The following is a 576,716-nucleotide window of genomic DNA, read 5'->3' as shown; positions in this document are numbered from 1 at the left end:
GATATGTTCTACAAGACCACACTGGAAGACTTCAAAAGACTCTGTATGGACTCCCATTCTCAGAGACATAAATCAAACCTCAGTAAACAAGCAAGAAAAGCTCTAACCAAATTGACTAAAGACACTACCATAATCATCAAAGAGGCAGATAAGGGAGGTGGCCTTGTAGTTCAAAATAGAACAGATTATATAGCTGAGGTGAAAAGACAGTAAGAAGATCCTAACACTTACATTAAACTACCAAGTGATCCCACTAAGGAATTTTTATCCGAATTGTTAGAACTGTTGGAAAACGCTGTAGCCTCGGAGATTATCTCCAAAGAAGAATTTTGGTTTCTTAACTTAGAACATCCAGTTACACCAATCTACTATCACCTCCCCAAAATACACAAATCCCTCACTTCACCCCCTGGGCGTCCTATCATTTCTGGTATTCACTCCCTCACTTCCAACCTTTCTTTTTATGTAGATTCACATTTACAGCTAGGGGTTCCCTCTCTTCGATCTCATGTTAAAGATACTACTCATTTTATGTCACTGATTTCAGGTATTAAATGGAAAGACACGTATGCATTTCTCACTATGGATGTACAGAGTCTGTATTCAAACATACCTCATCAAAGAGGATTATCAGTCATATCCAACCGTCTTAATCAAGACGGAGACCTTACTGCTAATCATCAAAAATTCATTATAGACTCCATTTCATTCATATTACGTCACAATTATTTTTTGTTTTTGGATTCACATTATCTACAAATTTTGGGTACCGCCATGGGGACCAGGTTCACGCCTAGCTACGCCAACCTATACATGGGTCAATTTGAGGACCAACATGTGTGGGGCGGCGGGCATGGCGCGTCCCTGGTCCTTTATGGTAGGTACATAGATGATTTATTTATTATTTGGGATGGGGATGCACTTTCTGCACAAGTATTTGTTGATTCTCTTAATTGTAATACGTATAATTTAAAATTCACTCACCAGTATCACTCTCACTATATTAATTTTTTGGATTTGAACGCGATGGACGAATACATACCACCAATCATATTAAGGAGGTAGGATCAAATGCCTATCTCCATTATTCCAGTGCACACTATCCACCATGGAAAAAAGTATACCCCAGAGTCAATTGATACGCCTCAGAAGAAATTGTTCTGACCTAGAGTCCTTTGAACTACAAGCCAAAGACATGATAGACTCCTTTGAACAACGAGGATACCCTATACCTCTATTACATAAGACATTGGAAGAGGTGAGAGGGATAGATAGAGATACATTATTGTCTAAAGAAAGGGGTTTGAATAAAAATCTTGAAACAGATAAGGAATACCACTTAGCATTTATCACAACCTATAATGATTACTGTCCCAAAATAAAATCTATCATCAAGAAAAATTATAGTATATTAAAACAAGATAATTTATTAAGAGATGTTCTCCCAATTAAACCAGCATTTATTTTTTGGAAGGGACGATCTTTAAAGAATTCCCTTGCACCTAGTTATTTAAGGTCCGAGAAGAAACTCAACATTATTAGAGAACCCTGGCTTCCACCAATAATGGGTTTCTATAAATGTGGAAGCACTAAGTGCATTACGTGTCAATATATAGACAAGAAAACACAATACGTTAAAACTGACAGGAGAAAAACAACATAAAATTAAAAGTCATTAATTGTAATTCGACATATGTTATCTATATTCTACAATGTGGGTGTGGTCTTTATTATGTAGGCCGCACCACTAGAAAACTTCGGACTAGGTTCCTTGAGCATCGTAGAAACATCCTAAACAGAGTGGCCACACACAGTATTTCTCAACATTTTAATGACCATCATAACGGTGACCCTAAAAGCCTTAAAATAATAGGGATAGAACATATTCCCCTGACAAACAGGGGAGGTGACCGTTTCAGAAAACTGTGTCAACAGGAGGTATACTGGATGTTTAGGATGGGATCTATACATCCAGATGGCCTTAATGAGGCAGTGGAATTGAATATGATTATTTAATTTAACAACTGATACCATTTAGAACTCACTATCTCTTTAATAGCAATTTATTATAGACCCATGCAAACTCTTTTTCTGTCTCCACTAATCCTTAATTATTAATTACCAAGTTTTGAACATTCAAACTCATTTGGTTTTTTTCTTCGTCCCACTTTTTGGCTTCTTCCCTAGTTCTTCTCCATTTCCATGTTTGTTATTAATATAAAGAATTTAATGATATCGACAGTTTGATTTAAATATATATATGAAGGTATCTGCATAGAACAACAAAATATACTTATAAGTAATACACATGACAAGGACCCGTTTTTCATATGTCAGAAATCTTAATAGACAAATACAAAGGGATTGGGTCTTTAGGAATGGTGTTATTGCTTGGCATATATTTTTCCAGTGTGTAATATGCACAACATTAAAGTGCATGGTTTGACAGGGTTGCCGTGGTTACTGGCCAGGGATGACGCGTAAACTTCTATACACGTGACCACGTTGCCCGGCCGGGGAGGACGCGTCCCTCTTGAGCCTCGTTGTCATGATGACGGACTGAGGGAGGCGCATCCCTTCCAGACAACGCACCGTGATGACGGGTCCCGGGAAGGCGATGGCTCGAGAATGAGCATTGGTTCCTTGGGGGGATGCGTCACTTCCGGTCCACGTTGCTATGACAACGGTCCGGGAGTGAACGCCAGATCTATGTGCAGTGTCACAACAGGGGGAAAAAAGGAGGAAGATGCGGCGGGATACTAACAGCCGCCACCTCTAGATTTAGATTAGAGGATTCTGTACACTAACACAGTCTGGAGGTATAATAAATGTTATCTTAACCGATCATGTGACACAAATCACATGATACAGACTGATCACATGACCTCTAATCTAACTATGAGATAGCTCTGGGAATGGTCTCCGTGACTACAATGTAATAAACAAATCCCCTGATTGGACCAATACACTCCATATTAATAAATTAATAAATAAAAAGTATTTATTAGGATCTGAAATAAAAATTTTACATTAACAATGGTTTCCATGTATAGGTGGGTCTGTCTCCTTTATACATTTTAACAGTTTTAATTATTAGAAAGAGTCATGTGTGTGATAAACAGGAAATGTGCATCCAGGTGCCAATTAAGCCACCATCTTGTCTAGGGTATATAAAGCCTAAACCCGGACAACACAGTATACCTTTGAAAAAGCTGCAAGGCTTATGCAGCGAAATCCGTCAGGCATTACCCGTTGGAGCAGGACAGTCTCTACTTGGATCCGAACCAGCCCTCATCATCTTCCAGCTATCCAGAGGAGTCCTAGAGAGGCACCATCCAATCACCGCACTGCATGAGGTTCTCACCACTCATGGGACACGCTATTAAATCCTCTAGCGGCATATGGAACTAATATCGGACTCTCTAATATCATACAAAAGAGACTCTTTATAGTGGACCATTACTGGACTTTTACATTATCCAAGGGCAACACCTGGAACGGATCCAACAGATTTACTATATTATATGTCCTGAACCAACATCTAGGGTAAACTCCATCTTTTTATGAATGCATATGGCATAATATTATTGCACAGAATATTGTTGTTTTTTAACGAGTCAGCTTTTATTAAATTGTCTTCAAATTAACACATTTAGTGAATGATATTGTTCTTTCCACTTGGAGCGCAGCCTCCCCCCTCTTACCTATTTCTTTTATTATATATTGGGAATGACTTCCCTCTACATATTGGCTGCTGCTTAGCGGAGCACCTCGCCTCATAGCGCCCGAATATCTCTGGGTATTAATTATTACCTTTTCTTTGCATCAGGACAAACAAAAACTCTGTTTTCCGTATTCGAGCTGTTCTAGCGACATAAATCTTCAAAGCTCTAACCACATCTAGATTTTGGTTCAGTAAACATGTCAGTACCTACTGGCACCACAATAGGTTGGTTTATGTGGAAAGATGAAACCACCTTTGGAAGAAAATGTTGACGAGTTCTCAACTCTGCCCTATCTTCATGTTAGATCAGGTTAGGGCTCTTGTGAGACAAGGCCCCCAACTCAGACACCCGCCGTGCGGATGCCAATGCCAAAAGCATTACCACTTTCCAAGTGAGAAACTTCAACTCTATCTCTTGTAGAGGCTCAAACCAATCCGATTGAAGAAACTGCAACACCACATTAAGGTCCTGTCAAAGTCAGAAAAATATCACGCTGCACATTGCCATATATGCACCTCATGCGTGTGCCCGCTGCACGAGCATGAGCTCTCCCGTGCGTGCGTATACTCGCGGTCGCGTGCACTCGCGGGCGCGCGGTATGCGCATTTACGGTACAGTTTGTGTGCGTCTAGCGGGCGACTCAATCGTAACATATTTTAGTCATATAATGTATTTTGTAGATTATGGTCCCTTTGATAGAATCTGAAAGTTTAGTTAATATAGCATGTTCGGGGACAAAGAGATTCCTCTTTGTTTGATACGAAGGGTCAGACAGGGGTTACACAGTGGTGTTTAGTATCCATCGGAAGAGAATATAATTAGCAATATTCCGGTGTTGGTTTGAAGCGGATTACTCGCTCGTGCGCATAGTTATGGACATAAGAAGTTTATGGACATTTACTATATTTGCACTTTATTACCCATGCGGCGGGAAACCCAGTTTCCCTCCCACCTGAGCAGTTTGAAATAGTCACAGCCCACCTGTATGAACCAACCTATGACCTTTTGTTATAATGCAGAGACGAATTCCTGTGTCCAATGAACAATAAGTATGTAGGGACCATTGTACTGTACTGTGTGTAAGTGTATATAAAGACAAGCCGATCTGGGCCAGCTCTCTACTCTTTTCAACGGTTCTCATCACTGATAATCGGGAGCTGGATATCCAGAAAGGCGCTTGCGATTGTTCCCCTTGTGCGTAAGTTCTCTGCAACCATATTTATCTCCTATTTTGTTGTATACCATTCTCTCTCTCCTTCCCCCTTTTAAATGTAATTGTGTCTTTGTTGTATTTTAACGTGTAGTAACTCGGTTAGGTATTTTATGTTAGTTTGGTAGTGTATAACTTGTATTGTGTATTCTTTTGCGATTGAACGTTCATTCATTTCCTTAAAAGGTGTTAGACCCTTAGACCGGTATTTGAGTGTTTATTATTGCTAAAGGGTTCTCAGAGCGTAAGAATCGCTCATACAGCTTTAAACTAACAAGGTTACACTGTGTTGCATTTACACCTTATCACTGCACAAAGGTTTAACTCTGTGAGCGTCAGCGCCGCTCGTGATCTCCTCGTGGTCTCGAGCGTCCGCCACGCTGCTAGCGTATCATTACATTAGTCGGCAGCCTATAGCGTGCTTGCCTTTACGCTTTAAGCCGTGAGCGAACGTGCCGCTCGTGCGTCTCGTCCACGGCCACGCGTTTGTACGCTACGTGCGTACTCTTACGGTATTCCATACGCCAATTGCGTACTGTGTTCATTAACCTTTTAGAGTGTTTAATGTAGGATATATATTAGGCTTTTACAATTGGTGACTCGCCCGCTCTTCACATATCTGCACTAGGTAATTTCAGCAGATATTATCGGTCAGCAAAAGGCGGGAAGTAATATTCCTCGTAGTGCTGACCAGATAAGCGTCTGCTTCGCTTAGTAAGGAGTGCTGAAGGAATCCGGAACCAAAAGGTAGGAACAGTACGTTATTGTCTTTTAAAACCTGTTTAGTTTCTGTTTTGCGAACGTACGCATAAGCACACACACCTGTATTCCTTGTTTAGTATTATTTGTCCGTACCTCATTCTCCTGATTGCCACACACTAGTGATAACGTGTTGAGACATTTGTTGTTATTAATAGTTAAAAGTAATATTTAAAGGAATAAGTGTAAAAGGCACGCACACAATCTCGCCTAGAATACAAGGGAGATTTGAGTGGTGGTCAGTGAAGGATTACTGTTAAAGATCATTCACATTGATAAACGTGTAGTGTGTAACTGTGGACGTACTTGGTCTGCGTAAACGTGTCCTTACAAGGGCAGGGCGTACGCAACGCAAGGGTCAACGCACGGAGCGTATATCACGCAACGGAGCGTACGGATACGCCCACATAATACAAACTGCACGATAGTATTGTTTTAATAAGCGATAAGGAAGTAACGCGAAAATAACACAAATCTATCTCAAATCCAAAAAGTTTAAAGTTAAAACATTAAGACTTTCTCTGTTGTAATTCTTCTGGGTTAGACTATTACTGAATGAAAGGAATTCTGTACAGAAATAAGAGTGTTTGAATGTAAGAGTGTATATATATATATAAGATTTCTCTTTTATTACGGAAGTGGGAACCATAGGCCAGTAGAAAGAGGTACACCAGCGAGAGTGATATCGTGGGGTGGCTTGGGAGGCGTCCCTTGTTAGTCTCGACACATTTATGAGCAGTTGAGTCTGCTGTACATAACAGACCAGGAGGTCACAGAACAGGAGGTTCAGGTACAGCAGACTAGAAGTAGAGAAGCACAACCGAAGAGGGTTGGTGCTAGACCCATATAGGCCAAAGAAGCTCATTGCTGAAGGAATTCGCAGCCGAAATTTTCGATTCCACTGATCGTTCCGCACATAAGATTAGTTGCTTGTGTGCAGATACGATTGTACCGCATGTGATTGTGTGCATTAGCGTGTCTTGAATTCAGAAGAACACTACTTGCACATTGTTAACGTGATTTGTGTAATTTTTTTTATTTTAAGGGAAGTAGCCTGATCACTCAGGGACATTCCAGCGACTGATACTTGCTGGGGAGGGTAAGACACTCCCACACGCCCGAGCAAGTAGACGTACTTAGGTGCCCTAGGTTGGGTACGAAACCTCTGGGAACTTTTGTCGCCGTATTGGCCAGCGTGGACGGGAGTTAAGTGGGCGGACTTCGGAGCAAAACCCCCACCGCAGCCTTACCCCGAGCATCTTGGTTTTTGTAAGGGTTGCCGAAGACCCTGATTTGAAGTCAGAGGTAGTGAAAGCAGCACCTGCAGAGATGGGGGCCAGTTGTTCAGGTAAGGGGCGATCAACCCAGGTTCAGGTTGATTTGGTAAACCGACCAATCGGGTCGGCAAGGTATACCACGTGTGAGAAATATGGTCATCACACAGAAATGTTGTGCAATGAATGGGAAAGGATGACTGTGCATGACGGGGAAAAGTTTCCCCGGGTAGGTAGTTTTAACCCAGAAGTGTTACAGAATTTAAGGAGAAGAGTTTGCCTGATTAAATCTTCAAAAAGGCGTATTAAACATTATGATTATTTAACATTGTGGCAACAGGAAGGTGAAATACAAAGGGGGTTGGCGCAAGCCACTGGATCTAACCCTATCAGGAAACTGATAGCCACTGCACCCCCACCACCGTACATACCTGGAGAGAAATTGGTTGCAGAGAATGGCACTCAGGGTTATGTTAAATGTGTAGAAGTTAAGGATAATGTAACCAAAGTAATTAATGCTAACACTAATCCGTGCAAGTTGTACCCTGTTTTGAACTTTCCCCAGGATTGTGACCAAGAGGATGAGCCCACAACAATATCAGCACTCTCCCTAGCAGCCACCATATCAGAAACAGCAGTAGGCACGACTCAACCCGTAAGATTAGTATCAAAGGCCCCTAGCGGAGGAACAGGTGAGGTCGTATCGACTGGTAAGTACGGCACCATACACTATGCTGAAACCATTTCACCACATGTTGTAGAATCTACTCAGAATGACGTTGTTGGACTTAATCCTGTTAGGGTAATAGCAGTGCCAAATGGGAAAACTGACACTTCAGGGGCAACTCCTGTCAGGAACATCACCATGCACTGTCCCATTTTCCGAGCAGAATTAAGATCAATGATGTCTGAATTCCCTGATCCTAGGAAAGACTTAGTTGCATGTCAAAAGTATATTAGGGAGCTAGGAAATTCTGCAGAGCCAAATAACAAAGATTGGAGGACAGTTTTGAGGGCATGTTTACCCCCCAGTGTTGATCCATTAAAGTTTATCGCTGATTGCAAGTTAGATGAGGAAGTACCACTAACAGACGAGTATAATCAGGATAATGTAAAGAGAATCAACTTACAGTTAGGGGTATATTTTCCTGCAGTAGTAAAGTGGAATAAAATCTTTACAATAAAACAAAAAGAAGGTGAATCCACACCAGAGTATTTTCACCGGGCTCTGCAGGATATGGCTAGGTACACTGGCATAGATGACATTAAAACTAATGTACACCACAGGGAAGTAGCTGTTTCAGTATTAATGGACGGTCTAAAAGAGGTTTTAAGGAATAGAATACAACCCACTAGGCCTGATTGGAGAGGTATGTCGGTGGATGCATTGGGAGAGGCTGCTGCTGGGCATGATCGAAATATCATCAGACACAGGGAGTCACAGAGTGATAAGTTAATGGCTGTAAGCATACAGGCCCTCACTACCCGGCCACCTCAGCCCAGAACTGTGACCCCTGTGGGTAAGTCAAGAGGTATAAAATGTTATAGTTGTCACAGAGAGGGACACATGTCACGTGATTGTAAAGCAAAACAAATACAAAATTCATATCAACCCTATAGACAACGACCTGATACGAGACATTGGGATCAAGGACCGAAGGGGCGGATCTATGAGCCACATGCAGGGGAAACAAAAAGGTATCCCCCAAGAAGGGACTGGCAAATCTCTGATAGTTCCCATCTACCCCCACCACAAGTAATTGCTGCCAGTGCGATTCAGGGAGGTCACCATACCCAATAGGGGTGTGGCCACACCTGTAATCTGCAGCCAGTGAAATTGATTGCAAGTCTTGGAAGTGAACCCGAGATCACAATTGATGTAGCTGGTAAATCATTAAATTTCCTTGTAGATACGGGAGCGGCCAAATCAGTGATAAATTCGACAGTGGGCATGAGAACCACTGGTAAAACAATTCCAGCAATGGGAGTAACGGGAGTAGTACAGCACTACCCTGTTAGCAAACCAGCAGAGATTACAATAGAGCCTTTGCATACCAAGCATTCCTTTTTGCTGGCTGCATCGGCACCGACTAATCTCCTGGGAAGAGATTTATTGTATAAAATGGGGTGTGTCATTTATTGTACTCCTGAAGGTGTATTCTTAGACATACCTGAGAATCACGCTCAGGAAGTACGAGACATGCTAGACTCCCCATCAAAATTAATGTCACATACCGTTATGATAAATAGGAGTTCATCCCAGGTAGAAGAAATGACATCCCAAATACCAGAGTCACTTTGGACTAAAGATGGACAAGACACTGGATTAATGGCAAACGTAGCTCCAGTCGTTGTGCAAGTAAAAGATGGTAGGATAGCTCCAAAAATCCCACAATACCCTCTGAAGCCAGAGATGGAGTTAGGAGTATACCCCGTAATAGAGCGCTTGCTACAACAGGGCATTCTGGTAAGAACATCCAGCACTGCCAATAGTCCCATCTTCCCTGTGAAAAAGAGTGGGGGGAGGGGTTACAGGCTAGTGCAGGATCTAAGGGGGATTAACAAAATAGTTGAGAGTCAGTTCCCCGTAGTGCCAAATCCAGCTGTCATCCTTATGCAAATCCCTCCCACTGCGAAATTTTTCACTGTTATTGACCTCTGCTCCGCCTTCTTCTCGGTACCTCTGCACCCTGACAGCCAATATTTGTTTGCATTCACATACAGAGGAGTCCAATACACATGGACTCGATTACCACAAGGTTTCATAGACAGTCCAAGTATATTTTCACAGGCTTTGCATGATTGTTTACAGTCTTTCCAACCAGAAAGTGGATCAGTATTGATCCAATATGTGGATGATTTACTACTATGTTCAGATTCACTGGAAGCGTCCCTGAAAGATACGAAACAGCTCCTGTTTCATCTTTCAGACACAGGACACAAGGTTTCCAAAGACAAGTTGCAATTATGCCAGACAAAAGTAAAATATCTGGGACACTGTCTGACACAAGGACTGAGACACCTGACCGCTGATAGAATTCAAGCAATTCGAGACATGACTCTGCCACAAACCCAGCAACAGATCAGAACGTTTCTAGGAATGTGTGGGTATTGCCGTAACTGGATCCCAGGTTTTTCCATTCTAGCATTACCTTTGCAGGAGATGGTCTCATCAAACAAACCTGATCGGATTTCGCATACAGACGAATCCGAGATGGCATTTGAGAGACTTAAACAGTGCCTAACGCAGGCACCAGCATTAGGTATGCCAGACTATGGGAAACCCTTTGAGCTGTACGGAACAGAAAGTGCTGGTTGCGCGGCAGGCGTCCTAACCCAAAAGCATGGTGATGCCAGCAGGCCGGTAGCATACTACAGCGCTCAGCTAGATACGGTAGCGCGATCCCTCCCCACATGCTTGCGAAGTGTCGCTGCAATAGCATTGCTAGTAACAAAAAGCGAAGATGTAGTGCTAGGACACAACCTCACAATCCATACACCTCATGCGGTGTCAGCCTTACTAAATTCTGCCCAAACCAGACATGTCTCATCCGCACGGTTTACAAGGTGGGAATTAGCACTAATGGCCCCTGTAAACATCACCATAAAGAGATGCAGTGCACTAAATCCAGCAACGTATCTCCCAGGTGTGCCTGGACAGGCACAAAGGGTGGGGGATGAGAGTGATGGAGGAGGATTTAGTACAGACACTGACTCACATGATTGTATGGAATATTTGACCCAAAATTTCACGGCAAGGCCTGACATCAGTGACAACCCATTAGAAGATGTAGATCTTACTTTCTACACTGATGGTAGTTGTCACAGACAGACGGACTCGGGAGACTTGTGTACTGGATACGCAGTCGTAGATGACCAAGGCACCATAGAAGCAGAACCGCTAGGCCCACCTCACTCAGCCCAGGTTGCTGAACTGGTTGCCCTAACCAGAGCATGTGAATTGGCTAAGGGCAAAACAGCCAATATCTATACCGACTCTAGATACGCCTTCGGGGTAGTCCATGATTTCGGAGCCCTATGGCGCCTCAGAAATTTCATGACGGCAGCTGGTACACCGGTAGCGCATGCAGCCCACATCAAAAGGCTTCTAACAGCGATACAGGAACCTGACAGAGTGGCTGTTATCAAGTGTAAAGCACATACATATAGCCAAGACCCGGTATCACTTGGTAACAGCCGAGCAGACGAAGCTGCTAAGTTAGCAGCTGGTACCCCTAGACAGACAGACACCACACAACTGATGGTATTTAATACCGTCAACACACAGAAATTGTGTGAAATGCAAAATTTGTGCTCCACACAGGAAAAGGCAGTTTGGAGGGCAAAAGGATATGGCCAGGAGTCCTCAGGACTCTGGACAGATGGGCAGGGTAAACCAGTGGCACCCAGAGCATACCTTCCAAGTTTAGCGGAAGCAGCACATGGGCTGACTCATCTAGGCAAGGAAGGGATGTGCAAGTTGGTAAGAGCATATTGGTGCGCCCCAGGATTTTCTTCCCATGCGGGAAAGAGGGCAATGACTTGCCTCACCTGCTTGAGGAAGAATATCGGAAAGGCAATACCAACAGAACCATCTCATATCCCACCTACAGGCGGCCCTTTTCAGGTAATACAGATTGATTTCATACAATTACCCCCTTGTCGAAATTTGAAGTATGTACTAGTTTGTATAGATGTGTTTTCAAATTGGGTCGAAGCATTTCCTGCGGCCACAAATACCGCAATGTTTACTGCTAAGAAAATTGTACAGGAATTTGTGTGTAGATACGGTATCCCTAGGATAATTGAAAGTGATAGGGGTACCCATTTTACAGGTGATGTCTTTCAAGGAATGTGTAAATTGATGGGAATTGATAGTAAGCTGCACACTCCGTACCGCCCCCAGGCGAGTGCGAAGGTAGAAAGAGTGAACAGCACTATTAAAAATAAATTGAGCAAAGTTATGGCGGAAAAAGGATTGACATGGCCAGAAGCTTTGCCCATTGTATTATACAGCATCAGAACCACTCCCAGGTCCCCTCTTAATCTGTCCCCTTTTGAAATTCTGTTTGGTCGACAACCGCATGTCATGATTAACCCTCAGGATGATTTGAAGTGTAACAATGAAGTGACTGTAAAGTATTTGGTTAAGATGAGTAAACAGCTAAGAAATCAGAATGACAATTTGAAGTTGGTGATTCCTGATCTGCCAGATAGTAATTGTCATGACATTGAACCTGGGGATTATGTAATGATACGGAATTTTCTACGCTCAGGTTGCCTTATTGACAGATGGGAAGGACCATACCAAGTCTTATTGATTAGCACGACAGCATTGAAGGTTGCCGAGAGAGAGACTTGGGTTCATTCGTCCCATTGTAAGAAGGTCGCTGATCCAGAGAGGTCCCGTGATAAAGAACAGACGGTAGAGGAAGTTGTATCACTGGAGTGTCTGTTTCAGGAGGACTGAGACGGCACCTGAGCATTGAGAATAATAAGATCGGAGGCAGTTGTCGATTCCCTGTTCCCTTTTATTGTTTTTCTCCACTTCCCATCCCATCCCCCTCAATTACTTCTTTCCCCATTCTCATTCTTCTCCATTTCCTCCTATAAGATGGACTTGCCCCAAGAGACTGTGATCCGGATTTTCCTGTTAACCATGATGTTGACCAGAGCAGTCTGTTCCGGCGAGAGTACCATGGAGGTCGAGAGAGGTTCTGGAATGGGTTCTGATGACAGAGATGGAGGCGTAGATTTCCAAGAACAACATAATCACCGAGTAAAGGCGAGTATCAGAAAACGATCTGGTAGCATTGACAATAGAAGGAATTGTGAAGGATTGTTAGCTGAAGAGAACTGTATTTGTAGACTCTGTGACAGTGTAGTTGAGGATGGGTGCATCAAGAAATGTCAGTCCAGTTTTAATATCCACATGGACCGGCATCCATTGAGTGACTATCACTCCTTAGTGGGTAAAGTGTTAAATCAGACAGATTGTTGGGTATGCTCTCAAGTACCTCAAGGCCATAGCAAATCAGGGTTAGTACCATTCCCTTTAACTATAGGGGAGGTACTTGAGCTAAGTGGTGGAAGGCCGGTGGACAGGAGGTTTAATATCTCCAGTCCTCCTAGTTTGAAGCTCCACCAATATCATGTGGATAGATCCCTAGTATGTTTTAACATTTCCAATCCCCGAAAGCCGGGAAATTGGGAAGTGTCATGGAATAACCAAACCATGACCTTTTCATACAGAGCCGATAGAATGCCTACAGATACAGAACTTATACGCCACATAGCCGGTAGTGGAAAATATTTCCGATATAGGTATACCCTAGGAAGTAGGATCATGAGAGTTGGAGAAGTATCACCAGGATACTGTGCACATATCGTACAAACTGATACGTGTACTAAACAGATGGGAGAATTAGGGTTAGGAGATTTCATATGGAAAATGTGTAATATGGTAATGTCCTACTCCGTCCCATATGTTCTCCCCGATGATGCATATTTCATATGCGGGAGGAAGGCGTATAAGTGGCTTGCCCCAAACTCAGAAGGGTTATGTTATATTGGAAAAGTACTGCCTGAAGTAATGACCGTATCCCACACTAAAATGAAGGATATTCACCGCAGTGCCCAAGCTCCTTATACTCACACTCATTACGAGCACATCGTTAAACGGCACCTAATAGAAAGAACAGAGCATCCAGCCTCTGACCTGATCCATGAATCCACCGGGATTCAATTCCTAATTGCGTTAGATATCACTCGTACCGCCAGAGGAGTGATAAATTATAAATATATATCTGCGCTTGCAAATTTATTAGACAATATCACTGAAATGTATGATGACACATTCAGGTATACCGGAAGGGAGCTCCAAGCTTATAAAACAGAACTGGTTCAGCATAGGATGATTCTCAATTATCTCACAGCTGTGACAGGCGGGTATTGTGTTACCCTAGCGACTCAGTACGGAATAAAGTGCTGCACGTATATTACAAACAGCACCGAGGACCCGGCCGAGGTCATAGACCAAAAGATGGATGACATTTTGCAATTAAAATGGGAGTTCCGAAGGAAACACAATCTCACCCTTGCCGCTGTGGGTAATGAGCTGACCGGTTGGGTGTCATGGTTGAACCCACGAAATTGGTTCTCTGGTTTAGGAGAATGGACCCAAGGTATTATCATGGATGTAGGGAAATTTCTTTTGTGTATTCTGGGTGTCATCATATTGGTCGGTCTGATATTTAGATGCGTTCGGATTTTAACAAAGTGTAAATGTAGCGCCCGAGTGATGAGTTTAAGAAGTGAAGATACTGTAATAACAACGACTGATTTGGTTTATGACCCAACGATAGAGACAATGTTGTGATGAAAATGTGATTCCACGGTCCGTTTCTTTCACCCGTTTCTCCTTTGTTTTCCTCCAAGGTACAAAGACATCCGCTTGGAAGAAGAATTTGACAACCTTTTACACAGACAAATGATGGACTATGCCATAGACCCCCCATATCCCTAGTACCTTTAATTTTACGCTAGCCCAACACTTTTTGTAAGTCTATGGACATTGAGAAAGCTTTTGCTCGCACTTTGGCAAAAGCCCAAGGAGACTACAGTCAACATGTACATCGAGACAAGACAAGACACAAGACAAGACCTCAATCGGCAAATGTATATTAAACTCACATAGTTTATGACTGCATTTACCATAATTGCTCCTTATCTTCATCTCTACAACCTTCAGGTAATAACACACATAGTCGATAGGGAATATAGGCACAGATATCAGCACTCACATATCCCCCTATTCATGTATCATCAACTAAAATGTGCTCCCCCATTTTGTTGCAACCAAAAGCCGAAAAGAGCTCGGTAAAGTTTGACAGCCCATCCACAGACCCGTACCATGGGATAAGAAGGAATTCAAATGTATACTTCGCAATACCTCGAAGCTTGATTTAAAACACGTACGGCACGATGATACATGACCCCCCAAACATGGATTCATACACACATGCTTCTGCTATCTCACTAGGTCATACCGTTTTCCCACCTTCTCCTCTTCTCCCCTACCCAATCATAGAAATGTATTATACATGACATATATTTTTCTCTTTTTGAACTGTTTTAGGAAGTGGCAGTTATTGGTGACTGCCAAAGGGTGGACTGTCAAAGTCAGAAAAATATCACGCTGCACATTGCCATATATGCACCTCATGCGTGTGCCCGCTGCACGAGCATGAGCTCTCCCGTGCGTGCGTATACTCGCGGTCGCGTGCACTCGCGGGCGCGCGGTATGCGCATTTACGGTAGAGTTTGTGTGCGTCTAGCGGGCGACTCAATCGTAACATATTTTAGTCATATAATGTATTTTGTAGATTATGGTCCCTTTGATAGAATCTGAAAGTTTAGTTAATATAGCATGTTCGGGGACAAAGAGATTCCTCTTTGTTTGATACGAAGGGTTAGACAGGGGTTACACAGTGGTGTTTAGTATCCATCGGAAGAGAATATAATTAGCAATATTCCGGTGTTGGTTTGAAGCGGATTACTCGCTCGTGCATATAGTTATGGACATAAGAAGTTTATGGACATTTACTATATTTGCACTTTATTACCCATGCGGCGGGAAACCCAGTTTCCCTCCCACCTGAGCAGTTTGAAATAGTCACAGCCCACCTGTATGAACCAACCTATGACCTTTTGTTATAATGCAGAGACGAATTCCTGTGTCCAATGAACAATAAGTATGTAGGGACCATTGTACTGTACTGTGTGTAAGTGTATATAAAGACAAGCCGATCTGGGCCAGCTCTCTACTCTTTTCAACGGTTCTCATCACTGATAATCGGGAGCTGGATATCCAGAAAGGCGCTTGCGATTGTTCCCCTTGTGCGTAAGTTCTCTGCAACCATATTTATCTCCTATTTTGTTGTATGCCATTCTCTCTCTCCTTCCCCCTTTTAAATGTAATTGTGTCTTTATTGTATTTTAACGTGTAGTAACTCGGTTAGGTATTTTATGTTAGTTTGGTAGTGTATAACTTGTATTGTGTATTCTTTTGCGATTGAACGTTCATTCATTTCCTTAAAAGGTGTTAGACCCTTAGACCGGTATTTGAGTGTTTATTATTGCTAAAGGGTTCTCAGAGCGTAAGAATCGCTCATACAGCTTTAAACTAACAAGGTTACACTGTGTTGCATTTACACCTTATCACTGCACAAAGGTTTAACTCTGTGAGCGTCAGCGCCGCTCGTGATCTCCTCGTGGTCTCGAGCGTCCGCCACGCTGCTAGCGTATCATTACGTTAGTCGGCAGCCTATAGCGTGCTTGCCTTTACACTTTAAGCCGTGAGCGAACGTGCCGCTCGTGCGTCTCGTCCACGGCCACGCGTTTGTACGCTACGTGCGTACTCTTACGGTATTCCATACGCCAATTGCGTACTGTGTTCATTAACCTTTTAGAGTGTTTAATGTAGGATATATATTAGGCTTTTACAGTCCCATGGTGCCACTGGAGGCACAAATGGAGGCTGGATGTGCAGAACCCCTTTCACGAAGGTCTGAACCTCTGGGAGAGAGGCCAATTCTTTTTTGGAAGACCACTGACAAGGCCAAAATCTGGACCTTGATTGACCCCAATCGGAAACCCGCCTCCACACCAGCCTGCAGAAAATGGAGAAAACGTCCCAACTGAAACTCTTCCGTAGGAGCCTTTTTGGATGCACACCAAGACACATATTTTCTCCAAATACGGTGGTAATGTTTCAACGTTACTCCTTACCTGGTCTGAATAAGGGTGGGGATGACTTCCTTGGGAATACCCTTACGAGCTAGGATCCGGCGCTCAACAGCTATGCCATCAAACGTAGCTGCGGTAAGTCTTGATACACGCATGGCCCCTGCTGCAGCAGGTCCTCGCGAAGAGGAAGAGGCCGAGGATCTTCTATGAGCAACTCCTGAAGATCTGGGTACCAAGCCCTCATTGGCCAGTCTGGGGCAATGAAGATATCTCAAACTCTTGTTCTCCTTATGATCCTGAGCACCTTTGGGATCAGCGGAAGTGGAGGGAAGACATACACCGACCGAAACACCCACTGGGCCACTAGCGCATGCACTGCTATTGCTTGAGGGTCTCTCAACCTGGAACAATATTTCTGAAGCTTCTTGTTGAGACAAGATGCCATCATGTCTACTTGAGGAACTCCCCAAAGACTTGTCACCTCTGCAAAGACTTCTTGGTGGAGGCCCCACTCTCCTGGATGGAGATCGTGTCTGCTGAGGAAGTCTGCTTCCCAGTTGTCTACTCCCGGAATGAAAATTGCCAACAGAGCCTTTACATGTCTTTCTGCCCAGAGGAGGATCTTCGTCACCTCTGCCATTGGTGCTCTGCTTTTCGTTCCGCCCTGCCTGTTTATGCACGCGACTGCTGTTACATTGTCCGGCTGGATCTGCACGGAATGATCTTGAAGATGTACCGCTTGTTGAAGGCCGTTGTAAATGGCTCTCAATTCCAGCACGTTTATGTGAAGGCAGGCTTCCTGACTTGACCATTTTCCTTGGAAGCTTTCCCCGAGTGACAGCTCCCCAGCCTCGGAGACTTGCATCCGTGGTTACCAGGACCCAGTCCTGAATCCTGAACCTGCGTCCCTCTAGTAGGTGAGAACTGTGTAGCCACCACAGGAGCGAAATCCTGGCTTTTGACGACAGGATTATCTTCCGGTGCATGTGTAGGTAGGATCCTGACCAGTTGTCCAACAGGTCCCACTGGAATACCCTGGCATAGAACCTGCCAAACTGTATGGCCTCGTAGGCCGCCACCATCTTCCCCAACAACCGAATGCACTGATGGATCAACACACTCGATGGATTCAATATCTGTTTTGCCATTTTCTGGATTTCCAGAGCCTTTTCCACCAGAAGAAATACTCTCTGAACTTCTGTGTCCAGAATCATCCCGAGAAAAGACAATCTTGTTGTCGGTTCCAACTGTGACTTTGGATAATTTATGATCCAACTGTGTTGTTGGAGTATTGACAGGGAGAGTGTGATGTTTTTTTAACAACTGCTCCCTGGATCTCGCCTTTATCGGGAGATCGTCTAGATAAGGAATTATATTGACTCCTTATCACCTTGGTGAATACCCTCGGCACCGTGGAGAGACCGAAAGGTAATGTCTGGAATTGGTAATGGCAATCCTGAACCGCGACTCTCAGATAAGCCTGGTGAGGAGGATTAATGGGAACATGCAGGTAAGCATCTTTTATGTCTACAGACACCATGTAGTCCCCCTCCTCCAGACTGGAAATCACTGCCCTCAGTGATTCCATTTTGAACTTGAATCGTTTCAAGTAGAGATTCAGATTTTTCAGGTTTAGGATCGGTCTGACCGAGCCATCCGGCTTTGGAACTACAAAAAGGCTTGAATAAAAACCCTCCCCTTGTTGTGACAAAAGGTACCAGGACTATGACCTGATCCTGACATAATTTTTGGATTGCCGCTGTTACTGCTTCCCTTTCTGGAAGAGAAGCTAGCAAGGTTGATTTGAAAAATCGGCATGGGGGAACGTCTTGAAACTCCAGCTTGTATCCCTGGAACACTATTTGCAACACCCAGGGATCCAGGCCAGACAGAATCCAACCTTGCCTGAACAGTTTGAGATGTGCCCCCACCCGAGCGGCCTCCCGCAAAGGAGCCCCAGCATCATGCTGAAGATTTGGCAGAAGTAGGGGTAGACTTCTGCTCCTGGGAACCTGAAGCTGCTGTGGACTTATTTCCCTTTCCCCTACCCGCAAAGAAGGGGGAACCTCTCGCTTTTTTGTATTTATTGGGCCAAAAGGACTGCATGTGTCTTTTTTGCCGGTGCAGGCGCAGAGGGCAAAAATGTTGACTTACCTGCGGTAGCCACCGAGACTAACGCATCCAGTCCATCGCCAAATAAGGCCTCACCTTTATATGGGAGAGCCTCCAGATTTCTTTTGGAATCTGCATCCGCATTCCACTGGCGAATCCACAACGCCCGCCGAGCCGATACTGCCATGGTAGCGGCTTGTGAACTCAAGAGTCCAATATCTTTCATCGCTTCTAGCATGTATGCGGCAGCGTCTTTGATATTCCCTAACTTAAGGAGTATCTCATCTTTATCAATCATGTCAATTTCTGATGACACGCTTTCTGACCATTTTTCAATAGCGCGACCCACGCACAAGCAATTGTGGGCCTGAGCAGCGTACCATTGGTAACATAAATGGATTTCAATGTCATTTCCATCTTTCGGTCTGCCGGCTCTTTTAGTGAAGCCGTGCCAGGTGCAGGGAGAATTACCTTCTTTGTCAACCTGGACAGTGCACTGTCTAACACAGGGGGTGACTCCCATTTTTTCCTGTCCTCCACCGGGAAAGGATAAGCTATCTGAATTCTTTGGGAATACGAAATTTATTTTCGGGATTCACCCACATCCCTTCAAAGAGTGTATTAAGCTCGTGGGAAGGAGGGAAAGTGACCTTAGATTTCTTTTCTTTATAGAAATAAGCCTTCTCCTGAGGTACAGGAGTGTATGCCGTGACTTCCAGAACTTCCCTTATAGCCACAATCCTATATTGTATATTTTTTGCCAATTTATGATCTATTTCTCTGGAGTCACTATCGTTGACACAAGAATCAGTGTCCGTGTAGGTATCAGTATTCACAATATTCGCAAATGGTCTCTTATGTGACCCAGAGGGGTCACCTGCGGATGGAAGAACAGAGCCCTGAAAAATCACATCCTCCAAGATTTTCTCCAGCACTCAGCATGAGATTCAGACTTATCTAATCTCCTATTGATATGATGCATACTATCACGTATTTCTTTCACCCATGCAGGCTCTTGGTGTGCTGGCAGCGCCACCACATTACACTTCTGTGTCCCTAAAATGGTTACCTCCGGGGAGGAACTCCCTGCCTCTGACATGTCTTACACACGTGTACAACACACACAGACACACTGGGACTTATAGAGGACAGACCCACAGTAAAATCTGTCAGAGGGACACAGTTTAGGAGCAGCCAGTTCACAACCCCAGCGCCAGTATCTAATGCCTGTGAACACAGAATGCCCACTGACATGCAGCACTGTTTACACAGTAAAACACACTTATAAAGCACCAAATTCGCTTGTGCCCCCCGTTTTGCACCCTGAAACTTGTAGTCAGAAGTGAAGGAGGACCAGCGATGTCTCTGCAGCCTGAGAGAGAAAATGGCACTGAGCATTGTGCTGGCTGCCTGAGGAAGAAGCTCCGCCCTTTTTACCTCAGAAACGTTTCATAAAATTTATACTGGCGGGGGTAGGGCTGTGCCTGGGCATCTTATGCCCCCTTTTTGCCAGTTTATAGAGGTGTTTTTGCTGCCCAGGGCGACCCCCCCGCGCCCTGCACCCAGCAGTGCCTGTGTGTGTGGGCAGCAATGGCGCGCTGCGCTCCCGCCAGCCGCACTGTACCTCAGCCGTCACTTTTCTTGACAGAAGATCTGTCTTCTTCTACTCACCTGTCTTCTGACTTCTGGCTCTGTGAGGGGGGTGACGGCGTGCTGTGGGAGTGAGCATCTAGACACGGCTAGCATTCAGTACCCTTCAGGAGCTAATGGTGTCCTGTCAGCCAGAAGCAGAGCCATGAAACTATTCAGGAAGTTGGTTCCTACTTCTGCCCCCTCAGTCCCACGAAGCAGGGAGACTGTTGCCAAACAAAACCTCACATAAGTCTTTTCAGAGCTCAGTAGAGCTCCCCTAGAGTGCATCCAGTCTGCCTGGGCACATTTCTAAAACTGAGGTCTGGAGGAGGGGCATAGAGGGAGGAGCCAGTTCACACCCATTGAAAAGTCTTAAGAGTGCCCATGGCTCCTGCGGTACCGTCTATACCCCATGGTCATGAAGTAGACCCCAGCATCCTCTAGGACGTATGAGAAAATGTTTTTTTAGAAAACCATCGACTCTCCTATCCATGACATAATTTAATGATGTTGAAGGCAGAGATAATGTAGATTTTTGCACCAATTGAATGACATGCGTATCTACTTTGGGAGCCACCTCTCTTTTTAAACGGTCCCCAGCCGGAAGAGGATAATTCGAATTCCATTTCCTTGGAATTCTAAACTTCTTAGAGGGCGTAAACTAAGCCTCTTGCATAATTTCCGTCAGCTGTTCTGACCCAGGAAACTCAGTCCTAACTGTTTTAGGATGTTTAAACACAGGTGCCTTAGATTTTAAGACAGGCTTTGCTGCCTCCTCTAAGGATAGAATGGCTTTCATCGCACTAATTAGCTCAGAAATGTCAACTGAGCTGAGGTCTTCCTCCTCGACTCCGTATGGAGAACCGGAGTGTGATGAGTCTTCATCCTCCGACGAATCATCATCTGAAACATGTGTAGACTGTGAAGATGTTGTTTCATGTCTATGTGATTAGTTACCACGGGCCTTTCAGCCTGTTTTGTTGAGAGGCTTCTGCTTCCCCTGCTGGATGTAATAAACCCCAGGTGGAATGTTGCATGTAAGGGTTAATAGTGTAACCTATCCCTGGTACAGAAGTTAGCATTATCCGCTCAGCTATACTGGATAATATCTGTGCAAAAGTAGCCCATGGGGGATTCACTTGCACCTGTGTCTGCCTTGGATTTTTCAAGAGACTTTGGTGAAAGCTAAAACAATTTGCTCACAAACCATTCTGAACCAGATCCTGAGAGGTTAACCCAGCTTTGCAAGACAAACATGACATGAGTGTTGGTGCTGCTGTGAGTGTATTTTCCTCACCCTTACCGCTCTTAGACATGATAAATAATCACACACCTGTACAGTGTTAACTACACAATTTGTGAATGTAATCACTTTAAATTTTGTTAAAGTGACATACAATCTGACCCTATCCTGCTTTGCATTGGCATTGAGGATCGGAATACACAGAAAACTGACAAGTCAGCAATCGCACTAGCAATCAGTCACAGGTTATACCTTAGTATAATAAGCAATATGAGCAAATAATAAACTACAAAATACATTTCAAGTATGTAGGAGAACATATTACTGCATTACCTTATACAGGAGTTTTAAACGTATCCAGTCGCACGGCAAAAGAAACAGCAGCAATATTTATCAGACTCATATGCATCAGGCACTTATCCAACTATTCATACTGAAAGGTAGATAAAGACTTAGGGGTCTATTTACTAAGCTTTGGATGGAGATAAAGTCACTGGAGATAAAGTACCAGCCAATTGGATCCTAACTGTAATTTTTCAAACCCAACCTGTGACATGGCAGTTAGGAGCCGATTGACTAGGTACTTTATCTCCAGCAGTTAGGAGCCGATTGGCTGGTACTTTATCTCCAGCTACTTTATCTCCTTAGTAAAAAGACCCCTTAGTGCTGTATCACCCGGCTCAGGAGAGTGGGATACAGGGAGACTTTAGCCCGCTTCTAGGATCGATCAATTACGTTAGCGAACGTTGAGTGGATCCAGATGCTAATAGTGTACGCATTCGCCCCATGAACCTACAGTGAACACAGACGTCCAAGTAAACACTGACGCACCAGTCACACCGCCACCTATGCTGCAACTGGGTCCTTTTATATACACAGCATCTCAGACGGAAGCGGGTACTCAGTTCATGGCGGGAAACTCAGAGGAAACTGGTCATGAACCGGGGGGAGGGACGATCAAGGGAGCATTTGACTCCCCACTGCTGACATCAACCATATGGATCACAGCATCACACTACCCCTGGAGCCTATGATCCCTAGGGCCTTGCACTGGTGCACCCTAGATGGCAGCCGCGACAGCGACTGTTTGGTAGTCTCCTCCCAAAACAGTGCGGCTGTGTCCACTTTCCCCCTCTAAGCGGAACAGATGCCTTACCTTCTCCCCGTGCTCCGGCCACAGCCTAGTAACGTCTGCTGGCCTTGCTAGTACATTCGACATAGACGCCCGTAACAGCACTGTACTCGTGGGAAAGCATTGTCGTGACCCGGCGGGGAGTTGTTGGGATGACTCTTTCCAAGGTACATAGACACTTTTTAGAAAGATCGCTCAAAAAAATAGTAAGACTATAAAAATAAACCTTTCCAAGGTACAAGACACTTTTTAGAAAGATCGCTCAAAAAAATTGTAAGACTATAAAAATAAAATAAAAAAGTTTATGGCTGCTAAAAACCAGCAGCCCTTTTAACCATGGTCCGGCTCCTGCCGTACCAAACTGATTTGCCTGAGCCAGGAGGCGGGGATATATGGACATTGCATGCTGGGAGGCTGAAAGCTTTGACCGTTTGGTGCAAATCCGCTGTCGCTTTATCATATCCCAATGTTATCCTGTGGATAACCTGTGGACCCTGCCAGAGAAAGGAATGATGTATCCATGAGCCATGTTCTTGTATTCATCATGCTTCCTCACCCACTTCCCTTATTCCAGCCTTATCACCAGCTACCCAGCTCATGCCATCCTTGCCTCCTCAATTCTCACTCACTCCCCTCAGCAATCACAACCAGGCTCCTCTTTCAAGGCTCTTCTCCCTCCTGCCCCCTCTTCCCACACACTGCACTGCTCAGCTCTTCACCTCAATCTCAAACTGCTTTTCTGAAGACAGGGAGTGGCAGTGGGTGATGCCCAGGAGAGGCAGTGGGTGACACCAGGATTGGGTGATAGGGTTTGTCATGATCCTAGGCACAGCGATTCTGTGAATCTGTGAATCTCTGCCACGTGACACCGTTACTGGATACCTGAGCACGTGCATTAATTTCAACACTAACACTGCCACCAGCCAAAGTACAAACAGTTAGGGTATGACCCAAGGCAAACTTATGGCTTTTGCCTGCACCCAGAATTATTGATAATTTGGTAACGCCTCTTTCAGAGAGTTGGGTTGGATACACAACAGAAAACCAGAGCTACAATTAGATTTTAATTTAAGTAAAACACTTCAAAGCTTATGTTACAGAAAAAAAAGTTACAGGATATAATGGTAAAAAGTAAAAGTCACATGAGTAAAAACAGTTTCAAGAAAAATAAAAATAGGGAGATAAAACCCACCGATCCCAACACATGCAGAGTGGAAAGATGGGATGAAGTGAAGCCTCTTCAGAGCTGGGCCCTCATTCCGAGTTGATCGCTCGCTAGCTACTTTTACCAGCCATGCAAATGCATAGTCGTCGCCCACGGGGGAGTGTATTTTTGCTTTGCAAGTGTGCGATCGCATGTGCAGCGGAGTGGTACAAAAATTTTTTTTGCAGTTTCTGAGTAGGTCTGAACTTACTCAGCCCTTGCGATCACTTCAGCCTGTCCGGTCCCGGAATTGACGTCAGACACCCACCCTGCAAACGCCTGGACATGCCTGCGTTTTCCCTACCACTCCCAGAAAATGGTCAGTTGACACCCATAAACGCCCTCTTCCTGTCAATATCCTTGCGATCGGTTGTGCAAATGGATTTGTTGCTTGAAGCATTGCACAGCAACGATGCTGTTTGTACCCGTACGACGCGAGTGCGCATTGTGGTGCATACGCATGCGCAGTAGTAACCTGATCGCTGCGCTGCGAAAATCGGCAGCGTGCGATCAACTCAGAATGACCCCCCTTATCGGGACATTACAGAGCCAGGATGCTTCTCCTGACTTGCTTCTTTGAAAATGCACACTTTGCAGTCTGTGTTTCTCCTATTTAAAACTCAGGCTGCACGTTCAGCCCCCCTCCCTCTGGAGAGTTTGTTTTTAGCCCTTCCAAAGCCAGAGAAGGTATTGGGTTTCAGCTCATACAGGGCTTCCCAGCCACGTGCTCAGGGGCGAATGGCCTTATCGTCTAGTAGCCTTGTAGCTCTGGCCATGGGTTTTGTGTAAATACTACTGTGACATGAGGTCTCTTGGTCATATACACAGGGGCTGGCTAATTACTTTTCCCAATCCTTTTGAAGCTGGGCAATCATCAATCATAATAAGACACTGTTATAGCTAGCTGAAGGAAGTTTTTATCACCTTCCCTAGCCAGCATGTCTTTCTGGTCTCTCTGGTGACCTCCTTTGGTCAGTAAATAACCTGTTGGGAGATACACAAGTCAGTTGAAAAAACATTTGACCTGCATTTACTTTAAGATCTGAGTTCTGATTCTGTGGTAATTAAACTAGCTCATGAGGAATTTCACACCTGAGTAGCCAGTGTGTCTCTGCGTTCTGTGGCTATAATGAAATGCCAGCAGATCAATCAAGCTTCAACTATTTGACATGCGAAGACAGTTATCACACACTGGTACATTGATACATCGATCAGAATATTGATATCACATACATTGATTTTAACAGGCCTATTACTACTTAAAATAGCCTGGATCATGACACCTCCCCCTTTAAGATCAGTATGGGAGCAGTGGCACGTCAGGCCAGTACTATTCTTCCATTTGTCCTAATAAGACATTTACAACACATACAATACAATAGATCACATACAGTACTTAATATAGTTTTTATGGATACAGAGAGGAAGAGGATACAATATGCTTCCCTGAAGCATATTGTATCCTTCTCTGTCTGACTTATCAAAGAGCTTGGCTACCTTGACACATAGCAGAGTTCCTGCTGTGAAGGGGCTGTTAGAATGACCTTTTCACACAGGATTTATACATAACCACACACAGGGCATTTGCAGAGATTGATCAATACAATATTGGTGGTCATTCCGAGTTGTTCGCTCGCAAGCTGTTTTTAGCAGCTTTGCACACGCTAAGCCGCCGCCTACTGGGAGTGAATCTTAGCATAGTAAAATTGCGAACGAAAGATTCGCAATATTGCGATTACACAAGTCTTAGCAGTTTCAGAGTAGCTCCAGACTTACTCGGCATCTGCGATCAGTTCAGTGCTTGTCGTTCCTGGTTTGACGTCACAAACACACCCAGCGTTCGCCCAGACACTCCTCCGTTTCTCCAGCCACTCCCGCGTTTTTCCCAGAAACGGTAGCGTTTTTTCACACACACCCATAAAACGGCCAGTTTCCGCCCAGAAACACCCACTTCCTGTCAATCACATTATGATCGCCTGAACGATGAAAAAGCCGTGAGTAAAATTCCTAACTTCATAGCAAATTTACTTGGCGCAGTCGCAGTGCGAACATTGCGCATGCGCACTAAGCGGAAAATCGCTGCGATGCGAAGAAATTTACAGAGCGAACAACTCGGAATGACCCCATTATTTGCAGTTATGCACATTCTGGCGTCAGAATGGCATCCAATCATATGACAGGGGGAGGCAGTGCGTGATGTAGAGGATGACAGTGAGAGGCAGTGGGTGACAGGGAGAGGGTGACAGGAGGGAGAGGTGACAGGAAGAGATAGTGGGAGATGGAGAGGTAGTGGATGACAAGAAAGGGTGAGGAGGAGAGGCAGTGTGTGACAGGCAGAAGTCGACGGGGAGAGGCAGTAAGTGACAGGAAGAGGGTGAGGGGGAGAGGCAGTAAGAGACGGGAAGAGGGTGAGGGGAAGAGGCAGTAAGTGACAGGGAGAGGGTGATGGGGAGAGGCAGTGGGTGACAGGAAGAAGCAGAGGGTGTAGGGGAGAGGGTGATGTCTTGGATAGGCTGAGGCGATGAGTAACAGGAGGTTATGAGATAGTGATGCAGAGGAGAGGCTGTGGGTAACAGGGCATATGGAGAGTGGGTGACAGGGAGAGGAAGAGGGTGTTAGGAAAAGGTGAAGAGGAGAAGTAGTTTATGATGCCAGGGTGAGGAAGAGGGTGACAAGGAGAAGTTGACGGGAGAAGCAGTAAGTGACAGGGAGAGGCAGTGGATGAGGAGAGGGTGACAAGGAGAATGCATTCTGCCCGATGACAAGAATGCATTCCGCCCGATATCCTGCCCGGTATCCTGTTTATTGCCATCACCAGAGACTGATCACATTCAGCAGTACGTCACTGACGGCTCCCGCTACGTAACCGCAAGTGAGCGGCTAATGGTGTGGATCTTTGCTTCTCAGCACCACTTCGAGAGTCTCGTCCTCGGTCATCCACTGCTCCTGACAGCCTCCTCTGTGCCGCTGCTAGCGGTGTGGGCAGCCGGCGCCCACTATCAGTAAAGGAGATACCGATCAATTTAATTACGATAAAGGCCAGGGTAAGCACTGCACTAGACTGTCTAAATAGCATCATAAGCTTAACTGTCATCGTGCTGCGCATGGAACTGTGCTTATTAAGCTGCCTGTTAAAAGCCTTTTAAATATCGGTGGACAACATTGGGAGCACCTAAGCTAATTATAAATCAGTGGACAATTTAAATGTGAAGTGTTTATCATATTCTCATTGTGGATGGACTCTCAAATTTAAAGAAACATCTAATGAGCTCATATGTCTAATTAGCCCATGCATTGAGCTTACTCTAAGGAGCATTCTTTAATCACAAGTGCTGTATTTCCATCTGGAGCACAGGTGGTTACATTGTTTCAAGGGAGCTTTTTTAATGTGTCTCTTATTTGTTGCTATTTTAAATCTAAGCCACTAATGTTTGGCATATGTTATAAGGTATATTTTTAAACGACAGGATACCTGGTTTATTCACTATACTGTGATAAAGATATCTAATTTCTTAATAAATTTTATTAATACTTTTCATCGACAGCGCTTGTTTGTGTTTTCTACTATTTCCATGATTTTTTTGAGGATCAGCACCTCAATTTGGGAAGCTGCAGTCAGCGAATAGTATTATTATTATTATTATTATAGTTGTCTCATAGCCATTATACTAGCGCCCACTTATTTTTATTTGTTTGTGTATTTGTCCTTTTCAATAAAGTCTGAACCTCAGGGAGGGAAGCCAATTGTTTCTGGAAGAAAATGGATAGGGCCAAAATCTGGACCTTCACGGATCCCAACCTCAGGCCCATATCAACACCTGCTTGCAGGAAGAGGAGAAACCGTCCCAGTTGAAACTCCACTGTAGGAAACTTCTTGGACTCAGACCAAGATACATACTTTTTCCAAATGCGATGGTAATGTTTAGACGTTACTCCTTTCCTAGCCTGTATCAGGGTAGGAATAACCTTGTTCGGAATGCCCCTCCGAGCTAAGATCTGGCATTCCACCTCCATGCCGTCAAACGTAGCCACGGTAAGTCTTGATAAGTGAACGGCCCCTGCTGCAGCAGGTCCTCCCGAAGAGGAAGAGGCCTCGGCTCTTCCAGCAGTAGATCCAGAAGATCCGCGTACCAAGCGCTTCTTGGCCAGTCCGGAACAATGAGGATTGCTTGAACTCTTGTTCTCCTTATGAGCTTTAGAACCCTTGGAATTAATGGAAGTGGAGGAAACACGTACACTGACTGGAACACCCACGGAGTTACCAGGGCGTCCATCACCACTGCTTGCAGGTCTCTTGACCTTGAGCAATACCTCCGAAGTTTTTTGTTGAGGCGGGAGGCCATCATGTCTATTTGAGGAACCCTCCAAAGATTTGTCACCTCCGTGAACACCTCTGGATGGAGGACCACTCTCCTGGATGGAGATCGTGTCTGCTGAGGAAGTCCGCTTCCCAGTTGTCCACTCCCGGAATGAAAATTGCTGACAGTGCTAACGCGTGCTTTTCCGCCCAGAGGATGATTCTTGTTACCTCTAATATTGCAGCCCTGCTCTTTGTTCCACCTTGTCGGTTTATGTAGGCCACTGTCGTTACATTGTCTGACTGCACTTGAATGGGTCGATCTCGCAGAAGGTGAGTCGCTTGGAGAAGACCGTTGTATACGGCTCTTAGTTCCAGAATGTTTATTAGAAGACTGGATTCCAGACTTGACCACCTTCCTTGGAAGGTATCCCCTTGAGGGACTGCACCTCAGCCTCGGAGACTTGCATCTGTGGTTAGAAAGATCCAGTCCTGAATCCCGAACCTGCAGCCCTCCAGAAGGAGAGGCATTTGTAGCCACCAGAGGAGTGAAATCCTTGCTTTCGGCAACAGACGTATCCTCAGGTGCATATGTAGGTGAGAACCTGACCACTTGTCTAGGAGATCCAATTGGAAGGATCGAGCATGAAACCTTCGGAACTGCAGAGCCTTGTAAGAGGCAACCATCTTCCCCAGAAGATGAATGTACAGATGAATCGATACCCGGGCTGGCTTCAGGACATCCCAAACCATTGATTGTATCACCAACGCTTTCTCCACCGGTAGAAACACCCTCTGCACTTCCGTGTCGAGGATCATCCCCAGGAAAGACAATCTCCTTGTAGGCTCCAAATGTGACTTTGGAAGGTTCAGGATCCAACCATGGACCATGAGCAGATGAGTCGTGAGAGCAATGGGACTGCAACATCTTCTCCCTGGATGACGCCTTTATCAGCAGATCATCCAGGTATGGAATTATGTTCACTCCCTGTCTGCGGAGGAGAACCATCATCTCTGCCATCACCTTAGTGAACACCCTTGGTGCCGTGGAGAGACCAAATGGCAGTGCCTGAAACAGATAGAGACTGTCTAACAGTGCAAATCTGAGATAAGCCTGGTGCGGAGGCCAAATCGGAATGTGGAGATACGCATCCTTGATATCCAGGGATACCAGAAACTCCCCCTCCTCCAGACCTGAGATCACTGCTCTCAGAGACTCCATCTTGAATTTGAACTCCCTTAGATAAGGGTTTAGCGATTTCAAGTTCAGCCCATCCTCCAGGCTATGTGGTCCACCGTCATGCTGTGGATTTTAAGGCACCAGAAGCAGGTTTCTGGTCCTGGGAGCCTGCAGATGCAGGCTTTTTGGATTTTGCCCACCCACCTCTAAAGAAGGTGGTAGGAGGCTTGGACTTTTTGTCTTTGCTGTCCGAAAGGACTGCGATGCAGGTGAAGAAAAGGGTTTCTTCGTAGAAGGCGCAGCTGAGGGAAGAAAAGGTGACTTACCCGCGGTTGCCGTGGATATCCATGCATCCAATACTTCCCCAAATAGAGTCTGACCTGTGTAGGGTAGGTTCTCCACACTTCTCCTGGATTCCGCGACTGCAGACCATTGGCGTAGCCAGAGTCCCCTGCGAGCTGAGACCGACATGGAAGATATCCTTGCAGTCAGCGTACCCAGGTCCTTCATGGATTCCACCATGAACCCCGCAGAATCCTGTATGTTACGTAAAAATAATTCAATGTCACTTCTATCCATTGAATCCAAATCCTCTAGTAACGTGCCTGACCACTTTACTATAGCTTTAGAGATCCATGTGCAGGCAATAGTAGGCCTCAGCGCCACCCCTGAAGCAGTGTATGTGGATTTGAGCGTAGTGTCAATCTTACGATCAGCTGGTTCTTTTAACGCGGTAGACCCAGCGACAGATAAAACCACCTTTTTCGACTGTCTGGGAACAGATGCGTCAACTATGGGTGGGTGTTCCCATTTTTCAGGGAAGGGAAAAGCAACCAGAATCCTTTTGGGAATATGGATTTTTTTTCTCCGGGTTTTCCCAGGATTTTTCAAATAAAGCGTTTAATTCTTTAGCGAGGCTTTCTTATTGTCTGTGAAGTAAGCCTCCTCAACCTGCTCAGGTGTTGTGTCAGTAATATTTAACACATCTCTAATGGCCTCAATCATGAGTTGCAACCCCTTTGCAAGGGATGCGCCCAACTCAGCACATCCCCATCACCGTCTGCAGTGTCAGAGTCGGTATCCGTGTCATCTTGCATAATCTATTTTGAAGAAATAGGAACAGAACCTGACCAAACTGCCATAGACTTCTTTAAAACCTGAGTTTCAGTCTCAGTATGAGCTACCCTAGTAGAGATCTGAGAGATCATTCCCTTAATAGAGGTTAACCACTCAGGCTCATTAACAGGGATCTGATACAAGACACTACATTCCTGTGTACATGGAATGGATTCCTCCTGAGAGGAAATGTCCTCTGCAGCATAAGGCACAGAGTCCCTAGACATGGCTATGTGAGACAACTGACACCCACACAGGAAAATGTCAGACACAGTTTCCCCCCAAGTATGCCACAGAGAAACACAGAGCTTGGAGCTAGCACACACACAGCGCTTCCCTAGGTAGTTATAATACAACTACCTGGCGCTGACTGTACCTTAATAGACTACACAGTAAATTCAGCACCCCCCCCCCCCCCCTGGTACCGCACAGGGTAGCTGGAGTTGCTGGTAGGGACAGCTCTCCCTGTCAGTGTCTCTGTACAGGATCTGCAGGCAGGAAAATGGCGCTGAACGCTGCTGGGTCCGCTCTGAGAAGCTCCGCCCCCCTAACATGGTGTTGCATCCCACTCTTCACATCTTTATACTGGCCTGAGGAATGGTGCTATCAGCGTTACCGAGGTCCCTGACAGCCTTGGTGACCAGTGTAGGGTATTGGCGCTGGCTCAGGGCGCCCCTCACAGCGCCGCACTATGTACCGCTCAGCCTCCAGAGCGCAGTTAATACTGCGCTCCCACCCTGTTGCCGCCATCTTCACTCACTCGCCACCAGAATCTTCTGGCTCTGTTAGGGGGTGGCGGAATGCTGCGGGAGTGAGCAGTCACCTGGGGCGGCTAACGATCATCACCCTCAGGTGCTCAGTGTCCTGTCAGGAGAGATAGTGGCTCGAACCCCGCAGGGGGGACACTACTCCCCCCCAAGTCCCACGAAGCAGGGAGGCTGTTGCCAGTAGCCTCCCCGTGCCTAACTAACTCTTAGAGAAAAAAAACAGGATTTTAATACCTACCGGTAAATCCTTTTCTCCTAGTCCGTAGAGGATGCTGGGGTCCACTTCAGTACCATGGGGCATAGACGGCTCCGCAGGAGCCATGGGCACTCCAAGACTTTTCTAGAGTGTGAACTGGCTCCTCTATGCCCCTCCTCCAGACCCCAGTATAGGAAACGATGCCCAGGGAGACGGACATTTTGAAGAAAGGATTTACTTTAAAGATAACGGTGAGATTCATACCAGCTCACACTTCAACCATGCCGCACACATGGCATTCAACATAACACATGCCAACGGGCATAACTTACATCAGCAACATGCTGAAAATAATTATAACACAACACCTGTGTAAAACTATAACAAAATAACTACTGCAAGTAAAGAAAGCACTGGGCCGGGTGCCCAGCATCCTCTACGGACTAGGAGAAAAGGATTTACCGGTAGGTATTAAAATCCTGTTTTCTCGTACGTCCTAGAGGATGCTGGGGTCCACTTCAGTACCATGGGGTTATACCAAAGCTCCAGTACGGGCGGGAAAGTGCGGATGACCCTGCAGCACCGATTGACCAAACTTGAGGTCCTCATCGGCCAAGGTGTCAAACTTGTAGAACTTAGCAAACGTGTTTGCCCCTGAACAAGTAGCTGCTCGGCAAAGTTGCAATGCCGAGACCCCCTGGGCAGCCGCCCAGGATGAGCCCACCTTCCTAGTGGAGTGGGCATTCACCGAATTCGGTACGGCAATCCTGCCGTGGAATGAGAGTGCTGAATCGTCCCTCTGATCCAGCGTGCGATAGTCTGCTTAGAAGCAGGACATCCAATCTTGTTGGGAGCATACAGGACAAAACAGAGCCTCTGTTTTCCTTATCCAAGTTGTTCTTGCAACATAAATCTTCAAAGCTCTGACAACATCCAGAGACGCCGCAAAGGTGTCAGTAGCCACTGGCACCACGGTAGGTTGGTTTATATGGAAAGAAGAAACCACCTTTGGAAGAAATTGCTGACGATTTCTTAGTTCAGCCCTATCTTCATGGAAGATCAGGTAAGGGCTCTTGTGAGACAAGGCCCCCAACTCAGACACCCTCCTTGCGGATGCCAAGGCCAATAGCATGACCACTTTCCAAGTGAGAAACTTCAACTCTATCTCCTGGAGATGTTCAAACCATTCCGATTGAAGGAACTGCAACACCACGTTAAGATCCCATGGTGCCACAGGAGGCACAAATGGAGGTTGGATGTGCAGAACCCCTTTCACGAGCGTATGAACTTCTGGAAGGGAGGCCAATTGTTTCTGAAAGAAAACAGAGAAGGCCTAAATCTGGACCTTGATTGAACCCAATCGTAGGCCCGCATCCACATCCGCCTGGAGAAAACGGAGAAAACGTCCCAACTGAAACTCTTCCATTGGAGCCTTCCTGGCTTCACACCAAGACACATATTTTCTCCAAATATGGTGGTAATGTCTAGACATTACTCCTTTCCTGGCCTGAATAAGAGTGGGAATGACTTCTTTGGGAATACCCTTTCGGGATAGGATCCGGCGCTCAACACCAATGCCGTCAAACGTAGCCGTGGTAAGTCTTGATACACGCACGGCCCCTTCTGCAGCAGGTCCTCGCGAAGAGGAAGAGGCCGAGGATCTTCTATGAGCAAATCCTGAAGATCTGGATACCAAGCCCTCCTTGGCCAGTCTGGGACAATGAGGATCGCTCGAACCCTTGTTCTTCTTATGATCTTGAGAACTTTCGGTATGAGTGGAAGTGGAGGGAAGACATACACTGACCGAAACACCCACTGGGTCACTAGTGCATCCACTGCTATTGCTTGAGGGTCTCTCGACCTGGAACAATATCTCTGAAGCTTCTTGTTGAGACAAGATGCCATCATGTCTACTTGAGGAACTCCCCAAAGACTTGTCACCTCTGCAAAGACTTCTTGGTGGAGGCCCCATTCTCTTGATGGAGATCGTGTCTGCTGAGGAAGTCTGCTTCCCAGTTGTCCACTCCCGGAATGAAAATTGCGGACAGAGCTCTTGCATGTCTTTCTGCCCGGAGGATCTTTGTCACCTCTGCCATTGGTGCTCTGCTTTTCGTTCCGCCCTGACGGTTTATGTACGCGACTGCTGTTACATTGTCCGACTGGATCTGTATGGGTTGATCTTGTAGAAGATGCACCGCTTGTAGAAGCCTGTTGTAAATGGCTCTCAACTCCAGAACATTTATGTGAAGAAAAGTTTCTTGACTTGACCATCTTCCTTGGAAGCTTTCCCCTCGGAGACTTGCATCCGTGGTTACTAGGACCCAGTCCTGAATCCCGAACCTGCGTCCCTCTAGTAGGTGAGAACTGTGTAGCCACCACAGGAGCGAAATTCTGGCTTTGGATGACAGGATTATCCTCTGATGCATGTATAGATGGGAACTTGACCACTTGTCCAACAGGTCCCACTGGAATGCTCTGGCATGGAAACGGCCAAATTGTATGGGCTCGAAGCAATAATCATGTATTGAATGTTTTTTTGCTAACTTTGCATCTATTCACTTGGAATCACTAGTGTCGACACAGGAGTCGGAGTCTGTGTCGGTATCAGTTTGTACTACATGTGCAAATGATCTTTAATGTGACCCAGAGGGGTCCCCTGTGGATGAAAAGGCAGAAGTACTAAAAATAGACAAGGAAAAAACAGGATTTTGATACCTACTGGTAAATCCTTTTCTTCTAGTCCGTAGAGGATGCTGGGGACCACATCAAGACCATGGGTATAGATGGGATCCGCAGGGTATAGATGGGCACTCTTAAGACTTTTCATTGGGTGCGAACTGGCTCCTCCCTCTATGCCCCTCCTCCAGACCTTAGTTATAGGAACTGTGCCCAGGGAGACGGACATTTTGAGGAAAGGACTTACTTTAATACTAGTGGTGAGATACATACCAACTCACACCCTCAACCATGCCGCACACATGGCATTCAACATAACACATGCCAACAGGCATGAAACAATTGCAGCAACATGCTGAAACTAAGATAACACAACTTGTGTAACCCGAATAACTAAACTGCAGGTAAAGTACGCACTGGGACGGGCGCCCAGCATCCTCTACGGACTAGGAGAAAAGGATTTACCGGTAGGTATCAAAATCCTATTTTCTCATACGTCCTAGAGGATGCTGGGGACCACATCAAGACCATGGGGTTTATACCAAAGCTCCAGTGCGGGCGGGAGAGTGCGGATGACCCTTCAGCACCAATTGACCAAACTTTAGGTCTTCATCGGCCAAGGTGTCAAACTTGTAGAACTTAGCAAATGTGTTTGACCCTGACCAAGTAGCTGCTCAGCACAGTTGTAATGCCGAGACCCCCCGGGCAGCCGCCCAGGATGAGCCCACCTTCCTAGTGGAAATGGCCTTCACCAACGTCGGTAACAGCAATCCAGCCGTAGTATGAGCTTGCTGAATCGTATTTCTGATTCACCGTGCAATAGTCTGCTTGGAAGCAGGACACCCAATTTTGTTGTGAGCATACAGGACAAACAGGGCCTCTGTTTTCCGTATACGAGCCGTTCTAGCAACATAGATTTTCAAAGCTCTAACCACATCTAGAGATTTTGAATCAGTGAATGTGTAGCTAACTACTGGCACTACAATAGGTTGGTTTATGTGAAAAGATGAAACCACCTTCGGAAGAAAATGTTGTAGAGTTCTCAACTCTGCCCTATCTTCATGGAAGATCAGGTAAGGGCTCTTGTGAGACAAGGCCCCCAATTCAGACACCCGTCTTGTAGATGCCAAAGCCAAAAGCATCACCACTTTCCAAGTGAGAAACTTCAACTCTATCTTTTGTAGAGGCTCAAACCAATCCGATTGAAGGAACTGCAATACCACGTTAAGATCCCATGGTGCCACTCATGGTGCCACTGGAGGCACAAATGGAGGCTGGATATGCAGAACCCCTTTCACGAAGGTCTGAACCTCTGGAAGAGAGGCCAATTGTTTTTGGAAGAACACTGACAAGGCCAAAATCTGGACCTTGATTGATCCCAATCGGAGGCGGAGGCCCGCCTCCACACCTTCCTGTAAAACATGGAGGAAACGCCCTAAGTGAAACTCTTCCGTAGGAGCTTTCTTGGATTCACACCAAGACACATATTTTCTCCAAATACGGGGGTAATGTTTCGACGTTACTCCCTTTCTGGCCTGAATAAGGGTGGGGATGACTTCCTTGGGAATACCCTTCCTGGCTAGGATCCGGCGCTCAACAGCCATGCCGTCAAACGTAGCCGCGGTAAGTCTTGGTACACGCACGGCCCCTGCTGCAGCAGGTCCTCGCGAGGAGGAAGAGGCCGAGGATCTTCTATGAGCAACTGCTGAAGATCTGGGTACCAAGCCCTCCTATCTCTGAAGCTTCTTGTTGAGACGAGATGCCATCATGTCTACTTGAGGAACTCCCCAGAGACTTGTCACCTCTGCGAAGACTTCTTGGTGGAGGCCCCACTCTCCTGGATGGAGATCGTGTCTGCTGAGGAAGTCTGCTTCCCAGTTGTCTACTCCCGGAATGAAAATTGCCGACAGAGCTTGTAGATGTTTTTCTGCCCAGCGGAGGATTTTTGTCGCCTCTGCCATTGCCGCTCTGCTTTTCGTTCCGCCCTGACTGTTTATGTACGCGACTGCTGTTACATTGTCTGCCTGTACCTGCACGGGACGGTCTTGAAGAAGATGTACCGCTTGTTGAAAGCCGTTGTAAATGGCTCTTAGCTCCAGCACGTTTATTTGAAGGCAGGCTTCCTTGGAAGTTTACTCCCTGAGAGACTGCTCTCCAGCCTCGGAGACTTGCATCCGTGGTTACCAGGACCCAGTCCTGAATCCCAAACCAGCGTCCCTCTAGTAGGTGAGAGCTGTGTAACCATCACAGGAGCGAAATCATGGTTTTTGATGACAGGATTATCTTTCGGTGCATGTGTAGGTGTGACCCCGACCACTTGTCCAACAGGTCCCACTGGAATACTCTGGCATGGAACCTGCCAAACTGTATGGCCTCGTAGGCCGCCACCATCTTCCCCAACAACCGAATGCACTGATGGATCGACACACTCGATGGTTTCAGTATCTGTTTTACCATTTTCTGTATTTCCACCGCCTTTTCCAACGGCAAAAAATACTCTCTGAACTTCTGTGTCCAGAATCATCCCGAGGAAAGACAACCTTGTCATCGGTTCCAACTGTGACTTTGGGTAATTTATGATCCACCCGTGTTGTTGGAGTATTGACAGAGAGAGTGATATGTTTTGTAACAACTGGTCCCTGGATCTCACCTTTATCAGGAGATCGTCCAGATAAGGAATTATATTGACTCCTTTCTGACGAAGGAGGACCATCATCTCCACCATCACCTTGGTGAATACCCTCGGCGCTGTGGAGAGGCCAAAAGGTAACGTCTGGAATTGGTAATGGCAATCCTGAACAGCGAATCTCAGATAAGCCTGGTGTGGAGGATAAATGGGAACATGCAGGTAAGCATCCTTTATGTCCACCGACACCAAGTAGTCCCCCTCCTCCAGACTGGCAATCACTGCCCGAAGTGATTCCATCTTGAACTTGAACCTTTTCAGGTAGTAATTCAGATCCTTTAGGTTTAGGATCGGTCTGACCGAGCCGTCCGGCTTCGGAACAACAAAGAGGCTTGAATAAAAACCCCACCCTTGTTGTGACAACCGTACCAGGACTATGACCTGGTCTTGACATAATTTTTGGATTGCCGCTGTTACTGCTTCTCTCTCTGGCAGAGAAACTGGCAAGGTTGATTTGAAAAATCGGCATGGGGGAACGTCTTGAAACTCCAGTTTGTATCCCTGGGATACTATCTGCAACACCCAGGGATCCAGGCCAGACAGAATCCAACCTTGGCTGAAGAGTTTGAGACGTGCCCCCACCCGAGCGGCCTCCCGCAAGGGAGCTCCAGCGTCATGCTGAGGATTTGGCAGAAGTAGGGGTAGACTTCTGCTCCTGGGAACCTGGAGCCGCTGTGGGCTTCTTTCCCCTTCCTCTTCCCCTACCTGCAAAGAAGGGGGAACCTCTCGTCTTTTTGTATTTATTGGGCCGAAAGGACTGCATTTGCAGGTGATAGGTCTTTTTTGGCGGTGCAGGCGCAGAGGGCAAAAATGTCAACGTACCTGCGGTAGCCGCCGAGACTAACGAATCTAGGCCATCGCCAAATAAGGCCTCACCTTTATATGGGAGCGCCTCCATGTTTCTTTTGGAATCTGCATCCGCATTCCACTGACGAATCCACAATGCCCGCCTAGCCAATACTGCCATGGTAGCGGCTTGTGAACTCAAGAGTCCAATATCCTTCATTGCTTCCAGCATGTAGGCGGCAGCATCCTTGATATTCCCTAACTTAAGGAGTATCTAATCTTTATCAATCGTGTCAATTTCTGATGACACGCTTTCTGACCATTTTTCAATAGCGCGACTCACCCACGCGCAGGCAAGAGTGCGCCTGAGCAGTGTACCATTGGTAACATAAATGGATTTCAATGTCGTTTCTATTTTGCTGTCTGCCGGCTCCTTAAGTGAAGCCGTGCCAGGTGCAGGGAGAATTACCTTCTTTGTCAACCTGGAAAGCGCACTGTCTAACACAGGGGGTGACTCCCATTTTTTCCTGTCCTCAGCCGGGAAAGGGTAAGCTATCTGAATCCTTTGGGGAATACGAAATTTCTTATCAGGATTCACCCACATCCCTTCAAAAAGAGCATTTAGTTCGTGTGAAGGAGGGAACGTGACTTTGGATTTCTTTTCCTTACATAAATAAGCCTTCTCCCTGAGGTACAGGAGTGGTTTCTGTAACCTCCAACGCGTCCCTTATAGCCACAATCATATTTTGTATACTCTTTGCCAATTTATGATCTATCTCTCTGGAGTCACTATCGCTGACACAAGAATCAGAGTTCGTGTCGGTATCAGTGTTTACAACATTTGCAAATGGTGTCTTATGTGACCCAGAGGGGCCGCCCGCATAAGGAATAACAGCATCCTGAAAAATCACATCTTCCACAGATTTTCTCCAGCATGCAGCCTTAGATTCAGACTTATCTAATCTTCGGTTAATCAGATGCATACTGTCACATATCTCTTTTACCCATGCAGGCTCTTGGAGTGCCGGCAGCGCCACTACATTACAAGTCTGTGTCCCTAAAATGGCTTCCTCCGGGGAGGAACTCCCTGCCTCAGACATGCCTCACACGTGTACAGCGCACTCACAGACACACTGGGACTTATTTGGGGACAGACCCGCAGTAAAATCTGTCAGAGGGACACAGTATAGGAGCAGCCAGTTCACAATCCCAGCGCCAGTATGCTATGCCTGTGAACACAGAATGCCCACAGCCAAATTGTGCTTTTAAACAGTAATTCACACTATTAAATGCACCACAATCGCTTTGTGCCCCCCCTTAATAGCACCCTGTACTTGTCAGAAGTGGAGGAGAGGACCAGCGTGTTCTCTGCAGCCTGAGGAGAGAGAGAAAATGGCGCTGAGTAGTGTGCTGGCTGCCTGAGGAAGAAGCTCCGCCCCCGCAATGGCGTGTCATTACACTCAGTACACATTATGATATTTATACTGGCGGGGGTAGGGCTGTGCCAGCGGCATCTTATGCCCCCTTTTAGCCAGTTTGAGGTATATTTTTGCTGCCCAGGGTGCCCCCCCCGCGCCCTGCACCCTGCAGTGCTTGTATGTGTGGGCAGCAATGGCGCGCTGCACTCCCGCCAGCCGCACCACACCTCAGCCGTCACTTACTTGATAGAAGTTCATTCTTCTCATACTCACCTGTCTTCTGACTTCTGGCTCTGCGAGGGGGGTGACGGCGTACTGTGGGAGTGAGCATCTAGACACGGCTAGCATTCAGTACCCTTCAGGAGCTAATGGTGTCCTGTCAGCCAGAAGCAGAGCCATGAAACTCTTTAGGAAGTTGGTTCTGCTTCTGCCCCCTCAGTCCCACGAAGCAGGGAGTCTGTTGCCAGCAGTTCTCCCTGAAAATAAAAAACCTAACATAAGTCTTTTCAGAGAAACTCAGTAGAGCTCCTCAGAGTTCATCCAGTCTGCCTGGGCACATTTCTAAAACTGAGGTCTGGAGGAGGGGCGTAGAGGGAGGAGCCAGTTCGCACCCAATGAAAAGTCTTAAGAGTGCCCATGTCTCCTGCGGATCCCGTCTATACCCATGGTCTTGATGTGGTCCCCAGCATCCTCTAGGACGTATGAGAAAATCACATCTTCGACTGATTTTCTCCAGCTTTCTGCATGAGACTCAGACTTATCCAATCTCTTACTGATATGATTCACACTATCACGTAATTCTTTCACCCATTCAGGCTCATGGTGTGCCGGCAGCGCCACCACATTACAACTCTGTGTCCCTAAAATGGCTCCCTCAGGGGAAGAGCTCCCTGCCTCAGACATGTCACACACGTGCACAAACACACCACAGACACTCCGGGGCTTATAGTGGACAGACCCACAGTAAAATCTGTCAGTAGGACACAGAAAGATTTGCCAGTTCACAACTCAGCGCAAATGACCAAAATCCCTGTGCATATAAAATGTGCACAGCGACCTGTAGCGCTTTTATACTGCCAATATTGACAAAACAGCACCCAATTACACTGTGCCCCCCCCCTTATTTACACTGATACTTGGTTCAGAAGTGGAGGAGGACCAGCGTTTCTTCCCCTGCAGCATGTACTGGAGAAAATGGCGCTGAGCAGTGTGCTGGCTGACTGAGGAGGAAGCCCCGCCCCCTGCGCGTTTCCCCTCAGAAATTATGATGTATTTTTTATACTGGTGGGGGTGTAGGATTGTGCCACGGCATAATATACTACTTTTTGCCAGTTCAGAGTAGGTTTTCATGCTGCCCAGGGCGCCCCTCGCCCTGCACCCTGGTGTGCGCTGTGTATGGATAGCATGTCCGCGCAGCGTTCCCGCTCGCTGTGCGGTACCTTTAGCCGCCACGATGACCAGAGGTCTCTCTGGCAGATCTCCGGTATTATACTCACGCGTCTTCTGACTTCTGGCTCTGTTAGGGGGGTGACGGTGTGCTGTGGGAGTGAGCGCATAGCCGCAGCTAGTGTTCAGTACCCTTCAGGAGCTAATGATATCCTGCCAGCAAGAAGCAGAGCCATGAATCTCTTTAGGAAGTTGGTTCCTACTTCTTCCCCCTAAGTCCCACGAAGCAGGGAGACTGTTGCCAGCAGTCTCCCTGAAAATAAAAAACCTAACATAAAGTCTTTCAGTGAAACTCAGTAGAGCTCCACTGGAGTGCAACTAGTCTGCCTGGGCACATTTTCTAAACTGGGGTCTGGAGGAGGGGCATAGAGGGAGGAGCCAGTTCACACTCTAGAAAAGTCTTGGAGTGCCCATGGCTCCTGTGGAGCCGTCTATGCCCCATGGTACTGAAGTGGACCCCAGCATCCTCTAGGACGTATGAGAAATAAAACTAAAGAAGCTCTAGGAACTCCCCTAGCTGTGACCGGCTCCACAGGGCACATTTTCTAAACTGAGTCTGGTAGGAGGGGCATAGAGGGAGGAGCCAGCCCACACTCTCAAACTCTTAAAAGTGCCAATGGCTCCTAGAGGACCCGTCTATACCCCATGGTAGTAATGTGGACCCCAGCATCCTCTAGGACGTAAGAGAAAATTGGTTGCAAAGCCAATATGCAGACTTGTTCTTTAATGAGAAAAATATTACACACTTTAACACTTGCATACACACTAACATTGGCAGATCTAGGGTGGAATGTAATAGGGTGTGAGAATCAGAAAGTGAGAGATTTTGTGAGAGTTGTTTTTTTTAAAAAAGTGGCAAACATTACATGCAAAATCAACCTGGTTTTGCCATGTAAATGATTGCGTCATTGTTGCTCCGCCCCCCCGCTATACAATGCAGAGAAAACAGGCATTTTATAGTGTGTGTGTGTGTGTGGGGGGGGGGGGGGGGGGCTACTTTGACACGATTCAAGGCAAATTGAGTCATCGGGTCCCATTAGGCCCGCCCACTTGTTCTCTGATGTGGGCGGTCGAGGAGGGGGGTGCGATCAACTGGCGGGGAACTTGCCCACCTTTCCGGATGGCCAGGAGCATCAACCTATTTTCGAGAGGGTAAGCAAGCATGCCCTGCACCGCTATAGATACGCCAATTGGCCCAAGGATATTGTTGCAGCTGGGCCCACCGCACGTTAGTTCTGTCACTGGGGGTAATTCTGAGTTGATCGCAGTAGGATTTTTGTTAGCAGTTGGGCAAAACCATGTGCACTGCAGGGGAGGCAGATATAACATGTGCAGAGAGAGTTAGATTTGGGTGGGTTATTTTGTTTCTGTGCAGGGTAAATACTGGCTGCTTTATTTTACACTGCAATTTAGATTGCAGATTGAACACACCACACCCAAATCTAACTCTCTCTGCACGTTGGGGGTCATTCCGAGTTGTTCGCTCGCAAGCTGCTTTTAGCAGCTTTGCACACGCTAAGCCGCCGCCTACTGGGAGTGAATCTTAGCTTATCAAAATTGCGAACGAAAGATTAGCAGAATTGCGAATAGACACTTCTTAGCAGTTTCTGAGTAGCTCCACACTTACTCGGCATCTGCGATCAGTTCAGTGCTTGTCGTTCCTGGTTTGACGTCACAAACACACCCAGCGTTCGCCCAGACACTTCCCAGAAACGGTAGCGTTTTTTCGCACACACCCATAAAATGGCCAGTTTCCGCCCAGAAACACCCACTTCCTGTCAATCACATTACGATCACCAGAACGAAGAAAAAACCTTGTAATGCCGTGAGTAAAATACCTAACTGCATAGCAAATTTACTTGGCGCAGTCGCACTGCGGGCATTGCGCATGCGCATTAGCGACTAATCGCTCAGTTGCGAGAAAAAAATACAGAGCGAACAACTCGGAATGACCCCCGTTATATCTGCCTCCCGTGCAGTGCACATGGTTTTGCCCAACTGCTAACAAAAATCCTGCTGCGATCAACTCAGAATTACCCCCACTGGGGGTAATTCCAAGTTGATCGCAGCAGGAATTTTGTTAGCAGTTGGGCAAAACCATGGGGGTAATTCCAAGTTGATCGCAGCAGAAATTCTGTTAGCAACTGGGCAAAACCATGTGCACTGCAGGTATAACATGTGCAGAGAGAGTTAGATTTGGGTGTGGTGTGTTCAATCTGCAATCTAATTTGCAGTGTAAAAATAAAGCAGCCAGTATTTACCCTGCACAGAAATAAAATAACCCACCCAAATCTAACTCTCTCTGCAAATGTTATATCTGCCACACCTGCAGTGCACATGGGCCCTCATTCCGAGTTGATCGGTCGCAAGGCGAATTTAGCAGAGTTACACACGCTAAGCCTACGCCTACTGGGAGTGTATCTTAGCTTCTTAAAATTGCGACCGATGTATTCGCAATATTGCGATTACAAACTACTTAGCAGTTTCAGAGTAGCTTCAGACTTACTCGGCATCTGCGATCAGTTCAGTGCTTGTCGTTCCTGGTTTGACGTCACAAACACACCCAGCGTTCGCTCAGACACTCCCCCCGTTTCTCCAGCCACTCCTGCGTTTTTTCCGGAAACGGTAGCGTTTTCATCCACACGCCCATAAAACGCCGTGTTTCCGCCCAGTAACACCCATTTCCTGTCAATCACATTACGATCGCCGGAGCGATGAAAAAGCCGTGAGTAAAAATACTATCTTCATTGTTAAATTACTTGGCGCAGTCGCAGTGCGAATATTGCGCATGCGTACTAAGCGGATTTTCATTGCGATGCGATGAAAAATACCGAGCGAACGACTCGGAATGAGGGCCATGGTTTTGCCCAACTGCTAAAAAATGTCCTGCTGCGATCAACTTGGAATTACCCCCCATGTGCACTGCAGGGGGGGCAGATATAACATGTGTAGAGAAAATAAGATTTTACTTACCGGTAAATCTATTTCTCGTAGTCCGTAGTGGATGCTGGGGACTCCATAAGGACCATGGGAATAGCGGGCTCCGCAGGAGACTGGGCACTCTAAAGAAAGATTCAGTACTATCTGGTGTGCACTGTCTCCTCCCTCTATGCCCTTCCTCCAGACCTCAGTTAAGGAAACTGTGCCCGGAAGAGCAGACATTATAAGGAAAGGATTTTGGAATCTCGGGTAAGACTCATACCAGCCACACCAATCACACCATGTAACTTGTGATACACTTATCCAGTCAACAGTATGAACAACAACAGGGCATCAACAATGGATGCCAACATAACATAACCCATTATTAAGCAATAACTATGTACACGTATTGCAGAAAGTCCGCACTTGGGACGGGCGCCCAGCATCCACTGCGGACTACGAGAAATAGATTTACCGGTAAGTAAAATCTTATTTTCTCTGACGTCCTAGTGGATGCTGGGGACTCCGTAAGGACCATGGGGATTATACCAAAGCTCCCAAACGGGCGGGAGAGTGCAGATGACTCTGCAGCACCGAATGGGCAAACTCAAGGTCCTCCTCAGCCAGGGTATCAAACTTGTAGAATTTTGCAAACGTGTTTGAACCCGAACAAGTAGCAGCTCGGCAAAGCTGTAATGCCGAGACCCCTCGGGCAGCCGCCCAAGAAGATTCCTTGTGGAATGGGCTTTCACTGATTTTGGATGCGGCAATCCAGCCGCAGAATGAGCCTCCTGAATCGTGTTTCAGATCCAGCGGGCAACGGTTTGCTTTAAAGCAGGAGCACCCAACTTGTTGGGGGCATATAGTATAAACAGCAAGTCAGTTTTCCTGACTCCAGCCGTTCGGGCTACATAAATCTTCAAAGCCCTGACTACATCTAGTAACCTGGAATCCTCCAAGTCACGAGTAGCCGCAGGCACCACAATAGGTTGGTTCAAATGAAAAGATGACACCACCTTTGGCAGAAATTGGGGACGAGTCCGCAATTCTGCCCTGTCCATATGAAAAACCAGATAGGGGCTTTTACATGACAAGGCCGCCAATTCTGACACACGCCTAGCCGAAGCCAATGCCAACAGCATGACCACCTTCCACGTGAGATACTTTAGCTCCACGGTCTTAAGTGGTTCAAACCAGTGGGATTTTAGGAAACCCAAGACCACGTTGAGATCCCAAGGTGCCACTGGTGGCACAAAAGGGGGCTGAATATGTAGCACTCCCTTAACAAACGTCTGAACTTCAGGAAGAGACGCCAGTTCCTTTTGAAAGAAAATGGACAGGGCCGAAATCTGGACCTTTATGGATCCCAACTTCAAGCCCATAGTCACTCCAGACTGTAGAAAGTGCAGAAATCTGCCCAGTTGGAATTCCTCTGTAGGGGCCTTCATGGCCTCACACCAAGCAACATATTTTCGCCATATGCGGTGATAATGCTTTGCTGTCACGTCCTTCTTAGCCTTTATCAGCGTAGGAATAACTTCCTCCGGAATGCCTTTTTCCGCTAGGATCCGGCGTTCAACCGCCATGCCGTCAAACGCAGCCGCTGTAAGTCTTGGAACAGGCAGGGCCCCTGTTGCAACAGGTCCTGTCTGAGAGGCAGAGGCCATGGGTCCTCTGTGAGCATTTCTTGCAATTCCGGGTACCAAGGTCTTCTTGGCCAATCCGGTACAATGAGTATTGTTCTCACTCCTCTTCTTCTTATGATTCTCAGTACCTTGGGTATGAGAGGAAGAGGAGGGAACACATAGACCGACTGGAACACCCACGGTGTTACCAGGGCGTCCACAGCTATCGCCTGAGGGTCTCTTGACCTGGCGCAATACAGTTGCAGCTTTTTGTTGAGACGGGACGCCGTCATGTCTACCTGTGGCAGTTCCCATCGATTTGTAATCTGAATGAAGACTTCGTGATGAAGTCCCCACTCTCCCGGGTGAAGGTCGTGCCTGCTGAGGAAGTCTGCTTCCCAGTTGTCCACCCCCGGAATGAACACTGCTGACAGTGCTTGTACGTGATTCTCCGCCCACCGAAGAATCCTGGTGGCCTCCCGCCATCGCGACTCTGCTTCTTGTGCCGCCCTGGCGGTTTACATGAGCCACCGCGGTGATGTTGTCTGACTGAATCAGCACCGGTTGGTCGCGAAGCAGGGGCTCCGCTTGACTCATGGCGTTGAATATGGCCCTTAGTTCCAGGATATTTATGTGCAGACAAGTTTCCTGACTTGACCACAACCCTTGGAAGTTTCTTCCCTGAGTGACTGCCCCCCACCCTCGGAGGCTCGCATCCGTGGTCACCAGAACCCAGTCCTGTATGCCGAATCTGCGGCCCTCGAGAAGGTGAGCACTCTGTAGCCACCACAGAAGAGACACCCTGGCCCTGGGGGACAGGGTGATCAGCCGATGCATCTGAAGATGCGATCCGAACCATTTGTCCAACAGACCCCATTGAAAGATCCTCGCATGGAACCTGCCGAAGGGAATGGCTTCATACTATGCCACCATCTTTCCCAGGACTCGCGTGCAGTGATGCACCGTCACCTGTTTCGGTTTTAAGAGGTCTCTGACTAGAGTCACAAGCTCTTGAGCCTTCTCCGTCGGGAGAAACACCTTCTTCTGGTCTGTGTCCAGAATCATGCCTAGAAAGGGCAGACGCGTCGTAGGAATCAGCTGCGACTTTGGGATATTCAGAATCCAGCCATGCTGTTGCAACACTTCCTGTGAGTGCGCTACGCTGATCTGCAACTGCTCCCTCGACCTCGCCTTTATGAGGAGATCGTCCAAGTATGGGATAACTGTGACTCCTTGCTTTCTCAGGATCACCATCATTTCTGCCATTACCTTGGTAAATATTCTCGGTGCCGTGGACAGACCAAACGGCAACGTCTGGAATTGGTAATGACAGTCCTGTACCACAAATCTGAGGTACTCCTGATGAGGCAGATAAATGGGGACATGCAAGTAAGCATCCTTGATGTCCAGAGACACCATAAAATCCCCCTCTTCCAGGCTTGCAATGACCGCTCTGAGCGATTCCATTTTGAACTTGAATCTTTTCAGATAAATGTTCAGGGACTTTAAATTTAATATAGGTCTGACCGAACCGTCCGGTTCCGGTACCACAAACATTGTGGAATAGTATCCCTTCCCCTGTTGAGGAAGGGGAACCTTTACCACCACCTGCTGGAGAAATAGCTTGTGAATTGCCGCTACCACTACTTCCCCTTCTATGGGGGAAGCTGGCAGGGCCGATTTTAGGTAACGTTGAGGGGGCATCACCTCGAATTCCAGCTTGTATCCCTGAGACACAATCTGTATAGCCCAGGGATCCACCTGTGAGCGAACCCACTGGTGGCTGAAATATCGGAGACGCGCCCCCACCGCTCCTGGCTCCACCCGTGGAGCCCCAGCGTCATGCGGTGGATTTAGTGGAAGCCGGGGAGGACTTCTGTTCCTGGGAACTAGCTGTAAGGTGCCACTTTTTTCCTCTGCCCCTGCCTCTAGCAAGAAAGGAAGCACCTCTGACCTTCTTGCTTCTTTGTGCGCGAAAGGACTGCATTTGGTAATACGCTTTCTTCGGTTGTGAGGGAATATATGGCAAAAAGTTTGACTTCCCAGCAGTAGCTGTGGAAACCAGGTCCGAGATACCGTCCCCAAACAATTCCTCACCCTTGTAAGGTAACACCTCCATGTGTTTTTTGGAGTCGGCATCAGCTGTCCACTGCCGAGTCCACAGGACCCTCCTGGCAGAAATTGACATTGCATTAATTCTAGAGCCCAGTAGGCAAATGTCCCTCTGGTGATAAAGCCTATAATTTATCCTATTTAAAACACTCTAAAAGGTTAATGAACACAGTACGCAATTGGCGTATGGAATACCGTAAGAGTACGCACGTAGCGTACAAACGCTTAGCCGTGGACGAGACGCACGAGCGGCACGTTCGCTCACGGCTTACAGCGTAAAGGCAAGCACGCTATAGGCTGCCGACTGACGTAATGATACGCTATCAGCGTAGCGGACGCTCGAGACCACGAGGAGATCACGAGCGGCGCTGACGCTCACAGAGTTAAACCTTTGTAACAGTGATAAGGTGTAAATGCAACACAGTGTAACCTTGTTAGTTTAAAAGCTGTATGAGCGACTCTTACGCTCTGAGAACCCTTTAGCAATATAATAAACACTCAAATACCGGTCTAAGGGTCTAACACCTTTTAAGGAAATGAATGAACGTTCAATCGCAAAAGAATACACAATACAAGTTATACACTACCAAACTAACATAAAAATACCTAACCGAGTTACTACACATTAAAATACAACAAAGACACAATTACATTTAAGTGGGAAGGAGAGAGAGAATGGCTTACAACAAAATAGGAGATAAATATGGTTGCAGAGAACTTACGCACAAGGGGAACAATCGCAAGCGCCTTTCTGGATATCCAGCTCCCGATTATCAGTGATGAGAACCGTTGAGAAGAGTAGAGAGCTGGCCCAGATCGGCTTGTCTTTATATACACTTACACACAGTACAGTACAATGGTCCCTACATTCTTATTGTTCATTGGACACAGGAATTCGTCTCTGCATTATAACAAAAGGTCATAGGTTGGTTCATACAGGTGGGCTGTGACTATTTCAAACTGCTCAGGTGGGAGGGAAACTGGGTTTCCCGCCGCATGGGTAATAAAGTGCAAATATAGTAAATGTCCATAGACTTCTTATGTCCATAACTATACGCACGAGCGAGTAATCCGCTTCGAACCAACACCGGAATATTGCTAATTATATTCTCTTCCGATGGATACTAAACACCACTGTGTAACCCCTGTCTGACCCTTCGTATCAAACAAAGAGGAATCTCTTTGTCCCCGAACATGCTATATTAACTAAACTTTCAGATTCTATCAAAGGGACCATAATCTACAAAATACATTATATGACTAAATTATGTTACGATTGAGTCGCCCGCTAGACGCACACAAACTCTACCGTAAATGCACATACCGCGCGCCTGCGAGTGCACGCGACCGCGAGTATACGCACGCACGGGAGAGCTCATGCTCGTGCAGCGGGCACACGCATGAGGTGCATATATGGCAATGTGCAGCGTGATATTTTTCTGACTTTGACAGTCCACCCTTTGGCAGTCACCAATAACTGCCACTTCCTAAAACAGTTCAAAAAGAGAAAAATATATGTCATGTATAATACATTTCTATGATTGGGTAGGGGAGAAGAGAAGAAGGTGGGAAAACGGTATGACCTAGTGAGATAGCAGAAGCATGTATGTATGAGTCCATGTTTGAGGGGTCATGTATCATCGTGCCGTACGTGTTTTAAATCAAGCTTCGAGGTATTGCGAAGTATACATTTGAATTCCTTCTTATCCCGTGGTACGGGTCTGTGGATGGGCTGTCAAACTTTACCGAGCTCTTTTCGGCTTTTGGTTGCAACAAAATGGGGGAGCACATTTTAGTTGATGATACATGAATGGGGGGATATGTGAGTGCTGATATCTGTGCCTGTATTCCCTATCGACTATGTGTGTCATTACCTGAAGGTTGTAGAGATGAAGATAAGAAGCAATTATGGTAAATGCAGTCGTAAACTATGTGAGTTTAATGTACATTTGCCGATTGAGGTCTTGTCTTGTGTCTTGTCTTGTCTCGATGTACATGTTGACTGTAGTCTCCCGATGCTTTTGCTATAAACGGTGTGCAAAAAGCTTTTTCAATGTCCATAGACTTACAAAAAGTGTTGGCTAGCGTAAAGTTAAAGTTACTAGGGATATGGGGGTCTATGGCATAGTCCATCAGTTGTCTGTGTAAAAGGTTGTCAAATTCTTCTTCCAAGCGGATGTCTTTGTACCTTGGAGGAAAACAAAGGAGAAACGGGTGAAAGAAACGGACCGTGGAATCACATTTTCATCACAACATTGTCTCAATGGTTGGGTCGTAAATCAAATCAGTCGTTGTTATTACAGTATCTTCACTTCTTAAACTCATCACTCGGGCGCTACGTTTACACTTTGTTAAAACCCGAATGCATCTAAATATCAGACCGACCAATATGATGACACCCAGGATACACAAAAGAAATTTCCCTACATCCATGATAATACCTTGGGTCCATTCTCCTAAACCAGAGAACCAATTTCGTGGGTTCAACCATGACACCCAACCGGTCAGCTCATTACCCACAGCGGCAAGGGTGAGATTGTGTTTCCTTCGGAACTCCCATTTTAATTGCAAAATGTCATCCATCTTTTGGTCTATGACCTCGGCCGGGTCCTCGGTGCTGTTTGTAATATACGTGCAGCACTTTATTCCGTACTGAGTCGCTAGGGTAACACAATACCTGCCTGTCACAGCTGTGAGATAATTGAGAATCATCCTATGCTGAACCAGTTCTGTTTTATAAGCTTGGAGCTCCCTTCCGGTATACCTGAATGTGTCATCATACATTTCAGTGATATTGTCTAATAAATTTGCAAGCGCAGATATATATTTATAATTTATCACTCCTCTGGCGGTACGAGTGATATCTAACGCGATTAGGAATTGAATCCCGGTGGATTCATGGATCAGGTCAGAGGCCGGATGCTCTGTTCTTTCTATCAGGTGCCGTTTAACGATGTGCTCGTAATGAGTGTGAGTATAAGGAGCTTGGGCACTGCGGTGAATATCCTTAATTTTAGTGTGAGATACGGTCATTACCTCAGGCAGTACTTTTCCAATATAACATAACCCTTCTGAGTTTGGGGCAAGCCACTTATACGCCTTCCTCCCGCATATGAAGTATGCATCATCGGGGAGGACATATGGGACGGAATAGGACATTACCATATTACAAATTTTCCATATGAAATCTCCTAACCCTAATTCTCCCATCTGTTTAGTACACGTATCTGTTTGTACGATATGTGCACAGTATCCTGGTGATACTTCTCCAACTCTCATGATCCTACTTCCTAGGGTATACCTATATCGGAAATATTTTCCACTACCGGCTATGTGGCGTATAAGTTCTGTATCTGTAGGCATTCTATCGGCTCTGTATGAAAAGGTCATGGTTTGGTTGTTCCATGACACTTCCCAATTTCCCGGCTTTCGGGGATTGGAAATGTTAAAACATACTAGGGATCTATCCACATGATATTGGTGGAGCTTCAAACTAGGAGGACTGGAGATATTAAACCTCCTGTCCACCGGCCTCCCACCACTTAGCTCAAGTACCTCCCCTATAGTTAGAGGGAATGGTACTAACCCTGATTTGCTATGGCCTTGAGGTACTTGAGAGCATACCCAACAATCTGTCTGATTTAACACTTTACCCACTAAGGAGTGATAGTCACTCAATGGATGCCGGTCCATGTGGATATTAAAACTGGATTGGCATTTCTTGATACACCCATCCTCAACTACACTGTCACAGAGTCTACAGATACAGTTCTCTTCAGCTAACAATCCTTCACAATTCCTTCTATTGTCAATGCTACCAGATCGTTTTCTGATACTCGCCTTTACTCTGTGATTATGTTGCTCTTGGAAATCTACGCCTCCATCTCTGTCATCAGAACCCATTCCAGAACCTCTCTCGACCTCCATGGTACTCTCGCCGGAACAGACTGCTCTGGTCAACATCATGGTCAACAGGAAAATCCGGATCACAGTCTCTTGGGGCAAGTCCATCTTATAGGAGGAAATGGAGAAGAATGAGAAGGGGGAAAGAAATAATTGAGGGAGATGGGATGGGAAGTGGAGAAAAAAAATAAAAGGGAACAGGGAATCGACAACTGCCTCCGATCTTATTATTCTCAATGCTCAGGTGCCGTCTCAGTCCTCCTGAAACAGACACTCCAGTGATACAACTTCCTCCTACCGTCTGTTCTTTATCACGGGACCTCTCTGGATCAGCAACCTTCTTACAATGGGACGAATGAACCCAAGTCTCTCTCTCGGCAACCTTCAATGCTGTCGTGCTAATCAATAAGACTTGGTATGGTCCTTCCCATCTGTCAATAAGGCAACCTGAGCGTAGAAAATTCCGTATCATTACATAATCCCCAGGTTCAATGTCATGACAATTACTATCTGGCAGATCAGGAATCACCAACTTCAAATTGTCATTCTGATTCCTTAGCTGTTTACTCATCTTAACCAAATACTTTACAGTCACTTCATTATTACACTTCAAATCATCCTGAGGGTTAATCATAACATGCGGTTGTCGACCAAACAGAATTTCAAAAGGGGACAGATTAAGAGGGGACCTGGGAGTGGTTCTGATGCTGTATAATACAAGGGGCAAAGCTTCTGGCCATGTTAATCCTGTTTCTGCATAACTTTGCTCAATTTATTTTTAATAGTGCTGTTCACTCTTTCTACCTTCGCACTCGCCTGGGGGCGGTACGGAGTGTGCAGCTTACTATCAATTCCCATCAACTTACACATTCCTTGAAAGACATCACCTGTAAAATGGGTACCCCTATCACTTTCAATTATCCTAGGGATACCGTATCTACACACAAATTCCTGCACAATTTTCTTAGCAGTAAACATAGCAGTGTTTGTGGCCGCAGGAAATGCTTCGACCCAATTTGAAAACACATCTATACAAACTAGTACATACTTCAAATTTCGACAAAGGGGTAATTGTATGAAATCAATTTGTATTACCTGAAAAGGGCCGCCTGTAGGTGGGATATGAGATGGTTCTGTTGGTATTGCCTTTCCGATATTCTTCCTCAAGCAGGTGAGGCATGTCATTGCCCTTTTTCCCGCATGGGAAGAAAATCCTGGGGCGCACCAATATGCTCTTACCAACTTGCACATCCCTTCCTTGCCTAGATGAGTCAGCCCATGTGCTGCTTCCGCTAAACTTGGAAGGTATGCTCTGGGTGCCACTGGTTTACCCTGCCCATCTGTCCAGAGTCCTGAGGACTCCTGGCCATATCCTTTTGCCCTCCAAACTGCCTTTTCCTGTGTGGAACACAAATTTTGCATTTCACACAATTTCTGTGTGTTGACGGTATTAAATACCATCAGTTGTGTGGTGTCTGTCTGTCTGGGGGTACCAGCTGCTAACTTAGCAGCTTCGTCTGCTCGGCTGTTACCAAGTGATACCGGGTCTTGGCTATATGTATGTGCTTTACACTTGATAACAGCCACTCTGTCAGGTTCCTGTATCGCTGTTAGAAGCCTTTTGATGTGAGCTGCATGCGCTACCGGTGTACCAGCTGCCGTCATGAAATTTCTGAGGCGCCATAGGGCTCCGAAATCATGGACTACCCCGAAGGCGTATCTAGAGTCGGTATAGATATTGGCTGTTTTGCCCTTAGCCAATTCACATGCTCTGGTTAGGGCAACCAGTTCAGCAACCTGGGCTGAGTGAGGTGGGCCTAGCGGTTCTGCTTCTATGGTGCCTTGGTCATCTACGACTGCGTATCCAGTACACAAGTCTCCCGAGTCCGTCTGTCTGTGACAACTACCGTCAGTGTAGAAAGTAAGATCTACATCTTCCAGTGGGTTGTCACTGATGTCAGGCCTTGCCGTGAAATTTTGGGTCAAATATTCCATACAATCATGTGAGTCAGTGTCTGTACCAAATTCTCCTTCACCATCACTCTCATCCCCCACCCTTTGTGCCTGTCCAGGCACACCTGGGAGATACGTTGCTGGATTTAGTGCACTGCATCTCTTTATGGTGATGTTTACAGGGGCCATTAGTGCTAATTCCCACCTTGTAAACCGTGCGGATGAGACATGTCTGGTTTGGGCAGAATTTAGTAAGGCTGACACTGCATGAGGTGTATGGATTGTGAGGTTGTGTCCTAGCACTACATCTTCGCTTTTCGTTACTAGCAATGCTATCGCAGCGACACTTCGCAAGCATGTGGGGAGGGATCGCGCTACCGTATCTAGCTGAGCGCTGTAGTATGCTACCGGCCTGCTGGCATCACCGTGCTTTTGGGTTAGGACGCCTGCCGCGCAACCAGCACTTTCTGTTCCGTACAGCTCAAAGGGTTTCCCATAGTCTGGCATACCTAATGCTGGTGCCTGTGTTAGGCACTGTTTAAGTCTCTCAAATGCCATCTCGGATTCGTCTCTATGCGAGATCCGATCAGGTTTGTTTGATGAGACCATCTCCTGCAAAGAAAGATGAAACAGGAGCTGTTTCGTATCTTTCAGGGACGCTTCCAGTGAATCTGAACATAGTAGTAAATCATCCACGTACTGGATCAATACTGATCCACTCTCTGGTTTGAAAGACTGTAAACAATCATGCAAAGCCTGTGAAAATATACTTGGACTGTCTATGAAACCTTGTGGTAATCGAGTCCATGTGTATTGGACTCCTCTGTATGTGAATGCAAACAAATATTGGCTGTCAGGGTGCAGAGGTACCGAGAAGAAGGCGGAGCAGAGGTCAATAACAGTGAAAAATTTCGCAGTGGGAGGGATTTGCATAAGGATGACAGCTGGATTTGGCACTACGGGGAACTGACTCTCAACTATTTTGTTAATCCCCCTTAGATCCTGCACTAGCCTGTAACCCCTCCCCACACTCTTTTTCACAGGGAAGATGGGACTATTGGCAGTGCTGGATGTTCTTACCAGAATGCCCTGTTGTAGCAAGCGCTCTATTACGGGGTATACTCCTAACTCCACCTCTGGCTTCAGAGGGTATTGTGGGATTTTTGGAGCTATCCTACCATCTTTTACTTGCACAACGACTGGAGCTACGTTTGCCATTAATCCAGTGTCTTGTCCATCTTTAGTCCAAAGTGACTCTGGTATTTGGGATGTCATTTCTTCTACCTGGGATGGACTCCTATTTATCATAAGGGTATGTGACATTAATTTTGATGGGGAGTCTAGCATGTCTCGTACTTCCTGAGCGTGATTCTCAGGTATGTCTAAGAATACACCTTCAGGAGTACAATAAATGACGCACCCCATTTTACACAATAAATCTCTTCCCAGGAGATTAGTCGGTGCCGATGCAGCCAGCAAAAAGGAATGCTTGGTATGCAAGGGCCCTATTGTAATCTCTGCTGGTTTGCTAACAGGGTAGTGCTGTACTACTCCCGTTACTCCCATGGCTGGAATTGTTTTACCAGTGGTTCTCATGCCCACTGTCGAATTTATCACTGATTTGGCCGCCCCCGTATCTACAAGGAAATTTAATGATTTACCAGCTACATCAATTGTGATCTCGGGTTCACTTCCAAGACTTGCAATCAATTTAACTGGCTGCAGATTACAGGTGTGGCCACACCCCTATTGGGTATGGTGACCTCCCTGAATCGCGCTGGCAGCAATTACTTGTGGTGGGGGTAGATGGGAACTATCAGAGATTTGCCAGTCTCTTCTTGGGGGATACCTTTTTGTTTCCCCTGCATGTGGCTCATAGCTCCGCCCTTTCGGTCCTTGATCCCAATGTCTCGTATCAGGTCGTTGTCTAGGGGATTGATATGAATTTTGTATTTGTCTTGCTTTACAATCACGTGACATGTGTCCCTCTCTGTGACAACTATAAAATTTTACACCTCTTGACTTACCCACAGGGGTCACAGTTCTGGGCTGAGGTGGCCGGGTAGTGAGGGCCAGTATGCTTACAGCCATTAATCTATCACTCTGTGACTCCCTGTGTCTGATGATATTCCGATCATGCCCATCAGCAGCCTCTCCCAATGCATCCACCGACATACCTCTCCAATCAGGCCTAGTGGTTTGTATTCTATTTCTTAAAACCTCCTTTAGACCGTCCATTAATACTGAAACAGCTACTTCCCTGTGGTGTACATTAGTTTTAATGTCATCTATACCAGTGTACCTAGCCATATCCTGCAGAGCCCGGTGAAAATACTCTGGTGTGGATTCACCTTCTTTTTGTTTTATTGTAAAGATTTTATTCCACTTTACTACTGCAGGAAAATATACCCCTAACTGTAAGCTGATTCTTTTTACATTATCCTGATTATACTCGTCTGTTAGTGGTACTTCCTCATCTAACTTGCAATCAGCGATAAACTTTAACGGATCAACACTGGGGGGTAAACATGCCCTCAAAACTGTCCTCCAATCTTTGTTATTTGGCTCTGCAGAATTTCCTAGCTCCCTAATATACTTTTGACATGCAACTAAGTCTTTCCTAGGATCAGGGAATTCAGACATCATTGATCTTAATTCTGCTCGGGAAAAGGGACAGTGCATGGCGATGTTCCTGACAGGAGTTGCTCCTGAAGCTTCAGTTTTCCCATTTGGCACTGCTATTACCCTAACGGGATTAAGTCCAATAACATCATTCTGAGTAGATTCTACAACATGTGGTGAAATGGTTTCAGCATAGTGCATGGTGCCGTACTTACCAGTCGATACGACCTCACCTGTCCCTCCGCTAGGGGCCTTTGATACTAATCTTACGGGTTGGGTCGTGCCCACTGCTGTTTCTGATATGGTGGCTGCTAGGGAGAGTGCTGATATTGTTGTGGGCTCATCCTCTTGGTCACAATCCTGGGGAAAGTTCAAAACAGGGTACAACTTGCACGGATTAGTGTTATCATTAATTACTTTGGTTACATTATCCTTAACTTCTACACATTTAACATAACCCTGAGTGCCATTCTCTGCAACCAATTTCTCTCCAGGTATGTACGGTGGTGGGGGTGCAGTGGCTATCAGTTTCCTGATAGGGTTAGATCCAGTGGCTTGCGCCAACCCCCTTTGTATTTCACCTTCCTGTTGCCACAATGTTAAATAATCATAATGTTTAATACGCCTTTTTGAAGATTTAATCAGGCACACTCTTCTCCTTAAATTCTGTAATACTTCTGGGTTAAAACTACCTACCCGGGGAAACTTTTCCCCGTCATGCACAGTCATCCTTTCCCATTCATTGCACAACATTTCTGTGTGATGACCATATTTCTCACACGTGATATACCTTGCCGACCCGATTGGTCGGTTTACCAAATCAACCTGAACCTGGGTTGATCGCCCCTTATCTGAACAACTGGCCCCCATCTCTGCAGGTGCTGCTTTCACTACCTCTGACTTCAAATCAGGGTCTTCGGCAACCCTTACAAAAACCAAGATGCTCGGGGTAAGGCTGCGGTGGGGGTTTTGCAACGAGGTCCGCCCACTTAACTCCGCCCACGCTGGCCAATACGGCGACCAAAGTTCCCAGAGGTTCCGTACCCAACCTAGGGCACCTAAGTACGTCTACTTGCTCGGGCGTGTGGGAGTGTCTTACCCTCCCCAGCAAGTATCAGTCGCTGGAATGTCCCTGAGTGATCAGGCTACTTCCCTTAAAATAAAAAAAATTACACAAATCACGTTAACAATGTGCAAGTAGCGTTCTTCTGAATTCAAGACACGCTAATGCACACAATCACATGCGGTACAATCGTATCTGCACACAAGCAACTAATCTTATGTGCGGAACGATCAGTGGAATCGAAAATTTCGGCTGCGAATTCCTTCAGCAATGAGCTTCTTTGGCCTATATGGGTCTCGCACCAACCCTCTTCGGTTGTGCTTCTCTACTTCTAGTCTGCTGTACCTGAACCTCCTGGTCTGTTATGTACAGCAGACTCTACTGCTCATAAATATGTCGAGATTAACAAGGGACGCCTCCCAAGCCACCCCACGCTATCACTCTCGCTGGTGTACCTCTTTCTACTGGCCTATGGTTCCCACTTCCGTAATAAAAGAGAAATCTTATATATACACACTCTTACATTCGAACACTCTTATTTCTGTACAGAATTCCTTTCATTCAGTAATAGTCTAACCCAGAAGAATTGCAACAGAGAAAGTCTTTTTCTTTTAACTTTAAACTTTTGGATTTGAGATAGATTTGTGTTATTTTCGCGTTACTTCCTTATCGCCTATTAAAAGAATACTATCGTGCGGTTTGTATTATGTGGGCGTATCCGTACGCTCCGTTGCGTGATATACGCTCCGTGCGTCGACCCTTGCGTTGCGTACGCCCTGCCCTTGTAAGGACACGTGTACGCAGACCAAGTACGTCCACAGTAACACACTACACGTTTATCAATGTGAATGATCTTTAACAGTAATCATTCACTGACACCACCCAAATCTCCCTTGTTTTCTAGGCGAGACTGTGTGCGTGCCTTTTACAATTATTCCCTTAAATATTTATCTTTTACCTATTAATAACAACAAATGTCTCAGCACGTTATCACTAGTGTGTGGCAATCAGGAGAATGAGGTGCGGACAAATAATGCTAAACACGAAATACAGGTGTGTGTGCTTATGCGTACGTTCGCAAAACAGAAACTAAACAGGTTTTAAAAGATAATAACGTACTGTTCCTACCTTCCGGTTCCGGATTCCTTCAGCACTCCTTACTAAGCGAAGCAGACGCTTATCTGGTCAGCACTACAAGGAATATTACCTCCCGCCTTTTGCTGACCGATAATGTCTGCTGAAATTACATAGTGCAGATATGTGAAGAGCGGGCGAGTCCCCAATTGATAAAGCCTATAATTTATCCTATTTAAAACACTCTAAAAGGTTAATGAACACAGTACGCAATTGGCGTATGGAATACCGTAAGAGTACGCACGTAGCGTACAAACGCTTAGCCGTGGACGAGACGCACGAGCGGCACGTTCGCTCACGGCTTACAGCGTAAAGGCAAGCACGCTATAGGCTGCCGACTGACGTAATGATACGCTATCAGCGTAGCGGACGCTCGAGACCACGAGGAGATCACGAGCGGCGCTGACGCTCACAGAGTTAAACCTTTGTAACAGTGATAAGGTGTAAATGCAACACAGTGTAACCTTGTTAGTTTAAAAGCTGTATGAGCGACTCTTACGCTCTGAGAACCCTTTAGCAATATAATAAACACTCAAATACCGGTCTAAGGGTCTAACACCTTTTAAGGAAATGAATGAACGTTCAATCGCAAAAGAATACACAATACAAGTTATACACTACCAAACTAACATAAAAATACCTAACCGAGTTACTACACATTAAAATACAACAAAGACACAATTACATTTAAGTGGGAAGGAGAGAGAGAATGGCTTACAACAAAATAGGAGATAAATATGGTTGCATAGAACTTACGCACAAGGGGAACAATCGCAAGCGCCTTTCTGGATATCCAGCTCCCGATTATCAGTGATGAGAACCGTTGAGAAGAGTAGAGAGCTGGCCCAGATCGGCTTGTCTTTATATACACTTACACACAGTACAGTACAATGGTCCCTACATTCTTATTGTTCATTGGACACAGGAATTCGTCTCTGCATTATAACAAAAGGTCTTAGGTTGGTTCATACAGGTGGGCTGTGACTATTTCAAACTGCTCAGGTGGGAGGGAAACTGGGTTTCCCGCCGCATGGGTAATAAAGTGCAAATATAGTAAATGTCCATAGACTTCTTATGTCCATAACTATACGCACGAGCGAGTAATCCGCTTCGAACCAACACCGGAATATTGCTAATTATATTCTCTTCCGATGGATACTAAACACCACTGTGTAACCCCTGTCTGACCCTTCGTATCAAACAAAGAGGAATCTCTTTGTCCCCGAACATGCTATATTAACTAAACTTTCAGATTCTATCAAAGGGACCATAATCTACAAAATACATTATATGACTAAATTATGTTACGATTGAGTCGCCCGCTAGACGCACACAAACTCTACCGTAAATGCACATACCGCGCGCCTGCGAGTGCACGCGACCGCGAGTATACGCACGCACGGGAGAGCTCATGCTCGTGCAGCGGGCACACGCATGAGGTGCATATATGGCAATGTGCAGCGTGATATTTTTCTGACTTTGACACTGGGCATCCCTCATATATAGGACGGTGTCTTTTATATGCCCCAGGGTCAGCATAATGGTATCCCTGTCTAAAGTATCCATTTCCTCAGATAGATTATCTGTCCACGCTGCTACAGCACTACACATCCACGCCGACGCAATTGCCGGCCTCAGTAGAGTCCCTGAATGTGTATAAACAGATTTCAGGATACTTTCCTGCTTTCTATCTGCAGGATCCTTTAGGGTGGCCGTATACTGCGACGGCAGGGCCACCTTCTTAGATAAGCGTGTCAGAGCTTTATCTACCCTAGGGGAGGATTCCAAGCGCCCCCTGTCCTCTGGCGGGAAAGGGTATGCCATAAGTAACCTTTTGGAAATCAGGACTTTCTTATCTGGGGAATCCCACGCTCTTTCACATAACTCATTTAACTCATGTGAAGGGGGAAAAGTCACCTCTTGCTTTTTCTCCCCATACATATAAACCCTCTTGTCAGGGACAGGGTTTACCTCTGATATGTGTAAAATATCCTTCATCGCTATAATCATGTAACGTATAGCTTTTGTCATTTTTGGTTGCAATTTTGCATCATCGTCGTCGACACTGGAGTCAGAATCCGTGTCGACGTCTGTGTCAACCATTTTGGATAGTGGGCGCTTTTGAGACCCTGAGGGCCTCTGCGCTGTAGGATCAGGCATGGGTTGAGACCCTGACTGGTCCGAGGTATCAGCTTTATCCAACCTTTTATGTAAGGAGTTTACATTATCATTTAACACCTTCCACATATCCATCCAATCAGGTGTCGGCACCGTCGGCGGCGACACGTCAGTCAACTGCACTTGCTCTGCCGCCACATAGCCCTCTTCGTCAAACATGTCGACACACGCGTACCGACACACCACACACACAGGGGAAGCTCTAAATGAGGACAGGACCCCCACAAGGCCTTTTTGGAGAGACAGAGAGTTTGCCAGCACACACCCCAGCGCTATATAACCCAGGGATTACACAGTAACTTAGTGTTTACCCAGTAGCTGCTGTATTATGATTTATGCGCCTAAATTTATGTGCCCCCCCCCCCTCTCTTTTTTACCCTTCTACCGTGATTCTGCAGGGGAGAGCCTGGGGAGCTTCCTCTCAGCGGAGCTGTGGAAGGAAAATGGCGCTGGTGAGTGCTGAGGAAGAAGGCCCCGCCCCCTCAGCGGCCGGCTTCTGTCCCGCGATTTCTTGTAAAATAAATGGCGGGGGCTCATACATATAACAGTGTGCCACTGTCTATATGCAGCATTTGCCAGGAGGTAACAATTGCTGCCCAGGGCGCCCCCCCCTGCGCCCTGCACCCTACAGTGACCGGAGTGTGTGGGTTAGTGTGGGCGCAATGGCGCACAGCTGCAGTGCTGTGCGCTACCTCATGTGAAGACAGGAGTCTTCTGCCGCCGATTTCGATGTCTTCTCCGCTTCTGCCGGCTTCTGTCTTCTAGCTCTGCGGGGGGGACGGCGGCGCGGCTCCGGGAACGGACGACAAGGTCAGGTCCTGTGTTCGATCCCTCTGGAGCTAATGGTGTCCAGTAGCCTAAGAAGCGCAACCTAGCCGCAGTTAGTAGGTTTGCTTCTCTCCCCTCAGTCCCTCGTAGCAGAGAGTCTGTTGCCAGCAGAAGCTCTCTGAAAGTAAAAAACCTAACTAAAATACTTTCTTATTAGCAAGCTCAGGAGAGCTCACTAAAAGCACCCAGCTCTGTCCGGGCACAGATTCTAACTGAGGTCTGGAGGAGGGGCATAGTGGGAGGAGCCAGTGCACACCAGATAGTACTGAATCTTTCTTTAGAGTGCCCAGTCTCCTGCGGAGCCCGCTATTCCCATGGTCCTTACGGAGTCCCCAGCATCCACTAGGACGTCAGAGAAAGTAACATTTGGGTGTGGTGTGTTCAATCTGCAATCTAAATTGCAGTGTAAAAATAAATCAGCCAGTATTTACCCTGCACAGAAACAAAATAACCCACCCAAATCTTACTCTCTCTGCACATGTTACATCTGCCTCCCCTGCAGTGCACATGGTTTTGCCCAACTGCTAACAAAAATCCTACTGCGATCAACTTGGAATTACCCTTACTGTTGGGAAGAATGCACAATGCATGCAGAGATGTAAGGTATAACAAACCCCTTCACCTTCATTAATAGGCCCCCAATATATTATATTATGTCAGGTTACATGTGCATGTAATACATACTTGCCTACCTGACCCTCTCCATGAGGGAGAAAATGCTCTGTTCCTGGACTTTCCTGGTAATGTATGATTGCCATCACCTGTGGTGAAACCCTTTCTTATCAATTAACTAGCTCACCACAGGTGATGGCAATCATACATTACCAGGAAAGTCCAGGAACAGAGCATTTTCTCCCTCATGGAGAGGGTCAGGTAGGCAAGTATGATGTAATATACACTGTAATATACACATCACTGGTTTATAAAGCTGATAAGAATGTGTTCTGATGTGAATACAGGTGACTAAGCTGAGCCCCGTCCTGTAGCGATACACATGACGTTGGCCAGTGGCAATGGTGGAGTCCTGCAGATAGCGAAATCCTTCAGCCTCTTCTCAGTTGCTATGGATACAGAGGCAGTTGCTCGGTGCTCGTTTACACATGCCTGACTCCTGGCTGGCTGGAGCGCTCCGGGTGTGACTAGTTCTGGCTGCGGAAGCGCTCGCCTGCAGTGCGTACTATCGGTTCTCGATGAGGAAGCGCTCGGTACTGGATTGCTCTGGGCTGGCTGATCCGGTGTTGGCGCCAGCTCCTGTCTAGGACGCTCTCTATTCCGGGTGACCGGTGGACGAGATGGCGGGGAGCAGCGACTTGTGCTGGTGCCTGAAGAGGCTCGGGGAGAGTCAGGACCGGCTACTGCTGCCGGAGGGAGAGGAGGTGAGGTGACCTGAACCACAGCACCCTGCCAGTGCCCTAATATTGCTGCCAGCACCGTTATACACACCCCAGTCTCCTAATACACCCCCAATATCTCCTCTCTGCCCCAGTACTACTGCCAGTGCCCTAATACTGCTGCCAGTACCCTTATACCCACCCCAGTACCCTGACACCCCCCTAATATCTCCTCGCTGCCCCCTTATTACTGCCAGTACCCTTATACTCATCGCAGTGCCCTAACACACCACCATTATCTCCTCACTGCCCCAGTATTCCTGTCAGTGCCCCAATACTGCTGCCAGCACCCTTATACCCACCCCAGTGCCCTAAGACACCAGCGTTATATCCTCACTACCCCAGTATTCCTGCCAGTGCCCCAATACTGCTGCCAGTGCCCTTATGCCCACCCCAGTGCCCTAACACACCACCACTATCTCCTCACTGCCCCATTATTACTGCCAGTACCCTTATACCCACCCCAGTGCCCTAACACACCACCACGATCTCCTCACTGCCCCATTATTACTGCCAGTACCCATATACCCACCCCAGTGCCCTAACACACCACCACTATCTCCTCACTGCCCCAGTATTCCTGCCAGTGCCCTAATACTGTACTTGACAAGTGGCATAGCCTCTACCACCTCTGATGGGAGGCTAAGACTGTAGAGCAATTTAAACATGCTTGGGATAGGCATATGAATATCCTTACAAAGAATTAAGGTTCAAAAAGGGTTGAGATTACCTAGAGGATATAAAAAGGGGCAGACTAGATGGGCCAAGTGGTTCTTATCTGCCGTCACATTCTATGTTTATATGTAATACTGCTACCGGTACCCTTATACACACTCCATTGCCCTGACAGCCCCCCATTATCTTCTCATTGCCTCAGTATTCCTGTCGGTACCTTATACACACCACCATTTTCTCTGACGTCCTAGTAGATGCTGGGTACTCCATAAGGACCATGGGGAATAGACGGGCTCCGCAGGAGACTGGGCACTCTTAAAAGAAAGATTAGGTACTATATCTGGTGTGCACTGGCTCCTCCCTCTATGCCCCTCGTCCAGACCTCAGTTAGAATCTGTGCCCGGCCAGAGCTGGATGCACCTAGTGGGCTCTCCTGAGCTTACTAGAAAAGAAAGTATTTGTTAGGTTTTTTATTTTCAGTGAGATCTGCTGGCAACAGACTCACTGCTACGAGGGACTGAGGGGAGAGAAGCAAACCTACCTGCTTGCAGCTAGCTTGTGCTTCTAAGGCTACTGGACACCATTAGCTCCAGAGGGATCGAACACAGGGCCCGACCTCGATCGTCCGTTCCCGGAGCCGCGCCGCCGTCCCCCTTGCAGAGCCAGAAGACGGACGAACCAGGAGAAAATCGGCGGCTGAAGACTCCGGTCTTCAATAAGGTAGCGCACAGCACTGCAGCTGTGCGCCATTGCTCCCACAGCACACCACACGCTCCGGTCACTGGTGGGTGCAGGGCGCTGGGGGGGGGGCGCCCTGGGCTGCAATAAGTATACCTTTTGGCAAATGTGCACATAATACAGTTATAAACTGTATATGTGCCTAATCTCCCGCCATTAACTTTATTAAAAAAGCGGGAGAAGCCCGCCACGGAGGGGGCGGGGCTATCTCCCTCAGCACACCGGCGCCATTTTCTCTTCACAGCTCCGCTGGAAGGACGCTCCCCAGGCTCTCCCCTGCAGTATACACTACAAGAAGGGTAAAAAAGAGAGGGGGGGCACATAAATTTAGGTGCAAAAGGTGATATAAGCAGCTATTGGGGGAAAATTCACTTTGTGTTAGTGTAAATCCCTCTGTTATATAGCGCTCTGGTGTGTGCTGGCATACTCTCTCTGTCTCCCCAAAGGACTTTGTGGGGTCCTGTCCTCAGTCTGAGCATTCCCTGTGTGTGTGCGGTGTGTCGGTACGGCTGTGTCGACATGTTTGATGAGGACACTTACGTGGAGGCGGAGCAGGAGGCGATAAGTGTGATGTTGCCCCCCTGCGGGGCCGACACCAGAGTGGATGGATATGTGGAAGGTATTAACCGACAGTGTCAACTCCTTGCATAAAAGGTTCGATGACGTAACAGCTTTGGGACAGCCGGCATCTCAGCCTGCGCCTGTCCAGGCGTCTCAGAGGCCATCGGGGGCTCAAAAACGCCCGCTACCTCAGATGGCAGACACAGATGTCGACACGGAGTCTGACTCCAGTGTAGACGAGGATGAGACAAATGTACAGTCCACAAGGGCCATCCGATGCATGATGACGGCAATGAAAAATGTGTTGCACATTTCTGACATTAATCCGGTTACCACTAAAAAGGGTATTAGGTTTGGGGAGAAAAAGCAGCCAGTGACTTTTCCCCCATCTGATGAGTTAAATGTATTGTGTGAAGAAGCGTGGTGTTCCCCAGATAAGAAATTAGTGATTTCTAAGAGGTTACTAATGGCGTACCCTTTCCCGCCAACGGACAGGTTACGTTGGGAAACATCCCCTAGGGTGGACAAGGCGCTCACACGCTTATCAAAAAAGGTGGCACTGCCGTCTCAGGATACGGCCGCCTTTAAGGAGCCTGCAGATAGAAAGCAGGAGGCTATCCTGAAGTCTGTATATACACACTCGGGTACTATACTGAGACCTGCTATTGCTTCAGCATGGATGTGTAGTGCTGCAGCTGCTTGGTCTGATACCCTGTCAGATAACATTGATTCCCTTGACTGGGATACTATTTTGCTAACCATAGAGCATATTAAAGACGTCGTCTTATATATGAGGGATGCACAGAGGGACATTTGCCGGCTGGCATCTAGAATTAATGCAATGTCCATTTCTGCCAGGAGAGTATTATGGACTCGGCAGTGGACAGGTGATGCTGATTCTAAAAGGCACATGGAGGTTTTGCCTTATAAGGGTGAGGAATTGTTTGGGGACGGTCTCTCGGACCTCGTATCCACAGCAACAGCTGGGAAGTCGACTTTTTTACCTCAGGTTCCCTCACAGCCTAAGCACCGTATTATCAAGTACAGTCCTTTCGGCCTCAGAAAGGCAAGCGGGTCAGAGGCGCGTCTTTTCTGCCCAGAGGCAGGGGTAGAGGGAAAAAGCTGCACCAGACAGCCAGTTCCCAGGAACAAAAATCCTCCCCTGCTTCCACTAAGTCCACCGCATGACGCTGGGGCTCCACAGGTGTAGCCAGGTGCGGTGGGGGCGCGTCTCCGGAACTTCAGCGACCAGTGGGTTCGCTCACAGGTGGATCTCTGGGTTCTACAAGTGGTATCTCAGGGATACAAGCTGGAGTTCGAGGCATCTCCCCCTCGCCGTTACCTCAAATCAGCCTTGCCAGCTGCTCCCAAGGAAAGGGAGGTAGTACTGGCAGCAATTCACAAGCTGTACCTTCAGCAGGTGATAATCAAAGTTCCCCTCCTTCAACAGGGACGGGGTTACTATTCCACAATGTTTGTGGTACAGAAACCAGATGGTTCGGTGAGACCCATTCTAAATTTGAAATCCTTGAACACTTATATAAGGAACTTCAAGTTCAAAATGGAATCGCTCAGGGCGGTTATTGCAAGCCTGGAAGAGGGGGATTTTATGGTGTCACTGGACATCAAGGATGCTTACCTACATGTCCCCATTTACCCACCTCACCAGGAGTACCTCAGGTTTGTGGTACAGGACTGTCATTACCAATTCCAGACGTTGCCGTTTGGTCTGTCCACGGCACCAAGGGTATTTACCAAGGTTATGGCCGAAATGATGATACTCCTTCGAAAGAAGGGAGTTATAATTATCCCGTACTTGGACGATCTCCTTATAAAGGCAAGGTCCAAGGAGCAGTTGTTAGTCGGAGTAGCACTATCTCGGGAAGTGCTACAACTGCACGGCTGGATTCTGAATATCCCAAAGTCGCAGCTGATTCCTACGACGCGTCTGCTGTTCTTGGGCATGATTCTGGACACAGAACAGAAGAAGGTGTTTCTCCCGGAGGAGAAGGCCCAGGAATTGTCATCTCTGGTCAGGGACCTCTTGAAACCAAAACAGGTGTCGGTGCATCACTGCACGCGAGTCCTGGGAAAGATGGTAGCTTCTTACGAAGCAATTCCCTTCGGCAGGTTCCATGCAAGGATCTTTCAGTGGGATCTGTTAGACAAGTGGTCCGGATCGCATCTTCAGATGCATCGGTTGATCACCCTGTCCCCGAGGGCCAGGGTGTCTCTGCTGTGGTGGCTGCAGAGTGCTCATCTTCTCGAGGGCCGCAGATTCGGCATTCAGGACTGGGTCCTGGTGACCACGGATGCAAGCCTCCGAGGTTGGGGGGCAGTCACTCGGGGAAGAAACTTCCAAGGACAGTGGTCGAGTCAGGAGACTTCCCTACACATAAATATTCTGGAACTAAGGGCCATTTACAATGCCCTGAGTCAAGCAGAACCCCTGCTTCAAAACCAACCGGTGCTGATTCAGTCAGACAACATCACGGCGGTCGCCCATGTAAACCGACAGGGCGGCACAAGAAGCAGGATGGCGATGGCAGAAGCCACAAGGATTCTTCGATGGGCGGAGAATCACGTGCTAGCACTGTCAGCGGTGTTCATTCCGGGAGTGGACAACTGGGAAGCAGACTTCCTCAGCAGGCACGACCTCCACCCGGGAGAGTGGGGACTTCATCCAGAAGTCTTCAAGCTGATAGTAAATCGTTGGGAAAGGCCACAGGTGGACATGATGGCGTCCCGCCTCAACAAAAAGCTAAAAAGATATTGCGCCAGGTCAAGGGACCCTCAGGCGATAGCTGTGGACGCTCTAGTGACACCGTGTGTGTACCAGTCTGTTTGTGTTCCCTCCTCTTCCTCTCATACCAAAGGTACTGGGGATAATAAGAAAGAGAGGAGTAAGAACTATACTCATCGTTCCGGATTGGCCAAGAAGAACTTGGTACCCGGAACTACAAGAAATTATCTCAGAGGACCCTTGGCCTCTGCCGCTCCGACAGGACCTGCTACAGCAGGGGCCCTGTCTGTTCCAAGACTTACCGCGGCTGCGTTTGACGGCATGGCGGTTGAACGCCGGATCCTAATGGAAAAGGGCATTCCAGATGAAGTAATTCCTACGCTGATAAAAGTTAGGAAGGATGTGACAGCAAAACATTATCACCGCATATGGCGAAAATATGTTGCTTGGTGTGAGGCCAGGAAGGCCCCAACTGAGGAATTTCAGCTGGGTCGATTTCTGCACTTCCTACAGTCAGGAGTGACTATGGGCCTAAAATTGGGATCCATTAAAGTCCAGATTTCGGCCCTGTCTATTTTCTTTTTTTTTTTTTCTTCCATAATTTTTTTATTGAAGCAATACATGTTATACATACATAAATGTTCGACATGTTTCAAATCTTTGATAGAAGGGTATTATAAGCAAACAGAACAAGAAAAGTACAGTTGAGTCCTTGATCAAGGGACATATCTTGTTATACGATCATTTGTTATACAGGTTTGAAATTCAACTCGGTCGACTGACCCATATTTGTACTTTTGAACATAAGAGAAAAGGGGAGGAAAAAAAAAAAATTAAAGTAAGATAAAAAATAAATAAAAATTATACACATACATGTATGTACACATATGTGTAATACCCGTGCCGTACCCGATTTCCCCCCCCAACCCGCCCACAGCGCCCTGTTCGTCAATTAACTTTTAAGGCACAATTGGCGGATCCCCAGCAGCCATTCTAGTTAGAAACCATTCTGTGTTGGACAACGAGTCGTGGAGCTGTTTCCTAACCGTCGTCGACAAGGTCATTATATAACTCTCCCAAACCTCAAAGAAATTGTGTATCTTAGTGTCTTTTTCCAGCAGGACACTTATCCATTCCATCCTAAAGAGATAGAATAGTTTGGCTTTAAACAGTGATAGAGTCGGTGGATCCTTCGCTATCCACACCTGCAGAATGGCTTTCCTAGCCGCCAAACTAATTGCCAGCAACTATTTTTTACTGCCCAAAGAGAGGCGTTGATTCGGTGGCATGATACCAAAAAGTGCCCACTCCGGGGACAACCTCCAATAATTTACCAGTTCGGTCGTCAAGTAGTTTCGTATCTGAATCCAAAACTGTCTGATTAAAGGACATGTCCACAGGCAGTGAAACATATCCGCCTGAGGAGTGCCACATTTCCAACATGCATGTGTGTCAGCAAGTCCTATCAAGTGTCGTCTATGGGGCGATAGATAAGTCCTATGCAAAATATTGAGAGACATTTCTTTATATCTAGAAGAGGGAAATAATTTGCAGGTTTTAACATGTGCCGCCAGTAGGTCTGTAATTTCAACGTTCGGGAGACAATCCCTCCAAGACATAACACCTCCCGGACCCCTCGAGTAGTCCAGGACGTTCCGGAAGTACCCATACGCAGTCGAGATTGCCTTCTTAACTCTAGGGGATTGTTTCAACATTTTATCCATCGGATTATCCCAATCCCCAGGTGAAAGACATCTGATAGTGGATGAAATATAGTGTTGAGCCAAAAGAAAGGCCACAGGAAAGGCCCTCAGAGTTGGGTATTTAGTAGTGGCCTCCTGGAACGTGAGCGGCCTCGAGCCCCGCATGTCCACTAAATCACCGATCCTGGACACCCCTCCCAGCCTCCATATATTAAACGGGTAGTGTGCCTGACCCTCTTGGAAGTCAGGATTAGCCACGAACGGAAGGTGTAATGATTTGTGGGCATTTAGATTTAGTTTATGTCGCATTTCTTTCCAAAGTTTTTTTATGTTCCACAGTAAGGGTTTTCCCCTCAGCTCCTCGGGCACCTCCCGATCATGCAGATGAAGAAATGTAATGAGATCCCCCTCCTGCATAAATTCTCTATCTAATTCTGTATTTGTGTATGTGTTATCATTATGCATCCAGTCATGTAAGTAACGTAGTTGGGCCGCCTGGGAGTACCAGAGGATATTAGGGAAGTTAATTCCCCCATTCCCTACAGTCTGCTGTAATTTGATTAACGCTATACGCGGTCTCTCTCCCTGCCAAATGAATCTCCTAAAGAGAAAATTGAGACGTTGAACGTCTTTAGGTAGAAGTGTGTGTGGCATGGCTTGAATGAAGTACATCAGACGGGGGAATGATATCATTTTGATCAAGCTAGCCCTCCCCAGGTATGATAAAGGCAAAGATTTCCAAGTCTCGAGTTCTGTTTCAATTGCTCGGATGGCCGAGGTAAAATTTAGGGCATATAATCGCTCCGGCTTTCTCGATATTTGAATCCCTAGATAAGTTATGTGATCCGAACTCCATTGTAATGGTAGATTCGTCGCCCCCTGCTTCATAAATGAACCATTTCCCAGTCTGAGTGCCACCGATTTTGCCCAGTTAACGTTAAAGCCTGAAACTTGTCCATAAGCCTGTAATAAATTAAATATATGGGTCAGAGAAGCCTCCGGATCAGAGATATATAGCAGAAGATCATCGGCAAAAGCAGTGAGTTTTAGGTTTCTGCGACCAACCTGGATTCCTTGAAACTGATTATCATTTAACAGCAAACGATGTAGGGGATCTATGGCCAGGTTGAACAGCAGGGGAGATAAGGGGCAACCCTGCCGCGTGCCACGATGCATCACCACTGGGTTGCTCATATAGCCATTGAGCAAAAGGGAAGTCGAGGTAGAATCGTATAGGTAGCGGATAATTTCAATAAAGTCTGGATGGAACAGTCTACGTTCTAGGACCTTAAATAGATGGGGCCAGAGTACTGTGTCGAAGGCTTTGGTGGTGTCTAAACTGAGGAGTATATTTCTGGATTGGGGCGATTGAGCGGAAGCTACAACTGCCGCGATCGCCGCTCTAATTCCCTTAACCGAATGAGTATTGCGAACAAAGCCAAGTTGGTGGTTAGTTAAAGTGTGGGGGAGAATAACTTGCAGCCGATCTGCTAGAATCTTAGTAAATAATTGAATGTCGGTATTTAGCAACATAATTGGCCTATAAGAGGTCACCAATTGTGGGTCCTGTGCAGGTTTAGGGATTAAAATAGTATGTGCTGTCGTGAAATGGTGGAAGGGGGAACGGTGTTGTAAAAGACTGTTGAACACTTCTAGCAGAGTCGGAACCACATGGGGCTGAAGGATTTTGTAAAATTCATTAGAGAGGCCGTCAGGGCCTGGAGACTTGTGTAACTTGAGTTTGGCCATTGCAGAGACCAATTCGTCCTCTGTAATAGTTCTCACCAGTAGGTCCGACTGTGCAGTCGTGATTGGCGGTAATAAAGTGTTTGGGAGGAGTGTGGTGTGGGTGGATTCGTTGAAGGGGAGATCGGAGTATAGGTCAGCGTAGTAAGATTCAAAATGAACTAATATGGCCGGGGAATTGGTAAGGAGTTGACCCGAGGCTCGGTGTCTCACAGCTGTTATGAATTTGCGTGTAGTTTTTTTCCTAGCCATGGTTGCCAGTAGTCTACCGGATTTATTACCCCATCTGTAGTATTTATGGGAAGAAAATACCATGTCACGTTTTGCTTGCGCTAGTAAGTGGTCGTTTAAGAGCTGTTTAGCCTGTAAATAAAGCCGCAAGGACTCCTCAGTCTGTAGGGTAAGGTGGCGTTGCATTGTGTCAGTTACTTCTGAGTGTAAGGTGGTATAAATCGTTAAATTTTTCTTTTTCAATCTGTGAACATACTCAATAATTGACCCCTTAGGACTGCTTTTGCCGCACCCCAAAAAATGTTTGGACGGTCCCAATGTTCTAAATTATCGTCTAAATAGTCGGCCCAGCTTGTTATTAAAAATTTTCTGAAATCATCGCAGTTATAGAGATAGCTTGGAAATCTCCAAATCCTTGAGCCCCCTGACTGAAGATTTCCCTGCAGCGTCAATGTCACAGGAGCATGGTCAGATATCAGAATGTTATGTATATCCGCTTTCTTGACTCGCGTCACTAGGGAATCTGCAACCAATATGGAGTCAATCCTGGACCAGGAGCTATGAACCCCGGAAAAGAAAGTAAATGATCTGTCAGAGGGATTGAGGAGACGCCAAATATCAGTAAGCTGAAGGGAGGTTTTCAGTGTCTGGAGATGTGTCCAAGAAGGGGAACCGGCAGTGCGTGGGACAGGGCGTTTATCAATAGTGGGATCATCAACTGTGTTCCAGTCCCCTCCCAGGATAAGCTGAGAATTATCGCGTTGAAGCAGTTGAGAGCTAATTTCTTGGAAAAAAGCAGCTGTCTCGCCATTTGGTGCGTAAACATTAACCAGTGTGTATTTGTTACCCCAAATGTCTACATCTAAGATTAAATAACGCCCCTCCGGGTCAGCTACAGAGTTTAAGACAGTATAGTGTAGGTGTTTGCTAAATAGGATCGCCACCCCCCTAGTCTTCCTCGTGTTATCCGCAGAAACACATCTATCCAACCACGGTGCCCGAAGAGCAGAGGAGGCGCCCACCATCCAGTGGGTTTCTTGGAGAAATATAATTTGAGGTCTAAACCGCTTCAGGTGTGTGACAACCCACTTACGTTTTATCGGGGAGTTAAGGCCGCCCACGTTCCAGGATAAAATTTTAAAACAGGAATCTGCAGTAGAGGTTTCTATCCTAGGATCCGTCATTGTCTATCAACCCACGCCCACCCTAGGGTGACACTCCAGCGGGAATATCATGTCACATCGCCGTCCCCCTCCTTCCCAGCGAGCGGGGAGGAACGACCTAGACCACATAGTGCCATTGAGCCCGGGAGCAGATCGGGCGAGGAAGGAACGGCACGGGTAGAACAAAAAAAGAAAATTAAATAAAAAAAACACACATTGCTTCACAAAACATTTTTCATTTTTTCCAAACCAAACTAAAGACCACGCAAGTGCTAAACCCTCCGGTAGCACTGGCGAGAAACCTATCAAAAGTATATGCAACATTAAAATTTAAGCTGAGTAGCAAGTGCAGAGACCCAATGTCTCTCTCGAGTGGAATGTAAACCGACTCTGACATTAAGTATCTAACAGCATAATATTTAGACTTGTTGTGGTGGATTCACCGGGTTCAACATATGTGTAACATGGGAGTGTGCAGTGGCTGGATCAGCAAAAATCAATGTGCGCCCGTTGTCATGGATGCGTAATTTGGCGGGATACATCAGTGCGAATCTGGTATTACTCTCATGTAGTATTTTGCATACATCCGAGAACTCTCTCCTCTTCTGTGCAACAGAGGCCGAGAAATCCTGGAAGATCAAAATACGTTTTCCCTGCACTACCGTTTGCGGGAGCCTGCTATAAGAGCGCAGCACATGCTCCTTCATTCGGAAGTCCATGAATTTCGCAATGACGGGCCTAGGCTTAATTTCAACATCCGGTCGGATAGGACCAATTCTATGCACCCTTTCTATGTGCGATAAAAATGGGGCATCTGTGATTCCCAAGGCCTGAAATAGATCAGTCGTTACAAAATCTGACAATTGCCTGTCCTTAACTGATTCGGGGATGCCCACAAATCGTAGGTTCGATCTTCTGTCCCTGTTCTCAAGCTCATCTATTTTTGCCTGTAAGGTTTTAAGAGAGGAATCCTGGGTGTCAGTGGAGCGCTGGAGTGTGTGTATCTGATCCTCTCCATCGCTAACCCGTTGTTCTAGTGAGGTGATCCGTGAGGTGTTATGGTCAATTTTTGCAAGTGACGAATCAAGCAGTGTCTGTATCTGTTCAAGCCTTTTGTCAATTAAAGGGATATTCTCAAGTTTCTTGTCAATTTGGGGCATGAGGAGCCGAGAGAGCTCCTGGGCCATATGCATCAACGTGGGTTGATCGGGAAGCGTTTCCACTTCCAGAGTTTGGTCACTGGAGTTCCCCGTCTCTGGGGGCGAGGGGGGGTTAGGTTTCACCGCCGTGTTTTTGGACTTACTCATTCTTGTAGTAACTGAGGACTGGGAGGATCTAACCGCTGGAGTTTTATGGACGAATTTGTCCATCCCCCAGTCCGTAGACCGTTAACTGTAACAAGCTAGGGACTCCTATACCAACACACTATGGTATATGATAATAAGACACCTCACGTAAAGGATCGAGTCAGAAGTTATGTCAGCGCTACTCAGCAGAAAAAAATAACTGCAAAATTTAAATAAACATCATGTTACATATGATACAGATGTAGGTAATAGGCATCAACTCGATACGTTATACAAGTAAAAGCCGTACCGCGGCGGTGCGCCCTGAAACCTTCAAAGTAAAGTGGATGGCAGGGCAAAACAATAATAAAACAACTAGTATGAGAAATATTTCAAATTTCCCCAAGTAGGGGACTATGCAAAAGGTAACAATGGATTAATATAACCAGTTAGGCGCACTAACATTGGGTAGCCACCAGGTGGCAATATAACCTCAAAAGTTCCTGCTCAGGAATAGCAGAGGCTGCAATAATCTGTTTTACCTGTATCGTTTGAGGCAGTTGCATACCATCTCACTATGTACAGTGTTAATGGTGGGTAGATAGGAATAGAGAAAAGGAGAGAAATAAAGGGGGGAAATTTTAGCAAGTAATAGAAGAAAGAATGAAAGAGAGGCCTGGATTCCCACACCCCCAGGCAGAGAAGTCAAAGCGGAAGGGAGAGATTATGTAATCTGTTGGAGGTAGGTATAGGGAAGTGCAGGAGAGGTTAGGAAAAGGTGTATTTTAAGCTAAAGTCACCCTTTGTAAAGGGGGGCTGCACAAGCCTCTCCCGTGAAAATGTAGTCGGGTAGTATGATCACGCAGCCAGTGTCCAGCAAGACCCCTAAGCAGCCACCCTCTCTCAGGATAGCGTCCCCCACTTTAGTGTGTGCTCAAGGGCACAGCTCAACCTCTTGCTCCAGCTACTGTCGACGGGTCAGTCAAGCAGACACAGGGCCCATCTCATCACTCACCACCAACGCACTGCAGAATTCAAAAGTCCAGACAGGTAACCAGGACCAGAGTGCAGGATAGGGAATTCAACACCCCGGACTTCAAGGGCATCACCTCTCAGAAGACGCCCAGCCACCGTGCAGCGGGCACTCTCTCTTTCCTCTCCGGCAGATGTCTCCAGGGATCCTCCGGCAGCGCCCGACAGCGACTCCGCTCTCCTCCGCTCACCCAGCCTCGTTCCCGGGCACCTCTGTGTAGACTCTACAGCAGGGGGGGATCCAGATCAGTGTCTTCCACTTCAAGGGCCGTCCTCGGGTCAGCGCCTCGTCTCCGCCAATCGACTCTTGACCCGCCGCTCGTTCCCGCTTCCCTGCACCGGAATCAGAAGCGGGGGGGGGGGGGGCAGCCGGGTCAGTGTCCCTCGCTCCAGGGGCCTCCTCCGGGTCAGCCCTGCACCGCCGTCAGCCGCAGCTCGCCCCGCCGTCCAGATCCGTCTCCGATCACTGCCGCCCAGCCTCTACTTGCGTCCAGAGGCAGCAGGGGCCTGCGGGCATTGGGGAGCAAAGGCCACAGCCCCGCCAGCAGAACACAGAGCCTCCGCACTGTCTCCCACCGGATGGAATATCCCCAGAGGGCTGTAAGTAAAATGTAAACCTCTCGTGAGCGGGTGGGGATGAGTGCCACCAGGCCTCCAGCTTTCGCGCCAGGCGTCACACCGGCGGTCATATAGGCCGTCTCTTTGAAGGCCAAACTTCGGGGGCATACAGTCACGCTCCTACCCCTGCAGGGTCTCTCCAGGCTCCCTCAATTATAGGGACTTTTGTAGAGGGTCTATCAGGAGGATAGATGCCGGATAGCAGGGGATGTTTGTGGATTTTCCACCTGCAGGCTGGAGCTCAGCTAAAAAGCAGCCATGCTGGATGGCCCGCCCACCGGAAGTCCCCCCTGTCTATTTTCTTTCAAAAAGATCTGGCTTCACTGCCTGAAGTTCAGACGTTTAAGGGAGTGCTGCATATTCAGCCCCCTTTTGTGCCTCCAGTGGCACCTTGGGATCTCAACGTTGTGTTGGATTTCCTAAAATCACATTGGTTTGAGCCACTTCAGACCGTGGAGTTGAAGTATCTCACGTGGAAGGTAGTCATGCTGTTGGCCTTGGCCTCAGCTAGGCGTGTGTCAGATTTGGCGGCTTTGTCCTGTAAAAGCCCATATCTGATTTTCCATATGGACAGGGCAGAATTGAGGACTCGTCCCCAATTTCTCCCAAAGGTGGTATCAGCGTTTCATTTGAACCAACCTATTGTGGTGCCTGTGGCTACTCGGGACTTGGAGGATTCTAAGTTGCTGGACGTAGTCCGGGCCCTGAAAATCTATGTTTCCAGGACGGCTAGAGTCAGAAAAACTGACTCGCTGTTTATCCTGCATGCACCCAACAAGCTGGGTGCTCCTGCTTCAAAGCAGACTATTGCTCGCTGGATCTGTAGCACGATTCAACTTGCACATTCTGCGGCTGGACTGCCGCATCCTAATTCAGTAAAAGCCCATTCCACGAGGAAGGTGGGCTCTTCTTGGGCGGCTGCCCGAGGGGTCTCTGCTTTACAACTTTGCCGAGCTGCTACTTGGTCGGGATCAAACACTTTTGCAAAATTCTACAAGTTTGATACCCTGGCTGAGGAGGACCTTGAGTTTGCTCATTCGGTGCTGCAGAGTCATCCGCACTCTCCCGCCCGTTTGGGAGCTTTGGTATAATCCCCATGGTCCTTACGGAGTACCCAGCATCCACTAGGACGTAAGAGAAAATAAGAATTTACTCACCGGTAATTCTATTTCTCGTAGTCCGTAGTGGATGCTGGGAGCCCGTCCCAAGTGCGGACTTTCTGCAATACATGTATATAGTTATTGCTTAACTATAGGGTTATTGTTATGAGCCATCTGTTGAATGAGGCTCAATTGTTGTTCATACTGTTAACTGGGTATAGTTATCACAAGTTGTACGGTGTGATTGGTGTGGCTGGTATGAGTCTTACCCTGGATTCCAAATCCTTTCCTAGTAATGTCAGCTCTTCCGGGCACAGTTTCCCTAACTGAGGTCTGGAGGAGGGGCATAGAGGGAGGAGCCAGTGCACACCAGATATAGTACCTAATCTTTCTTTTAGAGTGCCCAGTCTCCTGCGGAGCCCGTCTATTCCCCATGGTCCTTACGGAGTACCCAGCATCCACTACGGACTACGAGAAATAGAATTACCGATGGGTAAATTCTTATTATCTTCTCATTGCCTCAGTATTATAATACACCTTGGCTGGCAAATCATCACAATATATAGTCCCAGGGCTATATATGTGATAAATTGCCCCTGCCAGAATTCCTGAAAAAAGCGGGAGAAAAGTCTGCCGAAAAAGGGGCGGGGCTAACTCCCTCAGCACACTGGCTCCATTTTTCCTCACAGCTCCGCTGGAAGGATCGCTCCCTGGCTCTCCCCTGCAGTATCAAGCTACAAAGGGTAAAAAAAGAGAGGGGGGGCACTAAATTTAGGCGCAGTATAACTTATATAGCAGCTATAAGGGGAAATAATCAGTTAATCCCTGTATTATTATAGCGCTCTGGTGTGTGCTGGCATACTCTCTCTCTGTCTCCCCAAAGGGCTTTGTGGGGTCCTATCCTCTGTCAGAGCATTCCCGGTGTGTGTGCGGTGTGTCGGTACGGCTGTGTCGACATGTTTGATGAGGAGGCTTATGTGGAGGCGGAGCAGATGCCTATAAATGTTATGTCACCCCCTGCGGGCCGACACATGAGTGGATGGTTATGTGGAAGGAATTACGTGACAGTGTCGACTCCTTACATAAAAGGTTTGACGACATACCGAATATGGGACAGCCGGCTTCTCAGCCTGTGCCTGCCCAGGCGTCTCAAAAGCCATCAGGGGCTCTAAAACGCCCGCTACCTCAGATGGCAGACACAGATGTCGACACGGATACTGACTCCAGTGTCGACGACGATGAGACTAATGTAACTTCCAATAGGGCCACACGTTACATGATTGAGGCTATGAAAAATGTGTTGCACATTTCTGATGTTACCCCAGGTACCACAAAAAAGGGTATTATGTTTGGAGAGAAAAAACTACCAGTAGTTTTTCCTCCATCTGAGGAGTTAAATGAAGTGTGTGAAGAAGCGTGGGCTTCCCCCGATAAGAAACTAGTAATTTCTAAAAGGTTACTAATGACGTACCCTTTCCCGCCAGAGGATAGGTCACGTTGGGAAACATCCCCTAGGGTGGATAAGGTGCTCACACGCTTGTCAAAGAAGGTGGCACTACCGTCTCCGGATACGGCCGCCCTAAAGGAACCTGCTGATAGAAAGCAGGAGGCTATCTTGAAGTCTGTATATACACACACAGGTATTATACTGAGACCAGCTATTGCTTCAGCATGGATGTGCAGTGCTGCAGCTGCGTAGTCAGATTAACTGTCGGAAAATATTGATACCCTAGACAGGGACACTATATTGCTAACCGTAGAGCATATTAAAGATGCAGTCTTATACATGAGAGATGCTCAGAGGGATATTTGCCGGCTGGCATCTAAAATAAGTGCAATGTCCATTTCTGCCAGGAGAGGGTTATGGACTCGGCAGTGGACAGGTGATGCAGACTCTAAAAGGCACATGGAAGTTTTGCCTTATAAAGGTGAGGAGTTGTTTGGGGATGGTCTCTCGGACCTAGTTTCCACAGCAACAGCTGGGAAGTCTGCATTTTTACCCCATGATCCCTCACAGCCAAAGAAAGCACCGTATTATCAGGTACAGTCCTTTCGGCCCCATAAGGGCAAGCGGGTTAGAGGCGCGTCCTTTCTGCCCAGAGGCAGAGGTAGAGGGAAAAAGCTGCAGCATACAGCCAGTTCCCAGGAGCAAAAGTCCTCCCCCGCTTCCTCTAAGTCCACCGCATGACGCTGGGGCTCCACAGGCGGAGCCAGGTACGGTGGGGGCCCGTCTCAAAAATTTCAGCGATCAGTGGGCTCGCTCACGGGTGGATCCCTGGATCTTTCAAGTAGTATCTCAGGGGTACAAGCTGGAATTCGAGACATCTCCCCCCACCCCCCCCACCCCCGCCGTTTCCTCAAATCTGCCTTGCCAACAACTCCCTCAGGCAGGGAGGCAGTGATAGAGGCAATTCACAAGCTGTATTCCCAGCAGGTGATAGTAAAGGTGCCCCTACTTCAACAAGGACGGGGTTACTATTCCACAATGTTTGTGGTACCGAAACCGGACGGTTCGGTGAGACCCATTTTAATTTGAAATCCTTGAACACATATATAAAAAAATTCAAGTTCAAGATGGAATCGCTCAGGGCGGTTATTGCAAGCCTGGACGAGGGGGATTACATGGTATCACTGGACATCAAGAATGCTTACCTGCATGTCCCCATTTACCATCCTCACCAGGAGTACCTCAGATTTGTGGTACAGGATTGTCATTACCAATTCCAGACGTTGCCGTTCGGTCTCTCCACGGCTCCGAGGGTCTTTACCAAGGTAATGGCCGAAATGATGATACTCCTTCGAAAGAAGGGAGTTTTAATTATCCCGTACTTGGATGATCTCCTGATAAAGGCGAGGTCCAGGGAGCAGTTGTTGGTCGGGGTAGCACTATCTCGGGAGGTGCTACAACAGCACGGCTGGATTCTAAATATTCCAAAGTCACAGCTAGTCCCTACGACACGTCTACTGTTCCTGGGGATGGTTCTGGACACAGAACAGAAAAAAGTGTTTCTCCCGGAGGAGAAGGCCAAGGAGCTGTCAACTCTAGTCAGAGGCCTCCTAAAACCAAAACAGGTGTCGGTGCATCACTGCACGCGGATCCTGGGAAAGATGGTAGCTTCCTACGAAGCAATTCCATTCGGCAGGTTCCATGCAAGAACTTTTCAGTGGGACCTGTTGGACAAGTGGTCCGGATCGCATCTTCAGATGCATCGGCTGATAACCCTGTCTCCAAGGACCAGGGTGTCTCTGCTGTGGTGGCTGCAGAGTGCTCATCTTCAAGAGGGCCGCAGATTCGGCATACAGGATTGGGTCCTGGTGACCACGGATGCCAGTCTTCGAGGCTGGGGGGCAGTCACACAGGGAAGAAACTTCCGAGGACTATGGTCAAGTCAGGAGACTTCCCTACACATAAATATTCTGGAACTGAGGGCCATTTACAATGCCCTAAGTCAGGCAAAACCCCTGCTTCAAAACCAGCCGGTACTGATCCAGTCAGACAACATCACGGCGGTCGCCCATGTAAACCGACAGGGCGGCACGAGAAGCAGGACGGCGATGGCAGAAGCCACAAGGATTCTCCGATGGGCGGAAAAATCACGTGTTAGCACTGTCAGCAGTGTTCATTCCGGGAGTGGACAACTGGGAAGCAGACTTCCTCAGCAGGCACGACCTCCACCCGGGAGAGTGGGGACTTCATCCAGAAGTCTTCCAACTGATTGTAAACCGTTGGGAAAGGCCACAGGTGGACACAATGGCGTCGCGCCTAAACAAAAAGCTAGAAAGATATTGCGCCAGGTCAAGAGACCCGCAGGCGATAGCTGTGGACGCTCTAGTGACACCGTGGGTGTACCGGTCGGTTTATGTGTTCCCTCCTCTTCCTCTCATACCAAAGGTACTGAGGATAATAAGGAGAAGAGGAGTAAGAACTATACTCATTGTTCCGGATTGGCCAAGAAGAGCTTGGTACCCGGAACTTCAAAAAATGATCTCAGAGGACCCATGGCCTCTGCCGCTCAGACAGGACCTGCTGCAGCAGGGGCCCTGTCTGTTCCAAGACTTACCGCGGCTGCGTTTGACGGCATGGCGGTTGAACACCGGATCCTGAAGGAAAAGGGCATTCCGGAGGAAGTCATTCCTACGCTGATTAAAGCTAGGAAAGAAGTAACCGCAAACCATTATCACCGCATATGGCGAAAATATGTTGCGTGGTGTGAGGCCAGGAAGGCCCCAACGGAGGAATTTCAGCTGGGCCGTTTCCTGCACTTCCTACAGTCAGGGGTGACTATGGGCCTAAAATTGGGTTCCATTAAGGTCCAGATTTCGGCTCTATCGATTTTTTTTCCAGAGAGAACTGGCTTCACTACCTGAAGTTCAGACTTTTGTTAAGGGAGTGCTACATATTCAGCCCCCTTTTGTGCCTCCAGTGGCACCTTGGGATCTCAACGTGGTGTTGGATTTCCTAAAGTCACATTGGTTTGAGCCACTTAAAACCGTGGAATTGAAGTATCTCACGTGGAAAGTGGTCATGTTGTTGGCCTTGGCTTCAGCCAGGCGTGTATCAGAATTGGCGGCTTTGTCATGTAAAAGCCCTTATCTGATTTTCCATATGGATAGGGCAGAATTGAGGACTCGTCCCCAATTTCTCCCTAAGGTGGTATCAGCCTTTCTTCTGAACCAACCTATCGTGGTGCCTGCGGCTACTAAAGACTTGGAGGCTTCCAAGTTGTTGGACGTAGTCAGGGCCCTGAAAATTTATGTTTCCAGGACAGCTGCAGTCAGAAAGACTGACTCGCTATTTATCCTGTATGCGCCCAACAAGTTGGGTGCACCTGCTTCAAAGCAGACTATTGCTCGCTGGATCTGTAGTACGATTCAGCTTGCACATTCTGCGGCTGGACTGCCGCATCCTAAATCAGTGAAAGCCCATTCCACGAGGAAGGTGGGCTATTCTTGGGCGGCTGCCCGAGGGGTCTCGGCTCTACAACTTTGCCGAGCAGCTACTTGGTCGGGGTCAAACACATTTGCTAAATTCTACAAGTTTGACACCCTGGCTGAGGAGGACCTAGAGTTTGCCCATTCGGTGCTGCAGAGTCATCCGCACTCTCCCGCCCGTTTGGGAGCTTTGGTATAATCCCCATGGTCCTTACGGAGTCCCAGCATCCACTAGGACGTCAGAGAAAATAAGAATTTACTCACCGGTAATTCTATTTCTCGTAGTCCGTAGTGGATGCTGGGCGCCCATCCCAAGTGCGGATTGTCTGCAATACTTGTATATAGTTATTGTTTAACTAAAGGGTTATTGTTGAGCCATCTGTTGAGAGGCTCAGTTGTTATCATACTGTTAACTGGGTATTGTATCACGAGTTATACGGTGTGATTGGTGTGGCTGGTATGAGTCTTACCCGGGATTCAAAATCCTTCCTTATTGTGTCAGCTCTTCCGGGCACAGTATCCTAACTGAAGTCTGGAGGAGGGTCATAGTGGGAGGAGCCAGTGCACACCAGTTAGTCTAAAGCTTTCTTTTAGTTGTGCCCAGTCTCCTGCGGAGTCGCTATTCCCCATGGTCCTTACGGAGTCCCAGCATCCACTACGGACTACGAGAAATAGAATTACCGGTGAGTAAATTCTTATTATTCCTTCCAGTGCCCTTATACCCATCCCAGTGCCCTGACAGCCCCCTTTACCTTCCTCACTGCCCCAGTATTCCTGCCTGTGCCCCAGTACTGCTGCCACTACCCTTAGACACACCCCAGTGCCCCGAGAGCCCCCCCCCCCCATTATCTCCTCACTGCCCCAATATTACTGCCTGAGCCCTAATATTGCTGCCAGCACCCTTATACCCACCCGGTGCCCTAACACCCCACCATTATTATCTCACTGCCCCAGTATTCCTGCCAGTACTCCAATACTGCTGCCAGTGCCCATAGACATACCCTAGTACCCTGACAGCACCCACCCCCACACTCACACACACGTATTTGTTCTTTACTTTAATATCAAAATACACTGAGACATTAAACTGCATATTTCAATAAAAACTGGGAAAAAGATAAAGGTGTATATTGCTGAAAGCTTTCACCAAAACTGCGCTTCTGATGTAAGTTTACAGAGGTATCCGGACTGCAGGTCGACACTGACTAGGTCGACATTGAGTAGGTCAACGCGACCATTAGGTCGACATGAAAAAAGTCGACATGAGTTTTTCACTTCTTTTTTTTTTTACTTTTTCAAACTTTACGATCCACGTGGACTACAATTGGGAACGGTAACCTGTGCCGAGCGTCGTAGCGGGGCGAGGCACCTTGCATGCGGGGGGGACACAGTGCACTAATTGGGGTTCCCTGTCACTTTATGAAGAAAACGACAACAAACAAAATTTGAAACACATGTCAACCTTTTTACGTGTCGACTCATTTCATGCGTCGGCCTAGTCACTGTCGACCAATAGGTTTCGACCTAGACATAGGGGTATATGCAGTTGCGTTTTTAAATTCTACACAATTCGACAGTCACATACCCTCCCGCCGGGACCCAAATTCGACATATTCAATAAAAAACGGATTCGACAGTCCTGCTGTCGAAAAACGGACCAATTGACGATAGTGTGCGTCCTGTATTCGACTTCATGGACGGCACAAAAGTGTGTAAAAAATCCTTAAAAAAAATGCGTGGGGTCCCCCCTCCTAAGCATAACCAGCCTCGGGCTCTTTGAGCCGGTCCTGGTTGTAAAAATATGGGGGGGGGAAATGACAGGGGATCCCCCGTATTTTCACAACCAGCACCGGGCTCTGCGTCCGGTCCTGTTGCAAAAAATACGGGGGACAAAAGACGTAGGGGTCCCCCGTATTTTTCACACCAGCACCGGGCTCCACTAGCTGGAGAGATAATGCCACAGCCGGGGGACACTTTTATATCGGTCCCTGCCTCCGTGGCATTAAATCCCCAACTAGTCACCCCTGGAGGAGTGGGGTCCCCCCCCTCCAGCCACCCAAGGGCCAGGGGTGAAGCCCGAGGCTGTCGTCTCCCCCCCCCCCCCCCCCCCCATCCAAGTGCTGCGGATGGGAGGCTGATAGCCAAGTGACAAAATAAAGAATATTGTTTTTTGTAGCAGAACTACAAGTCCCAGCAAGCCTCCCCTGCAAGCTGGTACTTGGAGAACCACAAGTACCAGCGGGGGGGGCGCTGGTACCTGTAGTTCTACTGCAAACAAAATACCTAAATAAAAACAGTACACAGACACCGTGATAGTAAAACTTTTTCTCTATCGTCCTAGTGGATGCTGGGGTTCCTGAAAGGACCATGGGGAATAGCGGCTCCGCAGGAGACAGGGCACAAAAAGTAAAGCTTTAGGATCAGGTGGTGTGCACTGGCTCCTCCCCCTATGACCCTCCTCCAAGCCTCAGTTAGATTTTTGTGCCCGGCCGAGAAGGGTGCAATCTAGGTGGCTCTCCTGAGCTGCTTAGAATAAAAGTTTAGTTAGGTTTTTTTATTTTCAGTGAGTCCTGCTGGCAACAGGCTCACTGCATCGTGGGACTAAGGGGAGAAGAAACGGACTCACCTGAGTGCAGAGTGGATCGGGTTTCTTAGGCTACTGGACACTAGCTCCAGAGGGACGATCACAGGTTCAGCCTGGATGGGTCACCGGAGCCGCGCCGCCGTCCCCCTTACAGAGCCAGAAGAGACGAAGAGGTCCGGTGAAATCGGCGGCAGAAGACATCCTGTCTTCAGACTAAGGTAGCGCACAGCACCGCAGCTGTGCGCCATTGCTCTCAGCACACTTCACACTCCGGTCACTGAGGGTGCAGGGCGCTGGGGGGGGAGCGCCCTGAGACGCAATATAACGGAATACCTTAGGTGGCAAAACAGAATACATCACATATAGCTCCTGGGCTATATGGATGTATTTTAATCCCCTGCCATTTTACACAGAAAAGCGGGAGATAAGGACGTCGTGAAGGGGCGGAGCCTATCTCCTCAGCACACAAGCGCCATTTTCCCTCACAGCTCCGCTGGAAGGACGGCTCCCTGACTCTCCCCTGCAGTCCTGCTTCAGAATCAGGGTAAAAAAGAGAAGGGGGGGCATTTTTGGCAGCAAATAACGATAATAACAGCAGCTATAAGGGAATAACACTTATATAAGGTTATCCCTGTGTATATATATATATATAGCGCTGGGTGTGTGCTGGCAGACTCTCCCTCTGTCTCTCCAAAGGGCTAAGTGGGGTCCTGTCCTCTATCAGAGCATTCCCGGTGTGTGTGCTGTGTGTCGGTACGCGTGTGTCGACATGTATGAGGAGGAAAATTATGTGGAGGCGGAGCAGTTGCCTGTGTTGGTGATGTCACCCCCTAGGGAGTCGACACCTGACTGGATGATTGTATTTAAACAATTAAGTGATAATGTCAGCAATTTGCAGAAAACTGTTGACGACATGAGACAGCCGGCAAATCAATTAGTGCCTGTCCAGGCGTCTCAGACACCGTCAGGGGCGCTAAAACGCCCGTTACCTCAGTGGGTCGACACAGACCCTGACACAGATACTGAGTCTAGTGTCGACGGTGACGAGACAAACGTAATGTCCAGTAGGGCCACACGTTACATGATCATGGCAATGAAAGAGGCATTGAACCTTTCTGACACTACAAGTACCACAAAGAAGGGTATTATGTGGGGAGAGAAAAAACTACCAATATTTTTTCCTGAGTCAGAGGAAATAAATGAGGTGTGTGAAAAAGCGTGGGTTTCCCCCGATAAAAAACAGCTAATTTCTAAAAAATTATTAGCATTATATCCTTTCCCGCCAGAGGTTAGGGCGCGTTGGGAAACACCCCCTAGGGTAGATAAGGCGCTCACACGTTTATCAAAACAAGTAGCGTTACCGTCTCCTGATACGGCTACCCTCAAAGAACCAGCTGATAGAAGGCTGGAAAATATCCTAAAAAGTATATACACACATACTGGTGTTATACTGCGACCAGCAATCGCCTCAGCCTGGATGTGCAGTGCTGGAGTCGCATGGTCGGATTCCCTGACCGAGAATATTGATACCCTGGATAGGGACAATATTTTGTTAACTATAGAACATTTAAAGGATGCACTACTATATATGCGTGATGCACAGAGGGATATTTGCACCCTGGCATCAAGAATAAGTGCTATGTCCATCTCTGCCAGAAGAGCGTTATGGACGCGACAGTGGTCAGGGGATGCGGATTCCAAACGGCACATGGAAGTATTGCCGTATAAAGGGGAGGAGTTATTTGGGGCTGGTCTATCGGACCTGGTGGCCACGGCAACGGCTGGAAAATCCACCTTTTTACCCCAGGTCACTCCACATCAGCAGAAAAAGACACCGTCTTTTCAAACTCAGTCCTTTCGTTCCCATAAGTACAAGCGAGCAAAAGGCCACTCTTTTCTGCCCCGGGGCAGAGGAAGAGGAAAAAGACTGCACCATGCAGCCGCTTCACAGGAGCAGAAGCCCTCCCCTGCTTCTGCCAAGTCTTCAGCATGACGCTGGGGCTTTACAAGCAGACTCAGATATGGTGGGGGCCCGTCTCAAGAATTTCAACGCGCAGTGGGCTCACTCGCAAGTGGATCCCTGGATTCTACAGGTAGTATCGCAGGGGTACAAACTGGAATTCGAGGCGTTTCCCCCTCGTCGTTTCCTGAAGTCTGCTTTACCAAAGTCTCCCTCCGACAGGGAGGCAGTTTTGGCAGCCATTCACAAGCTGTATTCCCAGCAGGTGATAATCAAGGTACCCCTCCTGCAACAAGGAAAGGGGTATTATTCCACGCTGTTTGTGGTACCGAAGCCGGACGGCTCGGTGAGACCAATTTTAAATCTGAAATCCTTGAACACTTACATAAAAAGGTTCAAATTCAAGATGGAGTCACTCAGAGCAGTGATAGCAAACCTGGAAGAAGGGGACTATATGGTGTCTCTGGACATCAAGGATGCTTATCTCCACGTCCCGATATACCCTTCTCACCAAGGGTACCTCAGGTTTGTAGTACAAAACTGTCATTATCAGTTTCAGACGCTGCCGTTTGGATTGTCCACGGCACCTCGGGTCTTTACCAAGGTAATGGCCGAAATGATTCTTCTAAGAAGAAAAGACATTTTAATTATCCCTTACTTGGACGATCTCCTGATAAGGGCAAGATCCAGGGAACAGTTAGAAGTCGGAGTAGCACTATCTCAGGTAGTGTTACGTCAGCACGGGTGGATTCTAAATATTCCAAAATCGCAGCTGATTCCAACGACACGTCTACTGTTCCTAGGAATGATTCTGGACACAGTCCAGAAGAAGGTGTTTCTCCCGGAGGAGAAGGCCAGGGAGTTATCCGAGCTAGTCAGGAACCTCCTAAAACCAGGACAGGTCTCAGTGCATCAGTGCACGAGGGTCCTGGGGAAAATGGTGGCTTCTTACGAAGCGATTTCATTCGGAAGATTCCATGCAAGAACATTTCAGTGGGATCTACTGGACAAATGGTCCGGATCGCATCTGCAGATGCATCAGCGGATAACCCTGTCGCCAAGGACAAGGGTGTCTCTCCTGTGGTGGCTGCAGAGTGCTCATCTACTAGAGGGCCGCAGATTTGGCATTCAGGATTGGATCCTGGTAACCACGGATGCCAGCCTGAGAGGCTGGGGAGCAGTCACACAGGGAAGGAATTTCCAGGGCCTGTGGTCAAGCCTGGAAACGTCTCTTCATATAAACATTCTGGAACTAAGGGCCATTTACAATGCCCTAAGTCAAGCAAAACCTCTGCTTCAGGGTCAGGCGGTGTTGATCCAATCGGACAACATCACGTCAGTCGCCCACGTAAACAGACAGGGCGGCACGAGAAGCAGGAGGGCAATGGCAGAAGCTGCAAGGATTCTTCGCTGGGCGGAAAATCATGTGATAGCACTGTCAGCAGTATTCATTCCGGGAGTGGACAACTGGGAAGCAGACTTCCTCAGCAGACACGACCTTCACCCGGGAGAGTGGGGACTTCACCCAGAAGTCTTCCACCTGATTGTAAACCGTTGGGAAAAACCAAAGGTGGACATGATGGCGTCCCGCCTCAACAAAAAACTGGACAGATATTGCGCCAGGTCAAGGGACCCTCAGGCAATAGCAGTGGACGCTCTGGTAACGCCGTGGGTGTACCAGTCAGTGTATGTGTTCCCTCCTCTGCCTCTCATACCAAAAGTACTGAGAATCATAAGAAGGAGAGGAGTAAGAACTATACTCGTGGTTCCGGATTGACCAAGACGGACTTGGTACCCGGAACTTCAAGAGATGCTCACGGACGAACCGTGGCCTCTACCTCTAAGAAAGGACCTGCTACTGCAGGAGCCTTGTCTGTTCCAAGACTTACCGCGGCTGCGTTTGACGGCATGGCGGTTGAACGCCGGATCCTGAGGGAAAAAGGCATTCCAGAAGAAGTCATCCCTACTCTGGTCAAAGCCAGGAAGGACGTAACCGCAAAACATTATCACCGCATTTGGCGTAAATATGTTGCGTGGTGTGAGGCCAAGAAGGCCCCTACAGAGGAATTTCAACTGGGTCGTTTCCTTCATTTCCTGCAAACAGGACTGTCTATGGGCCTAAAATTAGGGTCCATTAAGGTTCAAATTTCGGCCCTGTCGATTTTCTTCCAGAAAGAACTGGCTTCAGTACCTGAAGTTCAGACATTTGTAAAAGGGGTCCTGCACATACAGCCTCCTTTTGTGCCTCCAGTGGCACCTTGGGATCTCAATGTGGTGTTGAGTTTTCTAAAGTCACATTGGTTTGAACCACTTTCCACTGTGGACTTAAAATATCTCACATGGAAGGTGTCGATGCTGTTAGCCTTGGCTTCAGCCAGGCGTGTGTCAGAATTGGCGGCTTTATCATGTAAAAGCCCTTACTTAATTTTTCATTCTGACAGGGCGGAATTGAGGACTCGTCCTCAATTTCTACCTAAGGTGGTTTCTGCATTTCACATGAACCAACCTATTGTGGTACCTGCGGCTACCAGGGACTTAGAGGACTCTAAGTTGCTTGACGTTGTCAGGGCCTTGAAAATATATGTTTCCAGGACGGCTGGAGTCAGAAAATCTGACTCGCTGTTTATCCTGTATGCACCCAACAAGCTGGGTGCTCCTGCTTCTAAGCAGACGATTGCTCGTTGGATTTGTAGTACAATTCAGCTTGCACATTCTGTGGCAGGATTGCCACAGCCAAAATCAGTAAAAGCCCATTCCACAAGGAAAGTGGGCTCATCTTGGGCGGCTGCCCGAGGGGTCTCGGCTTTACAACTTTGCCGAGCAGCTACTTGGTCAGGGGCAAACACGTTTGCTAAATTCTACAAATTTGATACCCTGGCTGAGGAGGACCTGGAGTTCTCTCATTCGGTGCTGCAGAGTCATCCGCACTCTCCCGCCCGTTTGGGAGCTTTGGTATAATCCCCATGGTCCTTTCAGGAACCCCAGCATCCACTAGGACGATAGAGAAAATAAGAATTTACTTACCGATAATTCTATTTCTCGGAGTCCGTAGTGGATGCTGGGCGCCCATCCCAAGTGCGGATTATCTGCAATACTTGTACATAGTTACAAAAATCGGGTTATTATTGTTGTGAGCCATCTTTTCAGAGGCTCCGCTGTTATCATACTGTTAACTGGGTTCAGATCACAGGTTGTACAGTGTGATTGGTGTGGCTGGTATGAGTCTTACCCGGGATTCAAAATCCTTCCTTATTGTGTACGCTCGTCCGGGCACAGTATCCTAACTGAGGCTTGGAGGAGGGTCATAGGGGGAGGAGCCAGTGCACACCACCTGATCCTAAAGCTTTACTTTTTGTGCCCTGTCTCCTGCGGAGCCGCTATTCCCCATGGTCCTTTCAGGAACCCCAGCATCCACTACGGACTCCGAGAAATAGAATTATCGGTAAGTAAATTCTTATTATTACATACATGCACGCCGACACACACATACTTACCTATGTTGACACGCCGACTCTGTCCCCTTCTCCAAGTAGAATCCACGGGGTACCTGAAAATAAAATTATACTCACCAAAATCCAGTGTAGATCTGTCCTCTTCTACTTGTAATCCTCGTACTTGGCAAAAAAACAAAACGAAAATCCCGGACCACGCACTGAAAGGGGTCCCATGTTTACACATGGGACCCCCCGTGACTCCTGTCACAGAGGGTCCCTTCAGCCAATTAGGGAGCGCCACGTCGTGGCACTCACCTGATTGGCTGTGCGCGTCTGAGCTGTCAGACGGCGCATAGCACTATGCCGCTCCATTATATTCAATGGTGGGAACTTTGCGGTCAGCGGTGAGGTTACTCGCGGTCAACCGCTGACCGCAAAGTTCCCACCATTGAATATAATGGAGCGGCATAGTGCTATGCGCCGTCTGACAGCTCAGACGCGCACAGCCAATCAGGAGAGTGCCACGACGTGGCGCTCCCTGATTGGCTGAAGGGACCCTCTGTGACAGGAGTCACGGGGGGGTCCCGGCATTCGGGGAAAGGGGTCCCCTGCAGTAGAACTACAGGTACCAGCGGGCCCGTTTCCCCCCCGCATGCTGGTACTTGTGGTTCTCCAAGTACCAGCTTGCAGGGGAGGCTTGCTGGGACTTGTAGTTCTGCTACAAAAAACAATATTCTTTATTTTGTCACTTGGCTATCAGCCTCCCATCCGCAGCCCTTGGATGGGCTTCACCCCTGGCCCTTGGGTGGCTGGAGGGGGGGACCCCTGGATTTAAGGGGTCCCTACTCCTCCAGGGTACCCCGGCCAGGGGTGACTAGTTGGGGATTTAATGCCACGGCCGCAGGGACCGATATAAATGTGTCCCCCGGCTGTGGCATTATCTCTCCAGCTAGTGGAGCCCGGTGCTGGTGTGAAAAACACGGGGGACCCCTACGTCTTTTGTCCCCCATATTTTTTGCACCAGGACCGGACGCAGAGCCCGGTGCTGGTTGTGAAAATACGGGGGATCCCCTGTCATTCCCCCCCCCGCATTTTTACAACCAGGACCGGCTCAAAGAGCCCGAGGCTGGTTATGCTTAGGAGGGTGGACCCCACGCATTTTTTTTCAGGATTTTTAACCCATTCCCACCCCTTCCCACTGAAAAACATGCTCTGATTATTTTAGTCAGTAAAAAAAATATATATATATTCTTTAAAAAAACATTAAATAATACTTGTGGCTCCCAATACACAAACCCAAGTAGATAATCCCTTCTAATATAAATAGATATGCTATTAGCAATAAAAAAAACACACAAAAAAAACATGTTTTTAACATATTTTATTAGATCCCGCCAGCAAAATGAGGCGGACTGAAATTGACAAAATTACTGTCGAAAAGCACTGTTGTCGAATCGACATTCTTCAATTGAATATACTTTTGTCGAAAAGCCGCATTTTTACCATTGCAGACATGTCGAATTTGACAACTGTCGAATTGCAAAAAGTCGAATTTGACTGCCGTTTTTTTGTCAAAGTACTGTATTGCATTGTCGAATCATTTCTCTGACGTCCTAGTGGATGCTGGGAACTCCGTAAGGACCATGGGGAATAGCGGCTCCGCAGGAGACTGGGCACAAAAGTAAAGCTTTAGGACTACCTGGTGTGCACTGGCTCCTCCCCCTATGACCCTCCTCCAAGCCTCAGTTAGATTTTTGTGCCCGGCCGAGAAGGGTGCACACTAGGGGCTCTCCTGAGCTTCTTAGTGAAAGTTTAGTTTTAGGTTTTTTATTTTCAGTGAGACCTGCTGGCAACAGGCTCACTGCATCGAGGGACTAAGGGGAGAAGAAGCGAACTCACCTGCGTGCAGAGTGGATTGGGCTTCTTAGGCTACTGGACACCATTAGCTCCAGAGGGACCGAACACAGGCCCAGCCTCGGAGCTCGGTCCCAGAGCCACGCCGCCGGCCCCCTTACAGAGCCAGAAGCAAGAAGAGGTCCGGAAAATCGGCGGCAGAAGACATCCTGTCTTCACCAAGGTAGCGCACAGCACTGCAGCTGTGCGCCATTGCTCCTCAGCACACTTCGGTCACTGAGGGTGCAGGGCGCTAGGGGGGGGCGCCCTGAGCAGCAATAAAAACACCTTGGCTGGCGAAAATACATCACATATAGCCCCCAGGGCTATATGGATGAATTTTAACCCCTGCCAGATTCCACAGAAAAACGGGAGAAAAGGCCGCCGAGAAGGGGGCGGAGCCTATCTCCTCAGCACACTGGCGCCATTTTCTCTCACAGCTCCGTTGGAGGGAAGCTCCCTGGCTCTCCCCTGCAGTTACTACACTACAGAAAGGGGTTAAAAAAGAGAGGGGGGCACTAATTAGGCGCAGTATAACAATACAGCAGCTATAAGGGGAAAAACACTTATATAAGGTTATCCCTGTGTGTATATATATATATATATATATATATATATATATATATATATATATATATATATATATATATAGCGCTCTGGTGTGTGCTGGCATACTCTCCCTCTGTCTCCCCAAAGGGCTAGTGGGGTCCTGTCCTCTATCAGAGCATTCCCTGTGTGTGTGCTGTGTGTCGGTACGTTGTGTCGACATGTATGAGGAGGAAAATGAGGTGGAGGCGGAGCAATTGCCTGTAACAGAGATGTCACCCCCTAGGGAGTCGACATCTCAGTGGATGAGCTTATGGAAGGAATTATGTGAGTCAGCTCTTTACAAAAGATTGATGACATGAGACAGCCGGCGACTCAGCCTGTGCCTGTCCAGGTGTCTCAAAAGCCATCAGGGGCTCTAAAACGCCCGTTACCGCAGATGGCAGATACAGACGCCGACACGGATACTGACTCCAGTGTCGACGATTAAGAGACGAATGTGACTTCCAGTAGGGCCACACGTTACATGATTGAGGCTATGGAAAATGTTTTTACACATTTCTGATAATACCAGTACCACTAAAAAGGGTATTATGTTGGGTGAGAAAAAACTGCCTGTAGTTTTTCCTGCATCTGAGGAATTAAATGAAGTGTGTGATGATGCGTGGGTTTCCCCCGATAAAAACTGTTAATTCCTAAAAAGTTATTAGCATCATACCCCTTCCCGCCAGAGGATAGGGCACGTTGGGAAACACCCCCTAGGGTGAATAAAGCGCTCACACGCTTGTCTAAACAGGTGGCACTACCGTCCCCGGATACGGCCGCCCTTAAGGAACCTGCTGACAGAAAGCAGTAAAATAACCTAAAATGTATATACACTCACACGGGTGTGATACTGCGACCAGCAATCGCCTCAGCCTGGATGTGCAGTGCTGGGGTGGCTTGGTCGGATTCCCTGACTGACAATATTGATACCCTAGATAGGGACAGTATATTAATGACTATAGAGCATTTAAAAGATGCATTTCTATATATGCGTGATGCACAGAGGGATATTTGCCGACTGGCATCAAGAGTAAGTGCGCTGTCCATTTCTGCCAGAAGAGGGTTATGGACAAGACAGTGGTCAGGTGATGCTGATTCCAAAAGGCATATGGAAGTATCGCCTTATAAAAGGGAGGAGTTATTTGGGGTAGGTCTAACAGACCTGGTGGCCACGGCAACGGCTGGAAAATCCACATTTTTACCCCAGGTAGCCTCTCAACATAAGAAGACGCCGTATTATCAGGCGCAGTCCTTTGGGCCCCATAAGGGCAAGCGGGCAAAAGGCTCCTCATTTCTGCCCCGTGGCAGAGGGAGAGGAAAAAGGCTGCAGCAAACAGCCAGTTCCCAGGAACAGAAGCCCTCTCCCGTTTTCTGCCAAGTCCTCAGCATGACGCTGGGGCTTTACAAGCGGACTCAGGCACGGTGGGGGCCCGTCTCAAAAATTTCAGCGTGCAGTGGGCCCACTCACAGGGGACCCCTGGATCCTTCAGGTGGTATCTCAGGGGTACAAATTGGAATTTGAGACGTCTCCCCTTCGCCGTTTTCCTAAAGTCTGCTTTACCGACGTCTCCCTCCGACAGGGAGGCGGTATGGGAAGCCATTCACAAGCTGTATTCCCAGCAGGTGATAATCAAGGTACCCCTCCTACAACAGGGAAAGGGGTATTATTCCACGCTGTTTGTGGTACCGAAGCCGGACGGCTCGGTGAGACCTAATTTAAATCTGAAATCCTTGAACACTTGCATACAAAGGTTCAAATTCAAGATGGAGTCACTCAGAGCGGTGATAGCAAACCTGGAAGAAGGGGATTATATGGTGTCTCTGGACATCAAGGATGCTCATCTCCATGTCCCAATTTACCCTTCTCACCAAGGGTACCTCAGGTTTGTGGTACAGAACTGTCACTATCCGTTTCAGACGCTGCCGTTTGGTTTGTCCACGGCACCCCGGGTCTTTACCAAAGTAATGGCCGAAATGATGATACTCCTTCGAAGGAAGGGAGTTTTAATTATCCCTTACATGGACGATCTCCGGATAAGGGCAAGATCCAGGGAACGGTTGGTAGTCGGGGTAGCACTATCTTAAGTAGTGTTGCGGCAGCACGGTTGGATTCTTAATATTCCAAAATTGCAGCTGATCCCGACGACACGTCTTCTATTCCTAAGGATGATCCTGGACACAGTCCAGAAAAAGGTGTTTCTCCAGGAGGAGAAAGCCAGGGAGTTATCCGAACTAGTCAGAAACCTCCTAAAACCAGGCCAAGTGTCAGTGCAGCAGTGCACAAGGGTCCTGGGAAAAATGGTGGCTTCCTACGAAGCAATTCCATTCGGCAGATTCCACGCACGAACTTTCCAGTGGGACCTGCTGGAAAAGTGGTCCGGATCGCATCTTCAGATGCATCAGCGGATAACCCTGTCACCAAAGACAAGGGTGTCTCTCCTGTGGTGGTTGCAGAGTGCTCATCTTCTAGAGGGCGCAGATTCGGCATTCAGGACTGGGTCCTGGTGACCACGGATGCCAGCCTGCGAGGCTGGGGAGCAGTCACACAGGGAAGAAATTTCCAGGGCTTGTGGTCAAGCCTGGAGACATCACTTCACATAAATATCTTGGAGCTAAGGGCCATTTACAATGCCCTAAGCCAAGCAAGACCTCTACTTCAAGGTCAGCCGGTGCTGATCCAGTCGGACAACATCACGGCAGTCGCCCACGTAGAGAAGCTGCAAGGATTTTTCGCTGGGCGGAAAATCATGTGATAGCATTGTCAGCAGTGTTCATTCCGGGAGTGGACAACTGGGAAACAGACTTCCTCAGCAGAAGTCTTCCACATGATTGTAAACCGTTGGGAAAAACCAAAGGTGGACAGGATGGCGTCCCGCCTAAACAAAAAATTGGACAGGTGTTGTGCCAGGTCAAGGGACCCTCAGGCAATAGCTGTGGACGCTCTGGTAACACCGTGGGTGTACCAGTCAGTGTATGGGTTCCCTCATCTTCCTCTCTTACCAAAAGTATTGAGAATTATAAGACGGAGGGGAGTAAGAACTATACTCGTGGCTCCGGATTGGCCAAGAAGGACTTGGTACCCGGAACTTCAAGAGATGCTCACGGAGGACCCGTGGCCTCTACCTCTAAGAAGGGACCTGCTCCATCAAGGACCCTATCTATTCCAAGACTTACCGCGGCTGCGTTTGACGGCAGGACGGTTGAACGCCGGATCCTGAAGGAAAAAGGCATTCCGGATGAAGTCATCCCTACCCTGATCAAAGCCAGGAAGGATGTAACCGCAAAGCATTATCACCGCATTAGGCGAAAATATGTTGCGTGGTGCGAGGCCAGTAAGGCCCCGATGGAGGAATTTCAACTAGGTCGATTCCTGCATTTCCTGCAAACAGGAGTGTCTATGGGCCTAAAATTGGGGTCCATTAAGGTTCAAATTTCGGCCCTGTCAATTTTCTTCAGAAAGAACTAGCTTCAGTTCCTGAAGTTCAGACGTTTGTAAAAGGGGTACTGCATATACAGCCTCCTTTTGTGCCTCCAGTGGCACCTTGGGATCTCAATGTAGTTTTGGGGTTCCTAAAGTCACAATGGTTTGAACCACTTGAATCTGTGGAGTTAAAATATCTCACATGGAAAGTGGTCATGCTGTTGGCCCTGGCCTAGGCCAGGCGCGTGTCAGAATTGGCGGCTTTATCCTGTAAAAGCCCTTATCTGATCTTCCATTCAGACAGGGCGGAATTGAGGACTCGTCCTCATTTTCTCCCTAAGGTAGTTTCAGCGTTTCATCTGGACCAACCTATTGTGGTACCTGCGGCTACTAGTGACTTGGAGGACTCCAAGTTGTTGGACATAGTCAGGGCCCTGAAAATATGTTTCCAGGACGGCTGGAGTCAGAAAATCTGACTCGCTGTTTATCCTGTATGCACCCAACAAGCTGGGTGCTCCTGCTTCTAAGCAGACTATTGCTCGTTGGATTTGTAATACAATTCAGCTTGCACATTCTGTGGCAGGCCTGCCACAGCCAAAATCTGTAAAAGCCCATTCCACAAGGAAGGTGGGCTCATCTTGGGCGGCTGCCCGAGGGGTCTCGGCTTTACAACTTTGCCGAGCAGCTATTTGGTCAGGGGCAAATACGTTTGCTAAATTCTACAAATTTGAGACCCTGGCTGAGGAGGACCTGGAGTTCTCTCATTCGGTGCTGCAGAGTCATCCGCACTCTCCCGCCCGTTTGGGAGCTTTGGTATAATCCCCATGGTCCTTACGGAGTTCCCAGCATCCACTAGGACGTCAGAGAAAATAAGAATTTACTTACCGATAATTCTATTTCTCGTAGTCCGTAGTGGATGCTGGGCACCCATCCCAAGTGCGGATTGTCTGCAATACTTGTACATAGTTATTGTTAACTAAATCGGGTTATTGTTGTTGTGAGCCATCTATCCAGAGGCTCCTCTGTTATCATGCTGTTAACTGGGTTCAGATCACAGGTTGTACGGTGTGATTGGTGTGGCTGGTATGAGTCTTACCCGGGATTCATAAATCCTTCCTTATTGTGTACGCTCGTCCGGGCACAGTATCCTAACTGAGGCTTGGAGGAGGGTCATAGGGGGAGGAGCCAGTGCACACCAGGTAGTCCTAAAGCTTTACTTTTGTGCCCAGTCTCCTGCGGAGCCGCTATTCCCCATGGTCCTTACGGAGTTCCCAGCATCCACTACGGACTACGAGAAATAGAATTATCGGTAAGTAAATTCTTTTTTTTTTTGTGTCGAAAATGCCCCGTTTTTCGGCAATTCGACCTGCAATTGCATATGGCCCAATGTCTACCCTGAGTCCCATACCTGTTACCAGATACTTTGGGGTTGAACAAGTACTGCACCAGTTTGCATAGCTAATATAAATTGCTCTGCATATACCTGTCTGAGTCCATGCATAACTCTTTAACATGATAAATGGGACAATTCACAGCCCTGGGGTGGGGACAGGCAGCTTATTATTTGCAGTTTTCTTGCTACAATTATTTGCCTCATCATAATTTATATAAGCAGCCATTACCATCTGGTAACCACTAGGTGGCAATAGGGGAACATGTTTTGTGAGTGTCCCCATTATTACTATTATTATATAATTCTTGTTATTGTCTGTTTTACCTATTATTATATTTATCTGCATAGGCGGATTATTTGGAGATGTATTTTTGGATGCAGTACTTTATGCATTGTCCTGTCCTGCTGGATATCTGAGAGGTTGATCATATTTCTTCTAATCCTTTACCTATGTGCAGGTAGCGGTTTGTGATTAGTTGTTCTGTCTCCGTCAGGTCACGGTGGGAAGAGGGCTTGGAGTTACCTACCAGCTGGTCTCTAAAGAATGTCCCCTTATGATTTCCCGCACACATTGCATATTCAGGCAGAACACCGCAGGCCAGTGGACGGTCACTGACAACAATGTAAGTCTCCCGAATACATTGGACATTTTGCCTTTTACCTTGTATGCAGTTATTACAGCTCTAATCTTCTCCCTTCTCTCTGCAACTCCATATTTATCAAATTACTGTAGACCCCATATTCCCATCTTTATTTCGGTATTGGACAGATGTGGTAATTACTGAAATAATTGTGGATGTGGGTACAAAGCAATGTGGAGCATTTTTTCCCACTTTCCTTTTTTTTTTTTTTTTTTTCTTCTAGAATGGTAAAGTGTTCCTTTGGGCTAAATTAATTATTTTGAAAAGAAAATATAAATATTGAAGGAAACTGAAAGACCCATTGGAGTCAATTCTATTCTCCGACAGTTGAATAGCGCCAGGAGTTTGCCCTCGGCGCTATTCAATGCAGCGACGAGTGACCCTCAATTGTCGGGAATTCTTCTCTCATCCCGGGGGGGTGAGAGAAGAAACCCGACAAAAGTGCTTCCTCGCGGCCGGCGCGAGGCTGATTCTGTCGGGAATCAGCCTCGCGCCGGGGAGTTAAGTCGGAGAATGCCCGTTCTCCCAACAATTTAACCCGTTTAGTCGGCGAGAACCGGCCATCGCCGACTTAACTGGAGCTGAATTGAATGGCGTCGGGAGCTAATTCCCGGCGCTATTCAACTGTCGGAGAATAGAATTGACCCCACTTTCTTGAAACGCAGAAAAATAATTTTATATAGCAATTAAGGGCACTTAACATTTCCATAAAATTCAGAAACCATTAACATAATGGGGGTCATTGCGACCCGTTGGCGTGGTGCGGACAGGTCGGAAATGCGCATGTGCGGCGGACGCATTGCACATGCGCGTCGTTGCCTGGCGACGATCGTCGCCAGGCAGTGACGCCGCCAGCGACAAATGTGATCGCAGCGGCGATCGCAAGAAGATGGACAGGCGGGAGGTGTTCCGGGGCGGATACTCACCGTTTCCAGCTGTTTTGGGGGAGTGGTAAGAAGAATGCAGGCATGTCCAGGCGAACGGAGGGCGGATGTCTGACGTCAGGACCGGGACCTTCATCGCTGGATCCGTCGCACTGGGTAAGTAGCTGCAGGGCTAGTCTTGTTTTAAGTGAAACTTTTTTAGTATAGCAGGGCTGCACAAGCGTTCGCAGCCCTGCTATGCTAAAATACACTCCCCATAGGCGGAGATTAGTTGATCGCACCAGCAGCAAAAAGTTGCTGGCTGCGATCAAATCGGAATGAGGGCCAATGTGTCATCTGTTCCAATCATTTTTTTATCATACCCACAAAGGTACCAGGCAAGGTAGCCATCTTGGGCACACTACATAGGTTACACTGGGTTGAATAGGTAACACCTGGGCAAGATACACTGACTTTACAAAATGTTTAGATCCATGCACACCACATAGGTTACAGTGTGCGAGGCGGGCAATGCATGGATATGTGAATTGGGAAAGATATGGAATAGAAAAGTGTGATACAGGATATGCATGGAATTATTACATAAATGAATTATTCATCCTATAACCAGGTGAGGCATTGGGGGAAAAAATGAGGAACAACAAACCAGATACCCAAAGGATCTAATTTCGACAGGTTCTTCTTAGTGCCCCTTGAAAGGCCTAGCCAAGGCAGCCATCTTGGTTGCACTACATAAGTTTCAGTGAAATGAGCAATTCGTAGAAATAATATGCAGTGGGGAACAGAAAGGAAATAAAAAAACAGGACAGCAACCATCGTGGGCGTATCGCAGTGGCTACTGAGCTGTGGGCCTGGATAAATGCACATTGGGGTGAATTCAATTGAGGGAGAATGGATTTGCCCGATTGAATATGCGCAGCAGCTACCATATTTTATGGCAGTGTGATCTTGCCCAAAAGTGTGCGCTACCCAATTGGGTAGCAAGCACTTTTTAGTGAATTGACTTGGGGAAGGATGCGAGAGAGGTTGCTGTTTCCGGCATTTAAGCGCAACAGCAATTCGTACCCTTCACTCTCACTTGAATTCCCCCCATTTTAAGGAGGCCAGACAAATTTGTAGGAGTATGGAATTGAAGAATACCATGGTCATGGTGCAGTGCTTGAGAACATCTGGATTTGTAACGGTTAGAGTATATCAAAGTCCAGTCCATGCCCGGTCACAACTCCAGTTAGAATTCTTCATGCTTTAATTGCCATTCTTTGTAGTGGCTAATTGTTTATCAATAAGTACAGGAGGCTCATTAAAATAATGGATGTTGCAGAAAGATAACATCACCGTAAAAAGCAAACTTCCTTCAGTTGCGAAAAGTAGAGCCAGGGAGAAACATCAGATATGTAAGATGAAGATGGCGTTACCTGTGGGGAGAGGAGAGACAGGGTTCAGTCTCCAGTTACACCTCTTTGTGCTTTTAGATGGCATGATGGAAATGACCAAAGCCTGTGTAGGAATCTTACTAAACGTAGGTCAGAAAGTTATCAAAATGAAGCTGCCCGTGTATTATGTTATTTAGCGGATCTATTTGTGTTGTCAGTGCCATTAATATGTGAATAGAAACGTCCCTTTTGTAATGTGGTTGTGTTTTATTTTTTGTTGCAGAGCTTGAATGGAGCTTGGCTGAACAAGGAGAAGATGGAGCCTCAGAAGACATACATCCTGACTAAGGGAAGCTGCATCCAGCTGGGCGTACCCCCGCCAAACATGGACATGGCAGAGTTTGAGTATCAGCTGGTTCAGGAGAGTCTGGAACAAATCAAGAGATTCCTGATTCGCCCGCTACCGGGAAAGTCCAAACCACCTAGAACCAAAAGGAAACACAACTGTGATGATTCTGAGGCCTCTGGAACAGAGGGTACCTCCAACAGTGGTAAAGCAAAGGTCCACCGCTCCTTAAGGGATGGAGATGAAGCAGCTAAATCGTACAAAACAGAGTTGTCCAAACAGCCCACTGTGAAAGTGGTTGTGGCGGAACCTGGACTAGAAGGCTCTATGGAGGAAGTGACAGCTACTCAGCTGCAGTGTCCCATCCCTTTACAGTTGTCCATTCTGCGGCAGTCAATAGCAGAGGTCAGAAGTCTTAATGCACAACTCCAGGAGATACAGGAGGCCATGGGAGATAAGCAAAAGAGTGGATTAAATGGCAGCAAATATCTGCAGGAACTTAATAGTCGTTTCAGTGAGCTTGATGTTAAGCGTGAAGATGTTCTCCAGAGTGTGAATGAACTGAAGAAGCTTCTCCAGGAGGAAGAACAGAAGAAGGAGGTAAGGAGCAGAGGAAGGACTCGCTTGAATTTTGTCCGGCAAAGTTTTTTTTTTTACTTAATTGTAATATCATAGCATTAGACAGTAGAGTAATTACAGTTCAGATTACCATTTCCTTTGTGTGGATGTTACTGTGGTTTTATAGCCTCTTCTGAGAGAAGTGCCCATTGTCTTCTGAGGTGTCGCCGGTCCGTACTGTACTCCTTGACAGAATAACTTCTTTTCTTCTAGACAGAGTTTATCTTTAGTCTTAAGATTTATTTAGTAATGCACCATAAACCCAGCGGAACAGGATTAGACATCTAGATTCCATTTAATACGATACGTATTGCCACAGACGTATTACATTCAGCATCACACAGGGCCCGTTCTAGACTTTTTGTAGCTCAGAGCAAAATTTTCCTTGTGTCCCCCCACCATATTCAAAATAGCGACAGTGTGCGTGCAGAAAATATAGGGGCATGGCCGCATAATAGTACCAATTCACATTACACTGCACAGGAGTGTCCATTAGTCACATCACACCACACGGTAATACCCCTTATACACAGTACACCACACAGTAGAGCCCCTTATACGCGTTACATCACAGTACAGCTGCTTATACATGTTACACCACAGTAGAGCCCCTTAAACACATTATGCCATGGTAGAGCCCCTTAAACACATGCCATGGTAGAGCCCCTTGTGCATGTTACGCCACAGTAGAGCTGTTCATAATCAACAGTAGACAGTACAGCCCCATATCAACTGATCAGCTGATATATAACCCCAGCAACATACTGCAGTCTCATAAGTGTTTGCAAAATAACCGCTATAGCGCGTTTTTACGCGCTGCAGACAGCAGGGGACTCACTTTGTAAAAATGAGCGGGTCCCACAGGATGCGCTAAGAGTCAGAGGGGTATATGCAATTGCGGTCGAATTCCCGAAAATGTCGAAAAACGGGACATTTTCGCCCCCCAAAAAAATTAAACTATGCAATACACTACTTTTCGCCAAAAAAACGGCCATTCCAAATTCAACTTTTTGAAATTCGACATTTGTCAAATTCGACATTTCTGCAATGGTACAAATGCGGCATTTCGACAAAAGTATATTCAATTGAAGATTGTAAATTCGACAGCAGTGCTTTTAGACATTAAATTTGTAATTTTCAATCCGCCACACTTTGCTGGCGGAATCTAATAAAATTTAAAAACATGTTTTCTCTGACGTCCTAGTGGATGCTGGGAACTCCGTAAGGACCATGGGGAATAGACGGGCTCCACAGGAGACTGGGCACTCTAAAGAAAAGATTAGGTACTATCTGGTGTGCACTGGCTCCTCCTTCTATGCCCCTCCTCCAGACCTCAGTTAGAATCTGTGCCCGGCCAGAGCTGGGTGCTCCTAGTGGGCTCTCCTGAGCTTACTAGTAAAGAAAGTATTTATTAGGTTTTTTATTTTCAGTGAGCTTCTGCTGGCAACAGACTCACTGCTACGTGGGACTAAGGGGAGAGAAGCAAACCTACCTGCTTGCAGCTAGCTTGTGCTTCTTAGGCTACTGGACACCATTAGCTCCAGAGGGTTCGAACACGGGCACCTGTCCTCGATCGTCCGTTCCCGAAGCCGCGCCGCCGTCCCCCTCGCAGAGCCAGAAGAACAGAAGCTTGAAGACGACGAAATCGGCGGCAGAAGACTCCTGTCTTCATTTAAGGTAGCGCACAGCACCGCAGCTGTGCGCCATCGCTCCCAGCACACTTACACACTCTGGTCACTGTAGGGTGCAGGGCGCCGGGGGGGGGGGGGGGGCGCCCTGGGCAGCAATTGAAGTACCTTTTGGCAATAAAAATACATATATATACAGTCTGGCACTGTATATATGTAAAAAACCCCGCTATTTTTTTACACAGAAAGTGGGACAGAAGCCCGCCACTGAGGGGGCGGGGCCTTCTTCCTCAGCACACCAGCGCCATTTTCTCTTCACAGCTCCGCTGAAAGCAGCTCCCCAGGCTCTCCCCTGCAGTATCCAGGTACAAGAAGGGTAAAAAAGAGAGGGGGGGCACATAAATTTAGGCGCAAATAAAACATATAAGGCAGCTATTGGGTAATCACTTTTCTCTATCGTCCTAGTGGATGCTGGGGTTCCTGAAAGGACCATGGGGAATAGCGGCTCCGCAGGAGACAGGGCACAAAAAGTAAAGCTTTACGATCAGGTGGTGTGTACTGGCTCCTCCCCCTATGACCCTCCTCCAAGCCTCAGTTAGATTTTTGTGCCCGGCCGAGAAGGGTGCAATCTAGGTGGCTCTCCTAAAGAGCTGCTTAGAAAAGTTTAGCTTAGGTATTTTATTTTACAGTGAGTCCTGCTGGCAACAGGATCACTGCAACGAGGGACTTAGGGGAGAAGAAGTGAACTCACCTGCGTGCAGGATGGATTGGCTTCTTGGCTACTGGACATCAGCTCCAGAGGGACGATCACAGGTACAGCCTGGATGGTCACCGGAGCCTTGCCGCCGGCCCCCTTGCAGATGCTGAAGTAAGAAGAGGTCCAGAATCGGCGGCAGAAGACTCCTCAGTCTTCTAAAGGTAGCGCACAGCACTGCAGCTGTGCGCCATTTTCCTCTCAGCACACTTCACACGGCAGTCACTGAGGGTGCAGGGCGCTGGGAGGGGGGCGCCCTGGGAGGCAAATGAAAACCTATTTTGGCTAAAAATACCTCACATATAGCCTCCGGAGGCTATATGGAGATATTTAACCCCTGCCAGAATCCGTTAAGAGCGGGAGACGAGGCCGCCGAAAAAGGGGCGGGGCCTATCTCCTCAGCACACAGCGCCATTTTCCCTCACAGAAAGGCTGGAGGGAAGGCTCCCAGGCTCTCCCCTGCACTGCACTACAGAAACAGGGTTAAAACAGAGAGGGGGGGCACTAATTTGGCGTTAGAAATATATAATAAAGATGCTATAAGGGAAAACACTTATATAAGGTTGTCCCTATATAATTATAGCGTTTTTGGTGTGTGCTGGCAAACTCTCCCTCTGTCTCTCCAAAGGGCTAGTGGGTCCTGTCCTCTATCAGAGCATTCCCTGTGTGTGTGCTGTGTGTCGGTACGTGTGTGTCGACATGTATGAGGACGATGTTGGTGAGGAGGCGGAGCAATTGCCTGTAATGGTGATGTCACTCTCTAGGGAGTCGACACCGGAATGGATGGCTTATTTAGGGAATTACGTGATAATGTCAACACGCTGCAAGGTCGGTTGACGACATGAGACGGCCGACAAACAATTAGTACCGGTCCAGACGTCTCAAAAACACCGTCAGGGGTTTTAAAACGCCCGTTTACTTTAGTCGGTCGACACAGACACAGACAGGGACACTGAATCCAGTGTCGACGGTGAATAAACAAACGTATTCCTTATTAGGGCCACACGTTAAAGGCAATGAAGGAGGTGTTACATATTTCTGATACTACAAGTACCACAAAAGAGGGTATTATGTGGGATGTGAAAAAACTACCGTAGTTTTTCCTGAATCCGATAAATTAAATAAAGTGTGTGATGATGCGTGGGTTCCCCCCGATAGAAAATTAGGGGCGGTATACCCTTTCCCGCCAGAAGTTAGGGCGCGTTGGGAAACACCCCTTAGGGTGGCTAAGGCGCTCACACGCTTATCAAAACAAGTGGCGGTACCGTCTATAGATAGGGCCGTCCTCAAGGACCAGCTGACAGGAGGCTGGAAAATATCATAAAAAGTATATACACACATACTGGTGTTATACTGCGACCAGCGATCGCCTCAGCCTGGATGTGCAGAGCTGGGGGGGCTTGGTCGGATTCCCTGACTAAAAATATTGATACCCTTGACAGGGACAGTATTTTATTGACTATAGAGCATTTAAAGGATGCATTTCTATATATGCGAGATGCACAGAGGGATATTTGCACTCTGGCATCAAGAGTAAATGCGATGTCCATATCTGCCAGAAGATGTTATGGACACGACAGTGGTCAGGTGATGCAGATTCCAAACGGCACAAAGGTGTATTGCCGTATAAAGGAAGAGGAGTTATTTGGGGTCGGTCCATCGGACCTGGTGGCCACGGCAACTGCTGGAAAATCCACCGTTTTTACCCTAAGTCACATCTCTGCAGAAAAAGACACCGTCTTTTCAGCCTCAGTCCTTTCGTCCCTATAAGATCATATCTGCCCAGGGATAGAGGAAAGGGAAGAAGACTGCAGCAGGCAGCCCATTCCCAGGAACAGAAGCGTTCCACCGCTTCTGACAAGTTCTCAGCATGGCGCTGAGACCGTACAGGACCCCTGGATCCTACAAGTAGTATCCCAGGGGTACAGATTGGAATGTCGAGACGTTTCCCCTTCGCAGGCTCCTGAAGTCTGCTTTACCAAGGTCTCCCTCCGACAAGGAGGCAGTATGGGAAAAAAATTCACAAGCTGTATTCCCAGCAGGTGATAATTAAATTACCTCTCCTACTACAAGAAAAGGGGTATTATTCCACACTATATTGTGGTACTGAAGCCAGAAGGCTAGGTGAGACTTATTCTAAAAAAATTTTGAACACTTACAAAGGTTCAAATCAAGATGGAGTCACTCAGAGCAGTGATAACGAACCAGGAAGAAGGGGACTATATAGTGTCCCGGGACATCAGGGATGCTTACCTCTATGTCCCAAATTTGCCCTTCTCACTAAGGGTACCTCAGGTTCGTGGTGCAGAACTGTCACTATCAGTTTCAGACGCTGCCGTTTGGACTGTCCACGGCACCCCGGGTCTTTACCAAGGTAATGGCCGAAATGATGATTCTTCTTCGAAGAAAAGGCGTCTTAATTATCCCTTACTTGGACGATCTCCTGATAAGGGCATAGTCCAGGGAACAGTTGGAGGTCGGAGTAGCACTATCTCGGATACTGCTACAACAGCACGGGTGGATTCTAAATATTCCAAAATCGCAGCTGACCCCGACGACACGTCTGCTGTGCCTAGGGATGATTCTGGACACAGTCCAGAAAAAGGTGTTTCTCCCGGAAGAGAAAGCCAGGGAGTTATCCGAGCTAGTCAGGAACCTCCTAAAAACAGTGCATCATTGCACAAGGGTCCTGGTAAAAATGGTGGCTTCCTACGAAGCAATTCCATTCGGCAGATTTCACGCAAGAACTTTTCAGTGGGATCTGCTGGACAAATGGTCCGGATCGCATCTTCAGATGCATCAGCGGATAACCCTATATCCAAGGACAAGGGTGTCTCTCCTGTGGTGGTTATAGAGTGCTCATCTTCTAGAGAGCCGCAGATTCGGCATTCAGGATTGGATGCTGGTGACCACGGAGCCCAGCCCGAGAGGCTGGGGAGCAGTCACACAAGGAAAAAATTTCCAGGGAGTGTGATCAAGTCTGGAGACTTTTCTCCACATAAATATACTGGAGCTAAGGGTAAATTTATAATGCTCTAAGCTTAGCAAGACCTCTGCTTCAAGGTCAGCCGGTATTGATCCAGTGGGAAAAACATCACGGCAGTCGCCCACGTAAACAGACAGGGCGACACAAGAAGCAGGAGGGCAATGGCAAAAACTGCAAGGACTTTTCGCTGGGCGGAAAATCATGTGATAGCACTGTCAGCAGTGTTTCATCCCGGGAATGGAAACTGGGAAGCAGACTTCCTCAGCAGGCACGACCTCCACCCGGGAGAGTGGAAACTTCATCGGGAAGTTTTTTCCACATGATTGTAAACCGTTGGGAAATACCAAAGGTGGACATGATGGCGTCCCGTCTGAACAAAAAACGGGACAGGTATTGCGCCAGGTCAAGAGACCCTCAGGCAATAGCTGTGGACGTTCTGGTAACACCGTGGGTGTACCAGTCGGTGTATGTGTCCTCTGTCCTCTGCTTCTCATACCTAAGGTGCTGAGAATTATAAGACGTAGAGGAGTAAGAACTATACTCATGGCTCCGGATTGGCCAAGAAGGACTTGGTACCCGGAACTTCAAGAGATGCTTACAGAGGTCTTATGGCCTCTGCTGCTAAGAAGGGATTTGCTTCAGCAAGTACCATGTCTGTTCCAAGACTTACCGCAGCTGCGTTTGTCGGCATGGCGGTGGAAAAAGGCATTCCGGAAGAGGTCATTCCTACCCTGGTCAAAGCCAGAAAGGAGGTGACCGCACAACATTATCACCACATGTGGCGAAAATATGTTGCGTGGTGTGAGGCCAGGATGGCCCCACAAAGAAATTTCAACTCGGTCGTTTCCTGCATTTCCTGCAAACAGGAGTGTCTATGGGCCGCAAATTGGGGTCCATTAAGGTTCAAATTTCGGCCCTGTCGATTTTCTTCCAGAAAGAATTGGCTTCAGTTCCTGAAGTCCAGAAGTTTGTCAAGGGAGTATTGCATATACAACCCCCTTTTGTGCCTCCAGTGGCACTGTGGGATCTCAACGTAGTTCTGGGATTCCTCAAATCACATTGGTTTAAAACCAGTCAAATCTGTGGATTTGAAGCATCTCACATGAAAAGTGACCATGCTCTTGGCCCTGGCCTGGACCAGGCGAGTGTCAAATTGGTGGTTTTTTCTCAAAAAAGCCCATATCTGTTTGTCCATTCGGACAGGGCAGAGCTGCGGACTCGTCCCCAGTTCTCTCCCTAAGGTGGTGTCAGTGTTTCACCTGAACCAGCTTATTGTGGTGCCTTGCACCTACTAGGGACTTGGAGGACTCCAAGTTGCTAGATGTTGTCAGGGCCCTGAAAATATGTTCCAGGACGGCTGGAGTCAGGAAAACTGACTTGCTGTTATCCTGTATGCACCCAACAAACTGGGTGCTCTTGCTTCTAAGCAGACTATTGCTAGTTGGATGTGTAATACAATTCAGCTTGCACATTCTGTGGCAGGCCTGCCACAGCCAAAATATGTAAATGCCCATTCCACAAGGAAGGTGGGCTCATCTTGGGCGGCTGCCCGAGGGGTCTCGGCTTTACAACTTTGCCGAGCGGTTATTTAGTCAGGGGCAAACACGTTTGTAAAATCCTACAAATTTGATACCCTGGCTAAGGAGGACCTGGAGTTCTCTCATTCGGTGCTGCAGAGTCATCCGCACTCTCCCGCCCGTTTGGGAGCTTTGGTATTATCCCCATGGTCCTTTCAGGAACCCCAGCATCCACTAGGACGATAGAGAAAATAAGAATTTACTTACCGATAATTCTATTTCTCGGAGTCCGTAGTGGATGCTGGGCGCCCATCCCAAGTGCGGATTGTCTGCAATACTTGTACATAGTTACAAAAATCGGGTTATTATTGTTGTGAGCCATCTTTTCAGAGGCTCCGCTGTTATCATACTGTTAACTGGGTTCAGATCACAGGTTGTACAGTGTGATTGGTGTGGCTGGTATGAGTCTTACCCGGGATTCAAAATCCTTCCTTATTGTGTACGCTCGTCCGGGCACAGTACCTAACTGAGGCTTGGAGGAGGGTCATAGGGGGAGGAGCCAGTACACACCACCTGATCGTAAAGCTTTACTTTTTGTGCCCTGTCTCCTGCGGAGCCGCTATTCCCCATGGTCCTTTCAGGAACCCCAGCATCCACTACGGACTCCGAGAAATAGAATTATCGGTAAGTTAATTCTTATTATTATAAGTAAAAATCCCTGTGTTATATAGCGCTGTGGTGTGTGCTGGCATACTCTCTCTCTGTCTCCCCAAAGGACTTTGTGGGGTCCTGTCCTCAGTCTGAGCATTCCCTGTGTGTGTGCGGTGTGTCGGTACGGCTGTGTCGACATGTTTGATGAGGAGGGTTACGTGGAGGCGGAGCAAGGGCAGATAAGTGTGGTGTCGCCCCCGTCGGGGCCGACACCTGATTGGATGGATATGTGGAAGGTCTTAAACGACAATGTAAGCTCCTTACATAAAAGGTTTGATGACGCTGCAGCCTTGGGACAGCCGGGGTCTCAGCCCGCGCCTGCCCAGGTGACTCAGAAACCGTCAGGGGCTCATAAACGCCCTCTATCTTAGATGGTTGACACAGATGTCGACACGAAGTCCGACTCAAGTGTCGACGATGATGAGGCACATTTACAGTCTAAAATGACCAAGGCCATCCGATACATGATTATTGCAATGAAAGATGTATTACACATTTCTGAGATTAACCCTGTTAATACCAAGAGGGTTTATATGTTTGGGGAGAAAAAGCAGCCAGTGACTTTTCCCCCATCTGATGAATTAACTGACACGCTTATCTAAAAAGGTGGCCCTGCCTTCTCAGGATACGGCCGCCCTAAAGGAGCCTGCGGATAGAAAGCAGGAAGCTATCCTGAAGTCAGTGTATACACACTCTGGTACTCTACTGAGACCTGCTATTGCTTCAGCCTGGATGTGTAGTGCTGTAGCAGCATGGACAGATACTCTGTCAGATGACATAGATTCCCTCGACAGGGATACTGTTTTGCTAACCCTGGGCCATATAAAAGACGTTGTCTTATATATGCGGGATGCTCAGAGGGACATTTGCCTGCTGGGCTCTAGAATTAATGCTATGTCCATTTCTGCCAGGAGGGTCTTATGGACTCGGCAATGGACAGGAGAGGCTGATTCTAAAAAACACATGGAGGTTTTGCCTTATAAGGGTGAGGAATTGTTTGGGGACGGTCTATCGGACCACAGCGACAGCTGGAAAGTCGACTTTCTTGCCTCAGGTTTCCTCACAGCCTAAGAAAGCACCGTATTATCAAATGCAGTCCTTTCGTTCTCAGAAAGGCAAGAGGGTCAGGGGCGCATCCTTTCTTGCCAGAGGCAGGGGTTGAGGTAAGAAGCTGCACCATGCAGCCAGTTCCCAGGAACAAAAGTCCTCCCCTGCTTCCACTAAGTCCACCGCATGACGTTGGGGCTCCACAGGCGGAGCCAGGTGCGGTGGGGGCGCGTCTCCGAAACTACAGCAACCAGTGGGTTCGCTCACAGGTGGATCTCTGGGCTGTACAAATTGTATCTCGGGGATACAAGCTGTAATTCGATGCGACACCCCCCCCCCCTCCCCCTCGCCTTTACCTCAAATCAGCCTTGCCAGCTTCCCCCATGGAAAGGGAGGTAGTACTGGCGGCAATTCACAAGCTGTACCTCCAGCAAGTGATTATCAGGGTCCCCCTCCTTCAACAGGGAAGGGGTTACTATTCCACAATGTTTGTGGTACCGAAACCGGACGGTTCGGTGAGACCCATTCTGAATTTAAAATCCTTGTACACTTTTATATAAAGAAATTCAAGTTCAAAATGGAATCGCTCAGCGGTTATTGCAAGCCTGGAAGAGGGGGATTTTATGGTGTCGCTGGACATCAAGGATGCTTACTTGCATGTCCCCATTTACCCACTTCACCAGGAGTACCTCAGGTTTGTGGTACAGGACTGTCATTACCAGTTCCAGACGTTGCCGTTTGGCCTGTCCACGGCACCGAGGATATTTACCAAGGTAATGGCCGAAATGATGATACTCCTTCGGAAGAAGGGAGTTATAGTTATCCCGTACTTGGACGATCTCCTTATAAAGGCGAGGTCCAGAGAGCAGTTGTTGATCAGCGTAGCACTCTCTCAGGAAGTGTTGCAACAGCACGGCTGGATTCTGAATGTTCCAAAGTCGCAGCTGATTCCTACGACGCGTCTGCTTTTCCTGGGCATGATTCTGGACACAGAACAGAAGAAGGTGTTTCTCCCGGTGGAGAAGGCCCAGGAATTAACATCTCTGGTCAGGGACCTCCTGAAACCAAAACGGGTTTTGGTGCATCACTGCACGCGAGTCCTGGGAAAGATGGTGGCTTCATATGAAGCCATTCCCTTCGGCAGGTTCCATGCAAGGATCTTTCAGTGGGATCTGTTGGACAAGTGGTCCGGATCGCATCTTCAGATGCATCGGCTGATCACACTGTCCCCAAGGGCCAGGGTGTCTCTTCTGTGGTGGCTGCAGAGCGACCTCCACCCGGGAGAGTGGGGGCTTCATCAAGAAGTCTTCACACAGATTGCAAAGCGATGGGAACTGCCACAGGTGGACATGATGGCGTCCGGCCTCAACAAAAAGCTAAAAAGATATTGCGCCAGGTCAAGGGACCCTCAGGCGATAGCTGTGGACGCCATAGTGACACCGTGGGTGTACCAGTCGGTATATGTGTTTCCTCCTCTTCCTCTCATACCCAAGGTACTGAGAATAGTAAGAAAGAGAGGAATAAGAATAATACTCATTGTTCCGGATTGGCCAAGAAGGACTTGGTACCCGGAACTGCAAGAAATGCGCACAGAGGACCCATGGCCTCTGCCTCTCAGACAGGACCTGCTGCAACAAGGGCCCTGTCTGTTCCAAGACTTACCGCGGCTGCGTTTGACGGCATGGCGGTTGAACGCCGGATCCTAGCGGAAAAAGGCATTCCTGATTAAGTTATTCCTACGCTGATAAAGGCTAGGAAGGACGTGACAGCAAAGCATTATCACCGTATATGGCGAAAATATGTTGCTTGGTGTGAGGCCAGGACGGCCCCTATAGAGGAATTCCAGCTGGGTCGATTCCTGCACTTCCTACAGTCAGGGGTGACTATGGGCCTAAAATTGGGGTCCATAAAGGTCCAGATTTCGGCCCTATCCATTTTCTTTCAAAAAGAACTGGCTTCACTGCCTGAGGTTCAGACGTTTGTTAAGGGAGTGCTGCATATTCAGCCCCCTTTTGTGCCACCAGTGGCACCCTTGGATCTTAACGTTGTGTTGGATTTCCTGAAATCCCACTGGTTCGAGCCACTTAAGACCGAGGAACTAAAGTATCTCACGTGGAAAGTGGTCATGCTGTTGGCCTTAGCATCGGCTAGGCGTGTGTCGGAATTGGCGGCTTTGTCATGTAAAAGCCCATATCTGATCTTCCATATGGACAGGGCAGAATTGAGGACTCGTCCCCAATTTCTCCCAAAGGTGGTATCATCGTTTCATTTGAACCAACCTATTGTGGTGCCTGCGGCTACTCGGGATTTGGAGGACTCCAAGTTGCTGGACGTAGTCAGGGCTTTGAAAATATATGTTTCCAGAACGGCTGGAGTCAGGAAGACTGACTCGCTGTTTATCTTGCATGCACCCAACAAGCTGGGTGCTCCTGCTTCAAAGCAAACTATTGCTCGCTGGATCTGTAGCACGATTCAGCTGGCTCATTCTGCGGCTGGATTGCCGCATCCAAAATCAGTAAAAGCCCATTCCACAAGGAAGGTGGGCTCTTCTTGGGCGGCTGCCCGAGGGGTCTCGGCTTTACAGCTTTGCCAAGCGTCTACTTGGTCGGGTTCAAACACCTTTGCAAAGTTCTACAAGTTTGATACCCTGGCTGAGGAGGACCTTGTGTTTGCTCATTCGGTGCTGCAGAGTCATCCGCACTCTCCCGCCCGTTTGGGAGCCCATGGTCCTTACGGAGTTCCCAGCATCCACTAGGACGTCAGAGAAAATAAGAATTTACTCACCGGTAATTCTATTTCTCGTAGTCCGTAGTGGATGCTGGGCGCCCGTCCCAAGTGCGGACTTTCTGCAATACATGTATATAGTTATTGCTTAAATAAGGGTTATTGTTATGAGCCATCCGTTGAGTGAGGCTTAGTTGTTGTTCATACTGTTAACTGGGTAAGGTTATCACAAGTTGTACGGTGTGATTGGTGTGGCTGGTATGAGTCTTACCCTAGATTCCAAAAATCCTTTCCTTGTAATGTCAGCTCTTCCGGGCACAGTTTCCCTAACTGAGGTCTGGAGGAGGGGCATAGAGGGAGGAGCCAGTGCACACCAGATAGTACCTAATCTTTTCTTTAGAGTGCCCAGTCTCCTGCAGAGCCCGTCTATTCCCCATGGTCCTTACGGAGTTCCCAGCATCCACTACGGACTACGAGAAATAGAATTACCGGTGAGTAAATTCTTATTTTTTTTTGGGTAATAGCATATTTATTTATATTAGAAGGGATTAGGTACTTGGTTTGTCTATTTAGGAGGCACAAGTATTATTTATATATTTTTAAAAATATATATATATTTTATTTTATTTTTTTTTATGGAATGGTGTAAAAATCAGGGGGGGGAAATGCGTGGGGTCCCCCCTCCTAAGCATAACCAGCCTCGGGCTCTTTGAGCCGGTCCTGTTTGCCAAAATACGGGGGTAAAAATTACAGGGGATCCCCCGTATTTTAACAACCAGCACCGGGCTCTGCGCCTGGTCCTGGTGCAAAAAATACGGGGGACGAAAAGAGTAGGGGTCCCCCGTATTTTTTGGACCAGCTCCGGGCTCCACTAGCTGGACAGATAATGCCACAGCTGGGGGTCACTTTTATACAGCGCCCTGCGGCCGTGGCATTAAATACCCAACTAGTCACCCCTGGCCGGGGTACCCTGGAGGAGTGGGGACCCCTTCAATCAAGGGGTCCCCCCCAGCCACCCAAGGGCCAGGGGTGAAGCCAGAGGCTGTCCCCCCATCCAAGGGCTGCGGATGGGGGGCTGATAGCCTTGTTGAAAATGGAAGAATATTGTTTTTTGCAGAAGAACTAAAAGTCCAAGCAAGCCTCTCCCTCAAGCCGGTACTTGGAGAACCACAAGTACCAGCATGTGGGGGGGAAACGGGCCCGCTGGTACCTGTAGTTCTACTGCAAAAAAAATACCCAAATAAAAACAGGACACAGACACCGTGAAAGTAAAACTTTATTACATACATGCCGACACACATACTTACCTATGTTGACATGAGGTTCGGTCCACTTCTCCAAGTAGAATCCACGGTGTACCTGAAAATAAAATTATACTCACCTGATCCAGTGTCCGGTTCTTTTATTGTAATCCACGTACTTGGCAAAACAAAAAAACGCATTAACCCGTACCAGACGGACTGAAAGGGGTCCCATGTTCACACATGGGACCCCTTTCCCCGAATGCAGAGACCCCCCGTGACTCCTGTCACAGAAAGGTCCCTTCAGCCAATCAGGAAGCGCCACGTCGTGGCACTCTCCTGATTGGCTGTATGCGCGTCGGAGCTGTCCGACGCGCATCGCACAGCTCCCTCCATTAGTTTCAACAAAAAACATGTGTAAACATGGGACCCCTTTCAGTCCGTCTGGTTCGGGTATGCGGTTAGTTTTTTTGCCAAGTACGTGGATTATAATAAAAGAACTGGACACTGGATCAGGTGAGTATAATTTTATTTTCAGGTACCCCGGACGTCGACATTGGAGACGAGGCCAGAGTCGGCGTGTCAACATAGGTAAGTATGTGTGTCAGCATGTATGTAATAAAGTTATACTTTCACGGTGTCTGTGTCCTGTTTTTATTTGGGTATTTTTTTTGCAGTAGAACTACAGGTACCAGCGGACCCGTTTTTCCCCCTGCATGCTGGTACTTGTGGTTCTCCAAGTACCTGCTTGCGGGGGAGGCTTGCTGGGACTTGTAGTTCTTCTGCAAAAACAATATTCTTCCATTTTCAACAAGGCTATCAGCCCCCCATCCGCAGCCCTTGGATGCGGGGGACAGCCTCGGGCTTCACCCCTGGCCCTTGGGTGGCTGGGGGGGGGGGGGGCCTTGATTGAAGGGGTCCCCACTTCTCCAGGGAACCCCGGCCAGCGGTGACTAGTTGGGTATTTAATGCCACGACCGCAGGGCGCTGTATAAAAGCAACCCCCGGCTGTGACATTATCTGTCCAGCTAGTGGAGCCCGGTGCTGGTCCAAAAAATACGGGGGACCCCTACTCTTTTTGTCCCCCATATTTTTTTGGACCAGGCGCAGAGCCCGGTGCTGGTTGTTAAAATACGGGGGATCCCCTGTCATTTTTCCCCCCGTATTTTGGCAACCAGGACCGGCTCAAAGAGCCCGAGGCTGGTTATGCTTAGGAGGGGGGACCCCACGCAATTTTTTTTCGGGTTTTTTTTTAATTTTTAAAAATCGAATCAAAATCCGTCAAATCGGCCGTTTTTCGACTGCGGGACTGTTGAATTCGTTTTTTATTGAATATGTCGAATTCCGGCACCCACCTGCCGGAATTCGACGGTCGAATTGTGTCGAATTTAAAAACGGGCGAAAAAGTGCCGCAATTTGCCCGGAATTGCATATACCCCATAGTCCTGTGTGCGCCTCAGCCAATACTTAAATGGTATTGGCTGAGGCACACACAGGACTCTGAGACTCAGCGCGTCCTGCAGAAAGCCACTCATTGCCCGTCTCCCTAGCTCACCGCCGGCGCCTCCCGAGAGTACTCCCTTTTACATGCCAACAGCGCCGCTCCAGCCTCCAAGAACTTAGAGACTGCTTGAAAAGCTGCAGGCACGCGGCACTGTGCTGTGTAATGGCAGCTAACTCCCTGCACCCAGCGCGTTTGTGCAGGAGAAGATCTTCACGGGGCTGGTGCTCTGGTTCCATGTCTGCACCATGCAGGGGCCGAGTGACTGGAGGAACTGACAGAGGACATGACTGTGGGTAGGCTGTAGGAGAGGTGCCTCAAGCATGTAAGATCAAACAGGGAGGTGGGAGCACCTCAGAGGCTGTGCTGTGTCGTACAGGGAAGGGGGGCCTACCTCAGAGGCTGTACTGTATTCCACTCTATGGGCAGGTATATATCCCATATATATTACACATACTCTGTGTAGTGTCACTACAAAGATCCTGGACAGGTGAATCACATGCATAATTATATATACACATACATTTATTTATTATGTGTATATTTATTATTATTATTTATTACCAGTTATTTATATAGTGCGCACACATTCCGCAGCACTGTACAGAGAATATTTGGCCATTCACATCAGTCCCTGCCCCAGTGGAGCTTACACTCTATATTCCCTACCACGGATACACGCACACACATTTTACGCTAGGGTTATTTTTTTAAAGGATCCAGTTAACCTACCAGTATATTTTTGGATTGCGGGAGGAAACCGGAGTACCTGGAGGAAACCCGCGCAAATACGGGGAGTATATACAAACTCCACACAGTTAGGGCCATGGTGGGAATCGATCCCATGACCTCAGTGCTGTGAGGCAGTAATGCTAACTATTACACCATCCGTACTGCCCCGTATATATAATTATGTGATTGACCTGTCCAGGATCTTTTGTCGTGATATTACACAGGGGATGTGTAGAATTTTTTTTTTTATATCTCCTATCCAACACAATGAGGAACTCCCGGCTATAGAAAAATGACGACACAGTGGTAATTGATATTAATATTTTAATCAATTGATATCACTTACCACTGTGTCCAGTGTCGTATGTCTGTAGCCGGAAGTGCCGCACGGTTTTGGGATATGCTATGAACATAGTGTGTGTGTGTGTGTATATAATATACACCCAGTATAATGTCACAGTAGAGATCCTATTGCCTGCCCCTAACCCCCTCCTGGTTGTGGATCATTGGGTCAACCCTGTCTAGGTCGACAGTCACTAGGTCGACACTGACTGAAGGTTGTCACATGACTAGGTCGACAGTTATGGAAGGTCAACATGATCGTTAGGTCGACATTGGCAAGGTCTACACACAAAAGGTCGACAATCTTTTTTTGGGGGGGCGGGGGAGGGGTTCTTGAACCTAATTTCCTTCTGGGACCACCGACAGTTGAAACGCTTTGCTCGCCACACTGCGGGCACGGTGGCTCGCTACGCTCGCCACAAGGTTTATGACCAACTCTTTGCCCACTTGGATAGAGGAGGTATGAAAAGGTCCCCAAACCCCCCCCAAAAAAAAACTGTCGACCTAGAGACCGTAGAGACCGAATACAACCCCCTCCTTGCCCACAGCACTGCCCCAACTGCTTATCCCCTCCATGCCCCCAGTATTGCCTGCCCCTACTTCTATATACCCTTACCACCTCCAAACCCCCAGTATTGTCTGCCCCCAACCTCCTCTGTGCCTGCCTTCACGTCCCATAATATGTGATGGAACCCAGAAATAGTGCCGTAGGACCCCAATTTTATTAAAGTGAGGGGACCCTGGGGCTCACAAATTTTTTTGCTCTGCACGATCACTCCATAATAATGTCCCTTATTCTGCATTACAGTGCATACACTCCTGTGGCACCCCTTACATCCACAGGTCTGTGTGACTATCATCTGTAGCCCACAGAGCTTACACTCGACACCAGTGCTGTCCCCCACTTCCGGGGTTGTGGTCACATGGGATCCGCCTGTACCTGTCAGAGTCTCCCTGCTGGGCTGGCTGGTGCTGGGTAGTGATGGAGGCGCGTAGAGTTGTGGCAGTTTCCTAGCAGCAGATGCTCCTGTGGTGCTGCTGCCTCCTCCTCCCCCCTACAGTAGCCGAATACATGTCCTCCCGGTGGTGCCATCAAGCCACGCCCCATGTGTGTGCAGCCTGGAAGTTGGGCGGGAGCTCTACAGGCTGTGTGCGCTCTCCTACCGCCACTTCCCCATGGCAGCCGCAGGCTGAGCTCTTTGCTAATGCGGCAGTAGGGGCAGGCAGTACTCGGCACAGCTCCCGCACCTTGCAGTTTGTAGCGGGCGGTGAGGGCGTTTCCAGAGCCTAATTGCTGAGCGATCAGATCTACATTCATTCTCTACTGTCCTCTGCATCTGAAATTGATCAGATGCTTGCATTGATTGTAGCCACCTGTGTGAGACGGGATCACAATAGGAGAACAGCCAGTGGTGATTTAGAATGAGTCGCAATACTGCTGTTTCCATGAAAGCAGTGACACATACAATTTAACAGGTTTTGGAAGTCGTTTTAACATCGGTAAAAAAAAAAATGGAATTTTGAGGTTTTGTCTGCAAGTGTCAGTATTTTGTGTTTTTATTTAACGTTTCCGTTGCATCTACTAGACGTTATTGAGGAGAGTGATACAGGCTGCCCTCTAATCTGTGCGGAACAGAGCATTCTGCAATCTGAGTTCAAATTCCCGGTATTGCCATAGCAGCACAGATAGGTTTAGTTGGGGCTAAGCTCCTCTGGTTTTACTTGAAAGAGCAGCATGCTTAATTACAGATAATGCAAATTATAATTGCTGCTGCCTAGCGGACATCATTTACAGAACTGCTAGGCAGCTGGAGCTTGGATACAGCTGTCTAGGGTTAAGTATGATATGCCAGCTGCCGGGATCCCGGCGGTCAGCGTAACAACAACTGGATCCCGGCAGCAGAATGCTGGCAGGAGGGGTGAGCGCAACAAAGCCCCTCGCTGCGCTTGCCACAGGTTCTATTCTCACTTCTATGGGTGTCGTGGACACCCACGAATGGGAATAAACCCCCTTTTTGCCTGCATTTTTAGCGTTCAGGATCCTGGCGTTGACATGCTGACCGCCGGGATCCCGAGCGCCGGTAACATAACCGCATCCCATCTAGAGATCTGCACAGTATATAAACGGTCAGTGACATGAGTATGCGGTCTGAGATAGCCTTGCCGCTTGATTGGTCAGAGGTAGCCAGTCAGCAGAGTCTCCTACTCTCTAAAGCAGTCTCTTCAGTGACCGCTGTTATCGGGTTTAGTATGGCTGGAGATTGCCATGTTACCCAAGTTAGATTTAGTAGAGCTGAACTCTGCAACGGGAGATTTGAGGTCGAGCGCTCTAACCACCTCTTCCAATCCCGAAACAGGGGTGAGCCCTCATTCAACCTTACTATCACTACATGCAGTCCCCAGGGGTTGGGTTTGATATACCGTCGGTCAAAATGCAGACCGTGGCATCCCGGTGGTAAGAATCCCAACAGGGGCAAGGTAAGTATACTTGCCTTTCTTCTATGACCCTTTAACCCTAACCTCCCCCCGCAGCCTAAACCTAACAACCCACCCCCAGCTTACCTCTCTGGCAGCCCAGAGATTCCGGAGGCCGGGATTGGGATTCTAGTCTGGATGCTGGCGCCAACATTCCGAGCAGTGTCTTGATCCCACCGGCGGTATTTCGGCTGCCGGGATCCTGAACGGATCCCGTCACCAGTGCTAAAATATTATTCCACCTGGCAACAGGTATTTATCGAGTCCTGCCATACACCATATGAAACTGTATCCGGATGGAAGATGGTAAATAATCAAAAGGTCAGCATAGTCAAAGGTTGACAGTTAAATGGTCGACAGGGTCAAAAAGTCAACATACAAATTATCGACCCAAAAAAGGTTGACACATTGTTTTTCATGATGGTGAGGCGCTTGGGAGAGGGTTAGGGTTAGACTGCCGGTGGGGATGGTCAGGATTAGGCACTTGGCGAACGGGTAGGGTTACGCACTAGGGGAATGGATAGGGTTAGGTACCACTGGGAGGGTCAGGGTTTAGGCATTAGGAGGAGGGTAAGGATTAAGGTTAAAATAACACAAGAAAACTTGTGTCAACCTTTTTTGTGTTGACCATTTGCATGTCTAGTGTTCATTCTAGCACCCTGCACCTTTCAAAACACGTGCAGTTCCTCTTTCCTGCCTGGGGTGTCGCTCTCTCCTCTGGTGCTTCTCAGCACACTCAGGTCTGTATTTCAGTGCCGAGATACAGACCAGAGCGTTCTGAGAAGCACCAGAGCAGAGAGCGACACCCCAGGTAGGAAAGGAGAACTGCATGGATTTTGAAAGGTGCAGGGTGCTAGAATGAACACTACATTTCGACTTTTTGACCCTACTGACCGTCTAGCTAGAGACTGGCAATCTTTTAACCCGCACCCCGTAGTAAACAGTATTTGTAGTAGAACTGCACACAGTTGGTTTACTGTGATCCCTTGCCGTCACTGGGGCCGCTTCATGAGTAATATATATGAGGAGCTGGTAAAGGCTGCAGGCTCGTACAGATGGCTGCCTCCTTCATGTGAGAGGCATTCCAAGCGATGGGTCATCATGTACAGTAGACACATGGAAATAATAACCTGGTTAGCATGACTTTTTAAAAAAAAAAAACTGGCATCATTTTTTTTTTAATTGGCATTTTAAGAAAAAAACAAAACAGATAACAAAATAAGCAGCGAAAAAGAGACGTAGCAAAGACAGGAACAAAATTTACAAATCCTGGAAAATATAATGAAGTCAATGTAAGGTATGCAAATATAGAATAAAAAGCCATATAAAGCATCAAGCCAGTATTGCATATGAGCAGATGAACCATTCCAGGGTGCACAGGGCGAGGCCAACAAAAAACAGACACCTCTATCCCCGTCCTCAGCAGAGACCATGACGAGACTGACAGCAGCGATCCCAAATCTTATGATGCTTAATGAGCAGCGTTCCTAGATGTATAAGAGTACCTTTCATGGTCTGTAGTGTCATTAACAGGAGCCTGCCATATATGAAGGGGAGGGGGGAACCAGTGCGAACCAAGTTCCGGTTATCCGGCCTTTAATTCAGAATACAGTATATTTATGGTCTTGTTTTTTCATCTTTTATATAATGCCCACAGCACATTACAGTGTTATGTCCTCATTCACATCAGTCCCTACACCACAGGAGCTTACAGTCCATATTCCCTACCGCATGGACACACAGACTAGGGTTAATGTTGTCAGTAGCCAGTTACCCTACTAATGTGTATTTGTACTATGGGAGGAAACACACACAAAGCTGAGCTGAGTATTTATTATGATGTCACAGACTTTTTTTTTGTGTGTGTTCACAGGATGAATCCTTACTGGCAGAAGATACAGGTCTTAAGGAACAGCTGGCACAAACTTTTCAGGAGGTAATGTTAGTGCAGTCTGGGAAAGGCAGATACGCTGAGGACATCGGATAACATTCGTTCATATGGGCAGAAACCATGTTCTCATGGCCCTGGATAGATATGTTCAGACCTAGAGCCAGTTACACGCCTACTGTAAATCTAGCTCGTATTAATGGAAGATTAAAGGTGGCCATACATTAAGCTGAGGTATTACATGCAGCCTCGCATGCGATACCTCTGCGACTCCCCGCCGGCGGCTATCTCGCATACGATACATTATATGCTGTAGTTTTGCATACAGTGTTTCATATGCGATCCCACTCACTGCTCCGGGATAAGATGTATTCTTGGTGCAGCAATGGCACTCTCCTGATCCGATGCGCACAGGACCACGCATTGGATCGGAATGGGAAGTAAATGACGCCTGATTTGACACTTTTCACACTGTTTATCGGCCCAATGGGTCGAACTCGACTAGAAATGGTCCATATCGTACTAGTGTATGGGGGCCTTTAGATATTAAGTGGAAAGAGGACTCTGTACATTAGAGGACACAGATATAGGGGGGAGAGAGGACTGTGCAGTCTCCATATATTGGAGGACACTGAGAGGGGAGAGAGGACTGTGCAGTCTCCATATATTGGAGGACACTGAGAGGGGAGAAAGGACTGTGCAGTCTCCGTCTATTGGAGGACACTGAGAGGGGAGAGAGGACTGTGCAGTCTCCGTCTATTGGAGGACACTGAGAGGGGAGAGAGGACTGTGCAGTCTCCATATATTGGAGGACACTGAGAGGGGAGAAAGGACTGTGCAGTCTCCGTCTATTGGAGGACACTGAGAGGGGAGAGAGGACTGTACATTAGAGGACATGGATATATTTAGGGGAGAGAGGACTGTACATTAGAGGACACTGAGAGGGGAGAGAGGACTGTACATTAGAGGACATGGATATATTTAGGGGAGAGAGGACTGTACATTAGAGGACACTGAGAGAGGACTGTGCAGTTTCCATACATTAGAGGACACTGAGAGGGGAGAGAGGACTGTGCAGTTTCCATACATTAGAGGACACTGAGAAGGGAGAGAGGACTGTGCAGTTTCCATACATTAGAGGACACTGATTTATAGGGGAGAGAGGACTGTGCAGTCTCTGTACATTAGAGGAAGCTGAGAGGGGAGAGAGGACTGTGCAGTCTCTGTACATTAGAGGAAGCTGAGAGGGGAGAGAGGACTGTGCAGTCTCTGTACATTAGAGGACACTGATTTATAGGGAAGAGAGGACTGTGCAGTCTCCGTACATTAGAGGACATGGATATATTTAGGGGAGAGAGGACTGTACATTAGAGGACACAGAGGGGAGAGAGGACTGTGCAGTCTCTACATTAGAGGACACTGATTTATAGGGGAGAGAGGACTGTGCAGTCTCTGTACATTAGAGGAAGCTGAGAGGGGAGAGAGGACTGTGCAGTCTCTGTACATTAGAGGAAGCTGAGAGGGGAGAGAGGACTGTGCAGTCTCTGTACATTAGAGGACACTGATTTATAGGGAAGAGAGGACTGTGCAGTCTCCGTACATTAGAGGACATGGATATATTTAGGGGATAGAGGACTGTACATTAGAGGAAGCTGAGAGGGGAGAGAGGACTGTGCAGTCTCTGTACATTAGAGGAAGCTGAGAGGGGAGAGAGAACTGTGCAGTCTCTGTACATTAGAGGAAGCTGAGAGGGGAGAGAGAACTGTGCAGTCTCTGTACATTAGAGGACACTGAGAGGGGAGAAAGGACTGTGCAGTCTCTGTACATTAGAGGAAGCTGAGAGGGGAGAGAGAACTGTGCAGTCTCTGTACATTAGAGGAAGTTGAGAGGGGAGAGACGACTGTGCAGTCTCTGTACATTAGAGGAAGCTGAGAGGGAAGAGAGAACTGTGCAGTCTGTACATTAGAGGAAGTTGAGAGGGGAGAGAGGACTGTGCAGTCTCTGTACATTAGAGGAAGCTGAGAGGGAAGAGAGAACTGTGCAGTCTGTACATTAGAGGAAGCTGAGAGGGAAGAGAGAACTGTGCAGTCTGTACATTAGAGGAAGCTGAGAGGGGAGAGAGGACTGTGCATTCTCTGTACATTAGAGGACATGGATATATTTAGGGGATAGAGGACTGTACATTAGAGGACACAGAGGGGAGAGAGGACTGTGCAGTCTCTGTATATTAGAGGACACTGAGAGGGGAGAGAGGACTGTGCATTCTCCATACATTAAAGGACATTGATTTATAGGGGAGAGAGGACTGTGCAGTCTCTGTACATTAGAGGACATGGATATATTTAGGGGATAGAGGACTGTACATTGGAGAAAATGGATATATTTAGGGAAGAGAGGACTGTACATTGGAGGACATGGAGATATTTAGGGGAAAGAGGACTGTGCAGTCTCTGTATATTAGAGGACATAGATATATTTAGGGGATAGAGGACTGTACATTGGAGGACATGGCGATATTTAGGGGATAGAGGACTGTACATTGGAGGAAATGGAGATATCTAGGGGAGAGAGGACTGTACATTGGTGAACATGGAGATATTTAGGGGAGAGAGGACTGTACATTAGTGAACATGGAGATATTTTGGGGAGAGAGGACTGTACATTGGAGGAAATGGAGATATTTAGGGGATAGAGGACTGTACATTGGAGGACATGGAGATTTTTAGGGGAAAGACGACGTGCAGTCTGTATATTAGATAACATAGATATATTTAGGGGATAGAGGACTGTACATTGGAGGACATGGAGATATTTAGGGGATAGAGGACTGTACATTGGAGGAAATGGAGATATTTAGGGGAGAGAGGACTGTACATTGGTGAACATGGAGATATTTAGGGGAGAGAGGACTGTACATTAGTGAACATGGAGATATTTTGGGGAGAGAGGACTGTACATTGGAGGACATGGAGATATTTAGGGGAGAGAGGACTGTACATTCTCTGTACATTGGAGGACATGGATATATTTAGGGGATAGAGGACTGTACATTGGAGGACAAGGAGATATTTAGGGGATAGTTGACTGTACATTGGAGGAAATGGATATATTTAGGGAAGAGAGGACTGTACATTGGAGGACATGGAGATATTTAGGGGAGAGAGGATTGTGCAGTCTCTGTATATTAGAGGGCATAGATATATTTAGGCGATAGAGGACTGTACATTGGAGGACATGGAGATATTTAGGGGATAGAGGACTGTACATTGGAGGAAATGGAGATATTTAGGGGAGAGAGGACTGTACATTGGTGAACATGGAGATATTTAGGGGAGAGAGGACTGTACATTGGTGAACATGGAGATATTTAGGGGAGAGAGGACTGTACATTGGAGGACATGGATATATTTAGGGGATAGAGGACTGTACATTGGAGGACAAGGAGATATTTAGGGGAGAGGACTGTACATTGGAGGACATGGAGATATTTAGGGGAGAGAGGACTGTACATTGGAGAACATGGAGATATTCAGGGGAGAGAGGACTGTACACTGGAGGACACTGATATATAGGAGAGAGAGGACTGTACACTGGAGGACACTGATATATAGGGGAGAGAGGACTGTACATTGGAGAACATGGAGATATTTAGGGGAGAGAGGACTGTACATTGGAGAACATGGAGATATTCAGGGGAGAGAGGACTGTGCCACTGCCTTAGTGCTGTATTGAGGTGTAAGATAAGTGACAGTGACTTTCTGCTTTCACAGTACTCTTTGCTCATGGATGAGATGATTCAAGCAAAGAATAAAGAACTACAGGAAACACAGGTAGTGTATATTATTTGTGTGTTTATAAATATAATGTTCATATATGCTTTCTGTATTTCTCTGACGTCCTAGTGGATGCTGGGAACTCCGTAAGGACCATGGGGAATAGCGGCTCCGCAGGAGACTGGGCACAAAAGTAAAGCTTTAGGACTACCTGGTGTGCACTGGCTCCTCCCCCTATGACCCTCCTCCAAGCCTCAGTTAGATTTTTGTGCCCGGCCGAGAAGGGTGCACACTAGGGGCTCTCCTGAGCTTCTTAGTGAAAGTTTAGTTTTAGGTTTTTTATTTTCAGTGAGACCTGCTGGCAACAGGCTCACTGCATCGAGGGACTAAGGGGAGAAGAAGCGAACCTGCCTGCTTGCAGCCAGCTTGGGCTTCTTAGGCTACTGGACACCATTAGCTTCAGAGGGACCGAACACAGGCCCAGCCTCGGAGCTCGGTCCCAGAGCCGCGCCGCCGGCCCCCTTACAGAGCCAGAAGCAAGAAGAGGTCTGGAAAAATCGGCGGCAGAAGACATCAGTCTTCAACAAGGTAGCGCACAGCACTGCAGCTGTGCGCCATTGTTACTCAGGCACACTTCACACTTCGGTCACTGAGGGTGCAGGGCGCTAGGGGGGGGGGCGCCCTGAGCAGCAATGTAAGCACCTTGGCTGGCATAAATACACCACATATAACCCCCAGGGCTATATGGATGTATTTTAACCCCTGCCAGAACTCACCAAAAAGCGGGAGAAAAGGCTGCGAGAAGGGGGCGGAGCCTATCTCCTCAGCACACGGGCGCCATTTTCCATCACAGCTCCGCTGGAAGGACGTCTCCCTGACTCTCCCCTGCAGTCCTGCACTACAGAAAAGGGTAAAAAAGAGAGGGGGGCACTAATTTGGCGCAGTTTTAATACTAACAGCAGCTATAAAGGGAAAAGCACATTTTATAGTGGTATTCCTGTCTATATATAGCGCTCTGGTGTGTGCTGGCATACTCTCCCTCTGTCTCCCCAAAGGGCTAGTAGGGTCCTGTCCTCTATCAGAGTATTCCCTGTGTGTGTGCGGTGTGTCGGTACGATTGTGTCGACATGTTTGAGGAGGAAAATGAGATGGAGGCGGAGCAATTGCCTATTATAGAGTTGTCACCCCCTAGGGAGTCGACACCTGAGTGGATGAGCTTATGGAAGGAATTGCGTGACAGTGTCAGCTCTTTACGACAGACAGTTGACGACATGAGACAGCCGGCTACTCAGCTTGTGCCTGTCCAGGGGTCTCAAACGCCATCAGGGGCTTTAAAACGCCCGTTACCTCAAATGGCAGACACAGACACGGATACTGACTCCAGTGTCGATGATGAGGAGACAAACGTGACTTCCACTAGGGCCACACGTTACATGATTGAAGCAATGAAAAATGTATTGCATATCTCTGATAATACAAGTACCACTAAAAAGGGTATTATGTTTGGTGAGAAAAAACTGCCTGTAGTTTTTCCTGTATCCGAGGAATTAAATGAAGTGTGTGATGAGGCGTGGGTTTCCCCCGATAAAAAACTGATAATTCCTAAAAGGTTATTGGCATCGTACCCTTTCCCGCCAGAGGATAGGGCACGTTGGGAAACACCCCCTAGGGTGGATAAAGCGCTCACACGCTTGTCTAAACAGGTAGCACTACCCTCTCCTGATACGGCCGCCCTAAAGGAACCTGCCGATAGAAAGCTGGAGAATATCCTAAAATGTATATACACTCACACGGGTGTTATACTGCGACCAGCAATTGCCTCAGCCTGGATGTGCAGTGCGGGCCTGGCGTGGTCGGATTCCCTGACTGAAAATATTGATACCCTAGATAGGGACAGTATATTACTGACTATAGAGCATTTGAAGGATGCATTTCTATATATGCGTGATGCACAGAGGGATATTTGCCGACTGGCATCAAGAGTTAGCGCGCTGTCCATTTCTGCAAGAAGAGGTTTATGGACGCGGCAGTGGTCAGGTGATGCGGATTCTAAAAGGCACATGGAAGTATTGCCTTATAAGGGGGAGGAGTTATTTGGGGTAGGTCTATCAGACCTGGTAGCCACGGCAACTGCTGGAAAATCCACATTTTTACCCCAGGTAGCTTCTCAACCTAAGAAGACGCCGTATTATCAGGCGCAGTCCTTTCGGCCCCATAAGGGCAAGCGGGCAAAAGGCGCCTCATTTCTGCCCCGTGGCAGAGGGAGAGGAAAAAGGCTGCAACAAACAGCCAGTTCCCAGGAACAAAAGCCCTCTCCCGCCTCCGCAAAGTTCTCAGCATGACGCTGGGGCTTTACAAGCGGACTCAGGCACGGTGGGGGCCCGTCTCAAGAAGTTCAGTGCGCAGTGGGCCCACTCGCAAGTGGACCCCTGGATCCTTCAGGTGGTATCTCAGGGGTACAAATTGGAATTCGAGACGTCTCCCCCTCGCCGTTTTCTAAAGTCTGCTTTACCGACGTCTCCCTCAGACAGGGAGGCAGTATTGGAAGCCATTCACAAGCTATATTCCCAGCAGGTGATAATCAAGGTACCCCTCCTACAACAGGGAAAGGGGTACTATTCCACACTATTTGTGGTACCGAAGCCGGACGGCTCGGTGAGACCAATTTTAAACCTAAAATCCTTGAACACTTACATACAAAGGTTCAAATTCAAGATGGAGTCACTCAGAGCAGTGATTGCAAACCTGGAAGAAGGGGACTATATGGTGTCTCTGGACATCAAAGATGCTTACCTACATGTCCCAATTTACCCTTCTCACCAAGGGTACCTCAGGTTTGTGGTACAGAACTGTCACTATCAGTTTCAGACGCTGCCGTTTGGATTGTCCACGGCACCCCGGGTCTTTACCAAGGTAATGGCCGAAATGATGATACTCCTTCGAAGGAAGGGAGTTTTAGTTATCCCTTACTTGGACGATCTCCTGATAAGGGCAAGATCCAGGGAACAGTTGGAAGTCGGAGTAGCACTGTTGGATTCTCAATATTCCAAAATCGCAGCTGATCCCGACGACACGACTTCTATTCCTAGGGATGATCCTGGACACAGTCCAGAAAAAGGTGTTTCTCCCGGAGGAGAAAGCCAGGGAGTTATCCGAACTAGTCAGAAATCTCCTAAAACCAGGCCAAGTCTCTGTGCATCAATGCACAAGGGTCCTGGGAAAGATGGTGGCTTCTTACGAAGCAATCCCATTCGGCAGATTCCACGCAAGAACCTTCCAGTGGGATCTGCTAGACAAATGGTCCGGGTCGCATCTTCAGATGCATCAGCGGATAATCTTGTCACCAAGGACAAGGGTGTCTCTCCTGTGGTGGTTGCAGAGTGCTCATCTTCTAGAGGGCCGCAGATTCGGCATTCAGGACTGGGTCCTGGTGACCACGGATGCCAGCCTGAGAGGCTGGGGAGCAGTCACACAGGGAAGAAATTTCCAGGGCTTGTGGTCAAGCATGGAAACGTCATTTCACATAAATATCCTGGAGCTAAGGGCCATCTACAATGCTCTAAGCCTAGCAAGACCTCTGCTTCAAGGTCAGCCGGTGCTGATCCAGTCAGACAACATCACGGCAGTCGCCCACGTAAACAGACAGGGCGGCACAAGAAGCAGGAGGGCAATGGCAGAAGTTGCAAGGATTCTTCGCTGGGCGGAAAATCATGTGATAGCACTGTCAGCAGTGTTCATTCCGGGAGTGGACAACTGGGAAGCAGACTTCCTCAGCAGACACGACCTCCACCCGGGAGAGTGGGGACTTCACCCAGAAGTCTTCCACATGATTGTGAACCGTTGGGAAAAACCAAAGGTGGACATGATGGCGTCCCGCCTCAACAAAAAACTAGACAGGTATTGCGCCAGGTCAAGGGACCCTCAGGCAATAGCTGTGGACGCTCTGGTAACACCGTGGGTGTACCAGTCAGTGTATGTGTTCCCTCCTCTGCCTCTCATTCCCAAGGTACTGAGAATCATAAGAAGGAGAGGAGTAAGGACTATACTCGTGGCTCCGGATTGGCCAAGAAGGACTTGGTACCCGGCTCTTCAAGAGATGCTCACAGAGGACCCGTGGCCTCTACCTCTAAGAAAGGACCTGCTCCAGCAGGGACCCTGTCTGTTCCAAGACTTACCGCGGCTGCGTTTGACGGCATGGCGGTTGAACGCCGGATCCTGAAGGAAAAAGGCATTCCGGATGAAGTCATCCCTACCCTGATCAAAGCCAGGAAGGATGTACCCGTACAGCATTATCACCGTATTTGGCGTAAATATGTTGCGTGGTGCGAGGCCAGGAAAGCCCCTACAGAGGAATTTCAACTGGGTCGTTTCCTGCATTTCCTGCAAACAGGACTGTCTATGGGCCTAAAATTAGGGTCCATTAAGGTTCAAATTTCGGCCCTGTCGATTTTCTTCCAGAAAGAACTGGCTTCAGTTCCTGAAGTTCAGACGTTTGTCAAGGGGGTACTGCATATACAGCCTCCTTTTGTGCCTCCAGGGGCACCTTGGGATCTCAATGTGGTTTTGGGGTTCCTAAAATCAAATTGGTTTGAACCACTCACCACTGTGGACTTAAAATATCTCACATGGAAAGTGGTAATGCTGTTGGCCCTGGCTTCAGCCAGGCGTGTCTCAGAATTGGCGGCTTTATCCTATAAAAGCCCTTACCTAATTTTTCATACTGACAGGGCAGAAATGAGGACTCATCCTCAATTTCTCCCTAAGGTGGTTTCAGCGTTTCACTTGAACCAGCCTATTGTGGTACCTGCGGCTACTAGGGACTTGGAGGACTCCAAGTTGCTGGACGTAGTCAGGGCCCTGAAAATATATGTTTCCAGGACGGCTGGAGTCAGAAAATCTGACTCGCTGTTTATCCTGTATGCACCCAACAAGCTGGGTGCTCCTGCTTCTAAGCAGACTATTGCTCGTTGGATTTGTAGTACAATTCAGCTTGCACATTCTGTGGCAGGCCTGCCACAGCCAAAATCTGTAAAAGCCCATTCCACAAGGAAGGTGGGCTCATCTTGGGCGGCTGCCCGAGGGGTCTCGGCTTTACAACTTTGCCGAGCAGCTACTTGGTCAGGGGCAAACACGTTTGCTAAATTCTACAAATTTGATACCCTGGCTGAGGAGTACCTGGAGTTCTCTCATTCGGTGCTGCAGAGTCATCCGCACTCTCCCGCCCGTTTGGGAGCTTTGGTATAATCCCCATGGTCCTTACGGAGTTACCAGCATCCACTAGGACGTCAGAGAAAATAAGAATTGACTTACCGATAATTCTATTTCTCGTAGTCCGTAGTGGATGCTGGGCGCCCATCCCAAGTGCGGATTGTCTGCAATACTTGTACATAGTTATTGTTACAAAAATCGGGTTATTATTGTTGTGAGCCATCTTTTCAGAGGCTCCTCTGTTATCATGCTGTTAACTGGGTTCAGATCACAGGTTGTACGGTGTGATTGGTGTGGCTGGTATGAGTCTTACCCGGGATTCAAAATCCTTCCTTATTGTGTACGCTCGTCCGGGCACAGTATCCTAACTGAGGCTTGGAGGAGGATCATAGGGGGAGGAGCCAGTGCACACCAGGTAGTCCTAAAGCTTTACTTTTGTGCCCAGTCTCCTGCGGAGCCGCTATTCCCCATGGTCCTTACGGAGTTCCCAGCATCCACTACGGACTACGAGAAATAGAATTATCGGTAAGTAAATTCTTATTATGTAGCGATAAAGAGAAATCGGACAGAACTCCTACAGACACCCTGTAAATTATCAGCCAATTTTAATTTGTGTCGCTGTTAGCCGCAGCAATGATAATAGGAAATTATATTCCGTCCTAGAAATCATGTGATGTATATGTGGTCATGTGATCTGCATGTTGTGTGTCTCATGGTCGCATCTTTACAGAAAGTGGAGGCCCAGAGACAGGAGGTCTTCAATCACATGAATGATGTCCTGGATAACGAGCTGCAGTGCATCATCTGCTCGGAACATTTTATAGAGGTGAGGAACCTGACTAGAGCGCGGGAGTCCGCTCAGGATAGGGGGGTGAGAACTGTGACCTGCAAGAAATCATTAATTGTTGGAGAAACAAATAGCTGGTGCTGGACTGGTCATGTCAGTGACAGAAATATTTAATGTGGTCGATCACTGTGATTATCTTAGTAAAGGTCCAGGATGATGCAGTGGTTTTATATTTTAGAACATTGTTTAAATAATGCTTTCATTGCTTTTCTCTGTCCCAATTAACCTTTCCCAGGCTGTCACCCTGAACTGCGCTCACAGCTTCTGCTCCTTCTGCATCCAGTCGTGGCGGAAGAGGAAGGACGAGTGTCCCATCTGCCGGCAGGAAATTAAGTCTCAGACGCGCTCCCTCGTCCTGGATAACTGCATCGACCGCATGGTGGACAAGCTGAGCCCAGAAATGAAGGACCGAAGGATGGCCCTGATACTAGAGCGTAAAGGTGAGAGGTGGGTGACCACTCCTGTAGACTCCTTTTCATTAGCACTCGGCGTAGGACCATTGTGTGCTCAGTAAGCCTCAGATCTGCCTGGACCCCGGGCCAAACTGCACTGTAGGGGCAGGCACTTCAGACACACCCTCCCCATCTCCTACCCGGAGTGCGCCAAACAGTAAGTGAGATGAAGGGGGAGAGGGTGGTCTTCTGCTTACCTCCTGGGGTAGAGGGGCATTTAGTTCATCCTGGCTGCCCTGTCTACAATGCACTGGTTCGGGGCTCAGACCATTCTTTATAAAAATGATTCCATCCATGAGACACAGAAATCAAACTTGAGAATTCAGTATAGATAATAATTGCTATGCTTGTTTATCAGAGACTCCCTGTTTTAGGGACATTGTACGTTAGACCATACCGCTGTAATTTGCCTAAACCTTTTCTGATGCAATGTCAGCAATTAATGCCAACTTACTGCATGTACTATAAATCAAAATACAACAGGTAGAATATCACTACTGCGCAAAAGGCTGCTGATGTGTTGATGGAAGGAGTATCGTCCACACTCCAAACAAACAAAATATTCAAGACACAATACTACCACACAAGAGCGCACACAATACTTATAGATGAATTGAGCGGGGGAGGGTTTAAGTCTTTCACAGAATATCTCAGGAACTTCTGTTGTAGCTCATCGGTGTTCCTTAATACCTCAAAAATAAAACATACACAGAAAATAGTGTGATACTGTAAAACGTACTGGGTTTTTGCCGTACATGATTATAATAAAATACGTATATCATATACGGCAAAAACCCAGGACGTTTTACAGTATCACACTTTCTCTTACGTCCTAGAGGATGCTGGGGACTCCAAAAGGACCATGGGGTTATAGACGGGATCCGCAGGAGCTTGGGCACACTAAAAAGACTTTGACTGGGTGTGAACTGGCTCCTCCCTCTATGCCCCTCCCCAGGACCTCAGTTAGACTCTGTGCCCAGGAGTGACTGGACACTCACTAGGGGAGCTCTACAGAGTTTCTCTAGAAAGGCTTTTGTTAGGTTTTTTTATTTTCAGGGAGACCTGCTGGCTACAGCCACCCTGCATCGTGGGACTGAGGGGAGAGAAGTCAGACCTACTTCTTCTTAGTTAAGGGCTCTGCTTCCTAGGCCACTGGACACCATTAGCTCCAGAGGGTTCGATCACTTGGTGCGCCTAGCTGCTTGTTCCCGGAGCCGCACCGTCGCCCCCCTCACAGAAGCCAGAAGAAAGAAGCCGGGTGAGTATGAGAAGAACAGAAGACTTCAGTGACGGCAGAAGACTTCAGTAACGGTACAGCGCAGCGGTAGCGCTGCGCTCCATGCTCCCACACACATCACCAACGGCACTCACAGGGTGCAGGGCGCTGGGGGGGAGCGCCCTGGGCAGCAAGTTACTGGGGTCAAAATAAGCTGGCAAAAAGGCAGAGTCGGTGCCCGGGCATCGTATTTAACCCCCCGCCAGCATAAAGATTTGAAATTTTTAGCGGGACTGAAGCGCGCCGGGAAGGGGTGGGGCTTAGCCGCACAGCTCACCAGCACCATTTTCTTCTCTCCACAGCCGCTGCAGAGACGCTGGCCCGGACCTCCAAGCTCCTCATAAGTAAAAGGGAGCAAAACGGGGGGGCGCAGACAAATTGGTGCTTTCTTATTGTTAACAGCGCTACTATCATATATTATAGTTGTGTGGTATATGGGCGCTGGGGTGTGAGCTGGCATACTCCCTCTGTGTTTCTCTCTCCAGGCTTCCCTGTAGGCTGTCCCCTTTATTTGGCCAGTGTGAGTGTGGGGGTGTCGGTACTACGTGTCTGCATGTCTGAGGCGGAGTGTTCCTCCCCGGAGGAGGTTACTGGAGACGCAGAAAAGGAGCTGGAAATGGCTCTGTCGGCACAGCCGACTGCTGATTGGGTTACTATGTTTAGTACACTTAATGCTAACGTGGCATTATGGTCTAAGGCTGGATAAATCTGATTCTCAGACACAAGCATGGAGAAAATCCATGGAGGATGCTTTGGCTCAGGTACAGACCCCTTCAGGGTCACAAAAGCATTCATTTATCCAGATGGTAGATACAGATACCGACACGGACTCTGATTCCGATGTCAATTTTAATGAGGCTACTTTGCACCCAAGGGTTGTTAAGAGTATTCAGTACATGATTCTGGCTATTAAAGATGTTTTACATATATCTGACGAACCTGCTGTTCAGGACACAAGGATTTGCCTTCTCTCATGAAATGAATGCTCTTTGTGAAAAAAGCTTGGGAGTCGCCGGACAAGAGGTGGCAGATTCCCAAGAGAATTTTTATGGCGTATCCTTTCCCCTCTGATGACAGGGAAAAATCGGAGTCGTCTCCAAATGTCGACAAGGCTCTATCCCGTTTCTCCAAGATGGTGGCGCTTCCGTCCCCTGACACGGCTGCTCTCAAGGATCCGGCGGATCGCAAGCTGGAGACGTCTCTGAAGTCCATTTTCGTTAATACTGGTGCATTGCTCAGACCTGCCGTGGCGTCGGCATGGGTGAGTAGTGCTATTGCTAAGTGGGCTGATAATTTGGCATCTGACATGGATACCCTGGATAGGGATAACATTCTTTTGACTCTTGGTTGTATCAAGGACGCTGCAGATTACCTAAAGGATGCGGCGAGGGATGTTGGCCTCTTGATCCATGGCGGTCTTGGCCAGGAGGGCGCTGTGGATCCATCAATGGAATGCTGATGCCGACTCCAAGAAAAATATGGAAGCTCTCCCCTTCAAAGGTAGTGTCTTGTTTGGTGACGGCCTTGCTGACCTGGTGTCTACCGCTACTGCGGGTAAGTCATCTTTTCTTCCTTATGTTCCCACTCAACAGAAAAAGGTGCCCCATCAGCAGATGCAGTCCTTTCGGCCTAATAAATATAAAAGAGGTAAGGGCTCGTCCTTCTCGCTTCAAAGGGTAGAGGAAGGGGAAAGAAGTCGCCTGCAGTGTCAGGCACCCTGGACCAAAAGTACTCCCCCTCCTCTACCAAGTCCACCGCATGACGCTGGGGCTCCCCTACGGGAGTCCGTGCCGGTGGGGGGCCGTCTCCGAATCTTCAGTCAGGTCTGGTTTCAAACAGCCCTGGATCCTTGGGTCTTAGACATAGTGTCCCAAGGGTACAAACTGGAGTTTCAGGAGATGCCCAACCCCCCCCCCCCCCCCCGATACAAAAAGTTGTGTCAATACAAAAGTTGTGTCAACAGAGGGTCATTGTACCCGTTCCCCCGTCCCAAGGGGGGGAAGGGTTCTATTCGAGCCTTTTTGTCGTACTGAAGCCGGACGGTTCGGTCAGACCGATTCTGAACCTAAAATCCCTAAATCCATACTTGAAAACTTTCAAGTTCAAGATGGAATCTCTTCGAGCTGTGATCTCCAGCCTAGAAGGGGGGGATTTTATGGCGTCAGTCGACATTAAGGATGCCTACTTACACGTCCCGATATATCCTCCGCATCAAGCCTTCCTGAGATTTGCGGTGCAGGATTGTCATTACCAATTTCAGACGTTGCCGTTTGGGCTTTCCACGGCCCAGAGGGTTTTCACCAAGATTATGGCAGAAATGATGGTACTCCTTCGCAAGTGAGGGGTCACAATTATCCTGTACTTGGACGATCTTCTGATAAAGGCGAGGTCAAAGGAACAATTGCTAAAGAATGTGGAACTCTACCTGTCTGTTCTGCGACATAACGGTTGGATTCTAAATTTGCCAAATTCTCAGTTGATCCCGTCCACTCGGCTGCCCTTCCTGGGCATCATCTTAGACACGGAGCTACAAAGAGTGTTTCTTCCGGAGGACAAAGCTATGGAAATCCAGACCATGGTCAGGGAGCTTCTGAGGCCGACAAGTGTGTCGATTCATTAATGCACTCGGGTGCTAGGGAAGATGGTTGCGGCTTACAAAGCCATTCCGTTTGGCAGGTTTCATGCCCGGGTGTTTCAGTGGGATCTGCTGAACAAATGGTTCGGGTCTCACCTGCATATGCACCGGAAAATAAGTCATTCTCCCAGGGCCAGGATTTCTCTCCTGTGGTGGCTGCAAGGTTCTCACCTTCTAGAGGGGCGCCGATTCGGAATCCAAAACTGGGTCCTGCTGAGCACAGATGCAAGTCTCCGAGGCTGGGGCGCAGTCACACAAGGAGGAAGTTTCCAGGGAAAGTGGTCAAGCCAGGAATCTTGTCTCCACATAAATGTTCTCGAGTTAAGAGCCATTTACAACGGCCTACTGCAAGCGAAGAACCTTCTTCAGGGTCTCCCTGTTCTGATCCAGTCAGACAACATAACAGCGGTGGCGTACGTAAACCGCCAAGGCGGAACAAGAAGCAGGGCAGCAATGGCGGAGGCCACAAGAATCCTTTGCTGAGCGGAACAGCACGTGAGCACTCTGTCAGCAGTCTTCCTCCCGGGCGTGGACAACTGGGAAGCAGACTTCCTCAGCAGACACGATCTCCATCCGGGAGAGTGGGCTCTTCATCAAGAGGTATTTGCAGAAGTGACAAGGCGTTGGGGAATTCCTCTGATAGACATGATGGCGTCTCGCCTCAACAAGAAGCTTCCGAGGTATTGTTCCAGGTCAAGGGACCCCCAAGCCAGTGCATTGGACGCCCTGGTAACTCCGTGGGTGTTTCAGTCGGTGTATGTGTTCCCTCCGCTTCCTCTCATTCCAAAGGTGCTGAGGATCGTAAGACGAACGAGGGTTCAGGCAATACTCGTCGTTCCAGATTGGCCACGGAGGGCCTGGTATCCGGATCTTCAGGAATTGCTTGTAAAAGATCCTTGGCCGCTTCCTCTAAGAGAGGACCTGTTACTGCAGGGGCCCTGCGTGTTTCTGGACTTACCGCGGCTGCGTTTGGCGGCGTGGAAGTTGAGCGCCAAATCCTAGCTTGGAAAGATATTCCCGGGGAGGTCATCCCCACTCTCCTTAAAGCTAGGAAGGAGGTTACGGCAAAACATCACCGTATTTGGAGAAAGTATGTGTCGTGGTGTGAAACCGAAGCAGCTCCTGCGGAGGAGTTTCACTTGGGTCGTTTCCTCCATTTTTTGCAGGCAGTCGTGGATGCGGGCCTGAAATTGGGTTCCATCAAAGTGCAGATTTCGGCTTTATCTATTTTCTTTCAAAAAGAATTGGCCGTCCTTCCTGAGGTTCAGACTTTCATGAAGGGAGTGCTGCATATCCATCCTCCATTTGTGCCACCCGTGGCGCCGTGGGATCTTGAAGTTGTGTTGCAGTTTCTTATGTCTCACTGGTTTGAACCTTTGCGTAAGGTTGAGTTAAAGTTGGAAAGTGGTCATGCTTTTGGCTCTGGCGTCTACCAGACGAGTGTCCGAGTTGGCGGCTTTGTCTCACAAGAGCCCGTATTTGATCTTTCATTCAGATAGAGCGGAATTGAGGACTCGTCAACAATTTCTGCCGAAGGTGGTTTCTTCGTTTCACATAAACCAACCTATTGTGGTACCTGTGGCTACGGATGCTGTGGCGGTCCCAAAATCTCTTGATGTTGTAAGAGCTTTGAAAATTTATGTCGCCAGAACGGCTCTTACTAGGAAGACAGAGGCTCTGTTTGTCCTGTATGTTCCAACAAGATTGGAAATCCTGCTTCTAAGCAGACTATTGCACTCTGGATTTGTAATACGTTTCAGCAAGCTCATTCTTCGGCTGGGTTACCGTTGCCGAAGTCAGTAAAGGCCCATTCTACCAGGAAGGTGGGCTCATCTTGGGCGGCTGCCCGAGGGGTCTCGGCACTTCATCTTTGCCGAGCAGCTACGTGGTCGGGTTCAAACACTTTTGCTAAGTTCTACAAGTTTGTTACCCTGGCTGATGAGGACCTCATGTTTGCTCAATCGGTGCTGCAGAGTCGTCCGCACTCTCACGCCCGCTCTGGAGCTTTGGTATAGACCCCATGGTTCTTTTGGAGTCCCCAGCATCCTCTAGGACGTAAGAGAAAATAGGATTTGAATACCTACCGGTAAATCCTTTTCTCCTAGTCCGTAGAGGATGCTGGGCGCCCGTCCCAAGTGCGGACTGTTCTTTGCAGTTGTATTGATACTGGTTGTTTTTGGTTACACATGGGTTGTGTATTAGTTGCTTCAGCTTGTTGCTGTTGTTAGTTCATACTGTTATCTGGTTTCCTGCTACTCCGGTTGTACGGTATGTTTGTGGTGTGGGCTGGTATGTTTCTCGCCTGTAGTTTAACAAAAATCCTTTCCTCGAAATGTCCGTCTCTCCTGGGCACAGTTCCTATAACTGAGGTCTGGAGGAGGGGCATAGAGGGAGGAGCCAGTTCACACCCAGTCAAAGGGGTATATGCAATTGCGGTCGAATTCCCGAAATTGTCGAAAAACTGGACTTTTTCGCCCCAAAAAAAAATTCGACAATGCAATTCAGTACTTTCCGTCAAAAAAACGGACTTTCAAAATTCGACTTTTTGAAATTCGACATTTGTCAAATTCGACTTTTCTGCATGGTACAAATGCGACAATTCGACAAAAGTATATTCAATTGAAGTTTGGAAATTCGACAACAGTGCTTTTAGACAGTAAATTCGTCATTTTCAATCCGCCACACTTTGGTGGGTGAATCTAATAAAAAAAATTAAAAACATGTTTTTTTTGGTGTTTTTTTTTTATTGGTAATAGCATATCTATTTATATTAGAAGGGATTAGGTACTTGGTTTGTCTTTTTGGGAGGCACAAGTATTATTTATATATTTTTAAAAATATATTTTTATTTTTTTTAGATGGAATGGTAAAATCCCGGTAAAAAATGGCGTGGGGTCCCCCCTCCAAAGCATAACCAGCCTCGGGCTCTTCGAGCCGGTCCTGGTTCTAAAAATCCGGGGGGGAAATGGACAGGGGATCCCCCGTATTTTTAAAACCAGCAGCGGGCTCTGCGCCTGGTGCAAAAAATACGGGGGACAAAAAGAGTAGGGGTCCCCCGTATTTTTTACCCCAGCATCGGGCTCCACTAGCTGGACAGATAATGCCACAGCCGGGGGGGTCACTTTTATACAGCGCCCTGCGGCCGTGGCATTAAATATCCAACTAGTCACTCCTGGCCGGGATACCCTGGGGGAGTGGGGACCCCTTCAATCAAGGGGTCCCCCCCCCAGCCACCCAAGGGCCAGGGGTGAAGCCCGAGGCTGTCCCCCCCATCCAAGGGCTGCGGATGGGGGGCTGATAGCCTTGAGAAAATGACAAGAATATTGTTTTTTCCTGTAGTACTACAAGTCCCCGCAAGCTGGTACTTGGAGAACCACAAGTACCAGCATGCGGGAGAAAAACGGGCCCGCTGTTACCTGTAGTACTACTGGAAAAAAATACCCAAATATAAACAGGAGACACACACCTTGAGAGTAAAACTTTATTTCACACCTGCCGACACACACATACTTACCTATGTTGACCCGCCGACTGCCACGTCTCCTGATCCGACGATCCGGGGTACCTGTGAATAAATTATACTCACCTCAATCCAGTGTCCAGGTATAAATCCTCGTACTTGGCAAAACAAATAAACGAACACCCGGACCAGCGGACTGAAAGGGGTCCCATGTTTTCACATGGGACCCCTTTCCCCGAATGCAGAGACCCCTCACGTGACTGCTGTCACAGAAAGGTCTCTTAAGCCAATCAGCGAGCGCAACGTCCTGGCACTCTGCTGATTGGCTGCACGTCTGAGCTGTCAGACAGCGCATCGCAAAGCCTCTCCATTATACTCAATGGTGGGAACTTTGCGTCAGCGGTGAGGTCACCCGCGGTCAGCGGCTGACCGCGGGTAACCCCACCGCTGACGGCAAAGTTCCCACCATTGAAAGTAATGGAGGGAGCTGTGCGATGCGCTGTCTGCGGTCACACGCGCATACAGCCAATCAGGTGAGTGCAACGAAGTAGCGCTTCCTGGTTGGCTGAAGGGACCTCTGTGACAGGAGTCACGTGGGGTCCCGGCATTCGGGGAAAGGGGTCCCATGTGAAAACATGGGACCCCTTTCAGTCCGCTGGTCCGGGTGTTCGTTTATTTGTTTTGCCAAGTACGAGGATTTATATCTGGACACTGGATTGAGGTGAGTATAATTTTATTCACAGGTACCCCGGATCGTCGGATCAGGAGACGTGGCAGTCGGCGGGTCAACATAGGTAAGTATGTGTGTGTCGGCAGATGTGAAATAAAGTTTTACTCTCAAGGTGTGTGTCTCCTGTTTTTATTTGGGTATTTTTTCCCCAGTAGTACTACAGGTACCAGTGGGCCCGTTTTTCTCCCGCATGCTGGTACTTGTGGTTCTCCAAGTACCAGCTTGCGGGGGAGGCTTGCTGGGACTTGTAGTACTACAGGAAAAAAACAATATTCTTGTCATTTTCTCAAGGCTATCAGCCCCCCTTCCGCATCCCTTGGATGGGGGGGGGGGCAGCCTCGGGCTTCACCCCTGGCCCTTGGGTGGCTGGGGGGGGACCCCTTGATTGAAGGGGTCCCCACTCCCCCAGGGTACCCCGGCCAGGGGTGACTAGTTGGATATTTAATGCCATGGCCGCAGGGCGCTGTATAAAAGTGACCCCCGGCTGTGGCATTATCTGTCCAGCTAGTGGAGCCCGATGCTGGTGTAAAAAATACGGGGGACCCCTACTCTTTTTGTCCCCCGTATTTTTTGCACCAGCACCAGGCGCAGAGCCCGGTGCTGGTTTTAAAAATACGGGGGATCCCCTGTCCATTTTCCCCCCGGATTTTTAGAACCAGGACCGGCTCGAAGAGCCCGAGGCTGGTTATGCTTTGGAGGGGGGACCCCACGCCATTTTTTTCGTGTTTTTGCCCGTTTTTTAAAAATCAGAACAAAATCCGTCAAATCGGCCGTTTTTCGTCAGCGGGACTGTCGAATCCGTTTTTTATTGAATATGGTCCATTTCGGCACCCACTTGCAGAAATTAGATGGTCGAATTGTGTCGAATTAAAAAACGGCCGAAAAATTGCCGCGATTCGCTGCTAATTGCATATACCCCAAAGTCTTTTTAGTGTGCCCAAGCTCCTGCGGATCCCGTCTATACCCCATGGTCCTTTTGGAGTCCCCAGCATCCTCTACGGACTAGGAGAAAAGGATTTACCGGTAGGTATTAAAATCCTATTATTTTCTGTATATGTTTTATTTTTGAGGTATCAAGGAACACCGATGAGCTACAACAGAAGTTCCTGAGATATTCTGTGAAGGATTTAAATCCTCCCCCCCTCGATTCATCTATAAGTATTGTGTGCGCTCTTGTGTGGTGGTATTGTGTCTTGAATATTACTGCATGTACTGCCCCCCACTCACCTCTCAGGCCACATTCCCTTTCACCACATTGTGCAGTTTGTTCATGTGAGTCATACTGTAACAAGAGCTGCAGAAATTTACTGTGACTACTAAACGGATATTTATAATAATCTCCGTATATACTGTAGTTGTCAGAAGTGTGTTAGTGCAGGGAAGGGAGTGGGTAAGGTCACTTGTAGACATTAAATCTCTGTTTTGATTGAATGTTTATCCATATTTCATGTTCTCCCCCCATCTTTCTCTCCAGACAGTTTCCGCCGTTCCGCCTCTGGAAATGCTCTCTAATCTCTGTGCCACCAGTCACTGTAACTCTCTTCCAGAGCAGTGTAATTACATTGCTTGATGCTGGCAGAAAAAAAATATGCTTCATTGCATCATTCAGTGATACCACGATTATAAAATTGCTAATTAGCTGCTGTAGTATCAGATATATATATATATATATATATTTTACTTTTATTTTATTTTTTTTATCACCACATTATTACTATATTAACGGTGCTCTGGCATCTAATCAGTATAACAAAGGCTTTCACACTATGGAACTCGAAGCCTGAGATTAAAGCAATTACTGCATCACCATTCCTAGGAGTTGATCCTGTGATAGTTGCTGGATCTGCGGCCACGGCGGCGGTAAATGATCTCTGAGCTCCACACTTTTAAATAGTCAACCCACCCCCATGCACACTTAGGGGGGTATCCAGTTAACTGTGAAGAGACATCAGGGTTGTTTTCATGGATTCGGTTTCGCCTGCCTAAGGCAGGTGAAACAAAATCCCAGATAAGACGAGGTTCCTGGCGGCTTATCAGGGCTAACTGGATAACCCTCGGCAAGACAACTACCCGTGGTAATGTACCACGAGTAATTGGATACCCCCTTAGTGTACTCTGTATTACCACCTTGTGCTCTACTATTGAGAAACTTCAATCTGATTATTTGTAGATAGAAATATCCAGCTTACATGAGAAGAGCACTTAATAATATCTGAATCTGCATATTCATTCTCATTCAACAAAGCTTTTTTATTATTACCAACACTTACAAATACAGAACAGGCAAAATAAACACCTTTCAGTAACACATACTTTTGGGGACAGATACAATTAGCCAGTGGTTCAGTCACACAGCCTTTCTCCCGTGTAAAGGGCCCGGAGCTGACCCACAAGGCAACCGCTGTCACGTACTTCTGTTCTAACCCTCCGGGGGTGCAAGCAGAAATGAGTATTATCTGCTGCTCATGGGCTGATTATATAATGGTTTATGTAATAGCCTGCCAGCTGCACGCTCTGCGAAAATTCCAGCGAGTCTTCCCTTATTTTTAAATCGCCAATCACGTAAAAGGCAAAACCATGTTGTTTTTATTCTTGAAAAAAGAGCGAGCAGGACGCAGGTGATTTCATAAGCCCCCCTAGCTCTGCCCACTTTACCTAATAGAACAGACGGTGCAACTAAATCGACGGCTAGTTGAATCTGCCCCTTGGGGGTGAAACTAATCCCAGCAAGGCTTACTTTTGAGCTTACTCTACCCCCTCGCATGAAAGCGCCACCTCTTTTGAATGCCAGTAAGCGGGACACTTGAAGATAAGTAAATAGGTGAAAGGGAGTTATCTAAAGCAGATTAAAGTTCATTCAGAATTATTGGCACCTAATATGTCTCTGCGATGCAGTCAATATACCGACAATCAAAATCCCGACAGCAATTGACCGACTGTCAAAATACCGACATTTAAAATACAGACAAGGTCAAAATACCGACGCGTAAAATGTCGACAGGTCAGAATGCCGACATGATTTTTTTTTCATTGAAACTGACTTGTTCATACTTCACCATCCATCCCAGTGGACCTGGAGGGGGAATATAATAGTGTGCCGAGCGCAGCGGTACACTTACATGGTGTCCATGTCGACCTATGTCGACATACACACCAAAAACCAATGAAAAACTCACGTCGGCATTTTGTCCATGTCGGGATTTTGACCGTCGGTCAATTGCTATCGGGATGTCGACCGTTGGGATTTTGATTGTAGGTATTTCATACCGATCCCATGTCTCCTGCACACCGAATATAGTTACAGACACGTGTGCACAGGGTATCGCCACCAATCTATCTACCTCTGTTTTTCATTTTCTAATTGTATAAAGGATGTGTAAGTATTGGCTCATGGGCCCTCATTCCGAGTTGTTCGCTCGCAAGCTGCTTTTAGCAGCTTTGCACACGCTAAGCCGCCGCCTACTGGGAGTGAATCTTAGCTTATCAAAATTGCGAACGAAAGATTAGCAATATAGCGAATAGACACTTCTTAGCAGTTTCTGAGTAGCTCCACACTTACTCTGCCACTGCGATCAGTTCAGTGCTTGTCGTTCCTGGTTTGACGTCACAAACACACCCAGCGTTCGCCCAGACACTCCTCCGTTTCTCCAGCCACTCCCGCGTTTTTCCCAGAAACGGTAGCGTTTTTTCGCACACACCCATAAAACGGCCTGTTTCCGCCCAGAAACACCCACTTCCTGTCAATCACATTACGATCACCAGAACGAAGAAAAAACCTTGTAATGCCGTGAGTAAAATACCTAACTGCATAGCAAATTTACTTGGCGCAGTCGCACTGCGGGCATTGCGCATGCGCATTAGCGACTAATCGCTCCGTTGCGAGAAAAAAATACCAAGCGAACAACTCGGAATGACCCCCATGGTCACTGAGTGATAGTAGCTTTTTCTTCTTCCACCACTAGAGGCTGCTGTCTCCCTGCATCACCACATTGCTAGTTCCTAGTACAGAACAACCTGTTTGGCTGCATTCTCATGGTTCTTGGCTCAGGTCCCCAATGTGTGTAGATGACAGCTGCTGTGTGTAGATCTTCGTGCTGTGAAGCAATAGGAAACTCTGCGGTTGAGCCCAGCACAAAGAGTGATTTGTTTCCTGTTAACATGGACCAGAAAACGTGCAGATAATAAATACACTTATCTGTACACCTATAAAACATCTTATTAGTAGAAAACATCCAGGGAATATCTCTGAGGTGTTTAATATTGGGCAACAGAAGATATGCAATGTAATTGCACATACAATGAGCAGAAAGCCTAAAAATAAACATTTCAGTTGTTCCAACACAATTTCATTTGAACCTCTTTCTGCATGAGAGTCACTGATAGATATTGGTATGAGAACCTGTCCACACGTTGGCTTCTATTTACAATGCTTAGCTGGCCTGCTGGTTGTCCGGGCAGCTTCTGCACCCAGTATTATACTCCCCGGACAGAGGATACATAACACAGAGCACGGTGACATGGTCTAGGTCTCCCCTGTATGGGGGCACTGCATAGTCACTTATTATTGGGATCCAATGCTAACCGGCATTGTCGGCTATTGTAGTGCAGGGAGGCGTCACACACTGAGGTCATCCACAGTTACATTCCGACGACATAACAGTATCCAGACAGGCTGCAGAACTCTTATCACCCTGTGTAACGTTCTAGCTCCCGTTCCTAAATGCCACCAAGCAGTTCACATATTCAGCACATCCTTTGGGGGGATTTCAGTTGAGGTTGGGAAATTTGAAAAACCCTGCGGCTCTGGGTGTTTTCCTGCAGCCGCAGGGTTTTTCCTATTCAATTGCAGTAGAGAAAATGATATGCACTTCCTGATGCAAGTCTGATTTTCCCTAAATTGGTTATTTTTAGGAAAAATCACCGGGACTTGCAGTGGCACCCCCTTTCCCCGGTAATATAAAATTGGGTGCAAGGTACGCAGGTTTTTTTTTTTTTTTTACCTCGCTAAACCTTGTGCCCAATTGAATTCCTCTCTTTATCTTGCACTGGCACAAATCCATTTTATTGGGTCAGTAGTTATTACCTGTCCCCTGATTGTCTCCAGGTTTGAATGTACATGTCTGACCCAGGTCCTGATGTTTTGATAGTTCTATGCATTGTGTGTTTACCTGGGATTCGCCTAATGCCCACTGACCTATATTGTCCCAATACGATGTAAGTGACACGGTCTCATTCTTCCCATTAGATCTGGCAGAGGAAGTAATCCCCATCCTGACCGACAGTGACAGCAGCTCTCTCCCCTCCGACACATCTCTGCTTTCCAGCAGCGGGGACAGCGACGGGCTGGGCAGTGACACGGAGCTTGATGAAATCTCTTACGGCGAAGATCAGCTGGACATGGATTCTGAGGATGACGAAGACGATGATTACGATCTTTTACTTATCATGTAGTTCATCTCTCCTTGCTAGCGTTACAGACTTGGTTCTTCCTCGGGAATGAAAGAGGTCAAAGTGCAGCTGAATAAAACCCTAGCGGCTGTTCGCAGAACCTAAATGAGTGACATTATTTGTACTGTTTGCAGAGCTGGTGACCAATGGGGATCATTGTTATGGTGGACGGTATTTATTTTCCATAACATCTGTACAGTAATGAACATAGACTTCAGTTAAGGGTTTGGGACTCAAACATATTATTATTTTGTTTCATTAGATTTTTTTTTTTTTTTTGTACTGTTAATATACACTGTTCATAAAAGCAGGCTTCTTGAATAATGTGTTTTTGTTCCTGAAGATGTCGTTATTTTGCGATTTGTGAACACGTTGTCTCTCATGCTGTTACTATGTGGCTGGCTTTATCTCTCTGCAGCCAGGATCTGTTTGTTGCACTACAACTCCCAACCTCGTGTTCACCATCTGTTCTATATATCGCAAGTTCTTTCTGTACAGCTCTAATGTTCTGGACAAACCACCATCTCTGGGATACCACGGTGGAACCACCAAGTGCTCTCCATACAAATGTTGTCTGATGACGATGGACCCCATGTTGTTGTGTTACGGTCATATAAAGCAGTGATGTTGGTGGGGAACCCTGTGATAAGGCAGACGGATAGAACAGAGCTTTCATTCATCATCCAAACGATTTTGTTTTTTTAATGACGGGAAAGTGTTTTGGTGGTGATTGCTGTGATGCTATAAATCAGGGGTGGCCAAACAGTCGATCGCGATCGACTGGTCGATCGCGGACATGCGACCAGTCGATCGCGATCCGCTGCCCAGCCACCCGTAGCCGCGCCTCTCCTGCCTGCCGTCCTGCCCCTCAGTCTGGTCTCCGGCAGTGACGGCGGAGTGTATACCTCAAATCAGGCGCCGGTTCGTTAGCCAATCAGAGCTCGCGAACCGGCGCCTGATTTGAGCTATACACGCTGCCGTCACTGCCGGAGATCAGACTGAGGGGCAGGACGGCAGGCAGGAGAAGCGCGTGCTGCGCTCTCCACACAGCACGGTGAGCACTGTGGGGGTGTATCTGGCACTGTGGGGTCATATCTGGCACTGCGGGGTCATATCTGGCACTGTGGGGTCATATCTGGCACTGTGGGGGCATATCTGGCACTGTGGGGCCATATCTGGCACTGTGGGGCCATATCTGGCACTGCGGGCACATGGCACAGTGGCGGCATATGTGGCAATGTGGGGGCATATCTGGCACTGTGGGGGCATATCTGGCACTGCGGGCACATGGCACTGTGGGGGCATATCTGTAATCTGGCACTGTGGGGCATATCTGGCACTGTGGGGCATATCTGGCACTGGGGCATATCTGGAACTGCGGCCACATGGCACTGTGGGGGTATATCTGTAATCTGGCACTGTGGGGGCATATCTGGCACTGCGGGCACATGGCACTGTGGGGGCATATCTGTAATCTGGCACTGTGGGGGCATATCTAGCAGTGTGGGCACATGGCACTGTGGGGGCATATCTGTATCTGGCACTGTGGGGGCATATCTGTATCTGGCACTGTGGGGGCATATCTGGCAGATGGCACTGTGGGGGCATATGTGTTTGAGGTTTTTACCTGTGGGGGCCAATGTGTTATTGTATATTGTTTTGGAGAGAGTGATGACTTTGGGGCAGATGTATTAAGCCTGGAGAAGTGATAAAGCAATGATCAAGCAGTGATAAATGCAAGGTGATAACACACCAGCCAATCAGCTCCAATATGTAAATGAACAGTTTGGAGCTGATTGGTTGATGCATGATCACCTTCCACTTATCACTGCTTTATCATTTCTCCATGCTTAATACATCTGCCCCCATTATGAGTTTGAGTTGGACTGGGTTCAGCTTGCTGAATTGAACACTGGTCAGTGCATGGAAAGGACCCATCTTAGTGAGGTCACTGGGGTTAGGCCGTGTCCTCTGAATTTTGGTTCGCACTGGAACACTTTTTTTTAAAAAACAGTTGTAATTTATAGTGTGGGTGATTTGTTGCCCTTCTACAGACCTGTCTTTGTGTTACGTTCTTTGTATTGCTTTTTTTGTGTGTGTGTCAGAGCTTCTCGTCTTCCGCTGTTTTACAGTAGTTTTCTCTAACGTCCTAAGTGGATGCTGGGGATTCCGTCAGGACCATGGGGAATAGCGGCTCCGCAGGAGACAGGGCACAAAAATAAAGCTTTAGGATTAGGTGGTGTGTACTGGCTCCTCCCCCTATGACCCTCCTCCAAGCCTCAGTTAGGTTTTTGTGCCCGTCCGAGCAGGGTGCAATCTAGGTGGCTCTCCTAAAGAGCTGCTTAGAAAAAGTTTTTAGGTTTTTTATTTTCAGTGAGTCCTGCTGGCAACAGGCTCACTGCATCGAGGGACTTAGGGGAGAGAATTTCAACTCACTTGCGTGCAGGATGGATTGGATTCTTAGGCTACTGGACACCATTAGCTCCAGAGGGAGTCGGAACACAGGTCTCACCCTGGGGTTCGTCCCGGAGCCGCGCCGCCGACCCCCCTTACAGATGCTGAAGATTGAAGGTCCGGAAACAGGCGGCAGAAGGCTCTTCAGCCTTCATGAAGGTAGCGCACAGCACTGCAGCTGTGCGCCATTGTTGTCACACACTTCACACCAAGCGGTCGCGGAGGGTGCAGGGCGCTGCTGGGGGCGCCCTGGGCAGCAATATTTAATACCTTTATGGCAAAAGAATACATCACATATAGCCATTGAGGCTATATATATATATGTATTTAACCCATGCCAGATATCTAAAACTCCGGGAGAAAAGCCCGCCGAAATAGGGGGCGGGGCTTATTCTCCTCAGCACACAGCGCCATTTTCCTGCTCAGCTCCGCTGTGAGGAAGGCTCCCAGGACTCTCCCCTGCACTGCACTACAGAAACAGGGTAAAACAGAGAGGGGGGGCATTTTTTGGCGATATTTTGATATATTTAAGCTGCTATAAGGAACAACACTTATATAAGGTTGTTCCCATATATATTATAGCGCTTGGGTGTGTGCTGGCAAACTCTCCCTCTGTCTCCCCAAAGGGCTAGTGGGGTCCTGTCTTCGATAAGAGCATTCCCTGTGTGTCTGCTGTGTGTCGGTACGTGTGTGTCGACATGTATGAGGACGATGTTGGTGTGGAGGCAGAGCAATTGCCGATAATGGTGATGTCACCCCCCAGGGAGTCGACACCGGAATGGATGGCTTTGTTTATGGAATTACGTGATAATGTCAGCACATTACAAAAATCAGTTGACGACATGAGACGGCCGGCAAACCAGTTAGTACCTGCCCAGGCGTCTCAGACACCGTCAGGGGCTGTAAAGCGCCCTTTACCTCAGTCGGTCGACACAGACCCAGACACAGAATCTAGTGTCGACGGTGATGAAACAAACGTATTTTCAAGTAGGGCCACACGTTATATGATCACGGCAATGAAGGAGGCTTTGCATATCTCTGATACTGCAAGTACCACAAAAAGGGGTATTATGTGGGGGGTGAAAAAACTACCTGTAGTTTCTCTATCGTCCTAGTGGATGCTGGGGTTCCTGAAAGGACCATGGGGGGATAGCGGCTCCGCAGGAGACAGGGCACAAAAAGTAAAGCTTTAGGATCAGGTGGTGTGCACTGGCTCCTCCCCCTATGACCCTCCTCCAAGCCTCAGTTAGGTTTTTGTGCCCGGCCGAGAAGGGTGCAATCTAGGTGGCTCTCCTAAAGAGCTGCTTAGAAAAGTTTAGCTTAGGTTTTTTATTTTACAGTGAGTCCTGCTGGCAACAGGATCACTGCATCGAGGGACTTAGGGGAGAAGAAGTGAACTCACCTGCGTGCAGGATGGATTGGCTTCTTTGGCTACTGGACATTAGCTCCAGAGGGACGATCACAGGTACAGCCAGGATGGTCACCGGAGCCTCGCCGCCGGCCCCCTTGCAGATGCTGAAAAGAGAAGAAGGTCCAGAATCGGCGGCAGAAGACTCCTCAGTCTTCTTAAGGTAGCGCACAGCACTGCAGCTGTGCGCCATTGCTCTCAGCACACTTCACACGGCAGTCACTGAGGGTGCAGGGCACTGGTGGGGGCGCCCTGGGCAGCAATGAAAATCCTTTTTTTGGCAAAAAATACCTCACATATAGCCTCCGGGGCTATATGGAGATATTTAACCCCTGCCAGAATCCATTTTTAAGCGGGAGACGAGCCCGCCGAAAAGGGGGCGGGGCCTATCTCCTCAGCACACAGCGCCATTTCCTCACACAGTTCCGCTGGTCAGGAAGGCTCCCAGGCTCTCCCCTGCACTGCACTACAGAAACAGGGTTAAATCAAGAGAGGGGGGGCAAAATTTGGCGAAATTGTGATTTTATAAAAGCAGCTATAAGGGAGCACTTATTATAAGGCTATCCCTGTAAAATATAGCGCTTTGGTGTGTGCTGGCAAACTCTCCCTCTGTCTCCCCAAGGGGCTAGTGGGGTCCTGTCCTCTATCAGAGCATTCCCTGTGTGTGTGTGCTATATGTCGGTACGTGTGTGTCGACATGTATGAGGACGATGTTGGTGAGGAGGCGGAGCAAATTGCCTGTAATGGTGATGTCACTCTCTAGGGAGTCGACACCGGAATGGATGGCTTATTTATGGAATTACGTGATAATGTCAACACGCTGCAAGGTCGGTTGGCGACATGAGACGGCTGGCAAACAAATTAGTACCTGTCCAGGCGTCTCAAACACCGTCAGGGGCGTTAAAACGTCCTTTTACCTCAGTCGGTCGACAGACACGGACACTGATTTCAGTGTCGACGGTGAAGAAACAAACGTATTTCCCTTTAGGGCCACACGTTACTTGTTAAGGGCAATGAAGGAGGTGTTACATATTTCTGATACTACAAGTACCACAAAAGAGGGTATTATGTGGGATGTGAAAAAACTACCTGTAGTTTTTCCTGAATCAGATAAATTAAATGAAGTGTGTGATGATGCGTGGGTTCCCCCCGATAGAAAATTATTGGCGGTATACCCTTTCCCGCCAGAAGTTAGGGCGCGGTGGGAAACACCCCTTAGGGTGGATAAGGCGCTCACACGCTTATCAAAACAAGTGGCGGTACCGTCTATAGATAGGGCCGTCCTCAAGGAGCCAGCTGACAGGAGGCTGGAAAATATCATAAAAAGTATATACACACATACTGGTGTTATACTGCGACCACCGATCGCCTCAGCCTGGATGTGCAGAGCTGGGGTGGCTTGGTCGGATTCCCTGACTAAAAATATTGATACCCTTGACAGGGACAGTATTTTATTGACTATAGAGCATTTAAAGGATGCATTTCTATATATACGAGATGCACAGAGGGATATTTGCACTCTGGCATCAAGAGTAAGTGCGATGTCCATATCTGCCAGAAGATGTTTATGGACACGACAGTGGTCAGGTGATGCAGATTCCAAACGGCACAAAGGTGTATTGCCGTATAAAGGAAGAGGAGTTATTTGGGGTCGGTCCATCGGACCTGGTGGCCACGGCAACTGCTGGAAAATCCACCGTTTTTACCCTAAGTCACATCTCTGCAGAAAAAGACACCGTCTTTTCAGCCTCAGTCCTTTCGTCCCTATAAGAGTCATATCTGCCCAGGGATAGAGGAAAGGGAAGAAGACTGCAGCAGGCAGCCCATTCCCAGGAACAGAAGCCTTCCACCGCTTCTGCCAAGCTCTCAGCATGACGCTGGGACCGTACAGGACCCCTGGATCCTACAAGTAGTATCCCAGGGGTACAGATTGGAATGTCGAGACGTTTCCCCCTCGCAGGCTCCTGAAGTCTGCTTTACCAAGGTCTCCCTCCGACAAGGAGGCAGTATGGGAAACAATTCACAAGCTGTATTCCCAGCAGGTGATAATCAAATTACCCTTCCTACAACAAGGAAAGGGGTATTATTCCACACTATATTGTGGTACTGAAGCCAGAAGGCTAGGTGAGACCTATTCTAAATCTAAAAAATTTGAACACTTACAAAGGTTCAAATCAAGATGGAGTCACTCAGAGCAGTGATAACGAACCAAGAAGAAGGGGACTATATAGTGTCCCGGGACATCAGGGATGCTTACCTCCATGTCCCAAATTTGCCCTTCTCACTATGGGTACTTCAGGTTCGTGGTACAGAACTGTCACTATCAGTTTCAGACGCTGCCGTTTGGATTGTCCACGGCACCCCGGGTCTTTACCAAGGTAATGGCCGAAATGATGATTCTTCTTCGAAGAAAAGGCGTCTTAATTATCCCTTACTTGGACGATCTCCTGATAAGGGCAAAGTCCAGGGAACAGTTGGAGGTCGGAGTAGCACTATCTCGGATACTGCTACAACAGCACGGGTGGATTCTAAATATTCCAAAATCGCAGCTGATCCCGACGACACGTCTGCTGTGCCTAGGGATGATTCTGGACACAGTCCAGAAAAAGGTGTTTCTCCCGGAAGAGAAAGCCAGGGAGTTATCCGAGCTAGTCAGGAACCTCCTAAAACCAGGAAAAGTGTCAGTGCATCATTGCACAAGGGTCCTGGTAAAAATGGTGGCTTCCTACGAAGCAATTCCATTCGGCAGATTTCACGCAAGAACTTTTCAGTGGGATCTGCTGGACAAATGGTCCGGATCGCATCTTCAGATGCATCAGCGGATAACCCTATATCCAAGGACAAGGGTGTCTCTCCTGTGGTGGTTACAGAGTGCTCATCTTCTAGAGCAGGCCTGGCCAACCTGTGGCTCTCCAGCTGTTGTAACACTACAAGTACCATCATGCTTTGCCACAGTTTTGCTATTAAGGAACGCTAGAACAGTACAAGGGCATGCTGGGATGTGTAGTTTCAAAACATCTGGAGAGCCACAGGTTGGCCAGGCCTGTTCTAGAGGGCCGCAGATTCGGCATTCAGGATTGGATGCTGGTGACCACGGAGGCCAGCCCGAGAGGCTGGGGAGCAGTCACACAAGGAAAAAATTTCCAGGGAGTGTGATCAAGTCTGGAGACTTTTCTCCACATAAATATACTGGAGTTAAGGGTAATTTTATAATGCTCTAAGCTTAGCAAGACCTCTGCTTCAAGGTCAGCCGGTATTGATCCAGTGGGAAAAACATCACGGCAGTCGCCCACGTAAACAGACAGGGCGGCACAAGAAGCAGGAGGGCAATGGCAAAAACTGCAAGGACTTTTCGCTGGGCGGAAAATCATGTGATAGCACTGTCAGCAGTGTTTCATTCCGGGAATGGAAACTGGGAAGCAGACTTCCTCAGCAGGCACGACCTCCACCCGGGAGAGTGGAAACTTCATCGGGAAGTTTTTCCACATGATTGTGAACCGTTGGGAAATACCAAAGGTGGACATGATGGCGTCCCGTCTGAACAAAAAACGGGACAGGTATTGCGCCAGGTCAAGAGACCCTCAGGCAATAGCTGTGGACGTTCTGGTAACACCGTGGGTGTACCAGTCGGTGTATGTGTTCCCTCCTCTGCTTCTCATACCTAAGGTACTGAGAATTATAAGACGTAGAGGAGTAAGAACTATACTCATGGCTCCGGATTGGCCAAGAAGGACTTGGTACCCGGAACTTCAAGAGATGCTCACAGAGGACTTATGGCCTCTGCCGCTAAGAAGGGACTTGCTTCAGCAAGTACCATGTCTGTTCCAAGACTTACCGCAGCTGCGTTTGACGGCATGGCGGTGGAACGCCGGATCCTAAGGGAAAAAGGCATTCCGGAAGAGGTCATTCCTACCCTGGTCAAAGCCAGGAAGGAGGTGACCGCACAACATTATCACCACATGTGGCGAAAATATGTTGCGTGGTGTGAGGCCAGGAAGGCCCCACGAAGAAATTTCAACTCGGTCGATTCCTGCATTTCCTGCAAACAAGAGTGTCTATGGGCCTCAAATTGGGGTCCATTAAGGTTCAAATTTCGGCCCTGTCGATTTTCTTCCAGAAAGAATTGGCTTCAGTTCCTGAAGTCCAGAAGTTTGTCAAGGGAGTATTGCATATACAACCCCCTTTTGTGCCTCCAGTGGCACTGTGGGATCTCAACGTAGTTCTGGGATTCCTCAAATCACATTGGTTTAAAACCAGTCAAATATGTGGATTTGAAGCATCTCACATGAAAAGTGACCATGCTCTTGGCCCTGGCCTGGGCCAGGCGAGTGTCAAATTGGTGGGTTTTTTCTCAAAAAAAGCCCATATCTGTTTGTCCATTCGGACAGGGCAGAGCTGCGGACTCGTCCCCAGTTCTCTCCCTAAGGTGGTGTCAGTGTTTCACCTGAACCAGCTTATTGTGGTGCCTTGCGCCTACTAGGGACTTGGAGGACTCCAAGTTGCTAGATGTTGTCAGGGCCCTGAAAATATAGGTTCCAGGACGGCTGGAGTCAGGAAAACTGACTTGCTGTTATCCTGTATGCACCCAACAAACTGGGTGCTCTTGCTTCTAAGCAGACTATTGCTAGTTGGATGTGTAATACAATTCAGCTTGCACATTCTGTGGCAGGCCTGCCACAGCCAAAATATGTAAATGCCCATTCCACAAGGAAGGTGGGCTCATCTTGGGCGGCTGCCCGAGGGGTCTCGGCTTTACAACTTTGCCGAGCGGCTACTTAGTCAGGGGCAAACACGTTTGTAAAATCCTACAAATTTGATACCCTGGCTAAGGAGGACCTGGAGTTCTCTCATTCGGTGCTGCAGAGTCATCCGCACTCTCCCGCCCGTTTGGGAGCTTTGGTATAATCCCCATGGTCCTTTCAGGAACCCCAGCATCCACTAGGACGATAGAGAAAATAAGAATTTACTTACCGATAATTCTATTTCTCGGAGTCCGTAGTGGATGCTGGGCGCCCATCCCAAGTGCGGATTATCTGCAATACTTGTACATAGTTACAAAAATCGGGTTATTATTGTTGTGAGCCATCTTTTCAGAGGCTCCGCTGTTATCATACTGTTAACTGGGTTCAGATCACAGGTTGTACAGTGTGATTGGTGTGGCTGGTATGAGTCTTACCTGGGATTCAAAATCCTTCCTTATTGTGTACGCTCGTCCGGGCACAGTATCCTAACTGAGGCTTGGAGGAGGGTCATAGGGGGAGGAGCCAGTGCACACCACCTGATCCTAAAGCTTTACTTTTTGTGCCCTGTCTCCTGCGGAGCCGCTATCCCCCCATGGTCCTTTCAGGAACCCCAGCATCCACTACGGACTCCGAGAAATAGAATTATCGGTAAGTAAATTCTTATTTTTTCCTGAATCAGAGGAATTAAATGATGTATGTGATGAAGCGTGGGTTAACCCAGATAGAAAAATGCTAATTTCAAAAAAGTTATTAGCATTATACCCTTTCCCGCCAGAGGTTAGGGCGCGCTGGGAAACACCCCCTAGGGTGGATAAGGCGCTCACACGCTTATCAAAACAAGTGGCGTTACCGTCTCCTGATACGGCCGCCCTCAGGGATCCAGCTGATAGGAGAATGGAAACTACCCTAAAAAGTATATACACACATACTGGTGTTATACTGCGACCAGCCATCGCCTCAGCCTGGATGTGCAGTGCTGGGGTCGTCTGGTTGGATTCCCTGACTGAAAATATTGATACCCTGGATAGGGACAGTATTTTATTGACTATAGAGCAATTAAAGGATGCTTTCCTTTATATGCGAGATGCTCAGAGAGATATTTGCACTCTGGCATCGAGAGTAAATGCGATGTCCATATCTGCCAGAAGGAGTTTATGGACGCGACAGTGGTCAGGTGATGCGGATTCCAAAAGACATATGCAAGTATTGCCGTATAAAGGGGAGGAATTATTTGGCGTCGGTCTATCGGATCTGGTGGCCACGGCAACTGCCGGAAAATCCACCTTTTTACCTCAGACCCCCTCCCAACAGAAAAAGACACCGTCTTTTCAGCCGCAGTCCTTTCGGTCCTATAAGAACAAGCGGACAAAAGGACAGTCATATCTGCCTCGGGGCAGAGGAAGGGGTAAGAGAGGGCAGCAAGCCCCTGCCCAGGAACAGAAGCCCTCCCAGGGTTCTGCAAAGCCCTCAGCATGACGCTGGGGCCTTACAAGCGGACTCAGGAGCGGTGGGGGGTCGACTCAAGAATTTCAGCGCACAGTGGGCTTGCTCACAGGTGGACCCCTGGATTCTGCAGGTAGTATCTCAGGGTTACAGGTTGGAATTCGAGAAGTCTCCCCCTCGCCGGTTCCTAAAGTCTGCTTTGCCAACGTCTCCCTCAGACAGGGCGACGGTATTGGAAGCCATTCACAAGCTGTTTTCTCAGCAGGTGATAGTCAAGGTACCCCTCCTACAACAGGGAAAGGGGTATTACTCCACGCTATTTGTGGTACCGAAGCCGGACGGCTCGGTAAGACCTATTCTAAATCTGAAATCTTTGAACCTGTACATACAAAAATTCAAGTTCAAGATGGAGTCACTCAGAGCAGTGATAGCGAATCTGGAAGAAGGGGACTTTATGGTGTCCCTGGACATAAAGGATGCTTACCTACATGTCCCAATTTGCCCTTCACATCAAGGGTACCTCAGGTTCGTGGTGCAAAACTGTCATTATCAGTTTCAGACGCTGCCGTTTGGATTGTCCACGGCACCTCGGGTCTTTACCAAGGTAATGGCCGAAATGATGATTCTTCTGCGAAGAAGAGGCGTATTAATTATCCCTTACTTGGACGATCTCCTGATAAGGGCAAGGTCCAGAGAACAGCTGGAGGACGGAGTAGCACTAACCCAACTAGTGCTGCAACAACACGGGTGGATTCTGAATTTTCCAAAATCTCAGTTGACCCCGACGACACGTCTGCTGTTCCTGGGAATGATTCTGGACACTGTTCAGAAAAAGGTGTTTCTTCCGGAGGAGAAAGCCAGGGAGTTATCCGAACTTGTCAGGAACCTCCTAAAACCAGGGAAAGTGTCTGTGCATCAATGCACAAGAGTCCTGGGAAAGATGGTGGCTTCTTACGAAGCGATTCCATTCGGCAGATTCCACGCACGAACTTTTCAGTGGGATCTGCTGGACAAATGGTCCGGATCGCATCTGCAGATGCATCAGCGGATAACCTTATCGCCACGGACAAGGGTGTCTCTTCTGTGGTGGTTGCAGAGTGCTCATCTGTTAGAGGGCCGCAGATTCGGCATACAGGACTGGGTCCTGGTGACCACGGATGCCAGTCTGAGAGGCTGGGGAGCGGTCACACAGGGAAGAAACTTCCAGGGAGTATGGTCAAGCCTGGAGATGTCTCTTCACATAAATATACTGGAGCTAAGAGCGATTTACAATGCTCTAAGTCTGGCAAAACCCCTGCTTCAGGGTCAGCCGGTGTTGATCCAGTCGGACAACATCACGGCAGTCGCCCACGTAAACAGACAGGGCGGCACAAGAAGCAGGACAGCAATGGCAGAAGCTGCAAGGATTCTTCGCTGGGCGGAAGATCATGTGATAGCACTGTCAGCAGTATTCATTCCGGGAGTGGACAACTGGGAAGCAGACTTCCTCAGCAGACACGATCTACACCCGGGAGAGTGGGGACTTCATCCAGAAGTCTTCCACATGATTGTGAACCGTTGGGAAAAACCAATGGTGGATATGATGGCGTCCCGCCTCAACAAAAAACTGGACAGGTATTGCGCCAGGTCAAGAGACCCTCAGGCAATAGCTGTGGACGCTCTGGTAACACCGTGGGTGTTCCAGTCAGTGTATGTGTTCCCTCCTCTGCCTCTCATACCAAAGGTACTGAGAATTATACGGCAAAAGGGAGTAAGAACGATACTAGTGGCTCCGGATTGGCCAAGAAGAACTTGGTACCCGGAACTTCAAGAGATGCTCACGGAGGATCCGTGGCCTCTACCTCTAAGACCGGACCTGCTTCAGCAGGGACCGTGTCTATTCCAAGACTTACCACGGCTGCGTTTGACGGCATGGCGGTTGAACGCCGAATTCTAAGGGAAAAAGGCATTCCGGAAGAGGTCATTCCTACACTGGTAAAAGCCAGGAAGGAGGTGACTGCACAACATTATCACCGCATTTGGAGAAAATATGTTGCGTGGTGTGAGGCCAGGAAGGCCCCCACGGAGGAATTTCAACTGGGTCGATTCCTACATTTCCTGCAAACAGGATTGTCTATGGGCCTCAAATTGGGGTCCATTAAGGTTCAAATTTCGGCCCTGTCGATTTTCTTCCAGAAAGAATTGGCTTCAGTTCCTGAAGTCCAGACTTTTGTAAAAGGAGTACTACATATACAGCCCCCGGTTGTGCCCCCAGTGGCACCGTGGGATCTTAATGTAGTCTTGGATTTTCTCAAATCCCATTGGTTTGAGCCGCTCAAATCGGTGGAGTTGAAGTATCTTACATGGAAAGTAACCATGCTACTGGCCCTGGCTTCAGCCAGGAGAGTATCAGAATTGGCGGCTTTATCATATAAGAGCCCATATCTGATTTTCCATACGGACAGGGCAGAACTGCGGACGCGTCCTCATTTTCTGCCTAAGGTGGTGTCAGCGTTTCACCTGAACCAGCCTATTGTGGTGCCTGCGGCTACTAACGATTTGGAGGATTCCAAGTTGTTGGACGTGGTCCGGGCATTGAAAATATATATTTCAAGAACGGCGGGAGTCAGAAAGTCTGACTCACTGTTTATATTGTATGCACCCAACAAGATGGGTGCTCCTGCTTCTAAGCAGACGATTGCTCGTTGGATTTGTAGCACAATTCAACTTGCACATTCTGTGGCAGGCTTGCCACAACCTAAATCTGTCAAGGCCCATTCCACAAGGAAAGTGGGCTCATCCTGGGCGGCTGCCCGGGGGGTCTCGGCATTACAACTCTGCCGAGCTGCTACTTGGTCAGGGGCAAACACGTTTGCAAAATTCTACAAATTTGATACCCTGGCTGAGGAGGACCTGGAGTTCTCTCATTCGGTGCTGCAGAGTCATCCGCACTCTCCCGCCCGTTTGGGAGCTTTGGTATAATCCCCATGGTCCTGACGGAGTCCCCAGCATCCACTTAGGACGTTAGAGAAAATAAGAATTTACTTACCGATAATTCTATTTCTCGTAGTCCGTAGTGGATGCTGGGCGCCCATCCCAAGTGCGGATTGTCTGCAATACTTGTACATAGTTATTGTTAAAAACAAATTCGGGTTGTTATTGTTGTGAGCCGTCTGTTCAGAGGCTCCTAAGTTTGTCATACTGTTAACTGGGTTCAGATCACAAGTTATACTGTGTGATTGGTGTGGCTGGTATGAGTCTTACCCGGGATTCAATATCCTTCCTTATTGTGTACGCTCGTCCGGGCACAGTATCCTAACTGAGGCTTGGAGGAGGGTCATAGGGGGAGGAGCCAGTACACACCACCTAATCCTAAAGCTTTATTTTTGTGCCCTGTCTCCTGCGGAGCCGCTATTCCCCATGGTCCTGACGGAGTCCCCAGCATCCACTACGGACTCCGAGAAATAGAATTATCGGTAAGTAAATTCTTATTTTAAGTACCAGGTCGGACAACATGACTGATGCTGCTGTGGTAGTGACTCGCTTTTGACAGCGGCACTATGCAATAGATTTATAGCACCGGGAGACAGCAACCAGCCTGGTGGACTTTCATCTGTGGCCCTCAGCCAGGTTTATATCCCAACTCGGATTGTCATTCAGGAAACCGGAGCCATGGGTGAGGCCATCGGTGGGATGTAATGCCGCCCGAGTCCGGCAGCCGTGCCGAATGCCGGCCGAACTCTGACATTTTTTTTTTTTAAAGGGGCAATCACTTACAAGACAAAATTGATTGCCCCTTTTAAAAAAAAAAAAAGGTCAGACTTCGGCCGGCATTATGCACAGCTGCCAAACTCTGGCAGCATTAATTCCCGCTGTATGTGTGAGGAAAAAGCTGATTGAACAAGGCACAATAGTGCTTTTATCCAATCTGTTCCCTACATATATGTACAATGGAATTCATTTTACATACAAACTCCACACAACATTCTAGTTACTATCAAACCTTTGTTGTGAGTTAAGCAACAAACACATATCCTCAATGATTTAGATGGACCAAAGGGGAAATGTTTAAATCCCCACTCTGTATAGATCTAAATCCACTGGAGGTTTCGCTTATTATGCCTGTCACCATCTTAAGGAGTGAGTGCGGAACACACCGGGTGGAATGCTGTTGGACTTTCTAGGTGGGCAGATTTGGTCCATTTTTTTTCCCCCTCTTCAAATTCTGCATGCTGCTACACAATATAGGACTACTTTACTTCTTAAGTGAACGGTCATAATTTGGAATAATGGGGCAGATGTATTAAGCCTGGAGAAGTGATAAAGCATTAATAACTGCAAGGTGATAATGCACCAGCCAGTGAGCTCCAATATGTAAATAGACAGTTAGGAGTTGATTGGTTGGTGCGTTATCACCTTGCACTTATCACTGCTTTATCACTCCAGGCTTGATACATCTGCCCCAATGTACGCAAGCACTTGGGCTGTACACACATTGGGGCAAATGTATTACCCTGGAGAAGGCATAAGGAAGTGATAAACCTGTGATACTAATTTCATGGATATCCTTTAAAATCTGGACTGGTAAGGTAGCTTGAGGTCTGAGTTAGAAAAGCAATACCATACCCACATAATACATTTTATCCTAAGCCTGAAGTGTACCGCTGACAGCCAGTCACTGCAATTTGTACTTTTCATCTAGTATGCTTCCATGGGCGATATAAAATATATAAATAAAATCTGATTTTATACTAGAAACAATGGGTCTCCACTCCAATCCTAAATAAATCCTGAAAACATGACCTGTTGGGGATACTTGAGATTGGAGTTGAGAACCCCTGCGCTAGGAAGTATCACCTCTCTCCCACTGCGCTGATTATCTTGCCCGTGAGGAACTAGATATACTTGAGCTACAGTCAAATACGGAGTTGTATACTCTAAATTAATGGTTCTCAAACTCAGTCCTTGGGGCCCCAAACAGGTCTTGTTTAACAGGTCACCCAGCAGGTGCAAAAGTGTATTCATTACTCACTGACCCGTTTTAAAAGATTCACATGTGGAGCTAATTATTTCAGTTGTGATTCTGTCAGGAGGAAATGGGTCTAGACTGCACACCCTAGTGGTTGTAATGAAAGGTGCTATCTGCTGAGATTTTATGGTAATACAGGGGAAGAAATGGGTGCAGATGCACTATACAATCATTACTATAAATTACAGTATATAATATACTAAGAGGTTGTTAGCATATAATTGGCCAATGATACGGGCTTGCTCACCGCGTCGAGGTCACCTCTATCGAGCAAGTCCCTAACACTTTTGGGGTTCACACTGGGACGCAGGAGACCTGGGACCATGTACTGAGAACCGGGTTTGAGAACCTATGCTTAGTCTAGATCACAGGTTCTCAAACTCTGTCCTCAGGACCCCACCCAGTTCATGTTTCCAGGACTCCTTGCAGCATAACATGTGAAATAATTAGCTCCCCCTCTGGATGTTTTAAAAAGTGTCAGAGTAATGAATACACCTGTGTTCCTGCTACGTGACCTGCAAAACGTGAACTGTGTGGGGTCCTGAGGACCGAGTTTGAGAACCACTGCTCTAGATGGATCTCGATCACTGTTCAAATAGGGGGGCAGATGCATTAACCTGGAGAAGGGATAAAGAAGTAATAAGTGCAAGGTGATAACGCACCAGCCAATCATTACGGATTTTAAAAATGACAGTTCGGAGCTGATTGGCTGGTGAGTTATCACTGCTATATCACTTCTTTATCCCTTCTCCAGGCTTAATACATCTGCCCTGGGATTTCCTCAAGGAACTGTGACTGAGTGCTCTGGTGGTGTATGTAGTTTGATCCTTATTGTATTTCATTATAGTCGATTTTATTCTTAGAAATTGTCACTTAATTGCTTTTATGATTTTAAAACCTTAAGTCACTGTGGAGTTCAATTTGTGTTTTGAAACTACGTTTATTGGATAAATTCACTTTTTGGCAATATTTAAAAGGTTAGGTCAAGTGTGCAAGGGATTTGATTGCACATTCCTGATTTATCATGAAAGAAATGCAATCAAATCTCCAATTATCCTGGCCATGTAGTAGAAATGACCTTCTCTACAATGTGAAAACAGAAAAGAAAATATGAGAAGGGTTTTTTTTGTAGCAAAAAAGCAGTAAGTGCCTAATGGGAAAGCTGATAATGTCAGGAGACATTCTGTGTACAATATTGCGGACACAAGTTTAATGTGTTATTGTGCATTAAGAGAGAGACTTAGTTTAGCCAAAAAAAACAAAGCATGCTCATTCATATTTGCGATGTCTGTCCATTCATTAGGAACCCGTGACACTACTGAGAGTGCAGCCTATCCTTTCACTAGGAACCATTGACACCATTGAGAGTGCAGCCTATCCATCCACTAGGAACCAGTGACACCACTGAGAGTGCAGCCTATCCATCCACTAGGAACCAGTGACACCACTGAGAGTGCAGCCTATCCATTCACTAGGAACCACTGACATCACTGAGAGTGCAGCCTATCCAGTCACCAGGAACCAGTGACACCACTGAGAGTGCAGCCTATCCATCCACTAGGAACCAGTGACACCACTGAGAGTGCAGTCTATCCAATCACTAGGAACCAGTGACATCACTGAGAGCGCAGCCTATCCATTCACCAGGAACCAGTGACACCACTGAGAGCGCAGCCTATCCATCCACTAGGAACCAGTGACACCACTGAGAGTGCAGCCTATCCAGTCACTAGGAACCAGTGACATCACTGAGAGTGCAGCCTATCCATTCACTAGGAATCAGTGACACCACTGAGAGTGCAGCCTATCCATTCACTAGGAACCACTAACACCACTGAGAGTGCAGCCTATCCATTCACTAGGTACCAGTGACACCACTGAGAGTGCAGCCTATCCAGTCACTAGGAACCAGTGACATCACTGAGAGTGCAGCCTATCCAATCACTAGGAACCAGTGACATCACTGAGAGTGCAGCCTATCCAATCACTAGGAACCAGTGACATCACTGAGAGTGCAGCCTATCCATTCACTAGGAATCAGTGACACCACTGAGAGTGCAGCCTATCCATTCACTAGGAATCAGTGACACCACTGAGAGTGCAGCCTATCCATTCACTAGGTACCAGTGACACCACTGAGAGTGAAGCCTATCCACTCACTAGCAATCAGTGACATCACTGAGCGTGTAGCCTATCCACTCACTAGCAACCAGTGACATCACTGGGGAATGCAGCCTATGCAGTCACCAGGAACCAGTGACATCACTGGGAGTGCAGCGCATCCATCCACCAGTGACATCACTGAGAATGCAGCCTATCGAGTCACTAGGAACCAGTGACATCATTGGGAGTGCAGCGCATCCATCCACCAGTGACATCACTGAGAATGCAGCCCACCGAGTCACTAGGAACCAGTGACATCACTGGGAATGCAGCCTATTCAGTCACCAGGAACCAATGACATCACTGAGAGTGCAGCCTATCCAGTCACCAGGAACCAGTGACATCACTTATAGTGCAGCCTATCCATTTACTAGGAACCAGTGACAGCACTGGGAATGCAGCATATCCACTCACTAGTTGCCAGTGACACCCCTGAGAGTGCATACTGGTTATGTCCACTCTGGTGGTGATGAGTGATAACCATCATTCAGAAATTCTGCATTAGCTGTGATGATCTATGTTTTTCCACCTCTAATATTTGCACAATGCTTGTAGGATTCCCCAGGCTAGAACAGCACGTACCTGTTATTCCACATTGTGACACACATTGCCAAAGATTGCCTCCCCTAACACCCTCCCCACTCACACACTGCAAATGTCACAGTTGCTCCCGCTGTAGGGTTTTAGATGCTATAAACTCTGTAAATTTTCAGATGGAAATGTCCATGCAGTCAGTGGGCTCCTCAGGTTTCCTGAAGTTTGGCAACACACTCACAATATTATATGACCAATACAAATATCACTGCACATCTTCCATCCTTTCCAAGTTAATAGCCATGGTAAGAGGTGAAACAGCAGAAAGTGCTAAATACATGCATGATCAGATGCAGAGGCGTCACAACGGGGATGCGGGCGACACCAAGATGCCGGCTCCTCCACTGTGACGGGAGCCGGGTGCTGCAGTGTGACCTCCTGCAGCACTCCGCTCCAGTCAATGAAAAGGAGCTGGCAGTGAAGACACTAGTCTCTGGGGACAGCCCGGCATCTCTGGGGATGCTGGATACACCCAGGAGTGATGTAACCGTGGGTAGCTTACTATGAGGCCACACCCCAGTGCCGCAAATGGGGGCTGCCACTGACCCCAGTGCCGCCACTGACCAGATTATGTTTCCCTCATCCCTGGACTATCAGGATTTTGCTCTAGTGTAGGCAGTAACTTCATACTTGCCCCTATGGGGATTTAGGGTAAAGTTATAAAGACTTATTTAAAAAAACAAAACAAAAAAAACCTTGATATTATCATCCATGTGCAGCGACGTCACTTCACTGGGACTTCCCATGATGCTTCTTGTGACTCCCCACAACCCCACCTGTGATCAGGACCAAGGGGTTAGTTTATGGTTTGTCTGTTTTTAAATGGGCACCTATGCTGGAGAATATGGGTGTGATTAGTCTAGTCTTGTGCTATATGCGGATACTGAAATAGGCAAAACTTTTCAGCCAATTGTATTTTAAGCGACACTTTAGAAACGGTAATTAGTCTCTAATTAGAAGCAACAGATACATACTGTATAATGCTATGGCTGCCTGTAAAATCAACATTTTGTAAACATTTTTTTTGTAATATTCCCCTTCCTGTATGGAGTTTATATGTTCTCCCTGTGTTTGCAATGCTTCCTTCCACATTTCGCAGACATGGTGGTAGGTTAATTTACTTCTGATAAAACAGTTGACAAGTTGCCCATGGCAACCAATCAGCTGCTCTGTATACTTTTATAGTATGCAAATTATAAATGTTACTTTAGTGTTGATTGGTTGTCATGGGCAACTTCTCCTCTGGCTCACTACTCCACCTTTTCACTTCTCCACTCTTTTCACTGCTTAGTACATCTCTCCCACTCATTGTAAAAGTCCACTGGGGCTGGGAATGTTTAAACACTGCAATATAAATGCTAAAATAGAAGATATGTCATTTAACAGTCTGGAGCTGAAGTCAGCCCCTGACCAATAGGAAGCAGCCCACCATTTAGTCCCATAAATAAAGGTTAAAAGTACATTTGCGTTAAAAGGACAATTATTAGCCAAGCAACTACTGATAAGGTAGAGGTCATGGTGTGATATAAAACTGCAGCCTATTAGTCTGGTTGTGACCGCTGCTTGTTTCAGTATATAGAAATTCATGGATTAAAAAGCTTCATTTGCTTTTATATTAGATTTTTTTTAAAATGACATTGTGTAGCGGACTCCAGACTTTACTTACAAAGTGTGCATAAATAAGGCATAAGTAGGCTTTATAATAACGCCAAAGTTCAGGAATACAATGAAGATTAAAAGTCAATAAAAAGACTGAAAATACTGTAAATCAGTAATGGAGATGTGGATAGAGCTGGACGGGAATAAGTGTCATTAGTGCAGACAGCCAGGGAGTGACTCGGGTAAGTGGCCAGACTATAAAGTGTTGTAGAAATGAGGTCACCACTAATGACTGTGTAATAACACAGAATAATAGGTAAAGTGCGCAGCGCTTCCCATTTACACTGATGGCTTCTGTGACCTGTCAGGAGGGGTCCTCTTTTATTGGGGAGGGTGTAGGGCCCGGCCCTTGTGAGGCATGGATCGGTTGTATGAATAGTTTTATGGTAGGAAGATTATCTGAGTTCTTACGTAAAATCTCTTTCCACCAATGAGAAATTAGAATAATATAGTGTAAAGGCCACAGAAGGGCAAACATAAAAGGGTCTATTCATGAAGCACTGAAAAGTGCAGAGAAGTGAGCCAGTGGAGAAGTTGCCCATGGTAACCAATCAGCATTGAAGTAACATTTATAATTTGCATACTAATACAACTGTACGGAGCAACTGATTGGTTGCCACGGGCAACTTCTCCACAGGCTCACTTCTCCACTGTTTTCACTGCTTCATGGATAGACCCCTAAATAACTTACATTTGGAGTTACACACATGGTGAATTACACACACAGCAGGAAAATGTCTATACACTCTCCATGCTTAAATGTGTTCTATAGGAATTATTCATTAACTTTGCATTCTGAGCTATTGCTCCCTGGGAGCTGCCTGATGTCTCCGCAGGTAGGACTGAGTACTGTACTGAGGGCCTGATTTAGGAATGAGCCGCATAGAAATATACAAATGCTAATCTCAGCCTACCCTTTGAGCTGCACCCTGCGATGGAGCGTACGAGCGCTCAGACTCCCACTTTCACGCTGCGAGGTCTGTGCAGTTTCGATGGAGATTGTAAACACTCCAACAATGCAACATTTGTTGCACCATTGACATTTGTGGTAGCCTATGGTCTACTCTCCTCAACTCCAACTACACATGGCCTCTGAGGCTGTGGAGTTCCGACTGGGAATGCAATAGCGTTCCAAGAGACGCCTCAGTAACACGCTGATGAAATGGCCCTTTTTGCGTTATTCACTTTAGGTCAACTCCCAGTCTCCACCCTGAAACTCCCAGGGATACAAACCCCTTCTCAAGCATTATCGATGAAATACGCAACTGTGCAGTAAGGGACATATTTACTAAGGCGTGCGTTTATAGAAGTGGAGTTGATGCCTGTAGCAACCAATCAGATTCTGGGATTTATTCATGAAGCAGTGAAAAGTGTGAAGTGAGTCAGTGGAGAAGTTGTCCATGGCAACCAATCAGCATTGACATAACATTTACAATTTGCATGCTATAAAATTATACAGAGCAGCTGATTGGTTGCCATGAGCAACTTCTCCACTGACTCACTTCTCCACTGCTTCATGAATAGACGCCTCTATTATCTTCTGGAAGGTGCTAGATAAATGAAAAGTACATTCTGATTGGTTGCTATGGGCAACACCTCCAATTCTATAAACCCACACTTTAGTAAATATACCCCTAAGGGTCTCCAGGACTTTTCCTTCATGAGCAGTAGCAAAAAAATTGCTCATATGCAAAAAAAACAAAAATTTTTTTAAAAATAAATATATATATATAGATATATATATATAAATATATATATCACATCCATCTCTGGATCAGGCCCGGAATCTAGGAACTACTTGGGGATATATTTAATTTTCCACATTTTTCATTACACATTTCAAAATAACAAGTGATAAAACTCGTTGCGTATGATGAATGGCGCTCCAGCCAATCAGTTTCTAATTCATTTTCAAACACATGACAATTAGGAGCTGAACACATGACAGTTGGAAGCTGATTGGCTGGAGCACCATTTATCATAAACAAGTTTTGTCACTCGATAAATCATAGGTCTGCAACCTCGGTCCTCAGGACCCCACACGGTGCATGTTTTGCAGGTCTCCTCACAGAATCACAAGTGAAATAATTAACTCCACCTGTGGACCTTTTAAAATGTGTCTGTGAGTAATTAATACACCTGTGCACCTGCTGGGTTACCTGCAAAACATGCACTGTGTGGGGTACCGAGTTTGCAGACCTATGTGATAAATGGTCCCCATAACATGCGAAAACAATATGATACTTGTCCCGGAGGGCCCTGCATAGGAAACTGTCCTGGTTAGTGCTTTCGCTTTGACACGAGGGGCAGAAAGCTTCTCCAGTAACATAGGTAAATCTCGGCAGGTCATTAAGTAAGATTTTCAGGACGTTCCTGCCAAAAGGAAGCCACAAACGTATCATTGTTCTTCCTGTTCTCGGCGGCAAGGGTGTGAAATTCAATAGTGCACAATGGCCACAGGGCACGTCACCCAGATGGAAGTGTAGGTGGGCAGAAGAGGTGCAGCCTGGAGCATCTCAGACTCCGTGAAAGGCACAAATACAGGGAGACTCTGCCAGAGCATGAGCCAGGGCTTAGGTGGTACTTACAGATAATGGGAACAAAGCAAAGAAAATAAAAGGAACAACATTTGCACCTGGACACATCATGCTGCATTGCAAGGGGTGCAAATACATGTATTAATTGCATGCAGGATAAATACTGGGTGAATTTGCATGTAGACCATATGATCCCCACCCCCCATCAGTGGTAAAAGTATTTAACACTGGCCATAGACCATCAATGATGGTTCGATGACCATCACTACTTCACGTTAGATTGCACTACAATATGACAAGTATTTGCCGTGTCTGGCTTATGGGGCCGATTCAGACCTGATCTCTAGGCTACGTTTTCTCAGATCTGAATTGCGCATAGGTATGCACAGCAGCAATGGGGATCGCCAGGCAGAGACGGGATGGTGCGAAATTTCCGAACGTACGGACGATCGCAAGGAGATTGACAGGAAGAGGGAGTTTGTGGGTGGCAACTGACCGTTTTCTGTGTTTGGAAAAACGCAGGCGTGTCCATGTGTTTGCAGGGCGGGTGTCTGACATCAATTTCGGTCCCAGACAGGCTGAAGTGATCGCAGCGGCTGAGTAAGTCCTGGGCTGTGCAGAGACTGCACAATATCAGTTTGTACAGCTCTGCTACACATGCGATCACACACTTGCACAGCAAAAATGCACTCCCCCTGTAGGCGGCGACTATCTGATCACAGCAGTACAAAAATCACTGCCCAGCGATCGGGTCTGAATTACCCCCTATGTCAGTAATCACCAATCCTTGTTCCCTGGTAGACATCAACAACATGTAACGCAACACTTCTCAGTCCCAGGAGGATGCTTCATCCCACCTGAAACCGAGCCTCTTCCGCATGCATTGTCCTATCTGTTCAGGGTTGTGACACCCTTATCTTGTTGCTATGCTGCGACATTCTTGGTACTTGAATCCTAACTGGAAATACAAGTGAAACATGAGACTATAAACCACATACCTATAGCAGTAATGTCTCATTACAAAGACAGGGCGTCAGGCAACTGTCATGTCAGCATCTGCTGACGGGCATACATAGTGTGGAGACAGCCACACAGGGATCTGCTGGGCTGGGACACAGGAAATAACACATTTGATTTATTTTATTATGAATGTTTATTGCCGGCGTATTGTGTAACACTTTACCGGTGTGGACAGACACAATAATAAAACAAGACAAGTGCTCTGGCAGAAAGATAAAGCGGTAAGGGTATCCGGACTCCAGGTCGACACCAATTGGGCTACACACCTTAGGTCGACACAGACAAAAGGTTGACATAAGCAAGGTCGACATGAGTTTTTCAAATTTTTTGAACTTTTTCATACTTTATGATCCACGTGGGCTACAATTGGGAACGGTAACCTGTGCCGAGCCAATTGGGGTTCCCCGTCACTTTACGAAGAAAATGACACCAAAAACAGTAAAAAAATGAATGTCGACCTTTTGTCCGTGTCAACCTATTTCTGGTGTCAATCAAATGTGTGTTGATCAATTAGTGTTGACCTAAGTGGTGTCGTCCTAATTAGTGTTGACCGTGAGTCCAAGACCCAGCGGTAAGAGGGTGCTGCCTACAAGTTTACAGTCTGTAGGAAAAATGGAGATTTATACATGAGGATACAGTAAGTCGGGATGTAGTCAATATATCGACAGTAACATTCAGAATGTATGCACCACAATGTTGACAGCTATGATGATGACATTGTTAAAGAGTCGTCAGGCAACATGTTGACAGTTGAAATGCTGACATAGTAAAAATGACGATATTAGAGATAGGCTGCCGGTGGGAGGGTTAGGGTCAAGCACTAGAGGAAGGGTTAGGGGGTAAAGATTAGGGATATCGGAGAAATACTTACCAAACGCCGGAGGATCAGAGGTCTGACCTGAAAGTTATGGTCACATGACTGCTGAGACCCGGAAGACGCTGCTGCAGCGTTAGGAGAAGGTAAGTTGCTGCTGGTCCACCAGGGACGATAAGTGGACATTCTAACATGTCAACATTTCATTACTGTCTACATGAGGCATATCAACTTGGTCAACGTCGACATTATGCCAATCAGTGCCAGATTAAAGGGGGGGGGGGGCAGGCGGCAGGAGCAGTCGCCTCCGGGCCACCACACATAGACAGTCCCCACAATAGGTACCCGGAACCTGGACCATAGTTACCAACACTATGGCTGCCGATTCCAGGAGAGGGCAGACAGGTCGGCATAACACGGAGCAGTGTGGGTGGCGTGATGAGATAAAGGAGGCACTGCAAGGCAATTGCGGATGATTTCAGTGATTGCATCATCATATCCACGCCCTCCGCTATACAATGGCAAGATTATGGCATTGCACAGAAGGAAGCGTAGCTATGATGACACGATTTAGCGTGAATTGTGTCATCTATGTGTATATCGAGCTATGTGCATACCCACAATTAACATGATGCTCAAATTTGCCAGCTTTCGGTTACCTACCTCAGGCATATTTAGTATTACCTCACCCCCCTCCCAAACAGTCTGGCACTGCTTTCTACTCTCGCTTTAGGGCCTAGCATTTTACAATAATTAAATAGACTTATGCCTGCGTGACAGGATAAATCTATGCCTACGTGGCAGGATATGATGTAGATGGTTACACGGTAACGTGTCCATTGTTTTACATCTCAGCACGGAAGCCAAAGGATAAAACAAAAATTAAAATTGTTCCTCAGCTTTAGAACTCTGACTGCGTCTTGGGCAAGATACGTATAATTCCTGTTTATATAACAGAGTAATTACCTGCCTGAACTGCTCGGATACAGCGTGCGCTGTTCTTAATAGTGTTGTACAGTATATGTGAATACTGCCTTATCTATAAATTGTATACAGGTGCGTAGTCAGAACTTTGTGGGTCCCATAGCATCATTTGGAAGAGGCCCCCGGCCAAATGCTTCTAGACCCCTCTGCACAGCACATACTTGCTGACTTGGCTGCCCCCTCCTTCGGGAGAGAGCAGCCAGTCGGCACATATGGGGCATGGCTGGCTCGAAGGTGGGCTGTAAGGGAACGTTGCTGGAACAAAGGGGTCATGACCGGTACATAGGGGATATGCCAGCACGGACGTGTCATTGTGGCTCTCTTGGGCCTCCTGTCACGCCGCCGCCCCCCCTTGCCCCTTACTTACCTCTCCGGGCGCGCTGGTCCTCTCTGCGGCCGTCCTCGCTGGCGGCTCCCGTCGCTCGGCCCGGAGTCTGGGCAGGTGACGTCATAAGGCACTTCCCACCAACCAGCTGGTGGTGGGAAGTATAAATTCAGGCACCAGGCACTGCATCAGTGCCTGAGTATCATCAGTACCCCAGGAGTGGTGATCGTCAGACTTCCGTGCCTCCAAGCACCTCCGTGCCTCCGAGCATCTCCGTGCCTCCAAGCACCTCCGTGCCTCCGAGCATCTCCTTGCCTCCCAGCACCTCCATGCCTCCGAGCATTTCCGTGCCTCCGAGCACCTCCGTGCCTCCAAGCACCTCCGTGCCTCCGAGCACTTCCGTGCCTCCCAGCACCTCCGTGCCTCTGAGCATCTCCGTGCCTCTGAGCATCTCCGTGCCTCCAAGCACCTCCGTGCCCCAAGCACCTCAGTGCCTCCAAGCGCCTTAGCGCCTCCAAGCACCTCAGTGTCTCCAAGCGCCTTAGCGCCTCCAAGCACCTCAGTGTCTCCACGCGCCTCAGCGCCTCCAAGTACCTCAGTGCCTCCAAGCGCCTTAGCGCCTCCAAGCACCTCAGTGCCTCCAAGCGCCTCCAAGCACCTCAGTGTCTCCAAGCGCCTCAGCGCCTCCAAGCACTTCAGCGCCTCCCTGCACCTCAGTGCCTCCAAGCACTTCAGCGCCTACGAACACTTCAGTGTCTCCAAGCCCCAGCGCACGTTAGCGCAGTTGTGCCTCCAGCACCTGGTATTCTTCTCTGATTCACCAGCACCTTTTAAGTTCTGTCTTTCAGGAGACCTTCAGCGTTCACACGTGCCTCCTCTCTGCCGACCTGATCCTGCATGAGGAAAACTTACATTCGGCCATCTCTGCTGCGGCCCAGTTGCGGTTCCTCTTCCCGGTCACCGGAAGAAACCCCGAGTCCACAACACTCCCAAACCAGGTCAGTGATAGTATACTCAGGCCTCATGGACCCGGGGGATCGGAACACGGACTCAAGTGCCATCCAGAATCTGGCTTCCCGAGTACAAAGTCAGGAAGCGGCACAAGGTCAGGTGATGCAGTACCTCCAGGAGTTGTCCGGGCGTCTGGATCAGATTCAGGCGTCTCTAGCCTCGGTAATTCCGGCACCAGTTCCAGTAGCCGCACCAGTTGCCGCTTCCAGCAATGTTCAACCATCGGCCGGTGCCACTCCGCGCCTTCAGCTGCCTACTCCGTCCCGTTATAATGGGAATCCTAAAAATTGTCATGGTTTTTTAAACCAATGCGAGGTACAATTCGAGCTACTTGCACATAACTTTCCTACAGACCGGTCCAAGGTGGCATATATTATTTCTCTGCTGGAAGGATCTGCCTTGGATTGGGTGTCTCCATTATGGGAACGTTCCGATTCACTGGTTTCCAATTACTCCGAATTCATCACGTCTTTTCAACTCATTTCTCTAACGTCCTAGTGGATGCTGGGAACTCCGTAAGGACCATGGGGAATAGCGGGCTCCGAAGGAGGCTGGGCACTCTAGAAAGATCTTAGACTACCTGGTGTGCACTGGCTCCTCCCACTATGACCCTCCTCCAAGCCTCAGTTAGATTTCGTGCCCGGCCGAGGTTGGATGCACACTAGGGGCTCTCCTGAGCTCTTAGAAAGTTATAGTCTTAGAATTTGTTCTTTTCAGTGAGACCTGCTGGCAACAGGCTCACTGCAGCGAGGGACTAAGGGGAGAAGAAGCGAACTCGCCTGCTTGCAGCCGGATTGGGCTTCTTAGGCTACTGGACACCATTAGCTCCAGAGGGATCGACCGCAGGCCCAGCCTTGATGTTCGGTCCCGGAGCCGCGCCGCCGTCCCCCTTACAGAGCCAGAAGCAAGAAGATGGTCCGGAAAATCGGCGGCATGAAGACTCAGTCTTCACCAAGGTAGCGCACAGCACTGCAGCTGTGCGCCATTGCTCCTCTCACACACTTCATACTCCGGTCACTGAGGGTGCAGGGCGCTGGGGGGGGGGGCGCCCTGAGGCAGCAATAAAAACACCTTGGCTGGCAAAAAATACCTCAATATATAGCCCCAGGGGCTATATATGAGGTAAATACCCCTGCCAGAAGTCCATAAAAAACGGGAGAATAGGCCGCGAAAAAGGGGCGGAGCCTATCTCCTCAGCACACTGGCGCCATTTTCCCTCACAGCTCCGTTGGAGGGAAGCTCCCTGGCTCTCCCCTGCAGTCTACAAGGGTTAAAAAAAGAGAGAGGGGGCACTAAATTTAGGCGCAGTATACATTATATATATAGATATAAAGCTATAGGGGACATAACTCAGTTAGTCCCTGCAGTATATAGCGCTCTGGTGTGTGCTGGCATACTCTCACTCTGTCCCCCCAAAGGGCTTTTGTGGGTCCTGTCCTCGTTTAGAGCATTCCCTGTGTGTCTGCGGTGTGTCGGTACGGCTGTGTCGACATGTTGAATGAGGAGGCTTATATGGTGACGGAACAGAGGCCGATATATGTGATGTCGCCCCCTGTGGGGCCGACACCAGAGTGGATAGAGAGGTAAAAGGTATTAACCGACAGTGTCAACTCCTTACATAAAAGGGTGGATGACGTAACAGCTGTGGGACAGCCGGCTTCGCAGCCCGCGCCTGCCCAGGCGTCTCAAAGGCCATCAGGGGCTCAAAAACGCCCGCTCTCTCAGATGGCAGACACAGATGTCGACACGGAGTCTGACTCCAGTGTCGACAAGGTGGAGACATATACACAATCCAATCCGTGACTTGATCCCGGCAATAAAAAATGTGTTATACATTTCTGACTTTAACCTCTATAAATGGGTTTTAGGTTTGGGGAGAAAAAACAGGCAGTGTTTTGTTCCCCCATCAGATGAATAAATGAAGTGTGTGAAAAGCGTGGGTTCCCCCGTTAAGAAACTGGTAATTTAGAAAAAGTTACTGATGGCGTACCCTTTCCCGCCAGGAGGATAAGTTAAGCTGGGAGATATCCCCTAGGGTGGATAAGGCGCTCACACGTTTGTCAAAAAAGGTGGCACTGCCGTCTTAGGATACGGCCACTTTAATAGGTACCTGTTGATAAAAAAAACAGGAGGCTATCCTGAAGTCTGTATTTACACACTCAGGTACTAGACTGAGACCTGCAGATAGTGCTGCTGCAGCGTGGTTGGTGACCCTGTCAAACAGGGATAATAGTTGGCAAACATAAAAACATATTAAAGACGTTGTCTTATATATGGGGGATGCACAGAGGGATATTTTGCCGGCTGGCATCCAAAATAAATGTAATGTCCATTCTGTCAGGAGGGTATTAGAGACCTGTCACTGGACAGGTGATGCTGACTTAAAAAGCGCATAGAGAGCCTTATAAGAGTGAGGAATTATTTGGGGATGGTCTCTGGGACCTCGTATCCACAGCAACTGCTGGGAAGAAATAATTTTACCTCAGGTTTCCTCACAGAAAAAGGTACAGTCCTTTCGGCTTCAGAAAAGCAAGCGGGTCAAATGGCGTTTCCTTTCTGTACAGAGACAAGGGTAGAGGGAAAAAGCTGCACCAGTCAGCCTGTTCCCAGAATCAAGATTCTTCCCCCGCCTCCTGTGAGTACACACCATGACGCGGGTGCTCCACAGGTCTAGCCAGGTACGGTGGGGGGCCGCCTCAAAAATTTCAGCAATTAGTGGGCTCGCTCACAGGTGGATCCCTGTTTCTTCCAAGTAGTATTTCAGGGGTACAAGCTGGAATTAGAGATGTCTCCCCCCAGCCGTTTCCTAAAATATGCCTTGCTGACAACTCCCTCAAGCAGGGAGGCTGTGCTAGAGGCAATTAATAAGCGGTATTCCCAGCAGGTAATACTCAAGGTGCCCCTACTTCAACAAGGACGGGGTTACTATTCCACACGGGTTGGGGTACCGAAACCGCATGGTTCGGTGTGACCCATTTTATATTTAAAATCCTTGAACATAAAAAAATTCAAGTTCAAGATGTTATGAGCCACGGCTGTGGCTCATTCCTGTTTTGCATTTTGGTTCTGTATTTTATGTTATACTTCTGTTTATGTTCCCCGTGGGTATCATGGGGTGCTCGGAGCTCACCCTTAAGGAGGGGATACTGTTATGAACCACAGGTAGTGGTTCATTTCTATTTTATGTTTATTAAGTTGTCTTGCATGCCAGGATTTCCTGTTGCTCTGTTTTAGTATGCTCTTGTCTGCTGCCGCTGGTTAGTCTGTGTAATTGCAGCTTGTTCCATGTGTTCAGCCTCACCTGGCTGCTAATTGCATCTTGTCAGCTGGAATCATGCAATAGGCCAGCTGCTCTGGATTATTAATTAGGCCTCTCTGTTATATGCTGGCTGATTGCAGTTCACAGACGCTGGTGATATTTCTGGGTTTTCAGTCTGCTTGAGTTCTGAGCTTGGTTCCTGCTAGTTCCTGAGCTTCCTGTTTGCCTGTGTCTGCTGCAGAGAGTTCCTAGTCCCGGTCTTTTCGGTTGTTCCTGTCCTCAGAGATCCTGTACTCGGAAGTTACCATCTGTTCCTGGAGTCTGACCGAGCACCTTTAACATCTGGTGGTGTTCGTGAGTCGCGGCGCAGCCGTGTGTTGCGGCTTGTCCGCTTCTGTTTATTATTTTGTTTAATTGTGTTCTGGAGCTTTGCGGAGGATTCCGCTTCCACAGATCCACTCTGGTGTCCGGCGGAGCCGGATAGGAGTGTCGGATCAGTGGATCCTTGGTTGTCCTTTTTCCTGGCGGCTAGTCCGCACATACCTTTTGATTTAGTTAGTTAGCTTGTAACCCCTGGCCTGGTTGCTTAGTCAGAGGGCCCCTTGTTATCACCCTGTCTCGGACTTCCCCTTGTCTCCCATTAAGACCTGCGGGGGCATCGGGGTTGGGCAGACATAATCCGCCCTTCGAACGCGGCTGCCATGGGCTCAAGCAACCATAGTCTCGCAGGGGATTTCTGATAACACGGGCGAGACAACGGAGTTAGGGCGCCAGGGGTTACTAGGCTATCCAGCTCCCACAACCAGCTTATTTTCCTGTACTCAGATCCCTGCCATAAGATCTCCTCCGGTCTGGAGTACAGGAATCATAACACAAGATGGAATCGCTCAGGGCGGTTATTGCAAGCCTGGACGAGGGGGATTACATGGTATCCCGGGACATCAAGGATGCTTACCTGCATGTCCCCATTTACCATCCTCGCCAGGAGTACCTCAGATTTGTGGTACAGGATTACCATTACCAAGTCCAGACACTGCCGTTTGGACTGTACATGGCACCGAGGGTGTTTTATCAAGGTAATGGCCGAAATGATGATACTCCTTCAAAAAAAAAAAAGGGAGTTGTAATTATCCCGTAATTGGACAATCTCGTTATAAGGGCGAGGTCCAAGGAGCAGTTGGTAGTCGGGGTAGCACTATTTTGGAAAGTGCTACAACAGCATAGGTGGATTCTAAACAGTCCAAAGTCACAGCTGGTTCCTATGACACGTCTACTGTTCCTGGGGATGGTTCTGGACATAAACCAGAAATAGTGTTTCTCCCGGAGGAGAAAGCCAAGGAGTTGTCATCTCTAGTCAGAGACCTCCTGAAACCAAAATAGGTAGCGGTGCATCATTGCACGCGAGTCCTGGGAAAAATGGTAGCTTCTTACGAAGCAATCCCATTAGGCAGGTTCCATACAAGAACTTTTCAGAGGGACCTGTTGGACAAGTGGTCCGGATCGCATCTTCCGATGCATAGGCTGATAACCCTGTCTCCAAGGACCAGGGTATCTCTACTGTGGTGGCTGCAGAGTGCCCATCTTCAAGAGGGCCGCAGGTTCGGCATACAGGACTAGGTCCTAGTGACCATGGATTCCAGCCTTTGAGGCTGGGGGGCAGTCGCATAGGGAAGAAACTTCCAGGGACTTTGGTCAAGTCAGGTTATTTCCCTACACATAAATATTCTGGATCTGAGGGCCATTTACAATGCCCTGAGGCCAGCAAGGCCTCTGCTTCAAAACCAGCCGGTACTGATCCAATCAGACAACATCACGGCAGTCGCCCATGTAATCAACAGGGCGGCACAAAAAGCAGGATGGCGATGGCAGAAGCCACAAGGATTCTCCGATAGGCGGAAAATCATGTGTTAGCACTGTCAGCAGTGTTCATTCCCGGAGTGGACAACTGGGAAGCAGATCTTCTCAACAGACACGACCTCCACCCGGGAGAATGGGGACTTCCTCCAGAAGTCTTCCAATAGGATTGTACACCATTGGGAAAGGCCACAGGTGGACATGATGGCGTCCCGCCTTAACAAAAAGCTATAAAAGATATTGCTCCAGGTCAAGGGACCCTCAGGCGATAGCTATGGACGCTCTGGTAACACCGTGGGTGTACCAGTTGGTTTAGGTGTTCTCCCCTCTGCCTCTCATACCAAAGGTACTGAGAATAATAAGAAGGCGAGGAGTAAGAACGATACTCGTGGATGGCCAAGAAGAGCTTGGTACCCAGAACTTCAAGAATTTATATCAGAGGACCAATGGCCTCTGCCACTCAGTCAGGACCTGCGGCAGCAGGGGCCCTGTCTGTTCCAAGACTTACCGCGGCTGCGTTTGACGGCATGGCGGTTGAACGCCGGATCCTGAAGGAAAAGGGTATTCCGGAGGAAGTAATTCCTACGCTTACTAAAGCCAGGAAAGAGGTTACAGCAACTCATTATCACCGCATATGGCGAAAATATGTTGCATGGTGTGAGGCCGAAAGGGCCCCAACAGAGGAATTTCAACTAGGTCGATTTCTGCATTTCCTGCAAGCAGGAGTGACTATGGGCCTTAAATTGGGTTCCATTAAGGTACAGATCTCGGCTCTGTCGATTTTCTTTCAAAAAAGAACTAGCTTCAGTACCTGAAGTTCAGACATTTATAAAAGGAGTGCTGCATAGTCAGCCCCCGTTTGTGCCTCCTGTGGCACCTTGGGATCTCAACGTGGTGTTGAGTTTTCTTAAAATCACTTTGGTTTGAACCACTAAAAACCGTGGATCTGAAATATCTCACATGGAAGGTGGTTATGTTATTGGCCTTGGCTTCTGCCAGGCGAGTATCAGAATTGGCGGCTTTGTCTTGTAAAAGCCCTTATTTGATTTTCCATATGGATAGGGCAGAATTGAGGACTCGTCCCCAGTTTCTCCCTAAGGTGGTGTCAGCGTTTCACCTGAACCAGCCTATTGTGGTGCCTGCGGCTACTAAGGATTTGGAGGACTCCAAGTTGCTAGACGTTGTCAGGGCCCTGAAAATATATGTTTCCAGGACGGCTGGAGTCAGAAAATCTGACTCGCTGTTTATCCTATATGCACCCAACAAGCTGGGTGCTCCTGCTTCTAAGCAGACTATTGCTCGTTGGATTTGTAGTACAATTCAACTTGCACATACTGTGGCAGGCCTGCCACAGCCAAAATCTGTCAATGCCCATTCCACAAGGAAGGTGGGCTCATCTTGGGCGGCTGCCCGAGGGGTCTCGGCTTTACAACTTTGCCGAGCAGCTACTTGGTCAGGGGCAAACACGTTTGCAAAATTCTAAAAATTTGATACCCTGGCTGAGGAGGACCTGGAGTTCTCTCATTCGGTGCTGCAGAGTCATCCGCACTCTCCCGCCCGTTTGGGAGCTTTGGTATAATCCCCATGGTCCTTACGGAGTTCCCAGCATCCACTAGGACGTTAGAGAAAATAAGAATTTACTCACCGGTAATTCTATTTCTCGTAGTCCGTAGTGGATGCTGGGCGCCCATCCCAAGTGCGGTTTATCTGCATTACTTGTACATAGTTATTGTTAACTAAATCGGGTTATTGTTGAGCCATCTGTTGAGAGGCTCTATTGTTTCATACTGTTAACTGTGTTTCATATCACGAGTTGTACGGTGTGATTGGTGTGGCTGGTATGAGTCTTACCCGGGATTCAAAATCCTTCCTTATTGTGTACGCTCGTCCGGGCACAGTACCTAACTGAGGCTTGGAGGAGGGTCATAGTGGGAGGAGCCAGTGCACACCAGGTAGTCTAAGATCTTTCTAGAGTGCCCAGCCTCCTTCGGAGCCCGCTATTCCCCATGGTCCTTACGGAGTTCCCAGCATCCACTACGGACTACGAGAAATAGAATTACCGGTGAGTAAATTCTTATTTTTTGACGAGCCCGGCAGGATGACCTCGGCCTCTTCTGACTTGCTCCGCATCCGTCAAGGCTCCCGATCCGTGGGTCAGTATGTGGTTAATTTTCAAACCATTGCCTCTGAACTTCGCTGGAATAATGAGGCTCTGAGAGCTGCTTTCTGGAACAGTCTCTCTGATCGCCTGAAGGATGAGTTGGTCACTCGGGAGCTTCCGGATTTTTTAGAGGAATTGATCTCTCTCTGTGTCAAGGTAGATCTCCGGATGCAGGAACGTGGAGGTGAACGTAGTCGATCGGATCGTTCTAGGTTCCGGCTTCCCCCTGCAAGGCAAGCGGTGGTCCCAAGTCCAGACGAACCCATGCAGATTAACCGATCCCGATTGTCCCCGGAGGAGCGACAGCGTCGTCATGAGGGTAAACTCTGTCTGTACTGCGGAGCTGCGGGTCACTTCATCAAGTCCTGCAAATCCCGTCCGGGAAACGGGCAGGCCTAGCTTGTTCCGGAGGAGTCAAGTTGGGGGTTACGACCAAATCTTCTCCGACTTCGGACTGTTTGCTTCCTGTAACGTTAACCACCAAGGTTACTTCCAAGTCTTTTGAAGCCCTGTTAGACTCCGGGGCTGTGGGGAATTTCGTTTCTTCTCTCTGTGTCCAAAGCCTGAATTTGGAAGTACGGTCCATCGAACGGCCTATTTCCTTGATAGCTATCAATGGTACTAGGATATCCAAGGGTATCATAACAGAACGCACGGTTCCAGTTAAATTACAGGTCGGGGCTCTACATCAAGAATATTTGGAGTTCCTGGTGATTCCGGAGATGCATCACGATCTGGTTCTCGGAATGCCTTGGCTCAGAATTCACAATCCCCATATCGATTGGAAGACCGCACAGATTCGGTCTTGGAGTTCTTTTTGTCACGCTAACTGTCTCACCCCTGTCTGTCCGCTTCGTGTTTCTACTAAGGCGGAGGAAGAACTTATTCCGGAGGCGTACCAAGAGTTCAAGGATGTTCTCGGAACAGGCGGCTGACCAGTTACCACCCCATAGGTCTTGGAACTGCCCCATTGACCTCATCCCAGGGAAAATGCCGCCCCGGGGTCGCATTTATCCTCTGTCCCTTCCAGAGACACAAGCTATGTCAGACTATATCAAGTCCAATCTTCACAAGGGATTCATTCGCCCCTCTATCTCCCCAGCTGGAGCGGGCTTCTTCTTCGTGAAAAAGAAGGACGGAGGGTTAAGACCATGTATCGACTACCGCGGCCTAAATGATATTACCATCAAAAATAAATACCCCTTGTCTCTAATCACAGAGCTATTTGATAGAGTTCGTGGTGCCCACCTTTTTTCCAAGCTCGATTTGAGGGGGGCCTATAACCTTATACGCATCAGAGAGGGAGATGAATGGAAGACCGCCTTCAATACCCGGGATGGGCATTATGAGTATCTGGTGATGCCGTTCGGTCTTAGCAATGCTCTTGCTGTCTTCCAGGGATTCGTCAACGAAATCTTCCGAGACATGTTATACCTAAGTGTCGTGGTGCATTTGGATGACATACTGATTTTTTCCAAAGATTTTGCTGAACACAGGATACAGGTCAAAGAAACCTTGATGAGCATGGCGTATCGACAACATCTGTGAGTACTGGTACGCACCCTTGTTTTTTAAAGAAACCTTGATGAGAGGATAACACACTATATATGTGTAAGTAAGGTACGCATCTACTGTAGAGAGTTATCCCGCTGATATATTTGAAAGAAACCTTGATGAGCATTGTGAATAAATTAATTAATGTAAGCAAGGTATATCTACCATTATACCTACTGTGTGTGGAAAAGAAATAGACAACACCTCCTAAGAATCTTTATTCAGAATATTCCCTCATATCAGTGGTTAACCCCTAGCCATTTTTTTCATGTTCTTTCCGTATTGAAAAACTCGTTGGAAGAATACTGAAGGAGGAAAATCAAAGAAGAATTAGAAAAACACCCATAGGTCCAAGTCATCACGTTATCTAAGATAAGTATTCTTCTCCACATACTCTCTCAGCGCCAATTCCCTTAACCATTCTTTTCACCCTCCAGGTCAAAGAGGTACTCCGCCGTCTACGTGAGAATCATCTCTATGCCAAGATATCCAAGTGTACCTTTGAAGTAACATCAATACCGTTCCTCGGTTATATCATCTCGGGGATGGAGCTTCGCATGGACCCGGAGAAACTTTCCGCCATTTGGGACTGGGCACAGCCACACTCCTTGAAAGCAATACAGAGATTCCTGGGTTTTGCTAACTATTATAGAAAGTTCATTAGAAGTTTCTCCACCATTGTTGCACCCATTACCGCCTTGACGAGAAAGGGTTCCACACCGGGTTTGTGGCCCCCCGAAGCCATAGAGGCCTTTTCCCACTTGAAATCGGCTTTTATGTCCGCTCCAGTACTCCAACAACCAAATTTCGAGGAACCTTTCTTCCTAGAAGTTGACGCATCCTCGGTCGGAGTTGGGGCCGTTCTCTCTCAGTACGCCTCAGATAAGAAATTACATCCGTGTGGCTTTCACTCTCGTAAATTCTCTCCGGCTGAACGAAATTACACTATTGGAGACCAGGAACTCTTGGCAATTAAATCTGCCTTGGAAGAGTGGAGATATCTCTTAGAAGGGGCCAAACATGTGATTACCATTTACACTGATCACAAAAATTTGTTGTATATCAAAACCGCACAGTGCTTGAATCCTCGCCAAGCTAGATGGGCACTCTTCTTCACTCGATTTTCTTTTGTTATCAAGTACCGAGCCGGGACTTTCAATACTAAAGCGGATGCACTGTCCCGTTCACAAACTCCCACAGATGAAGAGGATTCTTTTGAGCGGAGTTTAATTCTGAATCCAATTTCTGTCTCCGCTGCCTCAACTACTCCAGGTCCTCCCCCTGGAAGAATGTCCGTACCAGCTAAATTCCGGTCGAGGATACTACAGTGGGCCCATATCTCCAAGTTTTCCGGTCATCCCGGCGCCCAGAAGATGTACAAGTTTCTGCAAAGATCTTACTGGTGGGACTCCATGAGGAAGGATGTACAGGATTACGTATATTCTTGTCCACAGTGTACACAGCATAAATCTCCCCGCCTACCTCCTGCTGGGTTACTTCGTCCTCTGTCCATTCCTATGAAACCGTGGACTCACATTTCCGTGGACTTCGTCACCGACTTGCCCTATTCCAAAGGTTTCAACACTGTCTGGGTGATCGTCGACCGTTTTTCGAAGATGGCGCATTTCGTTCCATTGACTGGTCTGCCGACAGCTCCTAAATTAGCTCTAATATTTGTCCGAGAACATTTTCGGTTGCATGGGTTGCCTCAAGAAATAGTCTCTGATCGAGGGGTACAGTTCACCGCAAGGTTTTGGAAAGCTCTCTGCTCGGCCTTACAAATTAAACTTAAGTTTTCGTCCGCTTATCACTCCCAAACTAATGGGCAAACGGAACGAGTCAATCAAGACTTGGAGACTTTCCTCCGCCTGTATCTATCCCCTTCACAGGACAACTGGGTAGAGTTATTGCTTTGGGCAGAGTTTGCACATAACCATTCATTTCATTCCTCCACTGGCGAATATCCGTTCTTCATCAACTATGGCTTCCACCCACAAGTTCCGGAATTACCAATTCTTCCAACAGGAGAGGTTCCAGCTGTGACTTCCACTCTACTACACTTCAGACAAATTTGGAGTAAGGTTCATGCTAGTCTTAAAAAGGTTTCTGTCCGATACAAGTTCTTCGCGGACAAGAAACGGCGAGTCGCTCCTCAATACAAGGTTGGTGACAGGGTATGGCTCTCCACACGTAACCTCCGGCTAAAGGTACCCACCATGAAGTTCGCCCCAAGGTTCATCGGTCCATACCCTGTGCTACAAATCCTGAATCCTGTGGTCTGCAAGTTGGGATTACCTTCCCATCTACGCATACCAAATGCCTTTCATGTTTCTCTCCTTCGTCCTCTCATCCTTAATCGTTTTCATTCTAAGCCCTCAAGCCCCACTTCGGTAGAAACTGAAACTGGGACAGACTTCGAGATCAAAACTATTCTGGACTCTCGTTATCTTCATAAGAACCTGCAATATCTGGTAGAATGGAAAAGTTATGGTCCTGAGGAGAGAAGTTGGATAGGAGCTTCTGAGGTCTCAGCTCCTCGACTAATCCGGATCTTCCATGCCAAGCACCCTACGAAACCTGGGAAGTGTCCAGGGGCCACCCCTAGAGGAGGGGGTACTGTCACGCCGCCGCCCCGGGCCCCTTACTTACCTCTCCGGGCGCGCTGGTCCTCTCTGCGGCCGTCCTCGCTGGCGGCTCCCGGCCCCCGTCGCTCAGCCCGGCGTCTGGGCGGGTGACGTCATCAGGCACTTCCCACCAACCAGCTGGTGGTGGGAAGTATAAATTCAGGCACCAGGCACTGCATCAGTGCCTGAGTATCATCAGTTCCCCAGGAGTGGTGATCGCCAGACTTCCGTGCCTCCAAGCACCTCCGTGCCTCCGAGCATCTCCATGCCTCCGAGCATCTCCGTGCCTCCCAGCGCCTCCGAGCATCTCCATGCCTCCGAGCATCTCCGTGCCTCCGAGCATCTCCGTGCCTCCCAGCACCTCCGTGCCTCCGACCATCTCCGTGCCTCCCAGCACCTCCGTGCCTCAAGCACCTCCGTGCCTCCAAGCACCTCCGTGCCTCAAGCACCTCAGTGCCTCCAAGCGCCTTAGCGCCTCGAAGCACCTCAGTGTCTCCACGCGCCTCAGCGCCTCCAAGCACCTCGGTGCCTCCAAGCACCTCAGTGCCTCCAAGCACCTCAGTGTCTCCAAGCGCCTCAGCGCCTCCAAGCACTTCAGCGCCTCCCTGCACCTCAGTGCCTCCAAGCACTTCAGCGCCTACAAACACTTCAGTGTCTCCAAGCCCCAGTGCACGTTAGCGCAGTTGTGCCTCCAGCACCTGGTATTCTTCTGTGATTCACCAGCACCTTTCAAGTTCTGTCTTTCAGGAGACCTTCAGCGTCCAGCGTCCAGATCTGCCGACCTGATCCTGCATGAGGAAAACTTACATTCGGCCATCTCTGCTGCGGCCCAGTTGCGGTTCCTCTTCCCGGTCACCGGAAGAAACCCCGAGTCCACAACACTCCCAAAACCAGGTCAGTGATACCTCCCACTTGTGCTCTGTTGTGGGCGGCTGTGGGGATTTCAAACAGCCGTGAGGCGGCAGCCCAACAGGATTGGTGGGCATCGGTATAGGTGGGCAGTGTGGAGGGGGGACGGGGGGGAGGTGCAATTGATTAATCGCAGCCGCACCTCTGCTATACAATTCCCAGGTTATGACATTGTAAAGCAGGGGACAAGGCTGTGATGATGCAATTCAGGGCAGATTGTGTAATTGCCCCGCCCTCTGTCCCATAGTAATTGGGCGGATTAAGGACAGGGGGGGTTGGGTTTGAAAGTTCCAGAAGACTTGCCTTTATTTCTGGTTGGCAGGGAGCACCATACGATTTTTAGGAGCCTCCTGGCCGTTCCGGGAGAGTAGGCCAAGAGGCATAACTAGATATATTGTAGACCCCCAAGGCAAAAGTTTGCAAAGGCTCCTATGTACCTCACGTTACTGGTATCTACCAATGGCATAAGTGCCCGAATCCAGGGGAAGGGGGCTCCACCCACACACACATTTGAGAGAGGTGCCAGTAAATGTACTGGGTAGCGGGGCGACAGTCAATGCAGGGACGGACGTAGCACACAGGTCTTATTATTACGTAAAGAGAGATATACAAGATAGTGTAACTCAAATCAGGTGATTACCAGGGGCAGCTGTTAAAGGTCGGGATAGTCAGTCCCCTACTAACAGATTCTAAACGATGTGAAGCGCTAAATACTGGTATCACAGGGCCGATAATTAAAGATGTGCATATAACCCAGATAAATAAGATTTAAAAAATACACATTTTTGAACATTGCTCCGGTTTGATAATGTTAGGAAAGTAGCCGGCTTTGCATTGCATGATGGTTTCTGTAGTCCTAGATCGGGGCTTGCTGCATCACAGCAATAAGCTCCTAAGCCAGGGCTGGCCAAACCGGTCCTCGAGACCTACGAACAGTTCATGTTTTCCAGGCCTCCTGGAGATCTGTAGAATTGTCAGTTAGGAATGAATGCAGCACATCTTAATTAGCAATGACTACACCTGTGCACCCGCTAGGTGGTCTGGAAAATGTGAACTGTTGGTAGATCTCGAGGACTGATTTGGCCAGCCCTGTCCTAAAGCCAACACCAAACTACAACGCCTGGCAGTGGCAGCATGTGGGTGCCCATCCTGCTCCTCTACCGCCGCTAGTCAGATACCTTGTCTGTAAAGGGAAGCACTATTGGCTGCATGTGTTCCCGTAGCTGCGCCATAGCACTGTGTCAGCATTGTGTCGTTCGCATACAGCGGCCAAATCAGCAGAAGCAAAGACCCCTCAGGCTTACTCCAGCTGCCCCCGTGGGTGCGACATTAAGAATTTAGGGGCATCAAAATGAAATTATATCTTGGCTCCCCCCAACCTAAAAACCTTATGGCGCCCCTGGCGCTAACCAATGTCATAATGTATATAACACATGTAACTGTGACAGTACTGCGGCTAACAGGGGTGGTATATCAAGTAACTATTGCTAGAGGGGATGCAGTCACAATATTGACAGTGAAAATGTGGAGGGGTAAAATGTTGATACCCCTATGTCAGCGTTCAAAATGTCGACACAGGCGAAATGTCAATACTCATGTACAAAATGTCGACAATCAAAATGACAAGTACAAAGCTCTTGCTAGAATGAATGCCCTGCAAGACTGAGGCAAGGTATGCACCATCATGCACCTGTACTACTAGTACTGACTCACCCAGCACCATAGCAAGCATACACTACAGTAGACTGCAAACCAGTTCCTTTGCATGTGCCCTTGACAAAGATGGCCGCCGCAGCCTCGCGTCCCCATTGGTCAAAAGTTACTGGCGGATACTCCCCATTAGGCGGGGCGGCTTGCTGGTAGCGTCGTCAGCGTTCTCCTATTGGACGGTGGGCAGTGACGTAACGTGCACCATGGCCGGGTGAAGTCCGGTCAGATAGTTCAGGTGTGCGGGACCTGGCGGAGCCCGGAGCCTCTGCCGGTGTGTGAGAGCCTGTAGCCGCCGGGGGGTGACGCTAACTGACGGTATACACACTGGGATACTGAGGGGGGTGGTGGCTCATAGTGCGGATTTGCAAGGAGGCTGTCAGGGGGTATATAGGGGGCAGATACTGGGCTGTCAGGGGTATCTAGTGGTAGATACTGGGCTATAGGGGTATTCAGGTCTGTCAGGGGGTATATGGGGACAGATACTGGGCTGTCAGGTTATATAGGGGCAGATACTGACCGGTCCTGGGGTATATAGGGGCAGATACTGACCTGTCAGGGTATATAGGGGCAGATACTGACCTGTCAGGGGGTATATAGGGGCAGATACTGTGCTGTCAGGGGGTATATAGGGGTTGTCAGGGTATGTAGGGGCAGACACAGACCTGTTAGGTGGTATGTAGTTTATATTGGGGTCTATATCAGTAGTATATAGTGGTCCAGTACTGTGACAGAGGGTATATAGGGATCTATATCGTATTGTGTATAGAGTACTTATAAGCGTGTGAGGGTTGTATAGGGGTCTGTATAAGGGGCTGTAAGCTGCAGAGGTAAATAGGGGGAGTCAGTAGTGTGACAAAGGGGTGGGTGGCATTTCAGGTGAAACACACATTGGCAGAGGGCATCAAGCTCTATTACACCTCCGTGTAAATCCCACCACTCACCATGCGGCTAACATTGCACAAGAAGAAGATCGCCGTCCTGCTGCTGCTGCTTGGCATGGGGTTCTGCGCCTGGCTGCTGCTCACCTCCTCCAGTCCAGATGGATCGGGGTCCTTACATGTGACATCACTACCCGGTGAGATTAAATATCCCAGCGGCTTTGAGCTTCCCCGTGGCACTCCCCTGCAGAAGAGACTGTCCGCTTACCGCAACAACCTTCGCCAGCCGGTGTTCAATGCTGAGCGGTTTCAGGGTCGGCCAGAGCTGGTGGTGGTGGTCCAGGTGCGCGGAGGGCGGGGAAGTGGCTCCCGCCTGCGGCTGCTTGCGGAGTCTCTACAGGCCGCTGGACCAGGTGCTACGGGACGCCTTTTGCTGGTGTTGAGCATGGAGCGGCCTTGCCCAGAAGCCACGGAAGCCATGCAGTCTATAGACTTTTGCCGAGTCTTGCCAATCTACTTCCCGTACAGTCTGAACTTCTATCCGGATGAGTTTCCTGGGAGTGACCCTGCAGACTGTCCACGGGACATGCCGAAGGAATCTGCCATTCTGAAAGGCTGTACCAACGCGCAGTACCCTGACAGCCATGGGCATTACAGGGAGGCTGCTTTTACCCAAGACAAGCACCACTGGTGGTGGAAACTGCACTTCACCTGGGAGAAACTGCGAGAGGTGAGTGGGCACAGCGGCCATATTATCTTCCTGGAAGAGGGCAGCTACCTACTCCCAGACTGGCTACATGTCCTGAGGCTCATGGAAAAACAGTGCCAAGAAGAGGGTTGCCACCTGCTCAGCCTTGGTGGCCTTTCTGCGCCGGAGCCCTCATCAGACCCGCAGCACGTGGAAGTGAGCGGATTCGTGGCCCCCAGGCATCGGACTGCAATAGTGATGTCAAGACAGCAATATTACCAGCTGATGGGCTGCTTGGGAGAATTCTGCACCTATGACGACTACAATTGGGACTGGAGCCTGCAGCACGTGTCTGCCACTTGCCTGGCTCACCCCCTAAAGGTGCTGTCTGCCCGCCTGCCTCGGGTACTCAGCCTCCCAGCTAAAGCGGAGGAAGGAGGAATGTGCGGGCAGACTGGACCCTGCCCAAACATGGACGCCGCTTCACAAGCTCTGCGTGGGAAAGTGAGGGAGCTCAGCGGACGCCTCTTCCCAAAAACCCTCACCGTATCTGCCAGGCAACAAGAAGTGCGCAATCCGCCACCCACCAAGAACGGCGGCTGGGGGGATATCAGAGACCACACTCTTTGCCAGTCTTACGCCAGACTGTAAAGTGCCAATTTGTAACTTTTTTTTCCTCCTTTTCTGGGGACCAAAATCAAACTGTGACCAAAGTTGTTTACTCAGGAATTCGATCCCCGGCGTTGTCTGGAATTGCTGCTCATTATCACACCGTGCCTTCTGACACGCTGCAAGAAGATTGTGCCAACCTCCTGGTGCTTTTTGGATATAATCTCCATTCCCTCAACCAGAGGTGCAACACGTTGCTACCAGTTGTACGCTGCTTCTCCAATTGCCACTGGGAATTAAGTTGTAACAGTGTCTTACTATGTGATTGCAGGGTTAAGACTTCGACAGTATCTTACGTGTTCATCTCTGAGATTGCTGCAGGCTGACAGCCCAGCGTCGTAACCGGAAAGCCAAAGATTCCTTCAGCTTTATCTGCCGCTTTTTACTCTTTGGACTTGACATTGTGCACTGTCATGTGCTCTGCGGAAGAGACCAGCGTGTATGGTTGTGCGATCTAGCCACACCACCGAGCCATGTGTTGTGTTTATGCAATTAGGATGTCACAATTTGTGGGAATATACTGACAAAAAAAAAAATGAAGTTTATTTAAACCGTGACAAATCCTCATCTCTTGTACGCTGTGCGGGCATGAAAACCTCAAGCCATGGCTTTTTCATAGTGTGAATGTTGCTTTTATAAGAAGTTTTATTGTGATATATTGTCTGACCTGTAACCCCGTTGCACATTGGGGGTTAATGAGTTACTAGTCGGACTTCTCTGTGACCTCGTTTGTCAGCGTATTACATAATCTTAAAATCTCCTGGTCGGTGACCAAATATTTACAGAGGTCACAGAGCACCCGACTTGCAGCAAATCATAGCTTTACATGACAGTTCGCTGTCAGCTTCACATCCCAGTCCTCTCATTTCTTAAGGCATTTTTTAAATATCTTCAGCCTTCTGTTTAGTCAACCAGATGTATCACAGAGTTCTTTCCTTGTTGATAGGTACCTGCCACAATGTAGGTGTTACATACAGATTAAAATCTGCCTAAGGTTGCACACCGTAGAAGCTGCCTGTCTATTCACTAGGAATTTTTTCACTGGTGAGGCATGACGCACCGTTGAGGTTAGGTCATTCCTTGTACACCGAGACTTGGCACGCTGCAAAGCTCTGTAAAATGCAACGTCACTGTTTGTTGAGCCTAGCGTAATCGCAATAGCTATTAATGCTTTGGGGAATGCAATCAAAATAACTTAATTCCAGGGTGCACTAGTCACTCCTCACATTGGCCAGATCAGCGCTGTTATGTGTTATATGATGTTTGGCCAGCGCTACAGCTGTATTATTAAGCTGAAACCAGTTTCTTGGTGCATTGGGAAAATGTTCATTGCAAACCAGCAGAATGTATCTTTCCGGCCTGGGGACAGGATGTACTGTAGAATGGATGCTTGTTGGTGTGACCCTTGCAATATATGTTTCAGCTCCTGCACACACCACTAAGACACTCAGGGCCTAATTCAGACCTGATCGCAGCAGCAAATTTGTTAGCAGTTGGGCAAAACCATGGGGGTAATTCCAAGTTGATCGCAGCAGGAATTTTTTTAGCAGTTGGGCAAAACCATGTGCACTGCAGGGGAGGCAGATATAACATGTGCAGAGAGAGTTAGATTTGGGTGTGGTGTGTTCAATCTGCAATCTAATTTGCAGTGTAAAAATAAAGCAGCCAGTATTTACCCTGCACAGAAATAAAATAACCCACCCAAATCTAACTCTCCCTGCAGATGTTATATCTGTCGTCGTCCCCCTCCCCCTTGGGCAAAATCACATGGTTTTGCCCAACTGCTAAAAAATTTCCTGCTGCAATCAACTTGGAATTACCCCCCATGTGCACTGCAGGGTGGGCAGATATAACATGTGCAGAGAGAGTTAAGGCCCCCATCCACTAGTCCGATTTGGGCAGTTTTCTTCGATTTCGACACATCTGACCGACATATCTGAAGAAAAGTGTCACATCGGATGGCTCTTCCGATCCGATGCGCACTCCCATGTCAGATATATCTGAACTACAGATCTCTGAGGCTGCCCCAACTATTTATCTGAATCTGAAGAAAACAGGTGCACATCGGATTGTTTTTTTTACTTCAGATGTATCTGATCAGATTCATCTGAAGCGTCACTTGACTGGCATCTCCCTAGCCACTCCCACCCACCAAGAGGGGGAACAGCGGCAGCAGCAGCATCAGATCAATCGCATGTAGCATGTGTGCATCAGATATATCTGATGCGATCTGGCACATGATATATATCGCATCAGATATATCTGAAGTGAATGTAATTAAAATTAAAGCCAGGGTCTGATCCAATTCCCGTGAGAGTTCAAGAGAAATCTGATGCTATCTGCAGTTCAGACAAGTCTGAGTAGTGGATGGCCACCTTTAGATTTGGGTTAGATTCTGAAATCTAAATTGCAGTGTAAAAAAAAAAGCAGCCAGTATTTTCCCTGCACAGAAACAAAATAACCCACCCAAATCTAACTCTCTCTGCAAATGTTACATCTGCCCCACCTGCAGTGCACATGGTTTTGCCCAACTGCTAACAAATTTGCTGCTGCGATCAACTTGGAATTACCCGCACAGTGCACCTTTAGGAAATATAGTTGATGTTTGACATAGATAATATGCAGTTCTCCAGCCGTTGGGGGAACTACAAATGCTAGTACGGAATTGTCGGCATGAGAGCAATGGTGGAACTAAAAATCCCAGCACACAATGGTAGCTAGTGAGCTATAGGGAATGCTGGCACCTGTAGTTTCCAGACCAGCTGGAGAACTGGTTGAAGCCGTTGCGGTCAGGTAGCCGGTATAAAGTGTACACAAGTGTCCTGGCAAATGAAAATTGAAATATGTACCGTATTTGCCGGCGTATAAGACGACTGGGCGTATAAGACTACCCCCAACATTTCCACTCAAAATATAGAGTTTGTTATATACTCGCCGTATAAGACTACCCCCTTCCACACACCAATTAAAACGTGAAAGAGCATCAGATTTGTGACATACTGTATATTTTGACCTGATAAGAGATTTGGATAGGGAGTATTTATCAAGGTATGCATAAGAAGGGGGGAGGGGGCGAGGAGAAAGTTGTAAAATGTATAAAAGTGTATACCCCTGTGTGCATTTATTGTTACCGGTTTCACATGAGTGCCATTAGTATTAGTATTAGTGCCATTACAGTACCTGTCATTGTCACCATTGTACGGCCACAACGCGACTGCAGCGCCTCCGGCCAGTCCCTGCATCTCCCTGTAATTGGCACTAGTGACCCGCCGCGGCCGCACTGGGTACCGCGCAATACTGGATGGTATGTAGAATGAGGTGGGCGGGCATCGGGAGGCCACTATGGGCACCAGGCGAGTATCGGAAGGCCACTATGGCAGCTATGTCTATCCCAACTGAAGTGCACCCGGCGTATAAGACGACCCCCCCACTTGGAGGCATTTTTTTCAGGGCAAAAAAGTAGTCTTATACGCCAGCAAATACTGTACTTTTAAATATTTCTAAGCAAAACTGTAACCTGAGGAATACTGATTATTAGTACGTGGGCTGCAGTGACCGTAATTTTCATATTACATTTTTCTGTCCATAGAAACCTGCGTAGCTGCCGCTGTGACATTCAGAGTTTATTGGTGGTCTGCAGCCATATTCCACGTGCTGATAGCAGAACCGGATTATCTGGGGGCAGAAGCCGGCCACCCTGTTTAACAGCACTGCAACGTGATATCTGGTTCTGCGGCCGGTTTCCTCTTCCTGGTATTGTTCTCTGCTGCACTTTCAGCACTATTCTGTTATTTCCTATATTGCATGTGATAGAAAACAACGACTTTGGGGTGAACAGGAGCATTTTGGGGGGGTAGTCAGTGTCGCTGAGTGTAAATGAGGAACAGTTTTTACTTGGTTCCTTGTTTTTAGTAGCACCTGGCAGAAATTCTGCCCATCTTGGTTTCACTTCGCTGCTCAGGCGTGTGTGTACTTCTATCACCTTTCCGGCTGGTATCTGGGGCAATGTTCCATGGTACATAGATTGTTTTGGTTTCTTTGAGTCTCTTGTTTGTAGAAGCTGAACCAGTAAGCTGGTATATAACCGCAGCAATATACTGAAGCCCCCTGTGTTAGGATCATAGGAGGAAATTCTCACAAGACCTATTATATTAACCCTTATTGCCTTAAAAGTGCTGTAAGGTACATTTATAATAGTGTCTTTAGAGTATAAGTTTTCGATTTAGTTTTTTTGAGGAGCAATTCAATTGTTTATGTGCGCTCGATTCCCTGTTTAAAGTGACAGGAGATCAGGGGGCACTATTCTATTAATTTGTTTTAATAGCGATGATTGCGCCCTGCAGTGTTGGGTTTAGCTGCATAAAACGGCCAAACCCAACCAAAGTGCTGGGCGCAACACCAAAAGTATTGTTTGGGCGCCCAAACGGGTCACTTTCGAACCGCACATTTCTATTTGCCAACATGGGAGGCTGAGAGTAGAAATTCCAGCACCAGTAGATGTTCGCGCCCGAACAGGGCTACAATTGAATTCCTCCCATTATGTCTTTTTCCCCCATACCTATTATTTTAACTTGTTCAAGAAGATTAAAGTTGCATTTACCCTGCATGCAGATATGTTGCATAATTAGGAAAAATAAACATATTCTTCAGGTCATTGCTGTAGAAGCCCCCAAGGTGTTATCCCCCCCAAGAGACAGATTTGTGCACCCTAAATTAATTTTTGGATGATTTAAATGGTCAGTATGTCTTATTTTTCCCGCACAGTACTTGGTAAATGTATGTCCCTTTCTCAAGTTCAAACGCTTCTATTAGTTATAATTATCTGCTTTGTCGCTGTGATTTTATTACGGGTGTGATATCCTGTCTGCTTGTCTGGTGTGACCTGTTTTCAGAGCTGCCCAGTCTATAAATAGCACCCACATGAAGCGTGGCGGAGTACAAGTCACTGTGTGGTTCTGTCTAATAGTCCCTGAGCCCGCTGTCTGGTCTGTGTATTGCATGTTGCGCTTGGATGTGTTATTACAATCTGCTCTTGGTCAGTGTTTACATGGGATGAGCCCATCTACAAGCTAATTCACACAAAATGTGGAATATTGTGAACTGAGCTTCGACATAAACTGAGTTCTAGGACATTAATCCCGTTGACGGAAGGTCGGCCGGCCCAAAATACGTATATATCACTTTTTTTATATCTTGGCTGTATTGTCCAATATCTGATGATAAGATGATACCTTAATTCAGTGAATATTTTTGGGGGTGTCGGTGATTCTGCAGGAAAAGCAGTAAAATATTTTTATTATGATTTTATGATTAGTCCACCTCCTAGGGGGGCATGTTTCTTAAAATCTGGAGGTAAAGGGCCAAGTAACCCTTGATATTTGCCTTTGAGACTGTACATATATAATGCAAACTGCTGGCCGGTGCTGATCGTTGTCATGCAGCAATATAGCATGGATGGGAAGAAGCTTCTCCGCTAGTTCCCTTCCTGTTACTCTTTGTCCTTTGATCATGATAATGGCACTTGCTGTGACAGTAAGCCTGTTTGGGTGTGTATCGTAGGGTCGACTGTAACTAGGTCAACAGTCATTAGGTCAACCACTGTCGGTCGACAGTGACTAGGTCGACACTGTGATTAGGTCGACACGTACACGGTCAACATGGAAAAAGGTTGACGAGTTGTTGTTTTTTCTTCATTTTTTTTTTTTTGGTGTAATTTTCTTTGTAGAGTGACGGGGAACCCCAGTGAGTGCACCGTGCCCCCTCGTATGGCTCACGCTTTGGGCACGGTGCCTCACTCCGCTACCGCTGCGCTCGGCACAGGTTACTATTCCCAGTCATGGTCCACGTGGATCGTAAAAGTATGAAAAAGTTCCAAAAATAAAAAAAAAACTTAAAAAAAAACAACTTATGTCGACCTTGTACAAGTTGACCTAGTGACCATGTCGACCAGTAGTGGTCGCCCTAATGAGTGTCGACCTAAAGACCGGATCCCGCCTGTTTATCACGTAACAGATCTCAGCGATTTGACTGTTCTACGTTATGCGGTCTGAGATCAGCTATGAGAGAACCTCATTTACAAAGTGCAATTATTCGGGACCTTCGGTAAAACGTTACCTATCTAATGCTGACACAGGCAACCTCTGGCTCGCCAGCCGCTGTGGAACCAGAAGGCCCAGGTGAATGAATAGTTCTTTGTTTTACATGCATCATTATTTTTACACTATTCCGTAATCGGAATGCAAAATTATTATTTGTTACTATAGACGTGAATTGATTTTATAGCATTATGGAGGTTCGACTTCCTAGGCTTTTTACTCAAAATTGTCTTTTAAGTGGCCTTAACTATATTGTGCCGTCATTCCGTTCTCTATAGATTATACTGACATCACATCCCAATTACAGGAGTCCGCCATGCTCTGTAATAGCAAAATAGTGAATAATATGGAAGAAATGTTTTATATTATGCCGATAAAGCTGTTACTTGTGATGAGACCAAGCTATATATTTACCACTGTTTTTTAATTGCCATCATTATTGTATACCCAATGCAAAATTCTGTTTGTGAGATGTATTATTTTCTACACAAGTGCCTTGCAACCCAATCAAGATGTTCTCAAATGGTTTACAGAAATGATAGTTTATAATGCAAATGTGACCATTTTAAAAAAAAAGTTTCTTTAAATTAAATTGAAGTTCTGAGCAATGTTGTCAGTGTTGATTTTAGGGTCATCCGTTTTGCACGGGCAAAGATCCTCTGGGTTTTAAGGGTTGTAGTGTCGGATAAGTACGGCTGTGGGAAGGTGTCATTATATGTAATGGTTCTGCCCTTTAATCATGCAGCAAACATATGTGATGGGTTTGGTATGTGCTAATTAGTACATTTAATACAGGTGCTGCCTTCCTACAAAATACCACACACAACTTTGTCACTTTGCGAGAATCAAATTTCAGTATCTAACCTCCCAAGGGGATGAGCTGGTATAATTATATAGGCTTTTATAGTTCAAAACCACTGTAAAGGAAGTGCTTACAAACACTGAACGGGTGCATAATTATATAGAACAGCGTTCTACCAGTTTTCTTGACATACACTTTATTTTAAATATTACAGTATGAGCCTTATGTAACAGCGCGGTTCTGACGAGTCTGGCCGATTTTTTTTTTTAAAGCGACAATAATTTAAAGGGCAAAACCAACCTGCCTTTAAGTTATTGCCCTATAAAAGCTCTCTTTTTGGAGAATATATATATATATATATACATACACTAGCGTTTGCCCGCTGCTTCGCTCACGTGGATGTCTGTTATTGCACAGCAGAACCAATTTTACAAAGACAGTAGTGCCATCTAATATTGCGATGTATATTTTATATTGTACACATTGATCACAACACAACATTTCTTTGTAAACAATATTTGCCGTTTATCCTTCAGGGATTAATACAGACAGATGCTTGGGGCTACTAACTCGTGAGCAAGCCACGTAAAGCTGCCCTTGGGAGAAGCAGCTGGTCCTAAGATCTACGCTTTCAGCCCTGAGCGTTTCACCCCGAGTGTCAAGCGTCTGGCTTTTCCTTTATTGCTCCTCTCCCTGATGTCACATAATATGGAAGGCAATCAGTTTTCTTGGCTGTCGGGTTTCTAGCGGTCAGGATACTGGATACTGACGCCAAAATCCCGAGCTAACAATGCCGATAGCTGGAATCCTGCCTTACAGGGGCTATTCCCACTTGTGGGTTTCCTTGACACTTCTAGAGCGGGAATAGAACCTGTGTCGAGCGCAGGGAGCCACAGCGACCGCAGTGTGGCGAGCACAACGAGCCCGCAAGGGGACTCTGCGCTCACCCTGCTGCTGGCATTTTGGCGGGCAGGCTGCCGCTGTTGGGATACTGACAGCCGACATACCGCCTGCCGGTAATACATATGTATTCCCATAATACATACCTCAGTTTCTTTCTAGGTTTCTAAGCTATACAATAATGAAAGCATGATCCAAATTCATCCAGTAGTTTTTATGTGATGACGGAATGAGAGACCAATGAAAGTCAGATATTTCAAGAATTGCAGTGATAACGCTGGAACTAACCTGCCGAATAACATGTAACATGCCTTTTTTTGTTGACAATTAAACTCTGGTAAGTGTTTTTTTTTGTTTTTGCCTCGCCCTGTATAATATTATTATTTATTATTATTATTATTATTATTATTATTATTACATTTTATTTATAGGGAGCCACAAGTGTTTCACAGCGCCGTACAAAGGACAGTACAGGGAGACAAAACTTAGCATTACAGTAAATAAATAACAAAAATAGAGTACAGGTAACAAAGAGCACCACACATTCTCAAGACATAATACAGCTAAGATGTAAGTAGTGAGGGAGTGATCATCGTACTACTAGGGGCTGGTGGCCATAGATGGAGATGAGCCTTTACCAGCAGGAGAGAAAGCGGTAAAGATGGTCGCTGAGTAGGAGAGGGCTGTGAGTGAAATGTGTCGAGAAGAGGGCTTTGACAACAAGAGGAAAGAGGGCCCTGCTCTGAAGAGCTAACAATCTAGTGGGGAGGAGCGACAGACAGATGACATGAGGTGCAAGCAAGCGGGAAGAAGCTTGATGGCAGTATGCAAGCAAAGCAGAGATGTTCAAGGCATAGGGCAGGGGGATGGAGGAGTAGCCTAAGGACTAGGTTATGCATCGGAGGGGTGTGCTTTGATAAATAGGTGGGTTTTCAGTGCCCGTTTGAAGCTTTGCAAGGTCAGGGAGAGTCTAATGGAGCAGGGGAGCACGTTCCACTGATGGGGTGCAGCACGGGCAAAATCTTGAACTCGAGCATGGGAAGCAGTGACCAGGGTAGAGGAGAGGCGACGGTCATCGGCCGATCGTAGTGGGCGGGAGGGAGTATGAAGGGAAAGGAGGTTGGAGATGTAGGGAGCAGTGGAATTAGAGATGGCCTTGTATGTGAGGGTGAGGAGTTTGAAGAGGATTCTATAGGGTAATGGGAGCCAGTGTAGATTTTGTCGAAGGGGAGTGGCAGATGTGGAGCGGCGGAAGAGGAAGATGAGCCTAGCTGCGGAGTTGAGGACAGATTGGAGGGGAGTGAGATGGGAGCAAGCGAGGCCAGTGAGAACATTGCAGTAGTCAAGTCGTGAGATGACCAGTGAGTGGATGATAAGTTTAGTTGCACTCTGGGAGAGAAATGGCCTGATGCAAGCAATGTTGCATAGCTGGAACCGACAGGATTGCGCCAGAGCTTGGATGTGGGGTGCAAAGGAGAGGGAGGAGTCAAGAGTGACGCTCAGGCAGCGGAGTTGGGGAATGGGGGAGATGATTGTGTTGTCAACAGTGATAGAGATATTTGTAGGGGGTGTTGCTCTGGCTGGGGGAAAGATAATGAGTTCAGTTTTGTCCATGTTGAGCTTCAGAGAGCGCTCAGACATCCAGGAGGAGATGGCAGAGAGGCAGCTGGAAACCTGAGAGAGGACAGAGGGTGACAGATCAGGAGATGAGAGGTAGAGTTGTGTGTCATCAGCATAGAGGTGGTATTGAAGGCCAAAGGAGTTAATGATCGCACCCAGGGAAGAGGTGTACAGGAACAGAAGGGGACCTAGGACAGAACCCTGAGGGACACCGACAGGAAGGGTGTGAGGTGGTTCCGGAGGCAAACACAGAGAAGGAGTGGTTAGTGAGGTAAGAGGTAAACCAGTCAAGGACGGTGCTAGAGAGGCCAACGTTTTGGAGTGTGCGGAGAAGAGGGTGATCCACGGTGTCAAAGGCAGCAGAGAGGTCCAGGAGGATGAGCAAAGGGAAGTGGCCCTTGGATTTGGCCGAAAACAGGTCATTGGTGACTTTCACCAGGGCTGTCTCGGTGAAGTGGAGTGGGCGAAAGCCAGATTGTAGTAGATCAAGGATGGAATTGTCAGAGAGGAAGCTTGTGAGACAGCTGTAGACCAGTCGTTCAAGTAGTTTGGAGGCGAATGGGAGAAGAGAGATGGGACGGTAGCTAGTGAGTGATGAAGGGTCGAGGTTGGTTTTTTTGAAAATAGGGGAGACCAGAGAATGTTTGAATGGTGAGGAAAAGATACTGGTAGAGAGCGATAGGTTAAAGAGGTGAGCAAGGTGGGAGCAAGCAGTGGGGGGGAGGGAGTGGAGAAGACGGTAGGGGAGGGGGTCCAAGGGGCAGGTTGAGGGGGGGGGGGTGATAAGATGAGGGAGTGGACTTCCTTGTCTGAGGTGGGACGGAAGCAGGACAGGGTGGGATAGATGGAGGGGAGGGATGAGGGGGGCAGCATAGGGGTGACGGGAGGAGATGTAATTTTTTATATCCTCCATTTTGGAGATGAAGAAGGAGGCAAAGTCAGTGGCAGTGAGGGAGGAGGAGGGGGACGAAGGAGAGTTGAAAGTTTCAAAGAGACAGCGTGGACTGGAGAAGAGATGAGTGCTTGGAAAAAGGATTGCTTGGCAAGAGAGAGAGCAGAGCTGTAGGAGGAGAGAATAAACTTGAAATGGAGGAAGTCTGCCAGAGAGCGAGATCTCCTCCAGGAGCGTTCTGCGGAGCGTGAACATTTTTGTAGGAATCGTGTTAGTTTGGTGTGCCAGGGTTGGGGTTTGGAACGGCGGAGGGGGACAGAGGAGAGGCGGGCCACAAAGTCGAGAGCAGCGGTAAGGGAAGAGTTATAGAAGGAGGCTGCCTGGTTGGGACAAGTCATAGTGGAAAGAGGAGAGAGAAAGGTCTTGAGGGAGGACAGGATAGCGGGGTTGAGAGTCCTGAGATTGCATCTGGTGATGGTGGGTCTGGGTGTGGAGAGGAGAGGGTGAAAGAAAGTAGATGGTGGTCAGAGAGAGGGAAGTATATAATTTTTTATTTTTTCTACTTCTTCAGAACAAACTGTTGCTGGTTGTGGATTTGAATCAAAAACCAAGCAGCTACTAAATTACTTCAATTTTTTTTTATTCTATTTATCTGCTTGATATTGAGCACTATTTTATGATTTATTATCGCATTTAAACCTGCTGTTCTCACACCAGCCACTAAGTGTCACAAGTGGGCAGCTCTCAGCCTTTGGCGGCAGCAGCTATAACAGTCAGTAGAGAATCTGAAGCCTCTCAGTGGCTGGCTATACTGTACTCTCATACTCCTGTGAAACATCTTCGGATACATATGTGAAAGATTCTTCTAGATATGTTTGCTCTTGAACGAATGCACAAGTTACCACAGTCATGGCCCTGGGGAGTTTGTATGTCAGTAAGCAGAGGAATTGGTAAATGTTTCTATTTACGCTGTAAATATCGCTTACAATGGCATAAAGTAAGCCTTTGGGTAAGTAGCCGCAGTACGCAGACTGCATTGTATATTGCAGTCGTTTCCAAACTTTTTTGGATCACGGCACCCTAGAATATCAGATTTTTTTTTCACGGCACCCCTAGGCCAAAAATTTCTTATTGAGAAATTTAGAAAGAAATATTACATTAAGTAGATCGCGTTTATATGTCATCCTTAGGGTCAGTTGTGTGGTGAGGGACAAGATTTGCTTCTGTTTGGCCACATATTTTATGACTGGCAGCCACCAGCACTGGTTTTGCCTATTATATTGACCATGAATAATTTGAATTGGTCCTGGACCACCAACCCAGCGCACCGCTGCAAGTGTCCCGAGGCACCCCAGGGAGCCACGGCACACAGTTTGGGAACCTCTGGTATATTGAGTGGGTTTCAACTCCAATCCACAAGTACCTCCAACAGATCATGTTTCAGGATTGAAGTCTATGGAAGCAGGTGCGATAATTACAAAACAGATTAACTCACCTGTGTATGATTAAAGAAATCCTGAAAACATGATCTGTAGATGATTGCAGTAGAAAACCCCGGGTAAACCCGGAAGTTATACACGGCCACATACAGTACAGAAACTTTGGTCAGGGTCCAGCGTTTACAAACACCTGCACGTTTTAGTACCAAGCGCTGTGTACCAAGCATTGTAACTGATCCCATCACTTCCATAAGGACGTGAAATAACCCAGCGACGCGGGAGGGAAGTAATGGGAAATGAGAAGTGGTGAAACTAAATGTACAGCATGTTCTCTTATGCATGTTATACCGGGTGTGGGCAGGGGCCTGGGTAGACGGCACTGCCACTTATAGCAATATGTCTGCTTACTGTACCTCTTTCATTAATACAAAGTAACACAATATATCTGTTCTGTTTACTCTATTGGTATGTTTTGAAAATTATGTTTTATAGATCCAATATAATCACCGTATAATGATTATTACACCTGCCAATAACGTTATCATTACATGTTTACACAGATAAACAAGGACACCCTACTATTACTACTACTTGTTATACACGCACTCACTAAGGACAGTCACTCCTTATTATACACTCACTCACTGAGGACAGACGTTCACTCATTATACACACACACACTCACTGAGAACAGACCTGTCCTTTTTATACACACACTGAGGATAGACAGTCGCTATCTGTTGTACACTCACTTAGGACAGATATTTCCTCCTTGTTATGCACTTACTGAGGACAGACATTCCCTTTTCGTTGATCATCCATAAAACTACCTACCTAATATTGTGTAGGTCCCCCTCATGGCGCCGAAACAGCTCTGACCTCTCAAGGCATGGACGCTACAAGTCCTCTGAAGATGTCCTGTGGTACCCACCACCAAGACATTAGCCTCCATGTCTCGGACTTGTATTTCCAGCTTGATCGGATTGAGATCTGGGAAATATGGAGGCCAAGTCACCACTTCTGTCATCTTCCTAAAACCATTTCTGAACAATTTTTGCAGGGTGCATTATCCTGCTGTAAGAGGCCACTGCCATCAGGGAATACTGTTGCCATGAAGGGGTGTACTTGGCCTGCAACAATGTTTAGGAAGGTGGTACGTGTCAAAGCAAAATCCACACGAATGCCAGGACCAAAGTTTTTCCCAGCAGAACGTTGCCGAGAGCCTGTCTTCTTCCTATCGTGCATCCAGTTCCCCAAGTAAAGCTGGGTACACACTAGACGATATCTTGAACGTTTTGCCAATTTCCTACTGATTGGAATGCCAGATTGGAACAACGGATCATTGTGTTGCTCATTACATCGTTCAGTGTGTATGCAATGGTTGATGTGTCGTTACATTGGCCATCATGTCACTGTGTACACACATTGTGTAATGACAGACGCACAAGCGCCCTGTCGTTCACAAGATATAAAATAAGATGTGATTCATCAGACAAGGCTACGCTCACGTGCCCAGTTTGGTGGTGGACTGGGGTAAGCAACTACGAAGCAAGCTGCGATGCACAGTGGGCCTAATTCAGATGCGGACGGATGTTGCATTGCTACTGCTTACTCGGAAGTAGTGACACTCTTATATGGTAATGCGACAGGAGGACGCCTCCTGCATGCATTTGTGATCCAGTTCTGTGTCCTAGAACACAGCATCAGATTACCTGTTACACCATCGGCTGTAGGGTCAAGCTGGCCGCCACAGCTCTGGCCAAAAGGCCAGGAAATCTTCCCCAAAACAGCTGCCGTCGCCAGCACCCAAATGGCTGCAGACTCTCAACCTCACATCTGCAGCCGTAGTGTACATACACAGTACAGGTCCAACGCATGCGCAAAGTACCGAACATTGGTACTTTGTGGTATGAGCCTCAGATCTGACGGGATCTGAATTATGCCCAGTGTGTTCTCACACCGTTCTATCATAGTCAGCATTAACTTTTTTTTTTAACTATTTGTGTTACAGTACCTCTTCTGTGGGATTGGACCAAATGGCCAGCCTTCACTCCCCACACGCCCATGACCCTGCCCAATGTGCTGCTATGTAGTGGCCACTGGTAGTGGAGAAGTTTGATGTGGTGGTTATCAGTTTCGGATCTGCAACTGTTCCCATCCCACACTGTGCTCCACATCCCACACTGTGCTCTCCTTCCCACTCCACAGCCCACTCTGTGCTCCCTCAAGCACACCCCACACTGTGCTCCCCATCCACACCTCACACTGTGCTCCCCTTCTCCCATCAACACCCCACACTGTTCTCCCCTTCTCCCATCCACACCCCACACAGTGCTCTCCTTCCCACTCCACACCCCACACTGTGCTCTCCTTCCCCCTCCACACCTCACACTGTGCTCCCCTTCTTCCATCCACACCTCACACTGTTCTCTCCTTCTCCCATCCACATCCCACACTGTGCTCTCCTTCCCCCTCCACACCCCACACTGTGCTCTTTCCCCCTCCACACACCACACTGTGCTCTCCTTCCCCTCCTCACCCCACACTGTGCTCCCCTTTCCCCATCCACACCCCACACTGTGCTCCCCTTTCCCCCACCACATTCCACACTGTGCTCCCCTTTCCCCCACCACATCCCACACTGTGCTCCCCTTCTCCCATCCACACCCCACACTGTGCTCTCCTTCCCCCTCCACACCCCACACTGTGCTCCCCTTTCCCCCCACCACATCCCACACTGTGCTCCCCTTTCCCCCACCACATCCCACACTGTGCTCCCCTCTTCCCCATCACTTCCCACACTGTGCTCTCCTTCCCACACCACATCCCACACTGTGCCCTCCTTCCCCCTCCACATCCCACGCTGTGCTCTCCTTCTCCCTCCACACCCCACACTGTGCTCCCCTTTCCCCATCCCACACTGTCTTCCTTCCCCCTCCATATCCCACACTGTACTCTCCTTCCCCCTCCACATCCCACACTGTGCCCTCCTTCCCCCTCCACATCCCACACTGTGCTCTCCTTCCCACTTCACAGCCCACTCTGCGCTCCCTCAAGTACACCCCACACTGCTCCCCTTTCGCCTTCCACACCATACACCATGCTGGTCATCTCCCATCTTCATCCCACATTGTGCCCTCCTTCCCCCTCCACATCCCACATTGGGGGTCATTCCGAGTTGATCGCTAGCTGCCATTGTTCGCAGCAGAGCGATCAGGCTAAAAATCGTCTTTTCTGCGCATGCGTATGTGCCGCAGTGCGCGCGCGCGACGTAATTTCTCCACAAAACTATGCAGTTATACACAAGGTCTAGCGACGCTTTTCAGTCGCACTGCTGATCGTTGAGTGATTGACAGGAAGTGGGTGTTTCTGGGCGGAAACGGACCGTTTTCGGGGAGTGTGTGTAAAAACGCAGGCGTGTCAGATAAAAACGGGGGAGTGGCTGGCCGGACGCAGGGCGTGTTTGTGACGTCAAAACAGGAACTAAACTGTCTGCAGTGATCGCAAGGTAGGAGTAGGTTTGGAGCTACTCTGAAACTGCATGAAAATATTTAATAGCAGAACTGCTAACCTTTCGATCGCACTTCTGCTAAGCTAAGATACACTCCCAGAGGGCGGAGGCCTAGCGTGTGCACTGCTGCCAAAAGCAGCTAGCGAGCGATCAGCTCGGAATGAGGGCCATTGTGCTCTCTTTCCCCCATCCACATCTGTCATTGTGTTGCCCTTGCCAAAGTTTCCAATTACAGTTCTGCATATCCAGTGTGCTGGTTCCTGTTTACAGGGTATAGACCTGAGTTCCTGATTTCTGTTTTCATTTCTGCTTTTTTAGTTCTTGGCTCCCGTTTTAGCTTACTCCGTTTCTGAGTTTCCATTTCTCATATGCTTCTGAGTTCCCAGTAATAAGTTCCAGCTCCCGGTTCTTCAGGTATTAGGGTTGAGTTCTCTATGATTGGTTTCAGATGTTAAACTTTGGATTCCAGTTCCGTACACTGGTCAGGTTCCTGGTCTAAGTGACCTACCCTGTTGCCAGTGCTGCTTTGATCCTGGTGTTCCATAGATGAACAGAAATCTTATCAAGTCGTCCAGTTTTAACTGGATCCAAGGATCCCAACACGGAGCTCTGGAGACAAAATCGCCTAGATTGCCTATGTCCAGGGCTGGCCCTGCTTCTTGAATCCTAACAAGACCAAGCAGGAACATTCTCCTGCTGCCGAATGAAATACCTGAAGAGTCAGGATGAGGTACAACTTACAGTTCATCCCAGTTCTAAAGTGGTTGATTTGGGGTTTTTGGCCGTTTTGCTGCGGGTTTTCACTTAGTAAATATGCAGTATGCAAAACCGACAGAAAATCGCCCAAAAAACCCAAACCTACCTTTAGTAAATATACCACTTTAGACAGAGTTAAATCTTTTGGATCTGGGTTAAACTGTCAACATGGAGTGTGACAACAAAAGTGCAATAGATCTGTCCTACAGCACCAAGCACCACGGATGATCCAAGCACATTGCTATTAGATACCGTTCAATTTGTGAATTAGTAGAGAGTGGAGCTAATAGTGTTCCAAGTGCAGATAATCCTGCAGATATGATGGAGTGGTGAGAGTATGGCGCCACAAGTATAGGTGTATAGGCCGGCTATATAATTTAAAATATATAAAATATAATCGCCAGAGGTGTAGACACTCCTTTAAGGATAAAAGGTGTCGGCTGACCCCAAAAAATAGGCAGTGATAAGCTGTCTGTTAGTTAAAAATGTGCAAGGGAGGGTAGGGGTATTAGCGACTAACAGTGTCTACACTTTAAAGGATATATATATGAAAGAATGATAAAATACGTATTTCTAAAAAATGGGGGGGTATTTATTATAAAACAGACATTAGATAGCAATATAAAAAAGTTTTGGATGAAATAATAAAAAATCAAGAAGGAAGAAGGGGGTAGCTACCCCTAGATGAAGTCAGATGGACGAAACGCGTTGGGTATACCTCAATTGACCTTCCATTTTTAAGATAAGCACCTTTTTCTTATCTGAAATACTTTTATATATTTTTATTGTTCCAGTTATGTTTTTATGTCTTAATTAGTCTAAATTTATGTTTTAAATGATCAAATCCAACCCCCTTCTTCCTTCTTGATTTTTTATTATTTCATCCAAAACTTTTTTATATTGTTATCTAATGTCTGTTTTATAATAAATACCCCCCCATTTTTTAGAAATACGTATTTTATCATTCTTTCATATATATATCCTTTAAAGTGTAGACACTGTTAGTCGCTAATACCCCTACCCTCCCTTGCACAATCCTGCAGATATGTTCACAAAGGGACTAACGTCACATTTACTAGATATATTCATAGAAAAATATGGACTGAAAAGTATTTGACATTTGAAAAGTTTTTCACTGTTTTCTGTTTCATACATAACCCCTTTCGGTTATAGGAAATTTACCAAATGTCTACGTGATGAGGTAAAAAATGGTTATACAAGTAGTAGTGGGAGACAGTCTGTAGCGAGGGGGGGGTGTTGAAGAGTAGAGCACTCCAGCGCCATTGGCTTTTCTTTTATATAGAAGCCAGGCAGCCACCTTTACCAAGATGGCCACCAAACCGCAACCTCTATTGCGCATGCATGACCCATGCCCCTGCATCTTAAATGTGTGTGACTGTGATGTACTGCATGGGAAATATTACCAAAGGTAACACTACCAGTATTGCTGGTACCGCTGATTATCTCTTATATATATTAGCCCAGATCTGTGACTCATTTCCTAACGCTGGGCGTGGCTAGGAGCTCTCATTGGGTTAGCGGCGGGTCTATCACACCCTCCCACACAGGTAACATCCAATGGGAGGCTCTGCCCTTTGGCTGCTGTGTGTTCCCTGGACTCCACTCGGCTGCAGAGGGACTTGCCATTGGGGGGAAGCTGCGGGGCCTGTCCTGGGCACAGGAGTCTTCACCGCCTGTTGCAAGGAGCACCAACAAAGGTAATCAGCTTAGCTGCTTCCAGCAGAAGCAGGAGAAGCATTACCTGTCCCTCCCCCACTCGCAGCACCTCCGGCCCCCTCCCCCATCCGTGGCACCCCCACACCTGCCCCTCCCCCACCCGAGGTGGCACCTTACCCCTTCCCCCACACACGGCACCCTCGCACCTGCCCCTCCTCCACCCGCGGCACCCCTGCAAAAGCCCCTCCCCCACCAGCAGCAAACCTGCACCCGCCCCTCCCCCATCCACTGCACCCCCGCACTCGCCCCTCCCCCACCAGCTGCACCCGCACCTTCCCCACCCGCAGCACCCCCACATCCACCCTTCCCCCACCCCGGACTGGAGTAGGCTCAATATGCTGATTTAGGCAAATATAGACAAGTCTTTCAAGCAGATTAGAACAGTGGCGACTGCAGCGCCAACTACCTAGTGCAGAAGCATGTACAGATCAGTGAGATCCATGCATGCTTCTGTCTGTGGAAGTTCACAAATAGTTTAATAAAATGTAAAAAATGACGTGTGGTCCCCTCCCCAAAAACGTAACCAGCCCGGGCTCTTTAAGCCAGTCCTGGTTGAAAAAATACAGGGGGGGGGGGATTGTGTAGGGTCCCCCTGTATTTTAACAACCAGCACTAGGCTCTTGGACCGGTCCTGGTTCCAAAAATACAGGGGGGGGGAATACGTATTTTTTTAAATTAGCACCGGCTCCACTAGCTAAGTAGGTAATACCACAGCCTGGGAACATGTTTATATTGGTCCCAGCAGCCGTAGCATGAGGGTTGAGGGCCCTGCTTGTGAGAGCTTACCTTCTAAAGGGGAGGGGCATACAGACAGGGATGACACAGATGGGGTAGAAAGTAAGTGTGGAACAGTGGGTTAGGATGAGACACAGCTGGGTTTGGTGAAGAAGTGGGTCTTGAGAGCCCGTTTGAAGTTTTGTAGAGAGGTGGAGAGTCTGAGGGGGAGAGGTAGGGAATTCCAGAGAAGGGGAGCAGCACGTGAGAAATCTTGAAGGCAGGAGTGAGAGAAAGGCAGGAGAGGCGGCGTTCATTAGCAGAGTGAAGAGGACGGGTGGGAGAGTAAAGGGAGATAAAGTCAGAGATGTAAATGGGAGAGGAGTGGGTGAGGGCTTTGTAAGTGAGTGTGAGAAGTTTGAATTGGATTCTGAAAGGAAAGAGAGGCGAGTTTGCATGTTCCCGCTTCCTATTACATTGTGCAAGTTCTAAAAAAGTTCAAAACTCGGACCCTATTACACCTCGCCAATAATCTTATAGTGTGTATCCAGCTTTAGGATCAAGCATAAATTGCAATTTTGGGTAAAAAAGGATTTGATACATTTGCTCCTTAGTGTGGAAGGAGCATTGGAATCATGCGGCATAGTGCCTGATTCCGATTTTTTTTTTTTTTTTAAACACACACCTGGGTGTTAGTCTTACTAGTGGCAAACAATTAGTAGGGCTGCAGCTTCCAAAATAGAGGAATTGCTGAACCTCAAAGGCAAAGAAAAAAAAGAAAGCACAGGAAGCACTGTTCAACTAAATATCAATTTATTCACAATACTGTACACAACAATTAAGAACATACAGCTGTCATGGTTAGTATACCATATTAAATTGGATCCCATACATAAGCAATAAAACACAGCCTGGATTGATGACAATTTTATATGCTTTGATATGTAGTTATATACTGGAACAATTAACTAATGCAACTTGTCAATTCCATGTATTATTTATTTATTAACAGTTTCTTGTATAGCGCAGCGTATTTCATTGCGCTTTATAATTGAAATAACAGTGGGTTCAATTCAATTTGGCAACAGATGAATAGCGCCGGGAATTAGCTCCCGACGCTACTCAATTCAGCTAAAGTTAAGTCGGCGAATGCCCTTTCTCACCGACTTAACAGGTAGTTTTGTCGGGAGAACGAGCATTCTCCGACTTAACTAGCCACGGCGATGCTGATTCCCGACAGAATCGGCCTCGCACCGGCCGCGCAGCAGCACTTTTGTCGGTTTTCTTCTCTCACCCCCCAGGGGTGAGAGAAGAATTCCCGACAATTGCGGGTAACTAGTAGCTGAATTGAATAGCGTCGGGAGCTAATTCCCGGCGCTATTCATCTGTTGCTGAATTGAATCGACCCCAGTGATAGCACAAAACTGGGTAATTACAGACAGACATAGAGGTAGGAAGGCCCTGCTTACAAGCTTACAATCTATAAGGAAAGGCATTGATACACAAGGATAGGTGCTATCTATTGCAGAGTTTCTTGGTGGGCTGTATGATATAGTCACACAGCAATGTTGACCAGAGATCAGGAGGGTGTCAAACTGAAGAAAAAGAAAATACTGTATGTTGGGATGTGCGGACTGTACAGAGGGGATGTAATTAGATATGAATATTTATGAAGGTTATGTGAGCGGGTCTGGTATGTGATAAGCTAGCCTGAAGAGGGGAGTTTTCAGGGAACGCTTGAAGGTTTGAAGGCTAGAGGGGAGTCTTATTGTGCGCGGGAGGGCATTCCACAGAGTAGGTGCAGCCTGAAGGAAGTCCTACAATTCTGCATGGGAGTGAGTAATCCGTGTGCATGAGAGACGCAGATCTTATGCAGGGTTGAGAGGTCGGGTAGGGAGATATTTTTAGATCAGTGAAGAGATGTATGATGGTGTAGTTTGGTTAATAGCCTTATATGTAAGTAAAGGTATTTTATATTGAATATGGTAAAATACAGGTAACCAATGAAGGGACTGACAGAGCGGATCGGATCAGCAGATGATGAATGTCTAGCGAGGAAGATTAGCCTCACAGCTGTATTCAGAATGGATTGTAGTGGTGAGAGCCTATTTTTGTGAAGACCAGTAAAGAGACTATTGCAATAATCAATGCTGGAGATAATTGGAGAATGAATTAGAGTTTTTGCTGTTTCTTGTGTAAGATAAGGTCATATTTTGGATATGTTTTTTAAGGGATCCGGTCTGAAGATCGACACTGTCTAGGTCGACAATGTTTAGGTCAACCACTATAGGTCGACAGGGTTTCTAGGTCGACGTGTGCTCGGTCAACAGGTCAAAAGGTCAACATGAGGTTTTTTTTTTAAATCTTTTTTTTGAACTTTTTCATACTTAACGATCCACGTGGACTACGATTGGAATGGTAACCTGTGCCGAGTGAAGCGGTAGCGGAGCGAGGCACCTTGCCCGAAGCATGGCGAGCGAACACGGTGCACTAATTCAGCTTCCCGGTCACTGTACGCAAAAAACGACACCAAAAAACCCCTAAAAACTCATGTTGACCTTTTGACCTGTCGAACTAGCACATATCGACCTTTAGAATTTGCAGTGACCAGATCATTCACTACTTTAGTCAGTCATGTCCCTGTTGAGTGTTGGGAATGAAAGCCTGACTGAAGTCGGTCTAAAAAGTTGTGTGAGTTAAGAAAGTGTGTGAGGCGAGTGTAGGCGAGTTTCTCAAGTAGCTTGGAGAGACATGAGAGCTGAGAGATGGGACGCTAGTTTGAGAGAGAGCTTGGGTCAGAATTGTGGTTGTTTTTTTCAGAATGGGAGTAATCACTGCATGCTTAAACAGTGATGGAAAGATACCAGTAGTAGAGAGAGATTACAGATTGTAGTTAAGGTTGATATGAGCACAAGAGACAGAGCTTTACTGATTTGTGTATAGGATCAAGAGGAGAGGTAGTGTAGCAGACGGATTAGAAGAGTGTTGATACTTCATCTTCATGTGTGGGATCAAGCGAAAATAAGGTGTCAGAGGGTTCTGGTAAGAAATTGAGCAGGTCACTGGCTGAGGAAGAGCATACCATTTCATTTTGGATCCTATCAATCTTGTCCTTGAAGTAGGAAGCAAGTTCTTGTGCACTGATAGTGGCTGGTGGGTTGGGTGAGGGAGGGTTCAGAAGTGATTTAAATATATTAAAAAGTCGCTTGGGGTTATTGGCTTGAGCAGAGATGAATGATTGGAAATATGTTTGTTTGGTAGTGTCAAGGGCGTTACAATAAGAGTGGTAGATATTCTTATATGTAAGGAAGTCGCTAAGACTACGAGATTTACGCCACTGACGTTCTACTTTATGTGAGAGTTTTTGTAGGTGTCTTGTTAATTTAGAATGCCATGGTTGACATAAAAGCCTCCGTGGAGTGTAATAGGTAGCAGGAGCCACTTCATCAAGGGCTATTACTAGAGTCTGGTTCAGGTGTGATACAGCAGTGTCTTGAGAGAGTAAATGTGGAAATCGGTGAGAGCAGTTGGTGCAGAGAGGAGGATAGTTGTCGAAAAGTAATAGTGTTAATATTTCTGCAGGTTTGAGGAGATTTGGTAGACTTCAGTGACATTGAGTTTGAAGTAATGGAGAAGAGCATGCAGGTCAGTGGTTTCCAAACTATGTGCCGTGGCACCTGGGGTGCCGCGGGACACTTGCAGGGGTGCCTCGGGTTGGTGGTCCAGGACCAATTCTAAATATTTAGTATCCATGTAACAGGCAAAACTAGTACTTGTGCCTGCCAATCATAAAATATGTGTACAAACAGAAGCAAATCTTGTCCCTCACCACATAACTGAACCTAATGACATATAAACATAATTTACTTAATTTCATATTTTTTTTTATAAATATCCCAATAAGAAACTTTTGGCCTAGGGGTGCCATGATAAAAATTCTGATACTCTAGGGCGCCGTGATTCAAAGAAGTTTGGGAACCACTGATGCAGGTGATAAGGTTGTGATCAGAGAGAGGGAAAGGAGTGTTAGTGATTCAGAAACTGAGCATATTCTGGTGAATACAAGATCAAGGCAGTGGCCCTTCTGATGAGTAAAGGATTCAGACCGTTGGGAGAGGTCAAGAGAGGAGGGGTTAGAGCAGGGGTGGGCAATTATTTCAGCTGGGGGGCCGCTTAACACTTCCAGCGAATATTCGAGGGCCACATACAAAATATCTTGTATATACAATATCTATCACAAAAATGCTGTTAGATTTTGATTAAAAAATATTTTATTATACGAAGCAAACAGAATAAGAAAATGAACACTGATACAATATAGAACACAGTAAATGTCTAGGTAGGAGTAAAAGGAACAGAAATGGAGGAAGAGGAGGAGAAGACAGAAAGAAGACAGAAAACAAGAGAGAGAAAAAATAACAAACACTCAAGCCTTCGTACAATCAAGTGGAGTGTTCGTTTAAAAAAAAAAAAAACTAACAATCAAAGGTGGAATTAACAATTACATAAAAGAGTCAGTGAGATGATTGAAACCTCTGATGCGCATTAACCAGAGAAGCGAAGTCAGGCATCATCTCTGTTGTCGCAATCCGAAGCACAGCTGCAAGGTGCTCATCATTCATGGAAGATCTGTGTTTTGACTTGTTAAATTTCATCACAGAAAATGCCTGCTCGCATATGTAGGTTGAACCAAATAGCACAAGCATCTTCCGCGCATGAGCCTTGATCTTTGGAAAGTTTTGACCATTGAGAGAGGCGTAAAACCGTGGAAGAGGTTCTGATTTGAATTGCTCTTTAAGCAAAGCATCACACTGCAGGTCAATAAGCTCAAGTTGAAGATCACAAGGAGCATTGTCGACATCAAATGTGAAAGGTGAGGAGACCAAAGATAAATCTTTTTCTATTGTTTTGAAATCATTGAATCTCCGTGAAAACTCCCCATGTAAATCGAGTACTGATGATGCATATTTTTCCAGATTTTCATCTGAAACAGCAACTTGATGCAAAGTGCAGAAATTAGTGAACTGCTTGTTCCTTAAATGACGGGAGAAAAGCAGCAATTTGGTCATAAATGACTTCACGCTGAAATGCAGATCATGAGCAAAAAGCCCCTTCCCTTGCAATCTTAGATTTAATTCATTCATGTGGCCCATAACATCAACAGCAAATGCGAAATCAGATAGCCAATCCTTATTTTTCAGCTGGGGAAAATCGGGTTCTTTTCCTTTCATGTTTAGAAACACCCCAATCTGCTCTCTCAGCTCCCACACTCTTTTCAAAACATTCCCCAAGCTAAGCCATCTCACATTGGTATGATACAGGATATCTGTGTGCTCAGCATCAGTCTCCTCTAGCAGAGCTACAAATTGTCTGTGATTTAATCCTCTTGCGCGAATGTAGTTGACCACTTTTGTAACTGTGTCCACAACGTTGCTTAATTTTAAAACACTTTTACAAAGGACCTCTTGATGTATGATGCAATGTAGAAAGACAATTTTGAGTTCTGGATTCTTTTCACTGACTTGGTCTTGAATTCTTTTTAGCAATCCAATATTTTTTCCTGTTAGATTGGGGCTTCCGTCAGTTGTCACACCAGCCAATTTTTCCCACTCCACTCCAAGTTTGGATACACACTGATTTACAGCCTCCAATAAATCCTTTCCAGTTGTTGTATCTTTCATGGACTGCATTGATGCCAGTTCTTCTGTAATATCAAAATTTTCATTGATACCTCGAATGAAGATCATCAACTGGGCTGTGTCTTTGACATCTCAACTTTCATCCAGTGCTAACGCAAAATATGACATATTGTTGACTTTCTTTTTTAATTGCAGTTCCATATTCTCGGATATGTCCTCGATGCGCCTCACAACAGTTCGCCGTGACAAGCTAATATTTTCAAACATTTTTTTCTTGTCTGGGCACAATATTGCAGCAGAGTCAACCATACATTCCTTTATAAATTCTCCTTCGGTGAACGGCTTACTGTTCTTGGCGATTTTGTGTGCTATTAAATAGCTCACCTTTGTAATTCCATCCTGTGCAGATGACAATTTTGTGAAAAATGTTTGCTCTTTTTGGATTCGAGCAACCATCTTATTGGCTTTCTCCAATTTGTCTTCAGCAGATAAATTTTTATACTTCAAAGCATGCTTTGTCTCGAAATGGCGATTTAAATTATATTCTTTGAATACTGCCACGGATTCCTTACAAACTAAGCACACTGCTTTTTCACCAACAAGGAAAAAAAAATATTTAGGAGTCCATTCTTTGTTGAATTTTCTGCATTCACCGTCTATCTTTCTTTTCTTTGTGAAACTCATTTCTTAGTCTGTTGATTTTAAATCAAAATCAAAATGTAGGCAATAAATATAAACAAGACTCACACAGTGGTGCGCATTACTGACATCTGTATGATGTTTTTATGTTCTCCGATGTTTGTATGGCTTTCCTCCCACACCACAAAAATATACTGGGAGGTGTTGCGGAATTCATACTGTAAGCGTCAAAAGGGAGGGGACTGATATGAATGACAAATATTTGTAGGAGTAAGTCCTGGGCTGCGCAGAGACTGCACAAAGTAGATTTTTGCAGCTCTTCGTACACATACGATCGCACACTTGCATAGGCGAATTTACACTCCCCCTGGGGGCGGCGACTACCCGAACGCAGGACAGCAAAATTAGCAGCACAGTGATCAAGTCTGCATCAGCCCTTTAATGAGCAGTTGCAGCAAAATGCATATGCAACCAACTCAAAATAAGACCCGTTATAGGGCCCAAGTCAGACACGATCACTGCTGTGCATTTTTGCACAGCAGATGATTGGCTTTGAACTGTGCATACACTGCAATGTGCAGGCACGTCAGTCTGCAGCGCCGGGATGGTGCGAACAAAGCGATCGCACAGGCGATCGCAAGCCGATTGACAGGAAGAGGACGTTTGTGGATGGCAATTGACTGTTTTAGAGGAGTGTCCGGAAAAACGAAGGAGGCACCAGGCATTTCGAGGGAGGGTTTCTGACGTCAGCTCCGGCCTTGATCATCGCAGCGGTTGAGTAAGTCCTGGGCTGCGCAGAGACTGCACAAATTTCTGTTTGTGCAGCTCTCTTGCACATGCGATCGCAACCCCGGCACAGCGATTACCCCCTCCCCCTGATCGCAGCAGTGCAAAAATCGCCTGCTAGCGATCAGGTCTGAATAAGGCCCATAGTTATGTATATAACTATAAAAACATAGTACATATAACTATAAAAACACACACACCACAATACAATATACAATACATACATAGTACATACATACATACATAGTAGAATACATCGTTTTTTTTACAGGCACAATACATATGTCCAATAAACACAGTAATCCAGTAATAAAAAAAAAAAAAACACGGGGCTGAAAACAAACAGCACCCTGTGTAATGCTGCAGCCTCAAACACCCCCCCCTCCCCCCACCACCACCCCTGGACCCATATAGCAGTCTATCTTCCCCTCTCTCCTAAACCTATATGGCAGTCCCTACCCCCCTTTCCCCACCCTCCCCTAAACCTATATAGCAGTCCTTACCCTCCCCACCCCCACTCCCCTAAACCCATACAACCATTTTTAACTCCCCTCCCCATAACATATAGGGCAGCTTTATCCAGGGGGTTTACCTATTTTACCCCACTGTCAGTGGTGATCCGCGCTGCTGATCGTACTTCTCCCCGCTGGCCGCCGCCGTTTCTTCTCCCCGCTGGCCGCCGCCGTTTCTTCTCCCCACTGGCCGCTTCGTTCAGCTCTTCAGTGCCTGCCCAGCGTCGCCCCCCGTGACGCCCAGCGCATGAGATAGAGGAAATCCCGGTCAGCTGACCATGTGACGTGACCGGGATTTCCTCAGCGGCGCCGCGTCTGCGAGCATTGCAATGACAAGCGGCCTGTCGGGCCGCTTGTCATTGCACTCTGGTGGGGCACAGCGGGCCAGGCAGGTTCGGTCCGCGGGCCGCATCTTGCCCACCCCTAGGTTAGAGAGAGTAGTTTGGAGGCATAAGCAGCAGATGTTGGACTATAATAGGGATATTGAAATCACCCATGATGATAGCGGGCATGTCAGAGGATAAGAAGTGAGGGAGCCGGGCAGAAAAATCTTCCAGAAATTGTTTGGGTTGCCCAGGTGGGGCGATAGATAGCAGCCACACTCAGAGAGAAAGGGGTGAAAATCCATATAGAATGTACTTCAAATGATGTAAATGAGAGTGATGGAACCTGTGGTAGAACAGTGTATGTAAAAGTTTGCGATAGTAATATTCCAACCTCACTCACCACCTTTATTCTTGTCAGGACTGGAGGTGTCGGAAAGTGGAGACCACCGTGTGACAGTTCTACAGGGGAGGCTGTGTCTGATTGTGTGAGCCATGTTTATGTTAGAGCCAGCAGATTGAGGCTGTGAGACATGAAGAGGTCATGGATGTATTATCACATATGAATACATTAATTAAGCATATTGATCAATATTGAGTCAGGTTAATACTGTATGTCCTGTTTGTTAGTAACGGTGGTTTTGGTCCTTAATAACCACACATAAAAAAAACTCACATGCAGTTACTGTGGATCGGCTTCACATTCAGTCACTGTTTAAATGTGCAGACCCCTCTCAGCCAATCAGTGGCCTGTTCCCATGGTAGTAAGTGCTGATTGGCTTATAGAGATAGAAGTGACAGCTCACACATGGGTTCGGTCACTTTTGGGAGAAGAGCTATATCTCTATACATATAGCCCTTGTATGTCCACATGAAACAGGTGGTGGTGGTGGTGGTGGGGGGGATATGCAATTTCTTTGGTATTTTAAGGACCAGGGGTGGCTCTTTGGTCCAGGTGCTAGTTATACTTTTGGGGGGGACCCAACGCAATTTGTTTTTAGATTATAAACATTTTCTTTACATTGACACAAAGTAGCACTGCACAGATCACACTGATCTGTGCAGACCTCTGGAAAACTTGCTGCTGAGGAGGTCATCCGTTTGAATAGTCTGTTTTGGTCAAAGTTTGCTCCATATTTATAAACACATTACTTTTTAAATTTCCATACTGTTTCTTTCAATTGAAAGTACTGGCGAGTTGTTTCAATGGTGTATTGACTTTTCTTTGCATGTTTGGCCATGATTTGCAGTTCGGTTCATGGTTTTGCTCCGGTGTTTGACTTTAGTAAATCTCTGAGTTTGAAAAACAGGAAAAAAACTCGCCCGAGAATGCAAACTCAGACCACCATGATTCTTAGTAAATGTACCTCTTAGTTTCAACAAAAGAGGTAGGATGTAATGAAGTGCTGTTTCTTTTGTGGGACAAACCCACAGCTTTTTGCGATTACATTGTGCCAGAGCGTACAACTTTTCTAGAATTAAAACTAACACAATGTAATGCGAGTTTCATTACATTGTGCGAGTTTGACGGAAGCATACACAGATCAATGAGATCGGTGCATGCTTCTGTCTGTAAAAGTGCTGAAACAGTAAAAGTAAAAAAAGCATTGGCGTTAACCCCCCCCCCCCCCACACACACACACACACACACACACACACACACACACACACACACACACACACACACACACACACACACACACACTATAACTGGCCTCGGGCTCTTTGAGCCAGTCCTGTTTGATAAAATACAGGGGGGGAAATTGAATAGGGGTCCCCCTGTTTTTTTAAACCAGTACCGGGCTCCACTAGACAGAGAGGTAATGTCGCAGCCAGGGGGACACTATATATTGGTCCCTGCGGCCGCAGCATAACCCCCACAACTAGTCAGCCCCGAGGCTGTCCCGAGCACCTGTTGCCGATGGGTGCCTGACTGACAGCCATTGTGTAAAATGAAGAATAAATATTGTCTTTTACCTGTGGAACTACAGGTCCCAGCAAACCTCCTCCGCATGCTGGTACTTGGAGAACCACAGGTACCAACATGCGGGGCATTAAAGGGCCCGTTGGCACCTGTAGATCTACTTGTAAAAGAAATCATACAATAAAGACAAGGCACGCAGACTGTGAAAGTATAACTTTAATAAAGCATACTTACCTACATCCCACGTAGCCATTCACGTCCCCTTGTCCAATAGAAATCCATAGGTTACCTGAAAAAAAAAAATACTCATCGCTCCTACCTCTAGTTGCTGGTTTTTCCCACAATGCAGCTGATAGGAGAGAAACGTAGAAATTAAATTTACACCGCAGGACCAATGGTAGTCTCTCTAACTCCGGCAGCTTACAACCACAGGGCTTTTTAGGAAGTATAATGGGTAGTGTATGCAAAAGTCTACGCAGTTGCAATTTTTTTAGGCCACGGAACATGCAAGTGAAGCAACCGCTCAGAAATGAAGAGACGCCCACTGGTGCCATCGCAAAGTCCTCAGCAACTGCGTATATAGGGCCTAATTCAGCTATTTGGCGATTTCAGCACTTCTGCACATGCGTGCACGTCGCAGTGCACACGCACGAGGACTTAAACTGCGCTCGCAGTCTAACTCCCGGTGGGGGCTGGAAGAGGGCGTCAATGCAGCGTTTAGTAGGCATCGACACGCCGTTCAGGGGGCATGGTCCGGACAGTAGAGGCATGTCTGGACCGCTTGTGGGTCAGGCCGTGACGGCTGCGTGACATCACACTCAGTCGCTGCGACCTGACACATGACTGCCGGGTGACTGCCTTTGCAGGTAGACTGCATCGGCAGGAGGCAACCCTTAAGATGCGAGTGAAACACTATATAGCGATGCACTCGCATTTTAGCGGGGCGGGGGGACCCGGCATGCGGGGCAACCTTGCCCTGTCCTGGGCGGCCCCCCGCATGCTAGAGACATGAGTTGTAGTTCTGCGATTTCTCGCAAAGCTATAACTCATGCTGAATTAGGCCCTTATACGCAGCACCGACGTAGAAACAAGGAATATTGACTCCCTGATTGAGTCTATAGTCACATGTCCTGGCCACAGGAACGGAGAGGCCGGTGCCATGTTTTCTGCATTTGTGATCACAGATGTAGGCAGAGACATGCCCCAAAAATGGTCATGACGTGTCTGTGTTGTTGACTGCCACTCCCTGTTACCTCCCCAAAATGGTCCCTTCCTTAGATTGAATCCTCAATGGGGGCCGCTTTCCTGAGGTACTTTGGTGTGTGCGCAGTGTGGTCTTAGCACATGCTTAGTCTTCCAATAATCGCGTAGTTGAGTGAATACCAGGATTGTGTACAAAATGGAATCAGGCCCATAATATGGTACAACATAATTGCCCCGGCTTATCACCTCTCATGGCAGCAGCACCATGAAGCAAAAGGACATTGTCACACATCGGTGTCTTAGTCCCACTTGTCATGTCTAGCAGTGTCATCTTATGGTCATCCATGCCTCACCTGGCTGTTTGCGGCATTACTGAGCAATGCATCACCATTTGTAAACAAAACAGTCCAGCTGCATGTGCGGGGACATATTGGAGTCTTCCATGTGATTTTCCCAATCCAACCAGAATCCAGAAGCTGCGCTCACATGATCTGTTCAACCAATAGACACAGGGAGGGCCCTATTTAAACCAACTCCAGAGTCCAGATCATGGCCAGGGCAACTCACTTTCTTCTCCTGAGAATAGTTCCCTAACTCTGGGGTACAGTTGTGTAATTAATCAGCTTTAGTAAAAACGTTTCAGCTCATGCAGATTACTGTAGTACTTGTAGTCCACCAGTTTATTTTTAAGCAAAGGGTCTATGCAGAAAAGAAAACCACTCTGAAGACAGTTCAACACATGCAGGTCAATGTAGTACTTGTGCACTGGCTTAAGTTTAAGAAAACAGTCTATGCAATTAATTAGTGGAAGCAGTTCAGCAATAAGGGACCTTAAAAGCTCTTTCTCTAGACATTAGATATAACAGGTAAAGATGATATGTGCAAATCAGCAGTCAATGGGAACAGACCTACCCCGCTTGCCCATAATACTACGCTTTTGTGTCAGCAGACAAGACAGTACCCAGTCTGACCCCCTCAGATGTCTGGTAAACCCCTACAGCATCACACAAGAATTTGGTGTCCCTTATGCTAGAGGTAAAGGGCAACTGACCCTTAGGGGTCTATTTACTAAGCCTTGGATGGAGATAAAGTACCAGCCTATCGGCTCCTAACTGTCAAACACAGTCTGTGGCATGGCAGTTAGGAGCTGATTGGCTGGTACTTTATCTCCAGTGACTTTATCTCCATACAAGGCTTAGTAAATAGACCCCTTAGTATTTTTAAACTAGCCACCAGCAGAGCCTAAGGGGTGCCAGCTACTAACACCACCTCCCCCTTCCCCCTCCTCTTGAATAGCCACCAGCAGCTGGCAGAGTATGCAGTGGAAGGTACAGATATAGAACCTAAGTTTCTCACCCCTAGCTGTGGCTCTTCTGACCGACTGTGACTGGATATCCTGGGCTCCTCCTTGCTCAGCAAATGCTCCCTGGGTCCCTCAGTTCCATCTGGCAGCCTTGACACAGCCTGGGTCCTGACAGGGTTTTTTCTCTTCTTGCCTGCAGCCCCCAAGACTGCCAGCAGTGGTCCTCATAAGGATCCTACCAGGGTCCTCTCCACACAGGTCCTCTCTGGGTCTTTGCGCCAGCTAAATATACCCAGGATCCTCTACTGTGGTAGCTCTCTGGATCAATGCAACAGCCACTGACCCCAGACCTTTACTGCCATCTCCAACTTCCTAACTGCTGAGCATCCCCTCTCTCCCGCTGGACCACTCTGAACACCTGGCTGCTACATGGCAAAACTGCTCCACAGGTACATTCCCATCTGTCTGAGCTCCCTCTTGCTCCTCAGCTGCCTCTCATCCATTTCCTGCAGGGCTCCTTTACCCTGCAACCCAAGTCTTCAATCAGCTGGAGGGGATTTTCTTGGGATTGGTGTTGCTGGCTTGCTCAGGGACCTTTCCAGCCACTCCTGCACATACTCAGTGAAGGCTCTGGAGAAATGGTCACTTAAAGTTTACCTGGCAGCTTTGATATTGTTGAATGGAATGGCACTAAACTAAGAAAAAAAGACTACAGGTACTATAGGATTGGGATTCCTACATAAGGACAAAGTACCCTACTTTATGGAGTACCTCATACCCTGTAGTCCCCAAAGTCCCTATTTCTGAGCAAGAACTCTGTATTCTCCAAGTGCCTGCTTCTCAGCAAGTGCTCTGCTTATACCTAGTTCCTGTTTCTCCTGCAAATACCACTAGTATACTATCAGGCCCTAGCCATAGGATACCTTTCCCGTCAGTGCTACTCTGGGTCAGGAGTAGATCTAGACTTTTCTTTTAGGGGAGCAGTTTAAGAATGAATCCCAACTCCTCCTTTTTCTACTCATTACTCTGTAAGGACCAACTGATGTTGTGAATTCGTTAACCTTGTACCAACCGAAGGTGTTGGTGCCGGAGTATGGTGAAAACAGGGAGGATGAAGAAAGTTCCGTTTCATATATTTATTAAAAAGCTACAATTCCAGTAAGGAGTTAAATGACAATTATTAGAAACCATATATAGACTGACATACTGCATTGAATGGCATAACGATAAGCAGGATCTGTATTAAAGATGCATTGAAGAAATGTTCATATGAATAAGATAAAACGTGCCTGAAGATTAGTGAAGAATTGTCCAATATGAAGCAATGATTAGTGTCAAACAGTAAAGAAGGGTTAACTGGATATTGTAGACAAAGATGAATAACTGTGAAGACTTGTTACTGATGCTAAAAGGCTGAACAGGAGAACTGTAAAGAAGTGTTAACTGGATATTGTAGACAAAGATGAATAACTGTGTAGACTTGTTACTGACGCTTAAAGGCTGAACTGGAGAACTGTGAAGAATTGTCTTTGAATGATGCAAAAATGTAGATACAATACTGAGAGAAGTACTTGCAGGTTGTGAAGATTTTACTTGAAACACTGTAAAGAGCTGCAGCAGAAGACAATAGCGAAGAATGGGTTAAACTGAGAGATGAGTAAACGAAGACCAGGATTAAGTAGAAACTTCCACAGGCTGTGTGATTATAGCAGGCAGTCACTGAACGAACAGGGTAACCCCTCACAGGACTTCGGGAATCCACTTGTTGCCACTTGGAGAGTGATTGACTGACAGCACAGCAGGGAGCTGGAGGGTCAATTGCGGTGAAGGCTGCAGGCAGACTTCTGGGAGCGGAGGCAATATCTGGACCACTGGAATCATAAAGAAATCCACAGGGAGAGCACAGAGCTAGGGTACAGAGTAGCTACAATAAAGCACTGGCCAAGAGTGAAATAATCCCAGCCTACTTATAGGCAGCACAAGCACAGGATTGGCTAACACTTACCCACAGGTGCTCACAGGTGCTGCATTTGGTCTCCAACATGGCCACCTCCTATACTGCAGACACACAGAGGCACCTCCAGCCACTAGGTCCCCGCACTCCCGACTCCCAGAACCCACACCACCTCTGCCACAGATGCCGCGTCCCCACACGGCTGCACAGCACCGCGAGCAACTGCGCCGGCAACGGATGGACCCCAGGACCCACAGAAGTGAGTGACTGGTTCATGACATATTCCTCCCACTTCCAGTGCTGCCCCTCCCATTTTTGAGATTGTGATGTCATCCACTGGTGGAAAGAGCAGGACCTCCTCTCCCATAGAACCCAGTCCCTGTTGTCAAAGTCGAAAAATATCGTTATTCTCATGCCTTGTACTAACCCCATGCGCTTGCCCGCTGCACGTGCACATTCTCTCCCGTGCGTGCGCATATTCGCAGTTGCGTGACGGTGCCTCCACGGACATGCGCTCAAGCGCGTGGTATGTGCATTTACGGTAGAGTTTGTGTGCGTCTGGCGGGCGACTCAATTGTCACATAGTTAATCCAAATAGTGCATTTTGTAGGTTATGGTCTCCTTAATAATATCAGTAAGTTTGTTTAGTGTAACTGGTTTATGGACAGAGAAGTCCCTCTTTACATGATACGAAGGGTCAGACAGGTTTTGAGCAGTGGTGTTTGGTATGCAACGGTAGAGTATTTTATTAGAAACAATCCGGTGCTGGTTAGGTAGAGATTAATTGCTCCTGCGTATAGTTATGTCTATAAATAGTTTCTGGACATTTACTGTATTTTGCGGTTCATTGTCCATGTGGTAGGAATCCTGAGATTCCTTCCCACCTGAGCAGTCTGGAATAGTCACAGCCCACCTGTTCAAACAAACCTATGACCTTTTGTTGTAATGTGAAGACAGATTCCTGTGTCCAATGAACAATGAGATATAGGTCCCTTTGTAGTGTACTGTATGCAGTGTATATAAGGAACAGCCAGTTTGGGCCAGCTTAGTCTACTCTCCACAAAAGGTTTTCATCACTGACTAACTATGGAGCTGGTGACCAGGACTGCGCAGCGATCATTCCCCAGTGTGTAAGTGTTTCTCTGTAACCAACTTGCATACTCTCTCTCTCTCTCTCTCTCTCTGTTATTGTTACGCTGTTGTATATTGTATATGTGTAGTTATTATGTTTAGATATTGATGTTAGCCTGTAGTGTATAAAATGTTAACTGTATTTTCCTTTTTTACATAACTAAATCTTGTTAGTAAAGGTTTTGGAACCTTAGCAAGGTATTGTGTGTTTATTACATTGCTGAGAGTATTCAGAGCATCTCAATCGCTCAAGAGGCTTTTATATAATAGTGGTTAATTAGCATTGCATTGTGTTCACATTACAAAACCAAGGTTTACAGTATAGGCTCAGCCTTTCATTGTGTTACATACAAGGTTTACTGTGTCTCATCCTGTGAGCGTCTGCGCCGCTTGTGTTCCTCTTGTAGGGCACAGCGTCCGCTACGCTAGTAGCGTAGCATTACGGTACTCGGACCGCCTATAGCGTGCTCGATACCCAGCATAAGCCGTGAGCGAACGTGTCGCTCGTGCGTCTCGACCACGGCCTAGCGTCTGCTACGCCAAGTGCGTACCCTTACGGTACCCCGTACGCCCATTGCGTACTGAGTCTCTTACCAATATATAGTAAATGTTATAAGATAAATATTTAGATTTATCAATTGGTGGCTAGTCCTTCCTCCACATATCCGCTCTAGTGAACACAAGCAGACTTTATCTGTCAGCAAAGGGCGGGAAGGCGTATCCCTTTGTATCCGTGTTGGTGGTGAGGGATACGGTAGTGCTGACTAGATAAGCGTCTGCATCGCTACGCTGTAGGAGTGCTGGTGGAATCCGGAACCGGAAGGTAGGAACATTAAGCTATTGTCTTTTTAAATCTGGTTTTTATTTCTATTTGGTGCCAACTGCACACGCAGATTGGATTGCTTGTCTGTTTAAATAGGTTTAAAAGTATTTTTGGTCGCTCTGCATGGCTTGATAGTTTTATTTTTAGCTCAGGCCTAGAATAACTTAAGGGGCTGGAATGATGATTTTCTTTGTGACAAAAGAAGCCGCATGGTCTGTCCTCCATTTTGTGTAAACCTCATGGATGTGGAAGGGGGAGGAGCAGCGGCCATTTTGGGAAGGTCAAATTTTTTTTCTCTCTGAATGGCTGATTTTCAGTTGACTCGGGAAATAATCAGCCATCCATTGTCAAAAAGAAATCATAATTTAATGAGTTTTTAATGCATTTATTTAATCCATATCATAGTCAATCATAAGTGGTTCAGATAGAGTTTAATATAAGTTAATAGCAAAATGAATATTTGATTTAGGAAACACACAAATAAAACAAAGGCCCTCATTCCGAGTTGTTCGCTCGCTTAGCGTGTTTACACACGCTAAGCCGCCGCCTACTGGGAGTGAATCTTAGCATAGTAAAATTGCGAACGAAAGATTCTCAAAATTGCGATTACACACCTCTTAGCAGTTTCTGAGTAGCTTCAAACTTACTCGGCATCTGCGATCAGTTCAGTGCTTGTCGTTCCTGGTTTGACGTCACAAACACACCCAGCGTTCGCCCAGACACTCCTCCGTTTCTCCAGCCACTCCCGCGTTTTTCCCAGAAACGGTAGCGTTTTTTCGCACACACCCATAAAACGGCCAGTTTCCGCCCAGAAACACCCACTTCCTGTCAATCACATTACGATCACCAGAACGAAGAAAAAACCGTGAGTAAAATTCCTAACTGCATAGCAAATTTACTTGGCGCAGTCGCACTGCGGACATTGCGCATTCGCGACTAATCGCTCCGTTGCGAGAAAAAAATAACGAGCGAACAACTCGGAATGACCCCCAAAGTTGTGGTTTTTTCTTTTTTCTTTTTTTCCTCCCTTCAAGAGCCTGTTTAACTCTGCTACTTGTGAGATGGGCCATTGATATGCAAATGAACCTGTGTAACTGGGTTTTGTTTTGTTTTTTCTCTCCCAGCAGTGAAAGAAATCGCCTTTACAGATGGTTAAAAAGCACATTCATATGCAAATTAGAAGCACTGAATAGGGTCTCATAGATGTAATATCTATATGTGCGTGCTTACATTAATGTATGTCATTAGATTAATTTAGAATTGCATTTTCACCTGTGAATTTTCACATATCTCACTTTCCTGTTTGCCATTTATCATTGATAACGTGCTGAGAAAGATTTGTTGCTATTGGTAGTTAAAAGTAAAAATAATACGTAAAGGAGTAATTTGTAAAACACGCACACGGCTTGCCTAAGATACAAGGAAGTTCTGTGTGGTGTTCAGTAAATGATTACAGTTAAAGATCATTTACATTGATATAAACGTGTTACTTGTGTTACTGTGGACGTGTCTGGCCGGTGTACACGTGTCCCTAACAAAGGGCGGGACAAGCGTACGCGACGCAAGGGCTTACACACGTAGCGTATATTACGCAACGGAGCGTATGGGTACGCCCACATAATACAAATCACACGATAGTATTGTTTTAGTAGGCGATACGGAAGCAACGCGATAATAGCACAAATTGATTTCAGTTTCCAAAAATTTAGTTTAAATACCTTACTTTACTGTAATGCCTCTGGGGAGAGCTATCAGATTACGGGAAATTATTATTTTTTTCTGATCAGAAAACTATAGAATGATAGTGGGTTGAAAACGGTATGAGTGTATTGAACTCCTCTTTGTGAAGTCTTGGTGAATCACGGTCAAGGTGAATATGTGATGTGCACGGTCTAGGTGAAAACGTGCTTAGTGAAATCTTGGTGAAGTAAATTTTGGTGAAGTATTGGTGAATCACGGTCTAGGTGAAAACGTGCGTGCACGGTCTTGGTGAACACGTGCGACGAAGTGTGATAAAGTTTTCATGGTATTACACTCCGGCTGTTCTGGAGCACAGTAGGGAGACTCCAATGATCCTACCATTTATAGGCAACAAGTGTCTATAAGTGGTACGATTGGACCGCACGGTTGTATGTGTGACCAATAACGCAACGTGATATGAGGTCGTATATTCATGCGTAAATTGCACTCATGCGTGTTGTAGGGAGCACATGCAAGCGTGATTTGTGTAAAATATGAAGGTAAGGAATTTTCGCTGGTAGGGCCTGCAACGATTACGTGCGTCTGCTAAAAGGGGCGGATTCGTTGTACTCGGAGCAGAAGAAGCTGGTGGAAGAGCTTGGAAAACTTCCACCGTAGACTTCTGTGTTTGGTGCATTTTAGGAAGTTTTTTTCTGTGTTAAAAAGGTCCACAATGGAAGCCAAGTGCACAACACAGGGACGTTTAGCAGTCAGGGTTCAGACTGAAGAGGCTTGCAGACCCCGAGGGTCTGCTCGGTTAGTAATGTGGGGGAAGTATGGTCCCCACACTGAGACCTTTTGTGATGAATGGACACGAATGACTGTGGGGGATAAAGCACCATTTCCTGGGATAGGTAGTTTTGACTCAGAGGTATTGCATAATTTAAGGCAAAGGATCTGTCTCATAAAATCCGGGAAGCAACGAATTAAACATTATGATTGTTTAAAAATATGGCAACAGGAAGGTGAGATACAAAGGGAATTAGCTTACACAGCTGACTCTCACTTTGGTAAGAAAAATATGGCAACAAGAGAGAGAGTGGTTACAGAGAATGGCACACTGGGGTATGATAAACATGCACTTAGTAACTGTATAGATGATAAGAATAATTGTAACGAATGTAACAATGATAAAAGTAAAACTGTTAAATGTACAACTGTTAACCCGTGCAAGTTGCACTCCATGTTAAACTTCCCTCAGGATTACAAGCAAGAAAGTGAGCCCAGCACGAGGTCGGCACCATTTCCAGCAGCCATCATACAAGACATCCAGGTGGACGCGACCAAATCGGTAAAGGCAGTAGTCAAACCCCCTTACGGAGGGTCAGGTGAGGTCGTGTCCACAGGTACGTACAGTGTTATATATCACGCACAAACAAATGTATCTCATATTGTAGAACCAACACAAGATGATGTTATAATTGAATGGAACATCAAAAGACACCTGGAGTCACAGGGCAGTAAGCAAATGACAATCAGTAGACAAGCCCTGACAACGAAGCCACACCAGCTTTAGCCCCAAACCCCTGTTAGAAATTAAAATGTGATGGTTTGTTATCATTGTCACAAAGAGGGACATTTTGCAAGAGATTGTAGATCAAGAAATATACAAAAGTCATATCAACCCCCTAGACAACGACATGACCATGATATCCAAAGAAACAGGGAAGCACAGGGAGGTAAGAAACCTCAGATCCCTGTGGGTAAGTCAAAGGTGATAAGATGTTATAATTGCCAGAAGGAAGGTCATTTTGCACGAAGTTGTAGGTTTAAAGATCCACAAAAGGTATATCAACCCCCTAAAAAAAAAAACATGAGCAAAGTCATGATACACGAAATTGTAATCAGGGATCACATAAGAAGAATTTTGGGCCGCAGCTGTAATATGCAGTCAGGAAAGTTGAGCATTAGGCCTGGTAGTAAACCTGAGGTTACAGTTAATGATATTGGGAGGTCAGTTCCGTGTAGACACAGGAACGGCCGGGTAAACTTTGTAATTTATCTGTAAATGTTTCTTTTTCCCCATCTCTGACGTCCATCGGCAGAACTCAAACATCACATAGCTACTTGGTCTTTGCAGAAGTCTACCTAACCCCAGTGTGACCTACCGACATCGGTGTGTCCTGGCCAGGCAGAAAAAGGGTGGAGTGTGGAAATACTGGTGGGGGAGACTGTGCAAAGATACCAATGGATGTGTTGGCGTGACAGCCTGATGGTGAACGGAAGATCTGACAATGTTTTTTTTTGTTTGTTGTTTTATGTAATATATATATGAATTGTTCTCTCTCTCGTTTGTTTTTTTTCCTCTTCTCTCTCATGTTCTCATGCTTTAAAGATGGTATGTCACACATCAGTTAGACAAATGGTAATGCAAGATTTTTGCTCCTTACAGAAAGATCGCAGATTTGGAAGGAATATTGTATCACCAGAATGTTCGTTTGGAAGACTGAGAGACAGCACCTTTGAGATGACAACAGAGCAAGAAGAACAACAAGACTAGAGGACAAAAGACATCGTAACATTTTTTTCCCCCCTTCAATTATTTTCTGTCCCCCCATTACAAATTTCTCTTTCTGCTCATCTAAGATGGACTTGCCCCAAGAGACTGTGATCCGGATTTTCCTGTTGACCCTGTTGTTGACCAGAGCAGTCTGTTTCGGTGAGAGTACCATGGAGGTCGAGAAAGGATCTGGAATGGGTTCTGATGACCAGGATGGAGGCGTAGTTTTCCAAGAGCAACATAATCACCGAGTAAAGGCGAGTATCAGAAAACGATCTGGTAGCATTGACAATAGAAGGAATTGTGAAGGATTGTTAGCTGAAGAGAACTGCATCTGTAGGCACTGTGACAATATAGTTGAGGATGGGTGCATCAAGAAATGTCAGTCCAGTTTTAATATCCACATGGACCGACATCCATTGAGTGACTATCACTCCTTAGTGGGTAAAGTGTTAAACCAGACAGACTGTTGGGTATGCTCTCAAGTACCTCAAGGTCATAGCAAATCAGGACTAGTACCATTCCCTTTAACTGTAGGAGAGGTACTTGAGTTAAGTGGTGGGAGGCCGGTGGGCAAGAGGTTTAATATCTCTAGTCCTCCTAGTTTGAAGCTCCACCAATATCATGTGGATAGGTCCTTAGTATGCTTTAACATTTCCAATCCCCGAAAGCCGGGAAATTGGGAAGTGTCATGGAGTAATCAAACCATGACATTTTCATATAGAGCCGATAGAATGCCCATAGACACAGAACTTATACGCCAGATAGCCGACAATGGAAGGTTTTTCCGGTATAGGTATACTCTAGGAAGTAGGACCATGCGAGTTGGAGAAGTATCACCAGGATACTGTGCACATATCGTACAAACTGATACGTGTACTAGACAGATGGGAGAGTTAGGGTTAGGAGATTTCACATGGAAAATTTGTAACATGGTAATGTCACACTCCGTCCCATATGTTCTCCCCGATGATTCATATTTCATATGTGGGAGAAAGGCGTATAGGTTCCTTGCCCCAAACTCAGAGGGATTGTGTTACATTGGAAAAGTACTGCCTGAAGTAATGACTGTATCCCATAACAAAATGAAAGACATTCACTGCGGTGCCCAAGCTCCTTATACTCACACTCATTACGAGCACGTCGTTAAAAGGCACCTGATAGAGAGAACAGAGCATCCGGCCTCTGACCTGATCCATGAATCCACCGGGATTCAAGTCCTACTCGCGTTAGATATCACTCGTACCGCCAGAGGAGTGTTAAACTATAGATATATATCTGCGCTAGCATATTTGTTAGACAATATCACCGAAATGTATGACGACACATTCAGGTATACTGGGAGAGAGTTACAAGCCTACAAAACAGAACTGGTTCAGCATAGGATGATTCTCAATTATCTCACAGCAGTGACAGGCGGGTATTGTGTTACCCTAGCAACTCAGTATGGAGTAAAGTGCTGCACGTATATTACAAACAGCACAGAGGACCCGGCCGAGGTCATAGACCAAAAGATGGATGACATTTTGCAATTAAAGTGGGAGTTTCGAAGGAAACACAATCTCACACTCGCTGCTGTGGGTAATGAGCTGACCAGTTGGGTGTCATGGTTGAACCCACGAAATTGGTTCTCTGGTTTAGGAGAATGGACCCAAGGTATTATAATGGACGTAGGGAAATTTCTCTTGTGTATTCTGGGAGTCGTCATATTGGTTGGCCTGATATTTAGATGCGTTCGGATTTTAACGAAGTGTAAAGGTAGTACCAGAGTGATGAGTCTGAGGAGCGAGGACACTGTAATAACAACAACTAATTTGATTTATGACCCAACGATAGAGACAATGTTGTGATGAAAATGTGATTCCACGGTCCGTTTCTTTCACCCGTTTCTCCTTTGTTTTCCTCCAAGGTACAAAGACATCCGCTTGGAAGAAGAATTTGACAACCTCTTTTATACAGACCATTGATGAACTATGCTACAAGCCCCCAATATCCCTAGTGACTTTAACTTTTATGATAGCCCAATACTTTAGAGACTGTAACTTTATGGACAATGGAAAAGCTTTTGCTCGCTATTTATAGCAAAAGCACCGAGAGACATCAGACAACATGTACATCAAGACAAGACATCAGACAAGACCTCAATCGGCGACTGTTTATTTAAACTCACATAGTTTACGACTGCATTTATAATGATTGTTTCTTATCTTCATCTCTACAACCTCCAGGTAATGACACACATAGTCGACAGGGAATATAGACACATATATCAGCATTCACATGTCCCCCCCTTCATGTATCATCAACTAAATGTGCTCCCCATTTGTTGCAACCAACAAACTTGGTAGAGTTTGACAGCCCATCCACAGACCCTTGATACGGGATAAGAAGGATTCAAATGTATACTTCGCAATACCTCGAAGCTTGATTTAAAACACGTACAGCACGATGATACATGACCCCTCAAACATAGATTTCATACACACATGCTTTTACTATCTCACTAGGTCATACTTTTCCCACCTTCTCCTCTCCTCCCCTTACCCAATCATAAAAAGGTGTTTACATGATGACATATATTTTTCTGTTTTGTTTAGGAAGTGGCAGTTATTGGTGACTGCCAAAGGGTGGACTGTCAAAGTCGAAAAATATCGTTATTCTCATGCCTTGTACTAACCCCATGCGCTTGCCCGCTGCACGTGCACATTCTCTCCCGTGCGTGCGCATATTCGCAGTTGTGTGACAGCGCCTCCACGGACATGCGCTCAAGCGCGTGGTATGTGCATTTACGGTAGAGTTTGTGTGCGTCTGGCGGGCGACTCAATTGTCACATAGTTAATCCAAATAGTGCATTTTGTAGGTTATGGTCTCCTTAATAATATCAGTAAGTTTGTTTAGTGTAACTGGTTTATGGATAGAGAAGTCCCTCTTTACATGATACGAAGGGTCAGACAGGTTTTGAGCAGTGGTGTTTGGTATGCAACGGTAGAGTATTTTATTAGAAACAATCCGGTGCTGGTTAGGTAGAGATTAATTGCTCCTGCATATAGTTATGTCTATAAATAGTTTCTGGACATTTACTGTATTTTTCGGTTCATTGTCCATGTGGTAGGAATCCTGAGATTCTCTCCCACCTGAGCAGTCTGGAATAGTCACAGCCCACCTGTTCAAACAAACCTATGACCTTTTGTTGTAATGTGAAGACAGATTCCTGTGTCCAATGAACAATGAGATATAGGTCCCTTTGTAGTGTACTGTATGCAGTGTATATAAGGAACAGCCAGTTGGGGCTAGCTTAGTCTACTCTCCACAAAAGGTTTTCATCACTGACTAACTATGGAGCTGGTGACCAGGACTGCGCAGCGATCATTCCCCAGTGTGTAAGTGTTTCTCTGTAACCAACTTGTTCTCTGTTTGTATTTGCCATACTCTCTCTCTGTTATTGTTACGCTGTTGTATATTGTATATGTGTAGTTATTATGTTTAGATATTGATGTTAGCCTGTAGTGTATAAAATGTTAACTGTATTTTCCTTTTTTACATAACTAAATCTTGTTAGTAAAGGTTTTGGAACCTTAGCAAGGTATTGTGTGTTTATTACATTGCTGAGAGTATTCAGAGCGTCTCAATCGCTCAAGAGGCTTTTATATAATAGAGGTTAATTAGCATTGCATTGTGTTCACATTACAAAACCAAGGTTTACAGTATAGGCTCAGCCTTTCATTGTGTTGCATACAAGGTTTACTGTGTGTCATCCTGTGAGCGTCTGCGCCGCTTGTGTTCCTCTTGTAGGGCACAGCGTCCGCTACGCTAGTAGCGTAGCATTACGGTACTCGGACCGCCTATAGCGTGCTCGATACCCAGCGTAAGCCGTGAGCGAACGTGTCGCTCGTGCGTCTCGACCACGGCCTAGCGTCTGCTACGCTAAGTGCGTACCCTTACGGTACCCCGTACGCCCATTGCGTACTGAGTCTCTTACCAATATATAGTAAATGTTATAAGATAAATATTTAGATTTATCACTGTCACTTAGGAGGCAGATAGAAGGACCCAGAGAGGAGCAGGGCATCATGACACTTATAGTTCCACCACAATTTAAAAACTATTAGGTATATAGAATTGCAGTAGATACCTTACATAAAACCCGTAGACATGTTTGCATGTTTTATTAATAAAAATTTTGTATTCATAAGGCTTCCTGTATGCGATACCTGTCCACCTAAGATAAAGTAGTGTCATATCAGCTGCTTTACCCTCTTATTTTTTAATTTCTGTAACCTGGCTGCCAATTAATGTGTTGCGTTGCTACTGCCAATATGCCCAAAGCTTCCATGACAGTATTTATGAGTATGTAATAGATGCATGGAAGCACATACCTGATGCATAATGTTACAAAATAACAAAACAATAGAAAGTGAGTGCAGTTGCCTCTTCTAAGGCATCTTACTGTGTACACCCCTGCCCAATCATTACCTAAGTACCAACATGGAGTGCAGTATCACTGACAGGGCACTGCAACAACACTGCAATTCAGAATCATGTGGTCTCTCTGTCCCTACACCAGGGATACGACCCACTTTCTTCATCTTGTGGGTGGTGTGATGGGCTGCCAGGCTTATTGCTGATTTGCAATCTGGAGTCACTCTACAATAACATTCTCCATCAAGGAGGAGTGGAAGCCAGCCACCACTTGTTCGGGGTCTGACCAACCCCTTTCTGTATAATAGCAGCAGTAAATTTCTTTTCACAATCACTTGCCACTTCCTATGCTCTGATGTAGAGATAAAGAATAGATGCAGTGAGTTTGTTTTGGAATCTATTCAACTATATCACAACTATTTTTTGTTTAAGTGACAATTTTAGCTTCAAATACATGGCACTGCCATGGGCATTAAGTTCGCCTCTAGGTATGCCAACTTATATATGGGCCTTTTTCAAGGAGCAGTTCATTTGTGCAGGTTCTTTGGGGATGAACTTGGTGCTTTATAGAGATATATAGATGACCTGTTTATTATTTGGTATTGGGACTCTGATTCTATTTCTTGTTTTATGTCACATATTAATTCTAGCTTTTTCTCTTTCGGTCAGGGGTGACAAAATATGTACAAGAACCTGTAGAAATTATTCTAGTTGTCATTATTTAAAATGGAAAAACAATATCCCTAAATGGGCAATATTTATGTCTTAAATGGAATTGCTCAGATGAAGCATGGTTCTTGGAACAGGTAAATGATCTTACTATTGCTCTAAAAGAATAAGGTTATCCTGAAGAAGTCCTTAGTCAAGCGTGTAGGGAAGTAGCTACATAGAATAGGGAGGACATATTAGTTAAGAAGACTCAATTACTGCTGGAAAATAAAGAAACTGAGTCTGTGCTGTTAACATATTTACTAATAGTTGATTTGAAAATCAACCCAACCCTGACCCATTTTCCATTAGAGCCATCAGAAAACGTTCTATTTGATTTAAAATCATGTGGAATTGTCTGAAACCTGAATATGATGGGAAAAAAACATGGGAGAGAAGCATGTGGGGCACTGTAGCTGCATAAATCATGGCACTGAAAGGTACAACAATGATTGAAAAGAAATTGTGGATATGCAAATTAGCACAGGAATGAAGATGTTTGTGGGTAATACAGTGCATGTGACATGTTTTGGCTAAATAGGGATGCTTTTGTATAATTAAGTCAATTGTGAGTCGATTTGTGTATGAATTTACCAGATTTAGAACATCTCCCAGCGATTTTAATATGGAACTCAAAATCGGCTTTTAGTAAATGAGCTATTTGGAATAGAAACACTATAGTTGATTTTGTGGGGATGTTGGTTCCATTCTAAAAAGACCCCAAAATGTACTTTTAGTGAATATACCCCCTGGACAAATGAATGGGACATATGGGTAGGTTGGCTATAATATATAATACACCTTCAATCAGGCACCCATATGAATTACACAGGTTCTGTGCCAAACAGAATGAAGTCTGCATTTCACCTGGTTTTAATGAGCCACACAACCTGTGTAAGTCATATGTGTCACTGAATAAAGGGGTATCATAACAACCCTAACATATTGGGAATGGATAAAGCACAGGATAAGGACAAAATTGATGTACAGGGAACATGAAGCAGTGAGAGGGGAAGGATGGAGAAAAAAAATATTACTTAGATTAGTTGAATATATCCAGAAGAGAAAGGGGAAAGCACTATGAATAACAGGGATCCGGTCAAGACCCCGGCAGTCGAAATACAGATGCCGAAATCACGACACTGTTCGGAATGCCAACACCTGCATCCTGACTAGGATCACAATCCTTCGATCCCGAATAAGTGACTGCTGGACTACCGGAGTGGTAAGTTGCGGGGGGGGGGGGAGGGGGTTAGGGTTAGGCTGCGGGAAGGAAGGGGGGGGGGGGATTAGGTTTAGGCACCCCAGAGAAGGTTAGGCTGCAGGAGGGAGGGTTATGTTTAGACTGCGGAAAGTGTTAGGGGGGCATTGGGGGAAAGTATACTTACTTCTCAACATTGGGATGCCGCTATCTGTATTCTGACTACCAGCATACCTAACCCAACCCAAATAACCCATGCAGCACCAGAAGAGGAGATTATGCATATACTTTAGTATCACTTTGAGTCCTATTGGAGATATAGCGCTATAGAAATAAAATTATTATTATTATTATTATTAATAGTATATAAAGTAACAGAAACTGATCCTGCAGCAAATGGGTTAACCTTGTCATACAGTACTTCCAGCAGCTGCTGTGATGTCACAATAGAAGATTTAACAAGTTATTGTTTAATCAGCTCACGTGGCCAGGGGGAGTGGACTGCAGGATCTCACGTCTTCAAGTAAATGTGACAAAGGAGAAGCAAACAGAGGTTATTTCCCACAGCACTCAGGATACAGAAATCAGTGAGTATGGCTGCAGGATTCTGTGCATTGAGTCGCCATGTCTACTTGTAGATGGTCACTTTGGAAGCAGTTGGGGATGGCTCTGAATATTTAGTATAATAATAATAATATTGATGGATCTCCATCTGTCTCATGTCGGTCTCTTATCTGTCAATCTTGTATGACGGAGAAGTGGAGATGTTGCCCATAGCAACCAATCAACTTCTATATACCATTTGTCAAACACATTCTATAAAATTCCAGGGGGCAAGGGATGGTTGATATGGGGAACGTCTCCTCTCTTTGGAAGGCTTGGTACATTTCCCCAATTGTTCTATATATGCACCATTCTAGTTATGCTGTAGTGAGACAGAGGATCATTGTCACCTGTGAGATCTGAAGTCGCTGCTTCCCTGTAAATCAGTCACTTCGCTGTGTTAGCAGCAAACTGGAATTTTGAAAGATCACATTCCATGGAGGCTATACGGTGACAGATTCACAAGAGCGGAGGTGTGTAGATTGTGTATCGCACTGATGTCTGCTGTACAGTGTCTCCTACATGGGACTAGCACAGCTTGCACAATACAAAAAAGGCGCCGAGCGATTTGTTTGGTGTAGTCTAGTAACTGGGAATGGTGGGTGGGAGGAGCTGACTGGATGTCTCTGCTTTACACTGCTATGAATAGTACACGGCTGACACAAACCGCTGCTGGGGACTCCGTAACAGGACAAAAGGAGATGTACTAGTTTCTAAGAGTGAAAAGTAGTGGTATACATATGTCTATAATTTCTCTGTTGCATCCAAGAAAATGATAGGCAGAATCTAATGGATTGCTATGGGCAATCACCACTTTTAATTTTTAAAAGCTTTAGTAAATCTACCCCAAAGTATGAATATATAGGATCAAAGTCAGTCCCCTGATACAGTGTGATTCCAGACAAAGGGGGTAATTCTGAGTTGATCGCAGGAGGAATTTTGTTAGCAGTTGGGCAAAACCATGGCCCTCATTCCGAGTTGTTCGCTCGCAAGGCGATTTTAGCAGAGTTACACACACTAAGCCGCCGCCTACTGGGAGTGAATCTTAGCTTCTTAAAATTGCGAACGATGTATTCGCAATATTGCGATTACAAACTACTTAGCAGTTTCTGAGTAGCTTCAACCTTACTCGGCATCTGCGATCAGTTCAGTGCTTGTCGTTCCTGGTTTGACGTCACAAACACACCCAGCGTTCGGCCAGACACTCCTCCGTTTCTCCAGCCACTCCCGCGTTTTTTCCGGAAACGGTAGCGTTTTTATCCACACGCCCATAAAACGCCGTGTTTCCGCCCAGTAACACCCATTTCCTGTCAATCACACTACGATCGCCGGAGCGAAGAAAAAGCCGTGAGTAAAAATACTATCTTCATAGCAAAATTACTTGGCGCAGTCGCAGTGCGAACATTGCGCATGCGTACTAAGCAGAAAAACGCTGCGATGCGAAGAAAAATACCGAGCGAACGACTCGGAATGAGGGCCCATGTGCACTGCAGGGGAGGCAGATATAACATGTGCAGAGAGAGTTAGATCTGGGTGGGTTATTTTGTTTCTGTGCAGGGTAAATACTGGCTGCTTTATTTTTACATTGCAAATTAGATTGCAGATTGAACACACCACACCCAAATCTAACTCTCTCTGCACATGTTATATCTTCCTCCCCTGCAGTGTACATGGTTTTGCCCAACTGCTAACAAAAATCCTGCTGCGATCAACTCAGAATTACCCCCAAAGTGCTTCACATTTGTAAACTTATGTTTACAAATTAATTATCTCTCTCTCTTGCACACACACACTGATTGCATCATAAATCTTTTTGTCTCTTCGCCTTCTGTTGCATCATTGTGGACATGACTTCATGTGTATGTGTTTTTTTTATTTTATTTTCTCTTCTTATATAATACTGTACATCTAAAGGTGAACTTATCCTATATACAGAGCCGGATTAAGGGGGGGCCCTGGGGGTAAGTACCCCAGGCCCCCCTTTTTAAAAAGGCCCCCCCGCCGCCAGCACACAGATCAGAACTCTGATCTGCGGCGCTGCGCTCCTCCGGTGGCTCCCTATAGGTTGCCATGGCAACCAAACAGCAGTGGCGCCAGCGCTGCATAGAGGTACAGGACAGCTGAGCGATGGCTTAGCTGTCCAATGGTGTGTAAAGGTGCAGCCTGCGGCTCAGTTATTGGCTGGGCGCACAGGCTGCAGGGAAGAAGAGTGTGTGGCACCATGCCAGCGTGCGTGGAAGAGCAATCTCTCCTGTGTCACAAGCAGCGTGCCAGCTGCAGAGATAAAAAGTAAGCTGGCTGTAAAAAATGTTTTTGTTTATATCATCATGCTGTCATAATGTTGTTTTTTATCATGCTGCTGTTTATACAATTGGATTTTTTGTCTCTCTGTGTTGGCTTTACGTGTGTGTGTGTGTGTGTGTGTGTGTGTGTGTGTGTGTGTGTGTGTGTATATATATGCAGGGCCGGTTCTAGACCTTGTGGCACCCAGGGCGAAAGTTTCCTTTGGCACCCCCCCAATAGGCAAGACAGGTTTAGTGCGCGCCTAGGCACGCGTCAAAAAATAGAGGTGTGGCTTTATAGGGAAGGGGCATGGCCACCTTTATGCCCCCTGTAGCTGTGCCCCCTGTAGCTGTGCCTTTGTAGTTTGCCCCCAGTAGCTGTGCCCCCTGTAGCTTTGCCCCCTGTAGCTGTGCCCCAGTAGTTTTGCCCCTATAGCAGTGCCCTCAGTAGTTGTGCCCCCTGTAGTTTTGCCCCCAGTAGTTTTGCCTCCTGTAGCTGTGCCCCCAGTAGTTTTGCCCCCAGTAGCAGTGCCCTCAGTATTTGTGTCCCCAGTAGTTTTGCCCCCAGTAGCTGTACCCCTGTAGTTTTGCCTTCAGTAGTTTTGCCCTGAGTAGTTGTGCCCAAGTAGTTTTGCCCCCTGTAGCTGTGCCGTCAGTAGTTTTGCCGCCAGTAGCTGTGCCCTCAGTAGTTGTGCCCTAGTAGTTTTGCTCCCTGTAGCTGTATCCCTGTAGTTTTGCCCCCAGTAGCTGTGCCCTCAGTAGTTGTGGCCCCTGTAGCTGTGCCCTGTAGTTTTGACCCCAGTAGCTGTGCTGTCATTAGTTTTGCCCCCAATAGTTGTGCCCCTAGTAGCGGCACTTACAAAAAATAAAACATACTCACCAGCCCCACGCCTGCTTCCCGACAGCTACTGCTGTCCACCATCTCCGGCCGCTGCTCCTCGGATCTATGGGAGAGATTTCATGACGTCTCTCCCATAGCACCGCACACTGCACAGACACTAGAGCTCAATTATGACCTCTAGCGTCTGCAGCCGCTCCCACAATGCCGTGCGGTGCGCGATGACGTCAGGCACACCGCATGGCACCGGTGGGAGGGTCATGCAGTATATATAAAATTTGCCTGCCTCATTGTTAGGCGCCCCGCTGTTTGAAGTGCCCCGGGACAGGGCCGGATTAAGCCTTGGGGGTGCCCGGGGCACTTAAGACAGGGGGGCCCCGATGGAAGGTGGGTGGTGTATATTAAATTCTGCATACCTCCCAAAATGTCCTATTCCAGGAAAGACAAAATGCTCTCTACCTGGACTTCCCACTTATAGTATGATTGGCGTCACCTGTGTTGAACTATTTAATTGATAAGAAATGTGTTTCAACACAGGTGATTGCAATCATAAATTAAGAAGGAAGTCCCTCCTGGAATGGGTCATGTTGGGATGTTTGGATTGTGGATATTAAATTTAAACCAATGGTGTATATTAGATTAGAACTAATAGTTTAATAATGCCTGGGTACTGGTTAAAGCTCCACCTAATTGAAAGACAACTATTTTATAAACTTTTCTTGTAGTGGAACAAAGACAACTTAACTTTAAAATACAGAAAGAAAAATATTTTTTTTTATCTTGTCACATGCAAGAATAGAAGCAGCCTGTGTGCTACTTACACACTGGGACAGGACTCATGAGGACTCTCTGTGTGTGGCTCTATCTCTAGACCCAAATGGCTTATTTGCATAACAGTTTACACAGGACTCAGACACACAGGCAGGGAGGAGGAGAAGCTGGGATCCCTGGGTCACTTAGAGCTCTCACCACCCTTCTATCTCTCCTCTTGTCAGAAAGCTCTGTCGGTAGCTCATGAAACATGACACTCCTGTGTCTCTGCCTGCACTGCATACTGTCCTGCTCGCATTCTGACTGCTGGTTCTGCTGCTGCTTAAGAGGGAAATCTAGTGATGTCAGTGTGCTCTGGCCTGGGGGCCCCCTGACAAAGGGGGGCCCGGGGTACAGTATAAACTGCATCCCCCCCTTAATCTGGCTATGCCCCGGGACCCTCATAGCCTTAACCCGACTCTGCCTATATAGTAAAAGGCTAAGGGGCATACTCATTATCCTTACTTTGTCACAATTCCTACACTCCCCATACTATAGTATGCCGATGTAGAGATTGGGACAGTCATCAAACTCCAAAACAGCTTTTTTTCTGAGTTTGAAAGTGAAATCACCCTGTAATGGCATTCAGTTTCCCAATGCTGCAGAGGGGATCATTCCCAGATGGGTCCTCTTACCTGAAGCAGCCCCCCTGGCTCCCGAGCAGTCCTCCTGTAAGCCGTGGTCATGGAAGAAGTCACTGCAGCAGCGGCAGAAGACACTGGCATCTGTAGCAGGGCTACATGTGTAATATGGGGGTGGGGTGGGCGCACAGGGTCTGCCAGCGTCTGCAGCAGAGAGGCAGCGGGGGAGCAATCACTGTGGTGAGGCTGCAAGGAGGAAGTGCTGGAAAATGGGGGGAGGATGCGGGGACACTGAGGATAGGCTGCGGGAGGGGGGGAGAAACTGGCGAGAGAGAGCACTGGACAATAGGGGGAGGATGCGGAGAGATGAAGCAGACATGGGGGGTGAAAATATGGGAAGGAAGAGTAGGCTCGGATAATGGGGAAAAGTATCCTTTCCGAAAAACTGTCTTTTCAAAAAGAGCAGTTTTTCAAAAGTGATAATTTTATGATGGGGCAATGATGAATTAAGAATAAATTGTGACTGAATACAATGAGAATTGAAAACAAAAAATTCCATTGCACAATTTTTTCATGATGAATATGCATCTACGGCTGCTCCTCACCTCTGATACAGAAGTATACACTTGGCGCTGTCACCTACAAAGTGAGAGCAGCTGATCTCGGGGAACTGATCCCAGTTACCCCAAAGTATATAAGAACCAAACAGAAAGTAAGACAGCGCTTTTCACTTTGTATAAAATCTTTTTACTTTTATATCATAAAAAATACATACAATATAAATTCACCTATATGCACAAATATCACGCTAAGACACCGACCAGTATCAATTTACTACAATATACAGAAATAAATTAACATGTATATGCAGCACAACTCTATCCCCCTCTCAATGAGGCTCTAATACAGAAAATACCTAGATTTCCAATCTAATACATTTGGCATGCATATTTGATTGGCAAGTAATTAATGAATCCACATGCAAAAATAATTTTTCAGATGTTAGTCAAGCAAAAGATGTTAGAGCGGGGGGCGTGGCCTGGAGGCTGAGTGAGTAGGCAGCGTTTCTTGAGAGCTCTCAGAGATCTGGGAGCTAACTATAAAATAATAGCCTCCTAACATCCCTGATTCGACCCTACTTTATCCAGCTGCAGTGCTAGACCAGTGTGAAAGCGGGGAAGTGGTGCTGCGGAGTCGGGGTGCCGGTTTCCTGGCTCCCGCGGATTGCGGCCTACTCCCTGCTCCGAAGCCGGGACCTCAATTTTAAACTTTACCCGTCGGCTGGGCGGCTGCCACACCAGGACGTCTGGATGACTCGCCTGACCCCTGCTCCCTCGGAGTATCCCCTGCAAACCCTCCAGTGCCCCCCGCCGGGAGACGGGAACGATCGAGGCCCAGATCGGAGCTGTGCAGTGAGCTCCGTCACACGAGCGGCGGCCATCTTAGGTGCTGGGAGCAGGAGAGACGATCCGGCTGCAACACGGAGGAGACGGCTGACGGCCCCCGGGGTAAGTGAGATCTACAGACCCGGCTCGGACGAGCAGACGGCGGGCCTCTCCTCCTTCCCCATAGACGTCGGCCGAGAACCCGCCCGGCGCCGCTGCGATCTGCCCTCCCTCCCTCTGACCTCGGCCTGGCTGTGGCCCAGCCCGGCGGCGCTTATTGCAGGCGCACCCCCTGCAAATATTAAACCAGGCCTGCACCTCCTGTCCGTGCCCTGGAGTGTGAGCTGCCCCTGGTTGGTGGCGGAGACCCCCCCCCCCTGCAGTTACCCCTTTATAGGACTGGGAGCTCTGGGGCACCCCTGCTCTCCTAAATGGCCTCCCACGGCCGTGGGCGGCTGGCTGGACGGGCCTGGGGACCGACTCGGCCTTCCACAGCCTTCAACTATTTCGGGGCTAAAGTGTAGAAGCCGGACACACCACGACCGGAAAGGGGTGAAGAAAAAGGAAACGACTCCCGGCGCTACCGTTACCGTTAACGTTTCATACCTACTTGGGTCAGAAGCTCACCGGGTGAAGGAGATACACCCCCGGACCCCGCGCCTGGGTTGACCAGGAATTAATTGTCCAAGTGAGGACGACTAGCGCAATGGCTCTGTCTACTCTGCTCATACCAATGTAAAGCAAGAGATTTCTCCTACCTCTGCCATTATCCATGTGATGTCTTGTTAACTTCTGAAAAAGTGGAGCCTCCCGGTCTCTCCACCCTCCGTGTTTGGTTACATTAAGCTATCCTCGTCTGGGCTTTATCATGCCCACTAGGCGCAGCAAACCGCCAAAGCCTACACAGCAGCTCTCATTTTTCAAATCATCTCCGAAAATGCCTGGCCCTAAAGTTACCGGGCCCTCTACAGCAGGTGCAGCTCCCCAGACCCCACCGTCACAAGAGGCAAATCCGCCAGCCAAGACCTTGGATAAGGTCGGAGATGGGGAGGCCCTCACGGTGGGCACTATGAAGTTACTTTTGTCCCGCTTTAAGGAGGAGGTGGCAGCTGAGTTCCGTACCACCTTGACGGCATGCCAACAATCTATAGATGACCTGGGTGGCCATACGGACCATCTGGAAACTAAAATGGAAGAAGTCGTGGGGTCTCATAACAACCTATTGGACTCTCATGATGCATTAGAAGCAGAGGTGAAGCTCCTACGGGACAAGGTCACGGATCTGGAGGACAGGTCGCGTCGCAGCAATCTTAAACTACGCGGAGTCCCCGAGTCGGTGTCACATAGTAGTCTGCACGATTACGCGGTGACCATTTTTAAGGCTTTGCTGCCTCGATCTCCATCTACAGACCTCATTATCGACCGAATACACCGGCTACCGAAGGCCAGAGCGGCCCCAGGAGATGCACCGAGAGATGTCCTCATGAAGATGCACTACTTTCATGTTAAAGAGGCCTTACTGAAAGCAGCCAGACCGTCGTCTGACACATCTTCAGCCCTACAAGGACTTCAACTCTTTGGGGATTTGTCTGCAGCCACTCTCTACAAACGGCGATCATTTCATCAGATCACTGCGGCCCTCAGAAAGGCTGATATCCCTTACAGATGGGGTTTCCCCACCAAGCTGCTGATCCATCGGGATGGCTCTACTGTCTCTATCTCTACTGCAGATGAAGGAGAAAAGCTGCTTAAATCATGGAATATCACGGAACCCACGGCGGGCCCCTCCCCCCGACGTCTTCAGCAGGACTGGTCGTCGGTGAAGTGAGGAGACCTGCTCTGTGACTGATACCACACCGTTGTGGTCATGATGTTACTACTCCAGTGACTCTTCAGATAAAGGCTTTATCCCAGACATATAGGGCCATGGTCTGTCGTGATGGGGGGCGCTGGGTATAGAGAAAGAAATGTCTCTGTTTTAAAGCATTTCAATGATTCCCCGCTATGCTCAAATAGTTGCTCCTTTTTTTTCCTTCTTTTTTAGGGAGCTGTGCCCGACGTCCCCCCGGACATGACTGTTTACATTAATGTTGGCCGGTGGGATTAATTTTAAAGTTTGATAAGCTATATGAGCCGCTGGACTAGTTCTAGTTCTAATGTTAGAAGTAATAGCCCAGGTTTTCTTGTAGGTTGGAGCGCCTTTGCTCTGCCGTATTTGTTCTTAAGGTTCCGTGTGCACTGACGTGCATACATCTGCTGTTATGTTATCAAGACGTCCTTATATTCTTCAGTTTACAGCAATCAAGTATGGCAGTAGGTGGGAGTTATGCCGCTAACCCCTACCTTAGCCTACACAGTCGCCTTAACATGGCGACTGGATGTGATCTCACGAGAGATCAATTTAGTTTGGTTTTGTTTTATATTTTATGTCTGTTTTCCCACATGTATTCTTATATGTTTCCCCCCCCCTATCAGGTATACCGGTCTCAGCACAGATATTGGTCATCAGAGATATTGGTTCCTTCTGTAATTGAAAATGGTGAAGATAGTCTCTATTAATGCCAAAGGGCTTAACTCTCCTCAAAAACGTAGAGTAGCCTTGAACTATTTTCATAAGCTAAGAGCACAAGTAGTAGCGGTTCAGGAAACCCATTTCCAGAGTCAAAGTCCCCCCCTCTTCACTAATTCACGTTACCCCCTTTGCTATACAGCAAATGGACCTGCCAAGAAAGCCGGCGTGGCTCTTCTCATAGCCCAACACTGACCGTTTATCTTATCCTCTAAATATGAAGATCCTGACGGGAGATATTTAATTTTAGTAGGTAAGCTAGATAATGTGGAGACCACTCTGGTCTCATGCTACGCCCCCAATACCAAGCAAATAAAATTCCTTAGAACCTTTTGTAAAATTCTTCAAGAGCATACGAAAGGAGCCCTGTTGATCCTTGGAGATTTCAACATGGTGCTGGATCCCAATATAGATCGCTCTCGTCCAACCCGGACTCTTCGTAGCAGTCCGGCCCAGGATCCCTCAGGCAGATTCGGTCAATTGTTAGCTGAATATTCGCTGTATGATGTATGGAGAGCCAAACACCCTGCAGAGCGAGATTATACTTTCTTTTCCCACGTACATAGCTCGTACTCTAGAATAGATCTGGCGTTAGTTGATAAGTGGACATTAGCTGCCATTAGCAAAGTGGATATATTACCTATGTCTTGGTCAGATCACTCGCCACTTGTTGTGATTTGGGAAGCTGACAAGAGGGTGGTCCCCCATGGCCCCTGGAGATTAGGCCCGTACCTTCTATCCCGCCCTGAGGCCCGCCAGGCCATCCAGCAATCTCTAGACCTATATTTAGCTACTAACTGTCCCAAGGACACAAATGTTTTCACCCATTGGTGTTCACTGAAAGCCGTGGTTAGAGGCTCTGCAATCCAGATAGCTGCTAGACTTAAACGTGAGTATAAAAGTAGACAGGCCTTGGCCGAAAGGGAGGCTGCTCATCTGGAAACTGCACATAAAAGTAACCCTAATAATAAAGCCCTCTTTAAGGAACTCCTTGCTGCCCGTGACAAGGTGAATGCATTTGCCCTATCGGAAGTCCATCGTAATCTGCAGCGACTCAATCAACAATATTATAGGCTTGGTAATAGAGCGGGACGCTTGCTGGCGCGTAAACTAAGGGGACGTAGAGCTAAAGAACGCATACATGCGGTACATACTGCTTCGGGAGTTAAAGTAACCGACCCGGTAGAGATAGCTAACGCATTTGCCGAATACTATTCACAGCTGTACAACCTTAGAGATGATCCTGATACCCCTCAGCCTTCCTCGTAGACATTGCTGGGTTCTTGGAAGGGCTGTCCCTCCCCACTATTGACCCTCAGACCCGGGAATCCCTTTGTTCGCCCTGGGTGCCTGAGGAAGTCATAGCAGCTATCGATTCCTGTCCAGTAAACAAGGCCCCGGGCCCAGATGGATACCCCACTAACTTCTATAAAACCTTTAAGTCTACTCTAGCCCCGATTTTAGTGTCGGTTTTCAACGAAGCTTCAGACTCCACATGCTTCCCGAAGGAGATGTTGGAGGCCCGTATAGTCACTATTCCAAAGGCCGGTAAATCTCCTGCGGTGGTCCAGAACTACCGCCCAATAGCACTTCTAAACACGGATCTTAAATTGTTCGCTAAGATGGTTGCGAATAGGATATCCCCACTCCTGTCTGGTCTGATTAACCCCGACCAGGTAGGTTTCGTTTTAGGTCGGCAAGCATCTGATAACACACGGAGGGTTATCAATTTGATTGAACGCTGCCAGGCCCGAGACAAGCCTCTCCTGCTTCTCTCTTTAGATGCAGAGAAGGCATTTGATAGGCTTCACTGGGACTATCTACGGGCTACCTTGGGCTGCTTTGGATTTGCAGGTAGGATACTCGACTCCATTTTGGCCCTGTATTCCTCCCCATCGGCTTCGGTGTTCACCAATGGTTGCAATTCATATACATTCAATATCACGAATGGGACTCGTCAGGGTTGCCCCCTTTCACCCCTCATTTTCGTGCTGGCTATTGAGCCCCTGGCGGAGCGGATCAGGACATTAGACTCCATTGTTGGCCCAGTGGTGGAAGGGACGCACCATAAAATTTGTCTTTTTGCTGACGACATCTTAGTATGCCTTAGCGACCCTGAATCGTCATTACATCTACACTCTCTCTTAGACTCCTATACAGGGATCTCCTACTATAAGCTAAATACTACTAAGACCGAGGCCCTACCTCTGAATATTTCGGATGACACTCTTGGGCGTCTAAGGAGGGCTTACAAATACGCATGGCAACTCAGGTCACTTAAATATTTAGGTGTACATATATCTAGAGGGCGAGATTTAATGGGATGTAATTATGACCCCCTCTTCAGAATGTTTGAGCTATTTATTAAAGACTGGATGATGCAGGAGGTTTCCTGGGTCGGACGAGTAGCAGCTGCAAAGATGGTGCTCTTACCCAAACTGGTGTACCTTTTCCGTACCATTCCTAGGACCTTCCCTAAAGATATTTGCAATAGATTTAACCGTTTACTATCAAACTATGTATGGGGGGGCTCAAAACCGAGAATAGCGAAATCCACCCTAGTGGCACGGAAGTGTGACGGGGGAGTAGCCTACCCAGATTTGGAGAGATATCACAATGCCTGTTTACTGGCCCAGGCCAGAGATTGGTTCACTCAAGACACCCCTAAACCATGGGTGTCACTGGAACGGAGTGCTGTCTCCCCCTTCACACTACCCGACTTGTTCTGGTTGCCCACCGCTTCTATCCCTTCAGGGGGGGGCGGAAAACTCTGCGGTTCAAGCAACGTTGTAAGCATGGAAAAACGTACTTAAGTCCCTCCCCACCGGAGCTCTACCCTCTCCCCAGTTATCTCTCCACGCTATAGCCACATTGATCCCAGACCTTGACTTGCACCACTGGCGAGACAGGGGCCTCTCCACCTTGAGGGATGTCCTTCGGGACGGGGTGCTAGTCCCCTTTTCCCTACTTCAGGAACAATTCCAGGTACCTAAGCAAGATTTTCACAAATACCTGCAATTGAGGCATTGGCTTCAAAGTTGTTCCCCTAACCGAGTCCCCCATTTTGGCCCCCCTAAACTACTGATGTCACTCCTGTTGCCTGTCAGCAATAAAGGAGGCATCTCCAGATGGTACCAATATCTCGTGACTGAGTCCCGACATGGAGTATTCCCCTCACAGACCAAATGGGAAAAAGACCTCCCTGCGGCCTTTACCGAGGATATTTGGAAAATTATCTTTCAATCCTGCTTTAAAATTTCTAAATGTATAAATCATTGTGAAATGTATTACAAATTGGTCCATAGGGTGTACTTTACGCCGGAACGTTAGCACAAGATTTGGCCCGAGGTCTCTGCTAGTTGCTGGAGGAATTGTGGGATGGTGGGGGATTTGCTCCACATTTTTTGGCTATGCCCAACAATTGGGGCACTTTGGAGGGATGTGTTTCTTTTCATGTCACTGGTCCTAGGGGAAACCCTCACGCCTGACCCCCCACTGGCACTATTTCACTATTACCGGGGTGAGATGTCTAATTCCGACAGATACATTTTAGGCCACATTCTCATAGCAACTAAGGCCGCCATTGCCTCCAAATGGAAGTCGGCGGTTGTTCCCACGCTATTAATGATAGAACAAAAAGTTCACCAACATTATGTGTTTGAAACGTCGGAGGGTGGATTTCCCTCCGGGACACCCAATATGAGTAAGAAATGGGATAAGTGGTTCCTATATAGAGAGAAATCGGGCCAAAGAGGTTTATCCGGTACCATGAATGGCATTCCTGACCCTTCTGTGCTTAACTCCCCAAACCAAGATGGCCCCTAATTTGCAATTTGTAATTTGTAATTTGATAACTCAATATGGACCTCAGATCTCTTCACTTGCATTATGTTTATATTCCAATTCTATTGCTACTTAAAGATGTCCCTGATACCTAACCTTCCTTTCCCTTGTCTTTATTAGTTCTGTTATGTGCTTGTCTTTTCCCCCTATTTCTGTTTTATTTTTTATTTACCAATGCAAATGTTACTATAATTTGTACAAAACTTCAATAAAAATTTAATATTAAAAAAAAAAAAAAAGATGTTAGAGCAAGTAAATGTTCTCTTCTATATGGATAACGTCCATCAATTATAGCAAGCTGGTTATTAATGCGATACGCAGTAGTGGATCTTGCCACGGGCAAGCATGACTTTTGCCCGGGGCGCCGCCATCCGGAGGGCGCCGCACCGTGGCAAGATCCGCCACTGCTGCCCGCTGTGTCCCCCGTCCGCCTCCGCTGCCCGCTGTGTCCCCGCCTCCTGTGAAGGGAACTAGACGCTACGCGTCTAGTTTCCCTTCGTGGAGAGTACCTTTGCTGAGTGGTGCGCGATGACGTCATCGCGCACCGCACAGCAAAGGTCCTCTCCACGAAGGGAACTAGACGCTACGCGTCTAGTTTCCCTTCGTGGAGAGGACCTTTTGCTGTGCGGTGCGCAATGACGTCATCGCGCACCGCTCAGCATTCAAGCGGCGCTAGTAATGTACAGGGGGCGTAACTGACCACGCCCCCTGTATTAGACCACGCCCTGTTTCCTGCCCGGGGCGCAGGGCGGCCTTGAACCGGCCCTGGCGATACGCATGTGATTGATAGTGCAGCTGTTAGTTTGAAATCAGATGTTTAATCAGGCAAACATGGTTGAAGCTGATGAATATTCTCTTTAGTAATGGATACCGTCCTAGAGTTAGTAAGTGATGCAGCTGTTAGTTTAAAATCAGCTAATTAGCCAAGGAGCACATATAACTGGCAAATGTAACAGAGAAAAGTCCACAATCCACCTAGAGTACAATGCGCTGTGTACCCAATGACATACCTCCCAACATGACCCTCTCCAGGAGGGACACAATGCTCTGCTTCTGGACTTTTCTCTTAATGTATGAATGCTGGCAGCTGTGTTGAACAGGTTAATGGATAAGAAAGGTGTTTCAGCACAGGTGATGGCAATCATACATTAAGAGAAAAGTCCAGGAACAGAGTATTCTGTCCCTCCTGGAGAGGGTCATGTTGGGAGGTATGCAATGATGTACCTCTCCTCAGTGAGCTGTGGGCATGGCAGCCTCTCCAACAGACGGCACTGGTGGCTTGGAATCTGTGCAACACTCCCTGGTAAATATAGCATAAACCAGTTTTCCTGCACTTCAGTCAGCCGCAGCAAGCGTGGTTTTACCCAACAGGTGAGTCTCCACCTGTTATTTGCGCCGGTGGTTCATCAAATCGACAGTATCTAGGTCAACAATGTTTAGGTCGACCACTATAGGTCGACAGTCACTAGGTGGACATGGATGGAAGGTCGACAGGGTTTCTAGGTCGACATGTGCTAGGTCGAGAGGTCTAAAGGTCGACATGAGTTTTTTGTGTCGTTTTCTTCGTAGAGTGACCGGGATCCCAAATTAGTGCACCGCGTCCCCTCGCATGGCTCGCTTCGATCGCCATGCTTCAGGCATGGTGCCTTCGCTTCGCTCGGCACACTTTACCGTTCCAATCGTAGTCCACGTGGATCGTTAAGTATGAAAAAATTCAAAAAAAGAAAAAAAAATGTGAAAAACTCATGTCGACCTTTAGACCTGTCGACCTAGCACATGTCGACCTAGAAAACCTGTCGACCTTCCAGCCATGTCGACCTAGTGACTGTCGACCTATAGTGGTCGACCTAAACATTGTCGACCTAGATACTGTCGATCTTCAGACCGGATCCCCATGCCCAGACCCCACCGACTAGCTGGTGGTGGCTTCTGGTGTCCTTTACCTCCAGACTGGCAAGGAACTGTGCGGGGACTGGTTATCTTTACCTGTGCCAGTACTGGTGTATAGAGTGCAGCATCATTATAGCCTGCCCATTACAGATATAGAGCATCTATATATATAAAAGGCTAACACTACACGCACACACCTGCTCAGCATAACAGATCCCCGGCTCCCAGCAGTAGAACTTCTAGAAATCCAGCAGCTCCCGTGTGAGTAGCGACTACCCCCTGGGACCGGGTCCATCATTTGATAGGCTTTTAACTAGTACAATATATAGAAGTAGTATTAGGGACCTGCTGGTTCCAAAATACTGCACATTTTTTTCCTCTCTATAAACTCTATTTATCAGCCCTGCCTCTTCCTATTCTCTCTACCTGGCCATCCCTATTCTCTGTGTCTTCCTGTTCTCTCTACCTGATAAACCCTATTCTCTCTACCTGATAAACCCTATTCTCTCTACCTGGTCATCCCTATTCTCTGTGTTTTCCTATTCTCTCTACCTGGTCATCCCTATTCGCTCTACCTGATAAACCCTATTCTCTCTACCTGGTCATCCCTATTCTCTCTACCTGATAAACCCTATTTTCTCTACCTGATAAACCCTATTCTCTCTACCTGGTCATCCCTATTCTCTGTGTTTTCCTATTCTCTCTACCTGGTCAGCCCTATTCTCTGTGTGTTTTCCTATTCTCTCTACCTGGTCAGCCCTATTCTCTCTCTCTCTCTCTGAACATTTTTTATTCACTTTATTTTCATTTGGATGTCTCTCTCCTCAAAAGCTTTCATATTGACGTCTGTTCTCAGCCATTTCTCCCATGGAAGCCTGTATGCCAAACCAATTCTACAAGGTAAACCTGACCTCACCCCTACTTTTTGCATGGAAGTTGTCCCCTTTACTTCATCATGGAAGGCTGAACTGCAGATTCCCCCAACAAAGAATTCTCTCATACAGCAGTTTAATTTCCCCACCAGCTCCCACATAGAAGCCTGCTGCCCCCATCCCCCAGTTCTTCAATAGAAGCCTGTATTCACCACCTATTCAAACCCCTTCTCTCTTTCCTCTAATCGTTGTCTCCTCTCCCCCAAGCCAACCCTGGTTCTCTCTCAATATCCACTGGTTCTCTCTCATCATCCTCTGGTTCTCTCTCCTTCTCACCCTCTGTTTCTCTCCACCATCTCTGCTTCTCTCTCCCTATTCCTCTGTACTCCTCAGCTTTTCTAACAGCCATCCTCTTGTTCTCTCACCACCTCCCACTCTACTTCTTTCTACTCATCTCCTCCCTATTGCTCTCATCTCCTCCCTCTCCTTCCTGTTTCTCTCTTCTCTCTTAGCTGTTCTATCCTCATCCCTCTGTGCTTCTCTCTCCCCCTCACACTCTGATACTCTCTCCCCTTTGCTGTTTATCTCTTCTTGCTCTCAGCTTCTCTATCTCCCTCCCTCTCTGCTTCTCTCTCCTCCCTCATTACACAGCCTGTTTATCACAAGTGGTGTCAGAAGAGTGATACTAAGGGAAGCTAGTTTCCGCTTCCTAACCCACGCAGAAGCCAAAATGGAGGAGGAAGGAACAGCAGACATATCAAGCAAATTTATTTAAACCCGTGGCTTGATGAGGATTCTGTGCCAGGGTTGTTGAGTATGGTAGTGGAAAAGTCCTTGATTACCATAGAACCTACATTGTACGCAGAGCAAAAGGTGCAGGTAGAGGGGATGGTACAATGGAACAAGGATGTGTTCTCCTCCCTACCAGGGCACACAGCCTTGCTTGAACATGATATTGTCACGACTCCTACGGTAGTAGTGAAACAAAAGACCTACTGGATGGATAGGCGGAGTGCAGTTAGAAAGGAGATGGAGAGCATGGTACAACCCCCAGTAATTGAGGTGTCTACCATTGAGTGGTGTAGCCCAATTGTGCTTGTTACAAAACCCAATGGCAGCTTATGGTTCTGCAATGACTTTAGAAAGCTAAAGAGCATTTGAAGGATAAAATGTGTGTTTTACCTGCTTGTTGATTTCTTTGTGGCTCTCCCTGCTACCTGGCAGCCTGGCACACCTGTGAAGAGCACACTTTTAAAGGCAAGGTGGGAATGTGGTTTGCCTGTAAGTCTGGGAGGGGATGAGGACTCCGGGGTATATGGGCACAAAAAGGAAAAGAAGTCTGTAAGTAGCACACTAAAGAAAGGTATTAGTAAAATCTAGCTTTTATTTTATAGTCATTAAAATACTAGGTTCTGTAAATTATGTAAGGAGAGGCAGAGGCGCCTTAAGAGAGGAGAATGCCTGTGTTTAGCCTCCTCTGTTTGGGCCCCCTCCTCTCTGCCGGCAGCGGCGCAGCGCTGAGAGTCTGAGCACTAGAGGGCTCAGACTCTACTGCGCTTGTGCAGATCTCCGGGAAAATGGCGCGGCGGCCATTTTGCCAGTGATTTCTCTACTGTGCATGCGCAGAACTCAGTGAAAATGGCCACAGCGCCATTTTCACTGGGTTTTAATAGTGCCTGTGACATCGCCGTGGGACTCTGGAGGGATGAGTATTTGTAAAAAATGGGTGCAGCATGTGCAGTGTGCCCCCCCCCCCCCCCCCCCCCCCCTGGACTATACGCCAGAGAGGACAGCGAAATATAAGATCAAATATTGACAAGTGTGAAAAGAAAAAGAAAATATCAGCTGTGTGTCCATTTGTTGTGGGGTAATTCAGACCTGATTGCTCGATAGCGTTTTTTGCAGCGCTGCGATCAGGTCAGAACTGCGCATGCATATGCACCGCATACGTACAGCTCTGCTACACATGCGATCACACACTTGCACAGCTAAAATACACTTACCCTGTAGGCGGCGACTATCCAATCGCAGCAGTGCAAAAATCGCCAGCTAGCAATCAGGTCTGAATTAGGCCGAGAAATTAGGGGACTCGCAGGCTCGCTGCAGGGGATGTCTCACTATAGGTTGATTTTATTTATTAATATATACAGTAAAATAGACACTGGAGATGGTTCCCAATGTGATGTGTCGGGTAGGATATACAACTTATATAGATAACTCTCACTATAATGTGTTGGGTAGGATATACAATTTATATAGGTAACTCTTACTATAATGTGTCTGGTAATAAATATAACTGACACTAGAGATGGTTTTCACTATATCGTGCCAGCAAGATGTGGACCAGACACTGGAGGGTAACTAAAATAAGCTGTGTCTATTGTGACCACCCCGGAGATAAAGGTGGTCATTCTGAGTTGATCGCTAGCTGCATTAATTCGCTGTGCAGCGATGAGGCAAAAAAAAGGCACTTCTGCGCATGCGTATGCGGCGCAATGCGCACGTGCGACATACTATTACAACGAAAGATGTCGTTTCCACAGGGTCTAGCGAAGCTTTTTCAGTCGCACAGTCACACTGCTGGCTGCAGACTGATTGACATGAAGTGGGTGTTTCTGGGTGTGAACTGACCATTTTCAGGGAGTGTTCGGAAAAACGCAGGCGTGCCAGGAAAAATGCAGGCGTGGCTGGGCGAACACAGGGCGTGTTTGTGACGTCAAAACAGGAACTAAACAGTCTGAATCATCGCAAGCGCTGAGTAGGTATTGAGCTACTCTAAAACTGCACAAAAAAATATGCCGCCGTTCTGCGATCCTTTCGTTCGCACTTCTGCTAAGCTAAAATACACTCCCAGTGGGAGGCGGCATAGCGTTTGCACGGCTGCTAAAAACTGCTAGCGAGCGAACAACTCGGAATGACCACCAATACTCACTTGTGTGTGTCTAAGCTGTATTAGGTTCTACGTCTCCAGTAATTATGAATATTATTATAATTCTTTCACAACTTGAGGGTACCAAATGTTATGGGGGGGGGGGATGTAATAGGGTGTGAGAATCAGAAATTGAGAGATTTTGTTAGTGTTTTCCAGCTTTTTTAAACTGGCGATCATTTACATGGCAAACCCAGGTTGATTTTTCCATGTGGAAATAAAAAAGCAATACCCAAAGGTATTACTAAGCCCAGGCGCTAGATGGGTGGTTTCCCACAGCAGCTATACAGAAAAGGGTTGGTCAGACCCCCAAACAATATGTAAACAAGGAAATACAGCGCTTAAATGGTCACATAAGCAAAAACAGGTAGCATGTAAAATCTTTGTTTTATTAAAACATGGAGAAAAAATGTATTTAAAAAGTATATATATGATGGTTGAATCAAGTGCATATAGCTGGCAACTGCCACATAAATTCAAATATCAATCATGATAGGTGTTTTTCCTAGTGTCAAAAAGTCCTTGCAGAAGGTAGGTAATATATAGAACCTGTTCCTATGATAGTCCCCTTGAATAGAAGGACCCTATATCCTATCCGTGAGTTATAGTTACCACCAGCGTCCCTTGAGGTAATTAGGCGAATCTGCGTCCGCAAATGGCTGTTCCTCAGAGGGTGGTAGATGTGAATCCTCCACGGTGTAATATAGGTTCTTTTAAGGGTCCAAGTTGTTGAAAAGTCAATTGAGGGGGCTTGGTCCAGGTCCAATCCTTCCAAGGTCTAGGCAAACACACTATCAGGCAAGTCCCACCAACGCGTTTCGTTGCTTGCGTGCAACTTTTTCAAGGTGCTAAATGGCCTGCCAGAAAGGGTTTATATACTCTGCCAACATGGCTGCTCATTAGCAAGTATAGTTAATTGTGACCACCTGTTTGCATTATGTGACCAGAATAATGACAGACATAGGACTTGGAACCATTAATAATGTAAATATGTATATAGTTTGCTATAATAAAACACATTTTTATTCAAATATAAGAAATAAAAAGCTTGAATCTCAGTGGAATCCGATCACATGACCACTGACATAAACATGAAATGGAAAATCAAAAAGAAAAAGTGGATAAATAATCCGTATATACAAAGTTACTCACATGGTTAGTATATTAGTGATCCATTACATGTATTTTGGAAGATCGCACTCTAGTGAAAAATGAAACCCCACTGCTGAATCTAATAATGTTAATTGGGCTATGTCTAGTAGGAAGTCCGAGTATACTGGGGGAGCGGCATGGACGGGGCATTGTTCCGGCCACGTCATCCCTCCGCGTCACTGTGTACTGCCCATTGTCATGGTTACGCTCGCGCATCATCCCGGGCGTGACAAGATGACGTGGATCCCAGGGTCAGGGGCCGCGTCATCTCTCCGCACCTCAGCGATCGTTGGCGTAAGTGGGATGTTACTCCCACCACGTCATCAGTTTCTATCCAGCGTGTTCTAGCGTTGTCATGGTAACACAACAACGTCACCATAAACAACCATATATCCAAGTTAAGAAGTATATCAACATAACCATCTCCAGTGTTACTCTCACCGCGTCGTAAATTTCTATACAGCGTATTCTAACGTTGTCATAGTAACACAGCGATGTCACCATAAGCAACCATGGCCCTCATTCCGAGTTGATCGGTCGCAAGGCGAATTTAGCAGAGTTACACACGCTTAGTCTACGCCTACTGGGAGTGTATCTTAGCATCTTAAAAGTGCGAACGAAGTTTACGCAATATTGCGAACAAAAAAAACTTAGCAGTTTCTGAGTAGCTCCAGACTTACTCTGCCTGTGCGATCAGTTCAGTGCTTGTCGTTCCTGGTTTGACGTCACAAACACACCCAGCGTTCGCCCAGACACTCCCCCGTTTCTCCGGCCACTCCTGCGTTTTTTCCGGAAACGGTAGCGTTTTCAGCCACACGCCCATAAAACGCCGTGTTTCCGCCCAGTAACACCCATTTCCTGTCAATCACACTACGTTCGCCGGTGCGAACAAAAAGCCGTGAGTAAAAATCCTTTCTTCATAGCAGAATTACTTAGCGCAGTCGCAGTGCGAACATTGCGCATGCGCTCTAAGCTGATTTTCACTGCGATGCGAAAAAAAAGAACGAGCGAACGACTCGGAATGAGGGCCCATGTTTCCAAAATGAGGAGTATATCAATCTAACCACCTCCGATACTGGAGATAGTCAAGGCATAAAAATATATAAATATATATAGAGCATCTAACACCAAGGTTTCGGTGTTATATTAGTTCACTAGTTCTAGAGAGTCACCAAATAAATATATCAAATATAGGTTGCCATGGTGACGTCTAGTACCTGATGTCTCCCAAAAAGACCGTTTAGCAGCCCCAGAAGAAGGGGGGGGGGGGGCAGTTTGAGACATCCTGTATATACAGATAGGTTTCGCTTTTTTCTTCTCTATGTTATATTCTATATACTATATAATGTGTGATAGGCGGCCATGAGTTTATCGAATTAATCTACATGTAACCACCAATATTCTCAGATATAAATATATAATGAATCTTGATTTATGGTGAATACCACATATACTGTAATAGGCTCATATAATAGTCCAAAGGTAGGATTTCATGAGAGGGATATATACATTCAGTTAATTAACTAATCATCCATTTTCATAAGGACCATACATGTATCTCATATAGCTCATTACATGCTCGTCCTCATATATGTCATCCTCATCATTATCAGTAGAAATATGTAGTAGCCAGATAAATCTCATACAGTTAGGGTAATCCTGGTTATCTATAGTAACCCTGGTTAGCAAAACTAATATCCTTCTCAATGTATGTGGTCCATAGGGAAAGGAAATGGGAAAGGAAGGAGCGGAAGAGTAAGAAAAAGGAAGAAAAGAGGGGGAGTGGCATGAGGACAGGCAGCCACAAAAAAAAAAAAAAAAAGTGATTAAGAACTCATAATACAGGATTAAGTTCGACCATCTCATTCAATCCAGATGGATGGATAGTATCCAATTTGTACATCCAATAAAGTTCCTGTTTGCACAGATTTTTATAGCGATCCCCCCCTCTCTTAGTTGCTGGAACATGTTCAATTGCTATCAGACCCAGAGAGCTAGGGTCCCCATTATGCTTGTCTCTGAAGTGTCTAGAGACACTATGCATGGGAAATTTATTTATAATGTTTCGACGATGCTCCATGAAACAAACTTTAATACTCCTAGTAGTGCGTCCCACATATCTTTGATTGCAACCACATGTAAGTAAATAAATGATATAGCTTGTATCACAGTTCATAAAACTTGCTAATGTATAATTTTCTTCTCTATCAATTGGGATGGTTAATGTTCTTCTAGAAATATGTTTACAGGTGGTGCATCTTGTGGCTCCACAACGGAAAAAGCCTTTTGGTCTGGAGGGTAACCAAATATCCTGTACGGCACCCCCCTGTACAGTTGTAGGTATTTCTTTTAAAAAGCTGGGGGCAAGAATATTTTTAATTGAACGATTTTTCTTGAAAATAAACCTGGGTTTAGAAGGTATATTTCCCCTAAGTATTGGATCTTGATTTAGTATGCCAAAGTTTTTGCAAATGATTTTCTTAATTTGCATACTATCCTTATTATATGTCGATATAAAGGCTATATTTTCCTGTGGACCATTAGCCAAGTCCGTATCAGCAGTATTGGTCCCAAACGCTTCTCTTGGTCGAAGTAGAGTATCCCTATCTATATCAGCCACTTCTCCCATGGTTCTCCTCAGGGGGGGCTCAGGGTAGCCCCTCGAGACAAAGGCTTCTAACATAGATTCTGCCTGTTCTAAATACTTTCTCCTATCCGTACAGTTCCTTCTTAAGCGAAGGAACTGTCCTTTAGGGATATTTCTTTTCCACGGAGGATAATGAGCGCTCTGGTAGTGCAGGTAGGAGTTAGTAGCGACCTCCTTGTGATAATTTGAAGTATGGATTTTGCCTTCACTGGCTTCCAGAGTTACGTCAAGAAAATTAATAGTGCGGGGGTGATAGGAGTGAATAAACTTCAGATTAAAGTGATTGGAATTAAGGCTAGAAACAAACTGTTGTGCTGAAGTGAAATCCCCGTCCCAAATAATAAACAGATCGTCAATATAGCGGCCATAGAGGACAAGACTCGCGCCGAAGTCCCCGCCCCACACATGGGTATCCTCGAATAAACCCATGTAAAGGTTGGCGTAACTCGGCGCAAATCTGGTCCCCATGGCCGTACCCATCACCTGTAAATAAAACGTGTCCAAGAATAAAAAGTAATTGTGCTCTAAAATGAAAGAAATAGAGTCCAACAAGAAACGCCTGTGTCTCACCGTGAGATCGCCATCTTATTGTAGTCTCTTTGCTATTGCGTCACACCCCAAATCGTGTGGGATATTGGTGTACAAACTTTGTACATCCAACGTCATAAACGCATATGTCTCTTTCCACACAAAATTTTGTAATAACTGTAAAAAGTGAGTAGTATCTTTGATGTGTGATCTCAAGGTAGAGACACGGGGTTGGAGAAAGGAATCAACATAAAGGGACAAATTAGAAGTTAATGAACCAATACCAGAAATAATAGGATGCCCAGGTGGTGAGAGGAGTGATTTATGTATTTTGGGGAGGTGATAGTATATGGGGATTGTGGGGTGCTTAACCAACAAAAAATTAAATTCATCCTTAGATATAACTCCGTCTACCCAGGCATCATCCAATATATGTTGTAGATCTTTCAGAAAGTCAAGTGTAGGATCTCTTGTTAGTGGTTTATAAAACTCCTTGTTGCTCAGTTGTCTGTTCGCCTCAAGGATATAATCCCTCCTATCCTGCACTACCAGACCGCCCCCCTTGTCGGCCTCTCTGAAAACCAGAGTGGTATCTCTAGTGAGATTCCTTAGGGCCTTGCGCTCCCATTTATTGAGGTTTTGTTTATATTTCTTATTAGTTAGTTTCTTTTGCTGGCATAGTTTGGTCAAATCTCCAAGTGTGGTTTTATAGAAACATTCCACCATATTGCTTTTATACGTCAAAGGGTAGAATTCAGACTTTCGTCTGAACACACTTCTATTTACATCAAACACTTTTTTAGGGGATTCGCTCACTAGGTCGGGGTTTTCATCTAAAAGTTGTTGTAATATGCTGAGGGCTGGGTCATCTCCCGAATCCAAGGTGATGGCCAAACCCTCCTCATTATGTCTGTGCAGATTGCGCTGAACAAAATAGCGCTTCCTGCACAGAGTGCGAACAAATCGATTAAGTTCCACAAACAAATTAAACATATTGGGAGTGCTTGTAGGTGCATAGCTTAGGCCTTTAGCCAAAAGAGTCTTTTCAGTCTCAGTTAATTTTCTTGTGGATAGATTGAAAATATTGGTAGAATTTCTGTCCCTGGTGGCTAATCCCACCCTCTTGGCTGTCTCCTTTTTCCCCCCTCTGCACCCTCGGTACTTCTTGACCTTCTTATTTTTGGTGTCTGTATTCCCCAGTTTGTTCTTGGGGATAATCCTCGTCTTTTTTCCTGCCTCTGTTCTAAAAAACCCCCAGAGCTGTTGCTACTGGGGTCTGAGATTGGCTCCCGTGGTCTAGCTCCCAATCCTGAATCATATTTCGGTTGGTTTCCAGAACCAAACCTCTCTCTGGTTATCCCATATGGTCGACGGTCAAAGCTATTCTTCCTTTCTCCCTGGTTTTTATTAGTATAGTGTGGTCTATTTATCCCTCGGGATCTCCCATCCTTAACACTGGGGGCACGTTCCCTCTTTTTTCCCCGATTTAGAGTTCTATAGCTTCTGACCTGTCCCATACGGTAATCCTCCAAATCTCTCTGGAATTTTTTGCACTTATTGTCCACCACTAGTTGTTCAAATGTTGTCATTTTTTCCATAACTAGCTGGTCTCTCTCTTTATATTCTTTAGTGTTACTTTTAGGTTCTAATTTGGTTTTGAGGGCTTCTATCTCTTTCTCTACTTCCTTAGTCTTCTGGCCTCTATAGGAAATCACGAGTTCCATAAGGCTAAGGGAGCATTTGTCAAGGGCCTTCTCCCAGAGGTCCTCAAATTCTCTATTCCCATTAAAGATGGAGGGTTTAAAAAGCCTTAAACCTCTGGGTATCATGTTTCTGTCTAAATATTTCTGTAAGTTAATGCCATCTAGCCAGTGTTTAGTTTCAGATTTCATAAGGTCCTCCAATTTGTAAAACTCCTCTTTTAAATGGTCAGTGGTCGTACATACAGTTTCTAAAGGGTTATCCCATTTCTTTAAAAAATCCATCCTCCTAGTATGTCTGTCATTAAATGTAGAGAAACTCCCCATCCTTGCAGCCTGGGATCAGACTAAGTGAAAATGCAAGAGGAAATAAAAAAGCAATACCCAAAGGTATTACTAAGCCCAGGCGCTAGATGGGTGGTTCCCCACAGCAGCTATACAGAAAAGGGTTGGTCAGACCCCCAAACAATATGTAAACAAGGAAATACAGCGCTTAAATGGTCACATAAGCAAAAAACAGGTAGCATGTAAAATCTTTGTTTTATTAAAACATGGAGAAAAAATGTATTTAAAAAGTATATATATGATGGTTGAATCAAGTGCATATAGCTGGCAACTGCCACATAAATTCAAATATCAATCATGATAGGTGTTTTTCCTAGTGTCAAAAAGTCCTTGCAGAAGGTAGGTAATATATAGAACCTGTTCCTATGATAGTCCCCTTGAATAGAAGGACCCTATATCCTATCCATGAGTTATAGTTACCACCAGCGTCCCTTGAGGTAATTAGGCGAATCTGCGTCCGCAAATGGCTGTTCCTCAGAGGGTGGTAGATGTGAATCCTCCACGGTGTAATATAGGTTCTTTTAAGCGTCCAAGTTGTTGAAAAGTCAATTGAGGGGGCTTGGTCCAGGTCCAATCCTTCCAAGGTCTAGGCAAACACACTATCAGGCAAGTCCCACCAACGCGTTTCGTTGCTTGCGTGCAACTTTTTCAAGGTGCTAAAAGGCCTGCCAGAAAGGGTTTATATACTCTGCCAACATGGCTGCTCATTAGCAAGTATAGTTAATTGTGACCACCTGTTTGCATTATGTGACCAGAATAATGACAGACATAGGAGTTGGAACCATTAATAATGTAAATATGTATATAGTTTGCTATAATAAAACACATTTTTATTCAAATATAAGAAATAAAAAGCTTTAATCTCAGTGGAATCCGATCACATGACCACTGACATAAACATGAAATGGAAAATCAAAAAGGAAAAGTGGATAAATAATCCGTATATACAAAGTTACTCACATGGTTAGTATATTAGTGATCCATTACATGTATTTTGGAAGATCGCACTCTAGTGAAAAATGAAACCCCATTGCTGAATCTAATAATGTTAATTGGGCTATGTCTAGTAGGAAGTCCGAGTATACTGGGGGAGCGGCATGGACGGGGCATTGTTCCGGCCACGTCATCCCTCCGCGTCACTGTGTACTGCCCATTGTCATGGTTACGCTCGCGCATCATCCCGGGCGTGACAAGATGACGTGGATCCCAGGGTCAGGGGCCGCTTCATCTCTCCGCACCTCAGCGATCGTTGGCGTAAGTGGGATGTTACTCCCACCACGTCATCAGTTTCTATCCAGCGTGTTCTAGCGTTGTCATGGTAACACAACGACGTCACCATAAACAACCATATATCCAAGTTAAGAAGTATATCAACATAACCAATGTCCATGCCCCGTCCATCCCGCTCCCCCAGTATACTCGGACTTCCTACTAGACATAGCCCAATTAACATTATTAGATTCAGCAGTGGGGTTTCATTTTTCACTAGAGTGCGATCTTCCAAAATACATGTAATGGATCACTAATATACTAACCATGTGAGTAACTTTGTATATACGGATTATTTATCCACTTTTTCTTTTTGATTTTCCATTTCATGTTTATGTCAGTGGTCATGTGATCGGATTCCACTGAGATTAAAGCTTTTTATTTCTTATATTTGAATAAAAATGTGTTTTATTATAGCAAACTATATACATATTTACATTATTAATGGTTCCAACTCCTATGTCTGTCATTATTCTGGTCACATAATGCAAACAGGTGGTCACAATTAACTATACTTGCTAATGAGCAGCCATGTTGGCAGAGTATATAAACCCTTTCTGGCAGGCCTTTTAGCACCTTGAAAAAGTTGCACGCAAGCAACGAAACGCGTTGGTGGGACTTGCCTGATAGTGTGTTTGCCTAGACCTTGGAAGGATTGGACCTGGACCAAGTCCCCTCAATTGACTTTTCAACAACTTGGACCCTTAAAAGAACCTATATTACACCGTGGAGGATTCACATCTACCACCCTCTGAGGAACAGCCATTTGCGGACGCAGATTCGCCTAATTACCTCAAGGGACGCTGGTGGTAACTATAACTCACGGATAGGATATAGGGTCCTTCTATTCAAGGGGACTATCATAGGAACAGGTTCTATATATTACCTACCTTCTGCAAGGACTTTTTGACACTAGGAAAAACACCTATCATGATTGATATTTGAATTTATGTGGCAGTTGCCAGCTATATGCACTTGATTCAACCATCATATATATACTTTTTAAATACATTTTTTCTCCATGTGTTAATAAAACAAAGATTTTACATGCTACCTGTTTTTGCTTATGTGACCATTTAAGCGCTGTATTTCCTTGTTTACATATGATTTTTCCATGTAAATGTTTGCCATTTAAAAAAGGGGGGAAAAAAGGGAAAACTTTCACAAAATTTCTCACGTTCTGTTTCTCACATGCTATTACATTCCCCCTAGGTGTTTCAGTTCCACTTAACAGTTATATAATTATCTGAGGTCAAGAAGATCTAAATCTGTTCAGTTCTGTGTTGTCTGTGATATTAATTTCTAAATATGAAAGATATATTTGTATAGGATATATGTAAGTCATAACAAGTAAGCTGTATTTATATTGCTACAATATAATATGTTGCATAATACTTACCAGTAAGTGATACACTAACTTTGCTTCTCACAGCCACAAGACACTTTGAATTATACAATGTTGGATTATAACCGTACACACTAAATACATAACCGACACTGTAACAATTGTACTACAAATAATATAGTAGACACAATAAATGGACACAAGGCTGGTATTTTAATATCACTTTATATTTCTCTGACGTCCTAGTGGATGCTGGGAACTCCGTAAGGACCATGGGGAATAGACGGGCTCCGCAGGAGACTGGGCACTCTAAAGAAAAGATTAGGTACTATCTGGTGTGCACTGGCTCCTCCCTCTATGCCCCTCCTCCAGACCTCAGTTAGGGAAACTGTGCCCGGAAGAGCTGACATTACAAGGAAAGGATTTTTGGAATCCAGGGTAAGACTCATACCAGAAAAAAACCTTTATATCAGGCGCTAATAACAAGTACTATCAAAAAATCCTTTTGGATATTTAGACAATCAGCTGCAAAAAGTTAATGACCTGGGGTTAGCAGGTCAATCAAATTGCACTGGACCACCCAAGTGCAATTAACCACAAACCTCCAATTTTTAAACTCTTGCGCTATATAAAAATTTTTTTTTATATGATATGGCTGACAATAATAACAGACTCCTGTTAAATTAAAAATATTTAATAATATATGAATAATCACAAATTATAAAACAAGACCGGTCTCAGTAGTTTAAACATCTAAGATAGCAAGTATACATTCTTTCCAAAAAGGAGGTGGACTTGAGCATATTCTGTGCACAGAAGTGTGTAAACTAGCTCTATAGCTGAATTACTCAATTTAAAGAGTCAAAAGTAGATCAAATATAATTGCTGGTGGAGCCCGTACAATAAATATTTCCAATAGACAGTCACCTTGTATCAAAGTTCCTTTGAACGTAACAATCCAACATAGGACAGTGAACTGAGTGAGAGCCGTTCCAACCGGAATCTTACGTGAGGTATGAGCAAGTAGTATCAGCAGGAGTGCATCCCAACGTCCACCGCGCTGGCTTCTAGCTGCGGGGAAAAAGCGGTACCTGCACTGGCGCCTGCTGTAACCTGTCCTGCTAGGTCTGGATGCTCCACAGATCTCCACCTCTACGTGCCGTTTGCGGGCACCGATGAGCGGCTCCTCTCCACTCGAAAGTGAGTCAACCAGCAGATGGATGCTGCAGCTGGTGTATGATATGGGTCTAACTCCAGCAGGGGTCCAACCGTAGAACTTCTGACGCGTTTCGCTCCTCCCACAGGGGCTTTATCAAAGAATAATTTCATGTAGTCCAAGGACCCTTTTTATAAGAATGATGTCAAATCTCATTGGTGAATTTGATAATGAATATGCAACACCTGTTACCACACCTGCTCAGCCACCTCCTAGTCCAACCTCCTTAATTAAGACTACAGAGAATCCTATTAACCCAATATATAATGGGTATACACCTTACACAAAAAGTCATTTAAACTGATAAATACAATCAGATATTCACTGTGAATACACTCATATAATCTCAAACATACAAGTCTCAAAGCCCGCTTTGCACAAACTAACATGTACTAAGAAGTTTTACATAACAATTCAGAAGAAAAAAATAATAATGCACTTAATCTATCCACTATTTAAAAATGTAACAATTAAATCTACATAGTGAATCGAACCAGCAACCTCCTCCTTCATACACTGTTGCGTTACCACTCCTCTATCTCATCTCCTCATTTAAATTGAACTATGTCTTACCTATATTGAATATAATTCATCATCAGTTGTATAACCCCTAGCACATGCATTGATATATAAGAGAGTTTCTACACAAAGAGTTTTTTATATATAGAACTGTCAAATTGTTAGGTGCTAATATATATCTCAATAGAGCAATAGATGTTAAAAAATGCTGCATGAAGCCTATGTCGCTAATACAAATAAAAAGCTGAATCAAACTTCCCATTCCGTGAATAGAACCCCCGACCCAACTCTTCACATTCAGATTCCCTACCAATCCGCCACTATCTAACTCCAATAACCAATAATTATTCCATCCAACCTATGAATCCCTAGTTCATGTAATAAACAGTCATCCTCCAATTGAACACCCAACCCTAACCGTCATTTCTAATACATTTTTGCTAATGCACTGTGATCTGGTTGGTTCACTAATTATATTGCTAACATCAGGGTTGAAAATAGATAAATAAATATACAACCTAACCACACACTAATAAGAGTTCTATCGACCAATCTGACCCACTTATCAATGACTGATGACACTCTCCTAAATAATGGACCCCCCTCCATCCCTCTATATTTTACACAACTAAAATAATAATATGTGTGGGGTACACAACCCCCTAAACTCAACATTAAGTGTAATACGGTTCCTAACTCAAATGAGAAACTTGGAGTGCCTCTACTATCTAACCCCCCCCCCCAACTCCTCCCCCACCACCCCACGTTATCTTAACCAGCATATTCCACCTAAAAGTGACATTTCTCAATGTTTACTGAGGCTCCTACCCCCTAGGGAACCTTCTATGCAAATGACTCAAATTCTAGACTCTCATTCAATCCCTGAGGTGACAACGTATTCAGCCGAAAAATCCACAGCGCTTCTTTTTTGCATAGATTTCTGAATCGATCCCCCCCTCTCTCGGACCTCTTAACCTGATGGACCCCCACAACTTTAAGACCCAGAGGATTGCAATGATGCTCTTTAAAGAAATGGTACGAAACACTGTGTTTGACATATCCCTTAAGAATGTTCAACCGGTGCTCCCTAAACCTGGTTTTCAAAGTGCGTGTAGTTCTACCTACGTACTGCAGACCACAAGGGCACTGCGGCACGTAGATACAATATGTGGTGTCACAATTTATAAATTCTCTTATACTAAATTTTTCTTTAGTGGTGTAGGATTCTATTTCACTAGATTTCAACATATAACCACATGTGAGGCACCTGCTCTTTCCACATTTAAAGCACCCTGTCAACGGTTGCCCTAACCAACCTGTCACAGTGGATGGATTATTCACCCTAGGGGGTTTCTTCAACATGCTAGGGGCTAGCAAGTTTTTAAGATTGCAATTTTTCTTCAAAATAACTTGGGGGTCTGATGTTATCACCGATTGTAATAAGCTATCCTGCTGTAAGATCTTAAAATTATCTTTCACTATTCTTTTAATTTTTGAAGACTGAGTATTGTATTTAGTTATAAATCGCATCCGAACCGGGGTCCCTGTGTTAACGGGTCCACCCAATTTACCTTTCTTATTGTTTTTAGAGATAGTTAAAAATTGATTTCTATCCTTTTTAGCTACTTTATCACAGGCTGCTGATACTAAACCTTTAGGATACCCCCTATTTACGAAATCCTCTGTCATTCCATAAGCCTATTCTTTAAAATCATCCATCTTAGAACAATTCCTACGTAACCTGCCAAATTGACTGTATGGTACATTACGTAACCAAGGTTTATAATGGTTACTTGAAAAATGGAGGAAATTATTGGTGTCGACCTCTTTTTTGTAGTTCTTTGTAATAATATTCTCTTCATTCACGGAGATAGCCAGATCCAAATAATTAATTGTGATTCTACTAAAAGTGTGGGTGAATTTTAAATTATAATCATTAGTATTCAAAAAAGTGACAAACTTGAGTGCAGACTCCAAATCCCCATCCCAAATAAAAAATAAATCATCTATGTAACGGCCATAGAATACCAGGTTCGCACCAAAAGGACCATTCCAGATAAATTGTTCCTCAAATGTGCCCATATACAGATTTGCAAAACTTGGTGCGAACCTAGTACCCATGGCCGTTCCCAACACCTGTAAAAAGAATTCACCCTCAAAAATAAAATAATTGTGTTCCAAAATAAGCATGTTGAAGAAACCCCCTAGGGTGAATAATCCATCCACTGTGACAGGTTGGTTAGGGCAACCGTTGACAGGGTGCTTTAAATGTGGAAAGAGCAGGTGCCTCACATGTGGTTATATGTTGAAATCTAGTGAAATAGAATCCTACACCACTAAAGAAAAATTTAGTATAAGAGAATTTATAAATTGTGACACCACATATTGTATCTACGTGCTGCAGTGCCCTTGTGGTCTGCAGTACGTAGGTAGAACTACCCGCACTTTGAAAACCAGGTTTAGGGAGCACCGGTTGAACATTCTTAAGGGATATGTCAAAACAGTGTTTCGTACCATTTCTTTAAAGAGCATCATTGCAATCCTCTGGGTCTTAAAGTTGTGGGGGTCCATCAGGTTAAGAGGACCGAGAGAGGGGGGGGTCGATTCAGAAATCTATGCAAAAAAGAAGCGCTGTGGATTTTTCGGCTGAATACGTTGTCACCTCAGGGATTGAATGAGAGTCTAGAATTTGAGTCATTTGCATAGAAGGTTCCCTAGGGGGTAGGAGCCTCAGTAAACATTGAGAAATGGCACTTTTAGGTGGAATATGCTGGTTAAGATAACGTGGGGTGGTGGGGGAGGAGTTGGGGGGGGGGGGTTAGATAGTAGAGGCACTCCAAGTTTCTCATTTGAGTTAGGAACCGTATTACACTTAATGTTGAGTTTAGGGGGTTGTGTACCCCACACATATTATTATTTTAGTTGTGTAAAATATAGAGGGATGGAGGGGGGTCCATTATTTAGGAGAGGGTCATCAGTCATTGATAAGTGGGTCAGATTGGTCGATAGAACTCTTATTAGTGTGTGGTTAGGTTGTATATTTATTTATCTATTTTCAACCCTGATGTTAGCAATATAATTAGTGAACCAACCAGATCACAGTGCATTAGCAAAAATGTATTAGAAATGACGGTTAGGGTTGGGTGTTCAATTGGAGGATGACTGTTTATTACATGAACTAGGGATTCATAGGTTGGATGGAATAATTATTGGTTATTGGAGTTAGATAGTGGCGGATTGGTAGGGAATCTGAATGTGAAGAGTTGGGTCGGGGGTTCTATTCACGGAATGGGAAGTTTGATTCAGCTTTTTATTTGTATTAGCGACATAGGCTTCATGCAGCATTTTTTAACATCTATTGCTCTATTGAGATATATATTAGCACCTAACAATTTGACACTTCTATATATAAAAAACTCTGTGTAGAAACTCTCTTATATATATCAATGCATGTGCTAGGGGTTATACAACTGATGATGAATTATATTCAATATAGGTAAGACATAGTTCAATTTAAATGAGGAGATGAGACAGAGGAGTGGTAACGCAACAGTGTATGAAGGAGGAGGTTGCTGGTTCGATTCACTATGTAGATTTAATTGTTACATTTTTAAATAGTGGATAGATTAAGTGCATTATTATTTTTTTCTTCTGAATTGTTATGTAAAACTTCTTAGTACATGTTAGTTTGTGCAAAGCGGGCTTTGAGACTTGTATGTTTGAGATTATATGAGTGTATTCACAGTGAATATCTGATTGTATTTATCAGTTTAAATGACTTTTTGTGTAAGGTGTATACCCATTATATATTGGGTTAATAGGATTCTCTGTAGTCTTAATTAAGGAGGTTGGACTAGGAGGTGGCTGAGCAGGTGTGGTAACAGGTGTTGCATATTCATTATCAAATTCACCAATGAGATTTGACATCATTCTTATAAAAAGGGTCCTTTGACTACATGAAATTATTCTTTGATAAAGCCCCTGTGGGAGGAGCGAAATGCGTCAGTAGTTCTACGGTTGGACCCCTGCTGGAGTTAGACCCGTATCATACACCAGCTGCAGCATCCATCTGCTGGTTGACTCACTTTCGAGTGGAGAGGAGCCGCTCATCGGTGCCCGCAAACGGCACGTAGAGGTGGAGATCTGTGGAGCATCCAGACCTAGCAGGACAGGTTACAGCAGGCGCCAGTGCAGGTGCCGCTTTTTCCCCGCAGCTAGAAGCCAGCGCGGTGGACGTTGGGATGCACTCCTGCTGATACTACTTGCTCATACCTCACGTAAGATTCCGGTTGGAACGGCTCTCACTCAGTTCACTGTCCTATGTTGGATTGTTACGTTCAAAGGAACTTTGATACAAGGTGACTGTCTATTGGAAATATTTATTGTACGGGCTCCACCAGCAATTATATTTGATCTACTTTTGACTCTTTAAATTTAGTAATTCAGCTATAGAGCTAGTTTACACACTTCTGTGCACAGAATATGCTCAAGTCCACCTCCTTTTTGGAAAGTATGTATACTTGCTATCTTAGATGTTTAAACTACTGAGACCGGTCTTGTTTTATAATTTGTGATTATTCATATATTATTAAATATTTTTAATTTAACAGGAGTCTGTTATTATTGTCAGCCATATCATATAAAACATTTTTTTAATATAGCGCAAGAGTTTAAAAATTGGAGGTTTAAGACTCATGCCAGCCACACCAATCACACCATACAACTTGTGATAACCTTGCCCAGTTAACAGTATGAACAATAACTGAGCCTCACTCAACGGATGGCTCATAACAATAACCCTTATTAAGCAATAACTATATACGCGTATTGCAGAAAGTCCACTTTTATGCAGGAGCTGATTGGTCAGTACTTTATCTCAGTCCACTTTATCTCTCTCCAAGTCTATAGGGGTCATTCCGACCCGCACGCACGCTGCGGTTCATTGCAGCAGTGCGAATGGGTCGGAACTGCACATGTGCGGCAGCCGCATTGCGCAGGCGTGTCGTTGCCCGGCGACGCCGGGTACGAAGAAAGTGGTCGCAACGGCGGCCGCAAGAAGATTGACAGGAGGAAGGCGTTTCCGGGGTGTCAACTCACCATTTTCTGGGCGTGGAGATCTGTACGCAGGCGTGTCCAGGTATTTGGAGGGCGGATGTCTGACGTCAATTCCGAGACCTTCATTGCTGGATCCATCACACAGGGTAAGTAACTGCAGGGCTGGTCTTGTTTTACACACAACTTTTTTAGCATAGCAGGGCTGCACAAGCGATCGCAGCCCTAATATGCTAAAATACACTCCCCCATAGGCGGCGTCTAGTTGATCACGCGAGCAGCAAAAAGTTGCTACGTGCAATCAACTCGGAATTACCCCCTTAGTACATAGACCCCTTAGTTACTTTATTTACCCTGTTTTGTATCTGTAGTTTCTGTACATCACTGCAAAACTATGTTGCACCCTATACATTGATGATGATGATGATTGATGATGATGATGATGATAATAATAATATTCTATGAGGATGTCCAGATATACTAAATAATATATAAATGTATATTGGCTCCTGCTACAACACACCACATCATCCTTGTTATGTAAGCACACTCATAAAGACTTGTTACCTGCGTTCCTGTTGTTGATGTGATCACAGTAGTCCTGTGTGACTTCTCCTTATACTTTCACTATAGAATATAAGACATATTGGTTCATTGGCATATACCTGTAATTAGAATGTACCCACCAGTGCAGATAAGAGCACTGTTGGTATATACCCACCCGTACAGATAAGTGCGCTGTTGGAATGTACCCACCAGTACAGATAAGTGCGTTAATGGTATGTACCCACCAGTACAGATAAGTGCGCTAATGGTATATACCCACCAGTACAGATAAGTGCACTAATGGTATGTACATACCAGTACAGATAAGTGCACTAATGGTATGTACACACCAGTACAGATAAGTGCGCTAATGGTATGTACCCACCAGTACAGATAAGTGCGCTAATGGTATGTACACACCAGTACAGATAAGTGTGCTAATGCTATGTACCCACCAGTACAGATAAGTGCGCTAATGGTATGTACCCACCAGTACAGATAAGTGCGCTAATGCTATGTACCCAACAGTACAGATAAGTGCGCTAATAGTATGTACTCACCAGTACAGATAAGTGTGTTGTTGGTATGTACCCACCAGTACAGATAAGTGCACTAATAGTATATACCCACCAGTACAGATAAGTGCGCTAATGGTATGTACACACCAGTACAGATAAGTGCACTAATAGTATGTACCCACCAGTACAGATAAGTGTGCTAATGCTATGTACCCACCAGTACAGATAAGTGCGCTAATGCTATGTACCCAACAGTACAGATAAGTGTGCTAATGCTATGTACCCAACAGTACAGATAAGTGTGCTAATGCTATGTACCCACCAGTACAGATAAGTGCGCTAATGCTATGTACCCACCAGTACAGATAAGTGTGCTAATGCTATGTACCCACCAGTACAGATAAGTGTGCTAATGCTATGTACCCACCAGTACAGATAAGTGCGCTAATGCTATGTGCCCAACAGTACAGATAAGTGTGCTAATAGTATGTACTCACCAGTACAGATAAGTGTGTTGTTGGTATGTACTCACCAGTACAGATAAGTGTGTTGTTGGTATGTACCTACCAGTACAAATAAGTGTGCTAATAGTATGTACTCACCAGTACAGATAAGTGCGTTGTTGGTATGTACTCACCAGTACAGATTAGTGCGCTAATGGTATGTACCCACCAGTACAGAAAAGTGCGCTAATAGTATGTACTCACCAGTACAGATAAGTGCGCTGGTGGTATGTACCCACCAGTACAGGTTAAGTATGATATACCTACAATCAAAATCCTGACGGTCAAAATACCGACAACCACTGTCTGACGGTCAAAATACCAACAAAGTCAAAATCCCAACATGGTCAAAATACCAACATTTAAAATACAGACAAGGTCAAAATACAGACATTTAAAATGTCGACAGGTCAAAAAGTCAACACAGTTTTTTCATATCTTTTTTTGTGTGTGTATGTTGACATGGACACCGTATAAGTGTAACGTGTCCCCTCGCATGGCTTGCTGCATTCGCCATGCTTCGGGCGCTATTATATTCCCTCTCCGGGTCCACTGGGATGGTAAAGTCTGAACAAGTCGATCATGAAAAACACATGTCAACTTTCTGACTTGTTGACATTTTAAATGTCGGTATTTTGACCATGTTGGTATTTTGACCTTGTCAGTATTTTGACAGTCGGTCAATGGTTGTCGGTATTTTGACCGTCTGGATTTTGATTGTAGGTAAACTGACCGCATCCCCACCAGTACAGATAAGTGCACTGTCTCCAACCCTACTGACGCATGCCATTGTCCCATTTTTACCTAGAGACCTCCACAGAAGAAGCAGACAATTCCCTGGAGATGAGCAGCTCGTGTTCCAGTATGTGAAAACTTATAATACAATATCATTTTATCGAAGCAAAGAAATACATGCTGGGCCTGATACGGAGTTGCACGCAGGTCCGACAGCTGTCGCACTCAGAATGCGGCGGGATTTCAAATGCTAATGCAACTATAATTAATTCTCTATGTGGGGCCTATTTGTCAATTAATATTTGCAGGATATCTGCAAATATTAAGTACCCCCGGCATTTATGTACAGTAGACCGCAGTTTTCGCTCGCAAAAACGACCCCATGGTTGCTCAAAAATGGCAAGGATATGCTCCTTCCAGAGCCCCTGTCCCTGCAGGTGTGTCTTCATACATCCCAGCAATCTATCGTTTCTTATTGCTGCAAATCGCAATGAATAAATATGCCCCTTCATGTGCACACATTGCATGGCTACGCTATTTCTGTATGTGAGCAGCCATCATCATCACTGGCAATACACTAACGCCATGCTGTTGCAAGAGCGGCATCTCCTTGATATACGCACTACTCACAATATGGTGTAACGCTGGCAACGGCCTCGCTTGCAACTCAATATTGGACCCACAATATCTGAGTAGCATGGGTGCAAAGACGTGGGGCCTGATTCAGACGTGGATGCAGTTGCAGCCTTGAATGCGTCTTTTGCCGCAGCCATGACTGCGTCTTAATGCTAATGCTGTGGCCAATAGTTTTCCTGCTAAGACACACAGTGGCTGTGGCGCTAATCCACCGCCGTGCGTAGTAAGACGCACCATTGGTTGCACCATCAGAACGATAACACCTACCCTCTGGCATTTCACTGTCTGATCATGGCTGCCGGGGTCCATGGATGCAGTCGCTGACTGCGACATGCCATGCGTGGCTAGCCCCCCCCCCCCCCCCACCCTCTGTTATCTCACTCGAACACCCACCGAAATTGCATGTCTCTGCATGCAATTTTAATCTGCATAACTGTAACCATCGGGGCGCATGCACAATGCGACTTGGACGCATGCGCTGGCCGAAAACATTGGCCGCTTGCGTGTGTCACTGTCATTACGTGTACCTCTGAATCAGGAAAATGGTTTTGTTTGACTGAATGTCTAAGTTATAATCTCCTGTATTGCATAGGTCAGGAGATGGATTGCTCGGAACCATACAGTGAATGTACAGAAGCAGAAGGTACAAACTGTGAAATAAGCAATGGATTTGTGCTAAGATAATAATAACTAAATTGCAGCTGCAGGCTACCCTACTTTAAGTGCATCAGGGAAAGAAAAAATGCTGCCCTGTCTGCCATCGATGGCAGAGACCCAGTGGATCTTCATCATTAATGGCAACCTTTGGTGACAAAACATCGATTATTAGCAAGTGCAACTAGAGATGTGTGCCGAACTGTTTTTGCTGGATTTGAATTTTGCTCTGATTTGTCATCCGGCTTTGATTTGACAAACCACTGTGACTGGTTTTGGATTTGCATTTTCTTTTTTTATGAAAAAAAAAGCTAAAATCACAAAATTTGGGCCTTTTTTCCCCTAGAGTATTACTAACCTCAATAACATTAATTTCCAGTCATTTCCAGTCAATTTTGAGCACTTCGCAGCTCACAATATTGTTTTCACCAATATTGGCCAAAGGCTGCAGCAAGCTGGCTCATTACTAAGCAACAGAGCAGTAAACACACAGCAGTTTATAGCACATCTATGAAACATTGCCACAGCGTACTGGGGTACAGTACACAGAACAGTGCAAACAATAGATCTATCTATCTGTCTATATATATTTATTTATTTTCAATTGCAGCTCGGTTAAAACTGCGTGGAGTCACAGGGCTGATAGATGCACGTAAATAAAGTGCACCAAACAGTACAAACAATAGAAAAATATATATATTTTTTATTTTTCTGTTTTTTAACTTGCAGCTCAGTTCGAAATGCTTGGATCACAGGGCTTATAGATGCACGTGAATAAAGCGCACTAGGGTAAAGTGCACCAAACAGTACAATTTACAGCAGAGTATAGCACAGCACACAGCAACATGCAGCGTGCCCCCTATACACAGTCACTATACAGCACAGCCATTTCTGATACTCTGGACACAGCACAGCCAGTATAGCAGAGTATAGCGCAGCACACAGCAGCATGCAGTGTGCCTCCTATACACAGTCACTATACCTCACAGCCACTTGTGAGACTCTGGACACAGCACAGCCTGTAGAGCAGAATATAGCGCAGCACACTGCAGCATGCAGCATGCCCCCTATACACAGTCACTATACAGCACAACCACTGGTGAGACTCTGGTCACAGCACAGCCAGTATAGCACAGCACACAGCAGCGTGTAGCGTGCCCCCTATACACAGTCACTATGCGGCACAGCCAATGGTGAGACTCTGGACACAGCACAGCCAGTATAGCAGAGCATAGCACAGCACATAGCAGCATGCAGCGTGCCCCCTAGACACAGTCACTATACAGCACAGACACTTGTGAGACTATGGACACAGCACAGCCAGTGCAGCAGAGTACAACGCAGCACACCGCAGCGTGCAGTGTGCCCTCTATACACAGCCGCTATACAGCACAGCCACTTCTGATACTCTGGACACAGCATAGCCAGTATAGCAGAGTATAGCGCAGCACACAGCAGCATGCAGCATGCCACCTATACACAGTCACTATACAGCACAGCTACTGGATAGACTCTGGACACAGCACAGCCAGTGTAGCAGAGTACAACACAGCACACCGCAGCATGCCCCCTATACACAGTCACTATACCTCACAGCTACTGGATAGACTCTGGACACAGCACAGCCAGTGTAGCAGAGTATAGAGCAGCACACCGCAGCATGCCCCCTATACACAGTCACTATACCTCACAGCTACTGGAGAGACTCTGGACACAGCACAGCCAGTTTAGCAGAGTATAGCACAGCACACCGCAGCATGCCCCCTATACACAGTCACTATACCTCACAGCTACTGGAGAGACTCTGGACACAGCACAGCCAGTTTAGCAGAGTATAACGCAGTAAACAGCAGTTTGCATTACACTGAACTGGCACCGAGTCCTAGCCACGGCGCCTTATATAGAATCCAAATCCTGTGAGAATCCGATGCCAGGAGGATGACGTTCAGCCTCGATGTGGGACCCGAGTCTGATGGGAACACCCAAGCCTCGGCTCGAATGGACTCGGGTCCCCAGTGTTCTAAATGATCCGAATTCCATAGAATTCGGATCGCTCATCTCTATTAGCAACCAACGATAGATAAGGCACCTGTCACATTGATGCATGAATACTGTGGTGTCACACTCACCTCAACATGAAGCAAAGTTCATACATACGGGATGTACTTATACGGGATGTAGTCACAATGCTGGCACCCACTCACAATCCCGACAGTCGGCATGCTGACTAACAGGGACTATTCCCACTTGTGGGTGTCCACGACACCCATAGAGTGGGAATAGAACCTGTGGGAATAGAATCTCGCCACCGAGCCCGCAAGGGGCTTTGTAGCGTTTGCCCCCCAAATGATCTAGTAACTACTGTTACAATAGATAAATGGAACCCTAAAGAGGCTGCATGGAGTAAGGAAAAATATCAATCTCAATAATAAAAATACCTATTTAGAATAATAAGTCAGGTTCCATACTACAGCTCACCTATATAGCATATTCATCACAACATGATATCTTGCCAGTAAAACAAAAAGGTAGTGAAAATAAGGTCAGCAATTTCAAATCTGGCGGCATCTCATGTCATTATCACATGATGTACACTCTTTCCTTTCTGCAGGAGAGTCCAACTGTCAAGAAATGGCAAGTGCTGTCAGCAGTCTGGAGTCACGTATGTAAAGACTGTTACTTCTCTAGTGTCTTTAAAATATGGTAACATGGTGGAATAGTGGTAAGCACTGCTGCCTCAGGGCCAGATGTACTAAAACTTGAAACGTGATAAAGTGGAGAGTGGTAAACACATTTAAAGTAACTATCCAGCTTCTGTCATTTTTCAAACACAGCCTTTAACATGGCAGTTAGGAGCTGATTGGCTGGTACTTTGTCTGCCTCCACTTTATCACTTTTCAAGGCTTAGTACATCTGCCCCTCACAGAGAGAAGGCATTGGTTTGATTCTGACCATAGCACTATCTCTCCATGGTGTTAGTAAACTTTTACCCTGTGTATGTGTGGGATTCCTCTTGGTGCTCTGGTTTCTTCCCACACTCCAAAAAAATGAAAGGCATTCAAATTGCTGGCTGTCGGGATCTCAGCTGTCAGGATACCGACGCCGGAATTCCAACACCTAGTGAAATACCCCCAGCTGAAATTCCCACTCGGGTGGTGGTCCACGCTACCACCCGAGGGGGCATATAACCCTATGGTGACCGAAGGTCGCCACCGGGCCCAAAGCGTAGTGACCACAGCGAGACCCGCAAGTGGACATGCTGCATTCGCCGCCAGGATCCCGACAGCCGGGATATCATACTGATCCCCAAAAAACATGCTGGTAGGTTCAAACTGCGTGGATCACAGAGCTTATAGATGCACATGAACAAAGTACACCAAACAGTACAAACAATAGAAATATATATTTATTTTTCTTTCTTTTTTTTTTAATTTGCAACTCGGTTCGAACTGCATGGATCACAGGGCTTATAGATGCACATGAACAGAGTGCACCAGACAGTACAAACAAAAGAAATATATACAGGTTGAGTATCCCTTATCCAAATATTCAGAAATACGGAATATTCCGAAATACGGACTTTTTTGAGTGAGATAGTGAAACCTTTGTTTTCTGATGGCTCAATGTGCACAAACTTTGTTTAATACACAAAGTTATTAAAAATATTGTATTAGAAGACCTTCAGGCTGTGTGTATAAGGTGCATATGAAACATAAATGAATTGTGTGAATGTACACACACTTTGTTTAATGCACAAAGTTCTAAAAAATATTGGCTAAAATGACCTTCAGGCTGTGTGAATAAGGTGTATATGAAACATAAATGCATTCTGTGCTTAGACTTAGGTCCCATCACCATGATATCTCATTATGGTATGCAATTATTCCAAAATACGGAAAAATCCGATTTCCAAAATTCCTCTGGTCCCAAGCATTTTGGATAAGGGATACTCAACCTGTATTACATTTTCTTTTTTTTAATTTGCAGCTCGGTTCGAACTGCGTGGATCACGGGGCTTATAGATGCACATGAACAAAGCACATTAGGGTAAAATGCACCAAACAGTACAATTTACAGCATAGTGCAGCACACAGCTTCCCGCACTCCAAAAACATACTAAGAGGTTCATTGGTGTCTGACAAGCGAAAAAAATGCCGGCGCTGGAATCCTGACAACACTCAGAATGTCGACATCAGAATACAGCAAGCCGACATCCCTACCGTAAGCATGCAGGGGACTCCTAAGGTTAGGCCTGGGGGGGGGGGGGGGGGGGTGTTCGGTTTAGGTAACACCGGGGAGCTTAGGGTTAGGCTGCGGGGAGGGGGCTTAGGGTTAGGCTGCAAGGGGGGGGGGGTAGAATTAGGCACCATCTGGGAGGGTTTGGGTTAGACTGTGGGGGGGAGGTGTTAGGCTGTGGGAACGGAGGGTTAAGGTTAGAGGGTAGGGTAAGTTCTCAGGTAGGGTAATTCTCAGCATCGGGATGCCAGTGTCAGTCTTTTGATTGCTGGCATCCCAAACGCCAGTGTTGAGTGTATTTTTGTGGTTATTAAGTATATAAGGCCTGATTCAGACATAGAAACTTAGGGCCCGATTCAGACCTGATCGCTGCTGTTTTCGCACAGCGGGCGATCAGTAATTAACTGCGTATGCACCGCAATGCGCTTGCGCGTCAGCAAAAACAACAGGCATCACCGGTCAGCAACAGGATGTTGCGAAAAATTCTAATCGCACAGCCATTCGCATGCTGATTGACAGGAGGAGGCCGTTTGTGGGTGATAACTGACCGCTTTCTGGGAGTGTCAGGGAAAACGTAAGCGTTCCCAAGCGTTTTCAGGGAGGGTGTGTGATGTCAGCTCCGGATCCGATCAGCCCGTTCTCATCGCACTGTAGGAGTAAGTCCTGGGCTGCGCACAGACTGCACACACTGGTAAAAACCAGCCACTGGTGAGTGAGGTGCGAACGGATTTGCAGCTGTCCGCTGAGGGTGTTTTAGCAGCTTGGCGTACACAAGCGATCGCACACTTGCACGGCGAATATACACTCCCCATGGGCTGCAACCTATCTGATCGCAGGACAACAATTTTAGTAGCCTAGTGATCAGGTCTGAATTACCCCCTTAGTCTGGCCATGTATGCACACACCTACACATTAGGGTTCATTTTGTCGGGAGCCAATTTACCTACCATTATATATTTGGACTGTGGGAGGAAACCCATGCAAATATGGGATAATATACTAACTCCACACAGTCTCTCCTGCGCCTCACTTCACAGGTCCCTGTCTCCAGTAGCCATTTGAAATATAGCGCCGGCTTATAAGCCAATCAAAGTTCACGGGCCGGCAGCCAATCAAGAGCTGGTCCGCGAGCTCTGATTGGCTGACAGCCAGAGACATTTTAAATGACTGCCGGAGATGGGGAAACAGCGAGGGGCAAGAGAGACGCGCGTAGCGCTCTCCTCCCTTCAGCGTCAAGAGACGGGAATCGGCGGCAGCAGCAGGCATGTGTGCGGGGGGAGGGTGCCGGACATTAGGGGGTGCCTATGCACACCAGGCACCCTCTGTGCGCATGCCTATGATGGTAATGGCGTCGCGGCTGCATCTTTGTACGCAGCGGTGATTTGAAAATATGTAAAAGGAGTTATCTGTTGTAGATGGACAGAAACTGCAGACTATTATGATCGGCAGCCACTGAACTCGTCACACCCAGACAAAGAGGATGACATGCCCCCGTTTTCAGGGACACTCCCTGGTACCACCCTGCCTTTGCCCCCAAACAGTGCTGCGGCTTCGGGGCTCTGCGAGCGAGGTCACCGATCAGGATCTGCACAAGCACAGTGCAGCTTCTGTGTATGTGCAGATTGGAAAACATTGTAGTATTGCGAAAACATCACCATTCCGTGATGGTCTGAATCAGTCCCATAGAATCAAGTAGGACAGGCACTGATGTGAATAACTCAATACTCTGTACAGCACTGCACAATATGGTGGTGCTATATAAAATAGATACATAATACATACCCTACAACATTTTAAACATAAAAATCGGTACAAATTCGAAAAGTGGGCGTGGCCATGGATGAAGGGGGCGTAGTCACACCCCTTTTCCAATACTTTCAATGGAAGTTTGGAGAGCCAAAAATCAGTACAGACCATAAAAAAAAGGTACCGTACCTGCCAAAAAGGTGCAGCTGGAGGGTATGATAATAGTGATCATACATGTGAATAGGTTGTGGTAATGTGTATAATATGTATTACAGACATGGATTTTTCTGAGCTATTTGAAGAGAGCAACAAGGAAAAAGACAGCACAGGGGACACAGACAACAGTCACAGTGGTAAAATGAGCATACTTTCTATATACACGGTTAAGGTGTGTACACACGGTGAGATCCTGGCTATGTCCGATTTTGTTTATGCGATTTCCCTTGAACTCCCCCAGACCCAAGATAGCACAAATTTTGACTATCTGTGCTTGAGATTTTGTCTATGGGGGTCATTCCAAGTTGATCGCTAGCTGCCGATTTTCGCAGCGCAGCGATCGGCTAAAAATAGGCATTTCTGCGCATGCGTATGGGCCGCAATGCGCACACGCGCCGTACGGGTACAAAGCCCGTTGTGGTTGTGCACAGGTTGTAGCGAAGTTTTCAGTCGCACTGACAGCCGCAAGAAGATTGACAGGAAGGGGGCGTTTCTGGGTGCCAACTGACCGTTTTCTGGGAGTGTTTGCAAAAACGCAGGCGTGTCTGAAAAAACGCAGGCGTGGCTGGGCGCTCGCTGGGCGGGTGTATGACGTCAAATCCGGACAGGAATAGGCTGAAGTGATTGCAAGCGCTGAGTAAGTTCAGAGCTACTCAGAAACTGCACAAACTGTTTTTGCAGAGCTCGGCTGCACATGCGTTCACACTTCTGCTAAGCTAAAATACACTCCCCAGTGGGCGGCGGCATAGCGTTTGCATGGCTGCTAAAACTAGCTAGTGATCAACTCGGAATGACCCCCCCATGTGCGCTGCAGGTGGGGCAGATGTAACATGTGCAGAGAGAGTTAGATTTGGGTGGGGTCTGTTCAATCTGAAATCTAAATTGCAGTGTAAAAATAAAGCAGCCAGGATTTACCCTGCACAGAAACAAAATAACTCACCCAAATCTAACTCTCTCTGCACGTTATATCTGCCCTTCCTGCAGTGCACATGGGGGGGTCATTCCGAGTTGATCGTAGTTTAGCACAGCTACAATCATTCACACTAACATGAGGGGGGACGCCCAGCACAGGGCTAGTCCGCCCCGCATGTCAGTGCCGCCGCCCCCCCCTGCAGCGTGCTGGCCGGGAGCTACTCCGCCGTTTCGCCCCCTCCTGCCCATCGACCGCCTCTGCCTGTCAATCAGGCAGAGGCGATCGTAGTGCAGCGACGGGCATGCGCGGTTCTGACCTGATCGCGAAAAATGAAAAACTGCAGCATGCGATCGGGTCAGAATGACCCCCTCGGTTTTGCCCAACTGCTAACAAATTTGCTGCTGCGATCACCTCTGAATTACCCCCTAAGTGCCAATTTTGACTATAGTTTGTACTAGATAGTACACCAAATAGTCAAGATTGACTTGCCTGCACAGTCTATCTAGCCTTACGATACCGACCCCACGGGAGTGCACATCGGGATCGAATCGGTATCGCAAGGTGCCTTAAGGGCCCCATACACTAGTGCGATATTGCCTGTTTTCATGCAATTGAGACGAACTGCTGAGACGGATTGCATGAAAAGTGTCACATTACATGTCCTTTTCGTGTGATTGCGATGCAATGCGAGTTCCCGTGCGTCTCCCATCGCAATCGCAGATCACGCGTGCTACACGTTAGATTTATCTCATTTGCATGGAAATAGGTTTAATACAATTAGATTGCACGAGATAAAGCACATGTAAAAATACACTCAAGTAGCAAATCGCAATCGCAAGGCTCCCGGGAAGCTCCCAGCCAGATTGCAGGAAAATTGCATGCAAGTCATTGCTGAGATACATCTCCCTAGTGCAGGCTTTTTCAACCAGTGTGCGGTGGCACACTAGTGTGCTGCGGAGCCAGAGCAGCTTGTGGCACCTTCAGAGTGAACTGTTGGCCCGGGCTCTTCTTAGAGGATCAGTCGTGCTCCGGCCGTGACGTATGCCTTGAAGACGCGACGGTGTGATATCATAGTTCATGGCCGCCGCTTCTCATCACGCAGTCAGCCCACCCACCTGCACACACATCTTCCAGTTCCCGCCTGCATCCACAGCTTTCCTTGCCCACCCACATCCACACCTGCCCGACCGCACACTGCTCAGTATTCGCAGCAATCCACTATGAACAACCCCCGCCACTGAGGGACAGGGAGGAGGACAGCTGACCTGTAGGGGCTAATATTTGTTATGTTATTTCTCCTGTGGGGAACAATAGAATTTATGTGGGGAGAATAAGGATTTATGGATTTATGGGGGGAACAATGTGAATAATTCATGTGGGGAGCAATAGGATTTATGTGGGGAGAAATGTGATTGTTTTTTCTGTGTAGGCCAATGCATGTGTGAATTTTTTTTTACTATGAGGGCCAATGTGTGTTTTTTTTTTTTTTTTTTGTGGGGAACTGATGGTGTGCCGTGGCAATTTTAAAATATTGGGGGTCATTCTTACCCGTTCGCTCGCTGCTGTTTGTCGCAGCCGAGTGTACGGGTCTCTACTGCGCATGCGCCGTAGTGCGCCGGCGCATGCCAGATGGCCGAAGGCCGTGGCAGGGCTGCGATCGCCTCTGCCTGATTGACAGGCAGAGGCGGAGGCTGGGCGGGAGGGGGCGAAACGGCGGCGTTTGGCCGCCATTTCGTAGGCGCCGTCCAGCCAACGCAGGTGTGGCCGGACCGAACGGGGGGCGGGCCGCAGCGGCTGCGTGATGTCACACGCAGCCGCTGCGGGCCGGGGAGCGAGGAGTAGCTCCCGGCCAGCACGCTAAAGCTGCGCTGGTCGGGAGCTATTCTGGAAGTGCAAAGGCATCGCCGCTGTGCGATGCCTTTGCACTTCTGCGGGGGGGGGGGGCGACATTGACATGCGGGGTGGACAAGCCCCGTGCTGGGCGTCCCCCCGCATGTCAGTGTGAATGATCGTAGCTGTGCTAAATTTAGCACAGCTACGATCAACTCGGAATGACCCCCATTGTTCGGTGTGCTGCGAGTAAAAAAAGGTTGAAAATCACTGCCCTAGTGTATGGGGGCCCCGTGAGATATGCACTAACTTTTCAGAAGATTTTGACTATATAGTCAAGATCTTACAGATTTATCTGACCGTGTGTAAAAAACACACCATAACTCTGAGAAGCAGAGCCATCACATCAGAGAATAGCCAGCATGATTACTGGAGCCCAAGAATGTGTCACAACCAGGGGAGCCACAACCTTCTTGGTTGGGGGGTCTAAGACATAATTTTATTTTTGCGTCTCTATATCGCTGTACGGTGCCTCCTCAGGGCAGGTGGACTTACCCATCTCACCACCTACCTGATGGCAAAGATATCTATCGATCTATCTCTAGACACATACACACATAAGCACATATTTATGCAATAAACAGCAGAGTGGGCCTAATTCAAGGTTGATGTCAAAAATAGGATAATTACCTACCGGTAAATCCTTTTCTCGTAGTCCGTAGAGGATGCTGGGGTCCACATTAGTACCATGGGGTATAGACGGGTCCACTAGGAGCCATTGGCACTTTAAGAGTTTGAGAGTGTGGGCTGGCTCCTCCCTCTATGCCCCTCCTACCAGACTCAGTCTAGAAACTGTGCCTGAGGAGACGGACAACTTCGAGAGAAGGATTATACACAGATAGTGGCGAGATTCATACCAGCTCACACACAAGGCAAACCAAGCTAACTAGCTTGAAACATCAGCAACGGCTGAACAATGGCCCTCATTCCGAGTTGATCACTCGCTAGCTGCTTTTAGCAGCAGTGCACACGCTAGGCCGCCACCCCCTGGGAGTGTATCTTAGCTTAGCAGAAGTGCGAACGAAAGATTAGCAGAACTGCTCGTAAATCTTTTCCTGCAGTTTCTGAGTAGCTCCAGACCTACTCCTATCTTGCGATCACCTCAGTCAGTTTAGTTCCTGCTTTGATGTCACAAACACGCCCTGCGTTCGGCCAGCCACTCCCCCGTTTCTCCAGGCACGTCTGCGTTTTCAACTGACACGCCTGCATTTTTAGCACACTCCCAGAAAACGCTCAGTTACCTCCCAGAAACGCCCCTTTCCTATCAATCACTCCCCGATCAGCAGTGCGACTGAAAAGCGCCGCTCTGGCTTGTGTAAAACTGCATAGTTTTATGTGAAAGTACTTTGCGCGTGCGCACTGCGGCCAATGCGCATGCGCAGAAATGCCGATTTTAGCCTGATCGCTGTACTGCGAAAATCTGCAGCGAGCGATCAACTCGGAATGACCACCCATATTACTTACCAAGTAACAAAACAGTACTTCACCAAGAACTAAGCAGTACTGAACTAAGTAATCACTGCAGGATCACGAAGCGCTGGGCGGGCGGGCGCCCAGTATCCTCTACGGACTACGAGAAAAGGATTTACCGGTAGGCAATTAAAATCCTATTTTCTCTAACGTCCTAGAGGATGCTGGGGTCCACATTAGTACCATGGGGATGTACCAAAGCTCACAGAACGGGAGGGAGAGCGCGGAGGCTCCTGCAGAACTAATTGACCAAACTTCAGACCCTCAGCGGCCAAGGTATCGAACTTGTAGAACTTTGCAAACGTGTTCGACCCAGACCAAGTAGCCGCTCGGCAAAGCTGTAAAGCCGAGACACCCCGGGCAGCCGCCCAGGAAGAACCCACCTTACGAGTAGAGTGGGCCTTAACAGACGTAGGACACGGCAATCCTGCTGTAGAATACGCATGCTGGATAGTGAACCTGATCCAGCGAGAGATTATCTGCTTAGAACCGACACCCGGGCTGGCTTCAGAACATCCCGGACCATTGTTTGTATCACCAACGCTTTTTCCTCTGGAAGAAACACTCTCTGCACTTCCGTATCGAGGATCATTCTCAGAAATGACAACCTCCTGGTTGGTTCCAAATGTGATTTTGGAAGATTCAGGATCCAACCATGTTCCCTGAGAAGCTGGGTCGTGAGAGATATGGACTGTAACAGCTTCTCCTTGGACGATGCTTTTAACAGCAGATCGTCCAGATATGGAATTATGTTCACCCCCTGTCTGCGGAGGAGAACCATCATTTCCGCCATCACCTTGGTGAATACCCTCGGTGCTGTGGAGTGGCCGAATGGCAGGGCCTGGAATTGAAAATGACAGTCCACCAGTGGGAATCGGAGATAAGCTTGATGCGGCGGCCAAATCGGAATGTGGAGGTACGCATCCTTGATATCCAGGGATACCAGGAATTCCCCCTCCTCCAGACCTGATATCACCGCCCTTAGAGACTCCATTTTGAACTTGAACTCCCTCAGAAAGGGGTTTAATGATTTTAAGTTCAGAATGGGCCTGACCGAACCTTCCGGTTTCGGTACCACGAAAAGGTTCGAATAGTAACCCTTGTTTTGCATCTGGGGAGGAACTGGTACAATAACCTGTGCCTCCACCAACTTCTGGATGGCTCCCTGTAGGGTAGCCCTGTCTGCCGGCAAAGCTGGCAAGCCTGATTTGAAGAACCAGTAAGGAGGGAGATCTTCAAATTCCAGTTGGTACCCCGGGACACAATATCTTGTACCCAGGTATCCAGGCCGGACGACACCCAGACGTGACTGAAATGTCTGAGTCTCTCCCCCACCGGCCCTACCTCCAGGCCGCGCGGTCCACCGTCATGCGGAGGACTTTGGCATACCTGAAGCAGGCTTCTGTTCCTGGGAACCCGCAGCAGGAGGTTTCTTGGATTTTGGTCGACCTCCTCTAAAGAAGGTGTTGGACGGTTTGGCCTTTCTTGTTTTAGCAACCCGAAAGGACTGTGATGCAGCTGAAGAAAAAGGTTTCTTCGTAGCAGGTGCAGCTGAGGGAAGAAAAGGTGACTTACCCGCTGTAGCCGTGGAAGTCCACGCATCCAACGCTTCCCCAAATAGAGCCTGACCTGTGTAGGGTAGGGTCTCCACACCTCTCCTGGATTCCACGTCGGCAGACCACTGGCACAGCCAAAGTCCCCTACGAGCTGAGACAGACATGGAAGATATCCCTGCAGCCATTGAACCCAGGTCTTTCATGGATTCCACCATAAATCCTGCAGAATCCTGATTGTTACGAAAAACAATTCAACATCACTTTTATCCATTGTATCCAAATCCTCAAGTAACTTTACTGTACACTGTACCACTTTACTGTACTAACCACTTTACTGTAGCTTTGGAAATCCATGCACAGGCAATAGTGGGACGTAGACTCGCCCCTGAAGCCGTATATATGGATTTGAGCGTTGTATCAATTTTGCGTTCAGCGGCTCCTTTAAGGCGATAGATACTGGAACAGGTAAAACCACCTTTTTTGAGAGTCTGGATACAGACGCGTCCACTATGGGTGGGTTTTCCCATCTTTTCCTATCCTCCTCAGGGAAGGGGAAAGCAACCAGAACCTTTCTAGGGATCTGGAATTTTTTCTCCGGGTGTTCCCATGCTTTCTCAAAAAATAAGAATTTACTCACCGGTAATTCTATTTCTCATAGTCCGTAGTGGATGCTGGGGACTCCGTAAGGACCATGGGGATTAGCGGCTCCGCAGGAGACTGGGCACAACTATAAAGAAAGCTTTTAGACTACTGGTGTGCACTGGCTCCTCCCACTAAGACCCTCTTCCAGACCTCAGTTAGGATACTGTGCCCGGAAGAGCTGACACAATTAGGAAGGATTTTGAATCCCGGGTAAGACTCATACCAGCCACACCAATCACACCGTATAACTCGTGATACAATACCCAGTTAACAGCATGATAACAACTGAGCCTCTCAACAGATGGCTCAACAATAACCCTTTAGTTAAGCAATAACTATATATAAGTATTGCAGACAATCCGCACTTGGGATGGGCGCCCAGCATCCACTACGGACTATGAGAAATAGAATTACCGGTGAGTAAATTCTTATTTTCTCTTTCGTCCTAAGTGGATGCTGGGGACTCCGTAAGGACCATGGGGATTATACCAAAGCTCCCAAACGGGCGGGAGAGTGCGGATGACTCTGCAGCACCGAATGAGAGAACTCAAGGTCCTCCTCAGCCAGGGTATCAAATTTGTAGAATTTAGCAAACGTGTTTACCCCTGACCAAGTAGCAGCTCGGCAAAGTTGAAGAGCCGAGACCCCTCGGGCAGCCGCCCAAGAAGAGCCCACTTTCCTTGTGGAATGGGCTTTCACTGATTTAGGATGCGGCAGTCCAGCCGCAGAATGTGCAAGCTGAATCGTACTACAGATCCAGCGAGCAATAGTCTGCTTAGAAGCAGGTGCACCCAGCTTGTAGGGCGCATACAGGATAAAGAGCGAGTCAGTCTTCCTGACTCCAGCTGTCCTGGAAACATACATTTTTAGGGCCCTGACTACATCCAACAACTTGGAAGCCTCCAAGTCATTCGTAGCCGCAGGCACCACGATAGGTTGGTTAGGATGAAAAGCTGATACCACTTTGGGGAGAAACTGGGGACGAGTCCTCAATTCTGCCCTATCCATATGGAAGATCAGATAAGGGCTTTTAAATGACAAAGCCGCCAATTCTGAAACACGCCTGGCCGAAGCCAAGGCCAACAACATGACCACTTTCCACGTGAGATATTTTAAATCCACGGTTTTCAGTGGCTCAAACCAATGTGACTTTAGGAAATCCAACACCACGTTGAGATCCCAAGGTGCCACTGGAGGCACAAAAGGGGGCTGAATATGCAGCACTCCCTTAACAAAAGTCTGAACTTCAGGTAGTGAAGCCAATTCTCTCTGGAAGAAAATCGATAGAGCCGAAATCTGGACCTTAATGGAACCCAATTTAAGGCCCATAGTCACCCCTGACTGTAGGAAGTGCAGGAACCGGCCCAGCTGAAATTCCTTCGTTGGGGCCTTCCTGGCCTCACACCACGCAACATATTTTCGCCATATGCGGTGATAATGGTTCGCGGTTACTTCTTTCCTAGCTTTTATCAGCGTAGGAATGACTTCCTCCGGAATGCCCTTTTCCTTCAGGATCCGGTGTTCAACCGCCATGCCGTCAAACGCAGCCGCGGTAAGTCTTGGAACAGACAGGGCCCCTGCTGCAGCAGGTCCTGTCTGAGCGGTAGAGGCCATGGGTCCTCTGACATCATTTCCTGAAGTTCCGGATACCACGCTCTTCTTGGCCAATCCGGAACAATGAGTATAGTTCTTACTCCTCTTCTCCTTATTATCCTCGGTACCTTTGGTATGAGAGGAAGAGGAGGGAACACATAAACCGATCGGTACACCCACGGTGTTACCAGAGCGTCCCCACAGCTATCGCCTGCGGGTCTCTTGACCAGGTGCAATATTTTCCTAGCTTTTTGTTTAGGCGGGACGCCATCATGTCCACCTGTGGTTTTTCACACTGGTTTACAATCATTTGAAAGACTTCTGGATGAAGTCCCCACTCTCCCGGGTGGAGGTCGTGCCTGCTGAGGAAGTCTGCTTCCCAGTTGTCCACTCCCGGAATGAACACTGCTGACAGTGCCAACACGTGATTTTCCGCCCATCGGAGAATCCTTGTGGCTTCTGCCATCGCCGTCCTGCTTCTCGTGCCGCCCTGTCGATTTACATGGGCGACCGCCGTGATGTTGTCTGACTGGATCAGTACCGGCTGGTTTTGAAGCAGGGGTTTTGCCTGACTTAGGGCATTGTAAATGGCCCTTAGTTCCAGAATATTTATGTGCAGGGAAGTCTCCTGACTTGACCATAGTCCTTGGAAGTTTCTTCCCTGTGTGACTGCTCCCCAGCCTCGAAGGCTGGCATCCGTGGTCACCAGGACCCAGTCCTGTATGCCGAATCTGCGGCCCTCTTGAAGATGAGCACTCTGCAGCCACCACAGCAGAGACACCCTTGTCCTTGGAGACAGGGTTATCAGACGATGCATCTGAAGATGCGATCCGGACCACTTGTCCAACAGGTCCCACTGAAAGGTTCTTGCATGAAACCTGCCGAATGGAATCGCTTCATAGGAAGCTACCATTTTTCCCAGGATCCGCGTGCAGTGATGCACCGACACCTGTTTTGGTTTTAGGAGGCCTCTGACTAGAGATGACAGCTCCTTGGCCTTCTCCTCCGGGAGAAACACTTTTCTCTGTTCTGTGTCCAGAACCATCCCTAGGAACAGCAGGCGTGTCGTAGGGACCAGCTGTGACTTTGGAATGTTTAGAATCCAGCCGTGCTGTTGTAGCACTTCCCGAGATAGTGCTACCCCTACCAACAACTGCTCTCTGGACCTCGCCTTTATCAGGAGATCGTCCAAGTACGGGATAATTAAAACTAGAGATGAGCGGGTTCGGTTCCTCGGAATCCGAACCCGCCCGAACTTCATGTTTTTTTACACGGGTCCGAGCGACTCGGATCTTCCCGCCTTGCTCGGTTAACCCGAGCGCGCCCGAACGTCATCATCACGCTGTCGGATTCTCGCGAGGCTCGGATTCTATATAAGGAGCCGCGCGTCGCCGCCATTTTTCACACGTGCATTGAGATTCATAGGGAGAGGACGTGGCTGGCGTCCTCTCCGTTTATAGAGATTCGAGAAGAGAGTGAGACAGTCTCACTAGAGAGAGACACAGTAGTAATTTTGGGGAGCATTAGGAGGAGTACTACTACTACTAGTACTTGCTGAAGTGAAGTGATAGATAGTGTGACTGTATTGTATTATCTGACTTGTGGGGGAGACACTGACAGTGGGGAGCAGTTAGAGTCTGAGAGCAGGACTCAGGAGTACATACTACATATAACGTACAGTGCACACTTTTGCTGCCAGAGTGCCACACCAGTATAATATATATTGTGATTGTATGCTTAGGAGTACTACTTGCAAGTTGCTGATAGTGTGACCAGTGACCTGACCACCAGTTTAATAATCACCACCAGTTTAATTAATATATATATATATATATAATTGTATATAATTAATATATATATAATATTATAACTGTATACCACCTACCCGTGTTTTTTCTTTTTTTCTTTCTTCTTTATACATACTACTATAGTAGCTTACTGTAGCAGTCTGCGGTGCTGCTGAGCTGACAGTGTCCAGCAGGTCCGTCATCAGTCATTACATAATAAATATATATACCTGTCCGGCTGCAGTACTAGTGATATTATATATACATATATATATTGATTTCATATCATTATCATCCAGTCTATATTAGCAGCAGACACAGTACGTTAGTCCACGGCTGTAGCTACCTCTGTGTCGGCACTCGGCAGTCCATCCATAATTGTATACCACCTACCCGTGGTTTTTTTTTTTTCTTTCTTCTTGATACATACTACTATAGTAGCTTACTGTAGCAGTCTGCGGTGCTGCTGAGCTGACAGTGTCCAGCAGGTCCGTCATCAGTCATCATTACCTAATAAATATATATCTACCTGTCCGGCTGCAGTACTAGTGATATTATATATACATATATATATTGATTTCATATCATTATCATCCAGTCTATATTAGCAGCAGACACAGTACGTTAGTCCACGGCTGTAGCTACCTCTGTGTCGGCACTCGGCAGTCCATCCATAATTGTATACCACCTACCCGTGGTTTTTTTTTTTTCTTTCTTCTTGATACATACTACTATAGTAGCTTACTGTAGCAGTCTGCGGTGCTGCTGAGCTGACAGTGTCCAGCAGGTCCGTCATCAGTCATCATTACCTAATAAATATATATCTACCTGTCCGGCTGCAGTACTAGTGATATTATATATACATATATATATTAATTTCATATCATTATCATCCAGTCTATATTAGCAGCAGACACAGTACGTTAGTCCACGGCTGTAGCTACCTCTGTGTCGGCACTCGGCAGTCCATCCATAATTGTATACCACCTACCCGTGGTTTTTTTTTTTCTTTCTTCTTGATACATACTACTATAGTAGCTTACTGTAGCAGTCTGCGGTGCTGCTGAGCTGACAGTGTCCAGCAGGTCCGTCATCAGTCATCATTACCTAATAAATATATATCTACCTGTCCGGCTGCAGTACTAGTGATATTATATATACATATATATATTGATTTCATATCATTATCATCCAGTCTATATTAGCAGCAGACACAGTACGGTAGTCCACGGCTGTAGCTACCTCTGTGTCGGCACTCGGCAGTCCATCCATAATTGTATACCACCTACCCGTGGTTTTTTTTTTTTCTTTCTTCTTGATACATACTACTATAGTAGCTTACTGTAGCAGTCTGCGGTGCTGCTGAGCTGACAGTGTCCAGCAGGTCCGTCATCAGTCATCATTACCTAATAAATATATATCTACCTGTCCGGCTGCAGTACTAGTGATATTATATATACATATATATATTGATTTCATATCATTATCATCCAGTCTATATTAGCAGCAGACACAGTACGGTAGTCCACGGCTGTAGCTACCTCTGTGTCGGCACTCGGCAGTCCATCCATAAGTATACTAGTATCCATCCATCTCCATTGTTTACCTGAGGTGCCTTTTAGTTGTGCCTATTAAAATATGGAGAACAAAAATGTTGAGGTTCCAAAATTAGGGAAAGATCAAGATCCACTTCCACCTCGTGCTGAAGCTGCTGCCACTAGTCATGGCCGAGACGATGAAATGCCAGCAACGTCGTCTGCCAAGGCCGATGCCCAATGTCATAGTACAGAGCATGTCAAATCCAAAACACCAAATATCAGTAAAAAAAGGACTCCAAAACCTAAAATAAAATTGTCGGAGGAGAAGCGTAAACTTGCCAATATGCCATTTACCACACGGAGTGGCAAGGAACGGCTGAGGCCCTGGCCTATGTTCATGGCTAGTGGTTCAGCTTCACATGAGGATGGAAGCACTCAGCCTCTCGCTAGAAAAATGAAAAGACTCAAGCTGGCAAAAGCAGTAGCACCGCAAAGAACTGTGCGTTCTTCGAAATCCCAAATCCACAAGGAGAGTCCGACTCCAATTGTGTCGGTTGCGATGCCTGACCTTCCCAACACTGGACGTGAAGAGCATGCGCCTTCCACCATTTGCACGCCCCCTGCAAGTGCTGGAAGGAGCACCCGCAGTCCAGTTCCTGATAGTCAGATTGAAGATGTCAGTGTTGAAGTACACCAGGATGAGGAGGATATGGGTGTTGCTGGCGCTGGGGAGAAAATTGACCAGGAGGATTCTGATGGTGAGGTGGTTTGTTTAAGTCAGGCACCCGGGGAGACACCTGTTGTCCGTGGGAGGAATATGGCCACTGACATGCCTGGTGAAAATACCAAAAAAATCAGCTCTTCGGTGTGGAAGTATTTCAACAGAAATGCGGACAACAGGTGTCAAGCCGTGTGTTGCCTTTGTCAAGCTGTAATAAGTAGGGGTAAGGACGTTAACCACCTCGGAACATCCTCCCTTATACGTCACCTGCAGCGCATTCATAATAAGTCAGTGACAAGTTCAAAAACTTTGGGTGACAGCGGAAGCAGTCCACTGACCAGTAAATACCTTCCTCTTGTAACCAAGCTCACGCAAACCACCCCACCAACTCCCTCAGTGTCAATTTCCTCCTTCCCCAGGAATGCCAATAGTCCTGCAGGCCATGTCACTGGCAATTCTGACGATTCCTCTCCTGCCTGGGATTCCTCCGATGCATCCTTGCGTGTAACGCCTACTGCTGCTGGCGCTGCTGTTGTTGCTGCTGGGAGTCGATGGTCATCCCAGAGGGGAAGTCGTAAGACCACTTTTACTACTTCCACCAAGCAATTGACTGTCCAACAGTCCTTTGCGAGGAAGATGAAATATCACAGCAGTCATCCTACTGCAAAGCGGATAACTGAGGCCTTGGCATCCTGGGTGGTGAGAAACGTGGTTCCGGAATCCATCAATACTGCAGAGCCAACTAGAGACTTGTTGGAGGTACTGTGTCCCCGGTACCAAATACCATCTAGGTACCATTTCTCTAGGCAGGCGATACCGAAAATGTACACAGACCTCAGAAAAAGAGTCACCAGTGTCCTAAAAAATGCAGCTGTACCCAATGTCCACTTAACCACGGACATGTGGACAAGTGGAGCAGGGCAGGGTCAGGACTATATGACTGTGACAGCCCACTGGGTAGATGTATGGACTCCCGCCGCAAGAACAGCAGCGGCGGCACCAGTAGCAGCATCTCGCAAACGCCAACTCTTTCCTAGGCAGGCTACGCTTTGTATCACCGGTTTCCAGAATACGCACACAGCTGAAAACCTCTTACGGCAACTGAGGAAGATCATCGCGGAATGGCTTACCCCAATTGGACTCTCCTGTGGATTTGTGGCATCGGACAACGCCAGCAATATTGTGTGTGCATTAAATATGGGCAAATTCCAGCACGTCCCATGTTTTGCACATACCTTGAATTTGGTGGTGCAGAATTTTTTTAAAAACGTCAGGGGCGTGCAAGAGATGCTGTCGGTGGCCAGAAGAATTGCGGGACACTTTCGGCGTACAGGCACCACGTACAGAAGACTGGAGCACCACCAAAAACTACTGAACCTGCCCTGCCATCATCTGAAGCAAGAAGTGGTAACGAGGTGGAATTCAACCCTCTATATGCTTCAGAGGTTGGAGGAGCAGCAAAAGGCCATTCAAGCCTATACAATTGAGCACGATATAGGAGGTGGAATGCACCTGTCTCAAGCGCAGTGGAGAATGATTTCAACGTTGTGCAAGGTTCTGCTGCCCTTTGAACTTGCCACACGTGAAGTCAGTTCAGACACTGCCAGCCTGAGTCAGGTCATTCCCCTCATCAGGCTTTTGCAGAAGAAGCTGGAGACATTGAAGGAGGAGCTAACACGGAGCGATTCTGCTAGGCATGTGGGACTTGTGGATGGAGCCCTTAATTCGCTTAACAAGGATTCACGGGTGGTCAATCTGTTGAAATCAGAGCACTACATTTTGGCCACCGTGCTCGATCCTAGATTTAAAGCCTACCTTGGATCTCTCTTTCCGGCAGACACAAGTCTGCTGGGGTTGAAAGACCTGCTGGTGAGAAAATTGTCAAGTCAAGCGGAACGCGACCTGTCAACATCTCCTCCTTCACATTCTCCCGCAACTGGGGGTGCGAGGAAAAGGCTCAGAATTCCGAGCCCACCCGCTGGCGGTGATGCAGGGCAGTCTGAAGCGACTGCTGATGCTGACATCTGGTCCGGACTGAAGGACATGACAACGATTACGGACATGTCGTCTACTGTCACTGCATATGATTCTCTCACCATTGAAAGAATGGTGGAGGATTATATGAGTGACCGCATCCAAGTAGGCACGTCACACAGTCCGTACTTATACTGGCAGGAAAAAGAGGCAATTTGGAGGCCCTTGCACAAACTGGCTTTATTCTACCTAAGTTGCCCTCCCACAAGTGTGTACTCCGAAAGAGTGTTTAGTGCCGCCGCTCACCTTGTCAGCAATCGGCGTACGAGGTTACATCCAGAAAATGTGGAGAAGATGATGTTCATTAAAATGAATTATAATCAATTCCTCCGTGGAGACATTGACCAGCAGCAATTGCCTCCACAAAGTACACAGGGAGCTGAGATGGTGGATTCCAGTGGGGACGAATTGATAATCTGTGAGGAGGGGGATGTACACGGTGATATATCGGAGGATGATGATGAGGTGGACATCTTGCCTCTGTAGAGCCAGTTTGTGCAAGGAGAGATTAATTGCTTCTTTTTTGGTGGGGGTCCAAACCATCCCGTCATTTCAGTCACAGTCGTGTGGCAGACCCTGTCACTGAAATGATGGGTTGGTTAAAGTGTGCATGTCCTGTTTATACAACATAAGGGTGGGTGGGAGGGCCCAAGGACAATTCCATCTTGCACCTCTTTTTTCTTTAATTTTTCTTTGCGTCGTGTGCTGTTTGTGGAGTGTTTTTTGGAAGGGCCATCCTGCGTGACACTGCAGTGCCACTCCTAGATGGGCCCGGTGTTTGTGTCGGCCACTAGGGTCGCTTATCTTACTCACACAGCTACCTCATTGCGCCTCTTTTTTTCTTTGCGTCATGTGCTGTTTGGGGAGTGTTTTTTGGAAGGGCCATCCTGCGTGACACTGCAGTGCCACTCCTAGATGGGCCCGGTGTTTGTGTCGGCCACTAGGGTCGCTTATCTTACTCACACAGCTACCTCATTGCGCCTCTTTTTTTCTTTGCGTCATGTGCTGTTTGGGGAGTGTTTTTTGGAAGGGCCATCCTGCGTGACACTGCAGTGCCACTCCTAGATGGGCCCGGTGTTTGTGTCGGCCACTAGGGTCGCTTATCTTACTCACACAGCTACCTCATTGCGCCTCTTTTTTTCTTTGCGTCATGTGCTGTTTGGGGAGTGTTTTTTGGAAGGGCCATCCTGCGTGACACTGCAGTGCCACTCCTAGATGGGCCCGGTGTTTGTGTCGGCCACTAGGGTCGCTTATCTTACTCACACAGCTACCTCATTGCGCCTCTTTTTTTCTTTGCGTCATGTGCTGTTTGGGGAGTGTTTTTTGGAAGGGCCATCCTGCGTGACACTGCAGTGCCACTCCTAGATGGGCCCGGTGTTTGTGTCGGCCACTAGGGTCGCTTATCTTACTCACACAGCTACCTCATTGCGCCTCTTTTTTTCTTTGCGTCATGTGCTGTTTGGGGAGTGTTTTTTGGAAGGGCCATCCTGCGTGACACTGCAGTGCCACTCCTAGATGGGCCCGGTGTTTGTGTCGGCCACTAGGGTCGCTTATCTTACTCACACAGCTACCTCATTGCGCCTCTTTTTTTCTTTGCGTCATGTGCTGTTTGTGGAGTGTTTTTTGGAAGGGCCATCCTGCGTGACACTGCAGTGCCACTCCTAGATGGGCCCGGTGTTTGTGTCGGCCACTAGGGTCGCTTATCTTACTCACACAGCTACCTCATTGCGCCTCTTTTTTTCTTTGCGTCATGTGCTGTTTGGGGAGTGTTTTTTGGAAGGGCCATCCTGCGTGACACTGCAGTGCCACTCCTAGATGGGCCTGGTGTTTGTGTCGGCCACTAGGGTCGCTTATCTTACTCACACAGCTACCTCATTGCGCCTCTTTTTTTCTTTGCGTCATGTGCTGTTTGGGGAGTGTTTTTTGGAAGGGCCATCCTGCGTGACACTGCAGTGCCACTCCTAGATGGGCCAGGTGTTTGTGTCGGCCACTAGGGTCGCTTAGCTTAGTCATCCAGCGACCTTGGTGCAAATTTTAGGACTAAAAATAATATTGTGAGGTGTGAGGTATTCAGAATAGACTGAAAATGAGTGGAAATTATGGTTTTTGAGGTTAATAATACTTTGGGATCAAAATGACCCCCAAATTCTATGATTTAAGCTGTTTTTTAGGTTTTTTGGAAAAAAACACCCGAATCCAAAACACACCCGAATCCGACAAAAAAAATTCGGTGAGGTTTTGCCAAAACGCGGTCGAACCCAAAACACGGCCGCGGAACCGAACCCAAAACCAAAACCCGAAAAATTTCCGGCGCTCATCTCTAATTAAAACTCCCTTCCTTCGAAGGAGTATCATCATTTCCGCCATTACCTTGGTAAAGACCCTCGGAGCCGTGGAGAGACCGAACGGCAACGTCTGGAATTGGTAATGACAATCTTGTACCACAAACCTGAGGTACTCCTGGTGAGGATGGTAAATGGGGACATGTAGGTAAGCATCCTTGATGTCCAGCGATACCATGTAATCTCCCTCGTCCAGGCTTGCAATAACCGCCCTGAGCGATTCCATCTTGAACTTGAATTTTTTGATATGTGTTCAAGGATTTCAAATTTAAAATGGGTCTCACCGAACCGTCCGGTTTCGGTACCACAAACATTGTGGAATAGTAACCCCTTCCTTGTTGAAGTAGGGGCACCTTTACTATCACTTGTTGTGAATACAGCTTTTGAATTGCCTGTAACACTGCCTCCCTGCCTGAGGGAGTGGTTGGCAAGGCAGATTTGAGGAAACGGCGGGGGGGAGACGTCTCGAATTCCAGTTTGTACCCCTGAGATACTATTTGAAGGATCCAGGGATCCACCCGTGAGCGAGCCCACTGATTGCTGAAATGCTTGAGACGGGCCCCCACCGTACCTGGCTCCGCCTGTGGAGCCCCAGCGTCATGCTGTGGACTTAGAGGAAGCGGGGGAGGACTTTTGCTCCTGGGAACTGGCTGTATGCTGCAGCTTTTTCCCTCTACCTCTGCCTCTGGGCAGAAAGGACGCGCCTTTAACCCGCTTGCCCCTATTGGGCCGAAAGGACTGTACCTGATAATACGGTGCTTTCTTTGGTTGTGAGGGAACATGGGGCAAAAATGTAGACTTCCCAGCTGTTGCTGTGGAAACGAGGTCCGAGAGACCATCCCCGAACAATTCCTCACCCTTATAAGGCAGAACTTCCATGTGTCGTTTGGAATCTGCATCACCTGTCCACTGCCGAGTCCATAACCCTCTCCTGGCAGAAATGGACATTGCACTAATTTTGGATGCCAGCCGGCAAATATCCCTCTGTGCATCCCTCATGTATAAAAGTGCGTCTTTTATATGCTCTACGTTTAGCAAAATAGTGTCCCTGTCTAGGGTATCTATATTTTCTGACAGGGAATCTGACCACGCAGCAGCAGCGCTGCACATCCAGGCTGAAGCTATAGCCGGACTCAGTATCACACCTGTGTGTGTATATATAGATTTCAGGATAGCCTCCTGCTTTCTATCAGCAGATTCCTTCAGGGCGGCCGTATCCGGAGACGGTAGTGCCACCTTCTTTGACAAGCGTGTGAGCGCTTTATCCACCCTAGGGGATGTTTCCCAGCGTGACCTATCCTCTGGCGGGAAAGGGTACGCCATTAGTAACCTCTTAGAAATTACCATCTTTTTATCAGGGGAAGCCCACGCTTCTTCACACACTTCATTTAACTCTTCAGATGGAGGAAAAGCTACTGGTAGTTTTTTCTCTCCAAACATTATACCCTTTTTTGTGGTACCGGGGGTAACATCAGAAATGTGCAACACATTTTTCATTGCCTCAATCATGTAACGTGTGGCCCTACTGGAAGTTACATTAGTCTCTTCGTCGTCGACACTGGAGTCAGTATCCGTGTCGACATCTGTGTCAACCATCTGAGATAGCGGGCGTTTTAGAGCCCCTGATGGCTTTTGAGACGCCTGGGCAGGCACAGGCTGAGAAGCCGGCTGTCCCACATTAGGTATGTCGTCAAACCTTTTATGTAAGGAGTCGACACTATCACGTAACTCCTTCCACAGCACCATCCACTCAGGTGTCGACCCCGCAGGGGGTGACATCACATTTACAGGCATCTGCTCCGCCTCCACATAAGCCTCCTCATCAAACATGTCGACACAGCCGTACCGACACACCGCAAACACACAGGGAATGCTCTGACAGAGGACAGGACCCCACAAAGCCCTTTGGGGAGACAGAGAGAGAGTATGCCAGCACACACCAGAGCGCTATATAACACTGGGATCCCACTATCAATGAGTGTTTTCCCTATAGCTGCTTTTTTATATATATTACATATATATATCTATACAGCGCCTAAATTTAGTGGCCCCCCCCCCTCTCTTTTTTACCCTTCTGTAGTATTCTCAGACTGCAGGGGAGAGCCAGGGAGCTTCCTTCCAGCGGAACTGTGAGGGAAAAATGGCGCCAGTGTGCTGAGGGAGAAGCCCCACCCCCTTTTCGGCGGACTTTCTCCCGCTTTTTCTGTGATACTGGCAGGGGTAATTTTACATCTATATAGCCTCTGGGACTATATATGATGTATATTTTGCCAGCCAAGGTGTTATTTATTGCCCTCAGGGCGCCCCCCCCCAGCGCCCTGCACCCATCAGTGACCGAAGTATGAGGTGTACATGAGGAGCAATGGCGCACAGCTGCAGTGCTGTGCGCTACCTTGGTGAAGACTGAAGTCTTCTGCCGCCGATTTTCCGGACCTTCTTCGTGCTTCTGGCTCTGTAAGGGGGACGGCGGCGCGGCTCCGGGAACGAACACCAAGGTCGGGTCCTGCGGTCGATCCCTCTGGAGCTAATGGTGTCCAGTAGCCTAAGAAGCCCAAACTACCACCTGTTAGGTAGGTTCGCTTCTTCTCCCCTTAGTCCCTCGCTGCAGTGAGTCTGTTGCCAGCAGATCTCACTGAAAATAAAAAACCTAAATATACTTTCTTTCTAGGTGCTCAGGAGAGCCCCTAGTGTGCATCCAGCTCGGCCGGGCACAAGAATCTAACTGAGGTCTGGAGGAGGGTCTTAGTGGGAGGAGCCAGTGCACACCAGTAGTCTAAAAGCTTTCTTTATAGTTGTGCCCAGTCTCCTGCGGAGCCGCTAATCCCCATGGTCCTTACGGAGTCCCCAGCATCCACTTAGGACGTTGGAGAAATCGCATTTAATTCCTTGGACGCAGGGAAGGTTAGCGAGGCTTTCTTATTGTCAGTGAAGTAAGCCTCCTCAACCTGCTCAGGTGTTGTATCTGCAATATTCAACACATCCCTTATAGCCTCTATCATCAACTGCACCCCTTTAGCAAGAGATGCGCCCCCCCCCTGAGCACATCCCCATCACTGTCTGCAGTGTCAGAATCGGTATCCGTGTCATCTTGCATAATCTGGGCAAGAGCACATTTGTGGGAACCTACTGAGGGGGGCCCTGAGGTAATAGAACCAGACCAAACTGCCATAGTGTTCTGTTGAGTTGCAGATTCATTCTGTGCAACCATAGTAGAAATCTGAGAAATCATAGATTTGATAGAGGATAACCATTCAGGCTCCCTTGCTGGTATCTGCGCTAAACAGTGCAATCCTGATTACATGGAATGAGATCATCCTGAGAGGATATATCCTCTGCAGCATATGACACAGAGTCCCTGGACATAGCTAAATGGAGACCACAGACACCACACACACACACACACACAAGGATAGACAGAGTTTCACCCCCCAAGAGAGACACAGAGATTGGAGCCAACCCACACACAGAGCTTTCCAGGTATAGGCAGACCCCAACCAGTGCTGACTGTGTACCTTAATAGGTTACACAGTCTGTACACAGCCTCCCCCCCCCGTTCTACAACCCCCTGGTACCGTAAGAGATAGCTGGAGTTGATATGGAGGGACTGCTCTTCACTGACAGCATTTCTGCAGGCAGGAAAATGGCGCTGAACGCTGCTGGGCTCCGCTCTGAGGAGAAGCTCCGCCCCCTTAATGGCGCTGTCTTCCCGCTCTACTGGAGATTATACTGACCTGAGGAATCATGCTGGCAGCGATCCTGGGACCCTGACAGGCTTGGTGGTCAGTGTAGGGTGTAGGTGCTGGCTCAGGGCGCCCCTCACAGCGCCGCACTATGTACCGCTGAGCCCCGGAGCGCAGTTAGTACTGCACTCCATACCCTGTTGCCGCCATCTTCACACCGGCTCCCCGCTTCGATCCCCTCAGGAGCTCAGTGTCCTGTCAGCGGAGATAGTGGCTTAGACCCCGCAGGGCGGACACTACTCCCCCCCTTAGTCCCACGAAGCAGGGAGGCTGTTGCCAGATGCCTCCCTATAAAATAATAAACTCTAAAAAGAAACTTTTACCAGAGACGCTCTGTAGAGCTCCCCTAGCTGTGACCGGCTCCTCCGGGCACATTTTCTAAACTGAGTCTGGTAGGAGGGGCATAGAGGGAGGAGCCAGCCCACACTCTCAAACTCTTAAAGTGCCAATGGCTCCTAGTGGACCCGTCTATACCTCATGGTACTAATGTGGACCCCAGCATCCTCTAGGACGTAAAAGAAATAAAATTTTCCTCTAATGGGCAAATCCATGTGTACTGCAGGTGGGGCAGATGTAACATGTGCAGAGAGAGTTAGATTTGGGTGGGGTGTGTTCAAACTGGAATCTAAATTGCAGTGTAAAAATAAAGCAGCCAGTATTTACCCTGCACAGCAACAATATAACCCACCCAAATCTAACTCTCTCTGCACATGTTACATCTGCCCCCCCCCCCCTGCAGTGCACATGGGGGGTAATTCATAGTTGATCGCAGCAGCAAATTTGTTAGCAGTTGGGCAAAACCATGTGCACTGCAGGGGAGGCAGATATAACATGTGCAGAGAGAGTTAGATTTGGGTGGGTTATATTGTTTCTGTGCAGGGTAAAATAGGATTTTAGTACCTACCGGTAAATCCTTTTCTCCTAGTCCGTAGAGGATGCTGGGAACTCCAAAAGGACCATGGGGTATAGACGGATCTGCACGAGCTTGGGCACACTATAAAGACTTAAACTGGGTGTGAACTGGCTCCTCCCTCTATGCCCCCCCTCCAGACCCCAGCTAGAAAACTGTGCCCAGGAGAGACGGACATTTCGAGGAAAGAATTTATAATTTAAATACAGTGAGTGTTATACCAGCTCACACCACGAACATACCACAAGACATGGCCTTCAACAGAATACCAGCCCACGGTACGAAAACCATACAGCCATATGCTGAGAGAATATGTAACACAACCTGTGTGTCAGCCTACCAACAATAAAAAACCACATGCCATGGCATGAACAACGTCAGCGATAGCATGACAGAGAAGAAACACCACAAAGTGCAATCAAAATCTATAACTGCAGACACAGTCCGCACTGGGACGGGCGCCCAGCATCCTCTACGGACTAGGAGAAAAGGATTTACCGGTAGGTACTAAAATCCTATTTTCTCTTACGTCCTAGAGGATGCTGGGGACTCCAAAAGAACCATGGGGTCTATACCAAAGCTACAGAACGGGCGGGAGAGTGCGAACGACTCTGCAGCACCGATTGAGCAAACATGAGGTCCCCATCAACCAGGGTATCAAACTTGTAGAGCTGTGCCAAGATGTTTGAAACCCGACCAAGTAACCGCTCGGCAAAGTTAACCCGCCGAGACAACTTGGGCATCCGCCCAAAAATAACCCATCTTCCTGGTAGAATGGGTCTCCCCCGACTTCGGTAACGGCAACCCAGTCGTAGAACTAGCACACCGAATCGTATCACAGATCCAGCGTGTAACAGACCGCAGATACGCAGGCGCCCAAGCACGCTGGGAGCATACCGGACAAACAGAGGCTCTGTTTCCCCAAACTGAGCCCAATTGGCGACATAAATCTTCACAGCCCTGACTACATCAAGAGAGATTGAATCAGCCAATGCTGAAGCTACCACAGCCATCGAAAAAGGCAGGTTTTTGATAAACCCCGAAACCCTTTTTGGCAGAACTACTATCCGAGTTCTCAATTCTATCCACTTGGAAGATCAAACAGGGGCTCTTGTGAGACAAAGCCGCTACTTCCGACAACCGCCTTGCGGACGCCTAAAAGGCAAAAGTATGACCACTCTCCAAGAGAGAACGTTTAACACAACCTTTAATAAAGGTTCCAATCAGTGAGACACAAGCAACGCAACACCACGTCAAGAGCCCACTGTGCCAATGGGGCACAAATGGAGGTTGAATGAGCAGTACTCCTTTCACGAAAGTCTGAACTTCCGGAAAGGTGGCCAATTCTTTTTTTTTTTTTCTAAAAAAAAATACAAGGCCAAAACTGCCCTGAAACGGAGCCTAACTGTAGGCCTGCATCCACACCTGCTTGCAAAGAACGGAGAAGAACGACTCAGCTGAAAGTCTGCCGTAGGAAGCTGCTTAGATTTACACCAAGACACATATTCACGCCAAACACGGTGTTAAGGCTTCGCCGTAACTTCTTTTTTAGCCTGAAGAAGTGTGGAAATGACCTCACTGGGAATACCCGATCGGACTAGGATATGGCGTTCAACCGCTACGCCGTCAAACGCAGCCGCGATAAGTCCTGATACACGCTCTGATCTTGCTATAACAGTTCCTCCCATAGAGGAAGAGGCCAGGGATCTTCTATGAATAAATCTTGAAGAACTGGATACCAAGCCCTCCTTGGCTAGACCGGAACAATGAGTATCACCGGAACCTCTGTTCCTCTTACTTTTATCACCTTCAGTAGAGTGAAAGCGGAGGGGACACATAGACAGACTGAAAACCCCCAAGGTTTCACGAGGCCGTCCACTGCTATAGCTTGAGTGTCCCTTAACCTGGAACCATATTCCTGAAGTCCCTCGTTGAGGCGAGACGCCCACATGCCCAACTGAGGCACTCCTCGAAGACTAGTCACTTCTGTAAAAACGTCTCCATGACGACAGTATTTCTCCCGGATGGAGAGCGCGTCTGCAGAGGAAATCTATTTCTCCATCGTTTACGTCCGGAACTAAGACTGCTAATATAACGGTTACCAGTCTTACCACCCAGCAGAAAACTATTTCAGCTTCTGCCATTGCCGCTTTGCTCCTTGTTCCGCCCTAGCGGCTTACTTACGCCACTGCTGCCAAGTCATCCGACAGAATTAACACGGGCAGATCACGAAGAATATGTTTGTTGAAAATAGCTCTTACTTCAAGAAAGCTTATTGTAGACCAGCTTCGCAACTTGACCTTTTCCTCTGTAAATACTTCCCATGCAAGGACTGCTCCCCAGCCTCGGAGATCTGCACACATGTACACCAGAATCTAATCGTGAATCCCGAACCTTCATCCCTCTAGGAGGTGAGAACTGAGCAGACATCACAGGAGCGATATACTAGCCGTTAGAAGTATATTCCAGTGCATGTGCCGGTGAGACCCGGACCACATTCCCAACAGGTCCCGTGAAAACCACTCTGGCATCTGACCTGCTCACCGAAAAGGCCTCTTAGGCCGCACCCAACTTCTTCATCAATGGAACATACAGATGTATTGTCACTGCAAATCTGATCCGACTCAGGATCCTCAGACCTCTTTCCACAGGAAAGCACAGAACCTCAACCGTTCAGTATCTACTCTGATACCACCTCCGACATCTGCGTCGTTGGGAACAAAAGCCCTTCCCTGTGTTGAAGAACAGTCAGAGAGAAACAACAATTTGCACCACTTGTTACTAGACCTCGCCTCAAATCAGGCGAACATCTCATTACCGAATAACAATGGATCTTTCTATTTAAAGAAAAGCATCATACTACCATCACTCCAGTGAAATGGCAAAGACCATCCTGGCTATCCCTCCAGGTAATCTGAATGCGTAAAACAACGCACGCAAACTTTTTTTTTATAACCAGGACAGGAGGACAAGGCCTTGAACCTGACGCACCTCTGATATGGCATCGCGTATTACCTCCCCTTCCATAGGGGAAACGGTAAGATCTATTAGAAAAACAGTGAGGGGAGACATCTGTAACTCCAGAAAGTCCCCCTCTGGATTCTACAATTAACTCACGGGTCCTGGACTATTCCCGGACTAACTGAAAAGTAGTAGACAAGCAGGTAGGTAGACTCAGCACCATGTGGTGGATGTGTGAGAAACAGAAAACGACATCCGCTTCTGCGAAACTAACAAGGCAGCAGAACACTTACCTTTCCACCCTCCATCTGCACAGAAAGGAAAGAAAAAAGAATGGCATCGAACTAGTTAAAGCGACTGCATCCCACAAAAGAATGCGTCACCAACCATTGTGAGGGAATCTAACTCACCAAGTTAGATTTATCAGCAGTATCCGCCGAGATTGACTGAACTAAGGCATCCCCAAACAGCGGCACACCGACCCAGGGAAAAAGCTCCAGTATCTCTCTGAGTCAGCCTCAGCATTTCCTCGGTCACCTCATGTATACGCACTGCAGCCTGCTGCGATATATAGAGAAAACCCAACATAAGGAAAATCCCCTATCTATGCAGGATAATTTCATCGGATGTCCTTCCGAATATAACCACTTCCTCCTGTGGATGTAATGCAAATAAGTCCAAAGAATAGAAATAAAATATCACTTAGCTTCCTGTATCCGATCCTTCGTGACAGGACGCCGTGTCGACCAGGCGTTGACTTTCACAGTATTCTCTCCTCCGCGGGAAGAGAATAAACATTCGGACTCCTTGAGAGGACGGGAGACCCACTCGTCACGGCCGACCTAAAGCTTTATCAACATTGCGACCAGCACATGAGAAAGAATACTATTACTTCAGCATTCATTATAAATCATATTGTAATACACATATACACACACATATCCTACCTATATATACATATAACATACATATAAGCGGATTGTCCGGAACCTTCGGGCCCCAAGTGACATTAATGTGTTCTGAATGTGTATGACCATGTACTGAATCCGCAGTTGTGCCTCTACCGGCAAGCATTATAGTCGACAGAAAACCTAGTAATCGTCGACAGCAGAGAGTAGTAACCAGGCAAAATAACATACTTGCAACCCCGAGGGGTCCGAGGGAATTATACATAAATAATTTTAATAACATTCCCCCACAAATATAACCATGTCTGCGCTCGAGCTACAGACTCACAGAACCGAACCATATAAATACATATAAATATATATACAGGTATAAGTTAGTTACAGCATGTCAATTTACACCCGGTAATAACAGTTGGTGCCGACAGTGTCACCCACATATTACTGTGTCTCCCATACCGTGTTTACTATGAACAAGTATAACACAACCGATCTGTTGACTCAGTATCCACTGTATCAAGTACCAAACAGGCGTCGGCGATGCCGACAATGAACCCCAGAGGCGTTAGTGACAGAACATTCACACATGTTGACACAAGTGTATATCTGACAGGGAGCACACAGAGAGTATACACAACCATGAGTACATGCCCATTTCCAAATTAAATAGTGTTATACATTCCTACATAACACTAACAACATGTGCCCCCCCTTGTTTGTGCAGTATATATGTTTTGGTGGGGACACTGATTAAAAATGACGGTCTCTTGCTGTGAGGGCTAAGCCCCGCCCCTTATCGGCGCGCGGTAGCCCACTATATTAAAACAGTTATATGCAGGCAGGGGACCATATACAGTGGCTACCCACTGTATATGTGTTCTGGGAGTGTAAAACTAATGTAAAACATACTGCCTAGGGCGCCCCCCCCCCTGCGCCCTGCACCCGATACCAGCCGTTGGTGTGTGGGAGCAATGGCGCGCAGCGGGACCGCTGCGACATGCTGGCGGGGCGTAGCGGACACTGTGCCCAGGCACCGAATAACAACTCAAACCAGCCTTTTTTGTTTAAAAGAGCCTGAGAAACTTGCTGCCCAGGGCGCTCCCCCCCCAGCGCCCTGCACCCTGTGAGTGCCGTTGGTGTGTGGGAGCATGGAGCGCAGCGCGACCGCTGCATGTTACCTCCATTACTGAAGTCTTCTGCCGTCACTGAAGTCTTCGGATCTTCTCATACTCACCCGGCTTCTTTCTTCTGGCTTCTGTGAGGGGGTTGACGGCGCGGCTCCGGGAACAAGCAGCTAGACGAACCAAGTGATCGAACCCTCTGGAGCTAATGGTGTCCAGTAGCCTGAGAAGCAGAGCCCTTAAACCAGAGGTTCTCAAACTCGGTCCTCTGGGGCACACACAGTGCATGTTTTGCAGGTCTCCTCTCAGAATTGCAAGTGAAATAATTAGCTCCACCTGTGGACCTTTTAAAATGTGTCAGTGAGTAATTACTACACCTGTGCACCTGCTGGGTTACCTGCAAAACATGCACTGTGTGTGCCCCCGAGGACCGAGTTTGAGAAACTCTGCCTTAAACTAAGAAAAAGTAGGTCCTGCTTCTCTCCCCTCACTCCCACGCTGCAGGGATCCTGTAGCCAGCAGGTCTCCCTGAAAATAAAAAACCTAACATAAAGTCTTTTAGAGAAACTCAGTAGAGCTCCCCTAGTGTGTGTCCCTTCACTCCTGGGCACAAAGTCTAACTGGGGTCTGGAGGGGGGCATAGAGGGAGGAGCCAGTTCACACCCTGTTTAAGTCTTTATAGTGTGCCCAAGCTCCTGCGGATCCGTCTATACCCCATGGTCCTTTTGGAGTCCCCAGCATCCTCTAGGATGTAAGAGAAATACTGGATGCTTTATTTTTACACTGCAATTTAGATTTCACTTTGAACACACCCCACCCAAATCTAACTCTCTCTGCACATGTTATATCTCCCCCCTGCAGTGCACATGGTTTTGCCCAGCTGCTAACAAATTTGCTGCTACGATCAACTCTGAATTACCCCCATGGTTTTTGCCCATTAGGGGAAAATTTTATTTTGTAATCAACCTTGAATTAGGCCCAGAAGACGCTATGTGGAATGCAGATAATAGTGTATTAGAAGAAAAATACAACATTAAGGGGCCCCTTTACTGTTTACTGAGGTTTAGACTCGATAAATAGAATTGCCGCTATTTGGGCAATAAGAAATTAATTTGTGCAACAGATGTATTAAAAATCACATCCAAGGTTTAAACTAAAAGGGATTGCATCAGGAATCGCTTTACTTTATGCTGCGGACCTACTGTGCATGTGTAGTCATTAGACAGCGGATACGCCTGTGGCAGTTACCGGGGAGGGATCCGGACAATCCCTCTCCTGGTAAATTGTGTTATGTAGCCCACAGACTACAATGGCTAATGCCATTGCTATTGTGATGGGAAACAGGGAAAGCGTAGCAGGCGGGTGTGGTTCATCAAATCGACAGTATCTAGGTCGACAATGTTTAGGTCGACCACTATAGGTCGACAGTCACTAGGTCGACATGGATGGAAGGTCGACAGGGTTTCTAGGTCGACATGTGCTAGGTCGACAGGTCTAAAGGTCGACATGAGGATTTTTTTATTTTTGTGTCGTTTTCTTCGTAGAGTGACCGGGATCCCAAATTAGTGCACCGCTTCGCTCGCCATGCTTCGGGCATGGTGCCTTCGCTTCGCTCGACACAGATTACCGTTCCAATCGTAGTCCACGTGGATCGTTAAGTATGAAAAAATTAAAAAAAAGAAAAAAAAATTGAAAAACTCATGTCGACCTTTAGACCTGTCGACCTAGCACATGTCGACTTAGAAACCCTGTTGACCTTCCATCCATGTCGACCTAGTGACTGTCGACCTATAGTGGTCGACCTAAACATTGTCGACCTAGATACTGTCGATCTTCAGACCGGATCCCGTAGCAGGCATATGGGAAACAGGGAAAGTGAAAGATATCTGCTGAGGAACGCCTGTAATACTTTCAGGGGATAATTACATTTTAAGGGGAACCTGATTTTTCTGATGATTTCCCACAAAAATAAGAATTTACTTACCGATAATTCTATTTCTCATAGTCCGTAGTGGATGCTGGGGACTCCGTAAGGACCATGGGGAATAGCGGCTCCGCAGGAGACTGGGCACATCTAAAGAAAGCTTTAGGACTATCTGGTGTGCACTGGCTCCTCCCCCTATGACCCTCCTCCAAGCCTCAGTTAGGATACTGTGCCCGGACGAGCGTACACAATAAGGAAGGATTTTGAATCCCGGGTAAGACTCATACCAGCCACACCAATCACACCGTACAACCTGTGATCTGAACCCAGTTAACAGCATGATAACAGAGGAGCCTCTGAAAGATGGCTCACAACAATAATAACCCGATTTTTGTAACAATAACTATGCACAAGTATTGCAGACAATCCGCACTTGGGATGGGCGCCCAGCATCCACTACGGACTATGAGAAATAGAATTATCGGTAAGTAAATTCTTATTTTCTCTAACGTCCTAAGTGGATGCTGGGGACTCCGTAAGGACCATGGGGATTATACCAAAGCTCCCAAACGGGCGGGAGAGTGCGGATGACTCTGCAGCACCAAATGAGAGAACTCCAGGTCCTCCTCAGCCAGGATATCAATTTTGTATAATTTTACAAACGTATTTGCTCCTGACCAAGTAGCTGCTCGGCAAAGTTGTAAAGCCGAGACCCCTCGGGCAGCCGCCCAAGATGAGCCCACCTTCCTTGTGGAGTGGGCATTTACAGATTTTTGGCTGTGGCAGGCCTGCCACAGAATGTGCAAGCTGAATTGTACTACAAATCCAACGAGCAATAGTCTGCTTAGAAGCAGGAGCACCCAGCTTGTTAGGTGCATACAGGATAAACAGCGAGTCAGATTTCCTGACTCCAGCCCTCCTGGAAACATATATTTTTAGGGCCCTGACAACGTCTAGCAACTTGGAGTCCTCCAAGTCCCTAGTAGCCGCAGGCACCACAAATAGGTTGGTTCAGCTGAAACGCTGAAACCCCCTTAGGGAGAAACTGAGGACGAGTCCTCAATTCCGCCCTGTCCGAATGGAACATCAGATAAGGGCTTTTTCAGGATAAAGCCGCCAATTCTGACACGCGCCTGGCCCAGGCCAGGGCCAACAGCATGACCACTTTCCATGTGAGATATTTTTACTCCACAGATTTAAGTGGTTCAAACCAATGTGACTTTTGGAACCCAAAACTACATTGAGATCCCAAAGTGCCACTGGAGGCACAAAAGGAGGCTGTATATGCAGTACCCCTTTTACAAACGTCTGAACTTCAGGGACTGAAGCTAGTTCTTTTTGGAAGAAAATTGATAGGGCCGAAATTTGAACCTTAATGGACCCCAATTTCAGGCCCATAGACACTCCTGTTTGCAGGAAATGTAGGAATCGACCCAGTTGAATTTCCACCGTCGGGCCTTACTGGCCTCGCACCACGCAACATATTTTCGCCAATTGCGGTGATAATGTTTTTGCGGTTACATCCTTCCTGGCTTTGATCAGGATAGGGATGACTTCATCCGGAATGCCTTTTTTCCTTCAGGATCCGGCGTTCAACCGCCATGCCGTCAAACGCAGCCGCGGTAAGTCTTGGAACAGACAGGGTCCTTGCTGGAGCAGGTCCCTTCTTAGAGGTAGAGGCCACGGATCCTCCGTGAGCATCTCTTGAAGTTCCGGTTACCAAATCCTTCTTGGCCAATCCGGAGCCACGAATATAGTGCTTACTCCTCTCCATCTTATCAATCTCAGTACCTTGGGTATGAGAGGCAGAGGAGGGAACACATACCCTGACTGGTACACCCACGGTGTTACCAGAGCATCTACAGCTATTGCCTGAGGGTCCCTGGACCTGGCGCAATACCTGTCGAGTTTTTCCCAACGGTTTATAATCATGTGGAAGACTTCTGGGTGAAGTCCCCACTCTCCCGGGTGGAGGTCGTGCTGAGGAAGTCTGCTTCCCAGTTGCCCACTCCCGGAATGAATACTGCTGACAGTGCTATCACATGATTTTCCGCCCAGCGAAGAATCCTTGCAGCTTCTGCCATTGCCCTCCTGCTTCTTGTGCCAACCTGTCTGTTTACGTGGGTGACTGCCGTGATGTTGTCCGACTGGATCAACACCGGCTGACCTTGAAGCAGAGGTCTTGCTAAGCTTAGAGCATTGTAAATGTCCCTTAGCTTCAGGATATTTATATGAAGTGATGTCTCCAGGCTTGACCATAAGTCCTGGATATTCCTTCCCTGTGTGACTGCTCCCCAGCCTCGCAGGCTGGCATCCGTGGTTACCAGGACCCAGTCCTGAATGCCGAATCTGCGGCCCTCTAGAAGATGAGCACTCTGCAACCACCACAGGAGGGACACCCTTGTCCTTGGTGACAGGGTTATCCGCTGATGCATCTGAAGATGCGACCCGGACCATTTGTCCAGCAGGTCCCACTGGAAAGTTCTTGCGTGGAATCTGCCGAATGGGATTGCTTCGTAGGAAGCCACCATTTTACCCAGAACCCTTGTGCATTGATGCACTGAGACTTGGCTCGGTTTTAGGAGGTTCCTGACTAGCTCGGATAACTCCCTGGCTTTCTCCTCCGGGAGAAACACCTTTTTCTGGACTGTGTCCAGGATCATCCCTAGGAACAGAAGACAAGTCGTCGGAACCAGCTGCGATTTTGGAATATTGAGAATCCAACCGTGCTGCAGCAACACTACCTGAGATAGTGCTACACCGACCTCCAACTGTTCCCTGGATCTTACCCTTATCAGGGAATCGTCCAAGTAAGGGATAACTAAAATTCCCTTCCTTTGAAGGAATATCATCATTTCGGCCATTACCTTGGTAAAGACCCGGGGTGCCGTGGACCATCCATACGGCAGCGTCTGAACTGATAGTGACAGTTCTGTACCATAAACCTGAGGTACCCTTGGTGAGAAGTGACTCAATCTTGAATTTGAACCTCTGTATGTAAGTGTTCAAAGATTTTAGATTTAGAATCGGTCTCACTGAGCCGTCCGGCTTCGGTACCACAACAGTGTGGAATAATACCCCGTTCCCTGTTGCAGGAGGGGTATCTTGATTATCACCTGCTGGGAATACAGCTTGTGAATGGCTTCCAAAACTGTCTCCCTGTCAGAAGGAGACATCGGTAAAGCCGACTTTATGAAACGGCGAGGTGGAGACGTCTCGAATTCTAATTTGTACCCCTGAGATATCACCTGAAGGATCCAGGGGTCTACTTGCGAGTGAGCCCACTGCGCGCTGAAATTCATTGAGACGGGCCCCCCACCGTGCCTGATTCTGCTTGTAAAGCCCCAGCGTATACTGAGGGCTTGGCAGAGGCGGGAGAGGGTTTCTGTTCCTGGGAACTGGCTGATTTCTGCAGCCTTTTTCCTCTCCCTCTGTCACGGGGCAGAAATGAGAAACCTTTTGCCCGCTTATCCATGAAAAGACTGCGCCTGATAATACGGCGTCTTCTCATGTTGAGAGGCGACCTGGGGTACAAACGTGGATTTCCCAGCTGTTGCCGTGGCCACCAGGTCTGAAAGACCGACCCCAAATAACTCCTCCCCTTAATAAGGCAATACTTCCAAATGCCGTTTGGAATACGCATCACCTGACCACTGACGTGTCCATAACCCTCTACTGGTAGAAATGGACAACGCACTTAGACTTGATGCCAGTCGGCAAATATTCCGCTGTGCATCACGCATATATAGAAATGCATCTTTCAAATGCTCTATAGGCAAAAATATACTGTCCCTATCTAGGGTATCAATATTTTCAGTCAGGGAATCCGACCACGCCAACCCAGCACTGCACATCCAGGCTAAGGCGATTGCTGGTCGCAGTATAACACCAGTATGTGTGTAAATACATTTTAGGATACCCTCCTGCTTTCTATCAGCAGGATCCTTAAGGGCGGCCATCTCAGGAGAGGATAGAGCCCTTACAAGCGTGTGAGCGCTTTATCCACCCTAGGGGGTGTTTCCCAACGCACCCTAACCTCTGGCGGGAAAGGATATAATGCCAATAACATTTTAGAAATTATCAGTTGTTATCGGGGGAAACCCACGCATCATCACACACCTCATTTAATTTCTCAGATTCAGGAAAACTACAGGTAGTTTTTCCTCACCGAACATAATACCCCTTTTTGGTGGTATTCGTATTATCAGAAATGTGTAAAACATTTTTCATTGCCTCAATCATGTAACGTGTGGCCCTACTGGAAGTCACATTTGTCTCTTCACCGTCGACACTGGAGTCAGTATCCGTGTCGGCGTCTATATCTGCCATCTGAGGTAACGGGCGCTTTAGAGCCCCTGATGGCCTATGAGACGTCTGGACAGGCACAAGCTGAGTAGCCGGCTGTCTCATGTCAACCACTGTCTTTTATACAGAGCTGACACTGTCACGTAATTCCTTCCAACAGTTCATCCACTCAGGTGTCGACCCCCTAGGGGGTGACATCACTATTACAGGCAATCTGCTCCGTCTCCACATCATTTTTCTCCTCATACATGTCGACACAAAAGTACCGACATACAGCACACACACAGGGAATGCTCTGATAGAGGACAGGACCCCACTAGCCCTTTGGGGAGACAGAGGGAGAGTTTGCCAGCACACACCAGAGCGCTATATATATACAGGGATAACCTTATATAAAGTGTTTTTCCCCTTATAGCTGCTGTATAGTTAATACTGCGCCTAATTTGTGCCCCCCTCTCTTTTTTAACCCTTTCTGTAGTGTAGTGACTGCAGGGGAGAGCCAGGGAGCTTCCCTCCAACGGAGCTGTGAGGGAAAATGGCGCCAGTGTGCTGAGGAGATAGGCTCCGCCCCCTTATCGGCGGCCTTATCTCCCTTTTTTTATGTATTTTGGCAGGGGTTAAATGCATCCATATAGCCCAGGAGCTATATGTGATGCATTTTTTTGCCATCCAAGGTGTTTATTATTGCGTCTCAGGGCGCCCCCCCCCAGCGCCCTGCACCCTCAGTGACCGGAGTGTGAAGTGTGCTGAGAGCAATGGCGCACAGCTGCAGTGCTGTGCGCTACCTTGTTGAAGACAGGACGTCTTCTGCCGCCGATTTTCCGGACCTCTTCTGCCTTCTGGCTCTGTAAGGGGGCCGGCGGCGCGGCTCTGGGACCCATCCAAGCTGGGCCTGTGATCGTCCCTCTGGAGCTAATGTCCAGTAGCCTAAGAAGCCCAATCCACTCTGCACGCAGGTGAGTTCGCTTCTTCTCCCCTTAGTCCCTCGATGCAGTGAGCCTGTTGCCAGCAGGTCTCACTGAAAATAAAAAACCTAAACTAAAACTTTCACTAAGAAGCTCAGGAGAGCCCCTAGTGTGCACCCTTCTCGTTCGGGCACAGAGATCTAACTGAGGCTTGGAGGAGGGTCATAGGGGGAGGAGCCAGTGCACACCAGATAGTCCTAAAGCTTTCTTTAGATGTGCCCAGTCTCCTGCGGAGCCGCTATTCCCCATGGTCCTTACGGAGTCCCCAGCATCCACTTAGGACGTTAGAGAAATGTGTATAATAAGTATGCCCCAAAAACATAACTGTAACATGAGAGTGACTTTATGTAGAAGACAAAGAAACAGGATCCACTCATAGCTCATACCCTGGCTGAGGCTGTGCATGGAAGCTAATGAGACTTTACAGGGTACATTTTCATCTGAACCCAGTTAGAAATGGGGGCAGGCCAGGGGGTGCAGTGACGGAAGGGGGTGGGAGGACAAAGGGGAACTGAGCGGGAAGATTTGAGGAACATATGAAGTGGGGGGATAGAAGGGCGCAGGGCTGGTCCCAGAAGAGGGGCCAGCCCACAGTAAATAGTTGCACACAGTAGGAGGTAAATTTACTAAGATGGGAGTTCTATTTAAGATGGGATGTTGCCCATAGCAACCAATCAGATTCCAGGTATTATCTTCTAGAAGGTGCTAGATAAATGAGAAGTAGAATCTGATTGGTTGCTATGGATAACATCCCATCTTAAATAGAACTCCCATCTTAGTAAATATACCCCTAGGTGTTGGAACTTGGTGCAGGGGGAAGTAGGGCCCTGGACGCAGGCAGAGAAGGGCTGTGGGGAGGGTGGAGGTGGAGCAACCGGAAAGGTTATTATCTCCGCTCTGACACTGCCCATAATAACTGCAGACGGCAGTTGTACTGCGCCCCGTGACCAAGTGCTTCAACTGGCACCTCTAAAAAAAATATTATTATTATTTATTTTTTTTTTTTTGGGGGGGGGGCGCGACACTGGCCCCCTGTTCTAGTTCCTATGGTCACAACCTACAATACTAGATTACATAAAAGTTAGGCTGAAATGTATTTATGCAGTTGTGTGTTTCTGGTGGCCTAATGTGTCAGAGGTGCAGATGTATTAAGCCTGAAGACGTGATAAGTGGAAGGTGATAACACAGCAGCCAATCAGCTCATAACGGTCATTTTGCAAACCCATAATGATTGGCTGGTGCATTATCACCTTCCACTTATCACTTCTTTATCGCTTCTCCAGGCAATACATCTGACCCAGTATTAGAAAGGTACAGAATGAAAGGATGCACCAATCTGAATGGGATCGGTATGAAATACCTCTAATCAAAATCCCCACGGTCGAAATCCCGACAGCGGTTGACCGACGGTCAAAATCCCGACAAGGTCAAAATCCCGACATGGTCAAAATACGACATTTAAAATACCGACAAGGTCAAAATACTGACATGTACAATGCCGACAGGTCAAAATACCGACATGCAATTTTCATTGTTTTTTTGTGTATATGTCGACATAAGTCAACATGGACACCATATAAGTGTACCGCGTCTCCAAGCATGGCTCGCTGCGCTCGGCACACTATTATAGTACCCCTCCAGGTCCACTGGGATGGTAAAGTATGGACAAGTCGGTTTCAATGAAAAAAATCATGAAAAAGTCGGTATTTTGACCTGTCGGCATTTTACATGTCGGTATTTTGACCTTGTCGGTATTTTAAATGTCGGGATTTCGACCGGCCGGATCCCGGCACCTGCACAATGGAGCATCGCCATACAGCGATATCACTGCTGCTTCCAAGGAAGCAGTACCGATAGTTGCTCCATCCACATTTTAAATCAAACCCATTGTTCACCCTTCTGTCCAGTTCATCCCAAACAAGCTGGATGGGGTGTACTGTAGTACCAGACCATCACGCTTCCTCCTCCATGTTTGACAGTTGGCGTCACAGAGGATTATTTAATGGCGGCCTGTAAAAGCTGTGGCTTCTTGGCATACTTAAGCCCAAAATTTAAGAAGGCAATGATTTTAACAGCAAAACATGGGGTAGCCTACGGGTGGTGCTTCAAGGCCCAGGCAAGCCTCTATTTCAGAGCCTCTCAAACTTGGTCCTCAAGGCATGCCAACGGTCCAGGTTTTAAGTGTATCAATGCTTGGCTACAGCAAGCATGGATAACTTACTTAGCACCTCGTGAATTTGATTTAACCATCTGTGCTGAGCCACCTAAAATCTGGACTGTTGGGGTGCCTTGTGGACCATGTTTGAGAACCTCTACTCTGCAGTATTTCATTGCTGCAAAACAGATGTAATTTTTTAACCCATTACCTGTTCACTGAAAAGTACTTCTTTATAATACCTGTGAAATTTACATTCTCTTTCAGTTTTGGTAACCTGAACTTTTTTATCAACCTCTAGAAGTTTACTGCATCACCTTTGTACCATTTCAGGTTACTCAATGGACTTGAATTGCTTAAAATTTCAAAAGTGAAGGTGCTCTAAAACGTTTTCACCTGTAGGGTATGCGAAGTGCCCCCTTTATTCAAGTCATTAGAGGAGTAACCTGAAGCTTTTCAACTGCTATGTGAGTGGATAGCAACCAGCAGATGGATTACATTACATTAGATACATTAACAACATGGTTGTGGCAACATTTGAAGCCATTCTATTGTAACAGATTTATTAAATGCTTCTTCTTTTATCATCCCATTGACGCAGAAAGAATTGTGCAGAATTCTTGCTCTGTGACGGTGAATGCAGAGACCACAAACTTGAGCCAAAAGCAGACAGTAGACAATAACAATGGATCTCAAGGTAGAGTATAACTGCAATGTATAATATCAGTCACAGGGCAACTAACCCAAAAACAGAATCAATGATATTTGAAACATCAAGGTACAATACAGTGCTCAGTCTTACACTCACTGACTTCAAACATGTACATTTTAGGGGATGCAGTCAATATACCGGCTGTTGGGATCCAAGCATTCAGGAGACCGACGCTAAGATCCTAACAGCCGGTGAAATACCAGCACACAGAATCCCAACACACCCAATGTATTCCCACTCGGACGGTAGGTCCACGCCACCAACCGAGTGGGAACAGAACTTGTAGCCAGCGCAGCGAGCCCGTGAGGGGGCTCTCTGCCGGATTCCGGCAGACGGGATGCCACTGTCGGTATAGTGGCAGCCAGCATCCGTCTGCTGGAATATCATATATATCCCCATTTTATGGCACATGCACACTACACCTGTGCTCCAGTTCCTCTCTGCCTCAATGCAGCTCAGTCAAAACTGTTTTTGATGGATCTTACCATTGAGAATTGTTGACCTCTAGTGTGAGTACAGACTGACACATTTGTGAGTCCTAAGCCAAACTACAATACTGAACATTTCCAGTGCAATCCGCACTAACGCCATGTTTACTACAGGAATACAGGGGCGGAAGTACCGGAGACAATGGAGTCAGTTACCACCGGGCTCCAGCCCTGAAGGGGGCACCTCCTCCATTGTCCCGGCTTTCTCCATCCCCCAACAATCTCTGTATGACAGCGATGCTGCGGCGGGGGCAGAGTGGCCATACGGCAGCCTGATGGGTCTACGCGGAACGGAGGTATTTGAGCTGCCAATCGCCCGGGATTAGCACAATGGTGATCAGGGGCATTCTATGGGTGGAGCAGTAGCCGGGAGTACCCGTGTGGAGAGGAGGTGGCCGCTGACAGTGGTTTATTGCTCTGCCCGGCCCGCCTATCCCCTTTCTCCCCAACCCAGGACAGCTCATAGACAGACACGGAGCACCAACAGACACATCCTCATTCGGCACTAACAGGTGGGCAATTTCTGCAGGTAAAGGAGAGAGGACCCTGACTTCTTTCTCCATAGTGGGTGCAGCTCTTCATGTGACTAAGCTGCACCCTCTTGTGTCTGCGCTCTCCCTTTACCACATTCCTCAGTGTGTACTGTATATCTAGAAGACAAACTTCAACTGTAGTATATACAGTATATCTCTGCGCCCCCCCCCCCCCCCCCCAGTGTGTGTCACTATGCGCCCCCCCCCCCCCCCAAGTCCAAGAATAAATCACTATGGCCTCCCCGGCCCCAGTATTAATGACACCATGTCATTCCTCCCTCCCCAGGCCACAGTGTGTGTCACCCTGACAACCCAGGCCTCAGTGTGTAAGTCTCCATGTTTCCCCAGGCAACAGTGTGTGCATCGCTATGTCCCCACAGGTCCCAGTGTATGTGTCATCATGTCCTACTAGGCCCCGGTATGAATGTCCCCAGTGTGTTTCCATGTTCCCTCCACTTCCCAATATATATATATGTATCCATGTCTTCACAGACCCCGAGGTGTATGTCTCTATGCTATGTGAGTGGATAGCAACCAGCATATGGATTAAATACATTAACAATATGGTTGCGGCAACATTTGAAGCCATTCTATTGTAACAGATTTATTAAATGCTTCTTCTTTTATCATCCCATTGACGCAGAAAGCATTGTGCAGAATTCTTGCTCTGTGACGGTGAATGCAGAGACCACAAACTGGAGCCAAGAGCAGACCGTAGACAATAACAATGGACCTCAAGGTAGAATATAACTGCAATGTATAATATCAGTCACAGGGCAACTAACCCAAACACAGAAACAATGATAACATCAAAGTACAATATATATAGGCGGCCGCTGACAGTGGTTTATTGGTCTGCCCGGCCCGCCCATCCCCTTTCTCCCCAACCCAGGACAGCTCATGGACAGACAGGGAGCACCAACAGACACATCCTCATTCAGCACTAACAGGTGGGAGAGAGGACCCTGATCTCTTTCTCCATAGTGGGTGCAGCTCTTCGTGTGACTATGTTGCACCCTCTTGTGTCTGCGCTCTCCCTTTACCACATTCCTCAGTGTGTACTGTATATCTAGGTGACAAACTGCAACTTTAGTGTATACAGTATATCTCTGTGTGTCCCGCCCCCCCTCCCCAGTGTGTGTCACTATCCCCCCAGGGAGGGAGGAATGACACCATGTCATTCCTCCCTCCCCAGGCCACAGTGTGCGTCACCCTGACAACCCAGGCCTCAGTGTGTATGTCTCCATGTTTCCCCAGGCACCAGTGTGTGCATCACTATGTCCGCACAGGTCCCAGTGTATGTGTCATCATGTCCTACTAGGCCCCGGTATGAATGTCCCCCATGGCCCCAATGTATGTTTCCATGTCCCTCCCCCATGCCACAGTGTGTTTCCATGTTCCCTCCAGTTCCCAATATATATATATATATATATATATATATATGTATCCATGTCTTCACAGACCCCAAGGTGTATGTGCCCCCAAGCCCCAATATGAATATCACCTATCCCCCCAGGCCGCAGTGTATGCCACCAGGTCCCCTCCAGTCGCTGCCTCCCCCCTGGGCGCTACGGTGAAGTTACACCTTTGCAGGAATACATATGCAGAATATAGTGGTTACATTAGTCCGAGATGTGTACATCATGCATCATATGGAGAATGCAGCTGCACTTAAGTAATTGAGCAGCCCCCCCCCCCGCCCCCCCCCTCATCTAACCTCTTTAAGGAAGCAGCCTAATGTTATCCAATAGAAGTAAAAATAAGAATTTACTTACCGATAATTCTATTTCTCGTAGTCCGTAGTGGATGCTGGGGACTCCGTAAGGACCATGGGGAATAGCGGCTCCGCAGGAGACAGGGCACAAAAGTAAAAGCTTTAGGATCAGGTGGTGTGCACTGGCTCCTCCCCCTATGACCCTCCTCCAAGCCTCAGTTAGGATACTGTGCCCGGACGAGCGTACACAATAAGGAAGGATTTTGAATCCCGGGTAAGACTCATACCAGCCACACCAATCACACTGTACAACCTGTGATCTGAACCCAGTTAACAGCATGATAACAGCGGAGCCTCTAAAAAGATGGCTCACAACAATAATAACCCGATTTTTGTAACAATAACTATGTACAAGTATTGCAGACAATCCGCACTTGGGATGGGCGCCCAGCATCCACTACGGACTACGAGAAATAGAATTATCGGTAAGTAAATTCTTATTTTCTCTGACGTCCTAAGTGGATGCTGGGGACTCCGTAAGGACCATGGGGATTATACCAAAGCTCCCAAACGGGCGGGAGAGTGCGGATGACTCTGCAGCACCGAATGAGAGAACTCCAGGTCCTCCTCAGCCAGGGTATCAAATTTGTAGAATTTTGCAAACGTGTTTGCCCCTGACCAAGTAGCAGCTCGGCAAAGTTGTAAAGCCGAGACCCCTCGGGCAGCCGCCCAAGATGAGCCCACCTTCCTTGTGGAATGGGCATTTACATATTTTGGCTGTGGCAGGCCTGCCACAGAATGTGCAAGCTGAATTGTACTACACATCCAACTAGCAATCGTCTGCTTAGAAGCAAGAGCACCCAGTTTGTTGGGTGCATACAGGATAACAGCAAGTCAGTTTTCCTGACTCCAGCCGTCCTGGAAACATATATTTTCAGGGCCCTGACAACATCTAGCAACTTGGAGTCCTCCAAGTCCCTAGTAGCCGCAGGTACCACAATAAGCTGGTTCCGGTGAAACGCTGACACCACCTTAGGGAGAAACTGGGGACGAGTCCGCAGCTCTGCCCTGTCCGAATGGACAATCAGATATGGGCTTTTGTGAGACAAAGCCGCCAATTCTGACACTCGCCTGGCCGAGGCCAGGGCCAACAGCATGGTCACTTTCCATGTGAGATATTTCAAATCCACAGATTTGAGCGGTTTAAACCAATGTGATTTGAGGAATCCCAGAACTACGTTGAGATCCCACAGTGCCACTGGAGGCACAAAAGGGGGTTGTATATGCAGTACTCCCTTGACAAACTTCTGGACTTCAGGAACTGAAGCCAATTCTTTCTGGAAGAAAATCGACAGGGCCGAAATTTGAACCTTAATGGACCCCAATTTGAGGCCCATAGACACTCCTGTTTGCAGGAAATGCAGGAATCGACTGAGTTGAAATTCCTCCGTGGGGGCCTTCCTGGCCTCACACCATGCAACATATTTTCGCCAAATGTGGTGATAATGTTGTGCGGTCACCTCCTTCCTGGCTCTGACCAGGGTAGGGATGACCTCTTCCGGAATGCCTTTTTCCCTTAGGATCCGGCGTTCAACCGCCATGCCGTCATACGCAGCCGCGGTAAGACTTGGAACAGACATGATACTTGCTGAAGCAAGTCCCTTCTTAGTATCTCTTGAAGTTCCGGGTACCAAGTCCTTCTTGGCCAATCCGGAGCCACGAGTATAGTTCTTACTCCTCTCCGTCTTATAATTCTCAGTACCTTGGGTATGAGAGGCAGAGGAGGGAACACATACACCGACTGGTACACCCACGGTGTTACCAGAGCGTCCCTGCTATTGCCTGAGGGTCTCTTGACCTGGCGCAATACCTGTCCAGTTTTTTGTTCAGACGGGACGCCATCATGTCCACCTTTGGTCTTTCCCAACGGTTCACAATCATGTGGAAGACTTCCAGATGAAGTCCCCACTCTCCCGGGTGGAGGTCGTGCCTGCTGAGGAAGTCTGCTTCCCAGTTGTCCACTCCCGGAATGAACACCGCTGACAGTGTTATCACATGATTTTTCGCCCAGCGAAGAATCCTTGCTGCCATTGCCCTCTTGCTTCTTGTGCCGCCCTGTCTGTTTACGTGGGCGACTGCCGTGATGTTGTCCGACTGGATCAGCACCGGTTGACTTTGAAGCAGAGGTCTTCCTAGGCTCAGAGCATTGTAAATTGCCCTTAGCTCCAGTATATTTATGTGGAGAGAAGTCTCCAGACTTGACCACACTCCTTGGAAATTTCTTCCCTGTGTGACTGCTCCCCAGCCTCTCAGGCTGGCATCCGTGGTCACCAGGACCCAGTCCTGAATGCCGAATCTGCTGCCCTCTAGTAGATGAGCACTCTGCAGCCACCACAGAAGAGACACCCTTGTCCTTGGAGACAGGATTATCCGCTGATGCATCTGAAGATGCGATCCGGACCATTCGTCCAGCAGATCCCACTGAAAAATTCTTGCGTGAAATCTGCCGAATGGAATCGCTTCGTAAGAAGCCACCATTTTTCCCAGGACTCTTGTGCATTGATGCACTGACACTTGGCCTGGTTCTAGGAGGTTCCTAACTAGCTCGGATAACTCCCTGGCTTTCTCCTCCGGGAGAAACACCTTTTTCTGGACTGTGTCCAGAATCATCCCTAGGAACAGCAGACGTGTCGTCGGAATCAGCTGCGATTTTGGAATATTTAGAATCCACCCGTGCTGTCGTAGAACTACTTGAGATAGTGCTACTCCGACCTCCAACTGTTCTCTGGACCTTGCCCTTATCAGGAGATCGTCCAAGTAAGGGATAATTAAGACGCCTTTTCTTTGAAGAAGAATCATCATTTCGGCCATTACCTTGGTAAAGACCCGGGGTGCCGTGGACAATCCAAACGGCAGCGTCTGAAACCGATAGTGACAGTTCTGTACCACGAACCTGAGGTACCCTTGGTGAGAAGGGCAAATTGGGACATGGAGGCAAGCATCCTTGATGTCCAGGGACACCATATAGTCCCCTTCTTCCTGGTTCGCTATCACTGCTCTGAGTGACTCCATCTTGATTTGAACCTTTGTATGTAAGTGTTCAAAGATTTCAGATTTAGAATAGGTCTCACCGAGCCGTCTGGCTTCAGTACCACAAATAGTGTGGAATAATACCCCTTTCCTTGTTGTAGGAGGGGTACTTTGATTATCACCTGCTGGGAATACAGCTTGTGAATTGTTTCCAATACTGCCTCCCTGTCGGAGGGAGACGTTGGTAAAGCAGACTTCAGGAACCTGCGAGGGGGAGACGTCTCGAATTCCAATCTGTACCCCTGGGATACTACTTGTAGGATCCAGGGGTCCACTTGCGAGTGAGCCCGCTGCGCGCTGAAACTCTTGAGACGACCCCCCACCGCACCTGAGTCCGCTTGTACGGCCCCAGCGTCATGCTGAGGACTTGGCAGAAGCGGTGGAGGGCTTCTGTTCCTGGGAAGGAGCTGCCTGCTGCAGTCTTCTTCCCTTTCCTCTACCCCTGGGCAGATATGACTGGCCTTTTGCCCGCTTGCCCTTATGAGGACGAAAGGACTGAGGCTGAAAAGATGGTGTCTTTTTCTGCTGAGATGTGACTTGGGGTAAAAAAGGTGGATTTTCCAGCTGTTGCCGTGGCCACCAGGTCCGATGGACCGACCCCAAATAACTCCTCCCCTTTATACGGCAATACTTCCATGTGCCGTTTGGAATCTGCATCACCTGACCACTGTCGTGTCCATAAACATCTTCTGGCAGACATGGACATCGCACTTACTCTTGATGCCAGAGTGCAAATATCCCTCTGTGCATCTCGCATATATAGAAATGCATCTTTTAAATACTCTATAGTCAATAAAATACTGTCCCTGTCAAGGGTATCAATATTTTCAGTCAGGGAATCCGACCAAGCCACCCCAGCGCTGCACATCCAGGCTGAGGCGATCGCTGGTCGCAGTATAACACCAGTATGTGTGTATATACTTTTTAGGATATTTTCCAGCCTCCTATCAGCTGGCTCCTTGAGGGCGGCCGTATCTGGAGACGGTAACGCCACTTGTTTTGATAAGCGTGTGAGCGCCTTATCCACCCTAGGGGGTGTTTCCCAACGCGCCCTAACTGCTGGCGGGAAAGGGTATAACGCCAATAATTTTCTATCGGGGGAAACCCACGCATCATCACACACTTCATTTAATTTATCTGATTCAGGAAAAACTACAGGTAGTTTTTTCACACCCCACATAATACCCTTTTTTGTGGTACTTGTAGTATCAGAAATATGTAACACCTCCTTCATTGCCCTTAACATGTAACGTGTGGCCCTAATGGAAAATACGTTTGTTTCTTCACCGTCGACACTGGAGTCAGTGTCCGTGTCTGTGTCGACCGACTGAGGTAATGGGCGTTTTAAAGCCCCTGACGGTGTTTGAGACGCCTGGACAGGTACTAATTGGTTTGCCGGCCGTCTCATGTCGTCAACCGACCTTGCAGCGTGTTGACATTATCACGTAATTCCCTAAATAAGCCATCCATTCCGGTGTCGACTCCCTAGAGAGTGACATCACCATTACAGGCAATTGCTCCGCCTCCTCACCAACATCGTCCTCATACATGTCGACACACACGTACCGACACACAGCACACACACAGGGAATGCTCTGATAGAGGACAGGACCCCACTAGCCCTTTGGGGAGACAGAGGGAGAGTTTTCCAGCACACACCAAAACGGTATAATTATACAGGGACAACCTTATATAAGTGTTTTCCCTTATAGCATCTTAATATATTATAATATCGCCACACAAAATGCCCCCCCTCTCTGTTTTAACCCTGTTTCTGTAGTGCAGTGCAGGGGAGAGCCTGGGAGCCTTCCTAGCAGCGGAGCTGTGTAGGAAAATGGCGCTGTGTGCTGAGGAGAATAGGCCCCGCCCCCTTTTCGGCGGGCTTCTTCTCCCGTTTTTCTGACAACCTGGCAGGGGTTAAATACATCCATATAGCCCCAGAGGCTATATGTGATGTATTTTTAGCCAGCATAGGTACTTTCATTGCTGCCCAGGGCGCCCCCCCCAGCGCCCTGCACCCTCAGTGACCGTTGGTGTGAAGTGTGCTGAGAGCAATGGCGCACAGCTGCCGTGCTGTGCGCTACCTTAAGAAGACTGGGAAGTCTTCAGCCGCCGATTTCTGGACCTCTTCTCTCTTCAGCATCTGCAAGGGGGTCGGCGGCGCGGCTCCGGTGACCCATCCAGGCTGTACCTGTGATCGTCCCTCTGGAGCTAGTGTCCAGTAGCCTAAGAAGCCAATCCATCCTGCACGCAGGTGAGTTCACTTCTTCTCCCCTAAGTCCCTCGTTGCAGTGAGCCTGTTGCCAGCAGGACTCACTGAAAATAAAAAACCTAACAAAACTTTTACTCTAAGCAGCTCTTTAGGAGAGCCACCTAGATTGCACCCTTCTCGGCCGGGCACAAAAACCTAACTGAGGCTTGGAGGAGGGTCATAGGGGGAGGAGCCAGTGCACACCACCTGATCCTAAAGCTTTTACTTTTGTGCCCTGTCTCCTGCGGAGCCGCTATTCCCCATGGTCCTTACGGAGTCCCCAGCATCCACTTAGGACGTCAGAGAAAAATGACATTACATTAAGCTGCTGTGACATCACTGGGCCTGCCCCATCTATGAACCCATCAAGACACGCAGTGCTCTCTCTCACGGAGGGCGGGATGTACTAATGTACATCGCCGCCCTGCGCCACGATGCTGATCGCATATGTACTAACATATGCGATCAGCATTGCGGAGGACAGCTCTTCCGATAAGAGCTGTCCTCCGCGATGCGCAGCGGCAGCCTGACTTCCGGGATTCGGCCCCAGGAGTCAGTCTGCGCATGCGCGGGGTGACGGGGGGCGGCCGCAGGGCATGCTGGGAGGGATCCGATCGGATCCCTCACACAGCGCCGCGGAGAGAAGCCCATAGGCTTCTGTGGACGTACGCCAACTAAAGCTGGCGTACCCCGCCGCGGCGCTGTCCTGCCGGACGGGGGTTAGTACATCAGGAAAATGCGGTAAACAGGGAGTTTACCGCATTTTACGCTTAGTACATCCCGCCCTGAGTAACCGTAGCTGAGTGAATTCTGAAACTTGTGTTTAATTTACAAAAATTATTTCCATTTCCATTTCCAGAGCTGCATTTCAACATAAATGTTACTGTATCATCAAACAATGGCCTTAATTCAGAAAAAATACAGAAAAGAAGGAATGAGAACAGTGATGAGCCCAAACCATGCTATGGGAAAAAGATGAAAGTAGGACCCACCAAAAATCAATGAGAGACCTCAATTCTTAAGGAGAGTTATAACATCTCCCAGGTATGTGCTCTCCTCTCTAGGTCAGATACATAGCGTACCAGGTGTGGTCAGATGGTAGATGCTAGAATCAAGTGGGCTAAGGGACCTTTTCCGTAAGGGTGAGGAGTTACGATGCAAGGGGGAGGAGCTAGGCCAGCGGGATAGTTTCTCTACTATCCACGCCACCAACTATTACCTTTAGTAATTAGGTGGTGAGCGAAGCGGAGCGGAGCGAGCCACCGTGCCCGAAGCGTGGCGAGCGAACTTTTCGGGTACCCTGTTCGCCCGTAGCTCCTCCCCCTGGTGACGTAGCTCCTCCCCTCAATACGTCACAAGGTCCCTTCAGCCCCTCCGATATAGAACCAACCGTGGTCAGATGGGAGAGCTGGCAACTGGACCACCTGTAGCAGTGATTTATACAACATACAGCACATGAAATAAATTACATTTTAAAAGGATATAACTGCATGAATCAATTTCCTCCTTCCTGTCACACACAAAGTTTGGTGTCATTTAAACGGCTTCCTTTACCACCTGGCAGTTTACAATTCGATACATTTATCACATAGCTTCAAAATACGGTTTATATTTGATTTCTCAAACAAATGTTCCTCTTCCCTTTCCTGCATATACCATGTAGGATTTGTATATCAATCAAACCAGCTATATTAATAAATACAGGTTCCAAACCCAATCTGACACTTTACATATGGAATAAGGAAATCCCCCGTGATTAACACCTTTGTCTAAGGAACTTACACTCCAAGCACACTACCTGCTGTGCACTGACCAACACATCAAAAAGTCTTATCACACTTGTGAGAGTGGACCATTGCACAGAGCGCAGTGATATAACATAAAGACACATTTCGCTGACGTCCTAGTGGATGCTGGGAACTCCGTAAGGACCATGGGGAATAGACGGGCTCCGCAGGAGACTGGGCACTCTAAAAGAAAGATTAGGTACTATCTGGTGTGCACTGGCTCCTCCCTCTATGCCCCTCCTCCAGACCTCAGTTAGAATCTGTGCCCGGCCAGAGCTGGGTGCTCCTAGTGGGCTCTCCTGAGCTTGCTAGAAAAGAAAGTATTTGTTAGGTTTTTTATTTTTAGTGAGCTTCTGCTGGCAACAGACTCACTGCTACGTGGGACTGAGGGGAAAGAAGCAAACCTACCTGCTTGCAGCTAGCTTGTGCTTCTTAGGCTACTGGACACCATTAGCTCCAGAGGGTTCGAACACAGGGCCTGACCTCGATCGTTCGTTCCCGGAGCCGCGCCGCCGTCCCCCTTGCAGAGTCAGAAGACAGAAAAAACGACGAAATCGGCGGCAGAAGACTCCTGTCTTCATTAAGGTAGCGCACAGCACCGCAGCTGTGCGCCATTGCTCCCACAGCACACCACACACTCCGGTCACTGTAGGGTGCAGGGTGCTGGGGGGGGGCGCCTTGGGCAGCAATTATAATACCTTTTTGGCACTAAAAATACACATAATACAGTCTGGCACTGTTTATGTGTAAAAACCCCCGCCATTAAGTTACACAAAACGCGGGACAGAAGCCCGCCGCTGAGGGGGCGGGGCCTTCTTCCTCAGCACACCAGCGCCATTTTCCCTTCACAGCTCCGCTGGAAGCAGCTCCCCAGGCTCTCCCCTGCAGTATCCTGATACAAGAAGGGTAAAAAAGAGAGGGGGGCACATAAATTTAGGCGCAAATAAGATAATTAAGCAGCTATTGGGTAAATCACTTATTATAGTTAAAATCCCTGGGTTATATAGCGCTGTGGTGTGTGCTGGCATACTCTCTCTCTGTCTCCCCAAAGGACTTTGTGGGGTCCTGTCCTCAGTCTGAGCATTTCCTGTGTGTGTGCGGTGTGTCGGTACGGCTGTGTCGACATGTTTGATGAGGAGGGTTACGTGGAGGCGGAGCAAGGGCAGATGTGTGGTGTCGCCCCCGTCGGGGCCAACACCTGATTGCATGGATATGTGGAAGGTCTTAACCGACAGTGTCAACTCCTTACATAAAAGGTTCGATGATGCAGCAGCCTTGGGACAGCCGGGGTCTCAGCCCGCGCCTGCCCAGGCGACTCAGAAGCCATCAGGGGCTCATAAACGCCCTCTGGCTCAGATGGTAGACACAGATGTCGACACGGAGTCTGACTCCAGTGTAGACGATGATGAGACAAATGTACAGTCTAAAAAGGCCATCCGATGCATGATTACTGCAATGAAAGATGTACTACACATTTCTGATGTTAACCCGGTTACCACCAAAAGGGGTATTATGTTTGGGGAGAAAAAGCAGCCAGTGACTTTTCCCCGATCTGATGAATTAAATGAATTGTGTGAAGAAGCGTGGAGTTCCCCTAATAAGAAAATAAGATTTTACTTACCGATAAATCTATTTCTCGTAGTCCGTAGTGGATGCTGGGGACTCCGTCAGGACCATGGGGAATAGCGGCTCCGCAGGAGACAGGGCACAAAAGTAAAAGCTTTAGGATCAGGTGGTGTGCACTGGCTCCTCCCCCTATGACCCTCCTCCAAGCCTCAGTTAGGATACTGTGCCCGGACGAGCGTACACAATAAGGAAGGATTTTGAATCCCGGGTAAGACTCATACCAGCCACACCAATCACACTGTACAACCTGTGATCTGAACCCAGTTAACAGCATGATAACAGCGGAGCCTCTGAAAAGATGGCTCACAACAATAATAACCCGATTTTTGTAACAATAACTATGTACAAGTATTGCAGACAATCCGCACTTGGGATGGGCGCCCAGCATCCACTACGGACTACGAGAAATAGATTTATCGGTAAGTAAAATCTTATTTTCTCTGACATCCTAGTGGATGCTGGGGACTCCGTCAGGACCATGGGGATTATACCAAAGCTCCCAAACGGGCGGGAGAGTGCGGATGACTCTGCAGCACCGAATGAGAGAACTCCAGGTCCTCTTTAGCCAGGGTATCAAATTTGTAGAATTTTACAAACGTGTTCTCCCCCGACCACGTAGCTGCTCGGCAGAGTTGTAATGCCGAGACCCCTCGGGCAGCCGCCCAGGATGAGCCCACCTTCCTTGTGGAATGGGCCTTGACAGATTTAGGCTGTGGCAGGCCTGCCACAGAATGTGCAAGTTGAAATGTGCTACAAATCCAACGAGCAATCGTCTGCTTAGAAGCAAGAGCACCCAGTTTGTTGGGTGCATACAGGATAACAGCGAGTCAGTTTTCCTGACTCCAGCCATCCTGGAAACCTATATTTTCAGGGCCCTGACAACATCTAGCAACTTGGAGTCCTCCAAGTCCCTAGTAGCCGCAGGTACCCCAATAAGCTGGTTCAGGTGAAACGCTGACACCACCTTAGGAAGAAACTGGGGACGAGTCCGCAGCTCTGCCCTGTCCGAATGGACAATCAGATATGGCTTTTGTGAGACAAAGCCGCCAATTCTGACACTCGCCTGGCCTCGGCCAGGGCCAACAGCATGGTCACTTTTCATGTGAGATATTTCAAATCCACAGATTTGAGCGGTTTAAAATGTGATTTGAGGAATCCCAGAACTACGTTGAGATCCCACAGTGCCACTGGAGGCACAAAAAGAGGGTTGTATATGCAATACTCCCTTGACAAACTTCTGGACTTCAGGAACTGAAGCCAATTCTTTCTGGAAGAAAATTGACAGGGCCGAAATTTGAACCTTAATGGACCCCAATTTGAGGCCCATAGACACTCCTGTTTGCAGGAAATGCAGGAATCGACCGAGTTGAAATTTCTTCGTGGGGCCTTCCTGGCCTCACACCACGCAACATATTTTCGCCACATGTGGTGATAATGTTTTGCGGTCACCTCCTTCCTGGCTTTGACCAGGGTAGGAATGACCTCTTCCGGAATGCCTTTTTCCCTTAGGATCTGGCGTTCCACCGCCATGCCGTCAAACGCAGCCGCGGTAAGTCTTGGAACAGACCTGGTACTTGCTGAAGCAAGTCCCTTCTTAGCGGCAGAGGCCATGAGTCCTCTGTGAGCATTTCTTGAAGTTCCGGGTGCCACGTCCTTCTTGGCCAATCCGGAGCCACGAGTATAGTTCTTACTCCTCTACGTCTTATAATTCTCAGTACCTTGGTTATGAGAAGCAGAGGAGGGAACACATACACCGACTGGTACACCCACGGTGTTACCAGAACGTCCACAGATATTGCTTGAGGGTCTCTTGACCTGGCGCAATACCTGTCCAGTTTTTTGTTCAGGCGGGACGCCATCATGTCCACCTTTGGTCTTTCCCAACGGTTCACAATCATGTGGAATACTTCCCGATGAAGTCCCCACTCTCCCGGGTGGAGGTCGTGCCTGCTGAGGAAGTCTGCTTCCCAGTTGTCCACTCCCGGAATGAACACTGCTGACAGTGCTATCACATGATTTTTCGCCCAGCGAAGAATCCTTGCAGTTTCTGCCATTGCCCTCCTGCTTCTTGTGCCGCCCTGTCTGTTTACGTGGGCGACTGCCGTGATGTTGTCCCACTGGATCAATACCGGCTGACCTTGAAGCAGAGGTCTTGCTAAGCTTAGAACATTGTAAATTGCCCTTAGCTCCAGTATATTTATGTGGAGAGAAGTCTCCAGACTTGATCACACTCCCTGGAAATTTTTTCCCTGTGTGACTGCTTTCCAGCCTCTCAGGCTGGCATCCGTGGTCACCAGGACCCAGTCCTGAATGCCGAATCTGCGGCCCTTTAGTAGATGAGCACTCTGCAGCCACCGCAGAAGAAACACCCTTGTCCTTGGAGACAGGGTTATCCGCTGATGCATCTGAAGATGCGATCCGGACCATTTTTCCAGCAGATCCCACTGAAAAGTTCTTGCGTGAAATCTACCGAATGGAATCGCTTCGTAAGAAGCCACCATTTTTCCCAGGACCCTTGTGCAATGATGCACTGACACTTTTCCTGGTTTTAGGAGGTTCCTGACTAGCTCGGATAACTCCCTGGCTTTCTTCTCCGGGAGAAACACCTTTTTCTGGACTGTGTCCAGAATCATCCCTAGGAACAGCAGACGTGTCGTCGGAAACAGCTGCAGTTTTGGAATATTTAGAATCCACCCGTGCTGTCGTAGAACTACTTGAGATAGTGCTACTCCGACCTCCAACTGTTCTCTGGACCTTGCCCCTATCAGGAGATCGTCCATTTTCTTTGAAGAAGAATCATCATTTCGGCCATTACCTTGGTAAGGACCCGGGGTGCCGTGGACAATCCAACCGGCAGCGTCTGAAACTGATAGTGACAGTTCTGTACCACGAACCTGAGGTACCCTTGGTGAGAAGGGCAAATTGGGACATGGAGGTAAGCATCCCTGATGTCCCGGGACACCATATAGTCCCCTTCTTCCTGGTTCGCTATCACTGCTCTGAGTGACTCCATCTTGATTTGAACCTTTGTATGTAAGTGTTCAACTATTTCAGATTTAGAATAGGTCTCACCGAGCCGTCTGGCTTCAGTACCACAATATAGTGTGGAATAATACCCCTTTCCTTGTTGTAGGAGGGGTACTTTGATTATCACCTGCTGGGAATACAGCTTGTGAATTGTTTCCACTACTGCCTCCCTGTCGGAGGGAGACGTTGGTAAAGCAGACTTCAGGAACCTGCGAGGGGGAGACGTCTCGAATTTTCCAATCTGTACCCCTGGGATACTACTTGTAGGATCCAGGGGTCCACTTGCGAGTGAGCCCACTGCGTGCTGAAACTCTTGAGACGACCCCCCCCACCGCACCTGAGTCCGCTTGTACGGCCCCAGCGTCATGCTGAGGACTTGGCAGAAGCGGTGGAGGGCTTCTGTTTCTGGGAATGGGCTGCCTGCTGCAGTCTTCTTCCCTTTCCTCTATCCCATGGCAGATATGACTGGCCTTTTGCCCGCTTGCCCTTATGGGGACGAAAGGACTGAGGCTGAAAAGACATTGTCTTTTTCTCCTTTATACGGCAATACTTCCATGTGCCGTTTGGAATCTGCATCACCTGACCACTGTCGTGTCCATAAACAACTTCTGGCAGATATGGACATCGCACTTACTCTTGATGCCAGAGTGCAAATATCCCTCTGTGCATCTCGCATATATAGAAATGCATCCTTTAAATGCTCTATAGTCAATAAAATACTGTCCCTGTCAAGGGTATCAATATTTTCAGTCAGGGAATCCGACCAAGCCACCCCAGCGCTGCACATCCAGGCTGAGGCGATCGCTGGTCGCAGTATAACACCAGTATGTGTGTATATACTTTTTAGGATATTTTCCAGCCTCCTATCAGCTGGCTCCTTGAGGGCGGCCCTATCTGGAGACGGTACCGCCACTTGTTTTGATAAGCGTGTGAGCGCCTTATCCACCCTAAGGGGTGTTTCCCAACGCGCCCTAACTTCTGGCGGGAAAAGGTATACCGCCAATAATTTTCTATCGGGGGAAACCCACGCATCATCACACACTTCATTTAATTTATCTGATTCAGGAAAAACTACAGGTAGTTTTTTCACACTCCACATAATACCCTTTTTTGTGGTACTTGTAGTATCAGAAATATGTAACACCTCCTTCATTGCCCTTAACAAGTAACAGGTGGCCCTAAAGGAAAATACGTTTGTTTCTTCACCGTCGACACTGGAGTCAGTGTCCGTGTCTGTGTCGACCGACTGAGGTAAAAGGACGTTTTAACGCCCCTGACGGTGTTTGAGACGCCTGGACAGGTACGAATTGGTTTGCCGGCCGTCTCATGTCGTCAACCGACCTTGCAGCGTGTTGACATTATCACGTAATTCCTTAAATAAGCCATCCATTCCGGTGTCGACTCCCTAGAGAGTGACATCACCATTACAGGCAATTGCTCCGCCTCCTCACCAACATCGTCCTCATACATGTCGACACACACGTACCGACACACAGCACACACACAGGGAATGCTCTGATAGAGGACAGGACCCCACTAGCCCTTTGGGGAGACAGAGGGAGAGTTTGCCAGCACACACCAAAAACGCTATAATTATACAGGGACAACCTTTATATAAGTGTTTTTCCCTTATAGCATTTTAATATATATAGTCATATCGCCAAATAAGTGCCCCCCCTCTCTGTTTTAACCCTGTTTCTGTAGTGCAGTGCAGGGGAGAGCCTGGGAGCCTTCCCACCAGCATTTCTGTGAGGGAAAATGGCGCTGTGTGCTGAGGAGAATAGGCCCCGCCCCCTTTTCGGCGGGCTTCTTCTCCCGTTTTTCTGAGACCTGGCAGGGGTTAAATACATCCATATAGCCCCCAGGGGCTATATGTGATGTATTTTTAGCCAGAATAAGGTACTATCATTGCTGCCCAGGGCGCCCCCCCCAGCGCCCTGCACCCTCAGTGACCGCTGCTATGAAGTGTGCTGACAAGAATGGCGCACAGCTGCAGTGCTGTGCGCTACCTTATGAAGACTGAAAAGTCTTCTGCCGCCGGTTTCTGGACCTCTTCACTTTTCGGCATCTGCAAGGGGGTCGGCGGCGCGGCTCCGGGACGAACCCCAGGGTGAGACCTGTGTTCCGACTCCCTCTGGAGCTAATGGTGTCCAGTAGCCTAAGAAGCCAATCCATCCTGCACGCAGGTGAGTTCACTTCTCTGCCCTAAGTCCCTCGATGCAGTGAGCCTGTTGCCAGCAGGACTCACTGAAAATAAAAAACCTAACAAAACTTTTACTCTAAGCAGCTCTTTAGGAGAGCCACCTAGATTGCACCCTTCTCGGCCGGGCACAAAAATCTAACTGAGGCTTGGAGGAGGGTCATAGGGGGAGGAGCCAGTGCACACCACCTGATCCTAAAGCTTTTACTTTTGTGCCCTGTCTCCTGCGGAGCCGCTATTCCCCATGGTCCTGACGGAGTCCCCAGCATCCACTAGGACGTCAGAGAAACTAGGGATTTCTAGGAGGTTACTAATGGCGTACCCTTTCCCGCTAACGGACAGGTTACGTTGGGAAACATCCCCTAGGGTGGACAAGGCGCTCACACGCTTATCTAAAAGGGTGGCCCTACCGTCTCAGGATACGGCCGCCCTAAAGGAGCCTGCGGATAGAAAGCAGGAAGCTATCCTGAAGTCTGTGTATACACACTCTGGTACTCTACTGAGACCTGCTATTGCTTCAGCCTGGATGTGTAGTGCTGCAGCAGCATGGACTGATACCCTGTCAGACAACATTGATTCCCTCGACAGGGATAATATTTTGCTAACCCTAGAACATATAAAAGACGTCGTCTTATATATGCGGGATGCCCAGAGGGACATTTGCCTGCTGGCATCTAGAATTAATGCAATGTCCATTACTGCCAGGAGAGTATTATGGACTCGGCAGTGGACAGGTGATGCTGATTCTAAAAAACACATAGAGGTTTTGCCTTATAAGGGTGAGGAATTATTTGGGGACGGTCTCTCGGACCTAGTATCCGCAGCGACAGCTGGAAAGTCAACTTTTTTACCTCAGGCTTCCTCACAGCCTAAGAAAGCACCGTATTATCAAATGCAGTCCTTTCGGCCTCAGAAAGGCAAGCGGGTCAGAGGCGCATCCTTTCTGGCCAGAGGCAAGGGTAGAGGAAAGAAGCTGCACCAGGCAGCCAGTTCCCAGGAACAAAAATCCTCCCCTGCTTCCACTAAGTCCACCGCATGACGTTGGGGCTCCACAGGCGGAGCCAGGTGCGGTGGGGGCGCGTCTCCGAAACTTCAGCAACCAGTGGGTTCGCTCACAAGTGGATCTCTGGGCTGTACAAATTGTATCTCAGGGATACAAGCTGGAGTTCGAGGCGACTCCCCCTCGCCGTTACCTCAAATCAGCCTTGCCAGCTGCTCCCAGGGAAAGGGAGGTAGTACTGGCGGCAATTCACAAGCTGTACCTCCAGCAGGTGATAATCAAGGTCCCCCTCCTTCAACAGGGCAGGGGTTACTATTCCACAATGTTTGTGGTACCGAAACCGGACGGTTCGGTGAGACCCATTCTGAATTTAAAATCCTTGAACACTTATATAAAGAAATTCAAGTTCAAAATAGAATCGCTCAGAGCGGTTATTGCAAGCCTGGAGGAGGGGGATTTTATGGTGTCTCTGGACATCAAGGATGCTTACTTGCAAGTCCCCATTTACCCACCTCACCAGGAGTACCTCAGGTTTGTGGTACAGGACTGTCATTACCAGTTCCAGATGTTGCCGTTTGGCCTGTCCACGACACCGAGGATATTTACCAAGGTAATGGGCGAAATGATGATACTCCTTCGGAAGAAGGGAGTTATAATTATCCCGTACTTGGACGATCTCCTCATAAAGGCGAGGTCCAGAGAGCAGTTGTTGGTCAGCGTAGCACTCTCTCAGGAAGTGTTGCAACAGCACGGCTGGATTCTGAATATCCCAAAGTCGCAGCTGATTCCTACGACGCGTCTGCTTTTCCTGGGCATGATTCTGGACACAGAACAGAAGAAGGTGTTTTTCTCCCGGTGGAGAAGGCCCAGGAATTGTCATCTCTGGTCAGGGACCTCCTGAAACCAAAACAGGTGTAGGTGCATCACTGCACGCGAGTCCTGGGAAAGATGGTGGCTTCATACGAAGCAATCCCCTTCGGCAGGTTCCATGCAAGGATCTTTCAGTGGAATCTGTTGGACAAGTGGTCCGGATCGCATCTTCAGATGCATCGGCTGATCACCCTGTCCCCGAGGGCCAGGGTGTCTCTGCTGTGGTGGCTGCAGAGTGCTCATCTTCTCGAAGGTCGCAGGTTCGGCATACAGGACTGGGTCCTGGTGACCACGGATGCAAGCCTCCGAGGATGGGGGGCAGTCACTCAGAGAAGAAACTTCCAAGGGCAGCGGTCAAGTCTGGAGACTTCACTACACATAAATATACTGGAACTAAGGGCCATTTACAACGCCCTGAGTCAAGCAGAGCCCCTGCTTCAAAACCAACCAGTGCTGATTCAGTCAGACAACATCACGGCGGTCGCCCATGTAAACCGCCAGGGCGGCACAAGAAGCAGGATGGCAATGGCAGAAGCCACAAGGATTCTTCGATGGGCGGAGAATCACGTGCTAGCACTGTCAGCAGTGTTCATTCCGGAAGTGGACAACTGGGAAGCAGACTTCCTCAGCAGACACGACCTCCACCCGGGAAAGTGGAGACTTCATCAAGAAGTCTTCACACAGACTACAAATCGTTGGGAAATGCCACAGGTGGACATGATGGCATCCCGCCTCAACAAAAAGCTAAAAAGATATTGCGCCAGGTCAAGGGACCCTCAGGCGATAGCTGTGGACGCACTTGTGACACCGTGGGTGTACCAGTCGGTTTATGTGTTTCCTCCTCTTCCTCTCATACCCAAGGTACTGAGGATAGTAAGAAAGAGAGGCGTAAGAACTGTACTCATCGTTCCGGATTGGCCAAGAAGAACTTGGTACCCAGAACTGCAAGAAATTATTTCAGAGGACCCATGGCCTCTGCCTCTCAGACAGGACCTGTTGCAGCAGGGGCCCTGTCTGTTCCAAGACTTACCGCGGCTGCGTTTGACGGCATGGCGGTTGAACGCCGGATCCTGATGGAAAAGGGCATTCCGGATGAAGTGATTCCTACGCTGATAAAAGCTAGGAAGGATGTGACAGCGAAGCATTATCACCGTATATATGGCGAAAATATGTTGCTTGGTGTGAGGCCAGGAAGGCCCCAACAGAGGAATTCCAGCTGGGTCGTTTTCTGCACTTCCTACAGTCAGGGGTGACTATGGGCCTAAAATTGGGGTCCATAAAGGTTCAGATTTCGGCCCTATCTATTTTCTTTCAAAAAGAACTGGCTTCACTGCCTGAGGTTCAGACGTTTGTTAAGGGAGTGCTGCATATTCAGCCCCCTTTTGTGCCACCAGTGGCACCTTGGGATCTTAACGTTGTGTTGGATTTCCTGAAATCCCACTGGTTTGAGCCACTTAAGACCGTGGAGCTAAAGTATCTCACGTGGAAGGTGGTCATGCTGTTGGCTTTAGCTTCAGCAAGGCGTGTGTCAGAATTGGCGGCTTTGTCATGTAAAAGCCCCTATCTGATCTTCCATATGGACAGGGCAGAATTGAGGACTCGTCCCCAATTCCTCCCAAAGGTGGTATCAGCGTTTCATTTGAACCAACCTATTGTGGTGCCTGCGGCTACTCGGGACTTGGAGGACTCCAAGTTACTTGATGTAGTCAGAGCTTTGAAGATCTATGTAGCCAGGACGGCTGGAGTCAGGAAAACTGACTCGCTCTTTATCCTGCATGCACCCAACAAGCTGGGTGCTCCTGCTTCAAAGCAAACTATTGCTCGCTGGATCTGTAGCACGATTCAGCTGGCACATTCTGCGGCTGGACTGCCGCATCCTAAATCAGTAAAAGCCCATTCCACAAGGAAGGTGGGCTCTTCTTGGGCGGCTGCCTGAGGGGTCTCGGCTTTACAGCTTTGCCGAGCTGCTACTTGGTCGGGTTCAAACACATTTGCTAAGTTCTACAAGTTTGATACCATGGCTGAGGAGGACCTTGAGTTTGCTCATTCGGTGCTGCAGAGTCATCCGCACTCTCCCGCCCGTTTGGGAGCTTTGGTATAATCCCCATGGTCCTTACGGAGTTCCCAGCATCCACTAGGACGTCAGAGAAAATAAGAATTTACTCACCGGTAATTCTATTTCTCGTAGTCCGTAGTGGATGCTGGGCGCCCGTCCCAAGTGCGGACTCTCTGCAATACATGTATATAGTTATTGCTTAACTAAAGGGTTAGTGTTATGAGCCATCCGTTGAATGAGGCTCAGTTATTGTTCATACTGTTAACTGGGTATGGTTATCACAAGTTGTACAGTGTGATTGGTGTGGCTGGTATGAGTCTTACCCGGGATTCAAAATCCTTTCCTTGTTGTGTCAGCTCTTCCGGGCACAGTTTCCCTAACTGAGGTCTGGAGGAGGGGCATAGAGGGAGGAGCCAGTGCACACCAAATAGTACCTAATCTTTCTTTTAGAGTGCCCAGTCTCCTGCGGAGCCCGTCTATTCCCCATGGTCCTTACGGAGTTCCCAGCATCCACTACGGACTACGAGAAATAGAATTACCGGTGAGTAAATTCTTATTTTTTAAACACTACGCGCTGTTAGTACATTTGAATAGGACGCCTAGCGTCCATTGTCTCTGTAAAATTGCACCAGGCACGGAGAGTTAACCTCTTCAGCGCCGCGCTGCCATTGTCCCTGTGGTTGACTGGTTCTCTGGCCACACTCCCCCCCCCTCCCCCCATTCAAGAGGGAGACCCAGGGAAGCCATGTCCCAACGATTTGGCTCCTGATTCCACAGTCTCTTGGGGTGAAGGGTACACTACCTGGGGGGCTAATGCTTTAGCCTAGACAGTCATCCATATTGTGGTTGGCCGTGTCTTGTGGGTACACAATGTTCTTGGCTCTGCTAGGTATTGCTGGGAAACATAGCTGCTGTGAGAGAGGGCGGGGCTTGTGGGTCTCACCGGTTCCATACGAAGGTCCACTGATGGGCCATCCTCTTCAATGCTGACACCCTCAGCGCTCTCTACTTCCGCCCAGTGGGACTCCTCAAAGCTCACGAGTGCCGCCCTCATGACGCTTCTGGATGCGTTAAAAGGGATATCCACACCCTTCTGCTGACACACGATCTCCAGATCGTCCTTAGACATTCTGCTGAAGTCCGCTATCTTGTGCATTCTCCTGCGCTGCAGTTACTCCTCTCCTGAGTAACTCAGAGTCTCCAATCGGGTAACCGAAAAGCCACTTGGAATTACTCCACCACTATGCCACCAATTTATGTGACTGGACGGTTCCAAAAGCCCACGCCGCCTCGCGTCCCGCCCAGTCACAGAATGGAGTTTAGATCACACGGGACCTGGCCAATTAGGGGTTCCCCGCTTACCGCCAGTAACTGCCTGTTTCTGACTCCACCAACTGCGCAGTGGGCGGGTACTATGCTGCTATGTAACACAGAAGAATGTGATCGCAACAAGTGCGCTTTCAATCAGTGTGCAACCAGACAGTTATACCAAGTAGGAGGTTTCCCCTCGCCTCCACCAAAGCATATATACACACAGAAAGAAAAATGGTAAACTTATCCGGCGCTACTGGTCAGGTGACATATATTGGCAGGATTTCTTCCAATTATATTTCTTGATGGCCAGAGTTGAAATCCGCCCCAAAAAACAATCACATGGGGATATACATAGTGAAGTTCGATTTTTAATAACACAAATTCAGCAATAAAATCACATAAAAGCTCCACAAATTACAAACATAAAACAGTGGTAACCATGGTAACTGTGATTGAATGGAATTACCAGAGAAGTATGAACTGACAATTGCAGTTCAGAAACAGCGTTCACAGTGTGAGTTCCGTATTCCCACATTCTTAACAGCGCTAAATCAGCTTTCCTGGGTCCACCTGTCACCGTCTCTTTGGTAGCCAAATGTCAATGTCCACGCTTTCCAACAGGTTTTTACCCCGGCGCTGGGGTCTTTTTCAAGGAATCCCGGATGTACAAATGTGGAGCAATCTGTAGAGCTTAAGAATGGTGCTTAAACCTAGAATATTCTGCCCGCCACAGCTGATGTCCATATGGCAATTTCCTACAACTCCCACAATGCCAGTCTGCAAGGGTTTGTCTGTTGTCATAGTGATGCGACGTCACTTCCGGGCCATTATCTCACCTCTGATTCTGTTATTATAGCGTCGATATGATAATTTACTAGAACTTCCATGATTCTCAGTTGCATAGAGTGTTCGTCGCCATGGTGACTAACGTCGCTTGCAATCTGTTACCTGATTCTTAATTCTGTCATCATAGCGTTGGTTTGGTAGCATCCCGCCAGCCGCCTCTGATCCCTATACATTTTTACACTATAAGTCCAATGATCATTGGGCTAAGCCTGGCATCCGCTCCCCAACACTCGCGTTTTGATCCCTTGTCCACCAGAAGTTCCTAAGTTGTCCACCTGGAATTGATCCCAATCAGCTGGGATGGTGGCAACTTTCTGCTCTAGGGAAGGTCCCTGAATCTGTGGGTTTCGTAAAACACTTGGTATGTATCTGATTGTCTTCCACATAGACGGTTACATCTAAAAAGTCAATTGAAGTGGTGCGGTTTACAAAAGAGAACTCAATATTAAGATCATTATGATTAAGATAAGAATAAAATTCATTCAAGGTATCTAGACCTCCTCTCCAAATAAAAATCACGTCATCAATGTATCTGGACCAGGACACCAGGTTCGCTCCAAAAGGGTTCGGATTCCAAATCACTTCCCTTTCCCAATGATCCATAAAGATATTTACGTAACTTGGAGCGAACCTGGTGCCCATTGCCGTCCCCTCCTTTTGGAGGTAAAAATCATCATCAAATAAAAAAATAGTTATTGGTTAAAATGAAATGTACTCCCTCAATAATTAATTCCTGTAATTTCTTCTCCAGCTGCCAAAAAAGATCTTACTGCCTTTACTCCCTTATCATGATCAATTATGGAATATAATGATCGGACGTCAGCTGTTACTAAAATCGATCACTCTTCCCATGTAATAGTTCTATAAAATGTAAAAGATCTCGTGTCCTTTAGATGGGATTAATTCGTTAAAACTAAAGGTTGTAAATAAAAGTCTATAAATTCAGACAGGTTGGCTGTGGCTGAATTACTTCCCGACACTATGGGTCTCCCGGGAGGGAGTGTTGGGTTTTTATGGATTTTTGGGAGGATCTACATCACAGGTGTTGCTGGTTCAGGATTTAACAAAAATGTATACTCCTTTTCTCCCAATACTTCTAATTTTTTATATTTATCCAATAATATTTCAAGATTATTCAATACACCATTCGTAGGGTCTCCTAATTGTTTCAAAACCTCTTGATCATACCAAAGTTTAGACATAATGACAATTCCCTCCCTCCCCTTATCTGCCGGCTTAATGACCAACTCAGTATTTTCCCTCAAATTTTTGAGGGCCAGCCTCTCCTTTCTTGTTAAGTTTTGTTTGATGTCCTTATGATTTAAATTTTGTATCTCAATCACACACAAACTTAAAAAGGTCTCTAAAAAATTCCCTCTTGTGAATAGGGTTAAAAAACGATTTTGGCTTAAAATAACTTCCTCTGACTTCTATATCCACTATCTCTCCACTATTTTCCTGATTTTGGAAACATTTCTAAATAGATAACTTTCTGCTGAATTTATTCAAATCCACGAACATGGAAAACTTATTCAAAGGTAATGAAGGGGCATATTTAAGCCTTTTTTTCCAATACACTGATCTCCTCCTTTGCTAAAATATGGGAGGATAAATTCAATATTTTAGTTTTCCCATCTCATATTATCTTCTTCCCCTTTTCCTCTAGATTTACTTGTTTTTGTCTCCTTAGAATTTTTTTCCTTTTGTTTTTATATACCTTTTTGTTAACTTTACCACCCCTATACCCCCTTTTATTTTTTTATCTTGCACGGGGGCGACTCCTTTCCATGTACAAAAAAACAGTGATTCTCCTATTTCTGATAGTACCTGATATCTATTCTCTCTCAGTCGATAAGTCTCTCTCTCTCTGATTCCTATTATTATATTTATCTTGATACCCTGAGTCCCTCCAATGATCAGTCCCCTCCTGTCTAATTTTGGTTTGATATCGGTGGAGTTTACTGTTTCCTACCCAAATTCTCACCCTGATGTTGTCTTCACTCATTATAATCTCTGTACTGGGGTCTCTCCCTATAATCCTTTTTATCCTGCACCCTCCTTCGTTGGTACTGTAGTCTTTCAATGTCCTGCTGTTCTCGTTTTCTCGGTCTATATACATTATTATCCCTTTTTAGTGCTATTTTTCTTTGTGGTAGGGTTTTATTCCTGCTGTTAATTTCTTTCATTTCTTTATGGGTCAATGGGAAAGGGAAGTGATTTGGAATCAGAACCCTTTTGGAGCAAATCCTGGTGTCCTGGTCCAGATACATTGATGATGTGATTTTTATTTGGAGAGGAGGTCTAGATACCTTGGGGTAAATTTACTAAGATGGGAGTTCTATTTAAGATGGGATGTTGTCCATAGCAACCAATCAGATTCCAGGTATCATCTTCTAGAGGGTGCTAGATAAATGAGAAGTAGAATCTGATTGGTTGCTATGGGCAACATCCCATCTTAAATAGAACTCCCATCTTAGTAAATTTCCCCCCTTGAATTAATTTTATTCTTCTCTTAATCATAATGATGTTAATATTTTGTTCTCTTTTGTAAACAGCACCACTTCAATTGACTTTTTAGATGTAACCGTCTATGTGGAAGACAATCAGATACATACCAAGAGTTTTACGAAACCCACAGATTCAGGGACCTTCCTTAGAGCAGAAAGTTGCCACCATCTCAACTGGTTGGGGTCAATTCTAGGTGGGCAACTTAGGAGGGCAAAAACGTAACTGCTCAAAAAACGAGAATTATTCCGAACAAGCAGAATGGATGAAAAATAAATTAGTATATATGTAGTGGGAGCAATAGACAGAAAAGATTAATTAATAGAAAAAACAAAAACATCTACAAATGTATCTTCTTATGACTGTGCTTTTATAACAACTTTTAATAGTCAATAGAAGACTTTGGAAAAAATCATAACTAAACATTGGGGTATCTTAAGGAAAGATCCAATTATAGGAGACTTACTACCTATTAAACTGAAATGTATCTACAAAAAAGCACCAAATATCGGCTCTAAAGTAGTAAGAAGTATGTTTCCACCAAAAATAATGGGATCCCTAATAAAAACAAAAGGGTTCTTCAGGTGTGGGACATGTATAGGTTGTAAAGAAATAAAGGGTGATAGCAAGAAACTAACAGAAATAAAAATAATGGTAACATTGTTAGAATTAACGAATTCATAACTTGTAATGTAAAAAATGTTGTGTATGGAATAGAATGCTCGTGTGGACTATTTTATATTGGACGCACGTCAAGAGCATTGAAAGTGCGTATAGGTGAGCATATACGCAATATTAGAAAAGGTTTACAAACCCATGCACTGCCAGAGCACTTTAGACAAATGCATAACAGTTGCACATTAGAAATAAAGAGATTCTTCGGTCTCAGATGGGTATCAGCCATTGGAGACAAAGGGATTTGGCCAGTCAACTGGCAAAAACAGAAATGAGAACAATTTTTGAGCTAGGGACACTCAAACCTGGAGAACTCAACCTTGAATTTGAAATTAAATGGTTTTTACAGTTATATTTTGTACTATTTTATATAGAGTGTTTTACTATTGACTATACATTTTTTAGTATCCATCCCCTATGTAGCCTTATGGTATTATTAAATTTTTTTTAATTTATTTATATATATGCAGTGTACAAATGCATAAACTGGACTGCTTATTACTATGTAACTTCTGGTGGACATTATGTAGCGTTGCAAGGGATCAAAACGCAAGTGTTGGGGAGCGGACACCAGGCTTAGCCCAATGATCATTGGACTGAGAATTTGAAACATAGAAACATAGAATTTGACGGCAGATAAGAACCACTTGACCCATCTAGTTTGCCCCTTTTTTTTATCCTTTAGGCAATCTCAACCCTCTTTGAACCTTAATTCTTTGTAAGGATATTCATATGCCTATCCCAAGCATGTTTTAATTGCTCTACAGTCTTAGCATCTACCACCTCTGATGGGAGGCTATTCCACTTATCCACTACCTTTTCTGTGAAGTAATTTTTCCTTAAATTTCCCCTAAACCCCCCCCCCCTCCAGTCTCAGTGTATGTCCTTGAGTTCTAATACTCTTCCTTTGAAGAATGTTTCCCTCCTGAACTTTAAGACCCTTGATATATTTGAAAGTTTCTATCATGTCTCCCCTTTCCCTTTTCTCCTCCAAACTATACATGTTAAGATCTTTTAGCCTTTCCGGGTAAGTTTTGTGATGTAGGCGTGGACCATTTTAGTTGCCCTTCTTTGTACACTCTCTAATGTATTTATATCCTTCTAGAGATATGGTCTCCAGAACTGGACACAGTATTCCAGATGGTGCCGTACCAATGACCTATACAGTGGCACTTCTTTTTTCCTGCTACTGATTCCTCTCCCTATGCAACCAAGCATCTGACTTGCCTTTCTCATTGCTTTGTTGCATTGCTTTCCTGCCTTCAAGTCACTTGAAATAGTGACTCCTAAATCCCTTTCCTCCTCAGTAGTTTCCATTATAGTACCCTTGATACTATATTTAGCCTTTGGGTTTTTGAGACCCAAGTGCATGATTTTGCATGTAGTTGCCACGTTCTTGACCATTTCTCAAGCCTACCTAGGTCATCAATCATTTGTTTTACCCCACCCGGTGTGACTTATAGTGTAAAAATGTAGAGGGATCAGCAGCGGCTGGCGAGACGCTATCAGACCGTCGCTATGGTGACAGAATTAAGAATCAGGTAACGGATCGGAAGCGATGTTGTGTCGCCATGGTGACGAACACTCTATGCAACTGAGAATCATGGGAGTTCTAGTAAATTATCATATGGGCACTATAATAACAGAATCGGAAGTGAGATAATGGCCCGGAAGTGACATTGCGTCACTATGACAACGGACACCCCTTGCAGCCTGGCATTGTGGGAGTTGTAGGAAATTGCCATATGGACATCAGCTGTGGTAGGCGGAATATTATTGGTTTAAGCACCCTTCTTAAGCTCTACAGATTGCTCCACATTTGTACATCCGGGATTCCTTGTAAAAGACCCCAGCGCCGGGGTAGAAACGCGTTGGAAAGCGGGGACAGTGCCATTTGGCTACCAAGTACAGGTGGACCCAGGGAAGCTGATTCAGCACTGTTAAGAATGTGGGAATCTGGAACTCACACTGTGCACGCTGTTTCTGAACTGCAATTGTCAGTTCATACTTCTCTGGTAATTCCATTCAATCATGGTTACCATGGTTACCACTGTTTTATTTTTGTAATGTGTGGAGTTTTTATGTGATTTTATTGCTGAATTTGTGTTATTAAAAATTTAACTTCACTATGTATATCCCCATGTGATTGTTTTTTGGGGCGGATTTCAACTCTGGCCATCGAGAAATATCATTGGAAGAAATCCTGCCAATATATGTCACCTGACCAGTAGTGCCAGATAAGTTTACCATTTTTCTTTCTGTGGGTGCTGGGATCAGTACTAAATCCCGCTGGACGGGATCCCGGCAGTCGAAATACCAACTCCGGAATCCCGACCACACAATCCCGACAGGGGTGGCGAGCGTGGACACCCACGGAGGGAGAATATGTCAGGATTGTGCCAGTCGGTATTTCGACCGCCGGGATTCCGTCCGGCGGGATCTTGACCGCACCACCAGACTCCTCCTTGCTGTGGCTTCTGGAACCACGGTTCTGCTCTGTGTGTGTGTCGACACGCTGTCCTACCACACCTGTGTGGTGTTGACTGATCCCCAATGGTCACTTGACCAAGCCTCTGCCCACTTGACGCTGGGTGTTACCCAAAACAGCCAGAAAACGGAGCTATGTTTGGCATAGCCCTGCAGGTCACAAGATGAAGCGGTCATCTTGAGGCAGAAGATGTTTATTTGCCCAAGTAGTTCTAAAAAGAACTCAGCAGTACAGCAGATGTTTACAGCATAAAGTAGTTGGTATAGTACCCGAGGCTTGCAGGCCCCTTTTTATACAGTAGAAACACACTGTATCTCATGGGGTAGTCCCAAACTGAGTCTTTTCCATCTAATCAGGATATCTTACAAAATATAAATAAATAAATTAAATTTTAAAAGGATATAACTGCATGAATCAATTTCCTCCTTCCTGTCACACAAAGTTTGGTGTCATTTAAACTGCTTCCTTTACCACCTGGCAGTTTACAATTCGCCTTTGATACATTTATCACAGTTTCAAAATACGGTTTGTATTTGATTTCTCAAACAAATGTTTCTTTTCCCTTTCCTGCATATACCATGTAGGATTTGTATATCAATCAAACCAACTATATTAATAAATACAGGTTCCAAACCCAATCTGACACTTTACATATGGAATAAGGAATCCCCCGTGATTAACACCTTTGTCTAAGGAACTCACACTCCAAGCACACTACCTGCTGTGCACTGACACATCTAAAGGTCTTATCACATTGGGAGGTCTTATCACATTAGGAGCATATGACTTCCTATGTGAAAGTGTACCATGACTTCCAAAAGTCACTATACCCCTTTTACACCAAAATCCTGAGAAAAGGATTTACGGGTAGGTAATTAAAATCCTATTTTCTCTTACGTCCTAGGGGATGCTGGGGTCCATTCAGTAAGATGGGGATGTACCAAAGCTCCCAGTACGGGAGGGAGAGCGCGGAGGCTCCTGCAGAACGGATTGACCAAACAGGTCCTCAGAGGCCAAAGTATCGAACTTGTAGAATTTAGCAAACGTGTTCTACCCAGACCAAGTAGCTGCTCGGCAAAGCTGTAAAGCCGGGACACCCCGGGCAGCTGCCCAGGAAGAACCCACCTTACGAGTAGAGTGGGCCTTAACAGATTTTGGACACGGCAAGAAATTGCTGCTGCGTTCATGGAAAATCAAGTAGGGGCTTTTGCAAGACAATGCCCCCAATTTTGACACACGTCAAGCAGATGCCAATGCCAACAGCGTGACCGTCTTCCAAGTTAGAAACTTGACGTCCACCTCCTGCAAAGGTTCGAACCAATCTGATTGCAGGAACTGCAGCACCACATTAAGATCCCAAGGTGCCGTAGGAAGCACAAAGGGTGATTGGATGTGCAGAACCCCTTTCAAGAACGTCTGAACCTCAGGGAGTGCAGCCAATTGTTTCTGGAAGAAAATAGTCAAGGCCGAAATCTGGACTTTTATGGAGCCCAGGCGTAGGCCCACATCCACACCTGCTTGCAGAAAGAGGAGAAACCGTTCCAGTTGAAACTCCACCGTTGGAAACTTCTTGGAGTCACACCAAGACACATACGTTTTCCAAATCCGATGGTAATGCTTAGACGTAACTCCCTTCCTAGCTTGTATCAGGGTAGGAATTACCTTTTTCAGAATGCCCTTCTGAGCTAAGATCTGGCATTCAACCTCCATGCCGTCAAACGTAGCCGCGGTAAGTCTTGATAGGCGAACGGCCCCTGTTGCAGAAAGTCCTCGCGAACAGGAAGAGGCCACGGATCCTCCAGGAGTAATCCAGAAGATCGGCGTACCAAGCCCTCCTTGGTCAGTCCAGAGCAATGAGGATCGCCTGAACTCTTGTTCTTTTAATGAGTTTGAGAACCCTTGGGATGAGTGGAAATGGAGGGAACACATACACCGACTGGAACACCCACGGAGTTACCAGTGCGTCCACCGCCACTGCCTGTAGGTCTCTCGACCTGGAACAGTACCTCTGAAGCTTCTTTTTGAGATGAGAGGCCATCATGTCTACATGAGGAACACCCCATTGGCTGGGCGGTAGGGGGTGTACTATCTTCCGCTCAGCATGTAGGACCTGGAGCAGTAATTTCTGCTAATTACTCCTTTACAGCACAGATGGGGCGGGAGGGAGATCACTAATCTGTAGAAGGGGCGTTGGGCTGAATGAAAGGGCCCCGATACATGACTTCCAGGGTGGTATGGGATAATTAATACATAAGGGAGGGGTCGATAGTGGAGTGGGCTTAATTTTCATAATTTTCATAATCTGCGAACACCTCCGGGTGGAGGCCCCATTCTCCTGGATGGAGATTGTGTCTGCTGAGGAAGTCCGCTTCCCAGTTGTCCACTCCCCGAATGAAGATTGCTGATAGCGCCAGTGCGTGCTTTTCTGCCCAGAGAATAATTCTTGTCACCTCTGACATTGCCGCTCTGCTCTTCGTTCCGCCCTGACAGTTTATGTAAGACACTGCTGTGACATTGTCTGACTGGAACTGTATGGCCCGATCTTGCAGAAGATGTGCCGCTTGTAGAAGGCCATTGTATATGGCCCTTAGGTCCAGAATGTTTATGGAAGTATGGACTCCAGACTTGACCACTTTCCTTAGAACTTTTCCCCTTGGGAGACCGCTCCCCAACCTCTGAGACTTGCATCCGTGATTAGAAGGATCCAATTATGAATACCAAACCTGCGGCCTTCCAGTAGGTGAGAAGTTTGCAGCCACTAGAGGAGTGAAATTCTGGCTTTCGGCAACAGGCGTATCCGCTGGTGCATGTGAAGGTGTGATCCCGACCATTTGTCTAGAAGATCTAGCTGGAATGACCGCACATGGAACCTTCCGTACTGAAGAGCCTCGTAGGAGGCTACCATCTTCCCCAGAAGGCGAATGCACTAATGAACCTGGGCTGGCTTCAGGACATCCCGAATCATTGATTGAATCACCAGCGCTTTCCCCAATGGTAGAAACACCCCCTGCGCTTCCGTGTCGAGTATCATCCCCAGGAAGGGTAGTCTCCTTGTAGGTTCCAAATGTGACTTTGGAAGATTAAGTATCCACCCATGATCCTGGAGTAGACGAATTGAGAGAGCAATACTCTGCAACAACCTCTCCCTGGACGATGCTTTTATCAGCAGATCGTCCAGATATGGAATTATGTTCACTCCTTGTCTTCGGAGTAGTATCATCTCTGCCATGACCTTGGTGAACACCCTCGGTGCTGTGGAGAGACCAAAAGGCAGTGCCTGGAACTGATAGTGACAATTCAGCAGTGCAAATCTGAGATAAGCCTGGTGAGGCGGCCAGATCAGAATGTGAAGGTATGAATCCTTGATATCGAGGGATACTAGGAATTCCCCCTCCTCCAGACCTGAGATCACCGCTCTCAGAGACTCCATCTTGAATTTGAATTCCCTTAAGTAGGGGTAAAATGACTTCAGGTTTAAAATTGGCCTTACCGATCCATCCGGTTTGGGTACCACAAACAGGTTTGAGTAATAACGCTTGTGGTATAGATGAGGTGGAACTGGGACAATAACATCTGTTCGGACCAATTTTTGAATGGCTTCCAGTAGGATAGCACTTTCTGTCAGCAAAACTGGTAAGCCTGATTTGAAGAATCTGTGAGGTGGGAGTTCCTGAAACTCCAGTCTGTAGCCCTGGGTAACAATGTCTGTCACCCAGGGGTCTAGGCCTGATGACACCCAGATGTGACTGAAATTTTTTAGTCTCATTCCCACTTGCCCGATCTCCAGGTTGGGAGGTCCATCATCATGCTGACGATTTTGAGGAAACAGAACCTGGTTTCTGTTCCGGAGAACCTGTTGGTGCAGGTTTTTTGGATTTTCCCCGACCACCCCTAAAGAAGGTGGAAGGGGATTTGGATTTTTTACATTTTGCGGTCCGAAAGGACTGCAGTGTGGACGTAGGATAAGATTTCCTAGTCGGGGGAGCTGCTGAGGGGAGAAAGGTTGACTTACCCACAGCTGCCGTGGAAATCCATGCATCCCCAAACAGAGCCTGACCTGTGAAGGGTAGGTTCTCCACACTTTTCTTAAATTCTGCATCCGCAGTCCATTGGTGTAGCTAGAGTCCTCTGCGTGCTGAGACCGCCATGGAAGTAGCCCTTGCATTCAGCATTCCAAGGTCTTTCATGGTCTCCATCATGAACCCAGCAGAATCCTGTATGTGATGCAAAAACAAATCAATGTCACACCTATCCATATTATCTAAGTCCTCTAGTAATGTGCCTGACCACTTTACTATGGCTTTAGAAATCCACGCACAAGCAATGGTGGGCCTTAAAGCCACGCCTGTAGCAGTGTATAGAGATTTGAGCATAGTCTCAATCTTGTGGTCAGCCGACTCCTTTAGGGTGGTTGAACCAGGGACAGGTAAAACCACCTTTTTAGATAACCTAGATACAAATGCGTCTACTATAAGTGGTTTTTCCCATTTCTTTCTATCCTCTTCAGGGAAAGGAAAAGCAATGAGAATTCTTTTAGGGATCTGGAATTTTTTCTCTGGGTTTTCCCAGGTTTTTAAAGAGTTCAGCTCTTTAGAAGCAGGGAAGGTGAAGGAGGATTTCTTATTTTTTTGTAAAATAAGATTCCTTTTCCGGCTCAGGTACCTTCTCAGTAATATGCAAAACATCCCTAATGGCTTCCATCATCAACTGCGCCCCCTTAGCAAGGGATGCATCCCCCCCTGCATATCCCCATCACCGTCCCCTGTATCAGAGTCGGTATCAGTGTCAACTTGCATTATTTGGGCAAGTGTACGTTTTTTAGGGTATGTAGGTGGGGTATTTGAGGGAGTAGGAGCTGAATGCGGTAACCCCTCTACAGACTTTCTCAAAAATTGCGTCTCTTTCTCATTATGTGACATTCTTGATGAAATCTGTGATATCATTCCCCTTAAAGAATCCACCCATGGGGGTTCGGATTCGGCAGGTTGGGAAAGCACATCGCAGTCCTGAGTACATGGGATAAACTCTTCAGGAGAAGATACACACTCTGCAGCACAGGATACTGAGCCCTTAAACATGGTAATGTGGATCTATACACACACACACATACAGGAAAATGTCAGACACAATTTCCCCCAGAGTACCTTCAGAGAGTCACAGAGTATAAGGAGCCATCCACACAGCCCCAGTGAGCAGTTATTATGATAACAGCCCGGCGCAGACTAAATAACCTTAATAGGTTAAATAGTACAAACTACACTCTCCCCCTCCAGTCTATAACACCCTGGTACCACAGTAATTGGAATTATGTGGATGGTCAGCGCTCCCTGTCAACGTGTCTCAGCGTTCTGCAGGGAGAAAATGGCACTGGTGAGTGCTGGATCCACTCTGAGGAGAAACCCCGCCCCCTGAAATGGCGCGCGGTTTCCTGCACACCAAGATTATACTGGTCTGTGGTCTTCAGTGCTAACAGTTGGATTAGCCCCTGTTAGCTACATTACCAGTGTCAGGGTGATCGCGCTGGCCCAGGACGCCCCTCAGCCGCGTCTATATCAATATGTTGCTGAGCCTTCATGGAGCGCAGCCTGACAGAGCTGCGCTCCCACCCTTGTGCTGCCATTCCCGCCAGCGACCCGCTAACCGGGCCGCCGGCGTTGAACTCACCACTCTTCTTTCTTCTGGCTCTGTTAGGGGGTGGCGGCCGTGCTGCGGGAGTGAGCGGTCGCCTCGTGGGCTTGCGATCAGCACCCTCAGGAGCTCAGTGTCGTGTCACGATGATAGAGAACCATTAACTTCAAGAGTTGGTTCCTACTCCCCCCTAAGTCCCACGAAGCATGAAAGCTGTTGCCAGCAGTCTCCCTGTACCTAACAGCTCTTATGGTGGCCATACACTTGTGAGATAACGGAGGCCGCTCCCACTCGGCGGTGATGTGCCGATCACGTGATTACCATGCGACACGGGGCGGGGCATCGCACAAGTGTATGGGCACCATTAGAAAAAAAATAAAACTAGAAAAACTCCTAGGAGCTCCCCTAGCTGTGACCGGCTCCTCCGGGCACATTTTCTAAACTGAGTCTGGCAGGAGGGGCATAGAGGGAGGAGCCAGCCCACACTCTCAAACTCTTAAAGTGCCAGTGGCTCCCAAAGGACCCATCTATACCCCATAGTATTGAATGGACCCCAGCATCCTCTAGGGCAGTGATTTTCAACGTTTTTTTACTCGCGGCACACCGAACAATATTTTAAAATTGCCAAGGTACACCATCAGTTCCCCACAGTAAAAAAAACAAAAAAAACACACTTTGGCCCTCATAGTAAAAAAAAATCCACACATACATTGGCCACAGTTGCCGACTTCTGGGCTGCTCTCTCCGGGAGAGAGCAGCCCGTTGGCTCAGCAGGGGGGGCGGGCAGTGAGGTGACGTGACAGGGGGGCGGGCCAGAGGCGGAACGGGGGCGGGCCAGAGGTGGAACGGGGCATGGCTTCTGGACCGTATCATTTAAGCCACGCCCCCCACTGTGTAATGCCGCGATTACCGGCATTATACAGCAGGGGGCGTGGTTACGATGACGCGATTCAACAAGAATCACGTCATCGCCTGCCCGGACCGCCCACTTTACTCGTTAAGTGGGCGGCGGGCAGGGGGTGACCCGCGGATATCGGGAGACTTGCCTGCTCTTCCGGGGGGCCGGGAGGGTCACCCGTTTTTCGGGAGCTTCCCGGCCATTCCGGGAGGGTAGGCAAGTATGACATTGGCCTACACAGAAAAAACAATCACATTGCTCCCCACATAAATCATATTGCTCCCCATATGAATTCTTCACATTGTTCCCCCCATAAATCCTTATTTTCCCCACATAAATCCTATTGTTCCCCACATGAGAAAAAAACAACAACATATATTAGCCCCTACCGGTCATCTGTCCTCCTTCCTGTCCCTCAGTGGTGGGGATTGTTCATAGTGGAGTGCTGCGAATACTGAGCAGCAGGCAGGTGTGGATGTGGGTGGGCAAGGAAAGCTGTGTATGCAGGCAGGAACTGGAAGATGTGTATGCAGTCGGGTGGGCTGCCTGGGTCGTGAGACGCAGCGGCCGTGACCTATGATATCACACCGCCGCGTCTTCAAGACACACGTCACAGCCGGAGCATGACTGATCCTCTAAGAAGAAACTGAGCCAACAGTTCACTCTGAAGCTGCTCTGGCTCCGCGGCACACCTTGCAACTGGTCGCGGCACACTAGTGTGCCACGGCACACTGGTTGAAAAAACCTGCTCTAGGGCGTAAGAGAAATGATAAGTTCTCTAATATCAATAAGTTGCTGGTTAAATTCACAGATAGATTATATATATATATATATATATATATATATATATATATATATATACACACATGTAAGTGAATTAAACATTCCCCATGGCTGAGAAAAACTGCACGTCGGTGACTGTTCATGATGATGCAAACTGAACTTCTCATTTGAATACATTATTAAGCACACTTTCCAGCCTGCGGTGCGTGAGTGCCCTGGTACTGAAGGCACTGTGGATGGTTAGACTCAGGAGGGGAGAGCACATGCATTTTTGCAGTGCTGACCCCCTTGGGTAAACCAGCCATGATGCCCATTAGCCACACTTCTGATCTCCCCTCCACTTAGTTGTTTTCCGCTATCAGCCTAGGCTTTAAAGAACTTGTATTGGTCAAAATGTGTATGTGGGGGCCAGGGGGGGTGACCCACATGCATTTATTTTTTTATTTTCTTTTGCTTTTTTTTTCCTAATTAAAGAAGGTGATGCTTGCTTCTTGGCAAATTCTTGCTTTCCATCCTTATACTTAAATTCAGCTAGCACTGAAATTATATTCTGCTGAGTGTATGGGGAGATATCAGAGCCGGCCCTATACCACACCTCCATACCACCCCCACGTGTGATTCCAAAAAGGGGTGTGGCTTCATGGAGCAGCCCAGCATCTTCTTTCTTGTGTAAAAACATTTCTGATAAAAAATTTACATTGCTTCTTCTGTCTTCTCCGGGGCGCTCCTTTTCAGGATCTTGATGTGGCTCTCTCTGTGTCAGGCTCCTCTTCGGCCGTCCGCCATTGCAGGGACTCCTGCTATCTTCTCTCATTAGTGCAGCGCACCTGACATTCTATAGCGCACATTCTCCTCTCACAGTACAGCACCCCAGGCACTTCCCCTCACAGCACCCCTCTCTCTTCACTGCACAGCACCCATCTCCCAGCACAACACCCTTCATTCAGCACCCCTCTCCTAGCATAGCAGCTATCATCCCTATCTCAACACAGCACCCATCACTCCTCTTCCAGCACAGCACCTATCATCCCTATCACAGCACTCCTCTCCCAGCACAGCACCCATCACCCCTCTTCCAGCACAGCATCTATCATCCCTATCACAGCACCCCTCTCCCAGCACAGCACCCATCACCCCTCACCCAGCACAGCACCCATCTCCCAGCACAACACCCTTCATTCGGCACCCTTCTGCCAGCACAGCACCTATCATCCCTATCCCAGCACAGCACCCCTTTCTCTTCACTGCACAGTACCCATCTCCCAGGACAACACCATTCATTCAGCACCCCTCTCCCAGCACAGCACCCCTCTCTCTTCACTGCACAGCACCCATCTCCCAGCATAACACCATTCATTCAGCACCCCTCTCCAAGCACAGCACCCCTCTCCCAGCAGCACAAATCACAGCAGCAGCCAGCAACACCCATCACCTGGCCAGCACAGCATCCCTCACCCATCGCTCATGCACACTGAGCTGACTTCAGATGCGACCACACCAGCAAGTGCCTTATCTGATCTGGCCGCATGGGATGCGACTAGTCAGATACACAGCCTGTGCAGCTGCAGGGAAGAGAAACTTCCCGCAGCTGCCACTCTCAGAGGTCCCTCTGCCACCCTGCACCCTTCCTCCAGTGTTTGCTGTGCTGCTGATCACTGATCGGTCAGCACAGTAGGACCCCCCCACCTGGCGGTTGCAGACAATAGCAGCCGCTGGGGAGATGTATATTAAACTCCCCCCCCCCCCCCCCAAGCCCCCCTATGCGCCGACTGTTAAAATAAATGTAGCAATGTTTCCGATGTTCCGGCGGTTATTTAAATGAAATCGTTTTGGATAAGTTTAAATACATGTTCTTTACCTAATTCACTCATAAAAAAAATAAGAATTTACTTACCGATAATTCTATTTCTCATAGTCCGTAGTGGATGCTGGGGACTCCGTCAGGACCATGGGGAATAGCGGCTCCGCAGGAGACAGGGCACATCTAAAGAAAGCTTTTAGGATCACATGGTGTGTACTGGCTCCTCCCCCCATGACCCTCCTCCAAGCCTCAGTTAGGTACTGTGCCCGGACGAGCGTACACAATAAGGAAGGATCTTGAATCCCGGGTAAGACTCATACCAGCCACACCAATCACACTGTACAACTTGTGATCTGAACCCAGTTAACAGTATGATAACAAACGAAGTAGCCTCTGAAAAGATGGCTCACAACAATAATAATACCGGTAACCCGATTTTTGTAACAATAACTATGTACAAGTATTGCAGACAATCCGCACTTGGGATGGGCGCCCAGCATCCACTACGGACTATGAGAAATAGAATTATCGGTAAGTAAATTCTTATTTTCTCTAACGTCCTAGTGGATGCTGGGGACTCCGTCAGGACCATGGGGATTATACCAAAGCTCCCAAACGGGCGGGAGAGTGCGGATGACTCTGCAGCACCGAATGAGAGAACTCCAGGTCCTCCTTAGCCAGAGTATCAAATTTGTAAAATTTTACAAACGTGTTCTCCCCTGACCACGTAGCTGCTCAGCAAAGTTGTAATGCCGAGACCCCTCGGGCAGCCGCCCAAGATGAGCCCACCTTCCTTGTGGAGTGGGCCTTTACAGATTTAGGCTGTGGCAGGCCTGCCACAGAATGTGCAAGTTGGATTGTGCTACAGATCCAACGCGCAATCGTCTGCTTAGACGCAGGAGCACCCATCTTGTTGGGTGCATACAATATAAACAACGAGTCAGATTTTCTGACTCCAGCTGTCCTTGAAATATATATTTTTAATGCTCTGACAACGTCCAGTAACTTGGAGTCCTCCAAGTCGCTAGTAGCCGCAGGCACCACAATAGGCTGGTTCAAGTGAAAAGCCGAAACCACCTTAGGGAGAAAATGAGGACGTGTCCGCAGTTCTGCCCTGTCCGAATGGAAAATCAGATATGGGCTTTTGTACGATAAAGCCGCCAACTCTGAAACTCTCCTGGCTGAAGCCAGGGCCAGTAGCATGGTTACTTTCCATGTAAGATACTTCAAATCTACAGATTTGAGAGGCTCAAACCAATGAGATTTGAGAAAATCCAAAACTACGTTTAGATCCAACGGTGCCACTGGGGGCACAATCGGGGGCTGTATATGTAGTACACCCTTGACAAAAGTTTGTACTTCAGGCACTGAAGCCAATTCCTTCTGGAAGAAGATTGATAAGGCCGAAATTTGAACTTTAATAGACCCCAATTTGAGGCCCATAGACAATCCTGCCTGCAGGAAATGTAAGAATCGACCCAATTGAAATTCTTCCGTTGGGGCCTTCTTGGCTTCACACCACGCAACATATTTTCTCCAAATGCGGTGATAATGTTGTGCGGTCACTTCCTTCCTAGCCTTAATCAAGGTAGGAATAACTTCCCCTGGAATGCCCTTTTCTTTTAGAATCCGGCGTTCAACCGCCATGCCGTCAAACGCAGTCGCGGTAAGTCTTGGAACATACAAGGTCCCTGCTGAAGCAGATCCCTTCTTAGAGGTAGAGGCCACGGATCCTCCGTGAGCATCTCTTGAAGTTCCGGATACCAAGTTCTTCTTGGCCAATCCGGAGCCACTAGTATTGTTCTTACTCCCCTTTTCCGAATAATTCTCAGTACCTTTGGTATGAGAGGCAGAGGAGGAAACACATACACTGACTGGTACACCCATGGTGTTACCAGAGCGTCCACAGCTATTGCCTGAAGGTCTCTTGACCTGGCGCAATATCTGTCCAGTTTTTTGTTGAGGCGAGACGCCATCATATCCACCTTTGGTTTTTCCCAACGGTTCACAATCATGTGGAAAACTTCCGGATGAAGTCCCCACTCTCCCGGGTGAAGGTCGTGTCTGCTGAGGAAGTCTGCTTCCCAGTTGTCCACTCCCGGGATGAACACTGCTGACAGTGCTATGACATGATTTTCCGCCCAGCGAAGAATCCTTGCAGCTTCTGTCATTGCTCTTCTGCTTCTCGTGCCGCCTTGTCTGTTTACGTGGGCGACTGCCGTGATGTTGTCCGACTGGATCAACACCGGCTGACCCTGAAGCAGCGGTTTTGCCAAGCTTAGAGCATTGTATATCGCTCTTAGCTCCAGTATATTTATGTGAAGAGACGTCTCCAGGTCTGACCATACACCCTGGAAGTTTCTTCCCTGTGTGACTGCTCCCCAGCCCCGTAGGCTGGCATCCGTAGTCACCAGGACCCAGTCCTGTATGCCGAACCTGCGGCCCTCTAACAGATGGGCACTCTGCAACCACCACAGGAGAGACAACCTTGTTCTTGGTGACAGTGTTATCCGCTGATGCATGTGCAGATGCGATCCGGACCATTTGTCCAGCAGATCCCACTGAAATGTTCGTGCATGGAATCTGCCGAATGGAATTTCTTCGTAAGAAGCCACCATCTTTCCCAGGACTCTTGTGCATTGATGTACTGACACAGTTCCTGGTTTTAGGAGGTTCCTGACCAGTTCGGATAACTCCCTTGCTTTCTCCTCCGGGAGAAACACCTTTTTCTGAACCGTGTCCAGAATCATTCCCAGGAACAGCAGACGTGTTGTCGGGGTCAATTGAGATTTTGGAAGATTCAGAATCCACCCGTGTTGCTGAAGCACTACTTGGGTTAGTGCTACACCGACTTCCAGCTGTTCTCTGGACTTTGCCCTTATCAGGAGATCGTCCAAGTAAGGGATAATTAATACGCCTTTTCTTCGTAGAAGAACCATCATTTCGGTCATTACCTTGGTAAAGACCCGAGGGGCCGTGGACAAACCAAACGGCAGCGTTTGAAACTGATAATGACAGTCTTGTATCACGAACCTGAGATACCCTTGGTGTGAGGGGTAAATTGGGACATGCAGATAAGCATCTTTTATGTCCAGGGACACCATGAAGTCCCCTTCTTCCAGATTCGCTATCACTGCTCTGAGTGACTCCATCTTGAACTTGAATTTCTGTATGTACAGGTTCAAGGATTTCAGATTTAGAATAGGTCTTACCGAACCGTCCGGCTTCGGTACCACAAATAGTGTGGAATAATACCCCTTTCCCTGTTGTAGGAGGGGTACCTTGACTATCACCTGCTGAGAATACAGCTTGTGAATGGCTTCCAATACCGTCGTCCTTTCTGAGGGAGACGTTGGTAAAGCAGACTTTAGGAACCGGCGAGGGGGAGACCTTTCGAACTCCAACATGTAACCCTGAGATACTATCTGCAGGATCCACGGGTCCACCTGTGAGCGAGCCCACTGATTGCTGAAAATCTTTAGTCGACCCCCCACCGCTCCTGAGTCCGCTTGTAAAGCCCCAGCGTCATGCTGATGGCTTTGTAGAACCCGGGGCGGGCTTCTGGTCCTGGGCAGGGGCTGCTTGCTGCCCTCTCTTACCCTTTCCTCTGCCTCGCGGCAGATAAGACTGTCCTTTTGCTCGCTTGTTTTTATAGGAGCGAAAGGACTGCGGCTGAAAAGACGGTGTCTTTTTCTGTTGGGAGGGGGTCTGAGGTAAAAAAGTGGATTTGCCGGCAGTTGCCGTGGCCACCAGATCCGATAGACCGACCCCAAATAATTCCTCTCCTTTATATGGCAACACTTCCATATGCCTTTTGGAATCCGCATCACCTGACCACTGTCGCGTCCATAAACTTCTTCTGGCAGATATGGACATCGCACTTACTCTTGATGCTAGAGTACAAATATCCCTCTGAGCATCTTGCATATAAAGAAACGCATCCTTTAATTGCTCTAGAGTCAATAAAATACTGTCCCTATCCAGGGTATCAATATTTTCAGTCAGGGAATCCAACCACACTACCCCAGCACTGCACATCCAGGCTGAGGCTATTGCCGGTCGCAGTATAACACCAGTATGAGTGTATATACTTTTCAGGTTAGTTTCCAGCCTCCTATCCGCTGGATCCTTGAGGGCGGCCGTATCAGGAGACGGCAACGCCACTTGCTTTGATAAACGTGTGAGCGCCTTATCCACCCTAGGGGGTGTTTCCCAGCGCGTCCTAACCTCTGGTGGGAAAGGGTATAATGCCAATAACTTCTTAGAAATTAGCAGTTTTCTATCTGGGTTAACCCACGCTTCATCACACACGTCATTCAATTCCTCTGATTCTGGAAAAGCTACAGGTAGTTTTTTCACCCCCCACATAATACCCCTTTTTGGAGGTACCAGCAGTATCAGAGATCTGCAAAGCCTCCTTCATTGCCGTGATCATATAACGTGTGGCCCTGTTGGAAAATACGTTTGTTTCTTCACCGTCGACACTAGATTCATCTGTGTCGGTACCCGTGTCGACTGACTGAGGTAAGGGACGTTTTACAGCCCCTGATGGTGTCTGAGACGCCTGAGCCGGTACTGACTGGTTTTCCGGCCGTCTCATTTCGTCTACTGACTTTTGTAATGTACTAACATTATCACGTAATTCCATAACTAAAGCCATCCATTCCGGTGTCGACTCCCTAGGGGGTGACATCACCATTACCGGCAATTGCTCTGCCTCCACACCAACATCGTCCTCATACATGTCGACACACACGTACCGACACACAGCAGCCACACAGGGAATGCTCTAATCGAAGACAGGACCCCCTTAGCCCTTTGGGGAGACAGAGGGAGAGTTTGCCAGCACACACCAAAAGCGCTATAAATGTATATAAACAACCCTAAAAAGGTGTTGTTTTTGTTATAAGCGCTTTTAATATATAAATATCGCCAATTTATGCCCCCCTTCTCTTTGTTACCCTGTTTCTGTAGTGCAGTGCAGGGGAGAGTCCTGGGAGCCTTCCTCACAGCGGAGCTGAGCAGGAAAATGGCGCTGAGTGCTGAGGAGAATAAGCTCCGCCCCTTTTCCGGCGGGCTTTTCTCCCGGGTTTTGAGAAATCTGGCCTGGGTTAAATACATACATATAGCCTTAATGGCTATATGTGATGTATTCTTTGCCACTAAAGGTATTTAATATTGCTGCCCAGGGCGCCCCCAGCAGCGCCCTGCACCCTCCGTGACTGGTCAGTGAGAAGTGTGTAGCAACAATGGCGCACAGCTGCCGTGCTGTGCGCTACCTTCATGAAGACTGAAGAGTCTTCTGCCGCCTGTTTCCGGACCTCCGATCTTCAGCATCTGTAAGGGGGGTCGGCGGCGCGGCTCCGGGACGAACCCCAGGATGACCTGTGTTCCGACTCCCTCTGAAGCTATGTCCAGTAGCCTAAGACTCCAATCCATCCTGCACGCAGGTGAGTTGAAAATCTCTCCCCTAAGTCCCTCGATGCAGTGAGCCTGTTGCCAGCAGGACTCACTGAGATTTAAAACCTAAACAAACTTTTTCTAAGCAGCTCTTTAGGAGAGCCACCTAGATTGCACCCTGCTCGGACGGGCACAAAAACCTAACTGAGGCTTGGAGGAGGGTCATGGGGGGAGGAGCCAGTACACACCATGTGATCCTAAAAGCTTTCTTTAGATGTGCCCTGTCTCCTGCGGAGCCGCTATTCCCCATGGTCCTGACGGAGTCCCCAGCATCCACTAGGACGTTAGAGAAATTAGATTTTACTTACCGGTAAATCTATTTCTCGCAGTCCGTAGTGGATGCTGGGGACTCCGTAAGGACCATGGGGAATAGACGGGCTCCGCAGGAGACAGGGCGCTTTAAGAAAGAATTTGGATACTGGTGTGCTCTGGCTCCTCCCTCTATGTCCCTCCTCCAGACCTCAGTTAGAGAAACTGTGCCCGGAAGAGCTGACAGTACAAGGAAAGGATTTTGGAATCCAGGGCAAGACTCATACCAGTCACACCAATCACACCGTATAACTCGTGATAAACTTACCCAGTTAACAGTATAAACAACAACGGAGCACCAGATCAACCCTGATGCAACCAAACATAACCCTTATTTAAGCAATAACTATATACAAGTATTGCAGAAGAAGTCCGCACTTGGGACGGGCGCCCAGCATCCACTACGGACTACGAGAAATAGATTTACCGGTAAGTAAAATCTTATTTTCTCTAACGTCCTAGTAGATGCTGGAGACTCCGTAAGGACCATGGGGATTATACCAAAGCTCCCAAACGGGCGGGAGAGTGCGGATGACTCTGCAGCACCGAATGAGCAAACACAAGGTCCTCCTCAGCCAGGGTATCAAACTTGTAAAACTTTGCAAAAGTGTTCGAACCTGACCAAGTAGCTGCTCGGCAAAGCTGTAATGCCGAGACCCCTCGGGCAGCCGCCCAAGAAGAGCCCACCTTCCTTGTGGAGTGGGCTTTTACGGATTTTGGAAGCGGCAATCCAGGCGCAGAATGAGCCTGCTGAATCGTGTTACAGATCCAGCGAGCAATAGTTTGCTTTGAAGCAGGAGCACCCAGCTTGTTGGATGCATACAGGATAAACAGCGATTCAGTTTTCCTGACTCTAGCCGTTCTGGCTACATAAACCTTCAAAGCCCTGACCACATCTAGTAACTCGGAATCCTCCAAGTCACGAGTAGCCTCAGGCACCACAATAGGTTGGTTCATATGAAAGGATGACACCACTTTTGGCAGAAATTGTGGACGGGTCCGCAATTCTGCCCTGTCCATATGGAAAACCAGATAGGGGCTTTTATGTGACAAAGCCGCTAATTCTGACACACGCCTAGCTGAAGCCAAGGCCAATAGCATGACCACCTTCCACGTGAGAAATTTTAACTCCACGGTTTTGAGTGGTTCAAACCAGTGTGACTTCAGGAAACTCCACACCGCGTTAAGATCCCAAGGTGCCACTGGAGGCACAAAAGGGGGCTGAATATGCAGCACTCCCTTTACAAACATCTGGACTTCAGGAAGAGAAGCCAGTTCTTTTTGAAAGAAAATGGATAGAGCCGAAATCTGGACCTTAATGGAACCCAATTTCAGGCCCAAAGTCACTCCCGACTGTAGGAAGTGAAGGAAACGGCCCAGCTGAAATTCCTCCGTAGGGGCATTCCTGGCCTCACAGCAAGCAACATATTTTCGCCATATACGGTGATAATGTTTAGCCGTCACGTCCTTCCTAGCCTTAATCAGCGTAGGAATAACCTCATCCGGAATGCCTTTTTCTGCTAGGATCCGGCGTTCAACCGCCATGCCGTCAAAACGCAGCCGCGGTAAGTCTTGGAACAGACAGGGCCCCTGTTGCAACAAGTCCTGTCTTAGAGGCAGAGGCCATGGGTCCTCTGTGAGCATTTCTTGCAGATCCGGATACCAAGTCCTTCTTGGCCAATCCGGAACAATGAGTATTGTTCTCACTCCTCTTTTTCTTATGATTCTCAGCACCTTTGGTATGAGAGGAAGAGGGGGAAATGCATAAACCGACTGGAACACCCACGGTGTCACTAGTGCATCTACAGCTATCGCCTGAGGCTCTCTTGACCTGGCGCAATATCTCTGTAGCTTTTTGTTGAGGCGGGATGCCATCATGTCCACCTGTGGCAGTTCCCACCGCCTTGCAATCTGCGTGAAGACTTCTTGATGAAGTCCCCTCTCTCCCGGGTGGAGGTCGTGCCTGCTGAGGAAGTCTGCTTCCCAGTTGTCCACTCCCGGAATGAACACTGCTGACAGTGCTCTTACGTGATTCTCCGCCCAGCGAAGAATTCTGGTGGCTTCCGCCACCCTGCTCCTTGTGCCGCCTTGGCGGTTTACATGAGCCACTGCGGTGATGTTGTCTGACTGAATCAGCACCGATTGGTCGCGAAGCAGGGTCTCCGCTTGACTTAGGGCGTTGTATATGGCCCTTAGTTCCAGGATATTGATGTGAAGGCAAGTCTCCTGACTTGACCACAGACCTTGGAAATTTCTTCCCTGTCTGACTGCCCCCCACCCTCGGAGGCTTGCATCCGTGGTCACCAGGACCCAGTCCTGAATGCCGAATCTGCGGCCCTCTAGAAGGTGAGCACTCTGCAGCCACCACAGGAGAGACACCCTGGCCCTGGGGGATAGGGTGATCAGCCGATGCATCTGTAGATGTGATCCGGACCACTTGTCCAACAGATCCCATTGAAAGGTCCTCGCATGGAACCTGCCGAAGGGAATGGCCTCGTATGATGCCACCATCTTTCCCAGGACTCACATGCAGTGATGCACCGACACCTGTTTTGGTTTTAATAGGTCTCTGACCAGTGTCATGAGCTACTGAGCCTTCTCCATCGGGAGATAGACTCTCTTCTGGTCTGTGTCCAGAATCATGCCCAGGAAGGGCAGACGAGTCGTAGGAATCAACTGCGACTTTGGAATATTTAGAATCCAGCCGTGCTGTTGTAACACTTCCCGAGAGCGTGCTACGCTGATCAGCAACTGCTCCCTGGACCTCGCCTTTATGAGGAGTTCGTCCAAGTATGGGATAATTGTGACCCCTTGCTTTCGCAGGAGCACCATCATTTCCGCCATTACCTTGGTAAATATTCTCGGTGCCGTGGAGAGACCAAACGGCAACGTCTGGAATTGGTAATGACAATCCTGTACCACAAATCTGAGGTACGCCTGATGAGGTGGATAAATGGGGACATGAAGGTATGCATCCTTTATGTCCAGAGACACCATAAAATCCCCCCCTTCCAGGCTTGCGATGACCGCTCTGAGCGATTCCATCTTGAACTTGAACCTTTTCAGGTATATGTTCAGGGATTTTAAATTTAATATGGGTCTGACCGAACCGTCCGGTTTCGGTACCACAAACATGGTCGAATAATAACCCTTTACTTGTTGAAGGAGGGGAACCTTGACCACCACCTGCTGAAGATACAATTTGTGAATTGCAGCTAACACTATTTCCCTCTCTAAGGGGGAAGCTGGCAGGGCCGATTTGAGGTATCGGTGAGGGGGCATCTCTTCGAATTCCAGCTTGTATCCCTGAGACACAATCTCTATCGCCCAGGGATCCACTTGGGAGTGAACCCACTTGTGGCTGAAATTTCGGAGACGCGCCCCCACCGGGCCTAGCTCCGCCTGTGGAGCCCTAGCGTCATGCGGTGGATTTAGTGGAAGCCGGGGAGGACTTCTGTTCCTGGGAACTAGCTGTGTTGTGCAGCTTCTTTCCTCTGCCCCTGCCTCTGGCACTAAAGGACGCACCTCAGACTTTCTTGCCTTTTTGTGATCGAAAGGACTGCATTTGGTAATACGGTGCATTCTTAGGTTGTGAGGGAACATATGGCAAAAAATTTGACTTTCCAGCAGTAGCTGTGGAGACCAGGTCCGAGAGACCTTCCCCAAACAACTCCTCACCCTTGTAAGGTAAAACCTCCATGTGCCTTTTTGAGTCGGCATCGCCTGTCCATTGCCGAGTCCACAGGACCCTTCTGGCAGAAATCGACATTGCATTTATTCTAGAGCCCAGAAGGCTAATGTCTCTTTGAGCATCTCTCATATATAGGACAGCGTCTTTTATATGCCCCAGGGTCATTAATATAGTATCCTTGTCCAAGGTATCAAGTTCCTCAGATAAGGTATCCGTCCATGCTGCTACAGCACTACACACCCATGCCGACGCAATTGCCGGCCTTAGTAAGGTACCTGAATGTATATAAATGGACTTCAGGGTACCCTCTTGCTTTCTATCCGCAGCATCTTTTAGGGTGGCCGTATCCTGTGACGGCAGGGCTACCCTTTTGGATAAGCATGTGAGAGCTTTGTCCACCCTAGGGGAGGATTCCCAGCGTAACCTGTCCGTTGGCGGGAAAGGATACGCCATAAGCATCCGTTTGGAAATCTGCAGTTTTTTTCTGGAGATTCCCAAGCCTTTTCACATAACTCTTTTAGCTCATGTGAAGGGGGAAAGGTCACCACCTGCCTTTTTCCCCCATACATATGAACCCTCGTCAGGGACTGGGGTTTCCTCTGATGTGCAACACATCCTTTATTGCTATAATCATATAACGGATGGCTTTAGCCAATTTAGGCTGTAACTTTGCATCATCGCCATAGACACTGGAGTCAGAATCTGTGTCGATATCTGTGTCAACAATTTGGGATAGTGGGCGCTTCTGAGACCCTGACGGCCTCTGCGACATAGGATCAGGCATGGGCTGAGACCCCGACTGTCCTAAGGTTTCAGCTTTATCCAACCTTTTATGCAAGGAATTAACATTATCATTTAAAACCTTCCACATATCCATCCAATCAGGTGTCGGCGGCGACCCCACATTTATTTGCTCCCGCTCTGCTTCCACATAGCCTTCCTCGTCAAACATGTCGACACAAGCGTACCGACACACCACACACACACAGGGGATGCTCTTTTTGAAGACAGTTCCCCCACAAGGCCTTTTGGAGAGACAGAGAGAGAGTATGCCAGCACACACCGCAGCGCTATATGTCCCAGGAATCACACAGTAACTTAGTGTTAACCCAGTAGCTGCTGTACATAATGTTTTTGCGCCCAATTTATGTGCCCCACCTCTCTTTTTACCCTCTTCTACCGTGTTTCTGCAGGGGAGAGCCTGGGAGCTTCCTCTCAGCGGAGCTGTGGAGAGAAAATGGCGCTGGTGAGTGCTGAGGAAGAAGCCCCGCCCCCTCAGCGGTGGGCTTCTGTCCCGCGTTTCTGTGTAAAATTATGGCGGGGGCTCATGCATATATACAGTGCCCAACTGTATATATGCCCAACTTTTGCCAAGAGGTCTCTAATTGCTGCCCAGGGCGCCCCCCCCCCCTGCGCCCTGAACCCTACAGTGACCGGAGTATGTGGGTTTAATGTGGGAGCAATGGCGCACAGCTGCAGTGCTGTGCGCTACCTCAGTGAAGACTGGAGTCTTCTGCTGCCGATTTCGAAGTCTTCTTGCTTCATTCACCGGTTTCTGTCTTCCAGCTCTGCGAGGGGGACGGCGGTGCGGCTCCGGGATCGGACGACAAAGGGTGAGATCCTGTGTATGATCCCTCTGGAGCTAATGGTGTCCAGTAGCCTAAGAAGCAGGACCTATCTTCAGTGAGTAGGGCTGCTTCTCTCCCCTCAGTCCCACGCTGCAGAGAGTCTGTTGCCAGCAGATCTCTCTGAAAAAAAAAAAAAACCTAACAAAATACTTTCTTATAGCAAGCTCAGGAGCTCACTAAGTAGCACCCAGCTCGTCCGGGCACAGATTTAAACTGAGGTCTGGAGGAGGGACATAGAGGGAGGAGCCAGAGCACACCAGTATCCAAATTCTTTCTTAAAGTGCCCTGTCTCCTGCGGAGCCCGTCTATTCCCCATGGTCCTTACGAAGTCCCCAGCATCCACTAGGACGTTAGGAGAAATTACAATTTCTGAGCTGTAGTTATGCAGCACAATGTGCAGGTGCGTCCGTCATGCAGTTTCCCAGCTCTTTGCTGTGCTTGCTTGGTGGCTGGCAGGCTGCAGACAGACTTTTTGAGGCTGAATATCAGTCACCAAGTGACAATGGCTTAATTGGTCAGGTAATTGTTGGTAGCGTCTAGTTACCCTTCGTGGAAAGGTCAAACAAAAAGGATGTCAGTCCCCTTTAAAAGTGCTTCTTTCAGCTTGCAGCTGTGTTACTTTATATAATATAGCAGATCAGCCTCAGAACTGCTTAGACAAAACTTTTGAATAACAGAAATCAATAAAGTCTTCCACAGCGCTGCTCTTATAATCAGTCTCTAAGGGATACCACAGCTTAAAAATAACTGTAAATCGTCCATATGTCTTATCCACTATGAATGGACAAATGACTCTGATATACTTCACAGTATTGTTCTTATACTGCCACTCCAGTATATACCACGATATTTATGCAATAGACAGTCTATTATGTGTTCACTCCAGAAATGAATTTTTCAATGCAGATGTCAGAAAGGTTAAAAAACACACTTTATTTTAAAAAGATCCGCTGTTAAAACAGGATTCGCACTTTGCAAAATCCACTGCATAAAAAGTATCTTCCTTCTTATATAAAGCAGTATTCAGTGAACATTCGGTCTAGCAGTAGGGTTCTGGGATAGATGGATATTCCCAGGTGGGAGCTCACCAGGTCCGCTGGACGCCGCTCTCTTTAGCGGGGGCTCTCTACTCGGGAATTACGTTACCCATGAAACACTGCCGTTCCCTCCGCTGGCTGTCCTCCGGCTGTGAACCTCCCGGCGCTGCACGTGCTTCTGACCGCTCTGCTCTCCTCCCGTCCCTGAATGCTTTCTGCTGTTGTCGGATAGTGACCGCGTCCACCTGCTGCCGCCGACGCGTTTCTACCCTAATTGGGTCTTTGTCAAGGCACAGGTGGACATGGTCTGGTCACTCTCTTTATACTACCTATAGAGTATATATTATACTCCCTCCTGGGTATATCCATCCATAGACCAGGGTTCTCTTAAAGGTACATATGGTTTTAAGATATATACATTGTAAATGAATATCCACTCAGAAAACACTTTGAAAAGACATCTTTTCCATATGCATTTCCTTATGGAAAAGATGTCTTTTCAAAGTGTTTTCTGAGTGAATATTCATTTACAATGTATAGATCTTAAAACCATATGTACCTTTAAGAGAACCCTGGTCTATGGATGGATATACCCAGGAGGGAGTATAATATTTACTCTATAGGTAGTATAAAGAGAGTGACCAGACCATGTCCACCTGTGCCTTGACAAAGACCCAATTAGGGTAGAAACGCGTCGGCGGCAGCAGGTGGACGTGGTCACTATCCGACAACAGCAGAAAGCATTCAGGGACGGGAGGAGAGCAGAGCGGTCAGAAGCGCGTGCAGCGCCGGGAGGTTCACAGCCGGAGGACAGCCAGCGGAGGGAACGGCAGTGTTTCACGGGTAACGTAATTCCCGAGTAGAGAGCCCCCGCTAAAGAGATCGGCGTCCAGCGGACCTGGTGAGCTCCCACCTGGGAATATCCATCTATCCCAGAACCCTACTGCTAGACCGAATGTTCACTGAATACTGCTTTATATAAGAAGGAAGATACTTTTTATGCAGTGGATTTTGCAAAGTGCGAATCCTGTTTTAACAGCGGATCTTTTTAAAATAAAGTGTGTTTTTTAACCTTTCTGACATCTGCATTGAAAAATTCATTTCTGGAGTGAACACATAATAGACTGTCTATTGCATAAATATCGTGGTATATACTGGAGTGGCAGTATAAGAACAATACTGTGAAGTATATCAGAGTCATTTGTCCATTCATAGTGGATAAGACATATGGACGATTTACAGTTATTTTTAAGCTGTGGTATCCCTTAGAGACTGATTATAAGAGCAGCGCTGTGAAAGACTTTATTGATTTGTGTTATTCAAAACCTTCGTGGAAAGGACCTTTCCCATAAGTCTCTTGGTCCATGTCACAAACTATTGCGAATAGTAACCTGTGGCGAGCGAAGTGAGACACCGAGCCTGAAGAGTGGCGAGCGGACAATGGTGTAGAGATAAAACAAAATAACCTCAGACAAACGGAGAATGGATAAAACTTTTAGGTGCTGTAAGGGCGGAAGTTATATACTGCCCTCTGGTGTTGTCACTTCCTGGTCCTGATCACAAAGGGAACAAAAGACCAGATGTATTAAGCCTGGAGACGGCATAAGGAAGTGATAAACGCACCAGCCAATCAGCTCCTAACTGCTAATTTACATATTGGATCTGTTTGGCTGGTGCAGTTATCACCCTGCACTTATCACTGGTTTATCGCTTCCTTATGCCTTCTCCAGGTTAATACATCTGCCCCACAGACACAACCGGTAATTGTTCAGTGGGCCAGCAGGATGAAAAGTTGCTCAATGTGTAGCCAGCTGTATTCAAAAATAAAAAATGCAAATACATAATTAAATCTGCCTTCCTGGTTTATCAAGATGTTACTGATCATTAGTGGAGTCATGGGCACTTCATGCAAAAAAATAAGAATTTACTTACCGATAATTCTATTTCTCGGAGTCCGTAGTGGATGCTGGGGTTCCTGAAAGGACCATGGGGAATAGCGGCTCCGCAGGAGACAGGGCACAAAAGTAAAGCTTTTACAGGTCAGGTGGTGTGTACTGGCTCCTCCCCCCATGACCCTCCTCCAGACTCCAGTTAGGTACTGTGCCCGGACGAGCGTACACAATAAGGGAGGATTTTGAATCCCGGGTAAGACTCATACCAGCCACACCAATCACACCGTACAACTTGTGATCTAAACCCAGTTAACAGTATGATAACAGAGGAGCCTCTGAAAGATGGCTTCCTAAACAATAACCCGAATTAGTTAACAATAACTATGTACAAGTATTGCAGATAATCCGCACTTGGGATGGGCGCCCAGCATCCACTACGGACTCCGAGAAATAGAATTATCGGTAAGTAAATTCTTATTTTCTCTATCGTCCTAAGTGGATGCTGGGGTTCCTGAAAGGACCATGGGGATTATACCAAAGCTCCCAAACGGGCGGGAGAGTGCGGATGACTCTGCAGCACCGAATGAGAGAACTCCAGGTCCTCCTTTGCCAGGGTATCAAATTTGTAAAAATTTACAAACGTGTTCTCCCCTGACCACGTAGCTGCTCGGCAGAGTAGTAATGCCGAGACCCCTCGGGCAGCCGCCCAAGATGAGCCCACCTTCCTTGCGGAATGGGCCTTAACAGATTTAGGCTGTGGCAGGCCTGCCACAGAATGTACAAGTTGAATTTTGTTACAAATCCAACGAGCAATCGACTGCTTAGAAGCAGGTGCACCCAACTTGTTGGGTGCATACAGTATAAACAGCGAGTCAGATTTTCTGACTCCAGCCGTCCTTTAAATGTATACTTTTAAGGCTCTGACAACGTCCAACAACTTGGAGTCCTTCAAGTCGTCTGTAGCCGCAGGCACTACAATAGGCTGGTTCAGGTGAAACGCTGATACCACCTTAGGGAGAAAATGCGGACGCGTCCGCAGCTCTGCCCTATGTCGAATGGAAAATTAAATAAGGGCTTTTATAAAACAAAGCCGCCAGTTCAGATACTCTCCCGGCCGAAGCCAGGGCCAGTAACATAGTCACTTTCCATGTGAGATATTTCAAATCCACCTTCTTTAGTGGTTCAAACCAATTTGATTTGAGGAAATCTAAAACTACATTTAGATCCCACGGTGCCACCTTAGGCACCACAGGAGGCTGTATATGCAGTACTCCTTTGATAAAAATCTGGACCTCAGGGACTGAGGCCAATTCTTTTTGGAAGAATATTGATAGGGCCGAAATTTGAACCTTAATAGATCCCAATTTGAGACCCATAGACAATCCTGATTGCAGGAAATGTAGGAAAACGACCCAGTTGAAATTCCTCCATCGGAGCACTCCGCTGCTCGCACCACGCAACATATTTTCGCCAAATACGGCGATAATGCTTCGCGGTGACTTCCTTCCTTGCCTTTATCAAGGTAGGAATGACTTCTTCTGGAATGCCTTTTCCTTTTAGGATCTGGCATTCAAACGCCATGCCGTCAAACGCAGCCGCGGTAAGTCTTGAAAAAGACAAGTACCCTGCTGAAGCAGGTCCCTTCTCAGAAGTAGAGGCCACGGATCGTCCGTGACCATCTCTTGAAGTTCCGGGTACCAAGTCCTTCTTGGCCAATCCGGAGCCACTAGTCTTACTCCACTTTGCCGTATAATCCTCAATACCTTTGGTATGAGAGGCAGAGGAGGAAACACATATACCGACTGGTACACCCAAGGTGTTACCAGCGCGTCCACAGCTATTGCCTGCGGATCTCTTGACCTGGCGCAATACCTGTCCAGTGTTTTGTTGAGGCGAGACGCCATCATGTCCACCATTGGTTTTACCCAACGGTTTAATAGCATGTGGAAAACTTCAGGATGAAGTCTCCACTCTCCCGGGTGAAGGTCGTGTCTGCTGAGGAAGTCTGCTTCCCAGTTGTCCACGCCCGGGATGAATACTGCTGACAGTGCTATCACGTGATTCTCCGCCCAGCGAAGGATCCTGGCAGCTTCTGCCATTGCCCTCCTGCTTCTTGTGCCGCCCTGTCTGTTTACATGGGCGACTGCCGTGATGTTGTCCGACTGGATCAACACCGGTCTTCCTTGAAGCAGAGGTTCCGCCTGGCTTAGAGCATTGTAGATTGCTCTTAGTTCCAGAATGCTTATGTGAAGAGACTTTTTCAGGCTCGACCACACTCCCTGGAAATTTCTTCCCTGTGTGACTGCTCCCCAGCCTCTCTGGCTGGCACCCGTGGTCACCAGGATCCAATCCTGCATGCCGAATCTGCGGCCCTCCAATAGATGAGCCTCCTGCAACCACCACAGAAGGGATACCCTTGTCCTCGGCGACAGGGTTATCCGCAGGTGCATCTGAAGATGCGACCCTGACCATTTGTCCAACAGATCCCTTTGCATGGAATCTGCCGAAAGGGATTGCTTCGTAAGAAGCTACCATTTTTTCCCAGGACTCTTGTGCATTGATGTACAGACACCTTTCCTGGTTTTAGGAGGTTCCTGACCAGGTCAGATAACTCCTTGGCTTTTTCTTCGGGAAGAAAAACCTTTTCTGAACTGTGTCCAGAATCATCCCCAGGAACAGCAGACGAGTTGTCGGCATTAATTGGGATTTTGGAATATTCAGAATCCATCCGTGCTGCTTTAGCACCTCTTGAGATAGTGCTAAACCCATCTCTAGCTGTTCTCTGGACCTTGCCCTTATTAGGAGATCGTCCAAGTATGGGATAATTAATACGCCTTTTCTTCGAAGAAGAAATATTATCTCGGCCATTACCTTTGTAAAGACCCGAGGTGCCGTGGACAAACCAAACGGCAGCGTCTGAAACTGATAGTGACAGTTTTGTACAACGAACCTGAGGTACCCCTGGTGTGAGGGGTAATTGGAACGTGGAGATACGCATCCTTGATGTCCAAGGATACCATAAAGTCCCCTTCTTCCAGGTTCGCTATCACTGCTCTGAGTGACTCCATCTTGAACTTGAACTTCTTTATGTACAGGTTCAAGGACTTCAGATTTAGAATAGGCCTTACCGAGCCATCCGGCTTCGGTACCACAAAAAGAGTGGAATAATACCCCTTCCCTTGTTGTAGAAGAGGTACCTTGACTATCACCTGCTGAGAATACAGCTTGTGAATGGCTTCCAAAACCGTCTCCCTTTCTGAGGGGGACGTTGGTAAAGCAGACTTCAGGAAACGGCGAGGTGGCTCTGTCTCTAATTTCAACCTGTACCCCTGAGATATTATCTGCAGGATCCAGGGATTTACCTGCGAGTGAGCCCACTGCGCGCTGTAATTCTTGAGACGACCGCCTACCGCCCCCGAGTCCGCTTGCGAAGCCCCAGCGTCATGCTGAGGCTTTTGTAGAAGCCGGGGAGGGCTTCTGTTCCTGGGAAGGAGCTGCCTGTTGCTGTCTCTTCCCTCGTCCTCTGCCTCGTGGCAGATATGAATAGCCCTTTGCTCTCTTATTTTTAAAGGAACGAAAAGGCTGCGGTTGAAAGGTCGGTGCCTTTTTCTGTTGGGGAGTGACTTGAGGTAGAAAGGTGGATTTCCCGGCCGTAGCCGTGGCCACCAAATCCGATAGACCGACCCCAAATAACTCCTCTACGCATCGCCTGTCCACTGTCGTGTCCATAAAGCTCTTCTGGCCGAAATGGACATAGCACTTACCCGTGATGCCAGTGTGCAGATATCTCTCTGTGCATCACGCATATAAAGAAATGCATCCTTTATTTGTTCTAACGACAGTAAAATATTGTCCCTGTCCAGGGTATCAATATTTTCGATCAGGGACTCTGACCAAACTACCCCAGCACTGCACATCCAGGCAGTCGCAATAGCTGGTCGTAGTATAACACCTGCATGTGTGTATATACCTTTTTGGATATTTTCCATCCTCCTATCTGATGGATCTTTAAGTGCGGCCGTCTCAGGAGAGGGTAACGCCACTTGTTTTGATAAGCGTGTTAGCGCTTTGTCCACCCTAGGAGGTGTTTCCCAGCGCTCCCTAACCTCTGGCGGGAAAGGGTATAAAGCCAATAACTTCTTTGAAATTAGCAGTTTTTTATCGGGGCACCCCACGCTTCATCACACACGTCATTTAATTCTTCTGATTCGGTAAAAACTACTGGTAGTTTTTTCACACCCCACATAATACCCTGTTTAGTGGTACCTGTAGTATCAGCTAAATGTAACATCTCCTTTATTGCCAAAATCATATAACGTGTGGCCCTTTTGGAAAATACGGTTGATTCGTCACCTTCACTACCGGAATCAGTGCCTGTGTCTGGGTCTGTGTCGACCGACTGAGGCAAGGGGCGTTTTACAGCCCCTGACGGTGTTTGAGGCGCCTGGACAGGCACTAAGTGAATGTCCGGCCGCCTCATGTCGGCAAACGACTGCTTAAGCGAGTTGACGCTATCCCGTAATTCCACAAATAAAGGCATCCATTCTGGTGTCGACCCCCTAGAAGGTGACATCCTCATATTTGGCAATTGCTCCGCCTCCACACCAATAACGTCCTCATACATGTCGACACACACGTACCGACACACAGCAGACACACAGGGAATGCTCTATACGAAGACAGGACCCACTAGCCCTTTGGGGAGACAGAGGGAGAGTCTGCCAGCACACACCAAAAAGCGCTATATATGACAGGGATAGCCTTATGATTAAGTGCTCCCTTATAGCTGCTTTTATATTAATATATTGCCATTTATTTTGCCCCCCCTCTCTGTTATACCCTGTTTCTGTAGTGCAGTGCAGGGGAGAGACCTGGGAGCCTTCCTGACCAGCGGAGCTGTGACAGAAAATGGCGCCGTGTGCTGAGGAGATAGGCCCCGCCCCTTTTCCGGCGGGCTCGTCTCCCGCTATTTAGTACATTTAGGCAGGGGTAAATATCTCCATATAGCCTCTGGGGCTATATGTGAGGTATTTTTAGCCTTTTTAAAGGTTTACATTTGCCTCCCAGGGCGCCCCCCCCCCAGCGCCCTGCACCCTCAGTGACTGCCGTGTGAAGTGTGCTGAGAGGAAAATGGCGCACAGCTGCAGTGCTGTGCGCTACCTTAAGAAGACTGCAGGAGTCTTCAGCCGCCGATTCTGGACCTCTTCTTGCTTCAGCATCTGTGAGGAGGCCGGCGGCGTGGCTCCGGTGACCATCCAGGCTGTACCTGTGATCGTCCCTCTGGAGCTTCATGTCCAGTAGCCAAGAAGCCAATCCATCCTGCACGCAGGTGAGTTCACTTCTTCTCCCCTCTGTCCCTCGTTGCAGTGATCCTGTTGCCAGCAGGAATCACTGTAAAATAAAAAACCTAAGCTAAACTCTCTAAGCAGCTCTTTATGAGAGCCACCTAGAATTGCACCCTTCTCGGCCGGGCACAAAAATCTAACTGGAGTCTGGAGGAGGGTCATGGGGGGAGGAGCCAGTACACACCACCTGACCTGTAAAAGCTTTACTTTTGTGCCCTGTCTCCTGCGGAGCCGCTATTCCCCATGGTCCTTTCAGGAACCCCAGCATCCACTTAGGACGATAGAGAAATTTGGTGTGTGTTACCACACTGAACATTACGGCGGATCCAGCATGGGCTTCCTATTGGTCAGCCACTTGGTTCCATTGCCAGCTGCTGTATTAGAATGGTAATGAAACAGCTTATGCAACTACAGAAACAGAGAAGCCCTAGAGGCATATTTACTAAGGTGCAGGTTTTTAGAAGTGGAGATGTTGTCCATAGCAACCAATCAGATTCTACTTATCAATTACCTAGCACCTTCTAGAAGATAATAGCTAAAATCTGATTCTATTCTGAAAAACTCACACTTTAATAAATATACCCCTAGAGTGCAGTCACCGGGAATCAGCTAACGGGAAGAAGTAGCTCAGTCTCCTGCCTGTGTATTATAAGGTATAATGCACCTGCCACTGCCCAGTGCCACAGCTCCCCAGCCTAATACCTGTCATATGGGCACAGAACACCTTAGGGAATGCAGTCAATTTACCTCCAATCAAAATCCCGACGGTCGAAATCACGACAGCAATTGACAGACGATCAAAATCCCGACATGGACAAAATACAGACAAGGTCAAAATACCGACATGTAAAATGCAGACAGGTCAAAATGCCGACATGAGTTTTTCATGATTTTTTCAATGAAACAGACTTGTGCATACGTTACCAACCCAGTGGACCTGGAGGGGGAATATAATGGTGTGCCGAGCGCAGCGAGGCACCGTGCCCGAAGCATTGCGAACACAGCGAGCCATGCGAGGGGACGCGGTACACTTATATGGTGTCCATGTCAACCTATGTTGACATACACAAAAAAAAACAATGAAAAATGCATGTCGGTATTTTGACCTGTCGGGATTTTGACCTTGTCGGGATTTTGACCGTCGGTCATTTGCTGTCGGGATTTTGACAGTCGGGATTTTGATTGGAGGTATTTCATACTGATCCCCAGCTTAGCGTACTCAGACAAGACTAAGCAGAAAACTGGAATTTCATGCAGGGTTCAAACGTCTAAAGGTGCATACACACAGAGAGATTTTGACTATGAGAGATTTTGACCGAGAGATTTTCCTTGAACTGGCTGTAGGAGATTTTGACTAACTTTTCCAGCGATTTAGGCTATGGGCGATTTTGGCTAACTCATTCAAGCAAGGGGATGCTTTTTCTTTTCCAGCGACCTAGCCAAAATTGACTTGCCTGCACAGTCTATTTTTAGTAGAGATGAGCGGATTCGGTTTTACTCGGATTTACTCGGTTCTCAAAACGGCATCTTATTGGCTCACGGATGTCACGTGTTTTGGATAGCCAATCAGATGCCGTTTTGAGAACCGAGTAAATCCGAGTAAAACCGAATCCGCTCATCTTTAATTTTTAGCAGCGATAGCGACCTGGCGGGGACACGCATCGCTATCGCTGGCTGTGTACACATGGATAGATATGCACTAACTTTCTGAGCGATTTTGACTATATAGTCAAAATCGCTCAGTTATATCTCTCCGTGTGTATGCACCTTTTGGGGTATATATTCAATTAAGGTCGAAACTGCTGCCTTGTGGAAAAGACGTCAGTTTTCGACTTTTTCAGGTCGGAAGGGCTTCCGACCTATTCAGTCCCCAGCTTCTTTATTCGACAAGTCGGGGAATTCGACTTGTCAAATAGTACGTGAATTGGCAGTATAGCTGCCGATTCAGGTGCTTCTGAGGGAAACGGGGCCAAATTCGACAGGTTTTGGCCCCGTTTCCGACCATCTCAGTCCGACTTAAAAAAAAGTTGGACTGAGATGAGGGACCTGAGAGGAGGAGAGGAGGGAGAGCCGCGGGCAGACAGGGGAGAGCCGCGGGCAGACGGGGGAGAGCCGCGCTACAGCACAGCAGGAGGATGTGGCACAGCCGCCGCTCACTGCAGCGTCCACCCGGCTCCAGCAAGTGAGGCCCGCTTGCTGGAGCCAGGTGGATGCTGCCGTGAGGTCTGGTGGCTGTGCCACATCCTCCTGCAGCGCTGCTGTCCCCCGTCTGCCCGCGGCTCTCCCCCCTCTCCGGTCCCTCATCTCAATTCGACTTTTTTAAAGTTGAATTGAGATGGGCATTGAATAGCCCTTGTCGGTTCCATTCCGACAAATGCATGTCAGAATGGATCCGACCTCAATTGAATATACCCCTAAAGCTCTGAGAAAGGAAGGTTTCAGTTCCTCTTTAATTCACCTTTAAGGCTTCCACAGGGGTCAATGTCTAAATCACTGTGTTTGGGGGATTTTATTCTGTACTTCGCACAGATCATCTTAGCTGTTTATGAAGAGCTTTTACTTCATGCATTAACAATTAAGATCATGTTAGAGACATATATTTGATTAAAGATGCTTTACTGTTTCCGATGCAGTAACGTCTGTGTGATTCTCTCTCTAGCAGCGATGCAGAGTACGGAAACAGGAACCATCTCGATGACAGCTGTCTACTCAGCCACGTTCCCTGGGAGCTGCTTGAGGATGTTACGCCAAAGACCCCTGTCAGTTTTACAGATAAAAGTCATTAGAGCAGATGCAGTTCACATGAATATATATAATATATGGCCGGTAATAAAATGGTATTACAACAATATATATCTCTGTCTGTGTACCTTCTTATTGTATAGTTACAGACAGATACAGTGCATCGGGAAAGTATTCACAGCACTTCACTTTTCCACATTTTGTTATGTTACAGCCTTATTTCAAAATGAAATAAATTCATTTTTTCCCTCAAAATTCTACACATAACACCCCATAATCGCCCAGTGTGTATGCACCTTAAGTCTCAGTACCTGATATTGTGTATGGAAGGACAGCTGTGCTGGATATAATTCTCAGTATCTGTTCTTACTCTGTATGTAAGGGCATCTGCACAGAATCTCTTCTCAGAGGCGTAAGTTCATACTAGGATCCCGAAGGCAAGATAGCTGTTGGCTCCCAAACCCCTTCCTGCTCACATTCACTACTAAACACCCCAATCCCAGCAGCAGACACACGCTACCCCCAATTCACATTCACTGTCAAGTGTCAACACCCAAACAGCACCCAGTCATACATCCCCCCTCCTTCACTGCCAACACCCCAGCAGCACACAGACACACACAGTCCTCCCGCTGCAGTCACTGCCAACACCCCAGCAGCACACAGACACACACAGTCCTCCCCGTACAATCACTGCCAATACCCCAGCCGCACACAGACACACACAGTCCTCCCCCTGCAGTCACTGCCAACACCCCAGCAGCACACAGACACACACAGTCCTCCCCGTACAATCACTGCCAACACCCCAGCAGCACAGACACACACAGTCCTCCCCCTGCAGTCACTGCCGACACCCCAGCAGCACACAGACACACACAGTCCTCCCCCTACAATCACTGCCAACACCCCAGCAGCACAGACACACACAGTCCTTCCCCTGCAGTCACTGCCAACACCCCAGCAGCACACAGACACACACAGTCCTCCCCCTGTAGTCACTGCCGACACCCCAGCAGCACACAGACACACACAGTCCTCCCCCTGCAGTCACTGCCGACACCCCAGCAGCACCCAGACACACACAGTCCTCCCCCTGCAGTCACTGCCGACACCCCAGCAGCACCCAGACACACACAGTCCTCCCCCTGCAGTCACTGCCAACACCCCAGCAGCACCCAGACACACAGTCCTCCCCCTGCAGTCACTGCCGACAACCCAGCAGCACCCAGACACACACAGTCCTCCCCCTGCAGTCACTGCCTACACCCCAGCAGCACCCAGACACACACAGTCCTCCCCCTGCAGTCACTGCCAACACCCCAGCAGCACCCAGACACACACAGTCCTCCCCCTGCAGTCACTGCCGACACCCCAGCAGCACCCAGACACACACAGTCCTCCCCCTGCAGTCACTGCCGACACCCCAGCAGCACACAGACACACAGTCCTCCCCCCGCAGTCACTGCCAACATCCTAGCAGTACCCAGACACACACAGTCCTTTCCCCCCCCCCGCAGTCACTGCCAACACCCCAGCAGCACCCAGACACACAGTCCTCCCCTGCAGTCACTGCCAACACCCCAGCAGCACCCAGACACACAGTCCTTCCCCTGCAGCCCTGCAGTTACTGCCAACACCCGAGCAGCACCCAGACACACACAGTCCTCCCCCCCGCAGTCACTGCCAACATCCTAGCAGTACCCAGACACACACAGTCCTCCCCCCGCAGTCACTGCCAACACCCCAGCAGCACCCAGACACACACAGTCCTCCCCTGCAGTCACTGCCAACACCCCAGTAGCACCCAGACACACAGTCCTTCCCCTGCAGTCACTGCCAACACCCGAGCAGCACCCAGACACACACAGTCCTCCCCCTGCAGTCACTGCCAACATCCTAGCAGTACCCAGACACACACAGTCCTCCCCTGCAGTCACTGCCAACACCCCAGCAGCACCCACACACACACAGTCCTCCCCTGCAGTCACTGCCAACACCCCAGCAGCACCCAGACACACAAAGTCCTCCCCATGCAGTCACTGCCAACACCCAGCAGCACCCAGACACACAAAGTCCTCCCCATGCAGTCACTGCCAACACCCAGCAGCACCCAGACACACACAGTCATCCCCCTGCAGTCACTGCCAACACCCCAGCAGCACCCAGACACACACAGTCCTCCCCCTGCAGTCACTGCCAACACCCCAGCAGCACACAGACACACACAGTCCTCCCCCTACAATCACTGCCGACACCCCAGCAGCACACAGACACACACAGTCCTCCCCCTGCAATCACTGCCAACAACCCAGAAGCACCCAGACACACAACACCCTAGCAGCACCCAGATACACACAGTCCTCCCCCTGCAGTCACTGCCAACACCCCAGCAGCACACACACACAGTCCTCCCCCTGCAGTCACTGCCAACACCCCAGCAGTACCCAGACACACACAGTCCTCCCCCTGCAGTCACTGCCAACATCCTAGCAGTACCCAGACACACACAGTCCTCCCCTGCAGTCACTGCCAACACCCCAGCAGCACCCAGACACACACAGTCCTCCCCATGCAGTCACTGCCAACACCCAGCAGCACCCAGACACACACACAGTCCTCCCCCTGCAGTCACTGCCGACACCCCAGCAGCACACAGACACACACAGTCCTCCCCCTGCAATCACTGCCAACACCCCAGCAGCACCCAGACACACAGTCCTCCCCCTGCAGTCACTGCCGACACCCCAGCAGCACCCAGACACACAACACCCTAGCAGCACCCAGACACACACAGTCCTCCCCCTGCAATCACTGCCAACAACCCAGCAGCACCCAGACACACAACACCCTAGCAGCACCCAGATACACACAGTCCTCCCCCTGCAGTCACTGTCAACACCCCAGCAGCACACAGACACACACAGTCCTCCCCCTGCAGTCACTGCCAACACCCCAGCAGCACCCAGACACACACAGTCCTCCCCCTGCAGTCACTGCCAACACCCCAGCAGCACCTAGACACACACAGTCCTCCCCCTGCAGTCACTGCCAACATCCTAGCAGTACCCAGACACAGTCCTCCCCTGCAGTCACTGCCAATACCCCAGCAGCACCCAGACACACACAGTCCTTCCCCTGTAGTTACTGCCAACACCTGAGCAGCACCCAGATACACACAGTCCTCCCCATGCAGTCACTGCCAACACCCAGCAGCACCCAGACACACAGTCCTCCCCTGCAGTCACTGCCAACACCCAGCAGCACCCAGACACACACAGTCCTCCCCCTGCAGTCACTGCCAACACCCAGCAGCACCCAGACACACACAGTCCTTCCCCTGCAGTCACTACCGACACCCCAGCAGCACCCAGACACACAGTCCTCCCCTGCAGTCACTGCCAACACCCAGCAGCACCCAGACACACACAGTCCTCCCCCTGCAGTCACTGCCAACACCCCAGCAGCATCCAGACACACACAGTCCTCCCCCTGCAATCACTGCCAACAACCCAGAAGCACCCAGACACACAACACCCTAGCAGCACCCAGATACACACAGTCCTCCCCCTGCAGTCACTGCCAACACCCCAGCAGCACACAGACACACACAGTCCTCCCCCTGCAGTCACTGCCAACACCCCAGCAGTACCCAGACACACACAGTCCTCCCCCTGCAGTCACTGCCAACATCCTAGCAGTACCCAGACACACACAGTCCTCCCCCTGCAATCACTGCCAACACCCCAGCAGCACCCAGACACACACAGTCCTCCCCTGCAGTCACTGCCAACACCCAGCAGCACCCAGACACACACAGTCCTCCTCTGCAGTCACTGCCGACACCCCAGCAGCACCCAGACACACAGTCCTCCCCTGCAGTCACTGCCAACACCCAGCAGCACCCAGACACACACAGTCCTTCCACTGCAGTCACTACCGACACCCCAGCAGCACCCAGACACACAGTCCTCCCCTGCAGTCACTGCCAACACCCAGCAGCACCCAGACACACACAGTCCTCCCCCTGCAATCACTGCCAACAACCCAGCAGCACCCAGACACACAACACCCTAGCAGCACCCAAATACACACAGTCCTCCCCCTGCAGTCACTGTCAACACCCCAGCAGCACACAGACACACACACAGTCCTCCCCCTGCAGTCACTGCCAACACCCCAGCAGCACCTAGACACACACAGTCCTCCCCCTGCAGTCACTGCCAACATCCTAGCAGTACCCAGACACACAGTCCTCCCCTGCAGTCACTGCCAACACCCCAGCAGCACCCAGACACACAGTCCTTCCCCTGCAGTTACTGCCAACACCTGAGCAGCACCCAGACACACACAGTCCTCCCCATGCAGTCACTGCCAACACCCAGCAGCACCCAGACACACACAGTCCTCCCCCTGCAGTCACTGCCGACACCCCAGCAGCACCCAGACACACACAGTCCTCCCCATGCAGTCACTGCCAACACCCAGCAGCACCCAGACACACACAGTCCTCCCCTGCAGTCTCTGCCAACACCCAGCAGCACCCAGACACACACAGTCCTCCCCTGCAGTCACTGCCGACACCCCAGCAGCACCCAGACACACAGTCCTCCCCTGCAGTTACTGCCGACACCCAGCAGCACCTAGACGCACACAGTCCTCCCCTGCAGTCACTGTCAACACCCAGAAGCACCCAGACACACACAGTCCTCCCCCTGCAGTCACTGCCAACATCCTAGCAGCACCCGGACACACAGTCCTCCCCTGCAGTCACTGCCAACACCCGGCAGCACCCAGACACACACAGTCCTCCCCCTGCAGTCACTGCCAACATCCTAGCAGCACCCGGACACACAGTCCTCCCCTGCAGTCACTGCCAACACCCAGCAGCACCCAGACACACACAGTCCTCCCCCTGCAGTCACTGCCGACACCCCAGCAGCACCCAGACACACAGTCCTCCCCTGCAGTTACTGCCGACACCCAGCAGCACCTAGACACACACAGTCCTCCCCTGCAGTCACTGTCAACACCCAGCAGCACCCAGACACACACAGTCCTCCCCCTGCAGTCACTGCCAACATCCTAGCAGCACCCGGACACACAGTCCTCCCCTGCAGTCACTGCCAACACCCGGCAGCACCCAGACACACACAGTCCTCCCCCTGCAGTCACTGCCAACATCCTAGCAGCACCCGGACACACAGTCCTCCCCTGCAGTCACTGCCAACACCCGGCAGCACCCAGACACACACAGTCCTCCCCCTGCAGTCACTGCCAACCAGTGCCGTAACTAGACATTTTAGCGATGTGTGCAAAAAACAGCACTGGCACCTGCCCCCCATGTTTAAATTAAAATAGGGCCAATACGCGCCATAGACATGCGTAAAATATATAGGAGCATGGCTTCATGGGAAAGGGGCGTGGCCACAAAATACTAATTCATATTACGCTGCACAGTAGTCTCCATTATTTAAATTGCGCTGCACAGTAGCGCCACTTACACACATTACACCAGGTAGAGCCCCTATCACACATTACACCTAGTAGAGCCCCTATTACGCCAGGTAAAGCCCCTATCACACAGTACACCTGGTAGAGCCCATATCACACTATCACTATCACCCTATCACACATTACACCTGGTAGAGCACCATTACGCCAGGTAGAGCTCCTATCACACATTACACCAGTTAGAGTCCCCTTTTACACAGTATGGCAGGTAGCCCCTGATACCCATTACGCCAGGTAGAGCCCACATTATGCCAGGTAGAGCCCGATGGTGTGGGTGTGTGAGTGTGTGTCTGTGTGTGTGGTGGAGTATGTGCCTGTGTGTGGTCTCTCCCCACTATCCGGAGTGCATGACTTTAGCTAATGCTGTACCAGCTGGAACCCAGGAGCGCTGCATCTTCCACAAGTTAAAGTATAGCACTGGCCGGCGCTGACAGGTAATGTAGGCTGGACACATATTGCAGTGCAGAACTCTCCGGGCGGGTGTTGCCAGCCGTGTGCGTCGTCTCTCCCCCCTCCCCAGCGTGCACAACCTCTCCTAACACTGTGACTGCACTAGCTGGATCTATAGTACAGCTCTGCCTGGCAATGACAATTAGAACTCTCAGAACTCTCCAGGTGTTGCCAGCGGTTCTGCGACCACAGTGCATATGCGCTGTGTGCCATGCACCGCTGGCACACACCTAGTTACGGCCCTGCTGCCAACATCCCAGCAGCACCCAGACACACAGTCCTGCCCCTACAGTCACTGCCAACACCCCAGCAGCACCCAGACACACAGTCCTGCCCCTGCAGTCGCTGCCAACACCACAGCAGCACCCAGACACACAGTCCTGCCCCTGCAGTCGCTGCCAACACCCCAGCAGCACCCAGACACACACAGTCCTCCCCCTGCAGTCACTACAGTCCTCCCCCTGCAGTCGCTGCCAACACCCCAGTAGCACCCAGACACACACAGTCCTCCCCCTGCAGTCACTGCCAACTTCCCAGCAGCACCCAGACACACACAGTCCTGCCCCTGCAGTCGCTGCCAACACCACAGCAGCACCCAGACACACAGTCCTGCCCCTGCAGTCGCTGCCAACACCCCAGCAGCACCCAGATACACACAGTCCTCCCCCTGCAGTCACTGCCAACACCCCAGCAGCACACAGACACACACAGTCCTCCCCCTGCAGTCACTGCCAACACCCCAGTAGCACCCAGACACAAACAGTCCTTCCCCTGCAGTCACTGCCAACATCCTAGCAGTACCCAGACACACACAGTCCTCCCCTGCAGTCACTGCCAACACCCCAGCAGCACCCAGACACACACAGTCCTTCCCGTGCAGTTACTGCCAACACCCGAGCAGCACCCAGACACACACAGTCCTCCCCTGCAGTCACTGCCGACACCCCAGCAGCACACAGACACACACAGTCCTCCCCCTGCAATCACTGCCAACACCCCAGCAGCACCCGGACACACAGTCCTCCCCTGCAGTCACTGCCAACACCCAGCAGCACCTAGACACACACAGTCCTCCCCCTGCAGTCACTGCCAACCAGTGCCGTAACTAGACATTTTAGCGATGTGTGCAAAAAACAGCACTGGCACCCGCCCCCCCATATTTAACATAGGGCCAGTACGCGCCATAGACATGCGTAAAATATATAGGAGCATGGCTTCATGGGAAAGGGGCGTGGCCACAAAATGCTAATTCATATTACGCTGCACAGTAGTCTCCATTATTTAAATTGCGCTGCACAGTAGCGCCACTTACACACATTACACCAGGTAGAGCCCCTATCACACATTACACCTAGTAGAGCCCCTATTACGCCAGGTAAAGCCCCTATCACACAGTACACCTGGTAGAGCCCCTATCACACTATCACACATTACACCTGGTAGAGCCCCATTACGCCAGGTAGAGCCCCTATCACACATTACACAAGTTAGAGTCCCCTTTTACACAGTATGGCAGGTAGCCCCTGATACCCATTACGCCAGGTAGAGCCCACATTATGCCAGGTAGAGCCCGATGGTGTGGGTGTGTGAGTGTGTGTCTGTGTGTGTGGTGGAGTATGTGCCTGTGTGTGGTCTCTCCCCACTATCCGGAGTGCATGACTTTAGCTAATGCTGTACCAGCTGGAACCCAGGAGCGCTGCATCTTCCACAAGTTAAAGTATAGCACTGGCCGGCGCTGACAGGTAATGTAGGCTAGATACATATTGCAGTGCAGAACTCTCCGGGCGGGTGTTGCCAGCCATGTGCGTCGTCTCTCCGCTTTCCCCAGCGTGCACAACCTGGCACACACCTAGTTACGGCCCCTGCAGTCACTGCCAACACCCCAGCAGCACCCAGACACACAGTCCTGCCCCTGCAGTCACTGCCAACACCCCAGCAGCACCCAGACACACAGTCCTGCCCCTGCAGTCCCTGCCAACACCACAGGAGCACCCAGACACACAGTCCTGCCCTTGCAGTCGCTGCCAACACCCCAGCAGCACCCAGACACACACACAGTCCTCCCCCTGCAGTCACTGCCAACTTCCCAGCAGCACCCAGACACACACAGTCCTCCCCCTGCAGTCACTGCCAACATCCCAGAAGCACCAGACCCCCCCCCATATATTCACTGCCAGCACCACCCAAATACACACACTGCCTCCCTGTATTCACTTGCAATACCTCAGCAGCACATTAACACACTGCTCCCCCTGTATTTACTAGTAACACCCCAGGAGCCCACAGATACACACCCTCGCCCTGTGCATTGACTGCCAACACTACAGCAGCACCAGTGGCGAATTTTACCTATGGGCTGCCAGATTGCAGCTCCCCTAGGTAAAAAAACACCACCTCAGCTCCTGTCAGTGAGCCAGATGCAGTACGCAAGACTGTACTGGCTACAGTGTGACTGGCAGTGGCTTCCTATTGGAAGTCCTACCTGTCAATCACAGACACTACAGGTGTATCCTCCCTCTGGACTGCCAGATCGGGCTGCAATTAGCAGAGAGCTGGCTTCCTGTAGGAAGCCACTCCCGCTACCTTTCGGGCAGCCCTAGCCGGCTTCTATGGGCTGCAACCGATGCAGTCCATAGAAGCCGGAGGTTTGCGCATGTGCAGTAGCGTCGCCAGTACAGCACATGCGCCGGTCCTGGCGTCTGTGAATTGCATTTTACAGATGTCGGGACCCAGACAGTCACAGGGACAAGGAAGCAGGGACCCAGCAGCACGGCAACCGGCAGAACCCCTCCTCCACCAAGGTAGGAGCTGCCACTGAGCATCACCCAGACACACACTTCTCCCCCAATTAACTAGCAACACCTTAGCACACAAATACCACCTGTTGCTGATCAGGGTTTTCCGCTCTTGCTATCTGCTGGTCCCACCGCAACAGCAGAGGCAGCAGATCCTGCGCGTGTGAGGGGGAAGAGATAACAAAAGATGGAGGAGACATTCATGCAGTTTCCTTGCTTGAGATCCGTTCCTTAGCTGGGACAGGACTCTGGGGTGGGTGCCCTGTGAGAGGACTGCGGCACATGCACCCCTGGGTTCCCTGCTTATTCTTACTCTGAGGCGCATAAAGCAGAGTTCGCCCTTCACCGCTGGCACCCGAAAGCACCGCCTTCCATTGTCTCCTGTATTTCTGCCTGTGGTGTATATATAATGGGTGCAGTGTGTGCGGTGCACACGGGCCCCAGGGGGGCCCACACCGCACACCCTGCACTCATTTTTTCAATACTCACTTCTCCGGAGTCCCCCGCTGGCGTTAGCATCTATCTACAAATCTCTGAGTAAATAGACGTCGGCCATTTTCCCAGAGTTTTGCGCATGTGCAGTTTGGGAGTCTCTGGGAAAATGGCCACCACGCCATTTCCCCAGAGATTTGTGCATGCGCAGTAGAGTCTGGGCTCTTCTTGTGCTCAGCCGGCTACAGAGGAGGGGGCCCGGACAGAGGAGGTTGCACACGGGCTTCCTTCTCTGTTAATACACCCCTGGATGTCCACCCCTGTCTCTTCTTTTGATTTGGTATAATTCTTAATACATGGTCTTTACTTTGCATGCATCAAAATTATTGCTGCAGATACTAAAGGAAGAGAGTACCAGATACTACATAGAAGCAGGTACTGGATACCATTGATGATCAAAAAATGCACCTGAGCTGCACTGCAACACTAGTTTTACACTGATGTGTCTTCATGGTCCACGCAACTCACAATGAGGCCCACCTGCCCTTCGCAAGATAAATGTGTACCTTGATGTGTGCAGAGGAAGCAAAATCTTTGCAGGCCGATTGTGCATAGGTCACATTAAAATCCACACTGCTATCCCTTTAGCTCTACCCCACTCACTAAATAAAACATTTTGGTTTCTCTATAATACTGCTTAGTGTAATCAAAACTGTCATTACTACTGTACAAGACATTTTTCTTACATCACTGTAAAGAGTGCATAGAAATCCACCTTTCCTTCAAACACTGGCAGAGATTGGGCATCATTCTACACTCTTAATAAAAACGAGTTTTATGGTAAGAACTTACCTTTGTTAAAACTCTTTCTGCGAGGTACACTGGGCTCCACAAGTCTGGACAATGGGGTGTAGAGTAGCATCTTGATCCGAGGCACCAACAGACTCAAAGCTTTGACTGTTCCCAGAATGCACAGCGCCGCCTCCTATATCACCCCGCCTCCCAGCACAGGAGCTCAGTTTTAATTAACCAGCAAAATGCAGTAGCAGGAAAAGAAACGACAACGGTTAGTAGCCACATATACCACACTCTCACGACAAGAGAAGTGTCAGCGGCTAATGCCATACCAACCCAAAGAAGCCAAGTGCATCAGGGTGGGCGCCTTGTGGAGCCCAGTGTACCTCGCAGAAAGAATTTTAACAAAGGTAAGTTCTTACCATAAAACTCATTTTCTGCTGCGGGGTACACTGGGCTCCACAAGTCTGGACAATGGGGATGTCCTAAAGCAGTTCCTTATGGGAGGGGACGCACTGTAGCGGGCACAAGAACCCGGCGTCCAAAGGAAGCATCCTGGGAAGCGGCAGTATCGAAGGCATAGAACCTTATGAACGTGTTCCCGGAGGACCACGTAGCCGCCTTGCATAATTCAAGGGTCGCACCATGGTGGGCCGCCCAAGAAGGTCCAACAGGGCCGTAATGGGAGCAGGAGCTGACAGACCAGCCTTCACATAAGCATGTGCAATCACCATTCTAATCCATCTGGCCAGGGTCTGCTTGTGAGCAGGCCAGCCACGTTTGTGAAATCCAAACAAAACAAAGAGAATCAGATTTTCGAATAGAAGCAGTTCTCTTCACATAGATACGGAGAGCCCGTACCACATCCAAAGACCGCTCTTTGGGAGACAAATCAGGAGAGACAAAGGCTGGAACCACAATCTCCTGATTAAGGTGGAACGAAGAAACCACCTTAGGTAAATATCCGGGACGAGTCCTAAGAACCGCCCGGTCACGGTGAAAAATCAGATATGGGGAACTACAAGACAAGGCACCCAGATCCGACACTCTTCTAGCAGAGGCAATAGCCAGCAAGAACACCACCTTAAGGGAAAGCCACTTAAGGTCAGCTGAACCAAGAGGTTCAAATGGAGGCTCCTGCAACGCCTCCAAAACCACCGACAAGTCCCAAGGAGCCACAGGCGGGACATAGGGAGGTTGGATGCGCAACACACCCTGAGTGAAAGTATGAACATCAGGTAAAGTCGCAATTTTTCTCTGAAACCACACCGACAAGGCAGAAATATGAACCTTGAGGGAGGCCAGACGCAGGACTAAATCTAGGCCCTGCTGCAGAAAAGCCAAAAGTTTGGCTCATAATTGTTAGATGCGCACCAAACAAAGTATGAATGCCAGACCCTATGGTAAATCCGAGCAGAAGCCGGTTTACGGGCCCGCAACATAGTTTTAATGACCTCTTCAGAAAAACCCTTAGCCCTCAAGATGGAAGCTTCAAGAGCCACGCCGTCAAAGATAGCTGGGCTAGGTCCTGGTAGACACAAGGGCCCTGAACGAGGAGGTCTGGGCGTTGTGAAAGTAGAAGTGGACGCTCTGACGATAGGCCTTGCAGGTCTGAGAACAAGTGCCGTCTGGGCCACGCTGGAGCTATTGAGAATCAGATTTCCTTTTTCTTGCTTGAACATACGAATTACCCTGGGCAGGAGTGACACCGGAGGAAACACGTACGGCAGCCGAAACCTCCACGGCACCGCCAGTGCATCCACGAATGCTGCTCGAGGATCCCTTGTCCTTGCTCCGAAGACCGGAACCTTGTGATTGTGTCGAGATGCCATCAGATCAGTGGCGTAACTAGAAGTTTTTCTCCCCCAAGCCAAAAAAATTCTTCGCCCCCCCCCCCCAATCCCCCATAATTGGCACTATGAAAGGGACAAACAGGGTGTGTGGCTTCGTTTGAATGGGCGTGGCTTTGCATAAAGGGGCGTGGTATTGCAGGAAAAGACTTCCTTATACCCCAGTTTTGCAACCTGCACGCCCAGACGTTAGCCACCACGGGAAAGAAAAATAATCCTGATTCATGCCCCTTACATTATTTGTCATATTTCCTCCTTATAGTAATGCCCAGTATACATTATGCCACATACTGCAATGGCCCTTAGACATTATTCCACGCACAATAATGCACATGACACAATATGCACACACCATAATGCCCCCGACACATTATGCCACACACCGTAATGCCTGTGACACATTATGCCACACACCGTAATGCCTGTGACACATGACGACAGGAATCGCAATGCCCGTTATACATTATGCTACACACTGCAATGCCCCTGATACATTAGAGCACATACAATGTCTGTGACACATTATGCCACACACCGTAATGCCTGTGACACATGACGACAGGAATCGCAATGCCCGTTATACATTATGCTACACACTGCAATGCCCCTGATACATTATAGCACATACAATGTCTGTGACACATTATGCCACACACCGTAATGCCTGTGACACATTATGCCACACACCGTAATGCCTGTGACACATGACGACAGGAATCGCAATGCCCGTTATACATTATGCTACACACTGCAATGCCCCTGATAGATTATAGCACATACAATGCCTGTGACACATTATGACACACACTGCAATGACCCTGAGACATTATACCACAATGCCCGTGATATAGTATACAACACACAGTAATGCCCGACACATTATGACACATACCGCATGTCCGTGATACATTATGCCACACACTGCAATGACCCTGAGACATTATACCACATATCACAATGCCCGTGATATAGTATACCATACACCATAATACCTGTGACACATACCGCAATGCCCGTTATACATAATGCCACACTGCAATGCCCCTGAGACATTATACCACAAGGCACGTGATATAGTATGCCACACACCGTAATGCCTGTGACACATTATGACACACACTGCAATGTCCGTGATACATTATGCCACACACCGTAATGCCCATTACACATTAAATCCTACAGTAAGGCTTCTAATTACTTTTAAATTACCTGCTCGTTGCCAGGGGTTTCATGCTCTTGGTTCCATGCACGGTGACAGGGGTTTTCATGCACTGGGTGTCATGCTCGTTGCCAGGAGTTTCATGCACTGGGTGTCATGCTCGTTGCTAGGGGGTAGTGCTTGTTGCTAGGGCTGTGCTCCCAGTACCACATATGTCCCCAGTGCCACATATTCCCCCACGGTGCCAGGTACTCACATGCCCCCAGTGCCAAATATAGCCCCCCCCTCCCCCAGTGCCACATATGCCCCCAGTGCCAGATATTCCCCCACAGTGCCAGGTGCTCACGTGCCCCCAGTGCCAAATATAGCCCCCCCATGTGCCAGGTACACATGCAGTGCCATATATCCCCCTCAGTATCCCCCCCCCAGTGCCATATATGCCCCCTCAGTGCCATATATGCCCCCACACTTCCCCCCCAGTGCCATATATACCCCCTCAGTGCCCCCCCAGTGCCATATATGCTCCCTCAGTGCCCCCTGTGCCATACATGCCCCCTCAGTGCCATATATGCCCCCTCAGTGCCCCCTGTGCCATACATGCCCCCTCAGTGCCATATATGCCCCCTCAGTGCCCCCTGTGTCATACATGCCCCTCAGTGCCATATATGCCCCCTGTGCCATACATGCCCCCTCAGTGCCATATATGCCCCTTGTGCCATACATGCCCCCTCAGTGCCATATATGTTCCCTCAGTGTCCCCTGTGCCATACATGCCCCCTCAGTGTCATATATGCCCCCTCAGTGTGTCCCCCCCCCCCTCGCTGCTCTGAAGGAGGGACAAGGAGGGCACAGCGCGCGCCTCTCTCATGTCCCTCCTGCATCTCCGTCTCTCTGGTCTAATAAAGGAAGTGCCGGTTCGTGAGCCAATCAGAGCTCACGAACGGCACTTCCATTATTAGACCAGATGGACGGAGACGCAGGATGGACACTGGAGAGGCGTGCGCGGCGCGCTGTGCCCTCCGTGTCCCGTTACAGCAGGGAGGGAGAGGAGACAGCAGATTGACATGCGGACGCTTGTCCGCATGTCAATCTGCTCTAAATCAGTGGCGGCGCCCCCGCAGCCCCTCGCCCCCAAGCCACCGCGAGGGCTGCGGGCGCAGTAGTTACGCCACTGCATCAGATCCACATCTGGAAGACCCCACCTTTCCACGAGGAGTTGAAACACTTGTGGATGGAGGCCCCACTCACCGGCATGCACGTCCTGACGACTGCGAAAGTCCGCTTCCCAATTCAGGACTCCCGGAATGAATATTGCTGGTAGATGGCGTTCTGCCCACTGTAGAATCCGTGAGGCTTCCTTCATTGCCAAACGGCTTCGAGTGCCGCCTTGATGACTTATGTAAGCCACTGTGGTGGCGTTGTCCGACTGTACTTGAACAGGACGGTTCTGAATGAAATGCTGGGCCAGGTTCAAAGCATTGAAGACCGCCCGCAACTCCAGAATAGTGATCGAGAGGAGAGATTCCTCCTTGGTCCATCGACCCTGCTGCTCCAGCACCGCGCCCCAACCTCTTAGACTGGCATCTGTCGTCAACAGGACCCAGTTGGATATCCAGGAGGGACAGCCCCTGCACAATTGTTGGCCCTGGAGCCACCAGAGCAGCGACAGACGGACCTCCGGAGTCAATGAGATCATGTGAGACCTGATCCGGTGAGGCAGGCCGTCCCACTTGGCTAGAATCAGCCTCTGGAGGGGGCGAGAATGGAATTGAGCATACTCCACCATGTCGAATGCTGACACCATGAGGCCCAGCGCCTGCATAGCCGAATGTATCGACACTTGCGGACGAGAGAGGAAGCAACGAAATCCTGTCCTGAAGCTTCAGGACTTTCTCCTGAGACAAGAACAACCTCTGGTTGTGAGTGTCTAACAGCGCTCCCAGGTGCACCATGCTCTGAGCAGGGACCAGGGAGGATTTCTTCCAGCTGATGAGCCACCCGTGGGCTTTTAGAAACCGGACCGTCATATCCAGATGACACAGGAGAAGATCTGGGGAATTTGCCAGGATTAACAAGTCGTTCAGATACGGCAGTATCCTGTCCCCTTGATGGCGGAGTACCACCGTCATCACCGCCATAACTTTGGTAAAGACTCGCGGAGCCGTTGTTAAACCAAAAAGGTAACGCACGAAACTGGTAATGGATGTTGCCAATAGCAAACCTCAGGTATTGTTGATGTGACACTGCTATAGGAATATGCAGGTAAGCATCCTGTATGTCCAAGGAGACCATGTAGTAGTCCCCAGGTTCCAAGGCCAGAACTATAGAGCGAAGGGTTTCCATACGGAACTTGGAAATCTTCACAAACCTGTTCAATGCCTTGAGGTTGAGCATGGGCCGGGAGGACCCATTAGGTTTCGGGACTAGAAACAGCGGAGAATAGTACCCCCGGCCCCTCTGAGCAAGAGGCACCTGTACTACGACTCCTGTATCCAGGAGGGTCTGTACCACGAGTGTAGAGTTTTTGCCTTTGTCCGGTCCAAAGGGATGTCTGTCTGGCAAAATCGATGAGGGGGTCGGTTTTTGAAGGCAATGGCGTAACCTTGAGTAACGTCTTCCCGTACCCAGGCATCTGAAGTGGTCTTCAATCATTCCTGGGTATACCCTAGAAGCCGGCCTCCCACCCTGGGATCCCCCAGGGGGAGGCCCGCCCCGTCATGCGGCAGGCTTATCGTCTTGGTACCTGGCTGACGGGCAGCCCAGGCTCTTTTGGGCTTCGGCTTACCAGGTTTGGAAGTGCGGGCCTGCTTATGGTACGCCTGACCTTTTGCTTTACCTGAAGGACGAAAGGGTCGAAAGGACGTACCTTTATCCTTCAACACAGAAGGAGCGGTATTAGGTAGACAGGCAGTTTTGGGAGTAGCCAAGTCAGCCACTATCTTATTTAAGTCTTCCCCAAACAGAATATCTCCCTTGAAAGGGAGTACCTCCAGGGTTTTTCTAGAGTCCAGATCCACAGACCAGGATCTCAGCCGCAATATCCGGCGAGCCAGGACTGACATAGTAGAAGCCTTGGCTGCCAGGATACCGGCATCAGAAGCCGCCTCTTTAATATAGCGAGAAGCTGTGACAATATATGACAAGCATTGTCTAGCATGGTCAGAGGAGATTTCAGCTTCTAACTCCAAGGCCCATGCTTCAATAGCCTCAGCAGCCCATGAAGCTGCAATAGTAGGCCTTTGTGCAGCACCCGTGAGGGTGTAAATCGCTTTTAGACAACCCTCCACACGTTTATCCGTAGGCTCTTTTAGAGACGTGACGGTAGTGACAGGTAGAGCTGAGGAAACCACCATCCTAGCCACATGCGAGTCCACTGGAAGAGGTGTTTCCCAATTCTTAGACAGCTCTGGCACGAGGGGATAGCGAGCCAGCATCCTCTTTTGAGGCACAAACTTCGTACCCGGGTTTTCCCAGGGTTCCTGACGTATATCCACTAGGTGATCAGAGTGAGGTAAAACCTGTTTAACCACCTTCTGACGCTTGAACCTATCTGGTTTCTTAGGAAGCACGGATGGCTCGGGATCATCCGTAATCTGCAGAATTAACTTAATAGCCTCCAAAAGGTCAGGAACATCCACATGTGAACTACCCGCCCCATCAGCTGTATCTGAGTCAGAACCTGTGGGGTCAGTGTAAGTGCCGTCCTCATCAGACGAGGTGTCGGGACAGCAGTGGATTGTGAGGAGACGAGCGCTCGCTTAGAGGACCTCTTGGACTTAGGCGAGCGTTGGTCAGACTTTTTAGTAGTCAAGGACTGGTTCAACTTCTTTAATTGAGCAGATAAATCGTCCGCCCACGGCGGGTTAGCTGCAGGGCCGACATACGGTTGTACCGGCATTGGGGGTCCCATAAGGGGTGTTAGTTTATGAACTAGCGTATGCAGAAGCGTGGAAAAAGAGGCCCACGGTGGGTCAGTATGTGCCTCCGTTGCCACAGTCCCACTGGGGGTAAGGAGCCCCCAGAACCAGAGCCCACAGCTGCTATATTCTCCTCATATGGGTCTGTGGCTTCAGCAACACCAGCAGTGTGTTCCGCCCCAGAACCGTTACCCTCAGAATCAGACATGATATAACTTACAGTATGAGGTAACACAGTACAATTATCAGCAGCACAATATCCCAAACCCCTGCGCAGTGTAGTCAGCACTAGCAGAGATAAAGGAGAGATATGGTGACCAAACCACAGAGAAAAATACGTAATACAGTATATCTTTGTGAAAATCCTATATTAGATAACACCTGACGCACCAAGCCCCCTCAGGTTATAGAATATAGGGATAGCAAGTTGAGTGAAAGACACGAGATTGACACCACTCAGCTATCAAATGCACACACAGAAGGTCACAGTTTGTACAATGCAGAGGTTATTACAGACAATAATACTGCACTGGACTATCTTACACAGATATATAACAGTAAGTACACAGTAAGAACTGGATGTATATCACAGGGTAATTGTACTATAAAACCCTGACTAAATGCACTCTTTCTTAATAACACTGACTAAAAAGGCAGGTAGAATACTTAAGTGTCATGTAAAGGCACAGCGCTGACAACCAGGCGGCTTTACACAGGAGGATTTGCCCAAGCAGTCCCAGGAACAGTGAACTGAGGGATAATGGCGCCGCAGACACTGACAGGGAGTGAGGAAAAAAATAAGATTTTACTTACCGATAAATCTATTTCTCGTAGTCCGTAGTGGATGCTGGGACTCCGTAAGGACCATGGGGAATAGCGGCTCCGCAGGAGACAGGGCACAAAATAAAAGCTTAAGGATCAGGTGGTGTGCACTGGCTCCTCCCCCTATGACCCTCCTCCAAGCCTCAGTTAGGATACTGTGCCCGGACGAGCGTACATTGGCCCTCATTCCGAGTTGTTCGCTCGGTATTTTTCATCGCATCGCAGTGAAAATCCGCTTAGTACGCATGCGCAAAGTTCGCACTGCGACTGCGCCAAGTAACTTTACTATGAAGAAAGTATTTTTACTCACGGCTTATTCTTCGCTCCGGCGATCGTAATGTGATTGACAGGAAATGGGTGTTACTGGGCGGAAACACGGCGTTTCAGGGGCGTGTGGCTGAAAACGCTACCGTTTCCGGAAAAAACGCAGGAGTGGCCGGAGAAACGGTGGGAGTGCCTGGGCGAACGCTGGGTGTGTTTGTGACGTCAACCAGGAACGACAAGCACTGAACTGATCGCACAGGCAGAGTAAGTCTGAAGCTACTCTGAAACTGCTAAGTAGTTAGTAATCGCAATATTGCGCATACATCGGTCGCAATTTTAAGAAGCTAAGATTCACTCCCAGTAGGCGGCGGCTTAGCGTGTGTAACTCTGCTAAACTCGCCTTGCGACCGATCAACTCGGAATGAGGGCCATAATAAGGAAGGATATTGAATCCCGGGTAAGACTCATACCAGCCACACCAATCACACCGTACAACTTGTGATCTGAACCCAGTTAACAGTATGATAACAGCGGAGCCTCTGAAAAGATGGCTCACAACAATAATAACCCGATTTTTGTAACTATGTACAAGTATTGCAGATAATCCGCACTTGGGATGGGCGCCCAGCATCCACTACGGACTCCGAGAAATAGAATTATCGGTAAGTAAATTCTTATTTTCTCTATCGTCCTAGTGGATGCTGGGGTTCCTGAAAGGACCATGGGGATTATACCAAAGCTCCCAAACGGGCGGGAGAGTGCGGATGACTCTGCAGCACCGAATGAGAGAACTCCAGGTCCTCCTCAGCCAGGGTATCAAATTTGTAGAATTTAGCAAACGTGTTTGCCCCTGACCAAGTAGCTGCTCGGCAAAGTTGTAAAGCCGAGACCCCTCGGGCAGCCGCCCAAGATGAGCCCACTTTCCTTGTGGAATGGGCTTTTACTGATTTTGGCTGTGGCAATCCTGCCACAGAATGTGCAAGCTGAATTGTACTACAAATCCAACGAGCAATCGTCTGCTTAGAAGCAGGAGCACCCAGCTTGTTGGGTGCATACAGGATAAACAGCGAGTCAGATTTTCTGACTCCAGCCGTCCTGGAAACATATATTTTCAAGGCCCTGACAACGTCAAGCAACTTAGAGTCCTCTAAGTCCCTGGTAGCCGCAGGTACCACAATAGGTTGGTTCATGTGAAATGCAGAAACCACCTTAGGTAGAAATTGAGGACGAGTCCTCAATTCCGCCCTGTCAGAATGAAAAATTAAGTAAGGGCTTTTATATGATAAAGCCGCCAATTCTGACACACGCCTGGCTGAAGCCAAGGCTAACAGCATCGACACCTTCCATGTGAGATATTTTAAGTCCACAGTGGAAAGTGGTTCAAACCAATGTGACTTTAGAAAACTCAACACCACATTGAGATCCCAAGGTGCCACTGGAGGCACAAAAGGAGGCTGTATGTGCAGCACCCCTTTTACAAATGTCTGAACTTCAGGTACTGAAGCCAGTTCTTTCTGGAAGAAAATCGACAGGGCCGAAATTTGAACCTTAATGGACCCTAATTTTAGGCCCATAGACAGTCCTGTTTGCAGGAAATGAAGGAAACGACCCAGTTGAAATTCCTCTGTAGGGGCCTTCTTGGCCTCACACCACGCAACATATTTACGCCAAATGCGGTGATAATGTTTTGCGGTTATGTCCTTCCTGGCTTTGACCAGAGTAGGGATGACTTCTTCTGGAATGCCTTTTTCCCTCAGGATCCGGCGTTCAACCGCCATGCCGTCAAACGCAGCCGCGGTAAGTCTTGGAACAGACAAGGCCCCTGCAGTAGCAGGTCCTTTCTTAGAGGTAGAGGCCACGGTTCGTCCGTGAGCATCTCTTGAAGTTCCGGGTACCAAGTCCTTCTTGGCCAATCCGGAACCACGAGTATAGTTCTTACTCCTCTCCTTCTTATGATTCTCAGTACTTTTGGTATGAGAGGCAGAGGAGGGAACACATACACTGACTGGTACACCCACGGCGTTACCAGAGCGTCCACTGCTATTGCCTGAGGGTCCCTTGACCTGGCGCAATATCTGTCCAGTTTTTTGTTTAGACGTGACGCCATCATGTCCACCTTTGGTTTTTCCCAACGGTTTACAATCAGGTGGAAGACTTCTGGGTGAAGTCCCCACTCTCCCGGGTGAAGGTCGTGTCTGCTGAGGAAGTCTGCTTCCCAGTTGTCCACTCCCGGAATGAACACTGCTGACAGTGCTATCACATGATTTTCCGCCCAGCGAAGAATCCTTGCAGCTTCTGCCATTGCCCTCCTGCTTCTCGTGCCGCCCTGTCTGTTTACGTGGGCGACTGACGTGATGTTGTCCGATTGGATCAACACCGCCTGACCCTGAAGCAGAGGTTTTGCTTGACTTAGGGCATTGTAAATGGCCCTTAGTTCCAGAATGTTTATATGAAGAGATGTTTCCATGCTTGACCACAAGCCCTGGAAATTCCTTCCCTGTGTGACTGCTCCCCAGCCTCTCAGGCTGGCATCCGTGGTTACCAGGATCCAATCCTGAATGCCAAATCTGCGGCCCTCTAGTAGATGAGCACTCTGCAGCCACCACAGGAGAGACACCCTTGTCCTTGGCGACAGGGTTATCCGCTGATGCATCTGCAGATGCGATCCGGACCATTTGTCCAGTAGATCCCACTGAAACGTTCTTGCATGGAATCTTCCGAATGGAATCGCTTCGTAAGAAGCCACCATTTTTCCCAGGACCCTCGTGCACTGATGCACTGAGACCTGGCCTGGTTTTAGGAGGTTCCTGACTAGCTCGGATAACTCCCTGGCCTTCTCCTCCGGGAGAAACACCTTCTTCTGGACTGTGTCCAGAATCATTCCTAGGAACAGTAGACGTGTCGTTGGAATCAGCTGCGATTTTGGAATATTTAGAATCCACCCGTGCTGACGTAACACTACCTGAGATAGTGCTACTCCGACTTCTAACTGTTCCCTGGATCTTGCCCTTATCAGGAGATCGTCCAAGTAAGGGATAATTAAAATGCCTTTTCTTCGTAGAAGAATCATCATTTCGGCCATTACCTTGGTAAAGACCCGAGGTGCCGTGGACAATCCAAACGGCAGCGTCTGAAACTGATAATGACAGTTTTGTACTACAAACCTGAGGTACCCTTGGTGAGAAGGGTATATTGGGACGTGGAGATAAGCATCTTTGATGTCCAGAGACACCATATAGTCCCCTTCTTCCAGGTTCGCTATCACTGCTCTGAGTGACTCCATCTTGAATTTGAACCTTTTTATGTAAGTGTTCAAGGATTTCAGATTTAAAATTGGTCTCACCGAGCCGTCCGGCTTCGGTACCACAAACAGCGTGGAATAATACCCCTTTCCTTGTTGCAGGAGGGGTACCTTGATTATGACCTGCTGGGAATACAGCTTGTGAATGGCTTCCAAAACTGCCTCCCTGTCGGAGGGAGACTTTGGTAAAGCAGACTTCAGGAACCGACGAGGGGGAAACGCCTCGAATTCCAGTTTGTACCCCTGCGATACTACCTGTAGAATCCAGGGATCCACTTGCGAGTGAGCCCACTGCGCGTTGAAATTCTTGAGACGGGCCCCCACCATATCTGAGTCTGCTTGTAAAGCCCCAGCGTCATGCTGAAGACTTGGCAGAAGCAGGGGAGGGCTTCTGCTCCTGGGAAGCGGCTGCATGGTGCAGTCTTTTTCCTCTTCCTCTGCCCCGGGGCAGAAAGGAGTGGCCTTTTGCTCGCTTGTACTTATGGGAACGAAAGGACTGAGTTTGAAAAGACGGTGTCTTTTTCTGCTGATGTGAAGTGACCTGGGGTAAAAAGGTGGATTTTCCAGCCGTTGCCGTGGCCACCAGGTCCGATAGACCAGCCCCAAATAACTCCTCCCCTTTATACGGCAATACTTCCATGTGCCGTTTGGAATCCGCATCCCCTGACCACTGTCGCGTCCATAACGCTCTTCTGGCAGAGATGGACATAGCACTTACTCTTGATGCCAGGGTGCAAATATCCCTCTGTGCATCACGCATATATAGTAATGCATCCTTTAAATGTTCTATAGTTAACAAAATATTGTCCCTATCCAGGGTATCAATAGTCTCAGTCAGGGAATCCGACCATGCGACTCCAGCACTGCACATCCAGGCTGAGGCGATTGCTGGTCGCAGTATAACACCAGTATGTGTGTATATACTTTTTAGGATATTTTCCAGCCTTCTATCAGCTGGTTCTTTGAGGGTGGCCGTATCAGGAGACGGTAACGCTACTTGTTTAGATAAACGTGTGAGCGCCTTATCTACCCTAGGGGGTGTTTCCCAACGCGCCCTAACCTCTGGCGGGAAGGGATATAATGCTAATAATTTTTTAGAAATTAGCTGTTTTTTATCGGGGGAAACCCACGCTTTATCACACACCTCATTTATTTCCTCTGACTCAGGAAAAACTATTGGTAGTTTTTTCACACCCCACATAATACCCTTCTTTGTGGTACTTGTAGTGTCAGAAAGGTTCAATGCCTCTTTCATTGCCGTGATCATGTAACGTGTGGCCCTACTGGACATTACGTTTGTCTCGTCACCGTCGACACTAGACTCAGTATCTGTGTCAGGGTCTGTGTCGACCCACTGAGGTAACGGGCGTTTTAGCGCCCCTGACGGTGTCTGAGACGCCTGGACAGGCACTAATTGATTTGCCGGCTGTCTCATGTCGTCAACAGTTTTTTGCAAATTGCTGACATTATCACTTAATTGTTTAAATACAATCATCCAGTCAGGTGTCGACTCCCTAGGGGGTGACATCACCAACACAGGCAACTGCTCCGCCTCCACATCATTTTCCTCCTCATACATGTCGACACACGCGTACCGACACAGCACACACACCGGGAATGCTCTGATAGAGGACAGGACCCCACTTAGCCCTTTGGAGAGACAGAGGGAGAGTCTGCCAGCACACACCCAGCGCTATATATATATATATACAGGGATAACCTTATATAAGTGTTATTCCCTTATAGCTGCTGTTATTATCGTTATTTGCTGCCAAAAATGCCCCCCCTTCTCTTTTTTACCCTGATTCTGAAGCAGGACTGCAGGGGAGAGTCAGGGAGCCGTCCTTCCAGCGGAGCTGTGAGGGAAAATGGCGCTTGTGTGCTGAGGAGATAGGCTCCGCCCCTTCACGACGTCCTTATCTCCCGCTTTTTTGTGTAAAAATGGCAGGGGTTAAAATACATCCATATAGCCCAGGAGCTATATGTGATGTATTCTTTTTGCCACCTAAGGTATATACTGTTATATTGCGTCTCAGGGCGCTCCCCCCCAGCGCCCTGCACCCTCAGTGACCGGAGTGTGAAGTGTGCTGAGAGCAATGGCGCACAGCTGCGGTGCTGTGCGCTACCTTAGTCTGAAGACAGGATGTCTTCTGCCGCCGATTTCACCGGACCTCTTCGTCTCTTCTGGCTCTGTAAGGGGGACGGCGGCGCGGCTCCGGTGACCCATCCAGGCTGAACCTGTGATCGTCCCTCTGGAGCTAATGTCCAGTAGCCTAAGAAACCCGATCCACTCTGCACTCAGGTGAGTCCGTTTCTTCTCCCCTTAGTCCCACGATGCAGTGAGCCTGTTGCCAGCAGGACTCACTGAAAATAAAAAAACCTAAACTAAACTTTTATTCTAAGCAGCTCAGGAGAGCCAACTAGATTGCACCCTTCTCGGCCGGGCACAAAAATCTAACTGAGGCTTGGAGGAGGGTCATAGGGGGAGGAGCCAGTGCACACCACCTGATCCTTAAGCTTTTATTTTGTGCCCTGTCTCCTGCGGAGCCGCTATTCCCCATGGTCCTTACGGAGTCCCAGCATCCACTAGGACGTCAGAGAAACAGATATGCAGCTCCAGGGCGGGAACACTTGCTGGAAATGGCGCCCTGGAGCTGGGGGAGGGGCTTCAGGTCTAAGACTTATCCCCCTTGCAGGCAAAACCACCGGGTACTGTGGGCGATATAAGAAGTAGTTTGGAGAGAAAACCCGACCTGTGCCCATGCCCTGGTGATCTAGTAGGATCGCCTGTACTGCCACAGTGTCCACCGCCAGTGCGCGCGGCCCGCCTCCCACTGACTGCGCCGGATCGCGATAAAGACCGTGTCCCACGAGCGGGACCCACTTACTACCTCCCGAAGCGCGGCCACGCGATCCTGGAGAGCCCCAGCCGTGTGTGTCTAACATGAAGAAAACCGAAGCCTCCGCTGTAGGTACCCGGCAACCAGGGCTCGGTAGTGTACAGCGCCGCTGGGGAGAGCTGGAGCTGCAGCAGTGAATGTCACAAGACATTTACCACCGCTGCTGCCCTTGAAGTCTTCACTTTTTACCTCATAAATAGCTTTTCTCAGGGCTGCTTGGAGCAGCCCCTCTGTTAAGTGCCTGCTTACTGCAGCACCAACTGACAAACTGAGCTCCTGTGCTGGGAGGCGGGGTGATATAGGAGGCAGCGCTATGCATTCTGGGAACAGTCAAAGCTTTGAGCCTGTTGGTGCCTCGGATCAAGATCCTACTCTACACCCCATTGTCCAGACTTGTGGAGCCCAGTGTACCCCACAGCAGAAAGAAAATTAAACCAAAACAAAAATAGTTGAGACCTGCGGTCAGATTAAGGCAGGGGTGGTGAACCTCAGGCACGCGGGCCATATAAGGCCAGTAAAGCCACTTGATCCGGCCCTCCCAGGCTCACCTAACCATGGGAGATGCCGGGCACCCGCTGAGATTTTGTTACTAGTGGGGGCCCGGCTTCTTCCCCTCAGCAGCAGCCAGAGGTAGGAGCTCACTGCGGGGGGGGGGGGGGGGGGTGGTGTGTGTGTGTGTGTGTGTGTGTGTGTGTGTGTGTGTGTGTGTGTGTGTGTGTGTGTGTGTGTGTGTGTGTGTGTGTGTGTGTGTGTGTGTGTGTGTGTGTGTGTGTGTGTGTGTGTGTGTGTGTGTGTGTGTGTGTGTGTGTGTGTGTGTGTGTGTGTGTGTGCGCGTGTGTCTGTCTCTCTACTAGGGGTCATATCTACTGGGGGTAGGCTAATTTTTAAGTTGATAATTTTTGTATGGCCCCCAGAAGTATTTTCTACATATCCAAATGGCCCTTGGTAGAAAAAAGGTTCCCCGCCCCTGGATTAAGGGGATAGCCAGCAGCATGTAATTTTAATTTTTTTTTTTTATTCGGGATTTTTCAGTATTGTTTTGTTTTATTCCCATTTGGACTACAATTGATCAAGACAGAAAAGAAGCCTACAAGGAAATGGGTACTACAGTATACACAGATACAATCAGTGTCGGACTGGGGCCCACCGAGGTAATGCAGTGGTAGGGGCCCATGCTTAAAGGTGTGGCCAGGCAATAGTGGAGGTGTGGCCAACCACAACAGAGGCCCCGCTAACTGTAAGAGAGTGCATGAGTTGGGCCCATAGTCCTGTGCAGTATAATGTAACATATGTATAATGTATAATTAAAGGATACAGTTAAATTAAAGGATACAATTCAAGGATACAGTTTGGAACCTAACACAGAGGAGGAGGTGGGGTCAATATGCGGTCAAGATCCCGCCGGACGGAATCCCGGTGGTCGAAATACTGACTCCGGGATACCGACTGGCACAATCCCAACATATTCTCCCTCTGTGGGTGTCCATGTCACCCATAGAAGGAGAATAAATTAATGCCCGCAAGGGGCTCGCCCCCCTGTCGGGATTGTGCCAGTCGGGATCCCGGTGTCGGTATTCCAACCGCCGAGATCCCGTCCGGTGGGATTTCGTACTGATCCCGGTGTGCCAGTGGGGCACACTGGTGGTTTCCCCTGTAGGCCAGTCCGACCCTGGGTACAATATGTTACCACAGACACTATAGAGAGTACAGGACACTATACACAGGTACTGGGTACAATATGTTACCACAGATACTATAGAGAGTACAGGACACTATACACAGGTACTGGGTACAATATGTTACCATAGGTACAATGCAGAGTACTGGATACTATACACAGGTACTGGGTGCAATATGTTACCACAGATATTATAGAGAGTACAGGATACTATACACAGGTACTGGGTGCAATATGTTACCACAGGTACTATAGAGAGTACAGGACACTATATACAGGTACTGGGTTTTAAAATGTTACCACAGGTACTATAGAGATTACAGGACAGTACACACAGGTGCTGGGTGCAATATGTTACCACAGGTACTATAGAGAGCACAGGACACTACATACAGGTACTGAGTGCAATATGTTACCACAGGTACTATATAGAGTACAGGATACTAGGTACTGGGTGCAATAGGTTACCACAGATACTATAGAGAGTACAGGATACTATACACAGGTACTGGGAGCAATATGTTACCACAGATACTATAGAGCGTACAGGACACTATACACAGGTACTGGGAGCAATATGTTACCACACATACTATAGAGAGTACAGGACGCTATACACAGGTACTGGGTGCAATATGTTACCACAGGTACTATAGAGAGTACAGGACACTATATACAGGTACTGGGTGCAGTATGTTACCACAGGTACTATATAGAGTACAGGACACTACACACAGGTAGTATTGGGAGCAATATGTTACCACAGGTACTAGAGAGTACAGGACACAATATACAGGTACTCTGGGAGTAATATGTTACCACAGGTACTATAGAGAGTACAGGACACTATAGACAGGTACTGGGTGCAATATGTTACCACAGGTACTATAGAGAGTACAGGTCACTATACACAGGTACTCTGTGCAATATGTTACCACAGGTACTATAGAGAGTACAGGACACTACACACAGGTAGTACTGGGAGCAATATGTTACCATAGATACAGTACTACAGACTGAGTACAGGACACTATATACAGGTACTGGAAGCAATATGTTACCACACATACTATATAACAGCTCAGCACTGTGCACAGCAGGTATTATGCAGAGCACTGTACAATGGGAGCAGCAGTCTCTGAGCAGGCGCTGTGCAGGGCAGCCGGTTTGACGTCACGCGAAGCGCCGGGTGACCGAAGGACCCGAGTGTCAGAGAGGAGGAAACAGCCGGAGAAACGAAACCGGAGCCCGCGGCACGGAGCAACCGTCAGTGTACGGACTGTACCCTATATATACCCTGTGTGTCCCCTATGCATCTCGGTATAGTGTCTGTGTACCCCACATATACCCTACAGATCCCTATATAGTGTCTGTGTACCCCACATATACCCTACAGATCCCTGTATAGTGTCTGTGTACCCCTCATATACCCTACAGATCCCTGTATAGAGTCTGTGTACCCCACATATACCCTACAGATCCCTTTATAGTGTCTGTGTACCCCACATATACCCTACAGATCCCTGTATAGTGTCTGTGTACCCCTCATATACCATACAGATCCCTTTATAGTGTCTGTGTACCCCACATATACCCTACAGATCTCTGTATAGTGTCTGTGTACCCCTCATATACCCTATAGATCCCTTTATAGTGTCTGTGTACCCCACATATACCCTACAGATCTCTGTATAGTGTCTGTGTACCCCACATATACCCTACAGATCTCTGTATAGTGTCTGTGTACCCCACATATACCCTACAGATCCCTGTATAGTGTCTGTGTACCCCACATATACCCTACAGATCCCTGTATAGTGTCTGTGTACCCCACATATACCCTACAGATCCCTGTATAGTGTGTGTACCCCACATATACCCTACAGATCCCTGTATAGTGTCTGTGTACCCCACATACAGCCTACAATGCTCTGTATAGTGTCTATACCTCATATATAGCCTACAGATTTCTCTATAGTATTTGTATACCCCATATATAGCCTCTGTATAGTGTCCATATACCCCATATATGGCAACAGATGTCTGTATAATGTCTGCATACCCCATATACAGCCTACAGCTCTCTAGTGTTTGTTTACCCCATATAAATATACGTATATCTGTATAGTTTCTCAATACCCCATATATAATTTACCAATCTCTCTATATTGGCTCTATTCCTATATATATATATATATATATATATATATATATATATATATTCTTACAGATCTCTCTATAGTGTTTGTATGCCCCATATATAGCTTGTGCATTTGTTTAGTGTCTGTATAATTTATTTATAACATATATAACTTTATCAGCATAGAGCTCTACATTTTGTCTGTAGTCTCCGTATGTAATTCATGTAGATCCCCTTAGTGTGTATGCAACATATACAGATGTGTGCGCATACCACTATCCACAAATTGTACCAAATAGTCCAGTTTAGACTTTGCCACTTAGTTGCACCAAAACACTAATGATAAGTACCAAGTGCAGTATGGGGGTAATTCAGACCTGATCATAGCAGCAAATTTGTTAGCAGTTGGGCAAAGCCATGTGCACTACAGGTGGGGCAGATAATAAGAATTTACTCACCGGTAATTCTATTTCTCGTAGTCCGTAGTGGATGCTGGGGACTCCATAAGGACCATGGGGAATAGACAGGCTCCGCAGGAGACTGGGCACTCTAAAGAAAGATTCAGTACTATCTGGTGTGCACTGGCTCCTCCCTCTATGCCCCTCCTCCAGACCTCAGTTAAGAAAACTGTGCCCGAAAGAGCTGACATTACAAGGAAAGGATTTTGGAATCCAGGGTAAGACTCATACCAGCCACACCAATCACACTGTACAACTTGTGATAAGCTTACCCAGTTAACAGTATGAACAACAACTGAGCATCACTCAACCGATGCTACATAACCATAACCCTTTGTTAAGCAATAACTATATACACATATTGCAGAAAGTCCGCACTTGGGACGGGCGCCCAGCATCCACTACGGACTACGAGAAATAGAATTACCGGTGAGTAAATTCTTATTTTCTCTAACGTCCTAGTGGATGATGGGGACTCCGTAAGGACCATGGGGATTATACCAAAGCTCCCAAACGGGCGGGAGAGTGCGGAAGACTCTGCAGCACCGAATGGGCAAACACAAGGTCCTCCTCAGCCAGGGTATCAAACCTGTAGAATTTTGCAAAAGTGTTTGAACCCGACCAAGTAGCAGCTCGGCAAAGCTGTAATGCCGAGACCCCTCGGGCAGCCGCCCAAGAAGAGCCCACTTTCCTTGTGGAATGGGCTTTCACTGATTTCAGCTGCGGCAATCCCGCCGCAGAATGAGCCTGCTGAATCGTGTTACAGATCCAGCGAGCAATAGTTTGCTTTGAAGCAGGAGCACTCAGCTCGTTGGATGCATACAGGATAAACAGCGAGTCAGTCTTCCTGACTCCAGCTGTTCTGGTTACATAAATCTTCAAAGTCCTCCAAGTCACGAGTAGCCGCAGGCACCACAATAGGTTGGTTCAAATGAAAAGATGACACCACCTTTGGCAGAAACTGCGGACGAGTCCGCAATTCTGCCCTGTCCATATGGAAAACCAGATAGGGGCTTTTACATGACAAAGCCGCCAATTCTGACACGCCTAGCTGAAGCTAAAGCCAACAGCATGACCACTTTCCACGTGAGATACTTTAGTTCCACGGTCTTAAGTGGCTCAAACCAGTGGGATTTCAGGAAATCCAACACCACGTTAAGATCCCAAGGTGCCACTGGTGGCACAAAAGGGGGCTGAATATGCAGCACTCCCTTAACAAACGTCTGAACCTCAGGCAGTGAAGCCAGTTCTTTTTGAAAGAAGATGGATAGGGCCGAAATCTGGACCTTTATGGACCCTAATTTTAGGCCCATAGTCACACCTGACTGTAGGAAGTGCCGGAATCGACCCAGCTGGAATTCCTCTGTAGGGGCCTTCCTGGCCTCACACCAAGCAACATATTTTCGCCATATGCAGTGATAATGCTTTGCTGTCACGTTCTTCCTAGCCTTTATCAGCGTAGGAATAACTTCATCCGGAATGCCCTTTTCTGCTAGGATTCGGCGTTCAACCGCCATGCCGTCAAACGCAGCCGCGGTAAGTCTTGGAACAGACAGGGCCCCTGTTGCAACAGGTCCTGTCTGAGAGGCAGAGGCCATGGTTCCTCTGTGAGCATTTCTTGCAGTTCCGGGTACCAAGTCCTTCTTGGCCAGTCCGGAACAATGAGTATTGTTTTCACTCTTCTTTTCCTTACGATTCTCAGTACCTTGGGTATGAGAGGAAGAGGAGGAAACACATAGACCGACTGGAACACCCACAGTGTTACCAGTGCGTCCACAGCTATCGCCTGAGGGTCCCTTGACCTGGCGCAATACCTTTTTAGCTTTTTGTTGAGGCGGGACGCCATCATGTCCACCTGTGGCAGTTCCCACCGACTTGCAATCTGCGTGAAGACTTCTTGATGAAGTCCCCACTCTACTGGGTGGAGGTCGTGCCTGCTGAGGAAGTCTGCTTCCCAGTTGTCCACTCCCGGAAAGGAACACTGCTGACAGTGCTTGCACGTGATTCTCCGCCCAACGAAGAATCCTGGTGGCTTCCGCCTTCCTCGCATGGAACCTGCCGAAGGGAATGGCTTCGTATGATGCCACCATCTTTCCCAGGACTCGCGTGCAGTGATGCACCGACACCTGTTTCGGTTTTAAGAGATCTCTGACTAGAGTCACGAGCTCCTGAGCCTTCTCCGCCGGGAGAAACACCTTCTTCTGGTCTGTGTCCAGAATCATGCCCAGAAAGGGCAGACGCGTCGTAGGAATCAGCTGCGATTTTGGGATATTCAGAATCCAGCCGTGCTGTTGCACCACTTCCTGAGAGTGTGCTACGCTGATCAGCAACTGCTCTCTGGACCTCGCCTTTATGAGGAGATCGTCCAAGTATGGGATAATTGTGACTCCTTGCTTTCTCAGGAGCACCATCATTTCCGCCATTACCTTGGTAAATATTCTCGGTGCCGTGGAGAGCCCAAACGGCAACGTCTGGAATTGGTAATGACAGTCCTGTACCAAAAATCTGAGGTACTCCTGATGAGGTGGATAAATGGGGACATGCAAGTAAGCATCCTTTATGTCCAGAGACACCATAAAATCCCCCTCTTCCAGGCTTGCAATGACCGCTCTGAGCGATTTCCATTTTGAACTTGAATTTCTTCAGATAAATGTTCAGGGATTTTAAATTCAAGATGAGTCTGACTGAACCGTCCGGTTTCGGTACTACAAACATAGTGGAATAGTAACCCCTTCCCTGTTGAAGGAGAGGAACCTTTACAACCACCTGCTGGAGGTATAACTTGTGAATTGCTGCCAGCACTACCTCCCTTTCCATGGGGGAAACTGGCAAGGCCGATTTTAGGTAACGGTGAGGGGGCGTCACCTCGAATTCCAGTTTGTATCCCTGAGACACAACTTGTATAGCCCAAGGATCCACCCGTGAGCGAACCCACTGGTGGCTGAAATGTCGGAGACGCGCCCCCACGGCTCCTGGCTCCGCCTGTGGAGCCACAGCGTCATGCGGTGGATTTAGTGGAAGCCGGGGAGGACTTTTGTTCCTGGGAACTAGCTGCGTGGTGCAGCCTCTTTCCTCTACCCCTGCCTCTGGCAAGAAAGGATGCACCTCTGACTTTCTTGCTCTTTTGCGAACGAAAGGACTGCATTTGGTAATACGGTGCTTTCTTAGGCTGTGGCAGGACATAAGGCAAGAAATTTGACTTCCCCGCCGTAGCTGTGGAAACTAGGTCTGAGAGACCGTCCCCAAACAATTCCTCACCCTTATAAGGTAAAACCTCCATGTGTTTTTTAGAGTCGGTATCCCCTGTCCATTGCCGAGTCCATAAGACCCTTCTGGCAGAAATGGACATTGCGTTTACTCTAGAGCCCAGCAGGCAAATATCCCTCTGGGCATCCCGCATATATAGGACCGCGTCCTTGATATGTGCCAGGGTCATTAGAACAGAGTCCCTGTCCAGGGTATCTAACTCCTCAGACAGAGTATCCATCCATGCTGCTACCGCACTACACATCCAGGCCGAAGCAATTGCTGGCCTCAGCAGCGTACCAGAATGTATGTAAACAGACTTCAGGATAGCTTCCTGCTTTCTATCCGCAGGATCCTTTAGGGCGGCCGTATCCTGAGACGGCAGGGCCACCTTCTTAGATAAGCGTGTCAACGCCTTGTCTACCCTGGGGGAGGATTCCCAGCGTAACCTGTCCGTTGGCAGGAAAGGATACGCCATCAGCAATCTCTTAGAAATTACTACCTTCCTATCAGGGGAATCCCACGCTTTTTCACATAATTCATTCAATTCATGTGACGGGGGAAAGCCACTTCTTGCTTTTTCTCACCATACATATAAATCCTCTTGTCAGGGACAGGATTTTCCTCAGAAATGTGTAACACATCCTTCATTGCCACAATCATGTAGCGGATGGCTTTAGTCATTTTAGGCTGCAACTTTGCATCATCGTCATCGACACTGGAATCAGATTCCGTGTCGACGTCTGTGTCAACTAACTGGGATATTGGGCGCTTTTGAGACCCTGACGGCCTCTGCGCTGTGGGAGCAGGCATGGGTTGAGACCCCGACTGTCCCAAGGCTACAGCTTTATCCAATCTGTTATGTAAGGAGCTTACATTATCATTTAACACCTTCCACATATCCATCCAATCAGGTGTCGGCCCCGTCGGGGGCGACACCACATCTATTTGCACTTGTTCTGCCTCCACGTATCCTTCCTCATCAAACATGTCGACACAGGCGTACCGACACACCGCACACATACAGGGAACGCTCTGACTGAGGACAGGACCCCACAAAGGCTTTTGGGGAGACAGAGAGAGAGTATGCCAGCACACACCCCAGCGCTATATAACCCAGGGATTACACTGTACCTTAGTGTTTACCCAGTAGCTGCTGTTTTTTTATATATATATATATCTCTGCGCCTAAATTTATGTGCCCCCCCCTCTCTTTTTTTACCCTCTATTGCACCTGTATACTGCAGGGGAGAGCTTGGGGAGCGTCCTTCCAGCGGAGCTGTGAAGAAAAAATGGCGCTGGTGTGCTGAGGAAGAAGGCCCGCCCCCTCAGCGGCGGGCTTCTGTCCCGCTTCTCATGTGTAAAAATGGCGGGGGCTCGCACATATGTACAGTGCCTGACTGTATATATGTATACTTTTGCCATCAGGTATCTTAATTGCTGCCCAGGGCGCCCCCCCCCTGCGCCCTGCACCCTACAGTGACCGGAGTGTGTGGGTGTGCTGCGGGAGCAATGGCGCACAGCTGCAGTGCTGTGCGCTACCTTAAGTGAAGACAGGAGTCTTCTGCCGCCGATTTCGATGTCTTCTTGCTTCTGTACTTCTGGCTCTGCGAGGGGGACGGCGGCGCGGCTCCGGGAACGGACGATCAAGGTTAGGTACCTGTGTTCGATCCCTCTGGAGCTAATGGTGTCCAGTAGCCTAAGAAGCGCAACTTAGCTGCAGTGAGTAGGTTTGCTTCTCTCCCCTCTGTCCCACGTAGCAGAGAGTCTGTTGCCAGCAGAAGCTCTCTGAAAATAAAAAACCTGACAAAATACTTTCTTTTCTAGCAAGCTCAGGAGAGCCCACTAGGAGCACCCAGCTCTGGCCGGGCACAGATTCTAACTGAGGTCTGGAGGAGGGGCATAGAGGGAGGAGCCAGTGCACACCAGATAGTACTGAATCTTTCTTTAGAGTGCCCAGTCTCCTGCGGAGCCCGTCTATTCCCCATGGTCCTTACGGAGTCCCCAGCATCCACCAGGACGTTAGAGAAATAACATGTGCAGAGAGAGTTAGATTTGGGTGGGTTATATTGTTTCTGTGCAGAGTAAATACTGGCTGCTTTAATTTTACACTGCAATTTAGATTTTAGTTTGAACACACCCCACCCAAATCTAACTCTCTCTGCACATGTTATATCTGCCCCCCCCTGCAGTGCACATGGTTTTGCCCAACTGGTAACAAATTTGCTGCTACAATCCGGTCTGAATTACCCCCTATGAGCGAACTAAGGGGGTAATTCAGATCTGATCGCTGCTGTGCGTTTTTGCACCGCGTGCGATCAGATCCGAACTGCACATGCGTATGCACCGCAATGCGCAGGCGGGACGGACGGCTGCAAAGGGGATCGCCGGTCAGCGACGGGTTTGGGCGATCGCAAGGAGATTGACAGGAAGAGGCCGTTTGTGGGTGGCAACTGATCGTTTTCAGGGAGTGTCTGGAGAAATGCAGGCGTGTCCAAGCTTTTGAAGGGAGGGTGTCTGACGTCAAATTCGATCCCGAACAGCCTGATGTGATCGCAGCGGCTGAGTAAGTACTGGGCTGCGCAGAGACTGCACACTTGCACAGAGAAAATACCCTCCCCCTGTAGGCGGCGACTATCTGATCGCGATCAGATCTGAGTTACTCCCTAAGACACAAAATTGAATAGACAGTACGGTTGGTGTAATGGTTAGCATCGCTGCCTCACAGCACTGAGGTCATGGGCACGATTCGCACCATGGCACAGAACTGTGTGGAGTTTGTGTATTCTCTCCGTGCTTGTGTGGGTTTCCCCCGGATATTCCGGTTTACTCCCACAATCCAAAAATATACTGGTATGTTCATTGGCTCCCAACAAAAAATTAACCCTAGTGTGTGTGTTTGTACATTGGCAGACTGGATGGGCCAAGTGGTTCTTATCTGCCTTCAAATTCTGTAAATTAGTAAATTTACTAAGGTGAGAGTTTTTTTTTTTTTTAGAACTGGTGATTTTGCCCATAGCAACCAGTCAGATTCTACTTAACATTTATTTCTCTAACGTCCTAGTGGATGCTGGGGACTCCGTCAGGACCATGGGGATTAGCGGCTCCGCAGGAGACAGGGCACAAAAATAAATCTTTAGGATCAGGTGGTGTGCACTGGCTCCTCCCCCTATGACCCTCCTCCAAGCCCCAGTTAGGTTTTTGTGCCCGTCCGAGCAGGGTGCAATCTAGGTGGCTCTCCTAAAGAGCTGCTTAGAAAAAGTTTTTAGGTTTTTTTATTTTCAGTGAGTCCTGCTGGCAACAGGCTCACTGCAACGAGGGACTTAGGGGAGAGAAGTGAACTCACCTGCGTGCAGGATGGATTGGCTTCTTAGGCTACTGGACACCATTAGCTCCAGAGGGAGTCGGAACACAGGTCTCACCCTGGGGTTCGTCCCGGAGCCGCGCCGCCGACCCCCCTTGCAGATGCCGAAGATGGAAGAGGTCCAGAAGCAGGCGGCAGAAGACTTTTCAGTCTTCCTGAGGTAGCGCACAGCACTGCAGCTGTGCACCATTGTTGTCAGCACACTTCACACAGCGGTCACGGAGGGTGCAGGGCGCTGGGGGGGCGCCCTGGGCAGCAATGTATAATACCTTTTTTATGGCTAAAAATACATCACATATAGCCCCTGGGGGCTATATGGATGTATTTAACCCCTGCCAGGTCTCAGAAAAACGGGAGAAGAAGCCCGCCGAAAAGGGGGCGGGGCCTATTCTCCTCAGCACACAGCGCCATTTTCCCTCACAGAAATGCTGGTGGGAAGGCTCCCAGGCTCTCCCCTGCACTGCACTACAGAAACAGGGTTAAAACAGAGAGGGGGGGCACTGATTTGGCGATATGACTACATATATTAAAATGCTATAAGGGAAAAGCACTTATATAAAGGTTGTCCCTGTATAATTATAGCGTTTTTGGTGTGTGCTGGCAAACTCTCCCTCTGTCTCCCCAAAGGGCTAGTGGGTCCTGTCCTCTATCAGAGCATTCCCTGTGTGTGTGCTGTGTGTCGGTACGTGTGTGTCGACATGTATGAGGACGATGTTGGGAGGCGGAGCAAATTGCCTGTAATGGTGATGTCACTCTCTAGGGAGTCGACACCGGAATAGATGGCTTATTTAAGGAATTACGTGATAATGTCAACACGCTGCAAGTCGGTTGACGACATGAGACGGCCGGCAAACATATTAGTATCTGTCCAGGCGTCTAAAACACCGTCAGGGACGTTATAATGCCCATTTTACCTCAGTCGGTCGACACAGACACGGACACTGACTCCAGTGTCGACGGTGAAGAAACAAACGTATTTTCCTTTAGGGCCACACGTTACTTGTTAAGGGCAATGAAGGAGGTGTTACATATTTCTGATACTACAAGTACCACAAAAAAAAAAGGGTATTATGTGGGGTGTGGAAAAACTACCTGTAGTTTTTCCTGAATCAGATAAATTAAATGAAGTGTGTGATGAGGCGCGGGGTTCCCCCGATAGAAAATTATTGGCGGTATACCCTTTCCGGCCAGAAGTTAGGGCGCGTTGGGAAACACCCCTTAGGTTGGATAAGGCGCTCACACGCTTATCAAAACAAGTGGCGGTACAGTCTCCAGATACGGCCGCCCTCAAGGAGCCAGCTGATAGGAGGCTGGAAAATATCCTAAAAAGTATATACACACATACTGGTGTTATACTGCGACCAGCGATCGCCTCAGCCTGGATGTGCAGCGCGGGGGTGGCTTGGTCGGATTCCCTGACTGAAAATATTGATACCCTTGACAGGGACAGTATTTTATTTACTATAGAGCATTTAAAGAATGCATTTCTATATATGCGAGATGCACAGAGGGATATTTGCACTCTGGCATCAAGAGTAAGTGCGATGTCCATATCTGCCAAAAGATGTTTATGGACACGACAGTGGTCAGGTGATGCAGATTCCAAACGGCACAAAGATGTATTGCCGTATAAAGGGGAGGAGTTATTTGGGGTCGGTCCATCGGACCTGGTGGCCACGGCAACTGCTGGGAAATCCACCGTTTTTACCTTAAGTCACATCTATGCAGAAAAAGACACCGTCTTTTCAGCCTCAGTCCTTTCGTCCCCATAAGCATATCTGCCCAGGGATAGAGGAAAGGGAAGAAGACTGCAGCAGGCAGCCCATTCCCAGGAACAGAAGCCTTCCACCGCTTCTGCCAAGTTCTCAGCATGACGCTGGAGCCGTACAGGACCCCTGGATCCTACAAGTAGTATCCCAGGGGTACAGATTGGAAAGTCGAGACGTTTCCCCTCGCAGGTTCCTGAAGTCTGCTTTACCAACGTCTCCCTCCGACAGGGAGCCAGTATTGGAAACAATTCACAAGCTGTATTCCCAGCAGGTGATAATCAAAGTACCCCTCCTACAACAAGGTAAGGGGTATTATTCCACACTATATTGTGGTACTGAAACCAGAAGGCTCGGTGAGACCTATTCTAAATCTGAAATATTTGAACACTTACAAAGGTTCAAATCAAGATGGAGTCACTCAGAGCAGTGATAGCGAACCAGGAAGAAGGGGACTATATGGTGTCCCGGGACATCAGGGATGCTTACCTCCATGTCCCAATTTGCCCTTCTCACCAAGGGTATCTCAGGTTCGTGGTACAGAACTGTCACTATCAGTTTCAGACGCTGCCGTTTGGATTGTCCACGGCACTCCGGGTCTTTACCAAGGTAATGCCCGAAATGATGATTCTTCTTCGAAGAAAATGGACGACCTCCTGATAAGAGCAAGGTCCAGAGAACAGTTGGAGGTCGGAGTAGCACTATCTCAAGTAGTTCTACGACAGCACGGGTGGATTCTAAATATTCCAAAACCGCAGTTGTTTCCGACGACACGTCTGCTGTTCCTAGGGATGATTCTGGACACAGTCCAGAAAAAGGTGTTTCTCCCGGAGGAGAAAGCCAGGGAGTTATCCGAGCTAGTCAGGAACCTCCTAAAACCAGGAAAAGTGTCAGTGCATCATTGCACAAGAGTCCTGGGAAACATGGTGGCTTATTACGAAGCGATTCCATTCGGCAGATTCCACGCAAGAACTTTTCAGTGGGATCTGCTGGACAAATGGTCCGGATCGCATCTTCAGATGCATCAGCGGATAACCCTATCTCCAAGGACAAGGGTGTCTCTCCTGTGGTGGTTACAGAGTGCTCATCTTCTAGAGGGCCGCAGATTCGGCATTCAGGATTGGATGCCGGTAACCACGGAGGCCAGCCTGAGAGGCTGGGGAGCAGTCACACAGGGAAAAAATTTCCAGGGAGTGTGATCAAGTCTGGAGACATTTCTCCACATAAATATACTGGAGCTAAGGGCAATTTATAATGCTCTAAGCTTAGCAAGACCTCTGCTTCAAGGTCAGCCGGTATTGATCCAGTGGGACAACATCACGGCAGTCACCCACGTAAACAGACAGGGCGGCACAAGAAGCAGGAGGGCAATGGCAAAAACTGCAAGGATTTTTCGCTGGGCGGAAAATCATGTGATAGCACTGTCAGCAGTGTACATTCCGGGAGTGGACAACTGGGAAGCAGACTTCCTCAGCAGGCACGACCTCCACCCGGGAGAGTGGGGACTTCATCGGGAAGTTTTCCACATGATTGTGAACCGTTGGGAAAGACCAAAGGTGTACATGATGGCGTCCCGCCTGAACAAAAAACTGGACAGGTATTGCGCCAGGTCAAGAGACTTTCAGGCAATAGCTGTGGACGTTCTGGTAACACCGTGGGCGTACCAGTCGGTGTATGTGTTTCCTCCTCTGCTTCTCATACCCAAGGTATTGAGAATTATAAGACGTAGAGGAGTAAGAACTATACTCGTGGCTCCGGATTGGCCAAGAAGGACTTGGTACCCGGAACTTCAAGAGATACTCACAGAGGACTCATGACCTCTGCCGCTAAGAAGGGACTTGCTTCAGCACGTACCATGTCTGTTCCAAGACTTACCGCGGCTGCGTTTGACGGCATGGCGGTTGAACGCCGGATCCTAAGGGAAAAAGGCATTCCGGAAGAGGTCTTTCCTACCATGGTCAAAGCCAGGAAGGACGTGACCGCACAACATTATCACCACATGTGGCGAAAATATGTTGCGTGGTGTGAGGCCAGGAAGGCTCCACGAAGAAATTTCAACTCGGTCGATTCCTGCATTTCCTGCAAACAGGAGTGTCTATGGGCCTCAGATTGGGGTCCATTAAGGTTCAAATTTCGGCCCTGTCGATTTTCTTCCAGAAAGAATTGGCTTCAGTTCCTGAAGTCCAAAAGTTTGTCAAGGGAGTACTGCATATACAACCCCCTTTTGTGCCTCCAGTGGCACTGTGGGATCTCAACGTAGTGCTGGGATTCCTCAAATCACATTGGTTTAAACCGCTCAAATCTGTGGATTTGAAATATCTCACATGGAAAGTGACCATGATGTTGGCCCTGGCCTCGGCCAGGCGAGTGTCAGAATTGGCGGCTTTGTCTCACAAAAGCCCATATCTGATTGTCCATTCGGACAGGGCAGAGCTGCGGACTCGTCCCCAGTTTCTCCCTAAGGTGGTGTCAGCGTTTCACCTGAACCAGCTTATTGTGGTACCTGCGGCTACTAGGGACTTGGAGGACTCCAAGTTGCTAGATGTTGTCAGGGCCCTGAAAATATCGGTTTCCAGGACGGCTGGAGTCAGGAAAACTGACTTGCTGTTATCCTGTATGCACCCAACAAACTGGGTGCTCTTGCTTCTAAGCAGACGATTGCTAGTTGGATGTGTAGTACAATTCAGCTTGCACATTATGTGGCAGGCCTGCCACAGCCAAAATATGTAAATGCCCATTCCACAAGGAAGGTGGGCTCATCCTGGGTGGCTGCCCGAGGGGTCTCGGCATTACAACTCTGCCGAGCAGCTACGTGGTCGGGGGGAGAACACGTTTGTAAAATTCTACAAATTTGATACCCTGGCTAAAGAGGACCTGGAGTTCTCTCATTCGGTGCTGCAGAGTCATCCGCACTCTCCCGCCCGTTTGGGAGCTTTGGTATAATCCCCATGGTCCTGACGGAGTCCCCAGCATCCACTAGGACGTTAGAGAAAATAAGATTTTACTTACCGATAAATCTATTTCTCGTAGTCCGTAGTGGATGCTGGGCGCCCATCCCAAGTGCGGATTGTCTGCAATACTTGTACATAGTTATTGGTACAAAAATCGGGTTATTATTGTTGTGAGCCGTCTGTTCAGAGGCTCCTACGTTGTCATACTGTTAACTGGGTTCAGATCACAAGTTGTACGGTGTGATTGGTGTGGCTGGTATGAGTCTTACCCGGGATTCAAAATCCTTCCTTATTGTGTACGCTCGTCCGGGCACAGTATCCTAACTGAGGCTTGGAGGAGGGTCATAGGGGGAGGAGCCAGTGCACACCACCTGATCCTAAAGCTTTATTTTTGTGCTCTGTCTCCTGCGGAGCCGCTAATCCCCATGGTCCTGACGGAGTCCCCAGCATCCACTACGGACTACGAGAAATAGATTTATCGGTAAGTAAAATCTTATTTTAGCTGCTTCTAGAAGATAATAAATAGAATCTAATTGGTTGCTATGGGCAACATCACCATCTCCCATCTTAATGAATTTACCCCTATGTTTCTATGAGGAAAAAGTTAACAATGTAGGGGTAAAACACAATTCTGATGCATGTCCTGCTCCATGCATTGTTATTCATAACCTGCAGCTTTATACCAATTCCTTTGTGGGGAAAATTAATCCTATGGGGTCTATTCATGAAGCAGTGAAAAGAGTGGAGAGGTGAGTCTGTGGAGAAGTTAACCATGGCAACCAATCGGCTGCTCCGTACAATTGTAGATTATGCAAATGATAAATGTTACTTCAGTGCTGATTGGTTGCCATGGACAACTTCTCCACTGGCTCACTTCTCCACTCTTTTCACTGCTTCATGAATAGACCCCTTAGTGTCTATACACTATGGTGGTCATTCCGAGTTGATCGCAGCCAGCAACATTTTGCTGCTGGTGCGATCAACTAGTCCATGCCTATGGGGGAGTGTATTTTAGCTTAGCAGGGCTGCGATCGCTTGTGCAGCGCTGCTAAGCTAAAAAAGTTTTGTGTAAAAGAAGACTAGCCCTAGACCTACTTACCCTGTGCAACGGCTCCAGCGATGCAGGTCCCGGCTTTGATGACAGACATCCGCCCTCCGTCCTTCTGACCACGCCTGCGTTTTCTCCACCACTCCCCGAAAACGGCCGCCAACGGTCTGGTGACGCCCAGGAACGCCTTCTTTCTGTCAATCTTCTTGCGGCCGTCGCTGCGACCGCTTTCTTCGTAATCCGCGTCATAACGGCAACGATTGCGCATTCCTGACCTGCTCGCACCGCAGCGACAAACCGCTGCGTGCGAACGGGTCGGAATGACCCCCTATATATGAACTAAGATGTGCACTATAGAGATTGGTGTATGGTGTGTTCTCTTTCTCACTTTCTCTATATTAGTGTGTGTTCCTTCTATTTAATACATACATACATACATACATACATACAGGTTAATGTACATATTTATTTCCTTACACACATTGCAGTAGCAACTATTGCCGGCTTTTTCGTCATCCCTACATTGACCCCATAATGTCACTTAGGTGCAGGAAAGATACAGTGTAATACAGCCAAAAATATACATTTATAGTAATTCCCTGAGATCCCCTGCTCTGTGATTTATATATTGGTTTCCCTGTGCAATAAGAGATCATTGAACTAGTTTATATTGTGTATGATGCAGAGTTTTGGGTGATGTGTTGAGGAGACACTGAGCTTCTCTTATATCTGTACAGGAAACTCCTCGTTCTCCCTCTTTCGCACAGCCGCATGCTGCTCCATCCCGGACGCTGGTGATGCCCTGAAGCAGAGCTCACAATCCGTGTCATCTGGGAATTCTGTCACTTTCCGAGCTGCCTCCCATGCGCCCTGTAAGTATCTGCTTTGGCGTTCTGCTCCAAACATTGTAAAGTCTGCAAAGACACACTTTTCTCTTATGTCCTAGAGGATGCTGGGTACTCCGTAAGGACCATGGGGTATAGACGGGCTCCGCAGGAGACATGGGCACTCTAAAGACTTTAGATGGGTGTGCACTGGCTCCTCCCTCTATGCCCCTCCTCCAGACCTCCGTTAGATCCTGTGCCCAGAGGAGACTGGGTGCATTGCAGGGGAGCTCTACTGAGTTTCTCTGAAAAAGACTTTTGTTAGGTTTTTTATTTTCAGGGAGCACTGCTGGCAACAGGCTCCCTGCATCGTGGGACTGAGGGGAGAGAAGCAGACCTACTTAAATGATAGGCTCTGCTTCTTAGGCTACTGGACACCATTAGCTCCAGAGGGTCGAAACGCAGGTCTCATCCTCGCTGTTCGTCCCGGAGCCGCGCCGCCGTCCTCCTCACAGAGCCGGAAGATAGAAGCCGGGTGAGTATAAGAAGAAAGAAGACTTCAAAGGCGGCAGGAGACTTCAGATCTTCACTGAGGTACCGCTCAGCGGTAACGCTGTGCGCCATTGCTCCCACATTCACACACACTGACTGCACTGTATGGGTGCAGGGCGCAGGGGGGGGCGCCCTGGGCAGCAATAATAAACCTCAAGGGACACTGGGCTGACATATATATACTGCGGAAGCGGTATATTAAATAAACCCCCGCCAGTATAAAGAATTTGAAGGGACCGAAGCCCGCCGTTGAGGGGGTGGAGCTTGATCCTCCAGCACTAACCAGCGCCATTTTCTCCACAGCACGCTGCAGAGAAGCTGCTCCCCGGACTCTCCCCTGCTGAACACAAGTACAGAGGGCAAAAAAGAGGGGGGGGGGGGGGGGCACATTTATTTGGCGCAGTGAGTGTATTATTGATATATAAAGTGCTGTACAGACTGGGATTTTATTCCAGTGTCCAGTGGCGCTGGGTGTGTGCTGGCATACTCTTTCTCTGTCTCTCCAAAGGGCCTTATTGGGGGACTGTCTCCATATATATATATCCCAGGGTGTGTGGGAGTGTCGGTACGTGTGTCGGCATGTCTGAAGCGGAAGGCTCGTCTAAGGAGGAGGTAGAGCAGATGATTGTGGTGTCTCCGTCGGCACAGAGTCGACACCTGATTGGATGGATATGTGGAATTTTTAAATGCAAATGTGTCTTTATTACATAAAAGATTGGACAAAGCAGAGTCCAGAGAAAAAGCAGGGAGTCAATCCATGCCTTTGACTGTGTCACAAGGCCCTTCAGGGTCTCATAAATGTCCCCTGTCCCAGGTAGCAGACACTGATACCGACACAGATTCTGACTCCAGTGTCGACTACGATGATGCAAGGTTATACCCAAGGGTGGCCAAAAGTATTAATTATATGATTATTGCAATAAAAGATGTTTTGCATATCAGAGAGGACCCCTCGGTACCTGACACGAGGGTATGCATGTTTAAGGAAAAGAAACCTGAGGTAACCTTTCCCCCATCTTATGAGCTGAACGCTTTATTTGAAAAAGCTTGGGAAACTCCAGACAAGAAACTGCAGATTCCCAAGAGAATTCTTATAGAGTATCCTTTTCCCGCACAGGACAGGTTGCGGTGGGAATCCTCGCCCAGGGTGGACAAGGCTTTGACGCGCTTGTCCAAAAAGGTGGCGCTACCGTCTCCAGACTCGGCAGCCCTCAAGGATCCTGCTGATCGCTGACACAGCTTTTGTATTGCCGCACACACTACCTCTCTTTCCGGAAGAGAAGCTGGCAAGGCCGATTAGAAAAATTGGCATGGGGGCACGTCTTGAAACTCCAGCTTGTAACCTTGGGTCACAATTTCCATTACCCAAAGATCCAGGCCCGAGAGAACCCAGACCTGACTGAAGAGTTGAAGACACGCTCCCACCGGTGCGGACTCCCCCAGGGGAGCCCCAGCGTCATGCGGTGGATTTGGCAGAAGCCGGGGAGGACTTCTGCTCCTGGGAGCTTGCCACAGCCGGCGATCTTTTTCCCCTTCCCTTACCTCTTGCCGCAAGGAAGGATGACCCACGTCCTTTCCGGAATTTCTGCGACCGAACGGACTGCATTTGATATGGAGGCGTTTTCTTTTGCTGTGGAGGAACAAAAGGCAGAAAAGAGGACTTACCCGCGGTAGCTGTAGAAACCAGGTCCGCGAGGCCTTCACCAAACAAAACCCCACCCTTGTAGGGCAGAGCCTCCATAGCCTTCTTAGAATCAGCATCACCATTCCATTGATGAGTCCACAACGCCCTTCTAGCCGAGACTGCCATGGCATTGGCCCTTGATCCCAAGAGGCCAATATCCCTCGCCGTCTCTTTTAAATAGACTGCAGCGTCTCTGATATGACCCAGAGTCAACAGCACGCTATCCCGATCCAGGGTGTCTATGTCCGATGACAAGTTATCCGCCCACTTTTCAATCGCGTTACTCACCCACGCCGAAGCGACAGCCGGTCTGAGGAGTGTACCTGTCGTGACATAAATAGATTTCAAGGTAGCTTCCTGCCTCCGATCAGCAGGATCTTTAAGGGCCGCCATTTCAGGAAATGGTAGCGCCACATTCTTGGATAAGCGCGCTAGAGCTTTGTCTACCGTGGGTGTTGCCTCCCACCCAACCCTATCCTGAGAAGGAAACGGGTATGCCATAGCAGTTCTCCTGTGAATGTGCCACCTCTTGTCGTGGCGTTTCCCAGGCTTTTTCAAAAAGGGCATTCAGTTCATGAGAGGGAGGAAACGTTACCTCCGGTTTCTTCCCCTTATACATACAGACCCTTGTCTCAGGGACAGCGGGGTCTTCCGTAATATGTAACACGTCTTTTATAGCCACAATCATGTACTGAATACTCTTAGCCACCTTAGGATGTAACTTCGCATCATTATAGTCGACACTGGAATCAGAATCCGTGTCGGTATCGGTGTCTGCTATCTGGGTAAATGAACGTTTTTGGGACCCCGAGGAGGCCTGAGTGTGTGGTATCACGTCTCCCATGGATTGCCTCCATGCTTGGTTCTGAGACTCAGATTTGTCCAACCTCTTGTGCAACAAAGCCACACTGCTATTCAACACATTCCACATATCAATCCAATCAGCAGTCGGCGGTGCCGACAGTCACTCCTTCATTTTGTTCAGCTCTCACACTAACCTCCTGGGAAGAGCATTCAGTTTCTGCCATGTCGACACACGCGTACCGACACCCCCACACACACTGGGCTAAAGGGGACAGACCCACAATAAGGCCTTTCAGAGAGACAGAGAAGGAGTTTGCCAGCTCACACCCAGCGCCACACCAGTCTGAAAACAAAATGCCCCAGACCTATAAGCGCTTGTAATATAATACAACCAATCACCAAATTATGTGCCCCCCCCCCCCCCCTTTCGTTTTTAGCACCCTGTTACTTGTGACAGCAGTGGAAGGGTCAGGAGCAGCGTCTCTGCAGCAAGCTGTGGAGAGAAAATGGCGCTGGTCAGAGCTGAGGAGGAAGCCCAGCCCCCTACAAGGCGCGCTTTGGTCCCGCTATAATTATACTGGCGGGGGTCTCAAAACAGCCCCCCTGCGCTCTGCACCCATGCAGTGCCTGTGTCAGCGGGAGCAATGGCGCGCAGCGCTACCGCTGCGCGGTACCTCAGGAAGACTGAAGTCTTCTGCCGCCTTCCGATGTCGTCTTTGCTTCGGTTACTCGCCTGTCTTCAATCTTCTGGCTCTGTGAGGGGGACGGCGGCGCGGCTCCGGGAACGAGCAGCTGGGCGACCCAGGTGATCGGACCCTCTGGAGCTAATGGTGTCCAGTAGCCTAAGAAGCAGAGCCTATCAGTCTCACAGAAGTAGGTCTGCTTCTCTCCCCTCAGTCCCACGATGCAGGGAGCCTGTTGCCAGCAGTGCTCCCTGAAAAAAATAAACCTAACAAAAGTCTTTTAGAGAAACTCAGTAGAGCTCCCCTATAGTGTGGAGAAAAAAAAAGGTACTGGCGCCGGCTGTGATTCAAAACACAATAAATAAAAATATAAAATATATATTTTATTAAACATTCATCTAAGAGAATAATCTATCCCTCAAGGGTAAAACTACACTGATAGAATGTATTAACAGAATTCTGTAGGATACCACAAAGATTAACCCTTTTGAAGAAAAAAAAAATGTCCACAATTCCTGGCTAGGACACGAATCCACATTTGCCCACAAGTTTAGTTGGTATAAGAGCATTTTACCAGACTTGCTTCCGGATATAAGTCCCCTAGGAGTCCCATGCAGATAGGGTCCAGATGGCAGATGGGGATAAGTCCGGGTCTGTGAAGAACTTGTGCCGGAATTTGATCCAGTGGATGCCAGTAAGTCCAAATAAAGCCAGGAGGTGGAGGTGGGTGCTGGTACTTGTGGTCCTACAGAGAAGAGCTCAACGCGTTTCGCTGGTCTCATGGGTGCCAGCTTCCTCAGGAGCATAAGTCCAGTGTCCAACTTATGGACTATATATACCCTTAGTAATTAGGGATTAATTAGAAACATCTGCTAGACCTGCTAACACTTAGTAAAATCTGTTTCACAAATTTAATATTTCGTTACAGCAGAAGGCAATCAATAGTGTAAAATATATTATACATATCTTTATTCATAAAAAGGAGTGTTATAAATGTCATAAAAACATGGAAATGAGAAATAGAGTTTGTATCATGTGATCGCAGCCGGTCACATGGCTTGTACTAGCCAGTAGAACCAGTGCTGCTGATTTCATATGATCCCGCCCAGCGAAACGCGTTGGACTCTTCTCTGTAGGACCACAAGTACCAGCACCCGCATCCACCTCCTGGCTTTATTTGGACTTACTGACATCCACTGGATCAAATTCCGGCACAAGTTCTTCACAGACCCGGACTTATCCCCATCTGCCATCTGGACCCTATCTGCATAGGACTCCTAGGGGACTTATATCCGGAAGCAAGTCTGGTAAAATGCTCTTATACCAACTAAACTTGTGGGCAAATGTGGATTAGTGTCCTAGCCAGGAATTGTGGACATTTTTTTTTTCAAAAGGGTTAATCTTTGTGGTATCCTACAGAATTCTGTTAATACATTCTATCAGTGTTGTTTTACCCTTGAGGGATAGATTATTCTCTTAGATGAATGTTTAATAAAAGATATATTTTATATTTTTATTTATTGTGTTTTGAATCACAGCCGGCGCCAGTACCTTTTTTTTTTTTTTTTTTTTTTCCTTGCTTGTATCTACCATTGTGGGAACTGACCTTCCCTGTACAGGCTGCCGTTGACAGCGCACTCTATCTATCTAATTCTATTGTTCTTTCCTCCCCTATAGTGTGACCAGTCTCCTCTGGGCACAGAATCTAACTGAGGTCTGGAGGAGGGGCATAGAGGGAGGAGCCAGTGCACACCCATTCAAAGTATTATAGTGTGCCCATGTCTCCTGTGTATCCCGTCTATACCCAATGGTCCTTTTGGAGTCCCCAGCATCCTCTAGGACGAAGGGGAGAAAAGTAGTTACTCCAGTAATGAAGAACTAACCTTTCTTCTTCGGGGTCCATGGCTGTTCACACAGACATCGGGGTGTAGTGCTGCAGAGTGGATCCGGGCACCAGACATCTAAAGCTTTTAAGCTCCCAGGATGCTTCGGTCCTCCCTCCCTAGACCCCACCCCCTGGCCAAGCGACTGCAGTTTTGCTCTGGTGCCAGCTGGAGTCGGATGCACCGTTTGACAGGGGGGCTGTTTCTCTGCAGCCCCAAGCTTTACTTTATGATTTTTTTACTTTTTAGCATTTTTACGTTACAACAGCAGCGCTTGGCGGTCCAGCGGATGCCAGCGCTGCTGCTCCTAAAACTCCTGGCGCCTGCTGAGATCACCAGACCAGGACAAGGCTCAGCTAGCAAGCGTCCTGGCGACCCGGGGACTACAGCTGGCCAACAGGGTGGCGGGATAGGTAAGCGGATCTCTGTGTAAGCGGAGAACCGCATCTTTTATTGTGGTCTATCCTCCGGTCGCAGAGACGGACCGGAGGTGCTAATGTTGGCGCCGGTCCATCCGTGACCCCACTATGCCACCAGGGCAATATTAGACTGGCCTGCTGGGGACATTTTGGAGCCAGGCACCCTGGGGTTAATGACAGCATAAGGGAGGTACGCCTCCCCAGTGGCCCCTCCCCCGGCTCAGAGTGGGTCTCCACAGCGATTTCCCACCTCTGAGCTGCTCCTCCCTCACCCTCCTCCCTTACAGAGACGCGCAGCTGCCATTTCCTCAGGGACACAGGCTGCAGCTGAAGCTCTCTGGGAGCGCTGGGTTCTGAGTCTACAGTATACCTCTCCCCATCGGTCAGGTTATACAGCACTTCATCCTACCAGCCACTGCAGTCTGCGTCGTTGATAACAGTGCCCATTGCAATATACTGTATTTATGAATTGAATGTGACTTGTGCTAGCTCTGCTGTCTGTTTATCCAGTTTCTCTGTACAGACAGTTGCTATCCCTTTCTCTTTTTTCTCCATAACCCTAGAGTACAGGTGTTTAAGGGTTACAATAGTACTTTACATATAGCCGTATTTGTGAAGGCGATCACACTCCCTTTTTGAAACCATAAACTGCGGTGTGCTTTACAGTTATTGCTATGTCTTCTAGAAAGGCTCACGAGGAGCAGGCTGCTCCAGTACAGGTTACATGCAGAACCTTTTCAGCGGGTTTATCCCCACAGTATTCTGTTCAGGATGGTCAATGCTTAAATTGTTATAACCCTCCCTGCCAGTCTACCTCAGCGGAGCAGCCTCTGCCACAGGAACCCCCATGGGCTTCCTTTTCACAGCTCATTACACAAATTGCAGATCGCTTATCAACACCTGCTCCAATTCCTAGTGTGGGATTTCACCAGCAGCTACAGCCTGTAATGCTAAATCCCCCTATACTTCCTATACAGCCTCCCTGGGTAGACGTATTGTCTAATTCAGTACAAAACTTAGTTCAGACCTTTACTCATGTGCCTGATTAAGAGGAATCTTCTGGGGAACCAGATCAGACAGACACTTCCCTAGTGGAATCCCTCTCTCCTGAGGAGGAACGTCATTCCACCATAGATGTACCAGCTTTTGTCAGAGCTGTAAAATACATCCTAGAAATTGAAAGTGACGAACAACTGGCCCCTGCATCCAAATCTAAGGCACCGGTATTTAAGCGTGCAAAAACGGTTACAGCAGAATTTCCTTAGTCAGAACAACTGACGGAACTCTTGAAAGAAGCCTGCGCTACATCTGGTAAAAAAATTTCAGATACCAAGGTGTCTAACAACATTTTACCCCTCTTCCAACAAAGGACTGTGCACAATGGGAAATATCTCCCTCTAGATTCACATGTGGCAGGCCTAGTGCGCACCTCTACACTACCTATCCCATCTGTTTCGTCCCTAAAGGATACCACTGACCAGAAGGTGGAAACTTGCCTCACATGGGAGGCTAAGGCCATTGAAAGTTGGGCAGATGCTTTAGAAGAAAGCAAGCCTGCAGATGCGAACAGAGTCCAGATGTCTCCCATCGCAAACATTAGAGAGGCAGCGTCCTATCTGGGAGAAGCGACCTTAGACACATGGTTATTGACCTCTAAAGTCTCTGCTACATCTATAGTGGCAAGACGCATGATTTGGCTCCATACTCTACATGGAAAGCAGATAGTGATTCTAAAAAGACCCTGGAAACGCTACCATTCACTGGGGACATTTTGTTTGGTAAAAAACTAGATGAGATAGTGGCCTCTATAGCTGTATCTAAGACAGTATTTCTGCCTTCCGCAACTACACCCAAATCCAAAGGTAATGTGCCCCGGTTCTTTTGTCCCCAAGGAAATGCTGAGGGACAGCCCTTTCCACGCCAGACAGCCACTAACAGGCCCGCCAAACCACGCAAACAGGCCTGGTATACTAGACAGCCGGCCGCCAAATCCACTGACAAACCCACAGCCTGACTGGATGGGCCTCCTCCTGGGGGACCCCAGAGTGGGAAGCCGACTACTTCAGTACGCAAGCACCCGGTGTGATACCACCATGGACGCCTGGGTCCGGGAAGTAGTCTCCCACGGGTACGCTATACAATTTAAGCACTAACAGTTACCCCCCTCAGTGATTCTTTTGCACAGGTACCACAAGGGATCCAACCAAAGCTGTGGCCCTGATAAAGGCAACACAGACCTTGCAAGAAGCAGGGATAATTATCCCTGCACCTCCAGCACACAGAGGCAAGGGGTTTTACTCCACCCTGTTTCTAGTTCAGAAACTCAACGGATCACATCGACCTATATTAAACTTCAGGTCTCTGAACAAATACATCCAATACATATTTTACCAGCTCATCAGCAATACCTCAGATTTGCTGTTCTCAAACAACTTTAACAGTTTCAGGCGCTGCCCTTTGGCTTGTCTATGACTCCCAGAGTCTTCACCAAAATTATGCATTTGCAGGGAATCTGATTCCTACCCTACCTGGACGATTTGCTTATCCTCGCACAATCCTCAGACACCCTGTGCAATCATATACTCTACGGTTTCTTCAAAGACACAGCTCAGTTATCAATCAGAAAAAAAATCATCCCTGATACCGTCCCCGAGGATGATGCATCTAGGAGCCCTGTTAGATTCATAGAATCAGAGAATCTTTCTTCCACCAGAAAAGATAGCAACATTACAGGCGCGAGTGCGCAGACTCTTACCCAACCGCAGAGTCTCAATACACTCGGCGATGCAGGCTCCGGGATCCATGGTATCAACCTTCGATATGGTGGAATATGCCCAGTTCCACTCCAGACCCCTTCAACAACAGATTCTATCCAGATGGAATGGACAACCTCATCTCATCAAAACTCAGACGATGATTCGTCAGCAAGAGTTTACTACAGAATGTGGCGCACCTATTTCCAGTGATGTGCTCCCAATAATTATGACCCTCTTACTTTTAGGGTATCCAGAATCCTTGCTTTTCTTCAAGTCGGATTAGATCTTGGATTGAGGCTAGCTTCCCTGAAGGTACAGGTATCAGCCTTGACCATATGGTTTCATAAAAGGATTGCTATGCTTTCTGACATTCAAACCTTTTTCTAGGGAATACTCAGAATACAACCTCTGTTTGTCCCTCCAGTAGCCCCTTGGGATTTATCCATAGTACTCCAGTCACCGCAGGAGCCTCTGGACTCTGTGGATCTTAAATGGCAATCCTGCAAAGACACTTTTTCTTCAATTGATTGCATCGGCCAGAAGGGTGTCAGACTTAGGGGCACTTTCATGTAAGTCCCCATTCCTGATTTTCAACAGGATAGGGCTGTTCTCAGAACATGACCTGGCTACCTTCCAAAGGTAGTCTCAAGTTTCCATGTAAATGAAGAAATTGTGGTTCCAGCTTTCAGCTCTCCGGGCCTTTCCTCCAGCGAGGCCTCACTGGATGTTGTTTGAGCCTTAAAGATTTATGTACAGAGTACAGTGTCTGTCAGGAAAACAGACTCTTCGTCTTTTACGGATTTCATAAAAGAGGCTGGCCAGCTAATAAACAAACTGGCCAGATGGATAAGTACAACCATATCACATGCTTCCCAACAGGCAGACCTCCCTGTGTCGGACACAGTCACTGCTCATTCCACGAGGTCTGTTGGTCCTTCGTGGGCAGCCCGCCGTGCCCGTCTGCAGTACAGCTCTGTAAGGCTGCCACATGGTCCTCTGTCCACACCTTCCTAAGGTTCTACGTCTTCGACACATTCGCTTCTCAGGATGCCTCATTCGGATGTCGGGTACTCCTCTCAACTCAGGAGCGTCCACACCATGTAGTTTAACTACTTTAGTACACCCCCGATGTCCCTGTGAATAGCCATGGACCCCGAAAAAGAAATTAAGAGTTATGGTAAAACTTATCTTCATTAACTCTTTTTTTCTTCAAGGTCCATGGGATTCACAGGGCACGCACCCTGACACACCTGGCTTCAAATAGTTCTTTATTCTGGTCACTAGTTCCCTTCTCTTATAACTGAGAGTGTGTTTCTTGAGTGTACCGTTCTTTCTTCTTCTCTCTCTGATCCTGCTCCTGCCTTGGGCTTGCTAACAAAACTGAAGTCCCTTGGCCAGGGGGCGGGATATTGGGAGGGAGGACCGGAGCATCCTGGGAGCTTAAAAGCTTTAGTTGTCTGGTGCCCGGATCCACTCCGCAGACCTACACCCCGATGTCCCTGTGAATCCCATGGACCTCAAAGAAAAAGAGTTAACGGAGGAAAGTTTTACCATAACTCTTATTTTGATTTGAAAGGTTTTCCTTTCTCCAGGAGGTTGTTGATCTGCTGCCCCTGGGCAGGGAAAGGTTATCCCTTTTCCCTACTATATTGCTCTTGGACGCCGTAAACTGGCTACATTATTTCTGCCTTTATACCATCAGCCTTCAAGGAATCCAGACTACACTCGCATCACGCAGGCTTTGCTAAGCTGCATCTTATCTTTCTAGCTTCACACAATGTTAAGAATGAAGGTCACTGGTCCTTGTTGTCCATGATGATTCTCGTGACCATGGGGAGATTTATCAAAGCTTATAGAGAGATAAAGTATCAATCAAGCAGTTTTAAGTGTCATGTTACAGGCTGTGTTTGAAAAATGACAGCTGATAATTGCTTGTTTGGTGCTTTATCTCTCTCTACTTTATCTCTCTCCAAGTTTTGATAAATCTCCCCCTTCTGCCAGCTTATATACGGTCTGTCTTCTCAGTGCCCATACTGGAAGGCTTGTAAGAAGTTATCACAATGAACAGTGGTTTATCTGCCCATATGTAGATTTCTTGTTGCTACAGTTGCAGCAACATGTAGGAGCCAAGTACTTCAAGATCAGGTCTACAAACATTAATTTCTCTTACGTCCTAGAGAATGCTGGGAACTCCGTAAGGACCATGGGGTATAGACGGGCTCCGCAGGAGACATGGGCACTCTAAGACTTTAGATGGGTGTGAACTGGCTCCTCCCTCTATGCCCCTCCTCCAGACCTCAGTTGGATCCTGTGCCCAGAGGAGACTGGATGCACTGCAGGGGAGCTCTACTGAGTTTCTCTGAAAAGACTTTTGTTAGGTTTTTTATTTTCAGGGAGCACTGCTGGCAACAGGCTCCCTGCTTCGTGGTACTGAGGGGAGAGAAGCAGACCCACTTTCCTGGACTGATGGGCTCTGCTTCTTAGGCTACTGGACACCATTAGCTCCACACAGGTGTCGTCCTTGCTGTTCGTCCCAGAGCCGCGCCGCCGTCCTCCTCACAGAGCCGGAAGATAGAAGCCGGGTAGGTATATGAAGTAAGAAGACTTCAAAGGCGGCAGAAGACTTCAGATCTACAGAGAGGTACCGCGCAGCGGTCGCGCTGCGCGCCATTGCTCCCACACACACACAAGGCACAGCAAGGGTGCAGGGCGCACGGGGGGCGCCCTGGGCAGCAATAATTACCTTACATTAAACTGGCACCATTATTAGATACTGCGGAGGCAGTTTGTTATAAAACCCCCGCCAGTATAAACAAATGAGCGGGACCGAAGGCCGCCGTCGAGGGGGCGGGGCTTGATCCTCCAGCACTAACCAGCGCCATTTTCTCCACAGCATGCTGCAGAGAAGATGCTCCCGTACTCTCCCCTGCTGAACAAGTAACAGGGGACAAAAAACGAGGGGGGGGGGGCACATTTATTTGGTGCAAATTATATATAAAAAGCGCTATTCAGGCTGGGACTTTGTTTTCAGTATCTAGTGGCGCTGGGTGTGTGCTGGCATACTCTCTCTCTGTCTCTCTCCAACGGGCCTTATTGGGGGGCTGTCCCCATATTTATATATCCCAGTGTGTGTTGGGGTGTCAGTACGTGTGTGTCGACATGTCTGAAGTGGAAGGCTAGTCTAGGGAGGATGCAGAGCAGATAGTGGTGGTGTCTCCGTCGGCACAGCCGACACCTGATTGGTTGGATATGTGGAATGTTTTAAATGCTAATGTGACCTTATTACATAAGAGATTGGACATAGCAGAGTCCAAGGACAAAGCAGGGAGTCAATCCATGGCTTTGACTGTGTCACAAGACCCTTCAGGGTCCCATAAACGTCCCTTTTCCCAGATAGCAGACACTGATACCGACACGGATTCCGACTCCAGTGCCGACTATGATGATGCGAGGTTGCACCCAAGGATGGCCAAGAGTATTCAGTATATGATTATTGCAATAAAAGATGTTTTGCATATCACAGAGGACCCCTCTGTACCTGACATGAGGGTCTGCATGTTTAAGGAAAAGAAACCTGAGGTAACGTTTCCCCCATCTCATGAGCTGAACGCTTTATTTGAAAAGGCTTGGGAAACTTCAGACAAGAGTCTGCAGATTCCCAAGAGAATTATTATGGCGTATCCTTTCCCCTCAAAGGACAGGTTACGGTGGGAATCCTCGCCCACGGTGGACAAGGCCTTGACGCGCTTGTCCAAAATGGTTGCACTACCGTCCCCGGACACGGCAGCCCTCAAGGATCCTGCGGATCGCAGACCGGAAACTACATTAAAATCAATTTATGAGACTACGGGTGCCCTACTCAGACCGGCAGTAGCGTCGGCATGGGTGGGTAGCGCAATTGCAGCGTGGGCAGATAACTTGTCATCTGACATTGGCACCCTAGATAAAGATAGTATTTTGTTGACCTTGGGTCACATTAAGGACGTAGTGTTATATATGAGAGAGGCTGCGAGGGGTATTGGGCTGCTGGGTTCAAGAGCCAATGCCATGGCAGTTTCTGCTAGAAGGTCCCTGTGGACCCGTCAATGGACAGGTGATGCTGATTCAAAGAGACATATGGAGGCTTTGCCTTACAAAGGTGAAGTTTTATTTGGGGAGGGCCTCGCGGACCTGGTTTCCACAGCTACCGCGGGTAAGTCTTCTTTTTTGCCTTGCGTTCCCCCACAGCAAAAGAAAACACTTCAATACCAGATGCAGTCCTTTCGGTCGCATAAGTTCAGAAAGGGTCGGGGTTCTTCCTTCCTCGCCAGAGGTAGAGGGAAAAGAACACCAGCTACGGCTAGTTCCCAGGAACAAAAATCCTCCCCGGCCTCTACAAAATCCACTGCATGACGCTGGGGCTCCGCTGCGGGAGTCCGCACCGGTGGGGGCACGTCTTCGGCTCTTCAGCCAAGTCTGGGTTCAGTCGGATTTGAATCCTTGGGTGGTCGAAATTGTATCCCGAGGCTACAAACTGGAGTTCGAAGAGGTGCCTCCACACCGATTTTTCAAATCGGCCTTGCCAGCTTCTCCCCCAGAGAGGGCAATAGTTTCAGCTGCCATGCAAAGCTGTAACAGCAGGTGATTATCAAGGTTCCCCTAGTGCAACAGGGGAAAGGGTTTTATTAAACCCTATTTGTGGTCCCGAAGCCGGATGGCGCGGTTAGACCAATTCTGAATCTAAAATCCCTGAACCTATATTTGAAAAGGTTCAAATTCAAGATGGAATCTCTCCGGGCAGTGATCTCCAGCCTGGAAGGGGGGGATTTTATGGTGTCACTAGACATAAAGGATGCATACCTTCATGTCCCTATATATCCGCCTCTTCAGGCGTACCTGAGATTCGCTTTACAGGATTGTCATTACCAGTTTCAGACATTGCCGTTTGGGCTTTCCACGCCCCGAGAATTTTCACCAAGGTAATGGCGGAAATGATGGTGCTCCTGCGCAAGCAAGGGGTCACAATTATCCCATACTTGGACGATCTCCTGATAAAGGCAAGATCAAGAGATCAGTTACTAAAAAGCGTGTCTCTCTCCCTTAGAGTACTACAACAACACAGCTGGATTCTAAATCTACCAAAGTCGCAGTTAGTTCCGACAGCTCGGCTGTCATTTTTGGGCATGGTTCTGGACACAGAAAAAAAGAGGGTTTTTCTCCCAATGGAAAAAGCCCAGGAACTCCAGAACATGGTCAAGGACCTGCTGAAACCAAAAAGAGTGTCATTTCATCAATGCACTCGAGTATTGGGAAAGATGGTGTCGGCCTACGAGGCCATTCCGTTCGGCAGGTTCCATGCGAGAACTTTTCAGTGGGACCTTCTGGACAAGTGGTCAGGGTCCCATCTACAAATGCATCGGAGGATAAGCTTGTCCCCCAGGGCCAGGGTGTCTCTCCTGTGGTGGCTTCAGAGTGCTCACCTTCTAGAGGGTCGCAGGTTCGGCATTCAAGATTGGGTTCTTGTGACCACGGACGCTAGACTCCGAGGATGGGGAGCAGTCACACAAGGAAAAAATTTCAGGGAATATGGTCAAGCCAGGAGGCTTGTCTACACATCAATGTGCTGGAATTAAGGGCCATATACAACGGCCTACAACAGGCGGAGAATCTTCTTCGCAACCTACCCGTTCTGATCCAGTCAGACAACGTCACAGCCGTGGCGCATGTAAACCGCCAAGGCGGGACAAGGAGCAGAGCAGCAATGGCAGAAGCCACCAGGATTCTTCGCTGGGCGGAAAATCATGTAAGCGCTCTGTCAGCAGTCTTCATTCCGGGAGTAGACAACTGGGAAGCAGACTTCCTCAGCAGACACGATCTCCATCCAGGAGAGTGGGGACTTCATCAAGAAGTCTTTGCAGAGGTAACAAATCGTTGGGGACTTCCTCAAATAGACATGATGGCGTCACGCCTCAACAAAAAGCTTTGGACGTATTGTTCCAGGTCGAGGGACCCTCAGGCAGTGGCGGTGGACGCCCTAGTGACACCGTGGGTGTTTCAGTCGGTCTATGTGTTCCCTCCACTTCCACTCATCTCAAAAATATTGAGAATCATAAGACGAACAAGAGTGCAGACAATACTCATAGTTCCAGATTGGCCTCGAAGGGCTTGGTATTCAGATCTTCAGGAAATGCTCACAGAAGATCCGTGGCCTCTTCCTCCCAGGGAGGACCTGTTGCAACAAGGGCCCTGTGTGTTCCAAGACTTACCGCGGTTACGTTTGACGGCATGGCGGTTGAACACCAAATCCTAGCTAGGAAAGGTATTCCGGGGGAAGTCATCCCTACTCTAATCAAAGCTAGGAAGGAGGTAACGGCGAAGCATTATCACCGTATCTGGAGGAACTATGTATCTTGGTGTGAAGCCAAGAATGCTCCTACGGAAGATTTTCAGCTGGGTTGTTTTCTCCATTTTCTACAGACAGGAGTGGGTATGGGCCTAAAGTTAGGCTCCATTAAGGTGCAGATTTCTGCCTTATCTATATTCTTTCAGAAGGAATTGGCTTCTCTCCCAGAAGTCCAGACTTTTGTAAAGGGAATGCTGCACATCCAGCCTCCTTTTGTGCCCCCAGTGGCACCCTGGGACCTTAACGTGGTGTTACAGTTCCTTAAGTCACACTGGTTTGAACCTCTTCAAACGGTTGAATTAAAATTTCTCACTTGGAAAGTGGTCATGTTGTTGGCCTTGGCATCTGCGAGGCGGGTGTCCGAATTGGCGGCTTTGTCTCACAAGAGCCCCTATCTGATTTTCCATGTGGATCGAGCAGAGTTGAGAACTCGTCCTCAATTTCTACCTAAGGTGGTTTCGTCGTTTCATATGAACCAACCTATTGTGGTGCCTGTGGCTACGGGTGACTTGGAGGATTCCAAGTCCCTTGATGTAGTCAGGGCCTTAAAAATTTATGTAGCCAGGACGGCTCGGGTTAGGAAAACAGAGGCACTGTTTGTCCTGTATGCAGCCAACAAGGTTGGTGCTCCTGCTTCTAAGCAGACTATTGCTCGCTGGATCTGTAACACGATTCAGCAGGCTCATTCTACGGCTGGATTGCAGTTACCAAATTCGGTAAAGGCCCATTCCACTAGGAAGGTGGGCTCTTCTTGGGCGGCTGCCCGAGGCGTCTCGGCATTACACCTTTGCCGAGCAGCTACTTGGTCGGGTTCAAACACTTTTGCAAAATTCTACAAGTTTGATACCCTGGCTGATGAGGACCTCATGTTTGCTCAATCGGTGCTGCAGAGTCATCCGCACTCTCCCGCCCGGTCTGGAGCTTTGGTATAATCCCCATGGTCCTTACGGAGTCCCCAGCATCCTCTAGGACGTAAGAGAAAATAAGATTTTAAACCTACCGGTAAATCTTTTTCTCCTAGTCGGTAGAGGATGCTGAGTGCCCGTCCCAGTGCGGACAATTTCTGCAAGGCTTGTATATAGTTGTTGCTTACGTAAGGGTTATGTTACAGTTGAGATCAGTTTCTGGCTGATGCTGTTTTGTTCATGCTGTTAACTGGTTTAGTATATACCATGTGGTACGGTGTGTATGGTGTGGGCTGGTATGTATCTTGCCCTTAGATTAACAAAAATCCTTTCCTCGTACTGTCCTCCTCTGGGCACAGTTCTTTAACTGAGGTCTGGAGGAAGGGCATAGAGGGAGGAGCCAGTTCACACCCATCTAAAGTCTTAGAGTGCCCATGTCTCCTGCGGAGCCCGTCGATACCCCATGGTCCTTACGGAGTCCCCAGCATCCTCTACGGACTAGGAGAAAAAGATTTACCGGTAGGTTTAAAATCTTAATTTTCTTCTCTATTTAGCCTAAATAAAGGATTTAGGGATTCCTCAGTGCGGCGTCTGGTGGCACATGGAGAAAACAAGGGATTGGGTATTAAGGTTAATTCCTTTTATATGATGCCTATGGTGAGGAAGACCTTTCCATCCATAATAGGACATGTTCTGGTACGGCAGTAGACCTCAACCATGAAGTTTTCCCAACTGTGGGAGCAGGTGGGTTAATTACTGGCCCTGCAAAATAGAATAACCTTACCTGTGCATGATTGAAAAAAATCCACAGCAGATGACCTGTTGGTGGTACTTAAGGACTGGAGTTGAGAACGCCATGTTCTATCATTTTAGTTGCATCACCACTTTTCTCTTTTGCTGGGTGTCTCAGCAGGGCAGCGAAGGGGTTAAGCTAGCATAGAAGGAGTTTTATTCTGAAAGTGACCTTCCTGCCGGAGGAGCTTAACCTAAAGGGCCCCATACACTACGACGATAATGCCCGATTTCGGGTATTCGGCCCGATATATCTGATGAATTTGGGCATTTTGGAGGCGTTTCCGATCCGATGCGCATTCCCAAGAGCATCGGATGGGATCCTCCAGATTGAATGTGCTGCACATTCAATCTGGTCCGACCCCGCAGGCATGGCTGGAATCGGCCAAGATACATCGAATGCAAAAGGACAGCATATGATGTATCTTGGGCGATCCTGACCCCCCCCCCCCCCCCCCCCCCGGGGCTGCAAGGGGGTGATCGCCCGCGACATGTCAGACGGACATGTCGCTGTAGTGTATGGGGCCCTTAAGACTGATGTTCTGCGAATAAATCTTTTTACGTCCTTTTTCTTATTAAATAGAGAATTTGCTGTGAAACAGGCCATAGCGCTTTTCTAAGACCAATGAGTTTGTGATCAGATGTTTCCTTTATGACGCACACGTTGCTCATTCTCTAACTCTGTATTCTTTACCCGCTAGAAGTGAGAATGAAGAGACGAGCTGAGCGCGACCTCCAGACCAACACCCAGAGTCGACAGAAGAAGCGCATTGAAGAATTGGGGCTCAACTTGAGCTCAACCTCGGATGATGACACTCAGCACAGCAATCATGGCACCCAAGGCAAGTCGTGTGCTTCTGTGCTTTTTAAATGACGCGCTTTGCTGTCACCGCGCGTAATCCGATCTCGCTGAAGGCTGAATGTAATAGTTGCCGGAGATGCAGGACTTTCTGCGAGTCTGCCTGTGTTTTTTATTTTATTTTTTAAAGCAGCAATAATTTACAAGGTAAAACCAGTTTGGTTTTGTATTGCAAATGATTGCTGCTTTAAAACAAGGGGGGCAGACTCACAGAAAGTCCTGCACTTCCAGCATCTTGGAACCTATTAGATTAAGCCCCATTTCTCTAACGTCCTAGTGGATGCTGGGGACTCCGTCAGGACCATGGGGAATAGCGGGCTCCGCAGGAGACAGGGCACATCTAAAAAGCTTTTAGGTCACATGGTGTGTACTGGCTCCTCCCCCTATGACCCTCCTCCAAGCCTCAGTTAGGTTTTTGTGCCCGTCCGAGAGGGTGCAATCTAGGTGGCTCTCTTAAAGAGCTGTTTAGAAAAGTTTTTTTTAGGTTTCTAATCAGTGATTCCTGCTGGCGACAGGATCACTGCAACGAGGGACTTAGGGGAGAGACTTGCAACTCACCTGCGTGCAGGAGGATTGAAGTCTTAGGCTACTGGACACTGAGCTCCAGAGGGAGTCGGAACACAGGTCAGCCTGGGGTTCGTCCCGGAGCCGCGCCGCCGATCCCCCTTACAGACGCTGAAGAACGGCAGAACGGAGGTCCGGAAACAGGCGGCAGAAGACTCCTCAGTCTTCATGAAGGTAGCGCACAGCACTGCAGCTGTGCGCCATTGTTGTTACACGGCTCACTGATCTCGGTCACGGAGGGTGCAGGGCGCTGCTGGGGGCGCCCTGGGCAGCAATATAGATTACCTTAGAGGCAAATAAATACATCACATATAGCCATTAAGGCTATATGTATGTATTTAACCCAGGCCAGTTTTCCTAATAACCGGGAGAAAAGCCCGCCGTGAAAGGGGCGGAGCTTATTCTCCTCAGCACTCAGCGCCATTTTCCTGACCAGCTCCGCTGGTGAGGAAGGCTCCCACTCTCCCCTGCACTACAGAAACAGGGTTAAAGAGAAGGGGGGCATAAATTGGCGATATAATTATATATTAAGAGCCCATATATAGAAACAACACCTTCTAGGGTTGTTATATACATTATGGCGCTTTTGGTGTGTGCTGGCAAACTCTCCCTCTGTCTCCCCAAAGGGCTAGTGGGTCCTGTCCTCTATCAGAGCATTCCCTGTATGTGTGTGCTGTAGGTCGGTACGTGTGTGTCGACATGTATGAGGAAAATGTTGGTGAGGAGACGGAGAAAATTGCCTGTAATGGTGATGTCACTCTCTAGGGAGTCGACACCAGAATGGATGGCTTACTTATGGAATTACGTGATAATGTCAACACGCTGCAAGCCGGTTGACGACATGAGACAGCCGGCGGACAAATTAGTATCGGTCCAGGCGTCTCAGACACCGTCAGGGGCTTGTAAAAACGCCCATTTACCTCAGTCGGTCGACAGACACTGACACGGACACTGACCCCAGTGTCGACGGTGAAGAAACAAACGTATTTCTCTATCGTCCTAAGTGGATGCTGGGGTTCCTGAAAGGACCATGGGGAATAGCGGCTCCGCAGGAGACAGGGCACAAAAAAGTAAAGCTTTACTAGGTCAGGTGGTGTGCACTGGCTCCTCCCCCTATGACCCTCCTCCAGACTCCAGTTAGATTTTGTGTCCGAACGAGAAGGGTGCAATCTAGGTGGCTCTCCTAAAGAGCTGCTTAGAGAAAGTTTAGTTTAGGTTTTTTTCTTTACAGTGAGTCCTGCTGGCAACAGGATCACTGCAACGTGGGACTTAGGGGGAAAGTAGTAAACTCACCTGCATGCAGAGTGGATTTGCTGCTTGGCTACTGGACACCATTAGCTCCAGAGGGATCGAACACAGGCCCAGCCGTGGAGTCCGGTCCCGGAGCCGCGCCGCCGACCCCCTTGCAGATGCTGAAGCGTGAAGAGGTCCGGAAACCGGCGGCTGAAGACTCCTCAGTCTTCATAAGGTAGCGCACAGCACTGCAGCTGTGCGCCATTTTCCTCTCAGCACACTTCACTGGGCAGTCACTGAGGGTGCAGAGCGCTGGGGGGGGGCGCTCTGAGAGGCAAATATAAACCTTATACAAGGCTAAAAATACCTCACATATAGCCCATAGGGGCTATATGGAGATATTTAACCCCTGCCTGACTGGAAAAATAGCGGGAGAAGAACCCGCCGAAAAAGGGGCGGGGCCTATCTCCTCAGCACACGGCGCCATTTTCTGTCACAGCTCCGCTGGTCAGAACGGCTCCCAGGTCTCTCCCCTGCACTGCACTACAGAAACAGGGTAAAACAGAGAGGGGGGGCACATTAATGGCTATATATATATATATATTAAAGCAGCTATAAGGGAGCACTTAATATAAGGATATCCCTTGTATATATAGCGCTTTGTGGTGTGTGCTGGCAGACTCTCCCTCTGTCTCCCCAAAAGGGCTAGTGGGTCCTGTCTTCATTAGAGCATTCCCTGTGAGTTTGCGGTGTGTGTCGGTACGTGGTGTCGACATGTATGAGGACGATATTGGTGTGGAGGCGGAGCAATTGCCAAATATGCAGATGTCACCCCCCAGGGGGTCGACACCAGAATGGATGCCTTTATTTGTGGAATTACGTGATGGTTTATCTTCCCTTAAACAGTCAGTTGAGGACATGAGGCGGCCGGACAATCAATTAATGCCTGTCCAGGCGCCTCAAACACCGTCAGGGGCTGTAAAACGCCCTTTGCCTCAGTCGGTCGACACAGACCCAGACACGGGCACTGATTCCAGTGACGACGGTAGAAATTCAAACGTATTTTCCAGTAGGGCCACACGTTATATGATTTTGGCAATGAAGGAGACGTTACATTTAGCTGATACTACAGATACCGTAAAACAGGGTATTATGTATGGTGTGAAAAAACTACAAACAGTTTTTCCTGAATCAGAAGAATTAAATGACGTGTGTGATGAAGCGTGGGTTGCTCCTGATAAAAAGTTGATAATTTCAAAAAAGTTATTGGCATTATACCCTTTCCCGCCAGAGGTTAGGGCGCGCTGGGAAACACCCCCTAAGGTGGACAAGGCGCTCACACGCTTATCCAAACAAGTGGCGTTACCCTCTCCTGAGACGGCCGCACTTAAGGATCCATCAGATAGAAAGATGGAAGTTATTCAAAAGAATATATACACACATGCAGGTGTTATACTACGACCAGCTATAGCAACTGCCTGGATGTGCAGTGCTGGAGTAGTTTGGTCAGAATCCCTGATTGAAAATATTGATACCCTAGATAGGGACAATGTTTTACTGTCGTTAGAACAAATAAAGGATGCATTTATCTATATGCGTGATGCACAGAGGGATATTTGCACACTGGCATCTCGGGTGAGTGCTATGTCCATTTCAGCCAGAAGAGCCTTATGGACACGACAGTGGACAGGCGATGCGGATTCAAAACGTCACATGGAGGTTTTGCCGTATAAAGGGGAGGAGTTATTTGGAGTTGGTCTATCAGACTTGGTGGCCACGGCTACTGCCGGGAAATCCACTTTTTTACCTCAAGTCACTCCCCAACAGAGAAAGGCACCGACCTTTCAACCGCAGCCTTTTCGCTCCTACAAAAATAAGAGAGCGAAGGGCTTGTCGTACCTGCCACGAGGCAGAGGAAGAGGGAAGAGACACCAACAGGCAGCTCCTTCCCAGGAACAGAAGCCCTCCCCGGCTCCTGCAAAAACCTCAGCATGACGCTGGGGCCTCTCAAGCGGACTCGGGGACAGTGGGGGGCCGTCTCAAAAATTACAGCGCGCAGTGGGCTCACTCGCAGGTAGACCCCTGGATCCTGCAGATAATATCTCAGGGGTACAGGTTGGAATTAGAGACGGATCCTCCTCATCGTTTCCTGAAGTCTGCCTTACCAACCGTCTCTTCCGAAAGGGAGAGGGTGTTGGAAGCCATTCACAAGCTGTACGCTCAGCAGGTGATAGTCAAAGTACCCCTATTACAACAAGGAAAGGGGTATTATTCCACTCTATTTGTGGTACCGAAGCCGGATGGCTCGGTAAGGCCTATTCTAAATCTGAAGTCCTTGAACCTCTACATAAAAAAGTTCAAGTTCAAGATGGAGTCACTCAGAGCAGTGATAGCGAACCTGGAAGAAGGGGACTTTATGGTATCCTTGGACATCAAGGATGCGTATCTACACGTTCCGATTTACCCCGCACACCAGGGGTACCTCAAGTTCATTGTTCAAAACTGTCACTATCAGTTTCAGACGCTGCCGTTCGGATTGTCCACGGCGCCTCGGGTCTTTACCAAGGTAATGGCCGAGATGATGATTCTTCTTCGAAGAAAAGGCGTATTAGTTATCCCATACTTGGACGATCTCCTAATAAGGGCAAGGTCCAGAGAACAGCTGGAGACAGCTTTAGCACTATCTCAAGAGGTGCTAAGACAACACGGGTGGATTCTGAATATTCCAAAATCCCATTTAATCCCGACAACTCGTCTGCTGTTCCTAGGAATGATTCTGGACACGGTTCAGAAAAAGGTTTTCCTTCCAGAGGAAAAAGCCAAGGAGTTATCCGATCTGGTCAGGAACCTCCTAAAACCAGGAAAAGTGTCAGTACATCAATGCACAAGAGTCCTGGGAAAAATGGTGGCTTCTTACGAAGCAATTCCATTCGGCAGATTCCATGCAAGAATATTCCAAAGGGATCTGTTGGACAAATGGTCAGGGTCGCATCTGCAGATGCACCTGCGAATAACCCTGTCACCAAAGACAAGGGTGTCACTTCTGTGGTGGTTGCAGAAGGCTCACCTATTAGAAGGCCGCAGATTCGGCATTCAGGATTGGATCCTGGTGACCACGGACGCCAGCCTGAGAGGCTGGGGAGCAGTCACACAAGGAAGAAACTTCCAGGGAGTATGGACGAGTCTGGAAAAGTCTCTTCACATAAACATTCTGGAACTAAGAGCAATCTACAATGCTCTAAGCCAGGCGGAACTTCTCCTGCAAGGAAAGCCGGTGTTGATTCAGTCGGACAACATCACGGCGGTCGCCCATGTAAACAGGCAGGGCGGCACAAGAAGCAGGAGTGCAATGGCAGAAGCTGCCAAGATTCTTCGCTGGGCGGAGAATCACGTGATAGCACTGTCAGCAGTGTTCATCCCGGGCGTGGACAACTGGGAAGCAGACTTCCTCAGCAGACACGATCTTCATCCGGGAGAGTGGGGTCTACATCCAGAAGTCTTCAACATGTTAATAGACCGTTGGGAAAGACCAATTGTAGACATGATGGCGTCTCGCCTCAACAAGAAACTGGACAAATATTGCGCCAGGTCAAGAGATCCACAGGCAATAGCTGTGGACGCACTGGTAACTCCTTGGGTGTACCAGTCAGTGTATGTGTTTCCTCCTCTGCCGCTCATACCAAAGGTATTGAAGATCATACGGCAAAGAAGAGTAAGAACAATACTAGTGGTTCCGGATTGGCCGAGAAGGACTTGGTATCCGGAACTTCAAGAGATGCTCACGGACGAACCGTGGCCTCTACCTCTGAGAAGGGACCTGCTACAGCAGGGTCCCTGTCTTTTTCAAGACTTACCGCGGCTGCGTTTGACGGCATGGCGGTTGAACGCCAGATCCTAAAAGGGAAAGGCATTCCAGAAGAAGTCATTCCTACCTTGATTAAGGCACGGAAGGAAGTCACCGTGAAACATTATCACCGCATTTGGCGAAAATATGTAGCGTGGTGCGAGGATCGGAGGGTTCCGACGGAGGAATTCCAACTGGGTCGTTTCCTACATTTCCTGCAATCAGGATTATCTATGGGTCTCAAATTGGGATCCATTAAGGTTCAAATTTCGGCCCTGTCAATATTCTTCCAAAAAGAATTGGCCTCTGTCCCTGAGGTCCAGACTTTTGTCAAGGGAGTACTGCATATACAGCCTCCTGTGGTGCCTCCGGTGGCACCGTGGGATCTAAATGTAGTTTTAGATTTCCTCAAATCCCATTGGTTTGAACCATTGAAAAAGGTGGATTTGAAATATCTCACATTGAAAGTGACTATGTTACTAGCCCTGGCCTCTGCCAGGAGAGTATCTGAATTGGCGGCTTTATCTTATAAAAGTCCTTATCTAATCTTCCATTCGGATAGGGCAGAACTGCGGACTCGTCCGCATTTTCTCCCTAAAGTGGTATCAGCATTTCATCTGAACCAACCTATTGTGGTGCCTGCGGCCACTAGCGACTTGGAGGACTCCAAGTTGTTGGACGTTGTCAGAGCCTTAAAAATATACATTGCAAGGACGGCTGGAGTCAGAAAATCTGACTCGCTGTTTATATTGTATGCACCCAACAAGTTGGGCGCACCTGCTTCTAAGCAGTCGATTGCTCGTTGGATTTGTAACACAATTCAACTTGCACATTCTGTGGCAGGCCTGCCACAGCCTAAAACTGTAAAAGCCCACTCCACAAGGAAGGTGGGCTCATCTTGGGCGGCTGCCCGAGGGGTCTCGGCATTACAACTCTGCCGAGCAGCTACGTGGTCGGGGGAGAACACGTTTGTAAAATTTTACAAATTTGATACCCTGGCAAAGGAGGACCTGGAGTTCTCTCATTCGGTGCTGCAGAGTCATCCGCACTCTCCCGCCCGTTTGGGAGCTTTGGTATAATCCCCATGGTCCTTTCAGGAACCCCAGCATCCACTTAGGACGATAGAGAAAATAAGAATTTACTTACCGATAATTCTATTTCTCGGAGTCCGTAGTGGATGCTGGGCGCCCATCCCAAGTGCGGATTATCTGCAATACTTGTACATAGTTATTGTTAACTAATTCGGGTTATTGTTAAGGAGCCATCTTTAAGAGGCCCTTTCTGTTGTCATACTGTTAACTGGGTTTAGATCACAAGTTGTACGGTGTGATTGGTGTGGCTGGTATGAGTCTTACCCGGGATTCAAAATGCCTCCCTTATTGTGTATGCTCGTCCGGGCACAGTACCTAACTGGAGTCTGGAGGAGGGTCATAGGGGGAGGAGCCAGTGCACACCACCTGACCTAGTAAAGCTTTACTTTTTTGTGCCCTGTCTCCTGCGGAGCCGCTATTCCCCATGGTCCTTTCAGGAACCCCAGCATCCACTACGGACTCCGAGAAATAGAATTATCGGTAAGTAAATTCTTATTTTTTCCTTTAGGGCCACAAGTTACATGTTAAGGGCAATGAAGGAGGTGTTACGTATTTCTGATACCACAAGTACCACAAATAAGGGTATTTTGTAGGGTGGGAATAAACTACTTGTAGTTTTGCCTGAATCAGATAAATTAAATGAAGTGTGTGATGATACGTGGGGTTCCTCCGACAGAAAGTTATGGGCGGTATACCCTTTTTCCCGCCAGTAGTAAGGGCGAGTTGGAAAACACACCTTAGGGTGGACAAGGCGCTCACACGCTTATAAAAAACATGGCGTTACCGTTTCCAGATACGGCCGCCCTCAAGGAGCCAGCTGATAGGAAGCTGGAAAATATCATAACAGTATATACACACATACTGGTGTTATACTACGACCAGCAATCGCCTCAGCCTGGATGTGCAGCGCTGAGGGGGCTTGGTCGGATTTCCTGACTGAAAATTTTGATACCCTTGACAGGGACAGGATTTTATTGTCTATAGAGCATTTTAAGGATGCATTTCTATATATGTGTGATGCGCAGAGGCATATTTGCATTCTGGCATCAAGAGTAAATGTGATGTACATATCTGCCAGACGAAGACACGACAGTGGTCAGGTGAGGCAGATTCCAGACGGCATATGGAAGTATTGCCGTATAAAGGGGCGGTCCATTGGACCTGGTGGCCATGGCAACAGCTGAAAAATCCACCTTTTGTTACCCCGAGTCACATATTGGCAGAAAAGGACACAGTCTTTTCAGTCTCAGTCCTTTCGTCCCCATACGGGCAGGCGGGGCGAAGGCCAGTCATATCTGCCCAGGGGGAGAGGAAAGGGAAGAAGACTGCAGCAAGCAACTCATTCCCAGGAACAGAAGCTCCTCACGGCTTCTGCCAAGTCCGCAGCATAACGCTGGGGCCGTACAAGCGGACTCAGGTGCGGTAGGGGGTCATCTCAAGAGTTTCAGCAACACTCGCAAGGGAACTCCGGGATCCTACATGTAATATCCCAGGTGTACATTGGAAATTCGAGACGTCTCCCCCTCACACAATTCACAGGCTGTATTCCCAGCAGGTGATAATCAAAGTACCCTTCTTACAACAAGGAAGGGGGTAGTATTCCACACTATATTGTGGTACTGAAGCCAACCGGCTCGGTGAGATCTGAAATATTTGAACACTTACATACAAGCGTTCAAATCAAGATGGAGTCACTCGGAGCAGTGATAGCGAACCAGGAAGAAGGGGACGATATGATGTCACTGGATATCAGGGACGTTTACCTACAGGTCCAAATTTGCCCTTCTCACCAAGGGTACTTCAGGTTCCTGGTACAGAACTGTCACTATCAGTTCAGACGCTGCCGTTTGGATTGTCCACGGCGCCCCGGGTCTTTACCAAGGTAATGGCCGGAATGATGATTTTTCTTAAAAGAAACATGGACGCTTTCCTGATAAGGGCAAGGTCCAGAGAACAGTTGGAGGTCGGAGTAGCACTATCTTAAGTAGTTCTACGACAGCACGAGTGGATTCTAAATATTCCAAAATCGCAGCTTTTTCCGACGACACGTCTACTGTTCCTAGGGAAGATTCTGGACACAGTCCAGAAAAAACGTGTTTCTCCCAGTGGAGAAAACCAGGGAGTTATCCGAGCTAATCGGGATCCTCCTAAAACCAGGAAAAGTGTCAGTGCATCATTGCACAAGAGTCCTGGTAAAAATGGTGGCTTATTACGAAGCAATTCCATTCGGCAGATTTCCCGCAAGAACTCTTCAGTGGGATCTGCTGGACAAATGGTCCGGATCGCATCCTCAGATGCATCAGCGGATAACCCTATTTCTCTATCGTCCTAGTGGATGCTGGGGTTCCTGAAAGGACCATGGGGAATAGCGGCTCCGCAGGAGACAGGGCACAAAAAGTAAAGCTTTTCCAGATCAGGTGGTGTGCACTGGCTCCTCCCCCTATGACCCTCCTCCAGACTCCAGTTAGATTTTTGTGCCCGGCCGAGAAGGGTGCAATCTAGGTGGCTCTCCTAAAGAGCTGCTTAGAGAAAGTTTAGCTTAGGTTTTTTATTTTACAGTGAGTCCTGCTGGCAACAGGATCACTGCAACGAGGGACTGAGGGGAGAAGAAGTGAACTCACCTGCGTGCAGGATGGATTGGCTTCTTGGCTACTGGACATTAGCTCCAGAGGGACGATCACAGGTACAGCCTGGATGGTCACCGGAGCCGCGCCGCCGGCCCCCTTGCAGATGCTGAAGTTAGAAGAGGTCCAGAATCGGCGGCTGAAGACTCTGACAGTCTTCTAAAGGTAGCGCACAGCACTGCAGCTGTGCGCCATTTTCCTCTCAGCACACTTCACACGCTGTCACTGAGGGTGCAGGGCGCTGGGGGGGGGGGCGCCCTGGGAGGCAAATGTAAACCTATATACTGGCTAAAAATACCTCACATATAGCCCCCAGAGGCTATATGGAGATATTTAACCCCTGCCAAACTTCACTAAAGAGCGGGAGACGAGCCCGCCGTAAAAGGGGCGGGGCCTATCTCCTCAGCACACAGCGCCATTTTTTCTCTCACAGAAAGGCTGGAGAGAAGGCTCCCAGGCTCTCCCCTGCACTGCACTACAGAAACAGGGTTTAAACAGAGAGGGGGGGCACAAATTGGCGATATAAATATATATATAAAGATGCTATTAGGGAGAAACACTTATATAAGGTTGTCCCTATGTAATTATAGCGTTTTTTGGTGTGTGCTGGCAAACTCTCCCTCTGTCTCTCCAAAGGGCTAGTGGGGTCCTGTCCTCTGTCAGAGCATTCCAGGTGTGTGTGCTGTGTGTCGGTACGTGTGTGTCGACATGTATGAGGACGATGCTGGAGGAGGCGGAGAAATTGCCTGTAATGGTGATGTCACTCTCTAGGGAGTCGACACCGGAATGGATGGCTTATTTAGGGAATTACGTGAGAATGTCAACACGCTGCAAGGTCGGTTGACGACATGAGACGGCCGACAAACAATTAGTAACGGTCCAGGCGTCTCAGAAACACCGTCAGGGTTTTTTTATAAAAAAACGCCCATTTACCTCAGTCGGTCGACACAGACACAGACACGGACACTGAATCCAGTGTCGACGGTGAATAAACAAACGTATTCCTTATTAGGGCCACACGTTAAGGGCAATGAAGGAGCTGTTACATATTTCTGATACTACAAGTACCACAAAAAAGGGTATTATGTGGAAGTGAAAAAACTACCTGTAGTTTTTCCTGAATCAGATAAAATAAAATGAAGTGTGTGATGATGCGTGGGTTTACCCCGATAGCAAATATTGGCGTTATACCTTTTCCCGCCAGAAGTTAGGGCGCGTTGGGAAACACCCATTAGGGTGGATAAGGCGCTCACACGCTTATCAAGTGGCGTTACCGTCTCCAAATACGGCCGCCCTCAAGGAGCCAGCTGATAGGCAGCTGGAAAAATATCCTAAAAAGTATATACACACAGACGGTGGTTATACTGCGACCAGCGATCGCCATCAGCCTGGAGATGCAGTGCTGGGTTGGCTTGGTCGAATTCCCTGACTAAAAATATTTTATTGATATAGGGCATTTAATAGGATGCATTCTATATATATGTATGCGAGATGCACAGAGGGATATTTGCACTCTGGCATCAAGATAAGTGCGTTGTCCATATCTCCCAGAAGATGTCATGGACACGACAGTGGTCAGGTGATACAGATCCCATACGGCACATGGAAGTATTGCCGTATAAAGGGAAGGAGTTATTTGGGGTCGGTCCGTCGGACCTGGGGGCCACGGCCACAGCTGGGAAATCCAACCTTTTTACCCCAAGTTACATCTCAGCAGAAAAAGACACTGTCTTTTCAGCCTCAATCCTTCCGTTCCCATGTGGGCAAGCGGGCAAAAGGCCAGTCATATCTGCCCAGACATAGAGGAAAGGGAAGTAGACTGCAGCAGGCAGCCCCTTCCCAGGAAAAGAAGCCCTCCACCAGTGGGGGGGTAGTCTCAAGAGTCTCAGCGCGCAGTGGGATCACTCGCAAGTTGACCCCTAGATCATACAAGTATTATCCCAGGGGTACAGATTGGAGAGTCGAGACATTTTTTCCTCGCAGGTTCCTGAAGCCTGCTTTACCAACGGCTCCCTCCGACAAGGAGGCAGTATTGGGAAAAAATTCACAAGCTGTATTTCCAGCAGGTGATAATCAAAGTACCCCTCCTACAACAAGGAAAAGGGTATTAGTCCTCCACACTATATTGTGGTACTGAAGCCAGACGGCTTGGTGAGACATAGTCTAAATCTGAAATCTTTGAACACTTACATAAAAAGGTTCAAATCAAGATGGAGTCACTCAGAGCAGTGATAGAGAACCGGAAAAAAGGGGACTATATGGTGTCCCTGGACATCAAGGATTACCTCCATGTCCAAATTTGCCCTTCTCAACAAGGGTACCTCTGGTTCGTGATACAGAACTGTCAATATCAGTTTCAGACGCTGCCGTTGAATTATCCACGGCACCCCGGGCCTTTACCAAGGTAATGGCCGAAAAGATGATTCTTAAAAGAAGAAAGGCATCTAAATTATCCCTTACTTGGACGATATCCTGAAAGGGACAAGTTTCCAGAGAACAGTTGGAGGTCGGAAAAGAACTATCTAAAGTAGTTCTACGACAGCACGAGTGGATTCTAAATATTCCAAAAATCGCAGCTGTTTTCCGATGATACGTCTGCTGTTCCTAGGAATGATTCTGGGCATAGTCCAGAAAGAGGTATTTCTCCTGGAGGGGAAAGCCAGGGAGTTATCCGACCTAGTCAGAAACCTCCTAAATCCAGGCCAAGTATCAGTGCATCAATGCACAGGAGTCCTGGGAAAAATGGTGGCTTCTTACGAAGCGATTCCATTCGGCAGATCTCACGCAAAAACTTTTCAGGGGGATTTGCTGGACGAATGGTCCGGATCGCATCTTCAGATGCATCAGCGGATAACCCTGTCTCCAAGGACAAGGGTGTCTCTTCTGTGGGGGCTGCAGAGTGCTCATCTTCTAGAGGGCAGCACATTCAGCATTCAGGACTGTGTTCTGGTGACCACGGATGCCAGCCTGAGAGGCTGGGGAACAGTCACACAAGGAAGAAATTTCCAAGGAAGTGTGGTCAAGTCTGGAGATTTCTCTCCACATGAATATACTGGAGCTAAGGGCAATTTACGATGCTCTGAGCCTAGGAAGACCTCTGCTTCAAAGTCAACCGGTGCTGATCCAGTAGGACATCATCATGGCAGTCGCCCACGTAAACAGACGGGGCGGCACAAGAAGCAGGAGGGCAATGACAGCAAGGATTCTTCGCTGGGCGAAAGATCATGTGATAACACTGTCAGCAGTGTTCATTCCGGGAGTGGACAACTAGGAAGATTTCCTCAGCATAAATGAATTCCACCCGGAAAAGTGGGAACTTCATCTGGAAGTTTCCACATGTTTGTAAACCGTTGGGAAAGACCAAAGGTGGTTATGATGGCGTCCCACATGAAGCGCCAGGTCTAGAGACCCTCAGGCAATAGCTGGGACGCTCTGGTAACACCGTGGGTGTACCAGTCGGTGTATGTGTTCCCTCCTCTGCCTTTCATACCCAGTGTATGGAGAATGATAGGAAGGAGAGGAGTAAGAACTATACTCGTGGTTCCGGTTTGGGCCAAGAAGAACTTGGTACCCGGAACTTCAAGAGATACTAGAAAGGATCTTGATTCAGCAAGAATCATGTCTGTTCCATGACTTACCGCAGCTGCGTTGACGCCAGGGCGGGTGAACGCCGGATCCTAAGGGAAAAAGGCATTCCGGAAGAGGTCATCCCTACCCTGGTCAGAGCCAGGAAGGAGGTGACCGCACAACATTATCACCGCTTAGGTGAAAATATGTTCCATGGTGTGAGGCCAGGAAGGCTCCACGGAAGAATTTCAACTAGGTTAATTCCTACATTTCCTGCAAGCAGGAGTGTATATGGGTCTCAAATTGGGGTCCATTAAGGTTCAAATTTCGACCGGTCGATTTTCTTCCAGAAAGAAATTGGCTTCAGTTCCTGAAGTCCAGAAGTTGTTAAGGGAGTACTGCATATACAACCCCTTTTTGATGTCTCCAGTGGCACTGGGCGATCTCAACGTAGTTTGGGATTCCTAAAATCACATTGTTTTAAACAACTCAAATCTGTGGATTTGATATATCTCACATGGAAAGTGACCATGCTGTTGGTCCTGGCCTCGGCCAGGCGAGTGTCAGAATTGGCGGCTTTATCTCACAAAGCCATATCTGATTGTCCATTCGGACAGAGCAAAGCTGTGGACTCGTCCCCAGTTTCTCCCTAAGGTGGTGTCAGCGTTTCACCTGAACCAGCTTATTGTGGTGCCTGCGGCTACTAGGGACTTGGAGGACTCCAAGTTGCTGGATGTTGTCAGGGCCCTGAAAATATAGTTTCCAGGTCGGCTGGAGTCAGGAAATCTGACTTGCTGTTTATCCTGTATGCACCCAACAAGCTGGGTGCTCCTGCTTCTAAGCAGACTATTGCTCGTTGGATTTGTAGTACAATTCAGCTTGCACATTCTGTGGCAGGCTTGCCACAGCAAAAAATATGTAAATGCCCATTCCACAAGGAAGGTGGGCTCATCTTGGGCGGCTGCCCGAGGGGTCTCGGCATTCCAACTCTGCCGAGCAGCTACGTGGTCGGGGGAGAACACGTTTGTAATATTTTACAAATTTGATACCCTGGCAAAAGAGGACCTGGAGTTCTCTCATTCGGTGCTGCAGAGTCATCCGCACTCTCCCGCCCGTTTGGGAGCTTTGGTATAATCCCCATGGTCCTTTCAGGAACCCCAGCATCCACTAGGACGATAGAGAAAATAAGAATTTACTTACCGATAATTCTATTTCTCGGAGTCCGTAGTGGATGCTGGGCGCCCATCCCAAGTGCGGATTATTCTGCAATACTTGTACATAGTTATTGTTACAAAAATCGGGTTATTGTTGTAGGAAGCCGTCTTTCAGAGGCTCCTTTTGTTATCATACTGTTAACTGGGTTTAGATCACAAGTTGTACGGTGTGATTGGTGTGGCTGGTATGAGTCTTACCCGGGATTCAAAATCCTCCCTTATTGTGTACGCTCGTCCGGGCACAGTACCTAACTGGAGTCTGGAGGAGGGTCATAGGGGGAGGAGCCAGTGCACACCACCTGATCTGGAAAAGCTTTACTTTTTGTGCCCTGTCTCCTGCGGAGCCGCTATTCCCCATGGTCCTTTCAGGAACCCCAGCATCCACTACGGACTCCGAGAAATAGAATTATCGGTAAGTAAATTCTTATTATCCAAGGAAAAGGGTGTCTCTCCTGTGGTGATTACAGAGTGCTCATCTTCTAGAGGGCCGCAGATTCGGCATTCAGGATTGGATGCCGGTGACCACGGAGGCCAGCCTGAGAGGCTGGGGAACAGTCACACAGGGAAAAAATTTCCAGGGAAGTGTGATTAAGTCTGGAGAATTCTCTCCGCATAAATAAGCTTAGAGCAATTTTATAATGCTCTAAACTTAGCTAGACCTCTGCTTCAAGGTCAGCCGGTATTGATCCAGTGGGATAACATCACGGCAGTCGCCCACGTAAACAGAAGGGCGGCACAAGAAGCAGGAGGGCAGTGAAAACTGCAAGGATTTTTCGCTAGGCGGAAAATCATGTGATAGCACTGTCAGCAGTGTTCTTTCCGGGAGTGGACGACTGGGAAGCAGACTTCCTCAGCAGGCATGACCTCCACCCGGGAGAGTGGAAACTTCATAGGGAAGTTTTTCAACATGATTGTGGACCGTTGGCAAAGACCAAAGGTGGACATGATGGCGTCCCGCCCGAACAAAAAACGGGACAGGTATTCCGCCAGGTCATGAGACCTTCAGGCGATAGCTGTGGATGTTCTGGTAACACCGTGGGTGTACCAGTCTGTGTATGTGTTCCCTCCTCTGTTTCTCATAACCAGGGTATTGAGAATTATAAGACATAGAGGAGTATGAACTATACTAGTGGCTCCGGATTGGCCAAGAGGGACTTGGTACCCGGAACTTCAAGAAATGCTCACAGAGGACTAAGGGCCTGGGGAGCTAAGAAGGGACTTGATTCAGCAAGTACCATGTCTATTCCAAGACTTACCGCGGCTGCGTTTGACGGCATGGCGGTTGAATGCCGGATCCTGAGGGGAAAAGGCATTCCATAAGAGGTCATACCTACCCTGGTCAAAGCCAGGAAGGAGGTGACCGCACAACGTCATCACCACATGTGGTGAAAATATGTTGCGTGGGTGAGGCCAGGAAGGCTCCACGACGGAAATTCAACTAGGTCGATTTCTACACTTCCTGAAAACAGGAGTGTTTTGGACCTCAAATTGGGGTTCATTAACATTTAAATTTCGGCCCTGTAGATTTTCTTCCAGAAAGAATTGACTTCAGTTCCTGAAGTCCAGATTGTAAAGGATGTATTGCATATACAGCTTTTTTGTGCCCCTAGGGGCACCGTGAGATCTCAACATAGTGTTGGGATTTCTTAAAATCATATTGGTTTGAACCGCTCAAATCTGTGGATTTGAAATATCTCACATGGAAAGTGACCATGCTGTTGACAAATATCTCACATGGGAAGTGACCATGTTGTTAGCCCTGGCCTCGGCCAGGCGATTGTCAGAATGGGCGGCTTTGTCTTACAAAAGCCCATATTAAAATTTTCCATTTGAACAGGACAGAACTGGGACTCGTCTCCAGTTTCTTCATAAAGGGGTGTCAGCGTTTTCACCTGAAACAACCTCTTGTGGTGCCTGCGGCTACTAGGGACTTGGAGGACTCCAAGTTACTAGACGTGGTCAGGGCCCTAAAAATATATATATATATATATATAGTTAGGACGGCTGGAGTCAGAAAGTCTGACTTGCTGTTTATACTGTATACACCCAACAAGCTGGGTGCTCATGCTTCTAAGCAGTCTATTGCACGCTGGATTTGTAGTACAATTCAGCTTGCACATTCTGTGGCAGGCCTGCCACAGACGAAATATGTAGATGCCCATTCCACAAGGAAGGTGGGCTCATCCTGGGCGGCTGCCCGAGGAGTCTCGGCATTACAACTTTGCCGAGCAGCTACGTGGTCAGGGGAGAACACGTTTGTAAAATTTTACAAATTTTGATACTCTGGCTAAGGAGGACCTGGAGTTCTCTCATTCGGTGCTGCAGAGTCATCCGCACTCTCCCGCCCGTTTGGGAGCTTTGGTATAATCCCCATGGTCCTGACGGAGTCCCCAGCATCCACTAGGACGTTAGAGAAAATAAGAATTTACTTACCGATAATTCTATTTCTCGTAGTCCGTAGTGGATGCTGGGCGCCCATCCCAAGTGCGGATTGTCTGCAATGCTTGTACATAGTTATTGTTACAAAAATCGGGTTATTACTATTGTTGTGAGCCATCTTTTCGGAGGCTACTTCGTTTTGTTATCATACTGTTAACTGGGTTCAGATCACAAGTTGTACGGTGTGATTGGTGTGGCTGGTATGAGTCTTACCCGGGATTCAAGATCCTTCCTTATTGTGTACGCTCGTCCGGGCACAGTACCTAACTGAGGCTTGGAGGAGGGTCATAGGGGGAGGAGCCAGTACACACCATGTGACCTAAAAGCTTTTTAGATGTGCCCTGTCTCCTGCGGAGCCCGCTATTCCCCATGGTCCTGACGGAGTTCCCAGCATCCACTACGGACTACGAGAAATAGAATTATCGGTAAGTAAATTCTTATTATCTCCTTACACCGTGTCCAGTAACACATGGTATCCAGAAATCACAGTAATAGGTCATTATATGCTGCCATGTTTCATTGACACATTTAAGGGGAGATGTATCAAAGCTCAGAGAGAGATAAAGGGGGAATTCAATTGTTATCACCGCCCGATCTTCCATCTATAGTGTCGGGAGATCGCAGAGGCAATATTCAATTGATGCCTCCTATCGTTCCGATCGCGCCCATTAGAGTCTGGCTTAGTTGCGTAAAACAGCTAAACCCAACTTAACCATAAGGCGCCATAAGTGTTCCATAGTGCTGTATAAGGGGATAACGTGGATCATATTATTTAGTGGAAATAATTTTGAGTGCCCCTGAACTGTTTCCTCAGACATTAAATGTTATGTTTAATATTCTGCTTCCCCAGAGTCTTCCACAAGTGGTACTGGCTCCGACAGTGAGAACGATGAGAAGAGACCGGTTTTCGGGTTCGGGGGTAAAGCGAGCACCGCAGACCCTCTGGCAGAAGGAACATCCTCTAATTTTGCCATGTTTAACAGCGTCTCTCAGAAGCTCATGGTAATAAACTACTTGTAACCCTACCAGTCCGGGGCATTATGAACATATTTTATGAAGACGCTCTGATTGTTTTACATAGTCCCTAAATATGGAAGTCTGTGATGGAAAAGGAGTTGGGAATACTGGTAGCGAGCAAGTGGAGTAGCGGTACATGGTGCCAGTGACCTGCGTTAAGTCCCGCTAGGATACGGTCCTAAAGATGTGGGAGGAGCTTCCGCTCCTTTTAATGAAGGTGGGGGGAGGCAGTGATGTATAATCGGTGCAGTGGAATGTCAGAGTAACACTGAACAGCGTATTTTACATTTCATATCGTAACTTTTCAGTTTTGGGGTTCAGTGGTCTTTTTTAAGAAAAATATCTGATCCTGGATTCTACCTTTATTTGTCCACCTCTGCCTGGGATATTTCTCATAAACATAATAACGTGCTGTTGGAGGCTGAATTCAGTAGGCCAGCTTCTATCTATGAGTTTTGTTAAGTCCCATGATTATTCCAGAATTTTTACATGATAAACTGTCCACCAGGGGGCAGATGCTTATGTTTTTCCATATCCTAAACGATTTTCCATAACTACTTCCTGAATCTGGAACTAGTTTTTAAGATTTAAAAATTAGACAAAATTACATTATCTATATAAAATTAATATTTGTGAACAAATAATACATCCACATTTATTACTTGTTCCCACTCAAAATTACAGGACTTTATCCAGGCTTCACCCACTCTGTGGAATGCCCTCCCACGCACAATAAGACTCACCTCTAGTCTCCAAACCTTCAAACGTTCCATGAAAACTAATCCTTTCAGACAAGCCTACCAAATTCCAGACCCACCCACATAACCCTCAATGATTCCATATCCAATTACATCCTCTCTGTACAGTTCACATAACCTCACATATTTTGTCTTCCAACATTGCTGGGTGATCATATCATACAACCCATTAAGAACCTAACAATCTAGTTGACCATTATGCAATAGGTAGCATCTATCCTTGTGTATCAATTCCTACTTCCCTATAGATTGTAAACTTGCGAGCAGGGCCTTCCTACCTCTATGTCTGTCTTTGCCCAGTTTTGTTCTATAACGGTTGTTCTAATTGTAAAGCGCAATGGAATATGCTGCGCTATATAAGAAACTGCTAATAAATAAATGTGTAAACTGTTTCTTCCCTTTCATGATGTAGCCTGTTTGCGTTGTATCCACTCCTGGGAGTAAATCTTACGGTTTTTGTCCCATTTTAGGCCAAGATGGGTTTCCGTGAGGGAGAAGGCTTGGGGAAGTACGGTCAGGGCCGAAAAGAGATCATTGAGACGTCCAAACAGAAAGGAAGGAGAGGTCTGGGACTCATCTTGAAAGGGTTCGAGAAGGAACTCAATGTGAGCTGGAGAGACATGCCAGAGGTAAGTGGATTTACAGTATACAGAGTCCCGGGATGGGGGGGACTGGGGTTATGTTCATCCTGGAGTGTTCACCGATGGCTGTGTTGGTGTGTTATAAATTAAGGATAACAATAACCGTAATGGTCCCTGGATATGAATGACTGATAGTACTCTCTTAAGGAAACGTCTAAACATCTGCTTGTTCTAGGCCACAGCTTATGAAGAAATCGACTGGTACCCAGAATGCACCACAGAGATTCCCGATGCTGACGAACTGTCTGATTGGATGACAGTAGGCAAGGTAACATGGGGATTGGGTAACAGTGAGGAAGGTTGATAGTGTTGGATGACAATACTACGTTGTGGAAGGTCCTCTAATTCGTAATATAGCTTTAAAAAACAACAACAAAAAGACACATCTGTGTCGGTATGTAGACTAATGCTCTCTACTGCCACCTTGTGTTACAGAGGAAGATGATCATAGACGACGAGACAGAGTTCTGCCGCGAGCACCTTCTGGGAAGCCTTTTGGAGTGCAAGGTGCTTATCTTTACCTGTCTATTCCCAGCACTTACATCTACACCAGTCAGGAGAATATTGCTTTCCGTTCGTTGTACCTATAGTAAGAGACTTGGAACTCCAGGGAGAGGGGACGCTGGACTGCATTTGCCGCCACGTTGCAGCCATTAGACTGCTGGGTACTGTAGTTCTGCTGTAAGAGCATGGCTTCTCCGCTGTGAATAAAGAAGCCGCAATGTACATTACCCAGCTGTGCCCTGCCAGGTGTAGGCTGACTCTTGGTTTCTGTTCTAACTTAATTATCTGGGAAACGAAACTATACAAAGCACAACTCACCCAAACTGCAAATAGCGTCCCTGCCAGTACTTTCCACATCCTTTATTTATTAACCCATTCACTGAAAGTGGCTGCAGAAAAGCAACTTGATTCCATGTACGTCAGGCTCATGAGTATACACAAGGAAGCATTTATCATCTTCGGTTCCCCCTAGTGATCAAATAGTGCAATGATTATATAAATACAGGAAATATATTTCTCTATCGTCCTAGTGGATGCTGGGGTTCCTGAAAGGACCATGGGGAATAGCGGCTCCGCAGGAGACAGGGCACAAAAAGTAAAGCTTTCCGATCAGGTGGTGTGCACTGGCTCCTCCCCCTATGACCCTCCTCCAAGCCTCAGTTAGATTTTTGTGCCCGGCCGAGAAGGGTGCAATCTAGGTGGCTCTCCTAAAGAGCTGCTTAGAGAAAGTTTAGCTTAGGTTTTTTATTTTACAGTGAGTCCTGCTGGCAACAGGATCACTGCAACGAGGGACTTAGGGGAGAAGAAGTGAACTCACCTGCGTGCAGGATGGATTGGCTTCTTGGCTACTGGACATCAGCTCCAGAGGGACGATCACAGGTACAGCCTGGATGGTCACCGGAGCCTCGCCGCCGGCCCCCTTGCAGATGCTGAAACATGAAGAGGTCCAGAATCGGCGGCAGAAGACTCCTCAGTCTTCTAAAGGTAGCGCACAGCACTGCAGCTGTGCGCCATTTTCCTCTCAGCACACTTCACACGGCAGTCACTGAGGGTGCAGGGCGCTGGGAGGGGAGCGCCCTGGGAGGCAAATGAAAACCTATTTGGCTAAAAAAAATACCTCACATATAGCCTCCGGGGGCTATATGGAGATATTTAACCCCTGCCAGAATACACTAAAGAGCGGGAGACGAGCCCGCCGAAAAAGGGGCGGGGCCTATCTCCTCAGCACACAGCGCCATTTTCCTTACACAGCTCCGCTGGTCAGGACGGCTCCCAGGTCTCTCCCCTGCACTGCACTACAGAAACAGGGTAAAACAAGAGAGGGGGGGCAAAATAGTGGCAAAAATTATATTATAAAAGCAGCTATACAGGGAGCACTTATTATAAGGCTATCCCTGTCATATATAGCGCTTTTGGTGTGTGCTGGCAAACTCTCCCTCTGTCTCCCCAAAGGGCTAGTGGGGTCCTGTCTTCGTTAAGAGCATTCCCTGTGTGTCTGCTGTGTGTCGGTACGTGTGTGTCGACATGTATGAGGACGATATTGGTGTGGAGGCGGAGCAATTGCCAAATATGGGGATGTCACCTCCTAGGGGGTCGACACCAGAATGGATGCCTTTATTTATGGAATTACGGGATAGTGTCAACACGCTAAAGCAGTCGTTTGACGACATGAGACGGCCGGACAATCAGTTAGTGCCTGTCCAGGCGCCTCAAACACCGTCAGGGGCTGTAAAACGCCCTTTGCCTCAGTCGGTCGACACGGACCCAGACACAGGCACTGATTCCAGTGGCGACGGTGACGAATCAACCGTATTTTCCAGTAGGGCCACACGTTATATGATTTTGGCAATGAAGGAGGCGTTACATTTAGCTGATACTACAGGTACCACTAAACAGGGTATTATGTGGGGTGTGAAAAAACTACCTATAGTTTTTCCTGAATCAGAAGAACTAAATGATGTATGTGATGAAGCGTGGGTTGCCCCCGATAAAAAGATGCTAATTTCAAAGAAGTTATTGGCTTTATACCCTTTCCCGCCAGAGGTTAGGGCGCGCTGGGAAACACCTCCTAGGGTGGACAAGGCGCTCACACGCTTATCTAAACAAGTGGCGTTACCCTCTCCTGAGACGGCCGCACTTAAAGATCCAGCAGATAGGAGGATGGAAAATATCCAAAAAAGTATATACACACATACAGGTGTTATACTACGACCAGCTATAGCGACAGCCTGGATGTGCAGTGCTGGAGTAGCTTGGTCAGAGTCCCTGATTGAAAATATTGATACCCTGGATAGGGACAATGTTTTACTGTCTTTAGAGCAAATAAAGGATGCATTTCTTTATATGCGTGATGCACAGAGGGATATCTGCACACTGGCATCACGGGTAAGTGCTATGTCCATTTCGGCCAGAAGAAGTTTATGGACGCGACAGTGGTCAGGCGATGCGGACTCAAAACGGCATATGGAAGTTTTGCCGTATAAAGGGGAGGAGTTATTTGGAGTCGGTCTATCAGATTTGGTGGCCACGGCTACAGCCGGGAAATCCACCTTTTTACCTCAAGCTACTCCCCAACAGAAAAAGACACCGACTTTTCAACCGCAGCCCTTTCGTTCCTTTAAAAACAAGAGAGCAAAGGGATATTCATATCTGCCACGAGGCAGAGGAAGGGGGAAGAGACACCAACAGGCAGCTCCTTCCCAGGAACAGAAGCCCTCCCCCGCTTCTACAAAAGCCTCAGCATGACGCTGGGGCTTCTCAAGCGGACTCGGGGGCGGTGGGCGGTCGTCTCAAGAATTTCAGCGCGCAGTGGGCTCACTCGCAGGTAGATCCCTGGATCCTGCAGATAATATCTCAGGGGTACAGGTTGGAACTAGAGACAGATCCGCCTCGCCGTTTCCTGAAGTCTGCTTTACCAACGTCCCCCTCCGAAAGGGAGACGGTTTTGGAAGCCATTCACAAGCTGTACTCTCAGCAGGTGATAGTAAAGGTACCTCTTCTACAACAGGGAAAGGGGTATTATTCCACTCTATTTGTGGTACCGAAGCCGGACGGCTCGGTAAGACCTATTCTAAATCTGAAGTCCTTGAACCTGTACATAAAGAAGTTCAAGTTCAAAATGGAGTCACTCAGAGCAGTGATAGCGAACCTGGAAGAAGGGGACTTTATGGTGTCCTTGGACATCAAGGATGCGTACCTCCACGTTCCAATTTACCCCTCACACCAGGGGTACCTCAGGTTCGTTGTACAAAACTGTCACTATCAGTTTCAGACGCTGCCGTTCGGATTGTCCACGGCACCTCGGGTCTTTACAAAGGTAATGGCCGAGATGATGATTCTTCTTCGAAGAAAAGGCGTATTAATTATCCCATACTTGGACGATCTCCTAATAAGGGCAAGGTCCAGAGAACAGCTAGAGATGGGATTAGCACTGTCTCAAGAAGTGCTAAAACAGCACGGCTGGATTCTGAATATTCCAAAATCCCAGTTAATGCCGACAACTCGTCTGCTGTTCCTAGGGATGATTCTGGACACGGTTCAGAAAAAGGTTTTTCTCCCGGAGGAAAAAGCCAAGGAGTTATCCGAGCTTGTCAGGAACCTCCTAAAACCAGGAAAGGTGTCTGTACATCAATGCACAAGAGTCCTGGGAAAAATGGTGGCTTCTTACGAAGCAATTCCATTCGGCAGATTCCATGCACGAATTTTCCAGAGGGATCTGTTGGACAAATGGTCAGGGTCGCATCTTCAGATGCACCAGCGGATAACCCTGTCTCCAAGGACAAGGGTATCTCTTCTGTGGTGGTTGCAGAGTGCTCATCTATTGGAGGGCCGCAGATTCGGCATACAGGATTGGATCCTGGTGACCACGGACGCCAGCCTGAGAGGCTGGGGAGCAGTCACACAAGGAAGAAACTTCCAGGGAGTGTGGACGAGCCTGGAAACGTCTCTTCACATAAACATTCTGGAACTAAGAGCAATCTACAATGCTCTAAGCCAGGCAGAACCTCTGCTTCAAGGAAAACCGGTGTTGATCCAGTCGGACAACATCACGGCAGTCGCCCATGTAAACAGACAGGGCGGCACAAGAAGCAGGAGTGCAATGGCAGAAGCTGCAAGGATTCTTCGCTGGGCAGAGAATCATGTGATAGCACTGTCAGCAGTGTTCATCCCGGGAGTGGACAACTGGGAAGCAGACTTCCTCAGCAGACACGACCTTCACCCGGGAGAGTGGGGACTTCATCCGGAAGTCTTCCACATGCTGGTAACCCGTTGGGAAAGACCAATGGTGGACATGATGGCGTCTCGCCTCAACAAAAAACTGGACAGGTATTGCGCCAGGTCAAGAGATCCGCAGGCAATAGCTGTGGACGCGCTGGTAACGCCTTGGGTGTACCAGTCGGTGTATGTGTTTCCTCCTCTGCCTCTCATACCAAAAGTATTGAGAATTATACGGCAAAGAGGCGTAAGAACGATACTAGTGGTTCCGGATTGGCCAAGAAGGACTTAGTACCCGGAACTTCAAGAGATGATCACGGAAGATCCGTGGCCTCTACCTCTAAGGAGGGACTTGCTTCAGCAGGGTCCCTGTCTGTTTCAAGACTTACCGCGGCTGCGTTTGACGGCATGGCGGTTGAACGCCGGATCCTAAAGGAAAAAGGCATGCCGGAAGAAGTCATTCCTACTTTGATTAAAGCAAGGAAGGAAGTAACCGTGCAACACTATCACCGCATTTGGCGAAGATATGTTGCGTGGTGCGAGGATCGGAGTGCTCCGACGGAGGAATTTCAACTGGGTCGATTCCTACATTTCCTGCAATCAGGATTGTCTATGGGTCTCAAATTGGGATCTATTAAGGTTCAAATTTCGGCCCTGTCGATTTTCTTTCAAAGAGAATTGGCTTCAGTTCCTGAAGTCCAGACTTTTGTTAAGGGAGTGCTGCATATACAGCCTCCTGTGGTGCCTCCAGTGGCACCGTGGGATCTCAATGTGGTTTTGGAATTTCTAAAATCTCATTGGTTTGAACCACTAAAAAAGGTGGATTTAAAATATCTCACATGGAAAGTGTCCATGTTACTAGCCCTGGCTTCGGCCAGGAGAGTGTCAGAACTGGCAGCTTTATCTTACAAAAGCCCATATCTGATTTTCCATTCGGACAGGGCAGAACTGCGGACTCGTCCGCATTTTCTCCCTAAGGTGGTGTCAGCATTTCATCTGAACCAGCCTATTGTAGTGCCTGCGGCTACAAGTGACTTGGAGGACTCCAAGTTACTGGACGTTGTCAGAGCATTAAAAATATATATTGCAAGGACAGCTGGAGTCAGAAAATCTGACTCGTTGTTTATATTGTATGCACCCAACAAGATGGGTGCTCCTGCGTCTAAGCAGACGATTGCTCGTTGGATCTGTAGCACAATCCAACTTGCACATTCTGTGGCAGGCCTGCCACAGCCTAAATCTGTAAAGGCCCACTCCACAAGGATGGTGGGCTCATCTTGGGCGGCTGCCCGAGGGGTCTCGGCATTACAACTTTGCCGAGCAGCTACGTGGTCAGGGGAGAACACGTTTGTAAAATTTTACAAATTTGATACTCTGGCTAAGGAGGACCTGGAGTTCTCTCATTCGGTGCTGCAGAGTCATCCGCACTCTCCCGCCCGTTTGGGAGCTTTGGTATAATCCCCATGGTCCTTTCAGGAACCCCAGCATCCACTAGGACGATAGAGAAAATAAGAATTTACTTACCGATAATTCTATTTCTCGGAGTCCGTAGTGGATGCTGGGCGCCCATCCCAAGTGCGGATTATCTGCAATAATTGTACATAGTTATTGTTAACTTATTCGGGTTATTGTTTAGGAAGCCATCTTTCAGAGGCTCCTCTGTTATCATACTGTTAACTGGGTTTGATCACAAGTTGTACGGTGTGATTGGTGTGGCTGGTATGAGTCTTACCCGGGATTCAAAATTCCTCCCTTATTGTGTACGCTCGTCCGGGCACAGTACCTAACTGAGGCTTGGAGGAGGGTCATAGGGGGAGGAGCCAGTGCACACCACCTGATCGGAAAGCTTTACTTTTTGTGCCCTGTCTCCTGCGGAGCCGCTATTCCCCATGGTCCTTTCAGGAACCCCAGCATCCACTACGGACTCCGAGAAATAGAATTATCGGTAAGTAAATTCTTATTTTATATTAATGAGGTCATTTCGGAGGGAATTTTTTTCTTAAAAAAATCAAAACTAATTTTTTTTATTTTATTGTATAACCTAATTTAAATCTATACTATTGTGGAGAGAGCAGCACTCTGGGGGTCATTCAGGTGCAGCTGGATTAGCTATAACTGCTGCGTCCTTGGAAGATGCAGGAGGAGGCGTCTATTACATGCAGAAGCCTCCTGCTGCACTAGTGAGCCGAGCTGCGTTCTAGGACGCAGCTTCGGCTCAAGCACCCACTATAGGGTGGCTTTCAGCACCCATGGGGCCGTGCAAGCTGCCCAGTCGAAGAGGCCTGGATATCTTCCTGGCCTCTTACCACCCCCTAAATGGCGGCGACACCCCTCCCATTTGTCCAAACGGAGCCCTGCTTCACACCATTATGGCATTGGACTGCCAATCAATGAACGTCAGATGCCGGGCCTGTGTCCAATGCAGCAGGACCCATCCTGAGCATGCACAAAGTACCGAAAATCAGTACTTTGCACCGATGTTCTCAGGTGTAGCCACACCTGAATGACCCCCTCTGTGCTGTCTCCTTTCTGTGCATACATGCTTTGCACTAGGACCCAGAGTCTGCAGCGAGGTGCAACCACCAACCTGATGTGCTTTTGCAAATGCGCAGACTGCAGCCATATTCACTGTGTAAGAGTGATAGAACGCTTTGCAGATGCACAGTACTTAGCTCTGCTGGTGAGACCACTATGCTGCTACCCTGCAATACCGCCTGTGTGCATTACCACAGTGGTCCTGCATTATCTCTGTACCTGCTGTTGACCAATAAACCCATCATCTTGGCTTTGTGTGGCTAACAGTCTCTTTCACATCCGCTGGGCACCAACTGTTACCACCATCCCAATAGGCCACATCAGTAACTCATCCATTCCCTCTGTACTCCTTAAGCTTGCAATATTTTAAGATTTGCCCTTTGTGGAAGAAATCCAAGTTGTTGATACACAAATTAATTAGCTGTAAACGATAGATCAGGGATGGGAAACCTTCGGCCGCCCCTGCTGCTGTTGACTACACATCCCAGCATGCCCTGCAATAGTTTTAGCATGGCCAAATAGCAAAACTGTAGCAAGGCATGCTGGTATGTGCAGTTCAACAACAGCTGGAGGGCCAGAGGTTCCCACCCCCTGTGATAGATGGATAACCAGAATGTCCGCGTTGTTGCGCTCTCTTTTTAGAGTGCGTTTGATGAGCTGGAAGGTGAGGAGATGAGACGAGCCAGGTCACGATCTAACCCGTATGAGATGATTCGAGGGGTCTTCTTCCTGAACAGGTGGGCTTTGGGCTGTCATTTTGTGCAGTTCATGAAATGATGGAGGCGGTATTCCTAATCCGCATTCTTAGCATTGTCCGAACTGCGATAGGATGAGTTTTTCTAGCGGCTTCATGCGGAGTTTCTCTGTGTGATTCCCTGTCTATGAAACCTTTCTCTAAAAGGAGATTTGTACTCATACAATGTGTTTGTCTGCATTGTGGTTATACCAGGTAACCTAGTGATTTATAATAGTTGTGTGAACTCCTTTCCAGGGCGGCGATGAAGATGGCCAATATTGACCACGTGTTCGATTACATGTTTACAAATCCCAAGGACTCTCAAGGGGTGAGAACGCCGTCATTCGCTGCGTGTGCCAGATTTCATATGAAGAGGATGAGATCCAGCTCTGGACTAGCTGCATTTATATTGATGAGAGATATTTGATGGAGTACAGGGTTATTAATCCATTTAACGGGCGATTGGGTCAGATCATCAGAAAAGTTTTGATGTTTTTTTTTTTTATTTAATGGTGGATATCTTTCGCCTTGTAGTGTTTGCTCTCACAGTTACAGTACCACTATATAGCAAGGTTATTCATGAGTTAAAGTCAAGCTATGGGAGTTGATAAAATGTCCTTCCCTTCCCCTCTTCTGTTCTATGGGGGTTATTCAAAGCTGTTAGAAATCCAAAAAAGCACACTAATGGGCAAAACCATGTGCACTGCAGGTGGGGCAGATGTAACATGTGCAGAGCGAGTTAGATTTGGGTGGGGTGTGTTCAAGCTGAAAACTAAATTGCATTGTAAAAAAAAAGGACCAGTATTTCTCTGACGTCCTAAGTGGATGCTGGGACTCCGTAAGGACCATGGGGAATAGCGGCTCCGCAGGAGACTGGGCACAACTATAAAGAAAGCTTTAGGTCTAACTGGTGTGCACTGGCTCCTCCCACTATGACCCTCCTCCAGACTTCAGTTAGAATCTTGTGCCCGGCTGAGCTGGATGCACACTAGGGGCTCTCCTGAGCTCCTAGAAAGAAATTATATTTTAGGTTTTTTATTTTACAGTGAGATCTGCTGGCAACAGACTCACTGCATCGAGGGACTAAGGGGAGAAGAAGCGAACCTACCTGACTGGAGGCAGCTTGGGCTTCTTAGGCTACTGGACACCATTAGCTCCAGAGGGATCGAACACAGGACCCGACCTCGATCGTTCGGTCCCGGAGCCGCGCCGCCGGCCCCCTTACAGAGCCAGAAGCAAGAAGTGTTCCGGAAAATCGGCGGCAGAAGACTTCTGTCTTCAACAGGGTAGCGCACAGCACTGCAGCTGTGCGCCATTGCTCCTCATGCACACCTCACACTCCGGTCACTGATGGGTGCAGGGCGCTGGGGGGGGGGGGGCGCCCTGAGGGCAATATAATACACCTTGGCTGGCAAATCATCACAATATATAGTCAGGAAGGCTATATAGGTGTAAAAATACCCCTGCCAGAATTCCAGAAAAAGCGGGAGAAGTCCGCCGGAAAAGGGGCGGGGCTATCTCCCTCAGCACACTGGCGCCATTTTTCCCTCACAGCTCCGCTGGAAGGACGCTCCCTGGCTCTCCCCTGCAGTGTCAAGCTACATAAGGGTAAAAAAGAGAGGGGGGGCACTAAATTTAGGCGCAGTATATATATATATATATATATATATATATATATATATATATATATATATATATATATATATATATAATATAAGCAGCTATAAGGGAAAAAACACTCATATATAGTGGGATCCCTGTGTTATATAGCGCTCTGGTGTGTGCTGGCATACTCTCTGTCTCCCCAAAGGGCTTTGTGGGGTCCTGTCCTCTGTCAGAGCATTCCCTGTGTGTATGCGGTGTGTCGGTACGACTGTGTTGACATGTTTGATGAGGCTTATGTGGAGGCGGAGCAGATGCCGATAAATGTGATGTCACCCCCTGCGGGGTCGACACCTGAGTGGATGGTTCTGTGGAAGGAATTACGCGACAGTGTCGACTCCTTGCATAAAAGGTTTGACGACATACCAAATATGGGACAGCCGGCTTCTCAGCCTGTGCCTGCCCAGGCGTCTCAAAAGCCATCAGGGGTTCTAAAACGCCCGCTACCTCAATGGCAGACACAGATGTCGACACGGATACTGACTCCAGTGTCGACGACGATGAGACTAATGTAACTTCCAATAGGGCCACACGTTATATGATTGAGGCAATGAAAAATGTGTTGCATATTTCTGATGTTACCCCAGGTACCACAAAAAAGGGTATTATGTTTGGAGAGAAAAAACTACCAGTTGTTTTTCCTCCATCTGAGGAATTAAATGAAGTGTGTGAAGAAGCGTGGGCTTCCCCCGATAAGAAACTGGTAATTTCTAAGAGGTTATTAATGGCGTACCCTTTCCCGCCAGAGGATAGGTCACGTTGGGAAACATCCCCTAGGGTGGATAAAGCGCTCACACGCTCGTCAAAGAAGGTGGCACTACCGTCTCCGGATACGGCCGCCCTGAAGGAACCTGCTGATAGAAAGCAGGAGGCTATCCTGAAGTCTGTATATACACACACAGGTGTTCTACTGAGACGAGCTATTGCTTCAGCATGGATGTGCAGTGCTGCAGCTGCGTGGTCAGATTCCCTGTCGGAAAATATTGATACCCTAGACAGGGACACTATATTGCTAACCGTAGAGCATATTAAAGACGCACTCTTATACATGAGGGATGCACAGAGGGATATTTGCCGGCTGGCATCTAAAATAAGTGCAATGTCCATTTCTGCCAGGAGAGGGTTATGGACTCGGCAGTGGACAGGAGATGCAGATTCTAAAAGGCACATGGAAGTTTTGCCTTATAAGGGTGAGGAGTTGTTCGGGGATGGTCTCTCGGACCTCGTTTCCACAGCAACAGCTGGGAAGTCTACATTTTTACCCCATGTTCCCTCACAGCCAAAGAAAGCACCGTATTATCAGGTACAGTCCTTTCGGCCCAATAAGGGCAAGCGGGTTAAAGGCGCGTCCTTTCTGCCCAGAGGCAGAGGTAGAGGGAAAAAGCTGCAGCATACAGCCAGTTCCCAGGAGCAAAAGTCCTCCCCGCTTCCTCTAAGTCCACAGCATGACGCTGGGGCTCCACAGGCGGAGCCAGGTACGGTGGGGGCCCGTCTCAAAAATTTCAGCGATCAGTGGGCTCGCTCACGGGTGGATCCCTGGATCTTTCAAGTAGTATCTCAGGGGTACAAGCTGGAATTCGAGACGTCTCCCCCCCGCCGTTTCCTCAAATCTGCCTTGCCAACAACTCCCTCAGGCAGGGAGGCAGTGATAGAGGCAATTCACAAGCTGTATTCCCAGCAGGTGATAGTAAAGGTGCCCCTACTTCAACAAGGACGGGGTTACTATTCCACAATGTTTGTGGTACCGAAACCGGACGGTTCGGTGAGACCCATTTTAAATTTGAAATCCTTGAACACGTATATAAAAAAATTCAAGTTCAAGATGGAATCGCTCAGGGCGGTTATTGCAAGCCTGGACGAGGGGGATTACATGGTATCACTGGACATCAAGGATGCTTACCTGCATGTCCCCATTTACCATCCTCACCAGGAGTACCTCAGATTTGTGGTACAGGATTGTCATTACCAATTCCAGACGTTGCCGTTCGGTCTATCCACGGCTCCGAGGGTCTTTACCAAGGTAATGGCCGAAATGATGATACTCCTTCGAAAGAAGGGAGTTTTAATTATCCCGTACTTGGACGATCTCCTGATAAAGGCGAGGTCCAGGGAGCAGTTGTTGGTCGGGGTAGCACTATCTCGGGAGGTGCTATAACAGCACGGCTGGATTCTAAATATTCCAAAGTCACAGCTGGTCCCTACGACACGTCTACTGTTCCTGGGGATGGTTCTGGACACAGAACAGAAAAAAGTGTTTCTCCCGGAGGAGAAGGCCAAGGAGCTGTCATCTCTAGTCAGAGGCCTCCTAAAACCAAAACAGGTGTCGGTGCATCACTGCACGCGGATCCTGGGAAAGATGGTAGCTTCCTACGAAGCAATTCCATTCGGCAGGTTCCATGCAAGAACCTTTCAGTGGGACCTGTTGGACAAGTGGTCCGGATCGCATCTTCAGATGCATCGGCTGATAACCCTGTCTCCAAGGACCAGGGTGTCTCTGCTGTGGTGGCTGCAGAGTGCTCATCTTCAAGAGGGCCGCAGATTTGGCATACAGGACTGGGTCCTGGTAACCACGGATGCCAGCCTTCGAGGCTGGGGGGTAGTCACACAGGGAAGAAACTTCCAAGGACTATGGTCAAGTCAGGAGACTTCCCTGCACATAAATATTCTGGAGCTGAGGGCCATTTACAATGCCCTAAGTCAGGCAAAACCCCTGCTTCAAAACCAGCCGGTACTGATCCAGTCAGACAACATCACGGCGGTCGCCCATGTAAACCGACAGGGCGGCACGAGAAGCAGGACGGCGATGGCAGAAGCCACAAGGATTCTCCGACGGGCGGAAAATCACGTGTTAGCACTGTCAGCAGTGTTAATTCCGGGAGTGGACAACTGGGAAGCAGACTTCCTCAGCAGACACGACCTCCACCCGGGAGAGTGGGGACTTCATCCGGAAGTCTTTCAACTGATTGTAAACCGTTGGGAAAAGCCACAGGTGGACATGATGGCGTCCCGCCTAAACAAAAAGCTAGAAAGATATTGCGCCAGGTCGAGAGACCCTCAGGCGATAGCTGTGGACGCTCTAGTGACACCGTGGGTGTACCGGTCGGTTTATGTGTTCCCTCCTCTTCCTCTCATACCAAAGGTACTGAGGATAATAAGGAGAAGAGGAGTAAGAACTATACTCATTGTTCCGGATTGGCCAAGAAGAGCTTGGTACCCGGAACTTCAAGAAATGATCTCAGAGGACCCATGGCCTCTGCCGCTCAGACAAGACCTGCTGCAGCAGGGGCCCTGTCTGTTCCAAGACTTACCGCGGCTGCGTTTGACGGCATGGCGGTTGAACACCGGATCCTGAAGGAAAAGGGCATTCCGGAGGAAGTCATTCCTACGCTGATTAAAGCTAGGAAAGAAGTGACCGCAAACCATTATCACTGCATTTGGCGAAAATATGTTGCGTGGTGTGAGGCCAGGAAGGCCCCAACGGAGGAATTTCAGCTGGGCCGTTTTCTGCACTTCCTACAGTCAGGGGTGACTATGGGCCTAAAATTGGGTTCCATTAAGGTCCAGATTTCGGCTCTATCGATTTTCTTCCAGAGAGAACTGGCTTCACTACCTGAAGTTCAGACTTTTGTTAAGGGAGTGCTGCATATTCAGCCCCCTTTTGTGCCTCCAGTGGCACCTTGGGATCTCAACGTGGTGTTTGATTTCCTAAAGTCACATTGGTTTGAGCCACTTAAAACCGTGGAATTGAAATATCTTACGTGGAAAGTGGTCATGTTGTTGGCCTTGGCTTCGGCCAGGCGTGTATCAGAATTGGCGGCTTTGTCATGTAAAAGCCCTTATCTGATTTTCCATATGGATAGGGCAGAATTGAGGACTCGTCCCCAGTTTCTCCCTAAGGTGGTATCAGCTTTTCATCTGAACCAACCTATCGTGGTGCCTGCGGCTACTACAGACTTGGAGGCTTCCAAGTTGTTGAACGTAGTCAGGGCCCTGAAAATCTATGTTTCCAGGACAGCTGGAGTCAGAAAGACTGACTCGCTATTTATCCTGTATGCGCCCAGCAAGTTGGGTGCACCTGCTTCAAAGCAGACTATTGCTCGCTGGATCTGTAGTACGATTCAGCTTGCACATTCTGCGGCTGGACTGCCGCATCCTAAATCAGTAAAAGCCCATTCCACGAGGAAGGTGGGCTCTTCTTGGGCGACTGCCCGAGGGGTCTCGGCTCTACAACTTTGCCGAGCAGCTACTTGGTCGGGGTCAAACACGTTTGCTAAATTCTACAAGTTTGACACCCTGGCTGAGGAGGACCTAGAGTTTGCCCATTCGGTGCTGCAGAGTCATCCGCACTCTCCCGCCCGTTTGGGAGCTTTGGTATAATCCCCATGGTCCTTACGGAGTCCCAGCATCCACTTAGGACGTCAGAGAAAATAAGAATTTACTCACCGGTAATTCTATTTCTCGTAGTCCGTAGTGGATGCTGGGCGCCCATCCCAAGTGCGGATTGTCTGCAATACTTGTATATAGTTATTGCCTAACTAAAGGGTTATTGTTGAGCCATCTGTTGAGAGGCTCCGTTATATTTCATATTGTTAACTGGGTATTGTATCACGAGTTATACGGTGTGATTGGTGTGGCTGGTATGAGTCTTACCCGGGATTCAAAATCCTTCCTTCTTGTGTCAGCTCTTCCGGGCACAGTATCCTAACTGAAGTCTGGAGGAGGGTCATAGTGGGAGGAGCCAGTGCACACCAGTTAGACCTAAAGCTTTCTTTATAGTTGTGCCCAGTCTCCTGCGGAGCCGCTATTCCCCATGGTCCTTACGGAGTCCCAGCATCCACTACGGACTACGAGAAATAGAATTACCGGTGAGTAAATTCTTATTTTACCCTGCACAGAAACAATATAACCCAACCAAATCTAACTCTCGGTGCACATGTTACATCTGCCCCACCTGCAGTGCACATGGTTTTGCCCAATTGCTAACTTATTTGGTTTGCTAACAAACCTGAATATCCCCCTATGTGTAGAAATGCACAATAACAATGAAGACATTTGACTATGGATATTTTAATACTTAATATATAATAACTGTAATGGTGGGATATTCCTGTGCCGGGGCTAGGATAATAGGGGCCGCACTGAGACTGGCTTGTCGTACATTCACGTGATATAGATGTCATTCATTGCGTCTGTTCCGTTCTGTTCTCCAGAAACCACTGTTGAAGGATCGGGAGTCAGAGTTGCTTTATTTTGCGGATGTTTGCGCCGGCCCAGGTGGGTTCTCAGAGTACGTCTTGTGGAGGAAGAAGTGGCACGCCAAGGGGTTTGGAATGACCCTAAAGGGACCCAATGACTTCAAGCTAGAGGACTTCTACTCTGCGTCCAGTGAACTCTTTGAACCTTATTATGGTAAATCTCGATTCATCCAATACCCTGTAGCTGTAGGTGGATATCCTAAAGGTGTGTACACACGGTGAGATTCGGGCTATGCCCGGTTCTCACTATGCGATATGGACTGTGGTCGGTATCACATGCATAGATGACTGTGCTTGCGATACTGGCTACGTGAGATTTTGGCTAAGTGTCACTTTTGACTATACTTTTATACTAGGTAGTCAAAATTCACTTACCTGCACAGTTTATCTAGGCTTGCGATACCGACCTCGAGGGCCGCACATCGGGATCGCAAGGTGGCTTTCACCTTGCGATCTGCACTAACTTTCGCAAGCAAAAATCTCACTGTGTGTATACACCTTAAGTCCTAGGACCAAATGAAGGTTGTACATAGTGAAAAATCCCCTTAAAATGTCCATTTGTTTTCTCATATGTCCTAGAGGATGCTGGGGATGCTTCAAGAACCATGGGGTATAGACGGGATCTGCAGGAGACATGGGCACTTTAAGACTTTAAATGGGTGTGAACTGGCTCCTCCCTCTATGCCCCTCCTCCAGACTCCAGTTAGATTCTGTGCCCAGAGAGACTGGTCACACACTGAGGAGCTCTCCTGAGTTTCTCGGAAAAAGATATTTGTTAGGTTTATTATTTTCAGGGAGACCTGCTGGCAACAGGCTCCCTGCATCGTGGGACTGAGGGGAGAGAAGCAGACCTACTTCTCTGAGTTCAAAGGCTCTGCTTCTTAGGCTACTGGACACCATTAGCTCCAGAGGGTTCGATCACTCGGTCTGCCCAGCTGCTTGTTCCCGGAGCCGCGCCGTCACCCCCCTCACAGAGCTGGAAGACAGAAGCCGGGTGAGTATGAGAAGATCAGAAGACTTCAGTGACGGCAGAAGACGCGTTTGAGGTGCCGTGCAGCGGCCGCGCTGCGCGCCATGCTCCCACACATAACACGACACTGCAGGGCGCAGGGGGGGGGGCCTTGGGCAGCATGAAGACCTCAAACAGCACTGGCATGAGTTAAAACAGTACCTAGGCACTAGTTAAGGGACCCCCACCAGTATAAATATAAATTTAAGCGGGACTGAAGCGCACCATGTAGTGGGCGGGGCTTGGCCCACACTGCTCTGACCAGCGCCATTTTCTCTTCACAGAAGCTGCAGAGACGATGGCCCTGACCTCCACACAGCTTTGCAAGTAACAGGGTACAAAACGGGGGGGGCACAAGTGATTTGGTGCTTATTGATATATAATATAAAGCGCTAACAGGTCTGGGCAGTCTTTTTACTCGCTTCAGTACCGGGATAGGCTCTGGGTTATGAGCTGGCAGAACTCCCTCTGTGTCTCTCTAATAGGCTTTGTTGTGGGTCTGTCTCCTATAGCCCCAGTGTGGTTGTGGGTGTTGGTACGCGTGTGTCGACATGTCTGAGGCTGAGTGCTCTTCCCAGGAGGAGGCTGGAGTGGGAACAGAAAAGACTGTGAGAGTGACCGTGTCGGCACCGCCGACGGACGATTGGGTAAATATGTTGAGTGTTCTGAATGCAAATGTCGACTCGGTTGTCTAAGAGGTTTGATAAATCTGAGTCTAAGAACCAGACATGGAGAAAATCCATGGAGGATGCATTTTCACAAGCTCAGATCACTTCGGGGTCACAGAAACGTGCTTTTACCCAGATAGCAGATACAGATACCGACACGGACTCTGATTCCAGTGTCGAATATAGTGATGCCAGATTGAATCCAAAACTGGCTAAGAGCATTCAGTACATGATTGTGGCAATGAAAGAAGTGTTGCAGATAACAGAGGACCCTGCTGTTCCTGATACTAGGGTCTGTATGTATAAAGGAAAGAAACTTGAGGTAACGTTTCCTCCCTCTCATGAACTGAGCGCTCTTTTTGAAAAGGCTTGGGAAAATCCTGACAAGAAGATACAGGTTTCCAAAAGAATTCCAGTGGTATATCCGTTTCCTTTTGGGGACAGGGAAAAGTGTGAGTCAACCCCCACGGTAGACAAAGCTTTATCGCGTCTGTCCAAAAAGGTGGCGCGTCCGTCTCCTGACACGGCAGCCCTAAAGGATCCTGCGGATCGTAAGCAGGAAAATAAACTAAAATCCATTTATGTTACTACGGGTTCGCTACTCAGGCCTGCCGTTGCTTCGGCACAGGTGAGTAGCGCTATTGAAAAGTGGGCCGATAACTTGTCATTTTGAGATAGATTCCCTAGACAGGGATAATGTGCTTTTGACTCTGGGTCATATCAGGGACGCTGCAGCATATTTAAAAGAGGCTGTAAGGGATATTGGCCTTTTGGGATCAAGGGCCAATGCCATGGCAGTCTCGGCAAGGAGAGCATTGTGGATTCATCAATGGAATGCTGATGCTGACTCTAAGAAGGCGATGGAGTCGTTACCGTTTAACGGTAGGGTCTTGTTTGGTGATGGCCTCACTGACCTGGTATCTACGGCTAACGCGGGTAAGTCGTCATTTTTACCTTATGTTGCTGCACAACAGAAGAAAATGCCCCACTATCAGATGCAGTCCTTTCGGCCCAATAAATACAAGAAAGGATGAGGCTCCTCCTTCCTTGCTGCGAGAGGAAGAGGAAGGGGAAAAAGGTCACCGGCTGTGGTAAGTTCCTAAGAGCAGAAGTCCTCTCCAGCTTCTACCAAATCCACCGCATGACGCTGGGGCTCCTCTGCGGGAGTCCGCACCAGTGGGGGCACGTCTGAGGCTCTTCAGTCAGGTCTGGGTGCACTCGGACCTGGATCCTTGGATATTAGAAATAGTAGACCAAGGATACAAATTACAGTTTCAGGACATGCCCCCTCACCGATTTTTCAAATCGGCCTTGCCAGATTCTCTTCCAGAAAAAGAGGTAGTATGCACTGCGATACTAAACCTGTGTCGAAATCAAGTCATTGTCACGGTACCCCCGTCACAACAGGGGGAGGGTTTTTATTCGAGTCTGTTCGTGGTACCGAAGCCGGATGGCTCGGTCAGACCGATTCTGAACCTAAAATCTCTCAATTTCTTTCTAAAAAGATTCAAATTCAAGATGGAATCTCTCCGAGCAGTGATCTCCAGTCTGGAGGAGGGCGATTTTATGGTGTCGGTCGACATAAAGGATGCCTACTTGCACATTCCCATATATCCTCCACATCAGGCATACCTGAGGTTTGCTATTCAGGATTGTCATTACCAATTTCAGACGTTGCCGTTTGGTCTGTCCACGGCTCCGAGGATTTTCACCAAGGTTATGGCGGAAATGATGGTTCTCCTGCGCAAGCAGGGAGTCACAATTATCCCGTACTTGGACGATCTCCTCATAAAGGCGAGATCCAAGGAACAATTGCTGAAAAACGTTGCACTCTCTCGGACGATTCTGCAACAACATGGTTGTTCTGGATACAGAATTACAGAGAGTTTTTCTTCCAGTGGAAAAGGCTCTGGAAATACAGAACATGGTAAAATAGATTCTGAAACCGGCAAGAGTGTCGATTCTTCAATGCACTCGGTTGCTGGGGAAGATGGTGGTGGCCTATGAGGCCATTCAGTATGGCAGGTTCCATGCCAGGGTGTTTCAGTGGGACCTGCTGGACAAGTGGTCCGGGTCTCACCTGGACATGCACCGGAAAATATTCCTGTCTTCCAGGACCAGAATCTCCCTTCTGTGGTGGCTGCACAGTTCTCACCTTCTGGAGGGACGCAGGTTCGGGATTCAGGATTGGATCCTGGTGACCACAGATGCAAGTCTCCGAGGCTGGGGAGCAGTCACACAGGGGAGAAATTTTCAGGGAAAATGGTCAAGCCAGGAAGCTTGTCTGCACATAAACATTCTGGAATTAAGGGCCATTTACAATGGCATTCTACAAGCGGACCTTCTTCTTCGCGGTCTGCCCGTCTTGATTCAGTCAGACAACATAACAGCAGTGGCGTACTTAAACCGCAAGGGCGGAACAAGGAGCAGAGCGGCAATGGCCGAGGCCACGAGGATCCTTCGTTGGGCGGAGAAACATGCAAGCGCTCTGTCAGCGGTCTTCATTCCAGGAGTGGACAACTGGGAAGCAGACTTCCTCAGCAGACACGATCTCCATCCAGGAGAGTGGGGTCTTCATCAAGAGGTCTTTGCAGAAATGACAAGTCGTTGGGGAATTCCTCAAATAGACATGATGGCGTCCCGCCTCAACAAGAAACTTCAGAGATATTGTTCCAGGTCAAGGGACCCTCAAGCGATGGCGGTGGACTCCCTAGTGACACCGTGGGTGGTGTTTCCATCGGTATATGTGTTCCCTCCACTTCCACTCATTCCAAAGGTGATAAAGATCATAAGAAGAACAAGGGTTCAGGCGATACTCATTGTTCCAGACTGGCCAAGGAGTGCCTGGTATCCAGATCTTCAGGAGTTGCTCATAGAAGATCCCTGGCCTCTTCCTCTACGAGAGGACCTGTTACAACAGGGTCCGTGCGTGTATGAAGACTTACCGCGGCTGCGTTTGACGGCATGGCGGTTGAGCGCCAAATCCTAGCCCGGAAGGGTATTCCCAGTGAAGTCATTCCCACACTTCAGGCTAGAAAAGAAGTAACGGCGAAGCATTACCACCGTATTTGGAGGAAATGTGTCTTGGTGTGAATCCAAGAAGGCTCCTACGGAGGAATTTCAGCTGGGGCGTTTGCTCAATTTTTTACAAGCTGGGGTTGATGCGGGCCTAAAGTTGGGCTCAATTAAAGTACAAATTTCGGCCTTATCGATTTTCTTTCAGAAAGAATTGGCCTCCCTTCCAGAAGTTCAGACCTTCGTGAAAGGCGTACTACACATCCAACCTCCCTTTGTGCCCCCAGTGGCGCCATGGGATCTGAATGTGGTGTTGCAGTTCCTGCAATCTCATTGGTTTGAACCTTTGCGTAAGGTTGAGTTAAAGTTCCTTACTTGGAAAGTAGTCGTGCTGTTGGTCTTGGCTCCTGCAAGGCGGGTCTCTGAATTGGCGGCTTTGTCTCACAAAAGTCCCTATTTAATCTTCCATGCTGATAGAGCGGGAGTTGAGAACTCGTCAGCAATTTTTTCCAAAGGTGGTTTCATCGTTTCACGTAATCCAGCCTATTGTGTTGCCTGTGGCTACTGACGCCTTGGCAGAATCAAAGTCTCTCGATGTGGTCAGAGCTTTGAAAATTTATGTCGCCAGAACGGCTCAAATTAGGAAAACAGAGGCTCCTGCTTCCAAGCAGACTATTGCACGTTGGATCTGTAATATGATTCAGCAAGCTCACTCTACGGCAGAATTGCAGTTACCAAAATCTGTGAAGGCCCATTCTACCAGAAAGGTGGGCTCATCCTGGGCGGCTGCCCGGGGGGTCTCGGCATTACAGCTTTGCCGAGCGGCTACTTGGTCAAGATCAAACACCTTTGCAAAGTTTTACAAGTTTGATACCCTGGTTGAGGGGGACCTCTTGTTTGGTCAATCGGTGCTGCAGAGTCATCCGCATTCTCCCGCCCGTTCTAGAGCTTTGGTATAAACCCCATGGTTCTTGAAGCATCCCCAGCATCCTCTAGGACGTATGAGAAAATAGGATTTTAATACCTACCGGTAAATCCTTTTCTCTTAGTCCGTAGAGGATGCTGGGCGCCCGTCCCAATGCGGGCTGTATCTGCAGTTTGGTTGTAGTTACGCTCATGTTGAGTTAAGTTCAGTCAGTCTGTGACTGTTGTTGGTCATGCCGTTGCATGCGTTGCTGTTGAATGCCATGTTGTACGGCGTGGTTTGAGGTGTGAGCTGGTATGTATCTCACCTTAGTTAAAACGTTAAATAAATCCTTTTCCTCGAAATGTCCGTCTCCCTAGGCACAATTCCTATAACTGGAGTCTGGAGGAGGGGCATAGAGGGAGGAGCCAGTTCACACCCATTTAAAGTCTTAAAGTGCCCATGTCTCCTGCGGATCCCGTCTATACCCCATGGTTCTTGAAGCATCCCCAGCATACCGGTAGGTATTAAAATCCTATTTTTCTCCTGCAGGGTCCACAGGTTATCCACAGGATAACATTAAGCTATGAGGTAGTGAAGCGGATTGGCACCAAACGATCAAAGCTTTCGGCCTCCCAGAATGCAACGGGCCCATCTCTATATCCACGCATTCTGGCTCAGGCAAATCCGGTTTTGTTTGGTTTGGCAGGAGCCGGACCATGGTCAGAGGGGTGTAGTATGGTATGCCGGCGGCCGGGCTCCCGGCGACCAGCATACCGGCGCCGGGAGCCCGACCGCTGGCATACCGACAGCGTGGCGAGCGCAAATGAGCCCCTTGGGGGCACGGTGGCGTGCTACGCGCGCCACGCTATTTTATTCTCCCTCCAGAGGGGTCGTGGACCCCCACGAGGGAGAAAAAGTGTCGGTATGCCGGCTGTCGGGATTCCGGCGCCGGTATACTGTGCGCCGGGATCCCGACAGTCGGCATACTGAAGACCACCCGGTCAGAGGGCTGATGGTTTTTAGCAGCCATAAGCTTTTTTTATTTTATTTCTCTGACGTCCTAGTGGATGCTGGGACTCCGTAAGGACCATGGGGATATAGCGGCTCCGCAGGAGACAGGGCACAAAATAAAAGCTTAAGGATCAGGTGGTGTGCACTGGCTCCTCCCCCTATGACCCTCCTCCAAGCCTCAGTTAGATTTTTGTGCCCGGCCGAGAAGGGTGCAATCTAGGTGGCTCTCCTGAGCTGCTTAGAATAAAAGTTTAGTTAGGTTTTTTTATTTTCAGTGAGTCCTGCTGGCAACAGGCTCACTGCATCGTGGGACTAAGGGGAGAAGAAACGGACTCACCTGAGTGCAGAGTGGATCGGGTTTCTTAGGCTACTGGACACTAGCTCCAGAGGGACGATCACAGGTTCAGCCTGGATGGGTCACCGGAGCCGCGCCGCCGTCCCCCTTACAGAGCCAGAAGAGACGAAGAGGTCCGGTGAAATCGGCGGCAGAAGACATCCTGTCTTCAGACTAAGGTAGCGCACAGCACCGCAGCTGTGCGCCATTGCTCTCAGCACACTTCACACTCCGGTCACTGAGGGTGCAGGGCGCTGGGGGGGGAGCGCCCTGAGACGCAATATAACAGAATACCTTAGGTGGCAAAACAGAATACATCACATATAGCTCCTGGGCTATATGGATGTATTTTAATCCCCTGCCATTTTACACAAAAAAGCGGGAGATAAGGACGTCGTGAAGGGGCGGAGCCTATCTCCTCAGCACACAAGCGCCATTTTCCCTCACAGCTCCGCTGGAAGGACGGCTCCCTGACTCTCCCCTGCAGTCCTGCTTCAGAATCAGGGTAAAAAAGAGAAGGGGGGGCATTGTTGGCAGCAAATAACAATAATTAACAGCAGCTATAAGGGAATAACACTTATATAAGGTTATCCCTGTATATATATATAGCGCTGGGTGTGTGCTGGCAGACTCTTCCTCTGTCTCTCCAAAGGGCTAAGTGGGGTCCTGTCCTCTATCAGAGCATTCCCGGTGTGTGTGTGCTGTGTGTCGGTACGCGTGTGTCGACATGTATGAGGAGGAAAATTATGTGGAGGCGGAGCAGTTGCCTGCGTTGGTGATGTCACCCCCTAGGGAGTCGACACCTGACTGGATGATTGTATTTAAACAATTAAGTGATAATGTCAGCAATTTGCAAAAAACTGTTGACGACATGAGACAGCCGGCAAATCAGTTAGTGCCTGTCCAGGCGTCTCAGACACCGTCAGGGGCGCTAAAACGCCCGTTACCTCAGTGGGTCGACACAGACCCTGACACAGATACTGAGTCTAGTGTCGACGGTGACGAGACAAACGTAATGTCCAGTAGGGCCACACGTTACATGATCACGGCAATGAAAGAGGCATTGAACCTTTCTGACACTACAAGTACCACAAAGAAGGGTATTATGTGGGGTGAGAAAAAACTACCAATATTTTTTCCTGAGTCAGAGGAAATAAATGAGGTGTGTGAAAAAACAGCTAATTTCTAAAAAATTATTAGCATTATATCCTTTCCCGCCAGAGGTTAGGGCGCGTTGGGAAACACCCCCTAGGGTAGATAAGGCGCTCACACGTTTATCTAAACAAGTAGCGTTACCGTCTCCTGATACGGCTACCCTCAAAGAACCAGCTGATAGAAGGCTGGAAAATATCCTAAAAAGTATATACACACATACTGGTGTTATACTGCGACCAGCAATCGCCTCAGCCTGGATGTGCAGTGCTGGAGTCGCATGGTCGGATTCCCTGACTGAGAATATTGATACCCTGGATAGGGACAATATTTTGTTAACTATAGAACATTTAAAGGATGCATTATTATATATGCGTGATGCACAGAGGGATATTTGCACCCTGGCATCAAGAGTAAGTGCTATGTCCATCTCTGCCAGAAGAGCGTTGTGGACGCGACAGTGGTCAGGGGATGCGGATTCCAAACGGCACATGGAAGTATTGCCGTATAAAGGGGAGGAGTTATTTGGGGCTGGTCTATCGGACCTGGTGGCCACGGCAACGGCTGGAAAATCCACCTTTTTACCCCAGGTCACTCCACATCAGCAGAAAAAGACACCGTCTTTTCAATCTCAGTCCTTTCGTTCCCATAAGTACAAGCGAGCAAAAGGCCACTCCTTTCTGCCCCGGGGCAGAGGAAGAGGAAAAAGACTGCACCATGCAGCCGCTTCCCAAGAGCAGAAGCCCTCCCCTGCTTCTGCCAAGTCTTCAGCATGACGCTGGGGCTTTACAAGCAGACTCAGATATGGTGGGGGCCCGTCTCAAAAATTTCAACGCGCAGTGGGCTCACTCGCAAGTGGATCCCTGGATTCTACAGGTAGTATCGCAGGGGTACAAACTGGAATTCGAGGCGTTTCCCCCTCATCGTTTCCTGAAGTCTGCTTTACCAAAGTCTCCCTCCGACAGGGAGGCAGTTCTAGAAGCCATTCACAAGCTGTATTCCCAGCAGGTGATAATCAAGGTACCCCTCCTGCAACAAGGAAAGGGGTATTATTCCACGCTGTTTGTGGTACCGAAGCCGGACGGCTCGGTGAGACCAATTTTAAATCTGAAATCCTTGAACACTTACATAAAAAGGTTCAAATTCAAGATGGAGTCACTCAGAGCAGTGATAGCGAACCTGGAAGAAGGGGACTATATGGTGTCTCTGGACATCAAAGATGCTTATCTCCACGTCCCGATATACCCTTCTCACCAAGGGTACCTCAGGTTTGTAGTACAAAACTGTCATTATCAGTTTCAGACGCTGCCGTTTGGATTGTCCACGGCACCTCGGGTCTTTACCAAGGTAATGGCCGAAATGATGATTCTTCTACGAAGAAAAGGCATTTCAATTATCCCTTACTTGGACGATCTCCTGATAAGGGCAAGATCCAGGGAACAGTTAGAAGTCGGAGTAGCACTATCTCAGGTAGTGTTACGTCAGCACGGGTGGATTCTAAATATTCCAAAATCGCAGCTGATTCCAACGACACGTCTACTGTTCCTAGGAATGATTCTGGACACAGTCCAGAAGAAGGTGTTTCTCCCGGAGGAGAAGGCCAGGGAGTTATCCGAGCTAGTCAGGAACCTCCTAAAACCAGGACAGGTCTCAGTGCATCAGTGCACGAGGGTCCTGGGGAAAATGGTGGCTTCTTACGAAGCGATTCCATTCGGAAGATTCCATGCAAGAACATTTCAGTGGGATCTACTGGACAAATGGTCCGGATCGCATCTGCAGATGCATCAGCGGATAACCCTGTCGCCAAGGACAAGGGTGTCTCTCCTGTGGTGGCTGCAGAGTGCTCATCTACTAGAGGGCCGCAGATTTGGCATTCAGGATTGGATCCTGGTAACCACGGATGCCAGCCTGAGAGGCTGGGGAGCAGTCACACAGGGAAGGAATTTCCAGGGCCTGTGGTCAAGCTTGGAAACGTCTCTTCATATAAACATTCTGGAACTAAGGGCCATTTACAATGCCCTAAGTCAAGCAAAACCTCTGCTTCAGGGTCAGGCGGTGTTGATCCAATCGGACAACATCACGTCAGTCGCCCACGTAAACAGACAGGGCGGCACGAGAAGCAGGAGGGCAATGGCAGAAGCTGCAAGGATTCTTCGCTGGGCGGAAAATCATGTGATAGCACTGTCAGCAGTATTCATTCCGGGAGTGGACAACTGGGAAGCAGACTTCCTCAGCAGACACGACCTTCACCCGGGAGAGTGGGGACTTCACCCAGAAGTCTTCCACCTGATTGTAAACCGTTGGGAAAAACCAAAGGTGGACATGATGGCGTCACGTCTAAACAAAAAACTGGACAGATATTGCGCCAGGTCAAGGGACCCTCAGGCAATAGCAGTGGACGCTCTGGTAACGCCGTGGGTGTACCAGTCAGTGTATGTGTTCCCTCCTCTGCCTCTCATACCAAAAGTACTGAGAATCATAAGAAGGAGAGGAGTAAGAACTATACTCGTGGTTCCGGATTGGCCAAGACGGACTTGGTACCCGGAACTTCAAGAGATGCTCACGGACGAACCGTGGCCTCTACCTCTAAGAAAGGACCTGCTACTGCAGGGGCCTTGTCTGTTCCAAGACTTACCGCGGCTGCGTTTGACGGCATGGCGGTTGAACGCCGGATCCTGAGGGAAAAAGGCATTCCAGAAGAAGTCATCCCTACTCTGGTCAAAGCCAGGAAGGACGTAACCGCAAAACATTATCACCGCATTTGGCGTAAATATGTTGCGTGGTGTGAGGCCAAGAAGGCCCCTACAGAGGAATTTCAACTGGGTCGTTTCCTTCATTTCCTGCAAACAGGACTGTCTATGGGCCTAAAATTAGGGTCCATTAAGGTTCAAATTTCGGCCCTGTCGATTTTCTTCCAGAAAGAACTGGCTTCAGTACCTGAAGTTCAGACATTTGTAAAAGGGGTGCTGCACATACAGCCTCCTTTTGTGCCTCCAGTGGCACCTTGGGATCTCAATGTGGTGTTGAGTTTTCTAAAGTCACATTGGTTTGAACCACTTTCCACTGTGGACTTAAAATATCTCACATGGAAGGTGTCGATGCTGTTAGCCTTGGCTTCAGCCAGGCGTGTGTCAGAATTGGCGGCTTTATCATATAAAAGCCCTTACTTGATATTTCATTCTGACAGGGCGGAATTGAGCACTCGTCCTCAATTTCTACCTAAGGTGGTTTCTGCATTTCACATGAACCAACCTATTGTGGTACCTGCGGCTACCAGGGACTTAGAGGACTCTAAGTTGCTTGACGTTGTCAGGGCCTTGAAAATATATGTTTCCAGGACGGCTGGAGTCAGAAAATCTGACTCGCTGTTTATCCTGTATGCACCCAACAAGCTGGGTGCTCCTGCTTCTAAGCAGACGATTGCTCGTTGGATTTGTAGTACAATTCAGCTTGCACATTCTGTGGCAGGATTGCCACAGCCAAAATCAGTAAAAGCCCATTCCACAAGGAAGGTGGGCTCATCTTGGGCGGCTGCCCGAGGGGTCTCGGCTTTACAACTTTGCCGAGCAGCTACTTGGTCAGGGGCAAACACGTTTGCTAAATTCTACAAATTTGATACCCTGGCTGAGGAGGACCTGGAGTTCTCTCATTCGGTGCTGCAGAGTCATCCGCACTCTCCCGCCCGTTTGGGAGCTTTGGTATAATCCCCATGGTCCTTACGGAGTCCCAGCATCCACTAGGACGTCAGAGAAAATAAGATTTTACTTACCGATAAATCTATTTCTCGTAGTCCGTAGTGGATGCTGGGCGCCCATCCCTAGTGCGGATTGTCTGCAATACTTGTATATAGTTATTGTTACAAAAATTCGGGTTATTATTGTTGTGAGCCATCTTTTCAGAGGCTCCTTTGCGTTTATCATACTGTTAACTGGGTTCAGATCACAAGTTGTACGGTGTGATTGGTGTGGCTGGTATGAGTCTTACCCGGGATTCAATATCCTTCCTTATTATGTACGCTCGTCCGGGCACAGTATCCTAACTGAGGCTTGGAGGAGGGTCATAGGGGGAGGAGCCAGTGCACACCACCTGATCCTTAAGCTTTTATTTTGTGCCCTGTCTCCTGCGGAGCCGCTATATCCCCATGGTCCTTACGGAGTCCCAGCATCCACTACGGACTACGAGAAATAGATTTATCGGTAAGTAAAATCTTATTTTTTATAGTCTTACTAGTTTTTTTTGAGCGATCTTTCTAAAAAGCATCTTATATGTACCTTAGACAGAGTCGCCCCCTCCCCCACCTGCTTACCCACGTTGTTCAGTGCTGTTTCGGTGGGCATCTGTGTAGGATGTACTAACAAGTCCAGCAGACGTTACGAGAATGTGGCCGCAGCACGGTGAGAAGGTAAGGCATCGGTTCTGCTTAGTAGCGGAAACGCGAGACACAGCCGCACTGTTTCAGGATGGAGACTACCGAACAGTCGCTGGTGCTGCTGCTGCCACCTTGGGCGCACCAGCGCTTGGCCTCAAGGATCATAGGCTCCAGAAATGATGGAGGCGGGATTCCTAATCCGCATTCTTAGCATTGTCCGAGCTGCGATAGGATGAGTTTTTCCAGCGGCTTCATGCGGAGTTACTCTGTGTGATTCCCTGTCTAGGAAACCTTTCTCTAAAAGGAGATTTGTACTCATACAATGTGTTTGTCTGCATTGTGGTTATACCAGGTAACCTAGCGATTTATAATAAGTGTGTGAACTCCTTTCCAGGGCGGCGATGAAGATGGCCAATATTGACCACGTGTTCGATTACATGTTTACAATTCCCAAGGACTCTCAAGGGGTGAGAACGCCGTCATTCGCTGCGTGTGCCAGATTTCACATGAAGAGGATGAGATCCTGCTCTGGACTAGCTGCATTTATATTGATGAGAGATATTTGATGGAGCACAGGGTTATTAATCCATTTAACGGGCGATTGGGTCAGATCATCAGAAAAGTTTTTTCTGTAGCGGGGTACACTGTGTTCCACAGGGAATACATTGGGGTGTAGAGTTGGATTTTGATCCAGAGGCACCAAAAGGCTAAAGCTTTGACTGTTCCCAGCATGCATTGCATGGCCTCCTCTATAACCCCGCCTCCGGACACTGGAGCTCAGTTTGTAAGTTGGTGCCTGCAGAGCAGGTCACTTAACGGGGGTTGCGCTGGGCAGCCCTGAAAAGAGCTTTCGAAGATTCTTCAAGGGCTGCAGCACTTTTATGTCCTAGTGATATACTGTGCTGCGGATCCAACACCTCCCCAGCAGCGCCGCATAATCCCGCTGGCCTAGTTCCCGGGTACTTGTGGCAGATGCGCTCTAGTTTACAGGCACACGCCGCTGGCGCTCTCCAGGATCGCGTGGCTGCTTCTTGCGAGGAGGTAAGAGGGTCCACCAAGTGGGACCCTGCCGAAATCGCTTTCCGGTCGCGGTCTTAGGAGACGGACCGCGACTCTGGCGTGGACACTGTGTTAGAGCAGGGACCCCACTATATCCACCAGGGCAGGGAGCATAGGTCGGATTTCACGAAAATCCTTTTTAACAAGACTCCACAGTACGCGGTGGTGACGACCAGCAGAGGGGATAAGGTGTTTCACTTGTAGACCCTCCCCCAGCTCCGGGCACCATCTACTGCTAATGTTCCCGCCCTGGAGCTGCTCCTTACTCTCCCCACTCCCTGACAGAGATTTGGGCACCATCTTTTCACAAGTAGCTGCGGCTGATCTCTGGGCCTGCAGGGCAATGTCTCCTGTAAATCCGCCTGTTTACTATATATATTATATGTAGTTTTGCTAGTTGTTTGTCTGAAATAATTTCTGCATTGTGTATCACACCTATTTCTATCACTGTATTCTGTACCCTGGGGGGCTAGGTGCGTCAGGGTCTCATATATAGTGCTACACAGTATATACTGTTTAGTGTGTTTTACTGTGTATTTCAGTCACCTCATACCGCTTTAATTCTCTGTTTGTGTCCTGTATTTACTGTCGCATAAATCAGGGGGTTATTTGCAGGTATTGTATTTGTCTGGCTCTATTGTACTGTTACACTCTACGGGTACATGTACTATAATGTCTGCCACACAGGGCGGGAAATCTGCAGACGCTTCTGCATCATGCAGTACTTGCACCAAGGATTTACCTGAGGGGGAAGTTTTAAATGATGGTTTGTGTACTGGGTGCCATACATCTCCCAGTGAGCCCGCAGCCCCTGTGGCCAATCAGGAGCCACCTTGGGCAGCATTCTCAAGTATGCTGAATACGCTTGTGACGCGTCTTACGCCCCCTTTGGGACCTCCTGTGCCATTACAGCCACATATTGTCCCTGTAGTTAATCCGCCCTGAGCGGACACTGTCTATCCAGATACAACAATTAAATCAGTCTTTGGTTAGACAAAAATCTAACCCACGTCCCTCTGGGGTCAAAGGGTCATCTAAGCTGGCCACTTCCTCTTCACAATCCACTAATATTTCAGATAATTCTTCTGATGAGGATGGGGATTATACTGATCCGTCAGACACTGATACAGTTGCTTCTGACGAGGAACCTACAACTCAGGTTGATGTTCCTGACCTAATGGAGGGTATTAAGCTGATTCTACAAATTGATGATGAGGTAGATCCCACTAAGGCGTCTAAGAAACCTGATAAGTTGAAACATCAGAAGGTTGCTAAAGTAGTCTAACCACATTCTGACCATTTAATCGACATACGTCAGGAATCCTGGTCTTCTCCAGGAAAGAAATTCTCCCTGTCTAAGAAGATGCTAGCTCGTTATCCTATCCCTGCGGAGTTGAGCAACAAGTGGGAAAATCTACCGCCGGTGGACTCTCATGTTGCCCGTCTTTTGGTGTCATCTACTCTGCCTGTCAGCACTGTCACCTCACTGAAGGAACCGACGGATAAGCGTGTGGAGGGGTGCCTGAAGTCTATTTACTCCCTTACCGGTGCTGTACATAGACCCACTATAGCAGCCTCCTGGGCTGCAAAAGGAATTGAAGCATGGGTTCAGGCATTACAGGAAGAGCTACCTCAGGATATTTCTGACACTGCCAGACAATATCTGTCTCATATTACCACCGCCTCCCACTATATTCAGGAGGTGTCCTCTATGGCAGGTGTAATGGCAGCCAAGGCGTCTACTACGTCTATACTGGCTCGCCGAATTCTGTGGTTGAGGTCCTGGAAGGTGGACCTGGACTCCAAAAAGAACTTGGAGGTGCTCACTTTTAAGGGAGACATCCTATTTGGGGAAGATCTGAACAAGATTGTGACTGACTTGGCGACTGCTAAGACTGCGTTTCTCCCAAGTGCTAATCCTTCTGCACCGAAGGCTAAGAGTACCACTTTGCGTTTCTTTCGACCTCCAGGGAAAGCAAAGGGTCAGGCGTACCCGAGACAGGCTCGTGCTTCCAAAACCACTAAGCCCAAACCTAAACAATCCTGGGCTGCCCGTCAGCCTGCTTCCAAACAAGACAAGCCTGCTGCATGACGGGCCGGGCCTCCCCTGGGGTATCCCAGGGTGGGAGGCCAATTTCTGCAATTCGCCCAGGTTTGGTTAAAAACCACCAGACGCTTGGGTGCGGGAAGTTGTCTCTCACGGGTACATTGTCTCTTTCAAGAGACGTCCCTCTCGCCAGTTCTGCACAACAGTTATTCCTTCTGATCCGTTGAAAGCGCAAGCTCTACACCTGGTCCTGGACACAGGAGTGGTAGTGCCGATACCTCTGTCCCATAGATGCAGGGGATACTATTCGACCCTGTTTCTAGCCCCGAAACCCAATGGGTCCTTCCAGCCTATACTCAACCTCAAATCATTGAACAAATGTTGTGAGAGTGTCCTTATTCCGTATGGAAATGCTGCACTCTGTTGTACTGGCCATGGAACCCGAAGACTATATGGTATCCCTGGACATACAGGGTGCTTACCTGCATATACCTATTGCTATATCGCATCAGCAATATCTGCGGTTTGCTATTGGCAACCGACATTATCAATTCCAGGCTCTGCCATTTTGACTGGCCACGGCCCCTCGGATCTTCACCAAGGTCATGGCCGTGATGACGGCCCTTCTGCGCCATCAGGGAATCAGGATCCTACCGTATCTGGACGACTTGCTGATCCTGGTGAACTCCCAAGATGTTCTCCGTCATCTGGATCTTACGATCCAATTCCTACAAGCCCACGGGTGGCTCATCAACTGGAAGAAGTCCTCGCTGGTCCCTGCTCGGTGCATGGTGCACCTGGGGGCACTGCTGGGCACACACTGCCAAAGTCTGTCTCCAGAGAAAGTCCTGAAACTTCAAGACCGGATCGGATACTTCCTTTCTCGTCCAAGAGTGTCGATACACTCTGCGATGCAAGTACTAGGCCTCACGGTGTCGGCTTTTGACATGGTAGAATATGCTCAATTTCATTCCCGCCCTCTGCAGAGGTTAATCCTTTCCAAGTGGGACGGCCTGCCCCATTGGATCAGGTCTTAAATTATCTCCTTGACTCCAGAGGTTAGTCTGTAACTGAGCTGGTGGCTACAGGACCAACAGTTGACTAAACTGGGAAGCGTATTTTCTCAGTCGACATGCCATTCATGCAAACGAATGGGCACCCCGAGGTCTTCCAAGTTCTGGTAGACAAGTAGGGGTTACCATAGATAGATAGATCTCATGGCGTCCCGTCAGAACAACAAAGTTCCCGCATACGGTCAAGAATAAAGGATCCCAAAGCGATTTTGTGGATGCCGTGTCAGTGAGATGGGACTTTCATCTGGCCTATGTGTTTCCACCAATCGCCCTGTTACCCAGGGTAATGTGAAAGGCAAAAAAAGGAAGGGGCGCTGTGATACTAATAGCTCCGGCTTGGCCCAGAAGACATTGTTACACAGATCTGCAGAGGCTGTCGATGGATGTTCCATTCCTACTCCCTCACCGTCCAGATCTACTGTCTCAGGGTCCTTGCTATCACAAGCACCTGGATTGACTGTCTTTGACGGCGTAGCTCTTGAGACTTCCATCCTGAAAGCAAGAGGATTCTCACAACAGGTAAATCAAACACTGTTCAGAGCAAGGAAACCATTCTCAGCTCGCATTTATCACGGAATATGACAAGCCTATATTCAGTTGTGCAGTGACCGGAAATTTGACCCTAGGTCTTTCGAAGTTTCCAGAGTCCTAGAATTTCTTCAGGCAAGAATAGACAAAGGTCTTAAGGGTGGCTTCCTTGAGAGTGCAAGTGTCAGCATTGACTGTATGGTTTCAAAAGAAAAATGCTAACCTACAAGGATGTGCGCACTTTTTTTTTCCAGGGAATGCTGCACATTCAAACTCCTTTTGTTCCTCCTACATTGTCTTGGGACTTAAGTTTAGTCCTGAAGTACCTTCAAGTTGCCCCATTTGAGCCACTAAAACAAGTGGATCTTAAATGGTTGGCAGCTAAAGTTCTATTTCTACTGGCTATTGCTTCAGCTAGAAGAGTTTCAGATTTAGGGGCGTTGTTATGTTGCCCTCCTTTTCTGATTTTTTTTTTTTTTATCCAGATAGAGCTGTTCTCAGAACCAAATCTGGGTATCTTCCTAAGGTGGTGCCTAAATTTCACCTTAACGAAGAAATTGTAGACCCGGCCTTCCAAGGGCCGGACATTTCTGCGGAAGATACATCGTTGGACATAGTCTGCGCTTTAAGGATCTACGTGGATCGTACCAGTGCCATCAGAAAGACAGATTCTCTCTTCATTCTTTACGGATTTCATAAGAGAGGATGGCCTGCTGACAAGCAGACACTGGCGAGGTGGCTTTGAATTACTATTTCAGAAGCATATTCTCAAGCTGATCTCCTTGTTCCTGCTAATGTCTCTGCTCACTCTACTCGTAAGGTAGGTCCGTCATGGGCAGCACAATGTGGTGCTTCAGCAGAACAGATATGTAAGGCAGCCACATGATCTTCCATTAACACATTCATTAGACATTATGCCGTGAATACCTTTGCCTCTCAGGACGCTGAATTCGGGCGAAGGATTCTCTTGTCCAATCAGGAGCGTCCCCACCACTAAATTGCTTTGGGACATCCCAATGTTATCCTGTGGATAACCTGTGGACCCTACAGAAGAAATAATCGTTATGGTAGACTTACCGTTGATAACTCTATTTCTCCAAAGTCCACAGTATCCACAGGGATCCCACCCTGACGCACCTGATTTGAGGATCCTTACACTCACTAACCTCTTCCTTCTTGTACGGAAGGGTGTGCATATGTGTTCTTCTTGCCTGATTAGGGCTCTCTATGATGCACCTGCCTTGAGCTTTGGAAAACAACTGATTTGCCTGAGCCAGGAGGCAGGGATATAGGGACGGGCCCGTTGCATTCTGTGAGACCGAAAGCTTTGATCGTTTGGTGCCAATCCGCTGTCGCTACCTCATATCCCAATGTTATCCTGTGGATACTGTGGACTTAGGAGAAATAGAGTTATCAACAGTAAGTCTACCATAACGATTATTTGGGGGGGGGGGATTCTGACTATTTTGAATACGTCCCTTGTTGTCTGAATGATATCGAAATGTAGGAATTTGTTATAGCATAACTTGGCATGGGAATTACACTGGCAGAGTAGAGATTGGTGGTTTCTGTACAGTCTCTTGTAAAGTAATGTGTATAGATAGCTGTGATCTGTCTCCTGCCTGTCATCACTTTCATCTGTTATTATCTTATGTTTCTCTGCTGGCAGGTGAAGGAGGGGTGGATGGGGATGGGGATGTCACCCGTCCGGAGAACATCACAGCTTTTCGTAACTTTGTTCTGGACAATACAGACCATAAGGGAGTACACTTTATGATGGCAGATGGGGTACGTAAACCCTGCACTGAGATTCTCACTATTCTCATAATAATTTGTTAAGAGGTTCATTAAAAGTGCTTATCTTACAGTCTACAGTGTAGAGACCAACAAGCAGTATTGGGAATCACGGGATCCGGTCTGAAGATCGACAATGCCTAGGTCGGCATGTTTTTAAGGTTGACAGGGTTTCTAGGTCGACATGAGTTTTTCACATTTTTTTTTTCAGTTTTTGAACTTTTTAATACTGAACAATCCACGCGGACTATGATTGGGAACGATAACCTTGCCCGATGCATGGCGAGCCATGCGAGGGGACACGGTGCACTAATTGGGCTTCTCGGTCACTGTACGAAGAAAACGATACCAAAAAAACCATGAAAAACTCATGTCGACATTTTGACCTGTCGACCTAGAAACCCTGTCAACCTAGTGACTGTCGACCTAAACATTGTTGACCTAGGCAATGTCGATCTAATGATCCACACACGGGAATCACAATAATGTATAAAATATTTGGATTACAACCGTTTGTGTCCACATACTCCTATATTGGAATTGATGCAGATGCCTTTTTTCCCTTTACTTAAATGTGTTGACCGTTTTTGATTTACCATTTGGGTGTTTCTATTATGGTTCCGGGAATTCAGTTCAGAGATGAGCAATCTATTGACACTGGCGACCTCAATTTACCGGGAATCTGTTGTGAGAATGTTTCTTTTGCAGGGTTTCTCTGTGGAGGGGCAGGAGAACATACAGGAGATACTCTGCAAACAGCTGCTGCTCTGCCAGTTTCTGGTGGGACTCTCCGTCGTCCGTATAGGTAAGATATATTTGTTCTATATCCGTGTAACTGTATGTTGTGTGTGCCGTTATTCTGCACCATCTGTAACCATACAATGGGCCTAATTCAGACCTGATCGTAGATGTTCGGAAAAACGCACATCTACGATCAAAATCCCTGACATGCGGGGGGACCCCGCATGCCAGACCCTCCCCTTCCCGCAGATTTGTGAAAATCAGTGTTATCGCTTAGTGTGTAGGGCCCATTTCTTAAACATAGAAACATGTCATTTGACAGCAGATAAGATCTGTTTGCCCCATGTAGTCTGCCCTTTTAGGGTGTGGCTATTAGGGTTAGGGTTGGATTAGGTGTTTGGCTTAGGGTTTTTTTTTAAAGATATTTCCAAGTGTGTAGGGCCCATTAGAGTATTAGTTCTAGCGTTTAGGATTAAAGGTTAGGGTATTAGTGTTTGGAGCTAGGAATAATAATAATAATTTTGTTTATATCGCATACTTTATTCAATAGGACTCAAAACGCTTAAGGGTGAGGTTTAAAGGTGTTAGTGTTAGGGTATGTGGACAGATTCTCATGGCCAGGTCACCGAGGTCCAACTGTGGAGAGTGTCCCGGGGGGAGTGCAGGACCTGTAGGGGAAAGACTTAGGACCTTATTCAGGCTGGATTGCAGATTCTGCTAAAAAATGTAATCTGCAACCGTTTCTATCGGGTTCACTACGGCTGGCCGGCGGTCGGGCTCCCGGTGACCAGCATCCCGGCGCCGGGAGCCCGACCGCCGGCTTACCGACAGCGTGGCGAGCGCAAATGAGTCCCTTGCGGGCTCGCTGCGCTCGCCACGCTACGGGCACGGTGGCGCGCTCGCGCGCCACACTATTTTATTCTCCCTCTATGGGGGTCGTGGGCCCCCATGAGGGAAAATAAGTGTCGGTATGCCGGCTGTCGGGCTCCCGGCGCCGGTATACTGAGCGCCGGGAGCCCGACCGCCGGCATACAGAAGACCACCCGTTTTTATCACATGCTGGGGGCCGCCCAGCTGCTGCAGCCGCAGTCTATTCGCAGTCGCAGCAACTGTGGAATTCGCCTGCCTTCACAGTCAGACTGTAAAGGCAGGCGCAACCACTCGGAAAAACGGCACCGACCCATCCCTGTTTGTAACGCCACGCCACCATGAATGCCTCTGTCTGTTTATCAGGTAGAGGCGTTCACAGCCAATGCGATGCGATTTGCATTGGCCAAGACGCGCACGCACAGGACCTGTGCATGCGCGTTGGCGCCGGGTAAAGTAAATTACAGTCGATGTGACCTGAATGAAGCCCTTAATGCAATCAGAGGTGTAGCAAGCAAGCGTAACCTCCTTGCAATGTCCAAACATTGTGCCCAGCAAGTTGTGTCCAGGACGTGGAGAATGCAGGTGTTTGAATTGGAGAGAGGCCAAAGCGCAGTTTCTTCAAAGTATTTCTACACTAGTAGAGATTTCAGGCTGACGGTTATTCTGCTGTTTTCGCCCTGTAGAACTCTAATAATGTTTTAAATGTAATTACACTTGGCAAAAAATTACTTTGAATGCGGAGAAAACAGAAGCCCATACCAGCTGCAGCCTAAACAGTGGTTAATAGTGGTAAATACATGTGTACGGAATGATTGGAAACCCCCCCCCCCCCCCCTCCTATTGCCAGGCCATCTTCCTTTCAGGTGGGCACTGGAGGATCGCTGGACAAGTAGTGTTGCCCCACCCCTGGAATTTCGCAGAAGGGGCGTGGCCACAATGACTTATTTCACAGAGAATTGCAGATGAATGGATGAGTGGGATGTGGGCGGGTGGCCTGCCCTTCCAGGAGTCTGTGGGGTCTCCCTGATGGTGATATTTTCCTCTGGCCAATACAGGAGGACATTTCATCTGCAAGACCTTCGACCTGTTCACCCCATTCAGTGTGGGTCTGATTTACTTACTGTACTGCTGCTTTGAACACGTCTGCCTCTTCAAGCCAGTGACCAGCCGACCGGCAAACTCCGAAAGGTGAGCAGTGGGAGATACCAGAAAATATATTACAGATATTTTACTCTATTACTCTGATCCTGTGAGACCAGCCGCCCCCCGCATCTCACATGCTGGCACAGGGTTACCTCCGTTACGTGCTCTCTTTCCTCCAGTCATCCTATTCGGAGCTCAGTGACAGAAGAAGAATTACCCCCCTCCCCCCATCACCTGCCCCTTACACTCTGGCACATTTGTTCCTAAGGCAGTAATAGGAAGAGGAAGCATGGTACACATGCCATCCTGCCCTCCTTCCTGAGTGCCAGTGACAGGATCCATTGGGGATGAAGCAAGGGTCCAGGAGGCCTGAAGCCGTGGATTGTTCCTATAGGGCTGTTCAGAGGCGATATCATGAAACTGTATTTTTTAAAATGCTGTATACATTGCAATGTGACTGCTGGATTTAAAATTGCAATAACTGCAACGTAACCCTGAATCAGCATTTATGACTATTACTGTTTTAAAATCGCCGGTCAAACAGGGTTTGGAACCTGCTGTTTAGTAAATATACCTCTACGTCTCCAATATTCGCCTCTGTTTCTAACAGGCTTGTATGTCTTCTGTTTTTTTTTTTTTTACCCCTCTACCTTTTATAATGTATCCTCCTCCCTACTAGGTATGTGGTGTGTCGAGGCTTGAAGGCAGGCATAGAAGACGTGCGCAATTACTTGTTTACCGTCAACCTGCGCCTCAACCAGCTGCGTAACTCTGATCAGGATGTGAATCTAGTGGTGCCTTTAGAGGTGCTGAGAGGAGACCGTCAGTTTTACGAGTACATGGTCCGCTCCAATGAGAGGTGAGGACTGATCTCATTATATACCGGGACCCTTTGTTTATGAGCTATACATTTAGCATTGTAGAGATGTTTCAGATCGAAACCAGACTGGTCTGTCTTCTAAGTGTATGGTGTAATGCTTCCTTATTAATGTACAAACAATACTACGAGAGCCCAGCGTAGTATTCTGTGTTACTACATGACCATTGTGCTGCAGAATCCAGTGTGTTTATTGTTTGGATACAGGCTCCATTGTTTTTACCCCCTCTCCACTTCCCCTCTCCGGTACAAATTAGATCCTTCTTCTCTGGATTTAAGGATTGATTTATCAAACCTTGGGAGCGGGGACATGGAAGTGTTGCCCATAGCATCCAATCATATTCTGGCTATACTTTATCTAGTCCATTCTATAAAATGATTGGTTGCTAGGGGTAACCTCTCCTATCTTAGTAACTTTCTTGAAGTTCCTCTATCTAATACTATAACTGTTCCTTATAATGGTGTTCCTCGCTTCCTCTTGTTTTCCAGCTATTGCGAGGTACAAATTAAAGCTTTGGCTAAGATCCACGCCTTTGTTCAAGACTCGTAAGTAAAAGAGACACAGCAGGGTGTTAGTGACCATTCCTTACTGTTTGGTAAATGGGCTAAATAACTGCACAGCCATTGGCTCTTACTAAAGCTGAAGATGAGTAACTCCTTAGTGACTGGCTTTCCCAATACCATATTGTTTATGTGCAATATTCTCCTAGTGACTCAATAACATTTAGTGATGAAGGTTAATACATTTGATTACATTTAGTGATGAGTGGTGACCATCATTGTGTTTTCTAGGACCATAACTGAGCCGCGCCAGGCCGACATACGCAAAGAGTGCCTAAAACTGTGGGGGGTAAGTAGGAATTGTATATTGACATCATCCACGACTTGGACAAGTTTGTGCTAAGCGTTGAGGTTGAGAATAGGACCTGACTCAGTGATGATTGTACAGGTTGTGTTGAGTATGTGATGTGTGTTTAGAGAAATAATGTTGTTTTTTTTCTTACAGATTCCCGACCAGGCTCGAGTGGCCCCAACGAACACCGACCCAAAGACCAAGTTCTTCCAGCTCATACAGGTACTAGTCTGTGATGACCAGTAGAGTGGGCATCATACGGTCCTCTGCTTGTCTTTATAGTTGTCTTGCAGTCTGAGTTCACAGAGCTGAGATCCTCCTTGTGTCAGTGACCTGGGGCACTGCCTCCCTCAGTCTATCCACTGGCTTATCTATTCTTTCTAGGGCCGGGACATTGAGGTTTTCAGTTACAAACCCACCCCGCTCACCGCAAAGACCCTGGAGAAGCTGAGCCACGTTCTAGACTATCGGTGTATGGTGTCTGGCAGTGAGCAGAAGTTCCTCTTAGGATTAGGTGTAAGTCTCCTTTGTGTGTGTGGTCTAATATATTTACTGTTTGATGGGTGCTTAAATATCCATTCTATCTTATGTAATTGTCTGGTCCCTGCAGAGGTCTCAGATCTACACGTGGGGGGGCCGCCCTTCCGACCGCTGGACTAAATTGGACTTAAGGACAGAGCTTCCCCGAGACACCCTTCTGTCGGTGGAGATTGTCTATGAACTGAAAGGCGAGGTAAGTGAGCACAAGGGATGGCTGGCAATCTGCGCCCCCGGGTTCAGGTAGCAGGTAAAGACTTTTGTACTGTCATTGCCAGGGTAAGGCACAGAGAAAGATCGGCGCCATCCACATCCTTGATGTTCTCTTCCTGAACGGAATGGACGTTCGGCCGCATCACTTCAACCTGCGGTAAGCGCCCATCCTCCATGTTTTCTGTATCGCTAGAATTCTGCTGCCCAGTCAGCTTGCAGTAATATGACCTCTGTGTAGCTGTGTTTAGTATTTGGAGAAGACTGATTGCCTGAAGCTGTATTCTAGGGATCACGTTTCGTTTATTGCATGTTCTGCAGTTATTAATGATGATTAATGAGTCCTCTTCTGCCTCAGGATACAGCTGGCAGAGAAGTACGTCAAAGCCGTCTCTAAGCCCAGTCGCCCCGACATGAACCCCATCCGGTGAGTGGCCTGTTAGCTGTAACTAGTATATCTGTATTACAGATGTGTCCTCATTGACTCACGTTGTGCCAAGTAGCCCCTTCCAAGGTGCCAGTTCCTGGTTACTTATATGCATGATTAAATCAACCAGATGTGGCGAAACTACATTGCTAGCGCACAAAGACCATCTGCTGGTACTTGTACATCTGCGTACGACATAGGGCTGTATTCAATTCAAGTCGGATTTCCCGACTTTTCTGATAAATGGGAGTTTAAGGTCGAATCCAGATTCGACCTAGTCAAACTCCTGTTTATCCGACAAGTCAGAAAATCCGACTTGTCGGAAAGCACTTGGATCGGCGGATTAGCCGCTGATCCACTTATTTTGTCGGATTCACGGCCAAATCCGACAGGTTTTAGCCCCGTTTCAGACAATGTCAATCCGACTTTAAAAAAAGTCGGATTGGCATTGTTGGCAACGGCCAATCCTGTCGGATTTGGCGCTAATTGATTACTGAAATGTCAGATCCTTTCCGTCTGCTAGGATCCGACATCAATTGAATACACTCCATAGTCGTAAAAGAATGCTTCATCTGCGTCAGCACCTGTGTGGGAAAAGTCAGCCCAGTGTCTCTGGTACTCTTTGTGGCTTTGTGTTAAAAATAGATTTGCTACACTATCATCTTATTCATGCCGAATGACTCAAGGTCACTAGGAATAAGACACACATGTAGATATTTATCCTGTTTACCCATTATTCCCATAGGAATTACCTCAGAGATGTTTAATATGGCGGTCATTGTTAATATGATAATTCATTAATTTTCTCTATCAACCACTCTCTTGTAAGATCAACGTAAGTTCTATATAAGGAGGAGATACTGTACCTTTGGATGGTGTAAGCTTTAACTGGTGGCCGGATTCTCATCCACCTCTACAACCCCGATGTTCCCTGTGGAACCTATGTACCCTGATGAAGAAACTATATTTATGGATGGTGTAATGGTTAGCATTAATGCCTCACAGCACTAAGATCATGGGTTCGATTCACACCATGGCCCTAACTGTGTGGAGTTTGTATATTCTCCCAGTGCTTGCGTGGGTTTCCTCTGGGTACTCCGGTTTCCTCCCACAATCCAAAAATATACTGGCAGGGTAATTGGCTCCCAACAAAATTAACTTTAGCGTGAATGTATGTGTGTATGTACATGTGATAGGGAATATAGACTGTAAGCTCCACATGGGCAGGGACTGATGTGAGTGGCCAAATATTCTCTGTAAAGCGATGCGGAATATGTGTGCGCTATATAAATAACTGGTAATAATAATAATGGAACAGAAGCAAAAATAAACACTGTGTAGGTCATGGTAGAATTGTTTAGTGAAAAACTTTTATAGAAGCTCGTTGGTTAAACCCTTGCAACAGGAATAATACGATGATTATACTTTTTGTGTAGTAATATATGCATTCTGAGAGTACAAGGACAGCGTGCAGAAGAGGAGGGTAGGGGACGGTTTCTTTGTAAATACTGCAATCTTATGCCGGTTTTCTCATGTTTTATCAATCTGACTTATCGGTCTCCATTTTGGTTGAGCTTCTGTCCTCTGTTTCTCCAACAGGGTAAAGGAAGTTTACCGACTAGAAGAGATACAGAAGATCTTCCTAAGGTACATTTATTTTCTTATCAGTGTCACCAATTCCCTGCAAAGGACTGACACAACTATCTCTGAAGATAATGTAGATATTCTAGTGTACAAGCAAATATGTGATTACAGTAATCATGTTATAGCCTACAGTGTACCATGGCTAAGCTTTTCAGTACAGCAATGGATCCATCACTCTATTCAAGGCACACAAAAGGCTAGTTTTTTATGATATCCATGCTTGAGTACAGGTGGCTTCATTAGTACCTCAGTCAATTTGATTTCTCATACGTCCTAGAGGATGCTGGGGACGACATCAAGACCATGGAGTATAGACGGGATCCGCAGGAGACATGGGCACTCCAAAGACTTTTCATTGGGTGTGAACTGGCTCCTCCCTCTATGCCCCTCCTCCAGACCTCAGTTTTAGAAATATGCCCAGGTCGACTGGATGCACTCTGAGAAGCTCTACTGAGTTTCTCTGAAAAGACTTATGTTAGGTTTTTTATTTTCAGGGAGATCTGCTGGCATCAGACTCCCTGCTTCGTGGGACTGAGGGGGCAGAAGCAGAACCAACTTCCTCAGCGTTTCATGACTCTGTTTCTGGCTGACAGGACACCATTAGCTCCTGAAGGGAACTGAACGCTAGCCGTGTCTAGATGCTCACTCCCACAGCACGCCGTCACCCCCCTCACAGAGCCAGAAGTCTGAAGACAGGTGAGTATGAGAAGAATGATCTTCAATCAAGTAAGTGACGGCTGAGGTGCGGCGGGGCTGGCGGGAGCACAGCGCGCCATTGCTGCCCACCCACACAGGCACTGCAGGGGGGGCAGCAAGAAAAATACCTCAAACTGGCTAAAAGGGGGCATAAGATGCCGCTGGCACAGCCCTACCCCCGCCAGTATAAATATTGTCATGGATACTGAGGGGCGGAGCTTCTTCCTCAGGTAGCTTGTACACTACTCGGCACCATTTTCTCTCCTCAGGCTGCAGAGAACACGCTGGTCCTCTCCTCCACTTCTTACAAATACAGGGTGCTATAAAGGGGGGCACAAAGCGATTGTGGTGCATTTGATAGTGTATATTACTATTTAAAAGCACTTTTGGGCTGTGGACATACTGTGTTCACAGGCAATACTGGCGCTGGGTTTGTGAACTGGCTGCTCCTATCCTGTGTCCCTCTGGCAGATTTTACTGTGGGTCTGTCCCCAAAATATGTCCCAGTGTGTCTGTGAGTGTGGTGTACACGTGTGAGGCATGTCTGAGGCAGGGAGTTCCTCCCCGGAGGAAGCCATTTTAGGGACACAGAGTTGTAATGTGGTGGCGCTACCGGCACACCAAGAGCCTGCATGGGTGAAAGAGCTACGTGACAGTATGCATCTGATTAACCGTAGATTAGATAAGTTTGAATCTAAGGCTGCATGCTGGAGAAAATCTGTGGAAGATGTGATTTTTCAGGATACTGTTATTCCTTATGCGGACGGCCCCTCTGGGTCACATAAGAGACCATTTGCAAATGTTGTAAACCCTGATACCGACACGGATTCTGATTCTTGTGTCGACAATAGTAAATCCAGAGAGATAGATCATAAATTGGCAAAAAGTATACAATATATGATTGTGGCTATAAGGGACGTGTTGGAGGTTACAGAAAGCACTCCTGTACCTCAGGAGAAAGCTTATTTATGTAAGGAAAAGAAATCCAAAGTCGCGTTCCCGCCTTCACACAAACTAAATGCTCTGTTTGAAGGGATGTGGGTGAATCCTGATAAAAATTTTTCGTATTTCCAAAAGGATTCACATAGCTTATCCTTTCCCGGTTGAAGACAGGAAAAAATGGGAGTCACTTCCTGTGTTAGACAGTGCACTTTCCAGGTTGACAAAGAAGGTAATTCTCCCTGCTCCTGGCACGGCTTCTCATAAAGAGCCGGCAGACCGCAAAATGGAAACGACATTGAAATCCATTTATGTTACCAATGGTACACTGCTCAGGCCCACTATTGCCTGCGCATGGGTTTGTCGCGCTATTGAAAAATGGTCAGAAAGCGTGTCATCAGAAATTGACACGATTGATAAAGATGAGATACTCCTTAAGTTGGGGAATATCAAGGACGCTGCCGCCTACATGCTGGAAGCAATGAAGGATATTGGACTCTTGAGTTCAAAAGCCGCTACCATGGCAGTATCGGCTAGGCGGGCTTTATGGATTCGCCAGTGGAACGCGGATGCAGATTCCAAAAGAAACATGGAGGCTCTCCCATATAAAGGTGAGGCCTTATTTGGCGATGGCCTGGATGCGTTGGGCTCGGCGGCTACCGCAGGTAAGTCAACATTTTTGCCCTCTGCGCCTGCACCGGCAAAAAAGACCTATCACCCGCAAATGCAGTCCTTTCGGCCCAATAAATACAAAAAGGCGAGAGATTTCCCCTTCTTTGCAGGTAGGGGAAAGGGAAAGAAGCCCACACCGGCTCCAGGTTCCCAAGAGCAGAAGTCTACCCCTAATTCTGCCAAATCCCCAGCATGACGCTGAAACTCCCTTGCGGGAGGCTGCCCGGGTGGGGGCACGTCTCAAACTCTTCAGCCAGGATTGGATTCTGTCTGGCCTGGATCCCTGGGTGTTGCAAATAGTATCCCAGGGATACAAACTAGAGTTTCAAGACGTTCCCCCATGCCGATTTTTCAAATCGACCTTGCCAGATTCTCCGCCAGAGAGAGAAGCAGTAACAGCGGCAATCCAAAAATGATGTCAAGACCAGGTTATAGTCCTGGTACCGTTGTCGCAACAAGGGCGGGGTTTTTATTCACGCCTCTTTGTTGTTCCGAAGCCGGACGGCTCGGTCAGACCGATCCTAAATCTAAAAGACCTGAATTACTTCCTGAAAAGGTTCAAGTTCAAGATGGAATCACTTCGAGCGGCGATTGCCAGTCTGGAGGAGGGGGACTACTTGGTGTTGGTGGACATAAAGGATGCTTACCTGCATGTTCCCATTTATCCTCCTCACCAGGCTTATCTGAGATTCGCTGTTCAGGATTGCCATTACCAATTCCAGACGTTACCTTTCGGTCTCTCCACGGCGCCGAGGGTATTCACCAAGGTGATGGCGGAGATGATGGTCCTCCTTTGTCAGAAAGGAGTCAGTATAATCCCTTATCTGGACGACCTCCTGATAAAGGTGAGATCCAGGGAGCAGTTATTACAAAACATATCCCTCTCCCTGTCAATACTCCAACAACACGGGTGGATCATAAATTACCTAAAGTCACAGTTGGAACCGACGACAAGGTTGTCTTTCCTCGGGATGATTCTGGACACAGAAATTCAGAGAGTATTTCTTCTGCTGGAAAAGGCTCTGGAAATCCAGAAAATGGTAAAACGGATATTGAAACCATCAAGTGTGTCAATCCATCAGTGCATTCGGTTGTTTGGGAAGATGGTGGCGGCCTACGAGGCCATACAGTTTGGCAGGTTCCATGCCAGAGTATTCCAGTGGGACCTGTTGGACAAGTGGTCGGGGTCACACCTACACATGTACAGAAAGATAATCCTGTCGTCAAAAACCAGGATTTCGCTCCTGTGGTGGTTGCACAGCTCTCACCTGCTAGAGGGACGCAGGTTCGGGATTCAGGACTGGGTCCTAGTATCCACGGATGCAAGTCTCCGAGGCTGGGGAGCAGTCTCTCAGGGAGAAAACTTCCAGGGACGTTGGTCACAACAGGAAGCCTGCCTTCACATAAACGTTCTGGAGCGAAGAGCCATTTACAACGGCCTTCAACAAGCGGTACATCTTCTTCAAGACCGTCCCGTGCAGATCCAGGCGGACAATGTAACGGCAGTCGCATACATAAACAGGCAGGGCGGAACGAAAAGCAGAGCGGCAATGGCAGAGGCGACAAAAATCGTCCTCTGGGCAGGAAAACATCTACAAGCTCTGTCTGCAATATTCATTCCGGGAGTAGACAACTGGGAAGCAGACTTCCTCAGCAGACACGATCTCCATCCAGGAGAGTGGGGCCTCCACCAAGAAGTCTTCGCAGAGGTGACAAGTCTTTGGGGAGTTCCTCAAATAATATAGATCTAAGAAACATCGCGCTATTAATTAAATAAAATAAAATATATCTCCTATATATTTGCCTTAATCTGTGACTCTGTGCTCGTAACGCTGGGCGGAGTCACAGAGCTGGGCGGAGTCAACTGCATCTGCTGCAGGGAGCTACCCCATACCCAGCGCCAGCAGCAGTCAGGTGCAAGACCCTACCTTACAGTATAGGAGGTGAGGCTGGCTACTAGCTGCCGGCTGCTGTGCCTGTCCCCCCCCCCCCCCCCCCCCCACCACCCCAAATCACCTGTGACAGCGGGCTGTGTGCTGTGCAGAGCGGGGCCCGAAAAGGGGGCGGAGCAATGGCGTCACGAGGGGCGGAGCTACACGGAATAGAGGGGCGGAGCTACACGGGACCAGACGCTGAACAGTGGTGGAATCAGCATTGCAGTGACGGCCAGCCAGACATGGTAAGTGGAGGGTGAGAGAGAAATGTGTGTGTGTGTGTATAGTGGGTGTGTGTGTGTGTGTATATATGGTGGGGTGTGTGTGTTTGTATATATGTGTGAATTGTGTGTGTGTGAGGTATGTCTGTGTGTGCGCACTTTATGGACGCCACTGCTGGGGGGGCCATTACATGCAAGGACGCTACTAATATAGGGGTGGCATTACGTATAAGGACGCTACTACTATAGGGGGGCATTACGTATAAGGACGCTACTACTATAGGGGGGGCATTACGTATAAGGACGCTACTACTATAGGGGGGGCATTACGTATAAGGACGCTACTACTATAGGGGGCATTACGTATAAGGACGCTACTACTATAGGGGGGGCATTACGTATAAGGACGCTACTACTATAGGGGGGGCATTACATATAAGGACGCTACTACTATAGGGGGGGCATTACGTATAAGGACGCTACTACTATAGGGGGGGCATTACGTATAAGGACGCTACTACTATAGGGGGGGCATTGCGTATAAGGACGCTACTACTATAGGGGGGGCATTACGTATAAGGACGCTACTACTATAGGGGGGGGCATTACGTATAAGGACGCTACTACTATAGGGGGGCATTACGTATAAGGACGCTACTACTATAGGGGGGCATTACGTATAAGGACGCTACTACTATGGGGGGCATTACGTATAAGGACGCTACTACTATGGGGGGGCATTACGTATAAGGACGCTACTACTATGGGGGGGCATTACGTATAAGGACGCTACTACTCTAGGGGGGGCATTACGTATAAGGACGCTACTACTATAGGGGGACATTACGTATAAGGAGGCTACTAATACTGGGGGGGCATTACATATAAAGACGCTACTACCGGGGGGGGCATTATGTATAAGGACTCTATTACTTCTGGGGGGCATTATGTATAAGGACGGTGCTACTACTACTAGGAGGGCATTACATGTAAGGATGCTACTACTACTGGGGGGGCATTATGTATAAGGACGGTACTACTACTGGGGGCACATTATGTATAAGGATGCTACTACTACAGGGGTGGCATTACGTATAAGGACGCTACTATTACTGTTGGGGGGCATTACATATAACTGCTACTACTACTGGGGGGCATTACGTATAAGGACGCTACTACTACGGGTGGGGCATTACGTATAAGGATGCTACTATTACTGTTGTGGGGCATTACATATAACTGCTACTACTACTGGGGGGGCATTATGTATAAGGACACTAATACTATTGGGGGGGCATTATGTATTAGGATGCTACTACTACTGGGGGGGCATTATGTATAAGGATGCTACTACTACTGGGGGGGCATTATGTATAAGGATGCTACTACTACTGGGGGGGTATTATGTATAAGGACGCTACTAATACTGTTGGGGAGCATTACATATAACTGCTACTACTACTGGGGGGGCATTATGTATAAGGACACTACTACTATTGGGGGGGCATTACGTATATGGACGCTACTACTACGGGTGGGGCATTACGTATAAGGACGCTACTACTACGGGTGGGGCATTACGTATAAGATGAATAAGATTGTGCTACATTGTGGCGTAATTTTAAATGGGGGTACTATTGTGTGGCCATGCCCCTTAGTTGTGAGACCACACCACTTTTCCCGATGCACAACAAAGGAATATGGGAGGGCGCAAAATTCATAGTTTGCAGGGGGGCGCCGAACACCCTAGCACCGGCCCTGGCCACCAGTAGCAAAAGTACACCACGGCCACTGATACTATCTGCAGGGAGGGGAACAGCGCTGATATGGAGGGTACTTGCAGGCAGCGAGTCGCCGCCCGCAGCTCCTCTCCAACCTACACACCATACCTGCCGCCTGACACCCACACCACAGGGAGAGGGCGCTAGCTCAGGCACTGCTAGATCAGCATCTGCAGCATACAGACAAGGGCTGCCATGCTCAGCGGCAAGCGGTGCGGAGCATGTGCAGCGGGACAGCGCCAGGACGGGACACGCACTAATCAACATTGCTGCTGGGCCGGAGCTCCCTCCGTCTGCAGCCTAAGGACGCGCCCCGCACCTCTCCAGGGAAACACCATGCCTGCCCGCCCACAGGGCTCCGGACGCTTACCTATGCTCCGCGATCACAGCAGCTGACGCTGCCATGCAGGATGGAGGAATGACGCCCGTGAGTAGGGGCGGACAGTGTGCGGCGGAACGGGGCCAGGAGGGAATGCTGACCACGACCCATTGCTGCTGGGTCTGAGCTCCCTCCCTCTGCAGTCACCATCTCACAGCAGCAGCCTGGAGGTTAGTGGCCACCACGACCCGCACATCCTTACCTCACACATACCTCACACATACCTCACACATACCTCACATATACCTCACCAGAGGCGTAACTAGGGTAGGGCAAGTGGGGCACGTGCCCTGGGCGCCCTGGCAGGCCCAGGAGAGGGGGGCGCCGCCGGCGTCCAGGGCATCATGCCCCACTCGTCCCGTTAACCCTAAATGTGAGGGGAGGAGAGAGCGCAGCGTCTCTCCCTCTCCTCACCGCCGCTGGGAGCACTAGCAGCGCTGCCAGCAGCGCTGCCGTGTCCGGTCTCCGGCGCTAGCCAATCAGGGCTTGCGGACCGGCTCCTGATTGGCTGCCGGTCCGCGAGCTCTGATTGGCTAGCGAACCGGCGCCAGACAGCCGCCGGCGTCCAGAGACCTGGAGCAGCAAGGGGAAGGAGAGGCGCTGCGCTGCGCTCTCCTCCCCTCACAAGAGGTTAGTGACGGGGGTCCGGCGGCGGCACGGGGGGCCTGGCACTGTGGGGCATGTAACAGGCACTGTGGGGCATTGTATCCAGCACTGTGGGGGCACTGTAACTGGCACTGTGGGGCACTGTAACTGGCACTGTGGGGTATGTAACTGGCACTGTGGGGCATTGTATCCAGCACTGTGGGGCATTTTATCCAGCACTGTGGGGCACTGTAACTGGCACTGTGGGGCACTGTAACTGGCACTGTGGGGCATTGTATCCAGCACTGTGGGGCATTTTATCCAGCACTGTGGGGCACTGTAACTGGCACTGTGGGGCACTGTAACTGGCATTGTGGGGCATTGTATCCAGCACTGTGGGGCATTGTATCCAGCACTGTGGGGCATTGTATCCAGCACTGTGGGGCATTTTATCCAGCACTGTGGGGCACTGTAACTGGCACTGTGGGGCACTGTAACTGGCACAGTGGGGCATGTATCTGGCACAGTGGGGCATGTATCTGGCACTGTGGGGCATGTAACTGGCACTGTGGGGCACTGTAACTGGCACTGTGGGGCATGTAACTGGCACTGTGGGGCATTGTATCCAGCACTGTGGGGCATTGTATCCAGCACTGTGGGGCATTGTATCCAGCACTGTGGGGCATTTTATCCAGCACTGTGGGGCACTGTAACTGGCACTGTGGGGCACTGTAACTGGCACTGTGGGGAATGTAACTGGCACTGCGAGGCATGTATCTGGCACTGTAACTGGCACTGTGGGGAATGTAACTGGCACTGTGAGGCATGTAACTGGCACTGTGGGGCATGTATCTGGCACTGTGGGGCATGTATCTGGCACTGTGGGGCATGTATCTGGCACTGTGGGGCATGTAACTGGCACTGTGGGGCATGTATCTGGCACCGTCTGGCATGTATCTGGCACCGTGGGGCATTGTATCCGGCACCGTGGGGCAATGTATCCGGCACTGAGTGGGGCATTGTATCCGGCACTGAGTGGGGCATTGTATCCGGCACTGAGTGGGGCATTGTATCCGGCACTGAGTGGGGCATTGTATCCGGCACTGAGTGGGGCATTGTATCCGGCACTGAGTGGGGCATTGTATCCGGCACTGAGTGGGGCATTGTATCCGGCACTGAGTGGGGCATTGTATCCGGCACTGAGTGGGGCAATGTATCCGGCACTGAGTGGGGCAATGTATCCGGCACTGAGTGGGGCAATGTATCCGGCACTGAGTGGGGCAATGTAACTGGCACCGTGGGGCAATGTATCTGGCACCGTGGGGCAATGTAACTGGCACTGTGGGCCATTTTCAGTGGCCACACCCCTTCTGGAGCGTAGCCACACCCCTTCTGGTGTGTGACCACACCCATTTTTTCACAGCGCCCCTGGACCCCTCCCCATCCCCCGCACCTGCCCCTCCACCACCCGTGGCACCCCCACCCACTGCGCCTTCGGACCCCCTACCCCACCCGCAGTGTCTTCCAAACCCCTCCCCCATCTGTAGCAGCCCCTCCCCCATCCGCCACACCCCGCATCTGGCTCTCCCCCGCCCGCTGCACCTTTGGATCCCCTACCCCACCCACGCAGCAGGCCCTTCCCAATCCGCATCGCCTACACCATTCGCAACAGCACCGCACCCGCCACTCCCCCACCCATGTTACCCCCGCATCCACCCCTCCCCCACCCACCGCGCCCCCTGGACACCTCCCTCATCCACTGCACACCCGCACCCACCCACCCCTTCCCCATCTGCAGCGCCTTCGGAACCCCTCCTCCATCCGCAACAGCCCTGCAGCTGCCATCCCCCACTTGCGACACCCCTGCTCCTACCCCACTCACAGCGCCTTCATACCCCCTCCCCCATCCGCGGTCCCCACTCCCCAAACCCCTTCCTGTTGCAAGGGACTACGCCCCCTTCACCATCGGACGCCCTATCATTGTGCAATATTCAAACACTAACAAAACTAGGAATGCAGGTAATACTCCATATATTGAACCCCAGAAAGGCGTGCAGGGGTTAAGGGGGCGTAGCCCCTTCCGACGGTGTGAAGAGCGCCCGTAGGGCGCGATGAAGCACCTAGTATATATATATATATATATATATTAGGATGAATTTTTATAAATGTAAAAATTAGGCTGTGAAGCTGTCAGAAATGAGGTCGGGAGACTGTTTATAAACAATAAAATACTTTTTATTTTAAACCAAATACTCCACCATGTGGAATGTAGAAATAAAATATATTTATAAAATTTCTATGCAAGCATCAAACATTTAATAATTGTAAAGCATTCCAAGATATATAAATAAATATGACTGTTGTAACAGCTCAGATGAATATGCTATATTGTATTTAAATAAATACTACGTATCCTTTTTAGAGACAATATGTATCAATAATTACAATCCTTTGCAAGATCCCCACGGGTTTAGCAGATGGCTTTATATGCCGGCGTCCCGGCTATAATGATAGATTCAGAGTAAACTGAAAGTTTAATATTTACCGCCTGTGGCTGTCACAATTGTGACTGAAATCGTCCTTCCTTTCCCGGTGGTGAGGCTGTCACCGCCCCGGGCGTGAAGTATCGTGTGTCCGTAAATAAATAAGAGCCAAAGGACTCACGGATCGTTCCTGCTGAGGTATTGTGCCGTCTTCCCTCTCCCGGTGGTGAGGCCGTCACCGCCCCGGGTGATGTACTCCGAGTGTTCGTAGATGCCGCCCACAAATATCCTGCTGTCGATGTGCTGCAGCGTGATGGTATTCAGCAGACAGGTTAACAAGCAGGTGGAACGGCAATGTAGGAAGGTGCTTACTGATGATGATACGGCTGCAGAATCTCTGTATATACTTTCAAAAAGCCAAATCGGTTTATCCCGGGATAAACCGATTTGGCTTTTTGAAAGTATATACAGAGATTCTGCAGCCGTATCATCATGGTCTTGATGTCATCCCCAGCATCCTCTAGGACGTATGAGAAAATAGGATTTTGATAACCTACCGGTAAATCCTTTTCTCCTAGTCCGTAGAGGATGCTGGGCGCCCGTCCCAGTGCGTACTTTACCTGCAGTTTAGTTATTGCAGTTACACAAGTTGTGTTATCTTGGTTTCAGCATGTTGCTGCAATTAGTTCATGCCTGTTGGTGTGTGTTATGTTGAATGCCATGTGTGCGGCATGGTTGAGGGTGTGAGTTGGTAGATATTTCACCACTAGTTAAGTAATTCCTTTCCTCGAAATGTCAGTCTCCCTGGGCACAGTTCCTACAACTGAGGTCTGGAGGAGGGGCATAGAGGGAGGAGCCAGTTCACAACCAATGCAAAGTCTTTGGAGTGCCCATGTCTCCTGCGGATCCCGTCTATACCCCATGGTCTTGATGTCGTCCCCAGCATCCTCTACGGACTAGGAGAAAAGGATTTACCGGTAGGTTATCAAAATCCTATTTTACCCATCTGTGGTCAAGTATGGATATCCTTAAAACCTGGACCGTTGAGCTGGATACACACTGGGGCAGATTCAATTGTTTTGGGAGTCTAAAAATCCAGTATAATAATTGTCACTATTCAACTGTGTTTGGGCGCCCATGCACATTGCGCAAGTCGCACCCAGACAGACCTGATTTAGCCGTCTAAAACAACTAAACCTTTGGGCATCCAAACTCCTGTTTGGACGCCCAAAGTGCCCAGTTTCAGCACATTTTTCGCGCACCTCAGGAAACTGTGTCCTGGGCACCTGAACGGCAGAACAATTAAATTGTTCTGTATAAACACTCTTATCCTCCAGAGTAAATTCACTAAGGTGGGAGTTTTTTTTTCGAACTGGTGATGTTGCTCATAGCAACCTATCAGATTTTACTTCACATTTATCAAGCTGCTTTTAGATGATCATAGACAGAATCTGATTGGTTGTTATGGGCAAAATCACTAGTTCTAAAAAATGTACCCCTTCTACTCCACTACCTCTCCTCTTGATCCTATATCCTCCACAAATCAGTAAAACTTTGCTTATCCCACCTTAACTAAACACTGTCATTTCTCTCTCTCTCTCTCTCTCTCTCTCTCTCTCTCTCTCTCTCTCTATTGGTGTCCTTTCCTTCTCTGTTCAAGCATGCAGTGATTACTTCCATTCTGAAAAAACACAATTCTCTCTAATTACCATCCCATCTCTCAGCTCCCATGTCTCTCCAAGCTACTTGAGAGGCTTGCCTACACTCGCCTCATACACTTTCTCAAGTCGCACAACTTATTGGACCCACTTCAGTCAGGATTACGTGACAAACACTCCACAGAGACAGCACTGACTAAAGTAGTGAATGATCTAGTCACTGCTAGATTGAAAGGCCGTTACTCGCTTATTATTCTTATAGAACTTTCTGGCACTTTTTTGACAATGTTGACCACTCTCTTCTCATACAAGCACTGCAATCCCTAGGTCTTCAGGCCACAGCCCTTTTCTTGGTTCTCATCCTACCTATCTAATCGCTCTTTCAGTGTTCTCTTCTCTGATTCCACCTCCTCTTCGCTACCTCTATCAGTTGGAGTACCGCAGGGCTCTGTCTTAGGTCCTCTGCTTTTCTCAATCTATACCTCATCTCTTGGTAAACTAATTAGCTCCTTTGGATTTCAGTATCATTTGTACGCTGATGATACTCAAATCTGTCTATCCTCCCAAGATTTGACACCATATGTATTGGTCCGTGTCACAGAATAACTTTCTGCCATTTCATTTTGGATGTCATCTTGCCACCTCAAACTTATAATTTCCAAAACAGAATTAATTATATTCCCGCCAGCCAAGAGTAGTTACCAACCTCATCTCTCCAGAACAGTTGACAAATCGATAATCTACCCTACCCCACAAGCTCACTGCCTAGGTGTCATCCTTGACTCTGAACTGTCCTTTGTTCCACACATTCAATCTGTCTCTAAACACTGTAAAACCTCTAATCCATGCACTCATTATCTCCCGCATTGATTATTGCAATAGTCTTCTGACTGGTGTTCCCAAGAAAAGACTCTCACCACTACAATCCATTCTGAATGCAGCTGTGAGGCTAATCTTCCTAGCAAGAATTTCATCGTCTGCTGATCCCCTCTGTCAGTCCCTCCATTGGTTGCCCATATTCTACCATATTAAATATAAAAACCTTATGCTCACATATTAAGCCATTAACCAAACTGCACCAACATCCATCTCTTCAATTCTTTCAAAATATCTCCCTGGCCAACTTCTCTGCTCTGCAAAAGATCTGCATCTCTCATCCACACACATTACTTGCTCCCATTCACATTTGCAGGACTTTCTTCGGGCAGCACCCACTCTGTGGAATGCCTTCCCACACATAAGACTCTCCTCTAGCCCCCAAACTTTCAAGTGTTCCCTGAAAACGCGCCTCTTTAGCCAAACCTTTCAAATTCCTGTACCATCCACATAACCTTCAGAAGCATTCATATTGAATTAAATCCCATCAGGACTACCTTTGCAATCTGGCGGGACCACTATGCTATAGATAGTGTCTGTCCTTGTGTATGCTCCTATTTCCCCATAGATTGTAAGCTTGCAAGCAAGGCCTACCTACCTCTATGTCTGTCTGTTATTACCCAGTTTATTTTATCACTGTTGTTTCCAATTCCATATATAGCACAGCACTTTCCAACGGAATATGCTGCGCTATATAAGAAACTGTAAATAAAATTAAAAAATTGCTGCCGCTGGGCGCCCTCTAGTGACGGCCACGCAAAATAATATTCAAATCTGCTCTTTATAGACCATTGGTAGCCAACCCTGGTCCTCGAGAGCTTCATGTTTTCCAGCTCACCTAGCAGGTGCACAGATGTATTCATTACTCACTGACACATTTTAAAAGATCCACAGATGGAGCTAATTACTTCACTTGTGATTCTGTGAGGAGACCTGGAAAACATGAACTGTTGGCAGCTCTCGAGGACCAGGGTTGGCTACCCCCTGTTATAGACTATCTGTCCGATCTTTCTGGTTGGAACGAAAATCTGGTAATGTATGGAATTTTATGACAATCAACCATTTGCTCCCAAACACTGTAAAACAGACAAAATTGCATGTTCCGACAAATTGGTTAAATCCATTTGATTTAACCAATTTATCTGACCAACTATTTTTGCTCATTTTCTGTCTTCTGGAAGCAAATGGTTGATTGTCAGTTGCTCCCATACATTACCAGATGTTTGTTCCAACCAGAATGATTTAACAGATAATCCTATAGTGTGTATCCAGTTTAAGGGTGCATTGAAGACCAAGTTTAGCAAACCCAGGAATATGGTGCTTACTTTAAGATCTGTATGTCAAGTGTTGCCCATAGCAACCAATCAGAATCTGTCTATCATTTTGTAGGATGCAGCTGAGAAATTATAGCTAGAACTTGATTGGTTGCAGTGGGCAACGCATCTTTTAATTTTTGGATGCTTTAGTAAATTTACCCCACGGCCTCAGGTAGGCGTAGTGAGTATTGTAATTGATTTGACTGTGTTGTATCCTCCTGTGCATGTGGTCAGGCTGGAGATGAAGATGATCAAGAGTTCTGGTGGGATACCACGGCTGTCCTATACTGGAAGAGATGACCGTCACTTTGTGCCGTCCGGATTGTACATTGTGAAGACTGTGAATGGTGAGATCTGCCTGAGCTATTTTTTTTTATAATTGTTAGTGACTGGAAATTGGCCACATGCAAGGTAACCCAACTTCTTCGGCCTTTCACAGACCCATGGACGATGGCCTTCAGCAAGAGCCGCAACCGCAAATATTTCTACAACCTCAAGACCCAAAAGTCCATGTATGAAGTCCCTGTGGAGTCCATAGCACCATTTCAGTAAGTGTGAAGGGCCATATGGTGGTTCTGCAATAGTCACATGAATTGTACAGTAGCTGCCAGACCAGGCTTTAGTGAGAGGGGATCTCCATGCTGCATGTCTATCCTCCTAAGCTGTACTGGAGGCGTTTGAGGCACTGTTTGGTTTGTATGATGCAGCCCTTATGTGTATATGTGCATGAGCCTCCTCTATACTGATTCGTCACCTCTGTGCTGAGGTCTTGACAGAGGAGAATCGCAGTTTCCTGAACAATTCTGACCAAACTCCTCCACCCCCAGCCAAATCCTTGGGGTTCCCTTCTTCAAGATCCTTACAGCTCTTATGGAGTTACTCAGTGTGATACGCTGCTGTTTGAATTGCAGAATGTATTTCCCTTTTACTTCTGGCTTAGCAGGAAGTGGCAGTGCTGCGGTGCTCTCCTGCCTGTGTGTGTGTGTCTGGTATTAGGGAAGTGGCAGTGCTGCGGTGCTCTCCCGCCTGTGTCTGGTATTAGGGAAGTGGCAGTGCTGCGGTGCTCTCCTGCCTGCGTGTGTGTGTCCGGTATTAGGTAAGTGGCAGTGCTGCGGCGCTCTCCTGCCTGCGTGTGTGTGTCCGGTATTAGGGAAGTGGCAGTGCTGCGCTGCTCTCCCGTCTGTGTGTGTGTGTGTCCGGTATTAGGGAAGTGGCAGTGCTGTGGTGCTCTCCTGCCTGCGTGTGTGTGTCCGGTATTAGGTAAGTGGCAGTGCTGCGGCGCTCTCCTGCCTGCGTGTGTGTGTCCGGTATTAGGGAAGTGGCAGTGCTGCGCTGCTCTCCCGTCTGTGTGTGTGTGTCCGGTATTAGGGAAGTGGCAGTGCTGTGGTGCTCTCCTGCCTGTGTGTGTGTGTCCGGTATTAGTGAAGGGGCAGTGCTGCGGTGCTCTCCCGCCTGTGTGTGTGTGTCCGGTATTAGGGAAGTGGCAGTGCTGCGGTGCTCTCCCGCCTGTGTGTGTGTCCATTATTAGGGAAGTGGCAGTGCTGCGGTGCTCTCCCGTCTGTGTGTGTGTGTGTCCGGTATTCGGGAAGTGGCAGTGCTGCGGTGCTCTCCTGCCTGCGTGTCTGTGTGTCTGGTATTAGGGAAGTGGCAGTGCTGTGGTGCTCTCCCGCCTGTGTGTGTGTGGGTCTGGTATTAGGGAAGTGGCAGTGCTGGGGTGCTCTCCTGCCTGTGTGTGTGTCCAGCATTAGGGAAGTGGAAGCGCTGCGGTGCTCTCCTGCCTGTGTGTGTGTGTGTGGGACTGGTATTAGGGAAGTGGCAGTGCTGCTGTGCTCTCCTGCCTGTGTGTGTGTGTGTCCAGTATTAGGGAAGTGGCAGTGCTGCGGTGCTCTCCCGCCTGTGTGTGTGTGACTGGTATTAGGGAAATGGCAGTGCTGCGGTGCTCTCCTGCCTGTGTGTGTGTGTCCCTGGTATTAGGGAAGTGGCAGTGCTGCGGTGCTCTTCCTGTGTGTGTGACTGGTATTAGGGAAGTGGCAGTGCTGCGGTGCTCTCCTGCCTATGTCTGTGTGTGTGTGTGTCCGGTATTAGGGAAGTGGCAGTGGGGTGCTCTCCTGCCTGCGTGTGTGTGTATCCGGTATTAGGGAAGTGGCAGTGCTGCGGTGCTCTCCTGCCTGTGTGTGTGTATCGGTATTAGGGAAGTGGCAGTGCTGCGGTGCTCTCCTGCCTGTGTGTATCCGGTATTAGGGAATTGGCAGCGCTGCGGTGCTCTCCTGCCTGTGTGTGACTGGTATTAGGGAAGTGGCAGTGCTGCGGTGCTCTCCTGCCTGTGTGTGTGACTAATATTAGGGAAATGGCAGTGCTGCAGTGTTCGCCTGCGTGCGTGTATCCGGTATTAGGGAAGTGGCAGCAATGCGGTGCTCTGCTGCCTGTGTGTCCGGTATTAGCGAAGTGGCAGCGCTGCGGTGCTCGTGTCCAGCATTAGGGAAGTGGCAGTGCTGCGGTGCTCTCCTGTCTGTATGTGTGTCAAGTATTAGGGAAGTGGCAGTGCTGCGGTGCTCTCCTGCCTGTGTGTGTGTCCAGTATTAGGGAAGTGGCAGTGCTGCGGTACTCTCCTGCCTGTTTGTGTGTCCAGTATTAGGGAAGTGGCAGTGCTGCGGTGCTCTCCCGCCTGTGTGTGTGTGACTGGTATTAGGGAAATGGCAGTGCCTCGGTGCTCTCCTGCCTGTGTGTGTGTGTGTGTCTCTGGTATTAGGGAAGTGGCAGTGCTGCGGTGCTCTCCTGCCTGTGTGTGTGCGTGTCCCTGGTATTAGGGAAGTGGCAGTGCTGCGGTGCTCTTCCTGTGTGTGTGACTGGTATTAGGGAAGTGGCAGTGCTGCGGTGCTCTCCTGCCTATGTCTGTGTGTGTGTGTGTGTCCGGTATTAGGGAAGTGGCAGTGGGGTGCTCTCCTGCCTGCGTGTGTGTGTATCCGGTATTAGGGAAGTGGCAGTGCTGCGGTGCTCTCCTGCCTGTGTGTGTGTATCGGTATTAGGGAAGTGGCAGTGCTGCGGTGCTCTCCTGCCTGTGTGTGTGTATCCGGTATTAGGGAATTGGCAGCGCTGCGGTGCTCTCCTGCCTGTGTGTGACTGGTATTAGGGAAGTGGCAGTGCTGCGGTGCTCTCCTGCCTGTGTGTGTGACTAATATTAGGGAAATGGCAGTGCTGCAGTGTTCGCCTGCGTGCGTGTATCCGGTATTAGGGAAGTGGCAGCAATGCGGTGCTCTGCTGCCTGTGTGTCCGGTATTAGCGAAGTGGCAGCGCTGCGGTGCTCGTGTCCAGCATTAGGGAAGTGGCAGTGCTGCGGTGCTCTCCTGTCTGTATGTGTGTCAAGTATTAGGGAAGTGGCAGTGCTGCGGTGCTCTCCTGCCTGTGTGTGTGTCCAGTATTAGGGAAGTGGCAGTGCTGCGGTACTCTCCTGCCTGTTTGTGTGTCCAGTATTAGGGAAGTGGCAGTGCTGCGGTGCTCTCCCGCCTGTGTGTGTGTGACTGGTATTAGGGAAATGGCAGTGCCTCGGTGCTCTCCTGCCTGTGTGTGTGTGTGTGTCTCTGGTATTAGGGAAGTGGCAGTGCTGCGGTGCTCTCCTGCCTGTGTGTGTGTGACTGGTATTAGGGAAGTGGCAGCGCTGCGGTGCTCTCCTGCCTATGTGCCTGTGTGTGTGTCCGGTATTAGGGAAGTGGCAGTGCTGCGGTGCTCTCCCGCCTGTGTGTGTGTGTGTCCGTTATTAGGGAAGTGGCAGTGCTGCGGTGCTCTCCCGTCTGTGTGTGTGTGTCCGGTATTCGGGAAGTGGCAGTGCTGCGGTGCTCTCCCGCCTGTGTGTGTGTGTGTCTGGTATTAGGGAAGTGGCAGTGCTGGGGTGCTTTTCTGCCTGTGTGTGTATAACTGGCATTAGGGAAGTGAAAGTGCTGCGGTGCTCTCCTGCCTGTGTGTGTGTGTGTCCAGTATTAGGGAAGTGGCAACGCTGCGGTGCTCTCCTGCCTGTGTGTGTGTGTCTGGTATTAGGGAAGTGGCAGTGCTGCGGTGCTCTCCCGCCTGTGTGTGTGTCTGGTATTAGGGAAGTGGCAGTGCTGCAGCGCTCTCCTGCCTGCGTGTGTGTCCGGTATTAGGTAAGTGGCAGTGCTTCGCTGCTCTCCCGTCTGTGTGTGTGTGTCTGGTATTAGGGAAGTGGCAGTGCTGTGGTGCTCTCCTGCCTGTGTGTGTGTGTCCGGTATTAGTGAAGCGGCAGTGCTGCGGTGCTCTCCCGCCTGTGTGTGTGTGTCCGGTATTAGGGAAGTGGCAGTGCTGCGGTGCTCTCCCGCCTGTGTGTGTGTGTCCGTTATTAGGGAAGTGGCAGTGCTGCGGTGCTCTCCCGTCTGTGTGTGTGTGTCCGGTATTCGGGAAGTGGCAGTGCTGCGGTGCTCTCCTGCCTGCGTGTCTGTGTGTCTGGTATTAGGGAAGTGGCAGTGCTGTGGTGCTCTCCCGCCTGTGTGTGTGTGTGTCTGGTATTAGGGAAGTGGCAGTGCTGGGGTGCTCTCCTGCCTGTGTGTGTGTCCAGCATTAGGGAAGTGGCAGCGCTGCGGTGCTCTCCTGCCTATATATGTGTGTGTGTGTGTGTGTGTGTGTGTGTGTGTCCGGTATTAGGGAAGTGGCAGTGCTGGGGTGCTTTCCTGCCTGTGTGTGTATAACTGGCATTAGGGAAGTGAAAGTGCTGCGGTGCTCTCCTGCCTGTGTGTGTGTGTCCAGTATTAGGGAAGTGGCAACGCTGCGGTGCTCTCCTGCCTATGTGTGTGTGTGTCTGGTATTAGGGAAGTGGCAGTGCTGCGGTGCTCTCCTGCCTGTGTGTGTGTGTGTGTGTGTGTGTGTGTGTGTGTGTGTGTGTGGGACTGGTATTAGGGAAGTGGCAGTGCTGCTGTGCTCTCCTGCCTGTGTGTGTGTCCAGTATTAGGGAAGTGGCAGTGCTACGGTGCTCTCCCGCCTGTGTGTGTGTGACTGGTATTAGGGAAATGGCAGTGCTGCGGTGCTCTCCTGCCTGTGTGTGTGTGTCCCTGGTATTAGGGAAGTGGCAGTGCTGCGGTGCTCTGCCTGTGTGTGTGACTGGTATTAGGGAAGTGGCAGTGCTGCGGTGCTCTCCTGCCTATGTGTGTGTGTGTGTGTGTGTGTGTGTGTGTGTGTGTGTCCGGTATTAGGGAAGTGGCAGTGCTGGGGTGCTCTCCTGCCTGCGTGTGTGTGTATCCGGTATTAGGGAAGTGGCAGTGCTGCGGTGCTCTCCCGCCTGTGTGTGTGTATCGGTATTAGGGAAGTGGCAGTGCTGCGGTGCTCTCCTGCCTGTGTGTGTGTATCCGGTATTAGGGAATTGGCAGCGCTGCGGTGCTCTCCTGCCTGTGTGTGACTGGTATTAGGAAAGTGGCAGTGCTGCGGTGCTCTCCTGCCTGTGTGTGTGACTAGTATTAGGGAAATGGCAGTGCTGCAGTGTTCTCCTGCCTGCGTGTGTGTATCCGGTATTAGGGAAGTGGCAGCAATGCGGTGCTCTGCTGCCTGTGTGTCCGGTATTAGCGAAGTGGCAGCGCTGCGGTGCTCGTGTCCAGCATTAGGGAAGTGGCAGTGCTGCGGTGCTCTCCTGCCTGTGTGTGTGTCCAGTATTAGGGAAGTGGCAGTGCTGCGGTGCTCTCCTGCCTGTGTGTGTGTCCAGTATTAGGGAAGTGGCAGTGCTGCGGTGCTCTCCTGCCTGTGTGTGTGTGTCCAGTATTAGGGAAGTGGCAGTGCTGCGGTGCTCTCCCGCCTGTGTGTGTGTGTGTGTGACTGGTATTAGGGAAATGGCAGTGCCTCGGTGCTCTCCTGCCTGTGTGTGTGTGTCTCTGGTATTAGGGAAGTGGCAGTGCTGCGGTGCTCTCCTGCCTGTGTGTGTGTGACTGGTATTAGGGAAGTGGCAGCGCAACGGTGCTCTCCTGCCTATGTGCCTGTGTTTGTGTCTGGTATTAGGGAAGTGGCAGTGCTGTGGTGCTCTCCTGCCTGTGTGTGTGTGTCCGGTATTAGTGAAGGGGCAGTGCTGCGGTGCTCTCCCGCCTGTGTGTGTGTCCGGTATTAGGGAAGTGGCAGTGCGCGGTGCTCTCCTGCCTGTGTGTGTGTGTCAGTTATTAGGGAAGTGGCAGTGCTGGGGTGCTCTCCCGTCTGTGTGTGTGTGTGTCCGGTATTCGGGAAGTGGCAGTGCTGCGGTGCTCTCCTGCCTGCGTGTCTGTGTGTCTGGTATTAGGGAAGTGGCAGTGCTGTGGTGCTCTCCCGCCTGTGTGTGTGTTTGGTATTAGGGAAGTGGCAGTGCTGGGGTGCTCTCCTGCCTGTGTGTGTGTCCAGCATTAGGGAAGTGGCAGCGCTTCGGTGCTCTCCTGCCTATATATGTGTGTGTGTGTGTGTGTGTGTGTGTGTGTGTGTGTGTGTGTCTGGTATTAGGGAAGTGGCAGTGCTGGGGTGCTTTCCTGCCTGTGTGTGTATAACTGGCATTAGGGAAGTGAAAGTGCTGCGGTGCTCTCCTGCCTGTGTGTGTGTGTGTCCAGTATTAGGGAAGTGGCAACGCTGCGGTGCTCTCCTGCCTATGTGTGTGTGTGTCTGGTATTAGGGAAGTGGCAGTGCTACGGTGCTCTCCTGCCTGTGTGTGTGTGTGTATGTGACTGGTATTAGGGAAGTGGCAGCGCTGCGGTGCTCTCCTGCCTGCGTGTGTGTGTGTGGGACTGGTATTAGGGAAGTGGCAGTGCTGCTGTGCTCTCCTGCCTGTGTGTGTGTGTATCCAGTATTAGGGAAATGACAGCGCTGCTGTGCTCTCCTGCCTGTGTGTGTGTGTGTCCAGTATTAGGGAAGTGGCAGTGCTGCGGTGCTCTCCCGCCTGTGTGTGTGTGACTGGTATTAGGGAAATGGCAGTGCTGCTGTGCTCTCCTGCCTGTGTGTGTGTGTCCCTGGTATTAGGGAAGTGGCAGTGCTGCGGTGCTCTGCCTGTGTGTGTGACTGGTATTAGGGAAGTGGCAGTGCTGCGGTGCTCTCCTGCCTGTGTGTGTGTATCGGTATTAGGGAAGTGGCAGCGCTGCGGTGCTCTCCTGCCTGTGTGTGTGTGTGTGTCCGGTATTAGGGAAGTGGCAGTGGGGTGCTCTCCTGCATGCGTGTGTGTGTGTCTGGTATTAGGGAAGTGGCAGTGCTGCGGTGCTTTCCTGCCTGTGTGTGTATAACTGGCATTAGGGAAGTGAAAGTGCTGCGGTGCTCTCCTGCCTGTGTGTGTGTTCAGTATTAGGGAAGTGGCAACGCTGCGGTGCTCTCCTGCCTATGTGTGTGTGTGTGTCTGGTATTAGGGAAGTGGCAGTGCTGCGGTGCTCTCCTGCCTGTGTGTGTGTGTGTATGTGACTGGTATTAGGGAAGTGGCAGCGCTGCGGTGCTCTCCTGCCTGTGTGTGTGTGTGTGTGTGTGTGGGACTGGTATTAGGGAAGTGGCAGTGCTGCGGTGCTCTCCTGCCTATGTGTGTGTGTGTGTGTGTCCGGTATTAGGGAAGTGGCAGTGGGGTGCTCTCCTGCCTGCGTGTGTGTGTATCCGGTATTAGGGAAGTGGCAGTGCTGCGGTGCTCTCCCGCCTGTGTGTGTGTATCGGTATTAGGGAAGTGGCAGTGCTGCGGTGCTCTCCTGCCTGTGTGTGTGTATCCGGTATTAGGGAATTGGCAGCGCTGCGGTGCTCTCCTGCCTGTGTGTGACTGGTATTAGGGAAGTGGCAGTGCTGCGGTGCTCTCCTGCCTGTGTGTGTGACTAGTATTAGGGAAATGGCAGTGCTGCAGTGTTCTCCTGCCTGCGTGTGTGTATCCGGTATTAGGGAAGTGGCAGCAATGCGGTGCTCTGCTGCCTGTGTGTCCGGTATTAGCGAAGTGGCAGCGCTGCGGTGCTCGTGTCCAGCATTAGGGAAGTGGCAGTGCTGCGGTGCTCTCCTGCCTGTGTGTGTGTCCAGTATTAGGGAAGTGGCAGTGCTGCGGTGCTCTCCTGCCTGTGTGCGTGTCCAGTATTAGGGAAGTGGCAGTGCTGCGGTGCTCTCCTGCCTGTGTGTGTGTGTCCAGTATTAGGGAAGTGGCAGTGCTGCGGTGCTCTCCCGCCTGTGTGTGTGTGACTGGTATTAGGGAAATGGCAGTGCCTCGGTGCTCTCCTGCCTGTGTGTGTGTGTCTCTGGTATTAGGGAAGTGGCAGTGCTGCGGTGCTCTCCTGCCTGTGTGTATGTGTGACTGGTATTAGGGAAGTGGCAGCGCTACGGTGCTCTCCTGCCTATGTGCCTGTGTTTGTGTCTGGTATTAGGGAAGTGGCAGTGCTGTGGTGCTCTCCTGCCTGTGTGTGTGTGTCCGGTATTAGTGAAGGGGCAGTGCTGCGGTGCTCTCCCGCCTGTGTGTGTGTCCGGTATTTGGGAAGTGGCAGTGCGCGGTGCTCTCCTGCCTGTGTGTGTGTGTCCGTTATTAGGGAAGTGGCAGTGCTGGGGTGCTCTCCCGTCTGTGTGTGTGTGTCCGGTATTCGGGAAGTGGCAGTGCTGCGGTGCTCTCCTGCCTGCGTGTCTGTGTGTCTGGTATTAGGGAAGTGGCAGTGCTGTGGTGCTCTCCCGCCTGTGTGTGTGTGTGTGTGTGTGTGTGTGTCTGGTATTAGGGAAGTGGCAGTGCTGGGGTGCTCTCCTGCCTGTGTGTGTGTCCAGCATTAGGGAAGTGGCAGCGCTGCGGTGCTCTCCTGCCTATATATGTGTGTGTGTGTCTGGTATTAGGGAAGTGGCAGTGCTGGGGTGCTTTCCTGCCTGTGTGTGTATAACTGGCATTAGGGAAGTGAAAGTGCTGCGGTGCTCTCCTGCCTGTGTGTGTGTGTGTCCAGTATTAGGGAAGTGGCAACGCTGCGGTGCTCTCCTGCCTATGTGTGTGTGTGTCTGGTATTAGGGAAGTGGCAGTGCTGCGGTGCTCTCCTGCCTGTGTGTGTGTGTGTGTATGTGACTGGTATTAGGGAAGTGGCAGCGCTGCGGTGCTCTCCTGCCTGCGTGTGTGTGTGTGGGACTGGTATTAGGGAAGTGGCAGTGCTGCTGTGCTCTCCTGCCTGTGTGTGTGTGTATCCAGTATTAGGGAAGTGACAGCGCTGCTGTGCTCTCCTGCCTGTGTGTGTGTGTCCAGTATTAGGGAAGTGGCAGTGCTGCGGTGCTCTCCCGCCTGTGTTTGTGTGACTGGTATTAGGGAAATGGCAGTGCTGCTGTGCTCTCCCGCCTGTGTGTGTGTATCGGTATTAGGGAAGTGGCAGTGCTGCGGTGCTCTGCCTGTGTGTGTGACTGGTATTAGGGAAGTGGCAGTGCTGCAGTGCTGTCCTGCCTATGTGTGTGTGTGTCCGGTATTAGGGAAGTGGCAGTGCTGCGGTGCTCTCCCGCCTGTGTGTGTGTATCGGTATTAGGGAAGTGGCAGTGCTGCGGTGCTCTCCTGCCTGTGTGTGTGTATCGGTATTAGGGAAGTGGCAGCGCTGCGGTGCTCTCCTGCCTGTGTGTGTGTGTGTGTGTCCGGTATTAGGGAAGTGGCAGTGGGGTGCTCTCCTGCATGCGTGTGTGTGTGTCTGGTATTAGGGAAGTGGCAGTGCTGCGGTGCTTTCCTGCCTGTGTGTGTATAACTGGCATTAGGGAAGTGAAAGTGCTGCGGTGCTCTCCTGCCTGTGTGTGTGTCCAGTATTAGGGAAGTGGCAACGCTGCGGTGCTCTCCTGCCTATGTGTTTGTGTGTGTGTGTGTCTGGTATTAGGGAAGTGGCAGTGCTGCGGTGCTCTCCGGCCTGTGTGTGTGTGTGTGTGTGGGACTGGTATTAGGGAAGTGGCAGTGCTGCTGTGCTCTCCTGCCTGTGTGTGTGTGTGTGTGTCCAGTATTAGGGAAGTGACAGCGCTGCTGTGCTCTCCTGCCTGTGTGTGTGTGTGTGTGTGTCCAGTATTAGGGAAGTGGCAGTGCTGCGGTGCTCTCCCGCCTGTGTGTGTGTGACTGGTATTAGGGAAATGGCAGTGCTGCGGTGCTCTCCTGCCTGTGTGTGTGTGTCCCTGGTATTAGGGAAGTGGCAGTGCTGCGGTGCTCTGCCTGTGTGTGTGACTGGTATTAGGGAAGTGGCAGTGCTGCGGTGCTCTCCTGCCTATGTCTGTGTGTGTGTGTGTGTGTCCGGTATTAGGGAAGTGGCAGTGGGGTGCTCTCCTGCCTGTGTGTGTGTGTATCGGTATTAGGGAAGTGGCAGTGCTGCGGTGCTCTCCTGCCTGTGTGTGTGTATCGGTATTAGGGAAGTGGCAGTGCTGCGGTGCTCTCCTGCCTGTGTGTGTGTATCCGGTATTAGGGAATTGGCAGCGCTGCGGTGCTCTCCTGCCTGTGTGTGACTGGTATTAGGGAAGTGGCAGTGCTGCGGTGCTCTCCTGCCTGTGTGTGTGACTAGTATTAGGGAAATGGCAGTGCTGCAGTGTTCTCCTGCCTGCGTGCGTGTATCCGGTATTAGGGAAGTGGCAGCAATGCGGTGCTCTGCTGCCTGTGTGTCCGGTATTAGCGAAGTGGCAGCGCTGCGGTGCTCGTGTCCAGCATTAGGGAAGTGGCAGTGCTGCGGTGCTCTCCTGTCTGTATGTGTGTCCAGTATTAGGGAAGTGGCAGTGCTGCGGTGCTCTCCTGCCTGTTTGTGTGTCCAGTATTAGGGAAGTGGCAGTGCTGCGGTGCTCTCCCGCCTGTGTGTGTGTGACTGGTATTAGGGAAATGGCAGTGCCTCGGTGCTCTCCTGCCTGTGTGTGTGTGACTGGTATTAGGGAAGTGGCAGCGCTGCGGTGCTCTCCTGCCTATGTGCCTGTGTGTGTGTCCGGTATTAGGGAAGTGGCGGTGCTCTCCCGCCTGTGTGTGTCCGTTATTAGGGAAGTGGCAGTGCTGCGGTGCTCTCCCGTCTGTGTGTGTGTGTCCGGTATTCGGGAAGTGGCAGTGCTGCGGTGCTCTCCCGCCTGTGTGTGTGTGTGTCTGGTATTAGGGAAGTGGCAGTGCTGGGGTGCTTTCCTGCCTGTGTGTGTATAACTGGCATTAGGGAAGTGAAAGTGCTGCGGTGCTCTCCTGCCTGTGTGTGTGTGTGTGTGTCCAGTATTAGGGAAGTGGCAACGCTGCGGTGCTCTCCTGCCTGTGTGTGTGTGTCTGGTATTAGGGAAGTGGCAGTGCTGCGGTGCTCTCCCGCCTGTGTGTGTGTCTGGTATTAGGGAAGTGGCAGTGCTGCGGTGCTCTCCTGCCTGCGTGTGTATGTCCGGTATTAGGTAAGTGGCAGTGCTGCAGCGCTCTCCTGCCTGCTTGTGTGTCCGGTATTAGGGAAGTGGCAGTGCTGCGCTGCTCTCCCGTCTGTGTGTGTGTGTGTGTCTGGTATTAGGGAAGTGGCAGTGCTGTGGTGCTCTCCTGCCTGTGTGTGTGTGTCCGGTATTAGTGAAGGGGCAGTGCTGCGGTGCTCTCCCGCCTGTGTGTGTGTGTCCGGTATTAGGGAAGTGGCAGTGCTGCGGTGCTCTCCCGCCTGTGTGTGTGTGTCCGTTATTAGGGAAGTGGCAGTGCTGCGGTGCTCTCCCGTCTGTGTGTGTGTGTGTCCGGTATTCGGGAAGTGGCAGTGCTGCGGTGCTCTCCTGCCTGCGTGTCTGTGTGTCTGGTATTAGGGAAGTGGCAGTGCTGTGGTGCTCTCCCGCCTGTGTGTGTGTGTGTCTGGTATTAGGGAAGTGGCAGTGCTGGGGTGCTCTCCTGCCTGTGTGTGTGTCCAGCATTAGGGAAGTGGCAGCGCTGCGGTGCTCTCCTGCCTATATGTGTGTGTGTGTGTGTGTGTGTGTGTATGTCCGGTATTAGGGAAGTGGCAGTGCTGGGGTGCTTTCCTGCCTGTGTGTGTATAACTGGCATTAGGGAAGTGAAAGTGCTGCGGAGCTCTCCTGCCTGTGTGTGTGTGTCCAGTATTAGGGAAGTGGCAACGCTGCGGTGCTCTCCTGCCTATGTGCGTGTGTGTCTGGTATTAGGGAAGTGGCAGTGCTGCGGTGCTTTCCTGCCTGTGTGTGTGTGTGTGTGTGTGGGACTGGTATTAGGGAAGTGGCAGTGCTGCTGTGCTCTCCTGCCTGTGTGTGTGTATGTGTCCAATATTAGGGAAGTGACAGCGCTGCTGTGCTCTCCTGCCTGTGTGTGTGTGTCCAGTATTAGGGAAGTGGCAGTGCTGCGGTGCTCTCCCGCCTGTGTGTGTGTGACTGGCATTAGGGAAATGGCAGTGCTGCGGTGCTCTCCTGCCTGTGTGTGTGTGTCCCTGGTATTAGGGAAGTGGCAGTGCTGCGGTGCTCTGCCTGTGTGTGTGACTGGTATTAGGGAAGTGGCAGTGCTGCGGTGCTCTCCTGCCTATGTGTGTGTGTGTGTGTGTGTGTCCGGTATTAGGGAAGTGGCAGTGGGGTGCTCTCCTGCCTGCGTGTGTGTGTATCCGGTATTAGGGAAGTGGCAGTGCTGCGGTGCTCTCCTGCCTGCGTGTGTGTGTATCCGGTATTAGGGAAGTGGCAGTGCTGCGGTGCTCTCCTGCCTGTGTGTGACTGGTATTAGGGAAGTGGCAGTGCTGTGGTGCTCTCCCGCCTGTGTGTGTGTATCCGGTATTAGGGAATTGGCAGCGCTGCGGTGCTCTCCTGCCTGTGTGTGACTAGCATTAGGGAAATGGCAGTGCTGCAGTGTTCTCCTGCCTGCGTGTGTGTATCCGGTATTAGGGAAGTGGCAGCAATGCGGTGCTCTGCTGCCTGTGTGTCCGGTATTAGCGAAGTGGCAGCGCTGCGGTGCTCGTGTCCAGCATTAGGGAAGTGGCAGTGCTGCGGTGCTCTCCTGCCTGTGTGTGTGTCCAGTATTAGGGAAGTGGCAGTGCTGCGGTGCTCTCCTGCCTGTGTGTGTGTCCAGTATTAGGGAAGTGGCAGTGCTGCGGTGCTCTCCTGCCTGTGTGTGTGTGTCCAGTATTAGGGAAGTGGCAGTGCTGCGCTGCTCTCCCGTCTGTGTGTGTGTGTGTGTCTGGTATTAGGGAAGTGGCAGTGCTGTGGTGCTCTCCTGCCTGTGTGTGTGTGTCCGGTATTAGTGAAGGGGCAGTGCTGCGGTGCTCTCCCGCCTGTGTGTGTGTGTCTGGTATTAGGGAAGTGGCAGTGCTGTGGTGCTCTCCTGCCTGTGTGTGTGTGTCCGGTATTAGTGAAGGGGCAGTGCTGCGGTGCTCTCCCGCCTGTGTGTGTGTGTCCGGTATTAGGGAAGTGGCAGTGCTGCGGTGCTCTCCCGCCTGTGTGTGTGTGTCCGTTATTAGGCAAGTGGCAGTGCTGCGGTGCTCTCCCGTCTGTGTGTGTGTGTGTCCGGTATTCGGGAAGTGGCAGTGCTGCGGTGCTCTCCTGCCTGCGTGTCTGTGTGTCTGGTATTAGGGAAGTGGCAGTGCTATGGTGCTTTCCTGTCTGTGTGTGTATAACTGGCATTAGGGAAGTGAAAGTGCTGCGGAGCTCTCCTGCCTGTGTGTGTGTGTCCAGTATTAGGGAAGTGGCAACGCTGCGGTGCTCTCCTGCCTGTGTGTGTGTGTCTGGTATTAGGGAAGTGGCAGTGTTGCGGTGCTCTCCCGCCTGTGTGTGTGTCTGGTATTAGGGAAGTGGCAGTGCTGCGGTGCTCTCCTGCCTGCGTGTGTATGTCCGGTATTAGGTAAGTGGCAGTGCTGCAGCGCTCTCCTGCCTGCTTGTGTGTCCGGTATTAGGGAAGTGGCAGTGCTGCGCTGCTCTCCCGTCTGTGTGTGTGTGTCTGGTATTAGGGAAGTGGCAGTGCTGTGGTGCTCTCCTGCCTGTGTGTGTGTGTCCGGTATTAGTGAAGGGGCAGTGCTGCGGTGCTCTCCCGCCTGTGTGTGTGTGTCCGGTATTAGGGAAGTGGCAGTGCTGCGGTGCTCTCCCGCCTGTGTGTGTGTGTCCGTTATTAGGGAAGTGGCAGTGCTGCGGTGCTCTCCCGTCTGTGTGTGTGTGTGTCCGGTATTCGGGAAGTGGCAGTGCTGCGGTGCTCTCCTGCCTGCGTGTCTGTGTGTCTGGTATTAGGGAAGTGGCAGTGCTGTGGTGCTCTCCCGCCTGTGTGTGTGTGTGTGTCTGGTATTAGGGAAGTGGCAGTGCTGGGGTGCTCTCCTGCCTGTGTGTGTGTCCAGCATTAGGGAAGTGGCAGCGCTGCGGTGCTCTCCTGCCTATATGTGTGTGTGTATGTGTGTGTGTGTGTGTGTGTGTGTGTGTGTGTGTGTGTGTGTATGTCCGGTATTAGGGAAGTGGCAGTGCTGGGGTGCTTTCCTGCCTGTGTGTGTATAACTGGCATTAGGGAAGTGAAAGTGCTGCGGAGCTCTCCTGCCTGTGTGTGTGTGTCCAGTATTAGGGAAGTGGCAACGCTGCGGTGCTCTCCTGCCTATGTGCGTGTGTGTCTGGTATTAGCGAAGTGGCAGTGCTGCGGTGCTTTCCTGCCTGTGTGTGTGTGTGTGTGGGACTGGTATTAGGGAAGTGGCAGTGCTGCTGTGCTCTCCTGCCTGTGTGTGTGTATGTGTCCAGTATTAGGGAAGTGACAGCGCTGCTGTGCTCTCCTGCCTGTGTGTGTGTGTCCAGTATTAGGGAAGTGGCAGTGCTGCGGTGCTCTCCCGTCTGTGTGTGTGTGACTGGCATTAGGGAAATGGCAGTGCTGCGGTGCTCTCCTGCCTGTGTGTGTGTGTCCCTGGTATTAGGGAAGTGGCAGTGCTGCGGTGCTCTGCCTGTGTGTGTGACTGGTATTAGGGAAGTGGCAGTGCTGCGGTGCTCTCCTGCCTATGTGTGTGTGTCCGGTATTAGGGAAGTGGCAGTGGGGTGCTCTCCTGCCTGCGTGTGTGTGTATCCGGTATTAGGGAAGTGGCAGTGCTGCGGTGCTCTCCTGCCTGCGTGTGTGTGTATCCGGTATTAGGGAAGTGGCAGTGCTGCGGTGCTCTCCCGCCTGTGTGTGTGTATCGGTATTAGGGAAGTGGCAGTGCTGCGGTGCTCTCCTGCCTGTGTGTGACTGGTATTAGGGAAGTGGCAGTGCTGTGGTGCTCTCCCGCCTGTGTGTGTGTATCCGGTATTAGGGAATTGGCAGCGCTGCGGTGCTCTCCTGCCTGTGTGTGACTGGTATTAGGGAAGTGGCAGTGCTGTGGTGCTCTCCTGCCTGTGTGTGTGACTAGCATTAGGGAAATGGCAGTGCTGCAGTGTTCTCCTGCCTGCGTGTGTGTATCCGGTATTAGGGAAGTGGCAGCAATGCGGTGCTCTGCTGCCTGTGTGTCCGGTATTAGCGAAGTGGCAGCGCTGCGGTGCTCGTGTCCAGCATTAGGGAAGTGGCAGTGCTGCGGTGCTCTCCTGCCTGTGTGTGTGTCCAGTATTAGGGAAGTGGCAGTGCTGCGGTGCTCTCCTGCCTGTGTGTGTGTCCAGTATTAGGGAAGTGGCAGTGCTGCGGTGCTCTCCTGCCTGTGTGTGTGTGTCCAGTATTAGGGAAGTGGCAGTGCTGCGGTGCTCTCCCGCCTGTGTGTGTGTGACTGGTATTAGGGAAATGGCAGTGCCTCGGTGCTCTCCTGCCTGTGTGTGTGTCTCTGGTATTAGGGAAGTGGCAGTGCTGCAGTGCTCTCCTGCCTGTGTGTGTGTGACTGGTATTAGGGAAGTGGCAGCGCTACGGTGCTCTCCTGCCTATGTGCCTGTGTTTGTGTCTGGTATTAGGGAAGTGGCAGTGCTGTGGTGCTCTCCTGCCTGTGTGTGTGTGTCCGGTATTAGTGAAGGGGCAGTGCTGCGGTGCTCTCCCGCCTGTGTGTGTGTCCGTTATTAGGGAAGTGGCAGTGCTGCGGTGCTCTCCCGTCTGTGTGTGTGTGACTGGCATTAGGGAAATGGCAGTGCTGCGGTGCTCTCCTGCCTGCGTGTCTGTGTGTCTGGTATTAGGGAAGTGGCAGTGCTGTGGTGCTCTCCCGCCTGTGTGTGTGTGTGTGTGTCTGGTATTAGGGAAGTGGCAGTGCTGGGGTGCTCTCCTGCCTGTGTGTGTGTCCAGCATTAGGGAAGTGGCAGCGCTGCGGTGCTCTCCTGCCTATATATGTGTGTGTGTGTGTCTGGTATTAGGGAAGTGGCAGTGCTGGGGTGCTTTCCTGCCTGTGTGTGTATAACTGGCATTAGGGAAGTGAAAGTGCTGCGGTGCTCTCCTGCCTGTGTGTGTGTGTGTGTCCAGTATTAGGGAAGTGGCAACGCTGCAGTGCTCTCCTGCCTATGTGTGTGTGTGTCTGGTATTAGGGAAGTGGCAGTGCTGCGGTGCTCTCCTGCCTGCGTGTGTGTGTGTGTGTGACTGGTATTAGGGAAGTGGCAGTGCTGCTGTGCTCTCCTGCCTGTGTGTGTGTGTGTCCAGTATTAGGGAAGTGACAGCGCTGCTGTGCTCTCCTGCCTGTGTGTGTGTGTCCAGTATTAGGGAAGTGGCAGTGCTGCGGTGCTCTCCCGCCTGTGTGTGTGTGACTGGTATTAGGGAAATGGCAGTGCTGCTGTGCTCTCCTGCCTGTGTGTGTGTGTCCCTGGTATTAGGGAAGTGGCAGTGCTGCGGTGCTCTGCCTGTGTGTGTGACTGGTATTAGGGAAGTGGCAGTGCTGCGGTGCTCTCCTGCCTATGTGTGTGTGTGTGTGTCCGGTATTAGGGAAGTGGCAGTGCTGCGGTGCTCTCCCGCCTGTGTGTGTGTATCGGTATTAGGGAAGTGGCAGTGCTGCGGTGCTCTCCTGCCTGTATGTGTGTGTGTGTGTCCGATATTAGGGAAGTGGCAGTGGGGTGCTCTCCTGCATGTGTGTGTGTGTATCCGGTATTAGGGAAGTGGCAGTGCTGCGGTGCTCTCCCGCCTGTGTGTGTTTATCGGTATTAGGGAAGTGGCAGTGCTGCGGTGCTCTCCCGCCTGTGTGTGTGTATCGGTATTAGGGAAGTGGCAGTGCTGCGGTGCTCTCCTGCCTGTGTGTGTGACTAGTATTAGGGAAATGGCAGTGCTGCAGTGTTCTCCTGCCTGCGTGTGTGTATCCGGTATTAGGGAAGTGGCAGCAATGCGGTGCTCTGCTGCCTGTGTGTCCGGTATTAGCGAAGTAGCAGTGCTGCGGTGCTCTCCTGCCTGTGTGTGTGTCCAGTATTACGGAAGTGGCAGTGCTGCGGTGCTCTCCTGCCTGTGTGTGTGTCCAGTATTAGGGAAGTGGCAGTGCTGCGGTGCTCTCCTGTCTGTATGTGTGTCCAGTATTAGGGAAGTGGCAGTGCTGCGGTGCTCTCCTGCCTGTGTGTGTGTCTCTGGTATTAGGAAAGTGGCAGTGCTGCGGTGCTCTCCTGCCTGTGTGTGTGTGACTGGTATTAGGGAAGTGGCAGCGCTGCGGTGCTCTCCTGCCTATGTGTGTGTGTGTGTCTGGTATTAGGGAAGTGGCAGTGTTAGGGTGCTCTCCTGCCTGCGTGTGTGTGTATCCGGTATTAGGGAAGTGGCAGTGCTGCGGTGCTCTCCCGCCTGTGTGTGTGTGTCCGGTATTAGGGAAGTGGCAGTGCTGCCATGCTCTCCCGCCTGTGTGTGTGTGTCCGGTATTAGGTAAGTGGCAGTGCTGCGGTGCTCTACTGCCTGCGTGTGTCCCCCCGGTATTAGGGAAGTGGCATTGCTGCGGTGCTCTCCCGCCTGTGTATGTGTGTCCGGTATTAGGGAAGTGGCAGTGCTGCGGTGCTCTCCAGCCTGTGTGAGTCCAGTATTAGTGAAGGGGCAGTGCTGCGGTGCTCTCCCGCCTGTGTGTGTGTGTCCGGTATTAGGGAATTGGCAGTGCTGCGGTGCTCTCCCGCCTGTGTGTGTGTGTCCGGTATTAGGGAAGTGGCAGTGCTGCGGTGCTCTCCCGCCTGTGTGTGTGTGTCCGGTATTCGGGAAGTAGCAGTGCTGCGATGCTCTCCTGCCTGCGTGTGTGTGTCCGGTATTAGGGAAGTGGCAGTGCTGCGGAGCTCTCCTGCCTGCGTGTGTGTGTCTGGTATTAGGGAAGTGGCAGTGCTGCGGTGCTCTCCCGCCTGTGTGTGTGTGTGTGTGTGTCTGGTATTAGGGAAGTGTCAGTGCTGGGGTGCTCTCCCGCCTGTGTGTGTATGTGTCCGGTATTGGGGAAGTGGCAGTGCTGGGGTGCTCTCCTACCTGTGTGTGTGTGTGTGTGTGTGTCTGGTATTAGGGAAGTGGCAGTGCTGCTGTGCTCTCCTGCCTATGTGTGTGTGTGTCTGGTATTAGGGAAGTGGCAGTGCTGCGGTGCTTTCCTGCCTGTGTGTGTATGACTGGTATTAGGGAAGTGGCAGTGCTGGGGTGCTTTCCTGCCTGTGTGTGTATAACTGGCATTAGGGAAGTGGCAGTGCTGCGGTGCTCTCCTGCCTGTGTGTGTGTGTCCGGTATTAGGGAAGTGACAGAGCTGCGGTGCTCGTGTCCAGCATTAGGGAAGTGGCAGCGCTGCGGTGCTCTCCTGCCTGTGTGTGTGTCCAGCATTAGGGAAGTGGCAGTGCTGCGGTGCTCTCCTGTCTGTATGTGTGTCCAGTATTAGGGAAGTGGCAGTGCTGCGGTGCTCTCCTGCCTGTGTGTGTCCAGCATTAGGGAAGTGGCAGTGCTGCAGTGCTCTCCTGCCTGTGTTTGACTGGTATTAGGGAAGTGGCAGTGCTGCAGTGCTATCCTGCCTGTGTGTGTCCGGTATTCGGGAAGTGGCAGTGCTGCGGTGCTCTCCTGCCTGCGTGTGTGTGTCCAGTATTAGGGAAGTGACAGTGCTGCGGAGCTCTCCTGCCTGCGTGTGTGTCTGGTATTAGGGAAGTGGCAGTGCTGTGGTGCTCTCCCGCCTGTGTGTGTGTCCGGTATTAGGGAAGTGGCAGTGCTGGGGTGCTTTCCTGCCTGTGTGTGTATAACTGGCATTAGGGAAGTGAAAGTGCAGCGGTGCTCTCCTGCCTGTGTGTGTGTGTCCAGTATTAGGGAAGTGGCAACGCTGCTGTGCTCTCCTGCCTCTGTGTGTGTGTGTGTGTGTGTGTGTGTGTGTGTGTGTCTGGTATTAGGGAAGTGGCAGTGCTGCGGTGCTCTCCTGCCTGTGTGTGTGACTGGTATTAGGGAAGTGGCAGCGCTGCGGTGCTCTCCTGCCTGTGTGTGTGTGTGTGTGACTGGTATTAGGGAAGTGGCAGCGCTGCTGTGCTCTCCTGCCTGTGTGTGTGTCCAGTATTAGGGAAGTGGCAGTGCTGCGGTGCTCTCCTGCCTGTGTGTGTGTCCAGCATTAGGGAAGTGGCAGTGCTGCGGTGCTCTCCTGTCTGTATGTGTGTCCAGTATTAGGGAAGTGGCAGTGCTGCAGTGCTCTCCTGCCTGTGTGTGACTGGTATTAGGGAAGTGGCAGTGCTGCGGTGCTCTCCCGTCTGTGTGTGTGTGTCCGGTATTCAGGAAGTGGCAGTGCTGCGGTGCTCTCCTGCCTGCGTGTGTGTCCCCAGTATTAGGGAAGTGACAGTGCTGCGGAGCTCTCCTGCCTGCGTGTGTGTCTGGTATTAGGGAAGTGGCAGTGCTGTGGTGCTCTCCCGCCTGTGTGTGTGCGTGTCCGGTATTAGGGAAGTGACAGTGCTGGGGTGCTCTCCTGCCTGTGTGTGTGTGTGTGTGTGTCTGGTATTAGGGAAGTGGCAGTGCTGGGGTGCTCTCCTGCTGTGTGTGTGTCCAGCATTAGGGAAGTGGCAGCGCTGCTGTGCTCTCCTGCCTATATATGTGTGTGTGTGTGTGTCCGGTATTAGGGAAGTGGCAGTGCTGGGGTGCTTTCCTGCCTGTGTGTGTATAACTGGCATTAGGGAAGTGAAAGTGCAGCGGTGCTCTCCTGCCTGTGTATGTGTGTCCAGTATTAGGGAAGTGGCAACGCTGCTGTGCTCTCCTGCCTATGTGTGTGTGTGTCTGGTATTAGGGAAGTGGCAGTGCTGCGGTGCTCTCCTGCCTGTGTGTGTGTGTGTGTGTGACTGGTATTAGGGAAGTGGCAGTGCTGCGGTGCTCTCCTGCCTATGTGTGTGTGTGTCTGGTATTAGGGAAGTGGCAGTGCTGCTGTGCTCTCCTGCCTGTGTGTGTGTGTGTGTGTGACTGGTATTAGGGAAGTGGCAGTGCTGCTATGCTCTCCTGCCTGTGTGTGTGTCCAGTATTAGGGAAGTGGCAGTGCTGCGGTGCTCTCCTGCCTGTGTGTGTGTGTGTATCCGGTATTAGGGAAGTGGCAGCAATGCGGTGCTCTGCTGCCTGTATTTCCGGTATTAGCAAAGTGGCAGCGCTGCGGTGCTCGTGTCCAGCATTAGGGAAGTGGCAGTGCTGCGGTGCTCTCCTGTCTGTATGTGTGTCCAGTATTAGGGAAGTGGCAGTGCTGCGGTGCTCTCCTGCCTGTGTGTGTGTGTATCCGGTATTAGGGAAGTGGCAGCAATGCGGTGCTCTGCTGCCTGTGTTTCCGGTATTAGCAAAGTGGCAGCGCTGCGGTGCTCGTGTCCAGCATTAGGGAAGTGGCAGTGCTGCGGTGCTCTCCTGCCTGTGTGTGTCCAGTATTAGGGAAGTGGCAGTGCTGCGGTGCTCTGCCTGTGTGTGACTGGTATTAGGGAAGTGGCAGTGCTGCGGTGCTCTCCTGCCTGTGTGTGTGACTGGTATTAGGGAAGTGGCAGTGCTGCGGTGCTCTCCTGCCTGTGTGTGACCGGTATTAGGGAAGTGGCAGTGCTGCGGTGCTCTCCTGTCTGTGTGTGTGACTGGTATTAGGGAAGTGGCAGTGCTGCGGTGCTCTCCTGCCTGTGTGTGTGTGTATCCGGTATTAAGGAAGTGGCAGCGCTGCGGTGCTCTCCTGCCTGTGTGTGTGTGTGTGTGTGTGTGTATATCCGGTATTAGGGAAGTGGTAGTGCTGCAGTGCTCTCCTGCCTGTGTGTGTGTGTGTGTATATCCGGTATTAGGGAAGTGGCAGTGCTGCGGTGCTCTCCTGCCTGTGTGTGTGTGTATATCCGGTATTAGGGAAGTGGCAGTGCTGCGGTGCTCTGCTGCCTGTGTGTCCGGTATTAGCGAAGTGGCAGTGCTGCGGTGCTCTCCTGCCTGTGTGTGTGTCCAGCATTAGGGAAGTGGCAGCGCTGCGGTGCTCTCTTGCCTGTGTGTGTGTCCAGCATTAGGGAAGTGGCAGTGCTGCGGTGCTCTCCTGCCTGTGTGTGTGTCCAGCATTAGGGAAGTGGCAGTGCTGCGGTGCTCTCCTGCCTGTGTGTGTGTGTGTGTCCGGTATTAGGGAAGTGGCAGTGCTGCTGTGCTCTCCTGCCTGTGTGTGTGTGTCCGGTATTAGGGAAGTGGCAGTGCTGCGGTGCTCTCCTGCCTGTGTGTGTGTCCAGCATTAGGGAAGTGGCAGTGCTGCTGTGCTCTCCTGCCTGTGTGTGTGTCTCCGGTATTAGGGAAGTGGCAGTGCTGCGGTGCTCTCCTGCCTGTGTGTGTGTCCAGCATTAGGGAAGTGGCAGTGCTGCTGTGCTCTCCTGCCTGTATGTGTGTGTCCGGTATTAGGGAAGTGGCAGTGCTGCGGTGCTCTCCTGCCTGTGTGTGTGTCTGGTATTAGGGAAATGGCAGCGCTGCAGTGCTCTCCTGTCTATGTATATATGGTGGTTATTCAGGTTTGTTAGCAAGCTAAAAAATGTAAGCAATTGGGCAAAACCATGCTGCACTGCAGGTGGGGAAGATGTAACATGTGCAGAGAGTTAGATTTGGGTGGGTTATTTTGTTTCTGTGCAGGGTAAATACTGGTTGCTTAATTTCTACACTGCAGTTTAGATTTCAGTTTGAACACCCCCCAAAGTGTTTGTTTCCTCAGAGATTTCTTCATATTGTTTAGTGCTATGTGATTAGAAAACACTATAATATACTTTTCATCCATAAGTAGAACCTGTTAATGAATGTCTTAGGCCCTCATTCCGAGTTGATCGCTCGCTAGCTACTTTTAGCAGCCGTGCAAACGCATAGTTGCCGCCCACGGGGGAGTGTATCTTCGCTTTGCAGGAGTGCGAACGCCTGTGCAGCCGAGCGGCAGCAAACACATTTTGTGCAGAACAAGACCAGCCCTGTAGTTACTTATCCTGTGCGATGATTGCTGCGACGAAGGTCCCGGGATTGACGTCAGACACCCGCCCAGCAAATGCCCGGCCACGCCTGCGTTTTTCCAAACACTCCCAGAAAACGGTCAGTTGACACCCAGAAACTCCCACTTCCTGTCAATCTCCTTGCGTCCGCCAGTGCGACTGGAAGGGTCGCTAGAACCTGTGCAAAAACACAAAGCTGTTTGTACTTGTACGATGTGCCTGCGCATTGCGGTGCATGCGCAGATTAGCCCCGTTCTGCCATAATCGCTGCGAAAATCCGTAGCAAGCGATCAACTCGGAATGACCCCCTTAGTCCAGTTGAAGATCAGATCAGACCAACTCTCATGACTACCTTTCATAACATTCCCACAGCCAGTGTGCCCCTGCTGGATAACATAGTCCTGCTCACCCTGGCAGGCCGGCAATTTTAGGACAGGGGTGTGTAACTGGGTAACAATGGGAATTTCATAATTTTATTAAGGGGGGAAAGACTGAGTTGGGTGAAAACATTAAGGGGACTGGAGGGTGTGGGTTGATAGACAGACGGTGTCTAGTTAAACAGTCAATAGATAGACACCATGGGGGAGATTCAAATGTGTGAAAAGTCAGTTGGGAGTCTCTTTTATCCTATCTAATAGACAGCAAAAAACAGACACCCAACCGACTTTTCAAACATTTGAATTGTGTATGTTAGACAGACATTAGGTCGACAGGGACAAAAGGGCGACATGAAAATGCTCAACACAAAAAAGGTAGGCACGTTTTTGCATTTTCGTGGTTTGTGTGGATAGTTATATCATCTGGGTCCCCCAGCTGTAGAAAGGCATACCATTGCTTCGCTCGCCACGCTTCGGGCTCGGTGGCTTGCCACAAAGTTTATAACCAATTCTATGCCGACATGGATAGAGAAGGTATGAAATAGTCCAAAAACATGTTCAGTTTAAAAAAAAAAAAAACATGTCTTTTTTTTTTACATCGACCTTTTGACACTGTTGACCTTTTGTACTGTCTACCTTTTTCATGTCAACCTTTTGACCCTGTCTATCTTTTGACCCTGTTGACCTAATGTCTGTCTAACATATGGTGTCTATCTACTGACTGTCTAACTAGACACTGTCTATCTATCATCCGGATACCGGACTGGAGGCTATAGTTAGTAATCTGGGTGCAGGAGGACACAACATGGCCATTCACCATACATGAATACATTGTTTGAGCCGTACAGGGAAGTCTACCTATTGGCAACTACTGCAAACCATAAACTGCAATCATCGTTTAGAAAATCTGTTACGGATTTTTGCACTACGTGAAGGGAGAACAAATCTCAGTATTTCCATCTTCCCTGAATCCTTAATAGCTCCTGCTGGCTTCTAGATTTTTAAGCATCTGTCTCTTGAATTCTTCATTCTTTTGGCCAACCCTGCACTATTACCATGCCCGGATTCTCCTGCACTCTACCGGTAATGTACGTCCTGGGCTCTGTATGTCTTCACCTCACCCCATGTCCCTTTCTTGCAGCATCTGCTACTCTGAACGGCTCTTTTGGGAGTGGAACGAAGGCGTCCAGATACACGAGTCTCAAAAACGGGACCCTAGCCCAGACAAGCTCTCCAAGGACGACGTCCTCCACTTTATTCGGATGCACCAGCCCTCGTCTTCCGGGGCCAGAGAGGAGAGGTAGTACTGCATCGGACACACCTCTCCCCATTACTCCCCTCTCGGACTCAGATAGCCGATCAGCTCTTAAAGTGATTTGAAGCTTGAGCGAGGGGATTCTAGGGGGTTTTATCCCCCTATCTACCTTTATTAAAGAAGTCTGACTTGCACTGCAGATGAGAGAAAGTCATTGGCCTAGATCCTCTTTCTGCTCCTGTTGTTGCTCCACTGGTACCTTGTCTGGTCTCTTTTTTTTTTTTTTTTTGGAGGGGTACAATGCCGGTGGTGACACTTGCTTTATTTTTAAATACACATTTACTTTTTTTTTTTCATGGTATTGAACTATAACAAAACATCTGAACCCAAACTCTATGAAACCGCGCCAAGCACAAGCTATTAAAGGTATAGTTTAAAGATACACAGATTTATCAGATTTAAGATTAAATGTAGAAAAAAAAAACAGTCTTACCCACCTCGTCTCATTCTATAGGTGCAGTATTTTCCGTAAATACTTGGACTGATGCGTGCAAGGGAGATTCACATGCACGCAGACGCATCGGATGGTATTTTTTTAGGAACTCTGCTTTACCGCTCATGTTTATTGTGTATCTCATGTCAAAGAGTTACTGACGTCGCCAAACACAGTGGTGTTTAGAAGTTCTGGATTTCAGCCACATTGAGTGTATCCCCACTGAGCAGGGCAGCATTCATTACAATGGGACTGATGCTATGAGAGACTGCGGAAAGGAATTACGTCCCATGCTTTGGGGGATCGCCTCACTCCTACAGCAATAAACTCTACAAACTGGATACCACTAGGTTATAGTACTGTAATCTGGATCAGTAAAGACCGATGTGTTTACCAGTCAGGTGTATGGGTCCTTCTGTATCCACCAGTGTGATAAGTGTAAATGATGGCTGTGTGTAACACTCTTTGTGCTACGTAAGAGATGTTCTAATATTCCACTATTCACAGATGATTAGCGCTCACTACCACTGTAGAACTACACGTCCCACAGGCTGTCATGCAAGTCACATTCTCTGAAGCCATGTTCGCGGAGATGCAGTTCTAAAGTCTTTGGACTGTTTTCTTATTGTTATTATTTCTCTAACGTCCTAAGTGGATGCTGGGGACTCCGTCAGGACCATGGGGAATAGCGGCTCCGCAGGAGACAGGGCACAAAAATAAAGCTTTAGAATTAGGTGGTGTGTACTGGCTCCTCCCCCTATGACCCTCCTCCAAGCCTCAGTTAGGTTTTTGTGCCCGTCCGAGCAGGGTGCAATCTAGGTGGCTCTCTTAAAGAGCTGCTTAGAAAAAGTTTTTTTAGGTTTTTTATTTTCAGTGAGTCCTGCTGGCAACAGGCTCACTGCATCGAGGGACTTAGGGGAGAGAATTTCAACTCACCTGCGTGCAGGATGGATTGGATTCTTAGGCTACTGGACACCATTAGCTCCAGAGGGAGTCGGAACACAGGTCTCACCCTGGGGTTCGTCCCGGAGCCGCGCCGCCGACCCCCCTTACAGATGCTGAAGATTGAAGGTCCGGAAACAGGCGGCAGAAGGCTCTTCAGTCTTCATGAAGGTAGCGCACAGCACTGCAGCTGTGCGCCATTGTTGTCACACACTTCACACCAAGCGGTCACGGAGGGTGCAGGGCGCTGCTGGGGGCGCCCTGGGCAGCAATATTTTAATACCTTATGGCAAAAGAATACATCACATATAGCCATTAAGGCTATATGTATGTATTTAACCCATGCCAGTTATCTAAATCTACGGGAGGAAAGCCCGCCGAAATAGGGGGCGGGGCTTATTCTCCTCAGCACACAGCGCCATTTTCCTGCTCAGCTCCGCTGTGAGGAAGGCTCCCAGGACTCTCCCCTGCACTGCACTACAGAAACAGGGTAAAACAGAGAGGGGGGGCATTTTTTGGCGATATATTGGATATATTTAAGCTGCTATAAGGAACAACACTTATATAAGGTTGTTCCCATATATATTATAGCGCTTGGGTGTGTGCTGGCAAACTCTCCCTCTGTCTCCCCAAAGGGCTAGTGGGGTCCTGTCTTCGATAAGAGCATTCCCTGTGTGTCTGCTGTGTGTCGGTACGTGTGTGTCGACATGTATGAGGACGATGTTGGCGTGGAGGCAGAGCAATTGCCGATAATGGTGATGTCACCCCCCAGGGAGTCGACACCGGAATGGATGGCTTTGTTTATGGAATTACGTGATAATGTCAGCACATTACAAAAATCAGTTGACGACATGAGACGGCCGGCAAACCAGTTAGTACCTGCCCAGGCGTCTCAGACACCGTCAGGGGCTGTAAAGCGCCCTTTACCTCAGTCGGTCGACACAGACCCAGACACAGACACTGAATCTAGTGTCGACGGTGATGAAACAAACGTATTTTCAAGTAGGGCCACACGTTATATGATCACGGCAATGAAGGAGGCTTTGCATATCTCTGATACTGCAAGTACCACAAACAGGGGTATTATGTGGGGGGTGAAAAAACTACCTGTAGTTTTTCCTGAATCGGAGGAATTAAATGATGTATGTGATGAAGCTTGGGTTAACCCAGATAGAAAAATGCTAATTTCAAAAAAGTTATTAGCATTATACCCTTTCCCGCCAGAGGTTAGGGCGCGCTGGGAAACACCCCCTAGGGTGGATAAGGCGCTCACACGCTTATCAAAACAAGTGGCGTTACCGTCTCCTGATACGGCCGCCCTCAAGGATCCAGCGGATAGGAGACTGGAAACTACCCTAAAAAGTATATACACACATACTGGTGTTATACTGCGACCAGCCATCGCCTCAGCCTGGATGTGCAGTGCTGGGGTCGTCTGGTTGGATTCCCTGACTGAAAATATTGATACCCTGGATAGGGACAGTATTTTATTGACTATAGAGCAATTAAAGGATGCTTTCCTTTATATGCGAGATGCGCAGAGAGATATTTGCACTCTGGCATCGAGAGTAAATGCGATGTCCATATCTGCCAGAAGGAGTTTATGGACGCGACAGTGGTCAGGTGATGCGGATTCCAAACGACATATGGAAGTATTGCCGTATAAAGGGGAGGAATTATTTGGCGTCGGTCTATCGGATCTGGTGGCCACGGCAACTGCCGGAAAATCCACTTTTTTACCTCAGACCCCCTCCCAACAGAAAAAGACACCGTCTTTTCAGCCGCAGTCCTTTCGTTCCTATAAGAACAAGCGGACAAAAGGACAGTCATATCTGCCTCGGGGCAGAGGAAGGGGTAAGAGAGGGCAGCAAGCAGCCCCTGCCCAGGAACAGAAGCCCTCCCAGGGTTCTGCAAAGCCCTCAGCATGACGCTGGGGCCTTACAAGCGGACTCAGGAACGGTGGGGGGTCGACTCAAGAATTTCAGCGCACAGTGGGCTTGCTCACAGGTGGACCCCTGGATTCTGCAGGTAGTATCTCAGGGTTACAGGTTGGAATTCGAGAAGTCTACCCCTCGCCGGTTCCTAAAGTCTGCTTTGCCAACGTCTCCCTCAGACAGGGCGACGGTATTGGAAGCCATTCACAAGCTGTTTGCTCAGCAGGTGATAGTCAAGGTACCCCTCCTACAACAGGGAAAGGGGTATTACTCCACGCTATTTGTGGTACCGAAGCCGGACGGCTCGGTAAGACCTATTCTAAATCTGAAATCTTTGAACCTGTACATACAAAAATTCAAGTTCAAGATGGAGTCACTCAGAGCAGTGATAGCGAATCTGGAAGAAGGGGACTTTATGGTGTCCCTGGACATAAAGGATGCTTACCTGCATGTCCCAATTTGCCCTTCACATCAAGGGTACCTCAGGTTCGTGGTGCAAAACTGTCATTATCAGTTTCAGACGCTGCCGTTTGGATTGTCCACGGCACCTCGGGTCTTTACCAAGGTAATGGCCGAAATGATGATCCTTCTACGAAGAAGAGGCGTATTAATTATCCCTTACTTGGACGATCTCCTGATAAGGGCAAGGTCCAGAGAACAGCTGGAAGACGGAGTAGCACTAACCCAACTAGTGCTGCAACAACACGGGTGGATTCTGAATTTTCCAAAATCTCAGTTGACCCCGACGACACGTCTGCTGTTCCTGGGAATGATTCTGGACACGGTTCAGAAAAAGGTGTTTCTTCCGGAGGAGAAAGCCAGGGAGTTATCCGAACTTGTCAGGAACCTCCTAAAACCAGGGACAGTGTCTGTGCATCAATGCACAAGAGTCCTGGGAAAGATGGTGGCTTCTTACGAAGCGATTCCATTCGGCAGATTCCACGCACGAACTTTTCAGTGGGATCTGCTGGACAAATGGTCCGGATCGCATCTGCAGATGCATCAGCGGATAACCTTATCGCCACGGACAAGGGTGTCTCTTCTGTGGTGGTTGCAGAGTGCTCATCTGTTAGAGGGCCGCAGATTCGGCATACAGGACTGGGTCCTGGTGACCACGGATGCCAGTCTGAGAGGCTGGGGAGCGGTCACACAAGGAAGAAACTTCCAGGGAGTATGGTCAAGCCTGGAGATGTCTCTTCACATAAATATACTGGAGCTAAGAGCGATTTACAATGCTCTAAGTCTGGCAAAACCCCTGCTTCAGGGTCAGCCGGTGTTGATCCAGTCGGACAACATCACGGCAGTCGCCCACGTAAACAGACAGGGCGGCACAAGAAGCAGGACAGCAATGGCAGAAGCTGCAAGGATTCTTCGCTGGGCGGAAGATCATGTGATAGCACTGTCAGCAGTATTCATTCCGGGAGTGGACAACTGGGAAGCAGACTTCCTCAGCAGACACGATCTACACCCGGGAGAGTGGGGACTTCATCCAGAAGTCTTCCACATGATTGTGAACCGTTGGGAAAAACCAATGGTGGATATGATGGCGTCCCGTCTCAACAAAAAACTGGACAGGTATTGCGCCAGGTCAAGAGATCCTCAGGCAATAGCTGTGGACGCTCTGGTAACACCGTGGGTGTTCCAGTCAGTGTATGTGTTCCCTCCTCTGCCTCTCATACCAAAAGTACTGAGAATTATACGGCAAAAGGGAGTAAGAACGATACTAGTGGCTCCGGATTGGCCAAGAAGAACTTGGTACCCGGAACTTCAAGAGATGCTCACGGAGGATCCGTGGCCTCTACCTCTAAGACGGGACCTGCTTCAGCAGGGACCGTGTCTATTCCAAGACTTACCGCGGCTGCGTTTGACGGCATGGCGGTTGAACGCCGAATTCTAAAGGAAAAAGGCATTCCGGAAGAGGTCATTCCTACACTGGTAAAAGCCAGGAAGGAGGTGACTGCACAACATTATCACCGCATTTGGAGAAAATATGTTGCGTGGTGTGAGGCCAGGAAGGCCCCCACGGAGGAATTTCAACTGGGTCGATTCCTACATTTCCTGCAAACAGGATTGTCTATGGGCCTCAAATTGGGGTCCATTAAGGTTCAAATTTCGGCCCTGTCGATTTTCTTCCAGAAAGAATTGGCTTCAGTTCCTGAAGTCCAGACTTTTGTAAAAGGAGTACTACATATACAGCCCCCGGTTGTGCCCCCAGTGGCACCGTGGGATCTTAATGTAGTCTTGGATTTTCTCAAATCCCATTGGTTTGAGCCGCTCAAATCGGTGGAGCTGAAGTATCTTACATGGAAAGTAACCATGCTACTGGCCCTGGCTTCAGCCAGGAGAGTATCAGAATTGGCGGCTTTATCATATAAGAGCCCATATCTGATTTTCCATACGGACAGGGCAGAACTGCGGACGCGTCCTCATTTTCTGCCTAAGGTGGTGTCAGCGTTTCACCTGAACCAGCCTATTGTGGTGCCTGCGGCTACTAACGAGTTGGAGGATTCCAAGTTGTTGGACGTGGTCCGGGCATTGAAAATATATATTTCAAGAACGGCGGGAGTCAGAAAGTCTGACTCACTGCTTATATTGTATGCACCCAACAAGATGGGTGCTCCTGCTTCTAAGCAGACGATTGCTCGTTGGATTTGTAGCACAATTCAACTTGCACATTCTGTGGCAGGCTTGCCACAACCTAAATCTGTCAAGGCCCATTCCACAAGGAAAGTGGGCTCATCCTGGGCGGCTGCCCGGGGAGTCTCGGCATTACAACTCTGCCGAGCTGCTACTTGGTCAGGGGCAAACACGTTTGCAAAATTCTACAAATTTGATACCCTGGCTGAGGAGGACCTGGAGTTCTCTCATTCGGTGCTGCAGAGTCATCCGCACTCTCCCGCCCGTTTGGGAGCTTTGGTATAATCCCCATGGTCCTGACGGAGTCCCCAGCATCCACTTAGGACGTTAGAGAAAATAAGAATTTACTTACCGATAATTCTATTTCTCGTAGTCCGTAGTGGATGCTGGGCGCCCATCCCTAGTGCGGATTGTCTGCAATACTTGTACATAGTTATTGTTACAAAAAAATCGGGTTGTTATTTGTTGTGAGCCGTCTGTTCAGAGGCTCCTACGTTTGTCATACTGTTAACTGGGTTCAGATCACAAGTTATACGGTGTGATTGGTGTGGCTGGTATGAGTCTTACCCGGGGTTCAATATCCTTCCTTATTGTGTACGCTCGTCCGGGCACAGTATCCTAACTGAGGCTTGGAGGAGGGTCATAGGGGGAGGAGCCAGTACACACCACCTAATTCTAAAGCTTTATTTTTGTGCCCTGTCTCCTGCGGAGCCGCTATTCCCCATGGTCCTGACGGAGTCCCCAGCATCCACTACGGACTACGAGAAATAGAATTATCGGTAAGTAAATTCTTATTTTTATACTGTTAACGCTGAATGTGGGTGATGGAGAGAGACCGCGGCTGTGCGACCACAGTATGAGCCTTGAAATGGTTTAATGTTAAGTCTGCAGTTCTCATTTTTGAAGAGGGGGATTGGAAACCAGACAGCAGCAGGTAAGTCTGCGTGTGTTGCAGGGGTAAGTTAACTGGTAGGGTTGGGATTCGGGAGGTGGTGTTATGGAGTAAGAATTGCAATTGTTAGGTACTGTCAACAATCTCATTGACAACCCCACTGTTTGTGCTGCCACCAACGTTCTTTCCATCAGTTTGGTCCCACTCAGCAAATTTCACCTCCCACCCACTGTGATGGACACTACCTTGTCTTCTCCAGTTACCACTGCCATTCTACTCTCAGATTGCAAGTCTTTCCTTCAGCCTCACCTTGTCTCCAACACGCCCAAATCACACGCACCGGTGACACATCAGTCTCTCACTTAAATAGCCCTCACCTGGCTGCCTCTAACAGCACAGTCACGTCAGCCCTGTACCACCCAAACCTCAGCCGCGGCACACAACAATCATACTCGCTAGCTGCAAAAGTGCTCCTGCAATGCTTCATGTCACTAGAGGAACCCTCACTACGACTACACCTTTTATATGACATCACTGCTTTGTTACTTACTAAGCAAACTTACTTCTCTACTATCCACTCAGTCTTCTAATCATGCTACCTCTTGTCCATGTTTAACTGGCTTCTCTCTTCGCCTCTATCACCACCTATGACTGACTCCTATTTGAAGGGTCAGAGTAGCAGCATTTGAATGTCTCCTCATACCAGACTTTACACACCCAACCCACCATCTCCTGCCCTTTACATTTTAACTTTATTCTCCCTGTAGCCAAATATGCAGTCTCTACACCAGAGGTTCCCAGACGTGGTCCTCAAGGCTCTCTAACAGTCCAGGTTCCAAGGATATCCATGCTTAGACACGTGACTTAATTAGTCAGTTTGATTATACCATCTGTGCACAAGCAGAGTTATCCCTAAAACCTGGACTGTTGGGAGTGCCTTCAGTTCCGTATTTAGGATCCATTGCTCTACACCAGAGGTTCTCAAACTCGATCCTCGGGGGCACACACAGTGCATGTTTTGCAGGTAACCCAGCAGGTGCACAGGTGTATTAATTACTCACTGACACATTTTAAAAGGTCCACATGTGGAGCTAATTATTTCTTTTTCATCCACTAGGGGTCACTGGAGTACTCTTGGGATATGGACGGTTTCCGTAGGAACAAGGCACTGAATATTAAAATTTAGAACTCTCCTCCCCTCCATATCCCAGAGTACCTCAGTGTTTTTTCTGTGCTTCTCGTAGCAACAGGCTTGTGTGGAGCTTAACCACACTACTTTGAATATTTTTATTTTTAATTTTTTTTTCTTCTACTTTTACATTTTTTGCTCACAGCACATCCCTTCCCAGTTTCTGTAAAAACTTGGGTCCGGGATAGTGCAGCTGCACGGAGCAGCGCATGGCGTGTCGGTCCTCACAAAGAGCACCCTCACAGCCACACGCAGCTCATTCCCTGACTGCTGCTACAGCTGGACGGAGCTTACAGATAGAAGTCCCGTCACAGCCTTCGCCTCTGGAGTCAGTATGCTTGGGGTACGGGGCGGTCAGCGCATGCTGCCGCCCCGCTGTGTGGGGACAAGGTTCACTGACGTCGCTCTCACTGCGCCCGCACCCGCCTCTCCTGACAGGCCGCCCCGGCAACTGCTCCGAGCAGCGCAGCCTCCACCACTGAGACCCGCCGGCCACCGCTCACACCCGCCGGCCGCCGCTCACACCCGCCGGCCACCGCTGTAGGACCGCACTCCATTACAGCGCTCCCTGGCTCCCTGCACCCTGATTGCGCTGGGAGTGAGATACCCGCGCCCCGGTAATTCCCGCTTAGACAGCGGTACACGGGCCACGGGGGAGGGAGCAGGAGGGGGGGGGGGGAGATGACATTAGCGGAGGGCTGCATAAGGGGGGTGACATTGATGAAATAGGCTGTTAAGCCTATATTACAGGGTTGGCTGCACTTGTTACATATACCCTGCACTGTGAGGCATGGTGGCCATTTTAATCTTGCTTTCTGTCTTCCAGTTTGTGATTCCAGAACGTTCCTGTACTACATCTCTACTCCACCGGAGGCGCAGGGCTGTTGGTGGGAATTTGGGATCAGTTTCATATAGTACTGGCTGCGTGCACTACACGTTGCCAGATATATAGATATATATATATATATATATAGATAGAGAGAGAGAGAGAGACACCTTAGTACTATTTACTGAGTCGTGCAGGTTGTCTGTCTTTGTATGTTGTATTGTCTGTCTGCATAATGAGTAAGGCACCGGCAAAACCAAAAAAGCACTGCCATGTCTGTGACAGTGTGTTACTGGATGGTTCTACCATTTTGTGGATTCAGCTACGAATACAATCTCTGCTCCGCTGTCTAAGCCGGTTTCATCCCCGGACCCTCCATGGGCTATGCTAGCAGATGTCATGGATGGATTGCAATCAGAATTGGCCGCCGCTCGACAGGAGCGGGAAGCGGCAAGATCTGAGTATAGGGTGAGACCGCTAGGACTACCGGAGGGGTCTCAGCCTTGCCAACGGTCTAAGTCCATTTTGGGTAGTAGGGATAAATTTACTTTGTCTTATGATTTACCAGTTTCTGCTATGTTACAGTCTGATGATTCTATGCCAGACCTCACTGCGCAAGATGACGGTGAGGAGGGCGAAGTAGACCAGCAGTCCGATAGTGAAGATTTTGACAGCCCAGGCATTGATAATCTCATCAGAGCGGTGCGTCAGTCTCTGAGGTTTACAGAATCTGAGGAGCCTCTGACAAATGATGAAGTCGTCTTTGCTAAACGACAGAGGACTCCGATGTGTTTTCCGGTTTCGGAATCTCTTAATAAGATGTTACTGGAAACACGAAAGAATCCGGATAAACGGTTTTCTATACCTCGCAGATTTAAGTCTAGTTACCCGTTTCCGGAGTCTGTGACAGCTACATGGGAGAATCCGCCATTGGTGGATTCTTCTGTGTCTAAACTTACAAAGAAATTAACCATACCAGTACCAACGGCTACTACGCTTAAAGACCCTTCAGACCGTAAAATTGAAGCTATGCTAAAATCCATGTATGTAGCAGCAGGAGTGTTGCTTAGACCTGGGTTGGTTGGCATTTGGGTAACTAAGGCGCTCATGGTATGGATAACAGAACTCAAGTCTGCCCTACATGACGATCACCTTATACTTCTCGCTGATCAAATCTGGGAAGCTGCTGATTATCTATGTACAGCTTCTACTGACGTCTGTCAGCTCACTTCTCGCCTTTCATCTTCGCTAGTTGCAGCACGACAAGCACTCTGGCTGCGCTCTTGGCAAGCGGAGGCGGAGGTCAAAAGAGGTATAGAGGCGTTACCTTACGAGAAGCGAGAAGTTGTTTGGTCCTGAATTGGACAAATGGATTGCTGAGGCCACGGGTGGTAAGTCTGTTTTCTTACCATTGCCTCCAACGGCGCCTAGGCGGAAATACTCGGGCCCGGCGTTCAAATAATTTCTGCCTCACCCCTTTCAAGGCCGTGGTAGGGGACCAGCCACGGCCGGTAGACGAGGTCGAGGGCGTGGTTTCCAACAAACCAACGCCAGTCGTCAAGACGCTAAGGTCACCGACAAGCCAGTGGCATGACGGACTCCCAGCCCATCTTGGATCTCCAGTTGTGGGAGCACGCCTTCAGACGTTCCATTTGGCGTGGTTCCAGACGTCCACAGATGGGTGGATCCGCAATTTAGTGCTCAAAGGTTACAAAATAGAGTTCGACTGTCTCCCGCCACTGCGGTTTTTCAAGACAGGACTGCCTGTGTCGGACGACAAACGGGCGGTTCTGCAACTTGCCATTCAGTCTCTGCTGGAGTCAGCAGTTTTGATTCCGGTCCCTGTACACCAACAGGGGCAGGGTTATTATTCCAGTCTGTTTGTGGTACCAAAGCCGGATGGCTCGGTCAGGCCAATATTAAACTTAAAGGGCCTCAATCAGTACGTCACTTACTACAGATTCAAGATGGAATCTCTACGGTCGGTAATTGCAGGTTTAGAGCCACAGGAATTCATGATTGCGCTGGATCTCAAAGATGCGTATTTACACATTCCGATTTGGCCACCTCATCAGAGGTTCTTGCGGTTTGCAATCCGGCAGAACCATTACCAGTTTCAGGCTCTACCGTTTGGTGAATACCCGAGGCGCTGACGAGAGGCCAAAGTGATGTCTGTGATGATAGCTCATCTCAGATCCCTGGGAGTGATAATAGTTCTGTACTTGGACGATCTGCTCATCAAAGCTCCGTCTCAACAGATGCTCCTCCAACATGCGTTGCTAACGTACGATGTCCTAGTTCAGCACGGTTGGATTGTCAACTTCAAGAAATCACATCTGATTCCGTCTCAACGACTGCAAATCCTAGGTATGATTCTCGATACGGTAAATCAAAGAATTTACCTACCAGAACAGAAAGTACAGATCATTCGTCATCTGGTTCGATTGGTGCTCAAGCCACGCACAGTCTCGGTACATTTGTGCATTCGACTCTTAGGCACAATGGTGGCGGCTTTCGAAGCGCTTCAGTTCGGGAGACTTCACTCACGTCCTTTTCAACTGGATGTGCTCGCACAGTGGTCGGGCTCGCATCTGCAGATTCACCACAGAGTGAGGTTGTCGCCACGGGCCAGGGTACCTCTACTCTGGTGGCTCAATGTACACAATCTGACCGCAGGGAAATGGTTCGGCGCCTGGAATTGGATAATTCTAACGACGGACGCGAGTCTCAGAGGTTGGGGAGCTGTAGTTCAAAATTGTCAGCTCCAGGGTCTCTGGGTGGCTCACGAAAGATTGCTGTCTATAAATGTCCTGGAACTCCGGGCAATTTACAATGCGCTACAACAAGCAGTGCACATTCTTCGGTCTCAGCCTGTCCACGTGCAGTCGGACAATGCGACGGCGGTCGCATACATCAACAAACAAGGAGGAACGAGAAGCCGCATGGCAATGCGAGAAGTAGCTCCAATCCTCAATTGGGCCGAGCGTCACCAAGTGATGTTGTCGGCGGTGTTCATTCCGGGAGTGGACAACTGGGAGGCGGATTATCTCAGCCGTCGGGATTTTCATCCAGGAGAATGGGCATTACATCCATAAGTGTTTCACATGTTGGCCCAGAGGTGGGGTTACCCTCAAGTGGACCTGATGGCATCTCGCCACAATCACCAAACGCCCCAGTATGTGTCCAGAACGCAAGATCCAAAGGCAGTGGCGGTGGATGCTCTCACCGTCGCGTGGCCGTACAGCCTCGTGTACCTGTTTCCACCGTTTCCGCTGCTCCCTCTGTTGCTAAAACGGATCAAAAGAGAGTCCGTCACAGTCATACTAGTGGCGCCTCATTGGCCTCGGAGAGCTTGGTTCTCGGATCTCCGAGGACTACTCGCAGACGAGCCTTGGCCGCTCCGACTTCGTCCGGACCTGTTACAACAGGGTCCGTTCCTTTACCCCGATTTAGCGCGGCTGCGTTTGACGGGGTGGCTGTTGAGACCGCCCTCTTAAGGAGAGAGGGCATTCCAGAATCGGTTATACCAACCATGTTACGTGCTAGGAAGCCAGTTACGGCAGCTCATTATTACATAATTTGGCGTGCCTATATAGGTTGGTGTGAGGATCGGAAGTTTCCGACATCATCTTTCAAGTTATCCCGTCTTTTGTTATTTCTACAGACGGGGTTGGATGGAGGACTGCGTTTATCTACACTAAAGGTGCAGGTATCTGCTTTGTCAATTTACTTTCAATGACGATTGGCTCTATTGCCGTCTGTACACACTTTTCTGCAAGGTGTCCTCAGAGTACAGCCTCCATTCATTCCACCTACAGCGCCATGAGACTTGAATCTGGTTTTAGATTTCTTACAGTCTTCATATTTTGAACCCTTACACCAAGTGGATATTAAGTTTCTCACTTGGAAAACAATTTTCCTACTAGCCTTGGCTTCGGTAAGGCGTGTTTCCGATTTGGGTGCCTTGTCATGCAAGCCACCGTATTTGGTGTTTCATGATGACAGAGCGGAACTTCGGATGAATCCCGCTTTCCTACCAAAGGTAGTGTCATCCTTTCACATCAATCAACCAATAGTAGTTCCTGTGTTGACAGGAAATTCTGGAACCTTGGATGTGGTACGCGCATTACGCGTTTATGTGTCCCGAACGTCTACAGTTCGTAAGACGGATACGTTGTTTGTTCTGTATGAGGCTGCCAAAATGGGTTGGCCAGCTTCTAAGCAGACCTTATCCAGATGGATTAAACTGACCATACGTCAGGTTTACCTTCATGCTAGGTTACAGCCGCCTACATCAGTAACAGCTCATTCCACACGTTCTGTGGGAACTTCATGAGCAGCTGGTCGTGGGGCTTCTACGACGCAGCTTTGCCGTGCGGCTACCTCGTCATCAGTGCACACGTTTGTGCGCTTTTACAAGTTTGATACGTTTGCGGCATCAGCATCTAGCTTTGGCCGCCTAGTGTTACAGGTGCCAAACTGCTCTCCCGCCCACGGGGGAAGCTTTGGTACGTCTCAAGAGTACTCCAGTGACCCCTAGTGGATAAAAAAGAAAATAGGATTTTGGTACCTACCAGGTAAATCCTTTTCTTTGAATACATAGGGGGCACTGGACGCCCACCCAGAGCAGTTTTACCTAGTTTGCGGTAAGTTCAGGGAATCGTATGGTAACACATTCTCACCGACTGGTTCAAGTTCTATCGGTTATTGTGCCAACTGTTTAGTTGTCAGTCACGTTATGTGTCAACTTTATTGTTGTCTGTTCTGTTATATGTAATTCTCCATTGTCAACCTCTCTATCGCTCCTGTTCGGCTCAGTAAAAAACACTGAGGTACTCTGGGATATGGAGGGGAGGAGAGTTCTAAATTTTAATATTCAGTGCCTTGTTCCTACGGAAACCGTCCATATCCCAAGAGTACTCCAGTGCCCCCTATGGATTCAAAGAAAAGGATTTACCTGGTAAGTACCAAAATCCTATTTTCACTTGCGATTCTGTGAGGAGACCTGCAAAACATGCACTGTTTGAGAACCTCTGCTCTACACTCATCTAGCCTACAGCCCTCTTCATTCTCACCTCCAGAGCTCCCTCTCCACCACTGTATGGTCACCTCTAGCTAATTTTCCCAGCCTGTCTATCTCCACTACCTTCCGATGACTTAACCTCTTTCTCAGACCACCACCCAGGTTTTCTCCTTTCCTTTGTCTCCATACTATTTGAGTCCAATTGCCTATTTTTCTCACTCCCTTTTCCAGTTGATTATCCCCCAGCCTTCCTCTGATACTGCACTCCCAAAACAGGACAATGGTTTACCTGCAGCAAATCCTGAGATGAACGTCTCCATATTCATCCGCTGCTGCTTTTAAATCCTTCACTTCATTATGCCTTGGTGCCAAAATTCACTTGCTAGCTATTGCACTGCTCCTTCATTATCTCTCTGCACACCTTCCCAACCACACTGTGTGTCTTCTCCCCATCTCAAGTCCAAAACTGTCAAGGAGATGGCTTGAAAGAGAGGCTGTTATATTGCTGCTAAAGATTTGTAGGACATTATCTGACCAGTTATATATATATATATATATATATATATATATATATATATATATATATATATATATATATATATATATGCCCCAGTTATGTAACTACTCCCATACTAGCAGTAGTTGTATAGGCAAGCTGGACTAATATACAGAAGAGCAGGTTGGGACAAGTGGTTTCGCTAGTGCCACTTAATCGTGTGTTATGATCTAAAGGAGAATTGTATCATCTGGACAGGTGATTATTTTGTGTCCGTGGATACGACTACAGATACGCTTCATTCAGCAACTACAATAGATCTCTTCTTGTGTCCCTTTAACTTTAACACAGGGAACGCCGGCCGGTACAGAGATTTAGTGGAGTTCTTTAAGTCTTCTACATTTTTTGTTTTTTGCCATGAATATTTGTACCCTGTATTGTATAACGACAACGATAAATGTACTTTGAGTATGAATGCTTCTGGAGTTTTCAATATGCTGTATTTTAGCAAGTGTCTGTATTATCATTACCCAGCAGAGGAATCTACAACTGATCCAAGAATGTAACTAATACCCCTTTCACACTGCCATATATATCCTGGGTTATTGCACATGAATGCGCAGCAACCCGGGCTATCATGCAGTGTGACAGCACCCTGTTGAAAAGTACCTGCGCTGAACGACCCGGTATTTAAACGCAAGTAGCGAGCTAAGTTGAAGACTGGTTCACCAGGGCTTGCGGTGCAGTGTGAACAGATGCTGGGCGATGCGACCCGTTCACACCCTGGGAAGAGCTAGCGCTTGGGACATAATCTAGTCTCCAAGCATCGGCGGAGACATCACCTACCTGGCAATAAGCCGGGTTGGTCGGCCAGTCTGAAAGGGATCTGAGCCGCGTCGCACGCGGGAAAGACCCCTGTACAAAATCCTGGGTGCGACCCGGCAGTACAGCGTGAAAAGGGGTATAAACATCCGGCTTCTGTGAAGGTTCTTGGAGAGACGCTGAAGAACCTACACCCACTGGGGAGAAGAAACAGATTGCATGACCCAGCCTTTTATAATTGCTTTGAAAAACATTTTTGGGAAGATTCAATAGCTGAGGGTCAAATGGGTCAATATTTCTCTAGACCAGTGGCCGGGGAACATGGGGTAAAAATGAAATTTCTGGGGGTAATGGACGGTCGCGCTGCCGATACATAGCCGGGCATGCATAGAATCTATGTGCATGCCCTGCTGTGTCTCGGCAGCACGACCATAGGTGTGCAGAGCCTGCAGATCCTTCCTGTGCCACCCCCCCACCCCCCCCCCCCTGCTCACCACTGCGCCTGCTGATAATATACACAGCGACATTGCTGAGTGACTGTACTTTACTTGCCGGTGGAACTGACATCGCCTGATGACGTGATGGTGTCACACTGCGCTTCCTCCTATGCTCTCCTGGCTGCTGCGCCCCCCCCCCCCCCCCCTCTGTGTGTAGCCACTCCACTGCCAGCGTTCCTCTCAAGGGGACTTTGAGCCAACGCCGGAGGACTCAATCTGCTGAGACGGTTCAGCTGAGTCTTTGTTATTGAGACAGACAGTAAGTCACTAGTCCTGATATCTTGGGTTCCATTACAAATAGCCACATTGTGCAATGATAATTAATAATAAAATATGGATGTGACATCAGCATTGGAAGTATACTGTATGGCGGAATGTGAATTTTGGCTCATTCTGTGTGGCGTCACGTGAATTTTGGCTCATACTGTGTGGCGTCACGTGAATTTTGGCTCATACTGGTGTAACGTTGGCGTATCTAAATATATTTCTCTAACGTCCTAAGTGGATGCTGGGGACTCCGTAAGGACCATGGGGATTAGCGGCTCCGCAGGAGACTGGGCACAACTACAAAGAAAGCTTTAGACTACTGGTGTGCACTGGCTCCTCCCACTAAGACCCTCCTCCAGACCTCAGTTAGATTCTTGTGCCCGGCCGAGCTGGATGCACACTAGGGGCTCTCCTGAGCACCTAGAAAGAAAGTATATTTAGGTTTTTTATTTTCAGTGAGATCTGCTGGCAACAGACTCACTGCAGCGAGGGACTAAGGGGAGAAGAAGCGAACCTACCTAACAGGTGGTAGTTTGGGCTTCTTAGGCTACTGGACACCATTAGCTCCAGCGGGATCAACCGCAGGACCCGACCTTGGTGTTCGTTCCCGGAGCCGCGCCGCCGTCCCCCTTACAGAGCCAGAAGCACGAAGAAGGTCCGGAAAATCGGCGGCAGAAGACTTCAGTCTTCACCAAGGTAGCGCACAGCACTGCAGCTGTGCGCCATTGCTCCTCATGTACACCTCATACTTCGGTCACTGATGGGTGCAGGGCGCTGGGGGGGGGGGGCGCCCTGAGGGCAATAGATAACACCTTGGCTGGCAAAATATGCATCATATATAGTCCCAGGGGCTATATCGATGCAAAATTACCCCTGCCAGTATAACAGAAAAAGCGGGAGAAAGTCCGCCGAAAAGGGGGCGGGGCTTCTCCCTCAGCACACTGGCGCCATTTTTCCCTCACAGTTCCGCTGGAAGGAAGCTCCCTGGCTCTCCCCTGCAGTCTGAGAAAACTACAGAAGGGTAAAAAAGAGAGGGGGGGGCACTAAATTTAGGCGCAGTATAGATATATATATGTAATATATATAAAAAAGCAGCTATAGGGAAAACACTCAAGGAGAATTCCCTGCACATAAATATTCTGGAACTAAGGGCCATTTACAATGCCCTAAGTCAGGCAAAACCCCTGCTTCAAAACCAGCCGGTACTGATCCAGTCAGACAACATCACGGCAGTCGCCCATGTAAATCGACAGGGCGGCACGAGAAGCAGGACGGCGATGGCAGAAGCCATAAGGATTCTCCGATGGGCGGAAAATCACGTGTTAGCACTGTCAGCAGTGTTCATTCCGGGAGTGGACAACTGGGAAGCAGACTTCCTCAGCAGACACGACCTACACCCGGGAGAGTGGGGACTTCATCCAGAAGTCTTTCAAATGATTGTAAACCAGTGGGAAAAACCACAGGTGGACATGATGGCGTCCCGCCTAAACAAAAAGCTAGAAAAATATTGCGCCAGGTCAAGAGACCCGCAGGCGATAGCTGTGGACGCTCTGGTAACACCGTGGGTGTACCGATCGGTTTATGTGTTCCCTCCTCTACCTCTCATACCAAAGGTACTGAGGATAATAAGGAGAAGAGGAGTAAGAACTATACTCATTGTTCCGGATTGGCCAAGAAGAGCGTGGTATCCGGAACTTCAAGAAATGATGTCAGAGGACCCATGGCCTCTACCGCTCAGACAGGACCTGCTGCAGCAGGGGCCCTGTCTGTTCCAAGACTTACCGCGGCTGCGTTTGACGGCATGGCGGTTGAACACCGGATCCTGAAGGAAAAGGGCATTCCGGAGGAAGTCATTCCTACGCTGATAAAAGCTAGGAAAGTAGTAACCGCGAACCATTATCACCGCATATGGCGAAAATATGTTGCGTGGTGTGAGGCCAGGAAGGCCCCAACGGAAGAATTTCAGCTGGGCCGGTTCCTGCACTTCCTACAGTCAGGGGTGACTATGGGCCTTAAATTGGGTTCCATTAAGGTCCAGATTTCGGCTCTGTCGATTTTCTTCCAGAGAGAATTGGCTTCACTACCTGAAGTTCAGACTTTTGTTAAGGTAGTGCTGCATATTCAGCCCCCTTTTGTGCCTCCAGTGGCACCTTGGGATCTCAACGTGGTGTTGGATTTCCTAAAGTCACATTGGTTTGAGCCACTGCAAACCGTGGATTTAAAATATCTCACGTGGAAAGTGGTCATGTTGTTGGCCTTGGCTTCGGCCAGGCGTGTTTCAGAATTGGCGGCTTTGTCATGTAAAAGCCCTTATCTGATTTTCCATATGGATAGGGCAGAATTGAGGACTCGTCCCCAGTTTCTCCCCAATGTGGTATCAGCTTTTCATCTGAACCAACCTATCGTGGTGCCTGCGGCTACAAATGACTTGGAGGCTTCCAAGTTGTTGGATGTAGTCAGGGCCCTAAAAATTTATGTTTCCAGGACAGCTGGAGTCAGGAAGACTGACTCGCTCTTTATCCTGTATGCGCCCAACAAGTTGGGTGCACCTGCTTCTAAGCAGACTATTGCTCGCTGGATCTGTAGTACGATTCAGCTTGCACATTCTGCGGCTGGACTGCCGCGTCCTAAATAAGTAAAAGCCCATTCCACAAGGAAAGTGGGCTCTTCTTGGGCGGCGGCCCGAGGGGTCTCGGCTCTTCAACTTTGCCGAGCTGCTACTTGGTCAGGGGCAAACACGTTTGCTAAATTCTACAAATTTGATACCCTGGCTGAGGAGGACCTTGAGTTCTCTCATTCGGTGCTGCAGAGTCATCCGCACTCTCCCGCCCGTTTGGGAGCTTTGGTATAATCCCCATGGTCCTTACGGAGTCCCCAGCATCCACTTAGGACGTTAGAGAAAATAAGAATTTACTCACCGGTAATTCTATTTCTCATAGTCCGTAGTGGATGCTGGGCGCCCATCCCAAGTGCGGATTATCTGCAATACTTGTATATAGTTATTGCTTAACTAAAGGGTTATTGTTGAGCTATCTGTTGAGAGGCTCAGTTGTTATCATGCTGTTAACTGGGTATTGTATCACGAGTTATACGGTGTGATTGGTGTGGCTGGTATGAGTCTTACCCGGGATTCAAAATCCTTCCTAATTGTGTCAGCTCTTCCGGGCACAGTATCCTAACTGAGGTCTGGAGGAAGGTCTTAGTGGGAGGAGCCAGTGCACACCAGTAGTCTAAAGCTTTCTTTGTAGTTGTGCCCAGTCTCCTGCGGAGCCGCTAATCCCCATGGTCCTTACGGAGTCCCCAGCATCCACTACGGACTATGAGAAATAGAATTACCGGTGAGTAAATTCTTATTTTCTCTGACGTCCTAGTGGATGCTGGGAACTCCGTAAGGACCATGGGGATAGACGGGCTCCGCAGGAGACTGGGCACTCTAAAAGAAAGATTAGGTACTATCTGGTGTGCACTGGCTCCTCCCTCTATGCCCCTCCTCCAGACCTCAGTTAGATTTCTGTGCCCGGCCGAGCTGGATGCACACTAGGGGCTCTCCTGAGCTCCTAGAAAGAAAGTATATGTTAGGTTTTTTATTTTACAGTGAGACCTGCTGGCAACAGGCTCACTGCAACGAGGGACTAAGGGGAGAAGAAGCGAACCTACCTGCTTGCAGCTAGCTTGGGCTTCTTAGGCTACTGGACACCATTAGCTCCAGAGGGATCGACCGCAGGACCCGTCCTTGGTGTTCGTTCCCGGAGCCGCGCCGCCGTCCCCCTTACAGAGCCAGAAGCATGAAGATGGTCCGGAAAATCGGCGGCAGAAGACTTCAGTCTTCACCAAGGTAGCGCACAGTACTGCAGCTGTGCGCCATTGCTCCTCATACACACTTCACACTCCGGTCACTGAGGGTGCAGGGCGCTGGGGGGGGGGGGCCCTGAGCAGCAATAAAAACACCTTGGCTGGCAAAATAATCACAATATATAGCCCCAGAGGCTATATATGTGATAATTACCCCTGCCAGAATCCATAAAAAAGCGGGAGAAAAGTCTGCGAAAAGGGGCGGAGCTATCTCCCTCGGCACACTGGCGCCATTTTCTCTTCACAGTGTAGCTGGAAGACAGCTCCCCAGGCTCTCCCCTGTAGTTTTCAGGCTCAAAGGGTTAAAAAGAGAGGGGGGGCACTAAATTTAGGCGCAATATTGTTTATACAAGCAGCTATTGGGGAAAATTCACTCAGTGAGTGTTTATCCCTACATTATATAGCGCTCTGATGTGTGCTGGCATACTCTCTCTCTGTCTCCCCAAAGGGCTGTGTGGGGTCCTGTCCTCAGTCAGAGCATTCCCTGTGTGTGTGCGGTGTGTTGGTACGGCTGTGTCGACATGTTGGATGAGGAGGCTTATGTGGAGGCAGAGCAGATGCCGATAAATGGGATGTCGCCCCCTGTGGGGCCGACACCAGAGTGGATGGATAGGTGGAAGGTATTAACCGACAGTGTCAACTCCTTACATAAAAGGCTGGATGACGTAACAGCTGTGGGACAGCCGGCTTCTCAGCCCGCACCTGCCCAGGCGTCTCAAAGGCCATCAGGGGCTAAAAAAACGCCCGTTACCTCAGATGGCAGACACAGATGTCGACACGGAGTCTGACTCCAGTGTCGACGAGGTTGAGACATATACACAATCCACTAGGAACATCCGTTGCATGATCTCGGCAATAAAAATTGTGTTACACATTTCTGACATTAACCCAAGTACCACATAAAAGGGGTTTTATGTTTGGGGAGAAAAAGCAGCTGGTGTTTTGTTCCCCCATCAGATGAGTGAATGAAGTGTGTGAAGAAGCGTGGGTTCCCCCGATAAGAAACTGGTAATTTAAAAAAAAAATAAAAAAAAAATTACTGCTGGCGTACCCTTTCCCGCCAGAGGATAGGTCACGTTGGGAGATATCCCCAAGGGTAGATAAGGCGCTCACACGTTTGTCATAAAAGGTGGCACTGCCGTCTTAGGATACGGCCACTTTGAAGGAGCCTGCTGATAAAAAGCAGGAGGCTATCCTGAAGTCTGTATATACACACTCAGGTATTATACTGAGACCTGCAATTGCCTCAGCATGAATAGTGCTGCTGCAGCAGGGTCTGATACCCTGTCAGATAATATTAATACCCTAGACAGGGAGAATATGGTGCTAACATAGAGCATATTTAAGACGTAGTCTTATATATGAGGGATGCACAGAGGGATATTTGCCGGCTGGCGTCCAGAATTAATGCAAGGTCCATTCTGCCAGGAGGGTATTAGAGACCCGGCAGTGGACAGGTGAAGTTGACTTTAAAAGGCACATGGAGATTATGCCTTATAAGGGTGAGGAATTGTTTGGGGATGGTCTCTGGGACCTTGTATCCACAGCAACAGCTGGGAAGAAAAATTTCTACCTCAGGTTTCCTCACACCCTAAGAAAGCACTGTATTATCGGGTACAGTCCTTTCGGCTTCAGAAAAGCAAGGGGGCCAAAGGCGCTTCCTTTCTGCACAAGGGAAGAAGGAAAAAGCTGCACAGACAGCCAGTTCCCAGGATCAAAAATCCTCCCCCGCTTCCCCTGAGTCCACAGCATGACGCTGGGGCTCCACAGACAGGTGCGGTGGGGGCGCGTCTCGGGAACTTCAGGGACCAGTGGGCTTGCCCACAGGTAAATCACTGGGTTCTGCAAGTAGTATCACAGGGATACAAGCTGGAGTTCGAGGCGACTCCCCCTCGCCGTTACCTCACATCAGCCTTGCCTGCTGCCCTCGGATATAGGGAGTTAGTACTGGCGGCAATTCACAAGCTGTACTTCCAGCAGGTGAAATCAAGGTACCCCTCCTTCAACAAGGCCGGGGTTACTATTCCAAAAATGTTGTGGTACCGAAACCAGACTGTTCGGTGAGACCCATTCTAAAATTGAAATCCTTGAACACTTATATACGAAGGTTCAAGTTCAAAATGGAATCGCTCAGGGCGATTATTGCAAGCCTGTAGAATTTCAGGGTATCACTGGACATCAAGGATGCTTACCTGTATGTCCCTATTTACCCTCCTCACCAGGAGTACCTCAAAATTGTGGTACAGAATTGTCATTACCAATTCCAGACGTTGCCGTTGGTCTGTCCCCGGCACCGAGGGTATTTACCAAGGTAATGGCCGAAAGAATTATCCAGTACTTGGACAATCTCCTTATAAAGGCGAGGTCCAGGGAGCAGTTGTTTGTCAGAGTAGCACTATCTCGGGAAGTGCTACAACAGCACGGCTGGATTCTGAATATTCCAAAGTCGCAGCTGGTTCCTACTACGCATCTACTGTTCCTGGGGATGGTTCTGGACACAGAACAGAAAAAAGTGTTTCTCCCGCAGGAGAAAGCCAAGGAGCTGTCATCTCTAGTCAGAGGCCTCCTGAAACCAAAACAGGTGTCGGTGCATCACTGCACGCGAGTCCTGGAAAAAATGGTAGCTTCCTACGAAGCAGTTCCATTCGGCAGGTTCCATGCAAGAACTTTTCAGTGGGACCTCTTGGACGGGATCGCATCTTCAGATGCATCGGCTGATAACCCTGTCTCCAAGGACCAGGGTGTCTCTGCTGTGGTGGCTGCAGAGTGCTCATCTTCTAGAGGGCCGCAGATTCGGCATACAGGACTGGGTCCTGGTGATCACGGATGCCAGCCTTCGAGGCTGGGGGGCAGTCACACAGGGAAAAATTTTTCCAAGGACTTTGGTCAAGTCAGGAGTCGTCCCTACACATAAATATTCTGGAACTGAGGGCCATTTACAATGCCCTAAGTCAGGCAAGACCTCTGCTTCAAAACCAGCCGGTACTGATCCAATCAGACAACATCACGGCAGTCGCCCATGTAAACCGACAGGGCGGCACAAGAAGCAGGATGGCGTGGCAGAAGCCACAAGGATTCTCCGATGGGCGGAAAATCACGTCTTAGCACTGTCAGCAGTGTTCATTCCGGGAGTGGACAACTGGGAAGCAGACTTCCTCAGCAGACACGACCTACACCCGGGAGAGTGGGGACTTCATCCAGAAGTCTTCAAACTGTTGGTAAACCGTTGGGAAAGGCCACAGGTGGACATGATGGCGTCCCGCCTGAACAAAAAGCTAAAGAGATATTGCGCCAGGTCAAGGGACCCTCAGGCGATAGCTGTGGACGCTCTAGTGACACCGTGGGTGTACCAGTCGGTTTATGTGTTCCCTCCTCTGCCTCTCATACCAAAGGTACTGAGAATAATAAGAAGGTGAGGAGTAAGAACGATACTCGTGGTTCCGGATTGGCCAAGAAGAGCTTGGTACCCAGAACTTCAAGAAATTATATCAGAGGACCCATGGCCTCTACCGCTCAGACAGGATCTGTTACAGCAGGGGCCCTGTCTGTTCCAAGACTTCCCGCGGCTGCGTTTGACGGCATGGCGGTTGAATTCCGGATCCTAAAGGAAAAGGGCATTCTGGAGGAAGTCATTCCTACGCTGATAAAAGCCAGGAAAGAAGTAACCGCAAACCATTATCACCGTATTTGGCGAAAATATGTTGCGTGGTGTGAGGCCAGGAAGGCCCCTACAGAGGAATTTCAGCTGGGTCGTTTTCTGCACTTCCTACAGTCGGGAGTGACTATGGGCCTAAAAATTGGGTTCCATTAAGGTCCAGATTTCGGCTCTGTCGATTTTCTTCCAGAAAGAACTGGCTTCACTGCCTGAAGTTCAGACATTTGTAAAGGGAGTGCTACATATTCAGCCCCTTTTGTGCCTCCTTTGGCACCTTGGGATCTCAACGTGGTGTTGAGTTTCCTGAAATCACATTGGTTTGAGCCACTTAAACTGTGGATCTGAAATATCTCACGTGGAAAAAAGTGGTCATGTTATTGGCCTTGGCTTCGGCCAGGCGTGTGTCAGAATTGGCGGCTTTGTCATGTAAAAGCCCTTATCTGATTTTCCATATGGATAGGGCAGAATTGAGGACTCGTCCCCAGTTTCTCCCTAAGGTGGTATCAGCTTTTCACTTGAACCAACCTATTGTAGTGCCTGCGGCTACTAGGGGCTTGAAAGATTCCAAGTTACTGGACGTAGTCAGGGCCTTGAAAATTTATGTTTCCAGGACGGCTGGAGTCAGGAAAACTGACTCGCTTTTTATCCTGTAGGCACCCAACTAGGTGCTCCTGCTTCTGAGCAGACTATTGCTCGCTGGATTTGTAGCACAATTCAGCTGGCGCATTCTGCGGCTGGATTGCCGCATCCTAAATCAGTAAAAGCCCATTCCACAAGGAAAGTGGGCTCATCTTGGGCGGCTGCCCGAGGGGTCTCTGCTTTACAACTTTGCCGAGCTGCAACTTGGTCAGGGGCAAACACATTTGCTAAATTCTACAAATTTGATACCCTGGCTGAGGAGGACCTTGAGTTCTCTCAATCGGTGCTGCAGAGTCATCCGCACTCTCCCGCCCGTTTGGGAGCTTTGGTATAATCCCCATGGTCCTTACGGAGTTCCCAGCATCCACTAGGACGTCAGAGAAAATAAGATTTTACTCACCGGTAAATCTATTTCTCGTAGTCCGTAGTGGATGCTGGGCGCCCATCCCAAGTGCGGATTGTCTGCAATACTTGTATATAGTTATTGCTTAACTAAAGGGTTATTGTTGAGCCATCTGTTGAGGGGCTCAGTTATATTTCATACTGTTAACTGGGTATAGTATCACGAGTTATACGGTGTGATTGGTGTGGCTGGTATGAGTCTTACCCGGGATTCAAAATCCTTCCTTATTGTGTCAGCTCTTCCGGGCACAGTATCCTAACTGAGGTCTGGAGGAGGGGCATAGAGGGAGGAGCCAGTGCACACCAGATAGTACCTAATCTTTCTTTTTAGAGTGCCCAGTCTCTTGCGGAGCCCGTCTATCCCCATGGTCCTTACGGAGTTCCCAGCATCCACTACGGACTACGAGAAATAGATTTACCGGTGAGTAAAATCTTATTTTTGGGGTAAAAGGTAAAAAAGTTCCCTGACCCCATTTAGGATGACATCATCAGCGTACTTCATAATACACAAATTTCACTGCGAATGTCTATTCGGTTCTGTTATGTAAGATTTGCATTATCTGAGGCAACTGCACCAGGGGACAGCCAGACCCGCAACAGCATACCGGCTGCTGGGGGCGTGTAATACACCCACTGCGCAAAAGTGAACAGAGCGCACTGAATGTGACGGGATAAGAGCAGGATCACCCCTGTAGGATCTCAGTGACAGACCAAGCTGTTTTTTTTTCTTTTTTTCTATTTCTTTACAAAAATTTATTGAAACATACATTATAATTAACTCCAAATAGAAATTATATAAACATTTTCTCCAAAACAAAAAAGTAATAAAAATATTATTTTTTGGTGACAATTGGCTAAGATCATCATTTCAATCAATTCTTTGTTCCCACATATACACATTAACATTCAAAAAGCCCCCCCCCCTCCCGCCCCCGCAGTGAATTCCGAGTCACTGTTTCTGTCACCCTTCCTGGGGCAATGTGGGCTCATTCTCTTACCATTTCCTCCACCGATGCTTCCTGGTGGGGACAACAGTCAGCTGCGGCTCTTTCCTAGCTGTATGACGGGAGTAGAGCCGGATGAGAGTACAAATTAGTCCGCTCATTGCAGACCTCTGTCTCCCAATTACGTGTGTGCTGTACCCCCACTCCGTGTGCGGCCGGGTGCACAATGCTGCACATTCACAGCGGAGGGTCTTTTTGAACAAAATATAAAAAAAAATCATGTGTCGAATTTATTTCAAACAATTGTCTTCTAATGGGATGGATTCTGTGTTGGTACTTATTCCTTGTAGATTGATTTGCTTTTAGCCGCAATGGGAGTTGCAGTCTTCAGTCTAATCAATCTTATATTCAGTCTTGTTTATCACATCTTATTATATTTCAGCTTAGCAGTGAAAGGTGACGCCAGCTCTCGATCGATGCATATCCGCCACCTGGAAATGCTGTGCCCATGGCATTCAGATCTGTAAGTCCAGAGAGGTTATGGAGATAAACTAACTGCTTTATCTTCCACTGGACGTATTATGGAGGGAGATGATAGAGTGTCTGCCGAGGCAGCGCGTTTCCATCACATGGTCCAGCAGTAATATGCAAGCACTATAACCAGGAAGATGGCGACAGACATTAGCATATTCTTACGATTCTCGTGACGCAGGGATTTCAGATCTTTCTCTGTGAATAGACCATGACATTGATAAGATATACTGCAACGCGTTTCATGGACTTCAGAAAGGGTTTGACTTACCATAAGAAGACATCTTATTGGTCAGAGAGTTCTTCTCTTTCTCCAAAGATTTTCTGTGGGTAAAAAGAAAATTCAGATGTATTTCAGCTGACCCTGAGGAGAGCTTCAAATCTCAGTTGTGACTTGAAAATGAAAAGAGACTTCACACACTACTATGTCAGGCATTGGAGATAAGAAGTTTACTTTCCCATGTTATACCCATCAAACTCACCTTAATTCCACAGTCAGCTCAAGTTTCCGTAGTTTGAAGTCAACATCTTCCAGATTGTTCTTGCACGTAGCCAGCCGCTCCTCCGTGTCATCTATCTGCGGAAATGGAGCAAGAAAAATCAAATGTAAGATTACAGATAGGACAATGCACCCCCAACATGTTCAATGGACATGATCATAAACCATTCTCTTACACTCTATATCAGTGGTTCCCAAACCCAGCAGTTCAGGTTTTCCAGGTCTCCTCACAGAATCACATGTGAAATAATTAGCTCCACCTGTGGATCATTTAAAATGTGTCAGTGAATAAGGAATACACCTGTGCACCTGCTAGGTGACCTGGAAAACATGAACTGTTGGAGGTCTTTGAGGAGAGAGTTTGGGAACCACTGCTCTATACAGATATAGGACATTACACCCCCAACATAACCTGACCACTGGTCCTGATCATAATACATCTTTCTCTAACGTCCTAGTGGATGCTGGGGACTCCGTAAGGACCATGGGGAATAGACGGGCTCCGCAGGAGACTGGGCACTCTAAGAAAGAATTAGGACTACTGGTGTGCACTGGCTCCTCCCTCTATGCCCCTCCTCCAGACCCCAGTTAGAATCTGTGCCTGGACGGAGCTGGGTGCATTTTAGTGAGCTCTCCTGAGCTTGCTAATAAGTATTTGTTAGGTTTTTTTATTTTCAGAGAGCTTCTGCTGGCAACAGACTCTCTGCTACGTGGGACTGAGGGGAGAGAAGCAAACCTACTAACTGCGGCTAGGTTGCGCTTCTTAGGCTACTGGACACCATTAGCTCCAGAGGGATCGAACACAGGATCTTAACCTTGGTCGTCCGTTCCCGGAGCCGCGCCGCCGTCCCCCTCGCAGAGCCAGAAGACGGCGGGTGAAGCAAGAAGACGTCAAAATCGGCGGCAGAAGACTCCTGTTCATATGAGGTAGCGCACAGCACTGCAGCTGTGCGCCATTGCTCCCACACTAACCCACACACTCCGGTCACTGTAGGGTGCAGGGCGCAGGGGGGGGCGCCCTGGGCAGCAATTGAGTACCTCCTGGCAAAAAGCAGTATATATACAGCTGGGCACTGTAATATGCATGAGCCCCCGCCATTATTTTTACACAAAATCGCGGGACAGAAGCCCGCCGCTGAGGGGGCGGGGCTTCTTCCTCAGCACTCACCAGCGCCATTTTCTCTCCACAGCTCCGCTGAGAGGAAGCTCCCCAGGCTCTCCCCTGCAGAAGCACGATAGAAGAGGGGGGAAAAGAGAGGGGGGGCACATAAATTTGGCGTAAAAACAATATATACAGCAGCTACTGGGTTAACACTACTGTGTGATTCCTGGGTCATATAGCGCTGGGGTGTGTGCTGGCATACTCTCTCTCTGTCTCTCCAAAGGGCCTTGTGGGGGAACTGTCTTCATATAGAGCATCCCCTGTGTGTGTGGTGTGTCGGTACGTGTGTGTCGACATGTCTGAGGTTAAAGGCTCCCCTAAGGAGGAGATGGAGCTAATGTGTGTGTGAGAGGGTGTCTCCGTCGACAACGCCGACACCTGTTTGGATATGTGTAAGTGCTAAGGTGAATTTATTGCACAAAAGATTAGAGAACAGACAGGAAATCTACCCATGTCTGTCCCTATGGCGCAGAGACCTTCAGAGTCTCACAATGCTCACTATCCAAAATAATAAACACTGATATCGACACGGAGTTTGACTCCAGGGTCGACTACGATAATGCAAAGTTACAGCCAAAATGGCAGAAAGGTATTCAACATATGATTATTGTAATAAAAGATGATTTGCATATCACTGATGACTCATTTGTCCCTGACACAAGGGTACACATGTTTAAGGGGAAGAAAGCTGAGGTAAATTTCCCTCCTCTCATGAGGAAAAAGAGCGGGAATCTCCAGACGAGACTGCAGCTTCCCACAAAGAATTCTCAGGCAGTATCCTTTCCCCACTAGGGCCAGGATGTGATGGGAATCTTCCCCTAGGGTGTCACGTTTGCCCAGAAGGTAGCCTTAGCTATTCTCAGGGAGCCTGCAGATAGCGTGCACATTCTGGTACACTACTCAGACCGGCGATTGTGTCGGCATGGGTTTATAGCGCTGTGGCGGCGTGGACAGGTACCTTATCAGCAGAAATTGAGACCCTAGTATGTATATATATATATATATATATATATATATATATATAATATATATACATATCTCTCTATATACATATATATATATATAAAGATGCTGTCTTAAGAGATATATATAATCAAACATGCCCAAAGAGACATGAGTATACTGGGTCCTAGAGTCAAAGCTATGTCGATTTCTGCTTGATGTATCCTGTAGAATATGCAATGGACAGATGATACCGACTTAAGTGGCATATGGAAGGCTGAGGATTGTGTGGAGAAGGGTCTCGGACCTGGTCTCCACGGCTATAGCTGGTAATTCTGATGTTTTGCCTTATATTCCTGCACAGCCTAGGAAAGCACGTCATTATCAAATGCAGCTTTTCGAACAAAGAAACAAGAAAGTCCGAGGTGCGTCCTTTCTTGCCAGAGGCGGGGCCAGAGGAAAGAAGCTGCACAACACAGCTAGTTCCCAGGAACAGAAGTCCTCCCCGGCCTCTATGAAAATCCACTGCATGTCGCTGGGGCTCCACAGACGGAGCTAGGCCCGGTGGGGGCACGCTTTCGTAAGTTCAGCAACAAGTGGGTTCACTCCCTGTTAGATCCCTGGGCAATAGATATTGTGTCTCAGGGATACAAGCTGGACTTTGAGAAGATGCCTCCTCACTGACGGCCCTGCCGGCTTCCCCCCACGAGAGGGAAACAGGGTTAACTGCAATTCACAAATTGTATCTTCAACAGGTGGTGGTGAAGGTTCCCCTCCTTCGACAAGGAGGGGGTTATTATTCGACCATGTGGTAGTCCCGAAACCAGACGGTTCGGTCAGACCCATATTGAATTTAAAATCCCTGAACATATACCTGAAAAGGTTCAAGTTCAACATGGAATCGCTAAGAGCGGTCGTTACAAGCCTGAAAGGGGGAGATTTTATCGTGACTCGGGACATAAAGGAGGCATACCTTCATGTCCCCATTTATCCACCCCATCAGGCGTACCTCAGAATTGCGGTACGGGATTGTCATTACCAATTTCAGAAGTTGCCGTTTGGTCTCTCCACGGCCCCGAGAATATTCACCAAGGTAATGGCGGAAATGATGGTGCTCCTGCGGAAGCAAGGTGTCACTATTATCACGTACTTGGACGATCTCATAAAAGCGAGATCAAGAGAGCAGTGGCTGAACAGCGTATCACTTTCTCTGGAAGTGTAACGGCAACACGGCTGGATTCTATATATTCCAAAGTCGCAGTTGGTTCCTACAGCTCATCTGCCTCTCCTAGGCATGATCCTAGACACAGACCAGAAAAGGGTTTATCTCCCGATAGAGAGAGCTCAGGAGCTCGTGACACTGGTCAGGAATCTATTAAAACCAAAACAGGTGTCAGTGCATCACTGCACTCGAGTCCTGGGAAGGATGGTGGCATCATACGAGGCCATTCCCTTCGGCAGGTTCCATGAGAGGACCTTCCAATGGGACTTGCTGGACAAGTGGTCCGGATCACATTTTCAGATGCATCGGTTAATCACCCTATCCCCCTGGGCCAGGGTGTCTCTCCTGTGGTGGCTGCAGAGTGCTCACCTTCGCGAAGGTTGCATATTCGGCATTCAGGACTGGGTCCTGGTGACCACGGATGCAAGCCTCTGAGGGTGGGGGGCAGTCACATAGGGAAGAAATTTTCAAGGGCTGTGGTCACGTCAGGAGACTTGCCTTCACATCAATATCCTGAAATTAAGGGCCATATACAACGCCCTAAGTCAAGCGGAGACCCTGCTTCGCAACCAATCGGTGCTGATTCAATCAGACAACATCACCGCAGTGGCTCATGTAAACCGCCAAGGCGGCACAAGGAGCAAGGTGGCGATGGCGGAAGCCACCGGAATTCTTCGATGGGCGGAGAATCACGTACGAGCACTGTCAGCACTGTTCATTCCGGGAGTGGACAACTGGGAAGCAGACTTCCTCAGCAGGCACGACCTCCACCCGGGAGAGTGGGGACTTCATCAAGAAGTCTTCGCGCAGATTGTAGGTCGGTGGGAACTGCCACAGGTGGACATGATGGCATCCCGCCTCAACAAAAACCTATAGAGGTATTGCGCCAGGTCAAGAGACCCTCAGGCGATAGCTGTAGACGCACTGGTGACACCGTGGATGTTCCAGTCGGTTTATGTGTTTCCTCCTCTTCCTCTCATACCCAAGGTGATGAGAATCATAGGAAAAGGAGGAGTGAGAACAATACTCATTGTTCCGAATTGGCCAAGAAGGACTTGGTATCCAGATCTGCAATAAATGCTCACAGAGGACCCATAGCCTCTGCCTCTCAGACAGGACTTGTTGCAGCAGGGGCCCTGTCTGTTCCAAGACTTACTGCGGCTGCGTTTGTTGGCATGGCGGTTGAACGCCGGATCCTGGCAGAAAAAGGCATTCCGGATGAGGTTATTCCTACACGGATAAAGGCTAGGAAGGAGGTGACGGCTAAACATTTTCACCGTATATGGCGGAAAAAATGTTGCTTGGTGTGAGGCCAGGAATGCCTCTACGGAGGAATTCCAGCTGGGCCGTTTCCTTCACTTCCTACAGTCGGGAGTGACATTGGGCCTGAAATTGGGTTCCATTAGGGTCCAGGTTTCGGCCCTATCCATTTTCTTTCAAAAAGAACTGACTTCTCTTCCTGAAGTCCAGACGTTGTATAGGGAGTGCTGCATATTCAGCCCCCTTTTGTGCCACCAGTGGCACCTAGGGATCTTAACGTGGTGTTGAGTTTCCTGAAATCTCACTGGTTTGAGCCACTTAAGACCGTGGAGTTAAAATATCTCACGTGGAAAGTGGTCATGCTATTGGCCTTAGCTTCGGCTAGGCGTGTGTCAGAATTGGCGGCTTTGTCATGTAAAAGCCCTTATCTAGTTTTCCATATGGACAGGGCAGGATTACGGACTCGTCCGCAATTTCTGCCGAAGGTGGTGTCATCTTTTCATTTGAACCAACCTATTGTGGTGCCTGCGGCTACTCGTGACTTGGAGGATTCCAGGTTACTAGATGTAGTCAGGGCTTTGAAGATTTACGTTGCCAGAACGGCTAGAGTCAGGAAAACTGACTTGCTCTTTATCCTGTATGCATCCAACAAGCTGGGTGCTCCTGCTTCAAAGCAAACTATTGCTCACTGGATCTGTAACATGATTCAGCAGGCTCATTCTGCGGCTGGATTGCCGCATCCAAAATCGGTAAAAGCCCATTCCACAAGGGAGGTGGGTTCTTCTTGGGTGGCTGCCCGAGGGGTCTCGGCATTACAGCTTTGCCGAGCAGCTACTTGGTCGGGTTCAAACATTTTTGCAAAATTCTACAAGTTTGATACCCTGGCTGAGGAGGACCTTGTGTTTGCCCATTCGGTGCTGCAGAGTCATCCGCACTCTCCCGCCCGTTTGGGAGCTTTGGTATAATCCCCATGGTCCTTACGGAGTCCCCAGCATCCACTAGGACGTTAGAGAAAATAAGATTTTACTCACCGGTAAATCTATTTCTCGTAGTCCGTAGTGGATGCTGGGCGCCCGTCCAAAGTGCGGACTTCTTCTGCAATACTTGTATATTGTTGTTATTGCTTAATTAAGGGTTATGTTATGTCGACATCCGTTTGTTGATGCTCTGTTGTTGTTCATACTGTTAACTGGGTATGTTATCACAAGTTATACGGTGTGATTGGTGTGGCTGGTATGAGTCTTACCCTGGATTCCAAAATCCTTTCCTTGTAATGTCAGCTCTTCCGGGCACAGTTTCCTTAACTGAGGTCTGGAGGAGGGGCATAGAGGGAGGAGCCAGTACACACCAGTAGTCCTAATTCTTTCTTAGAGTGCCCAGTCTCCTGCGGAGCCCGTCTATTCCCCATGGTCCTTACGGAGTCCCCAGCATCCACTATGGACTACGAGAAATAAATTTACCGGTGAGTAAAATCTTATTATTACACTGTATACAGTTATAGGACACTGCAGGTATGGGAGTTATACAACATTGCATATGGGAAGTATGGGTTCAGACGGTTGGACATTGCTCCATACTGTGACCTTCAGGAAAGTAGTATTGTGCGCATAATAGGATCATTAGGGGGACTGCACAGTAATCATTCATTGGATGCAGACTGTGTGTACTAAAGTGGGATTTTTACATTGGTTTACTGATCAGTGGCTTCTATAAAGGACAGGATTACCAATTTGGGGGTGTGGGTATAGCTGCCTATCTCTTTTAAACCTTAGATGTTGGTATGGCGGAGTGCTTTGCAGGAGTCTCTACCAGTGGTTCCCAAACTTTTTTGAGTCACCACACCCTAGAGCAGGCATTCTCAACCACGGTCCTCAAGGCACACTTAGTGCTGAAACACACTACACGGTTTTTGCCGGCCGGGAAAAAGCCGGACGGCTTTTTCCCGTGCCGGCATTGTAGTTAACAGTGTGAGGGCTAGGGTCCCTTCACACTGCACGGCCCCGGCCCGGCTGCCGGGTTGCAGCCGGGTCTCACCACTGGAGGGTCCGGCGGCCGCCGGGCCGTCCTTGGAGCCAGTAAACCATGTGTGTGAAGGGGAGCTTTCACACACAACGGTTTCTTCTGCAGCCGTGTCTGATGCTGCGCATGCGCACAGCATCACACACGGCTCAAAGCCGTCCTGTGTGATAGACACTGCCGGTTTCTCCCGGATGGCAAAAAGCCGGACAAAGTTTGTCCGGCTTTTTGCCATCCGGGAAAAACCGGAGTGTGTGTTTCAGCCCTAACAGTGCAGGTTTTAGTGATATCCAGGCTGCAGCACAGATGGTTAAATCAAAATAACTGAGCTACTAATTAAGTCACCTGTGCTGAAGCCTGGATATCACTAAAACCTGCACTGTTAGTGTGCCTTGAGGACCGTGGTTGGGAATGCCTGCCCTAGAGTATCAGAATTTTTTTCGCAGCACCCCTAGGCCAAAACTTTCGAATTGAGAAATTCAGAAAAAAAATAAGATAAGATTTTAAACCTACCGGTAAATCTTTTTCTCCTAGTCCGTAGAGGATGCTGGGGACTCCGTAAGGACCATGGGGATAGACGGGCTCCGCAGGAGACATGGGCACTAAAAAGAACTTTAGATATGGGTGTGCACTGGCTCCTCCCTCTATGCCCCTCCTCCAGACCTCGGTTAGAGAAACTGTGCCCAGAGGAGACGGACAGTACGAGGAAAGGATTTTTGTTAATCTAAGGGCAAGATCCATACCCACACCATCCACACCGTATAACTTGGAATATACGAACCAGTTAACATTATGCAACAAAACAGCATCAGCCCGAGCCTGATCAAAACTGTAACATAACCCTTATGTACGCAAAAACTATATACAAGTCTTGCAGATGTATTCCGCACTGGGACGGGCGCCCAGCATCCTCTACGGACTAGGAGAAAAAGATTTACCGGTAGGTTTAAAATCTTATTTTCTCTTACGTCCTAGAGGATGCTGGGGACTCCGTAAGGACCATGGGGATTATACCAAAGCTCCCAAATGGGCGGGAGAGTGCGGATGACTCTGCAGCACCGATTGAGCAAACATGAGGTCCTCCTCAGCCAGGGTATCAAACTTGTAGAACTTTGCAAATGTGTTTGAACCCGACCAAGTAGCAGCTCGGCACAGCTGTAAAGCCGAGACGCCTCGGGCAGCCGCCCAAGAAGAGCCCACCTTCCTAGTGGAATGGGCCTTCACAAATTTTGGTAACGGCAATCCAGCCGTAGAATGAGCCTGCTGAATCGTGTTACAGATCCAGCGAGCAATAGTCTGCTTCGAAGCAGGAGCGCCAACCTTGTCGGCTGCATACAGGACAAACAGTGCCTCTGTTTTTCTAATCCGAGCCGTTCTGGCCACATAAATTTTCAATGCCCTGACCACATCAAGGGACTCAGAATCCTCTAAGTCTCGCGTAGCCACAGGCACCACAATAGGTTGGTTCATATGAAAAGCTGAAACCACCTTGGGCAAGAATTGAGGACGAGTCCGCAATTCCGCTCTATCCACATGGAAAACCAGATAGGGCTTTTGTGAGATAAAGCCGCCAACTCCGACACTCGCCTAGCCGATGCCAAGGCTAACAACATGACCACTTTAGAAGTGAGATACTTTAATTCCACCGTTTTAAGTGGTTCAAACCAGTGAGACTTAAGGAACCGCAACACCACGTTAAGGTCCCAGGGTGCCACTGGAGGTACAAAAGGAGGCTGGTTATGCAGCACTCCCTTCACAAAAGTCTGTACTTCTGGGAGAGAAGCCAGTTCCTTCTGAAAGAAAATGGATAGGGCCGAAATCTGAACCTTAATGGAGCCTAATTTTAGGCCCAAATTCACTCCAGTCTGTAGGAAGTGAAGGAAACGGCCCAGATGGAATTCTTCCGGAGGAGCATTCCTGGACTCACACCAAGAAACATACTTTCGCCATATACGGTGATAATGTTTAGCTGTCACGTCCTTCCTAGCCTTTATCAGAGTAGGAATGACCTCATCCGGAATGCCCTTTTCCGCTAGGATCCGGCGTTCAACTGCCATGCCGTCAAACGTAGCCGCGGTAATTCTTGGAACAGACAGGGCCCCTGTTGTAACAGGTCCTATCTTAGAGGAAGATGCCACGGATCTTCTGTGAGCATTTCCTGCAGATCCGAATACCAGGCCCTTCGCGGCCAATCTGGAACAATGAGAATTGTCTGTACTCCTCTTCTTCTTATGATTCTCAATACCTTGGGGATGAGAGGAAGAGGAGGAAACACATAGACCGACTGGAACACCCACGGTGTCACCAGGGCGTCCACTGCCACCGCCTGAGGGTCTCTTGACCTGGCGCAATACCTCTGTAGTTTTTTGTTGAGGCGTGACGCCATCATGTCTATTTGAGGCAGTCCCCATTGACTTGCAATCTCTGCGAAGACCTCCTGATGAAGTCCCCACTCTCCTGGATGTAGATCGTGTCTGCTGAGGAAGTCTGCTTCCCAGTTGTCCACTCCCGGAATGAACGCTGCTGTCAGAGCGCTTACATGATTTTACGCCCAGCGAAGAATCCTGGTGGCTTCCGCCATTGCCACTCTGCTCTTTGTTCCGCCTTGGCGGTTTACATGAGCCACTGCGGTGATGTTGTCTGACTGAATCAGAACCGGTAGGTCGCGAAGCAAATGCTCCGCTTTACGTAGGGCGTTGTATATGGCCCTCAATTCCAGGACGTTGATGTGAAGACAAGCCTCCTGGTTTGACCAGAGACCTTGGAAGTTTTTTCCCTGTGTGACTGCTCCCCAACCTCGGAGGCTCGCGTCCGTGGTTACCAGAATCCAGTCCTGAATGCCAAACCTGCGACCCTCTAGAAGGTGAGCACTCTGTAGCCACCACAGGAGAGATACCCTTGCCCTGGGGGACAGGGTGATCATCTGATGAATCTGTAGATGTGATCCGGACCACTTGTCCAGAAGGTCCCATTGGAAAGTCCTCGCATGGAACCTGCCGAAGGGAATGGCCTCGTAAGTCGCCACCATCTTCCCCAGAACTCGAGTGCAGTGATGCACTGACACCCTTTTTGGCTTCAATAGGTCCCTGACCAGAGTCATGAGTTCTTGGGCCTTTTCCATCGGAAGATAAACCCTTTTCTGGTCCGTATCCAGAATCATGCCTAAGAAAGGCAAACGAGTCGTTAGCACCAACTGTGACTTCGGGATATTGAGAATCCAGCCGTGCTGTTGCAACACCTTCAGTGAAAGTGATACGCTGTTCAGCAACTGCTCTCGCGATCTCGCTTTTAGTAGGAGATCGTCCAAGTGCGGGATAATTGTGACACCCTGCTTGCGCAGGAGCACCATCATTTCCGCCATTACCTTGGTGAAAATCCTCGGGGCCGTGGAAAGCCCAAACGGCAACGTCTGAAATTGGTAATGACAATCCTGTACCGCAAATCTCAGGAACGCCTGATGAGGTGGGTATATGGGAACATGAATGTATGCATCCTTCCAGCCTGGCTATGACCGCTCTGAGCGATTCCATCTTGAACTTGAACCTTTGTAAGTATAGGTTTAAGGATTTTAAATTTAAAATAGATCTGACCGAACCGTCCGGTTTCGGGACTACAAACAGGGTTGAGTAATACCCCATCCCTTGTTGAAGAAGGGGAACTTTGACCACCACTTGTTGAAGACACAATTTTTGAATTGCATTTAAAACTATCTCCCTCTCTGGGGGAGAAGCTGGTAGGGCCGATTTGAAAAACCGGCGAGGAGGCACCTCTTCGAATTCCAGCTTGTAACCCTGGGAAACAATGTCTCTCTTGTTTTTATGCGACCGAAAGGACTGCATCTAATAATGTGGCGCTTTCTTAGGCTGTGAGGAAACATAAGGCAAAAAAGTTGATTTACCTGCCGTGGCTGTGGAAATTAGGTCCGAGAGACCTTCCCCAAACAATTCCTCACCCTTGTAAGGTAAAACCTCCATATGCCTCTTCGAGTCGGCATCACCCGTCCATTGTCGGGTCCACAGGACTCGTCTAGCAGAAATCGCCATAGCGTTGACTCTAGAACCCAGTAGGCCAATGTCTCTTTGAGCATCTCTCATATATAAGACAGCATCTTTAATATGACCCAGGGTTAATAAAATGGTGTCCTTATCCAGGGTATCAATATCCGCCGATAAGGTATCTGTCCATGCTTCTACAGCGCTACAAACCCAAGCCGACGCTATCGCCGGTCTGAGTAAGGTACCAGAATGTATGTAAATGGACTTCAAGGTAGTCTCCTGCTTGCGATCAGCAGGATCCCTGAGGGTTGCCGTATCTTGAGATGGCAGCGCTATCTTTTTGGATAAGCATGTCAAAGCTTTGTCCACCCTTGGGGAGGATTCCCACCGTATCCTGTCCTTAATCGGGAAAGGATACGCCATAAGAATCCTTTTGGGAATCTGCAGTTTCTTGTCTGGGGACTCCCAAGCCTTTTCACATAACTCGTTTAGCTCGTGAGATGGGGGAAAGGTTACCTCAGGTTTCTTTTCCTTATACATGCGCACCCTCGTGTCAGGGACAGAGGGTTCATCTGTGATATGCAACACATCCTTTATTGCAATAATCATATAATGAATACTTTTAGCCAATCTTGGCTGTAACTTTGCATCATCGTAGTCGACACTGCAGTCAGAATCCGTGTCGGTATCAGTGTCTACTATTTGGGATAGTGGGCGCTTTTGAGACCCAGAAGGTCCGTGCGACATAGTGGCAGGCAGGGTTTGACTCCCTGTACACTGCCTGGACTCAGCTTTGTCCAACCTTTTGTGCAATAAATTCACATTTGCATTTAAAACATTCCACATATCCAACCAGTCAGGTGTCGGTGTTGCCGACGGAGACACCACACTCATTTGCTCCACCTCCTCCCTAGGAGAGCCTTCGACCTCAGACATGCCGACACACACGTACCGACACACCACACACTCAGGGAATTCTCTTATCTGGAGACAGTTCCCCCACAAGGCCCCTTGGAGAGAGTATGCCAGCACACACACAGCGCCAATGACCCAGGAAAAATGTTTTAAATCTTTTTACCCAGATAGCGCTATTAATATATATAACACTACGCCAATAATGTGCCCCCCCCCCCCTTCTTTCAAACCCTCTGTCACCGTGTTCAGCAGGGGAGAGTCTGAGGAGCCAGCTTCTCAGCGGTGTGCTGTGGAGAAAATGGCGCTGGTGAGTGCTGAGGATCAAGCTCCGCCCCCTCAGCGGCAGGCTTTGGTCCCGCTTGAATCTTTTAAAAACTGGCGGGGGATCTCAATATACAGTGCAGAGCCTATATATATACAGTTTCGCCAGACCGGAGGTTTAAATTGCTGCCCAGGGCGCCCCCCCTGCGCCCTGCACCCTTACAGTGCCTGCCGTGTGTGTGTTGTGCGGGAGCAATGGCGCGCAGCGTTACCTCAGTGAAGAGCCGAAGTCTTCTGCCGCCTCTGAAGTCTTCTTTCTTCTCATACTCACCCGGCTTCTATCTTCCGGCTCTGTGAGGAGGACGGCGGCGCGGCTCCGGGACGAACAGCTAGGAGAGACCTGCGTTCCGACTCCCTCTGGAGCTAATGGTGTCCAGTAGCCTAAGAAGCAGAGCCTAGCATTTAAGTAGGTCTGCTTCCCTCCCCTCAGTCCCACGATGCAGGGAGTCTGTTGCCAGCAGGCTCCCTGAAAATAAAAAACCTAACAAATATACTTTCTTTCAGAGAAACTCAGGAGAGCTCCCTGTAATGCACCCAGTCTCCTCTGGGCACAGTATCAAACTGAGGTCTGGAGGAGGGGCATAGAGGGAGGAGCCAGTGCACACCCATATCTAAAGTTCTTTTTAGTGCCCATGTCTCCTGCGGAGCCCGTCTATCCCCATGGTCCTTACGGAGTCCCCAGCATCCTCTAGGACGTAAGAGAAATATGAAATGAAGTAAATTGTGTTTATAGGTTATCCTTAAGCTGGGTACACACTAGAGCGACGGGGTACACACGGGGGCGATGCTAATGGAGGTCGGAACAAACATTTTCCGTCCTTCATCAGTATACTACAGGACGCTAGCAACGCTTGGTTTTATGTGCTTAACACACAACTAAACGTCCATCGCTAGTGTCCGTGGGAGCGCGCAATCCCCCGTACACACTGAGCGATGTAGGCAATATGTTGTTACGAAACGGCATATTGTGCCGACATCGCTGTAGTGGCACAGTTTGCTAACCGCTGGTCTATACAATGATCTGTAGAACCCAATTACTTATACAAACTATTACATCTGAAGTAAGAAATTCAGTATAATACAGTGCAACACTGGTGTAACACTATATCAAAGCACAACACTGGTGTAACACTATATCAAAGCACAACACTGGTGTAACACTATATCAAAGCACAACACTGGTGTAACACTATATCAAAGCACAGCACTGGTGTAACACTATATCAAAGCACAACACTGGTGTAACACTATATCAAAGCACAACACTGGTGTAACACTATATCAAAGCACAACACTGGTGTAACACTATATCAAAGCACAACACTGGTGTAACACTAGAATATGTAGAACAGTGGTGTAACAGTAGAATACAGTGTAACACTATAATACAATATAACACTGGTGTAACACTATACCAAAGCACAACACTGATGTAACACTAGAATATGTATAACACTGGTGTAACACTATAATTTATTTATTTATTAACAGTTTCTTATATAGCGCAGCAATTCCGTTGCGCTTTACAACTGGATATAACACTCACTGGTGTAACACTAGAATATGTATAACACTGGTGTAACACTAAAATATAGAATAACACTGGTGTAACACTATAATACAATATAACACTGGTGTAACAGTAGAATATGTATAACACTGGTGTAACACTAGAATATAGAATAACACTGGTGTAATACTATAATACAATATAACACTGGTGTAATACTATAATACAATATAACACTGGTGTAACACTATACCAAAGTACAACACTGGTGTAACACTATAATACAGGATAACACTGGTGTAACAGTAGAATACAATGTAATACTATAATAAAGTACAACACTGGTGTAACACTATACCAAAGTACAACAGTCGTGTAACAGTATAATAATATAATACAGTATAACACTATAATACATTATAACAGTGTAACAATAGAATACACTATAACATAGTGTAACACTATAATACAGTAACACAGTTTAACAATATAATATAGTATAACAGGGGTAACACTATATTTAACACAGGAGTAACACTAGAACACAGTATAACACTATAATACAGTATAGCACACAGGTAACACTGTAATACAGTATAACACAGGGGTAACACTATAATACAGCACACTAATGCAGCATGAACATAACACAGTATAATAAAGTGTGGTCATGGACAGATACAAGGTAATGCATGTATTAGGGTGATAGGGGTCCTGACTGCACATAGGGTCCCACAGGCTGGAGAACTGAGCTCTACAGTCAGTCCCCTCCCGCAGTTTCCATGGTAACTGCGCTGCGTCTCTCACCTCCCGGGCAACGCTCAGCTTCTCCTTCTTCTTTCTCGCCATCCTCCAGTCTGCACACACTCTCCCCGGTACACGTGTCCTTCCTGCCCGCACCCGGGAGTCTCCTCCTCTGTACTGGGTGCCGAATGTCTTTTAACCAGGAACTGATGCCGCGGCCGCCATATTTGATGTGGGCATTCCGCCAGTTGGGATAAGAGGAAGACACGTTGGTTATGTATGGTAAAGCTGCTGAGTTAATTGGTGCTGACGTGGAAGCCATGACTAGTAGGTACAGTGGGAAGCCTTGTCTATGAAGGGAAGATATAAGACGCCGTGTCTACTAAGGGAAACTTTAGGAGGGTACTAAGTCTAGGAAGGGAAACTTTAGGAGGGCGCCATGTCTAGTAAGGGAAACTTTGGAAGGGCGCCATGTCTAGTAAGGGAAACACTAGGAGGGCGCCATGTCTAGTAAGGGAAACTTTAGGAGGGTGCCATGTCTAGTAAGGGAAACTTTAGTAGGGTGCCATATCTAGTAAGGGAAACACTAGGAGGGCGCCATGTCTAGTAAGGGAATCTTTAGGAGGGCGCCATATCTTGTAAGGGAATCTTTAGTAGGGCGCCATGTCTTATAAGGGAAACATTAGTAGGGCACCATGACTTGTAAGGGAAACTTTAGGACGGCGTTATGTCTAGTAAGGGAAAATGCAGCCAAGCATCTGACTAGCCTTCCTCATTGCTTTGTTACATTGCTTACCTGCCTTTAAGTCACCTGAAATAGTGACGCCTACATCCCTTTCCTCTTTAGTAGTTTCCAGTATAGAGACATTAATACTATATTTAGCCTTTGGATTTTTGAGACCCAAGTGCATAATTTTACATTTTTTGGCATTCAATTGTAATTGTCACACTCTTGACCATTCCTCTAGTCTACCTAGATCGTCAATCATTGGTTTTACCCCACCTGGTTTGTCTACCCTGTTGCATACCTTTGTGTCATCTGCAAAAATGCATACTTTCCCTTTAATGCAATTTGCAATGTCACCAATAAAGATATTAAAAAGCACTGTCCAAGTACAGATCCCTGGGGTACTCCACTGGTAACATTTCCCTCCTGTGAATGCACTCCATTTACCACAACTCTCTTTTTTCTATCCTGCAACCAAGATCTTATCCATTCAATAATCCTGGTATCCAATCCCAAGTTTTCAAGTTTATTTAGCAGTCTGCGATGTGGAACAGTGTCAAAAGCCTTACTAAAGTCTAGATAAGCTATATCCACAGCTCCATCTTTATCCATCACTTTAGTCACACAGTCAAAAAAGTCAATAAGATTTGTTTGACATGATCTTCCCCGAGTGAATCCATGCTGTTTGGGATCTTTTAAATTGCTGGATTTGAGATAATCTACAACTCTTTCTTTTAAGAGTGTTTCAATCAATTTTCCTACTACTGATGTAAGACTCACTGGTCTGTAGTTGTTTGCCTCTTTCTTGCTTCCACTTTTGTGCAGTGGGACTACGTCTTTTCCAGTCCTCTGGAATTACTTCTGTAGCTAATGACTGGTTGAATAATTCTGTCAATGGTGCTACCAGCACCTCTTTAAGTTCTTTTAGTATCCTTGGATGTATCCCATCTGGCCCCATAGATTTGTTTTCACTTTCAGCTTTGAGAGTTCTGTTAGGACCTTCTCCTCTGTAAATGTACTTGTTTCATTTTCCTGAATATCCCTGCAACTTAAATGTGGCCCCTTCCCCTCTCTTTCAGTAATGAATACTGAACAAAAATGATTATTAAAATGATCTGCTATTACATTTTCTCCCTCAACAAGACTCCCAGTCTCTGTCTTCAGTTTTATTATTCCGCCTTTTGTTTTTCTCCTTTCGCTTATATACCTAAAAAAAAGTTTTGCCTCCTTTACCCACTGACTGGGCCATTTTCTCCTCAACTTGTGCCTTTACACATCTGATTACCTTCTTAGTCTCCTTCTGTGTAATAAAATATATCTTTTTGTCTTCATTATTTTGTGTCTGCTTATATTTCCTAAAAGCCATCCTTTTTTATTTCACAATATTTGCTACTTCTGTTGCAAACCACACTGGCTTCTCTTTCCTTGTGTTTTTCCTAACACTTTTGATACAAAGGTCTGTTACTTTTAATATTGCACTTTTTAGTGTTTCTCACCTATCCTTCACTGCTTCCAAGTTCCTCCACTCTGCCAAAGAATCGCTTACACATTTTGCCATCCCTACAAAAGCAGCCTTCCTAAAATCTAACACCTTTGTTTTTGTATGGGGTAAGTCAGTCTCTGTCTTTATGCTGAACCATACTGCTTGATGATCACTGGATCCCAGGTTTTCACCAACTTTTACATCCGTTATTCTGTCTCCATTTGTAAGTATTAGGTCTCACATTGCGTCTTTCCGAGTGGGCTCCCTCACCAATTGGTGGAGGGATGCTCCCTGAAGGGAATTTAAACTGTCCATACTTCTAGTGGAACTAGCAACAGACACCTCCCAGTTTACATCAGGAAGATTAAAGTCTCCCATGATTATTACCTCTCCTTTTAATGCCATTTTAGTTATGTCCTGCAATAGGTTCTTGCCCAGTTCCTCTTCCTGCTCTGGTGGCCTGTATATCATGCCAATATGAATAATAGACTTCTCCCCTGTTTCTATGGTTACCCAAAGGGCCTCAGTTTTTTCTTCAATACGTTGTATTAAGGTAGTATTTATGCTTTTTTACATACATTGCTACCCTTCCTCCGGTTTTTCCAATTCTGTCCTTTCTAAATAAAGTATATCCCGATATAGCTATGGATATATAGTAGAGATGTGCGCCAGGCCATTTTTGCCGGATTTGGATTTGGTTCTAATTTGTCGGCCGGCTTTGGACTTGGATTTTGATTTTTTTCTAAAATTTACTAAAAAAGCTAAAAATCACTTAATTTGGGCCTGTTGTTTTGTCCCTACAGTGTTATTAACCTCAATAACATTAATTTCCAGTCATTTCCACTCAATTTTGACCAAAGGCTGTCCAGTTATAGTGCGGTATACAGTGTGGGCTGGATACAGTGCGGGTCAGATACAGTATGGGTTAGATACAGTGCGGAATACATGACAGGTGGGATACAGTGCTGGTTGGATACAGTGTGGGTTGGATACAGTGCAGGATACAGAGTGGGTTGTATACAGTGCTAGTTGGATACTGTGTGCGTTGGATAGAGTGTGGGTCAGATACATTGTGGGATATTTTACTGGCTTGATACAGTGTGGGTTGGATACAATGCGGATTACAGGACAGGTGGGATACAGTGCTGGTTGGATACTGTGTCGGTTGGATACAGTGTGGGTTGGATACAGTGCAGGATACAGAACAGGTTGGATATAGTGCGGGTTACAGAGTGGGTTGTATACAGTGCTGGTTGGATCCAGTGTGGGTCGGATACAGTGCAGGATACAGAACAGGTTGGATATAGTGCGGGTTACAGAGTGGGTTGTATACAGTGCTGGTTGGATCCAGTGTGGGTCGGATACAGTGCGGGATATATTACTAGTTGGATACAGTGCTGGTTGGATACTGTGTGGGTTGGATACAGTGCATGTTGGATACTGTGTGGGTCGGATACAGTGCGGGATACACTGCGGGACAGATACAGTGCATGTTGGATATAGTGCGGGATACAGTGTGGGTCGGATACAATGTAGGATACAGTGCAGGGCGGATACACCAATAGTGCACTTACTGTGACAAAGTGTCCTCAGTGCGGGGTTGTCAGCTGTGTCTTCAGCGTGGTAGTGTCGGCAGTGCAGGGGTGCCAGCAATGTCCTCAGTGCGGTGGTGCCGGCAGTGTGGGGGTGTCAGTGGAGTCCTCAGTGTGGTAGTGTCGGCAGCGCAGGGGTGCCTGCGGTGTCCTTAATGCGATGGCGCCAGCAGTGCCGGCAAAGTAGGGGTGCCAGTAGTGTTGGAGTGCCAGCGGTGTCCTCAGTGCGGTGGTGACGGCAGTGCGGTGGTGTCAGTGGAGTCCTCACTGTCGTGGTACCAGCATAGCAGGGGTGCCAGAGGTGTTCTCAGTGCTGTAGTGTTGGGGTGCCAGCAGTGTCCTCAGTGCAATGGTGCCAGCAATGTCGACAGAGCAGGGGTGCCAGCGGTGTCCTCTCTGTGGTAGTGTTGGCAGTGCAGAGGTGTCAGCAGTGTCTTCAGTGTGGTAGTGTCGGCAGTGCAGGGGTGCTAGCGTTGTCCTCAGTGCAGTGGTGCTAGCAGTGTCGGCAGTGTCGAGGTGCCAGCGGTGTCCCCAGTGCAGTGTTGCTGGCAGTGTCGGCAGTGCAGGGGTGTCAGCGATGTCCTCAGTGTGGTGGTGTCGGCAGAGCAGGGATGCCACGATGTCCTCAGTGCGGGGGTTGCTGGTGTCGGTAGTGCCGGTCGGCGGTATCATCCGTGCGGTGGGGACCGCCATTTTGCCCCTTGAAGACAATGAGGAAGCGCTGATTAGCTGAGAGCCGTGACAATAAGCGCTTAGCCCATTGTTTTGAATGGGAGTTTGAAAATTGCCGCTCAAGGCAATACTGCGAGATCCGACAGCAGGACCTCATGGCTTTGTCTCGGATAGGGTCCGGGGCAGGCATGGAGATCCGAGCTTCTGCTCGGATCGCCCCGGATCCCTAAAGTTTGGAGCGGTTCGGATTTCACAGAATCCGAACCGCTTATCTCTAATATATAGGTGAATTGACCAAAGCCGTAACTAGGTGTGTGCGAAGGGGGCACCGCACATAGCGCTGCATGGTAGGGGGCGCTGTTGACGGCACTTATCAATTATCTGTTTTAATTATTTTCACTTGCAGTTTCCCCTCTTTTTGAAGACCAGCATCTCCCGACCGCCGCTGTCTTCTACCCTGACCTCTTCTGTCGCTAATACCTATACAACATTTATGAACTAAACTTGAGATTTCTTTGTTATTCAGTCACACTGTCCATTATTACTTTTCAAGATGCTGACATACCTGGGATTCGAACCCATTGCCTGTGGCATTACAGTCAGAAAATCTATACATTGAGCTATGAATTCTAACTATTTGAAGCTTACCTCGTACTTTGTGAAAAAATGATCAACATTGCGGCTGAGCAGATCTATGTAGTGTGTGGCTGCAAGAGATTGGATATGCAGGTGCACACTACATAGATCTGCTCAATTGCAATGTTGATTATTTTCTTTACAAAGTACCAGTAGCTTCATATAGTTCTAATAGTTTTTATGCAGGATCCAATAGCTCAATGAGTAGGGTGTTTGATTAGAATTCAACAGGTTATAGGTTTGAATCCTGGGCATTGCAATATATTAAAACACGTTATTTAATAAAGGGTATTGTAACTGATTAACAACAAGCTCTCAAGTTAAGTGCATGAATGTGATATAAAGATGATTTGTGTCCAAATCCATTTTCTTGCAGTGGTTTCTAAATGTGTGTGTAATATATATAAATGTGGAAAGGGGCATCATAGCGTGCACTTTCTCTGGAATCAATCATGTCATGCCCCTTGCCCATGAGGCATGCGCCTTATGTCCCTATTGAAAAAAAAAGGGGGGGGGGACGCCAATTCTCTCTCTGGCACAGGGCACCAAAAAGTCTAGTTATGGCTCTGGAATTGACTTCCCAACAAGCTTAATATTACGTGTGCATGTACTATCCTTGCATTTTATGCTTTTAAAAATGCTGTAAAATATCCTGAGGCAACCTGTTGCATGTCGATTATTACTGAATTAGAAGTCACAGCATTCCATGTGCCTACAAGTAACAGATGTGCTTTCTCTGATCAGCTGTGATACCTCCCAACATAAGCCTCTCCAGGAGGGACAGAATGCTCTGCTCCTGGACTTCCCTCTTAATTTATGATAGTCATCACCTGTGGTGAAACACCTTTCTTATCCCTTAACCTGTTCAACACAGGTGGCGGCAATCATACATTAAGAGGAAAGTTCAGGAGTAGAGCATTTTGTCCCTCCTGGAAAGGGTCATGTTGGGAGGTATGCATTGTGTGCTTGCTCCTCCCTGAGCTGCCAGGATACGAACAAGCAGGCCCGCCATCAAGGGGGGATGGTGGGGACTCCAGTCCTGGGCCTGGACTGAGATGGAGCCTGGGTGGTTGCATTCAGTATCAGGGGGCCAGGTCAGCTGCCTGCCTTAATATCAGCAGGCAGGCATGAGGGGACAGAACCACGGTCATATTCTTACTACAGAGCTGGCCGTGAGCCAATCAGAGCTCGCGTACCGGCTGCCAATCAGGAGCTCATGTCCGGCTTTGTAGTAAGAATACAGCCGCGGCTCTGTCCCTCAGTGTCGTGGCTGCCTGCCGGTGTGCAGGCAGTCAGCTGACCTGGCCCCTGATGCTGACTGCAGCCACCCAGGCCCCCTCAAAAGGTTAATTTTGGGGAATGCAAAGGGGAAAGGGGAATGGGACAGTGTGTGTGGTGGTGGTGGGGGGGGCAACCTTGTTGGGGTAGTTCTGGCCCCATAATTTCTGATGGCAGCCCTGCGAACAAGTACTAGTCAGACTGTAACGGCAGGAGATTCCTGAATATTGGATGGTGCTCCCGGCCTTCTATGAGAGTATTCAAGTCTCCTGCAGATGCCCGCAACCCTCCGGCACCTACCACTTCCCCGCATGAAGTGTGCGAGGCAGATGGCGGGAGTTGTGGTGAATCAGGTCATTGTAGCCTCGCCACCCGCATTACAGTGCCGGTAATCTTGGACCCTTACACCACTCACCTATGCCGCGCCCCACCTCCATTCCGCTGGGCAGGTAGAAGGTCTGCAGGTATGGAATTGTTCCACTTTTACAACAACTGAAGATTTAGGAGCTAAATCACAATGTTTCTATAGTCAGAATTGTCTATTCCGGGAGAGAAGACCGGACAACTTTTTCCTATGTACAATGTACAATCAATGAGGTGTGATACAATATACCGTCGGTTGGGATGACGGTGGTCACATGACAAAGGAATGCCGACAGGGGATGGGGTAATTATTTTACCCCTGCCTGTCACCTACCCTAACCCTAACTTGCCTGGGATGGTGGCTAGGGCTAAGACTCGGAGGCTGGGGGGAGGGGAGGGGGGGGGGGCACTGGGGGCTAGGGCTAACCCCCCTCTAGTGCCTAACCCTTAACCGGGCTTGTTCCATAACATTCAGCCCGATACCCTCGGGATGTTGGTGGCCGGTGTTCCAGCGCCGGGATTCAGAGTGGTGTCAGGATTCTGGCGTCGGTCACATGACTGCCAGCATCCCGACTCCTGGGATTCAAACCACGTCCCCAATCAATGCTGTGCCCCCATTGTGAAGGCTACATTTTAAGTATGTAATTGCTCCTTGTGGCCGCGAACAGGTGCCGATACTGGCATTTCAGCTTGCAGCCCCCCTGTGCTGGCGACCTGAAATGAGCAAAAAGTGACCCATTTGGGCACCCAAATGGCACTTTCCTTGTCATGCCCAGCACTATGGTCCGGTTTAGCCATGTAAAAGGTCAAACAATTCAATTGCACTGTGAGCACCGTCACTCTAGATGGGAGATTGGGTGCACTGCCGGCGAGTAAAACTATTGAATCCCCCCCCGATTGTTGCTTAACATTGACTGTTATTAATACTACTGCAATCTGTCTTCACAAATTTTATGGTATAGGATCTCTGTTATTAATCCATTTTACCATGTGCTCCTATGTGCAATATGCTGACTGCTCTCCGTGTCTCATTAATGCTGCCTCATGGGCATCCTACTCTACCATCCCTCCCGTCCCCCTCTTACAAATCTCACTTATCCAGTATCTCCACCCACTTCAACCTACTGTACTTATTGTTTTCTGTCACTGCTTGTTCTACTTCTGTGAATTACTCACCCTACCCACTGTAACCTATGTAGTGCCCCCCAGATAGCTGCCTTACCTGCTACATTCAAGGACAAGATGAGTAACCCGTTGAACTGGTTATAACGTGGGTATCCTGTTATCGCTTCTTGGCTATTTGGAAATGACCAGGTGTAGATGCCTATGTACACTGTGGGGTTTAAGGTGCCCCAGTCTTCTGGCCAATAGGT

At 48.2% G+C, this 576,716-nt stretch overlaps 5 protein-coding genes and 1 long non-coding RNA gene across 9 annotated transcripts; 4 read left to right on the top strand and 2 right to left on the bottom strand.

Moving 5' to 3' along the window:
- The first annotated feature begins 61,973 nt into the window (after positions 1-61,973).
- RNF8 (ring finger protein 8) lies at positions 61,974-143,484 on the top strand. 2 transcript variants are annotated; one of them, XM_063918873.1, is made up of 8 exons: positions 61,974-62,322; positions 96,636-96,764; positions 99,323-99,985; positions 119,535-119,597; positions 123,320-123,379; positions 129,261-129,356; positions 129,613-129,824; positions 143,176-143,311. In XM_063918873.1, exons 1-8 carry the CDS (start codon positions 62,239-62,241, stop codon positions 143,213-143,215), a joined length of 1,347 nt encoding a protein of 448 aa, XP_063774943.1. In that variant the 5' UTR covers positions 61,974-62,238; the 3' UTR covers positions 143,216-143,311. The 2 variants fall into 2 exon arrangements, with proteins under 2 accessions (XP_063774943.1, XP_063774942.1); XM_063918872.1 differs by having other exon boundaries at positions 61,985-62,322; positions 129,613-129,817; positions 143,176-143,484.
- A 100-nt stretch (positions 143,485-143,584) lies between these two features.
- Positions 143,585-167,481, bottom strand: LOC134910618 (uncharacterized). Its single transcript, XR_010176246.1, has 3 exons — positions 167,278-167,481; positions 166,244-166,344; positions 143,585-144,018 (listed from the first exon to the last, which is right to left on the bottom strand). It is a non-coding gene; the product is annotated as an uncharacterized LOC134910618 (long non-coding RNA).
- Positions 167,482-183,788: 16,307 nt separating this feature from the next.
- LOC134910616 (alpha-1,6-mannosyl-glycoprotein 2-beta-N-acetylglucosaminyltransferase-like) lies at positions 183,789-187,736 on the top strand. The gene is made up of 2 exons (XM_063918870.1): positions 183,789-186,030; positions 186,118-187,736. Exon 1 carries the CDS (start codon positions 184,554-184,556, stop codon positions 185,826-185,828), a length of 1,275 nt encoding a protein of 424 aa, XP_063774940.1. The 5' UTR covers positions 183,789-184,553; the 3' UTR covers positions 185,829-186,030; positions 186,118-187,736.
- A 43,836-nt stretch (positions 187,737-231,572) lies between these two features.
- Positions 231,573-371,261, top strand: LOC134910615 (uncharacterized protein DDB_G0273453/DDB_G0273565-like). The gene is made up of 9 exons (XM_063918869.1): positions 231,573-231,704; positions 267,868-267,921; positions 269,023-269,073; positions 271,696-271,746; positions 275,342-275,419; positions 311,356-311,451; positions 313,131-313,226; positions 320,402-320,586; positions 371,068-371,261. The coding sequence occupies exons 2-8, from the start codon at positions 267,903-267,905 to the stop codon at positions 320,545-320,547; spliced, it is 537 nt and encodes a 178-aa protein (XP_063774939.1). The 5' UTR covers positions 231,573-231,704; positions 267,868-267,902; the 3' UTR covers positions 320,548-320,586; positions 371,068-371,261.
- A 26,885-nt stretch (positions 371,262-398,146) lies between these two features.
- On the top strand, positions 398,147-528,854 carry CMTR1 (cap methyltransferase 1). Of its 3 annotated transcripts, XR_010176245.1 has the most exons (26): positions 398,147-398,299; positions 412,738-412,872; positions 430,386-430,526; positions 447,970-448,121; positions 449,365-449,523; positions 449,711-449,803; positions 449,971-450,042; positions 457,432-457,526; positions 457,781-457,853; positions 464,398-464,596; positions 483,284-483,402; positions 484,117-484,213; positions 486,075-486,207; positions 486,842-487,021; positions 487,529-487,585; positions 487,832-487,889; positions 488,046-488,114; positions 488,277-488,408; positions 488,503-488,625; positions 488,708-488,799; positions 488,998-489,066; positions 490,666-490,713; positions 504,485-504,597; positions 504,690-504,798; positions 527,852-528,391; positions 528,480-528,854. XR_010176245.1 is itself a non-coding variant. In XM_063918867.1 (25 exons), exons 3-25 carry the CDS (start codon positions 430,394-430,396, stop codon positions 528,012-528,014), a joined length of 2,538 nt encoding a protein of 845 aa, XP_063774937.1. In that variant the 5' UTR covers positions 398,147-398,299; positions 412,738-412,872; positions 430,386-430,393; the 3' UTR covers positions 528,015-528,854. The 3 variants fall into 3 exon arrangements, 2 of the variants coding, with proteins under 2 accessions (XP_063774937.1, XP_063774938.1); XM_063918867.1 differs by having other exon boundaries at positions 527,852-528,854; XM_063918868.1 differs by lacking the exons at positions 398,147-398,299; positions 412,738-412,872 and adding an exon at positions 429,529-429,636 and having other exon boundaries at positions 527,852-528,854.
- Positions 528,855-553,752: 24,898 nt separating this feature from the next.
- CCDC167 (coiled-coil domain containing 167) lies at positions 553,753-568,832 on the bottom strand. The gene is made up of 4 exons (XM_063919841.1): positions 568,656-568,832; positions 554,489-554,583; positions 554,278-554,330; positions 553,753-554,204 (listed from the first exon to the last, which is right to left on the bottom strand). Exons 1-4 carry the CDS (start codon positions 568,695-568,697, stop codon positions 554,101-554,103), a joined length of 294 nt encoding a protein of 97 aa, XP_063775911.1. The 5' UTR covers positions 568,698-568,832; the 3' UTR covers positions 553,753-554,100.
- Positions 568,833-576,716: the final 7,884 nt, after the last annotated feature.

Source organism: Pseudophryne corroboree, chromosome 4, assembly GCF_028390025.1.
Source record: "Pseudophryne corroboree isolate aPseCor3 chromosome 4, aPseCor3.hap2, whole genome shotgun sequence".
In the NCBI taxonomy this organism is placed as follows: Eukaryota; Metazoa; Chordata; class Amphibia; order Anura; family Myobatrachidae; genus Pseudophryne; species Pseudophryne corroboree.
This window is presented reverse-complemented; position numbering and strand designations above follow the sequence as displayed.

Bases quoted from the DNA above. Each gene is read 5' to 3' on its own strand.
- RNF8 (XM_063918872.1), top strand. From the start codon at position 62,239: ATGGCGGGGAGCAGCGACTTGTGCTGGTGCCTGAAGAGGCTCGGGGAG. The intron at 99,986-119,534 runs GTAAGGAGCAGA...GTGTGTTCACAG, and splicing joins AGGAAGAACAGAAGAAGGAG to GATGAATCCTTACTGGCAGA. The intron at 123,380-129,260 runs GTAGTGTATATT...GCATCTTTACAG, and splicing joins AAGAACTACAGGAAACACAG to AAAGTGGAGGCCCAGAGACA.
- LOC134910616 (XM_063918870.1), top strand. From the start codon at position 184,554: ATGCGGCTAACATTGCACAAGAAGAAGATCGCCGTCCTGCTGCTGCTG.
- LOC134910615 (XM_063918869.1), top strand. The intron at 275,420-311,355 runs GTAAAATGAGCA...CCATTGACGCAG, and splicing joins CACAGACAACAGTCACAGTG to AAAGAATTGTGCAGAATTCT. The intron at 313,227-320,401 runs GTAGAATATAAC...TTCCATTTCCAG, and splicing joins CAATAACAATGGACCTCAAG to AGCTGCATTTCAACATAAAT.
- CMTR1 (XM_063918867.1), top strand. From the start codon at position 430,394: ATGAAGAGACGAGCTGAGCGCGACCTCCAGACCAACACCCAGAGTCGA. The intron at 490,714-504,484 runs GTACATTTATTT...GCATGTGGTCAG, and splicing joins ATACAGAAGATCTTCCTAAG to GCTGGAGATGAAGATGATCA. The intron at 504,799-527,851 runs GTAAGTGTGAAG...CCTTTCTTGCAG, and splicing joins GAGTCCATAGCACCATTTCA to CATCTGCTACTCTGAACGGC.
- CCDC167 (XM_063919841.1), bottom strand. From the start codon at position 568,697: ATGGCGAGAAAGAAGAAGGAGAAGCTGAGCGTTGCCCGGGAG. The intron at 554,331-554,488 runs GTGAGTTTGATG...TTTTACCCACAG, and splicing joins GAGCTGACTGTGGAATTAAG to AAAATCTTTGGAGAAAGAGA. The intron at 554,205-554,277 runs GTAAGTCAAACC...GTCTATTCACAG, and splicing joins CAATAAGATGTCTTCTTATG to AGAAAGATCTGAAATCCCTG.